Source organism: Harmonia axyridis, chromosome 5 (assembly GCF_914767665.1).
Source record: "Harmonia axyridis chromosome 5, icHarAxyr1.1, whole genome shotgun sequence".
NCBI classification, from domain to species: Eukaryota; Metazoa; Arthropoda; class Insecta; order Coleoptera; family Coccinellidae; genus Harmonia; species Harmonia axyridis.
This window is the reverse complement of record NC_059505.1, coordinates 12789484-13366199: the sequence shown is the minus strand read 5'-3', so window position 1 is coordinate 13366199 and position 576716 is coordinate 12789484. Positions and strand designations below refer to the sequence as shown.

General features: G+C 34.2%; 17 protein-coding genes and 3 long non-coding RNA genes across 23 annotated transcripts; 4 read left to right on the top strand and 16 right to left on the bottom strand.

Annotated features, from left to right (window-relative positions):
* The first annotated feature begins 2171 nt into the window (after positions 1–2171).
* On the top strand, positions 2172–3803 carry LOC123679785. Its single transcript, XM_045617268.1, has 5 exons — positions 2172–2486; positions 2545–2775; positions 2832–2879; positions 2942–3097; positions 3155–3803. The coding sequence occupies exons 1-5, from the start codon at positions 2361–2363 to the stop codon at positions 3383–3385; spliced, it is 792 nt and encodes a 263-aa protein (XP_045473224.1). The 5' UTR covers positions 2172–2360; the 3' UTR covers positions 3386–3803.
* Positions 3804–7840: 4037 nt separating this feature from the next.
* On the bottom strand, positions 7841–9932 carry LOC123679786 (DNA oxidative demethylase ALKBH2-like). Its single transcript, XM_045617269.1, has 3 exons — positions 9538–9932; positions 8573–8757; positions 7841–8510 (listed from the first exon to the last, which is right to left on the bottom strand). Exons 1-3 carry the CDS (start codon positions 9748–9750, stop codon positions 8213–8215), a joined length of 696 nt encoding a protein of 231 aa, XP_045473225.1. The 5' UTR covers positions 9751–9932; the 3' UTR covers positions 7841–8212.
* Positions 9933–52564: 42632 nt separating this feature from the next.
* On the bottom strand, positions 52565–53851 carry LOC123680240. The gene has a single exon (XM_045618033.1). The coding sequence runs from the start codon at positions 53792–53794 to the stop codon at positions 52565–52567; it is 1230 nt and encodes a 409-aa protein (XP_045473989.1). The 5' UTR covers positions 53795–53851.
* Positions 53852–82199: 28348 nt separating this feature from the next.
* On the bottom strand, positions 82200–82712 carry LOC123680239 (ankyrin repeat and SOCS box protein 2-like). The gene has a single exon (XM_045618032.1). It carries the CDS (start codon positions 82710–82712, stop codon positions 82200–82202), a length of 513 nt encoding a protein of 170 aa, XP_045473988.1.
* A 6622-nt stretch (positions 82713–89334) lies between these two features.
* On the bottom strand, positions 89335–89809 carry LOC123679783 (60S ribosomal protein L30-like). The gene has a single exon (XM_045617266.1). The coding sequence runs from the start codon at positions 89706–89708 to the stop codon at positions 89361–89363; it is 348 nt and encodes a 115-aa protein (XP_045473222.1). The 5' UTR covers positions 89709–89809; the 3' UTR covers positions 89335–89360.
* A 900-nt stretch (positions 89810–90709) lies between these two features.
* LOC123680237 (ankyrin repeat domain-containing protein 7-like) lies at positions 90710–91186 on the bottom strand. Its single transcript, XM_045618030.1, has one exon. It carries the CDS (start codon positions 91184–91186, stop codon positions 90710–90712), a length of 477 nt encoding a protein of 158 aa, XP_045473986.1.
* Positions 91187–91639: 453 nt separating this feature from the next.
* On the bottom strand, positions 91640–92152 carry LOC123680236 (ankyrin repeat and SOCS box protein 2-like). The gene has a single exon (XM_045618029.1). The coding sequence runs from the start codon at positions 92150–92152 to the stop codon at positions 91640–91642; it is 513 nt and encodes a 170-aa protein (XP_045473985.1).
* A 2253-nt stretch (positions 92153–94405) lies between these two features.
* LOC123679784 (60S ribosomal protein L30-like) lies at positions 94406–94884 on the bottom strand. The gene has a single exon (XM_045617267.1). It carries the CDS (start codon positions 94778–94780, stop codon positions 94433–94435), a length of 348 nt encoding a protein of 115 aa, XP_045473223.1. The 5' UTR covers positions 94781–94884; the 3' UTR covers positions 94406–94432.
* Positions 94885–119318: 24434 nt separating this feature from the next.
* On the bottom strand, positions 119319–123317 carry LOC123680235. The gene is made up of 3 exons (XM_045618028.1): positions 123038–123317; positions 119655–120956; positions 119319–119326 (listed from the first exon to the last, which is right to left on the bottom strand). Exons 1-3 carry the CDS (start codon positions 123315–123317, stop codon positions 119319–119321), a joined length of 1590 nt encoding a protein of 529 aa, XP_045473984.1.
* Positions 123318–129925: 6608 nt separating this feature from the next.
* On the top strand, positions 129926–574258 carry LOC123679769 (potassium voltage-gated channel subfamily H member 8). 4 transcript variants are annotated; one of them, XM_045617254.1, is made up of 15 exons: positions 159945–160343; positions 161705–161995; positions 167449–167682; positions 234170–234307; positions 263041–263222; positions 267098–267326; positions 279814–279971; positions 322581–322794; positions 338941–339123; positions 366727–366926; positions 497531–497780; positions 524224–524498; positions 554291–554460; positions 564996–565245; positions 572046–574258. In XM_045617254.1, the coding sequence occupies exons 3-15, from the start codon at positions 167553–167555 to the stop codon at positions 572607–572609; spliced, it is 2943 nt and encodes a 980-aa protein (XP_045473210.1). In that variant the 5' UTR covers positions 159945–160343; positions 161705–161995; positions 167449–167552; the 3' UTR covers positions 572610–574258. The 4 variants fall into 4 exon arrangements, with proteins under 4 accessions (XP_045473209.1, XP_045473208.1, XP_045473210.1 ...); XM_045617253.1 differs by lacking the exons at positions 159945–160343; positions 161705–161995 and adding an exon at positions 129926–130035 and having other exon boundaries at positions 263092–263222; XM_045617252.1 differs by lacking the exons at positions 159945–160343; positions 161705–161995 and adding an exon at positions 129926–130035.
* Positions 149846–150914, bottom strand: LOC123679776 (testis-specific serine/threonine-protein kinase 1-like). The gene has a single exon (XM_045617262.1). The coding sequence runs from the start codon at positions 150814–150816 to the stop codon at positions 149932–149934; it is 885 nt and encodes a 294-aa protein (XP_045473218.1). The 5' UTR covers positions 150817–150914; the 3' UTR covers positions 149846–149931.
* On the top strand, positions 389173–485464 carry LOC123679782. Its single transcript, XR_006747431.1, has 2 exons — positions 389173–389589; positions 484143–485464. It is a non-coding gene; the product is annotated as an uncharacterized LOC123679782 (long non-coding RNA).
* LOC123679779 lies at positions 391062–392003 on the bottom strand. The gene is made up of 3 exons (XM_045617264.1): positions 391729–392003; positions 391508–391670; positions 391062–391448 (listed from the first exon to the last, which is right to left on the bottom strand). The coding sequence occupies exons 1-3, from the start codon at positions 391831–391833 to the stop codon at positions 391357–391359; spliced, it is 360 nt and encodes a 119-aa protein (XP_045473220.1). The 5' UTR covers positions 391834–392003; the 3' UTR covers positions 391062–391356.
* LOC123679771 lies at positions 399987–402584 on the bottom strand. The gene is made up of 2 exons (XM_045617257.1): positions 402398–402584; positions 399987–402055 (listed from the first exon to the last, which is right to left on the bottom strand). The coding sequence occupies exons 1-2, from the start codon at positions 402487–402489 to the stop codon at positions 400102–400104; spliced, it is 2046 nt and encodes a 681-aa protein (XP_045473213.1). The 5' UTR covers positions 402490–402584; the 3' UTR covers positions 399987–400101.
* LOC123679773 (piggyBac transposable element-derived protein 3-like) lies at positions 403790–410741 on the bottom strand. Its single transcript, XM_045617259.1, has 3 exons — positions 410558–410741; positions 405891–405969; positions 403790–405616 (listed from the first exon to the last, which is right to left on the bottom strand). Exons 2-3 carry the CDS (start codon positions 405911–405913, stop codon positions 403855–403857), a joined length of 1785 nt encoding a protein of 594 aa, XP_045473215.1. The 5' UTR covers positions 405914–405969; positions 410558–410741; the 3' UTR covers positions 403790–403854.
* Positions 411285–413875, bottom strand: LOC123679774 (protein FAM200A-like). The gene is made up of 3 exons (XM_045617260.1): positions 413735–413875; positions 413454–413629; positions 411285–413395 (listed from the first exon to the last, which is right to left on the bottom strand). Exons 1-3 carry the CDS (start codon positions 413761–413763, stop codon positions 411870–411872), a joined length of 1731 nt encoding a protein of 576 aa, XP_045473216.1. The 5' UTR covers positions 413764–413875; the 3' UTR covers positions 411285–411869.
* On the bottom strand, positions 457715–460179 carry LOC123679772 (piggyBac transposable element-derived protein 3-like). The gene is made up of 2 exons (XM_045617258.1): positions 459973–460179; positions 457715–459771 (listed from the first exon to the last, which is right to left on the bottom strand). The coding sequence occupies exons 1-2, from the start codon at positions 459987–459989 to the stop codon at positions 457905–457907; spliced, it is 1884 nt and encodes a 627-aa protein (XP_045473214.1). The 5' UTR covers positions 459990–460179; the 3' UTR covers positions 457715–457904.
* Positions 471040–472035, bottom strand: LOC123679777. The gene is made up of 3 exons (XM_045617263.1): positions 471498–472035; positions 471303–471443; positions 471040–471250 (listed from the first exon to the last, which is right to left on the bottom strand). Exons 1-3 carry the CDS (start codon positions 471989–471991, stop codon positions 471055–471057), a joined length of 831 nt encoding a protein of 276 aa, XP_045473219.1. The 5' UTR covers positions 471992–472035; the 3' UTR covers positions 471040–471054.
* On the bottom strand, positions 473839–474470 carry LOC123679780. The gene is made up of 3 exons (XR_006747429.1): positions 474181–474470; positions 473993–474133; positions 473839–473940 (listed from the first exon to the last, which is right to left on the bottom strand). It is a non-coding gene; the product is annotated as an uncharacterized LOC123679780 (long non-coding RNA).
* Positions 486238–487107, top strand: LOC123679781. Its single transcript, XR_006747430.1, has 2 exons — positions 486238–486525; positions 486930–487107. It is a non-coding gene; the product is annotated as an uncharacterized LOC123679781 (long non-coding RNA).
* Positions 574259–576716: the final 2458 nt, after the last annotated feature.

Genomic DNA, 576716 nt, shown 5'->3' with positions numbered 1-576716 from the left:
AATGAATTCCATAGTGTGTGTTCCCATCGATGGAAAATTATTTGAAATTACGGGAAGAAAAGAAGTCGAATCAATGGATCTGTGAGGCCTGTATTCGGCGTTCTATTTCGAGCGAAACTGATGTCCCAACTCATCACAATTTGGATGATACAGTAGGTACAAGAATTCTAGAAAATCCTAACCCAGAGCCAAATCTATCTTGCCAGCATAGCATAAATGGCTGTTTAAATAAGAAAGACTTATTGAAATTGAAACAAGAAATTGTCGAAGATGTCACTAGATCATTTGCCTCAGAAATTATGTCATTGAAAGAGATGTTGGTTGCTCAAGAAAAACTAATTCGAAAATTGTTATCTGAAAAGAACGAGTTAAAACGACGCGAAAATGTTTCCAAGACAAACAAATCTGGAAATGAAAAACCGTACTGTCGACCTGTGATTAATTCGGGTGTACACATAGAGAAATGAAAGAAAATAGTTAACAACTCAGTGGTAAAATAAATAAGCGCCCTTATGGGCAGGGTATTGAACTAATGATGCTGATTCTGCGCATTAGGCGCCTCAAATCATAATTCCAAACAATTTCACAATTTGAATGAAAACCTGCACTGAAAATAACCAATCTGGGTACATGCTAAATGCGAACCCATTAAATCACCAATAAGTGATTTGAGAGGAAGAAGAAGAATACACTGAAAATTATGAAAAAACTGTAATATCAATACAATTTTTTCAATATTTCAGTGAGGTTTTGCATTCAAATTGTGAAATTGTTTGGAATTATGATTTAAGGAGCCTAATGCGCAGAATCAGCATCGTTAGTTAATTTTTACTGAAGTGAATAATACTCAACAAATTTTGAAATACTTCTCATTGCACATAATTATACAAATTGATATTTGTGAACAGAAGGTAATGAAACAATTGAATCGAATAAGATATATCGTATTGTACTACTCAACTATTAAAGAAGGAAGAAGGAAACATTTAATTTGAAGATTGACAATAAAATAATTATTTTTGTGATTACTGACAAAAATCCAGGAAATCGAAAGGATTGATTTAGAATTGAAATCTTCAATTCTTTGGCAGAACTCCAACGTAAGCCGTTTGAAACCTGGAACAAAGTAAAAATTTAATGGTATTTTTATTGAAAGTATGTAAGGTGATAACAATAGAACAATATGAAGTGAAAATATAGCTCTGTTTTCTTAAATCGAAACAACTGCTCTCTTCGACATTTACTTATATAAAAAAATTTCTATGTTAAATGACTCTTTCCCTTAATATTAATTTGATGTAAAATGCCTGATATTTTCTTCACAAAAGGGGAAACAGTCGCAGTACTCGGTTGGCTATTTCCAGAGGCGACGCTTGGGAGGGGCCAGGGGGGAATTTTCATCGATAAACTTCATCTGTTTGTCATTTATATAAAGTTGTTATATAAAGGTTTTTAGTGGTTGCTTCTTCAACAAAGTAGTCTCGTTTTCCATGAGAATTCTTCTTCACAAATGAAGTGTTCTATAAACCACTTTGAAGTGTCCTTCATCATTGAATCCGGATGATCTATCATTTATTTTGAGGTCGATATGTGCAATCTGATTAAATAGTGGTTAACCAGAAGAAATAGCGAGTTTTCCAAAGAGAAGAAATTCAAAGAGCCAATCAAATAGAAGAACACCACTCATTTGTAGATCGCGATTATCATATTATAAAAAATTGTATTTGTAACAAAAATATGAGTTTCAACAAAAAAATTTCAACTTGTTTGATGATTCATTAAAAAAAAATTGATTACGATATATTATTTTTTGCCCACAAAAAAAAAATTGTTTTGTTTCTACATTAAAACGTTGATATGTTGAAACTCAGTAGATTTTGTACAATCTCAACGAATAACGAATAGATTTTAAATGGCCCGCCACCTACGCTGCTGAACAGTAGTTCCGATTCCTGCCGGTGCGATAGGGGTTTAGCGCTGACGCTAGTATTTAGAAACCATAGATATAAAATAATTATTCCATACTCAAAGCTAGAAACAGTGTGTTCCGTGGAGTCAACGAGTTTTATCACGGGAGTCGGACTTCTTCTCGATTTAATGGCCTGGATCTTTGAGTATAGAATAACTCTGAATTATTTTATATTCTATGGTCCGGATACTGGGTCTTTATGACAAGAAAAAGGATGCTTTCTTTTCGCGCATGCTCTATGACTCACAAATGAAAATGGCCAGTTCCATAATGCTTTTGGTAAAGATCGCTTCATTAGAAAGTCGCCTTTAAAACTTTAAAGTGAGTTTGAAGGTGGACCCGGAATTTTCTAAAGGAAGCTTCCTCTTCCAAAGTTTGTGTGGCGGATAAAATGGAAGAAAAGAAAAAAAAAAAATTTTTCAGTGTTGAAGATCAGCTCCTATTGTTAGATTTAATTTTGAAGGAGAAGGACATAATCGAAAATAAAATAACGAATAAATTAACTAATGAAGAAAAGGTAGACAGTTCATACATTTTAATCGGTTCAAAATAATCAAATAAAATATATTTTATAGGACAAAACGTGGCAGAATATATGTTCGTCATTCAACTCGTCCACGTACCATCCCAGGAGTGTTGATCAACTGAAAACTAAATTTGATAATTTAAAAACAAAAGCTAAAAAAGTGGTAGCTGCAAGGGGGACTGCTGGTGTTCAAATAAGCGATCCAATTGTTGAGACCACATTGAAAATAATGAATTCAAAACAAATGGTAGGGCTTCATACAGAATTCGATTGTGATAGTGTGAGTTGATAATCTACATTTGAAAAACATTAAAATAATTGGCACTGGTTTTGCAGGTGGACGATGTGAAAATCGAAATTGTGCCTTCTGAGTTGGATCCTACAGTATGTTATAGTATATATCATTCAAATCATAAGAAACATTATTGATTTTTTCTAAATTTTAGGATTCAGTATGTTTATTGATCAACAATGAACTTGAAATGATTTCACAAAAAAATCAAAGTGAGTTTCCTGTTGAAATAAAACAGGATAATCGGGTTCTACATTCTCCACAATTTCTTAATTCACTAGAGGAAGAGGTTTCAGAAGGGCCTGTTGAGGTAACTCAAAACCATTCTCAATTTCAATTAGTTGAAATAACACTATCATTGTTATAGAAAAACCCAGAAAAGTGGTCATCTCACAATCGGAGGAACTTGAAGCTAGTGAGCAGGAACCCGAGAACTCAAGTTCGGAAGCCACTGTCACTGACAAAAGAGGCTTACTATAGGAAGAAAAAGGAAATTTTAGAAAATGAGGACAGGCGAAGGCAGGAGGAACATGAGGCTAAATTACAATTGATGCAATTGCAAATTTTAGAATTAAAAAAAAAACTCAATGAACAATGAATTCCCTTTTGCATAATAAATTATTTTATTCTATATGCAGGGTGATTTCGGAGAAGTTTACACTAGTCTGGGCAGTTTCGAAGCAATGTTTGATTATTGGTTGGGGGCCTTTATTGGGAGTCTACAGGGTGATTTGTCCGATTTTTCTTTTATTCATAACTTTGGTATGGCTTGATCAATATTGATGAAATTTTCAGTGTAGAACAATATGATTGTCTACTTTCATTAGTTTTAACACTTTTCAAAAATACAGGGTGGGAATTATGATAAGTTCAGATTAAATTTGCAGGTTGAAAAACCACCCTTGACCAGTGTAAACTTCTCCTAAAATCTGACGGTCTCCTCCGAATCACCCTGTATATAGTGAGCCTTTGACTTGTACATATTTTTATGCGCTTATTAAATTATATTTGATGTTTATTTATCTATTTATTAATGTTATTGTTGATTCATTTGGGAATAAACATTATTTATTTTATTTCAAAAAATAAAATTATTCCTCATATTTTCTCGAATTATGGGCTGTTGTCAAGTTATCATCTCAAAAATAAATTAGCAGTGAAATTAAAAAATCGTTTACTTCCACTAAATGCAGCAATGAACATTACTATATTCATCTACAGGTCATCCAAGCTTACTTTGAAACTTACCGTTACAAATTGAAATACATTTTGAAGTATGTGATAGTATTCTATTCATTTGCTATAATTTCAAGAGGGCCATAATTGTTCTAATGTGAAAATAAATTCAGTGAGTTGAAAGAAGCAAAATATTCAATTGTGGATATTCAAAATTGACACCAGAGCATAATTTAATTATTGCCTATTTAGGATACAAACAGTAAAAATTAATAAAAAATTCTGAATTTAGATTGAATACTACTAGTTTATTTCAAATGTCAAAATTAAGATGAATATAGTTGACTATAACATAAAGATGAAAGTATTGGAAAACGACATTCCATACCCCATACTTTCTCCCCACAACATTTCTTGTTCTAATTATAGATTCCTTGTATAGATTTCCGGTTTTAGTTCTAGCTTCCACTTACTTAGTCATCAGATATAGTTGAAGGATGTAAACACTATCACCAACTAATAGGTGTATTCTAAATTCACCACTATGAAATTCCATTTTTAAATTACTATTGTTGAAAATCGTTTTATCATGAGTTGATCCAGGTCATCTCGCTACAATACTTCTAATTCTCAACTACGAATCTGATAACATTTGAACATTCTCAGCAAAAAATGCTTTTAATATCTAAATATCTAATCTAATATCTAAATAACTCCGCCTGTGGAGTTGCTGGGTGGATTGAGTAGCTCAGTGGCTCCACTGCCGGTCCCAAGCCCGGATAAAGGAGGAGGGTCATTAGGTCAGGCCAGCAACATACCGGTGGAAATTTCATATGCTCACAGACTTAAACAAGCCTCGGAAAACGGATGGAACCCTGGATACACGACCACAGCAAGGAATAGGACAAGAGAAAGGACAATGAAAAGGACGATGAAATGGAAAGAACAATAAGAATTGGAACGTGGAATGTTATGTCATGGCAAGCAAAGGATCAAGAAATCATAAGTGAACTGAAAAATATTAAAATCGACATTTGCTCCCTGTCGGAGGTGAAAAAGAAGGGAAGATGGAAGTAGGCAATTATGTTTTCATATAAAGTGGAGTAGGCAGAGACAAGAGAGCACGCTCAGGGGTAGGAATACTGATAGACAAAAAGTATAAACATGTCATAGAAGATGAGAAGTACATTAGCGATAGAATATTATTGACCACATTAAACGTAGATGGAAATAAAACTCAACTCATAAGTGTTTATGCCCCAGATATAAATAAATGCAAAGAAGAAAGAGAACAATTTTACGTAGAGTTACAGGAGGTAATCGACGGGAGCCAACAGACAAAATAGTGATCATGGGCGATCTCAATGCGAGAGTCGGAAACGAAGCACTCACAGGCATAACACAAAGATTCAATGAGGAAGAGGTAAATGAGAATGGAGAACTTCTGAAGAGTTTATGCGCTGCCAACACACTAAGAATAAATAACACCTTCTTTGAACATGACATGAAATACAAGTACACATGGCAAAACACACGAGGTCAACAATCTGTTATAGACTACTTCATAACAAATAGAGCAATCACACCGCAGATGATACTGGACATCAGAACACTGAATGCAGTGTGGAAGTGACCACAAGCTAGTGCTATGTAAACTCCGACTGTCCCTTCCTAGTAAGCCAAAACCCAAGCCTCAATATGTTCATAAATTCAATATAGAATCACTTGAAGATCAAAGCACACAACAACTATACTGCAAGCGACTAACAGAAAAGATCGAACAGAACCCAATTATTGAAATAAACCATGTAGATCACCAATGGGAAACTTTGAAGGATAATATCCTTAGTGCAGCTCGGGAGTCCATAGGAGAACGGAAAGTGGATATCAATCGAGAGAATAAAACTCCATGGTTCACACCGGAAATAAAAGAGTTAGCAAACCAGAAGAAAAATGCCTACATAAATTATATCCGTGACAGAAACCGTGAAAATTGGACTCTGTATACCCAAGTGCGAAATCGAGTGAATGCAAAAATAAGAAGCATCAAGGAAGATTATTGGGAAGGATTCACGAAGGGAATGGAAAGGGACTTGTACGGAAGCCAGAGAAAGATTTGGGGAATGTTGAGGAGAAACAAACTGGAGATAAAGGACACTGTTGAAACAAACAAAATATCGATGACGGAATGGGAAGAATACTTCAGAACAGCCTATAGTGGAGAAGAGAATCTCCTTCAAGAAAAAGACAATGAGGAAACTGATGAGATCAACATTGAAACAGAGGCCATCGAAAATATCCCGGTCCCGACGGAATAACTAACGAATTGCTAAAATCCGGAGGAGCAAAGCTGCAAAATGAAATAAAAAATCTTTTCGAACACATTCTGAAGCAGAGAAGAATCCCGAACGAATGGAAGAAGAGCACCACAATTCCCATTTTCAAAAAAGGGAGAAAAACATCACCAGAAAACTACCGCGGTATCACCCTACTTAATAGCGTGCTCAAGGCGTTCACCAAATTTATTTCAGAACAACTCTGCAAAACCGTACAACTGAGAGAGGAAATTTCAAAAATCTCCTGCTGTTATCATCATATTTCCAGTGACCTAAAACCTCAATGTTGGAAGAAGCTGTTGCATGGGACCTATACACCTCCCCTAAAAGAATCAGCATTGATGTTATTCAATAAAAACTAATGAGTCAGAAAAGTTTATCACCTATTGCTTGGAAGTGATAATAAGGATGCAGTTTTCTACAGGAGACACATGATACTTGTTTTTGTTAGACAGAATCGATTGAAGAAAACCATACCTATCGTTCATTTACATGGAAATAAATAGATTAAATTTATTCTTATGTATCCCAACAGCCCGGAAGATTTCTTTAAAAACTGTTGAGAATTTGAATAGAGACACTGAACAATTTTCTGTAGCTGATATGACCTTTCTCCTAAATGAACCATATAGAGTAAATAGCAAACTTGAATCTTCCTAAAATTGGTAAATTTCTTTGAATAAAAATTTTAAATCCAAAATAAATAAATTCCGACATAAAGTAGAAACAAAATAGGAGTAGAATTTCATACATCTAGAGATGCATATTATTTTGTAGATAGTCCTTCATTTACGGAATACAATGTTTATATATCAATGTATTACCTAATTATTATAGGAGTAATGTCGAACATAGATATCACAGACGAAGAAATGAAAAATTATGCGACATCGGAAATTATGCGGATCATTTAAAAAACTATTCATTTCAAGCACATGTCTCAATGAAAAATGAACACTTTTCACTAGACTATTCAACAGGTAAAAAAAGATCAGGACACGCCATTTGATAAATGGACTTATTGTCATTTATAAAAAATTGCAGTGTCTTTCAGACCACCTGTAGAGATCCGTAAATTTGCAGAAAACTTGGAAACTTTTTGGGAATTCAATAAAAACTTGAAGAATTATATCAAACGGTTTTCAAGATATGATATCTAGTTTAAACCATTAAATTTTTTGAAAACAGAGGCCTTCCTCAAAAAGTACCACAAGCTAAATTATAATAAGTAGGGTATGTGGAAATCAGAATTTCATGACTAGTATGTGGAAATCAGAAATTAATGACTAGTATATAAAAATTGGGTATTCTCATTTGCAAAAACAGGGTAATGTCATGTTTCGCCACTTTTGGACCAGCCTGTAGAGTCAAATTGGAACTTATGCCCCGAGTGCTGTCGATTTCGTCAAAATTTGAATCATTCTCCTAGTCCAAAATTTACAAGAGTTATCGAACAATCAAGAACTATTGACTTACCCTGTATATGAAATAATTTTGTTAAATTATACGATAAGAACGTTATGGTTTCCAAAAAGTTGATGTAGAAAATTTGATTTGCTTTATTCGAATTATAACTAACACAAATAAACATCAGGTAATGTATTAAAATTTTTCTTAGTTCCATGTGTACAATTCACTACTGGAGTTTGATAGTTTCTCATGATTCACCTTAAACACTACTTGAGATATTCTGGGATTTTTCTCAGAGCTTTGAATATGTCTTTCCTATAATTTATATTTCCACATTTCATCTATAAAGTGGCCATATGTATTAAAGTTGTTTATTCAAAGGCGGAGATTTTGAGTTGAATTTTGTATACCTGTATGTATGTATCACAACACACTAGCTTAAAATCAGCATGATTTGTAGATTTTGCAAATGAATGCAGTAAAATTATAACATCTAGAGATTCTTATTTAGTTATTTTTCTGAATGTAAGATTTATTCGTTCTCCTGGAGCCTTTTTACATACAGGTAAAGAATGGTACCAATATTTGTTTGTTGGTGGATTCATCAGTAATAAACTTCCATGTTCTAAATATATTTTGTGTTTTTCTATTTTCTTATCCCCGCATTTTTTTCTAGAATCTACGTGTTTGAAGATAAATGGTCTACGCTGACCCAATGTTAACGAAGCAATCGGTGTATTGGGATCTAATTCTGCTTCGTCATCTCTATGTTCACCCATGTGGTCTGATCCATTTCTATACCTATAAAAATATGCGCTGAATGTGAGGCATCACCTTTCAATAAACAAAATTATCTAGCTTACTTATTTATCAGGACAAAATTATAATCGTAACCAGTAATTGAGGATAGCAGATTTTTAGTCGCTAATAAAGGTGGAATCCATTCTTTAGCTGGTAAGCATACATCAGAAAATTTGTAATGCAAGCCAGAATCGCCGTAAGCAGATTGCTGTCTTGGAATTTGATGCCATTTGCCGAACACCCTAACCTGCAGGAATTAAATTATTTTGCAAAAGGAATGCAAAAATATAGCATACATTTAATGTTATCAAAATTTCTGAAATAAAAAAATTAAATTTGCCTCAAATAAACATTCTCTCTTATACATCACAAAAATGAGCTTTTCTTGGATTGTGTTTTCAACAGTCATTTGAAATCATAAATCCAATTCCAATAATTAAATACAATTCAAGAATACCCAGAAAAATTGATGGTCGCCAATTTTTGATAAGCGTTCTCTCTGCTTATGAAAACCCAGACACCTGCATAACCGATTTGCAAAAATGAAGCTTACAAAAGGGCTCAAGTATGGCTAACAACTCACCTAAACAATTGCCCTCCAATCGATCAAGAACTTATACTAGAAATACTGTTAAATTCTTGGGACTACATCTGGTAAGAATCTTACTAGGGAGAAACACAAACAGACAAAAAGAAAATAACTTGGTATGAAACAAGACAAATGTGGAGAAGATCTAAACTAACAACAAAGAACAAGTTAGTTTCCAATAAAGCTTAACTGAAACCAATATGATCAAATAGCATGCAACTCTGAGCCTGTACAAAACCTACAACAGAGATTTCAGTCAAAAACAGACTATCATTAATGCTTCCCACCAGTATGTTAACAATGAGACAGTTCACAAAATCTCAGGATAAAATTGTAAAAGAAATTTGTGAAATCTCCACCTTTATGAAAATCGAACTGGAAACCCAAATGAAGAAATAGATGACCTGTATAAAAGGGCAAATCTCAAAAATATATCACCTTAGTCAATTCTCCATCGTAATATTCTACTGAGTTTTTCAGTTGTTTGAATAGTTCATTCGCTAAATCATTGCTCAATAAGTCAATACATATTATATCGAGGCCATATTGGTTGGTATAACAAACTTGTTTGATATTGGTTTTGTCTATAATTTTGAATGCTTCTGTTAAATCCTCCTCTTTTTGTTTGTTAAAATTCATTGTGTACGTCATTTAAAAATTTTTTTGCATTTGCATACTTAGTAGGCTCATTATCAGATGGTCACACTAATGAACATTTTCAAAAATTTGTCCTTTTATTTTCACAATTAAAATTAAGGAATAACGTTATTGCATTTATTTTATGTTTACTTTTGGTAATCATGTCATCTAGAAGTAGAATAGGTTAATAGGTATATCCATAGAGAAATAAATCTTCCTTTGTCTATGGATATATCAATTTAAAGGTTGGCTGCACCCTCTACAACATTCGTTTTCATGTGTAGGGAAGATCATAGTAGAAAAAAGTAATTCATGTAGTTTGTGATATTTATTAAGGAAAAAAATATATTGAGATTGAAAATAGTTAATAATAAAGATCACGGGCGTAGCCAGGTTTCAGTTTCGGGGGGGTTTTAAAACAAAGGCGTATACAGAAAGGATAATGGGACTCCCATTATCCTTTCCAGGCTTTCTCCCATTATGGGAGAAATAAGAATTTTTTTCATAGAAATAAAAGAGTGTTCGTAATGCGCCTGCATGTACATGATATAGCAAAAATAACAAAATCGTTCTCTGTATATGCCACTGGTTCAAGAAAATAATACGAAAAAAAGTGCTTGACATAACCATAATCATATTTATTATAAAATATATATTTAACCATATAAAAACAAAAAAGAACAAATACATTTGATTTTATTTACATATTATAAAAAAAGTCTTCTGTTTTTATTTTTAAATATATGAACTTTATGAGAGCCAATCCATTCAGTCTATTTCACTAGTTTTATTTCTCAAGTATGTTTTGAGGAAAAAAGCATTTTCACATTTTGAAATTTAGTTTATTTATTTACATTGATTCCTATCAACATATTTAGGAAATAAATACCGTCGTTGTATTTATACAACACAGTACTCAAATTCAAATTTATGTCTAGAAAGTCTATATATACAAAAAATCGGCAAAAAATGAAAATTTTCCCCTTTTTTGATTTTTTTTCAATGTTTTACCATGAAATTTTGGTGGCAAACCACAGATTCGAATTCTGTACCCCAGAAACAAAGAAAATAAATCGAAGAAATTTAAACTACCCCATCAACTGGGTTTTGAACAACCAAAAACACCCCCCCTGGCTACTCCCGTGATACACATAAAAATAGAAGGTGATGATTTTATTGTAACTTATGAACAATCATTCATTATCCTAAAAAACATTTTGGGAGAAACGGTCTTGAATTCCGGTTATATTTGGGGAAAAAGAAAGCGCTTTAAGAATTATTCGGATTATGTTTACAAACTTCAGCCCTCTAAGCAGATCCCAACTAAATTTAGAGGAAAAAATCTGCAACAATATCAATAATTAGCTTGTTCATGAAAGACTACTTTAGGAGGAAGATATATGAAGTCTATGATATAAACATACCTCAGCTCTAGTATTACTTGCAATTTGACTCAAATACTTTTGATTTCGACATTTTAGGCTACTAACCCTAATATTATATATAGGTAAAACAACTACGGATTAACAGGGCCGGCTCAAGAAGCCCATAGCAGATGCATCAGGGCATTTAAAATTTTCAAATTGAAATGAAACCTCTTATTGGAAAATCTTTCATCAGTTTCACACTGTGGTTTCCATGAAAATAAAAGGCGCTCCCTGAGGGCGAAATACCTCAGATTCCGACTTCTAATTGCCAAAATCCAGTTCCAGTTAAACAACATCTAAACAGCAGTATTTTTAGATATCTTACTTTGGAGCTATGCTCTGAGAAACCTATGGACTGTTTTGTTTCTGTTAGATAGTTGAGTAGCAATGGATATGAAGAATTGAATTAAACTGGAAACACAATTTTAATTGCATTTTCATTGCTACTCAAATATCTAACAGAAATAAAAGAGTCCATAGGTTTCTGAGTGCATAGTTCAAAAGATTCGTGTTTATACCCGTCAACATAAAAGAAAATTCTCGAATTGACCTTATATCAGAAGTCACCTATGTTCCAAGCATAACCTAATTATTTCTAAACGGTTTGAAGCCAGGGCCGTCGCTAGCCAAATTGCCGCCCTAGGCAACTACCCAATTTGCCGCCCTAACAGTCAACTCTGCAGAATGCAAAAAAATTATTTTGGGTTATCGGGGTCTTCTACCGAAATATGGAATAATTGAAGGCGACTGTTTGTAAAATTTTAATAATAATAACATAGAAAAAATATAAACAAAACCAAAAAGTTCAAACTTATACAAAAAATAAAAATCATTTTAGGATTGGAAGTAACAATATCAGGAACACATGAATGACTCGAACAAAAAATGAAAGTATCTGTCCGGAAAAAATATTCAACGAATTATTTAGAAATTAACTTTTCGATCATTTGAATTAATGATCGAAGTTATACATTATTTCCATTTTTTAACCAAAGAGGAAAAAAATGCAAATTAAATATAACGAATTCGATAAGTTTTTTTGCCGACATTTCTAAGTTTTCATAGAATTATGCCGTAAATTGTAAAGAATAAAAAGATGGAGTTCGCTACCAATCTTCTTCTTCTTGCAGTGCATCTCCTATCGGAGGTTAGCTATCATCACAGCAATCCGGACCCTGTTGACTGCAGCCCTGAACAATTGAACACTACTACAGTTAAACCAGTCCCTCAGGACATACGGGGTCTACCAATGTTCCTTCGTCCAATACCTTTCATATTTCATAATAATATTTAATAAGAACCCGCTCTAGCGTTTCTGCCGCCCCGGCAAAAATACAAGTCGACGCCCTTGCAAGTTCGGGGTGAGATTTTTTTATAAAAATTTAAAAAGGTTTTATGCACGGAGAATGTATTGAGTGTAATTATTTTTTATGAATTCAAATTTAATCAGAAAAGATTATTAATTGATAAACTACTAAAGAAATTAATAAAAATTGTTGGACAGAAAAGATAAAAATTCCATTTCTTGAATATATTTGGATTTTTCCATGAATTGTTCGTAAACCAGTATTAGGTCACAAAAATCTACCCTTGATTTCAGCAGCTGGTATAACGTAAACAAAACCGATCTTTGACAGAGGGATTAGAGGCAATAAAGTGATAAAACTGTGAATAGAAACCAATTGCTAGTTATGAAAAGAAGCAAGGAGGATTTCTTATAAAGGCACGTCCCGGTCCGTAATGTTTTCAAGATGTTAAAAATGTGGAAATGGAATCTATTGCAAATGTTCGAAGGATAACTATTTCAGTTCCGTTAATAGCACTCTTATGCCTACTACCGAAAACAAAATTGCAAAACTTTCCGAATTTCAGAATTGTACCTAGCATTCAGCACCTGACAAAGTACCTTATCAAGTATCTAAAAAAGTATCTTTAGATAGTTATTTGAATTTTTTTTAAGTATCTTAAGATACCTTTGCAGAAAAGTATCTTATTTTGTATCTAGATACTCTTACAAAGTTTGTCGGCTTTGTCAACTCTTTTTTAAAATATAATTGATTTATAAAATTTGAAATAATATTCCAATCAGCATTAATAATAATAATAATAAAGTTTATTTGCTTTCAACACAACCTAACCTTGAAAAAATAAAGTTATCAATCCGAAAAAAATCACGATGAAAGTAAAAAAAATCTATTAAATACATTCTTCTAGTAATTTAGTAGGTTTCTCGGAAAAAGTAGAAAATACATTCCTCCAACATTTGGCGCCCCTCTAGAATAGGCTCTGTGGTTTCAGGTTCTTCTGCTGAGTTCCGACTTCAAAGAACGCTTGAACATTTTGTTTTTTTATCTTTAAGATGATAGTGTTTAACAGTCGGATGATATGGATGAACCATTATTTCAAATTCGAATGCGCCCACCCCGAAAACTAGTTAATTTGATAAAAAAATCATGTCTGAAATTCTTTGAAATTGAAAAGAAATATTCAACACATAATTTTTGGAATTCGGATTTCTGAAAAAAAATTGAAAATGCCGCCCTCCAATATTTGCCGCCCCGGCAAAATGCCAATTAACCAACCTCCAGTGTTTAATTAAGAAAAATTTCCTCAAGGAGCAATTGAAAGTTCCGGGCGAAGAAGGTAAAAAATGAAAACGTTTTAGAAAAATATTGGTTACATGAGAGAGAACTTTATTGGTTACATATCAAATGGCTATCGACCGAAGTCTTCCAGCCAGTAATTTACATTTCGATTAAATTTACATTTTATATAAAAAAATATAGTAGTTGCAATATAAATACTATTCTAGGGATAGCAAGTGTTCATAAAGTGGGAGCGGTGGTAGTTTTGCCTTTTCAGTGGTTTGTCTATTATAGCGGTGTACTATAGAGGTTCCATAATATTTCTGTTATTTTGGTTTTTGATAAATTTCATGCCCAGCCTATGCAGTCTCGTCCGTATTGGCTCCACTTCTGTTGTTTCATATAATAGAGAGTTGGAGGGGTTGTGTAAGGGATTGTTGGGATGTCTCAATTTTGTTATTTTTCTAAGGCAAGTTCTTTCTGCTATTTCCAGGTTATTAAGTGAGGTTTTTGTCGCATTCGAGAATATTATGCTACCATAGTCCAGTAACGGTCTGCATATCATCTTGTAATTTGAACTGGCTGTTTTGATGTTGATTCCTAGGTTCTTGTACGTGAGTGATCTGAAGTGTCCGGCTCGTGTGATGGCTGCTTTTTTCTGTACCCTCATATGGTGTTTGAAATTGAGTTTGTTGTCCACGTGTATTCCTAAATACTTGCACTTTTTATACCTGGGGAGTTGTTCTTTATATTATGGTGGAATATTATCAAGTTAGATTTTTTTGGGTTAGGTTGTATCCGCCAGCGTCTCATCCATGCTACAGTTAAATCTGTGAGTTTTTGTAGCCTTTCCACACATTTTTTTAGTGTTTTGCTGTGGGTAATTAGTGGTGTATCATCAGCAAATTGTAGGGAGTATGCTTCCTTCTCTATGTGTTCTTCTGTTGGATAGTTGTAGCTATATATATGGTAGCAGTACAAGTTGTACAGTACTGGAGATAGAGGTGAGCCCTGTGGAAGGCCTTGGAGTGGTATGAATGGTCTGGAGAGTTCATTCTATTCTTCACTCGTACTTGGTTAGTTCTGTTGGATAGAAATTGGTCAATGATTTTGAGCAGGTAAGTGGGGCAGTGCAGTTGGTATAATTTATATATTACTCCAGCATGCCAGACGCTGTCGAAAGCTTTTTGGATGTCCATGAACAGGGCTGCCGATTTGTTCCCCATTTTTTTTTTGACACTGTATATTTGTGGTTAGAATTGTTAGCGGGTGGGTAGTAGATGTTTTGCTCTTGAATCCGAATTGGTATACAGGGATAGATTTTCCAATTTCGATGTTGATCCTTTCTGTCAGAATGTTTTCAAAATTTTTACCTAGTACAGAGAGGAGAGTGATGGGTCTGTAATTTTCTAATTTACTGTGATCTGTTTTTGCTTTCGGGATAGTGATGATCGTTCCCTTCTTACATTCTTTGGGGAAATAAGAGTTTTTCAAGCAGAAATTGTACATTTTTATTATTCTTTGGTGGACTAACGGGTCTAGTTTTCTCAGAAATTTTCTGGGAATGTTATCGTAGCCAGGAGAGGTGTTCTTTCCGTGGTATAGTGCTCTATAGTATTCGTTCTCAGTTATGGTTGGAATATCCATCTTCCAGTTTTATCTTTGGGAAACTGTTTATGTGCCAGTTTTCTACTTCTTTCTTGTGGTTTTCATCATACTCCTTGTTGGTGGACTTCTTGAATAGCTTCTCGTAATGTTCAGCAAAAGCATCAGTAATTTCTTTGTCATTAGTGAGTGTTTTTCCTTGGACTTGAATAAGCTTAGTGAGGTTGTGAGTTGTGTACTTCGAAAGTTTTTTTATGGTGCTCCAGTATGTTCGACCTTTCTTGTTTTCTATCTCTTTACAGGCTTCCATGTAGTTGGGAGATCTGTAGTTGAGAATTAATATATGTATGTCTTTATTCAGTTCGTTGAATTTTCTTTTCAGATCTTTCAGATCTGTTTCTTAAATCTTATTAATTTTAGAATGAAGGGGGGTCATGTTTGGCTGAAGTATGTTTTCTTAGCGGTTCGTGTTTGCTCTCTTATTATCCTTGAAATGGTTTGCTGGAAGAATGATATGTATTCCTGGGCAATTTCGGCTTCTGGATTCATCATGTTGAGAATTTGTTTGTTTACTTCGTCAATATTACATCTTTCATACAGTAATTTCTTTTCTGGGGAGTACTCCATTGGTTTCCTTTTTGTGTCAATTGTAAATGCTATTGCTAGGTGGTCTGAACCTAAGTCTCGGGTGAGGTTGATGTCTTTAATGTTGTATGTTAGGTTTTTTGTGTAAAACAGTAAATCCGGTATAGAATCTTGGTTGTTCTCCATTAAAAAAGTTGGTGGGGTGTCCAATCTGCAGAAGTAGAGTTTCTGAGGAAGGTATCTATCTGTGACTTTTTACGACTATTGGGGTTGAAATCTCCCAAAATGATTAGAAAAATATTATCTTGAAATTATTGTTTTTTTCATTCGGCACCTTACATTTTGAACATGCGAATTTTTGTTTATAAAGTAGAATATCATAACTGAATCTGAGCGCCCCAATTTTCCTACAGGGGGCGTCTGGGCAGTTTTGTGGCGCACTATGACCCCGAAAACGTACCTGAAAGAAACACGGATATATTTCTTTGGGAACATTACATTATCAATTAAGTGAATATGATTTTTTTTATTAAGTCTATCTCATCATCCGACGCTTCAAACGTAGGTACTTTCCAGTGCCGAAAAATGATAATAATAATAATAATGAAATGATGAAAATAAAAATTATAGAACATAACTCCAGTAACCTACTTTGAAATCCCTAAATCCAAAGGCAAATTGAAAAAATTCAGAATATAAAACTCACTTTGCACATACAGTACGATCAAAAAAGATTGTTATATAATTGAACGTGGTATAAAATAAAATAATCTTCTCATATATTTATTTCTTAGGAAGCATGAGATGGAAATGATGAAATGGGAACGTTTCTCGTATATTTTGCATTAATCTGGGGAATCAGCATTCTGGTTGAAGAATTGTAAAGAAAAATATCATCCACCGGCTACCCTAATAAAGCAATAAAATTGAACAGTTCAGCAAAGAGAACGCCGACAAGCCTGATTAGTACATGTGTTTTTTAGCATCAATAACTCGTTAATAGTAGTGTGAGGGGGTTTACACGACATCTGGATATTTATGAGTGTTGTGTATAATGCGGCACCTTTGATGGTTTCTATTGTTGATTAAATTTGTCTGTATATTTTCGTGTTCGATTTAAATCTCATTTCATACTTTCTACAAATGTGATTTTTGTTGATCAAGCTTGAAATGCCGCCCTAGAATTTTGCCGCCTACCTGACTGCCTACTCCCTAGCGACGGCCCTGATACTTATGATTAATAAGGCACAGATCCGACCTGTCCTGGAATACTGTTCCCATGTTTGGAGTGCGGCACCTGAACATATTCTGAAACTGCTGGATTCTGTCAAAAAAAAGGCAATTCGTCTCGTCGGTGATGCCTCGCTTACAAACTCGCTCACTACTTCGGAACACCGTAGAAAAGTTAGCGACCTGTCTCTATTTTATTAATAATTTTCATGGGCGATGCTCTTCTGATATATCAACAATCATTCCTCCTTTGGCAGTCGCTTCGAGGTTCACCCGTCAAGTTCAGTCTTCACACCCCTTTGTGGTCGCGTTGGAGACCTGCAGAACAACTCTTTTCAAAGACTCGTTCATCCAACGAACAGCAAGGCTCTGGAACACATTGCCTAGGAAGGTGTTCCCCGAGGCATATAACCTTCATAAATTAAAAAAAAACACCAATTCCTACCTTCTTTCCCTTGGTTCTCACGATGTTCTCTGAACATTACAGGATATCTCCTTTCGTGGGAACCAGGACATAAAAAAAAATTTACTACAAGAAAATTTCAATATAAGGATATGGTGCTGCAACCGTAGCCACTTGACTGCTATTGTTTTCCATCGTTAATGGCATACCATCCTTCTCAAAATGAACTAAACACCCATTGATTTCTTTTGAAATATAAGTACCCTTTTTTTTAAATCAAAATGGAACCTCTTATTGGAAAAACCTTTTATAAGTTCCTGACAGTCGTTTCCATGAAAATAAAATGCGCTCCCTAAGGAAGAAAATGAAGTAGGTAGCTCAGATCCCGATTTCCAGTTGCCAAAATCAAGTTCCAATTGAACAAAATCTAAACAGCTCTATTTTTAAATATCTTAGTCTGGAGCTATGCACTCAGAAACCTATGAAATTGAATTCAACTGGAAAGACAATTCTAATATTTTCATATCAAATACCTAACAGAAACAAAATAGTTCCTAGGTTTCCCGAGTACAATGCTCGAGGGATTTATGATATTCTCATCAACATAAAAGGAAATTCTCGAATTCTGTTGTGCTAAGCGAGAATGCCGTATCTGAAATTTTTACTTTCGGTATTTTCGTTTCTATGGCTGTTTTCGGGGGAGTTCTTTTCTAACTAATGCCATAGTTAAATTGTCGTATTACTATGTTAACATGATAATTTAACTTTGTAATTAGCTGAACAGCGTCTCCTAGAACTCTCATAGCAAAGAAAACCCTAAAAATGATAATTTCAGATACAGCATTTCCGCTAAGCACGTCAGAATTGACCTAATATCAGACGTTACCTTGTAACTTATGTTCCAAGCCGAGCCTCTAACTTAGGTACTATATGTTAGTCAAATAGTTATTAGTTATGTTTGATGCAACTGTATTCAAAATACTTGAAAATTGTGTAGTTGAAGGTGATACAATGTTTATGGGCCCAGAATGATCACAACAAGAATTTTTTACTAACAAGTTGGAGCCGAAAGAAAGGATGATTAGTTACTTTTTGACTAGCAAAAAAATTTTTCCGGTCAGATTGAAATATTTTTTGAACAAAAAGATATTTTGAGCTCATATTCAGTTATATCTAATGAAAACGAGTTATTCAGAAAGCTCCAGTTCAGATGTTTGATTCGAATAACATGGGAGGTAGGGGAGAGCGGGGCCGGAAGTTCCGATTTTCAAATAATACGAAATTTTATCATGTAAATGAAGGAATTCATTTTCAACATGGGATAATTTCGAACGGATATTCATCGTTTTTAGAAATGTTATAGTCGCTTTTACTGATATCTATATATAATATATTTGTTGAAATAATGAAGGTTGCATTGAATAAAACAATTATTTCTATCAACCTATGTATGTTAAGTTTATTTTATGCAGAACTGAACTGAAAAACAACAACAAAATGTTGTTACTGGTTTATATAAACTATTTTTATTTAGTTAAAATGAAATTGAAGTCCATAGCATCTACAAATATTATCAAATGTGTAAATATACTTTCAAAATAAAAACATAACTGGTTACTTCTAGATGAACTTTTGATTCAGGTAAATTTTAATTAAATTAAAATTGAATTGAACTTTAATTAAAACTGAAATCATTAGTCAGCAGTCTTCCAGTTGCAATTAACTTTGGAAATCTCCATTTTTATTCATCAGCAATCTTATTCATCATTCACGAAAATTAGGACACATACAAATAACTTTATCCTTTTCATCTGAATAATTGGTAGGAGTCCAATTTTTACACATGGTATGGTACATTCTATCCACTGTTCTCTTGGTCGAGAATTTGAATATGAATCATAAAAAATTATGTAGTAGATATCATTCCAGATCATAACCACTGTCACTCTATCTTGCCTTTTGCTTTTTCCTGATACTGACAATGTCTTCCACTTTTTCCGTTGCCTTTGCCATTTATTATTCTAGTATCTTGTTTTTATGTTCCAGTCCTTTTATTGTCTTCATCTATTTTGTCCGTTTTTTGCCTGTTCTTCAGTCAATAAATTTGTTCTGGAGAGTCTGGTAAAATATCCGTAATCGTCGTTTTCTAGAAGTTGATGTAAGGTAGATGCGTAAATTTAAATTTCTCTAGCGACAGTTTTAACAGGTTTCCCGTCGTTGATAACAGCAGAGGCAGCTTTATGTAACAATTGTCTCAGAGGTCTTACCTCTCTGTATTTCGCTTGTAGTTTCAGATCTTTAGAATAAAATAAAAATGTGTCATGAGAATTTTCGATACAATTTAAAATTGATTGAGGTTAGTTGTTCCAAGAAACAACCAGCCCCTCCAGAAAGGAACTTATGAGCCTAAATTAATGTTATTTTCGAAGACTGACATACCTGCAAACTAACAAAATCTATTAAAACACTACTCAAGCAATAAGATTCCTTACTTATGTAACATCAATTTGAAAAATTTACGCATGAATAGGTTCATAATTAACAAAGATAGACCAAATAGTTCAAACATTCAAACTTACACTTACGTGACGTTTCGAGAGCACGTGCACACAGCCACTCAACTCAACCACCGTCACACGAGTAATAAAAATTACTGCCAAATTGGTGCTCTACTTAGTGCATCAGAAGCATATTTTGCATGTCTTGCTATCTTATTTTGTTACAATGTTATTTCCATTGGAACTACTTACCCCACTCTCCCCTAGTAACAATTATTGTGATTGGTCATGTGCTACGAAGATGTTACTTCTTCATGAAGATCCTTGTCCATCAATTGTTGGTTACCCCGAAGAGGATACTACTACCAAAATAGTAAAGAACAAGAAATACCAGAAAGCATTGACTAAAATATGTTTAATGCCTTGATGTTATCCGTACGTAAGACAGTGTGAAAACTCTATTGACACTTGGAATAATTTGAGAAAATGAATGGTAATGTTAATGAAATTATGACTGTCACAAAAGCTTAGTGCTATAAGCAAGCCTGTTGATGATTATTTGCTAGGAGCGTCAAGGGTTATCAGAAAAATATAATCCAATGGTGATGGCAATTGAACATTCAGGAGCTGATGTTACGAGTTCAATAAATCAAATATTAAAATTGTTCCCTACTATTCTTCATATCCATTACTACTCAAATAGTAGAGTTTCGAAGCCGTTTCTTAAAGATATTTTTGACTACAGTATATATACTAAATGACAAAGAAACTGCAACATCCAGAAGGAGCTGTTTAAATTTAGATTTTTTCGGTGAAACATAGATATTATAGAAAGGAGTAAATGATTCAAATTCGGGGAAAAAAAGGGTTTACAATTTTTTTTATAAATTAGTTAATAATGTGTTTGTCCACTGCAATAATCTATACACTCCCCCACACGTCTCGGCATTGATGCAATAAGATGGTCTAAAGTATACAAGGTGGCCACTTTTTCAATGGGATTGTATTGGTAACTTTTAATCCATAAGAGTTAGAAGGTCGGTCAAATGGAGAAAAAGTTGCATGCATAGAAGCATTATCAAGCAGTTCAAACAAATCGAGATTATCAGGGCCGGTTATTGAGATATCATAAAAAAGTAAATTCTGTTATTTTGATTTTTCTTTTCTTCCCACTTTATTTCAAATATTATCAAAAAATGTTACAGGAATTTTTTATTCGACAGTAAAGTATTCTCAATTTGACGTAATCAGATTTCGTATCCAACGTTTCGTGCTCTTTGGGCCACCCTCAACCTCAGTTTTTTTCAATACGTACCTGTATATTTTATGACACTTTTCGAAATAACTTTTAACGCTGAATTCAACGATATATCATACAATGTCATTCAAAGTTGATTTTCAGGTGATTTTGACCCTTATCTAAATTTCTTTGGTTTTGATATCATTACGATATAAGTTTTGCAAGGCTTGGTATTCAAATTTAAAATCATTCGGTTATCTATCATCGTATAGTGAAGTTGTGTTCCATTTATCAAGAACCAAAACCGTACAGGCGGAAGTTTTGCATATATCGAAAAAAGAATTGCAGGATATTATCAGTAATGCTATTAATGTGAGTACCGAAAAATTACTAATGGAAATGCAATTATTGAAATCAGAAATACAACAACTCAAAGATATACAATATGGGATTCGAAATGAAAGAAATGTCAACATTGAGAACATCGTGAATGATAATTCTGCGGACCGTGATTCATCGCTCCATGTGTCCGTCTTATCTCTTGATACGGTTGTAGACAATACAAAAACCCAAACCGGTCCCATCGAACAACAAACGAAGATAGTCAAACAGCCACCTAAAATTAGGGATGGGACGGTATTTCAATACCGCGATTTTGGAACGGTATTTTTGAGTAACGTAGTCGCGCGTTCCACAAACGGTAACCGGTTCCAAAGTAACGATAGTTACGGCGTACCGGCACCGGACTTCGAATAATAACATCGAAAAAAAAATAGTACGCCAGTGCCTTTTACAAAACTAAATTCATTTATGATCACCCAAAAACTCCTGCTGTCAGTGCTTTAAATTTTTTTTTCATTCATTTGCGCCATGTTCAACGAGTAGAAATTACTTTACCTTCCTGTAACTTCGTAAAAATCGTTTTTGCCATTGTGTTTTCAGTGCCTAATGGAATATATTTGATTTCCATAGTATTTTCCAGAATTAAAACTAAACAATTCGATTAATGATTTCAATATTTTCGACCTCTGTAACTCACCATGTTTATTTATGTTGAATAAACATTATTATTATTATTAATATTTTCGATGTTTTTTTTTAAATATTTTTTGATTATTTCTTCGATAAAAATTGGTTGTAGCAAATGTAAATTAGTTAGTCCGAGATTACTTTCAACAATTGAACCTTATTCTCAATCGGAAATGCAAATATACTTAAAAATTCTCTGTAAAATAACGGTAAACAAAAAATCGATTTTAGATATTACTATATGTGAAATAAGTTTCTATCAATTTGTAATATTCAATTTGCCAATGAAATTCCAGATATAATTTCTTTCACGTAATACCTAGATTACCCGATGATGGTATATTTCCACTGGAGTTTACACCATCTGTTTTTAATGAGGTGCCCTTCGAAGATTCTAACCTTTGTTGTTATTCTGAGCCACCAAAACATTTTTATAGTTTTATGATTTTGTTATGCTTGCATACGTTCTTCTAAAATTACGTAGAAACTCAATGAACAATGAATTAGAAATAGTCTAGGTATACCAACGGTCTCGTTTCCTTCGTTCCTCCGTCGCTGGTACTCAACTTAGTTGCAATCGCCTACGGTTTTGTTACCTGTAACCACAGTTACAAAATCGCGGTATTTTGGAGCGGTATTTTTCTGGAGCGGTCGCGAATGTAACGCGACTGGTGAGTAACCGGTATTCCCATCCCTACCTAAAATAAGAAAGAGAAACGATCAACAGAAACAGCGCAGTATTGCTAGTACTTACGCAAGCGTTGTAGGCACCAAATCAAATACCACCGGACAATTGGTGTCGAATTCTAAACTATGGATTTATGTTGGGCGGTGTAAGGCGGAATCAACTGCTGAAGACGTGAAGTCCTACCTCGAACTCAATTCCCCGGGACATAAATTTGAGGTAGAAAAACTTGAAAGTAAAGGTAAAAATACATCATACAAAGTAGAAGCTGATTTGTCTCTGAAGGAGGAATTATACAGTTCGACATATTGGCCTGTTGGCATCCTAATAAAGCGATTTCGTTTTCAAATCACTACTAAGCGTCCCTTTTGAAACCCAGAAAAAATTGTCTGTTTTATCTAACAAGCATGAATTTAATATTAAGCTTATTCACTTCAATGCTCAATCTGTAATTAATAAAATGGGTGAACTGAAAATAGTAGCATTTAAAAGAAAACCAGACATAATCTGCATAAGTGAAACATGGTGTAATAATTTTAGTGTTGCCTCCATAAAATTAGATGGCTACGATATGGTAACACATTTCAATAGGGAGATACACAAAAATGGGGTGTCTTAATGTTAGTTAGAAATTCACTTAAATGTGAGGAGATAACATTCATTAGGAAACTATCGATCGAGATGCACCTTGAATGTTGTGCAATGTATGTTAGTATTTGTAATGTTAAATATTTTATTGTTACGGTCTATAGACCTCCATCCGGAAATATTTCAACTTTTTTAGATGTAATGACATCAATTCTTAATTATTGTATGGTTAAATCTGATTATTTGATAATCATGGGTGGTTTTAATATTGATTGGTTGAAAAATTGTTATAATAAGAACCTATTGTATGACCTAATGCACAGTTATTCGATGTCTTTTAAAAATAATAGTCCATCAAGAGTATTCACTAATGAATGTGGTGTTACAAGTACATCGAAAATTGATTATACAGGGTGTCCCGTAAAGACCACGTCAAACCGAGGGAGAATGTAGATCGAAGGATAACCCACCTGCTATGACAAAATTCCTCTTATAAAAGTCTTACCGTTTTCGAGATATTTATTTTTTTTGAAAATAATGAATTTTTGCCCCTTTCAATAGTTTTGTGTTTACGGTTGGTACAATTTTACACCTTTTTGGTTAATTTTTTCAGTAAAATATTGCTGAAGAATGATTTTAACGTTAACATCAAAAACATACATCGAACATTTTAAAGGGGGGCTGTGAAAAATATTTTTATCGAAAATTTTGGTCGTGGATTATTTTGTTCATGAAGTTTAGACCATCGTAGTGGAAAAAAAATGTACCGAGCTACTGCTGCACATTACACCAATGAATTGCCTATTTTATAGTGATTTCAAAGAGGTATCACACAAGTCATTTGTTATTCAAAGAAAAAAGATATGGCTGTTTTTATCCACATGGGTACGTTTCTGACTATAATTTGACGGTTATTATTTAGGGTAGGTACTAATATTTTTAATGATATGAAAAGCATTTACACTCATTAGAGAACACGTTCAAAATGGCGACCTCCTACGCGGATACAGGCTCTGCAACGATTGAGAAAGGACCTTTTCACTGCCCTCAAATTGATGTCGGATCTTCGGACCTAGTGAAGTACTTGCCATCTCGCTTATTCATCCACCTGGCTTAGCCAGAGAACTCAACAGAGGCAGTACGTCTGTGGTCTGTCATTCTTTGGCGCTCTGTGGACTCTGATCTTTTAATTGTTGTTGACGTTATTCTGCAAAATGGCGGAAGCAAACGTTCCGTATACCTGGCGGGAATACGCTGACATGCATTTAATTTACGGAGAAGTGCGACTTAATGCTGGAGCTGCGGCAAGGATGTATTCAGAACGGTACCCCAATCGCCGACATCCAAATTATGAAGTGTTTATCCGAACACACAACGCTATTGCCGAAGGCAGAGTTCCTGGGCGTCGTATCAGTGATGGCCGGCCCGCAACGGTAGATGATGACATCGTTTTGGATGCAGTCGAAGAAGATCCATCAATTTCTACTCGAATGATAGAACGCCTTACAGGCTTACCCAAATCAACTGCTAGTCGAATCTTGCAGCGGCACAATTATCACCCCTACCACGTCCAACGAGTTCAAAGTTTGCTACCCAGGGATTACCCAACGCGAATTCAATTTTGCCGGCAAATGTTGCGAAAGCATCATGCAGATCCAGATTTTTTTGATAAGGTCATTTGGAGCGACGAGTCGTCCTATACCAAGGATGGGTACATGAATATCCACAATTTGCATAGCTGGAATATTATAAATCCACACGAGATGAGGGAAGATAGATCACAATATCGATTCAAGGTCAATTTTTGGACTGGAATATTCAATGGTGCAATTTTGGGCCCTATCGAACTGCCGCCATCACTGAACGCAAATAATTATTTGGAATTTCTAACCGACCAGCTGCCCATTTTATTGGAAGATGTGCTACTGGCGCTACAACGTAGTTTGTGGTATCAACATGATGGATGCCCAGCACATTACGGACGCGAAGTTACCGCACATTTGAATCGAACTTATCCCCACCGGTGGATTGGAAGAGGAGGTGAAATTTTGTGGCCTCCTCGTTCACCTGACCTAAATCCTCTAGACTTTTTTTTCTGGGGCTGCCTAAAAGAAAAAGTATACGCAACACCCATACGTGATGAAGCAGAATTAAGAGAACGCATCCGAATTGCTGCAGCGGAAATATCCGACATCAATTTGAGGGCAATGAAAAGGTCCTTTCTCAATCTCAATCGTAGGAGGTAGCCATTTTGAACATGTTCTCTAATGAGTGTAAATGCTTTTCATATCATTAAAAATATTAGTACCTACCCTAAATAATAACCGTCAAATTATAGTCAGAAACGTATCCATGTGGATAAAAGCAGCCATATCTTTTTTCTTTGAATAACAAATGACTTGTGTGATACCTTTTGATAGGTGTAATGTGCAGCAGTAGCTCGGTACATTTTTTTCCCACTACGATGGTCTAAACTTCATGAACAAAATAATCCACTACCAAAATTTTCAATATAAATATTTTTCACAGCCCCCCTTTAAAATGTTCGGAGTATGTTTTTGATGGAAACGTTAAAATCATTCTTCAACAATATTTTACTGAAAAAATTAACCAAAAAGGTGTAAAATTGTACCAACCGTAAGGACAAAACTATTGAAAGGGGCAAAAATTCATTATTTTCAAAAAAAAAAAATATCTCGAAAACGGTAAGACTTTTATCAGAGGAATTTTTTTATAACAGGTGGGTTATCCTTCGATCTACATTGTCCCTCGGTTTGACGTGGTCTTTACGGGACACCCTGTATATTTACAAATGTTAAAGATGAGGACTATATCGATGAAACTGAAAATCTGAATATTGCAGATCACTGCGCGAATATTTTATACCTCAGGGGCTCTACTCAGATCGAAGAGCCTCCTTTGGAGAAGGTATTTTGGCGGTATACTAGTCAGAATAGGATAAATGAACTTAGACTTTTGGGTGCAACATTTGATGATGTTTATAAAACACCTTATGACTTAAATACAACATACGAGGTTTTTTCAAGTTTAATTTCACATCATGTAAACAGTAATTGTCCGAAAATCTCAAGAAATGTGAGACGACCTCATTGTACTAAAAAAGAATGGATTACGGATAACATTGTGAATGGGTCTAGGGAGTTGAAGCGTCTGTTCTGGGCTGCGAAGTACTCGGGTGACGTAGGCTTGCAGGCTCAATATAAACATGCCCGTAAACAATACAAATATCTCATTAAAGAAACAAAAAAAATGTATTATCAGCGACGTATTGACTCTGAAGATGGCAGTCATAAATCTTCACGTCTATGGCGTATTGTAAACGACCAAAAAAATTGTAAATCTAAGTCAAGGCAAATCAATTTAGAGCTGAATGGTAGTAGTATAACGGAAAGCAAGCATATTGCAGATACTTTCGGTAAACATTTTTCGACCGTGGCAGAGACATCCTTAAAAAAATCTATAATAACGATAAGCTGTCTGATATCGTGATGACACATATTCCTTTGAATTCATTTTACTTTGAGGATGTGAGTGAGTCTGAGATATTAAACATTATTGGTGGTCTTAAGAATTCTCAATCGGTCGGCATAGACGATATACCAACGAAGATTATTAAATACATAGCGGATATCATTGCTCCTCATTTAGTGTACGTTGTGAATATGTCTGTTCGGTTAGGTCGGTTTCCGGACAGCTTGAAGATCGGCAAAGTTATTCCGGTTTTCAAGAAAGGCAGCCCTGTGGATGTCAATAATTACAGGCCCATCACGCTTTCATGTACTATGGGAAAAATAATTCATTTTAAAACATAATATAATAACCCCACATCAGTTTGGCTTCTTGCCTGAGCGATCCACCGAGTTAGCAACAGTTAATTTTTTGTCTTATGTATATAAGGCTTTGGATGAAAGCCAATATGTGGGAGCACTTTTTTTTGATCAATCGTTGGCATTTGAAGTGATGGGCATCGATCGGGCACTGGATAAATTGTGGGCCTCCGGCTTTAGAGGGAACTTTCATGAGTGGCTTGCTTCTTTTCTTAAGGGGAGAAAAATGATCATTGAATATGAAAAAGCGAAATCCGAGGTTTATAACGTGGACTATGGAGTTCCGCAAGGGTCAATTCTTGGGCCTTTAATTTTTATCCTTTTTATCAATGACGTGGTTGCTCATATTGCTGACTCTGAGTGCACGGTTTTGTATGCGGATGACTCGTCGATTGCTGTTAGCGCTTTAACGCAAGAGGAACTAGAACTTACATTGAATAATATTGCTAACAGTTTCGTGTTATGGTGCAGATGTAATTCGTTGATAGTAAATATCAATAAGACAGTTTTCATGCAATATAATACAAAAAATAAATCGTTCAAAGCAATTAACCTGAACATAGACGGCAATATTGTCAAGATGAGTACCGACACGAAGTTTCTGGGGATATATATCAACGGTAATCTGAGTTGGGAAGATAATATTGATCACATTTTTGCAAAATTGAATGGGAGTTTCTATGCAGTGATGCAATTGAAACAGGTACTGGATATTAAACAACTGCTTTCAGTGTATTATGCCTTGTTTTACACACATTTGTCATATAATATTACTTTGTGGGGTAACTCCACCTTTGCATCTCGCATTTTCATTGCTCAGAAGCGAGCAATGCGTCTCATTTTCAATATGGGATCGCGCGATTCATGCAGGCCGTATTTTATAAGGTACGGAGTTCTAACGCTTCCCTGTATTTACATATATAGGTGTATATTGTTCTTTAAAAAAAAACGTTAATGAAGTGCCAAAAATATCTGATTCTCATTCATACCAAACGAGACATGGTACATTATTTAGGACACCAAAACATAAAACAAAACTTTATGAAAATTGTCCTACGTTTGCTGGGATAAGACTCTTCAACTCTCTGCCTGTATCTATAAAAAATGACTGCGGTCATAGAAGCTTCAAAAACAAATTGAAAAATCTTTTATGTGACAAGGCATATTATACAGTGAGGGAATATTTGACTGATAACTTCTGTTGTTAGTATAGCTTGATAAAGTGATGTTGACGTTCTATTTATTATAATATTAGGTTTTTTATTTTTATATGTGATATATTATATTTGTATATAGTGTATTTTTGACTTGTCTTATATCATGTAAATGATCGATTGGACTAATAAATATTATTATTATTATTATTATTGTATTCGCGTCTCTTGGCTGTTTTATTAACAGCAGTTTTTGATGAATTGCATTCACTACAGATCTGACCCAAAGAAAATTGGATAAGGGTCAAAATCACCTGAAAATCAACTTTGAATGACATTGTATGATATATCGTTGAATTCAGCGTTAAAAGTTATTTCGAAAAGTGTCATAAAATATACAGGTCTGTATTGAAAAAAATGAGGTTGAGGGTGGCCCAGAGAGCAAGGAACGTTGGATACGAAATCTGATTACGTCAAATTGAGAACAATTTACTGTCGAATAAAAAATTCCTGTAACATTTTTTGATAATATTTGAAATAAAGTGGGAAAAAAAAGATAAATCAAAATGACAGAATTTACTTTTCTAATGATATCTCAATAACCGGCCCTGATAATCTCGATTTGTTTGAACTGCTTGATAATGCTTCTACAAGGTGTCCCATAAGTGGCACGTCACGTCACATTAGAGTCCGAGGGAAACAGTTTGAACATTTACTGTAAGTTAGATTTAAGAATTAAATAAATAATCGAAAGTTAAGTCTGTTTTTAATTAATTTACCTTTTTTTTCAATAATATTCATTTTTCGCTTCCCCTAATCCATCTTTTTCCCTATTGTGACTTTAACAAATAATAACAAAGCCCGGTATCAAATGTAATGTCATAGCAAGCGGCAAAATTACCTGATAGCGGGGTTCCTAGTTTCAACTTAGTTAAGTAGGGCATCGGTAAAATGATGAAAATACCTAGTTTTATGGGCATAAGATTCGTGTATTGTACCATTTCTAAATCTGTCTAAAATGCCCAATTTTTTGATGTTACTTGCTCGTTTTGTTTCAAGGATTTTTTTTTCACAGCAGGTGTCCAAAGTCGAAGTTCTCGTTTTGCTAGCAATTGAAATCAAGATTTATCCATTAATTTACGGAAATCCACATAACTTTTTGACAGAATCATACTCATGTCATCTTAAATAACTATTTAAGATTCCATTACAACAAAAAAAATAAGCTTCGAGAGCTTTCCAGCAGAATTCTGACCCTGACAATGTTAAAAAAGGTGACAATTCACTAAAAAACGTAATTTGGTAATAACTCGAAAACCATGCAACTTTTACTGGGGTCATGTTAGGCTGGTTAGGTCCCTCTTTAGCTGACCTACCTCCGGTGTCACTGTGACGTGACACTTATGGGACACCCTGTATATGCATGCAACTGTTTCTCCATTTGACCGACCTTCTAACTCTTATGGTTTAAAAGTTACCAATACAATCCCATTGAAAAAGTGGCCAACCTGTATAGTAGTATAAAGTATGGTCCGTAAAGTATGAAACAAATTCATTTTTAGCTAAACAGACCATTTTAAGAAATAATCCTGAAACAAGCCGATTTTTTATTTTAATTTACCGTATTTTGAAATAATAATCTAATATACACGGTGAATTACTTTTAAGTACAGTCATTTTTTTAAATGGAACACCCCCATTTTGTCTCAATTTTCCGATTACTCTAGCTGAGCTGATTCCAAAAATGTATCACATGTTGATTCCAATTGGTACAGGGTGGACAAAAATACAATAGTTTTGTGTGTGCTCATAAAGTAACGCTCAACATTCTTTATTAGTTAAATTAACATTTTTATCAAAAATACTTATTGTCTAGCGGCAATTGGTTTGAATGTAACAACCTGTAGTTTGTTACATTTTTAGATCAATAAAAATGAGCTGTTTCCAAACATGTTTGATATTTGTGGTCTAGCAAACAGAATATGAGAGAAATTATTTCTTATTTTGTACATTTTTATCAATCTAAAAATGTAACAAAGTACGGAGTGTATGTTTTGTGATCAGACCCAGGGATTTGTTCTTTCCTCGACCGACTAGATTGAACTTTCATTAACCAAAGCTTGTATAAGGGCTTTGTTGGTAGTTGATACAAATCAACATCTCGACATCGCTGACCATCCTGACCCAGAACGGGGAAGGTTACGTGTTCGACCGTGAAAATGAATCATCAACAATCATACAAAAGCTTCGAACAATGCCCAAATCACTAGAAGGAAATCCAGGAACGGGAACACCGTCGGGAAATGCGCAGGCGCCCATCCAAACAGTATTCCCGGGAAGCTGTATACTTCACTTTCAACATCATTTATTGAAAATCTCTCGAAGTCGCGCTGCTGTACGGAACCTCGGGAAATTTTAACGTTTCGCGCGCGTCTAACCTCGTGGCCGTACGAACGATTTTCCTTTTGGCATTTTCCGGTTGGTATCCGCGCGGATTTTCTAGAGTCGGACAAGTTTGACAGACTACCGATGTCGTTTTTCATCCCGTTGATTAATGAATCGAATTAATTCATTGAGTGTTCAAATGTAGTTACGCGAAGTTTTACGTGGAAATTTAATTTTGTTTTATACAGGTGAGAATTTTTTTTTCAGTAGAAATTTTGATTGGTATTTTGCTGGTGCAACAATGTTAACCTGTTGCTTCTGATTCACGGAATTACACTCGTAATGATATCAGGTGAAGAGAATCTTCACTCATCAGGTGCAAATTAAAATTCAACGAAAACAGTAATTGGATGATCTGATCCTTTCAATTTTTTTATGGTTTATAATATAGAGTGTTTCATAATATATGCGACGGACTTCAGGACGTGATATCACATCCAAGAATATGAAAAAAGGTTTTAATTACTTACCCTCCAAAATGCAATATTTTCGTTGAAACTTAAAAAAAATTGGTTTTTGCGAATATCCTCGGATCCTTTTATTGTACATAAAACAGCTTTCGTAAGCATTTTATAATCGTAAGAAGCTATGTTTTGTGCGGAATTTTTTTTTAAGTCTTAATCGCTGAATGTTTTGGAGGGATAGTGGAAGTTTTTCTCCCCAACTTCAACGCGAATGGAAAAACTACTGTTTTTGAGACTCCCATTTGAACCTCCAATGTTTTATACACAAAAAATTATTCTTCGTCATACGCTGTAAATTCGACCGTTTACGAGAAAATTATCTTTTATGATGAAAAAGATGGTCTTTGCTGTTAACCTTTTTTGAAACATCAAAAACTACAGTTAAACAAGTAAAAATTATTTTCTGAACAACTAAACAATGCTTAGGAAAAGTTGATTTCTGTACGATAAAAGGTTTCGGAAATATTCGCTAATGCGCTTCTACGCTAATGGAAAAATTACTGTTATTAAGACTTTGGAAGAAAACCGTTTGAACAGCCCATGTTTTTTACACAAAAAGTACTTCTGGTCATACGCTCTAAAGTCAACCGTTTTCGAGAAGAATTAACTTTTATGTTGAAAAACATGGTTCTGCTGATAACATTTTCGTCTCAATTTTCCGATTACTCTATCTGAGCTGATTCCAAAAATGTATCACATGTTGATTCCAATTGGTACAGGGTGGACCAAAATACAATAGTTTTGTGTGTGCTCATGAAGTAACGCGTAACATTCTTTATTAGTTAAATTAACAATATCATCAAAAATACTTATTGTCTAGCGACAATAAACAAATAATGACATTTAACAAAAAACTAGACGACTATGTTTTTTTCAATTGATAAGAAATAATTTCTTTCATATTCTGTCTGCTAGACCACAAGCACCAAACATGTTTGGAAACAGCTCATTTTTATTAATCTAAAAATGTAACAAACAACAGGGTGTAACATTCAAACCAATTGCCACTAGACAATAAATATTTTTGATAATATTGCTAAATTAACTAATAAAGAATGTTACGCGTTACTTCATGAGCACACACAAAACTATTGTATTTTTGTCCACCCTGTACTAATTGGAATCAACATGTGATACATTTTTGGAATCAGCTCAGTGAGAGTAATCGGAAAACTGAGACAAAATGGGGGTGTTCCATTCGAAAAAAATGACGGTGACATCATTACTCGAAAGTAATTCACCCTGTATATTAGATGATTATTTTAGAATACGGTAAATTAAAATAAAAATTGACGTGTTTCACGATTATTTCTCAAAATGGTCTGTTTAGCTAAAAATGAATTTGTTCCATACTTTACGGACACGGTGTATATTACACTGCTGATTCAGTTTGCGTCCGTAATATATGCTTCAATATGTGTAAGATATATCACTCCGTGAGCTCGGTTATGACTAGTTTATTAGATTAATTCTCTTTTTCAGTATCGTAATGTGTTCATTACAGTTCTAAAAACAGTGCTGTAATGAACTCATTACAGTATCGTTTTCAGTTATATTTTTCGTTTCGTAGTTGTCTATACTGACTGACCAATCCTATCAAATTTCAACAAACGTCAATAATTGTCAATATAATATAAGTTGGATATAGTGAAATGATTTGCAATATAATTCGCAATTTCTCTTAATTCTGGTGGTGTTAAATCGATTTCGTCAGACATAATTCACGAATTTAATGCGTAATTGTAAGTTATTTCAAAACTCGAAACGTACGATTCATATTCAAATTCCGTAATCTGTCAATTTTCGTAACAATCACACCAACTGCCAAGATACAATACAAAAGTCACTAGGATATATAATCTGAATTTTTCATTGAATTTCGACGATATTTCACAAAACTTGACTGAAATAGAGAAAATATCGTCTAATACTCGTTGCAGAAGGCAATTACAACATTCATGCGTTCGAAAACTAGCTCCTTCATCGCTCGTTTTCGAATTTTGCATTCGTGTTGGAATAGGAGCCCATTCTGCAACTTGTTTTAAAATATACTATTGTTTTATTTTTTTAGTAGAAGTTTTGTTTGTGATTATTGCACTTATTCTCTTAAATTAGCCGTTTCTGTTCTACCGAAAATCCTCACTGTATGAGAGGGGAACAGACCTCAGAGGAGAGAAAAAAATATTCAAATATTGAGTGATACCTTCAGTTTGACTTCAAATTATTTCAAAAAGATAAATAATAAAATAAATTCATATATATAATATATTTATACCTTCCAAAGACAATATCCGCTGTTAATGTCCTCGAACTTGCTGAACTTGCAGTTTCGGTACTGAAGGAATTTTTGAATGCATATTCTCGACTTTCTGGGAGACTCTCAATTACACGTTTAATTAAGAATTTTTTGGGAGAAGACAATAGGCTGAAACTAAGATTATATATATATATATAATCTTAGTTTCAGCCTATTGTATATATATATATATATATATATATATATATATATATATATATATATCTGCAATTTTAAGGGATATCGACTGAAGCGAGGTAGATTTAAATACTCTTTATTTCTTGCCTAGCTTTCGGAAAACTTTGTTTCCATCATCAGGGCCAAAAATGTTGAGGTTATTCCTCAGTAATTACAAATAAACTTGAAAACATTGAGACAACAGTTCACAAGACAAGTAGTCAATTTTTAAAACGCAATAAATTATGCTTCGATAAATCTAACCTTAAAATAATTGATCACAGAGTATACAAATCAGTCCACAGATTATTCTGTCATAATGTTGTTCTTCTCTGACTTATTCATCTAACGGTCCATCATAAAAATTTTTTCGTTCTTTAATGTTAGGGTATGTGAGTAGATAGGTATATACATTACTTAGTTTCTGTACGTCGGTCTTTTTATTTATTGGGTCTTTCTGGTTCCTTATGTTTATCATCTCGAGTATGAGTCTTTTGTTATACTTTTTCTGAGTTGCCACTATCTCTGCACTGTCGAAGTCAATCCTATGTCCTTTCTCTACCGCATGTATGGTTAAAGCACATCGCTGGTTGTTTTTTGTGATGTCACTTTTGTGTAAGGCCAATCTGCTTTTTAGCCACTGGGACGTGTGACCAATATATGTGCACTCACATTCCGCACAATTCATCTTATAGACAACATTTGACCTAAGTAGTGTTGGTGTTTGATCTTTTATTCTGCTGTATAATCTTGAAATGCTTTTTGTATTATACGTTGCTATCTTTATATTTTCCTCCTTGAAGTAAGATCAAAAATTGTTTCAAGGAGGAAAATATAAAGATAGCAACGTATAATACAAAAAGCATTTCAAGATTATACAGCAGAATAAAAGATCAAACACCAACACTACTTAGGTCAAATGTTGTCTATAAGATGAATTGTGCGGAATGTGAGTGCACATATATTGGTCACACGTCCCAGTGGCTAAAAAGCAGATTGGCCTTACACAAAAGTGACATCACAAAAAACAACCAGCGATGTGCTTTAACCATACATGCGGTAGAGAAAGGACATAGGATTGACTTCGACAGTGCAGAGATAGTGGCAACTCAGAAAAAGTATAACAAAAGACTCATACTCGAGATGATAAACATAAGGAACCAGAAAGACCCAATAAATAAAAAGACCGACGTACAGAAACTAAGTAATGTATATACCTATCTACTCACATACCCTAACATTAAAGAACGAAAAAATTTTTATGATGGACCGTTAGATGAATAAGTCAGAGAAGAACAACATTATGACAGAATAATCTGTGGACTGATTTGTATACTCTGTGATCAATTATTTTAAGGTTAGATTTATCGAAGCATAATTTATTGCGTTTTAAAAATTGACTACTTGTCTTGTGAACTGTTGTCTCAATGTTTTCAAGTTTATTTGTAATTACTGAGGAATAACCTCAACATTTTTGGCCCTGATGATGGAAACAAAGTTTTCCGAAAGCTAGGCAAGAAATAAAGAGTATTTAAATCTACCTCGCTTCAGTCGATATCCCTTAAAATTGCAGACATTTATAGTACGACTGTTAACTAATCAAATATATATATATATATATGTGTTATATATATATATATATATATATATATATATATATATATATATATATAGTAATCTGAGATAAGAGCCTTTTTAACTATAAACACTATGCTTCAGGGAATAGAGGCTCAATTGTGATAGGAAAAAAAAAGTTGTACTCTTTTTTCTAAACCAAGCTTTCGCAATACTTTATTGCTTCTTCAGGGTGTCTAAAATGAACAGATACAAAACATTGATACATTTACGTAAATTAAAATCATCTCGTAAATTACCGAAATTGAGGTTATACAATGAACAACTGAAATTGGTGCAATCATTAAATGGCAAAATCCTTTTATTTCAAAATACAATTTAGTATGTCTAATTAATTTTAACTTAAAAAGTACTATGGCAATCTTGTTTCAACTTATATTTTTTTATTACTGGGTCGTATTTTTTTGACGGAATGTCATCTGTCCTTATGTCTAATCACTCATCGAGTGGGCCGTCATAGAATTCAGTTTCTTTTTCTAACAGATAGCTGTATATATTACTTAATTTTTTAGTATCAGATTTTTTATTTATGGAGTTTTCTCTTTTATTTATTTGGATCATTTCGTGGATAAGTCTTTTATGAATTATTTGTGCTGCGAAATCGAATGTATCTTTAATATAGTAATCATTATCTGTATTGTATGCTGACTTTAAGATGTCTGCCATAAGTTTCGACAGATTTGTCATGGGACTATTTACACTGGATATTATTGGTCTTAATGGGTTTTCTGGCTTATGCACTTTTGGGTTTCCATATATTCTAGGACAGGTGGAATTGTATGTTTTGAGTTTTTTAGCTTGTTGTTCTGTAATATACCCTTTGTCATCCATTTTTGATACGAATTTATTGCATTTTTGTTGTATACTATTTGTTGGATCCCTGGGTAATTTCCTAAAATCTTTCGAATCAAGTAGGACTTGTATTTTACCTTCATATTCAGTTTTTTTCATTATGACTGTCACTCCTCCTTTATCACTATCTAATACTATAATATCATCATTGTCTTTTAAAAAAAAAAACATACAATTCCACCTGTCCTAGAATATATGGAAACCCAAAAGTGCATAAGCCAGAAAACCCATTAAGACCAATAATATCCAGTGTAAATAGTCCCATGACAAATCTGTCGAAACTTATGGCAGACATCTTAAAGTCAGCATACAATACAGATAATGATTACTATATTAAAGATACATTCGATTTCGCAGCACAAATAAATAATTTTCAACTACCTAATAATCATAAAATAGTGTCATTTGATGTTGTGAATCTATTCGGAAACCTAGATAAAAACAACATCATTAGAATTTTGGAAAAAAAGTGGGAAACAATTCAATATCATCAATATCACCTCTAGTTGTCACGTGCAATAACAACAACAGAACCGTGTTGCCAAATCCACAGAATATTCGCAAAACATCTATGCCACAGAACGGAGAAAAGTTTACTTCTTCCTTAGAATGGCAACGCAGTACATTATAAGTGTTTGTAAACAAAAATATTATAGCGATGTCAACAAATGCTATAAGGCACCTCTATGTTTTCTTTCCTCTGAGGAACAGACACAATTACCTCAAAAGGTGTTAGCAGGAAATGTTCTAAATCATATCATAGACCTCTTTCTCATTCAGGGTAATTTGAATAGCGATAATCATTTAGTACTACTCCAAAATGATGCCGCTTCAACTTTGGCAAATTTATTTTCTGATTTAGGAAATCCTCAAGTTTCACGAAATACGATACGGTCCTAACAGGATGGATCACCACAATATCACCAACGCAATACTTCAACGCAATATTTCCAAATCTGTGGATACTGGATAGGAACGCTAGGAATGATCGAATGACCAGCGAGATCCTCTGTTCTCAAGGGTCTTGACTCTTGAGGATCTTTCTCACTAGGTTCTTCAGTATAGATTCATTTTGATTGTGTGCGGAAATGGCTGGATCAATTCTTTCAATTCCACGTTCTTATATTCAGTTTGAAAATTCAGAATATCAATAAATGGATACAATACCTTATGAAAAAGCGATAAATGACAATTGTATCATGGTAATTTTTCAGAAGAATTGGTAGTTCCATGACAATGAAAATTTTTTGGAATTCATCATTGAAATAATTGAGATATGATTGAAAAACTATTCAATTTTCGAAGTGATATAAAACAAAAACTATAAATTTCTTTATGAAAAATATCTTTGAGTTTATTCGAAATTGTCATACGAAGGTTTCTTCCATAAATTGGAAGAATCGATCAAGCCATTTCCGCACAGAATCAAAATGAATCTGCATTGAAGAACCTTGTGACTTTAACTCATTAGATTTGTTTTTATGGGGATATGGGATGTGTGAAGAGCATTGTGATATTTGATATTATACCAAATTTCGCTAATCACTTGATTTTATTTTTTTTTCTATTTTATTTTTGCAAAAACATGAAAATGTAACATTTCTGAATAGAGAATGGCGCGAACTTAAACGATGTATCACAAGCCCATGAAGAATTGGGGGATGTACCTGTCTTTCGATTGGGGTTGAAGGTAGAATACGCATTTTTACGAAAATTATAGCAAATTTAAATTTAACGTGTTTCTAATTTTCTGCTATAATATGAAGAAATGTGCGGCTCATCGAATGCTTTCAAATACCTATGGTGAGGCCGCTGTCAGTGAAAGAATGTGCCGAGAGTGGTTTCAACGCTGTAAGAATAGATATTTTAACGTCAAAGACTAGCATGATGGTGTATGTATTATGTATTCTGATATTTTGTTTTACGATGTTTTCTTGGTGACATCATGATCGTAATTCGACCATGTTGATCACTGTTTTATTGGACTATACGATTCAACAGTCATTTTAATATTGATTCTAGGTAATTCTCGGCTGAAAATTGGAAAAATGCAGATGAAGTGGGTAAATTATAAATATAAAATAAAAATTTCGTACTAATAATTCTTATTTTATTCAGGCGGATAGAATTGAGTAGGAAGTCATTTTCAGCTTTCTTATATTATATTTTTTCTGAGCTGCAAACAACTCTCACAACTTTTGATGAGATACATATTTCTTTTTTTAGGACCCTTCTTGTTTGACAGGTCTTGATGACCCAGAGGAATTCAATTCACATTCCCTAACGGAACCGCATTCCCAGTCGGGTGCTCTATTTTTCACACCCCTTTGTCCTCACTTAACTGAAGACGAATGTCCGGAGTTTGAGGAAATAATGGATTCTACTCTATGTGAAATAATGGGGAAGATTCAATGTCCCTGAAATCCTGGAAAACGCGTTAATATGCAGGATTTTCGGAGATTCTGTAATGATTCATGCGGTATTAGTGGGATTTTCATGGGATTTTGCGGAAGCATAAAGACTTTATGAGGCTTAACTGAGAAGCGATCAGTCAAAATTTAAGTATTCGTTTTAAGATCTAATCGTCTTATTCAAGAGAATAAATTTCAGCTTTACAACTCCACTCTAGTTGCGTATATTTCAACAGGTGATCTAGATTTGTTGTTTAAGGATAGCTTCTCCGCAACTGAAGTAAAACTAGAAGAGAGAAAAAACGGATGCTTTTTTTTCGAGAAATGAAAAAACTGAGAACCAAATGATATTTTTCAATTTTGGGTAATGAATGCGAATTGAAAATTTCCCAGTTTCTGATAAACGTGCAAAATAAACATTTTTTGAATATCGACAATGATACATGGTGTTTCATTAGTTAACGGAAAAATTTGAACAGTGAATAGAGGACATCGAGGTGGTTCCAGAGATAGAGGAGAGCGGGACTGGACGTTCCGATTTTTAAATAATACGAATTTTCATCATAATAATGAAGGATTTCATTTTCAACTTGGGATAATATCGAACGGATATTTATACTTTTTGGAAATCTTATAGTCGTTTTTACTGATATCTCAATAGTTTTTTTTACAGAAGCAAATGTAGGTATGTACTGAGGCAAATTGTTCCTTTTAGATTCTGAAAATATTTTGTTAAAATAATGAAGGTTGTATTGAATAAAACAATCATTTATATGTGTATGTATATGTGTATGTTGAGTTTATTTTATGCCAAACTAAACGAAAAAACAACAACAAAATATTTTGTTACTGGTTTATATACATTTTTCATTCAGTTAAAATAAAATTGAAGTTCTTAGAATCTATAAATCATATCTATCTGTGTAAATATATTTTCAAAATGAAAAATATAACTAGCAACTTCCATAAAAACTTTTTTTCAGGTTAAATAAGTCTTATCATCAATCAACAGTCTTCTTTTATCAGTTGTAATTAACTTTGGCAATCTCCATTTTATTCATCAACAATCTTATTCATCACTCTTCTCTTCATCTGACTCACAATAATTAAGATACACACATAATAGTGACTTTATCATCTCCATGTAAATATTTGGTAGGAGCCCAATTTACACATAGTACATTCTATCCACAATCCATTGTTCTCTTGGTCGAGAATTTTAATATGAATCATTGAATCATAACAAATTTAGGCAGTAGGTACCATTACAGATCCTTACCGCTGTCACTCTCGGTATCTTGCATTTTGCTTTTTCCTGATCCTGTTATTTTTCTTTACATTTCTCCTTGCCTTTACCATTTACTTTTCTTGTATCTTTGTTTTTTCTGTTCCAGTTCTTGTAATGTTTTCATCTATTTTTCTTTTTTTCTGCCTGTTCTTATCCAATACATTTTTTCTGGCATGTCTGTTAAAATAGTCGTTTTCTAGAAGTCGATGTAAGGTCATGCGGAAAATTCAATTTCTCTTGCCTCAGTTTCAACAGATTTTCAGTCGTTGGAACAGCAGGGAAAGCTTGACGTTAAAATTGTCCAGGAGGTCTTACTTCTCTCTGTCTTATAGTTTCACATCCTTAGAATAAAAAAAATGTGTCATGAGAATTTTAGATACGATTGAATGTCGATTGGGTAAGTTTTTCCGCGAAACAACCAGCCCCGCCCGAAAGGAACTTATGATCCCAAATTACGCATAAAAATAAAGGAGGCAAACCCTATACCTAAATGATCACTTTAAGAGTTATCGAAGAAGAACTTCAAATGAGGAAAAACCACAATTCCTAACTGTGTGGAGTAGTCTGTGATTACTGACGGAAAAAACAGAGAGAAACTAAAATTCGATGTTTGGATAACCAAATTTTACATTTCATGAATTATAATTAATGTTTCGTTGGGATTGTTGAGAAATCTATAAATCAATACAATTTTCAATTACGAATAATTCATTTCATTTCTTGAAATGTTGAATTTAGATATGGAAACAATGCATTTTAGTTTTTTTTTTGTGTTTTCCGGAAGTCAAAGACTTCTCCACACAGTTATAAATTGCGGTTATTCCTCATTTGAAGTTCTTCCTCGATAACCCTCAAAAAAGCTATCCAATTATGCAATAATACTGGGTGTGCCATTTGAAATAAGGAAGTAGTAGCTTTTTTCCGGTATAACCGGGAGTTGTAGAGATCTGAAAATATTTCAGGGAAAATGATCATTGCCTCAAACTCCAATATGCAAATTTTCAGCTCAAAATTATTATTAGTTTTCCATAAACGCCTAATAGGACATCTGGTGAATCACCCTGTATACAGTGTATACACGTATATTCAATTTGCTTTCAAGTAATTCGTGCAGATCAGTTCAACAGGTTAAAAATTTTTTCCATCCTTTCAGGATTTTCATCATATTATCATCAATTAAGTATTAGTAGGTAATAACCAATTTAATAAAAATTATTTTTCAACTGACAAAGTTCACTAGATGAACTCGAAATATATATGTATATTACAATAATTTTTTTTTTCTGATGGGCCTCGCCATCTTATACTGCCACTAGCCGCCCCTGGTAATCCGTAGATTATTTTTCTTGTATTTTCTCGTTCGTTATGAATATTCTTTTGTATATCCTCGACACAATGGCATTCATTTTGTAACTCTCACATTCATTCTGAACAGTAGCATTGAACGTGACATCTGTTGCTCCTTACATAATATGAGTTTTCCAGGAGACATATTTGAGAATCTGACACATCCCTATTTATGCGCTAAACGAAATTATCCCAGTTTTTCTTGCTCCTCTTTCCGTCGGATATGGGAATATCCAATAAATTTTATCTAACGACATTTCAGCTGGAATATTCTATGGTGGAGGAAATAAACACGGAAAAAGATAACCGTGTTGTCGACGCGACGGAAGAAGAAGAATTTGACCTGCCAGTTTCAATGACTCTTCTGTGATTAATTCTACATGGAATGACAAATTTTTCTGTTTTTACGGGATTTTACCTATTTGCTAGGTCATGCTGAAAATAAAAGGTGAAATTATTTATGGATCTATGCCTGAAACTGTCATTATTTCTGAGCATGAATGAGGTATGATCCCGAGAAAATACAATCATAACATCAACGAAACTGAGAAGGTATGCTGTCCAATACAGGGCGAGTCAATAGTGCTCGATCGGTTCATAACTCTCGAAAATTTTGGGCTAGGTGGCTTGTAGAATAATTCAAATTTGGATGAAATCGACAATAGGTACTCAGCGCATAAGCTTATATTATTTTTGACTCTACAGGATGGTTCGAAAGTGGTAAAACAATCTGTTTTTTAGATGAGAACGCACAATTTTTATATCATATTATATCGTAAATCGTTTGTGGACCCATATTATAGGATTAAGACTTCATTTCTCAAAATGATCTGAGGAATCTGTCATTTTCGTTTGTACTTTCAATTTAGGAACACCCTTTATAGTCAATTCAGAACTGATGTCTTCACAAATAAATTGCAATTTTGATGAAACACATTAAATTGTGAAAACAGTATAGACAATTTTTCGATGCGAATAACTCAGTTCAGTTCTTTCACAACTGTAGTATTAAAATTTTGTGACACAAAATACCGAAATCAAATGACAAAACAAAGCCGACAAAGCGGGTAGATAAAGGAAAATAATAAATCTCGGACATGGAAGTGCTCGTAGTGCAAAACAGTAACCATCTTGAAAGGGATAATAAACTCATAAACCGTAAAAAGTTCCGATATTTTGCTGCTGTGTTGATTTCAAAGAAAAAAAAAAAAGATTATTGGTTCATATCATGGAATAGTAATTTACGTAACAAGTCCGGAAAATAGGTTTTTTTTGGACGAATAGACAAAATTCCAGTCTGGAAGTCTGCGAGTCCGAAAAAACCATTTTCGGGCGTGTTGCGTACAATATTTTTTCGGCAACCATGTAAAATAACACTATCGCTGCTGCCTTCCATATTTTATTGCGATTGCGATAAAAAAACATGCAAATTTTTGACAACTAATTTCATATGAACTGTCAGCCGTTACCTCGGTTGCTATGGATTCTATGATTTTTTTCCGGCCTAGTCCGGGAAGTACGTACTTTCCGGACTAGGCCGGGAAATGCTACTTTCTCAGAGAAAAAGCGTCCGGGAAGTGAGCACTTCCCGGACGGTTGCCGAAAATAGTAATTTACGTAACAAGTCCGGAAAAGAGGGGTTTTTTTGGACGAATAGACAAAATTCCAGGACGAGCGTAAGCGAGTCCTGGAAGTCTGTGAGTCCAAAAAAACCATTTTCGGGCGTGTTGCGTACAATATTTTTTCGGCAACCATGTAAAATAACACTATCTCTGCTGCTTTCCATATTTTATTGCGATTGCGATCAAAAAACATGCAAATTTTTGACAACTAATTTCATATGAACTGTCAGCCGTTATCTCGGTTGCTATGGATTCTATGATTCTTTTCCGGCCTAGTCCGGGAAGTACGTACTTTCCGGACTAGGCCGGGAAATGCTACTTTCTCAGAGAAAAAGCGTCCGGGAAGTGAGCACTTCCCGGACGGTTGCCGAAAAAAATTTTTTTTTTCGTCTATGAGAGAATTCTGAAATTTTTAATGTGGAAATCTTGGGATGGAATAATTATCCCGAGATTTTTACACCCTTGAGAACACTTGGGACATAAGTTATTATCTCAATTGCATTCACGATGGTTATGATTAAGTTTCCAGTCTTTGAAACAACTTATTAAGCTAAAATGTTCCTTGACTCGATACTTGGACTAACTCATTTAAAGAAATCCTTTCTAAGTTATATCCGAGCTTATCCTTGAACAGAAACAGAGTTAACTCCTCAAGAATAACAATGAACTTTTTCCAGAACATTGGGTGCTATTTTTTTTACGCGCAAAATTTCATCGAGTTTTGTTGCCAAGAACTCGACAACGCATGAAAATTCCTTCCTGACAAGTAACAAAAGGCATTAAGAAACCATATTTCCCCTTTAGGAATCTGTTACAGCCTTAAATCTTAAATCTGACAAATTTGTCCCTACACATAGCCGAAAAAGTTCGAAACAAATCAGGACAATCTGTGGTTCTTGTTCAGAAAAACTTCATTATTTTTCCTTTGTGAAAGCTACATAGCTGAGATTTAGATAACATATTTTATTCATAAATTTCATAGACATACAAAATATCAATGGAATTCAACGGATTGATTCTAAGATATCGATATTCTACAAAAAAAATTTCATGATATTTCGCATGATTTGTTGGTTTACTATTTTATAACTTCCTCATTTTCTTGAGTATTCTCTAGATTCTTTGAATAGAGAAATTTTTCTTTGCAGAATTTAATTATCTGTAAGAAAACCAGGAATATTCTGTTTCCTTTATTTTTGTGATTGAATTAATCGTTGTGGGAAATCAAGTGTTGTATGCTTAGAATGGTAATGATTATAATTAATGAGCATATCAATCTGAAGAAGTGAGTACTAATGGGACACAAATAACAAATCAATTATGATTTCTAGTCAAAAAATTTCCAGTTTCAGAAAACCTGCAAAGTTGGTGTTTATTTTTTTATTCCAAAATTGAATTTCATTTTCTGAAAGAACACATTTGTTGTAATGTTTCACAACTGTAGTTTTTACAGAATCAAAAAATATCAAACGGTTCTTTCATTATAGCCATCCAAAGGACCCCGCACGTTTAGTATGGGAAATGGCTTTCCGTGAATTTGGCTGAATTTTTGATATGTTGTAGTTCTTGATGAACTCATCAGAAAAGTCCCTAGTCACAAAGCTCAAAAATGGACAGTTTTCGAGATATGAAGCTTTGAAAATGGATTTTTTGCAATTTTCGGGGTTTTTGCTCATATATCTGATATCCAATAATATCAAATATGTTAGCCGAAATGTTCATAACCAGGCATCGCGAGCTGTAATGGGGGAAAATGGGAAAATCATAATCATATATCCTCAGGGATAACAATTGTGATCACAATTGATGTCATTTACATATGATATGTGATTTGTTTCTCACAAATCTCGATAATCTGACAATGGGGTGCCAAGACATTTTCCTCAGAATGTCTCCAAATTGATGATAGCATCTCACAGACAAACGAATCCGTGAAAATGTCTGCAGTTTTGATACAATATAGCACTATCCTGGTAGAATAAAGAAGTCCAAGTGTTGGAAGCAAACTATGAATGGAACTTCCGATATTCACCCACGAATTCTTGATAATAATTTCTTTTTTCTATGAACTTTTTGAACTTCACACATACGAATGAATACATTCATTTTGCCAACGATCATATTATTAGATAGTATTCGTTCGTATGTGTGAAGTTCAAAAAGTTCATAAAAAAAATTGTATTTTCAAGAATTCGTGGGTTAATATCGGAAGTTCTATTCATAGTTAGCTTCCAACACTTGGACTTCTATAATCTACCCGGATAGTACTATATTGCATCAAAACTGCAGACATTTTCACGGATTCGTTTGTCTGTGAGATGCTATCATCAATTTCGAGACATTCTGAGGAAAATGTCTTGGTACCCCATTGTCAGATTATCGAGATTTGTGAGAAACAAATCACATATCATATGTAAATGACATCAATTGTGATCACAATTGTTATCCCTGAGGATATATGATTATGATTTTCCCATTTTCCCTCATTACAGCTCGCGATGCCTGGTTATGAACAGTTCGGCTAACATATTTGATATTATTGGACATCAGATATATGAGGATTCAGTTATTATGGTCTCTCTTAAAAAAATCTCACAATATGTCGTTTCTCAGTCATGTGAATTATTCTGGCGTCATCTTGCGGCATGAAAAGATGTATGGAAGATCTTGGATTTTGTATCTCATTTCATAGCCAATGTGGAGCAGTGTATAAAAAATTATCGATGGCGGTGCCTAATATAACTAAGGAAGATCATTTCTTAATCGGGTTCTGGCCGCCGAACATCCAAATTCCATCAAAACCAGAAATGAGGGCTCCCCGATTGATGAGCAAAAACCCCGAAAATTGCAAAAAATCCATTTTCAAAGCTCCATATCTCGAAAACTGTTCATTTTTGAGCTTTGTGGCTAGGGACTTTTCTGATCAGTTCATCAAGAACTACAACATATCAAAAATTCAGCCAAATTCATAGAAAGCCATTTCCCATACTAAACATGCGGGGTCCTTTATCGTTCGGTTCTCTAATATGTAATTTTGAAATTGGGCTGTAGAAACATTTTAAATGGTAATATGAAATTATTCCAAAAAACAAATCGAGTCGAACTCTCGACCTTGAGGTATTGCTTGTGGAATGTAAATTTGAATTAATCCAAGAATATTAATGGCAAACAGAAATTCTTAAAAAATAGAAAATTAATTTTAATTTCGAAACCGAAAAAAAAAATGAACATTGCAGGTTCTCAAAGGTTAAACATAACTGACCTCATTCAATCGAATACTGCTCAGAAATAACATTGAAACCTAGGAAACCCTGTATCTCGTTTATGTTTCAAAAACGAGGTACCGGGTTTTTCACCATAATTTGACCCCCCCTTTAACTTTGTTACTAAAAGAGGTACAAAAAAATGTTTTCAACAAAAGTTTCATCAAATTGACTAGTGTTTTTTGAAATGATTTCTCTCAAAAAATGAAATATATACAGAGTGGGCAACATATTAATAATAATAATAAAATGGTTTATTCTGTAAGCTACAGGGTATAAACATATAGTCACAGAGGCGTGAGCCTGTACGTGACTTCTAAATAAACAAAATATAATGCAGTAGCCAGATTGCAACTTAATTTTTTCAAATGGAACACCCTGTATATTTTTCTATATTTGACTAGCTCTTTTTCCCCTGATTTCGAATATATAATATATGTTTGGTCTATCTCTCTTATTCTGAGTACCACAGAGTTTCAAATTTTAAGAACCATCTAGCATGCTCAGTAATCAGTTTTCAAGTGGTAGGCGATAACTCAAAATGCCCTTTTTTGAGTTATCTCGTTGTTAACGATATATGACATACGTTTATCACTATAAATTGGAACTCTAAAAAGGGCATTTTGAGTTATCGCAGCCTACCACTTGAAAACTGATTACTGAGCATGTTATGTGGTTCTTAAAATTTGAAACTCTGTGGTACTCAGAATAAGAGGGAAAGACCAAACATATGTTATATATTCGAAGTCAGGGGAAAAAGAGCTAATCAAATATAGAAAAATATACAGGGTGTTCCATTTGAAAAAATGAAGTTGCAATCAATATGTTGCCCACTCTGTATATATTTCATTTTTTGAAATCATTTTAAAAAACACTAGTCGATTTCGTGAAACTTTTGTTGAAAACATTTTTTTGTACCTCTTTTAGTAACAAAGGTAAAGGGGGGTCAAATTATGGTGAAAAACCCGGTACATGTATGTCAGTTGCAAAAATGAATCTCCCGATGTCATTTACACGACTATACATATGTGTTGATCCAGTTTATGATGAAACACCCTGTATATCGCAATTTCATTATATAATGAACCAAATGAAAATATTCGAATTATAGAAGATTTATGATAGCTATTCCATCAGGTTTTCATTTCTCGAGAGTAATCCAACCTGCCACACTCCGGTAGTAATCCATGCCATTACCCAACAAACCTCATTGAGCTGATATGAAATGCGCCATTCATTCTGATTCTGAATATAAAGAGATATAAAATTATAGTTCATGTCACACAATTTTTTGAGAGCCAGTCATATCCTAACATATTCCGGATTTGATGATTCTGTGGTGGATATTTTTACTGAATGCAATTCTTTGAAATTATCTTTTGTTTATATCCATCATAATATTCAGGTAAGATCCATTTCAGAAGTAAAATCCATAAGTATAGCTCAATTCTAAATGGATGGGTTCCTAAAAATATTCAGGGAAGCCCTCAGTGTAGTTTATCGGCTTTTGTACGTAACAACTCAACTGAAAGAGCTGTTTGAATTGTAAATTTCTTTTGGTAAAACATAGATAGTACAGCAAGGGGTAAATGATTGAACTTTGGAGAAAAAAACGAATGGTTTACAATTTTTTTAACTAAATTTGTTAATATGTGTTTGACCACCGCGATTAAAGTATTGGGTAAATTTTCAAGCCTTCTATTCATCATGTCCCATACATGCTCTATTGGCGAAAGATCGAGGGATATCGGCACCAATGGCAAAAGATTCACATGGGTCACTTCGAAAAAGTTTAAACTAACTAATGAAAAGGTCGATGCTGGGAGTTACTCTAAGAGAGGGGATACCTAACCAAACCACAAGGAACGAAGGAACCGAAGATGAGTAAGAGACGCAGTTGAGGCTATCTTACAGCTCAAATGGAGATAGGCTGGACATGTGGCGGGAATGAGTGCTGGAACTGGAAGGTGGACGGAGAGACTTGTGGAGTGGACACCTAGATATGAGGCATATAGAAGTAGAGGACGACCTCCTAGTCCGTAGGGATGTGTGGTTCGTTCAATTTCGACGAACCGGGTCGAACCAGATCTATGGCTGAGACGACCCGGTTCAAAAGACCCGTTCAATTGACCCAATGGTTCTTTTCAGCTCACTAGCTCAGATCGAATCATGTACGATTTGCGCATGATTCAAAGATCCGTAGATCTGGTTCTTTCGTTCTTTGTTTTTTTTTTCTTGGCAAAGAATGTTAAGTTCATATCAGCTTTGTATTTGTTAGTCGGTATGTTTTTAATCGGATCGTGAATTTGTGATAATGATTTTTTTGAGACATAAACATAAACATAAAGGAGATTATCCATTATCATAAAGTTATAAGTTACTGAGATGGCAGAATATATTAAATTGATATCTGGTTCATGAGATGATTATGGACCTTTCGAAAAAATTTCAAATTCTAATATATTTTACTCGTTCAAATTGATGATTTTGGAATATTTGAATGACTAATGAAGAAGTAGAAGTAAATCATGAATGTACTTTGTACAGAACACTAAATTCACGAGTTCTTGAATTATTAAATTTAACGAAAACTACCTAATGATCATTACCTGTATCTATTCCAACCAAATAAATACAGAAGATCTGAAATCCCTCAAACTGATATTAACCCTAATTAAAATATCTTGTTCCCGAAAAATATTCATTTTGATCAACTTTACAAAGTTAGGTTTGAATATATAGTTAAAAAAATTCCCAAAAAATAATGAGCAATATTTAAAACCATAACATTTTCAAGAAATAATAATTGGTGCATCTAAGAGAGTGCAATTACAGAGCCCAGTTTCTTTTATTATCTATCATCTTTCTTCGAAACCGGGTGCCAAGTGCCGAGCCGTTGATTCATTTGCGGAATGTATGTATTTTATTTCTACCATAATTATGTTCCTTTAAGGTCAGTCCAAACCGAAACCCATCTTCCTAGGCTCGGATAACAAACCATTCTATGGATCTTTGGGTCCTAAAAGATCATCAGATTGAATGAACTGAATGTGAAAGTTTGGCTCATTCGGATCGGTTCGAACGAACGAATCATTTTCAGAGAGACGACCCGATCGAACCATTCGTTCTGAAGACCCGGATCTTTTGATTCGTTCGTTCGTGAACGACACATCCCTACTAGTCCGTGCACAGACGATATAAAGAGAGTAGCTGGAAACTGGATTCAGACGGCACAAAACCGAAAAAGATGGCTAGAGTTCAGGGAGGCTTTCGTTCAGCAGTGGACGGAATAAGCTTTATGATGATACCAGTTCAATGAATCTTCATTAATATTCGTTATAGATTGGGCAAATAAGAACCAAAACTTATAATTAATTTATTCAACACAGCTTACTTACTGGATTTTTAATTTAAATTTATTTTTTAATTTTCTATAGAATTGTTCCATTTTTTTGTCGAAATCGGTAGCAGATACGAAGAAACTAAAAGAACCAAAAAGTGTAATAATGAACCAGTTTCTTTTCACTTTGAACTGAACTACCAGTTTTACCTCAAAATAGAGTTCTAGAAGAAAAAACGTGCACTGTTCCAGAAAAAATATGAATTTGTAGGTTGGCATTCAAATATACCATGTGACATGATGAAAACTTTAAATTGGAATATTTATACCGGATTTGAGTTGAATATCTTATTAACCCTTTGTGACCGGAATTGATTTTATCGATATTTTTCTGTTGAAAATTAAATAATAGTATTCAAGTATGATTGAATAAAGTGAATAAACATGTTTTTGAGTTTTCGGACAAGGGATTTTTGCTTTAGGACGTGTCCTCATTGTGGGGACACTAGGCAATGAAGAAATTTTACACAATGTAAATCATATTATTAGTTTTAATGAAACCTATTACAAAAATCTACTTCGTATGAAATTCTGAAAACAATTTTTAAACTGTCCATAAGATTCGTTGAATTCTTTTTTATTTTGTGGGCAGTACGAGTTTTCAGTTGTCCAAATCGTATTATTCCGTAAAATTTTTTGCTTGACAGTATTCAATTCAATTTCATTTTCGCTGCTACATAAATTTTGATCTGCAGCTACATTCATTGAATTATTGGAATGATGTACAACACAATTGTCAATTTCTGAAAGATCGTCCGCATAAACGATATTGAGAGAATTTATGTCAATCAAGTCATTCTCAATTCATTCACATCATTCCCTTGAAGTAACTCATCATCAGAACAATCATCAACCTCCGAGTTGTTCCCAGATGGTATTTCTTCTAGAAGAGAGAATAAATGCTGAGAATTCAACTCTTCCAAATCACGAAATAAGAATGATGTTTTCTCTGAAAAAAAAAATGAAAAAGTTACCATTTGCCTTGTGTCCCCAAGACGAGACCACCGACATTCACGCGAAAAATAAAATTATTATTAGATGATATTCACATTAGCTCACGAACATGACAATTTATAATAAGTTTTTATATATTTCCCAAGAAAAAACTACCTTCCATGTTTTTTTTCACTTCGAAATACGATAAAATAGCTGCTTCATATAGCTAGTACACAATCGTGGATATTAGTTTACATCCAATGCGTTTCCGTATGGATCAGCGATGTAGTTCGCGCTCCTATGTGTAGATACGGTATTTACACGAACTAAGCAATATGTGGCTATACGGTGAGCGTATTAGGCGTCTGAGAAAAATATTATTAACTTGTGTCCCCACAGTGGACACACTAGGACACAAAGGGTTAAGAGAAACTAATACCCTGTCTTTCGAAAACAAAGTGTTTGCGGGCCCATGCTTATAGGACCTTTTTTTCTTAAAATGTTACGATCGAGAAATTTGTCATTTTTTATTGTACCTCCAATTTAGGAACAGCCTGTGACTCGGGTGATATTTTAAGTTGAATTGGTCAAAAATCTCGAGAAGGAAACATTTAACGGAAAAATGTTTAGAGTAAAATGTTAACGACTTATGCCAAATTCTCTTCCCTTCAATTCCCCTTTGTACGGAGGTCAACTTTGGAATTTCAAATGGGTACTCCTGTTTTTTATTGCAAATTTGTATTCTACGGCAAAAAATTCAAATGTTTTGTGCGAACAATCGATGCATTGATCATTTGAAAATGGCGAAATAATTTGTTTTCGGTTCAAAATTGTTCCCATTGATTAATGAGGATGTATCAATTTGAAGGAGATGATTTGGAATCTAGCAGAAATCTCCGTTAGCCGTCTATTTTTCTGCGCAAAATGTTTTACATTATTTCATCGAATAGTTGGACAATTCACGGCTAAAATTTCATGTGAATGATTAATGAAACGGATACGCTGAGGTCTTTTAAACGGAAAATTCGAATTTGATTAGAAAGCTATCTGTGACGATTTGTGAAAAATTATTTGCACAAAACTTTTGTTTTTTTTTTTTTGAGGAAGAATACGAATCTGCAATGGAGAGTAGGGGTTTCCAATTGAAATTCCAAATTTGACACCCAGTGCTCCCACAAGGAGGAATTAAATGGAAAAGGTTCTATCATAAGTAGACTTCCTTTTCAAGATCATTAACCTTTTATTCGAAACATTTATCCGTAAGATATTCCTTCTCGAGATTCATTTTTTATTGATTCAACTCAAAAAAAATCACCTGATATATATTCCAAAACAGATACATTGCGCGCGAGAAAAACACAATTACTTATAGACTTTTGTCAGTTATTTTTTTTCGAGCAAAGGCAAAAAACTCGAGATCTAATCAGGATATGTCAGGAAAGATACACCAAATGATCGTATGAATTGAGAAATACCTCAGAATACGCAATGATATATAAGATTCAATTCGGAAAAGTTGAAAGTATCTCCGATGGAACTAAAATCCTACATTCCTGAAAAAATTTCAATGAATTCTTTCGTTTGCTACATCTGAACAGAAATTGGTAAAATATTGAAACACGCTTTTTGTTGTTCAATAATATAATTTCTAATTATTGAAAATTAACGTCTGCCATATTAAACAAAATACATACAATTATCAATTAACAATATATATATAACACATATGTGAATGTAACAAATATAAACATATAAATACAAATCAATCAGTTTATGTGGGAAGACATAATCTATGGAAGTCAATATATTAAATTCATATATTTTTATACCTTCTAGTTTTATATTTAGTTGTATTAATTTTGACTTTTTTCACTTTTTTACTTTTTTTAATATTTTCCTTTCTTCCTTCTTTGTGTTTCTTCGACGAAACAGATTCGATCGGTTTTGTCAATAGATATTTTTGTAATGTTGACAATTCTTGAGCTTGGACATATTTCATGATTTCTATCATGACATCATAATGTAGCACTCCCTTAGAGATGATTGATAAAAATTCATAAGCTCTTTCTTCTTCAAAAAATAGTCGTAATCCAGACTGAATTTTTTTTTTCAGGTCACAGCCGTAAATTGGGAATTGTTGTTCATCGAATTCAGAAAATATTGACTGTATAATTGGATTTTGGCCAAATTTGCTCACTTCCTTATTAGTCGAAATAAGTATTTTCATATATGAATATTCTGGTACTGTTTGAAATGCTGCTATTTTGTATGTCTCTAACAGGTTCAATTCTTGTATGCAATAATATTGGAATAATAAATCTTTTATATTATTGATACTGGTTATGTCAACGTTGTATTGAAAATTTCCGGTAAAATCTAATATAATTAGATGTTTAAGTATTTGTTGTCTTCTAGCCTCAATTTCATCTAGTAATAATATATCAAGAAAGGTGTTTCCGAAATGATTAATAATTTTTGTTTCAGTCCCACTTTTCAAAAGCAATTCGAAAAATGGGGTGTAGTCTTCACAATAATCTGCTAAGTTGTGAAGAGCAGTTTCGCCGAATACATTCTTGGAATTTACATCAACTCCCTTCTCTATTAATAGTTTGGCACATTCCAATGCATGAGGTGCTTTATTGTTCTTTGCAAGCATATGCAATGGAGTCTGCCCAAATTTTCCCGTCAAGTTAGGGTCAAGTCCGCAATCAATCAAAAACTCGCACATTTCCATGTCGATTCCTTCCTCTTGAGAGCATAAAATGTGCAGCACTGTATTATCATCTCTATTCCTTGAATCTATTTCCGCTCCGTACTGAAGGAGTATAATCGCCTGCTCAATTTTTTTGGATTCAATGGCGGAGAACAAGGGTGTTTCCCAAAATATGTTATATGCCTCAACATCAGCACCGTTGTCCAGTAAATATCTGGTGATATCCAACCTCTTGTGTGTTACTGCAATGTGTAACGCTGTATTCGAATATCGAAATGATCTTTCGTTCGGCTTGAACCTCAATTCTATAGCGAACTTCAAAATTCTCATTGACTGATGTGCAACAGCGCCTAGAACTGCGTTACTGTGTAATGCGTGGTACAGATGAAGGCGATGAAGGCGAAACAAAGCGGGCGAAAAAATTTCCCTAAGTGTTTTACAACTAAATCCTCAGTGCTATCGTTGGTGGTGAGTGAAAACTAATATTTGATTGACTATATTTGAATAAATATATTGAATTTTTCTTATATTGACGGAAAAAAAAGAGAGACATAATATCATAAAAAATGAGTATACAAGATCCGGGGATATTTCCCCGGATAATGAGATCAGTTACCCCTAAAACAGCCATAACAATTAATAACTTGAAAGACGAGAATAAATTCTCATTTGCAGACTTAACATTATTGAACAATGAAATTCAAATTTTAAAAAAACAAGCCACAGAAGAAGGAGATCACGAAATGCTATCACAAATTCAATCTCTTAGTCAAAACATAATAGCAACAAAAAGTGCGAATAAACAATCCTTTACATATGCGGTGTCCGATAAGGGACCTTATACAGTATTCATACAAAGTAAATCAAGCAATATTGGAAACCTCGATCCATTATCGTTGGGAAAGATGTTTTTCGATAACGATGATTTCAATTTTAATATAAAGAACATAGCTAGGAAGGGAAGAAATCGAATTGGTGTAGACTTTGCTAACTCACGCGAGGCAAATTTATTTGTGGAAAAAAATAATTTCGTAGATTACGATGTTTTCATACCTTCATATTTGTTAACAAGTATGGGGGTCATCTCAGATATCGGATTAAGCATCTCCGAGGAAGACATTATGAAATACGCAGATTCAACATCTGAAATCATAAAGGTACGACGCTTAAAAAGACGACAAACAATAAACGGTAAAACGACTTACGTAGACGCGAAGTCATGTGTGATTACATTCCGCGGAAAAAATTTACCAAATAACATCAAACTATTTCACAATATAATATATGTAGACCAATATATAAGCCCGGTAATTCAATGCTATAATTGTTTGCGATACGGACACACAGCAAAACAGTGTAGGGGTAAAAAAAGGTGTAGAAATTGTGGTTCACAGCACGAAGAGACAGAATGCGAAGCAAAAAAACCAATTTGTATTTACTGTAGTCAAAACCATTCTGCAGTAGATAGAATTTGTCCGGAATTCGATAGACAAAAAAGAATAAAAGAGGCGATGGCAGTTCATAAATACACTTACTTTGAAGCCAATATTATTTTGAAAAACAATAGTAGAAATTTATACGCGAATGACAAAGAATTTCCAAATCTAACAAAAAATAACAGAACTGATGAAAATATTTTACGAACACCAGCTACCATTAACAATCAATCGTACGCTCAGAAAGTTAAAGAAAGACAAACACAAACCGTCAACAACACACGTAGAGTCAGCACACCCATTCAAAGAAAAAGACCACCCCCACAAATACCGGGATATAATCATGAAGAACATAAAAAATGTTTAATAGATTCACAATGTAATGATAATATCCCCTACGATTGGGAAGAACTTAAAAATAATTCTAGAAAAGAAAATTTCGATATAATCGAGAACGACTCAAACAACTCACAACCAAAAAAATCAGCGCAAGTAGATTATCTTCTCCCCCATGATTTTAAAAATTCACCTAATAGTAACAATAGAAAAATTCAACTACATCAAGATTATAAAATAATACAAGCTACAGCAATCGTTCATTAGACAACAGACGAATTTAAAAATGACGAAGAAGACGATATGGAAATCAATTTAGATAATTAAAATAATAAAAAAAATCTAATGACAAACAAAATAAAAATTATACAATGGAATATTAGATCTATAAATTCGAATTATGAAAATATGATTAACATTGCAGAGAGCTTTAATCCAGATATAATTCTACTATCTGAAACCTTTCTTAAACCAATTCAAAAATTAACATTAAAACACTACAAAACGGTAAGGCAAGACAGAGATGACGGTAAAGGAGGTTTAGCAGCTTTAATAAGAAATACAATTGATTTTCAGAATTTTGGAATTAAAAATGACATATTACCAGAAAGAACTCAAGGAATGATCATTAAGATAACGAACCTCACCATAATACATATCTATAACCCACCCGAACTAAAACTTAATAATCATAAATTATCATCCTTTTTAAACCAAATTAACGGGGCTTTTATATTAACCGGAGATCTTAATTCACAAAGCCCGATGTGGGGCTCTGATATAATAAATTATAACGGGAAAATCATGGAGAAAATATTAGAAGAAAATAACACGATTCTATTAAACGATGGAACTCCAACTAGATTCACAAAAGAGAAACAGAGATAAAAAGTTCACGCCAATTCGAAAATGTTTTTTGTTTGACTCTGAATTTGACAAATACAGTGTATCAACGATGATGCGATTGCGTTCCAATCATTGCCTGTCTCCGGAACATTTATTTAAAATAAAAGTATACGATAGTCCTAATTGTCAGTGTGCAGAATACGGAGATATAGTACATATACTGTTTAATTGTCAGCTGAACAGGGTAAACTGTGATATATTATACTACAAATTAACACAATTGGGAATGGAATGCCCAATTAGTGTGAACGATGTCGTTTTTAGCCAGTCGATTAAGATTATAGAGTGTTTAACTAGTTTTTTAAAAAGCTTCAGGGTTGAAATTGTAGTCAATCGAATGTAAGTTTATGTGTAACTAACATTATGTATGTGATGTTCTAGCCCTATGTACGTCAAATATCCTTTCCATCCTTGGGAACAAGGGGAGAAATAGTAATATAGTGACTGGGTACATGACCTCCGGTCGAGCCCAAATTGCCCTTCCAATAAGGGTAACCTTGAAAGAAGAAGAAGAAGAATGAAGGCGATGAAGCTCATTCTATTCAGCATAAGGTTCGTCTTGGAATTTTAAATATTGCAGGAACAGTTCGATTATTATAATAATAATAATAATATTTATTTATTTCACAGTATAAACATACAGGAAAACGTCGAGAATAGCAATAATATCAAAATGTCAAAAAGGACAGTTTAACAGTTTCACAAATAACAATATTTTTGTACAAACATAAAATATCAAACATCAAAAATATCACAGTCGAAAAGTTCAGTCACCTCATACATCGCCGTCCTCAATAGCACCCTCTTCACCTCCGTGCTGAAACGTTTTTCATTTAGAGCCTTTATACGATCAGGTACCATATTGTAGAATACAGGACCCCAGTGATCAACAAATCGCTGAGTAGATGCCAGAAGATGGAAAGGTGTCTCCAGGGCTGCCTTGTTTCGCGTATTATAGGCATGTCTGTTTGAATTTCTGGGAAACTGGTGGATGTTTTTGTGTACATATTTGAGGCAGGTGTGAATGTACATACATGGCACGGTCAGAATTTCTCCGGTTACAAAAGTTTCCCTGCAGCTATCCCTAGGTGCAAGACCATATAGTGCTCTTACTGCTCTCTTTTGAAGTCTCAACACCCTCAATGCCTCGGATGTCGCTCCCCATAAAAGGATACTCTGGGAGGCTACTGCGTGAAAGTTGGCAAAATACGCTTGACGAGCTACTACAGTTGAAGCACACATTTTCATTCTTCGGATTGTGAAAACTGCCACTGATAACTTTGATATTAGAGAATCTATGTTGGTCTTCCAACCTAACCTATTTTCCAGATGGACTCCGAGAAACTTGATGGGTTCAGATGTTGGTACCGAATGTGAAAGCAAGAGGTGTTGTGTTTTGCTCTCATTCACCTTCAGTTTGTTGGCCTGAAACCACTCCGCCATGCGCTCCAAGACTGTTATCACATGATTTTGTATCTCCGCAGCGTTCGCGCCTCTGACCATAATTGAAGCATCGTCGGCATATAGGGTGCCTCCATAAGTTTCAACACTGCACATCAAATCATTGATGTATACCAGAAATAAGATCGGCCCGAGCACCGAACCTTGTGGAACACCTATCCTGACACTTCCAACACTCGATCTTTGATCTAACCACGTACTATCTGCTCCCGATTTGACAAGTATGAAGTTATCAGTTTATGGGCCACCCCTCTCACTCCATAATGGTGTAATTTGTCGAGTAGCACATCATGATCGACGGTGTCAAAGGCCTTCGTTAAATCTAGACACACCAATTCCATCATATCATGATCATCCCAAGCTGATGTTGTGAGCTTTATTACTTCCCAAATCGCAGACATTACTGATTTTCCTTTCCTATAACCATGCTGCCGTTGTGAAAAGAAATTGTTTTTTTCAAAGAAATTTACCAGCCTCTTCTTGATCACCACCTCTACCACCTTGGAGAACACCGGTAATATTGATATTGGCCTATAATTCTGCTGTAGACCCGCATATCCACTTTTATATACAGGAACCACTCGTGCTCTCTTTAGGCTACTCGGAAATATCCCCTCCTCTAAACATTTATTTATAATCTGTGCCAGGGGGTATGATATCTGTTGTTTCACCTTCTTTAATAATATCGTCGAGAGATCATCTATATCTTTCGTTTCCTTTGCTCTAAGACCATCTATAACTAGCTCAATTTCGTGAGGCGTGGTAGGATGAAAGAAACATGAACGTGAGTTATTAATTTTTGTATCTTGTAGATATTCATGGGCTGTTTTAGTCGTTGGTAGTATTTCCTTCGCAATAGTTTCTCCCAACTCGCAAAAGTAGTTATTGAAATCTTCTGCGTTGAGAGCCGTATCCGGCATTTGCTTCCGCTCTCTAGTGGTTTCTTTCCTTATGACGTTCCATATAGCTTTCTGTTTGTTACTGGCACTTTCAATATGTGAGGCATTTCTTTCTTTGGTAACTATCGTAATCTCTTGATGGTATTTTTGTTTATGCAGCCTGTACACCTGATAGTCTTCTTCCCTCTTTGTAGTCACCGCTCGAACGGCCAGTGCATCCAGATTGTTTTTCATCTTTTTCAATTTCTCTGTCAAGTAAAATCCATCGCATTTCTTCGTAGCATATTTGTAAGGAAAACACTCATCGAATTCTTTAATGAGGATGTTGTAAATCTTATCAAATGCATCTTCTGCTGACGCTTCTGTTGAAAAGTCCCGCCATGAATATCGAATCAACCTTTCTCTGTATGCTTTTATATTGTCATCATTAATTATCCTTGTTGTTTTTCTCCCCTTGGTACATACTTTTCGGTTTTTTAATATTGTGAGTATTTGCGCTTTATGGTCTGAGAGGTGCACTTCTGTAGTTTCCATCACAATATTTTCTATACCGTTATTGGTAAATATATTATCTATACAGGTAGAACTAACCCTAGTTATTCTCGACGGTAGCAATGTTGTTATTTTCAAGCCATAAGACTTCAAGAGATCTGTCAAGTCTTTCACTTCAGCGTTATCTAGCAGAAAATTTACATTGAAGTCACCAGCAATGTAGATATCGTGCTTGCTATATTTTTCCGATATCATCGACAATATTCCATCCACCACTTCCAAAAATAGTTCATAATCTCCTGTTGGTGGTCTGTACACTGCTACTGCGATGGATTTCAGTTTCATTAACTCAACCGCAGCAATTTCCACATGTTGTTCTATTGTGGTATTCACTATTTCTAGAATATTTCTGTATTTCAATTTTTCATCGACCAAAATGACTGCTCCGCCATGTCTTGCATTTTTCCTGCAATATGCGGAACCTACTTCGTAGTTTTTTACTTTCAATGCATTCATTTCTTCGCCTTTTAGCCAGTGCTCCGTCAAACATACCACATCTGCCTTTTTCTCCGCTAAACATGCACTTAACGAGTCAATTTTTCTAGAAATACTCTGTATGTTCAAGTTCAAGAGTTTGAAATTGCAGCTCAAATTCTCTGCTCTCTTTTTTCCTTGTGGTGAAAAAACCTGTATTTCCTAACTAAAATGCCTTTTGGCCATATTTCATGTCGTCTTACCTCCTCCAACATTTTCGCATCAAACCCTATTTTGAAAGATTTATTTTTACTGTGGTTGTTCTCATGCTTTTCAATTTCATCCACTAAAAATTTATTTTCGGGAAATTGATTTTCAAGGAAATTTTGTATGCTGACTAGAGTTGTATTTTCATTAACGTTTCCCACATAGAGCCATGCCAGACGATCAGCACCCCTAAATTCACCCTCAACATTTCTACTACCTATAATTGAGCCAGTAGTATTTTTTCGATGTAGTCTATCTCGCAAGAATTTATCATTTGCACTGTGCATTACATTTGGAGCATTCTGTGATCCAACTGGTTTTTGTTTGCCAACATGTTCTATATCTGTAGTCAGATTTGAATCTCGATCAGCGGATGGTAAACAGATGTCGCCCGACCGAACTCCTCGACTGTTTCGTCCATTTTCCTCTACATTATCGAATGTACTCTTCTTTCTTACAATCTTTCCACTTTTGGAATTTTCACTTTCATTTACAGATGGCGCTTTTTTTAAGTTTTCATTCACAATAAGAGATGGTGCTTCTCTTACAGGATTTGACTTTAATATTGGGTCGGCAATTCCTGCTTTTTCTGACAAAATTTTTGTTTCCAGTTTTTCTAAAAGATTGTTATGCCTTTTCAGTATACTTATTTTATCCTTAAGTTCATCAATCAATATGTTCTTTTGTTCAATTATTAGTTCTTGGTATGAAGACTTACATTTTTCTTTTTCGTACTCAACTATTATCGATGGGTTATAGCCGCTACTTTCTTCTGCTTCCAAGTCTCCATCTACATCTTGCATAATGGATTTGTCATATAATGATTCGTTTATGTTGGATATTCTCATTTTTAGCAGTTTTATTTCTTCATCTTTGTTTTTACATTCACATTTTTTCTTGGTTATGTTATCACAACAAACAATAATACCCTCTGAATCAACGTATGTACCTTTTATTTTCAGTACACAACTGGGATGATACTTTAAGCTACATTTTCCACAAACAATGAAGACTTTTACCTCCTTTGAACACTTTCTACATGTTATATCAGAATTCACACTACCTTTCGACGCCATCTTATTACATCTATTAACTCCATATCTGAAATTAAAGAGAGAAAAAATTATTCAAAGATATGCAAAAATGTATTGAAAGGGTACTACAATTCATACATTATTTTTCATCACAAAATATATCAACTTGTACCATAGAAATCATATGATAAAATAATATATATAGCGGACTCAAAGCAAGTATCTGATAACAAGTGCATTGTTGAAAAAGGAAACTGAGCATTGGATTTCGAGTTCAGAGAGAAAACTCTTCCATGGCCTCGTTAATCAGAATCGTCAATAATGGAATCTAAGCGAATGGAAAGAATTTGTTGTATGATAAGAATAAAAATTTCGGAGGAAAACAAATCAAAACACAAAGTACATGAGGAACTTTTTTTACATTTGTATTCCTATATTATCTAACGGAAATGATCTAGAGAGGAAGGAAATATGGAAGTGGGTATGTAGGTGTATATATTTGAAAATTTGAATTGAAAGAAAAAAAAAGATAGTTCTATTGGTTTTTTTTTTGCGTTTGCAGCTTCTGCGTAGGTATTTTGTTTATTCCAATGATTGGACATAATTTTGTTATATGTTTGTTATTGCTTAAAAATCCATCATCGGCGTGTCAAACATTATCGTTTGAGACCATGCACGGTTCAAAATACGGAAATTTTGCACTAAGCTTGAAATTGCTGTCATATATCTTTAGTTAGGTTTATTATTCACCCAGAGATTCTATTGATATTATGTTGATAAACCAGACTAAACTCAAACAAAACGATAAAAACTCCCTCAGAGGTTTTACAATGTTACTTAGAGATAGGTGAACAAATTATGGCTCCGGTGGAGTAACAATATACAAAAATAATAATATTGCATTTACTAAAATAAAAAAGTTAACTGTGGTATAGACAAAATATGAATTACTATCAAACAAAATCAATATAATTTCTATATACAACAAACCTTCTAATGAACTCACAAAGAATTGTCTCGAAAAATTAACAAATGTTGGACAAAAATTGCAGATAATCGGAGATTACAATTCCATTCATACAACTCAGAACTGCCATAAAAACATAAAAAAGGTTGCACTTTATATAATTTTAAAAACGAAGAGAAAGGATTGTATCTTACTGAAATATAATTAACATACGCATTTTCTTGGTAATAATCTCCTGAGCACAATAGATGAGGTAATAAAAAAATATGAACAATTTTAAAAGCATAATATATGATGGAAAACCGATAATTTTTTTTAATTCCGGAAAAAGTACCTCCTCCTTCAGACTTAAATCAATTTTTCTGATATAAACGATGTTTATTATGTCGAAGCTCACGCTTAGTTGATTATAACCCCATGATATAACTAATTATTATAAGCTATGAAAATACCGATTGGAAGAAATATAGAAAAATTCTAAATGAAAAACTAAATCTGGCGACTAATAGATAGTTAAGAAAAATTCAAACAGTAAATTATCGAAATGTTCAGAAACGTTATTACAAGCTAAAAATGAAGTTGTTCCTCAAATACTCATCCAGCAAAATTAACACGATTATTGAAGACAATAGAGAATAAACAAATCTATTAGCAAAACATTTCGAGAAAGATAAAAAATATTCCTAGAAAGTAAATCGGGAAGATTATTCATTTTACTAATGCTATAATGAAACTTCAATATTTTGCTTGGAGAAACATCGTTAATAATTCCTAATCCAAAACATGAAAAGAAAAGTGATTCACCTGAAGACTTCTTCCGATAATAAAAATAATAGTACCTAATTTATTTACCAAATGTTCACATTAACATGACAAAATTACGAAAATAATAATAACAGGTCTTTATTCTAACCTCAGCGATGTCAAGCTGATAGCTTCTCCACTTAACTGAGTCATAATGCAATCTTATTTCTTCACTGCCTACACTGAGTGAAATTTGCGAAAAAGTATATACAAAAAAATAGGAAAGTTTCTGAAAAAAACTCTCTGAACGATAATTTTCAGTTTGGCTTCAAGAGCTAACATAATACTGTATTCCAGCTTACTCGTATATGGAAAATTAATATGAATAATCAGAAAGCATAACAGAAACTATTCAGCTAAAAATTTACAAACAATAAATTCATAATTCATTGGAATAAATAAATAAATAAATTAATAAATAAATAATCATCTTTATTCCCTATCATCTTCATATATCTAAAAAATGAAATAGAATAGTGTCAAACGTTGGCAAAATCATAATTGATTATTCGTTATTTCTGTCCAAATTCCTGTGATAAATTGCTCGGTTTTGTATAAATTCTTTTACAGTATTTTCGTTTTTGATATGGTTACTAAGGTGATTAGGGGTTGTCCATTAATCACGTGACCTTTTTTTAGCATTTTTTAACCCCTCTCCCCCATTGGTGATACGTAGTGAGGTTTAAGACCACCCCCCCTCCCCCTTCTCAACATCACGTGTATTTTTAGTACCTACAACGAATCTTGAAATTTTCTGAATATTATCTTAATTTAAATACAGGTATAAACTATAATCTTATTTTATTCTGAAATTAAGGACCATAATAAAAATGTCTACACCAGGTTGCAAGTTTTTTTTGATTGCCATAACAATAATAATAAACGAAGAGTGTAATCATAGGAAAAACATGTATTGTACTAGTACATAAATATATTTAATGTAGTCAAGGTCACTACACGCCGCGCCGTGCCGCTTAATATTTGTTTAAAAATCGCGCGTTTGACGAAAAAATAAATACACGTGATATCTTACTACACCCCCTCTCCCCCTTGTGATATTTTCGTGATTTTTATCAAACCCCTCCCCCCCTTTCAAGCCTCACGTGATTAATGGACAACCCCTTATGAGTTCATATTGTCTGCAAACAAGGGCGTAGAAATGAGGGGGGTACTGGGAGTAATTATCCCCCAAGATTTCCAAAATGTAAAATTTTAGAAAACTCGCAAAAACGAAGAACAAAGATTTCTCTATCGAATGAACAAATAATAATCATTTTACTTTCCTTTGAAATCGACACGTCAGTAATAAATCGGATCCTTTTATGATTTATGAGTTTATTATCGCTTTCAAGATGAGTACTTTTATTGCACTACAAGCTCGTCTTTGTCCGAGGTTTATTATTTTTTCTGTCTGCTTCCACTTTATCGTCCCTCATTTGCCATCTGTGATTTTTGCATTCGTCATCGGTATACTCTTACCCGTTGTTTCCGGTTTTTTGTATCATTCTGTCACAAAATTTCGATATGTAGTTATCAAAGAAATGAATTCGTATCGAAAAATTATCTGGACTGTGTTGTACAATTTATTGTTATTCATTTAAATTGCAATTTATTTGTGAAGACATCAGTTTTGAATTGAATACATATACAGGGTGTTCCTAAATTGGAGGTACAAATGTAAATGACAGATTTCTCGGATCATTTCAAGAAAAAAATCCTATAACATGAGTCCGCAAACGCATTGTTTTTGAGATGCAGGTGTTCAAGTTTTTCTCTCATAGCACCTTCCCTTCACAAGATATTCAACTTGTATTGGTATAGATATTCCAATTAAAAGTTTTCATAATGTTATATCTTAATTCTGAATGCAAATCACCGGGTGAAGTTTTTCTGGATGGATGCCCGCTTCTTTCCTCCATAATTATTTTTTTGTGAACCACTAGTAGTTTAGAAAAATTTGATAAAAAACTCTGGTTCAGTACTACACTTTTTGGTTTGTTGTAGTTTGGTCGTATCTACAATCTATTTCGAGAAAAAAAATTTGAACAGTATATAGCAATTCTCATGAAAATCCAAATTATTATAAAAATCCAGTTAGGTAGCTGTGGAAAATGAATTAATTATAAGTTTTGGTACTTATTTACCAACTCTGCAGCGAAGATTAACAAGGAGTCTATGAACTCAGGGCCGCCGCCAGGAGCGGCATACCGGACAATTTGCCGGGGCGCCAAATTTTAGGGGCGCAAAGTCAATTAATGAAATAAAACTTTTTGCACCTTTAAAGAACTACGTCCCCTTTTTGCTATAGACTTATAAATCTCAACCGGCAGTAGTGAAACGGGTGTATATATTTTGGCTGAAGATTTAGTGATGTGAAGAATCGAAACAGTCAACGTATCACTGTTACTTATTCGAAAATGAAGATGGTGAAGGGCGTATTTTTCTTGGGGCGAGGGGTTCTCGAAAAAAATTTTTTTGACGATATTGTTTACTCATATCTATAATGTGAAAAAAAGAGGTTTGATAATGAAGTTTGAACCAAGTTACTCGAAATAATTTTTTTATTACCAATTCGATTCTTATACTGGGTGTTCCTGAATTGAAGTTACGAAGGAAAATGAGATATTCCTTGGATAATTTTGAAAATAAAATGGCCCATGAACAGGAGCCAGCAAACGCTTTGTTTTCGAGATACAGGGTGTTTCTTGTAGTCCTACTTACTTGTGATGCTTAACCAGTTTATCGAATCTTTATTAAACTTCGCTACAGTATTGATATATACCAAAACTCATAATTAATTTATTGATCACAGCTACCTAACTGAATCTTTATAGTAATTTGTATTTTCCTGAGAATTATTATAGACAGCAGTTTCAATTTTTTTCTCGAAATCGATTGCAGATACGACAAAACTACGGCAAACCAAAAAGTGTGGTACTGAACCAGAGTTTCTCTTCAAATTTTTCTAAACTACCAGTGGTTCACAAAAAATAATTCTGGAGGAAAGAAGCAGACACCCTTCCAGAAAAAAATTACCCTGTAGATTTGCAATCAAAATTAGGATATCACATGATGAAAACTTTAAATTGAAATATTTATGCCAATTCAAGTTAAATATCCTACGAAGGGAAGGTGCTATGAGAGAAAAACTCGAACTTTAACACATGTATCTCAAAAACAAAGTGTTTGGGCACTCATGTTACAGAACTTTTTTATAACTTGAAGTTGGTTGGGAAAAAGGTCAAAATAACTGAAACCATATGGATCTGTTGCCAACGTTTCGACTTTTATAATGTCATCCTCAGGGCACTACACTAGGGATTGTGATTATCGTACATGATTGATAATAGAACAAACAATGAAAGAAATGGTAACAATAACAATAGAGTCAAAAATACATGAACTGTAAAAAGGTCAATTTTTACAAAAATATTATATGAACAAAATTATTATAAAACAAATTATGTAGAGAACAACAGAGTACTTACAAAAACTAAAGATTCCCTCTTGAAAAACAAAATGTATTTTAAAAAGGGCATTCACATATACTCTGATTCCACAATTTAAATGAAAATGTTCATATCATTAGTACCGGAGAAGAGCACCTGAATGAAGTCATCCAATGCAGATTGAAAAAAATTGTTTTTTCCCTTTTCTGATTTCTTTTACATATTAACTGATAAGATACGTGTAGGAACCATAGGCGTGCCTGATATGTGGTTAGTGTGATGTTTTTTATTTACTGATTAGGTGTAAGTAGGAGTTAGGTAGAAATTGGGTACGTATCTGGTTTTTTTTATTAGTACTATTTTTGTATTTTTTTATGTTTATCATCTCTTGTATACCTCTTTTTCCTTTTTCACTATGGCTAGGATTTTGAAATTTTATATCTTGGTAGTCTTTACTCCCCACATATCTACGTCTTTGACTCCTAGCTCAAAATTAGAAAATTACAGAAATTGTGACGAAATGATCAGCCATCATGACAAGTAGATCTTTGAATTTTTTCTTCTAGCATTTACTATAGTAACTACATTCCTACATTATCGAATTATAGCATATACACTCTGAGAACAAGCGCCTACAAATTGGAATGGATTATGCTAACAAACATCAGATAAGGTCAAGGGCGGTCCTAGCCCTAAATTTTGTCAGGGGGGTTTCGTTATGGGCTTCAAGTTTTTTGATGGAACCATTCCGTACAATTTCTGCTTGAAACGCATATTTAGTGTTACGTAGTTCCATTTTGGGGGGTTTATGACTCCCTTGGTTGAGAATGAAAAACATTTTGAATTGTTCGAAGGAAAGGGTTTTCGAATAATATGTTTCATTATGAATAGCATACTATCTGAATAGCTGTCATATTTTGACATTTGACAAGGAAAAACTACTCAATTACTAAAAATAGAACGTTACACGCTTCAACAACGCATTCAGTTGGATTGTTGAAATTACAAATGAAATTATAAAAATTTTGCAGTCACAGTTCGCAAAACTAGAGACAAAAAAAATGATAAAAATCTGTTAGGGTAGAAGTGTTGAGAAAGTGTCCAGCGAAAAAGTATACATGGGAGGCGCTACTGTAGCTAAAGGGTAACCAATTCAAGAAGGTGAACTTACTTTCATCCTTGTTTACTTCCTGCTTTATCTCTATGATGAGTACTTTTTGACGTTTCCTATGAAATTCACCTTCTATCTACAATAGCGCCCCCAATTTAGGTTAGTTCAACAGACACTTTCGAAACGGGAAGATTATTCTCTTTATCTACTCCTATTGAATTATATATTCATTATTCAACTGCTTTTGAGCAATTAATAGTATCTATTAACAAACATCGTGAGTTATAATAACTCACTACTATAACTCATTATATGATAATAAATCGGAAAATATGGATCTGTGCTTCTATACTTCTCTGCTTCTATTCGATTGGCCGAAAGGGAACATTCCATTATTGTTATTGGGGGGAGGAATATCTGAGGGAATGTCACTTTGATATTTTTGACATTTTCAAATTAAGTTGATCTAATTATCGTGAATGTTTTGCTGAAAACGATTAATTCAGATAGTGGAGATGAAATATTATATAGGTATACATTTCCAAAAGACAAACAGCTAATGTTACCTTACAGAATTACTTGCCGAAAAAATTATAAAGGAGTTTGTAGCAGTAAGGTCATTAAGTCGTCGTTTACAGGGAATTTTTTTGGTATATTTTAATGCATTTTTATAGGCAACTATTAAGGTTATTCAATATAGTTCTATGTCTGTACTCTGTACTGGATTCGAGCTAGCCGAAGCTAGTTCGATTGTGATTGTGTGACACTAAGTTTCCATCTCTCTTGTAGTCGGGATCGAGCACATATGTTTATTTCCCGTTCCTTCTGTCTATATTCTAAGTCTGTATTTTTTCTTAGTATTTATTGATATATTCGTAGATAAAGTATAGTATTCAATTTGCGGTAATGGTCATAACTCACATTACAGCACTCGCCTGCGGCTCGTGCTGCAAACTTCATCTGCGTGAGTTATGACCTACATTACCGCTCGTTGAATAATATACTATTATCTCTACCCTCCATAATTATAATAGGTACTTATTCTCTTCACCTTCAAGACTTATACTAACAAATAACAATGTCATCTGTCATGACTAATGAAGAAAGTTAGATTATTTACTTGATAAGAATATATTTGCTACCAGTTGTAGGTGTCAAATTACCCAATTAATGGTCACTTGAACCTATCCGACACTTGTGAAGTATAATTTTTAGAGATGTATGTCGGATGAGTGATGAACAGGCAAGATCGTAACTAGAAAAAAATTTGGGAGGGGGATTTATTCATTGACTTGAGCTCGAGAAAAATTGCGGAATTTGTAACCAATTATTGAAAATAATACGAAGCCGCAAACCCTTTTATATGGAATATTTTTCAGTACTTATTATTATTATTATTATTATAAGTTTATTGAGCAAAATTAAAACATTTTTCAGAGTATAGTTTCTTATACCAAACATATTTGAGTACAATTCAACCTAAATATGGATACAAAGGTAAATCAATAAACTATTCTTTACCTCGAAGGTGCGTAGGCACCTTGTTTGAGGCATCTGCATTGTAATTATTTGTTCTACTCTTCATGTACACAATATATATACACTCAAATATCTAATAGACTATATACACAACATTTTAATAACACCACATTACAAGGCATCAGGAGCCCAATATTCAATTAATCCGCTGTTGTGACCAAGGTTCCCCCCAACATTTCAGGTATGGACATACGAGTTCTTAATATCCAACAAATTCGTAACTTCCTGAGAACTTAAGTTTCCTATCCACGTTTTCAATTTTAATTTAAAAATTTTTAAGCTATTACTTGCTTTAATACACGCTGGTATGTAATTGTACACTCGAGGGGATAAAAATGTGTGCGATCGTTGTCCTATGGTTTTCATTGTTCTAGGTATTAAAATCATTCGTCCTCTGTGTCGCGTTCCATGCAAATGCTCGTTAAATTCCGCGGACGAAATGTTTTTAAATTGATGCACAGCAAGCACGAGCATATACAGCTGTCGAAGATTCATAACAGCAGATTCTTGGAACAGTTTTTCACTCGGATAGCGATATGGTTTATTGTATATTATCTTTAACAACCATTTCTGTGTTACCTCGAGCTTAAGTAAATTATGTTTCACTACCCCTCCCCATCCAAGTAGGCCATATACCAAAAGGGGTTGAACCAAAACCAAGTACAATGTTCTCAACAACTGAGGGTTACAGAATTCCCTAAAAAACCTGAATCTAGGTATCATTTTCCGAATTTTCTTCACAACGTTATCGACTTGAAAATTCCATCTCAAATATGGGTCCAATATTACACCTAGATATTTTATATGATCTGCTGAATGAATTGTGAAGTCATCCTCAACATTTAACGTTCTATACTCAGGCAACACAGTTGAGCTATTGGAAAACAGCATAAATTTTGTTTTCTGCTTGTTTATTGTTAAAACCTTATAATTAAGAAACTGAATTATGTCTTTGAAGTCCATTTCTACCATACTCTTTAGTTGTTCCCAGCTATCTCCCTCATAAAATACCGCAGTATCGTCCGCAAATGCAAATAGTTTCCCCCTGGTGCGCAATGAAAACATCGAGTTAATGTAAATATTAAAAAGAACAGGGCCCAATATTGTTCCCTGAGGCACTCCATAATGTATGTCTGACAGTGAGCTTATCGATTCTCCAACTTGGACGCATTGCTTTCTACCTATCAGATAGCTTCTAAACCAGTTGAGTGGACTACCCCCGACACCCATGCACTCCAGAGTGTCAAGCAACCCGTCATGACTGACCGTGTCGAAGGCCTTGGCTAAATCCACGAACACACCCAGACATGGTCTCGACATATCCAGACATCTATATATTTCACCTGTTAGTGCCGCTATAGCATCCTGTGTGGATTTCCCGACCCTAAAACCGAACTGCCTCTCACTCAAAATTTTGCACCCTTCCAGAAACTTCGTGACTCTATTATGTATTATTCTTTCAAATATTTTTGAGATATTTGATACTAGTGATATTGGGCGATAATTATTTACGGACGATTTATCTCCTGCTTTGTGTATTGGTTTTATAAGTGTTGTTTTTAAAGAAACCGGAAACATACCCGTCCGCATAGAGAAATTCACTAGAAACCTAAGGGGAGCGACTATACTTTTGGCAATTCTCTTAAGTAGTGTCACTTGGATACCATCAATACCTGGAGATTTATTCGCTTTTAGTGACTCTATTACTTTCAATATCTCTTGCTCATCACAAGGATCAAAATTTAACTTGAGTTGGTTAGATGATTCTGAATTATTAAATTTTGTTTTTTTCTTTTTTATTTTATTTGCCAGTTGTGTGCCTATGCTAGAAAAATACGTGTTAAAAGTTTCCGCTATTTTAGTTCTTTCCGTTAATGTAATATTATCTTGCATAATTGAGGAAATCTGTTGCTGATTGAGTTTTTTATTTGTTATGACCCTCCACAACTGTTGGGGGTCATTTTTATGTTTTTGTATTTCGTTTTCATAATAATTTATTTTAGCGATTTTAATTAATTTTTCTAAATGTTTTTTATATCTCTTATAATTCTCATTGAGATTCTCGTCCATAAATTTTTCCGATTTGATTTTTTTATACATACTATTTTTCTCGTTAATTGATTTTATTATGCCTTCAGTTATCCATTCCTTTCGTTTAATATTTTTTTTGATTATTCGTCTTGAGTTTTTGTCTGTCAAGTATGTAAACGTTTCGATAAATCTTCCCGTAGCCTCGCTCACGTTCGGTGCTGAATAAATATTCTCCCAAGATTCATTGGTCAAATCCATTTCTAAATTTGTGTAATCGATATATTTTTTTGATTTAGTCAAACGTGGGCGTTGTTCCGATTTTTCCGTTTCTACATATAGCATTACTGGATAATGATCAGTTAAATCAATTTCTAAAACAATGGGTGTCACCCTCACTTCGTTAATACCTAGTGTTTTCAAGAATATATGGTCCAAACAGCTTCCGCTTTTTTGTCTAGTGACCGCGTCTATGGTGGGGACGAAACCTTGCTCACACAGTATATTCATGTAATGCTCATGCTCAATCGAACATGCCAGGAGATCTATGTTTGTGTCGCCAAGAAATATGTTTATATCCTTATCGTGTTTATGCTTATTGAACAGTGAAACAAGACAATCATTGAAAACATCTTTGGAGACTGTATGCGGTCTATATGCAGCTGTTAATTTTATGTTTTTCTGTTGATATAAGATATCGAAAATAATGAATTTCAGACCGCCTACATCCTCCAAAATAAACTTGTATTGTATACATGATTTTATATAAACTATAACTCCATCGTTTTGATTAATTTCTCCACTATTATATATTAAATCGTATTGTGGCATACTGAATATTTCGGGGTTCACTAACTGCCAAGTCTCGGTTAGTACTATCACATCATAGCTCCTATCAATTTGTCGAAGAACAATTTTCAGTTCATCTAAGTTTTTATTTACGCTGCGTATATTCAAGTGAAAAACCTTGAAAATAGAGCCATCCATCTGATCACTCAAACGATTCAGTTGATATACATCCTGCACGCATTGGGTTCTGAAATTCTCTACTTCCTTTTCATGTTCTCGAAAATATCGCTCCACTATTCAACTGTAATGTTTAGTGTTTTGTAGTCCGTACGTTCCTTCTGTTTATCCATTTGTTGCTTGAATAGTTCGCAGTCCTTATCTAGAGCAGAGTGTGATGTCGGGTAACTAGTTCCGTATTTTCTATTGCTCTCGACGCAATTAATACATGTCCTCTCCTGAGATTTGCATTTAGTATAATGATGACTATCGACACAAAAGGAACACTTGTCTGGTCCAGTGTATTTGCAGTCCTTCGACTTATGGTTGAATTTGAGGCACTTGTAACATCTAGTGACTGTAACATTCTCATTTATTTCGCAACGTCTCAGACCTATATAAACTTTGCCTATGTGAATCATTTTCTTGAAGGCCGTTCCATTGCAACGTAATACACAATTTTGAGCTGTTTTTTTCTTATTTGGTTTCAGCACGGCTATCTCAATTTGATCACCCTTGCTAAAGAAATCATTTTGATTCTTTATCGATTCTATGACTTCATCAGCTTTTATGTCGTTTTCAATGTTTGAAATAAATACTTCAGGTAGCCGTAGTTTTGTTTCCTTTATATCATATTTGTCACTCATGTTTTCTACGAGTTCCTTCCTCAATTCTTTGTGTGATTTTTCGGAGTTACATTTGAGCAAGACCGTTCCTCCACTTTTTATTTTCAGCGAGTTTATACCGATTGGTTTTGCATTGATTTTTAATTTTGTTATGAGATCCTGTTTAGTTTTCATAACATCTTGGTCTGATTTAGGTTTACAAATTATCAGAGGAACATTGCTCCTATTATTGATTTCTTCCAAAGGCTTGATGGAAGTCAAAACCTCTGAATATCTTCTTGTGTTGTCAACTGACATGTTCATCAACTCTTGTTTAGTTTTCTCCAGGTTGTGCTCCAGAAGTTCTATTACTTTTTCTTTGCTTTTTATAATGGTGTTTTTATCTTCAATGGTATTCTTCAACAATTCAAACGTTTCTCCCTTAAGGCATCCCGGGCAATAAAATTTCATAAGACGCTTACCCTTAATTTCCAGGACTGCAATCTCAGAGGGGTGCAACCCCGAACATGACTTACAGAACTTTGTAGGACATCCATCACAAGCAACCAGAGGAGATCTCGCGGTTCCCGCTTTGCTGCACTTCGTGCATTCCATGGTGGGCTTTAGGCTGCCATCAACCGCACGTTAAGTCTCCGTATGAACATCGCATTCAACACATATTCCGATTGTCACAAAAAACTGAATTCGCTTCACCGTTCCTTACTTCTCGAGATTTTTAACCAATTCAACCCAAAAAAAATCACCTGGTATACAGAGTGATCCTAAATTGGGGGTATAAATGAAAATGAGGCATTCCATGGAGAATTTTTAGAATAAAAAGTCCTATAAGCGAAAACGCTTTGTTTTCGAGATACAGGGTGTTTCTTGTGGGCCCCTATTTTATGAGGATTATACCAGTTCAATGAATCTTCATTAACATTCCTTTTAGATTGGGCAAATAAGTACCAAAATTTAGAATTAATTTATTCATCATAGCTTACTTACTGGATCTTCAGTATGATTTGAATTTTTATGAAGGTCTCTTTAGAATTGTTTCAATTTTCTCAAAATCGGTAGCAGATACGAAAAAACTAAAAGAACCAAAAAGTGTAGTACTGAATCAGTTTCTTTTCACGTTGAACTGAACTGCCAGTTTCAACTCAAAATAGAATTTAAGAGGAAAAAACGAGCACTGTTCTAGAAATAAATCTCACTTTCTAGGTTTGCATTCAAAATTACCATATGACATGATGGAAACTTTAAATTGGAATATTTATACCAGATTTGAGTTGAATATCTTATTAAGGGAAAGTGCTATAAAAATAAACTCGGAAAAAAATCAAACTAATACCCTGTATCTCGAAAACAAAGCGTTTGCGTCCATGCTTATAGGACCTTTTTTTCTTAAAATGTTATGATCGAGAAATTTGTCATTTTTTATTGTACCTCCATATTAGGAACTGCCTGTATATCGAGTGATATTTTAAGTTGAATTGGTCAAAAATCTCGAGAAGGAAACTGTTATGTATTATTTCATCAGTTCATATTTTGAATATACGCGCCGATAGCGGAGAGAGGGAAATGCGACCGACTCGAAGAGGTACGGAAACTCAGTATGAAGCTACCACTACAAATAATAGCATATGTTCAATCATAATTGTATATTCAAGATAATCGTATTAGTAGTAAACCTAAAAGGAAATTTACGTCCTTTTATTACCAAGTACACAACAACTGGCGACGAGGATTTGAAGAAGAGCAGAAGATATTTTATATATTCTGATAAACGAATCTACGCAGGAAGCTATGGTTGAAACTCGAGGTATAAGTGCACCAGATGTAGTTTTTCAAACTACGTTCAACATTGAGCCCTATGATACTACTTTGAACTGGACTAGATGGGTACAACGATTAGAAGGTTCGTTCAAATTATTTAATATAAAGAAAGAGCAGTACGCCATATATTTCTTACATTATATTGGTGCAAGAGCATTCGACATTCTTTGCAACAAAATATCACCTCACGACCCTTATGTGAAATCATACGATGAGCTGAAAAACATTTTACAAACGTACTACGCTCCTGCAGCACTTGAAATAGCAGAGAACTACAGATTCCATCAAAGAAAACAGCAAGATGGAGAAAAAATTCAAGAATTTGTAGCAGATTTACAAAAACTGGCAGTAACTTGCAATTTTGGTGGATATTTGAATACAGCACTGCGGAATCAATTCGTTTTCGGATTAAGAAGTAAACGAATTCAATCAAGACTGTTGGAGCAAGACAACCTAAAATTCGAAGAAGCAGTCAAGATGGCGATTGGTATAGAATTGACGGAAAAAGATGTCAACCAACTGAACGAGGCCAGCTACTCAGCAGTGAACCAAGTGCAGCAGATGAACGGAAAAAAATTCAATGAAAACCAACAACATAAAAGGAAGTCTTTTTCTGAAAATAATTTCAATATAAATAATTTCATTAAAGATATCAGTGAAAATAATAAATTCAATTCTAGTAGATTCATCAATAATATAATAATATTAAATGTTTTAGGTGTGGTGGAAATCACTTTGCTAATAAATGTACCTTGGATAGGAACACACAGTGTTCTGGTTGTGGAGGAAAAGGGCATCTCAAAAAGGTATGTTTCAGGTCTCAATCGGTGGATTACACAGCCGTTTCTCCCGAACAGGTCGCCGAAATCTTAACCATCACAAACAAAGGTGAAGATTTACGAAAAAAATTCACTACTACATTGATACTAGAAGGTAAACCAATACTTTTTGAAATTGACAGCGGTTTTGCTGTGACTCTAATGGGGTATAAAGAATTTAAAAATCTGTTTCCTTACAATAGTGTCATCAAATCTAATTTACAGTTAATTACTTATTGCAAAAATTCACTTTCAGTAATCGGTTCTAGTAAAGTAAATATTACTTACAACAATGTTCAATATAACTTAGACATTTACTTGACAGATATTAATAGTATTCCACTACTTGGTAGGGAATGGATACGTGAAATCAAGTTAAATTTTAATTTTATCAATAAAGTTACGAGAGAAAATGCACGTGATTTAGCAATAAAGAGTCTCTTAGAAAAATACGCGAATATAAACTCCGGGGTTTGGCAAAATTGAAGGAATACAGGCAAAATTATCTTTAAAACCTAATGCCAAGGCAGTATTCTATAAATCACGACCAGTACCATTCAAACTTTTGAATTAACTTAAAAATTAAGTTAGATAACCTTGAAAGAAATGGTATAATAGAAAAAGTTAATTCATCAGAATGGGCACCACCCATAGTACCAGTAATAAAAAAAAATAATACAGTTAGAATTTGTGGCGATTACAAAACTACTTCAAACCCAAATTTTTATTGATGATCATCCTCTGCCAACTATCGATGAATTATTTGCGTCAACACATCCTTTTCTAAAATTGATCTACGTTCAGCATATCTAAAGTTAGAAGTAGTACCAGAACATAGAGATTTACTAACACTTAATACTCATAAAGGTCTCTTTAGATGTAAACGGTTAATGTATGGTATTGCATCAGCACCAGCTATTTTCCAGAGAGAAATTGAAAACATTTTGAAGGGAATTCCTGGTGTTACGGTATTCTTAGATGATATCAAAATTACGGGTAGAAACGATAAGGAACATTTGGAAAGACTAGAAGAAGTTTTAAAACGATTACATGACTTGAATATTGAAATTAATAAGGAAAAGTGTGAGTTTCTTCAAAAAACAAATAAATTATTGCGGATATAAATTAGATGCAAACGGTAAGCACAAGGAACCCAAGAAAATCGAAGCAATTACAAATATGCCACACCCTAAAACTAAAACCGAACTCCGATCATTCATAGGAATATTTTTCAGGTAGATTTAGTTAATTCGTTACCTGTCTCATCAACAATTATTTCAGAGGAGACGAGTAAAGATACGCAGCTTTCTAAACTATTATCCAAATTAAAGTCGAATGAAAAGTTTATTGATAGTGATTGTTTCAATTTAGATCAGAAAGAATTTAGTCAAAAAAATAACATTATAATTCGCGGACATAGAGTAGTCATCCCAAGTTCACTTAGAGGGAAAATGTTAGAAGAATTACACGCAGGACATTTTGGCATTGTGGAAACCAAACCTCTAGCGCGTAGTTATTGTTGGTGGCCGAACATTAACTGCGACATTGAAAATTTAATTCACACCCCATATTAGGAACTGCCTGTATATAGAGTGATATTTTAAGTAGAATTGGTCAAAAATCTCGAGAAGGAAACTGTTATGTATTATTTTATCAGTTCATATTTTGAATATTTTGAATATACGCGCCGATAACGGAAAGAGGGAAAATCAGGTGACCGACCGACTCGAAGAAGTACGGAAATCAGTACCACTACAAATAAAAGCATATGTTCAATTATAATTGTATATTCAAGATAATCGTATTAGTAGTAAACCTAAAAGGAAAGGACCCCGCACGTTTAGTATGGGAAATGGCTTTCCGTGAATTTGGCTGAATTTTTGATATGTTGTAGTTCTTGATGAACTGATCAGAAAAGTCCCTAGTCACAAAGCTCAAAAATGGACAGTTTTCGAGATATGGAGCTTTGAAAATGGATTTTTTGCAATTTTCGGGGTTTTTGCTCATCAATCGGGGAGCTCTCATTTCTGGTTTTGATGGAATTTGGATGTTCGGCGGCCAGAACCCGACTGAGAAATGATCTTCCCTGGTTATATTAGGCACCGCCATCGATAATTTTTCATACACTGCTCCACATTGGCTATGAAATGAGATACAAAATCCAAGATCTTCCATACATCTTTTCATGCCGCAAGATGACGCCAGAATAATTCACATGACTGAGAAACGACATATTGTGGGATTTTTTTGAGAGAGACCATAATAACTGAATCCTCATATATCTGATGTCCAATAATATCAAATATGTTAGCCGAACTGTTCATAACCAGGCATCGTGAGCTGTAATGAGGGAAAATGGGAAAATCATAATCATATATCCTCAGGGATAACAATTGTGATCACAATTTATGTCATTTACATATGATATGTGATTTGTTTCTCACAAATCTCGATAATCTGACAATGGGGTGCCAAGACATTTTCCTCAGAATGTCTCCAAATTGATGATAGCATCTCACAGACAAACGAATCCGTGAAAATGTCTGCAGTTTTGATACAATATAGTACTATCCTGGTAGAATATAGAAGTCCAAGTGTTGGAAGCAAACTATGAATGGAACTTCCGATATTCACCCACGAATTCTTGATAAGTATTTTTTTTTTCTATGAACTTTTTGAACTTCACACATACGAATGAATACAATCTAATAATATGATAGTTGGAAGAATGAATGAGTAGATCAATCAAAAACAATATAATAATGAGAGTAACATTCATAATAATAATAACAATAATGATAATAAACAAAAAACAATTTAAAATTATATTAGTTGTTTTTTGTTTATTATCATTATTGTTATTATTATTATGAATGTTACTCTCATTATTATATTGTTTTTGATTGATCTACTCATTCATTCTTCCAACTATCATATTATTAGATTGTATTCATTCGTATGTGTGAAGTTCGAAAAGTTCATAGAAAAAAAAAATACTTATCAAGAATTCGTGGGTGAATATCGGAAGTTCCATTCATAGTTTGCTTCCAACACTTGGACTTCTATATTCTACCAGGATAGTACTATATTGTTTCAAAACTGCAGACATTTTCACGGATTCGTTTGTCTGTGAGATGCTATCATCAATTTGGAGACATTCTGAGGAAAATGTCTTGGCACCCCATTGTCAGATTATCGAGATTTGTGAGAAACAAATCACATATCATATGTAAATGACATAAATTGTGATCACAATTGTTATCCCTGAGGATATATGATTATGATTTTCCCATTTTCCCTCATTACAGCTCACGATGCCTGGTTATGAACAGTTCGGCTAACATATTTGATATTATTGGACATCAGATATATGAGGATTCAGTTATTATGGTCTCTCTCAAAAAAATTCCACAATATGTCGTTTCTCAGTCATATGAATTATTCTGGCGTCATCTTGCGGCATGAAAAGATGTATGGAAGATCTTGGATTTTGTATCTCATTTCATAGCCAATGTGGAGCAGTGTATGAAAAATTATCGATGGCGGTGCCTAATATAACCAAGGAAGATCATTTCTCAGTCGGGTTCTGGCCGCCGAACATCCAAATTCCATCAAAACCAGAAATGAGAGCTCCCCGATTGATGAGCAAAAACCCCGAAAATTGCAAAAAATCCATTTTCAAAGCTCCATATCTCGAAAACTGTCCATTTTTGAGCTTTGTGACTAGGGACTTTTCTGATCAGTTCATCAAGAACTACAACATATCAAAAATTCAGCCAAATTCACGGAAAGCCATTTCCCATACTAAACGTGCGGGGTCCTTTACGTCATTTTATTACCAAGTACACAACAGAAACATTTAACGGAAAAATGTTTAGAGTAAAATGTTAACGACTTTGCGGAGGAAATACACTTATTCCAAATTCTCTTCCCTTCAATTTGAAAAGGAATCTTCTCCTAATTTTTTCACAACTAATCATAAACACCCTGTATATTTACTTATTTTTATTGAAACCATTGAAATACACGTTTCATATAAGTACATATGAAGAGATTACTCCAGAAGATCTGAAAAACCGATCGTTATAAAATTGTGTCAAAGTAAAAGCAGCCGCACTTCACTCAAAAATAGATGGTACCATTTGTCGAAGAAATACCGAAGTTTGATGAAGCCCAAAAAACTCGTGAAAATAAAGGTAATAACACATGTCGACGATCGACCGTAATATTTATTATCTGAATGCGGATCTTTGAATATGCCGACTCTCAACAGATATATTTATGACTAGATTAGGCACGCTTGAACATAGCCATATTTATATTATTTCTTCTTTTCTTTAAAGTTTTATTGATCTTGAGATTATTTTAGCCTTAGTACGCAAACTCTGTGAAGGCTAGCAATATTTTAATTGTTTATAGCTTCCTTGGCATTGCTCGTTGCGAAGCGTTGCGAGTTGATCTTTCGAATTATTTCGCCTGGAGCTCCAATATTTTGTTATATTGATATTTTTGGGCGCCCCTGTGGGCCTTGCGCCCGTGGCAAGTGCCACCATTGCCACTCCTTAGATACGGCACTGCATTGATCATTTGAAAATGGCGAAATTATTTGTTTTTGGTTCATAATTGTTCCCATTAATTAATGATGATGTATCAATTGGAAGAAGATGATTTGGAATCTAGCAGAAATCTCCGTTAGCCGTCTATTTTTCTGCGCAAAATGTTTTAAATTATTTCATCGAATAGTTGTACAATTCACGGCTAAAATTTCATATGAATGAATGGAACGGATACGCTCAGGTCTTTTAAAATTCGAATTTGATTAGAAAGTTATCTGTGACGATTCGTGAAAAATTGTTTGTACAAAACTTTTGTATTTTTTGCGGAAGAATACGAATCTGCAATGAAGAAAGAGTAGGGGTTTCCATTTGAAATTCCAAAGTTGACCCCCAGTGCCCCACAAGGAGGAATTAAATGGAAGAGGTTCTATCATAAGTAGACTTCCTTTTCAAGATCATAAAACCTTTATGGGAAACATTAATCCGTACGATATTCCTTCTCGAGATTCATTTTTTTTATTGATTCAACTTAAAAAATCACCTGGAATATATTCCAAAAAACATACATTGCGCTCGAGAAATACACAATTACTTATAGACCTTTGTCAGTTATTTTTTTCGAGAAAAGGCAAAAAACTCGAGTACTAATCCGGAAGAGCACACCAAATGATAGTATGAATTGAGAAATACCTAAGAATACGCAATGATATAGAAGATTCAATTCGAAAAAGTTGAAAGTATCTTCGATGGAACTAAAATCCTACATTCCTGAAAAAATTTCGATGAATTCTTTCGTTTGCTACATCTGAACAGAAATTGGGAAAATATTGAAACACGTTTTTTGTTGTTCAATAATATAATTTATAATTATTGAAAATTAACGTCTGCCATATAAAAAAAAATACATACAATTATCAACGAACAATTTATATAACACATACCTAGGTATAAGTGTAACAAATATAAACATATAAAGTACAAATAAATTAGTCTATGGAGGAAGAAATGGTCTATGGAAGTCGATATATAACATTAATTTTTTTTTATTTCCTAGTTTTATAAGTTGTATTAATTTTGACTTTTTTCACTTTTTTACTTCTTTTAATATTTTCCTTTCTTTCTTCTTTGTGTTTCTTTGACGAAACAGATTTGATCGGTTTCGTCGATAGATATTTTTGTAATGTTGACAATTCTCGAACTTGGACATATTTCATAATTTCTATCATGACATCATAATGTAGCACTCCTTTAGAGATGGTTGAAAAAAATTCATAAGCTCTTTCTTCTTCAAAAATAGTCGTAATCCAGACTGAAGTTTTTTTTTCAGGTCACAGCCGTAAATTGGGAATTGTTGTTCATCGAATTCAGAAAATGTTGACTGTATAATTGGATTTTGGCCAAATTTGCTCACTTCCTTATTATTCGAAATAAGAATTTTCATATATGAATATTCTGGTAGTGTTTGAAATGCTGCTATTTTGTATGTCTCTAACAGGTTCAATTCTTATATGCAATAATTTCGGAATATTAAATCTTTGAAATTATTGATACTGGTTATGTCAACGTTGAATTGAAAATTTCCGGTAAAATCTAATATAATTAGATGTTTGTATTTGCTGTCTTCTAGCCTCAATTTCATCTGATAATAATATGTCAAGATAGGTGTTTCCGAAAAGATTAATAATTTTTGTTTCAGTCCCACTTTTCAAAAGCAATTCGAAAAATGGGGTGTAGTCTTCACAATAATCTGCTATGTTGTGAAGAGCAGTTTCGCCGAATACATTCTTGGCATTTACATCAACTCCCTTCTCTATCAATAGTTTGGCACTTTCCAATACATGAGGCGCTTTATTGTTTTCAGCAAGCGTATGCAATGGAGTCTGCCCAAATTTTTCCGTCAAGTTAGGGTTAAGTCCGCAATCTATCAAAAACTCGCACATTTCCATGTCTATTCCTTCCTCTTGAGAGCATAAAATGTGCAGCACTGTATTATCATCTCTATTCCTTGAATCTATTTCCGCTCCGTACTGAAGGAGTATAATCGCCTGCTCAACTTTTTTGGATTTAATAGCGGAGAACAAGGAAGGGTGTTTCTCAAAATATGTTATATGCCTCAACATCAGCACCGTTGTCCATCAGCACCTGGTGATATACACCCTCTTGTGTGTTACTGCAATGTGTAACGCTGTATTCAAATATCGAAATGATCTTTCCTTCGGCTTGAACCTCAATTCTATAGCGAACTTCGAAATTCTCATTGACTAATGTGCAACAGCGCCTAGAACTGCGTTTCAGGTCACATCCGTAAATTGGGAATTGCTGTACATCGAATTCAGAAATTGTTGAATGTATAATTGGATTTTGGCAAAATTTGCTCACTTCCTTATTAGTGGAAATAAGTATTTTCATATATGAATATTCTGGTACTGTTTGAAATGCTGCTATTTTGTATGTCTCTAACAGGTTCAATTCTTGTATGCAGTAATATTGGAATAATGAATCTTTTAAATTATTGATACCGGTTATGTCAACATTGAATTGAAAATTTGCGGTAAAATCTGATATAATTAGATGTTTAAGTATTTGTTGTCTTCTAGCCTCAATTTCATCTAGTAATAATATTTCAAGATAGGTGTTTCCGAAATGATTAATAATTTTTGTTTCAGTCCCACTTTTCAAAAGCAATTCGAAAAATGGAGTGTTGTCTTCACACTAATCTGCTAAGTTCTGAAGAGCAGTTTCGCCGAATACATTCTTGGAATTTACATCAACTCCCTTCTCTATTGATAGTTTGGCACAATCCAATACATGAGGCGCTTTATTGTTTTTTGCAAGCATATGCAATGAAGTCTGCACAAATTTTCCTGTCAAGTTAGGGTTAAGTCCGCAATCTATCAAAAACTCGCACATTTCCATGTCTATTCCTTCCTCTTGAGAGCATAAAATGTGCAGCACTGTATTATCATCTCTATTCCTTGAATCTATTTCCGCTCCGTACTGAAGGAGTATAATCGCCTGCTCAATTTTTTTGGATTTAATAGCAGAAAACAAGGGTGTTTCCCAAAATATGTTATATGCCTCAACATCAGCACCGTTGTCCAGTAAATATCTGGTTATATCCATCCTCTTGTGTGTCACTGCAATGTGTAACGCTGTATTCAAATATCGAAATGATCTTTCCTTCGGCTTGAACCTCAATTCTATAGCGAACTTCAAAATTCTCATTGACTGATGTGCAACAGCGCCTAGAACTCCGTTTCAGGTCACATCCGTAAATTGGGAATTGCTGTACATCGAATTCAGAAAATGTTGAATGTATAATTGGATTTTGGCAAAATTTGCTCACTTCCTTATTAGTGGAAATAAGTATTTTCATGTATGAATACTCTGGTACTGTTTGAAATGCTGCTATTTTGTATGTATCAAACTGGTTCAATTTTTGTATGCAATAATATTGGAATAATGAATCTTTTAAATTATTGATACCGGTTATGTCAACATTGAATTGAAAATTTGCGGTAAAATCTGATATAATTAGATGTTTAAGTATTTGTTGTCTTCTAGCCTCAATTTCATCTAGTAATAATATTTCAAGATAGGTGTTTCCGAAATGATTAATAATTTTTGTTTCAGTCCCACTTTTCAAAAGCAATTCGAAAAATGGAGTGTTGTCTTCACACTAATCTGCTAAGTTCTGAAGAGCAGTTTCGCCGAATACATTCTTGGAATTTACATCAACTCCCTTCTCTATTGATAGTTTGGCACAATCCAATACATGAGGCGCTTTATTGTTTTTTGCAAGCATATGTAATGAAGTCTGCACAAATTTTCCTGTCAAGTTAGGGTTAAGTCCGCAATCTATCAAAAACTCGCACATTTCCATGTCGATTCCTTCCTCTTGAGAGCATAAAATGTGTAGCACTGTATTATCATCTCCATTCCTTGAATCTATTTCCGCTCCGTACTGAAGGAGTATAATCGCCTGCTCAATTTTTTTGGATTTAATAGCGGAAAACAAGGGTGTTTCCCAAAATATGTTATATGCCTCATCATCAGCACCGTTGTCCAGTAAATATCTGGTTATATCCAACCTCTTGTGTGTCATTGCAATGTGTAACGCTGTATTCGAATATCGAAATGATCTTTCCTTCGGCTTGAACCTCAATTCTATAGCGAACTTCAAAATTCTCATTGACTGATGTGCAACAGCGCCTAGAAATGCGTGGTACAGATGAAGGCGATGAAGCTCATTCTATTCAGCATAGGGTTCGCCTTGGAATTTTAAATATTGCAGGAACGGTTCGATTTACTCCATATCTGAAATCAAAGAGAGAAAAAATTATTGAAAGATATGAAAAATGTATTGAAAGGGTACTACAATTCATACATAATTTTTCATCACAGAATATATCAACTTGAACCATAGAAATCATATGATAAAATAATATAAGTAGGTAATATAATAACGGACTCAAAGCAAGTATCTGATAAAAAGTGAAAGTTTGTTAAAAAAAAAACTGAGCATTGGATTTCGAGTTCAGATCAGAATCGTCAATAATGGGTTCTAAGCGAATGGAAAGAATTTGTTGTTTGATTGCAATAAAATTTCGGAGAAAAACAAATCAAAACACAAAGTACATGAGGAACTTTTTTTACATTTGTATACTTATATTATCTAACGGAAATGATCTACAGAGGAGAGGAATATGGATTTGGTTATGTAGGTGTATATATATATATATGAAAATTTGAATTGAATGAAAAAAGAAGAAGAGTTTTCGATTTGTCTTTTTTGCGTTTGCAGCTTCTGCGTAGGTATTTTCGAATGATTGGTCATTATTTTTTAATATGTTTGATACTGTTAAAAAATCCATCATCGGCGTGTCAAACATTATCGTTTGAGACCATGCACGGTTCAAAACACGGAAATTTTGCACTAAGCTTGAAATTGCTGTCATATATCTACAGTTAGGTTTATTATTCACAAAGAGATTCTATGGATATTATGTTGATAAACTAGACTGAACTCAAACAAACTGATAAAATCTCCCTCAGAGGTTTTATAATTTTACTAAGGTATAGGTGAACTAATTATGGCTCCGGTGGAGTAACAATATACAAAAATAATAATATTCGGAACTATTCAGCAAAAAATTTACTGACAATAAATTCATAATTCATTTGAACATCGATAATCATAAAATAATCCCATCGAAAAATGTTGATTACCTAGGAGTAGAGTTACACTCAAAGCTTACTTATCAATAACTCATGGAAAATACTTACACTTTTATAAATCAAATATAATAAACAACATGTTGAACATATTGAAAGGAAGTGAGAAAAAATTGTTTTTTGGTGTAACTGGATGTCACTGTATATAACTATATAATATATACAACTGTTTGCCGTTAATGTTCCCTATCATCGATGCTCAATTGTTGCAATCTTTTACATATTTCATCCTCTTCCTGTTCCCATGGTGGTTCTTCATACTTCAAAAACGAAAACGATGGAGTTCTTGACGAAATTGGTGTTGAACATGTCGGCTGTTCATATCTCTCTATTTCCTCGCTATTTGCTTGCGACACCACAGTCGATATACTATCAGAAGATCCATAATAGCTATTATTGCCCAAGGGTGTCGAAACACCTTCAGAAGCTCCACAATTGCTATAACTGCGCAAACGTAACGCAGCACCTTTAAGGGAACCCCACTTATAATTTAACCCCGCCATTCTAGTTCTCCTGTCATTGTTCGGAATCTAAACAAATAAATTGTCATTCAAATTAGTACGGTGTCGTTGAAGGAATTGGCTTATTTTCATAAATAAGAGTATTTAAGGAATGACTTCAGTAGGTATTAATTGATAGATTATTCCATTTTACATGTCGCTTGTCATTGAATACTATTTGAATTTGAAATATTCTACATAAAAGATGCAATCAATACACCATTACAGTTGAACTTACCCTCAGTTTTGGCCATCAAGTCGAGTACAGTTTTACTTTTGCAATGTGACAGCGGCTCTGCTCCTCTTACCAATAAAAATTTACAACTTCATAGTCTCTTTCGTTAAATTCTTCTCTGAATCTTTTTCGTACCAACTCCTCTAAATAATAATTGAGAAATAGGAAATCACTCGATCTAGATTCAATATACATGGCAACACAATCAACTCTGCCATAGTTCACTATAAAATCGTAAATAGAACTTAACGGATTACAATCACCCTTCATGATCACTCAGTTTATGAATTTAAAATTCAGAATAAATATTCAAGAAACTGAAACAACCACTTCCACAGAAAATGAACTACTGAGACTCTCCTTAAAAGGTTGAACTTATATATCAAAATTTCACATTGTCATTAGTTTTAAGATATTTTAAGGTACAGAATAATTGGAAATTTTTATTGGGTATTATTATTTTTTTAATGGGTAAGTTTAAATCAGCTTTAGTTAATGACTGTTTCGCACCATTAGTCAATGACTTGTTGATGAAACATTAAATTAGTGAAATGCCAAATGTTTTGTATAATGTCTTTTCCAGTATTTTCTTTTTTGTTAGGGTTGCTAAGGTGATTTGAGTTCATATGGAAGTCAATATATTGAATTAATATTTTTTTATATCTTCTAGTTTTATATTTAGTTGTATTAATTTTTACTTTCTCCACTTTTTCAATTTTTTTAAAATTTGCCTATTTTCCATCTTTGTGTTTCTTCGACGAAAAAAATTTGATCGGTTTCGTCGATAGATATTTTTGTGATGTTGACAATTCTTGAGCTTGGACATATTTCATAATTTCTATCATAATGTAGAACTCCTTCAGAGATGGTTGATAAAAATCCATAAGCTCTTTCTTCTTCAAAAAATAGTCGTAATCCAGACTGAATTTTTTTTTCAGGTCACAGCAAAAAATTGGAAATTGCTGTTCATCGAATTCGGAAAATGTTGACTGTATAATTGGATTTTGGCAGAATTTGCTCACTTCCTTTTTATTCGAAAAAAGTATTTTCATATATGAATATTCTGGTACTGTTTGAAATGCTGCTATTGTGTATGTCTTTAACAGGTTCAATTCTTGAATGCAATAATTTCGGAATATTAAATCTTTGAAATTATTGATACTGGTTATGTTAACGTTGAATTGAAAATTTCCGGTAAAATCTAATATAGTTAGATGTTTAAGTATTTGCTGTCTTCTAGCCTTGATTTAATCTAGTAATAATATGTCAAGATAGGTGTTTCCGAAAAGATTAATAATTTTTGTTTCAGTCCCACTTTTCAAAAACTCGCACATTTCCATGTCGATTCCTTCCTCTTGAGAGCATAAAATGTGCAGCACTGTATTATCATCTCCATTCCTTGAATCTATTTCCGCTCCGTACTGAAGGACTATAATCGCCTGCTCAATTTTTTTGGATTTAATAGCGGAGAACAAGGGTGTTTCTCAAAATATGTTATATGCTTCAACATCAGCACCGTTGTCCAATAAATACCTGGTGATATCCAACCTCTTGTGTGTCACTGCAATGTGTAACGCTGTATTCGAATATCGAAATGATCTTTCCTTCGGCTTGAACCTCAATTCTATAGCGAACTTCAAAATTCTCATTGACTGATGTGCAACAGCGCCTAGAACTGCGTTACTGTGTAATGCGTGGTACAGATGAAGGCGATGAAGCTCATTCTTTTCAGCATAAGGTTCGCCTTGGAATTTTAAATATTGCAGGAACGGTTCGATTTACTCCATATCTGAAATCAAAGAGAGAAAAAATTATTAAAAGAAATGAAAAATGTATTGAAAGGGTACTACAATTCATACATAATTATTCATCACAGAATATATCAACTTGAACCATAGAAATCATATGATAAAATAATATAAGTAGGTAATATAATAACGGACTCAAAGCAAGTATCTGATAAAAAGTGAAAGTTTGTTAAAAAAAAAAAAAAAAACTGAGCATTGGATTTCGAGTTCAGATCAGAATCGTCAATAATGATATCTAATCGAATGGAAAGAATTTGTTGTTTGATAGCAATAAAATTTCGGAGAAAAACAAATCAAAACACAAAGCACATGAGGAACTTTTTTACATTTGTATACTTATATTATCTAACGGAAATGATCTACAGAGGAGAGGAATATGGATTTGGTTATGTAGGTGTATATAGGTATATATATGAAAATTTGAATTGAATGAAAAAAGAAGAAGAGATTTCGATTTGTCTTTTTTGCGTTTGCAGCTTCTGCGTAGGTATTTTCGAATGATTGGTCATTATTTTTTAATATGTTTGATACTGTTAAAAAATCCATCATCGGCGTGTCAAACATTATCGTTTGAGACCATGCACGGTTCAAAATACGGAAATTTTGCACTAAGCTTGAAATTGCTGTCATATATCTACAGTTAGGTTTATTATTCACAAAGAGATTCTATGGATATTATGTTGATAAACCAGACTAAACTCAAACAAACTGATAGAATCTCCCTCAGAGGTTTTATAATTTTACTAAGGTATAGGTGAACTAATTATGGCTCCGGTGGAGTAACAATATACAAAAATAATAATATTCGGAACTATTCAGCAAAAAATTTACTGACAATAAATTCATAATTCATTTGAACATCGATAATCATAAAATAATCCCATCGAAAAATGTTGATTACCTAGGAGTAGAGTTACACTCAAAGCTTACTCATCAATAACTCATGGAAAATACTTACACTTTTATAAATCAAATATAATAAACAACATGTTGAACATATTGAAAGGAAGTGAGAAAAAATTGTTTTTTGGTGTAACTGGATGCCACTGTATATAACTATATAATATATACAACTGTTTGCCGTTAATGTTCCCTATCATCGATGCTCAATTGTTGCAATCTTTTACATATTTCATCCTCTTCCTGTTCCCATGGTGGTTCTTCATACTTCAAAAACGAAAACGATGGAGTTCTCGACGAAATTGGTGTTGAACATGTCGGCTGTTCATATCTCTCTATTTCCTCGCTATTTGTTTGCGACACCACAGTCGATATACTATCAGAAGATCCATAATAGCCATTATTGCCCAAGGGTGTCGAAACACCTTCAGAAGCTCCACAATTGCTATAACTGCGCAAACGTAACGCAGCACCTTTAAGGGAACCCCACTTATAATTTAACCCCGCCATTCTAGTTCTCCTGTCATTGTTCGGAATCTAAACAAATAAATTGTCATTCAAATTAGTACGGTGTCGTTGAAGGAATTGGCTTATTTTCATAAATAAGAGTATTTAAGGAATGACTTCAGTAGGTATTAATTGATAGATTATTCCATTTTACATGTCATTGAATACTATTTGAATTTGAAATATTCTACATAAAAGATGCAATTAATACACCATTACAGTTGAACTTACCCTCAGTTTTGGCCACCAAGTCGAGTACAGTTTTACGTGTGTTACCCCTTTTGCAATGTGACAGCGGCTCTGCTCCTCTTACCAATAAAAATATACAACTTCATAGTCTCTTTCGTTAAATTCTTCTCTGAATCTTTTTCGTACCAACTCCTCTAAATAATAATTGAGAAAAAGAAAATCACCCGATCTAGATTCAATATACATGGCAACACAATCAACTCTGCCATAGTTCACTAAAAAATCGTAAATAGAACTTAACGGATTACAATCACCCTTCATGATCACTCAGTTTATGAATTCAAAATTCAGAATAAATATTCAAGAAACTGAAACAACCACTTCCACAGAAAATGAACTACTGAGACTCTCCTTAAAAAGTTGAACTTATATATCAAAATTTCACATTGTCATTAGTTTTAAGATATTTTAAGGTACAGAATAATTACAAATTACAAATTTATTGGGTTCCATCTCCTGTTGGCAAAGATTTTATAATATCAGAATCTCCTGCATCGGTTATTGACAATGTGCACACTCTGAAATATTTACCACAGGCAGTTCCTAATTCAACATTATTTCCAGTGTAATGATGTACTCCAGTCTTCGCTAACATTGCATAATATTCAATTTCACCTTTCCTTAGGGGTGGTGTATTATTGCTAATGATGATAAGTTTTGCTTTTCCCTGTCTCAGTGTCTTCAAAGTCTGCTTATAACCCAAGCAGTATTTGCCGGATTTCATTACAAGGGCCAGTCTACTGTTGATACTTTCAATAGCCTTTTTCTGTTTCTTGGTAGCACCCATCTTGGATTAGTTTGAGTAAAATAGAAAAATTACTGTTTACTAACACTACAGTCAGTTAAACGTGGTTCTAAAAGACCTAACCTCGAGAAGAATTGGAAATTTTTATTGGGTATTATTATTTTTTTAACGGGTAAGTTTAAATCAGCTTCAGTTAATGACTGTTTCGCACCATTAGTCAATGACTTGTTGATGAAACATTAAATTAGGGATGACAATTCTATTGTGAAATGGCAAACGTTTTGTATAATGTCTTTTCCAGTATTTTCGTTATTGATAGGGTTGCTAAAGTGATTTGAGTTCATATGGAAGCCAATATATTGAATTCATATTTTTTTATATCTTCTAGTTTTATAATTAGTTGTATTAATTTTTACTTTCTCCACTTTTTCACTTTTTTTAATATTTTCCTTTTTTCCTTCTCTGTGTTTCTTCAACGAAAAAAATTTGATCGGTTTCGTCGATAGATATTTTTGTTATGTTGACAATTCTTGAGCTTGGACATATTTCATAATTTCTGTCATAACATCATAATGTAGCACTCCTTTAGAGATGGTTGATAAAAATTCATAAGCTCTTTCTTCTTCAAAAAATAGTCGTAATCCAGACTGAATTTTTTTTCAGGTCACAGCAAAAAATTGGAAATTGTTGTTCATCGAATTCGGAAAATGTTGACTGTATAATTGGATTTTGGCAGAATTTGCTCACTTCCTTATTATTCGAAATAAGTATTTTCATATATGAATATTCTGTTTCTGTTTGAAATGCTGCTATTTTGTATGTCTCTAACAGGTTCAATTCTTGTATGCAATGATTTCGGAATATTAAATCTTTGAAATTATTGATACTGGTTATGTTAAAGTTGAATTGAAAATTTCCGGTAAAATCTAATATAATTAGATGTTTAAGTATTTGCTGTCTTCTAGCCTTAATTTGATCTAGTAATAATATGTCAAGATAGGTGTTTCCGAAAAGATTGATAATATTTGTTTCAGTCCCCCTTTTCAAAGCAATCCGAAAACTGGGGTGTAGTCTTCACAATAATCTGCTAAGTTGTGAAGAGCAGTTTCGCCGAATACATTTTTGGCATTTACATCAACTCCCTTCTCTATTAATAGTTTGGCACATTCCAATACATGAGGCGCTTTATTGTTTTTAACAAGCGTAAGCAATGGAGTCTGCCCAAATTTTCCCGTCAAGTTAGGGTTAAGTCCGCAATCTATCAAAAACTCGCACATTTCCATGTCTATTCCTTCCTCTTGAGAGCATAAAATGTGTAGCACTGTATTATCATCTCCATTTCTTGAATCTATTTCCGCTCCGTACTGAAGGAGTATAATCGCCTGCTCATTTTTTTTGGATTTAATAGCGGAGAACAAGGGTTTGTGTGTTACTGCAATGTTTAACGCTGTATTCAAATATCGAAATGATCTTTCGTTCGGCTTGAACCTCAATTCTATAGCGAACTTCAAAATTCTCATTGACTGATGTGCAACAGCGCCTAGAACTGCGTTTCAGGTCACAGCCGTAAATTGGGAATTGCTGTACATCGAATTCAGAAAATGTTGAATGTATAATTGGATTTGGCAAAATTTGCTCACTTCCTTATTAGTGGAAATAAGTATTTTCATATATGAATATTCTGGTACTGTTTGAAATGCTGCTATTTTCTATGTATCTAACAGGTTCAATTTTCGTTTGCAATAATATTGGAATAATGAATCTTTTAAATGATTGATACCGGTTATGTCAACATTGAATTGAAAATTCGCGGTAAAATCTAATATAATTAGATGTTTAAGTATTTGTTGTCTTCTAGCCTCAATTTCATCTAGTAATAATATGTCAAGATAGGTGTTTCCGAAATGATTAATAATTTTTGTTTCAGTCCCACTTTTCAAAAGCAATTCGAAAAATGGAGTGTAGTCTTCACACTAATCTGCTAAGATCTGAAGAGCAGTTTCGCCGAATACATTCTTGGCATTTACATCAACTCCCTTCTCTATTAATAGTTTGGCACAATCCAATACATGATGCGCTTTATTGTTTCTTGCAAGCATATGCAATGGAGTCTGCACAAATTTTCCCGTCAAGTTAGGGTTAAGTCCGCAATCTATCAAAAACTCGCACATTTCCATGTCTATTCCTTCCTCTTGAGAGCATAAAATGTGCAGCACTGTATTATCATCTCCATTCCTTGAATCTATTTCCGCTCCGTACTGAAGGAGTATAATCGCCTGCTCAATTTTTTTGGATTTAATAGCGGAAAACAAGGGTGTTTCCCAAAATATGTTATATGCCTCAACATCAGCACCGTTGTCCAGTAAATATCTGGTTATATCCAACCTCTTGTGTGTCACTGCAATGTGTAACGCTGTATTCGAATATCGAAATGATCTTTCCTTCGGCTTGAACCTCAATTCTATAGCGAACTTCAAAATTCTCATTGACTGATGTGCAACAGCGCCTAGAAATGCGTGGTACAGATGAAGGCGATGAAGCTCATTCTATTCAGCATAAGGTTCGCCTTGGAATTTTAAATATTGCAGGAACAGTTCGATTTACTCCATATCTGAAATTAAAGAGAGAAAAAATTATTAAAAGATATGAAAAATGTATTGAAAGGGTACTACAGTTCATACATAATTTTTCATCACAGAATATATCAACTTGTACCATAGAAATCATATGATAAAATAATATAAGTAGGTAATATAATAACGGACTCAAAGCAAGTATCTGATAAAAAGTGAAAGTTTGTTAAAAAAAAAACTGAGCATTGGATTTCGAGTTCAGATCAGAATCGTCAATAATGATATCTAATCGAATGAAAAGAATTTGTTGTTTGATAGCAATAAAATTTCGGAGAAAAACAAATCAAAACACAAAGTACATGAGGAACTTTTTTAACATTTGTATACTTATATTATCTAACGGAAATGATCTAGAGAGGAGGGGATTATGGATGTGGGTATGTAGGTGTATATATATATGAAAATTTGAATTGAATGAAAAAAAAAGAAGAGATTTCGATTTGTCATTTTTTGCGTTTGCAGCTCCTGCGTAGGTATTTTCGAATGATTGGTCATAATTTTGTAATATGTTTGATATTGTTAAGAAATCCATCATCGGCGTGTCAAACATTATCGTTTGAGACCATGCACGGTTCAAAATACGGAAATTTTGCACTAAGCTTGAAATTGCTGTCATATATCTACAGTTAGGTTTATTATTCACAAAGAGATTCTATTGATATTATGTTGATAAGCCAGACTAAACTCAAACAAAACGATAAAATCTCCCTCAGAGGTTTTATAATTTTACTAAGGTATAGGTGAACTAATTATGGCTCCGGTGGAGTAACAATATACAAAAATAATAATATTCGGAACTATTCAGCAAAAAATTTTCTGACATTGAATTCATAATTCATTTGAACATCGAGAATCATAAAATAATCCCATCGAAAAATGTTGATTACCTAGGAGTAGAGTTACACTCAAAGCTTATTTATCAATAACTCGTGGAAAATACTTACACTTTTATAAATCGAATATAATAAACAACATGTTGAACATATTGAAGTGAGAAAAAATTGTTTTTTGGTATAACTGGATGTCACTGTATATAACTATGTAAGGTAAAAAAAATCACAATAATGCACATGCACCCCATTTGACGAGCGGAGCGAGTAAATATATACAACTGTTTGCCGTTAATGTTCCCTAACATCGATGCTCAATTGTTGCAATCTTTTACATATTTCATCCTCTTCCTGTTCCCATGGTGGTTCCTCATACTTCAAAAACGAAAACGATGGAGTTCTTGACGAAATTGGTGTTGAACATGTCGGCTGTTCATATCTCTCTATTTCCTCGCTATTTGCTTGCGACACCACAGTCGATATACTATCAGAAGATCCATAATAGCTATTATTGCCCAAGGGTGTCGAAACACCTTCAGAAGCTCCACAATTGCTATAACTGCGCAAACGTAACGCAGCACCTTTAAGGGAACCCCACTTATAATTTAACCCCGCCATTCTAGTTCTCCTGTCATTGTTCGGAATCTAAACAAATAAATTGTCATTCAAATTAGTACGGTGTCGTTGAAGGAATTGGCTTATTTTCATAAATAAGAGTATTTAAGGAATGACTTCAGTAGGTATTAATTGATAGATTATTCCATTTTACATGTCATTGAATACTATTTGAATTTGAAATATTCTACATAAAAGATGCAATTAATACACCATTACAGTTGAACTTACCCTCAGTTTTGGCCACCAAGTCGAGTACAGTTTTACGTGTGTTACCCCTTTTGGAATATGACAGCGGCTCTGCTCCTCTTACCAATAAAAATATACAACTTCATAGTCTCTTTCGTTAAATTCTTCTCTGAATCTTTTTCGTACCAACTCCTCTAAATAATAACTGAGAAATAGAAAATCACTCGATCTAGATTCAATATACATGGCAACACAATCAACTCTGCCATAGTTCACTATAAAATCGTAAATAGAACTTAACGGATTACAATCACCCTTCATGATCACTCAGTTTATGAATTCAAAATTCAGAATAAATATTCAAGAAACTGAAACAACCACTTCCACAGAAAATGAACTACTGAGACTCTCCTTAAAAAGTTGAACTTATATATCAAAATTTCACATTGTCATTAGTTTTAAGATATTTTAAGGTACAGAATAATTACAAATTACAAATTTATTGGGTTCCATCTCCTGTTGGCAAAGATTTTATAATATCAGAATCTCCTGCATCGGTTATTGACAATGTGCACACTCTGAAATATTTACCACAGGCAGTTCCTAATTCAACATTATTTCCAGTGTAATGATGTACTCCAGTCTTCGCTAACATTGCATAATATTCAATTTCACCTTTCCTTAGGGGTGGTGTATTATTGCTAATGATGATAAGTTTTGCTTTACCCTGTCTCAGTGTCTTCAAAGTCTGCTTATAACCCAAGCAGTATTTGCCGGATTTCATTACAAGGGCCAGTCTACTGTTGATACTTTCAATAGCCTTTTTCTGTTTCTTGGTAGCACCCATCTTGGATTAGTTTGAGTAAAATAGAAAAATTACTGTTTACTAACACTACAGTCAGTTAAACGTGGTTCTAAAAGACCTAACCTCGAGAAGAATTGGAAATTTTTATTGGGTATTATTATTTTTTTAACGGGTAAGTTTAAATCAGCTTCAGTTAATGACTGTTTCGCACCATTAGTCAATGACTTGTTGATGAAACATTAAATTAGGGATGACAATTCTATTGTGAAATGGCAAACGTTTTGTATAATGTCTTTTCCAGTATTTTCGTTATTGATAGGGTTGCTAAAGTGATTTGAGTTCATATGGAAGCCAATATATTGAATTCATATTTTTTTATATCTTCTAGTTTTATAATTAGTTGTATTAATTTTTACTTTCTCCACTTTTTCACTTTTTTTAATATTTTCCTTTTTTCCTTCTCTGTGTTTCTTCAACGAAAAAAATTTGATCGGTTTCGTCGATAGATATTTTTGTTATGTTGACAATTCTTGAGCTTGGACATATTTCATAATTTCTGTCATAACATCATAATGTAGCACTCCTTTAGAGATGGTTGATAAAAATTCATAAGCTCTTTCTTCTTCAAAAAATAGTCGTAATCCAGACTGAATTTTTTTTCAGGTCACAGCAAAAAATTGGAAATTGTTGTTCATCGAATTCGGAAAATGTTGACTGTATAATTGGATTTTGGCAGAATTTGCTCACTTCCTTATTATTCGAAATAAGTATTTTCATATATGAATATTCTGTTTCTGTTTGAAATGCTGCTATTTTGTATGTCTCTAACAGGTTCAATTCTTGTATGCAATGATTTCGGAATATTAAATCTTTGAAATTATTGATACTGGTTATGTTAAAGTTGAATTGAAAATTTCCGGTAAAATCTAATATAATTAGATGTTTAAGTATTTGCTGTCTTCTAGCCTTAATTTGATCTAGTAATAATATGTCAAGATAGGTGTTTCCGAAAAGATTGATAATATTTGTTTCAGTCCCCCTTTTCAAAGCAATCCGAAAACTGGGGTGTAGTCTTCACAATAATCTGCTAAGTTGTGAAGAGCAGTTTCGCCGAATACATTCTTGGCATTTACATCAACTCCCTTCTCTTTTAATAGTTTGGCACATTCCAATACATGAGGCGCTTTATTGTTTTTAACAAGCGTAAGCAATGGAGTCTGCCCAAATTTTCCCGTCAAGTTAGGGTTAAGTCCGCAATCTATCAAAAACTCGCACATTTCCATGTCTATTCCTTCCTCCTGAGAGCATTAAATGTGCAGCACTGTATTATCATCTCCATTCCTTGAATCTATTTCCGCTCCGTACTGAAGGAGTATAATCGCCTGCTCAATTTTTTTGGATTTAATAGCGGAGAACAAGGGTGTTTCTCAAAATATGTTATATGCCTCAACATCAGCACCGTTGTCCAATAAATACCTGGTGATATCCAACCTCTTGTGTGTTACTGCAATGTGTAACGCTGTATTCAAATATCGAAATGATCTTTCCTTCGGCTTGAACCTCAATTCTATAGCGAACTTCAAAATTCTCATTGACTGATGTGCAACAGCGCCTAGAACTGCGTTGCTGTGAAATGCGTGGTACAGATGAAGGCGATGAAGCTCATTCTATTCAGCATGAGGTTCGCCTTGGAATTTTAAATATTGCAGGAACGGTTCGATTTACTCCATATCTGAAATTAAAGAGAGAAAAAATTATTAAAAGATATGAAAAATGTATTGAAAGGGTTCTACAATTCATACATTATTTTTCATCACAAAATATATCAACTTGTACCATAGAAATCATATGATAAAATAATATATATAGCGGACTCAAAGCATGTATCTGATAACAAGTGAAAGATTGTTCAAAAAGAAAACTGAGCATTGGATTTCGAGTTCAGAGAGAAAACTCTTTCATGGCCTCGTTAATCAGAATCGTCAATAACGGGATCCAAGCGAATGGAAAGAATTTGTTGTTTGATAGGAATAAAAATTTCGGAGAAAAACAAATCAAAACACAAAGTACATAAACTTTTTTTACATTTGTCTACTTATATTATCTAACGGAAATGATCTAGAGAGGAGGGGAATATGGACGTGGGTATGTAGGTGTATATGTATATTTGAAAATTTGAATTGAAAGAAAAAAGTAGAAGAGATTTCTAAATTTTTTTGTTTGTGTTCGCAGCTTCTGCGTAGGTATTTGGTTCATTCCAATGATTGGACATAGTTTTGTAATATGTTTGATATTGATAAAAAATCCATCATCGGCGTGTCAAACATTATCGTTTGAGACCATGCACGGTTCAAATTACGGAAATTTTGCACTAAGCTTGAAATTGCTGTCATATATCTACAGTTATGTTTATTATTCACCAAGAGATTCTATGGATATTATGTTGATAAACCAGACTAAACTCAAACAAAACTATAAAATCTCCCTCAGAGGTTTTACAATTTTACTTAGAGATAGGTGAACAAATTATGGCTCTGGTGGAGTAACAATATACAAAAATAATAATATTTCATTTACTAAAATAAAAATGTTAACTGTGGTATAGACAAAATATGAATTACTATCAAACAAAATCAATATAATTTCTATATACAACGAACCGTCTAATGAACTCACAAAGAATTGTCTCGAAAAATTAACAAATGTTGGACAAAAATTCCAGATAATCGGAGATTATAATTCCAATCATACAACTTGGAACTGCCATGAAAACAAAAAAAAAAAGGTTGCACTTTATATAATTTCAAAAACGAAGAGAAAGGATTGTATCTTACTGAAATCTAATCAACATACGCATTTTCTTGGTAATAATCTCTTGAGCAAAATAGATTTGGTAATAAAAAAATATGAACAATTTTAAAAGCATAATATATGATGGGAAACCGACAATTTTTTTCAATTCCGGAAAAAGTACCTCCTCCTTTAGACTTAAATCATTTTTTCTGATATGAACGATGTTTATTATCTCGAAGCTCACGCTTAGTTGATTATAACCCCATGATATAACTAATTATTATAAGCTATGAAAATACCGATTGGAAGAAATATAGAAAAATTCTAAATGAAAAACTAAATTTGGCGACTAATAGATAGTAAAGAAAAATTCAAACAGTAAATTATCGAAATGTTCAGAAACGAGAGAACAAGCTAAAAATGAAGTTGTTTCTCAAAAACTCATTCAGCAAAATTAGCACTGTTATTGAAGACAATAGAGAATAAACAAATCTATTAGCAAAACATTTCGAGAAAGATAAAAAATATTCCTAGAGAGTAAATCGGGAAGATTATTCATTTTACTAATGCTATAATGAAACTTCAATATTTTGCTTGGAGAAACATCGTTAATAATTCCTAATCCAAAACATGAAAAGAAAAGACATTCCTGATGACTTCTTCCTATAATAAAAATAATAGTACCTAGTTTATTTACCAAATTATCACATTAACATGACAAAATTACGAAAATAATAATAACAGATCTTCATTCTAACCTCAGCGATGTCAAGCTGATAGCTTCTCCACTTAACTGAGTCATAATACAATCTAATTTCTTCACTGCCTACACTAAGTGAAACTTGCGAAAAAGTATATGCAAAAAAAAAGGATAGTTTCTGAAAAAAACACGCTGAACGACAATTTTCAGTTTGGCTTCAAGAGCTAACATAATACTGTATTCCAGCTTACTCGTATATGGAAAATTAATATGAATAATCTGAAAGCACAACAGAAAATATTCAGCAAAAAATTTACAATCAATAAATTCATAATTCATTTGAACATCGATAATCATAAAATAATCCCATCGAAAAATGTTGATCACCTAGGAGCAGAGTTACACTCAAAGCTTACTTATCAATAACACGTGGAAAATACTAACACTGGAAAAAGTAGATATTTTATTCCTTTTTCATCTCGCTTTTCATTGAATACTATTTGAATTTGAAATATTCTTCATGAAAGATGAAATTAATACACCATTGAAATTTGCATTGTCATGTTTGAATTAGGGCTGGGACTTTTTCGCCTTTTTGTATTCGAATATTCATTCATAAATTTATTCGATTATTCGAATAATTCATTCGAACAAATATTCATGCTTGATTATTTATGGGTAGTCATGAATATTCAACTATTCGTTGATTATTCAGTGATTATTCTATGATTATTCAGTGATTATTCAATGATTATTCAGTGATTATTCAATGAATATTCAGTCAATATTCAGTGATTAAACTCATGTTTTAATGAACCAATAAAATCCGAGCGTTTTGATGAGTGAATATACGCTTTGCGACGTGGTATAATCGTTTTGGTGTTGTGCCTCTCGCCATATACGCTCTATTAGTGTGACGTCACACACCGCCATTTTTCGTTCTCCTGTCAGTGTTCGGAAACCAAACAAATAAATTGTCATTCAAATTAGTACGGTCTCGTTGAACGAATTGGCTCATTTTCATAAATAAGAGTATTTGAGGAACGATTTCAGTATTAATTGATAGACAGAAGGAACGAGGTTAATACCAGTAACTTTGAATCCTGTATCATTCCCCAGATTTTGTGAAAAGCCGTGTTTATTAGTTGGACCTCAAGTTCGAACTTACGGCATTAATCTCGTTCCTTCTGTCTATCAATTAGGTAATAGTAAAATCGTTCCTTAAATAATCTTATTTATCAAAATAAGCCAATTTCTTCAACGAAAACGTACTAATTTGAATGACAATTTGTTTGTTTGGATTCCGAACACTGACAGAAGAACTAAAATGGGAGTGTGTGACGTCATCACTAATAGAGCGTATTGCGATCATTTCCACAGTAACGTAATTGGACGTTCGCCAAAAGAATAAAAGTCAAGCTCAGTGAAATGTCATTGAATTTTGCAGAAGGCAGCGCTACGATTATAGTTCAATTAATAAATAAGAAATTAAAAATTTAATTTATATTTTGATTATACGAACCTCTTCACTCGAGGTATTTCGCGAAACACCAGTCGAGTTGCGCTCTCGTGACTCGATGTATATTCGAATATTCTCTGTGCTCTTATGATATAAATGTTTATTCAATGAATATTAAAAAATATTAAATGATTATTCAGTTAATACTTATTCGAATATTCTACTCAAAAAACCTAGTCACCCATGATTGGACTAGATCTTCGTTGTGATCTAGCAAAAAAATATGCATAAATATTCAACAGATCTATTTAACGAACAGGTAATATTGAACAAAGTTTACTATAATCTGATGCATAAATGTAAAAACGTTCGTTATTCCTGGAAAAGTCGGGAGTATTCTGGTTTTACCGAAAAAATTGTCCTATTTTTATAATCAAATTGTCGTTTGGTAAATACCTAGATTTTTTATCACATGACAACGTACAAAATACAATAGACGCAGTAAAACCTTCGCTGGAACAATACAACCTACATAGACCCTTTACGGGTCTAGACGTACAAAAAGATTGATCAAGCGGATTCTGAGAACATTAAATTCTTCAAGAATACACTTCGTGATCAATTATACGGAATTTTCAAAAAACTTTGTTTTCTGATTCAGTTTTGTTAGGGAAGGATGTTACTTCAGTTGATGAGTGTACATGTTAAGACCATAGATTTAAAAGAATATAAAGATTCGTCGGTTCGCAATTCAGAATACATAAAACAATATTTGACCACTGAACTAGAGCAATGTCTAGAAATAGCAATGCATACGGAATAGGAAGGCAAGGTTACACTTTCGAATGTAGAATCTTATATTATTATTATTAGAACTCTTTATTGCTAAATTCATATGTTAGAATCTTATATTCCATATTTTATATTTTTTCATTGATGAAATCCAAATTTTATTGATTTTTCTTTGGCTGAATACCTTTTTCTACTACTATTAAATGAATAATTTTAATTCAATTGTATCTATCAATTTCAAAATTATGCAATTTCCTGTAAGTTTAATATTAATAAAACGATTTGTCAGTAGTGAATCACACCTTGTTTTAATCATTCCTGAATAGTGAGTCAAGTGATCATTCAAACTTTCATTCGTAACTTTATAAATATCCAACTACTCACTGAATAGAAAACTATTCACTGATTAACTATTTACTGATTATTCATGAATAGAAAAGTAGTCATTGATTATTCAACTGTTCAGTGAATACTCGAATATTAATTGATTATTCATGAATAGAAAAGTAGTCATTGATTATTCAACTTTTCAGTGAATATTCATGATTATTAGAATAATGCAAAATTCAATTATTCGAATAATTATTCAATGATTATTCGAATATTGAAATCATTCATTCATGATTCCCAGCCCTAGTATGTAGGTATATATATTTGAAAATTTGAATTGAAAGAAAAAAGAAAAAAAGATTTCTATTTGTTTCTTTTCTGCGTTTGCAGCTTCTGCATAGGTATTTTGTTTATTCCAATGATTGGACATAGTTTTGTAATATGTTTGATATTGTTAAAAAATCCATCATCGGCGTGTCAAACATTATCGTTTGAGACCATGCACGGTTCAAATTACGGAAATTTTGCACTAAGCTTGAAATTGCTGTCATATATATACAGTTAGGTTTATTACTCACCAAGAGATTCTATGGATATTATGTTGATAAACCAGACTAAACTCAAACAAACTGAAAAAATCTCCCTCAGAGGTTTTATAATTTTACAAAGGTATAGGTGAACTAATTATGGCTCCGGTGGAGTAACAATATACAAAAATAATAATATTCCATTTAATAAAATAAAAAGTTAATTGTGGTATAGACAAAATATGAATTACTATCAAACAAAATCAATATAATTTCTATATACAACAATCCGTCTAATGAACTCACAAAGAATTGTCTCGAAAAATTAACAAATGTTGGACAAAAATTCCAGATAATCGGAGATTACAATTCCAATCTTACAACTTGGAACTGCCATAAAAACAAAAAAAAAGGTTGCACTTTATATAATTTTGAAAACGAAGAGAAAGGATTGTATCTTACTGAAATCTAATTAACATACGCATTTTCTTGGTAATAATTTCTTGAGCACAATAGATTTGGTAATAACAATATATGAACAATTTTAAAAGCATAATATATGATGGAAAACCGACAATTTTTTTTAATTCCGGAAAAAGTACCTCCTCCTTCAGACTTAAATCATTTTTTCTGATATGAACGATGTTTATTATTTCGAAGCTCACGCTTAGTTGATTATAACCCCATGATATAACTAATTATTATAAGCTATAAAAATACCGATTGGAAGAAATATAGAAATATTCCAAATGAAAAATTAAATCTGGCGACTAATAGATAGTAAAGAAAAATTCAAACAGTAAATTATCGAAATGTTCATAAACGAGAGAACAAGCTGAAAATGAAGGTGTTTCTCAAAAACTCATTCAGCAAAATTAACACGATTATTGAAGACAATAGAGAATAAACAAATCTATTAGCAAAACATTTCGAGAAAGACCAAAAATATTCATTTACTAATGCTATAATGAAACTTCGATATTTTGCTTGGAGAAACATCGTTAATAATTCCTAGTCCAAAATATTAAAAGAAAAGTGATTCACCTGAAGACTTCTTCCGATAATAAAAATAATAGTACCTTGTTTATTTACCAAATTATCACATTAACATGACAAAATTACGAAAATAATAATAACAGGTCTTTATTCTAACCTCAGCGATGTCAAGCTGATAGCTTTTCCACTTAACTGAGTCATAATACTATGTTATTTCTTCACTGCCTGCACTAAGTGAAATTTGCGAAAAAGTATATACAAAAAAAAGGATAGTTTCTGAAAAAAACTCGCTGAACGATAATTTTCAGTTTGGCTTCAAGAGCTAACATAATACTGTATTCCAGCTTACTCGTATATGGAAAATTAATATGAATAATCCGAAAGCACAACAGAAGATATTCAACAAAAAATTTACAAAGAATAAATTCAAAATTCATTTGAACATCGATAATCATAAAATAATCCCATCAAAAATTGTTGATCACCTAGGAGTAGAGTTACACTCAAAGCTCACTAATCAATAACACGTGGAAATACTAACACTGGAAAAAGTAGATATTTTATTCCTTTTTCATTGAATACTATTTGAATTTGAAATATTCTTCATGAAAGATGAAATTAATACACCATTGAAATTAGCATTGTATCAGGTTTGAATTATGTACTATTGATTTCTGGTAATATTTTTAATAATAAGTGAATCAATGAAATAAATAATTATCTGATAAAAGAGCGGATGCAAAATTAATCAACAATGATATAAAATGTGGATACAATATATTTTACAGTTGAACTTACCTTCAGTTTTGGCCACTAAGTCGAGTACAGTTTTAGGTGTGTTGCCCCTTTTGCAATGTGACAGCGCCTCTGCTCCTCTTACCAATAAAAAATATACAACTTCATAGTCTCTATCGTTAAATTCTTCCCTGAATCTTTTTCGTACCAACTCCTCTAAATAATAATTGAGAAATAGAAAATCACTCGATCTAGATTCAATATACATGGCAACACAATCAACTCTGCCATAGTTCACTATAAAATCGTAAATAGAACTTAACGGATTACAACCACCCTTCATGATCACTCAGTTTATGAATTCAAAATTCAGAATAAATATTCAAGAAACTGAAACAACCACTTCCACAGAAAATAAACTACTGAGACTCTCCTTGAGAGGGTGGACTTATATATCAAAATTTCACAGTCATTAGTTTTAAGTTGAGTAAAGTAGGTACAGAATAATTGGAAATTTTTATTATGGGTAAGTTTAAATCCGCATTAGTTAATGACTGTTTCGCACCATTAGTCAATGACTTGTTGATGAAATCACTAAATTAGGGATGACAATTCTCTTGTGAAATGGCAAACGTTTTGTATAAAGCTTTTTCAGTATTTATCAAAATTTCACAGTCATTAGTTTAAAGTTGAGTTAAGTAGGTACAGAATAATTGGAAATTTTTATTATGGGTAAGTTTAAATCCGCATTAGTTAAAGACTGTTTCGCTCTATTAGTCAATGACTTGTTGATGAAATCACTAAATTAGGGATGACAATTCTATTGTGAAATGGCAAACGTTTTGTATAAAGTCTTTTCCAGTATTTTCGTTTTTGATAGGGTTGCTAAGATGATTATGAGTTCATATTGTTTGTTGACAAGGGCGTAGAAATGAGGGGGGTACTGGGTTTAATTATCCCCCAGGATTTCCAAAATATTAAATTTTAGAAAACTCGCAAAGAAGAACAAAAATTTCTCCATCGATGAACAAATAGTAATAATAATAAAAATCATTCATTGATTTTTTTTTTAAATCGACAGGTCATTAAAAAATCGGACCCTTTAATGGTTTATGATTTTTCATCGCTTTCAAGATGAGTAACTTTATTGCACTACAAGCTCGTCTTTGTCCGAGGTTTATTATTTTCCTTTTTCTGTCTACTTCCACTTTATCGTCCTTCATTTGCCATCTGTGATTTTTGCATTCGTCATCGGTAAACTATTACCCGTTGTTTCCGGTTTTTTGTATCATTTCCGTCACAAAATTTCAATATGTAGTTTTCAAAGAAATGAATTCGCACCGAAAAATTATCTGGACTGTGTTGTACAATTGGAGGTACAAATGAAAATGGCAGATTTCTTGGATCATTTCAAGAAAAAAATCCTATAACATGGGTCCGCAAACGCTTTGTTTTTGAGATACAGGTGTTCAAGTTTTTCTCTCATAGCACCTTCCATTCACAAGATATTATCTTGTATTGGTATAGATATCTGATATTCCAATTAAAAATTTTCATCATGTCATTGTGATATCTTAATTTTGAATGCAAATCACAGGGTGAAGTTTTTCTGGATGGATGCCCGCTTCTTTCCTCCATAATTATTGTTTGTAGTACTGAACCAGAGTTTCTCTTTGAAGGAAAATGAGATATTCCTTGGATAATTTTGAAAATGAAATGGCCCATAAACAGGAGCCAGCAAACGCTTTGTTTTCGAGATACAGGTTGTTTCTTGTAGTCCTACTTACTTGTGATGCTTAACCAGTTTATCGAATCTTTATTAAATTTCGCTACAGTATTGATATACTTATACCAAAACTCATAATTAATTTATTGATCACAGCTACCTAACTGAATCTTTATAGTAATTTGTATTTTCCTGAGAATTATTATAGAGAGCAGTTTCAATTTTTTTCTCGAAATCGATTGCATCAGATACGACAAAACTACGGCAAACCAAAAAGTGTAGTACTGAACCAGAGTTTCTCTTCAAATTTTTCTAAACTACCAGTGGTTCACAAAAAATAATTCTGGAGGAAAGAAGCGGACACCCTTCCAGAAAAAAATTACCCTGTAGATTTGCAATCAAAATTAGGATATCACATGATGAAAACTTTAAATTGGAATATTTATGCCAATTCAAGTTTAATATCCTACGAAGGGAAGGTGCTATGAGAGAAAAACTTGAACTTTAACACCTGTATCTCAAAAACATAGTGTTTGGGGACTCATGTTACAGAACTTTTTTATAACTTGGTTTAGAAGTTGGTTGTGAAAAAGGTCAAAATAACAACCAGTGGTTCACAAAAATAATTCTGGAGGAAAGAAGCGGACACACTTCCAGAAAAAAATTTCCTTGTAGATTTGCAATCAAAATTAGGATATCACATGATGAAAACTTTAAATTGGAATATCTATGCCAACTTAAGTTAAATATCCTACGAAGGGAAGGATGCTATGAGAGAAATCCTTGAACTTTAACACCTGTATAAAACCTGTATGTTATAGAACTTTTTTATAACTGGAAGTTGGTTGGGAAAAAAGTCAAAATAACTGAAACCATATGGATCTGTTGCCGACGTTTCGACTTTTATAATGTCATCCTCAGGGCAATACACTAGGGATTGTGATTATCGTACATGATTGATAATAGAACAAACAATGAAAGAAATGGTAACAATAACAATAGAGTCAAAAATACATGAACTGTAAAAAGGTCAATTTTTACAAAAATATTATATGAACAAAATTATTATAAAACAAATTATGTAGAGAACAACAGAGTACTTACAGAAAAAAAAGATTCCCTCTTGAAAAATAAAATGTATTTTAAAAAAGGCATTCACATATACTCTGATTCCACAATATAAATGAAAATGTTCATATCATTAGTACCGGAGAAGAGCACCTGAATGAAGTCATCCAATGGAGATTGAAAAAATTGATTTTTCCCTTTTCTGATATCTTTTACATATTAACTGTGTATTAACGTGTAGGAACCATAGGCGTGCCTGATATGTGGTTATTGTGATGTTTTTAATTTACTGATTAGGTGTGAGTAGGAGTAAGGTGGAAATTGGGTACGTATCTGTTTTTTTTATTAGTATTATTTTTGTATTTTTTTATGTTTATCATCTCTTGTATACCTCTTATTCTAAAGTTTTGTTGTTTTCCAACAATTTCTGTATTTTGAAAATAGACATTGTGAAGATTTTTGTCCGAGTGTTCTGCAAGACCTGTTTTATTTGTTGTTTTCAAGAGGTTTTCGGGTTTTATGCTACGTTCATGTTCAGATATTCTAGTTTTGAGATACCGTCCCGTTTGCCAAATTCACAAGTATTCCCCACAAGGAAATTTAGTAAATTATGCCGCTTTCGAGCTCTTTGGTGTTTTTGATTTTAACTTGGTGAAGTACTTCTTTCAGGTGTTTTCATTTTTGAATGCGATATTGAAGAAGTACTTCACCAAGTTAAAATCAAAAACACCAAATAGCAGTTCTATTTCCGTAAATATCGCTTTGATACAGGGAATAACCAAAAAAAAGGAAAATATGAGGTAAGTGTATAACGATGACGAATTAAAAAATTGCAGATGGCAAAACAAGGGGCGACAAAGCAGATAATTATTGAAGGAAAATAATAAACCTCGGACGTGAACGTGATCGTATTGCAATAAAAGTTCATCTTCAAAGCAATAATAAACTCATCAATTGTAAAAAAGTCCGATCCTATATTGCCGTGCCAACTTCAAAGAGAGTGAGAAGATTATTGGTTCATTTTTATGGAAAATTTTTCTTTTTTACTATGGCTAGAATTTTGAAATTTTATATCTTGGTAGTCTTTACTCCCCAAATATCTACGTCTTTGACTCCTTGCTCAAAATTAAAAAATTACAGAAATTGTGACGAAATGATCAGCCATCATGACAAGTAGATCTTCGAAATTTTTCTTTTAGCATTTACTTTAGTACCTACATTCCTACATTATCGAATTATAGCATATAAAGATACTTTGAGAATAAGTGCCCACAAATTGGAATGGATTATGCTAACAAACATCAGATAAGATCAAGGGCGGTCCTAGCCCTAAATTTTGGCAGGGGGGGTTTCGTTATGGGCTTCAAGTTTTTTTATGGAACCATTCCGTACAATTTCTGCTTGAAACGCATATTTAGTGTTACGTAGTTCCATTTTGGGGGGTTTATGACTGCCTTGGTTGAGAATGAAAAACATTTTGAATTGTTCGAAGGAAAGGGTTTTCGAATAATATGTTTCATTATGAATAGCACACTATCTGAATAGCTGTCATATTTTGACATTTGACAAGAAAAAACTACTAAATTACTAAAAATAGAACGTTACACGCTTCAACAACGCATTTAGTTAGATTGTTGAAATTACAAATGAAATTATAAAAATTTTGCAGTCACAGTTCGCAAAACTAGAGACAAAAAAAATGATAATCTGTTATAGTAGAAGTGTTGAGAAAGTGTCCAGCGAAAAAGTATACATGGGAGGCGCTACTGTAGCTAAAGAGTAACCAATTCAAGAAGGTGAACATACTTTCATCCTTGTTCACTTCCTGCTTTATCTCTATGATGAGTACTTTTTGACGTTTCCTATGAAATTCACCTTCTATCTACAGGGTCCGGCAAAAAAAACCTCCCTGATTTCAATAGGCATTTGCAAAAAGAATAAGAAACATATAGAACAATTACTTATATTTGTGAATAGCCTATATGATGCCATTTTACATCACTTAGTACACTTTACTTGGTTTTGAAAATTATGTCTGATAAATGATGTCCCCCATTGTTAAGACATTCATGACATTTCCTGGCCCCCAAGGTCACCCGACTTATCACCTTGTGATTTCTTTCTGTGGGGGTACCTAAAGGCTGAAGTGTACAAACATCGTCCCAGAACTCTGCAAGAACTAAAAGATGCCATTAGGCAGGAAGTGGCAGCCATTCCAAGGCTTCCGTAGAACTATAGACAACTTCAGAGAAAGACTTCGTGAATGTCTTAACAATGGGGGACATCATTTATCAGAGATAATTTTCAAAACCATGTGAAGTGTACTAAGTGATGTAAAATGGCATCATATAGGCTATTCACAAATATAAGTAATTGTTCTATATGTTTCTTATTCTTTTTGCAAATGCCTATTGAAATCAGGGAGGTTTTTTTTGCCGGACCCTGTACAATAGCGCCCCCAAATTAGGTTAGTCCAACGGACACTTTTGAAACGGGAAGATTATTCTCTTTATCTCTACCCTCCATAATTATAATAGGTACTTATTCTCTTCATCTTCAAGACATATACGAACAAATGACAATGTCGTCTGTCATGACTAATGAAGAAAGTTAGAGTATTTACTTGATTAGAATATATTTGCTACCGGATGTAGGTGTCAAATTACCCAATTAATAGCCACTTGAACCTATCCGACACTGAAGTATAATTTTTAGAGATGTATTTGGGGGATTTGGGGGTTGACTTGAGATAGAGAAAAATATTGCGGAATTTGTAACCAATAATTGTAAAATAATACAAAGCCGCAAACCCATTAAACTACTATTCGAAATATTTTTCAGTAAAATGTTTACTTCTCGAGATTTGTGACCAATTCAACTCAAAACATCACCTGGTATACAGGGTGAAAATGAAGGTATAAATGAAAAAGAGAGATTCCTTGGACAATGTAATTGGACATTCTTCTTTTAGAGTCAACGTCAAGCGGTTTGTTTACGTTGTTTTCCCGAGTATTTACTAGTTTTCTAGGTGTTTATCAACTGTGAAAATTTCGAAAGTTTAACCAGGTACTGTCTATGGTTCTCTTCTACAGAGTGTTGTTATTTCATTCCTATTCGCCATCAAGCCATCACTTTTGAAAGCAGAATATTCATCATTCAATTTCTTTTTCTTACGTTCCTCTTGATATCATACCGATAAGAATTAACAACATGAGCGTCTGCGCCAATTGTTCTAAACAATTTACGTCTGGAGACCAACGAGTTCAGTGCGACTGCTGCAAGCAGCATCTGCACGTCGCATGCACGGACCTTCCTCAAGATGATCGTATCACCCGGAACAAGATAGAATGCATCAAGATCGTATGCAATAAATGTGCTACGAAATTCGATCAATTGTCGGATATAAGAACACTAATTGAATCCTTAAAAACTGATTTTATTAGTAGAGTTGGTACTTTGGAACAGGAGATTCGAGACGTTAATAAAAAGATCGAGAATCTTAATAATCTTAATAATTTTCATTCTTCAAAGATGACCGAGGCAGCGGTGTCGGAATCTGTTGAGCGAATTCGACGTGGCAAAAATATTTTTTTTTTGTGTGGTGTGCCGGTCGTCGAGGGATCTGAAGAGGAGCTTAAACGGGCCGATGCGGATGCGGTTGACGCTGTTTTGAGGGCTGTGGACTCTACAGCCGTGCCACGGCAGATCATTCGGTTGGGAAGAACTTCCTCTGGGGAGCGTTCGCCACTTATGAAGGTGGTTTTGGGAGACGAGATGGAGGCCAGAGATGTGCTGCGCAAAAAGGGCAGGATACTAAAGTGTCCAGAGCTGCGTAGTGTCAAGATAACAGATGACAAAACGCCCTTTCAATTGAAACACCTTGGGGAACTCAGGGAGGAGATGCAGCGCCGTTCTGGTGCTGGCGAATGCGATCTCACCATAAAATACGTTCGAGGATCCCCTGAAATAGTAAAGTCCACAATTCCAAAAAAGTAGTTCATGGATTTTGTAACTGGCGTCTTTTGCATACGAACTTGGCTTCCCTTTTGGCAAAATTTGATGATTTCGTATTAACTGTTGAGGACATTAGTCCGTCTTTCATTTTCATATGTGAAACTTGGCTCAGTCCTAGAATTCCTGATTCCCTAGTTGACATCAATGGATACACTATCTTCCGTTCTGATAGAATGAACCGCGCTGGTGGAGGGGTGTGCGTTTATATTAAATCTGAGCTTCTCATTTCGTTCTCGGTCACGCCGCTTTGCCTCGAGTGTCCCAACATCGACACATTAGCGTTGAAATTGAGATCGGGTTCTTTCTCTATAACACTTGCATGTATATATAGACCCCCAAATTCTTCCAGAGTGGATGACCAGATTTTGTGTGAGAATATCTCTCAATTGGCTGCCACTACACCCAATTTAGTTCTGGCTGGAGACTTCAACTTTCCACAGATAAAATGGCCACTGATAGATTCAGCTGATCCTCATAGCTCTGCAACAAATTTCTCCGATATGATAGTGAATTCCAACTTAATTCAAATCGTAACAGAACCAACTCGCTTCAGACAAAACCAGATGCCTTCAACTCTTGATTTGATCTTCGCCAGTGACGAGCAGCTTCTGACAGCTCCTCAGTTCCACCCTCCTGTTGCCAGGTCCGACCATGTGGTTTTGACTACTTCCATCCAGGTCAACCTCAGCTCGCCAACTAAAGCTAAGATACTCTCCTATAAAGTGACAGATTTTGAGGCTGTTTCTGGGGATCTGAGTGCGGTGAACTGGGATCTTTCATTCGCCGATAAAAATCCTGCCGCAATGTGGGACACATTTCACGAACTGGTCTCATCATCTATATCCAGACATACAATAGTCAAAACAAGACTTCACAACCAATGCAAGCCCTGGATTGATAGTGGTCATTCAAGACTGATCAAACACAAGAACAGTCTTTGGAGGCGTTTCCGTCGCAGTCACAGTCCGGAGGATTACAGAGCTCACAGGGAATTCTCCAACCATCTATCTTCCAGTTTGAAGCTTGCCCGACAGAGAAACGAGGAGTCCATTGTTGGTGGTGAAAACAAAAAGCGGTTGTTCAAACATGTAAGGAGCGCATTCAACTCTAAGGTTGCTACTCCACAGCTGCGGCGACCTGATGGATCCACCTGCGCTGATAACGTGGAGGTTGGTGAGTTGTTGGGTATGCACTTCACTTCCGTATTTACCAACGAGCCTAACGATGATGTTTTGCCCCTCATTCTGACCCAGCGAGTTGGCGAAACGCTCCAGTGTTTGAATTTCGTCCCGTCAACTGTCGAATCATATATCAACCGTCTCGATTCTTCAACTTCACCTGGTTTGGATGGAATTACTGCGTCCTTTCTGAAAAGCTGTGGCTCCATCGTATCTGCCCCTCTCAGCAGGATCATGACAACATCTATGCAGAGTGGTGTTTTACCTGCATCTTGGCTCGTCGCAAGCATCACACCTATATTCAAGAAAGGTGACAAATTAGACCCTAATAACTATCGCCCGATAAGCCTTGTCTCTGTCGCTGCCAAGCTGATGGAGGCAATGATTAGCCAACACATGACCGAGTTCCTGCTGACAAACAACGTAATCCCTAGAGAGCAGCATGGCTTCGTCCCTGGTCGATCGGTAATAACTAACCTGTTACAGTGCGTGAATGACTGGTCTGCTGCGATCGATTGTGGAGGATCTGTGGATGTAATATATTTGGACTTTTCTAAGGCTTTTGACCGTGTGCCGCGCCGCAGACTTTTACAGAAGCTTGAACATTCCGGTATTCGGGGTAGGCTGCTTCGCTGGATTTCTGCATTTTTGACCGGTCGATCTTTTCGTGTTCGTGTTGGTGGCGCTTATTCGTCTGGTCGGTCGGTTTTGAGTGGTGTTCCTCAGGGATCCGTACTTGGCCCGCTGTTGTTTCTGGTGTACACCGCTGACATCCCTTGCCTCTTGAGGTCGCCGAGTTCTTTCTTCGCTGATGACGCCAAAATATATGCTGACCCCTGCACTACTTTTCAACAACTTCAACGTGATCTGTACCAGTTGCGGAGCTGGTGTCGAACCTGGTTGCTCCCGTTGAATATTTCGAAGTGTGTCATGTTGCATATCGGCAAGTCAAACCCAAAACTCCAGCTGAAGCTATGGGTGTCATTGAAAAAAATTTTCTTAGCTGAAAAAAAGGCCTTTAAAGCTGTAACCGATTTTTTTTTACTCTTTATAAGAACTTTATACTCATTTTCTGCACAGTCAAGCATTTCTAATTGACAAACCGATTGAAAGCATTGGAAAATCATTAATTAGGTACTGTTATTAAAGTAAAAATTAATTGAGAGGATAGATACTAAGAGTTGAATGGAATATTACTGAATAAATGTTTTGGCAACCAAACAAGACAAGTCTATAACAAACTAAAGAATGCTAGCACGATGAATACAATGCAATAAGTTAAATTTGACATTCTAGTAGAAGAATCTGTTGTATATTGAATGGGAAAGATTTCACGCTCGAAGATTCCATTTATGAAAAATTTAAGTACCTATTTGAATTCTTTCATTTTCGCAGAAATTTCAGACGAGTGGAAAGCTAAAAAATGATAAATAGATGTCATTTCTCAATAAAACAAGAGAACATGAAATAAAGACGAATCTCATTAAATGTGCCTATATATTCTCGCAATTCTGGAACACAATGTTCATGTGGAACGGGTGTTTGCTTTTCTATGAGATCTTGACAGTGGTTTAAGAACGAGATGCATCAAGCACACTAAGCACAGCGGAGAGCATAATTCAAGTTATTCATAATTATAAAATGACATACGTAGAATATTATAATCATATGAGAAAAAAATTACTTGAAAAGGACCAAACTTTGAAATTTATAAATGGGCTAAAAAGAATGGCACTGAGGATTGAGCCTAAAAAAACGGTACCATACCAACTTGTTCATTGTTGCGACTTTATGTCGTTTTCATTGCGAGTTGATATTATTTTTGTTCTTTATAAATTATTTGAGATATGTCCGAATGAATCTTATTTTATTGGAGAATGTGTTATAATTCAACGTGCAAAAACCCTGGATTATTATTAAATGAATACCTCTCAGATGAGGTTTTAATTTTTGTGTAGTATTTCAACCTATTTCTGTGTTTCTTGTCCCGGTCGATGTTCCAACATTTATGGCAGCCCTAACCTAATAGCAACAAATAAATAAAACAAAAATTCATAAACATTGCATAATATCTTACTGATTAAACTGTTCAAATTGCTGTCCATTTTCCCCTAATACATAATTGACAAAACTTTTCAATACGCCTGAGTGCATTTTATATTATAAAAGGGCGGTTTTGTAAATCCTGAAAAACTGCCTCTGTTGATGCACGAAGTTCTTCGAGACTGTTGTGTCTTTTACTGTAGTATATTATATATATTAGGGGAAATGGACAGCAATTTGAAGAGTTTAATCTGTAAGATATTATACAATGTTTATGAATTTTTGTATTATTTATTTGTTGCTATTAGGTAGGTACCTACGTTCTGTTTTTCATGTTAGTGATGAGTGTATTATCTTTGTTTGCTTACTCTACTATAAATAAAATCACAAATGAAAATTATCCAATTGATTCTTTTTTCATATTGGAAATCCATTGCCCGTTAACAAAAAAATCATCATTATTTGATGTTTTAGTGTTTTTTTTAACATTTCTGAACATCCTACCTATATAGTATCATACATCATTTCGAAGGGAAAAAAATAACGAACTCAACGAAGAAATAATATATAGGGTGTTTCATTAAAAAATATATAGGTTGAATCTTCAAAACCATACCCCGAAAAAAAAATTGAGTACGCCACCTGATTCTACGCGGAATTCTGATTCAGACGTAGTTTTTATCTCAGCATTATTTCTAATAACTTCGGAGATAAAGGAGGTGTCCGAAAAGTATCAATTTCCAAAATCACCCTGTATCTCTTGAACGGAAACAGTTATGCAAAATCTGATTAGACCAACTTGAGTTTCACGAAAAAGTAGGACAGGAACGTGAAAACCTCAAGGCTCTATCTTAAATAACAAGCGAGAAACCTGGCTGTCTCACCCAAAACGGGATGCACTGTACAATAACTTGTGCCGTTCGTGTCGTGTTTTGTTCGTTACACGATGGCTGAAATAAAAAAAAAATCCTACAAATATTGTATTGTGCCTATGTGTGCAAGCACGACAATTAAAAACCCCAATAAATTGTTTTTTCATGTACCAAATGACATGAATCAAAGGAAGAACAAGACGATATGACGCCCGTCAATATCAAGTCCACTTAGATAGAATTGATTCATACCGGATTTTATACGGGCAGTAAACATTACTTTTTTCTCTTTATACTCCTCACATAAATATGTTTTGCCATTGATAATGGATAGACTTCAACAACCAGTACTCAACTACAAACTGTTTATGAAACGTTTTTTAAATAAATCATCGTTGAAGTTGAACCATGATGAAGCAAACTGAAAAGTAGATACTTACTTGAAAAGTTCAACTCCTTTTATTTCAGCACTGACATAAGATGGATTTGAAGAAAAAAACTCCATCACTGCGAATATATCTATTTTAGGCAAATTGTCACTTTGTCCTTTCACGAAGCCTTCTTCCATTATGGTGACATAAGAACAAAACTCGAGTCAGGCGCGGATCCAGGACCCACTTTTGGGGGGGGAACTTTTCGATACTTCCGCCATTTTGGGACGTCATTTTTTTTGCCGTTCATTAATATGGGTTCTCAAAAAATGTATTGAAGATGAAATTAATAGAAAAAAATGTCCCCATACATTTACTTGTATTTTCAAATTATACACTGTGTCCGTAAAGTATGGAACAAATTGAATCAACATGTGATACATTTTTGGAATCAGATCAGATAAAGTAATCGGAAAATTGAGACAAAATGGGGGTGTTTCATTTAAAATAAATGACGGTGACGTGATTACTCCAAAGTAATTCACCCTGTATATTAGATTATCATTTTAAAATACGGTAAATTAAAATAAAAAAATCGACGTGTTTCACGATTATCCCTTAAAATGGTCTGTTCACCTAAAAATGAATTTGTACCATACTTTACGGACACAGTGTATAAAGTAGCAAAGTGTATTAGTTTTTTGACATTTTCTATGTCACTTGTGTTCAGTAGATTATGTCATTTAAATTTAATCATAGAAAGATACAAGCTTTCACTTCAAAATGGACCACTTTTTTCTTCAAAATGACACTAGGTTCACTCTTTGTTTTCCAGATACAGGGTGTTGGAGTTTGATTTTTTCAAGTTTTTTCTCATAGCACCTATGCTTTACAAGATATTTAACTTGAATTTGGCATAGATATTCTAATTTAAAGTTTTCATCATGTGATCGAGTATTTATTTTGAATACAAATCTACAGTGATAGTTTTTATGGAACAGTGCCCGCTCTTTTCCTCCAGAACTTTTTTTTTTTTTTTTATTGGTTTGAGACCTTTTTTAGTGATGAACTATAGATTTTTGTTTCAACAACCTGACCTTCAACCCTGTCAAGAAAATAGTTCATTTTTTTTGGAAGACTACAGGTAGTTTAGAAAAATGTTAAAAGAAACTTTGATCGAGTACTACACTTTTTGGTTTCTTGTAGTTCTGTCCTATCTGCTACTGATTTCTAGAAAAAAATTTCAAACTATTCTCTAGTACCTACCTAATACCATAGTATAAGGATATACTATGCTAATACTCAGAAAAATCCAACTTATAACGAAGATCCAGTTAGTAAGCTATGATGAATAAATTTTATTATAAGTTTTGATACTTATTTACCGCACCTGTAGCGAAGATGAAGAAAGATTTGATAAACTGGTATAATCATCACAAAAAAATAGATTACAAGACTTACAATAAATACTCTGTATCTCGAAAACAAAGCGTTAACGGGCCCATATTTATAGGCCTTTTTTTATTATCCAAGGAATCTCTCATATTCCTTTATACCTCCAATTTTCGCAATCCATTCCTATGATTATTCAACAAAGCTAAATATTTCTCATGATGAAAAAATAGGAAATATATTGGCAAGTAGGCCTGCTTTTATTGAAGATCATATTTCAGATCCTTTTTTCCAAAGTACCAACAAAGAGGAAATATTTCACATGCACGTGTTATTATTCTTTCATAATTGTCTATTTTTATTGCCATCCGTTCCAAGAGACTGCATCGTAAACCTCGTATTGAGTAGGTAACTCAAAACATCATTAGACCAGAATAACAGGAATAGATAATGTTAAGGGTAGGCGGAGGGCCTCGACCCGATATAAAATAAATATTCAACGTCTTGTTATGTTTCATGTGATAAGTAAAAAAAAAATTACTCAGGAATTGTTTTGTTGACGGAATTCTGAAAATTACAGGCTGCCAAAAATCATGGCCCCGGGGAAAATCACACTCGCCCCCTCCTCTCTCGACGGACTAAAAGGCTTGCGTAAGGCGGATTAACTAATTTTTTATTGCAGATTTGGATTCAACGTGATTTGAAATGCAAAAAGCCAAAGTTTGAGGTATATTTATAATAAAAATTTGTTCGATTCCAGATGTTACTACAGCACCATGTCAAAAATTTTTGCATTGGTAGAATGCGTACTCAAATTATATTCATTTAACATTAGTGGAATACCAATGAAATATTTTGATCTTTACCATTATACAAACAGAGGTTTATATATATTGGGCAGGTGAACAAAAATAAGAACATCAAAGACTTGTTGAGACTAAATTTGTCCTAGTACAATACAACAATTATATTTTGGGGTCACAAAAAAATTTCACAATATACAAATAAATAAATAGAAAACAACTGCTTATTCTGGTCGTCTACACTCCTAGTATTCATATATTTTTCCCTTTCCCTCTTCTTGGGGTTCATAATTCTGATTGGTGAATTGAAATTAAAAACAATTGCTGAAATATCAGAGATAACGCCTGAAGATCTATACCCATCAAAGAAGCCACACTTCACACAAAAATTGATGGTTTGTCGAAGAGATACCGACAAGATTTATGAAGCGCAAAAAAACTCTTGGAAATCGGGGTAAGCAGAGAATCACATGCCGACGAGCGACAGTAATATTTATGACCCAATTGCGGCATCTTTGAACGTGTTTATTGCGGAACGTTTGAACCTATAGATTGGTCCATATTCAAATTATTTCTAACCTCATTGCATTTCCATTCCGTATCCGTACTTTCAACATCTTTGTTTCAGAAATTGCGCCAAATTTTTGCTGATCTTGTAATTATTTGAGCCTTAGTATGTCAAATTCTAGAAGGGCCGCCAAAATTTAAGAGGTGCCCGGGCCATTTGGGGGGGGAACGTTCCCCCAGTTCCCCCCCCGTGGATCCGCGCCTGACTCGAGTTAAAACTACACTGTACAACTACAAACGGCGCGAGAGCCTTGGCGCGGCTAAGTATTTCAACGTATTTTATGGTGTAGCGATCACAGGCAAGTGGCGTGACGTCAGGGACGAGTCGGAGACCAAAGACGTTTCGCGCTAAAATATTTCTCAGTCATTTATTGATGGATTTTCAGAATTTTTTCACTGATTTATCAGTTTTGCTCTATATTTTAATTCTATCGTGTCAAATATAGTATTATCAACATCACTAAACTAGTCCATTATGAGAATAAAAGTCCTATAAGCGAAAACGCTTTGTTTTCGAGATACAGGGTGTTTCTAGTGGGCCACTTTCTTATGAGGATTATACCAGTTCGATGAATCTTCATTAATATTCGCTTTAGATTGGGCAAATAAGTACCTAAACTTTTATGATACTGATTAATAATTGATTTATTCGTCACAGCTTACTTACTAGATCTTCAGTATAATTTGAATTTTTATGAGCATTTTTTATGATATTTTCATTGTAGTATATTTCATAGTACAAATATAAAATGAATGTAACAAAAAATCAATTCTTTTTACAAATTAAAAACTATTTTTCTTTCGCCATCTTTAGGGACCGATTCTTAGCGGGGAGAAGCTTAAAAAAAGTTCATTTAAAAAGGAATCTCCACCTAATTTTTTCGCAACTAATCATAAACACCCTGTATTTTTACTTATTTTTTTGAAACCATTGAAATACACGTTTTATATAAGTACATATCAAGAGATAACTCCAGAAGATCTAAAAAACCAATCGTTATAAAACTGTATCGAAGAAAAAGAAGCCGCACTTCACTCAATAATAGTTGGTACCATTTGTCGAAGAAATACCGAAGTTTGATGAAGCGCAAAAAACTCGTGAAAATAGGGGTAATAACACATGTCGACGCACGACCGTAATATTTATGATCTGAATGCGGCACCTTTGAATATGCCGACACTCAACAGATATATTTATGACTAGATTAGGCACGCTTGAACATAGCCATATTTATATTATTTCTTCCCTTCTTTAAAGTTTTATTGATCTTGAGATTATTTTAGCCTTAGTACGCAAATTCTGTGGAAGGCTAGCAATATTTTAAATGATTCCCCGGCATTGCTCGTTGCGAAGCGTTGCGAGTTGTAATCTTTCGAATTATTTCGCCTGGAGCTCCAATATATTTTTTTATTGATATTTTTGGGCGCCCTTGTGGGCCTTGCGCCCGTGGCAAGTGCCACCTTTGCCACGCTCTAGATACGGCAATTATTTGTTTTTGGTTCATAATTGTTCCCATCAATTAATGAGGATGTATCAATTGGAAGAAGATGATTTGGAATCTAGCAGAAATCTCCGTTAGCCGTCTATTTTTCTGCGCAAAATGTTTTACATTATTTCATCGAATAGTTGGACAATTCACGGCTAAAATTTCATGTGAATGATAAATGAAACGGATACGCTGAGGTCTTTTAAACGGAAAATTCGAATTTGATTAGAAAGTTATCTGTGACGATTCGTGAAAAATTGTTTGTACAAAATTTTTGTATTTTCTGCGGAAGAATACGAATCTGCAAAGAAGAGTAGGGGTTTCCAATTGAAATTCCAAATTTGACACCCAGTGCTCCCACAAGGAGGAATTATATGGTGGAGGTTCTATCATAAGTAGACTTCCTTCTCAAGATCATTAACCTTTTATTCGAAATATTTATCCGTAAGATATTCCTTCTCGTGATTTTTTTTATTGATTCAACTTAAAAAAAATCACCTGGTATATATTCCAAAACAAATACATTGCGCTCGAGAAATACACAATTACTTATAGACTTTTGTCAGTTATTTTTTTTTTCGAGAAAAGGCAGAAAACTCGAGATCTAATCAGGATAGGTCAGAAAGTTACACCAAATGATCGTATGAATTGAGAAATACCTCAGAATACGCAATGATATAGAAGATTCAATTCAAAAAGTTGAAAGTATCTTCGTTGGAACTAAATCCTACATTCCTGAAAAAATTTCGATAAATTCTTTTGTTTGCTACATCTGAACTGAAATTGGGTAAATATTGAAACACGCTTTTTTGTTGTTTAATAATATAATTTATAGTTATTGAAAATTAACGTCTGCCATATTAAACAAAATACATACAATTATCAACAAACAATATATATAACACATAGGTAAATGTAACAAATATAAACATATAAAATACAAATCAATCAGTTTATGGAGGAAGACATAATCTATGGAAGTCAATATATTAAATTCATATTTTTCGATATCTTCTAGTTTTATATTTAGTTGAATTAATTTTGACTTTTTTCACTTTTTTACTTTTTTTAATATTTTCCTTTCTTCCTTCTTTGTGTTTCTTCGACGAAACAGATTCGATCGGTTTTGTCAATAGATATTTATGTAATGTTGACAATTCTTGAGCTTGGACATATTTCATGATTTCTATCATGACATCATAATGTAGCACTCCCTTAGAGATGATTGATAAAAATTCATAAGCTCTTTCTTCTTCAAAAAATAGTCGTAATCCAGACTGAAGTTTCTTTTTCAGGTCACATCCGTAAATTGGGAATTGTTGTACATCGAATTCAGAAAATGTTGAATGTATAATTGGATTTTGGCAAAATTTGCTCACTTCCTTATTAGTGGAAATAAGTATTTTTATATATGAATATTCGGGTACTGTTTGAAATGCTGCTATTTTGTATGTCTCTAACAGGTTCAATTCTTGTATGCAATAATATTGGAATAATGAATCTTTTAAATTATTGATACCGGTTATGTCAACATTGAATTGAAAATTTGCGGTGAAATCTAATATAATTAGATGTTTAAGTATTTGTTGTCTTCTAGCCTCAATTTCATCTAGTAATAATATGTCAAGATAGGTGTTTCCGAAAAGATTAATAATTTTTGTTTCAGTCCCACTTTTCAAAAGCAATTCGAAAAATGGAGTGTAGTCTTCACAATAATCTGCTAAATTGTGAAGAGCAGTTTCGCCGAATACATTTTTGGCATTTACATCAACTCCCTTCTCTATTAATAGTTTGGCACATTCCAATGCATGAGGTGCTTTATTGTTCTTTGCAAGCATATGCAATGGAGTCTGCCCAAATTTTCCCGTCAATTTAGGGTCAAGCCCGCAATCTATCAAAAACTCGCACATTTCCAAGTCTATTCCTTCCTCTTGAGAGCATAAAATGTGCAGCACTGTATTATCATCTCCATTCCTTGAATCTATTTCCGCTCCGTACTGAAGGAGTATAATCGTCTGCTCAATTTTTTTGGATTTAATAGCGGAGAACAAGGGTGTTTCCCGAAATATGTTATATGCCTCAACATCAGCACCGTTGTCCAGTAAATATCTGGTTATATCCAACCTCTTATGTGTTACCGCAATGTGTAACGCTGTATTCGAATATCGAAATGATCTTTCCTTCGGCTTGAACCTCAATTCTATAGCGAACTTCAAAATTCTCATTGACTGATGAGCAACAGCGCCTAGAACTGCGTTGCTGTGTAATGCGTGGTACAGATGAAGGCGATGAAGCTCATTCTGCTCAGCATAAGGTTCGTCTTGGAATTTTAAATATTGCAGGAACAGTTCGATTAACTCCATATCTGAAATTAAAGAGAGAAAAAATTATTAAAGGATATGCGAAAATGTATTGAAAGGGTACTACAATTCATACATAAGATTTCATCACAGAATATATCAACTTGTACCATAGAAATTATATGATGAAATAATATAAGTAATATAATAACGGACTCAAAGCAAGTATCTGATAAAAAGTGAAAAATTGTTCAAAAAGAAAACTGAGCATTGGATTTCGAGTTCAGAAAAAAAACTCTTCCATGGCATCGTTAATCAGAATCGTCAATAACGGGATCTAAGCGAATGGAAAGAATTTGTTGTTTGATAGGAATAAAATTTCGGAGAAAAACAAATCAAAACACAAAGTACATGAACTTTTTTTACATTTGTCTACCTATATTATGTAACGGAAATGATCTAGAGAGGAGGGGAATATGGATGTGGGTATGTAGGTGTATATATTTGAAAATTTGAATTGAAAGAAAAAAGAAGAAGAGATTTCTAAATTTTTTTGTTTGTGTTTGCAGCTTCTGCGTAGGTATTTCGTTTATTCCAATAATTGGACATAATTTTGTAATATGCTTGTTATTGTTAAACAATCCATCATCGGCGTGTCAAACATTATTGTTTGAGATCATGCACGGTTCAAAATACAGAAATTTTGCACTAAGCTAGAAAATGGTGTCATATATCGACAGTTAGGTTTATTATTCACAAAGAGATTCTATGGATATTATGTTGATAAACCAGACTAAACTCAAACAAAACGATAAAATCTCCCTCAGAGGTTTTACAATTTTACTTAGAGATAGGTGAACAAATTATTGCTCCGGTAGGGTAACAATATATAAAAATAATAACATTCCATTCACTAAAATAAAGAAGTTAACTGTGGAATAGACAAAATATGAATTACTATCAAACAAAATCAATATAATTTTTATATACAACAAACCGTCTAATGAACTCACAAAGAATTGTCTCGAAAAATTAACAAATGTTGGACAAAAATTCCAGATAATCGGAGATTTCAATTCCAATCATACAACTTGGAACCCCCTAATATAACTAATTATTATAAGCTATGCAAATACCGATTGGATGAAATATAGGAAAATTTCAAATGGAAAAAATAAATCTGGCGACTAATAGATAGTAAAGAGAAATTCAAACAGTAAATTATCGAAATGTTCAGAAACGTTATTAGAAGATGAATATTGTTGTTTCTCAAAAACTCATTCAGCAAAATTAACACTATTATTGAAGACAATAGAGAATAACAAATCTATTAGCAAAAAATTTCGAGAAAGATAAGAAATATTCCTATAGAAAGTAAATCGGGAAGATTATTCATTTTACTAATGCTATAATGAAACTTCAATATTTTGCTTGAAGAAACATCGTTAATAATTCCTAATCCAAAACATTAAAAGAAAAGTGATTCACCTGAAGACTTCTTCCGATAATAAAAATAACAGTACCTAATTCATTTACCAAATTATCACATTAACATGACAAAATAACGAAAATAATAATAACAGGTCTTTATTCTAACCTCAGCGATGTCGAGCTGATAGCTTCTTCACTTAACTGAGTCATAATACAATTTTATTTCTTCACTGCCTACACTAACTGAAATTTGCGAAAAAGTATATAGATACAATATAGGAAAGTTTATGAAAAAAACTCGCTGAACGATAATTTTCAGTTTGGCTTCAAGAGCAAACATAATACTGTATTGCAGCTTACTCGTATATGGAAAATTAATATGAATAATCCGAAAGCACAATAAAGCTTACTTATCAATAACACGTGGAAAATACTAACACTGGAAAAAGTAGATATTTTATTCCTTTTTCATTCCGCTTTTCATTGAATACTATTTGAATTTGAAATATTCTTCATGAAAGATGAAATTAATACACCATTGAAATTTGCATTGTTTCAGGTTTGAATTATATACCTACTATTGATTTCCGATTTCCGGTAATATTTTTAATAAGTGAATCAATGAAAAAAATAATTATCTGATAAAAGAGCGGATGCAAAATTAATCAACAATAATATAAAATGTGGATACAATATATTTTACAGTTGAACATACCTTCAGTTTTGGCCACTAAGTCGAGTACAGTTTTACGTGTGTTGCCCCTTTTGCAATGTGATAGCGGCTCTGCTCCTCTTACCAATAAAAAATATACAACTTCATAGTCTCTATCGTTAAATTCTTCCCTGAATCTTTTTCGTACCAACTCCTCTAAATAATAATTGAGAAATAGAAAATCACTCGATCTAGATTCAATATAGCTGGCAACAAAATCAACTTTGCCATAGTTCACTATAAAATCGTAAATAGAACTTAACGGATTACAACCACCCTTCATGATCACTCAGTTTATGAATTAAAATTCAGAATAAATATTCAAGAAACTGAAACAACCACTTCCACAGAAAATAAACTACTGAGACTCTCCTTAAAAGGGTGGACTTATATATCAAAATTTCACATTGTCATTAGTTTTAAGATATTTTAAGGTACAGAATATTTGGAAATTTTTATTGGGTATTATTATCATTTCAATGAGTAAGTTTAAATCAGCTTTAGTTAATGACTTTTTCGCACCATTAGTCAATGTTGATGAAACATTAAATTAGGGATGACAATTCTCTTGTGAAATGGCAAACGTTTTGTAGAAAGCTTTTTCAGTATTTATCAAAATTTCACAGTCATTAGTTTAAAGTTGAGTTAAGTAGGTACAGAATAATTGGAAATTTTTATTATGGGTAAGTTTAATCCGCATTAGTTTAAGACTGTTTCACTCCATTAGTCAATGACTTGTTGATGAAATCACTAAATTAGGGATGACAATTCTATTGTGAAATGGCAAACGTTTTGTATAAAGTCTTTTCCAGTATTTTCGTTTTTGATAGGGTTGCTAAGGGGCTTATGAGTTCATATTGTTTGTAGACAAGGGCGTAGGAATGAGGTGTTACTGGGGGTAATTTCCCCTCCCCCTCAGGATTTCAAAAATATTGAATTTTAGAAAACTCGCAAAGACGGAGAACAAAAATTTCTCCATCAAATGAACAAATAATAATAATAATAAAAATCATTTATTGATTTTTTTTAAAGCTACACGTCAGTAAATAATCGGATCCTTTTATGGTTCATTATCGCTTTCAAGATTATCACCTTTATTGCACTACAAGCTCGTCTTTGTCCGAGGTTTATTATTTTCCTTTTTCTGGCTGTTTCCACGGCATCGTCCCTCACTTGCCATATGTGATTTTTAAATTCGTCATCGGTATACACTTACCCGTTGTTTTCGGTTTTTGTATCATTCTCGTCTCAAAATTTCAATATGTAGTTATCAAAGAACTGAATTCGCATCGAAAAATTGTCTGGACTGTGTTGTACAATTTATTGTAATTAATTCAAATTGCAATTTATTTGTGAAGATATCAGTTTTGAATTGAATACATCTACAGGGTGTTCCTAAATTGGAGGTACAAATGTAAATGTATTTTTGTCTCTATTGTTATTTTTATTATTTATTTTATTGTTTGTTCTATTATCAATCTTGTACGATAATCACAATCCCTATTGTAGTGCCCTGAGGATGACTCTATAAAAGTCGAAACATCGGCAACAGATCCATATGGTTTCAGTTATTTTGACCTTTTTCCCAACCAACTTCATGTTATAAAAAGTTCTATAACATGAGTCCGCAAACGCATTGTTTTTGAGATACAGGTGTTCAAGTTTTTCTCTCATAGCACTTTCCCTTCACAAGATATTTAACTTGTATTGGTATAGATATTCCAATTAAAAGTTTTCATTATGTGATATCTTAATTTTGAATGCAAATCACAAAGTGAATTTTTTCTGGATGGGTGCCCGCTTCTTTCTTTCATAATTATTTTTTGTGAACCACTTTTAGTTTAGAAAAATTTGAAAAGAAACTCTGATTCAGCACTACACTTTTTGGTTTGTTGTAGTTTGGTCGTATCTACAATCGATTTCGAGAAAAACATTCAAACAGTTCTCTATAGTAATTCTCAGGAAAATCCAAATTATTATAAAGATCCAGTTAGGTAGCTGTGATAAGTGAATTAATTATGAGTTTTGGTACTTATTTACCAACTCTGCAGCGAAGATTAATAAAGAGTCGATAAACTGGTTAAACATCACAAAAAAGTAGGACTACAAGAATCACCTTTATCTCGAAAACAAAGCGTTTGCGGGTTTGCCTTCTGCTTCGAGTATTCAATTTTCTTTATTTCGGTCATGTTTAGTGAAATATTGTCGAATTTAAATGAAAAATTTAGATTAAACATCCTAGTGACTAGGGCCCCCGCAACCGCGCGTTCAACGCGTGCACCGCACGCTGGCGACACTCTAAAGGGGCGCCAAAATCTCTTATAGACCGCATGAAAAACCGAAGGACCAAAGGTTTTTGAAAAAATTTTGTTTTTATTTTTTCAACTCCTTTTTTTCAATTTATGCAAGTTCCCGAACGTCGCAATCGGTATAAAATAGCCTCGGCCACAGATTGCAATTATACGATTCTTTTCAAGTAAATAAATCATAAATAATCATCCCTTTGTCGGTACGGGACTTCTTTATGGACCGCTTGCGCCGGACGGCGGGCACCATTTCTTCGATTATCACTAACACACCCATATGGTAAACATAAACAATCATAAATACCAAAATAATAGCTTTTAGCCAGGGGAATTACTGAAAATTGCTTACGACGCCATGTGTAGAAAAATACTACAGGTTACGGAGAATTTCTGAAACTACCAAAATCTGCTTGCTACGCTATAACATCAGAAGGCGTCGTAATCCAAATAATATTTATTTCATTTCGAAACGTTTAAGGGTCAAGACGCAAAAAATTAAAATACTCAGATAATTAAAAATTGAAAAGATTTGTATTTTGTGTAATTGTGGTTTGTTTCACTGTTTTTTGTTGTCATTAAATTAAATTTTATGAAATGGTAAGTACCTATCCACATACAGCATTAGCATTTCATTAGGTCTATAAAATTTGTTATTTTATTTTTTCTGTTCATCCTAAATTAGCCCATACCTATATACCATAATATTATTTTTATTTCTCTCAAATAGGGAAGTATTGTTTGTAATCGTGAAAAAATCGAATCGACTTTGATATTTTGAATTTGTAATCTGGAGCCACCATCATATTATACTTAATTTATTTTTTTAACATTCACCCTGGATCTGTATTATTTATTTAATATTCGTAGCCGTTTGACATTCTAAAAAAATTATATTTTACCTTTGCCAAAAATTAATTATTATAACAGGAACAGGGTATGTGCTTCAGATCGGCGGCCCAGCCCCCCCTAAAATTCTGCTGGCCCACCTTAAAATGTGACATACTAAGGCTAAAAAATTAGCAGAATTAGTTTCGTTTTACTTTGGCCCCCCTAAAAAAAATATGGCCCCCTCTTGGCCACCCCTGTTTTCGAGAGCTGGCGTCGCCACTGATTATCTGGTTTGGCCATCTTAGCTATAGGGCAAGAGATACTCGATAAAATTGATTTTGATGATATTATAAAAGAATTCGCAGCAGCCAAATCTAGAAAAACATTTAATTTTAATAGAATATTTTATTTATTATTTGTTTATTGCCTGGTTTATATATTTATGAATAATTTTAAGAAGAATAAAGCTCTGTAGTTTCATTACAAAATTAAAATGAAATGCGGTTTTAATCGAATGCTTGAATAAAATAATGAAAAATTTAAAATATTTATTATGTAACAACTGACAGCATAAAGTTCTTAAGGCATTCAATAAAGGTTGCTGATAGGTCTTTTAACCCTTCTACACTAAATTCCTAACAAAATCTGAATTTTTTTTCCGATTATCCAGCGACGTTTTTCTCCACATCCCCCCAAAATATTTTCGGCACGCGGGCGTTGATGACCCTTGCGGGGGCCCTTGTAGTGACTATCATATTATATTTAGGCAGTTTGGGTGAGTGTTATGAAAATTGACAGATTACGGAATTTGAATTATATATTATAATTTATAATTCTGCATTGAATTCGTGAATTATGTCCGACGAAATCGATTTAACACCACCAGAATCAAGAGAAGCTACGAATAATGTTGCAAATCAGTTCACTATATCCAAATTATATTATATCGACAATTGACGTGTGTTGAAATTTGATAGGATCGAAGTCAGTATAGACAACCACAAAACGAAAAATATAAATGAAAACAATACTCTATTGAATTCACTACAGCACTGTTTTTAGTACTGTAATGAATTACGATACTGAAATAGAGAAATGAATTTATTCAACATCAATTTATCTAAGGTTAGGTCGATTAGGACCAGGGTCGTCGCCAGAACCGACATAACAGACCTTTTTTCGGGACGAAGAGTCAGTTGATAAAACAATACAACATACTTTATGACACAATATACCACTTTTTGTAGTTAAATGAAAAAATTTCCAAACGCCAATTTGACTGAAATCGAATAGGCACTCTCAACTAGTTATGAAAATACAAATAGGTACCAAAATGCACCTTTAAAAACTGTTTCGTCTTTTTACTATAGAGCTTCGTACTTTGAACAATTCAGGGCATTTTTTGATGGAAGCGACAAAGTGATTTTGAGTTCGAAAATAAGATTTTATATAAAATAAGAAGATGCCTGAGAAATATTCAGTAATACATTGTTGTTCAGAGAGCTCTCAGCTGCCAATAAAAAATTTTTTCTGGTGAAAAACCAACCTTATCAATTCAATAGCAATGAAGCAATTGGCCTGTTATATGACGTCAGTGCTTTTCTCATTTCCTATGGGATATGAATTCTCTTTCATTTTATTATTTTTATTATAATATTTTGGGTCCGTGAAGTTAGCGAAAAATTGGAAGCACCAATTCTGGAAATATGTCAGATAATAAGTGCCTAATTAGTGCCTATTAGTGCAGTGTAAAGTTTTACAAGCACCATTGTATTTTTTGAGAAATCGGCATTTGAAGTGGTTGGTGCTAACTTCGCACTTAGCATCAACATTTTCAAATTGAGGAAAAATTCCTATGACACTAATTAGTGCTTAATTAGTGCCTGGCTTTTAGAATCATTTCAAAAAAATTAACCATTTTCAAGATATCGCTGATCATTTCCTTTTTTCAATTACTCAAAAATTTTTGTGTCACTAATTAGTGTTTAATTAGTGCCTATTGGTGCTTTCATCATAAAAAAGTATACTGTTTTCAAGATATTACTGATTATTCCCTGTGGTGCTGACTGCACACTTGGCACCAACATTTTCATAAAACCCAAAGAATCCTATACCACTAATTAGTGCTTAATTAGTGCTTATTGGTGCTTTTGGAATGGTCATAAAAAAGTATACCGTTTTTAATATATCACTAATTATTTCCTTTGGTGCTGACTTCGCACTTGGCACCAACATTTTTGAATCAATCAAAACTTTCTATACTACCAATTAGTACTTAATTAGTGCCTATTGGTGCTTTTGGAACCATTCTCAAAAAACATGCCGTTTTCAAGATATCGTTCATTATTTTTTTTCACCATGTCGCCATCTATGGAGTATTATGGGAGTCATTTTTATCAGTTACCTCTTCATGGTCATCTGCCACTGTTGCATTATCGCCAGTAGGATTGCATTAGATTTATAACAAACTTAGCGAAAGGTAAAGAGAATAACGAATTCATTATGTAAGTTTTTTATAGTCAGCTTGTAAGCAAACTTATATAAGTCACAAACTTTGAAAGTTGACATAAATTTCATATAGATTAAAACGGCCCAATAAAATTTACAGGTAGTTTTGCCGCCTAGGATTGAGAAACTGTCGGAAGATATATTAAATGATGGCTATGAGTATACATCTGCTGTCTGTTCATTCAAAATAAATTCATCCCCATTGTTTAATATCTTCCGATATATAGAAATGCCAGCCGGCAAACCTGTTAATTTTATTTTAAAGTCTTTATAGAATTTCTGTCAACTTTCAAATTTTGTTACCTATACAGGTTGTTTCAAAATTCAGTTTCAAGATTTCAGGTTTCTATTTTTCAAGTCAACATAAGACATTTTCCATAAATATGCGTTTGCAAACGCTTCGTTATCGAACTATAAAGAGTTAAAGTTTCAAGATTTTTCTTCATACTCGTAGCTCTTTCAGTTTTCGAGATATTGAGATCAAATTTGAAATGAAGGTACGTTAGGTTTTTATTTTTTCGGTAATGTTCAAGGAAACTTGTAATTCCACGAACCGAATACGTAAAGTTTTTTGCTTTCTTCGTGATAATATAGGTTCTAACCTTTTAATGAAAATTTTAAATAAATGGAGCAAATTACAGAAAACAGTTTTTTGCTCGATAACATTCGAAGATACGTAAAAATCATAAGAGACAAAAGATGTATGAACAAAATAAGGAATTCAATACATTTGACAGCATCCACCAGTGGCGTACTACAAAAGAGTTTATGGGGCGAAATAGGGCTTGACCCCTGAAAAATATCTCTCTGTAGTTTGTTACAATCACTCGGCAGATTTGAAGTTTACATTTATAATTGAAACACATTTTTGGAATGATGGATAGTGAATAAATGAGAATACTCATCGAAGCAGAGTACGTCTGCTTATGTGTAAGAATATATTCAACGTAGCATATTGTGAAATCAAAATTAAAAAAACCACAGAAGATATACACGATTGGTTACATCCAAAAATTTCAAACGTGAAAGTATTAAAAAAATATAATACTGAATGATGTAGCCCAAAAAGTAACCCAAATTCTAAACTTTATCTGGATATCTCAAAAACTGAGAGCTATGAAGAGAAAACTAAAAAAATCCTGAAACTTTAACGCTCTTAGTTCGGTAACGAAACGTTTACGGACACATGTTTATGGAAAAACATTTATCCAATAATCTAAATGTTGATCTTATCATTTTAATCTATATTTTTCTTTCAGTCAAGCTCTGGGCAACCGGCCCTGATGCCTGCACGAAAGGGGCTGTTAGCGCCCCAAAACACATTTTTGGATACGATAGCTACAAGATTTGATGGAACTCGTAAGTACAAAAAGACATATATTTCATTCAACTTAATGATGAGAATAAAAGACGTTTGAAAAAAAGTCAATTTTCAACGTTTTCATTTTCAAAACAGATCGCATTATCATTTTGTGACAATGTCTGTAATTTCAGAATTTTGAGCCGAGATTGGTCTCAAATGATAAAGTCTTACCGATGACAACTCTCGAACGAAAAGAGGAAGATATTATTAGTGATGATTTTTATTAGAAGTTTACACTATTCGGCAATAAGTGTTATTAATTATTATTATGTGATAGGGAACAAATCCTTTGATAATGAGCTGATCCAAAATAGACATATTAACATATGTTGGATATGGTACTAGTTGGTGGTCAAGAGTTGCTGAAAGAATGGTTAACTACTTTGATTGGATTATCCTGTCAATTACTGGTCTGGTACTGAAGGTGAATTGAACGTCAAGCGTCATTTTGGGTTTCTGAAATTCTGTTTGAGGCTAAATCAGACATCAAACTAGTACTCGTATCAAATCAACTAATTCGTTATGTTTGGCAAATTAACTTGCAAGATATATTGATTATTAGCGTAGTTTCCAAGGAAATTAATTTTATTAGTATGTACAAGAATACTTATAGTGTCAATAATATAATTTTCTCTGAAAAGTCATTTATTTTTGCAAAAAAATTTATTTGAAGCTTTTTGCAAATACAGGGTGATTCACCGGGATGGCCTATTAGATGTTTATGGAAAACTAATCATAATTTTGAGGTGAAAATTTGCATATTGGGGTTTGAGACAATGATATTTCTCCCTAAAATATTTTCAGATCTCTACAGCTTCCGGTTATACCGGAAACAGACTACTACTTCCTTATTTCAAACGGCACACCCAATATATTATTGCATCATTAGATACCTTTTTTTTATGGCAATTTTGGCAATATGCCAAACCTTGGAAAAAAATTCAAAGGTTCATGAGTTATTGGGATTCTTATGAAAAAAAAGGTGGCGATGAGGACTCACATTTTTTTGAATATTTCAGCAGAAAAAGCTTTTTTCGAAAAAAATATTTTTTTTTTCGATTCCGCAAATATGTAGTATTATAAGACTGTTTTCGGCTTGGAACAAAAATGTACAGGGTGTTCAAAAGAGGATCATGAACTTGGACAACTCAAATTCATCAAAACTCAAGATTTTCAAATTGGAACCTATATTTTTTATTATTTCAGTCGATTCTACGTACAAAAATAGTGGGGGTACTTAAGCAAACCCTATACCTAAAATGACTACTTCAAGAGTTATAGGGGAAGAACTTCGAATGAGGAAAAACCGCTATTTATAACTGTGTTAATAATGTCTGTTACTTCCGGAAAACACAGAAAGAAACTAAAATTCAATGTTTGGATAACTAAATTTTACATTCAATGAATTTCTATTAATTTTTCGTTGGGATTGTTGAGAAATCCATAAACCAATACAATTTTCAATTACGAATAATTCATTACAATTCTTGATATGTCAAATTTAGTTATGAAAACATCAAATTTTGGTTTCTTTCTGTGTTTTTCGGAAATCGCAGACTACTCCACACAGTTATAAATAGCGGTTTTTCCTCATTTAAAGTTCTTCCTCGATAACTCTCAAAGTATTCATTTTAGGTATGGGGTTTGCTTTAGTAACCCCCACTATTTTTGGACGTAGTATCGACTGAAATAATAAAAAATATTAGGTTCCAATTTGAAAATCTTGAGTTTTGATGAATTCGAGTTGTCCAAGTTCATGATCCTCTTATAAACACCCTGTACATTTTTGGCCCAAACCGCAAACAGTATTATAATACTACGTATTTGCGGAATCGAAAAGGAAAAACAATTTTTTTAGAAAAAGCTCTTTCTGCGGCAATATTGAAAAAAATTAAAGTCCTCATCGCCACCATTTTTTTCATAAGAATCCCAATAACTCATGAACCGTTGAAGTTTATATAGGAAATATGTGGCATATTGCCGAAATTGCCATCAAAAAAGCTATCTAATGGTGCAATAATATACTGGGTGTGCCATTTGAAATGAGGAAGTAGTAGTCTGTTTCTGGTATAACCGGAAATTGTTGAGATCTGAAAATATTTTAGGGAGAAAGATCATTGTCTCAAAACCTGATATGCAAATTTTCAGCTCAAAATTATAATTAGTTTTCCATAAACGTCTAATAAGCCATCCCGGCGAATCACCCTGTATATCTGTTCAGAGCGTCATCAGAACTATATAGAAATTATTAAATAAGTCTGTAACAAGAATTCCAACCGAGTTGAGATTGTTCAGGTAAATATCAAATAACAATTTTAAGTTTTAAGCAAAATTTCATGTCACGTCATCAAAATTGTAAAAAATTCACCAACATCTTTGTAACTTCAGATCCGATCTGAGATTTTCATGTTTTCACTATCAAAATAAAAGTTTGCAGCTTGGAATGATTATTTTATCAATTGGCCCATAAATCAACAACCACTCAACAGCTCCTAAATTGACGTCATTGTTATTCTCTCAGTTGGATAAATAATGAATGGGAGATATTCAATGACTTATTCTTCTGAGAATTCATTTAGTAGATTCTTATCACGAATTTGTCTCTTAGGAAGAGAAGTGGGGATGTAATTGTGTAATCTGTTTATTGTATAAAATCTACCCAATGAATTCTGAGAAGTGTGGGTCATTAAATGTGACCCAGGGCCGGCGCGAGCAATTTTGGCGCCTGAACACTCCCCCCCCTCAACAAAAAATATCACCTGCCTCGATGATAATTCGCTATTTTTGATTTCTCTAGCGATTTTGCAGATCGTTTCTTTCTAAAGTCGTTTCCACTTTTTTTCGGATATTTTTACTTACAATAAATTTCTTCGACGCCGATGAACAATGCGTAAGTAATATGTTCACATACGATCGATGAAAGATTACCTATCACACCACAAGATACAAAGAGCGGTAAGCCTTGCAAAGCTTCGAAAACTAAATGGAATTAGGAACATATGTTCTGCTGAAAACATTTAGCATTTATCAGTAACTAGTTTCGAATTCAGAATCGTAGGAATTTGTTGTTGAATGTGTAAACAACTTCCACGTAATTCGAAGTGTTGCTTTTTGTCTTTGTTACATACATTCCATCCCTCATTCAATAAGGGTAACAGGCAATGCTGCCTACTACTGGTTGTTTTGCCATGTGTTATTTATTGAACAGACGACTTAGTAAAGACGGTTTGGAAATTTTTATTGCTGGGAATGTTGATAAACGCAGCAAAGCGGACCAACCTCATGTAGCTTTTAAGAATCAAGACTATATTTTTTCAGAAATATGAAGAGCGGCCACAAACTGGGCTAAATTGCCGCCCATCGAAAGGAGGCGCCTGAAACAGTCGCTTCACTGTTTCACCCTTAACGCCGTCCCTGATCTGACCCATTCATTATTTATCCATGAAATTAAGAGAATAACAATGACGCGAATTTAGGGGCTTTCGAGTGGTTGTTGATGCATATGCCAATTGATAAAATAATGTTCAAAGCAGCCTAATTTTATATCGATAGTGAAAACACGAATATTTCAACCCGATTGGAACTACAATCATATAGATATTGGGTATTTCTCTCACGAAATTGTTGGTGAACTTTCTATAATTTTGATGACGTGGCCATTATGAAATTTTGCATAAAACTTAAAATTGTTTTTTCATTTTTACCTGAACAATCTCAATTCGATCGGAATTGTTGTTACACACTTATTAAATCATTATCCTATAGTTCTGATGACGCTATTCACTAGAAAATTCAATAATAATGATGAACTGTAATTGATCTATGAAATATCAATCAGACTTTGGAAAAAAATTCGGTTAGAGACGTTTAAATACCCAAAAAAATGGCTAAGTACAACGGAGAATTATTTCTTTTAACTGTATACATTCTTCAATTTTTGGTAACATACTAACTGACAAAGAAATTGTGACACCCAGAAGGAGCTGTTTAAATTTTATTTTTTTTTCGTAAAACATAGATAGTATTAGGGTAGTAGCAAGGAGTAAATGATTGAATTTATAGAAAAAATCGTGAAGGTTTTTCATGTAAACAATTTTTGTTACTTGAATATTGTAGTCATTTTCAGCAAGTTTTTTAAATTTTACAACAAACCAGCTGTCCGCGGAGATCCAAAGTCGATGTTTAGTTGTTGTTAAAATGCCAAGAGCACGTGTACGTGGAATTTATCGCCAGCTAAGTGAATTTGAAAGAGGTCAAATTATTGGTCTACGGGAGGCGAGGTTGTCATTTTGAGGAATCGCTAACCGTATGAACCGAAATCCAACTAATTTTATGAGATTTTGTCAAGCGTGGTTTGATAATTCCCAAAATCGAAGAAGAGTAGACACCAGTCGTCGAAGGGGCACAGATGAAGTTCAAGTTCGACGTCTAAGACCATTAGAGACCGATTTGCGACAACTCGATCTTTGGTTGATGAGTGGTTAGGTTAGAACCATCCTGCAACTGTCCGAACGGTTTACCGCCACATAAGGTCTTCTTATGGACTGCAGCATTATCGACCCCATCTGGTGTTTCCTCTGTCTGTTGAGGATCGCTGGCAACGATTACAGTGGTGCAGAGAACTTCAACATTGGAATGTGGAATGCCAACAGGTCGTCTTTTCTGGTGAATCTCGATTCTCCTTGGGTGCACATGATGGCCGAAGAAGGGTGAGACGACGTCGGGGAGAAAGACGTGAACCCCAGTTTGATGTTGAGCGTCATGTACACCTGACAATAGGCGGTATAGTATGGGGTGCTATTGCACATGCAAGTGAGCCACCTTTAATCTTTGTTCGAGGTAACATGACAGCGCTGCGATACCTTCAAGAAATAGTGGAGTCATATGTTCTCCCTTACCTTAACCGACTCGTGAATCCAAAATTTCAGCAAGATAATGCCCGTTGCCAGAGTTAGTTTAAACCTTTTCGAAGCGACCCATGTAAATATTTTGCCAAGGCCGCCCAGATCCTCCAATCTTTCGCCCATAGAGCTTGTTTGGGACATCATGGGTAAGAGGCTTGGAAATTTACGCCAGCCCCCACGGACTTTGGCAGCTCTGAGACATGGAGTACAAGTAGCTTGGGATAGTATCCCTCAAGTAGAAATGGACCATCCTATCGCATCAATGCCGAGACGTGTTGGGGAGTGTATAGATTATTATTATTATTATTATTATTATTATTAAACATCGATTGAAGTTTGGGCAATGCCTATAAACTCACAGAAAAAATATTTTTTTTAAGAGGAAAACAAGGTAAAGTGCTTGAAAAGCGAAAAATAACAAAGATTATCTGGAGAAAAAAAAAATAACACAATAAAATTACACACTTTCACTTGAATGCCAAGGTGTTGAAGACTTGATCGAGAAGGAATTCGTGACCAATAATTGTAGATGTGCTGTCGTACCTCGGGATTCACGGGTGGAGACAGGATTCAGCAGGCTAATTTAGTTTTTTGGCTGTTTGGTATCTGATATATTAGTGATAACAGGAGTACCAGAAAGATATTTTATGTTAATATTAGATTCTCCTGCATTTATTCTGCGCTTGAGCTGTTCACGTAACTCGCTAAGTTCCTTGATTTGCATAGGTGTCTTGTCGTCCGAGATGCTGAAATTTCGGCAATCAGGTTTATTTTTAATCATTGTTTCATTTTTCAGGATCTTAGTAGCAATCATTGGGTTAGTGAATGAAACTTTTAAAATCCTATGACGATCGGTAGAAGGGGCGCCAATTCTTGCAACTGAGATTCGGTGCGAGTTTGCATCAGGAGCTACACAATCAAGAATCCTCGAACCAACAGAGAAATCCTCATTGAAATTCGTCTCGGGTACACCACGGATCAAAATATTGTGGGATCTCCGAAGACGATCAAGCAGTTCGGATGGTTGCATGCTTGGATTAGGACAGGTACTAGTGGATAGCTTAGACTTTTCAAATCTTGATAGCCTTTGATTAGTAGAATCTACAACGTCTTTGAGGGACCTATGGCTTTCAGTCAAAAGATCAATCCTGGAGGAGCAAGTGGCAATATCCAAACCATGCTGATCAATGGTTTGAGAATGGGTGGCCAAAGTATCGTTGTGGCGAAGTATTTCAGACGAGTGCTTCTCGAGTATGGATTTACACTCAGAAAGATCTGACTGAAGGATTTGTTGATTAGCTTTAATTATGGAAATATCAGTAGATATCTCATTCAGTTTTCTCATGAGTAAAGCAAACTGATCTGAGCTCAGAGAAGCCAACTTTAATTGTTGAGAATCGACCTGCGCTGACGAGGAGGATGATTTACCACGAAGAGATCTACCCTCCATCCCAAAACGTAGAGGAAATTTGTTGTGAACAAAGTATAAAGGGCAGATTTTTGAAACAGGAATAGAATAGGAAATCACAGAATTTCACTCTCTTGGGCCGATAAGAGAGGCTTAAATACAGACAGGGTAGGCCACGGAAGAGAGAAGGTAAGCAACAAAGGTAAGGAACAAGAATTGGTGGAAGGATGCAATCTGCAGTACAGTGATTGGAATCATAAAATCACGTAACCACGCGGAAAGGATCCTGCATTCAAACGCCACACGTCGCAATCAAAGATATATGAAATACTGAAACAAGTCAGACTGTATAGCGGCAATCAACGTACAACGCACAGGACAGGTGGGACTGGAGGGGTGATCGACGCAACCGAAGTGCGTACTAATGTAAACAAAGATGAAATTCCAAAGCAAAACAAAAGAAAATAAAAAAAATAAACCACAGGTAAAGGGCTTTTCAAGCGGAAATTTCCTACCTTGAATGTATAATATTAGTACACAAGAAAACTAATAGTAGAAACACTAGAAACACAAATATTCGTACAGAAAAATCTTGTATTTTGAGGAGCCACTTTTACATACGTGTTAACGTGTTGTATGATCTCTAGTCTAGTCTAGATAATCGCGGTGAACAAACACATTGTGAAAAAAAATGTGAATCCATCTTTTTTTCTCTAAATTTCAATCATGTTCTTATTGCTTTACTATCTATGTTGTACCACAAAAATTCAAAATTTCAACAGCAGTTTCTGGGTGCTGCAGTTCCTTTGTCATTTAGATTATAATGGGTTCATAAATATTGTTATTTTTCCGTAAAAAAATTCCTTCAACCGAGGATTACCTACATTTCTTAGTTTTAAGGTACTCAAAAAATTTTGGAATTTTGTGTTCTTCATTTACATCATAAGGAAATTCCCATTGTTCTGATATCTTATATCTGACCCATTTCATTTGCTTCACAATGATAGCACATAAAATTAGAATTTCGATGCCTTCTTCCCCCCTAATGTGAAGCAAATTCAGACGTGAATACATTATACGTCTCCCATCGGATTCTTCATTCTGAATCTACAAATGTTAAAATCAATATACATATGCTCTTATACAGGGTGGCCGCTTTTTCAATGGGATTGTATTGGTAACTTTTAAACCATAAGAGTTGGAAGGTCGGTCAAATGGAGAAAAAGTTGCATGCATAGAAGTATTATCAAGCAGTTCAAACAAATCGAGATTATCAGGGCCGGTTATTGAGATATCATAAGAAAAGTAAATTATGTCATTTTGATTTTTCTTTTGTTCCCACTTTATTTCAAATATTATCAAAAAATGTTACAGGAATTTTTTATTCGACAGTAAATTGTTCTCAATTTGACATAATCAGATTTCGTATTCAACGTTTCGTAATCTCTGGGCCACCCTCAACCTCAATTTTTTCAATACGCACCTGCATATTTTATGACACTTTTCGAAATTACTTTTAACGCTGAATTCAATGATATATCATACAATGTCATTCAAAGTTGATTTTCAGGTGATTTTGACCCTTATCCAAATTTCTTTGAGGTTTGAAAGTTTCTGCCTCCAATAAAACAACTTCATGAAAGAAAACCTTCAAAAAGTGAAAAAATTAAATTAATTATGATACTGTGAACATAATTAATGCCAGATATAAGGAAAATTTGGTTACGAAAAAAAAAACTTAACGCAAAAATGTACTTATCTTGAAGTAAACCGACGATATACGGAGTGAGTCACTCTAGATTTTTATATAGAGAACAGGAGGTACGATTTTATTTTTATTAACCCTTAATAACAACTGAACAGATTGTATCAGTTGAGTTGTGGATGTATGGTATCATGAATATTCTGTTATCAAATCTTATCAAAGTTAGAAATCACATTAGTCCTGATTTTGAGCCTCCAGTCTCGCTTTCATTTTACTAGCAGTATTAAAAAGTAATCTCACAAGATATTAATTGTTCACAAGTAAATTCCTCAATTTATTAAGGTAAGGGCTTATTAATATAGGGGTAACAATTCTTTCTATCCGATCTCTCAAACCCAACACCAGATTTAACTAATGCCTATATTTATGATTGGACCCATGAATACCTGCCTGAAAAGATACTCTTTCATTATACATATGTCTATAATAATACAGTTATTAGATATTTTAAAAGGATATCTAGACAAGGTATTGAAGAATCCCGCTCGATTACACAAGTAAATTGTTTATCTTCAAAGTAATTGTTGAATACTGAAAGGAACTAGTTAGTTTTGTCATTGGGTATTATGCAGAACTCCATGACGCTATCAAAATGAAATTTTGCTTGAAGTTTGAAATTGTTATTATTGTTTGCGAACAGTCATATTTATGGACTCCCTAATCGGATATTACTCACCTTTTCTGAACCCATTCTGAAAATTTTAAGGTTTTAGGTTTACTGTTCGATAACTATCGTGTTCAAGGACGGCGGAAAGATGGACAGAATTGATTTTCTCTATTTCAGTATCGTAATGGGTTCATTACACTACTAAAAACAGTGCTGTAATGGACTCATTGCTGCATTGGTTTCAGTTATATTTTTCGTTCTGTTTTCGTCTACACTGACTTCCGATCCTATCAAATTTCAACACACATCAATTGTCAATATAATATAATTTGGATATAGTGAAATTATTTGTAACATTATTCGCAATTTCTCTCAACTCTGGTGGTGTTAAATTGATTTCGTCAGACATAATCACGAATTTATTGAGTAATTATAAATTATTTCAAAATTCGGAGTACGATTCAAGTTCAAATTCCGTAATCTGTCAATTTTCGTAAGTCACACCAACTGCCAAGATACAATACAAAAGTCACTTAGATATATAATCTGAATTTTTCATTCAATTTCGACAATATTTCACAAAACTTGACTGAAATAGAGAAAATTTCGTCTAATACCCGTTGCTGAAGGCAATTCCAACACTCATGCGTTCGAAATTCGAATTCGAATTTCGCATTCGTGTAGGAATAGGAGCCTATTCTGCAACTTGTTTTAGAATATACTATTAACGCATTCGTCGCCAGTGAGTCAAAATGTGAAAAATACGTAGATCGAAACAAATGATATAGCGTCGCTAAACACTTGAGGAAATTTCAGAGTAAACTATACTCGGTTAATACTGCTACTTGAACTTTGTGCAATAATACTAGTTTGACATTTTCAAGTAATGAAATTGCTTGTATATCACAATCCACTCAATTAATCCCTTCGGTCAAAGTTGCCGAGGATATTGCCACAGAGGTAACGTACATGAGTCAGGCCGATGGCAGTCTGAAGTATCGTACCTAGACTAACTTTTCAGAATTCCTACAACTTCAACCGAAACTTTTGCCGTAAAGAACAATGCTATTGTGTTATTATCGATTCTCATGTTTCCAGTTGGAGGTGAACTTTTCTCCAGTTTGTGAATTAGCGGCTAGGAGCAAAATAGTCGGGATACCCCATTGAATGAATTGGGAAAAGTTGGAGAACCTTAAGGGTAGCTTAGTTTTAATTAAGGAAATTAAAAAGTATATCACAAACTAGATTAGAGGAATTAATGAAATTCATTCAATTAGGTCTGTATGTTAGCAGTTGCGCAATCATGTATTCAATTTTATGAAGATAATAGTGAACTTGAGTAAAATTAGGGTAATTGTGAAATAAATATCAATTAATTAATAATATCAGTTTGATTGTAGCAGAGCTTAGTTGAAAAAGAGCATGAAATATGATCAGAAGAGTAATATGACCGTGTGACAAGAAACCTGTTGCAGATTGCATTGCTGCTGAAAAACATCAATAGCAACATATTATCCATCATAACCTGATCCGATGATAACACAGATCTTTTTGTTTCAGATAAGGAATCTTGCAATCGTGAAAAAAAAAATTAAATTATAGTGAATGAAAAATATTGAAATGTTTTAATAAATAATCTGATGTATTGGGTATTTGATTTGTAGGGATTGTCCTTTACTAAAATTTTTTTTTTGATATTTATCAACGTCAAAAATATAAACAAACGTTTCGGGCTCATCGAGAGTATTGAGGAATTCTGTTTTTATTGGTTTGGCTGTCATGAGTTATTATGTATATAGATAAAAATGAATCCCTTTTTCCCTTGGTCACGGCATCACGCGTGAATGGCTGGACCGATTTCACTAATTCTTTTTTTGTTGTATTTGTTATTATTAGAAGAAGATTCTCATGTAAGAAAAAAATACGAAAGTTGCACAGGAAACTAGAACATTTCACTTTTTTAATATAAGATGTGTGAATAAGTTTTTCCCGTTTTTTTTCAAATTTTGAGCCTTTATTGTGAAAAAATGGTTACAAATGAATTATTGAAAGTATTGGCCATCGCTAGCTACAACTTTTCCCCATCTTTCTGGCAACATACGAATCCCGTTGCGAAAAAATTCGACCGGTTTGGCCTCTATCCAGTCATCCACCCATTTTTTGGCTTCCTCGTAGGAATGGAAGTGCTGGTCAGCCAGGCCATGCGTCATCGATCTGAAGAGATGGTAATCAGACGGAGCAATGTCTGGACTATACGGCGGGTGGGGTAGGACTTCCCATTTGAGCGTTTCTAAGTATGTTTTCACCGGCTGTGCAACATGTGGGTGAGCATTGTCATGTTGCAAAATAACTTTGTCGTGCTTTTGGATCATTCCCATGGCTTTCAAACGCTTGGAAATGGTTGTTCGGTCAACTCCCAATGCTTCAGCAAGTTCTTCTTGCGTTTGACACGAATCTTCATCAAGCAAAGTCGCCAATTCTTGATCTTCAAAGATTTGCGGCCGCCCGGAACGCTCCTTGTCTTCCACGTCGAAATCGCCACTTTTGAAGCGTCGAAACCATCCGCGAACACTTGAATCATCGACACAACCTTCTCCATAAGCTTCCTGAAGCAACCGATGCGCCTCGGCAGCAGATTTCTTCAAATTGAACCAATAAAGTGAAACTTCCCGCAAATGACGTCGACTCGGCTCAAATTTCGACATTTTCACGATTTCAAAAATTTATGATGCGAAAAAATTTCAACTAACGTGTTAGTGTGGAATTGTTGACAGATGAATAAGCTTTGATTATGACATATGTAACCATTAAATACTCGCACAGTATTGGTGGCGCCATCTCTTACAAAAAACGGGAAAGACTTATTCACACACCTAATAAAATAATGTGTCACTGGCAGTAATATTCACGTAGTTGACATAAAAACAAAGAAACGTAGTTTACACGCTCTTTGCAAATATATCGGTCAGAGTTGGTATGTGGTCGGAGTTATAATAACAAAATACCTGCATAATTCATTTACCATTTCTTAGCAGGCGCGGATCCACGGGGGGGGAACTGGGGGAACGTTCCCCCCCCAAATGACCCAGGCACCTCTTAAATTTTGCCGTCCCTCCTAGAATTTGACATACTTAGGCTCAAATAATTACAATATCAGCAAAAATTTCACCTTCAATACATTTTGGGAAGATCCATATCTATGAACGGCAAAAAAAATGACGTCCCAAAATGGCGAAAGTGTCTGGGGTCCACATTTTCAGTATTTTGAGTATCTAAAAGTTCCCCCCCCAAAAGTGGGGCCTGGATCCGCGCCTGTTTCTTAGTGTACTTTCCACATTGGTTTCTACAGGATAATTTGTAGTGTGTGTTTTTTTCTGAAGTGTTTGTTCAACAAGGTTAGTGAAATTAATATAGTGTTGGAAAGTTTTGATAGACCATTTTCATACTTTTATGAAAGAATAGGTAGGTACTATAGTTTTTTTATTTTTAGTTGAATTTCTGTTTCTAAAAATGCCGGCAATTAGACGTACAAACTTAAGTCGCAGAACCCGTAATGCTGCATGTCAAAGAAATACAAGAGCAAGTCAAATTGATGAGCAACGTGAAACGCGGAACAAAGTTGAACGGAATCGATGGAATCGGAACCAACAAAATAGAAGTGTTGCGGTTAAACCCTATAGAGCTGCATTTAATTATAACAAATAAATTGACTACAGTACACTCATATCGTTGCTATTGCAATGAACGTTTTTTGTCAATATTGCAATACTTAATAAAGAAATTAACTTAATTCAGATAAAAAGGTAACAGATATTTCTTGATTATAGGGCGGTACGAAGTTCGCCGGGTCGCGTAAAGGCAAAAGCCTGTATAGTACAGAGCGCGAGGTTCGCGCGACGCTCTGTATCACTCGTGGTTTTGTTTATGAATATGCTGCGTTGCGTGTGACAAATCGCAGTACGATACAGAGCAACTGTCGCAATTCCTCGTCCGCCTCACTTGGAATCGTAATATTGACCAGTTACTAGTTGCATATTACACGTTCACGTTGTTATAGGTTATAATTTCTATTTTCTCTTGATTCTATCGCGTGCATCATGGATGAATCAACCTTAAAAAGATTGTTCGGGCGTTTGTGCCAAAATGTAAACATTCTCAATATAACAGCTGTGGACAACAACGAAAAGTTCAGTATTTTAGTGCAGTGTAAGCTTTCAGGAGTGGGCACAGTGGATGAAAAATGTGACAATTGGGTAAAAGATTTTTCATACTCGACCAATACAAACTGGATAACGTTAAGACGTTATCCTAATGCAACTCGCTATGAATTCCGAAAGCTATACGTGTGTCAACACTCATCATTGAATAAAGTAGCTGAACGAAAACGGCAGTCGTGTGAAGTTAGGAACAAAAATTGCAAAGCATTAAATTCAAAAAAATTAATAGAAACACAATAAAAAATGATGTGCTGTTAAAAGACGGAATTAACGTAGTGATAAAAATAAATTTTCAACATTCCCATAGGATAAATGTGGCACAAGCTTTTCGATACTTGCGTGTGAACAAGACAGTACAAGACATTTTTGAGTCATACTTTATTTCGGGAATGACTCCGTCAGCTGCTAGATTTTATCATGAAATGAAAATAATTGAATCTGGTTCTGAAGAAACGAAGGAAATACAGAATGTAAGTACAGCATATCTTCTTGCTAATGCTAGAGAAAATCCTACTGAGAGGCAGATAAAGTACTTGTATGATAAGTGGCGTTTCTCTCAGTACGGTAGTCGAGAAGAAAAAAGTATGATAGAAGTTCTCAAGAACAGACAGTCCTTGTTGCAGAAATCCGGCGGTACACTAGTCATCAAAGAAAATCCTTTTATCGCAGTTGTTATTACTCCAATAATGCGACGCGCATTTCTTCAAAATTTATGCACTGAAATGGTTTTCGTGGACTCCAGCGGATCTTGCGATCAGACAAATACTTGTGTCACATTTCTATTCACTTCAAACAAAACAGGGGCTGTTCCTATCGCATGCATTCTTCACACATCCCAAACTGAAGCGAATTATACTTTAGCTTTTGCGTCTGCCACTGAAGCAATCGAAGTAGAAAATAGAAAGTTCGATCCAAAAGTGTTTATGACTGATGACAGTGCATCCGAGCGCAATGCGTTATCAGCTGTATTTCCGAACTCCATATTACTTCTATGTACATTCCATCTTTGTCAAGCTTTATGGAGATGGCTCTGGCAAACTGACCATAACGTGAAAAAGGAGGACAGAAGAACAGTGATGGAAATGTTTAGGAACATACTTTACGCTCCAACATTACAAGATTCAGAAGAGAATTATGATTTCTTGATGAGTAATAATATAGTGCAAAGTAACAAAGCATTATATGATCATCTGGAGAAATTGTGGGTCCGCAGAAAAGAATGGTGTATTTCGTACAGAAATAATATAATAACAAGAGGTAACAATACTAATAATTACACTGAAGCTTCAATTAGGATTTTTAAAGATATAGTTTTGCAAAGGTGCAAGGTTTTTAACTCTTGTGCATTGGTTGATTTTATCATCAATGTGTTCGAAAACTACTATAAGCGAAAATTGTTGGAATTTGCAAATTCAAGAAGATCTAAACCCCAAATTGATTATAGAAATATGTGTTTTAGAGCAAAAGATATTAACATTATTTATCAAAGGGACAATACAATTTTCCATGTTGCATCTGAAAAAGATTCCAATTTATTTTATACAGTGAATGCTAAAATTGCTTTTTGTGATTGTCCATCAGGCACAGGTGGCAAATTCTGTAAGCACCTATGCGCAATAGAACAAAAATTTGGTATATTATTTAAAACGTCTCCAGTTCTAAGCGTTCATGACAGAATACAATTAGCCAAATTAGCTGTTGGGCATTCAGCACCAGAGGAATTTTATAAAAATATGGATTCAAACACAACTGATCTTGAAAACTTTGAAAACTCAGTTCAATCAACTAATTCTGTTCCTGCTGAAGTAGACTTAGCAACATCAATGGATTTACAAATGAACGCCGAAGAATGTGAAAGCCGATTTAAAGAAGAAATTAAAAGAATGCGCAGTGAATTTGAGCGCATAACAAGTACGCTCGAAGACAATCAAAGCCCAGAAGCTACTTTATCCATCATTAAGTTTAATGCAGTAATGAACAGCCTGAAAACCCCTTCCCAAATTTTAAACTTTTTGGAAGCTAAAAGTCGAATATGCGGGAGAAAATCTAGAAAAATTCGAGTGCAGCCAACGTCAATTTCGCGACGTAAAAACAAAGCATTGCCTCAATCTGGGAGAATTCAAGCTGGCAGGCCTTCCAAAATTGAAAAACTAAAACGGAAGCACAGCCTTGGAAGCAACATTTCGCATAACCTACCAAATGCTAAGTTACATTGAACTTAATTCTGTATTTCGTTATTTAAAATATATAATGACCCATGTATATATGACTTTTATTGTACGAATATCTACCATTCATCAGGAAGATGAAGGTAGGAATGAATAGATTTTAAAATTCACGAGACAAACCTATACTGTTCAATTGGGTATTTCGCCACAATATTCTCAATTAAACAAAAAGTAATTTTAATTCAGAATCATATGCCAAATTTATGTAAAATAATATGAAAATGCAGTGTTGCAAAATACCTAATTAAGCACGTATAAATATGAACACGACACAAAGACATATATAATTTATTGGCTCTGTATTACACTGGAATTTGTCGTCTGCCATGCAGCGTATTCATAAACAAAGCCACGAGTGATCGAGAGCGCCGCGCGGACCTCGCGCTCTGAACTGTACAGGCCTTTGCCTTTACGCCGCCGGGTCATCTAGTTTATTATGAAGGCGGCTAAGTGTTGAAAAACACAGCGGAGCAGAACAACCTTATTCTGTTTTCAAAAATCGAGGATTAAATAGGTAATCAATTAGTGTATTGATAGTGTATTAATGGTTGTAGTATATTATCCAACCCCACCATTTTGAATACATGATATCAATGAGAATTATGTATAATAAGATACATAATATAATTCTATCCGAAAAAACTTTTTGATTAAAATCGAGTGGAAATAATTTGGCTATCAATGTTTCTTGTCATAGAGTTCAGGACAAATAATTCGTATTTGGCAGTTTCTTTGGTTATGCCAGTCTACTAATTATTATTGAATCAAAAGTAGGAAAAATGTTTTAATTTTTTCCTAGTGAAAGTTTCAAGTGAATTATGGAATAATATTCAATTAAATCAGCAAAACAAAAACTTCATGAAGAAAACACTATCGACTTGATTAATCAGAACTTGAATATAAAAAATCGAAAATTCATGTTGTAGATATTTGCAACACATGAATCTGATTAATTCAACCAATGAAATTAATTATGAAAAAGTATCTGCAAACAATCGATTTTGAATATGGATTCACGCAAAGAAGTTATTCAGCTAATGGGATTGACAGTTTTTCAAATGTTGATAATAAAACAATTAAAATTTATATTGGAAACATATATCCATAAACAGTTTTTATGAACTCGAATTAACGAGCACTCAAAATGTCCTGAATAGACGTCAGTTCATTTTTCATTCTTTTTTCGATATTCTACTTGACTTTTCTATAGTTTCTCTAGATTTGTACTTAGCTTTATATCGTTATTTCAAATCAACACAGAATTTCAACTTCGTCGGCTTTATTGTGACAGGAATATTGGTTAATTATTTTTTCGATTTTAATTTTGGACTTTCTATGGTTCAGGTTAAGCGATCAAAATGAAATTTTGCACGAATAATAATATTATTGAATCATCATTTTTCATCCAAATGAAGATTTTGAATCAATCAAATCTGCAGTTTTGAGCCGGGAATGGTCTCAAATGTAAGGTCTTCAAATTCGATTATGTCTGTCTGTTCGGACATAACACGATGAATTTCAAACGGGAGAACCTTTTGAAGCTTGTAATTTTGAGGTTCCTAATATATCGAACACCGTTCGTTACTGGACAAAATATGACAAGGGGTACCGTAAATATGTGTTCTTGTTAATTTTGAAACTGCAAATTCAATGGAATGAAGATTTTCATTTGGATGTAGAATGACAGTTTCAAGCCTCGTCTACAATTCCAAGTTGAGCACGTATGTGTTATACTCGCAATTCCAAGTTTCGTGCAGAATTTCTTATGAATAGCGTTGAACCATGATAGAACATAGAAAACATTATTCTTTTTAGAATATGTGTTGATTGTTCGACGACATACTCAGTTTTGCTGACGATACTGTGATTCATTACACGGCTCCCACGTGGCATGAGTTGAAAAATAAAGTTGAAGAGGATTTTGATGTTTTGGGAAAATGGTTTCAAGCAAATAAACTCACACTGAATTTAAAGAAAACGAAATACATGGCTTTTTCCTCCTATGATTCAGATCTGCCATCAATGGGAGATCTTGAGATAAATGAAATTGTAAGGATACCAGAAACAACATCAATAAAATATCTCGGAATAATGATTGATGCTAATCTGAAATGGGATAAACACATAATAAATACGGGGACTTCTAAATAAGTTCAAACTTATGAAAAAATATTTGAATGACACTAAACATCTAATGATGTTATTCAATGCATTAATACAATCCCAGATCAACTACGGAATTATAGGGTGGGGAGGAGTCTATGACACACACTTGAAACATCTGAATACAATACAGAAATGGATAATGAAGATAATTTATGGAAAAAACCTGAAATTCCCAAGTGATCAATTATTCCAATTAGCAGGGATTCCCGATATTAGACAGACATATGCACTCCAAATACTCCTGAACATCTTTCAAGGAAATATCAGGTTGAATAAAACAGAGCATTTGTATTCTACAAGAAAAAAAGAATATAGCTACCAAACACCAAGAGCCAAAAAAAGGATAGGACAAAGATCCTGTTTTTACCTAGCCCCAAGGATATATCAAAGAATTCCTGAAAATCTGAAAAAAATAAAAAATTATATATATTACAGAAGAAAGACTAAACAATGGTTAATAGAAAAAGGAAGAGATTGTATAAGCAGAATAATCAATCAGGAAGATTAAAAAATAAATAAAAAAAAAAAAAAATTTGAAATTAATACTTACAATTTAGAGACATTTTATGAACCCGAATATGGACACTTCACCCCCGAAATTATGTTCACCCTAGAATGAATCTTAGAAACCCACCCGATTGGACTTTTACCCGGAAGTGACTTGTACTAGAACGTGAAACAATATTGTCTGAATGGAAAGAATTCACTGCTAATTTAAATATCATAAATAATGTATAGATATTACTTCAAATATTTTAGAAACACTTTTTATTTATAATTACGCACAGGTAAATATTTCGTGAAATATAAATACCTCTGTAATTTTTTTATGTTTATAGTAAATAAACATTATATTATTATTATTATTATAAAGAAGGAATAATACGAGATCACTGAGGTATTCTTTTAGGCTTTTTCGTTTTCTTAACAAAGTTTTCCGACAAAATGATTAATGATATTGATTTGTAAAAAGATGGTACTGTGAGGGCCAATTGCACCATTCAAAAAATAAACATTGTTTTCATAATGAGTCTTCTTCTTCTTCTTCTTCTTCTTTTAGCTAGGGAGTTCCCTGTTTGCTTGGCCTTGGTCTATTCTATTTATTCATTCATTCAAACTTGGTCTATTCTGCAGATGAGGAAAACCAGCTTTGAGTCCATCTTTTCGGTGGTCTGCCTGGCTTTCTCCTTCCTCTGGGTTGTTCATTCTTGCAGATGTATGCTATTCTATCTGACTCCATCCTATCAACGTGGTCTCTCCAATCCCTCCTTCTCTGTCTACTCCACTTGACAACATCCTGTACACCAGTTCTCTGTCTTATTGACTTGTTGGTCTGTCTATCCCTCAATGTTACCCCTGAAATTCTTCTCAGGATCCTCACATTATTTTTCGAGTTGCGCAGAACCATAGACCTAATATCAAATTGAAATTAAGTCTATGGGTAGAACACTGTAAAACTAATCGGGAAGATAAACGTCCAAATTTTCCTGTTTAGTGTAATCGGTGATTAGGCCACATTAAACCATTAAACGTCATTGAAAGATGGTGCAAGAGAAATCATAAATTAATCAATGTTTAAATTTTGAATCAATGTTTAGGCAAACGGTTCAACTGGCCATATTCCTATTTTTATGCCATGTCACTTTGATATCAATCAAGTGTACCTATAATGATTGATCTTTGGGGGTACATAATTACATATTTTGAAAATTAAGATACCACGGAGTTCAGAATCCTAACTTGTTTTCAGAAGACATAAATGTACAATATTGAAAAACGACATAGTTCTTAAAGGTGCTAAAAGTTTTGTTTTATTAACTGATTTTGCGCCCGTATACAGTTTCGCGCCCCGGCAAAATGTCCGGTGTACCACTCCTGGCGACGGCACTGTTGGCCCTTGAGAAACTGGGGTGAATCTCATAAATATCCTTCAAGTCAAATGCGAGATATTGAAGCCCCGGGAATTACACGTTTCCACATGAGAAAAACCGTTTATACTGCTTAAATTCGCATGAAATCACTTTTGACCCACTCCAAATATACCTAAACAACAAATTTCATTACTATTAGAAGGTATAACGCATAATATGGAAGGAATTGAAGGAGTTAATTCTGTTATCGGTTATCGGACACACAGACCGACAGACCATCTGCATCTGCTTATAATGAACATAATTTCAGAATAAGTATTCCAACTTCCCGCTAACCTCACACTTTCTCAAAAATAACCTCCAATTACTGAAAAAGAAATAAATGTTCCTCAAAGCTGACATTGATAATTGAATTGAGAGATTTCATGAAATCTCAGAGCATCATATCGATAGTTTATCTGGATCATTTCTATTTAATTATTGGTTTGCATAATTTTTCTTTAAAATTCATTCAGCACGTTCCCTTCTAAACATTATCATAGTTTCAGATGAAACATTTGCAAGAAAGGAAAAGTGTTCAAGTCTTAGGTACCTACATGAATTTTGTTGCTTTGTTTTAACGTCAACTCAAACACATGCAATACTAATACTTGTTTACTCAACAGAAAAATTAATAATAGCTATCCTCTTTTGAAACAACACCATTATAATTTGATGGAAATAAGGTCAGTACATTTTAGATTTAGATAGTTCATTATCATGTACCCAATCATGTTTCAGAGCTTTGCTCAAACTCAATCGTAATATTGGATCAGGTTCTAAGAGAACCCTTATCAGATGTTTTGCTCTTGAACACAAGGTATCTGTGACGCTTGATCTGAAATTCCAATTTTTATTCATCTGGTCCTTCAACAATTTCCTCATATTTGAGTCATCGAAAGGCATGGATGCGTTTAGCATAATGAATAGAATGACACCTAGAGACCACACGTCTGACATTTTGGGGTTATAAGGTATACCACTGATAACTTCTGGAGCTGCATAAGCGGTGGAGCCACAATAGGTTTGACTTAGAACAACATCGCCATCTTCGTTCGTACAGAACCTAGCAAATCCAAAGTCTGTTATCTTTGCATTGAATTTTCCCGATAAAAGTATGTTTTCACACTTTAGGTTCCTATGAGCTATGTTCATACTGTGAAGGTACTGCAATCCGCTTGCTATCTGATGGAACCAAACTTTGGCTTGTGTTTCCACTACCGCCCCATTTACTTTGATATAATTCAGTAGATCACCATTAGGAGCATATTTCATGAAAATAAAAACTCTAGGGCCTCTTTGTAGAATACTATGAGCTTGAATTATATGTGGATTCTTGATTTTCGTTAAAATATCTAATTCTCGGAGAAAAAATTTACGAAGTATATCTTTTGGAGCTTTCTCTTTATCGAAAATTTTACATGCCAGTCGCAGCTTTTTAGGGCCAGCCCCATCTACGAAGTCTGCTAGATGCACTGTGGCATAGGTACCTTTTCCAATCTTCTTACCAATTAAGTAACCCCTTTGTTCGAAAACATTGACTTCGGAAGAACTTGGCATCATCTGTTGCATGATTTCGCAATATCCAGATATTGCAGCACTGAAATTTTTTATACCAGATTTCTCATTTAGTTTGACATTACGCTATACTTCATTTTGATTGAAATATCAACTTCAAATCTCTATCGTCTATGTCAAGAAATTTTGTCTAAGGAACTAAGGAATTTAGATATCGCAAATGAATTGAATAACCACAATTCTGAAATTGTTATTTTCGAAATGTGTTCATAGTGAATTTGAAAAACATAATTTATGGATCAGTATCTTCACTTATTCTTAATGCCTCAGATTTTTATATTTCCCAAAAAAATCTTATAACAACATATAGTATGGGTTTCAACAAATGAAAGTTGTTGATTTCCCAACTTCAGGGATGTTTCGTCAGATTATTTTGAGCCGGAAATAGTCCCAAACGTTTCAATGATGACGAATCCATCCTCAATTTCGTTTCTGTTCATCCAGCCGACAATGTACACAATAACTTGAATGACTTAAAAATATGATATTTTCAGGATAGGTTCGAATCTCGAATGCAGCAGTCAATTTCGTGAATTATTAAAATCTGACTAGGGGTTCCGTAAATATATTTCGAAATGTTGTTTTCCTGTTGAAAACTGCAGGTTCAAACGAAATGAAAATTAGCATTGGGACGTAAAATGGCATTGAAAGCTCGGATGGAGTAAACAGAATTATCGTACATTCAAGAATATTGAATGAAAATTACCAAATATTTCCGTGACCACAGAACCGACAGATATGAATGGTGATATCGTAGTATCCAAAATTCCTAATGTGACCATAAAATCGACGGTGTTGGGATTAAAAGATTCATAATTTCGAACACAGTGCAGAATTTCGAGCTGATCACATCATCAGAACTATACAAAATTTTGAAAGAATATAGGAAAAAAATACCAATATTTCTGTGATTGATTGTTCCATCGATTCAATATTTTGCTTGTATGCATAAAATAACCTTTTCGAGCACTAACAAAATTTCGTATTAATAGCTTAATCAGAACCACGGAAAATTCTAGTGAAATATCAAAAAATAATACCCAATTTCGTGAACACGTAACGGATATAGTCTAGATTTTAGGTGGTAAATAACAATTTCAAGTATGTGCAAAATTTTAAGCTGATCATTGGCTTGCAGACAATTTTTTTATTCCGGAAAAAGTACCTCCTCGATAGGTAGCTCGGGTGGTAGAACACTGGACTAGTGATTCGGAGGTTGCGGGTTCGAGTCCCGCTTGATGATGACTTTTTTCGGAATCAAAAAATTGTCTGTAAGTCATTGTTTATTATGCTATTACTATATAAAATTCAAGCAGAATAGCGAGAAAAAAAAGCTTCAACTATTCCGTAGGAAAAACCAGTTTCGCAGGAAACGTCAGAATTTCATGTGAATGATTAATGGAACGGATACGTCAAGGTCGTTCAGACGGAAAATTTCAATTCGCTTGCAGATCCATCTGTAACATGAACAAAACTTTTGTTTTTTTTTGTCGTAGAATTCGAATCTGCAATAAGAAATAGGGAATTCCATTTGAAATTCCAAAGTTGATCCCCGTTCCCTTCACAAGGAAAAAGTTTTAGCATAAGTGGAATTCCCCCTCAAAATCGCATCAACTTTTATCGAAACATTTTTCCGTAAGATAATTTCCTTTTCGAGATTTTTGACTGATTCAATTTAAAAAAATCACCCGGTATAATAAATTTCGTATTTCAAATGAAACTTTAATCGTTTGCCAAATATAGGGAACCAAATACTCATGCTGAATTTCTTGAAAATTAAAATCCATAATCTAACTTTCATATATGGAAGAAATATAATACCGACACAGCTCTAGCTGGCAGAAAGGTCGTGAATAAATGGGAAGCTATCAGTCACAGGATAATTTGGAGTCACAGAATGGAAAGGATGTGTAGAAAAGATATGAATCAACGGGACTAACGACGATGAAATTGAAATTTAGGGTGAAAGGCTCGAAGGTAGATTAATTTTGGGCACATTCAATTGAAGTGTAGGCAAAAATTAATCAAAATCTATTTGAATTTAGGGTCAGCAGGTACTTAATAAACAATATTAATCACTAAAATTTTGAGAGATGAATAGATTTATTGCCTCATGTTTGGAAAAATAAAGATTTTCTTCTGTTTTTGAGAACTAATTCATTGATATTTGATACAAATATCTGCAAATATCAATTTTGAAAACAAAGTTGAGACAAATGATTAAAAAGTTGATTAACATATTCGGTGGACACCAAGGTTTCCGGATTCAACACGGTTAGATTCTTTCCTTTTGTTCCATTTGAAGAACAACATTTATCAATTTGAAAATCTAACGGTCCACTGAGAGAAATCCATAGTAGTAGTAACTGTTATTTATTGTCAAACAAATGGCCACCGACCTAGGGTCCTTCAGGCTTTAAATTTACATTTTTTTTATACTTCAATATAATACACTTTATAACATAAAATAATTATTTAACTGATATTTCAAATTTTCAAAAGAGTTTGTGTAGGGTGTTTTCTTGTTGTATTGTTCAATTATATTCTGATGTTCAATGAGTTAAGAATGAAACTTCTTGTTGAGTCTCTTGATTCTTTCATTTATCTGTTCAATTCCTGTCTTTCCATGTAAAAATTGATTAGGGGGATTATGTAGAACATTATTTGGATGTCGCATTCTGGTTATTTTTCTCAGGGCTACAGTTTCTGCTACTTGTAGATTTTTCATTGCTATGGATTTGCAGTTTGCATACAGTGGGTGAGCATATTCAATCAAGGGCCTGCAAATTGTTTTGTATAGTTTTGCTGCGGTATGAATGTTGATTCCTTGTGTCTTATATGTTAATTTGGTAAAATATGTGGATCTGGAAATAGTATTTTTCTTTATCATCTTTGTGTGAGCATTAAAGTTGTATCTGTTGTCTATTTGAACTCCTAAATATTTTATAGTTGGTATCGGTTTTATATTCATTCCATTGATAATTATAGATGGTGAATTTGGGCTGATTAAGTGATCAAAGATTATATTTATTACAACGTTTGAACTTTGAACCGAGGTTTGAATGCTATGAATCTCGTGTACGGATTGAAACAAAACACGTATATGTTGTCGTTCCATCAAACAGGGAAATTTCGCAATACGCTCTATTAGTGTGACGTCACACACCGCCATTTTTGGTTCTCCTGTCAGTGTTCGGAATCCAAACAAATGAATTGTCATTCAAATTAGTACGGTGTCGTTGAAGGAATTGGCTTATTTTCATAAATGAGAGTATTTGAGGAACGATTTCAGTATTAATTGATAGACAGAAGGAACAAGGTTAATACCAGTAAGTTTGAATCCTGTATCATTCCCCAGATTTTTTAAAAAGCCGTGTTTATTAGTTGCACTTCAAGTTCGAACTTACTGGCATTAATCTCGTGCCTTCTGTCTATACACTAATAGTAAAATCGTTCCTTAAATAATCTTATTTATCAAAATAAGCCAATTTCTTCAACGATAACGTACTAATTTGAATGACAATTTGATTGTTCGGATTCCGAACACTGACAAGAGAACTAAAATGGCGGTAAGTGACGTCACTAATAGAGCGTATTGACGAGTCCAAACGGTATAGTGAGATATTTGAAAGAAATGGTTGCCCTAGTATTTATTCCCCAAAAAGATAAAAATATATAAAGATTTTGGAAAACATTTTCAGGAATTTTTGCTGACAAACTTTCGTGATCCCTGTAGCCATGGGACCATCAGATTTGATCGATCCACAAAAATCCACACTGCACAAACACTATTCCATATCTTACCCCTCAAACTCTATCAAAATTCGGAATAATACTCAGATTTTGAGCTCCGAAATGGGACCCGAGGAAAAGAAGGCATCTCAATGTAACGACTATTTTGGAACTCCAGACCTGAAATATCAGCAGATCACAGAATCAAAAACGTCACAAATCGCCCAGAAAATCTTCTGAAACAGATTGTTTTTCCGGAAAACCATTTGTTTCTGAAGTATTCTGAAGCGATTAGAATTAAAAATTTGAATTTTTTCTGTATTTTCTCAGTGTTTTCCTACAAATTACTAAACTCTGAGAAATCAGAGTAGAGAACAACTACATGTGTTACGTACTGCATTGCAATTCCGAAAATAAAGAGAGAATCGGTTGTTTGAAGTGTACTGTTTATGAAATATGAGATTAATTTTTATGTAGATTTGATTTGGTCATGGTACAAAGATTTTAAAGAGAAACTTTTTTCCAACATTTCGATGGACATCTTCAATTTAGCTAATCCTTGATGTTCTTAACATGAACTTAAGTTCGGAAACGCAGAAAGAAAATAGTTTTTCTTCGGTTTCTTTGATCCATTATAAAATTTCTTTCGATACGAGATCTCTGTTTCAATGTTTTTTATCCCGACTCTGTGTAACTTCTCAGAAGATTGTTGGCGATGTCACTGTCCTTTTTCACAACGAAATATATTTATCGATCTATCTCTGAATTCAGAGTAGGATTGATCTTAGAAATCAGGCTTATTTATATCTAGATATAAACCCCGGACTAGCAATAAAAGCAAAAGTCAGATATTTATACCTTTTATCATCAACCTTTGATGATTGAACTCAAGCTTCAATTAGAAAACAAGAAAAGTATCGTATTCATTTCAGATTTACGATCAAGTCAGATACCTTCGATTTAATTGCCACCTACCAGGATTGTGGTTTATTTTTGAAATAATTATGCCGCCAATGTTTACCACGAAATTTCTTTTTTGTTTTGCCTTATAGTTTACGTTGGAAGATGGAGTTGTTTTGAGTTTGAATCCCAAATTGGAATCAGGGTGGAAATCTGTTTCATAATCTTTTGTTTGGACTATTCGAATATCAGGCTCAGTTCATTCGATGATAGATATACGATATTTATTCATTTCGAATATTTCATTTGACCCGTATCAAAATAAGCTTAGGTGAAGAGACTGTGGCATTGACGTAATGAACGTTACACCTGTTATTTGTGTATATCGTATCGTACATCATATTTTGAGAGTTAAGTCGGATCAAGGATGAAAAATGGATGGGAAATATTATTTCTATCGGTATGGTATGTATAGGATGTTCCCATTTTACATCGATGAATTTATGCTAAACAAACTGAGATGGGAAATTGAAATAATATCTCCTGATCACAGGAAATGTTGAACAACGAATTATATTGTCTTTATTCATTTATTTAATCAACATAAACTGGAATCCTAACAAGGATCACCCAAATACACCAAAAAAAATATGAAATTTACATTTGTGAATGAACATGAAATGAAGATATACCTAAACTCTTAATAATATCAACAATATAACAAAAAATAGTATATTATTTCATCAGAAGTAGCACTTTTCATGGCGAGCTTGTGTATATTATAAATTGAAAGAGAGCCTCAAAAGTCATTTCTTTTCCGAATTAAATAGTAGTAATATATTATTTTTATTTTCAAACGTTTTGAAATACACAAAAATCTGGAGATCAAACTTCAAATAAGATCAATATACGATCCTTATAATTGATTCATCAATGGAATATGCCTTGTAGTATAGTTACAGTTATCATGCTAAATTAATTTTGACAGATGAAGTAGAATATGTAAGTTGATAGTTATCATTGCTAGGAAGTAGAATATGTAAGTTGATAGTTATCATTGCTAGGCAACACTTTTCCCTGGGGCGGACTAAAAAGTAATTCATCGTTGACATAGCAACACTTTTCCCTCCGGCAGAGGAAAAGTAGAACTGTTCGATAATATTGTCAGTCAAAATATGACGTTGTTATGTAAGTTTGAAAAAAAAATTGTAATTTCTACTTAAGTACGAACACATTTTTTTCCTAAAAAATATTGACTTATGTTTATAATATTAACTTATAAAACTGCGCGATTCTCAAAAAAGTGGAGTTATAAAGGGTGTTACTTGAATATTTGGCCATAGCCTAGTGGTGAATGCAGGCCATCCAGGCCTATCAGCAAAATAGGTTGTTATGTATCCTGTTGGTTTCGAAGATACAGGATGATTCAAGAAAATTGACCTCAATTTCATATATCCATAAATTTTGTGGGTTTGTTCACTCTTCAAAACCTTTTATGTAATTTTGATATGTTCAGAGCAGTACCCAATCAGGTTCGAGTTGCAGGGATTTTGCGTGTGAATATTGAATAACAGGATTGATAACGTTTTCAGAAATATGGAAAAATCAAGCAAAATATGACATAAAAAAGCAAACATTTTAGTAAAAGAGATCAATAAGACTATAGAACTATAGAAAAATTTGAGCGGTCTGAATATTCTCATGATTGTAGATCCTATTGGTTTTAAATTCGATCTGAATCTCTGATTTATTAGCTCACCGACAAACTTTATCATGTAATTTCTACAGAAAAATATTATGGAAAGATATGTCCGACTTCAAATATTTAAGGGAAAAATAGCTGCAGAAGTTTCATTCATGTCTAATTGATATGATTTATTAATAACAAAAAATTTGACTTTAAAAAAAAAGCGTAAATACACTTGTCAGTTTATTGTCAGTAGGTATTTTCATTACGATAAATATAAAAGAATATGATATCGGTATACTCTTCCATGCTGTGAACGTACATTTTAAGGAGTAAATTAATAACTTAGTACCAAGTCTTGAATTTTTGCTGCAATTTTAGTGACATGAAACACGACAATTAAAAAACCTACCGATAATGTACCGATAAAAGTATTTACGCTTGTATCTAAGCATATTTCTTAGTTATTAATAAATCATATCAACAGACATGAATGAAACTTTCGAAGCCATTTCCTCAAATAATTGAAATGTTTTCATAATGATTTTTGTTGAAATTACATCACCTTTCATGAGCCAAAGTTTGGCGGTGAGCTAATAAATCACCCATTTTAAGCTTCATGCAGAATTTAGTTAAATATCGTCATCAGAACCATTGAAATTTTAAGAGGAACATCGAAAAAAATTACCTTATATTTCATGCTCACTACACCAACAGTGTTGTGATTTCATATGTTCATATGAAATAAAGAGTTCAAACTCTGTGCAATCTTTCATCAGAATCATAGAATATGCATGAAGAATATTGGAAAAAAAAATTTCACTATTTCCGTGTCAGATGATCTGATCAGAATAGAATTTGAAGATGTTCCTATTTGTCTCAGTGAATTCAACCTTATCTTTTGTGGACGTTCCTAGCTTAAAATTCGAAAATAACAGACATTGTGACAAAATGATCTGTCAAGACAGGCAGATATTATATTTTTTTTCCTAGCATTGCATTTAGTAGTAAATTTTCAAAATATTTTCGAATATACAGAATTTTTCATTCAAGATAAATAAATAAAACTCTTGTTTCCTCTATCTATGAACACTTCATTATTTTTAACATATTTCGATTATTCAGTAAAATTGAATTACTTTTTCACCGATACCTATACTTCTTCAAAATTTTCGGTATTTTTGAATTATTCGACAAAAATTGAAGTTTCAATTACAGTATGACAAAAAAATATTTAAAAAATTCAATAATTCGTCAGTTTATCAGTACCTACTGAGACTCTGCTAATTTGTCTCAAATATGTTTCCTCCAAATGGAACATCTATATTAAATGCAGAAATATTTCAAGAATAAACTAGAAGAAAATCTGAACAAGTCCGCCGAAAAAAAATTCAAATATCTGCCATGACTAACCGGTATATTTGAAATTACGACTTTCCTGCGGTTTGAAATTGAGAAAACTCCAGAACGGTGCTTTGTAGAGAAAAAGTGAAATTTTTTGGTAGAGAATTTGAGAGTTACAAACTTTATTCTACCTTTGTTTTCGGTAGCTTTCGCCATTTTGAATATACAAAAAACAACTATATGTGATCTCTGACTTTTGGTAGAAAACAACGCTTAAGCGTTTTGGGGACTTTTGACACAGCTTTCAAAATGATGTATTAAAGCCCTCTTAAACTTGTTGGCAAATTTTTTGTCTATTTTGACTAGATTACCAGTCCTGTGTGACATGTTTGAATTGCGGATACAACGTTAGCTCTAATTCATGTGAAATTTGCTCTCCAGTCTCCATCGGAAACTGGATCTTGCTATTCAATTGCAGTGAAAAAAGGTATCGGATGTATTGAATTTCGTCGATGGGAATATTATGTGGATGAAGTTACATGCTATGATACAAGTAATTTAATCCTAATGATGAGATCTTCCTTTGAATTTTCATCCAAACTCGAAAATTATTGTGTCTATCGGTTGAGTTGAATTGCCAACGTTGGTGAATAAGAATGACTATTTTGAGAGAAAGGCATTCTTACAGAAAAAAAAACCGGGATGAAACACCTTAAAAATTGGCTGAGAACGCCTCGCCAGAATACGAACATTTTCTTGCGTCAATGCAAAGGGCCTCGAAAACTGAATCTTACCAACATCAAATTAAGGCCTTGCTTCGTCACTATTTACTTTACTAGTGCGATAAAGAAATCACTAGGTGTTATCTTACAACACGAATATATTAATAATTCTGTTAATAAACTGTTTTGATTGGATTTTATGAAATCAAGCTTAGTTTATTTTCACAATATTGAATCAAAACAACCTCGTATGGGGTGTCCAAATTCGTTATCTAGTGAGGGGATCTCGGAATCCGTTTTAGCTAGAACAAAAATGAATGACACATTTTGGGGCCTAATTTTCGAGATAATTAATTTGGTAAAAACATCAAACTTATAAGAATAATAAAAATATAATAGCATAATATTTTTGATGGCTTAAACGACAATTGTTTAATTCCAGAAAAAGTACTTCACCGAGCGGGACTCGAACCCTCAACCTCCGAATTAAACAATTGTCTGTTAAGCCATCAAAAATATTATGCATGCTATTACAATTAATTCCAGACATCAACCAAATTTTCTAATAATGAACATATTTTTATCACTCTGAGGGGACATCCAATCCTATACATATTCATCATTATTCTATAGTTAAAATGAATTGAATTGAGATTTAAGTTTATCACTCTATGCTTGAAATAACGAAATATGTCTATTTTATTGACAATCATTTTGACGTTTGTGAACAACGCTTTCAAAATGAAATTTTCGGCTGATGTTTGATATGTTTTATCAAAATGAGTGAGTCAGACAGCCTTCCATCCGATATCAAAGAAGTGTGCCATTGTATCCCTTTGCCTGAACAAACCTACCATCGTTTTTCCCAATGATGTGATGAAAAAGGAAAAGAAAGGTTTTATAATTATATTTATGGCTTATTCTGACCAGTTATAGAAAAGTCGTCCAGTCTAGAGCTTATTAGTCAATTTTGAAGCCAGTACCTAATACTTTTAAGGAAGCTGTGGACATAGGCAAATAAACACTATTTGATCAGACAATCAGCAGGATACATGCCAAAGAAATCTAAAATAAAAAATAACGAACTTGTAACGACCTTAAAGGAAGCTGATTATGAGAAACATACGCAGAAAAAAGTAAGTTTTTAACATATCATCAGATTGTAAACCATTGATATTTCAAACAAATGGCTGAAAAGGTTTTCGACAAAAAGTTTTTTTTCAAAGTTTTAGATCATTGAATTCTCGACAATTTTGTATTCACAAACTTTTTCGTAAAACTAATATCAATTAAGATATAGTCGATCAAATTTATAGTCCAGTAGTCAAAGCAAAAAAAATGGGGTCTGCTGGAAAATATTCCGAACTTGATGAAACTTCTACAGATTATTCGGGGGTGTTGGGGGATGACTCTGTCGAGTTATCTAACACGAGGACCCTGTGCTTACTTGAGGAGGGCCGAAGTAACCCTACATTTTTGGATTTTTTCGGGTTATATACGAGTACAATCATTATTTTCAATTAATTCTTGGTTATTATTTATTGATTTTACCCAGTTGATCTCATTATTAAGGTTCAAAATAATTATGGGTTGAAAGGAATTTACAGTTAGGTGATAACATGCCACGATAACATTGAAATATCTACTCTTCACATAAACATTGGCTTTTAGTCAAAGCTACTTCCCCCGTCAACCTCCCTATGTTCAATATGTCGATTCGATATTGAGGAGTAATTACTATAATTACCATAAAACGGCTGTTAATTGTTAGTTAGAGAGGGTCAAAAGCTCTGTTTTTTTGCCAATTTTCGACATTTTGAGAAAATTCCTCTAATTTTGATGGGCTGTATCTCGGTTGATATGAGCTTTAGAAAAAAGTTTCGGTGAACAAAATTTTGTTCACCGAAACGTTCCTTTCTCAAAGTTGAAGATAATTGAATTCCTTATAATTATAAGGAATTCAATTATCTTCAACTTTGAGAAAGGAACGTTTTGGTCGAAAACTAATTGAGTTGAAAGTTATAAGCAAAAACCGAAAAATGTCCAAAAATGTTGAGGTTCTTCGGCCCCTCCGCAAGTTAGCACAGGGTCCTCGTGTTGGATAACTTGACGGAATCATCCCACACCACCCCCAAACAACCTGTAGAAGTTGAATTAAGTTCGGAATTTTTTCCAGCAGACCCTACTTTTTTGCTTTGTCACTGGACTATTATTTTGATCGACTGTATCTCAATTGATGTTGGGTTTACAAGAAAGTCTGTTTTTACAAAATTGTAGAGAATTTAATGGTCTACAACTTTGAAAATGAACGAACTGGTCGAAAACTACTTAGTTTAGAAGTTATGAGCAAAGAACTGAAAAATGTCCGAAAATGTTGAGGTTTTTCGGCCCTCCTCAAGGTAGCACAGGGTCCTCGAGTTGGATAACTTGACAGATTCATGCCACAGCACCCCCGAACAACCTGTAGAAGTTTCATTAAGTTCGGAATTTTTTCCAGGTTAAATGTATTCATCTACTGGACTAATTGAAGTAAAACATTTATAGTTTTGTTTGATAAAAGAATAAAGAAAATGGTGCTAATAATCTGACTGTTGAAGGGTGCACCGAAACATGTTCATGGCTGAAAATATTTCTTCCAGTTGAACGGTATTGAGAATTAATTGGTACATCCAGTATCATTGCGGAGAACTACTGCCTAAATTAACAGGTCGATTGACATGAAAAACTCATCAAGCAACAGTCAACACTGCGTTTTCTGCTTGAGGTGAAAAATGGATATTTATTGTAGGTAGGTACCTACCTATTTCATCATTTCCGATGGTATCAGAGCTACTGCTATTTTACGTCGATAATGAAACCCGAACGTGTTTCTGGAATTTATATCCTATTTAATTGTCATAGGGACGCGCATTCAGTCTATCTGGAACATTTGGGATACGTATGTCGGATATACCTTTAAAAAGGATTGACACATTTGGCGTTATATGTTGTCCAAATAAATTTAGTATGTATAATGTTATTGTAAATAGATCACAAAGTAGATTCGCCTCGTTTATATTCGATTTGAAGAGTTATCAATGGGATCTATTAAAGAGTGTTCCAAGTTGGAGTGTTGAAGTTTGATTTTTTTCTCAAGTTTTTTCCTCATAGCATCTGCACTTCACGAGATATTGAACTGAAATTTGGCAGATATAGTCAAATTTAGAGTTTACATCACCTGATATTTCGATTTCACATCCACAGGTTGATATTTTCCTGCGATAGAACCCATTTTTTCCATCAGAACTTTTCTTGATGGACCATCGGTAATTTGAAAAAAATGTGGAAATGATTTGATGCTAAACTCTTTGGTTTCTTGTATTTTTGTTGTAACTGCTACCGATTTCTAAAAATGAAATTTTAATAAATTCTTTCGAAATTTCTAGAAAAATCAAAATTATCAGAAAAATACAAATGGTAAGCTGATATGAGTTAATGAATTTCTGGTTTTTATGTTTATTATCCCTGATCAAATGCTAAACTTTTTGATTTCTTGTATTTTTGTTGTAACTGCTACTGATTTCTGAAAAAAAATTTCAATAAATTCTCTCGAAATTTCCAGGAAAATCAAAATTATCAAAAGATCCAATTGGTAAGCTGATATGAGTTGATGAATTATTGGTTTTTATGTTTATTATCTCTGATCTGATGCTTGACTTTTTGGTTTCTTGTGATTTGTTATAACTGCTACCGATTTCTAAAAAAAAATTTCAATAAATTCTCTCGAAATTTCCAGGGAAATCAAAATTATCAAAAAATCCAATTGGTAAGCTGATATGAGTTTATGAACTATTGGTTTTTATGTTTATTATCCCTGATCTGATGCTAAACTTTTGGTTTCTTGTATTTTTGTTGTAACTGCTACCGCTTTCTAAAAAAAAAATTCAATAAATTCTCTCGAAATTTCCAGAAAAATCAAAATTATCAAAAAAGTACAATTGGTAAGCTGATATGAGTTAATGAATTATTGGTTTTTATGTTTATTATCCCTGATCTGATGCTAAACTTTTTGGTTTCTTGTATTCTTGTTGTAACTGTTACTGATTTCCAAATAAAAAATTTCAATAAATTCTCTCGACATTTCCAGGAAAATCAAAATTATCAAAAAAATCCAATTGGTAAGCTGATATGAGTTTATGAATTATTGGTTCTTGGTGTTAATTATCCCAACCTTCAGATATGATCTATGAAGATTCAATAAAATCGTACAATCATCAGAAAAAAAGGGCTACAAGATATACCCCCTATCTCAAAACACAGTGTTTGTAGGCTTATGGTTATAGGAATTTTTTTCTTATAATTATCTTAGTTTTTGTTCATCTTGTTTGTTAATGACTTCTATAGATAATAAAGAATTTGCTTATGCTGATGATTTTTAAATTTATGCGGAAATATCATCTGCTTATGACTGTTTGAGTTTGCAGGAATACATGGATGTTATGAATAGGTGGTGTAACAGCAGTAAATTTCATCTGAATGTATCAAAATGTAGCATTGTGTTTTACACGCGGAAAAAGGTAGTGCCAGATGCACTTCTTTCTTCCTTCTTCTGAATCTTTCTCGGCTTATTGAAATCAAGGACCTGGATTTGGTATTTGATACAAAGGTTTTCTCTCGTACCACATACGAGTATTACTCAACTGACTTTATTGTCATGTTGGATATATGGTTTCATTGTGCGGAACGCGAGATTGTTTGATAATTCGGCAAAAATAATTTACTTATTTAACGCGTTGATCAGATGTAACGTCCAGTGTGGTTGCCTTATTTGGCGCCCATTCTATAATTCTCATGGTCACCATCTATAGACTGTACAAAAAAGGTTTTTGGAGTGGCTTTCATTTCGTGAGCATGGACTGTACACGCCTACGGGATACGTCCATAAAGGATCTTATGATCAATATTGAAGAGATTTGCATCAAATTCATTCATGGTTTTCTGGATAGTAGGATTGACTGCGTAGAGTTGCTGAGTAAACTAGTACATCGCCCGAATGCTAGAACTAGAATAATATTATTAATATATACACCAAGAACTAATTTGCTTTTGCTGAGTTATATCTGTGATTTATATTCAAGATCACGCATGGCGTTATATTGTAATTGATTTCCATTTCTTTCTTGTATTTTGTTTTTCTTTTCCGGGGCCTGAATACTGTCTGTTGGGGTGTATATGGGCTGTTTATATCTCAATTTTTATTGTTTTATTGAGTTACTTTCATAATATAGCATAGATTTTTTTTATGAAATATTGATTTTGAATTGATTGTTGTTTTTGATTTCTTGTAATTGGTTACCATACCGGTTGGAAATGAAGGATTATTTTTATATTATTATAATATTATATGAAATCTCTCATTTATATTTGTTTCTCCAATTCAGGAACATTCTGTAAACTCTAAAAATTCATCTTTATAAAGAAACTTTTTGGAAGCAGGTTTTGTCCGGTAGATATAGCTGATTTTGGGGACTGTTGATGCTCTTTAGCTTCTCCAGTTCAGTTTCATAGATAGAATTGGGCTCCAGGTAATGAAAACTACAAGTATTTTCGACATTGAAATGAAACACGTGTTTCTATTTTCTTATGTGGTTTTTTAATTGATGAACCTTTTTTTGCCCTGAGGCAGGGAGAAAGCTTATGTCTTCTCCAGATGTTAAGGTAAAAAAATTGATGATAGATTTGTGGAGGACTCTCACCTCGCTAAAACCCCACCTCTTTTCTTGAGAGGGATCATCGGAAAAGGCTCTGGCCTAGACATCTGAATTCTGATAATAATTAATGAACCTGGAAAATAAATTCAACTGCAAAATTTCTTCTTAATGAGAATGCTGTTGAGAAATTATTATGAAAATAATATTATTTCGAGTAACATATAGAGTATAAGTATAAGAAATTTTTACATGTCCCCAACATGGTTAGATTACGTTGTCGGATTGTGATATATTTTCACATCCACAATTTTACTGTATCATTATGAATGTATATTGTATTGCATGAAATATATTTATTTGAGTGATTCCCGATTAAATATCCAAATTTGAATTTTTGGAATCCGATATTTTTCCTAATTGTCGAATTTATAATGAGATGAATATTTATTTTCTGTATCTACCTGCTGAAATCCAAGGTTTGGCAACTTTTTCTCTCCTAGTGTCATCGGTTGTTTCACATCGTTTGGCGCGCTTGAAGTTTGTTTTCTGAATTTCTGATATATTTAGGTATTTATTTCAATATATTTTGAGTTAATATGAAACGTTGATTCACTATGGGACATAAGAAGTGTTTTCTCTTTGGGGAAATCTGCGAATTGAGTGGAATATCGTATCACTGATATGTGTTTTCATTTCCGCGAGTTTCATGTCACATTTGATAGTACATGTTGGGGACAAAATTTGCTTGATAAAATTGACATATGCTCCCTCTATCTATGTTTTTTACTCTGAGGAATAACCAAACTCACGAAACCCTTTGTCGGATCTTAACCGAGATACCTGAAAATTTCTAGGTTTTTTCGTCAGATAGTTGTCGTGTTTACGGCCGGACGAACAGAGTTGTCGGACAGATTCGTCATCAGTGAGTCGAAATTCATCGTTCAATTATATTAAAGAAGATCATTTCCGGCCCAAAACTCAAAAATTACAGACATTATGACAAAATGATACGCTCAAAGAAAGGAATATACAGTATTTCGACTTCTAATCTACACTCTTAGAATAAAGATAGAAGGAACGGAAGTTTAGTGTCGCCAATCACAATCTAGCTAGCCGATTGTGTGTGCTAGCCATAAGCGTGGAAAATTTTGATTTGATTGTTAATCCTTTATCAGAAGTCCTTTTTTCATAACTTCATAATAGCTACATAATTAAACTGAGAAAAACATTGACCCTTTTGAAGCAAGTGAAAATTTTATGAATAAATCACATTGTGAACTATTTTTGAGCATCAATTGATAATTTCGAAATTGATCAAATTATGTAACGCTACTGCTATAGTGTCCCGTCAGACAAGGAGTGACGAATGTCGTTATCAAAACAAATGCATCAGTTACAAGGCGATTTCCGTTCCTCTTATTAATATTCAATAAGTATACACTGTACAAGTTTCAACGAGCAGGTAGATTATCAGCATTTGGATATGAAACTGAATCCCCTGTAATAATGGACCTGTAATACCTATTAGGTATGTCAGACAATTTGGACTGAATGTCACGAGGATCTATCCACGATTACGTCATCTGCTTTGAAAATCATTTTCGCGAAATTACTGTTGTCCTACATCATCTCTGTATCATCAGAAACCGGACAAACATATATGTATATAGTCGTGTACATGATATCTGAAGATTCATTACTGCTTCATGACATACAGGCTGGCCACTTTTTCAATGGGATTGTATTGGTAACTTTCAAACCATAAGAGTTAGAAGGTCGGTCAAAGTTGCATGCATAGAAGCATTATCAAGCAGTTCAAACAAATCGAAATTATTAAATTATTATTATTAAATTCTGTCATTTTGATTTTTCTTTTTTTCCCACTTTATTTCGAATATTATCAAAAAATGTTACAGGAATTTTTTATTCGACAGTAAATTGTTCTCAATTTGACGTAATCAGATTTCGTATCCAACGTTTCTTACTATCTGGGCCACCCTCAACCTCATTTTTTTTCAATACGGACCTGATTTTATGACAATTTTCGAAATAACTTTTAACGCTGAATTCAACGATATATCATATAATGTCATTCAAAGTTGATTTTCAGGTGATTTTGACCCTTATCCAATTTTCTTTGGGTCGGATCTGTATTACCTTTATTTAGTTCAATTAACAACATGCAATATTCTCCTACAAAACTGTTGTCTTTTTTGCAGTAAAATAAGCATCTGCAATAAATAATAGGGGTTCTCATTTGAAATTTCAAAATCCTTCAAAACTGTAGTTGTAAAACAAAGTAAGTCAAGAATTTAGAATGAAGAACTTGAGCATTCAAGATGCATTAATTGACACACTATCTTCAAAAGTTATGCCACTTCCGATAATCCTCTCGAATAGTTTAGTTTATACGTGAAACAGAAGATTCAAGGATGTCATCGCATTGAAGGTCCTCTATCTCGGAGAGTGAAATTCGGAACTAGTAATGTTGTTCCACAAATAAGCCACCAACAATTGAAGCCTCTAATTATAATCATATCTTTTGTTCCAGACAGCAACTTCGTGTTAGGAAATGCCCAAGTACCGAGCTTATATCCCATTGTGTACTGCTCAGATGGATTCTGCGAACTCACCGGCTTTCAGCGAGCACAAATAATGCAGAAGGGGTGCGCTTGCAAGTTCCTCTACGGCCCTGAAACCAAGGAGGAACACAAATCGCAGATCGACAAAGCGTTAGAGTTTAAGAATGAACTGAAATTGGAGGTTATATTTTACAAGAAAAACGGTGAGTTTTGGCGAAATTATCGAAGATTTTAAAACTGTTAGCTTTTTCCATTCATCATCAAAGCCTTTGGGTGGTAACGTCAAATTTCAGAACACGTACTATCTGTGAGACTGGGAACTTTTAGAACAAAAAAAAAGGGATTTACAATTTTTTTTTTATTTTTATTGAGGGTGCTCAAGTAGTTATTACTTTTCAACATATTCCTTCAATCACATGATGAATTGAAAAAAAATAGCATAATATACAGGGTGATTCACAGGGATGGCCTATTAGACGTTTATGGAAAACTAATCATAATTTCGAGCTGAAAATTTGCATATTGGGGTTTGAGACAATGGTCTTTCTCCCTAAAATATTTTCAGATCTCTACAACTTCCGGTTATACCGGAAACAGACTACTACTTCCTTATTTCAAATGGCTCACCCAGTATATTATTGCATCATTAGATAGTTTTTTTTATGGCAATTTAGGCAATATGCCATACCTTGGGTAAAAATTCAACGGTTCATCAGTTATTGGGATTCTTATAAAAAAAAAGGTGGCGATGAGGATTCACATTTTTTTGAATATTTCAGCAGAAATTTGAAAAAAATTGTGAGAACCATTCCGTTTTTCTGAGCTTACCATAGGTACCGGGTTTTTCGCCATAATTTGACCCCCCCTTCAACTTTGTTACTGAAAGAGTTGCAATAAAATGTTTCTTACAAAAGTTTCACGAAATCAACTAGCGTTTTTCAAAATGATTTCAAAAAATGAAATATATACAGAGTGGGCAACATATTGATTGCAACTTCTTTTTTTCAAATGGAACACCCGGTATATTTTTCTATATTTGACTATCTCTTTTTCCCCTGACTTCGAATATATTACATATGTTTGGCCTATCTCCCTTATTCTGAGTACCACAGAGTTTCAAATTTTAAGTACCACCTGGCAGGCTGAGTAATCAGTTTTCAAGTGGAAGGCTGCGATATATAATTCGAATATATCGAATTTTTATTTTCCTGTCAATTGCAAAATCGCCTCATCAGAAGAGCACTGATGTGAAGTCAGCAACTTTTGTGCGCAAATTTCACTTTTGGCGATTAAAAATTACATTGAGATATTTGTGATATTCAGGGTCACCATTGATGGTTGAATAAACGAACACTCAAATACTTAAAAAATTATTTTTTTTATATTTATATTGAAAAACTTTCATCAAGTATACTCAATTAAATTTTATGATTTGAAGTGATCATTTATTGATAAGAGTCTACGTCAACCAAAAGATAAATTTCAAATTTCTAGAATTGTTTTTCAATTGTAAACGTCGATTTGTATTTGACGAGAAGAACAAGAATTATATCAATGGCTACCTGTCCTAATTGATTTTCTGCAAATTCGAACTAGAGAAGCAGTTATTGTCAGGTAGTTTCGAGATTCCTCAATTGCAATTCTTGTGAAGTAAGTATACAATTGAGTTATTCAATTTGTTAATCGCGTACCTTATTTGTACAGTTTTGGTTATTTCGAATTTTCTTTTGGTTGGTTAATAATATTTTGTCACTATTGGAATTGTATTTCATGAAAAAAATCGAATATATCATAAAGATATATTATGTTGGGAAGGAAAAAGGGCTGAATGTTGTCAATTTTTCATATAGTTATAAAACTTCATCAAGTAGACTCAATTAACTTTCATAACTCAAATACTTACTTCCGGTCAGTTCTCTTATAAACTCATTCCTTCGGAAAAAAATTGATTTTCATTTGTGCACTTTTTTATAAAATCTAGTAACTGTTATTTCATTCGGGGAAAATTGAATAATGAAATGATAATAAATATATATATTCTTCAAATATTTACAAATATGTATATATATACAGTAGTTTGTTAGAAGATACAGTACGGTTTCATAAATCAGTCATAAATGTATAAATAATTAACATGCATAAATATCATGTCTGCACAAAGGACACAAACTGCTCTCTTCAAGCCATTCTGAAAAACAGATGTAATGGAATTCGTGGCTACACTTTAATATCAATACCAGGCCATCCATTGGATCCAAACATATTGAACATTCTTCTTCAATTCTGGAAAAAAATAAACCATTAAAACACCTATCTTGTAGTTCAACCATCTATTCAGCAAACAAATAAGCAAAAATTATTTCATCGATTTTAATTGAGAATTAAATCAAAGGCAGAGTCGAAAATAAAAAAAATTGAATTTCAAAGTTTCGAAGTGATATAAGCCAAATAAAAATTAACTTGAAATTAATTACTCACCCCGGTTGTTTTCCATCACGGTTCACAATCCTTATTTTCTTTTTCAATTTGGATTGATATGCTAATTCTGCATCTTCGTTTTTGTTAAAGAACTTCTTCGTCAAATAACCGAAAATGGCACTAACCGAAAAAAAAGATACGAATTCCAACATGATTACCTACTGTTTCACTTCAGTGTACTCAAATGATCTCTGTTGTTATCAGGTCAATAAATATATCCTACCACATTAAAGGACTAATCACAAAACTCAGGTATATACATAGAATTGTTCTTCTTGTTTCCTTGCTTCAACAGATCTATAGGCCAGCAAAATGAATATTTAATCTTTCACACGAAATAAGACGCGATGTCTCTTCCGCTTGATGTAACCAATTGTTCCGTACAGTTTAATGTATATTTAATGAGTATTCAATCTTTCATTCGCAAATTCGAAGAAACTGTATAGATGGTAATGACAAAATGATTTCTCATAGACTGAAATATAACATCTTCATTTACTATTCTACTAGAAGTAAAATTAACTCCAATCGGTTTTGAGCAAGTACTCAAAAATTTATACAGCGATTACTTTTTTGTAGGTATCCAAATTATCTTCCTATAGAATAATTATTTCCGGTGAAATTCTAAGGGCCAATTGAATCATTCAGAAAATAAACATGGTTTCCAGAATCAATGTTTAGTATTAAGCAATGTTTATAATTTCTACCGATTGCACTTTTTGATAATGATCGATGTTTTGCTCAACAGGAGAAATGTTTGGCAACATTGCAAATTATCGACGGTTATCATAGAGAAATCAGTAATTTAAATTTTCTAGTATAATATTTTCTGCTCTTGTGGCGACATAGTTTACATAAATTATGAATTTCTATTATAAATTGTCATTAAATGATATTTCACGATTTGAATCTGAATCCATTTTTCAATTTTTTAATTCCTCAAAAAACCAAACACAGAAAACCAAATGTGACACAATCAGGTTATGTCCATAGAGAAATAACGTTAATGGTTCTTCTTCTTCTTCTCAAACAGATCAACCTTCTGCCAGTATTGCGTCTGTTTGAGAGAGTCTGAATATGGTTATGTAATAAGTCATATGTTTTGAGTTGCGCAGAACCATTGACCTAATATCAAATTAATATTACATTAATATCAAATTAATATTAGGTTTATGTCCAGAACCCTGTTTAAAACTAATCGGGAAGATGAATGTGTAAATTTTCCTGTTAAATGTAATCGGTGATTAGGCCACATTAAACGTCATTTAAAAGACGGTGCAAGAGAATGAATCAATGTTTAAATTTTTAATTTCGATGGCAAACAGTGCAACTAGCCATAAAAATGAATTTCTCCACAAATACAAATGTCTGAAATAATAATGACTAACCTAGGTCACATAACCTTAGGTTATAATCAATTTTTCATATTGGAAGATCTTCATCAAGTAGACTCAATTAACTTTTATAACTCAAATACTTACTTCGGTCAGTTCTCTTATGTACTCATTTCTTCGGAAAGAAATTAATTTCCATTTGTGCACTTTTTCTATAAAATCTAGTAACTATTATTTCATTCAGGGAAAATTGAATAATGAAATGATAATAAATATATATATTCTTCAAATATTTACAAATATGTATATATATACAGTAGTTTGTTAGAAGATACAGTACGGTTGCATAAATCAGTCATATATGTATAATAATTAACATGCATAAATATCATGTCTGCACAAAGGACACAAACTGCTCTCTTCAAGCCATTCTGAAAAACAGATGTAATGGAATTCGTGGCTACACTTTAATATCAATACCAGGCCATCCATTGGATCCAAACATATTGAACATTCTTCTTCAATTCTGGAAAAAAATAAATCATTAAAACACCTATCTTGTAGTTCAACCATTTATTCAGCAAACAAATAAGCAAAAATTATTTCATCGATTTTAATTGAGAATTAAATCAAAGGCAGAGTCGAAAATAAAAAAAATTGAATTTCAAAGTTTCGAACTGATATAAGCCAAATAAATTTAACTTGAAATTAATTACTCACCCCGGTTGTTTTCCATCACGGTTCACAATCCTTATTTTCTTTTTCAATTTGGATTGATATGCTAATTCTGCATCTTCGTTTTTGTTAAAGAACTTCTTCGTCAAATAACCGAAAATGGCACTAACCGAAAAAAAAGATACGAATTCCAACATGATTACCTACTGTTTCACTTCAGTGTACTCAAATGATCTCTGGTCAATAAATATATCCTACCACATTAAAGGACTAATCACAAAACTCAGGTATATACATAGAATTGTTCTTCTTCTTTCCTTGCTTCAACAGATCTATAGGCCAGCAAAATGAATATTTAATCTCAGGTCAATAAATATATCCTACCACTTTAAAGGACTAATCACAAAACTCAGGTATATACATAGAATAGTTCTTCTTGTTTCCTTGCTTCAACAGATCTATAGGCCAGCAAAATGAATATTTAATCTTTCACACGAAATAAGACGCGATGTCTCTTCCGCTTGATGTAACCAATTGTTCCGTACAGTTTAATGTATATTTAATGAGTATTCAATCTTTCATTCGCAAATTCGAAGAAACTGTATAGATGGTAATGACAAAATGATTTCTCATAGACTGAAATATAACATCTTCATTTACTATTCTACTAGAAGTAAAATTAACTCCAATCGGTTTTGAGCAAGTACTCAAAAATTTATACAGCGATTACTTTTTTGTAGGTATCCAAATTATCTTCCTATAGAATAATTATTTCCGGTGAAATTCTAAGGGCCAATTGAATCATTCAGAAAATAAACATGGTTTCCAGAATCAATGTTTAGTATTAAGCAATGTTTATAATTTCTACCGATTGCACTTTTTGATAATGATCGATGTTTTGCTCAACAGGAGAAATGTTTGGCAACATTGCAAATTATCGACGGTTATCATAGAGAAATCAGTAATTTAAATTTTCTAGTATAATATTTTCTGCTCTTGTGGCGACATAGTTTACATAAATTATGAATTTCTATTATAAATTGTCATTAAATGATATTTCACGATTTGAATCTGAATCCATTTTTCAATTTTTTAATTCCTCAAAAAACCAAACACAGAAAACCAAATGTGACACAATCAGGTTATGTCCATAGAGAAATAACGTTAATGGTTCTTCTTCTTCTTCTCAAACAGATCAACCTTCTGCCAGTATTGCGTCTGTTTGAGAGAGTCTGAATATGGTTATGTAATAAGTCATATGTTTTGAGTTGCGCAGAACCATTGACCTAATATCAAATTAATATTACATTAATATCAAATTAATATTAGGTTTATGTCCAGAACCCTGTTTAAAACTAATCGGGAAGATGAATGTCTAAATTTTCCTGTTAAATGTAATCGGTGATTAGGCCACATTAAACGTCATTTAAAAGACGGTGCAAGAGAATGAATCAATGTTTAAATTTTTAATTTCGATGGCAAACAGTGCAACTAGCCATAAAAATGAATTTCTCCACAAATACAAATGTCTGAAATAATAATGACTAACCTAGGTCACATAACCTTAGGTTATAATCAATTTTTTATATTGGAAGATCTTCATCAAGTAGACTCAATTAACTTTTATAACTCAAATACTTACTTCGGTCAGTTCTCTTATGAACTCATTTCTTCGGAAAGAAATTAATTTCCATTTGTGCACTTTTTCTATAAAATCTAGTAACTATTATTTCATTCAGGGAAAATTAAATAATGAAATGATAATAAATAATAATAATAATATATAGTTTATTGAAAAAGTACAATTTGTATAAAAAATCAATAACATTTAAAATATTGTTTCAATAAATAAATAAAATAAATAAATTAAATAAAATAAAAATATATATATTCTTCAAATATTTACAAATATGTATATATATACAGTAGTTTGTTAGAAGATACAGTACGGTTTCATAAATCAGTCATAAATGTATAAATAATTAACATGCATAAATATCATGTCTGCACAAAGGACACAAACTGCTCTCTTCAAGCCATTCTGAAAAACAGATGTAATGGAATTCGTGGCTACACTTTAATATCAATACCAGGCCATCCATTGGATCCAAACATATTGAACATTCTTCTTCAATTCTGGAAAAAAATAAATCATTAAAACACCTATCTTGTAGTTCAACCATTTATTCAGCAAACAAATAAGCAAAAATTATTTCATCGATTTTAATTGAGAATTAAATCAAAGGCAGAGTCGAGAATAAAAAAAATTGAATTTCAAAGATTCGAACTGATATAAGCCAAATAAAAATTAACTTGAAATTAATTACTCACCCCGGTTGTTTTCCATCACGGTTCACAATCCTTATTTTCTTTTTCAATTTGGATTGATATGCTAATTCTGCATCTTCGTTTTTGTTAAAGAACTTCTTCGTCAAATAACCGAAAATGGCACTAACCGAAAAAAAAGATACGAATTCCAACATGATTACCTACTGTTTCACTTCAGTGTACTCAAATGATCTCTGGTCAATAAATATATCCTACCACATTAAAGGACTAATCACAAAACTCAGGTATATACATAGAATTGTTCTTCTTCTTTCCTTGCTTCAACAGATCTATAGGCCAGCAAAATGAATATTTAATCTCAGGTCAATAAATATATCCTACCACTTTAAAGGACTAATCACAAAACTCAGGTATATACATAGAATAGTTCTTCTTGTTTCCTTGCTTCAACAGATCTATAGGCCAGCAAAATGAATATTTAATCTTTCACACGAAATAAGACGCGATGTCTCTTCCGCTTGATGTAACCAATTGTTCCGTACAGTTTAATGTATATTTAATGAGTATTCAATCTTTCATTCGCAAATTCGAAGAAACTGTATAGATGGTAATGACAAAATGATTTCTCATAGACTGAAATATAACATCTTCATTTACTATTCTACTAGAAGTAAAATTAACTCCAATCGGTTTTGAGCAAGTACTCAAAAATTTATACAGCGATTACTTTTTTGTAGGTATCCAAATTATCTTCCTATAGAATAATTATTTCCGGTGAAATTCTAAGGGCCAATTGAATCATTCAGAAAATAAACATGGTTTCCAGAATCAATGTTTAGTATTAAGCAATGTTTATAATTTCTACCGATTGTACTTTTTGATAATGATCGATGTTTTGCTCAACAGGAGAAATGTTTGGCAACATTGCAAATTATCGACGGTTATCATAGAGAAATCAGTAATTTAAATTTTCTAGTATAATATTTTCTGCTCTTGAGGCGACATAGTTTACATAAATTATGAATTTCTATTATAAATTGTCATTAAATGATATTTCACGATTTGAATCTGAATCCATTTTTCAATTTTTTAATTCCTCAAAAAACCAAACACAGAAAACCAAATGTGACACAATCAGGTTATGTCCATAGAGAAATAACGTTAATGGTTCTTCTTCTTCTTCTCAAACAGATCAACCTTCTGCCAGTATTGCGTCTGTTTGAGAGAGTCTGAATATGGTTATGTAATAAGTCATATGTTTTGAGTTGCGCAGAACCATTGACCTTATATCAAATTAATATTACATTAATATCAAATTAATATTAGGTTTATGTCCAGAACCCTGTTTAAAACTAATCGGGAAGATGAATGTCTAAATTTTCCTGTTAAATGTAATCGGTGATTAGGCCACATTAAACGTCATTTAAAAGACGGTGCAAGAGAATGAATCAATGTTTAAATTTTTAATTTCGATGGCAAACAGTGCAACTAGCCATAAAAATGAATTTCTCCACAAATACAAATGTCTGAAATAATAATGACTAACCTAGGTCACATAACCTTAGGTTATAATCAATTTTTCATATTGGAAGGTCTTCATCAAGTAGACTCAATTAACTTTTATAACTCAAATACTTACTTCGGTCAGTTCTCTTATGAACTCATTTCTTCGGAAAGAAATTAATTTCCATTTGTGCACTTTTTCTATAAAATCTAGTAACTATTATTTCATTCAGGGAAAATTAAATAATGAAATGATAATAAATAATAATAATAATATATAGTTTATTGAAAAAGTACAATTTGTATAAAAAATCAATAACATTTAAAATATTGTTTCAATAAATAAATAAAATAAATAAATTAAATAAAATAAAAATATATATATTCTTCAAATATTTACAAATATGTATATATATACAGTAGTTTGTTAGAAGATACAGTACGGTTTCATAAATCAGTCACAAATGTATAAATAATTAACATGCATAAATATCATGTCTGCACAAAGGACACAAACTGCTCTCTTCAAGCCATTCTGAAAAACAGAGGTAATGGAATTCGTGGCTACACTTTAATATCAATACCAGGCCATCCATTGGATCCAAACATATTGAACATTCTTCTTCAATTCTGGAAAAAAATAAATCATTAAAACACCTATCTTGTAGTTCAACCATTTATTCAGCAAACAAATAAGCAAAAATTATTTCATCGATTTTAATTGAGAATTAAATCAAAGGCAGAGTCGAAAATAAAAAAAATTGAATTTCAAAGATTCGAACTGATATAAGCCAAATAAAAATTAACTTGAAATTAATTACTCACCCCGGTTGTTTTCCATCACGGTTCACAATCCTTATTTTCTTTTTCAATTTGGATTGATATGCTAATTCTGCATCTTCGTTTTTGTTAAAGAACTTCTTCGTCAAATAACCGAAAATGGCACTAACCGAAAAAAAAGATACGAATTCCAACATGATTACCTACTGTTTCACTTCAGTGTACTCAAATGATCTCTGGTCAATAAATATATCCTACCACATTAAAGGACTAATCAGAAAACTCAGGTATATACATAGAATTGTTCTTCTTCTTTCCTTGCTTCAACAGATCTATAGGCCAGCAAAATGAATATTTAATCTCAGGTCAATAAATATATCCTACCACTTTAAAGGACTAATCACAAAACTCAGGTATATACATAGAATAGTTCTTCTTGTTTCCTTGCTTCAACAGATCTATAGGCCAGCAAAATGAATATTTAATCTTTCACACGAAATAAGACGCGATGTCTCTTCCGCTTGATGTAACCAATTGTTCCGTACAGTTTAATGTATATTTAATGAGTATTCAATCTTTCATTCGCAAATTCGAAGAAACTGTATAGATGGTAATGACAAAATGATTTCTCATAGACTGAAATATAACATCTTCATTTACTATTCTACTAGAAGTAAAATTAACTCCAATCGGTTTTGAGCAAGTACTCAAAAATTTATACAGCGATTACTTTTTTGTAGGTATCCAAATTATCTTCCTATAGAATAATTATTTCCGGTGAAATTCTAAGGGCCAATTGAATCATTCAGAAAATAAACATGGTTTCTAGAATCAATGTTTAGTATTAAGCAATGTTTATAATTTCTACCGATTGCACTTTTTGATAATGATCGATGTTTTGCTCAACAGGAGAAATGTTTGGCAACATTGCAAATTATCGACGGTTATCATAGAGAAATCAGTAATTTAAATTTTCTAGTATAATATTTTCTGCTCTTGTGGCGACATAGTTTACATAAATTATGAATTTCTATTATAAATTGTCATTAAATGATATTTCACGATTTGAATCTGAATCCATTTTTCAATTTTTTAATTCCTCAAAAAACCAAACACAGAAAACCAAATGTGACACAATCAGGTTATGTCCATAGAGAAATAACGTTAATGGTTCTTCTTCTTCTTCTTCTCAAACAGATCAACCTTCTGCCAGTATTGCGTCTGTTTGAGAGAGTCTGAATATGGTTATGTAATAAGTCATATGTTTTGAGTTGCGCAGAACCATTGACCTAATATCAAATTAATATTACATTAATATCAAATTAATATTAGGTTTATGTCCAGAACCCTGTTTAAAACTAATCGGGAAGATGAATGTCTAAATTTTCCTGTTAAATGTAATCGGTGATTAGGCCACATTAAACGTCATTTAAAAGACGGTGCAAGAGAATGAATCAATGTTTAAATTTTTAATTTCGATGGCAAACAGTGCAACTAGCCATAAAAATGAATTTCTCCACAAATACAAATGTCTGAAATAATAATGACTAACCTAGGTCACATAACCTTAGGTTATAATCAATTTTTCATATTGGAAGATCTTCATCAAGTAGACTCAATTAACTTTTATAACTCAAATACTTACTTTGGTCAGTTCTCTTATGAACTCATTTCTTCGGAAAGAAATTAATTTCCATTTGTGCACTTTTTCTATAAAATCTAGTAACTATTATTTCATTCAGGGAAAATTAAATAATGAAATGATAATAAATAATAATAATAATATATAGTTTATCGAAAAAGTACAATTTGTATAAAAAATCAATAACATTTAAAATATTGTTTCAATAAATAAATAAAATAAATAAATTAAATAAAATAAAAATATATATATTCTTCAAATATTTACAAATATATCTATATATACAGTAGTTTGTTAGAAGATACAGTACGGTTTCATAAATCAGTCATAAATGTATAAATAATTAACATGCATAAATATCATGTCTGCACAAAGGACACAAACTGCTCTCTTCAAGCCATTCTGAAAAACAGATGTAATGGAATTCGTGGCTACACTTTAATATCAATACCAGGCCATCCATTGGATCCAAACATATTGAACATTCTTCTTCAATTCTGGAAAAAAATAAATCATTAAAACACCTATCTTGTAGTTCAACCATTTATTCAGCAAACAAATAAGCAAAAATTATTTCATCGATTTTAATTGAGAATTAAATCAAAGGCAGAGTCGAGAATAAAAAAAATTGAATTTCAAAGATTCGAACTGATATAAGCCAAATAAAAATTAACTTGAAATTAATTACTCACCCCGGTTGTTTTCCATCACGGTTCACAATCCTTATTTTCTTTTTCAATTTGGATTGATATGCTAATTCTGCATCTTCGTTTTTGTTAAAGAACTTCTTCGTCAAATAACCGAAAATGGCACTAACCGAAAAAAAAGATACGAATTCCAACATGATTACCTACTGTTTCACTTCAGTGTACTCAAATGATCTCTGGTCAATAAATATATCCTACCACATTAAAGGACTAATCACAAAACTCAGGTATATACATAGAATTGTTCTTCTTCTTTCCTTGCTTCAACAGATCTATAGGCCAGCAAAATGAATATTTAATCTCAGGTCAATAAATATATCCTACCACTTTAAAGGACTAATCACAAAACTCGGGTATATACATAGAATAGTTCTTCTTGTTTCCTTGCTTCAACAGATCTATAGGCCAGCAAAATGAATATTTAATCTTTCACACGAAATAAGACGCGATGTCTCTTCCGCTTGATGTAACCAATTGTTCCGTACAGTTTAATGTATATTTAATGAGTATTCAATCTTTCATTCGCAAATTCGAAGAAACTGTATAGATGGTAATGACAAAATGATTTCTCATAGACTGAAATATAACATCTTCATTTACTATTCTACTAGAAGTAAAATTAACTCCAATCGGTTTTGAGCAAGTACTCAAAAATTTATACAGCGATTACTTTTTCGTAGGTATCCAAATTATCTTCCTATAGAATAATTATTTCCGGTGAAATTCTAAGGGCCAATTGCATTCAGAAAATAAACATGGTTTCCAGAATCAATGTTTAGTATTAAGCAATGTTTATAATTTCTACCGATTGCACTTTTTGATAATGATCGATGTTTTGCTCAACAGGAGAAATGTTTGGCAACATTGCAAATTATCGACGGTTATCATAGAGAAATCAGTAATTTAAATTTTCTAGTATAATATTTTCTGCTCTTGAGGCGACATAGTTTACATAAATTATGAATTTCTATTATAAATTGTCATTAAATGATATTTCACGATTTGAATCTGAATCCATTTTTCAATTTTTTAATTCCTCAAAAAACCAAACACAGAAAACCAAATGTGGCACAATCAGGTTATGTCCATAGAGAAATAACGTTAATGGTTCTTCTTCTTCTTCTCAAACAGATCAACCTTCTGCCAGTATTGCGTCTGTTTGAGAGAGTCTGAATATGGTTATGTAATAAGTCATATGTTTTGAGTTGCGCAGAACCATTGACCTTATATCAAATTAATATTACATTAATATCAAATTAATATTAGGTTTATGTCCAGAACCCTGTTTAAAACTAATCGGGAAGATGAATGTCTAAATTTTCCTGTTAAATGTAATCGGTGATTAGGCCACATTAAACGTCATTCAAAAGACGGTGCAAGAGAATGAATCAATGTTTAAATTTTTAATTTCGATGGCAAACAGTGCAACTAGCCATAAAAATGAATTTCTCCACAAATACAAATGTCTGAAATAATAATGACTAACCTAGGTCACATAACCTTAGGTTATAATCAATTTTTCATATTGGAAGATCTTCATCAAGTAGACTCAATTAACTTTTATAACTCAAATACTTACTTCGGTCAGTTCTCTTATGAACTCATTTCTTCGGAAAGAAATTAATTTCCATTTGTGCACTTTTTCTATAAAATCTAGTAACTATTATTTCATTCAGGGAAAATTAAATAATGAAATGATAATAAATAATAATAATAATATATAGTTTATTGAAAAAGTACAATTTGTATAAAAAATCAATAACATTTAAAATATTGTTTCAATAAATAAATAAAATAAATAAATTAAATAAAATAAAAATATATATATTCTTCAAATATTTACAAATATGTATATATATACAGTAGTTTGTTAGAAGATACAGTACGGTTTCATAAATCAGTCATAAATGTATAAATAATTAACATGCATAAATATCATGTCTGCACAAAGGACACAAACTGCTCTCTTCAAGCCATTCTGAAAAACAGATGTAATGGAATTCGTGGCTACACTTTAATATCAATACCAGGCCATCCATTGGATCCAAACATATTGAACATTCTTCTTCAATTCTGGAAAAAAATAAATCATTAAAACACCTATCTTGTAGTTCAACCATTTATTCAGCAAACAAATAAGCAAAAATTATTTCATCGATTTTAATTGAGAATTAAATCAAAGGCAGAGTCGAAAATAAAAAAAATTGAATTTCAAAGATTCGAACTGATATAAGCCAAATAAAAATTAACTTGAAATTAATTACTCACCCCGGTTGTTTTCCATCACGGTTCACAATCCTTATTTTCTTTTTCAATTTGGATTGATATGCTAATTCTGCATCTTCGTTTTTGTTAAAGAACTTCTTCGTCAAATAACCGAAAATGGCACTAACCGAAAAAAAAGATACGAATTCCAACATGATTACCTACTGTTTCACTTCAGTGTACTCAAATGATCTCTGGTCAATAAATATATCCTACCACATTAAAGGACTAATCAGAAAACTCAGGTATATACATAGAATTGTTCTTCTTCTTTCCTTGCTTCAACAGATCTATAGGCCAGCAAAATGAATATTTAATCTCAGGTCAATAAATATATCCTACCACTTTAAAGGACTAATCACAAAACTCAGGTATATACATAGAATAGTTCTTCTTGTTTCCTTGCTTCAACAGATCTATAGGCCAGCAAAATGAATATTTAATCTTTCACACGAAATAAGACGCGATGTCTCTTCCGCTTGATGTAACCAATTGTTCCGTACAGTTTAATGTATATTTAATGAGTATTCAATCTTTCATTCGCAAATTCGAAGAAACTGTATAGATGGTAATGACAAAATGATTTCTCATAGACTGAAATATAACATCTTCATTTACTATTCTACTAGAAGTAAAATTAACTCCAATCGGTTTTGAGCAAGTACTCAAAAATTTATACAGCGATTACTTTTTTGTAGGTATCCAAATTATCTTCCTATAGAATAATTATTTCCGGTGAAATTCTAAGGGCCAATTGAATCATTCAGAAAATAAACATGGTTTCCAGAATCAATGTTTAGTATTAAGCAATGTTTATAATTTCTACCGATTGCACTCTTTGATAATGATCGATGTTTTGCTCAACAGGAGAAATGTTTGGCAACATTGCAAATTATCGACGGTTATCATAGAGAAATCAGTAATTTAAATTTTCTAGTATAATATTTTCTGCTCTTGTGGCGACATAGTTTACATAAATTATGAATTTCTATTATAAATTGTCATTAAATGATATTTCACGATTTGAATCTGAATCCATTTTTCAATTTTTTAATTCCTCAAAAAACCAAACACAGAAAACCAAATGTGACACAATCAGGTTATGTCCATAGAGAAATAACGTTAATGGTTCTTCTTCTTCTTCTCAAACAGATCAACCTTCTGCCAGTATTGCGTCTGTTTGAGAGAGTCTGAATATGGTTATGTAATAAGTCATATGTTTTGAGTTGCGCAGAACCATTGACCTAATATCAAATTAATATTACATTAATATCAAATTAATATTAGGTTTATGTCCAGAACCCTGTTTAAAACTAATCGGGAAGATGAATGTCTAAATTTTCCTGTTAAATGTAATCGGTGATTAGGCCACATTAAACGTCATTTAAAAGACGGTGCAAGATAATGAATCAATGTTTAAATTTTTAATTTCGATGGCAAACAGTGCAACTAGCCATAAAAATGAATTTCTCCACAAATACAAATGTCTGAAATAATAATGACTAACCTAGGTCACATAACCTTAGGTTATAATCAATTTTTCATATTGGAAGATCTTCATCAAGTAGACTCAATTAACTTTTATAACTCAAATACTTACTTCGGTCAGTTCTCTTATGAACTCATTTCTTCGGAAAGAAATTAATTTCCATTTGTGCACTTTTTCTATAAAATCTAGTAACTATTATTTCATTCAGGGAAAATTAAATAATGAAATGATAATAAATAATAATAATAATATATAGTTTATCGAAAAAGTACAATTTGTATAAAAAATCAATAACATTTAAAATATTGTTTCAATAAATAAATAAAATAAATAAATTAAATAAAATAAAAATATATATATTCTTCAAATATTTACAAATATGTATATATATACAGTAGTTTGTTAGAAGATACAGTACGGTTTCATAAATCAGTCATAAATGTATAAATAATTAACATGCATAAATATCATGTCTGCACAAAGGACACAAACTGCTCTCTTCAAGCCATTCTGAAAAACAGATGTAATGGAATTCGTGGCTACACTTTAATATCAATACCAGGCCATCCATTGGATCCAAACATATTGAACATTCTTCTTCAATTCTGGAAAAAAATAAATCATTAAAACACCTATCTTGTAGTTCAACCATTTATTCAGCAAACAAATAAGCAAAAATTATTTCATCGATTTTAATTGAGAATTAAATCAAAGGCAGAGTCGAAAATAAAAAAAATTGAATTTCAAAGATTCGAACTGATATAAGCCAAATAAAAATTAACTTGAAATTAAGTACTCACCCCGGTTGTTTTCCATCACGGTTCACAATCCTTATTTTCTTTTTCAATTTGGATTGATATGCTAATTCTGCATCTTCGTTTTTGTTAAAGAACTTCTTCGTCAAATAACCGAAAATGGCACTAACCGAAAAAAAAGATACGAATTCCAACATGATTACCTACTGTTTCACTTCAGTGTACTCAAATGATCTCTGGTCAATAAATATATCCTACCACATTAAAGGACTAATCACAAAACTCAGGTATATACATAGAATTGTTCTTCTTCTTTCCTTGCTTCAACAGATCTATAGGCCAGCAAAATGAATATTTAATCTCAGGTCAATAAATATATCCTACCACTTCAAAGGACTAATCACAAAACTCAGGTATATACATAGAATAGTTCTTCTTGTTTCCTTGCTTCAACAGATCTATAGGCCAGCAAAATGAATATTTAATCTTTCACACGAAATAAGACGCGATGTCTCTTCCGCTTGATGTAACCAATTGTTCCGTACAGTTTAATGTATATTTAATGAGTATTCAATCTTTCATTCGCAAATTCGAAGAAACTGTAAAGATGGTAATGACAAAATGATTTCTCATAGACTGAAATATAACATCTTCATTTACTATTCTACTAGAAGTAAAATTAACTCCAATCGGTTTTGAGCAAGTACTCAAAAATTTATACAGCGATTACTTTTTTGTAGGTATCCAAATTATCTTCCTATAGAATAATTATTTTCGGTGAAATTCTAAGGGCCAATTGAATCATTCAGAAAATAAACATGGTTTCCAGAATCAATGTTTAGTATTAAGCAATGTTTATAATTTCTACCGATTGCACTTTTTGATAATGATCGATGTTTTGCTCAACAGGAGAAATGTTTGGCAACATTGCAAATTATCGACGGTTATCATAGAGAAATCAGTAATTTAAATTTTCTAGTATATTTTCTGCTCTTGTGGCGACATAGTTTACATAAATTATGAATTTCTATTATAAATTGTCATTAAATGATATTTCACGATTTGAATCTGAATCCATTTTTCAATTTTTTAATTCCTCAAAAAACCAAACACAGAAAACCAAATGTGACACAATCAGGTTATGTCCATAGAGAAATAACGTTAATGGTTCTTCTTCTTCTTCTCAAACAGATCAACCTTCTGCCAGTATTGCGTCTGTTTGAGAGAGTCTGAATATAGTTATGTAATAAGTCATATGTTTTGAGTTGCGCAGAACCATTGACCTAATATCAAATTAATATTACATTAATATCAAATTAATATTAGGCTTATGTCCAGAACCCTGTTTAAAACTAATCGGGAAGATAAATGTCTAAATTTTCCTGTTAGATGTAATCGGTGATTAGGCCACATTAAACGTCATTTAAAAGACGGTGCAAGAGAATGAATCAATGTTTAAATTTTTAATTTCGATGGCAAACAGTGCAACTAGCCATAAAAATGAATTTCTCCACAAATACAAATGTCTGAAATAATAATGACTAACCTAGGTCACATAACCTTAGGTTATAATCAATTTTTCATATTGGAAGATCTTCATCAAGTAGACTCAATTAACTTTTATAACTCAAATACTTACTTCGGCCAGTTCTCTTATGAACTCATTTCTTCGGAAAGAAATTAATTTCCATTTGTGCACTTTTTCTATAAAATCTAGTAACTATTATTTCATTCAGGGAAAATTAAATAATGAAATGATAATAAATAATAATAATAATATATAGTTTATTGAAAAAGTACAATTTGTATAAAAAATCAATAACATTTAAAATATTGTTTCAATAAATAAATAAAATAAATAAATTAAATAAAATAAAAATATATATATTCTTCAAATATTTACAAATATGTATATATATACAGTAGTTTGTTAGAAGATACAGTACGGTTTCATAAATCAGTCATAAATGTATAAATAATTAACATGCATAAATATCATGTCTGCACAAAGGACACAAACTGCTCTCTTCAAGCCATTCTGAAAAACAGATGTAATGGAATTCGTGGCTACACTTTAATATCAATACCAGGCCATCCATTGGATCCAAACATATTGAACATTCTTCTTCAATTCTGGAAAAAAATAAATCATTAAAACACCTATCTTGTAGTTCAACCATTTATTCAGCAAACAAATAAGCAAAAATTATTTCATCGATTTTAATTGAGAATTAAATCAAAGGCAGAGTCGAAAATAAAAAAAATTGAATTTCAAAGATTCGAACTGATATAAGCCAAATAAAAATTAACTTGAAATTAATTACTCACCCCGGTTGTTTTCCATCACGGTTCACAATCCTTATTTTCTTTTTCAATTTGGATTGATATGCTAATTCTGCATCTTCGTTCTTGTTAAAGAACTTCTTCGTCAAATAACCGAAAATGGCACTAACCGAAAAAAAAGATACGAATTCCAACATGATTACCTACTGTTTCACTTCAGTGTACTCAAATGATCTCTGGTCAATAAATATATCCTACCACATTAAAGGACTAATCAGAAAACTCAGGTATATACATAGAATTGTTCTTCTTCTTTCCTTGCTTCAACAGATCTATAGGCCAGCAAAATGAATATTTAATCTCAGGTCAATAAATATATCCTACCACTTTAAAGGACTAATCACAAAACTCAGGTATATACATAGAATAGTTCTTCTTGTTTCCTTGCTTCAACAGATCTATAGGCCAGCAAAATGAATATTTAATCTTTCACACGAAATAAGACGCGATGTCTCTTCCGCTTGATGTAACCAATTGTTCCGTACAGTTTAATGTATATTTAATGAGTATTCAATCTTTCATTCGCAAATTCGAAGAAACTGTATAGATGGTAATGACAAAATGATTTCTCATAGACTGAAATATAACATCTTCATTTACTATTCTACTAGAAGTAAAATTAACTCCAATCGGTTTTGAGCAAGTACTCAAAAATTTATACAGCGATTACTTTTTTGTAGGTATCCAAATTATCTTCCTATAGAATAATTATTTTCGGTGAAATTCTAAGGGCCTATTGAATCATTCAGAAAATAAACATGGTTTCCAGAATCAATGTTTAGTATTAAGCAATGTTTATAATTTCTACCGATTGCACTTTTTGATAATGATCGATGTTTTGCTCAACAGGAGAAATGTTTGGCAACATTGCAAATTATCGACGGTTATCATAGAGAAATCAGTAATTTAAATTTTCTAGTATAATATTTTCTGCTCTTGTGGCGACATAGTTTACATAAATTATGAATTTCTATTATAAATTGTCATTAAATGATATTTCACGATTTGAATCTGAATCCATTTTTCAATTTTTTAATTCCTCAAAAAACCAAACACAGAAAACCAAATGTGACACAATCAGGTTATGTCCATAGAGAAATAACGTTAATGGTTCTTCTTCTTCTTCTCAAACAGATCAACCTTCTGCCAGTATTGCGTCTGTTTGAGAGAGTCTGAATATGGTTATGTAATAAGTCATATGTTTTGAGTTGCGCAGAACCATTGACCTAATATCAAATTAATATTACATTAATATCAAATTAATATTAGGTTTATGTCCAGAACCCTGTTTAAAACTAATCGGGAAGATGAAGGTCTAAATTTTCCTGTTAAATGTAATCGGTGATTAGGCCACATTAAACGTCATTTAAAAGACGGTGCAAGAGAATGAATCAATGTTTAAATTTTTAATTTCGATGGCAAACAGTGCAACTAGCCATAAAAATGAATTTCTCCACAAATACAAATGTCTGAAATAATAATGACTAACCTAGGTCACATAACCTTAGGTTATAATCAATTTTTCATATTGGAAGATCTTCATCAAGTAGACTCAATTAACTTTTATAACTCAAATACTTACTTCGGTCAGTTCTCTTATGAACTCATTTCTTCGGAAAGAAATTAATTTCCATTTGTGCACTTTTTCTATAAAATCTAGTAACTATTATTTCATTCAGGGAAAATTAAATAATGAAATGATAATAAATAATAATAATAATATATAGTTTATTGAAAAAGTACAATTTGTATAAAAAATCAATAACATTTAAAATATTGTTTCAATAAATAAATAAAATAAATAAATTAAATAAAATAAAAATATATATATTCTTCAAATATTTACAAATATGTATATATATACAGTAGTTTGTTAGAAGATACAGTACGGTTTCATAAATCAGTCATAAATGTATAAATAATTAACATGCATAAATATCATGTCTGCACAAAGGACACAAACTGCTCTCTTCAAGCCATTCTGAAAAACAGATGTAATGGAATTCGTGGCTACACTTTAATATCAATACCAGGCCATCCATTGGATCCAAACATATTGAACATTCTTCTTCAATTCTGGAAAAAAATAAATCATTAAAACACCTATCTTGTAGTTCAACCATTTATTCAGCAAACAAATAAGCAAAAATTATTTCATCGATTTTAATTGAGAATTAAATCAAAGGCAGAGTCGAAAATAAAAAAAATTGAATTTCAAAGATTCGAACTGATATAAGCCAAATAAAAATTAACTTGAAATTAATTACTCACCCCGGTTGTTTTCCATCACGGTTCACAATCCTTATTTTCTTTTTCAATTTGGATTGATATGCTAATTCTGCATCTTCGTTTTTGTTAAAGAACTTCTTCGTCAATTAACCGAAAATGGCACTAACCGAAAAAAAAGATACGAATTCCAACATGATTACCTACTGTTTCACTTCAGTGTACTCAAATGATCTCTGGTCAATAAATATATCCTACCACATTAAAGGACTAATCACAAAACTCAGGTATATACATAGAATTGTTCTTCTTCTTTCCTTGCTTCAACAGATCTATAGGCCAGCAAAATGAATATTTAATCTCAGGTCAATAAATATATCCTACCACTTTAAAGGACTAATCACAAAACTCAGGTATATACATAGAATAGTTCTTCTTGTTTCCTTGCTTCAACAGATCTATAGGCCAGCAAAATGAATATTTAATCTTTCACACGAAATAAGACGCGATGTCTCTTCCGCTTGATGTAACCAATTGTTCCGTACAGTTTAATGTATATTTAATGAGTATTCAATCTTTCATTCGCAAATTCGAAGAAACTGTATAGATGGTAATGACAAAATGATTTCTCATAGACTGAAATATAACATCTTCATTTACTATTCTACTAGAAGTAAAATTAACTCCAATCGGTTTTGAGCAAGTACTCAAAAATTTATACAGCGATTACTTTTTTGTAGGTATCCAAATTATCTTCCTATAGAATAATTATTTCCGGTGAAATTCTAAGGGCCAATTGAATCATTCAGAAAATAGACATGGTTTCCAGAATCAATGTTTAGTATTAAGCAATGTTTATAATTTCTACCGATTGCACTTTTTGATAATGATCGATGTTTTGCTCAACAGGAGAAATGTTTGGCAACATTGCAAATTATCGACGGTTATCATAGAGAAATCAGTAATTTAAATTTTCTAGTATAATATTTTCTGCTCTTGTGGCGACATAGTTTACATAAATTATGAATTTCTATTATAAATTGTCATTAAATGATATTTCACGATTTGAATCTGAATCCATTTTTCAATTTTTTAATTCCTCAAAAAACCAAACACAGAAAACCAAATGTGACACAATCAGGTTATGTCCATAGAGAAATAACGTTAATGGTTCTTCTTCTTCTTCTCAAACAGATCAACCTTCTGCCAGTATTGCGTCTGTTTGAGAGAGTCTGAATATGGTTATGTAATAAGTCATATGTTTTGAGTTGCGCAGAACCATTGACCTAATATCAAATTAATATTACATTAATATCAAATTAATATTAGGTTTATGTCCAGAACCCTGTTTAAAACTAATCGGAAAGATGAATGTCTAAATTTTCCTGTTAAATGTAATCGGTGATTAGGCCACATTAAACGTCATTTAAAAGACGGTGCAAGAGAATGAATCAATGTTTAAATTTTTAATTTCGATGGCAAACAGTGCAACTAGCCATAAAAATGAATTTCTCCACAAATACAAATGTCTGAAATAATAATGACTAACCTAGGTCACATAACCTTAGGTTATAATCAATTTTTCATATTGGAAGATCTTCATCAAGTAGACTCAATTAACTTTTATAACTCAAATACTTACTTCGGTCAGTTCTCTTATGAACTCATTTCTTCGGAAAGAAATTAATTTCCATTTGTGCACTTTTTCTATAAAATCTAGTAACTATTATTTCATTCAGGGAAAATTAAATAATGAAATGATAATGAATAATAATAATAATATATAGTTTATTGAAAAAGTACAATTTGTATAAAAAATCAATAACATTTAAAATATTGTTTCAATAAATAAATAAAATAAATAAATTAAATAAAATAAAAATATATATATTCTTCAAATATTTACAAATATGTATATATATACAGTAGTTTGTTAGAAGATACAGTACGGTTTCATAAATCAGTCATAAATGTATAAATAATTAACATGCATAAATATCATGTCTGCACAAAGGACACAAACTGCTCTCTTCAAGCCATTCTGAAAAACAGATGTAATGGAATTCGTGGCTACACTTTAATATCAATACCAGGCCATCCATTGGATCCAAACATATTGAACATTCTTCTTCAATTCTGGAAAAAAATAAATCATTAAAACACCTATCTTGTAGTTCAACCATTTATTCAGCAAACAAATAAGCAAAAATTATTTCATCGATTTTAATTGAGAATTAAATCAAAGGCAGAGTCGAAAATAAAAAAAATTGAATTTCAAAGATTCGAACTGATATAAGCCAAATAAAAATTAACTTGAAATTAATTACTCACCCCGGTTGTTTTCCATCACGGTTCACAATCCTTATTTTCTTTTTCAATTTGGATTGATATGCTAATTCTGCATCTTCGTTTTTGTTAAAGAACTTCTTCGTCAAATAACCGAAAATGGCACTAACCGAAAAAAAAGATACGAATTCCAACATGATTACCTACTGTTTCACTTCAGTGTACTCAAATGGTCTCTGGTCAATAAATATATCCTACCACATTAAAGGACTAATCACAAAACTCAGGTATATACATAGAATTGTTCTTCTTCTTTCCTTGCTTCAACAGATCTATAGGCCAGCAAAATGAATATTTAATCTCAGGTCAATAAATATATCCTACCACTTTAAAGGACTTATCACAAAACTCAGGTATATATATAGAATAGTTCTTCTTGTTTCCTTGCTTCAACAGATCTATAGGCCAGCAAAATGAATATTTAATCTTTCACACGAAATAAGACGCGATGTCTCTTCCGCTTGATGTAACCAATTGTTCCGTACAGTTTAATGTATATTTAATGAGTATTCAATCTTTCATTCGCAAATTCGAAGAAACTGTATAGATGGTAATGACAAAATGATTTCTCATAGACTGAAATATAACATCTTCATTTACTATTCTACTAGAAGTAAAATTAACTCCAATCGGTTTTGAGCAAGTACTCAAAAATTTATACAGCGATTACTTTTTTGTAGGTATCCAAATTATCTTCCTATAGAATAATTATTTCCGGTGAAATTCTAAGGGCCAATTGAATCATTCAGAAAATAAACATGGTTTCCAGAATCAATGTTTAGTATTAAGCAATGTTTATAATTTCTACCGATTGCACTTTTTGATAATGATCGATGTTTTGCTCAACAGGAGAAATGTTTGGCAACATTGCAAATTATCGACGGTTATCATAGAGAAATCAGTAATTTAAATTTTCTAGTATAATATTTTCTGCTCTTGTGGCGACATAGTTTACATAAATTATGAATTTCTATTATAAATTGTCATTAAATGATATTTCACGATTTGAATCTGAATCCATTTTTCAATTTTTTAATTCCTCAAAAACCAAACACAGAAAACCAAATGTGACACAATCAGGTTATGTCCATAGAGAAATAACGTTAATGGTTCTTCTTCTTCTTCTCAAACAGATCAACCTTCTGCCAGTATTGCGTCTGTTTGAGAGAGTCTGAATATGGTTATGTAATAAGTCATATGTTTTGAGTTGCGCAGAACCATTGACCTAATATCAAATTAATATTACATTAATATCAAATTAATATTAGGTTTATGTCCAGAACCCTGTTTAAAACTAATCGGGAAGATGAATGTCTAAATTTTCCTGTTAAATGTAATCGGTGATTAGGCCACATTAAACGTCATTTAAAAGACGGTGCAAGAGAATGAATCAATGTTTAAATTTTTAATTTCGATGGCAAACAGTGCAACTAGCCATAAAAATGAATTTCTCCACAAATACAAATGTCTGAAATAATAATGACTAACCTAGGTCACATAACCTTAGGTTATAATCAATTTTTCATATTGGAAGATCTTCATCAAGTAGACTCAATTAACTTTTATAACTCAAATACTTACTTCGGTCAGTTCTCTTATGAACTCATTTCTTCGGAAAGAAATTAATTTCCATTTGTGCACTTTTTCTATAAAATCTAGTAACTATTATTTCATTCAGGGAAAATTAAATAATGAAATGATAATAAATAATAATAATAATATATAGTTTATTGAAAAAGTACAATTTGTATAAAAAATCAATAACATTTAAAATATTGTTTCAATAAATAAATAAAATAAATAAATAAAATAAATAAATAAAATAAAAATATATATATTCTTCAAATATTTACAAATATGTATATATATACAGTAGTTTGTTAGAAGATACAGTACGGTTTCATAAATCAGTCATAAATGTATAAATAATTAACATGCATAAATATCATGTCTGCACAAAGGACACAAACTGCTCTCTTCAAGCCATTCTGAAAAACAGATGTAATGGAATTCGTGGCTACACTTTAATATCAATACCAGGCCATCCATTGGATCCAAACATATTGAACATTCTTCTTCAATTCTGGAAAAAAATAAATCATTAAAACACCTATCTTGTAGTTCAACCATTTATTCAGCAAACAAATAAGCAAAAATTATTTCATCGATTTTAATTGAGAATTAAATCAAAGGCAGAGTCGAAAATAAAAAAAATTGAATTTCAAAGATTCGAACTGATATAAGCCAAATAAAAATTAACTTGAAATTAATTACTCACCCCGGTTGTTTTCCATCACGGTTCACAATCCTTATTTTCTTTTTCAATTTGGATTGATATGCTAATTCTGCATCTTCGTTTTTGTTAAAGAACTTCTTCGTCAAATAACCGAAAATGGCACTAACCGAAAAAAAAGATACGAATTCCAACATGATTACCTACTGTTTCACTTCAGTGTACTCAAATGATCTCTGGTCAATAAATATATCCTACCACATTAAAGGACTAATCACAAAACTCAGGTATATACATAGAATTGTTCTTCTTCTTTCCTTGCTTCAACAGATCTATAGGCCAGCAAAATGAATATTTAATCTCAGGTCAATAAATATATCCTACCACTTTAAAGGACTAATCACAAAACTCAGGTATATACATAGAATAGTTCTTCTTGTTTCCTTGCTTCAACAGATCTATAGGCCAGCAAAATGAATATTTAATCTTTCACACGAAATAAGACGCGATGTCTCTTCCGCTTGATGTAACCAATTGTTCCGTACAGTTTAATGTATATTTAATGAGTATTCAATCTTTCATTCGCAAATTCGAAGAAACTGTATAGATGGTAATGACAAAATGATTTCTCATAGACTGAAATATAACATCTTCATTTACTATTCTACTAGAAGTAAAATTAACTCCAATCGGTTTTGAGCAAGTACTCAAAAATTTATACAGCGATTACTTTTTTGTAGGTATCCAAATTATCTTTCTATAGAATAATTATTTCCGGTGAAATTCTAAGGGCCAATTGAATCATTCAGAAAATAAACATGGTTTCCAGAATCAATGTTTAGTATTAAGCAATGTTTATAATTTCTACCGATTGCACTTTTTGATAATGATCGATGTTTTGCTCAACAGGAGAAATGTTTGGCAACATTGCAAATTATCGACGGTTATCATAGAGAAATCAGTAATTTAAATTTTCTAGTATAATATTTTCTGCTCTTGTGGCGACATAGTTTACATAAATTATGAATTTCTTTTATAAATTGTCATTAAATGATATTTCACGATTTGAATCTGAATCCATTTTTCAATTTTTTAATACCTCAAAAAACCAAACACAGAAAACCAAATGTCCATAGAGAAATAACGTTAATGGTTCTTCTTCTTCTTCTCAAACAGATCAACCTTCTGCCAGTATTGCGTCTGTTTGAGAGAGTCTGAATATGGTTATGTAATAAGTCATATGTTTTGAGTTGCGCAGAACCATTGACCTAATATCAAATTAATATTACATTAATATCAAATTAATATTAGGTTTATGTCCAGAACCCTGTTTAAAACTAATCGGGAAGATGAATGTCTAAATTTTCCTGTTAAATGTAATCGGTGATTAGGCCACATTAAACGTCATTTAAAAGACGGTGCAAGAGAATGAATCAATGTTTAAATTTTTAATTTCGATGGCAAACAGTGCAACTAGCCATAAAAATGAATTTCTCCACAAATACAAATGTCTGAAATAATAATGACTAACCTAGGTCACATAACCTTAGGTTATAATCAATTTTTCATATTGGAAGATCTTCATCAAGTAGACTCAATTAACTTTTATAACTCAAATACTTACTTCGGTCAGTTCTCTTATGAACTCATTTCTTCGGAAAGAAATTAATTTCCATTTGTGCACTTTTTCTATAAAATCTAGTAACTATTATTTCATTCAGGGAAAATTAAATAATGAAATGATAATAAATAATAATAATAATATATAGTTTATTGAAAAAGTACAATTTGTATAAAAAATCAATAACATTTAAAATATTGTTTCAATAAATAAATAAAATAAATAAATAAAATAAATAAATAAAATAAAAATATATATATTCTTCAAATATTTACAAATATGTATATATATACAGTAGTTTGTTAGAAGATACAGTACGGTTTCATAAATCAGTCATAAATGTATAAATAATTAACATGCATAAATATCATGTCTGCACAAAGGACACAAACTGCTCTCTTCAAGCCATTCTGAAAAACAGATGTAATGGAATTCGTGGCTACACTTTAATATCAATACCAGGCCATCCATTGGATCCAAACATATTGAACATTCTTCTTCAATTCTGGAAAAAAATAAATCATTAAAACACCTATCTTGTAGTTCAACCATTTATTCAGCAAACAAATAAGCAAAAATTATTTCATCGATTTTAATTGAGAATTAAATCAAAGGCAGAGTCGAAAATAAAAAAAATTGAATTTCAAAGATTCGAACTGATATAAGCCAAATAAAAATTAACTTGAAATTAATTACTCACCCCGGTTGTTTTCCATCACGGTTTACAATCCTTATTTTCTTTTTCAATTTGGATTGATATGCTAATTCTGCATCTTCGTTTTTGTTAAAGAACTTCTTCGTCAAATAACCGAAAATGGCACTAACCGAAAAAAAAGATACGAATTCCAACATGATTACCTACTGTTTCACTTCAGTGTACTCAAATGATCTCTGGTCAATAAATATATCCTACCACATTAAAGGACTAATCACAAAACTCAGGTAAATACATAGAATTGTTCTTCTTCTTTCCTTGCTTCAACAGATCTATAGGCCAGCAAAATGAATATTTAATCTCAGGTCAATAAATATATCCTACCACTTTAAAGGACTAATCACAAAACTCAGGTATATACATAGAATAGTTCTTCTTGTTTCCTTGCTTCAACAGATCTATGGGCCAGCAAAATGAATATTTAATCTTTCACACGAAATAAGACGCGATGTCTCTTCCGCTTGATGTAACCAATTGTTCCGTACAGTTTAATGTATATTTAATGAGTATTCAATCTTTCATTCGCAAATTCGAAGAAACTGTATAGATGGTAATGACAAAATGATTTCTCATAGACTGAAATATAACATCTTCATTTACTATTCTACTAGAAGTAAAATTAACTCCAATCGGTTTTGAGCAAGTACTCAAAAATTTATACAGCGATTACTTTTTTGTAGGTATCCAAATTATCTTTCTATAGAATAATTATTTCCGGTGAAATTCTAAGGGCCAATTGAATCATTCAGAAAATAAACATGGTTTCCAGAATCAATGTTTAGTATTAAGCAATGTTTATAATTTCTACCGATTGCACTTTTTGATAATGATCGATGTTTTGCTCAACAGGAGAAATGTTTGGCAACATTGCAAATTATCGACGGTTATCATAGAGAAATCAGTAATTTAAATTTTCTAGTATAATATTTTCTGCTCTTGTGGCGACATAGTTTACATAAATTATGAATTTCTTTTATAAATTGTCATTAAATGATATTTCACGATTTGAATCTGAATCCATTTTTCAATTTTTTAATACCTCAAAAAACCAAACACAGAAAACCAAATGTCCATAGAGAAATAACGTTAATGGTTCTTCTTCTTCTTCTCAAACAGATCAACCTTCTGCCAGTATTGCGTCTGTTTGAGAGAGTCTGAATATGGTTATGTAATAAGTCATATGTTTTGAGTTGCGCAGAACCATTGACCTTATATCAAATTAATATTACATTAATATCAAATTAATATTAGGTTTATGTCCAGAACCCTGTTTAAAACTAATCGGGAAGATGAATGTCTAAATTTTCCTGTTAAATGTAATCGGTGATTAGGCCACATTAAACGTCATTTAAAAGACGGTGCAAGAGAATGAATCAATGTTTAAATTTTTAATTTCGATGGCAAACAGTGCAACTAGCCATAAAAATGAATTTCTCCACAAATACAAATGTCTGAAATAATAATGACTAACCTAGGTCACATAACCTTAGGTTATAATCAATTTTTCATATTGGAAGATCTTCATCAAGTAGACTCAATTAACTTTTATAACTCAAATACTTACTTCGGTCAGTTCTCTTATGAACTCATTTCTTCGGAAAGAAATTAATTTCCATTTGTGCACTTTTTCTATAAAATCTAGTAACTATTATTTCATTCAGGGAAAATTAAATAATGAAATGATAATAAATAATAATAATAATATATAGTTTATTGAAAAAGTACTTTTTGTATAAAAAATCAATAACACTTAAAATATTGTTTCAATAAATAAATAAAATAAATAAATTAAATAAAATAAAAATATATATATTTTTCAAATATTTACAAATATGTATATATATATACAGTAGTTTGTTAGAAGATACAGTACGGTTTCATAAATCAGTCATAAATGTATAAATAATTAACATGCATAAATATCATGTCTGCACAAAGGACACAAACTGCTCTCTTCAAGCCATTCTGAAAAACAGATGTAATGGAATTCGTGGCTACACTTTAATATCAATACCAGGCCATCCATTGGATCCAAACATATTGAACATTCTTCTTCAATTCTGGAAAAAAATAAATCATTAAAACACCTATCTTGTAGTTCAACCATTTATTCAGCAAACAAATAAGCAAAAATTATTTCATCGATTTTAATTGAGAATTAAATCAAAGGCAGAGTCGAAAATAAAAAAAATTGAATTTCAAAGATTCGAACTGATATAAGCCAAATAAAAATTAACTTGAAATTAATTACTCACCCCGGTTGTTTTCCATCACGGTTCACAATCCTTATTTTCTTTTTCAATTTGGATTGATATGCTAATTCTGCATCTTCGTTTTTGTTAAAGAACTTCTTCATCAAATAACCGAAAATGGCACTAACCGAAAAAAAAGATACGAATTCCAACATGATTACCTACTGTTTCACTTCAGTGTACTCAAATGATCTCTGGTCAATAAATATATCCTACCACATTAAAGGACTAATCACAAAACTCAGGTATATACATAGAATTGTTCTTCTTCTTTCCTTGCTTCAACAGATCTATAGGCCAGCAAAATGAATATTTAATCTCAGGTCAATAAATATATCCTACCACTTTAAAGGACTAATCACAAAACTCAGGTATATACATAGAATAGTTCTTCTTGTTTCCTTGCTTCAACAGATCTATAGGCCAGCAAAATGAATATTTAATCTTTCACACGAAATAAGACGCGATGTCTCTTCCGCTTGATGTAACCAATTGTTCCGTACAGTTTAATGTATATTTAATGAGTATTCAATCTTTCATTTGCAAATTCGAAGAAACTGTATAGATGGTAATGACAAAATGATTTCTCATAGACTGAAATATAACATCTTCATTTACTATTCTACTAGAAGTAAAATTAACTCCAATCGGTTTTGAGCAAGTACTCAAAAATTTATACAGCGATTACTTTTTTGTAGGTATCCAAATTATCTTTCTATAGAATAATTATTTCCGGTGAAATTCTAAGGGCCAATTGAATCATTCAGAAAATAAACATGGTTTCCAGAATCAATGTTCAGTATTAAGCAATGTTTATAATTTCTACCGATTGCACTTTTTGATAATGATCGATGTTTTGCTCAACAGGAGAAATGTTTGGCAACATTGCAAATTATCGACGGTTATCATAGAGAAATCAGTAATTTAAATTTTCTAGTATAATATTTTCTGCTCTTGTGGCGACATAGTTTACATAAATTATGAATTTCTTTTATAAATTGTCATTAAATGATATTTCACGATTTGAATCTGAATCCATTTTTCAATTTTTTAATACCTCAAAAAACCAAACACAGAAAACCAAATGTGACACAATCAGGTTATGTCCATAGAGAAATAACGTTAATGGTTCTTCTTCTTCTTCTCAAACAGATCAACCTTCTGCCAGTATTGCGTCTGTTTGAGAGAGTCTGAATATGGTTATGTAATAAGTCATATGTTTTGAGTTGCGCAGAACCATTGACCTAATATCAAATTAATATTACATTAATATCAAATTAATATTAGGCTTATGTCCAGAACCCTGTTTAAAACTAATCGGGAAGATGAATGTCTAAATTTTCCTGTTAAATGTAATCGGTGATAAGGCCACATTAAACGTCATTTAAAAGACGGTGCAAGAGAATGAATCAATGTTTAAATTTTTAATTCCGATGGCAAACAGTGCAACTAGCCATAAAAATGAATTTCTCCACAAATACAAATGTCTGAAATAATAATGACTAACCTAGGTCACATAACCTTAGGTTATAATCAATTTTTCATATTGGAAAATCTTCATCAAGTAGACGCAATTAACTTTTATAACTCAAATACTTACTTCGGTCAGTTCTCTTATGAACTCATTTCTTCGGAAAGAAATTAATTTCCATTTGTGCACTTTTTCTATAAAATCTAGTAACTATTATTTCATTCAGGGAAAATTAAATAATGGAATGATAATAAATAATAATAATAATATATAGTTTATTGAAAAAGTACAATTTGTATAAAAAATCAATAACATTTAAAATATTGTTTCAATAAATAAATAAAATAAATAAATAAAATAAAAATATATATATTCTTCAAATATTTACAAATATGTATATATATACAGTAGTTTGTTAGAAGATACAGTACGGTTTCATAAATCAGTCATAAATGTATAAATAATTAACATGCATAAATATCATGTCTGCACAAAGGACACAAACTGCTCTCTTCAAGCTATTCTGAAAAACAGATGTAATGGAATTCGTGGCTACACTTTAATATCAATACCAGGCCATCCATTGGATCCAAACATATTGAACATTCTTCTTCAATTCTGGAAAAAAATGAATCATTAAAACACCTATCTTGTAGTTCAACCATCTATTCAGCAAACAAATAAGCAAAAATTATTTCAACGATTTTAATTGAGAATTAAATCAAAGGCAGAGTCGAAAATAAAAAAAAAATGAATTTCAAAGTTTCGAAGTGATATAAGCCAAATAAAAATTAACTTGAAATTAATTACTCACCTCGGTTGTTTTCCATCACGGTTCACAATCCTTATTTTCTTTTTCAATTTGGATTGATATGCTAATTCTGCATCTTCGTTTTTGTTAAAGAACTTCTTCGTCAAATAACCGAAAATGGCACTAACCGAAAAAAAAGTACGAATTCCAACATGATTACCTACTGTTTCACTTCAATGTACTCAAATGATCTCTGGTCAATAAATATATCGTACCACATTAAAGGACTAATCACAAAACTCAGGTATATACATAGAATTGTTCTTCTTCTTTCCTTGCTTCAACAGATCTATAGGCCAGAAAAATGAAAATTTAATCTCAGGTCAATAAATATATCCTACCACATTAAAGGACTAATCACAAAACTCAGGTATATACATAGAATTGTTCTTCTTCTTTCCTTGCTTCAACAGATCTATAGGCCAGCAAAATGAATATTTAATCTTTCACAGGAAATAAGACGCGATGTCTCTTCCGCTTGATGTAACCAATTGTTCAGTACAGTTTAATGTATATTAAATGAGTATTCAATCTTTCATTCGAAAATTCGAAGAAACGGTATAAATGGTAATGACAAAATGATTTCTCATAGACTGAAATATTAAATCTTCATTTACTATTCTACTAGAAGTAAAATTAACTCCAATCGGTTTTGAGCAAGTACTCAAAAATTTATACAGCGATTACTTTTTTGTAGGTATCCAAATTATCTTCCTATAGAATAATTATTTCCGGTGAAATTCTAAGGGCCAATTGAGTCATTCAGAAAATAAACATGGTTTCCAGAATCAATGTTTAGTATTAAGCAATGTTTATAATTTCTACCGATTGCACTATTTGATAATGATCGATGTTTAGCTCAACAGGAGAAATGTTTGGCAACATTGCAAATTATTGACGGTTATCATAGAGAAATCAGTAATTTAAATTTTCTAGTATAATATTTTCTGCTCTTGTGGCGACATAGTTTACATAAATTATGAATTTCTATTATAAATTGTCATTGAATGATATTTCACGATTTGAATCTGAATCCATTTTTCAATTTTTTAATTCCTCAAAAAACCAAACACAGAAAAACCAAATGTGACACAATCAGGTTATGTCCATAGAGAAATAACGTTTATGGTTCTTCTTCTTCTTCTCAAACAGATCAACCTTCTGCCAGTATTGCGTCTGTTTGAGAGAGTCTGAATATGGTTATGTAATAAGTCATATGTTTTGAGTTGCGCAGAACCATTGACCTAATATCAAATTAATATTACATTAATATTAAATTAATATTAGGTTTATGTCCAGAACCCTGTTTAAAACTAATCGGGAAGATGAATGTCTAAATTTTCCTGTTAAATGTAATCGTTGATTAGGCCACATTAAACGTCTTTTAAAAGACGGTACAAGAGAATGAATCAATGTTTAAATTTTTAATTCCGATGGCAAACAGTGCAACTAGCCATAAAAATGAATTTCTCCACAAATACAAATGTCTGAAATAATAATGACTAACCTAGGTCACATAACCTTAGGTTATAATCAATTTTTCATATATGTTATATTGGAAAATCTTCATCAAGTAGACTCAATTAACTTTTATAACTCAAATACTTACTTCGGTCAGTTCTCTTATGAACTCATTTCTTCGGAAAGAAATTAATTTCCATTTGTGCACTTTTTCTATAAAATCTAGTAACTATTATTTCATTCAGGGAAAATTAAATAATGAAATGATAATAAATATATATATTCTTCAAATATTTACAAATATGTATATATATACAGTAGTTTGTGAGAAGATACAGTACGGTTTCATAAATCAGTCATAAATGTATAAATAATTAACATGCATAAATATCATGTCTGCACAAAGGACACAAACTGCTCTCTTCAAGCCATTCTGAAAAACAGATGTAATGGAATTCGTGGCTACACTTTAATATCAATACCAGGCCATCCATTGGATCCAAACATATTGAACATTCTTCTTCAATTCTGGAAAAAAATAAATCATTAAAACACCTATCTTGTAGTTCAACCATTTATTCAGCAAACAAATAAGCAAAAATTATTTCATCGATTTTAATTGAGAATTAAATCAAAGGCAGAGTCGAAAATGAAAAAAATCGAATTTCAAAGTTTCGAACTGATATAAGCCAAAGAAAAATTAACTTGAAATTAATTTCTCTAATTCTGTGGTTATTCCGTTCATTCTTCCACATCTTGTAGAACAAAATCGTGCGAGAATATATCAGAAACGCACAGTTTTCATGGTTATATTTTATTATTCTATGTTGGCACTCCGAACTTTCCGCTGCGGCTTTATCTGTCAATTCATCAATTTGCCTTAAAGAAATCTGTTCTGCCAACCAACATTTTTCAATGCAAAAATCACTAAATTATATTTATGGAAATATTTCATTAGTTTCAATGAAAATGCAATGAATTAGAGAAAATAATGTATAATGTACAGAAGGCTCATTCTACCACTCGTTCATTCCAAAACTCGATACTTCGTGGCTCGTTTTTGAATTTTGAACTCGTGGAAGAATATCAATGCCTTCTGCACTTGTATTATAAATAACTATAGTCACCCCGGTTGTTTTCCATCACGGTTCACAATCCTTATTTTCTTTTTCAATTTGGATTGATATGCTAATTCTGCATCTTCGTTTTTGTTAAAGAACTTCTTCGTCAAATAACCGAAAATGGCACTAACCGAAAAAAAAGATACGAATTCCAACATGATTACCTACTGTTTCACTTCAGTGTACTCAAATGCTCTCTGTTGTTATCAGGTCAATAAATATATCCTACCACATTAAAGGACTAATCACAAAACTCAGGTATATACATAGAATTGTTCTTCTTGTTTCCTTGCTTCAACAGATCTATAGGCCAGCAAAATGAATATTTAATCTTTCACACGAAATAAGACGCGATGTCTCTTCCGCTTGATGTAACCAATTGTTCCGTACAGTTTAATGTATATTTAATGAGTATTCAATCTTTCATTCGCAAATTCGAAGAAACTGTATAGATGGTAATGACAAAATGATTTCTCATAGACTGAAATATAACATCTTCATTTACTATTCTACTAGAAGTAAAATTAACTCCAATCGGTTTTGAGCAAGTACTCAAAAATTTATACAGCGATTACTTTTTTGTAGGTATCCAAATTATCTATCTATAGAATAATTAAATTAAATTATTATCTATAGAATAATTATTTCCGGTGAAATTCTAAGGGCCAATTGAATCATTCAGAAAATAAACATGGTTTCCAGAATCAATGTTTAGTATTAAGCAATGTTTATAATTTCTACCGATTGCACTATTTGATAATGATCGATGTTTTGCTCAACAGGAGAAATGTTTGGCAACATTGCAAATTATCGACGGTTATCATAGAGAAATCAGTAATTTAAATTTTTTAGTATAATATTTTCTGCTCTCATAGTTTACATAAATTATGAATTTCTATTATAAATTGTCATTAAATGATATTTCACGATTTGAATCTGAATCCATTTTTCAATTTTTAATTCCCCAAAAAACCAAACACAGAAAAACCAAATGTGACACAATCAGGTTATGTCCATAGAGAAATAACGTTTATGGTTCTTCTTCTTCTTCTCAAACAGATCAACCTTCTGCCAGTATTGCGTCTGTTCGAGAGAGTCTGAATATGGTTATGTAATAAGTCATATGTTTTGAGTTGCGCAGAACCATTGACCTAATATCAAATTAATATTACATTAATATCAAATTAATATTAGGTTTATGTCCAGAACCCTGTTTTAAACTAATCGGGAAGATGAATGTCTAAATTTTCCTGTTAAATGTAATCGGTGATTAGGCCACATTAAACGTCATTTAAAAGACGGTGCAAGAGAATGAATCAATGTTTAAATTTTTAATTCCGATGGCAAACAGTGCAACTAGCCATAAAAATGAATTTCTCCACAAATACAAATGTCTGAAATAATAATGACTAACCTACGTCACATAACCTTAGGTTATAATCAATTTTTCATATTGGAAGATCTTCATCAAGTAGACTCAATTAACTTTTATAACTCAAATACTTACTTCGGTCAGTTCTCTTATGAACTCATTTCTTCGGAAACAAATTAATTTCCATTTGTGCACTTTTTCTATAAAATCTAGTAACTATTATTTCATTCAGGGAAAATTAAATAATGAAATGATAATAAATAATAATAATAATATATAGTTTATTGAAAAAGTACAATTTGTATTAAAAATCAATAACATTTAAAATATTGTTTCAATAAATAAATAAAATAAATAAATTAAATAAAATAAAAATATATATATTCTTCAAATATTTACAAATATGTATATATATACAGTAGTTTGTTAGAAGATACAGTACGGTTTCATAAATCAGTCATAAATGTATAAATAATTAATATGCATAAATATCATGTCTGCACAAAGGACACAAACTGCTCTCTTCAAGCCATTCTGAAAAACAGATGTAATGGAATTCGTGGCTACACTTTAATATCAATACCAGGCCATCCATTGGATCCAAACATATTGAACATTCTTCTTCAATTCTGGAAAAAAATAAATCATTAAAACACCTATCTTGTAGTTCAACCATCTATTCAGCAAACAAATAAGCAAAAATTATTTCATCGATTTTAATTGAGAATTAAATCAAAGGCAGAGTCGAAAATAAAAAAAATTGAATTTCAAAGTTTCGAACTGATATAAGCCAAATAAAAATTAACTTGAAATTAATTACTCACCCCGGTTGTTTTCCATCACGGTTCACAATCCTTATTTTCTTTTTCAATTCGGATTGATATGCTAATTCTGCATCTTCGTTTTTGTTAAAGAACTTCTTCGTCAAATAACCGAAAATGGCACTAACCGAAAAAAAAGATACGAATTCCAACATGATTACCTACTGTTTCACTTCAGTGTACTCGAATGATCTCTGGTCAATAAATATATCCTACCACATTAAAGGACTAATCACAAAACTCAGGTATATACATAGAATTGTTCTTCTTCTTTCCTTGCTTCAACAGATCTATAGGCCAGCAAAATGAATAATTAATCTCAGGTCAATAAATATATCCTACCACTTTAAAGGACTAATCACAAAACTCAGGTATATACATAGAATTGTTCTTCTTGTTTCCTTGCTTCAACAGATCTATAGGCCAGCAAAATGAATATTTAATCTTTCACACGAAATAAGACGCGATGTCTCTTCCGCTTGATGTAACCAATTGTTCCGTACAGTTTAATGTATATTTAATGAGTATTCAATCTTTCATTCGCAAATTCGAAGAAACTGTATAGATGGTAATGACAAAATGATTTCTCATAGACTGAAATATAACATCTTCATTTACTATTCTACTAGAAGTAAAATTAACTCCAATCGGTTTTGAGCAAGTACTCAAAAATTTATACAGCGATTACTTTTTTGTAGGTATCCAAATTATCTTTCTATAGAATAATTATTTCCGGTGAAATTCTAAGGGCCAATTGAATCATTCAGAAAAAAAACATGGTTTCCAGAATCAATGTTTAGTATTAAGCAATGTTTATAATTTCTACCGATTGCACTATTTGATAATGATCGATGTTTTGCTCAACAGGAGAAATGTTTGGCAACATTGTAAATTATCGACGGTTATCATAGAGAAATCAGTAATTTAAATTTTCTAGTATAATATTTTCTGCTCTTGTGGCGACATAGTTCACATAAATTATGAATTTCTATTATAAATTGTCATTAAATGATATTTCACGATTTGAATCTGAATCCATGTTTCAATTTTTTAATTCCTCAAAAAACCAAACACAGAAAACCGAATGTGACACAATCAGGTTATGTCCATAGAGAAATAACGTTTATGGTTCTTCTTCTTCTTCTCAAACAGATCAACGTTCTGCCAGTATTGCGTCTGTTTGAGACAGTCTGAATATGGTTATGTAATAAGTCATATGTTTTGAGTTGCGCAGAACCATTGACCTAATATCAAATTAATATTACATTAATATCAAATTAATATTAGGTTTATGTCCAGAACCCTGTTTAAAACTAATCGGGAAGATGAATGTCTAAATTTTTCTGTTAAATGTAATCGTTGATTAGGCCACATTAAACGTCATTTAAAAGACGGTGCAAGAGAATGAATCAATGTTTAAATTTTTAATTCCGATGGCAAACAGTGCAACTAGCCATAAAAATGAATTTCTCCACAAATACAAATGTCTGAAATAATAATGACTAACCTAGGTCACATAACCTTAGGTTATAATCAATTTTTCATATATTTTATATTGGAAAATCTTCATCAAGTAGACTCAATTAACTTTTATAACTCAAATACTTACTTCGATCAGTTCTCTTATGAACTCATTTCTTCGGAAATAAATTAATTTCCATTTGTGCACTTTTTCTATAAAATCTAGTAACTATTATTTCATTCAGGGAAAATTAAATAATGAAATGATAATAAATAATAATAATAATATATAGTTTATTGAAAAAGTACAATTTGTATAAAAAATCAATAACATTTAAAATATTGTTTCAATAAATAAATTAAATAAATAAATTAAATAAAATAAAAATATCTATATTCTTCAAATATTTACAAATATGTATATATATATACAGTAGTTTGTTAGAAGATACAGTACGGTTTCATAAATCAGTCATAAATGTATAAATAATTAACATGCATAAATATCATGTCTGCACAAAGGACACAAACTGCTCTCTTCAAGCCATTCTGAAAAACAGATGTAATGGAATTCGTGGCTACACTTTAATATCAATACCAGGCCATCCATTGGATCCAAACATATTGAGCATTCTTCTTCAATTCTGGAAAAAAATAAATCATTAAAACACCTATCTTGTAGTTCAACCATCTATTCAGCAAACAAATAAGCAAAAATTATTTCAACGATTTTAATTGAGAATTAAATCAAAGGCAGAGTCGAAAATAAAAAATAGTAATTTACGTAACAAGTCCGGAAAATAGGGTTTTTTCGGACGAATAGACAAAATTCCAGGACGAGCGTAAGCGAGTCCTGGAAGTCTGTGAGTCCAAAAAAACCATTTTCGGGCGTGTTGCGTACAATATTTTTTCGGCAACCATGTAAAATAACACTATCGCTGCTGCTTTCCATATTTTATTGCGATTGCGATCAAAAAACATGCAAATTTTTGACAACTAATTTCATATGAACTGTCAGCCGTTATCTCGGTTGCTATGAATTCTATGATTCTTTTCCGACCTAGTCCGGGAAGTACGTACTTTCCGGACTAGGCCGGGAAATGCTACTTTCTCAGAGAAAAAGCGTCCAGGAAGTGACCACTTCCCGGACGGTTGCCGAAAAAATTGATTTTCAAAGTTTCGAACTGATATAAGCCAAATAAAAATTAACTTCAATTTGATTACTCACCCCGGTTGTTTTCCATCACGGTTCACAATCCTTATTTTCTTTTTCAATTTGGATTGATATGCTAATTCTGCATCTTCGTTTTTGTTGAAGAACTTCTTCGTCAAATAACCGAAAATGGCACTAACCGAAAAAAAAGATACGAATTCCAACATGATTACCTACTGTTTCACTTCAGTGTACTCAAATGCTCTCTGTTGTTATCAGGTCAATAAATATATCCTACCACATTAAAGGACTAATCACAAAACTCAGGTATATACATAGAATTGTTCTTCTTCTTTCCTTGCTTCAACAGATCTATAGGCCAGCAAAATGAATATTTAATCTTTCACACGAAATAAGACGCGATGTCTCTTCCGCTTGATGTAACCAATTGTTCAGTACAGTTTAATGTATATTAAATGAGTATTCAATCTTTCATTCGCAAATTCGAAGAAACGGTATAAATGGTAATGACAAAATGATTTCTCATAGACTGAAATATAACATCTTCATTTACTATTCTACTAGAAGTAAAATTAACTCCAATCGGTTTTGAGCAAGTACTCAAAAATTTATACAGCGATTACTTTTTTGTAGGTATCCAAATTATATTCCTATAGAATAATTATTTCCGGTGAAATTCTAAGGGCCAATTGAATCATTCAGAAAATAAACATGGTTTCCAGAATCAATGTTTAGTATTAAGCAATGTTTATGATTTCTACCGATTGCACTATTTGATAATGATCGATGTTAAGCTCAACAGGAGAAATGTTTGGCAACATTGCAAATTCTCGACGGTTATCATAGAGAAAGAAATCAGTAATTTAAATTTTCTAGTATAATGTTTTCTGCACTTGTGGTGACATAGTAAACATAAATTATGAATTTCTATTATAAATTGTCATTAAATGATATTTCACGATTGGAATCTGAATCCATTTTTCAATTTTTTAATTCCTCAAAAAACCAAACACAGAAAAACCAAATGTGACACAATCAGGTTATGTCCATAGAGAAATAATGATTATGGTTCTTCTTCTTCTTCTCAAACAGATCAACCTTCTGCCAGTATTGCGTCTGTTTGAGAGAGTCTGAATATGGTTATGTAATAAGTCATATGTTTTGAGTTGCGCAGAACCATTGACCTAATATCAAATTAATATTACATTAATATCAAATTAATATAAGGCTTATGTCCAGAACCCTGTTTAAAACTAATCGGGAAGATAAATCTCTAAATTTTCCTGTTAAATGTAATCGGTGATTAGGCCACATTAAACGTCATTTAAAAGACGGTGCAAGAGAATGAATCAATGTTTAAATTTTTAATTCCGATGGCAAACAGTGCAACTAGCCATAAAAATGAATTTCTCCACAAATACAAATGTCTGAAATAATAATGACTAACCTAGGTCACATAACCTTAGGTTATAATCAATTTTTCATATATTTTATATCGGAAAATCTTCATCAAGTAGACTCAATTAACTTTTATAACTCAAATAATTACTTCGGTCAGTTCTCTTATGAACTCATTTCTTCGGAAAGAAATTAATTTCCATTTGTGCACTTTTTCTATAAAATCTAGTAACTATAATTTCATTCAGGGAAAATTAAATAATGAAATGATAATAAATATATATATTCTTCAAATATTTACAAATATGTATATATATATATATATATACAGTAGTTTGTTAGAAGATGCAGTACGGTCTCATAAATCAGTCATAAATGTATAAATAATTAACATGCATAAATATCATGTCTGCACAAAGGACTCAAACTGCTCTCTTCAAGCCATTCTGAAAAACAGATGTAATGGAATTCGTGGCTACACTTTAATATCAATACCAGGCCATCCATTGGATCCAAACATATTGAACATTCTTCTTCAATTCTGGAAAAAAATAAATCATTAAAACACCTATCTTGTAGTTCAACTATCTATTCAGCAATCAAATGAGCAAAAATTATTCCATCGATTTTAATTGAGAATTAAATCAAAGGCAGAGTTGAAAATAAAAAAAATTGAATTTCAAAGTTTCGAACTGATATAAGCCAAGTAAAAATTAACTTGAAATTAATTACTCACTTGTTTTCCATCACGGTTCACAATCCTTATTTTCTTTTTCAATTTGGATTGATATGCTAATTCAGCATCTTCGTTTTTGTTAAAGAACTTCTTCGTCGAATAACCGAAAATGGCACTAACCGAAAAAAAAGATACGAATTCCAACATGATTACCTACTGTTTCACTTCAGTGTACTCAAATGCTCTCTGTTGTTATCAGGTCAATAAATATATCCTACCACATTAAAGGACTAATCACAAAACTCAGGTATATACATAGAATTGTTCTTCTTCTTTCCTTGCTTCAACAGATCTATAGGCCAGCAAAATGAATATTTAATCTTTCACACGAAATAAGACGCGATGTCTCTTCCGCTTGATGTAACCAATTGTTCAGTACAGTTTAATGTATATTAAATGAGTATTCAATCTTTCATTCGCAAATTCGAAGAAACGGTATAAATGGTAATGACAAAATGATTTCTCATAGACTGAAATATAACATCTTCATTTACTATTCTACTAGAAGTAAAATTAACTCCAATCGGTTTTGAGCAAGTACTCAAAAATTTATACAGCGATTACTTTTTTGTAGGTATCCAAATTATCTTCCTATAGAATAATTATTTCCGGTGAAATTCTAAGGGCCAATTGAGTCATTCAGAAAATAAACATGGTTTCCAGAATAAATTTTTAGTATTAAGCAATGTTTATAATTTCTACCGATTGCACTATTTGATAATGATCGATGTTTAGCTCAACAGGAGAAATGTTTGGCAACATTGCAAATTCTCGACGGTTATCATAGAGAAATCAGTAATTTAAATTTTCTAGTATAATGTTTTCTGCACTTGTGGCGACATAGTAAACATAAATTATGAATTTCTATCATAAATTGTCATTAAATGATATTTCACGATTTGAATCTGAATCCATTTTTCAATTTTTTAATTCTTCAAAAAACCAAACACAGAAAAACCAAATGTGACACAATCAGGTTATGTCCATAGAGAAATAACGTTTATGGTTCTTCTTCTTCTTCTCAAACAGATCAACCTTCTGCCAGTATTGCGTGTGTTTGAGAGAGTCTGAATATGGTTATTTAATAAGTCATATGTTATGAGTTGCGCAGAATCATTGACCTAATATCAAATTAATATTACATTAATATCAAATTAATATTAGGTCTATGTCCAGAACCCTGTTTAAAACTAATCGGGAAGATAAATGTCTAAATTTTCCTGTTAAATGTAATCGGTGATTAGGCCACATTAAACGTCATTTAAAAGACGGTTCAAGAGAATGAATCAATGTTTAAATTTTCAATTCCGATGGCAATCAGTGCAACTCGCCATAAAAATGAATTTCTCCACAAATACAAATGTCTGAAATAATAATGACTAACCTAGGTCACATAACCTTAGGTTATAATCAATTTTTTATATATTTTATATTGGAAAATCTTCATCAAGTAGGCTCAATTAACTTCTATAACTCAAATACTTACTTCGGTCAGTTCTCTTATGAACTCATTTCTTCGGAAAGAAATTAATTTCCATTTGTGCACTTTTTCTATAAAATCTAGTAACTATTATTTCATTCAGGGAAAATTAAATAATGAAATGATAATAAATATATATATTCTTCAAATATATACAAATATGTATATATATACAGTAGTTTGTTAGAAGATACAGTACGGTTTCATAAATCAGTCATAAATGTATAAATAATTAACATGCATAAATATCATGTCTGCACAAAGGACACAAACTGCTCTCTTCAAGCTATTCTGAAAAACAGATGTAATGGAATTCGTGGCTACACTTTAATATCAATACCAGGCCATCCATTGGATCCAAAAATATTGAACATTCTTCTTCAATTCTGGAAAAAAATAAATCATTAAAACACCTATCTTGTAGTTCAACCATCTATTCAGCAAACAAATAAGCAAAAATTATTTCATCGATTTTAATTGAGAATTAAATCAAAGGCAGAGTCGAAAATAAAAAAAATTGAATTTCAAAGTTTCGAACTGATATAAGCCAAATAAAAATTAACTTGAAATTAATTACTCACCCCGGTTGTTTTCCATCACGGTTCACAATCCTTATTTTCTTTTTCAATTTGGATTGATATGCTTATTCTGCATCTTCGTTTTTGTTAAAGAACTTCTTCGTCAAATAACCGACAATGGCACTAACCGAAAAAAAAGATACGAATTCCAACATGATTACCTATTGTTTCACTTCAGAGTACTCAAATGATCTCTGGTCAATAAATATATCCTACCACATTAAAGGACTAATCACAAAACTCAGGTATATACATAGAATTGTTCTTCTTCTTTCCTTGCTTCAACAGATCTATAGGCCAGCAAAATGAATATTTAATCTCAGGTCAATAAATATATCCTACCACATTAAAGGACTAATCACAAAACTCAGGTATATACATAGAATTGTTCTTCTTGTTTCCTTGCTTCAACAGATCTATAGGCCAGCAAAATGAATATTTAATCTTTCACACGAAATAAGACGCGATGTCTCTTCCGCTTGATGTAACCAATTGTTCCGTACAGTTTAATGTATATTTAATGAGTATTCAATCTTTCATTCGCAAATTCGAAGAAACTGTATAGATGGTAATGACAAAATGATTTCTCATAGACTGAAATATAACACCTTCATTTACTATTCTACTAGAAGTAAAATTAACTCCAATCGGTTTTGAGCAAGTACTCAAAAATTTATACAGCGATTACTTTTTTGTAGGTATTCAAATTATCTTTCTATAGAATAATTATTTCCGGTGAAATTCTAAGGGCCAATTGAATCATTCAGAAAATAAACATGGTTTCCAGAATCAATGTTTAGTATTAAGCAATGTTTATAATTTCTACCGATTGCACTATTTGATAATGATCGATGTTTTGCTCAACAGGAGAAATGTTTGGCAACATTGCAAATTATCGACGGTTATCATAGAGAAATCAGTAATTTAAATTTTCTAGTATAATATTTTCTGCTCTTGTGGCGACATAGTTTACATAAATTATGAATTTTTTTTATAAATTGTCATTAAATGATATTTCACGATTTGAATCTGAATCCATTTTTCAATTTTTTAATTCCTCAAAAAACCAAACACAGAAAACCAAATGTGACACAATCAGGTTATGTCCATAGAGAAATAACGTTAATGGTTCTTCTTCTTCTTCTCAAACAGGTCAACCTTCTGCCAGTATTGCGTCTGTTTGAGAGAGTCTGAATATGGTTATGTAATAAGTCATATGTTTTGAGTTGCGCAGAACCATTGACCTAATATCAAATTAATATTACATTAATATCAAATTAATATTAGGCTTATGTCCAGAACCCTGTTTAAAACTAATCGGGAAGATAAATGTCTAAATTTTCCTGTTAAATGTAATCGGTGATTAGGCCACATTAAACGTCATTTAAAAGACGGTGCAAGAGAATGAATCAATGTTTAAATTTTTAATTTCGATGGCAAACAGTGCAACTAGCCATAAAAATGAATTTCTCCACAAATACAAATGTCTGAAATAATAATGACTAACCTAGGTCACATAACCTTAGGTTATAATCAATTTTTCATATATTTTATATTGGAAAATCTTCATCAAGTAGACTCAATTAACTTTTATAACTCAAATACTTACTTCGGCCAGTTCTCTTATGAACTCATTTCTTCGGAAAGAAATTAATTTCCATTTGTGCACTTTTTCTATAAAATCTAGTAACTATAATTTCATTCAGGGAAAATTAAATAATGAAATGATAATAAATATATATATTCTTCAAATATTTACAAATATGTATATATATACAGTAGTTTGTTAGAAGATACAGTACGGTTGCATTAATCAGTCATAAATGTAGACTGAAATATAACATCTTCATTTACTATTCTACTAGAAGTAAAATTAACTCCAATCGGTTTTGAGCAAGTACTCAAAAATTTATACAGCGATTACTTTTTTGTAGGTATCCAAATTATCTTTCTATAGAATAATTATTTCCGGTGAAATTCTAAGGGCCAATTGAATCATTCAGAAAATAAACATGGTTTCCAGAATCAATGTTTAGTATTAAGCAATGTTTATAATTTCTACCGATTGCACTATTTGATAATGATCGATGTTTTGCTCAACAGGAGAAATGTTTGGCAACATTGTAAATTATCGACGGTATATCATAGAGAAATCAGTAATTTAAATTTTCTAGTATAATATTTTCTGCTCTTGTGGCGACATAGTTTACATAAATTATGAATTTCTATTATAAATTGTCATTAAATGATATTTCACGATTTGAATCTGAATCCATTTTTCAATTTTTTAATTCCTCAAAAAACCAAACACAGAAAAACCAAATATGACACAATCAGGTTATGTCCATAGAGAAATAACGTTTAAGGTTCTTCTTCTTCTTCTCAAACAGATCAACCTTCTGCCAGTATTGCGTCTGTTTGAGAGAGTCTGAATATGGTTATGTAATAAGTCATATGTTTTGAGTTGCGCAGAACCATTGACCTAATATCAAATTAATATTACATTAATATCAAATTAATATTAGTTTTATGTCCAGAACCCTGTCCATTAATAAAATGGCGTCGAGAGAGTTAGACGTGAATGAACGCGATGGCGATGAAACTTCTAATTGTAGTGAAACAACTACTGAAAAATTATTCAAATGCTGTTCCAAGCAATGCAAAGTGATGATGTGTATGAATTGTGAGTCATTTTTCCACGAGGGGTGTGTTAGAAGAATGAAGAACGCAGTTTATAAAAGTGATTCGTTGATAATTTGTTGTCAACAGAACCAAACCAGTGAAAAAAAAGATGTAAATAATTCTGAACAAGAGGTGAGCGAATTAAAACTATCCAAATTGGAATTAGAAAATTCCTATTTGAAACAAATAATTCACGAAATACAAGGAAAGAATTCAATTTTACTTCAAAATAACTCCTTGTTATTAGAAAAAATTAATGTTATGGAAAAACAGAACTACGCTCCATCTATGGTACCATATGAGAACCGCCATATACAATTATCAGGAGGAAATAATACAGAATATGTTATGAAAAGTCCTCAGATGATATCGACTAAGAAGAAATCTGTAACTGTTAAGGATGGTGTTAATGTACCAAATATATGCATAGAGCAATTAATACATAATGAAAGTCAAGTACATGATGGAAAAAAGGTAAATAAGGAAAGTAATGACAATCGGAAAGGTAATACTGCGTCTAAAAAATTAATGTCAGAAATTATGAAACCAAACATAGCACTGTCATTGGCATCTGTGCCGATAAGTAAAGTAAACAAACAACATAATATGAATAACTTCGAACAAGGGAATTCCAGTGAAATAATATGTAAAAATGTCACTGCAAATGTAAGAGACTATGCTAATGAAAGTGAGGAAGGACGTATAAATAAACATTTTGAAGATGTAGATGAAAGTGAATGGAAAAAGGTGATCTATGGAAAGAAAAAACATACATTAAAGAAAGAAAGACCACAGCCTATTAAGGGAGAAAAAGGAGAAACAAATTTACTTGCTGCGAAACAACTGAGCTGTCTTTTCTTAACTGGCCTCAAACCAGAAACAACACCAGAACAAGTAAAAAGCTATATTTCCGAGACATTCAATTTAAATGGAACGTGCGAAAAGATGAAAACAAGGAAGGATATATATAAAAGTTCATTTAAAATTTATGTGCCATATGAATCCAAAGAAATGATTATGAATCCGAGCAAGTGGGAAAAAGGTATTAGTCTGAACCATTTTCTCCATCTCAGACGATATCTCCCCCGAGAGAATTGAAGAAAACCATTAATATTCTACATCAAAACATCCAATGTATAAGAAATAAAATCTTAGAACTAGAAATATTCATAACATCTTTAGAAAATAGTCCAGACCTGCTGTGCCTCACCGAGCATTGGCTTAACAAGGATGAGGTTGATCTAATAAAAATTGAAAATTACCAGCTAATATCATGTTACACTCGAGAAAAGTCCATTCATGGGGGCTCATGTATTTTAATAAAAGACACCTTAAAAGATTTTGAAAAAGTACCGATTATAGAACACATGAGTGTTGAATGTGAGGCTGAAATATCATGTACGGTGAGTAGATTTAGAAAACTAGTAGTATTGTCTATATATCGTACATGTTTGGGAAATGTGCAGATTTTTTTAGCCACCCTTGAGGGTGTACTCATTGTAGTTCAAGGTCATTTTGTTGATTACGATGTTATAATATGTGGCGACTTCAATATAAATCTCATGAATGAAGATACCTCCAAATGCTTGTTCATGGATTTGTTAACCACCTTCAATTATACGCAGACAATATTTAATCCCACTAGAGTTACAAAGACTACAGGTTCTCTTATAGATAATATATTCGTAAATACATCTATGATAAGTAATAATAAAAACATAATATCTGCACTGTCCGATCATATGGCGCAGTTCATTTCAGTAGAAAGCATATTTCCTATAGAAACGAAAAATGTTGAAATTATTGAAAAAAGGTTTTTTACAAAAACCAAACTAGAAGATTTTTTTGTTTGTTTGAGGGATTTCAACTGGGATAATATGATATTAGAAACAGATCCAGATGTGGCCTACGGAATGTTTTACAGCACGATATTAGCAAAGATGAATCAGATCATTCCACGGAAAAAAATGAAACTGAGAAGGAAAAGGAATCGCACATGGCTAACTCTGGGTATAAGAATATCGAGTAAACACAAACGGGAGCTTCACGAAAAAATGTTGGAAGGAATGGTGACTGAAGAATACTATAAAAAATATTCAGCAATACTGAAAAGAGTAGTGGAATTATCTAAGAAAATCTCTGACAAGGACTTCATATATAATTCGGAAAATAAGACCAAAGCAACTTGGAATTTAATTAATAACGTGACGAAAAAAAGAAGTGCTACTGATGGTACTCTGTTTGAATCATTCCCTGGAAAAGATGAAAAAAAGCTATTAGATGAAATGAATAAATTCTTCCTGAAAACTAATGTATTGAACAACCATAAGAACACTGATGTTACAGAAAACATAAATTATTGCGATTCAAGCATTTTTCTGAATCCAGTTACAGAGGAAGAAATGTACCATTACATTATTCAACTAAAAAATAAAAAATCGACAGGATGTGACGAGATACCTGTTGATCTACTGAAAAAATGTGCACCGATATTGACGTTACCCTTAACACATATTATAAATCAAATGTTTCAATACGGAAAATATCCACAAGCCCTCAAAGAAGCCTGGGTCAGGCCGATTCACAAGAAAGGAGAGAAAAACAATTTTGATAACTACCGACCAATATCTCTACTCTCAAATGTTAATAAAATTTTCGAAAGAATAATTTTTGATAGAGTAATGCAGTTCTTTGAGAAGAAAAAAATATTGGTGGAACAACAATGTGGATTTAGAAAGGGAAAATCGACCATAGATGCATTATATCGAGTTCTAAACTCTGTAATAAAATCTTTGAATAAAAATCAGATAACAGCGACGCTTTTCTTGGACTTGACCAAAGCGTTCGATACAGTGAATCACAACATCTTACTGCAAAAAATGGAGAGATATGGTATAAGAGGTATAACATCAAAACTATTTCAATCATACTTAACAGGGAGAATACAGAGAACAATTGGAAAAGGAAAAAATGGGAAACAAATAATATCTAATGCCTTGCATGTAGATAGAGGGGTCCCCCAAGGATCTATCTTAGGTCCCCTACTTTATATAATATATGCAAATGACTTGATCAAAGTAACATCGAATGATACTGTAATGTATGCCGATGACGTTTCGGTAATCTGCGTTGGTTCCACCCCAGATGAATGCAAATCCGGAGTTGAAAAAGATTTGGAAAACCTCGAAAAATGGTTCGGGAAGAATAATCTCACAATGAACATCACCAAGACCAAATTTATAATATTCAGAGAAAAGAATCAACATGCCATCAACTTAATCTATCATGGTGAGAATATAAAAGCTCAAGATACTCTACCATTCTTGGGAATCTATTTAGATCGGGATTTGAATTGGCGGCCACACATTGAATATATGGCAACAAGCCTTGCAAGGTACTGTTATGCCTTAAGGATCTTGGCAAGAACAATTGGATCAGATGCTTCCCTGACCGCATATCATGCATACGTCCACTCCAGACTCAAGTATGGAATCATCTTCTGGGCGAATTCTGTTGATGTTGAAAGAATCTTCATAATACAAAAAAAATGTTTGAGAACTGTTTTCAAACTAAAATATAACGAATCATGTAGGGATATCTTTAGGAATAACAATATATTAACTCTATACTGTTTGTATATATATGAGTGCATAATGTATGTAATCAATAACTTCACTAACTTTGAAATGTTAATGCTTGATCATTGTTATGATACCAGAGGAAAAACTCATCTTAGTTTAGAAAAACCAAATTATGCCTACATTCAAAAGAATGTTGTTCATTCTTTAGTAAATATTTGGAACAAAATACCACAAACATTCAAAACAAGACCTAAAATCATTCAAAAGAAAACTTTAAAAAAATTTTTATATAAAAAAGGTTATTACAGTGTAAAAGAGTTTATGGCTGAGAAAGATTTCAATGAACTTTAATATTTAAATTATGATTTTTAATATTAAGTTATGATTTTTGTGACGTGATCTACATCATTTTTTTGTGATATTTTCAGATTAAATAAAGGTCTATTATTATTATTATTATTAAAACTAATCGGGAAGATGAATGTCTAAATTTTCCTGTTAAATGTAATCGGTGATTAGGCCACATTAAACGTAATTTAAAAGACGGTGCAAGAGAATGAATCAATGTTTAAATTTTTAATTTCGATGGCAAACAGTGCAACTAGCCATAAAAATGAATTTCTCCACAAATACAAATGTCTGAAATAATAATGACTAACCTAGGTCACATAACCTTAGGTTATAATCAATTTTTCATATTGGAAGATCTTCATCAAGTAGACTCAATTAACTTTTATAACTCAAATACTTACTTCGGTCAGTTCTCTTATGAACTCATTTCTTCGGAAAGAAATTAATTTCCATTTGTGCACTTTTTCTATAAAATCTAGTAACTATTATTTCATTCAGGGAAAATTAAATAATGAAATGATAATAAATAATAATAATAATATATAGTTTATTGAAAAAGTACAATTTGTATAAAAAATCAATAACATTTAAAATATTGTTTCAATAAATAAATAAAATAAATAAATAAAATAAAAATATATATATTCTTCAAATATTTACAAATATGTATATATATACAGTAGTTTGTTAGAAGATACAGTACGGTTTCATAAATCAGTCATAAATGTATAAATAATTAAAATGCATAAATATCATGTCTGCACAAAGGACACAAACTGCTCTCTTCAAGCTATTCTGAAAAACAGATGTAATGGAATTCGTGGCTACACTTTAATATCAATACCAGGCCATCCATTGGATCAAACATATTGAACATTCTTCTTCAATTCTGGAAAAGAATAAATCATTAAAACACCTATCTTGAAGTTCAACCATCTATTCAGCAAACAAATAAGCAAAAATTATTTCATCGATTTTAATTGAGAATTCAATCAAAGGCAGAGTCGAAAATGAAAAAAATTGAATTTCAAAGTTTCGAACTGATATAAGCCAAATAAAAATTAACTTGAAATTAATTACTCACCCCGGTTGTTTTCCATCACGGTTCACAATCCTTATTTTCTTTTTCAATTTGGATTGATATGCTAATTCTGCATCTTCGTTTTTGTTAAAGAACTTCTTCGTCAAATAACCGAAAATGGCACTAACCGAAAAAAAAGATACGAATTCCACATTGATTACCTACTGTTTCACTTCAGTGTACTCAAATGATCTCTGGTCAATAAATATATCCTACCACATTAAAGGACTAATCACAAAACTCAGGTATATACATAGAATTGTTCTTCTTCTTTCCTTGCTTCAACAGATCTATAGGCCAACAAAATGAATATTTAATCTTTCACACGAAATAAGACGCGATGTCTCTTCCGCTTGATGTAACCAATTGTTCAGTACAGTTTAATGTATATTAAATGAGTATTCAACCTTTCATTCGCAAATTCGAAGAAACGGTATAAATGGTAATGACAAAATGATTTCTCATAGACTGAAATATAACATCTTCATTTACTATTCTACTAGAAGTAAAATTAACTCCAATCGGTTTTGAGCAAGTACTCAAAAATTTATACAGCGATTACTTTTTTTTTAGGTATCCAAATTATCTTTCTATAGAATAATTATTTCCGGTGAAATTCTAAGGGCCAATTGAATCATTCTGAAAATAAACATGGTTTCCAGAATCAATGTTTAGTATTAAGCAATGTTTATAATTTCTACCGATTGCACTATTTGATAATGATCGATGTTTAGCTCAACAGGAGAAATGTTTGGCAACATTGCAAATTCTCGACGGTTATCATAGAGAAATCAGTAATTTAAATTTTCTAGTATAATGTTTTCTGCACTTGATGTGGCGAAATAGTTTACATAAATTATGAATTTCTATTATAAATTGTCATTAAATGATATTTCACGATTTGAATCTGAATCCATTTTTCAATTTTTTAATTCCTCAAAAAACCAAACACAGAAAACCAAATGTGACACAATCAGGTTATGTCCATAGAGAAATAACGTTAATGGTTCTTCTTCTTCTTCTCAAACAGATCAACCTTCTGCCAGTATTGCGTCTGTTTGAGAGAGTCTGAATATAGTTATGTAATAAGTCATATGTTTTGAGTTGCGCAGAACCATTGACCTAATATCAAATTAATATTACATTAATATCAAATTAATATTAGGTTTATGTCCAGAACCCTGTTTAAAACTAATCGGGAAGATGAATGTCTAAATTTTCCTGTTAAATGTAATCGGTGATTAGGCCACATTAAACGTCATTTAAAAGACGGTGCAAGAGAATGAATCAATGTTTAAATTTTTAATTTCGATGGCAAACAGTGCAACTAGCCATAAAAATGAATTTCTCCACAAATACAAATGTCTGAAATAATAATGACTAACCTAGGTCACATAACCTTAGGTTATAATCAATTTTTCATATATTTTATATTGGAAAATCTTCATCAAGTAGACTCAATTAACTTTTATAACTCAAATACTTACTTCGGCCAGTTCTCTTATGAACTCATTTCTTCGGAAAGAAATTAATTTCCATTTGTGCACTTTTTCTATAAAATCTAGTAACTATAATTTCATTCAGGGAAAATTAAATAATGAAATGATAATAAATATATATATTCTTCAAATATTTACAAATATGTATATATATACAGTAGTTTGTTAGAAGATACAGTACGGTTGCATAAATCAGTCATAAATGTATAAATAATTAACATGCATAAATATCATGTCTGCACAGAGGACACAAACTGCTCTCTTCAAGCCATTCTGAAAAACAGATGTAATGGAATTCGTGGCTACACTTTAATATCAATACCAGGCCATCCATTGGATCAAACATATTGAACATTCTTCTTCAATTCTGGAAAAAAATAAATCATTGAAACACCTATCTTGTAGTTCAACCATCTATTCAGCAAACAAATAAGCAAAAATTATTTCATCGATTTTAATTGAGAATTAAATCAAAGGCAGAGTCGAAAATAAAAAAAATTGAATTTCAAAGTTTCGAACTGATATAAGCCAAATAAAAATTAACTTGAAATTAATTACTCACCCCGGTTGTTTTCCATCACGGTTCACAATCCTTATTTTCTTTTTCAATTTGGATTGATATGCTAATTCTGCATCTTCGTTTTTGTTAAAGAACTTCTTCGTCAAATAACCGAAAATGGCACTAACCGAAAAAAAAGATACGAATTCCAACATGATTACCTACTGTTTCACTTCAGTGTACTCAAATGATCTCTGGTCAATAAATATATCCTACCACATTAAAGGACTAATCACAAAACTCAGGTATATACATAGAATAGTTCTTCTTCTTTCCTTGCTTCAACAGATCTATAGGCCAGCAAAATGAATATTTAATCTTTCACACGAAATAAGACGCGATGTCTCTTCCGCTTGATGTACCCAATTGTTCAGTACAGTTTAATGTATATTAAATGAGTATTCAATCTTTCATTCGCAAATTCGAAGAAACGGTATAAATGGTAATGACAAAATGATTTCTCATGAACTGAAATATAACATCTTCATTTACTATTCTACTAGAAGTAAAATTAACTCCAATCGGTTTTGAACAAGTACTCAAAAATTTATACAGCAATTACTTTTTTGTAGATATCCAAATTATCTTCCTATAGAATAATTATTTCCGGTGAAATTCTAAGGGCCAATTGAATCATTCAGAAAATAGACATGGTTTCCAGAATCAATATTTAGTATTAAAGAATGTTTATAATTTTTACCGATTGCACTATTTGATAATGATCGATGTTTAGCTGAACAGGAGATATGTTTGGCAACATTGCAAATTCTCCACGCTGATCATAGAGAAATCAGTAATTTAAATTTTCTAGTATGTTTTCTGCACTTGTGGCGACATAGTTAACATAAATTATGAATTTTTATTATAAATTGAAAAATGTTATTTCACGATTTGAATCTGAATCCTTATTTCAATTTTGTAATTCCTCACAGAATCATCACAGAAACACACAATGTGACACAATCAGGTTATGTCCATAGAGAAATATCGTTTATGGTTCTTCTTCTTCTTCTCGAACAGATCAACCTTCTGCCAGTAGTGTTTTAAAAAACACTAGTCGAATTCGTAAAACTTTTGTAGAAAACATTTTTTTGTACCTTTTTTAGTAACAAAGTTAAAGGGGGGGTCAAATTATGGTGAAAAGCCCGGGAACCTTGGAAATTTTTTTTGTCATTTTGGGTAGGCTGATCCGTCTGTAATTTTGATCTGAAAGAGAATCACAAAATACCTACATTCGTATCTTTGGGTTTCAGAACAATGACTAAGGATTAGATTTTGATGATTTTCATAGAACTGTCGATATCTCGAAAACTAAGACACTTTTACTAAAATTAAATTTGGATATTCTGGTCAGACATGACCTAAGCTATCAGCATGCGCTGGGTTGACGTCGGTTAACAGGAGACCCTGTATATTAATAGAAAACCAAAGAAAGCACACACTGAAAACTGAATAAAAAAAAATCCTAAAAATATGCCAGCAAATGTCAAACTCATTGATTTATACTCGCAACTGTTTCGTCTTCGTACATTGGACACACACTAGTTTCCTATACTCCAAATACAAATATTTAGCCATTTGATGATTTTTTTGGTACAAAAAGCATACTTTTCGCTTCTTCGGCAGTAAATTTCCGATTGGTCTTCAGAAGATACAAGAGACAATGAAATGTAACTCACAAGAAACACGCGGATTATGTAAAAGCCTTTCCATATTTTGTTGCATCCAATTTCTTCGCAAAATCAGATTTTTCATACCTTAATTATTTTTATAACAATGATGTAAAATATCCAACTTTCCTAGACCTTTTTTTCCGCTTGACAAATTATAACGTTAACCGTAACGTGCCAGCTTACAGACTGACTCGGAGAAACTGTCATCCATAGCTCAGTATTATATTACCGCAGAGGGTGCAAACAATTAATTTATTAGTGTGAAAAACCGGCCCTGTAATTTATTTCAGAAAGATGGTGTGGAATTGCCTGTTTGTATCGTAGTGCTTGAAGGAACATTTTTCTAACTGTTGTCCTTATGTGAATATTATGATATAAGAGGATAACATTAGTATCTAATACTCTACATTTTTCATTATTATTTTGGTAATGTAACACCTCCTTCTTATTTTCCATCTTTCTACCATCCACTTCTGGAAGTAAGACTCTTTCATAATCTTCCACCTCTGTCTGTCTCTCGCTTTTTGTTCCCAATTTCAATACCCGCTATTTTCTTAATATATCATTTCACCATCTGGGTTGTGATCTACCTCGGCTACTATTTATTTCGCGTGGTCTCTATTCCTCTGGATTTTGTCTGGCTTCATGACCTATCCATCTTTACTCAAGGTTGGCTATAACATCTTTCAATCGGGTTCGTTCCCTCACTTCTCAATTTCAAAATGTATCTTTCAATCAGATACTGAGCTTTGCACATTCCATTGCTTTTTGTGCCATTTCTTACATACTTGCGCTCTGTATAGTTAAAGACATTGTTTTCATCACGTAAGTAGTGACAGTAGCATGTGGATAGTTTTCCAATAAGTGGTACGCCATCACTAAAAATTGAAGATTTACACTTCAACAAGGCGTGAATTCCTAGATATCGTTTTCCATTGTTAATAGCTCCCCTTTACAATGAAATAAACATCCATTATGTTCTGTCAAAATCTACTCTTTTTTCAATATCAAAATAAGGAACATTTTGAAAACAACAAACAACTTTTCTCTGTAAGAAAACATTCAATTTTTTTTTTTTTTGGTGATACAGACAATAAATATTATTATTATTATTAGGTATTTTATTTTCAAGCAAAACAGAGGAAAATCATGAATAAGTATAACATGGCACTAAACTCAAGCCTAATACTCGAGAAAATGAAAAAAATTATGTAATCGTAATGTAGTTTCACCTTCGAGGTTTTCATAATTCCAAGAATATCCTCTTCATATTCGCAATAACTTCTTATCTCAGAATCAATATGGAGTTTAATTTCCCTATGAATGTATAATAAGGCCAAACCTGCCAATCTTTCCTAGATCATGGTAAATCTGAGCCCAGTTTTCAATTTCTTCAATGTTGAAAAAACCCTCTCAGAACTTGCCATACGAGCATTACACATATCAAATATAGTGCCAAGTAAACATTCGGATATATCGACTTATCGCATAATTTAAGTGAAGTCATTACTCTATCTGGCAGATTTTCAGTCTCACTAGTGCATTTTTCATCCTACACCTCTATATGTTTCCTTCAAACTAGAAACGATACCATTTTTTTGGAATTTTAATACGATCTCCTTTCAATTCTGCCTGAAAATAAAATCAAATTTCCTTTCTAATTTAATGTTAGGAAATAAATTATGCATAAGTATCACCTTTATTGTCCTCACAAATAAATTGCAATTTGAATGAAACACATGAAAATTGTACAACACAGCACAGACAATTTTTTCGATGCGAATAACTCAGTTTAGTTCTTTGACTGCAGTATTGAAATTGCTCGACAAGAATAATACAGAAAACCAAAAACATGAGATAAGTGCATACCGATGACGAATGCAAAAATTACAGATGGCAAAACAAGGGGCGACAAAGCGGATAGATTAAGAATAAACCTCGGACATAGACGTGCTCGTAGCGCAATAAAAGTAATAATCTTGAAAGCGACAATAAACTCATTAATCGTGAAAGGGTCCGATTTTTTACTGTAGTGCCGATGTCAGAGAAAAGTAAAATGAATAATAATAATAATAATAATAATAGTAATTTATTTCAAACAGCCACATTTACAACAACTGTACAGTGGGTTGAAAAACGTCATAAAAACTTGACTAAATAAGCACCTAAAAATTAACAATTGAAGTTTAAATATTCCTCTAAATTATAGGGTTCAATACCAACAAGAAAATTAAATATCTGTCTCTTAAAAACTTTCAAACAATCTATAATTCTCATCTGCACAGGCAGCTAATTGAAAAATTTCAAACTTGCATAATATAGCCCTTTTTCATATCTACTTAACCTATGTATAGGCAGTGAATACAAATTGACATTACGGGTACTGTACGAATGACTTGATGCAGATGTTGAAAATTTTTGTTTATACTTAAACATAAAAACTAGACACTCATATATATAAATAGCATACACTGTTAATAAACAATTATTTCTAAAAATTCCTCTACACGATTCCCTTGAATTTATGTTGTAAATTATACGCAAAACCTGCTTCTGAACTACAAATATCCTATCTACATCATGATTTCTTCCACCACCCCAAAACAATATACCGAATCTAAGTTTTCCAACAAAACAAGAAAAATAAACAGCTCTCAACGATTTCAAGGATAAATATTTTTTGATGTTCTTATGCTATAATTCACGCTATTCAGTTTTTTCCTGAGTTCATCAATATGTGATTCCCAATTCAAATATCTATCGACTATCACACCCAAAAATTTGGTGTTATCTTGAATATCTTCTTCCTGATCATTGATACTGATTTTCCTGTGGTCCATATTCTTGTTGATACTGAATAATATATATTTTGTTTTATTTTTGTTGATTACAAGTTGATTCTGCTGCATCCAGGTAAATACCTTATTCAAAGCATCTGTTGCATTTATTTTCAACTCATTGAAGTTGTTTGCAGTTATCAATATATTAGTGTCATCAGCATAATTCACTACTCTTTGTCCACTACCATCCAGTACATTGCAAAGGTCGTTGATGAAAATGCAAAACAGCAGAGGACCCAATATACTGCCCTGAGGAATTCCTAGTGAAACCTGGCCCACTTTCGACCTTACAACAACTTGTTGCGACCGATTATCAAGATAAGAAGCTATCCACCTATTTTCAAGTCCTTTTATTCCGTAACGGTCTAATTTTTTCAGTAAAAATTCATGATTGAATCATAGGCTTTTGAAAGGTCCAAAAACATTCCAAGAGCCATTTCATGATTTTCATGTGCATTCAATACATTATTTACATATTCAAATATAGCAGTTTCTATATTCCTTCCTTTTATAAAACCATGTTGATTTTCACTGAACATATTGTTTGTAATAAAAAATTCCATAAGCCTATTATACACTATCTTTTCGTTCATTTGGTTCATTTTAGTAGAAAAAATGTCGTTATTCGTATTGGCGAATCTATCTACGCCCTTGCCCTGCAAATGTTTTTGACATCCAAATATAACAACCCTTCGTGGATATTTTCCTAAGAGAAATTCATTCATTTTCATTCTGTTACCTTGGCTACTTTATTAGAACTTTTCCTCTGACATGGGTAACAAGTACGTAAATCTCAACTCGAGTCAATATCAAGAAGAATATAAATGCAAAATATAAGAAAAGTCATTCACAATACTGAATACTCAAATGTTCCGCAGTGCGGTTCTCCATATAAAGGTATCGAGAAATACGAATTCAATGAGTTCCGGAAAGTTTGAAGTTTCCAGTTTCGAATTTCCAATTTATAGAATTTGTTGATTCGATATGATGAATATTATTGATTTGGTAGAGACAGGCGATAACAATGTGAAATCATTTTTTTTTGTGTGTTTGTTCTAAAGTAACAACAGGTTGTCTTTTTGCAAAAATTTCTGTAATTTTAGATTTTTGGCTGAGAATGATTTGAGTCGACTCATTGATAAATAATTTGCAGTTAAAATCAAATCATCGAGTCATTCTGACTAATCTGACTTGAAATTTTCAGTCTTTTCAGTCTAATTAGGACCTCAATATCGCCGCTAAGTTCGTTAATGGGCAAAATCAGTTCCATGTGTAATACATACATGACCTTTTGTTTTCTTAATAATTGAAAAGTATACCTTTTTGACCGAGTTGAAAGTCATATGTCAGTAGCAAAATATCGAAACGAATGCTCATGCAGAATTTCGTTAGAATCTGAACATTGAGACAATTTCGAAATCTTATAAACTACCCACCAGATTTCACATAAGTTTTGTGTGTAGGTACCAATATAAAATGATTCAGATCTATATTTCTATATAGATATGAATAATTTTATATTATTCAAAATTATTATATTATATTCAAAATTATTCATATCTATATTCCTATATATACAGGGTGTCCCGGGAAGAATGCGACAAACAAATACCATTAATTAGGGTCATCATGGAGGACCTGTATCTATCAAGAGGTTTCAATCGCCTGAGTGCCTTCGTTTGGGATATACAGGGTGATGTTCATCTTATGAGTGAAATTTCACTGTTGAATAACTCTTTAACTGATCGACCGAATGATTTCAAATTTTGAAGTTTTGTCACCCTTTCCTATCGCCTTCCTTCAATATTAATGAATTCGAGTAAATCAGATCCGGACTAGGAAAATTTCAGACTTTTCCTATTTTCGTGAATATTGGATCACCCTGTACGCGATCATTATGATTTTTTTCCGTTTTTGGAACCACAAAGAATCAATTCATTATAAAAATTCTAAATCTCTGCTCGGCACGGTCATACAGGATGATCAATAAACATTCCCTTATGAGTGGAATTTTTTTAGTTCAATAACTCTTCCAGTAATCCACCTAATAATTTAAATTTTTCATGTTTTGTCGCCCTTTACTATCGCCTTTCTTCAATATTTCTGGAATCGAGTAAATCAGATCCGGACTAGGAAAATTCAAAACCTTTTCTATTTTCTTGAATATTGAATCACCCTGTCTGTATGTTGATATCATGATTCTTTTTTGTTTTCGTAACCACAAAGGATTAATTCATAATAAAATTTTAAATCTCTGCTTGGCGCCATCATTCAGGGTGATCAATAAACATTTCTCCATGAAAGAAATTTCATACTTCAAGATATCTTGAATTTATCGGTAGAATTATTTCGAAAATTGAAGTTGAAGTTCACGAATGTCTCACCTAAATTTTCCTCAAATTATTTAAGAGAACTGGATAAAGCAAACAGCAAATAAATTGAAAATATTTCATCTTGAAAACAGTGAATCAAAAATAAAATATTTTCAGTTCAGCAGATAGTGTTCAAAATGATATTCCTCCATTTTAATACATTTTTGAGCACGTTGATATGATATAGTTGTTTCACAGATTTCGCTATATTATTCGGTTGAATCGGTTGTACTTCTTTCATGAGGGAATGTTTATTGGTCACCCTGTATGACGGTGGCAAACTGAGTTCTAGAATGTTGATTATGAATTAATTCGTTGTGGTTACGAAAACGAAAAAAATTATGATATTGACGCACAGAGTGATCCAATATTCACGAAAATAGAAAAAGTCTAAAATTTTGTTATTCCGGATCTAATTTATTCGATTTCAGAAATATTGAAGGAATGCGATAGAAAAGGGCGACAAAACTTCAAAAATTGAAATTATTCGGAGGATTTGTTGAAGAGTTATTGAACTAAAAATATTTCACTCATAAGGGAATGTTTATTGGTCACCCTGTATGACCGTGCAAAGTAGAGATTTAGAATTTTTATAATGAATTGATTGTTTGTGGTTCCGAAAACAAAAAAAAATCATAATGTTCACGTACAGGGTGATCCAATATTCACGAAAATAGGAAAAGTCTGAAATTTTCCTAGTCCGGATCTGATTTACTCGAATTCAGAAATATTGAAGGAAGGCGATAGGGAAGGGTGACAAAACTTCAAAATTTGAAATTATTCGGTCTATTAGTTAAAGAGTTATTGAACTGTAAAATTTCACTCATAAGATGAACATCACCCTGTATATCCCCAACGGAGGCACTCAGGCAATTGAAACATATTGATACGGGTTCTCCATGATGACTTTAATTTATGGTATTCGTTTGTCGCATTATTCCCGGGACACCCTGTATATGAATAATTTTATATTGGTACCTATATATGGTACATATGTATATATGATATGGACTCGTGCAAGGCCGGCGTTAGGGGTGGAGCAGTGAAGCGACCGTTTCAGGCACCTCTATTTGAGGGGCGCCAATTCAACCCAATTTGCTGGTCGCCTTTTCATATTTCATCCTTGATTCTTTAAAACAACATGAGGTTGTTCCGCTCCGCTGTGTTCGTCCAAATTACCTGCAATGAAAATCTCTGAATCGCCTCCACCAAAGCACCTGTATAAAAAATAAAAGATGGAAGTCCAAGCAATATAAACTGAATTCCCTATTATCCTCGATGAAAGTGGGATAAAACCATTATGTATTTCAAGACGAAGAAAACCACTACCTTCGCTTTCGAATTAATTGGAAGCCGATGCTTACACATTCAACCTATGGAAAATTCCTACGATTTTGCATTCCAAACCAAACTAGTAACTGTTAAATGCCAAATATTTTTTAGCGGAACATATGATTCACTAAAATTTGATTTTTTTACGCACTATTGCAAGATTCTTCATCGGAAGAAGAAAGTTTTGTTATGTCATTGGAGCAGGTGCTATTTTTCTGGGGGGAAGTCATATTGTTATTGATGCTTTTTCAGCAGAGGCGCCGAAAAATTATTTGCTTCAGGCGCCAAAATTACACGGGTCGGACCTGGACTTGTGATACATCGTTCGAAAGGTTGATTCAGAAATGTTATCATTTTCATGTTTATTGCAGAAATTAGAATAGAGAAAATAAAATTATATGATCAGCAAAATTTGGTACAATATTAAAAACTAAAATTAAATACAAAATGTAGCAAATAATTATAATGAACATCTACTTCATTAACATTCATATTTTCCTTGCTACTTTTTGTATTAATATACATAGGTCTTATCATCATTCATCATTTTTGTATTACATTTCAGTTTTAGATATTGTAGTATTGTACCAAATTTTATTTTTATTTCTATTCCGATTTTTAAAATAAACATGAAAATGATAACATTTCTGAATAGAGAATGACGCGAACTTTCAAACGATGTATCACAAGCCTAGAAAAGTTGGAAGTCTTACCTGTCTTTCGAAGCATAGTTGAAGCATACTATAAGCATAGCATAATAGTCTTTATACTATGGTTGAAAGTAGGGTTCGCACTCTCACGAAGAAGAATGACTATTTTGAATTTGAAGTGTTTCGGGATTTTCAATAAATTTGTACCGCAACCATAATAATGAATTTATTCCATTGGGCTTTTCCACACAGTATATTCCGTGTTAATACCTACATCTATTATATAAATACAAAATGAAAAGCCAGTTTATAGAGGTGACTACTGATTGTTCATTATGGGTTATGGCTTTAACATATTTGATACGAGCAAAAGAGATTTCTACACCATTTGATTTAATATAGATGTGGATAATAATTGTAGTGAGGAGGGCGCTTTGGAAAGCACGGTGATCGAACTAAATTCATATCTCGTTATGACAGAATTAGATGGAATTTATTGCCACTGATTTATTTTTCCTCAGATTAATTTGTTTTTTGTGGTATAACTAAACTTTTTCAATTGAAAATATGGTTTTATCTGATTTTGCATTCAATTCGATTTTTAGTCGATCGTAATTTTTTTCTCATTGCAAATTCAATGCAGGCATGACTGGTTTATTCTGGCTCGGCCTTTCAGTAGTCATTATTCAGTGGAAAGTGATGTATATTGTTTTGAAAATTAGATTGAATTAAACTAAATAAATTAGAATTTCAACTAAAAACCTTCGAAAAAAATTGTAATCATAAGATTTCGAAATCAAATAGAGAATATCAATCTACCAACTAAATTAAAATCCAACAATATTTTTTTCTAAAATTAACAGAAATGTTTCAATTGAATTTAGAAGGAATACTCAATGATTTTACCATTGATCCTGTGGTGGTATCCTAATTCATTATTAATGGATAATGTTAAAAATCGGTATTGACTTTTCACTTGTCAATTTTATCAATTCGAATTAATGAATGGGCGGTTAAATTTTCACGTTTCGGTTTTGACACAAACTTTTCAACGATTCGTTACGCTAAAAATCGGCACCCCTTCCTTCTCCACATCATAGTGACTCATCGATTGATAAGATAATTTCGGAAACCTTTTCCAAATTTGAAAAATGGATCGTTATCACGTTTCATTTAAATGTCGATAACACAATAGATTTCTGTCAAGGGATTGTCCATTAATCATGTGAGGCTTGAAAGGGGGGGGAGGGGTTTGATAAAAATCACGAAAATATCACAAGGGGGAGGGGGGGTGTAGTAAGATATCACGTGTATTTATTTTTTCGTCAAACGCGCGATTTTTAAACAAATATTAAGCGGCACGGCGCGGCGTGTAGTGACCTTGACTACATTAAATATATTCATGTACTAGTACAATACATGTTTTTCCTATGATTACACTCTTCGTTTATTATTATTGTTATGGCAATCAAAAAAAACTTGCAACCTGGTGTAGACATTTTTATTATGGTCCTTAATTTTAGAATAAAATAAGATTATAGTTTATACCTGTATTTAAATTAAGATAATATTCAGAAAATTTTAAGATTCGTTGTAGGTATTAAAAATACACGCGATGTTGAGAAGGGGGAGGGGGGGTGGTCTTAATCCTCACTACGTATCACCAATGGGGGAGGGGGGGTTAAAAAAATGCTAAAAAAAGATCACGTGATTAATGGACAAGCCCCAAGTATTAATGAATCCATATAGGAAGGTACTGGTTTTTCTATATAGGATTGGAGGTACCATATAATTTTACACTTTTAGGTTTAGGTACATCATATAACACGTGCAGGGTGAATTGTCCTCCTTCTCCCTCGAGAACTTTTTTCTGGTAGACCACTGTAAGTTTGAAAATATGGAAAAAAATCTTCTTCCTCTTCTTCTTCTCCTTTTACGTTAGGACTAAGGTCCTGAGTTTGCATAAATGGTTTTCCAGGCGGAGTTGAGATGATGAAGACCAGCTTTCATACCATCTCATGGGTGGTCGTCCAGGGGGTCTAGAAGTATTGTGCTTATTTTCTTTTGATATCTTAGCCAACCTGTAATCTGGTATTCTATCCACATGGCCTCTCCATTTTCTTCTTCGGTTTCTTGACCATCTTACCACGTCCTGAATCTCACACATTTCCCTTATTTCCTCGCTTCTGTTCCGGTCAAATAGCGTATGACCTGTTATTGACCTCAGTGTTCACATTTCAGTTGTCCTTAATAGTCGCTTAGTTACTGTGTTCTAGGCTCTGGTTTCTATTGCATAAATCATAATCGGTCTGACGGACGTCTTATGAATTCTGACTTTGCTCCTTGTACTTATGTGTTTATTACGCCAAACATTATCTCTTAGGTAGCCTGATATTAATGATGCCTTTGTTGTTTGGGCTTTGACTTCCTCTTTCAAATTCCTGTTGATTGTAATATTCGCCCCTAGATATTTAAATGACATCACTTGTTCTACACTCAAAAAGCGAGTTTACATCTCCGTGGTTCTCTAGCTGCAGTTAGTGATTTCGTTTTTTTCAGGGATATTTCCATGTTCAGCGCTTTTGCTGAAGTTATCTTCGTCTTCTGAGATGATTACTGCGTCGTCGGCATGGGATATTATTTTGATCTCTTTATCTCCCATTCGTTAGCCTCTTCCGGCTTGCTTTACATCGTTGATGATTTCATCATTCAACATCATTCACGAGTTTGGTTGACGTTTTCAACTTATTGGTATGTTATCTCCAATAAAACTTTCCGATTTCATAATTTTTTTTACATTACTTTTTCTAGCAAAAAAATATTGAAGACAATCAAATTTTCCAAACAAAAATCATTAAGCTTTGGCTTTGGCATTTATGAATAAAATAATGTTTTACTATAATTTTTTCGTAATACGCTCGAACTGAAGCACAATGATTTACAACGATTTGAAACACAAAAAATCATCACCAAAAATGTTATACCTACTTAATAAAAGGAAAAATAAAAAAAAACACGAAAAAATTAATTATAATGGCCTCGCGCCTATCATTAGTATTTTATCTACTCTGACAAATTGAAAATTTGTAATCATTAGTCTTTTTGAATCATAACGGCCTCGCACCTATCATTAGTATTTCTATCTACTCTGACAAATTGAAAATTTGTAATCATTAATCTTTTTAAATCATTTAACCAAGTCTCTGACAATGCAAGTATGTCAAACTCATTCTTCATCAAAAAATAACTTGAGTTCATTTAACTACTTGGAAATCTCGACTAACAATTTATAATTTGGAATAACTTGATCAATTTTATCTCTTTATTGCTTCAGAAGAGGCTGAAGCAATAAAGAGATAAAATTGATCAAGTTTGACTACACACCCGATATCCTTATTTCTATTCCAAATTGAGTTCATTTAACTTAGGAACTAAAGATTTTACATTCAAATGCCCCAACAAAAGCATACCCCAATAAATCCGCCAGTGCGCAATTGAAGTGCAAAAAAAAAGATAAATCCAGCGAATCATTAAACAAAATTACATAAATAATTACACACCAAAAATTAATATTGTTTGCCACCTCCCTTATTTCTAGAGGAGTACTTCTCAGTCGCTTTCACTGTCCATAATATAAATATACCCTATACTTTTCCAAAAACCTGTAAGATATTTCAGAAGTTGTCAAAATATAATTGTTATGGACATATACATTTCCATGTAGCATGTAGCATAGCAATCAACCATTTGAACAATTGCGATTTCTATCAAATTTCGTTTCAATTTATCACTACAGGAAGAATAAAAATAATTGTGGGAATTGTAATAATTTGCAAAAACAATATCCTACATATATTATTATAAACAATCGAAGAAGAGTATATTCTGAAACAAGTTGCAGACTGGGCTCCTATTCCAACAAGAACGCGAAATTCATGATTTGTTGGAATTGCCTTCTGCAACAAGTATTAGACGATATTATCCCTATTTCGGTCAAGTTTTATGAAATAATATCAAAATTTGAATTTGATTAGTATCTTTTCGAATTTTGATATAATTTATAATGACGCATTTAATTCTTGAATTATGTCTGACGAAATCGATTTAGCACCACCAGAATTAAGAAAAATTTCGAATAATGTTGCAAATCATTTCACTATATCCAAATTATATAATTTTGACAATTGACGTGTGTTGAAATGGGATCGCATCGGAAGTCAGTGTAGAAAACCACAGAACGAAAAATATAACTGGAAACATTGCTGTAATGAGTTCATTATAGCACTGTTCTTAGTACTGTAATGAAGTCATTACGTTACTAAAATAGAGAAAATACTATATGTTCAATTCGGCAGCAAAGTAGATTGACTGCCTTGGCAGAATTCCTATGAACTATCAGCCGCGGCAGTCAATCTACTACTTTGGCTGCCTAGTAAAGTAAATAACTATTTATATTGTCAAATAGCTCATTCAGTAAAGAATAAAATTTGACTCAAGATATGAATCAATTCTAATAATCTGTTTTTCCAACAGGAACCCCTTTCTGGTGTTTACTCGACGTAGTCCCCATCAAGAATGAAAAGAGAGAAGTCGTCCTCTTTCTCGCTTCGCACAAGGATATCACGAACACAAAAATGGCAGAAATGTCCGATTCCGAGCTTTATGACAGCGGTAAGAGCAGTAAATGGCACTCCGTTTCATTTTTCCCGCTGTAGATTAGTTGCATGGCTTGCTGCGATGGATTTTCCGAGGTAATACAGATTCTTCCACGGCTTACGTGCTATTCTGAATGGCGGGATGGCAGTGTTCGTATGTTAGACGTCAATTTGGCTGAAACCATATACGATTACGTTTTATTGAATGTGAAAAATCTGCTAATGAAGTGTAGCACATTTCTGAGCTCCGTCGAAGTGAAATGGAATGCTTTATATAGTTGTATCTTTAATGTCTTATGCTGTGAATGCTGCAATAAGTTTTTTTGTTATGAAAAAGTTACTTGAGTGAGTGAGTTACTTGATACATTCATGTATCCAGGCCAGGAGGCATATTCTGATGTAACGCTTAGATATCCAGTAGACTTATGCCTAATATCGCTTCATATGTGACGTGCACTATAGCTCTCAATCGGATATCTAGACTGTTTCATATCGAGCATTTTTGCTGCAACATCTCAACTTCCGTGTGAATGTTTCATTTATACTTGTTGCTGAAATGGATATAATAATGATAATAACTATAGTAATAAACTAATAATTGGGTACTGAGCAAAAAGGGCCATTCAACTAAAACCAACCCTTTGGTCATGTACAGGGTGGGCAAATAAGCGAGGTAAGCGGCTATATCTCAGGATCTACTCATCGAAGAGACTTGTGGTAAAAACTTTTACCACTAAAAGGTACAAGAAAACACACTGGAAATTCTTTTGAAGTTCATACCTCTAACGCTAGGGGGCGTAATAGCTATCGTCGAGAAGAAAAATGAATTTTACTCGACAATGTTCTCTATCTTTTTGAATTGTCACTTTCGAATTTACGACATCAAATAAGGGTAGGGGAGAGGGAGAAATCTTACTGATTGAAATACCTGTAACTTCAGTTTGGCTCAACGTTTTTGAGCAAATTAGATCTCGTCTGAGAGATAATATCTTGTTGATTGAGGACAAAATATACTCTTGATAAATTTGTTTTTGCTGCTTTCCATAGGGGTCCATAACTCCAGAACGCCTGAAGCTATCGCTTTGCGACCTTTTGTTTTTTCATACAAATTTGATGGGATTTCTGTTTCTGTCAGAACTTGAAGACAAAATTTAGTTTTTCGCCGTGCATCAGTTTATGGAAAACTAATCAAAATTTTGTGCTGAAAATTTGCATGTTGTGGTTTGAGACAATGATCTTTCTCCCTAAAATATTTTCAGACCTCTACAACTTCCGGTTGTACCGGAAAAAGACTACTACTTCCTTATTTCAAAAAGCACACCCAGGATATTACTGTATCATTGGATAGCTTTTTTGATGAAAATTTCAGCAATATGCCATACCTTGGTTAAAAACTCAACGTTTCATGGGATTCTTATCAAAACAATGGTGTCAACTGGGACCAAATTTTTTTGAATATTTCTGCAGAAAGAGTATGTTTTCGGAAAAAAACGTACCGTAGAGCGGTGTGACTTAGCACCACTTTTTCTAGTTTTCTTGGTGTAACTTTTTCGTTTTTTTGTGAGATAAGTCCTGTGCAAAATATGTTTAATTTGAACATTTTAGTTGTCGACTGGTGTGGTTAGAATCAGATGAAAAGGTGCACACTTCTTTTTTTTTAGTGACCCGCAAATCGGTGCGACTTTGCCACTACCTTGAAAATGCGTTTTTGGGCAATTTAATGAAGTGCAGGCAGTATATGTTAGTGCACTAGTGCCTCCGGGTTTGTCCATATATCTTTTGTTAATTTTATTTCAAAGAGTTATTCTGGGAATGTTGTACACTTCGGAAGCTGTCTGTATTGAAATGTTTTCTTTTCGAATTGCATTGATTGCTCGGATTAGTGTTTTTTCCGTATAATTAGATACTATATTCCCTTGCCCCCATTTTTTTTATCGACGACCCATAATTGTGCCTCAAAATAAAACAGGTGAAACAAATTTGGTATGTGGCAATGTCTCCCGCCAAAGGGCCTCAATAAAAAATTTCCCGAAATGTCGAAATCCTCTCAACCAAATGTTTTCAGTTTTTTTTTAACGTGACATTTAATGAATTTTAAGTAAGCTGCTAAATTTATTTCGATGTACCGTTCGCCATATTTTCTGCACAACACCTAGTATTTCGCATATATACCCTCGTTAAAAAATTACCCGCTCACATAACATACAGAAGCACACCATTCAAAGTACGCCAGACGACTGCGACGGTTGTAACATGGGTAATAATAATAATAATAATAATAATAACAAGCTTTATTTCAAGTAAAGTAGAGATGTGATACATAACTTCTTGAAATGAAATAGCGTCAAAAAAAAATATTTCAAACATCTACTGATTAGAGGTCCTGTTCCAGCTCCCCACATCATACATCAAAAACTCTTCCACCGTGTATGGTTCGATTTGTATTAAAAGCTTGAAAATTTGCTTTTTAAATCTTTTGAGGGTGGTTGTTTCTTCTGTGTAATCTATAATTTTATTGTAATATCTAATACAACTATATTCTGGTCCCTTTTCCGTTAATGTAAGTCTATGTTGTGGATATTTCAACTTTGTTGTCCTTGTGTTATAGCTTGTTGTAGTTTTACTCTGAAAGTAGTTTTTATTTTTGAATACAAATATAAGGCACTCTTGTATGTGAACTGCAATTGCAGTTAGCAGGCAATTTTTCCGAAATATTCCTCTGCATGATTCCCTACTTTTCATTCGCATAATTGTTCTAACAGCTCTCTTCTGCATCTTCAGAACACGATCCATAGTGTTTCCACTTCCATAAAAAACAATTCCATACCTTAGTTTAGATTCGAATGTAGCCTGATAGATTATCTTAATGGATGATAAGTCTAAATATCTTCTTAAAACACCCAGTGAGTAGCAGATGGAAGCTAGCTTGGTGCATAGCGATGATATATGTTCGCTCCAGTTTAAATTTTCATCTATTGTGAGACCCAGGAAGCGTCCAGAATTTTGCAGTACGACGTTATTGTTATTGAGTTTGATCTGTGATGGTGTTACAAAACCAGAATGAGCAGTCTTCAGAAGAATGGCACATGTTTTTTCTACGTTCATACATAGTCTGTTGACTTGGAACCATTGCATCGTTTGTTCTAAAGTGCTTTGGACAATATTTGAAATTTCGGGGAAACTGGATGCACTCAGCGTTAAGTTGAAATCATCGGCATAGTTTATCATATGATGTTCAACTTTGTTGTATAAGTCATTGATGAAGATGATAAAGAGTATAGGACCAAGGATACTCCCTTGTGGAACACCAAGTTGTATGCATGCTTCTTCAGATATAGTTCTTGTGCCATTTACATCGATAGCGACCCTTTGCTTACGATTAGATAGGTAAGATCTAAACCATTCTTTTTCTGTATCTCTTATTCCATAGTATTCCATTTTTGTCAATAAATAATCGTGGGTTAAAGTGTCGAAGGCCTTAGATAGATCCAGCAATAGGGCAATCACTACTTTGGAGTCTTCCAAGCCATTAAGTACATTTTGAATGAATTCGAATGCGGCTGTAGTTGTTGATTTCCCCTTCACATATCCGTGTTGTGATGATTTCAGGATTTTCTCCTGCATGAGAAAAGTCACTAGTTGTTCACAGATGGCCAACTCTAAAATTTTTGAGAAGGTAGGAAGTATGCTGATAGGTCTATAGCTTTCGGGTTTATTCTCTTCACCTTTTTTATATATTGGCTTTATGAGGGCTTGCTTCAAAAGTTCCGGAAAAACACCATATTTCATTGAATTATTAATGAGATAGGTTAGTGGAGTTGCTATCTCTTCCATACAGAATTTTACAGTTTTCATTGGAATATCATCTATTCCTGAACTGTTTTTATTCTTGAGCCTTCCTATTAATTTCAATGTTTCTTCCTTTGTTATTGGGTGGAAATTAAATTTATTATCATTTCTTTCGAGGTCATGTTGAAATGGTATATTTTTTTGGTGACTTATTTTCTCTTCAGCTGCTGTTGCAAAATGCAGATTGAATTTTTGTGCCATTTCAGTGGGATTTGCAGGAATCTCTTTACTAGAATTATTCTTAATTGTTGCAACTGTTCTCCAAAGGGTTTTCATTTTGTTGTCAGAGTTTAGAATATGCTGTTTAAATTTATTGCTTTTCTCTTTTCTCAACAATTCGTCATATTCTTTTTTAACTTCCTTGTAAGATTTCATGAAAGCATGATTAAAAGTCTTACAAACATGTAATAAGTCGAGTCTGGTCTTACAGTTTATTATTTCCTCACTTCTTGGTTTTGGAGTTTTTTTCGTAGCAACTTTCATCTTTCTCATTGGACATGCCTGGTCTAGTTTGTTTTTAAATAAATTTGTGAAGGTATTCCATTGTTCCTCTACCAACTCATCTGGAATGTTGTATAAAACATTCCAATCCAAGAGCTTCAGACTTTCTGCTAAATTTTGCAAGTGGTTTGATGTTACAATTCTTTTATATTGGTATTTCTGACTTTGGTGTATCTGCTCCTTTATTGTTATCATCTGGGCTGTATCATGATCTGAAATATTTGTTTTTATTAATTCTGCTGTAAAGTTTTGTTGGTTGATGAGAATATTGTCTATGCAAGATTTACTGTATAAGGTTGATCTTGTTGGCTCGTTGATGCTAGCTTTTATTCCGTATGAATCAAGTAAATCAAGGAACTGGATTGTACTTTTATTGGATTTATCAAGGAGGTTAATATTGAAATCGCCTGCAATAATTACTGTTTTGTTTTCCCAGCATATCATCTGAAGAAGCTCTTCAAATTTTTTCAGGAATTTTTTTGTTTCCCCTGGGGTAGTATACAGTGATATTAAAGTGATAATTTTTGTACCTATCTTCATGTCAACTGAGGCAATTTCCATTATCTTCTCAATTGAAAGTTTAAATATGTCTTTTCTTTCTTGATATTTGATACCTTTTTTTAAATAAATGGCACTTCCTCCATGTTTGAATTCGCTGCGACAGAAGGCACTGGCTATGTGGAAACCTTTGATGTTATGGTTCTGAAGTTGTTCAAAACTTTTCCAATGTTCAGTTACACATATTGCTTTCAAGTTATCCAAAGTTTGAATCATATCTTCTATGTTATCGATTACATTGGTTATAGACTGAACATTTTGGTGAAGAACAGAAATTGGATCAGTGTATTCAGTTGAATTGGGAAGCAACAGCCCCTCTCCTTCTTGTTCCAGGTTTTTGAAATAAATTCCGAAAGGAAAATTCTCTCACTATGACCCCCTCAGGCCAGATCTCCGGACTACAGATTGATTTGAACAACTCATCTGTTTGTACCCCAACACTGAAAGCTGAATTGCTGCCTTGCGTATTCAGCTTTTTCACTTCTATTTCCTCATTTTGATTCATTTCTCCAAGATAATCTTTTATTTGTTTTTCAGTGATGTCCTTGCCTTGAATCCTGCCAACATAGATCCATTTCCGTTTGGCTGCTCCCTTTATTATAGAGTTTGTCGTTTTTTTTGAGCCTGTGCATATTACTTCACTCCTAGGTTTAGTTTTATTTTTATTGCGTATAATCGTTGTCCATTCCCCATCCTGTGCTGACGTTTGTTTGTTGTTTATGCTGATTTGACGTTCTACGTTGACATAAGCTTTTTGACTTTTAGACGTATCAACTGCATCAGTTCTATGAGAGGGTAGTTCCAATATTCTGTGTACCGTCTTTTTGGCATATGACATTTCATTATTTTTCTCATTCCTTGTGTCTTGACTTTGACTTTTGTTATCATCTTTATATTGTCAACTTTTTTCTTTGTTTACATTTTTAACCTTTATTAAATTATCAGTTTTTTCGACATCTTCAGTATGATTTTTCAGAAGTGCATTATTTTCCATGAGTATTCTATTTTTTTCTCGAGATTCCTTGAGTAACTCTTTGATGTATGTTAACTCAATGCTCAGAATATCTTTTTCATTTCGAAGTTCGTTGATTTCTCTTGCGAGTTTTCTGATGTTTCCTTCTTCGTGCTTGCAAATTGTGGATTTTTGACCTGCGGCCTGATCCATGCATTTTGGGTGGAAAATTTCAGAGCACTTATAACACTCCACCGGTTCCACTACTTTTTTCCTGCATTGAACGCATTTAAATTCACTTTCTCTGCCAGATTTAACAGAGTCACTTTCAAACTGTTCGTCTTCGCCCGCCATCTTGAAATTGGGTATATAGTGTGGTTAAAGGTTCCGATTCGATTTCTGTAAGATGTTTCCAACTTTACGAAAACAAAGTGATACTTAACATATTAGGCAGTTCGGCAAAGTCACCTCCGTTGGCAAAGTCACACCGCTCTACCGTATGTAAATTTTTAGCACAAAATTATCATTAGTTTTCCATGAACGTCTAAAAGGTCATCGTGGTGAATGACCCTGTATAGATGTACATGACCAATGGTTCTTTTTAGTTGAATGGCCCTGTTTGCCTAGTACCCAATTAGAAGTTTATTAGTTTAGAATTAACTCCTTGTAGAAATAATTCTATATTTATCTCTAAATTTTACATATAATATGTACAGGGTGGGCAAATAAGCGAGGTAAGCGGCTTTATCTCAGGATCCACTCATCGTAGAGACTCGCGGTAAAAAATTTTACCACTAAAGTGTACAAGAGAACACACTGAAAATTGTTTTGAAGTTTAAACCTCTACCTCTAGGGGGTGTAATAGCTACCGTCGAGTAGAAAAATGAATTTTACTCGAAAATGTTTCATATAAAGTTAAAGAAAAAATATCATAACTGTAATCCTTGGAAAATTCTCTATCTTTTTGAATTGTCACTTTCGATTTTACGATATCAATTAAGGGTAGGTGAAAGGGAGAAATTTGACTGATTGAAACGCCTTAACTTCAGTTTGGCTCAACATTTTTGAGCAAATTAGATCTCGTCTGAAAGATAATATCTTGTTGATTGAGGACAAAAGTCATGATGAATTTGTTTTTGCTGCTTTCGATAGGGGGCGTTAAATCAGAAGTTCATTGTTTTGTTCATTGGACTCCGAAATTTCAAATGTAATGATAGGATTTTCTTAACAGAAACAGAAATTCCATCAAATTTGCATGAAAACACCTGAAGGCCGCAATGCGATAATTTCATGCGTTCTGAAGTTATGGCCGAAAGAAGATTTTCTTCAACTGATGCACTGCGAAAAATCAAATTGTGTTTTAAGTTCTAACAGAAACAGAAATCCCATCAAATTTGTATGAAAAAACCAAAAGGTCGCAAAGCGATAGATTCAGGCGTTCTGGAGTTATGGCCGAAAGAAGACACAATTTGGTTTTTCAGTGCATCAGTTGAAGAATATCTTTTTTCGGCCATAACTCCAGAACGCCTGAAGCTATCGCTTTGCGACCTTTTGGTTTTTTAATACAAATTTGATGTGATTTCTGTTTCTGTCAGAACTTAAAACACAATTTGATTTTTCGCAGTGCATCAGTAAGAATATCTTTCGGCCATAACCTCAGAACGCATGAAATTATCGCTTTGCGACCTTCAGGTGTTTTCATGCAAATTTGATGGAATTTCTGTTTCTGTTAAAAAAATCCTACCATTACATTTGAAATTTCGGAGTTAAATGAACAAAACAATGAACTTCTGACATAGCGCCCCCTATCGAAAGCAGCAAAAACAAATTTATCATGAGTCTTTATTGTCCTCAATCAACAACATATTATCTTTCAGACGAGATCTAATTTGCTCAAAAATGTTGAGCCAAACTGAAGTTACAGGCGTTTCAATCAGTCAGATTTCTCCCTTTCACCTACCCTTATTTAATGTCGTAAAATCGAAAGTGACAATTCAAAAAGACAGAGAATTTTCCAAGTATTACAGTGATCATATTCTTTCTTCAACTTCATATGAAACATATTCTAGTAAAATTCATTTTTCTACTCAACGGTAGCTATGCGGCCCCTAGCGGTAGAGGTATAAACTTCAAAACAATTTCCAGTGTGTTCTCTTGTAAGTACACTTTAGTGGTAAAATTTTTTATCGCGAGTCTCTACGATGAGTGGATCCTGAGATATAGCCGCTTACCTCGCTTATTTGCCCACCCTGTACATACATAAAAAATGAAATAACGTCACAATCGCATAAATAAACTGAATATAAGTAAATTGATGGAAAGTAAAGTTAGGTTAGGTCAGAAGAGTACTAATGCCAAATTCGATTTTTTATAATTCGATTGAAGATAACGGATATTTAACTTATTTGTTGATTAAGTGTAACAGTAATCACATCCGACTAAATACACGTCGCCTATGAAGAAACGTTCAACATGGTCGAATGGACATCTTGCCTGTTAGATCGGAATACCTATGCATACCGGAGCTGTTCTAGCTAAGACGCTGGGTTTGCGGCGAAGCCAAGCGCTGGAGCGTGCTGCTTTGAAAAAAAATAATCGATTCTTCGTCAGCCCTGAGCTACATAAACCATCATTTTGAACTCTTTTCAAGATTAAACGATTTTCATATTATAAGAAATAAAAACATATGGAGGTCCTAATGGAATTCTAAAAATTGGGATAATTATATTCTCTACTAAGCTAAAATAGTATTGACTTTTGAATACTTCCAGTTATGAAAGGAATCCGGCCCGTCGAGAGGGGGGAGTATGCTGAGTATATTTTTTTCACTTATCTCATTATTTATTTTACGTCAGGACCCTTCGTCTACCCTTAACATTATCTATTCCTGTTATGACTCGGGTAGGTAATATCACCCTATAGATTAAATCACATGATTAAAATTTTGAATTGGAATATATACAGGGTGGCCATTTGAAAACGAAATAGACGAGATTACAGACGAAATAAAGTTTTTCGATAGAAATGCTCGGACAGGTCGATTTCTGTTTCGAGGGGGACAATTTAAGATGTAGGTTACGGACGCATAGCGCTCCAACCCTTGCTGCTACAACCCTCACCCCCAAATTTTGAATAGGGAAGATGGGGTGAGTGATACCTCATTTGAAAGGTATTTTTATACTGATTTCCGCACAGTAATTATTTTTTCATTTTATGCATTAGTTCTCGAAATATTCTTAACTAAGTATTTGAAAATGAAGTAGTGTTTTCATGGCACTTGTAGTGTTTTGTGAAAAATCGACATTTTGAGCTTCAAAACAACCATGACTGTGGCTTCCTTCCTAACTAACTAACGCATGAATATTTCGAGAACTAATGCATAAAATGAAAAAACAATTACTGTGCTGAAATCAGTATAAAAATACCTTTAAATTGAGGTATCACTCACCCCATCTTCCCTATTCAAAAATTGAGGGTGGGGGTTGTAGCAGCAAGGGTTGAAGCGCTATGCGTCCGTAACCTACATCTTAAGTTGTCCCCCTCGAAACAGAAATCGACCTGTCCGAGCATTTCTATCGAAAAAATTTATTTCGTCTGTAATCTCGTCTGTTTCGTTTTTAAATGGCCACCCTGTATGTCGAATTCAAGTAAAATATCTTGTGAAGGATAGGTGCTATGAAAAGAAAACTTGAAAAAATTCAAACTTTAACACCCTGCGAACAAAAACAAAGGGTTTGCGGGCCGCTAGTTCTTTTTTCTTGGAATAATCCGAGAAATCTGTCATTTTTTATGTACCTCCGCTTTAGGAACGCCCTATTTAATAGCAGCTTTGCAGTTTCGTTCAATCCATTCGTATTCTTTTATACTGAGTGAACCTTGTGTCATTTTGAAGCAAAAAGTGGTCCATTTCCAAGTGGAAATATCAGTAAAGTGAAAATCCAAGTAAATGAATGGGTACATATTTTATTTCATTCTTATCGCCATCAATACATCTCGTGAAAACCCACATTAATTAACGGCGAAAAAAATTGCGTCCCAAAATGGCGAATGCGCATGAATGATTTTCTTTTCCCCCCGGGCCCGTCATTTCTGTCAACGGCCCTGAAATGAATGAATATAATTTTCCTATACAAATGTTCTATATAAATTTTTCTGCTCTGATATTATTTAGTTTAAATTCTGAATGACCTTCCTTTCAACTTTTGCAGCCACGCAGTTCGCACGCAAAACTTAAGTGTTGCAGTGGGCAGTGGCGTACCCAGACATAAATAAGCCTTGGGGGGGATAAAGAAAAAAAAATTTCAAATTTTCCTTGTTTCGAAGAAGTTTTCCAAAGAAGTTTGCTTACTCATAATAAGATTGTGATATATAAGGTTGTTAAATATAATGGATATTCCTCCTGGGGGGAATATATCCCCCCTATCCCCCCCTCCTTGGGTATGCCACTGAAGTGTTGTAAAGAAACGTTTCGAATTCCTGCGTGTCGATCAAGAACAAATGAAAATTTTGCTGTTGTCAAGGGCGTAGAGAAGTGGGGGTACTGGGGATAATTACCCCCCCAAATTTCCAAAATATAAAATTTCAGAATTCTCGCGAAGACGGAGAACGAAAATTTTTTCCATAATATGAACGAATAATCAGTTTTCTTTCCTTTGAAATCAACAAGGCAGTGAAAAATCAAACCCCTTTACGTTTTATGAGTTTATTATCGCTTTCAAGATGAATACTCTTATTGTACTACGAGCACGTCTATGTCCGAGGTTTATTATTTTCCTTTATCTATCCGCTTTGTCGGCGTCACCCCCTTATTTGTTATCTGTGATTTTTGCAATCGTCATCGATATATACTTACCTGTTGTTTTCGTTTTTTTGTATCATTCTCAACAAAATTTCAATACACTAGTTCTCAAAGAACTGAACAGAGTAATTCACATCGAAAAAATTTGGGTGCTGTGTTGTATAATTTTTTTTGTTTCATTCATATTGCAATTTATTTGTGAAGATATCAGTTTTGAATTGACTATATTTACACGGTGTTCATAAATTGGCGGTACAAATGAAAATGACAGATTTCTCGGGATCATTTTTAGAAAAAAAGTCCTATAACATGAGTCCGCAAACTCTTTGTTTTTGAGATACGGATGTTAAAGTTCAAGTTTTTTTTCTCATAGATAGCACCTTCCCTTCACAAGATATTTGACTTGAATTGGCAAAGATTCAAATTTGAAGTTTTCATCATGTGATATACTAATTTTGAATGCATATCTACAGGGTGATATTTTTCAGGAAGGGTGCCCACTTCTTTTCTTCAGAATTGTTTTTGGGTGAACCACTTTTAGTTCAGAAATATGTAAAAACAATCTCTGGTCCAGTACTTCACTTTTTGGTTTGTTGTAGTTTTGGCGTATCTGCTACCAATTTCGAGAAAAAAAAATCAAACAGCTCTCTAGTAATCTTCAGGAAAATCCAAATTATTATAAAGATCCAGTTTGTACGCTGTGATGAATAGATTAATTATTAGTTTTGGTACTTATTTACCCACTCGGTATCGGAGATTAATGAAGATTCGATAAACTGATATAATCATCACTAAAAACTACGACTACAAGAAACATACTGTATCTCGCAAACAAAGCGTTTTCCGGTTCATGTTTATGGAAGTTTTTATCAGTGAAATTACCCAAGGAATCTCTCGTTTTCCTTCGTATTCCCAATATAGAAACACCTAGTATAAGGTTAGAACAATTGAATCGGTAATAAAAAAATTATTTCGAATAATTTGGTTCAAACTTCAATATCTAACCTCTTTATCTCACATCACAGATATGAGTAAACGTTGTCATAAAAAATTTTTTTTTCAATTACCCCCAAGCAAAATGAAAGATCTACGCCCTTGCCTGTTATAGCTCGTTAAGCTGACTAAAACCCAGGTTGAATGTTCCCCAGATCGATTTCCATCGATCTGGGGAACATTCCAAACGATATTACAACGTGTTTTGCAAGTCTTTTGGAGTTCAGTTAAGAACTCAAGCCGATCGATTAGCAGCAACGTCGTATCTTTAGTGATTGGGTCCTTGATATGCATCAAAATGATCCCGATTTTCATCGATAAATCAATTTCAGTGATGAAGCCCATTTTCACCTCAGAAGCTTTTCGCGTTTCTGGTTTGGAAGATCCAAAATGATTGTTGAATAGCTTTTCCATGCTCCTATGTGTCAACGTGATGTGCTGGTAGCGTGATTGGACTTTCATTGGATTCAAATGAGGCTGGTGCAACAGTTACATTGAATGGATTGCGCTATTGAGCTATGATTAAAAATTGTTTTATATCAGGAATTGTAGGATATATTGATGTGGAAAACGTTTATTTTCAACAACACGGCGCAACATGCCACACAAACACGAAACAATCCCAATCTTGCAAGAAAAGTTTACTGGTCGTATTATTCACGAAGAGGTGATCACAATTGGCCACCGAGATCTGGTGATTTAACACCTTTAGATTTTTTTTCCTTGAGGCCATGTGAAATATAAAGTGATCCACCATCGAGTCAAGACTTATAAAATGGCGTTCGTGAAGTTATCGAGGATATACAGCCTCAAATTGGTCTTGGAAAATATCATGAATTGCATCGTTAATGGCATACCTTCCTCTGTAAGTCTGTACAATAATAATATAATTTATTCATCTTGACAATGAAATTTGATTTCTTTTAAAACAAAAATTTTTTCTTCAAAATCACAATGAAACCCCTTATTGCAAGAAGAAAACCCTTCAATTCGATAAGAAAATTTCATAGCAGGATATTTCTTGTTTCCCGCAAGGTTATCGAGATTCTCTATTGCAAGCAATTAACCAAAGAGCACTATAGATAATTGAGATACCGATGAATATTAGGATACGATACCCCTTCTGCTGGTATTCTAGGACCCTTGTTGCAAGAGTTGTGTGAATTGAATGGATATACAACGGTTGAATTGGTCTACCTACACCTAATTAAGCATGTAGAGAACTCATTAGGGAAGCTCATTTGCAGGTGGCAATCAGACATAATTACAGATTTTCAGAATGGTAAACAATTACAATAAGCAAATTGCCTTCGACCTATACCACGTTGCATTAATGCAATTATCTGAGTTTAACATAATCTGAAAGTGGATTAATCAAAATCAATGTTGACTTCAGAGAGCTATCATATAAAAAGCATAAAACAGAAAGGGGCTGATTTGACGTTAGGAGATTTGAGCCCTCATTCATTTATACCTATATTGAAATCATGGAGATAAGAATCACTCGTACAAATGAAATACAGAAATGTGATTTAATCAATTAAACAAAATTGTAGTCAGGTGTCCAGTTCGAAGGTATCACTGAATATACAGGGTGTTTCCTAAACATGCGGCAAAAATTCAGGGGGTTGTTCCTTGGACTATTCTAAGAATATTTTGTCCTTTGATGATTTTTGAAAAACCTATTTGTTTCGAAGATATAGGGGAAACAAAATTTCAGATAATAACATTTTATTATGAAAAATTACATGAAAATTCAACTCAACCTACAAAAACTGTTGAAAATGACCACCTCTAGCCAGCATACAAGCATCCAATCTTCTCCTCATTGACTGCCGAACCCTTTCAAAAACACCAGGATCATTTCTTATTAAGTTACACCCAGCAATGATCCGATTTCGCAAGTCTTTAATCTGTATTCCTTTACCATCTGCACTTATCAATTTTTAGTAAAAAAACTGGCCGTTTTTAGTAATTGGAATGTTGTTAAACAAATTTAAAAATAAATTGTACCTACTTAGTAAACACAGTGCGGTACGCATTTTTATTTAAACTATTATTAATTTTAAAAATATGAAAAATGTTGTTCGCCCTGTATCTTCGAAACAAAGAGGTTTTTCAAAAATCATCCAAGGACAAAACATGCTTAAAATAGTCCAAGGAACAACCATCTGAATTTTTGCCGCATGTTTAGGAAACACCCTGTATATTTCATTTAAAATCAGACAAGAATACGAATTCTCAAAAATGAAATATCAAAATTAAGTCAATATCGATCATTTATGATTCTTTATTGCAAGACGTTTCAAGAATTTGTAGTTTAAGATTGGATAGTAGATTTCACTCCGTATTTTGAAGTAGTTGATTAAAATAAGCAATTTTCTGAAGATCTAATTCATTTGAAGAAAGGAATGGAATTCGAACTGTTATTGCAGTAGGTACCATGAAAATGTTTTTTTTTTTCGAATTGGTGATTAAACATACAGACCAATTGATTAACGAATCGTCTAATTCAAGTGTAATATCATGAATTCGGAGATCAGATCTTCAACCCAAGAAAGATCACAAGGTTTTCCGTACCTTCATTGACTTTAAAGCAATATTTCTCAAAGGTTTGGGAAACATGTCATTTCTACCCGAAATGATTTCCAATTGTATCTTACCTCCCAGATACTATAGAACTGCTAGATTAAGGTCACGCAAAACTTCATGGCTTAAATACCTAAAATACCTTCCTTCAATCTGATGAAAATGACAAGGAAAATTTGGCGTTCGGAATGGAGTTCTTGTAATGTCTTCAACATAAGTCTAATCGTTGATCGTTCAGAGAAAGTTCTAGATTTCAATCTTCCTAGGAAAATTCGGTGAATTTCAAATCGACTTAGAACTGGTTATGATCGTTGCAATAGTGTGCTCTTCAAATGGCATTCTATTGATAGCCCACTATTTAAGTGTGGTGTAGAAGAAACCATTGACCACTTGGAAATACTTGTTTGATTTATAAATTTCATGGTGGTTTTCAAGCTATTCATTCAGTTTCAGATTACTTTTAGAATGCGTCGCTTACTTCAAATCAATATAATGGAAACTAACATTTATTACTTCTTTATTACTCTGTTGTTTTCGCATTTTTTGTTCTCAGATTTAGTTATAAAGACGTCAATCGTTGGTGAAGAGAATTAATGGAGAAGATTTTGTTAGGATGAAGAGGAAGTCCTTCAATATAAATAAGTCAGATTATTTTGTGAACAAATACACGAACCAGTCACTTTACCTATACCTATACAGGGAGACAGAGTTTTTGCTGAGGTTTTCATCTGTGCTCTTGCATCATACGTTGAAATGTATGATGCCCGTGTACATGTCCTCTGCTAATATTGAGACTCGGTTTGGGATTATATCTACACATGAGTTGTTGTTTGGAGTTGATATATTTTTGTATTACTCTCTCAAGAAACAAAGATATATATCCTTCCCTTGAAATTATTTGATGACCATTTCGCACATTTGTGACTGTATGTCCTCGATCATCTCACGACTTCCATATTTGAGGTGTTGAATCGATTGTGAAGAATTATTGCCATATATCTAATCTTTCACGTAGCCAAAAGGAAAAAGTCTAAAGGTGTTGAATCATAAGATCTGGAATGCTAATTGTGATCGCCGCTTCGATAAATAGAAAATTGTTATTTCAAAATTGCGAATGTTGCTTGTGTGGCACGCAGCGCAGTCTTGTTGAAAATGAACGTCGTCCACAATTCTGGCCATAAAAAATTATTTATCATAGCTGGGTAGTAGAATCCATTCGCCGAAACAATTGCATCAGCCTCAATTGGGCTTTTTTCCAAGAGTTTTACTATTGCCGGCCGATGTTTCACGAGGACCCAAAAGTGCTTTAGTTTTACGAACTGTGCAAAATTTTCACATTTTCAATACATTGTTGTAACGTGCATCCTTACATTTTTAATTTTGTTTTTAATTGTCAAATAGCAAAATTGGACAGCTTTAACTGTGACAACTGCCTAGATAACGAGGAGCTATTCAAAATGAAACCCCTTATCGGAAACATTTGTCAACTTCATTCAAAACTCACACAAACTAAAAACATACCAAATATAACTGTGTTTGAATATTTCCTTCTATCAAATGGAATATATGTATAAATATTCGAGAAAATCATTGACTTGGGGCATTGGGAGCTTCTGAGTTCTCGTCATTCATGCACCTATTGGAGACCACAGAACTGTTGAAATTAATTTATTATATCAGATAAGATTTATTATGTCATTGTTGTCGGTTATTTTATCTAGATGAGTTCTGATGAAACCGTGACGGCAAAATTTTCACCACTTCTGTAGAGAATTTTTACAATTTCAATGCGTTGTTGGGGCGTGTATTGATCCATTTTTAGTAATGGCGTAGTTTTATTATAGAATCAGACATAGAACTACAGTCGACTCGAAATTTTCGATAATATAAATTATTTTCATTCATTTTGAAAAAAAGTGTTTAAGTCGAAAAATAACCATAGTTGGAAAGTCTAAAACACAAAAATTACCTCCATAACTCTAAATCAGTAGTAAATTCGAAACTCCGCCGCACAAGTCGCAACGTGTCGGTAAATCGATAGTATTTAATGGTGTGGATTTTATTCGATTGTTTCCATCGAAAATATAAGTGACAAACGCGTTCCTATTAGTTACAAGTAGAAGAAGATTACCGACTTCTTCATCAGAAAATTATAGTTTTATGGGCGGTAGTGTGAAGGGTGTTCCAAATTCGATGCTCACTGAAAGCATCTCGAGAACTATAAAACTTGGGAAAAAAATCTTCAAGGACCCCGATCTCATTTTTTGGAATAATAATAAGATATCAGAAAGCAGATCATAGATAACTTAATTCGTTCTCGAGTTACGGGGCGTTTCTGAAAAATGAATGTTTCAAAATTTCGTTTTAAGTATATTGGTTTCTTTTCGAGATATTGAAAAAATTCGCTAATTTTTATGGTTTATACATAACATATCATAGAAATTCTAAAACCATTTTAGAGATGTAGAGAGGAGTTGGTGTTTCTTGAATGGGATACACTATATTTCTCAACGCATCGCGTTACGCGTTATCGGTTTTTCAAAAATGTCATCCGTTTCGAAGATATTAAGTGTTTTCGACTGAAAATAAACGAATAATAACACTTTAAATTGATGAACTCTTTTGACGTTTTGGGCCCTAAATTAGACTCTTTCATCAGACAAATCCTTAAAATATTCAGAATTTGTCGATTGACATGTGTCAATACACAGAGCCGTTGATCTGTTTCATTTTGAAATTTTCTAATGTCAATTCATTTTTCAGTAAATTCTTTCAAATACGATATACTCCTATTAGGGCTGGGACTTTTTCGCCTTTTTGTATTCGAATATTCATCCATAAATTTATTCGATTATTCGAATAATTCATTCAAACAAATATTCATGCTTGATTATTCATGAGTAGTCATGAATATTCAACTATTCGTTGATTATTCAATGATTATTCAGTGATTATTCAATGATTATTCAGTGATTATTCAATGATTATTCAGTGATTATTCAGTGATTAATCGATGATTAATCAATGATTATTCAGTGATTATTCAGTGATTATTCAATGAATATTCAGTGATTATTCAATGAATATTCAGTCAATATTCAATGAATATTCAGTCAATATTCAGTGTTTTAATGAACCAATAAAATCCGAGCGTTTTGATGAGTGAATATACCCTTTGCGACGTGGTATAATCGTTTTGGTGTTTTGCCTCTCGCCATATACGCTCTATTAGTGTGACGTCACACACCGCCATTTTTGGTTCTCCTGTCAGTGTTCGGAATCCAAACAAGTACGGTCTCGGTGAAGGAATTGGCTTATTTTCATAAATAAGAGTATTTGAGGAACGATTTCAGTATTAATTGATAGATAAAAGGAATGACAATTTGTTTGTTTGGATTCCGAACACTGACAGGAGAACTAAAATGGCAGTGTGTGACGTCATCACTAATAGAGCGTATTGCGATCATTTCCACAGTAGCGTAATTGGACGTTCGCCAAAAAAATAAAAGTCAAGCTCAGTGAAATGTCATTGAATTTTGCAAAAGGCAGCGCTGCGATTGAAGTTGAAATGAGAAATAAAAAATTTAATTTATATTTTGATTATACGAACCTCTTCACTCGACGTATTTCGCGAAACACCAGTTGAGTTGCGCTCTCGTGACTCGGTGTATAATCGAATATTTTCTGTGCTATTATGATATAAATGTTTATTCAATGAATATTAAAAATATTCTATGATTATTCAGTTAATACTTATTCGAAAAGTCCACTCAAAAAACATAGTCACGCATGATTGGATTAGATCTTCTTTGAGATCTAGCGAAAAATATGCATAAATATTTGACAGATCTATTTAATGAACAGGTAATGTTGAGAAAGTTTACTTTAATCTGATGCATAAATGTAAAAACATTTCTTTATTCCTGGAAAAGTCGGGAGTATTGTGGTTTCACCGAAAAAATTGTCCTATTTTTATAATTAAATTGTCGTTTGGTAAAAACAGAGATTTTTTTATCACATGACAACGTACAAAATACAATAGATCCTTAAATAGACGCAGTAAAACCTACGCTGGGACAATACAATCTACATAGACCCTTTACAGGTCTAGAGGTACAAAAAGGATGATCAAGCGGATTCTGAGAACATTAAATTCTTCAAGAATACACTTCGTGATCAATTATACGGAATTTTCAAAAAAAACTTTGTTTTCTGATTCTGTTTCGGTTTTGTTAGGGAAGGATGTTACTTCAATGGATGTGTGTACAGTTTAAGACCATAGATTTAAAAGAATATAAAGATTCGTCGGTTCGCAATTCAGAATACACAAAACAATATTTGACCACTGAAATAGAACAATGTCTAGAAATAGAAATGCATACGGAATAGGAAGGAAAGGTTACATTTTCGAATGTAGAATCTTATATTATTATTATATTATTAGAACTCTTTATTGCTAAATTCATATGTTAGAATCTTATATTCCATTTTTATATTTTTTCATTGAAAATTTTATTAATTTTTCTTTGGCTGAATACCTTTTTCTACTACTATTAAATGAATAATTTTAATTCAATTGTATCTATCAATTTCGATATTATGTAATTTCCAGTAATTTCAATATTAATGAAACGATTTGTCCGTTGTGAATCACAAAACCTTGTTTTAATCATTCCTGAATAGTGAGTCAAGTGATCATTCAAACTTTCATTCGTAACTTCATAAATATCCAACTACTCACTGAATAGAAAACTATTCACTGATTATTCATGAATAGAAAAGTAGTCATTGATTATTCAACTATTCAGTGAATACTCGACTATTCACTGATTATTCATTAATAGAAAAGTAGTCATTAATTATTCAACTATTCAGTGAATACTCGACTATTCACTGATTATTCATGAATAGAAAAGTAGTCATTGATTATTCAACTATTCAGTGAATATTCATGATTATTCGAAAAAAGTAAAATGCAATTATTCGAATAATTATTCAATGATTATTCGAATATTCAAATCATTCATTCATGATTCCCAGCCCTAACTCCTATACTATAGGGAATAAATTTCACTTTTCTTTACCTCTATAACTCGAATTTTCATTTGGTTTACCACTATATCGCATTACCTCTCTGTAAGTCGAATTTAATCAATTGACCTGTACAACTCGAACTACGCTTGTGTCGAACTATACGTAATTCGAAGAAAAATATAAAATATTAACTGAATAACATCATTATTATTATTTGAAAATATCTACGGTTGGACATTATTTATATTTCGTAGATTATTCTTAATTGATATCGTCGCTATTGAACCTTACCACCAATTCACAACATACAATAGTGAAAATTTTTGCAGATGCCAAAGCCGTGGTTGACAAACTTGAACAGGTAAAATAATTATGAGCTGTCACGTAGGCGTCTGTGTTTGATATTAGCGGCACGTTCAATAGGTATCTTAAGCCTAGGGGCTTCATTGTGTAACCAGCCTGCCAAAAAGGATTCATGGAAATGAGCAATTATACAAATATAGGACAAACGGTAGGAATTTCGAACAGCGGGTTAATGGGGAAACCTTTAAGGAATTAATCAATAATATTAGGCAACAACTGTTTTAATACACTAACTGACAAAGAAACTGCAACACACAGAAGGAGCTGTTTAAATTTTTAATTTTTTTTTTTGTAAAACATAGTATAGCAAGAAGTAAATGATTCAACTTAGAGAAAAAATTCGTGAAGGCTTTTTCATGTAAACAATTTTTGTTACTTAAATATTGTAGTTATTTTCTGAAAGTTTTTAAATTTTACAAGAAACCAGCTGTTCGAGGAGATCGAAAGTCGATGTTAAGTTGTTGTTAAAATGATTAGAGAACGTCTACGCGGATTTTATCGCCAGCTTTGTGAATTTGAAAGAGGTCGAATCATTCGTCAACGGGAGGCGGGGTTGTCATTTTGAGAAATCGCTAACCGTACGAACAGAAATCCAACTACTGTTATAAGATGTCAAGCGTGGTTTGATAATGCCCAAAATCGAATAAGAGTAGGCACCGGATGTCAAAGGAGCACAAATGATCAACGTCTAAGACTAATGATCATTAGAGACCGATTTGCGACAGCTCGATTTTTGGCCGATGAGTGGTTAGGAGAACAAGGCCATCCTGTAAATGTCCGAACGGTTTACCGCAGGGTAAGGTCTTTTGGAACCCAGCATTACGACCCCATCTTGTGTAACGTCTGACGGTTGAGCATCGCCGGCAACGATTACAGTGGTGCAGAAAACGTCAACATTGGAAAGTGGAATGATATCACGTCGTCTTTTCTGATGAATCTCGATTCTCCTTGGGTGTACATGATGACCAAGGAAGGGTTAGACGACGTCGGGAAGAAAGAAGTGAACCTCAGTTTGATATTGAGCGTCATGTCAGTAGGCATTATGGTATGGTGTGATATTACACGTGCAAGGAGGTCACCTTAAGTCTTTATTCTAGGTAACATAACAGCGTTACCTTCAAGAAAAAGTGGAGCCATATGTTCTCCCTCACCTTAACCGGCTCGAGAATCCAATATTTCGTCAACATTATACCCGACCTCATGTTGCCGGAGTTAGTTTAAACTTTTTCGATACGACTCATGTGAATATTTTAACATGGCTGCCCAGATCCCCCGATCTCTCGTCCATAGAGCACGTTTGGGACATCATGGGTAGAAGGCTTGGAAATTTACCCAAGCCCCCACAAACTTTGGCGGCTCTGAGCCATGAAGTAAAGGTTGCTCGGTATAGTATCCCTCAAGAAGAAATAGACCATCTTATTGCATCAATGCCGAGACGTGTTGGGGAGTGTATAGATAATCGCGGTGGACCAATACATTATTAACAAATTTAGGGAAAAAATTGTGAACTCTTTTTTTTTCTCCATATTTCAATCATTTTTTCCTATTCTCTCATGAAAATATCTTCTATAAGTATTGTACTTCTACTATCGAATTTAATATTGAATAACTGGTGGACATTACTCAAAGCTATCCTTGAATATCCATAGTTAAGCCTAATGGTACGTTATTGGAATTCCATTTCCAATAAAATTAGTTCGCTTGCTGCTCACATTCTATAGCTTTTCCCAGTGAGTATGCAGTGTAATGAAATTCAATAGGTACTTACTATAATCAGATCTGGTAATTACCTATCCAACGGAATTTATCCAATCCTTCAGTGTACTGAAGTTGTATATAGCTACCAAAATTTAATATAATAAATTAATTGCAGGCTTCAGTTTAACATTTATCAACTTAAACTTAAACTCAAGGGCGTAGATATTTTTTTTTTCTTGGGGGGGTTAATTAAAAAAAATTTTTGAAGACATCATTCACTTATATCTGTAGAGATAGAAAAAAAGTTTGAACCGAATTATTCGAAATATTTTTTTTCATTACCAATTCGGTTGTTCTTAACTTTTACTGCATGTTCCTAAATTAGAGTTACGAAGGAATATGAGAGATTTCTTGGATAATTTTAAGAATAAAAGTACCATTAATATGAGCCCGCAAACACTTTGTTAACGAGATACAGGGTTTTTCTAGTATGTCGTACTTTTTAGTGATGCTAATATCAGTTTATCAAATCATTATTAATCTTCGCTACAGAGTGGGTGAATAAGTACCAAAACTTACAATTCATTCATTCATTATAGCCTACTTGCTGGATCTTTATAATATGTAATTTGCATTTTCCTGAGGATTGCTAGAGTGCTGTTTGAAATTTTTTGCGCAAAATCGATAGCATATAAGATAAAACTATAACAAACCAAAAAGTGTAGTACTGGACCAGCGTTTTATTTTACATTTTTCTAAACTACCAGCGGTTCACAAAAAATTAGTTCTGAATTTATGAATCAGGCACCCTTCCAGAAAAAATATCACTGTGTGGATTTGCATTCAAAATTAGCATATTACATGATGAAAACTTTAAATTGGAATATCTATTGCCAATTCAAATTGATTATCTTGTGAAGGGAATGTTCTATAAGAAAAACTTGAACTTTAACACCTGTATCTCGAAAACAAAATGTTTAGGGACTGATGTTATAGGAATTTTTTTCGAGAAATCTGTCATTTTCATTTGTACTTCCAATTTAGGAACACCGTGAAGTTATAGTCAATTCAAAACTGATGTTTTCACAAATGAATTGCAATTTGAATGAAACACAATGGTATAGTATATCCAAAGTCACTTGGAGGAAGCCTGAATATTTCAATTATACAAGGGTTGTCCAAGTTTTCCCAAATTCCTTTGGAATTTATGAAAATATTGCTATCAATACTCTCAAATAAACCCCGGTATTTAGCAAATCGTCTTGGAAACAAGAATGTCCCGATTAGATTGATCTTATTGGCTGAATATTTCCCCTCGTATTCCCCTTTCAACTTTGAAAGCGTTTTTGGTTACACTCATTGACTGCATCTATCACTTCTTAATTACCTTCTAATAATTCGCATAGATCAGTGTGGTCCATAGGGGTATTATTGAAATGCATTTTTACGTAGTTTTAGTTCGTTGTCTGACTGATGCTTTTAATGATTTCGACTATGATGTTCGGCACAATTCTATGGCTTATGTAAAAAAAGATGAATATTTCGCATTCAAATCTATTCCTGCATTTACTTTCAAAGTCAGAATTGATATATGACGGGTTCTGAAGAAAATGATTTCGCATCCTAAATATTTTCATTCCACTGAAGGAAGAATTGATTAAAATGAGATTAACCAACAAAATTCTCATTACATTTTCTGATTTTAGCAATGTTATTACTGGTTTGAGAAATCATATAGAATAGGCATATGATGTTGAGGCTCTTAGTACGTCAAATTAGCAGCTACGTAGCCAAATCGAAAAATCAATCAAGTATTTTATAGAAATATTTCACCATTTCCTGCTATCAGTCGGGACAGTTTTAATAATAGGCTACATATATCTTTGAATATTCATTCTGATTCTGAATACGAAAAATTTAAGAGTTATCGAGGAAAAATTGAACTGAGGAAATACTACAATTTCTAACTGAGTGGAGTAGTCTATGACTCGGTCTATGACTTCCGGAAAACATAGAAACTAAAATCGAAATTTGGTAACTAAATTTGACATTTCATGAAATGTCATTAATTATTCGTAATTGAAAATTTTATTGGTTTATGGATTTTCAACCATCTTAACGAATAATTTATTACAATCCATGAAATTTCGACTTTTTCGTTTCTTTTTATGTTTTATGGAAGTCATAGACTACTATATGCAATGAGAAATTGCAGTTTTCCTTAGTTCATGTTTTTCCTCGATAACTCTTTAAGTATAGGATTTGCTTGAGACCACTCTCTCTTTATACCTACGTAAAATTGACTGAATGAATAAAAAATATAGGTTTTTTTCAAAAAACTTTTTGAGGGACTTGATGTCACTCAAGGATCTGGAGGTCATGCACCTCTTCTACCCTAGTTTGTCTTACTTCTGACAGAACATTTCCGAATTCATCTCAAACATCGTGCTCTACTAATTCTATGCAACGATCAGTTCATCATCGTTGATAACGTTCCTTGATAGTATATTACAGGTCGAGAATAAAGAATAATCAAATTATAACACCGTAGAATGACATAGTATCATTTTTGATGGAACAGCGAAAGCTACTCACGTCACAAATTTTCTGAAAGAATCGACATCTGAGTCCCATACATACGCAAAAATATTATTTTCAACTCAAGGGTTTGAAAAGTGTGCGCCTATGGTTTATGACTGTTTTGCAATTAATTATCTCTGGCCAAGCGTTTTTATAGACTAGTTCAAGTGACTTTGGATATACTATACAACACATCTCAGCCAATTTTTTATGCGGATCATACTCAGTTCAGTTCTTCGAAAACTCCAGTATTGACAATTTTTGACGAGAATGATACAAAAAACCGAAAACAACTGGTAGGTGTATGCTGATGGCGAGTATATTTTAAGAAGAATTAATTGGCGAGTATATTTTAAGAAGAATTAATTTTTATTTCATTGCAAAGAAGAAGGTGTGCCATTATCGATGAGAAACGATATCAGCCAAATGGCCGCCAAAACCAGTTCTCAAATGTATGTCTGTATGTCCTCCATAACTTCACGAATTCCTTTTTTGAGGTCTTGATTCGATGGTGGAGCATTAACATAGACCTCATTTCTCTTGTGGCCCAAAGTACAGGGACCGTATTCTCGACAAGTGATCTTTCAAAACGTATATGTTCATTCAGTGTAATTAGCACTGAAAGAACGTATACGTTTTGAAAGATCACTTGTCGAGAATACGGTCCCTGAGTCTGAAGGTGTTTCATCAGAAGATCTCGGTGGCCATTTATCGAATTAGCAAAGTTTTCAAATGAAGAAAACAGAATATATAGTTATATAACTTTAACCACATTTTTTGTAAATTACATTGTATCTGTTTTTGTCATATTCAATGAGGGGGTTTAAATGATGTTTGAACCTTAATGGATGTCTCACCGTCTTAGTCTCATTCAGTGCCCAGTAGCTTACTCCATATTTTTTGGATGCATTGGTTTCTAATGTATCATTCGTAGATGAGCAGATTTCAAAATGCGGCAGTTTTACAATCAACTGAGCCATTTAGGGATGAGCCTCTTTAGAGAAAACGATTTTTCACGTGAAATTAGCATGCACTTGATGTTCAAGAATCCAATTAGTGGCGTCATCTTATTTTCTGCTCATGTATTCAATATATATCTTGTTTCACAACAGTAATGGCGTAACTGCGAAGTATTCTTATTATCACGTTCTGAAAATTCTTATGAACTAAGTAGACAGTAATCGATACTTCAATGGATCAACTCTTATAATTTCCTAATTATTCGGCGCCTTCATCTTGTAAGAATATGTAGACGAGAAGGAATATTTCGTGGTCGTATTTCAGTTAAACTTTCCGATATTCTTAAGAGGGAACACCACCATGTATGTGGCTGCTCAGTTCAAAACGGAATAAGAGATAATTCTTCTTACAAATCAACATTTTTATGGGATTTTCACATACTTTCCTTAAGCAATGATCTACCTTGTAGAAAGTAAAAATTTTCAATTTACGAATGAAAAAAAAATCGATAACTTTTCGTTTTTTGCAAAAAAATTTATGATATTTTCTATGTCAGAAGCATTGATATATTTTTTAAATATTCATAAAAAAACTTACCAAAAATCATTACAAAAGAGGTAGAACTATAATTTTGTGAAAAATATAATCGACCGTCATACAGTGCTGCCCGCTACTTATTTGCTTTGAAAAAAAAAGAAGATGAAGTGAATGTACCGGGTTTTTCACCATAATTTGACCCCCCCTTTAACTTTGTTACTGAAAGAGGTACAAAAAAATGTTTTCTACAAAAGTTTCACGAAATCGACTAATGTTTTTTAAAATGATTTCACAAAATGAAATATATACAGAATGGGCAACATATTGATTGCAACTTCATTTTTTCAAATGAAACAACCTGTATATTTTTCTATATTTGACTAGCTCTTTTTCCCCTGATTTCGAATATATAACATAGGTTTGGCCTATCTCTCTTATTCTGATTACCACAGAGTTTCAAATTTCAAGAACCACCTGGCAAGCTAAGTAATCAGTTTTCAAGTGGAGAAAACGATGCGATGATTCAAAATGCCCTTTCTTGAGTTATCTCGTTGGTAACGATATATGACATACGTTTGTCATTGAATGAAACTATTCATCGGATATGCACTACACAGAAGCGAAAAAATTTGAAATTGAAGACCAATAAATATAAGAAAGCTACAAGGAGAGAATATAGATATGGAGTTGCACCAAATCATCCAAATCCAATTTATAGTGAAAAACGTATGTCATATCGTTGCCAACGAGATAACTCAAAAAAGGGCATTTCGAGTTATCGCAGCCTACCACTTGAAAACTGATTACTGAGCATGCCAGGTGGTTCTTAAAACTTGAAACTCTCTGGTACTCAGAATAAGAGTAATAGACCAAACATATATTATATATTCGAATTCAGGGGAAAAAGAGCTGGCCAGATATAGAAAAATATAAAGGGTGTTCCATTTGAAAAAATGAAGTTGCAATCAATATTTTGCCCACTCTGTATATATTTCGTTTTGTGAAATCACTTTGGAAAACACTAATCGATTTCGTGCAGCTTTTGTAGAAAACATTTTTTTGTACCTCTTTTAGTAACAAAGTTAAAGGGGGGGTCAAATTATGGTGAAAAACCCGGTACAACTTCGTACACCGTAAAAATTTTGGTCATTGCAGGAGCGCCATAGGGAAAATGAATGGGTATCACAGTTTCACTGATACGCGAAAAGCCTCTTGGTGTTAAGCCCTCTTAACCCCGATAGACTAACAGGTATGATTTGCAGCAATAGATAGATAGATGTTGTTATCCTCATGTATTCCTACACAATCAATATAAAACTTTTCAAAAATCAAACCTGTTAATATTTGGTTAGGTTACAAAGTTCGTAAGTTTATACCAATTATGACCGAAAGGTAGTGATTATTCACTTACAAAGCAACTTTCTTCGAAACTTTGAAACATTGCGATATCCAAGAAGTAGGTACCTAGATCTCAGCAAGAATATACTTACCTACCTCCTAACAGCTTGTTTTCATTTATTTCTATAATTTGCATTTCTTACGCGGTATTTAAAGAATCATATCTTTTAAAATCTAGATGTCATCAAGATCTTCTGATCAAATGGTGAAATGAGTTTTCATTTTTATGATATGATCGTCTCTTTTCAATCTTTTACTGTTCATTGCTACTACTTTATCTAGTTTTTTTTTGTAGATTGTTCTAATTTCACATTGTTTGATTTGGAATTTTCGTTTTTCTGTTGTACGAATTTGTCTTTGATTGTTGACCGAATTTATATTCCATGTGAATCAAAAGTGTTGGCTACATTTGAATTGAAAATACTCTTCAATTCATAACTTTCAAATGATTCGAAGTTCTCAAGGTCATCTAGTCAAGAAGGAAAAGTTGATATGATTACCATAGTAAGCTTCAACTCCTGTGGTTCTGTTGCTAATCTAGCTGAATAAATTATTATTTTAGAGTATATTGCTAATCTAGCTGAATAAATTATTATTTTAGAGTATACTAGCTGACCCGGCAAACTTCGTACCGCCCTATAATCAAGAAATGTATGTTACCTTTTCATCTGAATTAAGTTAATTTCTTTATTATGTTCGAGCAACACAATGCAGGGGCTTCATTTTCAAACTTAAATGCCTTGCAATATTGACAAATAACGTTCTTTGTTATAATTAAATGCAGCTCTATAGGGGTTAAACGCAACACTTCTATTTTGTTGGTTCCGGTTCCATCGATTCCGTTCAACTTCATTCCGCGTTTCTCGTTGCTCATCAGTTTGACTTGCTTTTGTATTTCTTTGACTTGCAGCATTACGGGTTCTGCTACTTAAGTTTGTACGTCTAATTGCCGGCATCTTTAGAAACAAAATTCAACAGAAAATAAAAAAAGGAACTTGAAATTATAAACTCTGAATAAGAATTTATCGTACTACAATTATAATATTTGATTGCCATCTTGCAACCTTATTGCGGATCTGTGGATAGATTAAAAACGATAAAAATCGGGATTTAAAAATAGGGGTTGATCGTATAAGAGTGAAAATTGAGAGAGATATGAAATTTTTTATTCTGTCATGACAAATTAAAAATAATTCTTACCAAAAAAATTGAAGTTTATAATTCACAAAAAAAAATAGGGGTTGATCGTAGAGGGGTGAAAATTGAGAGTCATATGAGATTTTCCATTTAAAGTCATGATAGAATAAAAAAAAATTTTTGCCAAAAAATTAATGCTTATAATTAACAAATAAAAAATAAGGGTTGAACGTAGAGGGGTGAAAAATTGAGAGTCATATGAGATTTTTCATTATGAGTCATAACAAAATAAAAAAAAATTCTTGCAAAAAAAATAAAACTTTTTAATTACCAAATAAAAAATAAGGGTTGATCGTAGAGGGGTGAAAATTTAGGGTTGCATGTATTTTTGTATGATGTATCATAAAAAAATAAAAACAAAAAATTTTGTCTGAAAAATAAAAAAAAAATTAAGGGGTGGATCACCCTTAACATTTAGGGGGATGAAAAATAGATGTTGTCCGATTCTCCCCCCTGACTAATATCCTCGCTAAGGATCACGAAAATCGGTCAAGCCGTTTCGGAGGAGTTCGATTACGCACCCCGTGACAGAAGAATTTTATATTATTTTAGAGTATATAATAATATTGCTAACACCAGGGGATCACCAAATAATGAAATTTCTATTTGAGTTAGAAGATGAAACAATGTATAGCTTAGCTTCTGGCTGCAAAACCCCCAGCGTCTAACCAAGATAACCATCATTAGATTAAGAATGAGTTTTTTGCACCGTATGTGCGCAATGATTGATGTTTATGTACAGCGTCTCTGCTCGGGGCTCGGTTTCGAGGTGCTGACTCTTGCCTCCTTGCAGACGCAAACGGTAACCTAGACCCAGAAGATCCTCCGGCCAATTATGGAAGAAGAAGATCGAGGGCGGTGCTATACCAGCTCAGTGGACATTACAAGCCTGTTAAAATGAAGACCAAATTGAAGCTCAACAATGTAAGTTTTTTTTCATGTGTTTCTTATTCGTTGAAATGATTTTGGGATATTTTTTATTCATGGTTGAATAATATACCTATAAATTCTCTGTTCATTGGATATTGAGCATTGCGTCTATGAAGATGAAGGTATACAATTGGTATGATGACCCTTCCTCAAAGACTGTCCTTTAATAATTGGTATATTATCACCACGATGGCCTATTAGACGTTTATGAAAAACGTATCATAATTTTGTACTGAAAATTTCCATGTTGAGGTTTGAGAGAATGGTCTTCCTTCCTTAAATATTTTCAGATCCCCTTCGCTTCCTACACGCTTCGGAAATATACAGGCCTGCCAAAGTCAAAATTCCCAATTCGCGTAAGCCTACCTAGAAGATGGTCTGCATTTCAGGTAGACTATTTATCGCACTGCCAATTTTAGTAGAATAAAAACTCTGTTGGCAGGTGGAGCATTTTCCTAACATATGTCATATAATATATTTGATGTTTGAGTTGGAGGCACTTTAGTACAAGCTCATTGACATTAAATCATTGCACTATTTTTACATAAATCTTAGCGCATAAAAAGCCTTTCTGAGCCTCTGACTATATTTCTAATTTGAGGATCCCAATGCAGTCTTTCTTCAACCAAGATGCCCAGGAATTTCACTTCATCAGTTGCGGTCAATGTTTCAATCATCATGATTGAAAATGGAAAATATTTCAATATTAGGTACTCCTGATATTGAAATTCATTATTTCGGTTTTTCCAATATTCAACCAATTTTTTTTGTCGAATGAATAATTAATGATTAAAGCTTTCTGGTCATCTCAGCTATTTCAGCACAATTCATATAATGCAGCATAAGCAATTAATTGAGCAAATTATTCACATAAACTATAAATAAAATTGAACCCAAGATAGATCCTTGAGGTACCCCCATCCTAATGCTAACTTTTTCACATCCAGTTTTCTTGATTACAACAAACTGGGGTCGGTTTTCTAGATATGATGGAAAAAGTTTTGTAGTAAACCACGAAAACCATACTTGGCCAATTTAAGAGAATTGTGATAAGTGCATGAACTTGGGAAACTCAAATTCATCAAAATTCAAGATTTTTAAATGACGACCTATTTTTTCATTCTTTCAGACAATTTTACATATGAAAATAGGGAAGGTTACTTGAGCAAACCTTATACCTAAAATGAAAACTTTAAGAATTATCGAAGAACTCGAAAGAAGGAAAAACCGCAATTTCTAAGCGGATGGAGTATTCTGTGACTTCCTGAAAACACAAAGGGCCGTATTCATTAAAAAAGGTTATGCTTATAATTGCAGAATATAAAGGAAATCCTTCAGCTCGCATTCATAATATTCCGAGTAAAACCTTGTACTAATAGAGTATGAGTATATCTTCACGAAACGTATTTGGTTATTCATAAACGTTACCTTTTACTCTAAATGAAAAGGATATCCTTCAATAATTTCGAGTATGGTTAGTAGCAGACTCAGTCGTATAGTGATCAGTTGTAGCGATGGCAGATGTTGAAAACATGGAACTGAGAGAGATTAAACACTACAAAGAGCGTTTACCTGTTCGTGAAAACAAAGAATTATATCGGTTTCGAGAGGAAAATGTCCAATGTCTTGCTAACAGATTTTTGGGAATAAATAATGCTGAAACTCGAGGAGGTGCGTTATCATCCGTCCTAAAAAATGCAGATATGTTTACGCTATCTCAGTGATCCTGGGTATCAGAAAGGCATTGGTCAAGAACTGGGTGTAAGTCAAGCTACAGTATCTCGTACAGTGACTGCCGTAATTGACAGCATGGTGGCGCAATCAAATTACTGGATAAAGTTTCCGTCTACGAACTTATGGATGCCAAACACTTATGGCAAAGTGAATAAAGGTTTCCAACAGCAATTGTCGTAGTTGACTGTACCCACGTAAGAATTCTGAAACCAAATCTCCATGGTGATGAGTATGTCAACCGGAAATGTTATCCTACACTGAATGTGCAAGCCACTTGTGATGCAAGAGAAATGTTCACTAGTACCAACCTTAGTTGGCCTGGTTCGGTCCACGATTCAAGAACATGGAGAAATTCACAAATAAGGGTTCAATTACAAAATGAAAACAACGTCGTGCTACTTGCTAATGCTGGATATGGTTTAGAGCCGTGGCTCATTCCGAAACCCCGCTCCAGGTGCTGAACTAAATCATAATAAACTTTTGAAAAAAGAGAGAGATAATTGAACGTGTTTTGGTCAACTGAAACGTCGATTTCCTATTTTGCAACATTGTTGCCTGTATTGTGCTTCATAACGTGGCAAAAACTTTGAAAGATATCGATTTTGCAGCACCTGAAGAAGAAGTGCCAGAAGAAGATCACACAGAGTCACAGGCCAACAATGCAACAACCATTTACTTATTCTTGGAGGATATTCTTGCAAGTATGAGGTTATCATTATGAATACGAAAAAAAGGAAATGCTTATACTCTTAACTTTTTCTTCAATTCAAAACCTTATACTTCAACCTCATACTTACAAGGATATACTTTAGTTTTATGAATATGGCCCAAAAAAAACTAAAATTCAGTGTTTCGATGGAAAAATTTCAAGAAATATTGAAAAAGTGTGAGTCTTCGTCACCACCATTTTTTTCATGAGAATCCCATCTACTCATGAACCGTTGAGTTTATACCCAAGTTATGGCATATTGCTGAAATTGTCATCGAATGAGCAATCTAATGATTGAATAAAGTTGGAGAGATCTGAAAATATTTAAGGAAGAAAGATGATTGTCTCAAACTCCAACCAACATGGAAATTTTCAGCACAAAATTATGAATATTTTTCCATAAACGTCTATAGTCCATCGCAGTGAATAAACAATAAATATCCATTTTCAGTGGAAAAATTGATTCGTGATGGAAATGAGCTATAAATTTTTCAATATTTTCAATTAGCGCAATAACTTGTGTTCTTTACCTTCTGACACCACGTTCTATCATTTATAAGAAGATAAAATTAGTTTTTCTGTGTTAAAAATGAATTTAAGGAAAAAGCTTTATACCTCTTGCATAACGCTATTTTCCCTTTCTTTATCTTTTTTTCTGATTTTTTTCTTCGAGAAGATATGAGCGTGAATCGTCATCAAAAGGGATTTGAGAAAATTGGTCATCAATTGATATGACTAATTTTATACGTCTGGTTTCTGAGTATAATTTAATATCAAGGGGCTGAATGCCCTCGAATGTCCTGAGGAAATATCCCAACCAAGGATCGAGGGGCCTCGTGAAAAATATTCAATTTATCACGTATTTATTATTCGGAAATATAGGAGCCCAACCAAAAACATCTAGAATAGGAAATGACACCTAACATCATAACATCGATCAACAAACGTACCAAAAGCAATAAAGAAGAATGTAATTATTGAATAAGGAAAATAAATTATAATAAAAGAACGAGAAACTTCCATAAGAAGATAAATTTAATCAAAAACAACAAAAAAGGAATGAATATGTAATCATTATTATACAGTTGTTGTGCAATATTCTCTCATCTGAACATAATTCATTCGAGAAATTTTGATCTCGGATTGGTCTATTACTCAGTTAAGGAAATAAAAGAAAATTAAATTATGCTCCATATTCTGCATATCTTAGACCGTGAACGTAATTATTATCAGCCCGATTCGAATCGACCTGAATTCTTCGATTCCCTTACATTGAACGAAATACGGATTTCAGGTATTCAACCGTAATACATAATTATAATTCCAATTTTCCAATCACATATTTCTTCGATTCACCGGAACGTTATGCCCGAAAAACAGAATTCATCAAAAAATTCCCGTTCTACATCACCCTCCTCATTTTCAGAACTTATTGAGTTCGACACCAGCCCCCTTGCCCGAATATAAGACTGCTTCAGTGAAAAAGAGTAGGTTTATCATATCCCATTACGGTATGTTCAAAAGCGTCTGGGACTGGCTGATCTTGACGGCCACATTTTATGTGGCCGTTGTGGTGCCTTACAATGCCAGCTTCACCATAATTGAAAGGCCCTCAGTGGTCGTTGATGTATTCGTCGAGGCACTCTTCATTATGGGTAAGTGATGCATTAGATTGTTTTGCATATTTGTTGTCGCCCCTGTAAATAGATCGCTATAATTAAGTCCGCTTCGGAACTAACCCACACGGTTCTTGTGGAAAAAAACCGGCTGTCGAATTGATTGAAAATTTAGTATAATATGGTTTTTGACGTTCTGATCCGATTTTTCTGAGGAGAGTTCTCTCTCTATGGGACTTCCTCAGGGTGTTAGTGATTAAGTGCGATAAACTTCAAGAGGTGATTCTGCATGAAAAAATAATGACATTATGCCATATAACCTTTGTCAGCAAATGCTTCGTTTTCCGAGATACAGGGTGTTGAAGTTTTACTCAAAAACCGGTCGAGATATGCGAATAAAATTTGGTGGGTTTCAAGTGGGATTTATCACTAATTTTTTTATATATAGTCCATTCAGGAATTATTGACATCGAAGTAGGCCTTGAACGTCTAGTCGCTTTATTTCTAGTTAAAAAAATATCACTAAAAATTACTATGATCCATCATAGATATAATCAGTTTATATTATTTTCATAATTTTATCCATTGTCACATAACGACGTAAAAATTCAGGTTCATTGCACTTAAACAGCTTCAAACACTGAGAATCATTAACACGTTGTTGCTTTCGATCGATTGTGAGCTCGCGCGGCACCCATTTTGCACACAGCTCTCTTATGTACAAGTATTCGTGAAGGTCGAAGGATATGATCTACACGTTCAGATGATATCTTCACAATGTCAATGTTCAGAATTATTTTGTAAACTTTTTAATTTTTTCGTCGGTGACAGCTTCTTTTGGGCGTCTTCGGTGCTCATTTCACCACGTTTAAATCAATCAATGATGGTTGAGCCAAGATTTTCCTTCAACTGTATTTTTTCCCTTCAAAAAGCAATATTTTATCACCACAAGATTTTTTTTTTTTCATCTTTTCTCAAATAACAAAAGTAGCAACACTCACAAAACAATATCTCACAAACTAATGGTTCGACTGCTGTCAAATTTTGACACGTATCGTTTGTACGTTGGTACTGACTAAAAATCATATGGATTTAATAGTAGCATCGCCATCTGTGCATCAAAACAAGGACTTTTCAGTTGGCCTCATACAATCATTTTTGAATTCTTCGATCAATTCGTGACGAAGAACCTCTCCTCCCTTTCTTCCTGTGGGGCGCTGTTTTTATGCAATGAAAATTAAATATCTTAACGCGTATTTATCTTTTCTATAACAAATCATGTAGTAGCAGCGACTCCAGTAGGCTTCTGTCAACATTCTCAAATCTGCGTCAAATCCAGTGGCATACACAAATTTTTTTTTCGTGGTATGGTTTTGAAGATTCAACACAAACCTATATTTTTTTTTAATGGAACACCATGTATATCATTACTTCTTGAATTCGTTATTTTTTCCCTTCAAAATGATATATGATGCTATGTAGGTAGGATGTTCAGAAATGTTAAAAAAAACACTAAAACATCAAATAATGATGATTTTTTGTAAATAGGCCATGAATTTCCTAAGTTTCAATAAGAGGATTATTACTTCTGATTTTTAAAAGTAGTAGGTCGTTGATGATACAAACATTCTTGTTGTCATTATGGCTACTATGCATTTGGGAGCATTGTTTCATCAAGTAGGCATTGGAGAGAAAAAACCAATCTGATTCAGCTGTCATCGCTATGAATTATTGTTATTATTATTGATTCTTTTTTTATATGGGAAATCCATTGCCCACTTACAAAAAATCTTCATTATTTGATGTTTTAGTGTTTTTCTGAACATCCTACCTACATAGTATCATATATCATTTTAAAGGGAAAAAAATAACGAATTCAACGAAGTAATGATATACATGGTGTTCCATTAAAAAAATATGGGTTTGTGTTGAATCTTCAAAACCATACCACGAAAAAAAAATTGAGTACGCCACTGGATTCTACGCAGAATTCTGATTCAGACGTAGTTTTCACCTCAGCATTATTTCTAATAACTTCGGAGATAAAGGAGGGATCCGAAAAGTATAAATTTCCAAAATCGCCCTGTATCTCTTGAACGGAAACAGTTATGCAAAATCTGATTAGACCAACTTAAGTTTCACAAAAAAGTAGGACAGGAACGTGAATACCGCAAGGCTTTATCTTAAATAACAAGCGAGAAACCTGGCTGTCTCACCCAAAATGGGATGCACTGTACAGGGTGGGCAAATTTCGATGTTTTAGCACTACAACTTTTGAACCAGAGGAGATAGACAAAATCTGATACCCACTTCTCGATCTCTTTTTCTGAGAAGCTAAAAAGGGTAGTTTTCGTTTTTGGCCACCTTCTTTTGTTTTCGAGTTATAAGCGAAAATTGGAAAAATGGCGAAATCGAAAAACAGTTATATCTCCGCTAATACTGATGATAGAGCTCTGAAATTAAAACATTATACAGGCACTTTTTTACGTAGAATCCAGTGTCGTGCTTGTATTTCCAAAAGGGTTTTTAATCACGAAGCTATGACCCAAAGTTATGTTTTTTTAAATGGGAACACTAGATTTTTGTGCCATTTTCTGAAAGCTCAATTCTTCTTGATTTCAAAAATATATAACATCGTATGATTCGGATCAATATAAATAATAGAAAATGGCCAAAAACCTCTTTTCACCTAAGAGTCTCAATATTTCTATGGTTTCAACTGTTGATGAACACAGAAAAATTGAGCTTTCTATAACAAGAGCAGTGTCCTTCCGTCAATCTGATTATTTCTATGCTTTTCACTTATTTCTACAAAATTTGAATCTCGATATGTTTTATACATTTTTTATCTAAAAATTGATTTGGAAATAACGGAAAAACCACAAGATCGAATTTTTCAATCGAAAGAGTTGTATTGATATGCATGTATCAGGAGATTATTTACATAGGTCTCCAGAATCAATACGCACAAGTACCAATCCATTTTAAACATCAAATGAAACAATGCATATCTGATTGAACTCAACATTTTAATTACGAAGGGACAAACAAGAAATAATATTTAACCTAATGACAACAATTGCACAATGCACAGTCGACACCTCTTCTCGATATTTCAATAGATGAATATTTGAAACTGTGTTCAAGCTACCTAGGAAACTTTTTCCAAGTTCTTTTATCTTTTCGAAACTATTTGCATAAAATGAATATAGATTCGAATTTTGTAGAAATAAGTGAAAAGCATAGACATAATCAGATTGACGGAAGGACACTGCTCTTGTTATAGGAAGGCTCATCAACAGTTGAAACCATAGAAATATTGAGACTCTTAAGTAAAAAAAGGTTTTTAACCATTTTCTATTATTCATATTGATACAAACCATACGATGTTATATATTTTTGAAATCAGGAAGAATTAAGCTTTCAGAAAATGGCACAAAAATCTAGTATTCCCATTCAAAAAAACATAACTTTGGGTCATAGCTTCGTAATTAAAAACCCTTTTGAAAATACTAGCACGCCACTGGATTCTACTTTAAAAAGTGCCTGTATAATGTTTTAATTTCAGAGCTCTATCATCGGTATTAGCGGAGATATAAATGTTTTTCGATATCGCCTTTTTTCCAATTTTCGATCATAACTCGAGAACAAAAAAAGGTGGCCAAAAATGAATACCACCCTTGTTAGTTTCTCAGAAAAAGAGATCGAGAAGTGGGTATCAGATTTTGTCTATCTCCTCTGGTTCAAAAGTTGTAGTGCTAAAACATCGAAATTTGCCCACCCTGTACAAATTGATAGACAGAAGGAACGAGGTTAGTACCAGTAAGTTTGAATCCTGTATCATTCCCCAGATTTTGTATAAAGCTGTGTTTATTAGTTGAACTTCAAGTTCAAACTTACTGGCATTAATTTCGTGCTTTCTGTCTATCAATTAATAGTGAAAACTTTCCTTAAATAATCTTATTTCTTCAACGACAACGTAGGTACTAATTTGAATGACAATTTGTTTATTTGGATTCCGAACACTGACAGGAGAACTAAAATGGCGGTGTGTGACGTCATCACTAATATAGCGTATTGGCGTTTAAACTTTCAGTTTGGTAAAATATTAATAACTAATTCATTTTGCTTTTATCGAAAAGAATGAAAAATTATACAAAGGTGAAATTTGTCAGGCATGCATTTTGTCTATGGTCGAAATAATGGAAATGATCTGCAATCTCGACGATTGTATGCTGAGTTGTATTCAGGACGAACCCATCACACAATATTTGCTCCTCTTCACCAACGTTAGCGCGAAAACGGCTGACTGCGGGCGCACTCGAGAAATACGAACTGTGCAACTACATAGGCGTACAAATTTGCGACTCTTACCTACATTTTCTACAGGAAGAGTTACCTTCTTGAAGAAATCCCTCTACATCAGCTAAGACAACACTTATGGTTCATGCATGATGGTACACTAGCTCATTTTAGCATTCATGTACGCAATCACTTAGTTACAGTACCTGCTCGATTGCCTGATTTAAATCCTCTCGATATTTTAATTTGGGATTTCTTTAAATCTTTAGTTTAATCCACTCCCATCGAAAATGTTGAGAACCTGAGAAATCGAATTATAGCCTGCCTTGAGACATGAGAAATACACCAGAAATATTTGCGCGAATATGGTACTCAATGAGGCGAAGAGTTGAATCTTCTATCACGTCTGAGGGAGGTCATTTTTGAAATGTGTTGTAGCTTTGTGACTATTTATTTATTGGTGTCATTTTCTGTTATTGTTCTGATTTAATGTTATTGTATTAGATAGTTTTTTATAATGTATTAGAGAAAAGGAAAATACAGATGTTTAATTTTTTTGCCTAAAACGGCGCCCAATACGAAAAGAGAAGGCAAGAGAGATTTTTGTCACGAATTGAACGAGAATTCAAAAATGATAGCTAATTTGATCTCAGAGACGTTCCATTTCTTTCTTAAAAAATTGGGATCAGTCCCCGTAATGATGAACATAAAATTCTTAATTGCATGTCAGAAAATGCGTAATAACTACCTCTTCCTACTTCTACCTCTTATTGCTTCCAAAGCAATAAATCAATAGTCAAACACCCAAAATGCTTTTCTCGGAAAACGGAGCATTTGCAGAAAAAAGTTATGAAGCGTAATGTCATTATTTTTTCATGTAGATTCACCTCCTGAAGTTTGTCGCACTTATTCAAAATTACCTGTATAACAAGAGGAAAAGAAGTGACTTGCTTATTCCACATCACCGTATTAAAAGGAATCAGGTAATGATAAACCATACAATGTGCATTAAGTTATTCAACAAGATTCCATACTATCTGAAGATTTTATCCTAAAATCAATTTTTAAATGGAATGAAAGAGATTCTCATTGTATGAATATTCCATTCTAATATGTTGCATTTCAGTTTCAAAAATTGTATTGTGCTTCTGTGATTGTTGTATTTTCCATGTTCTAAAAGGTTCTGCGGATTCCTCTTATACGGGGGTGAGTCAATAGTGCTCGATCGTTTGATAACTCATGGAAATTTTGGCTAGGATAATGATTAAAATTAAAACGGAATCGACAGAACTTAGAACCCTTTATACACGGGCTGGTCCGAAAGTGGAGAAACATGAGAATGCCTAATTTTTATAAATCAACACATGCATCATATAGTGCATTTCCTTCTTTTCCATTTCAAATGACACTATTATACAAAGCTTCAAATATAGATGTGTCCTATTTTATACTATTAATACGAGTACATTAAAGAAACAGACATTAACAACGACAATAGGCACATTGAAATCAATAAAACTGAGATTATCTATGAAGGAAGCACATGTCATTATACTATGATCCTTCGAATAACGCTCATATAGGTGAGACAGTAATCTCCGGCAGAATAGTTATTTATAATACAAGTGCAGAAGGCATTGATATTCTTCCACGAGTTCAAAATTCAAAAACGAGCCACGAAGTGGCGAGTTTTGGAATGAACGAGTGGTAGAATGAGCCTTCTGTACGAGTATTATACATTATTTTCTCTAATTCATTGCATTTTCATTGAAATTAATGAAATATTTCCATAAATATATTTTAGTGATTTTTGCATTGAAAAATGTTGGTTGGCAGAGCTGATTTCTTTAAGGCAAATTGATGAATTGACAGATAAAGCCGTGGCGGAAAGTTCGGAATACCAACATAGAATAATAAAATATAACCATGAAAACTGTGCGTTTCTGATATATTCTCGCACGATTTTGTTCTACAAGATGTGGAAGAATGAACGGAATAACCACAGAATTAGAGAAAATATATTCCAGTATCCTTTCTATTGCTCCTGTCCAAACTAGGTAGCTGGACAATATTCGGAAAGGATAAGGAAAAGGAGTATGTTAGATACTTTGACCGACTTTTGGATACAGGAGGATCATCTTTAGAATATCATGAAAAGGAAAGTCTTGGCCGAGTTTCGTTCCACTATTTTCTTCTTCCTTTTTCAGTTTGGAATTCAACACGGCAAGGTACTGACTCATGAGGGTTTATATATAGCCTATTCAGGAAATATTGATATCGAAGTAGGCCTTGAACTTCTAGTTGCGGCTTTGTTTCTCGTTGAAAAATATCTCTCAAAAATTACAATTGTTTATCATTAATTTTATTATTATTATTAAATAATCAGTTCATATTATTATCATCATTTTAGTATCGGAATGATCCCAAATTTTGGAAATTTGCGAAAGGGACGCTTACAGTCTTGATTTCATAAATTGGAATTCAGGTTCTACAGGGAGGCCACTTTTTCAATGGGATTGTATTGGTAACTTTTAAACCATAAGAGTTAGAAGGTCGGTCAAATGGAGACAAAGTTGCATGCATAGAAGCATTATCAAGCAGTTCAAACAAATCGAGATTATCAGGGCCGGTTATTGAGATATCATAAAAAAAGTAAATTCCGTCATTTTGATTTTTCTTTTTTTCCCACTTTATTTAAAATATTATCAAAAAATGTTACAGGAATTTTTTATTCGACAGTAAATTATCCTCAATTTGACGTAATCAGATTTCGTATCCAACGTTCCGTGCTCTCTGGGCCACCCTCAACCTCATTTTTTTCAATACGGACCTGTATATTTTATGACACTTTTCGAAATAACTTTTAACGCTGAATTCAACGATATACCATACAATGTCATTCAAAGTTGATTTTCAGGTGATTTTAACCCTTATCCAAATTTCTTTTGGACCGATCTGTATTACATTTCGGTACCTTTAGTTTAATTAACAAAAAGCAATACATTCAGGCGCGGATCCACGGGGGGGGAACTGGGGGAACGTTCCCCCCCCAAATGGCCCGGGCACCTCTTAAATTTTGCCGGCCCTCTTAGAATTTGACATACTGAGGCTCGAATAATTACAAGATCAGCAAAAATTTCACTTTCAATACATTTTGTGGAAAACCATATTGTTGAACGGCAAAAAATGGCGTCCCAAAATGGCGGAGGTGTCTGGGGTCCACATTTTCAGTATTTTTAGTATCTAAAAGTTCCCCCCCCCAAAAGTGGGGCCTGGATCCGCGCCTGAATACATTTCGATGAGAAAATCAATTTACTCATCTTGAACTAAATGGAACATATCAGAATCAAATCAAGAAACAAGTAATAATTATTTACATATTTCAATTCATAATAATTAAACGAATTATCTTTTCACTAAGCTGGATATCTGTACGGCGACATTGAACGAACATTCTAGTACTTTGGCGGCTCACGAATCCTCTATTCAGGCATGTAAGTCGGACATATCGTGTCTCCAGGACGCTCATACGTCCCTCTCTAACAACATAACATCAATTGCTGAAAAGATAGAAAATGTGGAGTCAACACTTTCTCTTATCCGAAAAGATGTTACGGCTGACGATTTGCCTGAGATCTTGGATAGGGTGAAGAAGTCTTTCAATCTTATCATCACCAATCTGCCCGAAAGAGAGGATAATAATGATCTGCCTGTCGTTGGTGAAATTGTTGACCTTATTTCTGCCAACTCAAGTCGATATCTAACAAATACCATGAGAATTCAGTCAAAGGACAAAAGAAAACCTCGCTGGACCAAACTTACTTTTTCCAACCCTGAAATAGCTTCAACTATACTGAGAAACAAAACTTCCCTACAAGGCAACCAGAAATACCACAACATAAGAATACAGGATGATAAAACTAGAGCACAGATTTCTACGCTGAATGCTGCCCGCAAGGAGCTCAAAAGAAGACAGGATTTGGGGGATACTGATATTACTATCAAATATATCAAGGGAACTCCAACTGTTGTATCACTACCACCTGGAAGGAAGAATGAAGATTCAAAAAACTAACACCTCTCAATAGCTGGCCCATTTTATATACTAATATACAATCACTTTCTTCAAAATTTCCAGAACTACTCTCTTATGTCCAACTACATAAGCCAGTCTTGATGTTTGTTTCTGAAACTTGGCTGCAACCTTCCATACCAAATTCAATATTTGACATCCCTGGCTATGGGCTCTTTCGCGACGATAACTTGGACTATTTTGGTTATCGGGGTGTTTGCATCTATGTGAGTTCACACATATCCTCTTCCTTTGGAGTTGATGTAATTCATCATAATTGGACGGGTATAGACAACCTTTTCCTAAAAATAACTAAACCTTGCTTTTCCTTGCTAGTAGGTTGTATTTACCGACCTCGCCCCAGCTCTGCTGATTGGAGCTGTGCTCAGTTCATGCGGCAGTCATCTTTAGATTACAATAACATGTTGATTACAGGAGACTTCAACTGCCCTGATATTACCTGGCCCATAGTTCAGTTGCCTTCAGTGAATTCCCCGTCCTTTCCTTATGCAGAAATAGTTTCTAACTCAGCACTTCAGCAGTTGGTGGAGAACCCCACCAGATATCGCCTCGGACAAAATCCATCCACATTAGATTTATTTTTCACATCAGACCCAGACACTGTATCAGAGATCAAATATTTAGCACCATTCGGAAAATCTGACCATTTAACTTTGGCCACTGAAATCCAGTTACAGGCTCCCACTCCCCAAAATAATCAATTCAAAACCATAAGGAAAGTGAACTATGACGGCATTGCTGCGGAACTGTCATCGAAGAACTGGAGCTTGATCCTTGCAGACGATCAGATGAATGCTATATGGTCTACCTTTCTCTCAATTGTTGAGACTGCTATTGCATCCAATACGTATACAAAACAGGTTAAATTTAATCCTTTGAGACCCTGGATTGATGATCGTATTTTGGCACTAGTGAGAAGAAAGAAATCTCTCTGGCAGAGATTCTTGAGAACCAGAGCTGATTCGGACTACATAAATCATCGTAACCTTTCCAACTTCGTCAGTAAGGAAATCAAGTCTTCCAAGGCAGCATTTGAGAATAATTTGGTCTCGTCCAGGAACCCTAAACGGATGTTTAAATACGTAAGATCCTTCCTCAATTCTAAGGTTGGGGCACCGATTGTTAGAAGGCTTGATGGTAACATGTGTGGGAATCCTGTGGAGTCGGCGGATGTACTCGCTGATGTCTTCTCTTCAGCTTTCACCTCAGAGCCACCTGGACCTATCCCGACTTGTCAAACAGAACGGTCTATTCCTGGGATGTCACATGTTTGGATTGATGAAGAAACCGTTGAGAAATACCTCTTGGAACTAAAAGTTGATACCTCTCCCGGACGTGATGGTATTACCTCACGTTTACTTAAATATTGTGCTAAGGCTATGGCGGTGCCTTTATCCACCATATTCTCCAAGTCATTCCGAGACTCTTGTCTTCCATGTGACTGGCTGTCTGCCACGGTTACGCCAATTTTCAAGAAGGGTGATAAGCTCTCACCACTGAATTATCGTCCAATAAGTCTAGTCTCATCAGTCGCCAAAGTTCTAGAACGCATAATCTGTGACCAACTTATCAAATTTGCTATGGAGCACTCTATCATACCGCGGGAGCAACACGGCTTTATTCCCGGCCGCTCCACTCTTACTAATCTTCTAACAGGTCTGTCTGCTTGGACTGAGTCGTACGACCGCGGCATTCCGGTGGACGTTTTATATCTTGACTTTTCTAAAGCCTTTGACCGGGTTCCACACAGGCGTCTCATTTCGAAGTTGGATCATCTCGGCGTTCGTGGAAATCTCCTGAGCTGGATTTCAGCTTTTTTGTCCAACAGAACATTTCGTGTGAAAGTGGGTGATGCTTTATCTTCATCCAACAGAACAGTTGGGTCAGGCGTGCCGCAGGGATCGGTTCTTGGGCCCATTCTCTTTCTCCTGTACACATCCGATCTGCCATGTATTTTAAAATCCCCTTGCCTCCTCTTCGCGGATTACACGAAGTTGTACAACAACCCTCTTTCATCGTATAGCACTCTTCAGGAGGATTTGGACCGGTTGGTTCAGTGGTGTTCTGATTGGTTGTTGCCTTTGAATGTTGATAAGTGCTCAATTCTACACATTGGCAAAACAAACCCATCTTTTCACTACCGTCTTGATGGTAAAACCCTTCCTTCTGTTTTGCATCAGTGTGACCTTGGCGTGACTGTCACGACCGACCTTTCGTGGTCCAAACATATTGCGCATATTACTAGCAAGGCAAAGCAGACTGCTTTCATTCTTTCAAAATCCTTTAACGGCTGTAACAATGCTACGCTCAGCAAACTGATAAAATATTATGTGCGACCTATTCTGGAATATGCAGGACCAGCGTGGTGGCCTTCATCTCGAGCAGACGCAGCTCTTCTGGAGTCGGTTCAACGGTGGGTAACTCGATTTCCTTATGGACCCATTAGACCCTCTTATGAGGAAAGACTGCAACTCTTCAGTTTGCCAAACTTTGAAGACAGGAGAACAAGAGGCGATATCATTTTTACCTTCAAAGCCCTTCGCAATCATTTTGGCGACGATATCCGTCGCTTGTTTTCCAGAAACCACAACCACCTTAGGGGCCATTCACTTAAGCTTAGGACAGAACAGTTCCGCACGCCTCAGAGACAGCAGTTCCTCACAAATAGGGTGTTCCACTTATGGAACAGTCTACCGAGCGATCTTGTAGATGCAACCTCCACCAACGCCTTCAAGAATGGATATGACCGATGGATTACCCAACCTCGAGAATAATACGTCCTAATTTTTTTGTCATTGTAAACCATAATTTTTGTTTTGAGTTATATTTAGTTTCCGAATGTTATTTTTTTTAAGTTTGAGTTTATAGGTATTTGTACCTCTACTCTTATGGTAACAATAATAATAATAATAATAATAATAATTATCAATTAATGAAAGAAAAATCGAATGATTATTCGAAAGTAAATGAAAATGAATGAAGTAAGTGTTCGAAATGTCTACCATTTTGTAAAATGCACTTAACGGTTCTGGAACCCATACTTCTTATACATTTGCTTATTTCGTCTTCTTGAATACCTTCCAATACATTATCAATCTTCTCGCGAGAAATCACTTTTGTTGGATTTGTCATTTGTTCCAGAATCGAACTTTATTTTGATATCATTACGATATAAGTTTTGCAAGGCTTGGTATTCAAATTTGAAATCATTGTATTCGCGTCTCTTGACTATTTTATTAACAGCAGTTTTTGATGAATTGCATTCACTACAGATTCGACCCAAAGAAATTTGGATAAGGGTCAAAATCACCTGAAAATCAACTTTGAATGACATTTTATGATATATCGTTGAATTCAGCGTTAAAAGTTATTTCGAAAAGTGTCATAAAATATACAGGTCTGTATTGAAAGAAATGAGGTTGAGGGTTGCCCAGAGAGCACGAAACGTTGGATACGAAATCTGATTACGTCAAATTGAGAACAATTTATTGTCGAATAAAAAATTCCTGTAACATTTTTTGATTATATTTGAAATAAAGTGGGAAAAAAGAAAAATCAAAATGACAGAATTTACTTTTTTTATGATATCTCGATAACCGGCTTTGATAATCTGGATTTGTTTGAACTGCTTGATAATGCTTCTATGCATGCAACTTTTTCTCCATTTGACCGACCTTCTAACTCTTATGGTTTAAAAGTTACCAATACAATCCCATTGAAAAAGTGGCCAGCCTGTATAACGTAAAAATATAGGAAATCCAATGAAGAGATATATTGATATGATGTAATCTCAGTAACCTAAGAATGCCAAATATCTACAAACAGAAGAGTAGGACTAAAATGAATTTTTAAATCAACATGATAACATTGGAGGAAGTGATGCCCTTGGAATTGACATGACACAAATTATTAGGTTCATCATTATTTTGCGCCTTTTCTTTTTGTCAAATAACATAATTGAAAAAATAATTGAATAATTTTCCGAATGAAATTAATCAAAACTCATAGATAGATAAATATTGATTCAGACAAATTTTCAATTCACATTAATTGAAGTGATATCGTATTTACTATGCGAAATTCAAGTAATGTTTATCTTCTCGAATTCTCATAGTTTGATTTCTGTTTCAGATATTTGCTTGAATTTCCGTACCACTTTCGTTAACAGAAAGGGTGAAGTTGTTTCAAATGGAAAGCTAATATCCGTTCACTACCTCAAAACGTGGTTCCTTGTAGACTCTTTAGCAGCGCTGCCCTTCGATCTTCTTTATGTGCTTTATGGAGAGGATGTAAGTATAACTAATTCTTAATACCCATGACGAATTTCGTATTCCGTTTATAAGAATTCCTTCAGTAAATTTTCCCGTCCTTCCTTGATCATTTCAAGACGTGCAATTAATTATTGAAATCTCTACGAAGAGTTCTGTTTTTTTTGGGAAACTGAGAATGATGTAATTGTGATTTGAAATCGATTTATTTCATTGATTGAATTTGTTGTATTTTTTCTGATTTAACTTTCAAAAAATGGCACTGAAATCTAGTGTTCCCATTTAAAAAAAAATAATTTTGGTCATAGCTTCGTAATTAAAAATCCTGCTAAAAAGACTAGCACGCCACTGGATTCTACGTGAAAAAGTGTTTGTATAATGTTTTAATTTCAAGGCTCTATTATCATTATCAACGGAGATATAAATTTTTACGATATCGCTATTTATTCAATTTTCGCTTATAACTTGAAAATTAAGGAAGAGGTGGCTGAAACTGAGTACAAGATACTCTTGTTAGCTTCTCAGGAAAAGAGATGGAGAATGGGGTATCAGATTTTGTCTATCTCATCTGATTTAAAATTTTTAGTGCTAAAACATCGAAATTTGTCCACCCTATTTATAGTTTAGTGGTGAATTGATGGTACCCTGAGAAGCCAGAAAACAACAATTAAATATGCACTAAGACTATTCGTTTCCCAAATTCCCAAAATGTTAAAGAAATTATTTTCGAGTTTGGCAGTTGTTGTGAATTCAGGTCATCAAACTTTTTATATGCACCGCCTCAAAGTAGTGTAGACCAGAACAAAGATATTTTGGGTTTTAATGAAAAACTCAGTACATGAAATATCGTTTAGTCGATAATATCATCTGAATCTCCAAAGATTTGTCCTTCGCCAAGAATTTTCCACCATCATGACACACAAACCATTCATTTTCCTTGAAAAGTAATAAATCTCAATATTTTTGAACGTCATTATTGCCTAAAACCTTTATTGTGTACAGGGTGGGCAAATAAACGAGGTAAGCGGCTCTATCTCAGGATCCACTCATCCTAGAGACTCGCGGTAAAAAATTTTATCACTAAAGTGTACAAGAAAACAAACTGGAAATGGTTTTGGAGTTCATACCGCTACCGCTAGGGGCGTAATAGCTTCAGGCGTTCTGGATTTATGGCCGAAAAAAAATATTCCTAAACTAATGCACTTAAAAACTAAATTGTGTCTCCTTTCGGCCATAACTCCAGAACGCCTGAAGCTATCGCTTTGCGACCTTATGTTTTTTTCATACAAATTTGATGGTATTTCTGTTTCTGTCAGGACTTAAAGACACAATTTGGTTTTTCGCCATGCATCAGTTGAAGAATATCTTCTCTCGGCCATAACTTCAGAACGCCTGGAACTATCGCTTTGCGACCTGCAGGTTTTTTCATGCAAATTTGATGAAATTTCTGTTTCTGTTAAGAAAATCCTATCTTTATATTTGAAATTTCGGAGTAAAATGAACAAAACAATGAACTTCTGACTTAGCGCCCCCTATCGAAAGCAGCTAAAACAAATTTATCATGAATATATTTTTTCCTCAATCAACAAGATATTATCTTTCAGACGAGATCTAATTTGCTCAAAAATGTTGAGAAAAACTGAAGTTACAGGCATTTCAATCAGTCAGATTTCTTCCTTTCACCTACCCTTATTTGATGTCGTAAAATCGAAAGTGACAATTTAAAAAGATAGAGAATTTTCCAAAGATTACAATGATGATATGTTTTCTTCAACTTCATATGAAACATTTTCGAGCAAAATTAATTGTTTCACTCGACGGTAGCTATTACGCCCCCTAGCGGTAGAGGTATGAACTTCAAAACAATTTCCAGTGTGTTTTCTGGTACACTTTAGTGTTGAAAATTTTTACCGCAAGTCTCTACGATGAATGGATCCTGAGATATAGCCGCTTACGTCGCTTATTTGCCCACCCTGTACATAAATTCTACTGTATTTTTTGAGAATTAATTCACAGAAGACGTTTCTGCTTTCTTCAATGAGTCATAAATCCGTAGAAGTAGCAGTGCAGAATTCAGTAGTTTGTAAGGCTTCTGAATTCAGGAAGATAGTGGATTGCAGAGGGTCGTAAATCCACTACAATAGAAGTGGAACACGCGGTGGTGTTTGAATATATTTTATTATGTACAACACAAGGATTATGACATGAATCAATTACAATGCGGAAATTAGTACAGTTTATAATGTTTAATTTTTGATATGCTAACTCAGAGTTTCATCATATTCGTTCACCTGGAATTTTCTGAAATGTGCGATTGTTCCAGAATGGCACGAGGACATCCGGTCGTACACTGGCCTCGTTGATTTCCTGTAGTTTTCCATTCAAGATATTTGAAATGGAATTTCTACCAAATATTCCAATATGTTTAATATGAATTAAACAACTACTAAAAACGAAACTCAAAGTATTGAACATTCTGAAACATCATTTCTGCTTTGGCATGGCGTTCTCAGCCAATTTAAAAGGTACGACCCTCTCAGAGGATCACGGTATTCAATTCCAGGATCACTGGAACACTTGCACACAGTGATCCCTGCCAAATACACTTATCTATCATCTCCATAGGGGAGCGTGGTGACCTTAGGACGGTTGGGTTAATCTCCTAAGCAGTTCTGTGAGATGCGCAGCCCATGACGCCATCTTTCGGACAACTAAATAGTTACTACATTGCTTACAAGAAAAGTAGAATTCGATTTCAATCAATGATCTTCTTTTGAATTGAAAGATTTCGGAATTTTTTTCAAACCATTGGTGAAAAATTAAAATTGGAAAGAAATATTTTAGGTTGGGAGATTCTATACAATAAGTTGTGAATAACTAAACAAATGTTCAAACAAAGTTTAAAAAATATAGGTACACAATTATGTGCCTTTATGAAACAATTTTCATCAATGTAGGAGTTGAGATTTTATACAAAAGATAGGGATTTCTCTCAGTGTGGTATAGATACGGCTTTTATCTATCAGAGATCCATAATACGATCCGTCTCTGATGTTTACTGGTCTCAATCAGAATGTTTCTAGGTTTCCATTAGTAAGGAGACGTCAGACATTTCGGTTTTTTCTCCTGACAAAAGGTCATGGATTGGGACTCTCATTTGATGGGGACCCTTTCAATAAAACACTCGGAAAGGTTTTGTTGAAATTAGGGAGCACTTTTATTCTACAGATAGCGTACCCTAGAATTGAATTGGCGTAGATCAATTATCAGACGAGATTTTAGATGTGGAATGAGGAAAGCTTGGACGTAATCCATTATCTCATATTTGACTATATACTGTTATGTGATCTCCAAAGGCGCAATTAGGACCCGAATGAAAAGCGTTTCCATATTTTTCCGATATTCAAGGCTTTATTGTAAAAAACTGGTTTTATTTAGTATCTGAAGTATTGTCCATCGCTGGCCACTACTTTCTCCCATTATTCGGGCAGCGTACGAATCCCGCATTGAAAAAACTGGTCATCTTTTGAAGCGATCCACGAATCGTTTCAATTTTTACTTCTTCATAAGACCGGTGCTGGTCAGTCAGGCCGTGTGCCATTGATCGAAACGAGTGATAGCGAGGTAGCAATGTCTGGAGATTACTGCGGGTGGGGTAGGACTTCCCATTTCAACATTTTCAAGTATGTCTCGAACGCATTAATTGCGTTTTATAACGATCGGATGTGATCATTCCAGGCGGTTTTAACAACTCATAATACACTACGCCGAGCTGGTCCCACCAGATTTGGCATAACATTCTATGGATCAGGAAACATGACATCTATATTCATCTTACAGAAAAAATCAATTCGAATCCTCAACCAAATGAAATACGGACAGTCCTGCAGGGGGGTTTTCAGAAGAAATGGCATTTTAATAGTTCATGCCATATATGTGCAGGAATGTTTGCGCTTTTCCTTCATAAAAATAAACATATGTTCGATCAATTCAAAAGTTGTCATTCGTATAGTACAAGAAATCAAAACTAAAATTATCCTAAATGCAACCTGACAACAACTCAACAACAGCTAGAGTACAGATGCATGAAGTTTTGTAATAACCCCCCCCCCCCTCCCAAAGAATTAAGAACATAACATCCACGAGAATTTTAAAAAAGGCACACAGGAAAAAGGCACATAGGACTTAGAACCATATTCGATGGATGAAATTGAGAGGAACTTGTAGCAACTTTTCCATCTTTTTTTTTTGGACACTGCTTCATTTCATGTAACTCTTTGTTAAACACACTGTAGGAAATTATTCGAAATAAAGTAAAGTATTATTATTATTAAATACTGGGCATGACCTTGGAGACGTGAATATTCGGTTTGGCCGTCGACGTGAAAGCATGGCCGGGATATACTCATGATTTTCTGCGCTTGGGATTATCGTAATGAACCCGTTTTTCTTGTCTAGTCACAATGCGATGTAGAAATCCCTTCCGTCTTTACCTTGCACGCAGCTGTTCACAAGAAAACAAACTCCGTTCAACTTCTCTCGGCTTCAACTCGTACGGCACCCAATTTCCTTGATTTTGAATCATTCCCATGACTTTCAGGCATTTCGAAATGGCTTGTTGCGTCACTTCCAATGATCCTGCTAATTTTTGTTGCGTTTGACACGAGTCTTGATCAAGTAATGCCTCCAATTCTCCATCTTTGAATAACTTTGAATAATATTTTTCAAAAAATCGTTGTATATTTTTCAAATTATATTGCATTTTTTTAATCGAAAAAATGCTCACTCTGTGATGATTTTTGAACGCCTGTTACTACAATTGTTCACTTTTTGCAAATTCATTTTTTCTTTGTCGTTCTGAATAGTGCTTCTGTAATCAGTAACCTTTTATTTTAAGCCAACTGCTCCAAATTGGAAGATAATGTTACTTATTGCCGAACCAAGTATTCAATATTCATTTTCCCCCAAATTTAACTGATTGCACTGAAAAAAATTCAATGAATCAGTTTGGCGAGTGTCTTCGAAAGTGTTAACGCATTCAATAAGGATTCTAAAATGGTAAAACACTTACTACATATTTCTTAGATTGGATAACAAAAAAGTGTTTTCTTAAAGAATAAAAAAAAATCCAAATAAAGAGCATAAATAATATAAAATTGGCTAACACCTGCACTTGGTAATAAATAAAGAAAATTAAAAAAGATGAAGAATTACGATTTCCAAGTGTGTAATATCAAACGATATTAATTATCTATCTGGTTAATGTATCAACAAAAATGCCATCAACATAACCATTGTCAAACAGAAGATTTCCACGCTATTTCATAGGAATCATAATCAAAAGTAAACAAAGGAGAATGCATGTCATCAAGGGAGAGTAGCGATATATTTTCTGTTTGACAATGGTTATGTTGATGGCATTTTTGTTGATACATTAACCAGATAAATAACTGATATCGTATGATATTACATACTTGGAAATCGTAATTCTTTTTCTATTTGTATTTTCTTGAAAAAAGAGTTCCAAAATCTTCCATATTTTGTTTTCTTATATCTCCGAGAGTTCTCGATATCCTGACGATATACAACTAAATTTTCCCGCCCTGATGTGCAGTAAATTTCCAGTATCACATTTTGATTTCCTGGTCGTATATCTACCGCTATTGCCTCCCTCTCCGAGTTTATTCAGTTAATGTCCTTACAACGTTAGAGCTACCCACTCTAGCGAATCGGAAGGAGCTATTTTCAAACAAGATAATTCAATATTGATAATAGTTAGCCACGAGATATTGCAGGGGATCCAGAATCCTCCTCAAGGAAGATATTCGCAAGGTAACAATAATTACCCGACAGGAGCGCCGCAAACACCGTTGTGGCACATTAACTTTCAATTTCAGATGCAGTGGCGTTAAATCCAGTTAGGAATACCGCCTAAATTAAAATTTCTCCGGGTCGATAGATCATTTTGTTAGTGAGGGGATGTAAATTTGTGGTGTACCAACTGCAGTCCGAAACTCATAATTTAAGAAGGAATTAACGTTAAGATGATGTAATATGAGGGAGGCGACGAAGGAATTATGGAGGTGTTTGTGCATCTACGGGGTGCTTCGAACTCTATGGGCCGTTAGCAGTTGTTCACGAGGGAAAATTTAATTCTAATTTCTACCTACTCATTAGCACAGAATCATTAGACATTTGAGAATATAGCCCGCTAGAGAAACAGGAAAACTTTAATCTAACCGGAAGATTATGCAACTTCCAGTCGAACATCCCTACCTTCTTTCGCGCTGGATTCGTGCAATTGCCAATTTGCATAAGCACTCATCCGAGCTTAGTGCTTTCAAAATCGGTAGGCTGATATCTCAGTTGAGAAGCAACACCACCACGTGGCTGCTCAGTTCAGAACGAAATTGAGATATTTCTTCCTACAAATCACCGATTTTTATGAGGTTTTTACATTATCTGCTCCTGTTGAATTATATATTCATTATTCAACTGCTTTTGAAACATTAATAGTATCTATTAACAAACAGCGTGAGTTATAATAACTCACTACTATAACTCACTATAATCAATAGAAAGAGATGGATCTGTGCTTCTATACTTCTGTGCTTCTATTTGGTTGGCCATTGGAACATTCCATTATTGTTATTGAGAGGAAGAATGTCACTTTGATAAATTTGACGTTTATATGTGACTTTTAGGGTTTTTTAATAAAGTTCATACTCTATTCTTGTATTTTGGTATTTATTGTTATAGTAGAAGATAAATTATAGTATTCAACTTGCTTCAAAGTACTGCAAACTTCATCTGCGTGAGTTATGACCTACATTACCGCTCGTTGAATAATATACTATTATTTTGCAAATGAAAGAAAAAATTTTGGTTACTTTTCGTTTTTCGAAAAAAAATTGATGATATGAACAGGGTGGGCAAATAAGCGAGGTAAGCGGCTCTATCTCAGGATCCACTCATCGTAGAGACTTGCGGTAAAAATTTTTAACACTAAAGTGTACAAGAAAACACACTGGAAATTGTTTTGAAGTTCATACCTCTACCGCTGGAGGGCGTAATAGCTATCGTCGAGTAGAAAAATGTATTTTAGTCGAAAATGTTTCATATTAAATTGAAGAAAAAATATCATCACTGTAATCCTTGTAAAATTATCCATCTTTTTGAATTGTCACTTTCGATCTTACGTCATCAAATAAGGGTAGGTGAGAGGGAGAAATCTGACTGATTAAAGTGTCTGTAACTTCAGTTTGGCTCAACATTTTTGAGCAAATTAGATCTCGTCTGAAAGATAATATCTTGTTGATTGAGGACAAAATATACTCATGATAAATTTGTTTTTGCTGCTTTCGATAGGGGGCGCTAAGTCATTAGTTCATTGTTTTGTTCATTTTACTTCGAAATTTCAAATGAAATTATAGCATTTTCTTGACAGAAACAGAAATTCCATCAAATTTGCATGAAAAAACCTGCAGGTCGCAAAGCGATAGTTTCTGGCGTTCTGTAGTTATTGCCGAAAGAAGATATTCTTCAACTGATGCACGGCGAAAAACTAAATTTTGTCTTCAAGCTCTGACATAAACAGAAATCCCATCAAATTTCTATGAAAAACCCAAAAGGTCGCAAAGCGATAGCTTCAGGCGTTCTGGAGTTATGGCCGAAAAATGATATTCTTCAACTGATGCACTGAAAAACTAAAACTGTGTCTTCTTTCGTTCATAACTCCAAAACGCCTGAAGCTATCGCTTTGCGACCTTTTGGTTTTTTCATACAAATTTGATGGGATTTCTGTTTCTGTCAGAACTTGAAGACAAAATTTAGTTTTTCGCCGTGCATCAGTTGAAGAATATCCTCTTTCGGCCATAACTTCAGGCCAGAAATATACATTCAGTAAGACAAAAACAACAACAAACATGACCTAAAACACTCACATCAATTCGAGATGTCGAGGAATTAATAGTTAAAAATGCTTCAATGGTCTGATTATTAATCTGGAAACTACGATTTTTCATTCAGTAATATCTATCAAAAAATCGTAGTTTCCAGATTAATAATCAGACCATTGAAGCATTTTTAACTATTAATTCCTCGACATCTCGAATTGATGTGAGTGTTTAAGGTCATGTTTGTTGTTGTTTTTGTTTTACTGAATGTATATTTCAGCTTCCTGAACATTGTGTCAGTCTGATATGACAAGAGTTTTTAATGAAATAATTTTGAGAGATAATACTGAATGAAAAATCGTAGTTTCCAGATTAATAATCAGGCCATTGAAGTATTTTTAACTATTAACTCCTCAACATTTCGAATTGATGTGAGTGTTTTAGGTTATGTCTGTTGTTATATTTTTGTCTTACTGAATGTATATTTCAGCTTTTGAAAGATGGTCACAATGATGACCGAAAGCTAGGATGGTACAATAAATGAGATAGATCTTATAGAGTTTGACTACCATACCCGATATCCTTAAATTGAGATAATGATCTTTCTCCTTAAAATATTTCCAGATCTCTATAACTTCCGGTTATATCGGAAACATACTACTACAACTTCCTTATTTCAAATGGCACACCGAGTATATTATTGCATCATTAGATAGCTTTTTTGATGACAAGTTCAGCAATATCTACATAATTTTGAATTCTATGTAGTCATCTTCTTAATTAAATAAATAATAGTTAACGCAAAACTGACAATACGTTGAATGTCAAACAAAACTAAAAGACAATGAAGAATTATACCACATTTAAGGGAGGTCAAAAAATATTGTTCACTTTGAGAGGACCATTTCAACAACATATGCTTTCCCGAAGATTTTTCCATTCCCTTCACGAATAAACATTGAATTTGCGATTCAAAGAAGGGGACGGAACTCAGGGAATCATTTGCTTGCGCTAATGGCGAGACATCAGAATTAATTTCCATTTATATTTAATGCGAACAGAAGTTCGTACAGAGTATAAGGGTGGAAGTTAGGAACAAAATATTTTTTATTCATTGGCTCTGAAAGCCGACTGTTGAAAACTTTCTCAGTAATTAGGAATTTCGTTCAATACAAGAGAAGTGAGAAGTGTTATATCAACCGTAGATTGCTCTGTTTGCTAAATACTACTGAAATAGAACACTCTTTGCCACGTGGACAAGATTGTGGCTACTTCAGTTCTAAGTGTAGTACCGTGTCTGCACAGAGAACAATAAACTAACTCTTCTCTGGATCGTTCGGCTGATTTGAAAAGGGGTCCACCAACAAACAAAACCATAAAGTGTTCGAAGAATCTGCCTCTAAAATTTCCCTTCTAATTGGAATCTGCTAAGTAGCTAAGTTTTCCGCAGATAGCTTGATATTTGTTCTCCAATATTATTCTCCTCCGACTTCAGCCCATCATCAGCGATGAGAAAACTTCCCTCGTTCTTTTTATTATTATTATTGACTCAACTTTCACACCATTCAAGCTTTGCTGTATTACTATCTATCTTCGTCGTAAATAAATGAATAATAATAAATTTATTTAATCTGATGTATTATATTACTTTCTCTATTTCATTATCCTAATGAGTTCATTACAGTTCTAAAAACAATGCTGTAATGGACTCATTACAGCCTTGTTTTCGTAAGTAATTGCACAAGTGCATCAAAATTACCGATAATTTTGCATGACAGCGTGTTGTCATAAAAACTGCATGAGTTCATTTACATTTTTGGAGAAAGAGCCCGACACCGAAGGTGGAGGGCTCTTTCTCCAAAAATGAAAATGACCGAATGCAGTTTTTCAAGGAAAACACGCTGGAATGCGAAATTATCCGGTCATTTTGATGCACGAGTGTAATTCGGGGGAATATTTCCCGAATAAACTGTTACATCACTTGTCAAACTGATGTAGAATGGAATTGCCATAGATTCGAACTGTGTAAGATGCATAGAAACTATGCATCTATGAACAGAACAATTATCGCAGTGCAGTTTCGCTTCCTACAATGCAATTATCGCTGTAATTTTCGATAATTGTTCTCCAGATCCATAGAATTTTTGACAGAAGGGAAATATTCAGTTATATTTTTCGTTTTGTGGTTGCCTACCCAGACTACCAAGTACCAATCCTATCAAAATTTAACACACGTCAATTGTCAATGTAATATAATTTGGATTTAGTGGAGTGATTTGCGAGATTATTCGCAATTTCTCTTAATTTTGTTGATGTTAAAGCGATTTCGTCAGACATAATTCACGAATTTAGTGCATAATTATCAATTATTTCAAAATTCGAAAAGTATGATTCAAATTGAAATTCTGTAATCTATCAATTTTCGTAACAGTCACACCAACTGCCAAGATACAAATGTCACTAGGATGTTTAATCTGAATTTTTCATTGAATTTCGACAATATATCATAAAACTTTACTGAAAAAGAGAAAATATCGTCTAATACTGGTTGCAGAAGGCAATTCCAACACTCATGCGTTCGAAAACTCGCTCCTTCGTCGCTCGTTTTCGAATTTTGCTTTCGTGTTGGAATAGGAGCCCATTCTATAACTTGTTTTAGAATATACTATATTGCATTCAAGGTGGATATTTCAAAGAATTTTGATCATTTTATCATTGGAAAAGGTTGATTTAATGGTTCAAGTTCAAACATATTTCTGAATTCAACACGAAAATAGTTTCTTTCGAATTCTTGGAACTATTAACTTCTGAACAAAAACAAATAGGCGGATCCATGTTCGTAAGGAAAAAAAATGTACAAAATGAGTCCAGCTATCTGTTGAAGTTTGTCATAGAACTGATAAAGCACCCTGTATAACTATTTTATCAGTGTATTGAGCTTACATTTCAAATAGAAGAAATTCTAAAATATTTGTAATGAAATTACAGATATCCTAAACATAAATGAAAAAAATATTGAAAAGGACCCCAGTTTTATAGGCACAATTTTCCTTTAAGTTGGTTTGAACATCTCAACAAATAGTTAGAAAAAAGTTTAATAACATAATTTCATTATTCTGCTGTACAAACGTTCTCTATTATTTCATATTTATTATTATTTTTTTTCATTGAACTTTAGTCAATTTTATATGGAAAACCATTGTTGAAAGTGACCTACTGAATGCTGACAAAATGGCGGATGCGTCGGTTTCAGATATCCTTGGACAGTATGCACTCAACAATTTGAAATATAATTACTTTTCTGATTACAAAAGTTGCTTCGACCTTCTGCATATCATTTCAGAATACACAGGGAGTAACTGTGCATACTCTTATCAGAGGAAGTGTAGGATTAGGGGATTAGATTAACTATAAAAAATTAAATTCCCTCTTTCCCGAGAAAACTACATGGTGAGTTTTCATATTCATTAAAATGAGACTATTATCAGAACCGAACATATTGGCGGAATTTAGTGAAACTTGGGATGTTATTGACATATGCTGATATCGAGTCGGAGAGATATTATTTTTTTCAATATTCCAGGACCGGACTTGTTATTCTCTATTTGAAGTGTTCAGTTCAAAAATATCACTTTGCTTTTTTCCGAAAAGTGCTTGAATTCACTTTATAAGGCATCATATCGATAAATTTTAATTTATTCGCACGTGACGTGAATGAATATGAAAAGTAATCTTCTTGAAAAACACAGAAAACATCTCGAAGGTTATAAGAATTTGCTGAAACATTAAGTAATTCATTATAGTGAAACAACAATAAAAAGCATATCAAATGTGGCTCAAGACAAAATATGAATTAGGTACCTACTCGAAAAATATTTTGTGGTATTGCATTTTTAGAAGTTCTGGGTTAGTTTCTCCTTTCTTTTATTTTGTACATTCCAAGTGCATTCTAGGAGTTTTATAATGCCAATTGTATCTTACCTCCCAGCTACTAGAACTGCCAGATTAAAGTCACGCAAACCTTTATGGATTTTTTTGTTTAGATGAAGCGGAAGCCCTTCAATATGAATATGTCAGCTTATTCTGTAAATAAATACAAAAACGTGCACCTATACGGGGAGACAGGGTTTTTGCTGAGGTTTTTATCAGTGCTCTTGTATCAGACGTTGAAATGTATGATGCCCCATTTACATTTCCTCTGCTAATACTGAGATAACATCTACTTATGCTTGTTTGAAGTAGATGAAATTTTTTGTATTGCTCTATCTCAAAAGAATATATCTATGGTTCTATTCACACTTCTGGAAGTAGAAATTGCGTGTTTATTGATGCAAGCTGCGACATCATTGAGTTCCTTCTTTTATTTTATGGTTTTTTTTTGCTATCGTTCATTGGATTTGTTTTCTGTGCTAAGGGTCTGACATATAATCATTAATATTATTTTTTTCTTTTTGATAAGGGGCAGAAGCCGTCTCTACAATACCAATTCCATCCGACTTGTTCGGAATACACCTACCTATATCTATTTTCAAGCCAGTGTAATGAATGGAAACAAGTCTTTTCAGTTTGATTTTCCTTGCAAAGCTATATACAATTGATCTATAATATAATCAATTCTTGATAGACCCATCGAAAAGGTATTTAAGATACAAATTTAACAAATATTTACTTTCCCGGTACTTAGTGCAGAAAAGTGACAACTTCCGAATCGAAAACAATGCGAGAAAGTAGTTTTTTTAGGACCGGTTGTAGAAAGAAAAAATTTGATATTCAATCATAAAAATGCTTGTTACTCGATAACTGTGTAGTTTTTCGATGTTTTACCGGTATACCGTCATTTTTGAAGAATTAATGATAAAATACACAAATTAACGAATTTCGCCGATTTTTCCAACCGAAAAAAAAATTCTGACCTTTAAGTACTAGGGTCAGTGCGTCTCTGGCTATCTCGAAGACTTATCAGTTGAAAACAAATCATTACCAAAATTTGTTATGTCAAAAATTATAAGAATCTTTTGAGTCGTTCGGAATTTATCACCAAAAAACATAATTATGGGAGTACCACTTGGAGGTATGTGGGCAAATGAGTGAAGTAAGCGGCTATATCTCAGGATCCACTCAACGTAGAGACTTGCGGTAAAAAATTTTACTACTAAGGTGTATAAGAAAACACATTGGAAATTGTTTTGAATTTCACACCTCTACCGCTAGGGAGTGTAATTGCTGTCGTCGAGTAGAAATATGAATTTTACTCGAATATTTACCTCCTGTAAAAAATTATCGAAAATTACAGCGATAATTGCACTGTTCATCTTACACAGTTCGAATCTATGGCAATTCCATTCTACATCAGTTTGACAAGTAATGTAACAGTTTATTCGGGAAATATTCCCCCGAATTACACTCGTGCATCAAAATGACCTGATAATTTCGCATTCCAGCGTGTTTTCTTTCTAAAACTGCATTCATTTATTTATTCAATGAGATGTAAAAGCCATTTTACATCGATAACAAATTTTAACACTAACAAATTTTCATTAAATTATAAAGAACAAAAATAAACATTCGGTCATTTTCATGACAACATGCTGTCATGCAAAATTATCGGTAATTTTGATGCACTTGTGCAATTACTTACGGAAATTTTTCATATCAAGTTGATGAAAAAATATCTTCACTGGAAAATTCTGTATATTTTTGAATTTTCACTTTCGAATTAACGACATCAAATAAGGGTAGGAGAAAGGTAGAAATCTGACTGATTGAAACTTCAGTTTGGTTCAACATTTTTGAGCAAATTAGATCTTGTTTGAGATAATAACATCTTGTTGATTAACCAGAATGTTGCAAAGCGATAGATTCAGGCGTTCTGGAGTTATGGAGGAAAGAAAATATTCTTCAACTGATGCACTGAAAACAAATTGTGTCTTTAGGTTTTAAAATGTTGAGTCAAACTAAAGTTATAGACATTTCAATCGGTCAGATTTCTCCCTTTCCCCTACCCTTATTTGATGTCGCAAAATCGAAAGTGACAATCCAAGAAGATACAGAATTTTCCAAGGATTATATTTTTCCACCAACTTGATATGAAACATTTTCGAATAAAATTCATTCTACTCCACGATAGCTTTAACGCCTCCTAACGATAGAGGTATGAACTCCAAAATTTCCAGTGTATTTTCTTGTACACTTTACCCATAAAAATTTTTACCGCAAGTCTCTACGATAAGTGGATCCTGAATTATAGCTTCTTACCTCGTTTATTTGCCCACCCTGTACATATCTTCGTATATCTATGGATAGCATTTCTGACTCTTTACATACTCTATTCACACCTAGGAAAAAGTCACGGAGTTCCGGGACACCCTGTATAATGAAATAATAACTTATTTCATCAAAACAAATATTCCTGAAAATTGGCAATGTTCTTCTATATTCCAATACTTATCCAACTTCTATTTGACCAGCAAAACTGACCGAAGTCTTGTAGATATAGGCGTATAGGTAATGCAGTAAGTGTTCTGTGGAAGTTTTGCAGTATTGTACAACTTTAAAGTATCGAAGTTATTTCATTTCCTCTCTTTTTTCGCCTCTTGACTCCTGAAGCACATTCCCGGAATTGAATGAAATATTGCCGAGATTCGTATCAAGTGCCCTTCATGTTTTCTGAACGAGACAGTCTTCGATGACAAGGACTCCGTTCTGCAGGAAATGGAGGTGGATATTTGAACAGAAATGAAATTTATTATACGTATAACCGTTGAGACTGAAATTAAAATTCTCTTCAAGAGTGCTGTGAGAATATAATATCGAAAATTCAAGGAAAGCACTGACTTGGTGTCAGGAGTTTTAAGCGCCTGTTTAAGCATGTATGAAGGTATACAGTGTGTTACATGATTGGTTGGTCATAGCCTAGTGATGAATGCAGGTCATCCAGGCCTGTCAGAAATGTAGCTCGTTATAGAGGGTCAGAATTATTTAGAGGGCCACTACAGGGATATCGAAAACCGTTATAAATACAGGGTGGCTTAAATTACAAAAAAGTTGCGTTATTTATAGATGAGTGTGTTGGTGTGAACAGATCCGAAATATCTCCATTGGTTCCCGAGTCCAGAGATATCTCTTAAAACTGAAAATCGAGGTTTTTTTGTTTCTGTATAACTCATTTGTCTCTGGAGATAACGAAGTTAGGTTTGTAGTCATTATCCAATATTCCAATGGTGTCGTCAGATTTTTTCTCTTTCCCATTGTTTCAGAGACGCGAAACTCAAGTGATGATTTCACATAACAACTCTTCAGATTTGCATACCTAGACTCGATAATTTTGTAAAGGGTGTTTTTTTTAGAGCTATAGAACTTTAAATTGCAATAAAACAACGATGGATTATTTGATTGACATGAATTTCATTTATCCGCAAGATAATCTTGTGGCATTACATTTTAAATATGATTCCTGGTATATGACCGCTACGGCTGGCTCGGATGTAGTCCAATCTGGACGTCCAATTTTCAATGACTTTTTCCAACATTTGTGGCCGTATATCGGCAATAACACGGCGAATGTTGTCTTCCAAATGGTCAAGGGTTTGTGGCTTATCCGCATAGACCAATGACTTTACACAGCCCCACAGAAAGTAGTCTAGCGGTGTTAAATCACAAGATCTTGGAGGCCAAGTCATAGGTCCAAACCGTGAAATTAGGCGGTCACCAAACGTGTCTTTCAATAAATCGATTGTGGCACGAGCTGTGTGACATGTTGCGCCGTCTTGTTGGATTCACAGCTCCTGGACATCATGGTTGTTCAATTCAGAAATGAATAAGTTAGTAATCATGGCTCTATACCGATCACCATTGACTGTAACGTTCTGGCCATCATCGTTTTTGGAGAAGTACGGACCAATGATTCCACCAGCCCATAAAGCGCACCAAACTGTCAGTTTTTCTGGATGTAACGGTGTTTCGACATAACTTGAGGATCAGCTTCACTCCAAATGTTCCATGTTTAATCGAATTAACTGCTCTGATGGATGATTATGTCAACGATAAAATGGACGTAGTGCGCGATACGTATTCCGCACAGAAACATTATGTTCGAAATAAAATTGCACTATTTGCAAGCGTTGTTCAGGCGTGAGTCTATTCATGTTGAATTGACAAACTGAGAATAAATCACTTGACAGCTGTTAAATCGGTCGCCATCTTGAACAGTAATGCCAACTTAAAGTTATATACTTCAAAAAAAAACATCCTTCAGAATGTGATACATTACAGAATTCGTAATATTTTTCTTTATATCCTCATAAGGAAAACCAATATGGCGTCCATATGAAAAAAAAGTTGACTATCGCGTCTCTGATACAATGGGAAACAGAAAAAATCTGACGGCACCATTAGAATCTCTATTTTGGATAATGACTACAAACCGAATTTCGTGAAGTAATGCTAGAAACAAATGAGTTATACAGAAACAAAGAAAATCTCGATTTTCATTATTTTCGAGATATCTCGGGAACCATTATAAGCCACCCTGTATCTCTAATGGTTTTCGATATCCCTGTAGTGCCCCTCTAAATAGTTCAAACTCTGTATATCCTTTGGCCATAGCCTAGTAGGGAATGCAGGACATCATCCAGGCCTTACAGAAAAGTAGCTTGTTAAGAATATTAAGACTGTTAGTTTTGGCGATACAGGGTGATTCATTAATGTGGGCCTTAATTTATGATATCCACAATTGGGGTATCAGCAGTCCGATTTGGTTAGCAGTAAACATGATCGAACTGTGAATTATTTTGAAACTAGATGATTAATTTAAAACAAAAAGACCGGACAGAAAGACATCAAGAAGAATTAGATCCGGTGACTTTTGTGGCATGCCACAGAGCTCTCATTTCCTACCCTCTTATAAAGGGGGGCCGTCATCTGAAGCGTTGAGATTGTTTCACCTTCAAAAAAGAGCAATAAGAGCCCTCTATGGCATTGGCTCTAGAGATGGATGCAGACAAACTTTCATAGAAAAGGAAATTCTAACTGTTCCTAGTATGTACCGGGTTTTTCACCATAATTTGACCCCCCCTTTAACTTTGGTACTGAAGGAGGTACAAAAAAATGTTTTGTACAAAAGAATCACGAAATCGACTATTGTTTTTTAAAATGATTTTAAAAAATGAAATATATACAGAGTGGGCAACATATTGATTGCAACTTCATTTTTTCAAATGAAACACCCTGTATAGGCTGTATATTCTTCCATATTTGACTAGTTCTTTTTCCCCTGACATCGAATATATAACATATGTTTGGTCTATCTCTCTTATTCTGAATACCACCGAGTTTCAGATTTTAGGAACCAACTGGCGTGCTCAGTAATCACTTTTCAAGTGGTAGGCTGCGATAACTCAAAAATGCCATTTTTTGAGTTATCTCGTTGACAACGATATGTGACATATGTTTTTCACTATAAATTGATTCCCCCCTCGAACTCTGTTACAAAAACAGATACATAAAAATATAACATACAAAAATTGTACCAAATGAAATAATTTTTTTGAGAATGACTACGTCAATTGGAATGAATACAGGGTGAACAACATATTGAATGAAACTACATATTTTCAAATTGAACACCCTGTATATACTTCCATATTTTGATTGGTTATTTTCTCCTGATCTCGAATATGTTTGAAGTAATCATTTCTCAATTAAATTAATTCGAAGATTAATTGATAAGAGTTATATATGCGTATTTATTTTCAGAGTTTTGATTACTGAGATTGCAAGGTGGTTCTTGAAATTTGAAACTCTGTGGTACTCAGAATAAGAGATATAGGTCAAACATATGTTATATATTCGACATCGGGGGAAAAAGAGCTAGTCAAATATAGAAAAATATACAGGGTGTTCCATTTGAGATAATGAAGTTGCTATCAATATGTTGCCCACTATGTATATATTTCATTTTGTGAAATCATTTAAAAAAACAATAGTCGATTTCGAGAAACTTTTTTAGGAAACATTTTTTTGTACCTCTTCCAGTAACAAAGTTAAAGGGGGGGTCAAATTATGGTGAAAAACCCGGTACATTTCGTCTTGTCTCAAATACGTCCATGGAAACGTCTACCAGTTTCCCAAGAATTCGGACGGGCATTTCTACAACATACGGAACTGGGAGGCCTTGGAGACGCCCTTCCATCGTCTGGCATCTGCTCAGAAATTTGTGGATCACTAGGGTCCTATGTTCTACAATATTGTTCCAGATCATATAAAAGCCCTGGATTCAATGCGGAAGTAAAGAGAGCGCTGCTGAGGATAGCTGTGTATGAGGTGATTGAACTTTTTTAGAGAAATATTTTTTCTAGATAAAATTGATCGCGATATTTGTGGAATATGTCAATGTTTAATTAGTCATTTATATTTTTATTCATTTGGTAAGAGAATTGACGTTTCCTGTTTGCTTTTATGGTGAATAAATAGAAATTGTTATTATTATATTCAATTCATCCAACTGTGGAGCTGAATTTCTTCTGTTTAGATTCCTTCAAATTCATTATGTTATATTAATTACATAATAATTACAGCAAATTCATTCATTAATAAATTTATGTTGTTAATTTTTGGAATGGAATGGAATACGAGTATGTTATTGAATACAACATTTTGGGGGGATCAGTTAACATAATACGACTAATCCTTTTTTCTATGTATTATTCAGTTCTTAACTACGGAACCTTCTCCTACGGTATTCATCTCATGCTGCTAATTTTGAATTTCCTGGTAATGAAAATTATGCAATTTTTCTAATTTTAATGTTTGAAACAACCTCAATATGCTAAACATTCGAAGCGTTTCCTATTCTTCTGATTCTTATAGTCGGATTTTGAGCTAGTAAATCCAAAATTTCATCTTGTTGTTCAACTGGATGAACCACAAAACGCTCAATACGTGTTACGTTTGGAAAACTCTTATACTGTCGTAGATAATAAATCACATTTGTCAATGTTCCGATATTCGATTTTCTTATATTGAGAAATATCTGACGATATTCTCGGAGCGCCCTTAAAATTCAATTGCGAACGTGATACACAGTCGTACAGCTCGGAAATATGTAGAATTTTCTTTCGATACTCCTATTTTATTTTTATATTATAGTACGAGATCCGGCTGCAGAATTAGTACATGCATCGAGTATTTGCTAAAAACCGAATTATCTCGCATATTTATGATAAGTAGAATATGTATTTACTAAGCTGTCTATTAAAATGTGGCCGCTAATATTTTTAAAGAAATTATTGCTAATTAATTTTTCGGAAAAAAAATCATTCACTTGTTTTCTGAATAAAATATCGTCCATTTCACGGCAATATACATACAGGGTGTCCCGTAAAGACCACGTCAAACCGAGGGAGAATGTAGATCAAAGGATAACCCACCTGATATGACAAAATTCCCATAATAAAAGTCTTACCGTTTTCGAGATATATTTTTTTTTTGAAAATAATTAATTTTTGACCCTTTCAATAGTTTTTCCCTTACGGTTGGTACAATTTTACATCTTTCTGGTTAATTTTTTCTGTAAAATATTGCTGAAGAATGATTTCAACGTATACATTGAAAACATCCCCCGAAAATTTCAAAAGGGGGCTATGAGAAATATTTTTATTGAAAATCTTGGTAGTGGATTATTTTGTTCCTGAAGTTTATCCCATCGTAGTGGAAAAAATGTACCGAGCTGCTGCTGCACATTACACCAATAAATTGTCTATTTTATAGTGATTTCAAAGAGGTATCACACAAGTCATTTGTTATTCAAAGAGAAAAGATATGGCTGTTTTTATCCAAATGGGTACGTTTCTGACAAAATCAAGTTTGTCAATTCTGTTAAGAAATCTTCGATGTTGCATTACTTAGTGAAAAATGGCAATTATTTATGAGCGAAAAAATTACTCGCATAATTATTCAACTCAACGAAATTCAATTTTGCCGGCAAATTTTGGAAAACATCATGCAGATCCAGATTTTTTTAATAAGATCATTTGGAGCGACGAGTCTTCCTGTACCAAGGGTGCGTACATGAATCTCCACAATTTGCATAGCTGGAATATCTTAAATCCACACGAGGTGAAAGATGATAGATCACAATATCGGTTCAAGATCAATTTATGGACTGGAATATTTAATTGTGCAATTTTGGGCCCGATCGAACTGCCGCCATCACTGAACGCAAACAATTATTTGGAATTTTTAACCAACCAGCTGCCCATTTTATTGGAAGATGTACCACTGGCGCTGCGACGTAGTCTGTGGTTTCAACATGATGGATGCCCAGCACATTAAGGACTCGAAGTTACCGCACATTTGAATAGAACTTATCCCCACCGGTGGATTGGAAGAGAAGGTGAAATTTTGTGGCCTCCTAAATCACCTGACCTAAATCCTATGGACTTTTATTATTGAGGCTGCCTAAAAGACCAAGTATACGCAACACCCAAACGTGATGAAGCCGAATTGAGAGAACGTATCCTCAATTCGGCTTCATCACGTATGGGTGTTGCGTATACTTTGTCTTTTTGGCAGCCCCAATATTAAAAATCTAGAGGATTTAAGTCTTCTTGTACCCATCCATGGTACAGAAAGACTCGTCGCTCCAAATTATCTTATTAAAAAAATCTGGATCTGCATGATGTTTTCCAAAATTTGCCGGCAAAATTGAATTTCGTTGAGGTGAATAATTATGCGAGTAATATTTTCGCACGTAAACAATTACCATTGTCCACTAAGTAATGCAACATCGAAGATTTCTTACCAGAATTGACAAACTTGATTTTGTCAGAAACGTACCCATTTGGATAAAAACAGCCATATCTTTTTTCTTTGAATAACAAATGACTTGTGTGATACATCTTTGAAATCACTATAAAATAGACAATTTATTGGTGTAATGTGCAGAAGTAGCTCGGTGCATTTTTTTTCCATTACGATGGGCTAAACTTCATGAACAAAATAATCCACTAGCAAAATTTCCAATAAAAATATTTCTCATAGCCCCTCTTTAAAATTTTCGGAGGATGTTTTTAATGTGAACGTTAAAATCATTCTTCAGCAATATTTTACAGAAAAAATTAACCAGAAAGATGTAAAATTGTACCAACCGTAAGGGCAAAACTATTGAAAGGGGCAAAAATTCATTATTTTCGAAAAAAAAAATATCTCGAAAACGGTAAGACTTTTATTATGAGAATTTTTTCATAGCAGGTGGGTTATCCTTTGATCTACATTCTCCCTCGGTTTGACGTGGTCTTTACGGGACACCCTGTATAAGGACTGAAAAATCACGGTTGCCGCTGCGCACTTGGCCGCACCTCTTGGCAGCCAGGTGTTAACAGGTATAATTTTGATACATTTATTATTTATATATCAAATTAAAGCTAATTTTTGTCTGTTTATTATGATATACGGTTGCCTAATTAAATATGGCCGCGAATAAGGATTGCTGTCTGTTAAAGATGGTAAATATTTAAGATAGAGTGAAACAGAGCTAGCGCTTGGATAGCGATTGCCAGCTGTAAGTAAACAATTCTTTGAAACGAAAATTCTTCCACCTTTTTCAAGAATTATTGGCTCTGGTTTGCAACGGGCCATTAATTGTGTATGGAATATCAATTCCTGCTCGATTTTGTCATTCGCAATCTCTAATAGAAGGCGTTAAATATGTATCAAATACTTCCCGTGCAATTTTTGAACAAAGTTTTATCAATATCGATTCCACTATTTTTCCAAATGTTTGTGGCAAAGTTGAGCCAATTTGATACAAATAATAGAAACCATCAATGATTTCTGGCAATCACTATCCTCGTCTGTCTAGTGATGTTACGCGCTAGCTCTCTTTCACTCTATCTTAAATATTTATCATCTTCAACAGCCAGCAATCCTTATTTGCGGCCATATTCAATTAAGCAACCGTATATCATAATAAACAGAAAAAAATAGCTCTAATTTGATATATAAATAATAAATATTGTCGTGAAATGGACGATATTTTATTCAAAAAACAAGTGAATGAAATTTTTTCCGAAAAATCAATTAGCAATAATTGCTTTGAAAATATGAGTGGCCACATTTTAATAGGCAGCTTAGTAGATACATATTCTCCTAATCATAAATATGCGTGAAAATTCGGTTTTTAGCAAATACTCGATGAATGTACTAATTCTGCAGCCGGATCTTAGACTATTATGAAATTAAATGATTAGGTCTCAATTTTCTTAAAAAACACTTATTGTTAGTACTGATTTTTTTCTTAGAACCCAATACTCTCACGGTTAACATTTTTAAAAATGTGTTAAGTCATTTCGACTGATTCATGTATTTTTTCGTGATAATAATGACTTGAGAAAAATATTGATTTCGAAGTCTGAAAGAACAAACTCAATAATCAAAGTACTTCCCTCGAAATGTCTAAATCATATGAAACGTTCTGAAGTGTTGTATGAAATAAACAAACCCACAATATTTAAACTGAATCAGACTGCTGATATCCAGGTTATGGGTATCAGAAATTAAGGCCAACTGTCATGAATCATCAAGTATTTCCGAAACTAACAGTCTTAGTATACACAACATGGTTCTTTTCTAAAATGCCTGGATCACCTGCATTCACCACAAGGTTATGATCAACTATTCATGTTATACCGAGTGTCACACCCTTTTTACCAAATTCGATTTTCTATGTTGTTATTTTGATCGGTTATTTTATATAAATGACGAGTTTGAATGATATGATCCTCTTGTGAGTCAGCGTGAAAATCTAGTGATTTTTACACTCACAAACTAAATTTCAACTCATATCGGAGAAATCCGAGTTAAAATCTACGCCTAGAAACCTCTGAAAAAGCTCCCCGCAGTAGTAAGCGGAATATCAGGTGAAAAACCGACTAGATCACGGCTAAAGATCCCGGAATTTTCCAATTCTATCGAATAATCCGGCTTGGAAGCCTTCAGCATTATAAGATCTGTCTCATCTGTTGTATAACGCTTTTTTTATTTTCTGTTTAAAATTCATTGAATCAGATTACGCGATCAACATAAAATCTGGCATAAAACTCGAAATTGTCATTATTTATTCATATTGGTCGGTGCTGTTTGTCTGAAATATCAGTTTTTTTTTTTGCGATAGTTCGATATTTTCACTGAAATGTTGATATTATTTAATGAGTTCATTACAGTTATAAAAACAGTGCTGTAATGAACTCATTAGAGCATCGTTTTCAGTTATATTTTTCGTTTTGTGGTTGTCTCTACTGCCTTTCAATCCTATCAAATTTCAACAAACGTCAATAATTGTCAACATAATGTATAATTTGGATATAGTGAAATTATTTGCAGCATTATTCACAATTTCTCTTGATTCTGGTGGTGTTAAATCGATTTCGTCAGACATTATTCATCAATTAAATAAAGTTTATTATAATACTCTTATAATACTCTAAGTTTATTATTATTATTATTATTAATTCAATGCGTAATTTTGAATTATTTAAAAATTCGAAACGTACGATTCAAATTCAAATTCCGTAATCTGCCAATTTTCGTAACAGTCACACCAACTGTCAAGATACAATACAAAAGTCACTAGAGAAAATATCGTCTAATACTCGTTGCAGAAGGTAATTCCAACATTCGAATTTCGCATTCGTGTAGTTATAGGAGGCCATTCTGCAACTTGTTTTATAATATACTATTCTCGAAATCTTTTTAGAATTCTTTCTGGTTATGGTTACGGACGGACACATTAATTTGACCAGAAACCTTTTCCGACAATTAAATGTCGAAAATTATCACACATCGTGTATCGTGACAAAATGACAAAGTGCCCTATTCTAGGAACAGAATTTCATCCACTTCAGTATTTCTCCTGGTTCATTACTCCTGTAAATGTCACATTTGTGTAATGAGTACAAGGGTTTTTTTAATATACAGGCTGATTCACTGCGATGACCTATCAAACGTTTATGGAAAACTAATCAAAATTCATAGCTAAAAATTTGCCTATAGAAGTTTGAGACAATGCTCTTTCTACCTAAAATATTTTTAGACCTCTACACTTTCTTATTTCAAATGGCACACCCAATATAATATTGCATCATTAGATAGGTTTTTTGATGACAATTTCAGAAATATGCTACAACTTGAATATCAACTCAACGGTTCATGAGTAAATGAGATTCTTATGAAGAAAATGGTTGCGACAAGGACTCACAGTTTTTTCAATATTTCTGCAGAAAAAATGGTTTTTCAAAAGAAAATTTTTTATTCTCGATTCTGCCAATATGTAGTATTATAAGACTGTTTGCGGTTCGGACGAAAAACGTACGGGGTGTTTATGAGAAGATCACGAACTTGGACAACTCAAATTCATCAAAACATAAGGTTTTCAAATCAAAACACATATTTTTTACTATTTCACTCATTTCTACGTGAAAAATATGGGGGATACTTAAGCAAACAGTATACCTAAACTGAAAACTTCAATATACAGGGTGTTTCCTAAACATGCGGCAAAAATTCAGGTGTTGTTCCTTGGACTATTTTAAGCATGTTTTGTCCTTGGATGATTTTTGAAAAACCTCTTTGTTTCGAAGGTACAGGGCGAACAACATTTTTCATATTTTTAAAATTAATAATAGTTTAAATAAAAATGCGTACCGCACTGTGTTTACTAAGTAGGTACAATTTATTTTTAAATTTGTTTAACAACATTCCAATTACTAAAAACGGCCAGTTTTTTGACTAAAAATTGATAAGTGCAGATGGTAAAGGAATACAGATTAAACACGGTTTTCATTTGAATTCGTTTTGTGATGTATTAGCAATTAACATTTTATCTTTGACTATTATGAATCGCTATACAAACACCGAGATGACTGACATGCATTTCATTTATGGACTTGCTGATGGAAATTCATTAAAAGCTAGGAGGTTGTACATTGAACGATTTCCTGGGCGTAATATTCCTGACAGAAAATTGTTTCAAAATATTCATCAACGTCTGCATGAAACAGGCGCATTGAAAAAAATGGGGGGACCAGGAAAACCAAACACAGTAAGAACGGTGGAACTGGAAGAGAATGTGCTGGACATGATCGAAGAAGACCCTAGTACTTCTACTCGAAAAATTTCCAATACTTTGAATGTGAGTAATAAGACTGTTTGGAAAATTCTTAAAGACAATTTGTTATACCCATACCATATGCAACGCGTTCAGGCACTTATTCCTACTGATTTTCCCCCACGTATTGCATTTTGTCAATGGCTTTTAACCACATTATTTCAAATTCCTCAATTACTGACGCTGATTCTTTTTACCGATGAAGCGAATTTCTCAAGAAATGCAATAAGAAATATTCATAACAACCATGTATGGGCCGACGAAAATCCACATGAGGTAATTGAAGATCGTTTTCAACATCAGTTCTCATTGAATGTTTGGGTTGGTATTGTGGGTGACTGCCTATTAGGGCCGATATTTTTACCAGAAAGACTTACCGGGGACGTGTATCGCAACTTTTTAGAACAAACGTTACCTCTGTTTTTGGAGGATGTACCATTGGCAATAAGAGACATGCAATGTGGTTTATGCACGATGGTGCACCAGCGCATTTTAGTTTGGTTGCTCGTGAGTTTTTAACATTAACATACGGAGATCGCTGGATTGGAAGAGGTGGACCTCATTTATGGCCTGCTCGTTCCCCGGACTTAAACCCCTTAGATTATTTCCTATGGGGCCATCTAAAATCATTAGTTTATACCACTCCAGTAGAAAATGTGGAAGACTTGCGAAATCGGATCATTGCTGGGTGTAACTTAATAAGAAATGATCCTGGTGTTTTTGAAAGGGTTCGGCAGTCAATGAGGAGAAGATTGGATGCTTGTATGCTGGCTAGAGGTGGTCATTTTCAACAGTTTTTGTAGGTTGAGTTGAATTTTCATGTAATTTTTCATAATAAAATGTTATTATCTGAAATTTTGTTTCCCCTATATCTTCGAAACAAATAGTTTTTTCAAAAATCATCAAAGGACAAAATATTCTTAGAATAGTCCAAGGAACAACCCCCTGAATTTTTGCCGCATGTTTAGGAAACACCCTGTATATCGAGGAAGAACTTGAAATGGCAAAACTGCATTCTGCAGCACCTAACAGAGTGCAATAGTCTGTGACATAGAAAGAAACTAAAAGTCGACGTTTCCATAACTAAATTTGATATTTCATGAATTATAATTAATTATTTTCAACCGAAAATTTTTTTGGTTCATAGATTTCTCAACAATCCCAACGAAAAATTGATTAAAATTTCTGAAATATCAAATTGAGTTATCAGAACATCGACTCTTAGTTTCTTTCTATGTTTTCGGGAAGTCAGAGACTACGCCACTCAGTAAGAAATTGCGGTTTTTCTTTAATTCTTGTTTTTCCTCGATAACTCTTGAAGTTTTAATTTAAAGTATAGGGTTTGCTCAAGTAACCCCCTCTTTTTATACGTATAATAGACTGAAATAGTAATATATATATAGGTTGAAATTTTAAAATCTCGAGTTCATATGAATTTGAGTAGTCCGAGTCCTTGACCTTGTGATGAACACCTGGTAAATTTTTGGTCCAAACTGTAAGCAGTCTTGCAATACTACATATTGGCAGAATCGAAAATGAAAAATGTTTTTCGAAAAAACTTTTTTCCTACTGAAATATTAAAGAAATGTCCTCGTCGCAACTATTTTTTTCGTAAGAATCTCATTAACTCGTGAAGCGTTGAGTTTATATCCATGTTGTCATCAAATAAGCTATGTAATGATGCAATAATATACTGTGTGTTTCATTTGAAATAAGAAAGTAGTAGAGGCCTGAAAATATTTTAGGGAGGAATATCATTGTCTCAAACCCCAATATGCAAATTTTCAGGACAAAATTGTGATTAGTTTTACATAAACATTTAAAATTCCATCGGAATGAATCACTCTGTATTGCCTTCAGTTTTCAACTCGATCGAATTTGCAGTTTCGAAATTCAGCAAAAAATAAATTCGGGACGCTATATTACAGTTCCCTAGTCCGATTAGGCTGATGAAGAAGTCTGATTAAACCTATTAATGAATATGGCCGCAGCATTCAGAATCGAACGGAAAAATTCCGAGTTCCTTGATCTTTTCATTCGGGAGTTATCGTGATTACGGTCATAATTGAATTTGACCACGAACGCGTCATCAGTGAGGCGATTCTTGTCGTTTGAGATCATTCCTGGCACAAAATTCGGAAATTATGGACTTTGTAACGAAATGATAAAGCTATATTTCTGGGAATGAGTGCTCAAATAGATTACCAAATCATTTGTTCAATCTGGTAGTTAACCGGTAATAAATATTGATTCTGTGGAAAGGGGAAGTCAACTGAAAAGCTGGTGGGAGTTCTGAAACAAATTCTCAGATATCTACAACTTCCGATTTTACCTGAAGATACTACTACCACTTTATTTCCAATGAAACACTCAGTATATTATTGCATCAATAGATAGCTTTTTTTGATGACAATTTCTGCAATATGCCATACCTTGGGTAAGAACTCAACGGTTTATGAGTTAATGATATTCCCATGAAAAAATGGTGGAATGGGGCATTTTTTTGAATATTTTTGCAGAAAAAATTATTTTCGAGAAAATCTTTTCCATTTGCGATTCGGACAATACGTAGTATTACGAGACTGTTTGCAGTTTGGATCCAAAATGTACAAGGTGTTTACAAGCAGATGGACAATTCAAATTCATCAAAACTCAAGATTTTCAAATTAGAACCTATATTTCTATTATTTCAGTCGATTCTATAACATACAAAAATAGTGGGGGTTACTAAAGCAGACCCTTTTCCTAAAATGAACACTTTAAGAGTTATCTTAACTGGAAGAATTTCAAATGAAAAAGAACTGCAATTCCTAACTGTGTGGAGTAGTCTGTGACTTCCGGAAAGCACAGGAAGAAACTGAAATTCGATGTTTGGATAACTAAATTTTATATTTCATGAATTATTACTAATTTGTCGTTGGTATTGTTGGGAAATCCATAAACTAATAAAATTTTCAATTACGAAAAATTGTTGACAACTCTTGAAATGTCGAATTTAGTTATCGAAACATCGAATGTCAGTTTTTTTCTATGTTTTCCGGTCACAGACTACTCCACACAGATAATAATAATAATAATAATAATCTTTATTTCTTATGTTAAATATACAGAGCGAGAGCATACAACAAAAGAAAACGTCAAAATAAATACATTCATTCAAAAAACTCAGAAATATAATAGCAATTCTTATCTAAAAGTAATGACTTAACCCTCTTCTTGAAAATAAATAAATTTGGAGAATTTTGTACTTCTACAGGTAACCTATTGAAAATTTTACAACCCATATACTGCAGATTTTTTTGATAATACGTAGTACCTACTGTGATTTTTTGGTGCTAACAAAAATTTTCCTCTGGTATTATAACAATGTTTGATATCAGTAACAAATAAATATCTATTCATGAACACATATTTACAAACTTCAAAAATGTAAATTCCTACCAAAGTGAGTATTTTTAAATCCTTGAAGGATGACCTACATGATTCTCGAAAAGGAATCCCAGCAATTATTCTTATTGCGTACTTTTACAGTATGAATACTCTCCCAACATCAGTGGCACAACCCCAATTCAACACACCATATCTCAAGTGACAGTGAATGCTAGCAAAATAAATTGATCTCAATGTAGTATTGCTACAATACTTTTTCATGAATCTGAGTGAAAAACAACTATTACGGATTTTACCACACAAAAATTCTATGTGCTCTGTCCATCGACATCGAGAATCCATAACAACACCCAGAAGCTTTGTGTGTTGAACAAAATGAATCTCGCCATCAGCTATCGGAATTACATTGTCTATCACCCTTGGTACCCTCAATGAGAAATGTACCGCATGAGTTTTCGAACAATTGAGCAATAAATTATTCTTTTTGACCATTCAAAAATATCATTGCAAGTATTTGCAACAGAGATTTTGACTTGTTCTATATCAGCACCAGAAACAAGAATATTTGTGTCATCCGCATAACATACTATATTACATGAAGGTGATTTCTTCTTCAAAAATTTTGGGAGATCATTACTAAAAATTACATACAGCTTTGGGCCTAGAATCGACCCCTGGGGAACACCTGTATTAGTATATCTCATGGTACTCAAAACTCCACCGATCTTCACAACCTGAGACCTACCTGTCAGATAAGATCGGAACAGGTCCAGACTAAGACCTCGAACCCCATAACGGTACAGCTTGTGCAGAAGTAGGTCATGGTTAACAAAATCGAAGGCTCTAGAAAAATCTACAAACAGACCCACAACATGCATACCAAAATCTAGATCTGCCACAATCTCATTATAAAACTCATAGAGTGCAGTTTCCGTACTACAGTTATTCGTAAACCCATGTTGGGCAGTTGATAATAAAGAATTTTTATCAAAAAATGAAGTCAACAGTTCATTCATCTTGAGCTCATAAATTTTGCCTATACTAGATAAAATACTGACAGCACGATAACTTTCATAAGAATTAGTGTCACCCCTTTTATAAACAGGTGTTACTATGGCTAGTTTGAGTTTTTCCGGAAAAATACCCGTTTCAATTGTTAAATTGAGCAGATAAGTTAACGGCTTGCAAAGTTCTAGCTTACATATTTTAATTATTTTATTGGAAATATTATCAAATCCCGCAGAATTTGTATTTTTCAGCCTAGCAATTAAACTCAATATATCCCCCTCACAGACAGGAGTCATAAACATGGTGTTATTATTGAATTGGACATTATTATCTGCGTATTTAGTATCCACTCCAACTGGTAGTGAGGTAAAGTTCAAAAAAAGATCATTGAAATTGTTGGCCGCAGTAATCTCAGAAATTCTCACTCCATTTTCCTCAATAACAATGTTATTTTTACTATGGTTTTTTTTCTTTATTCTATTAATAAGCTGCCATGTAGTTTTAGTTTTATTATTTGATTGTGCTATTTCAGCATCAAAATGCATTACTTGAATTTCAGATAGGTTTTTCATGTACATACTATTATAATACCGGAAATCCCCCCTGAAACGTTCATCTTGTATGGCTAATTCACCAAAAAGGCTAACAAGGTTTCTGATTTCTGTCAATTCAGAACAAAGGACCTTACTCTGAGTTGAATTTATTCATGGGTAACGATTTCTCATAATAATAATGAATAATTTGAGAAAAACAATTGAAAGACATATTGGGACTTTTATGTTCAAAAACTTCATCCTAACTTTCTTGATATAAAAAGATTTAAAAGTCTCAATATTTTCAGCACTATGCACTCTGGCATAAATTGAACGCTCATGTTTTTTCTCTGAAATACTCGATTTAACATTTATCAAAATAGCACAGTGATCAGAAACAAAAAAATCTTTTACACTAGTACTGAATCCATCATCAAAATTTATCAGAAAATTATCTATGCATGTTCTCGATAGAAATTGCGTTTCCTCATTTAAAGTTCTCGATAACTGTTAAAGAATCCATTTTAAGTTTAGGGTTTGCTTAAGTAACCCCCACTCTTTTTATACGTGAAATCGACTGAAACAATAAAAAATATAGGTTCTAATTTGAAAATCTTGAGTTTTGATGAATTATAATTGTCCAAGTTTTCTCTGAACCACTCTCGCCTGAAAATTCGGAAATTATAGACTTTGTAACGAAATGATAAAGCTATCTTTCTGGGAAAGAGTGCTCAAATAGATTACCAAATCATTTGTTCAATCTGGTAGTTACCCGGAAATAAATATTGATTCTGTGGAAAGGGGAAGTCATCTGAAACGCAGGTGGGACTTCTGAAACAAATTGGGAAACTGTACCAACTTGGGCTTATTTACCAGAGTTCTATCAGAGGAAGTGATGTTGGTAGAAATATTTTATCAGGCAATCGAGTACAAGAATCGTGCCAATTTTTATAACAAAAAAATTCAAAATCTCTAACGTGCACTGGACAACATTTGAGTGCTGTTATAATTCGTATCAAAGTAATTTTGTCACGAATTCTCGCAACAACCTTCAAATCGTTATTTTACAACCACATTTCAGTATTTGAACGAAAATCTACAACCTTGTGATAAATATCTGCTCGATCTTAACTATAGGGAGTTTTCCAATAAGAGGTTTTATGAAATTTTCCACTACCAATTCGCATATTTGCAATTGTATGTCCTAGAGGGATCTCATCAGAATTCCTTTGAACTAGAAAACATTTTCGTGATCGATTTTTGGGCTAATTTATTTGGTGGAAACCGCAACCTCATAAAGTCAACTGTATTCAAGCTATGAGAGAAAATTGGGAAATGGCGAGAAATGGAAAGTTCTCATTACTTTTTTATTACTGGTGTTATAAATTTGAAACAAAAACATTATACTCCCATTTTTATCAGTATAATTCATTGGTGGTATTTTATTGAAAGTAGTTTTGAAGTTATAATACGAAATTGTGTTTCTTTGAATGTGAACCATAAAAATTTCTATAACAATCGGTGTTTTATATATAATTATATATGAATTTTTATTCAATTATAAAAATCATTAAAAGTTTCAGTTCTACACGGCATATCAACCAAGTTCTATTTGTGATAATCTGTGAATTTTAGATAATTCAAATAATCTGTTACCACGAAAAATGAGATGTATTTAACACCGTTAGATCGAATTTCAGTTTCTTTCTGTGTTTTCCGGAAGTCACAGACTACTCTACATGGTTAGAAATTGCGTTTCCTTATTCCCTCGATACATTTTGGCAAAATTGAAAATGAACAAGGTTTTTTCGAAATGAGCTCTTTTTACAGAAATATTCGAAAAAATGTGAGTCCTCGTCGCAACCATTTTTTTTTTTAAAGAATTTTATTAACTCATGAACCGTTGACATTCTACAATGTTATGGCATATTACAGAAATTGTCATCAAATAAGCTATCTAATGATGCAATGATACACTGGGTGTGACATTTGAAATAGGGAAGTAGTAGTATGTATAACCGGAAGTTGTAGAGGTTTGAAAATATTTTTGGGAGAAAGATCATTGTCTCAAACCCCAACATGAAAATTTTTAGCACGAAATTATAATTAGTTTTCCATAAACGTCTAATAGGTCATCGCATTAAATCACCCTGTATATAAAGATTGGCGCTTGATTGATTTGTCGTATGAAACTGAAACTTTTGATGATTCAAGATTCTTATAGTTTGATAAGAAATTTATATATCATTTTATAAATTTTGAAAAGGAAAAAAGCTATTCGATTTGTTATAGAAATTGTTATGGTTTACGTTTAAAAAAACGCAAGTTTGTATTCTAACTTCAAAACTAATTTCAAAGAAAAACAAAGGATCACACCAATGGATTTCACTGAAAAGAGTTCCTATAGAATGTTTTTATTTCATGCGTATACCACCAATAATAAAGAAGTTATGAAATATTTTCATTTCACGTCATTTTCCAATTTGCTCTAATAGCTTGAAAACAGTTGAATCTATGAGGTTGGAGTTTCCAGCAAATCTTTTCTCCCAAAAATAGAGGTCGAAAATATGTCATTCATTTTTTCCAGCTCAAAGGGTGTCTGAGATCCTCTTACTACACAACGAATTTGGGACACCCGATGCATATGAAAACTGGATCCCTAGTCTTAAATGTAAATGAGAATCAGTTATAATAACACAAGAAAAAAGACAATATTCGATTATGCACCGAGTCACGAGACGTAGTTCTCGAAACATCACGAGAGCGAGTTATATATCTCGTTCTAATACCATAGCAACAAAATAAGCAGACTAAGGAAGAGAAGACATGTGTAACCTGACCGCTTCGTGGAAGATGGCCCGTTTCGTGGAAGATGGCTAAGTCCGCAATTCTTACCAGCGACACGGACGCTTTATCTTATCTTAGTCTGTATTAAACATCTAATACGAACACTTGTATTTGATTTCAATAAAATTCTATCGTAGAATTAACTGGTAATTTCAATTGTAATATTAAAGTTTTTAAAAACAATCTTGCTGGACCAAAAAACATAAGTGGCGCAGTCGACGGAGTTTTCGCGAGTTTTCATTGTGAAGGACTTTTGAGTTTCAACTCATTAAGCGAAAAAACGAACCCATCAAAAAGACTTGGTGCAACCGTGAAGTTCCATCGAGGATACAATCACGCAGCGAGGCATGAAGATTTTGATGTTCAACTGGATCCTGTAAGTGAATTGAATATTACCATTGTTTATGTCAGACTCCTCTGATTCCAATCCTATTGATTCAATTTCCGAAAACAATTCTATTGAGTTAGAGACAATTCTTGATTTAATTAACACATTTGATAATTTAAACATTACTGAAGAAAGTAATACAGTAAATATGGCAGTAACGCCCAATTTTGACACAAAGAATCTTTGTATCGTACCGGAATTTGACGGTAACCCAAATAAACTACACAGATTCGTAAAAGCTTCTGAATCGCTTTTACTTCACTATTTTGATGTTAATAACCCTAATAACTTTCAAAATACCTTACTGATTAATGGAATTTTGAATAAACTTCAAGGCAAAGCCGAAGAAGTAGTAGCTATTCACGGCGCAACTAATAGTTGGGAAGAAATAAAAAATTCTCTTATTCTAAATTTTGGCGATCAACGAGATGAAAACTGTTTGAATCAAGATTTAGTTAACTTGAGACAAAGACCCGGAGAATCTCCCCAAAAGTTTCATGAAAAAGTTTTAACCCTTCTTAACACCATTTGCAACTACATTGACCTTAAATGCGCAGAAACAGAACGTAAAACCAAGAGAGAATTTTTCACAAAACAAGCTCTAAAAACATTTTTAGCTGGATTAAGAGATCCACTAGGACCAATGATACGCGCTATGAGACCTAATAGTTTAGCTCAGGCACTTCAATTCATCATTGAAGAAGATAATATAAAACATTATCAAAGTCCAAATAACTTTCAAAATTTGAGAAAACCGAATCCACAAAATTTTTCGACACATCAGCAATTTTATCGATCACAAAATAGACCAATTCTGACCCAACAACAATACATTCATCCCCAAAACAGCCAAGCAAATTCACAAAATAATTCTAGCTTCAAATACCAGCAATTTCCTAGTGTCCCCATAAATCTCCAGAGGAATCCAAATTTCGTTCCGCAACGATTCCCAACCAACTCCCAAGTTTTCAAACGATCCCAAAATTATCAACAGAATAAACCTACACCAATGAGCATTAGCAGTTCCCTTAATAGTAAGCAGCGAACTCAAAGAAATTTCCAAAATACATCCTTCCAAAATACCTCTCAAAAACCAGATTTTATTAGCGAAGAACTTTTCAATACTGAACATTACGATAACGGACAAGAAAACATAGAATTCGACGAAAACATTGAAATTGACAACCCCGAAGAAGATTTCCCAAATTATGATTTCCCCGAAAATTTTCAGACGGACGCTTTCTCGGAACAAGAGACTTAATTGAAACATATATATCATCGGATAAAAGAGAACTACCGTATATTCAGATAAAAAACCCTCCTTTGAAACTACTAATAGACACTGGATCAACAAAATCTTTCATTAACCCAAAAATCGCTCATGAAAATTATCCAAATCAAATTTTACTAGAACCATTCACAGTTTCTACAGTTTTTCAATCAGAAACACATCAACATTGTGCCGACATCCCAATCTTTCCAGAATTCAAACAAAATGTCAACCTTAAATTTTACCTTTTCAAATTTCATAATATTTTTGACGGACTCATAGGATTAGATAACCTAAAATTATTGAACGCTCAAATCGACTTAATAAACTCCAAAATAATTACCCCTGTAACTACTATTCCCATTAAATATCAACCAAGCCAAGTAAACCAAATTTTCAAATTAAGAATTAATCCTCATACCCAAATTATTGCGAATGTACCCGTAAAACAAAACAACGGCGATGTTCTTGTACCACATCAGATTATTCAAAAATGCGAAATACCGGCAACACTTTCGAAAGCTCAAAACGGTTTTGCAAAAATTCAAATCTCTAACAAAACAGACGAAGATATCATTATGAATTTAACACAACCAATTAACTCATTCCCGTTTACAGAAAGCAACTACGAATTTTATCACTTAGACTCACAAAAAACCGGCAGTACTAAATTCAACGCAGAAAAATTAATCAGAACCTCGCACATGAACGAAGAAGAAAAATCCCATATCCTAAAATTATGCAATAAATATTCCGATATTTTCCACATCGAAGGCCAACGTCTCACCTTCACAAATCAGATCAAACATTCAATAAAAACAAAAGACGAAATTCCTATTTATACTAGATCCTATAGGTATCCATTTGTACACAAAGACGAAGTAAGGCGACAAATTAATTCCATGCTAGAACAAGGCATAATTAGGCCAAGTAATTCACCCTGGTCTTCTCCAATTTGGATCGTACCCAAAAAGAACGACTCATCCCTAAAGAAAAAATTTAGAATCGTGGTAGACTTTCGGAAACTGAACGAAAAAAGTATTGATGACAAATATCCTCTTCCAAACATCACCGATGTTCTCGATAAACTCGGAAAATGCAACTATTTTTCAACCATCGATTTAGCCAGTGGTTATCACCAAATTGAAATGAACCCTGATGACATTCCTAAAACCGCATTTAGCGTCGAGAACGGTCATTACGAATATCTCAGAATGCCCTTCGGATTGAAAAGTGCCAGTGCAACCTTTCAACGAGTAATGGATAATATGCTTAGGGGATTACAAAACGAAATATGTCTTGTATATCTCGATGACATAATCGTCTATTCAACATCACTCCAAGAGCATATCGTCAATCTTGAAAAAGTTTTTCAGAGACTCCGCGAAACTAATTTCAAAATTCAACTCGACAAGTCAGAATTTTTAAGAAAAGAAGTAGCTTACTTAGGTCATATCGTCACCCCTGATGGCGTCAAACCTAATCCAGATAAAATCAAAGCTATCAAAAAATACCCAATCCCTAGAACACCTAAAGAAATAAAAGGCTTCTTAGGACTTCTCGGATACTATCGAAAATTTATCAAGGACTTTGCTAAAATTACTAAACCCCTTACTCAATGTCTAAAAAAAGGTTCAAAAATTGAACACACACCCCAATTTATAGAATGTTTCGAATACTGCAAAAATCTCCTTACAAACGACCCCATTCTTCAATATCCCGACTTCGAAAAAGAATTTCTTCTTACAACCGATGCAAGTAATGTTGCCATAGGAGCCGTACTTTCACAAGGCCCCATTGGATCCGATAGACCAGTTGCATACGCATCGAGAACACTAAACGATAGCGAACGAAACTATAGCACAATAGAGAGGGAGCTTTTAGCCATAGTCTGGGCAACTAAATATTTCCGCCCCTATTTATTCGGTAGAAAATTTAAAATATTATCCGATCATCGTCCACTTCAGTGGGTAATGTCACTGAAGGAACCAAACAGCAAACTCTTAAGATGGAGATTAAAACTATCAGAATTCCAATTCGAAATTCTATACAAGAAAGGCAGCTCAAACAGTAATGCTGACGCACTTTCTCGAGTCGAACTACACAATAAAGAACTTTTTGAATATATGCAAAAATTTAATGAATCATTCTCAAAATCGAACGATAATGATAAAGACAACGACAATTTTTCTATGTTAGCGAACGTAAGCGAAACACCGAATGTTAACGAAATACCGGAACCCGAAGCAGGTCCATCGGTATCTCGACCTCTCGAAGGGGAGGATGCGACGGCAAGCCCATCTCACCCATCAGTCAATCCTCCAGATTCCGACGACGACGATACAGTTCATTCAAGTTCTGAAGAACCAATACAAGGAATCCCAATAACAGAAAAAGCACTTAACATTTTCAAACATCAAATTATCCTAGATTTCGTTTACCACTCACCAGCAAAAACAAAAATAGAAAATCTCTTTTCAACAAAGCGTAGAATTTATTGTCAACTCTCCGTGAACAACTTAGAAAGTGATACCATAAAATTATTCAAAAATTACATAAAACCAAACACAATATATGCGATAAATTTCAAAAATGATGAGTATGTCCCAAAAATTTGCGAATTCTTGAGAAATACGTTCAAAAACTCTGCATTCAAATTGATCAAATGTAATACCGTTTTAAAAGATGTAGAAGATAAAGAAAGACAACAAGAACTCATTAAATTTCTCCATGAAACAAAAACCAATCATAGAGGAATATTAGAAACAGAAAACCGTATAAAACAAACATATTATTGGCCAGGAATCAAAACCGACGTAAGTAACTACATAAATTTTTGCGACATTTGCCAAGTCAATAAATACGACAGAAACCCTCCAAAACAAAAATTAATGCTAACACCGACCCCAATCAAACCTTTTGAAATAATCCACATCGATACTTTCCAGACACAAGGACAAAAATTCCTTACTTTGATAGATACATTTTCCAAATACGCACAAGCATATCCATTAATTTCCCTATCAGGTATTGAAGTTGTCCGATCTCTATTGACTTTTATGACCCATCACGGAGCACCGACTACCATTGTAATGGATAACGGAAGCGAATTGAAAAATTCGGTTGTTCAAGAATTTTTAAAACTCCATCAAATTCATCCCCATTACATTACTGTGAACAATAGTCAATCAAACGGATCAATCGAAAGACTTCATTCAACTTTAATAGAACTACTTCGTATCATAAAAGAAAAAGACAAAAATTCAACCAACATTCTAAACCAAATGCCTTACGCTATATTAAGTTACAACAACTCTATTCATTCCGCGACAAAGCAGAAACCAATAGACGTAATCAACGGACACTTAAACACAAAAGACCCCCTTAATATTGATATCAACGAAAAATTCATAAACAACTACATCGAAAATCATCGTGATAAAACACTCGAAATATACAAAAACCTAAATGAAAATTTGGCCAAGAAAAAACAAGCTACAATCGAGAAACACAACGAAAAACGACACGAACCATTGACATACAAACCCGGAACTACAATTTATCGCAAAATTACATCTAACAATCGAAATAAACTAACACCAAAGTTCTCAAAAGATCAAGTAATCCAAAACAGAAAAATTAAAATCACGACCCATCGAAAAACCCTCCACAAACAGAACTTAAGAAGACCAAAGACTAAACAAAATGAATCTTTACAGGACGAGCCTAATCGCAATAGCGACGACAGCAGATCAGAAGATAACAATAACTAAAACCTCAAAGACAACCCAGGAATTCTTCCAATTGACCTAGGCAACGCCAAAGTAAAATTGAAATCCCACAATTTCATCCACTATTACAATCTCCTACCCATACACACTGAGTTGAATATGATAAGAAGTCACTTCGACAAAATTACTGAAACAATTCTAAATAATAAAAAGAACCCATATTATTTCGAATTGCAAAATTTCGACAGAGCTTTGAGTTACCAATTAAACATGGCAGAACAAAAATTAAACATAATTTTTCCGAAAACAAGAGTCAGACGTGGTCTCATTAACGGTTTAGGCACAGTAATTAAAGGCATTTCAGGCAATTTAGATGCAAATGATGCAGTTCACTACGACCAAATTCTTGACGATTTAAAAAATAACCAACAGGAGATTGTCACTAAATTAAATACCGAAATTTCAATAACCACCGAAGTAATCAAAAATTTCAATAATACAGTTTCATTCTTAAAACAAAATCAGGAAGAAATTAAATCTGCACTTTCTCAGACAGTATTCCAATTAAAAGAACTAAATTTCAACTTCTTCAACTACCTCCAAGCAAGAAACGTCTTAGATCAAATAAATGTATGTTTAAATATAATATTGCAATTACTTAATGATATCGAAAACGCTATAAACTTTGCAAAGCAAAGAATACTTCACCATAGCATAATAAAACCATCAGAGCTACACACGATTACGAAATTCGTTCTAAAACATAATAAACCAGAAAACCTCATTTTCGTTGAGGAAGCAGAGATTCACAAATATTATAATGTTATAGACGTAGATGCATATATTTCTGGCAACAGAATTGTTTTCATCCTATATTTTCCAATAATATATCCCACAAAATTTTCACATTACCACCTTTATTCGATACCAACAAAAAAAAATACAACCATAATTCCTGCCAACTCATATCTGACAATGAACGAGAAGTATTTTCAATACACTCCAACACCATGCATAGATTTGCACCCAGGATACTATTGTACCCAAAACAAACTCACCGATGGTACGAAACATTCAGATTGCACATTCCAATTACTGCAACTCCAAGATACCTACAAGGATTGTCAACACATCCCTATATCATTATCAGAAAGTTTCATCGAACAAGTAGACAACTCGAAATACATTGTAGTAGCACCAAAAGAAATGAAAATTCTAACAACCTGTGAAAGAACCGATTTTGCTACTCTGAAAGGTACCTTCTTAGTAGACATTCCCTCCGGATGCCTATTCGAAACTGAAAACAATCGATACAGAAATGATAAACATATGATTAAGAATCAACCAATGTTCCTGCCACAAATAATTTCAGAATTGAAGAACTCTACACCCCAATACACCAGGATACATCTACACAAAATTCGCTTAGACAAAGTACATGAACTTCAAAAACAACAGGAGCAGATAAAACCCCTAATACCAAAATTTCAAGAAACAAAATCAACAAAATATTGGATCATTATCATCTATTTACTAATTATCCCATTATGTTTCTATTTTATTGTGAAAAAATTGACAAGACTAAATTTGTGCAATCGAAGGGCTACCAATAGATCCACCTCAGCTGAAGACACCAACAGCCCAAGGACATTCATCATCCCGTAGACGACACTCTGAGGATGGAGGAGTTATATATCTCGTTCTAATACCATAGCAACAAAATAAGCAGACTAAGGAAGAGAAGACATGTGTAACCTGACCGCTTCGTGGAAGATGGCCCGTTTCGTGGAAGATGGCTAAGTCCGCAATTCTTACCAGCGACACGGACGCTTTATCTTATCTTAGTCTGTATTAAACATCTAATACGAACACTTGTATTTGATTTCAATAAAATTCTATCGTAGAATTAACTGGTAATTTCAATTGTAATATTAAAGTTTTTAAAAACAATCTTGCTGGACCAAAAAACATAAGTAGCGCAGCTCGAGTGATATTTTCAATTTCTAGCTGCATTTTGATAATTCAATGTTATTTCACTGAGCTTGACTTTTATTTTATTTTTATGGCGAACGTGCAAAAAAATTCACGGATTTTATTGGTTCATCAAAACATGAGTTATACAATAATCAGTTACAATATTGCAAGAGCATAGGCATTATTCACCCTCGTTAAGCTAGCAGAACCACTTTCGAATTTTCGATTTTTTTTATGCCATAATTTTAGGCTCATTTTAGGCTAATTTATTACCCTATTAAAAAATGTTTTGCTACTGAATTGTCGGAGAAATCGCCGGTTCTGCACTCTGCTAGCTTAACGTTAAGCTAGCAGAACCACCAAGCTAATCGATATCTTATGGAAAATCTGATTACACCATAATTTAAGATTATTTTTAGGCTCACGTTTGAACCACATTTCGGAATTTACGTTTTTTAAGAAAAACCCTTGGTTCTTCCAGCTTTACCGTTAAGCAGAATCCAATCGTAAATAAACTCCTCAGAATAATTTGCATAACATAATAATTTGAGGCTCTATCAAAGTAATTTGTTATCATATTCCGGAATTTTTTGCACCTCTGATTACCGAAAACTCATGAGTTCTACCACTACAATCACATATGAATATGGAAAAAATGATTACGGCAGAATTTTAGGCTCTTGTCAAATTAATTTATTATTCCGGAATTTTTTTCTCCTCAGATTACCGAGAACTCATGAGTTCTACCACTACATTCATCCCATACCGGCAGTACGAGATAAATGCAAATCTAATAGGGTAATAAATTAATTTGACTAGAACCTAAAATTCTGCCGTAATCATTTTTTCCATATTCATATAAGATTTGCAGTTTTCACGTAGGTACTGCCGGAGTGAGATGAATGTAGTGGTAGAACTCATGAGTTCTCGGTAATCTGAGGACCAAAAAATTCCGGAAGAGGGCAATAAATCAGTTTGAATAGAGCCTAAAATTATGGCGTAATCATTTTTTCCCTATTCATATCAGATTTGCATTTTTCACGTACTGCCGGTATGGGATGAATGTAGTAGTAGAACTCTTGATTTCTCGGTAATCTGAGGAGCAAAAAATTCCGGCATAGGAAAATTAATTAGTTTGAATAGAGCCTAAAATTATGGCGTAATCATTTGTTCCCTATATTCATATGAGTTTTGCATTTTTCACGTACAGCCGATATGGGATGAATGTTGTGGTAGAACTCATGGATTCTCGCTAACCTGAGGAGCAACAAATTCCGTAATTGGGTAATAAATTACTTTGAATACAGCCTCAAATTATTATGTTATTCAAATAATTCTGAGGAGTTTATTAACAATTGGGTTCTGCTAGCTTAACCGTAAAGCTAGAAGAACCAAGGGTTTTTTTTTTAAATAACGTAAATTCCGAAATGTGGTAATGGGTTCAAACGTGAGCCTAAAAAGAGCCTTAAATTATTGTGTAATCCGATTTTCCATAAGATATCGATTAGCTTGGTGGTTCTGCTAGATTAAGGTTAAGCTAGCAGAACACGCGATTTCTCCGACAATTCAGGAGCAAAAAATTGCTGAATAGGGTAATAAATTAGCCTTAAATGAGCCTAATATTATGGCCTAAGAAAATCGAAAATTCGAAAGTGGTTCTGCTAGCTATATGCCCGCCACTCACGAAGCGTTTCTTCCAGCGTTTGGTAGCTAGCGTCGAAGAGATTCTGGTCGGGCAGTCAAGTTCATACTCTGATTTACTGTCGTACGGCCGTGTCCCGAGCTGTCTGACTGGAATCTCTTCGACGCTTGCTACCAAACGCTGGAAGAAACGCTTCGTGAGTGGCGGGCATAACGGAGGTGCAATACCCAATTATACACCGATTCAAGTGACGTAGTTCGTGAAACATCACGAGAGCGCAGCTCGAGTTTTGTTTCGCGAACTACGTCGAGTGAAGAGATTCGTATAATCGAAATATATTGTCTATGGTCGAGTTGGTATTCATTACGATTATATAACGAATAATTTCAATAACTATAACCAAAGTACTTCATTTTGATAATTCAATGACATTTCACTGAGCTTGACTTTTTTGGCGAACGTCTAAGAATTTTACTAAGGAAATGATCCCAATATGGCAGGAGACGAAACACTAAAACGATTATACCACGTCGTCAATGGTATATCCACTCATCAATACGACGTAACTATGGGAAATTTACGGATTTTATTGGTTCATTAAAACATAAGTTATATAATCATAAGGACATACTCATTAGGCTTCAATCACTTCAATCCGCCGATCCTGTATCCTTTTGAATTTTTCAAATAATCCACAATATCGATTTCTCTCGAATAAAACTCATTGTTCATTCCTATTTAGCTTATCGTTCATATTCAGTACGATATACATTATTTTATTTTGCTTCTAGAGGGATGTCCCAGCTTTTGCCCGTTCGCACATTCATCTCATAAAATTAACACGTCTTCTACGACTGGCCAGGCTACTCCAAAAAATGGATAGGTATTCTCAGTATAGTGCAATGATTCTCACACTTCTGATGCTGTCCTTCACCCTGGTAGCGCACTGGTTGGCTTGCATTTGGTACGTCATAGCTGATAAGGAAATGGAGCGAAATGATTTGGGTAAGAAATCGCTGAAACCTTATCGTATACAAGCGCAATACTGGGGAAAATTACCCTCCATTAGATTTTCAAAATATAAATTTTCCAGATTCTAGCCAAAACTAATATTTTTTCGTAAGTAATATCATAAGGGCATCTAATTTTTCCGAAAAGAATCGAAAAAACACGTTGCTAAGTAATATTTTGACAAGAAGCATGAGTGCTGGTGGCAACAAAAATCCGAGTCGAAGACGAGGATTTTTGCACCTGCACGAATGCTTTTTGTCAAAAAATATTACTTTGCAATGTGTTTTTTCGATTTTTTTCACAGGAAAAATTAGATGCCCGAATGGTATTTGACAAGACTATTTCCTGAGTAACAGATTATTCTGCATGTATAGGTATTAATTTGAAAACTGAAAAACAGATACTCAATTTTATTTCATCCGAAATACTACAAATTTAATTATTTATGGTACAATTAAAATATAAATTGCAATTTTGGTACACGGTAGGGGTATTGTTTGAAACTTTTGTTGATTCATTGAAGATGTGGGGTGTAGGTACATAATTAATGTAATCTGTTGAGTGAGAAGCGGGAGGAGTGACTGCAGGATCTTCTGTTTTCTGCTTTTTAGCTGGAGGTTCTGAGGCGTCACTTCTAAGGGTGTTTATGATGTTGGAGTAGTGCTCATTATCCATTTGCAGATAAGGTTTAATTCTGGTGTCCTTGGAAATAATAATTACGTTTGTTTTCAAAGGTATTGTAATTTTTGGTGACAACAACTGTCAAGTTTTGCCGCGGGTAAACGCGAATAAACTGCTGACAGGTCCTGCCAAACAGTTTTTCCACCTAGAAACCATTTGTAATTCAAAATTGCGCGTTTCTGATTGGTGCAAATTACGACGAGGGAAATAGTCTATGAAAATGAACCGATAATCATTTCACTTTTCTTTGAAATCGACACGGCTGTAAAAATTTGAACCCTTTAACTGTTTATGAGTTTATCATCACTCCCAAGATAATTACTTTTATTGCACTACAAGGACGTCTACGTTCGAGATTATTATTTTTCTTTATATATCCGCTTTGTCGCCTCTTGTTTTATCATCTGTGATTTCTGCATTCGTCATCGTGTTTTCGTTTTTGTATCATTCTCGTCACGCAATTTCAATACTGCAGTTGTCAAAGAACTGAACTGAGATATTCGCATCGAAAAAATGTCTGTGTTGTGTTGTACTATTTGATGTGTTTCATTTCAATTGCAATGTGAATTAAAAAAAACATGCAGGGCCGCCACCAGGAGCAGCATACCAGACACTTTTGCACCTTTGAGAACTACGTCGTCTTTTTACTACAGACTTGTGAATAGAGCGGCGTACTTTTGAACAATGCAGGACGTTTTTTGATGAAATCGACAAAACGTCGTTTGATAAATTTGACAAGGTGATTCAAGTTAGAAAATACGATTTCATATGAAATCAAAAAGATGCCTCAAAAGGAATAAAAGAGGAGCCCTTTAAAGAAAATTCATATAAATCAGCCAAAGCAGGGCGATGAAATTTTATTTTGCCGGGGCGCTAAAATGTCTGGCGGCGGCCTTGAGGACATGTAATTCTAGTTTTAGGTACAATTTAACGGAATTCACATTATAAGTCCAAAAAAAGAAGTAGTTAGACTGAAAATCTGTCAGATACAATATTGACTGCATTAAAATTCAATATATCTAAATGTTTTTTTGGTACTATATTTGATATCTGTAATACCTGTAAGGTGGATTTTTACAACATTGAAGAGGTTTAAAGTTTGGCGAAGATCAACAATAAGTCAAGAAAGATTGGCAGGTTTTGTCTTATTATTGTACAAATTGAAATCGATATTGATTCTGTGATAGAGGAATTTGCGAGTATGAAGAGGAATTGGTCTTATAAAAACACAAAAGAAAATCTTTATTACGAATGAATGATTTTATTTCCTTTCCATAGCATTTGTTTTTGAGTCATTAATCTGAAGGCATGTTATATTTATGTTTTTTCTGTTCATTATGACCACAAATGTATTAAATATTTTCTTACGGGAAAAAAAAATTCTGGTTGTTTTTCCTTGTTGTGTATAAACGTTTTATAGTATTTATTTCTTATAAAATAATGGATTACCCCGAGAAAAAAATGTGGTTCTACGCCCTTGATCGTATGAAGTCGTTTCCTGCGAATATATAATATAATAATATTATTATTATTATTATTATTATTATTATTATTATCCATTTAATATCCTGAATCAGTAGTCCCTACAAACAGTGGTAAAACAGAATTCGAAAATGTGAATGTCATTAAATTGTTATCAAATTCAATTTCAATATACCCCCATAATCCAATATTCGAACAAATTGAAATATATTTATTTTCATCGAAAATCATGATAGTGAATTTGGACGCATTATACATTTGAATGTCTAAATACCAGAGTTCGATATCAAAATATTAACTCTCTTCTTCTTTCGAATGCAGAACAACCTTTGTTGAGCAATTGTAATCTCGCCCTTTTGTAAAACCGGCAGTTAAGACAATTTTGGTCAACTTCCGTTAACCCATTGTCTACATCTTCATATCCATAGTCCCATATAACCATTGAAAAAACAATTTTCTTGTCTTTTTTCTACTTATATATTATTAAGGGAAAAATGATGGTAAAAACCCTGTGTTTCTTGAGAATATCATCTGAAAAGTCTTCTCATTTTTCAATTTTGGACTATTTTTCGTGAAATTTTCTGATGTTTTGCTATTCAGGAGATTAGTAAATCCACCACGTCAATAATCATGGAAATCGGTTTATGTTTTTGAGTTATAAATTCTCTCACAGCGTATCGGAGTTGCATGCAATTAGATCTGTAATAATCCAGACATGATTGAAAAGGCTCTTGGACTTCTTTGAAGCAACCTCTGTGATTCATGTCAAAAGTTTTATTTGCGTTCAGTTATTCATTTATTGTTGCCAATTCTGAGTAAATTTCTCACAACACAAGTCATGTTTTTCTGACAAATGCTCAAGATAATGTGTCAGAATATCAAGAAATACAAATATTCTATCAGCGGAATAAGATATTCTTCTTATTTATTCTCAATGTACGATTTATCTGAGAAGTAAGTTAAATTCAACTATTGAACTTAATTTTTGGCCAAAATTTTCGATGAGTTCAATGACGTGGGAGACACTACAATCTACTGATCCCCATTGAAAAATTTATGCTTTTTCCGAATATTTCCATCAAATTCCAATATTCCACAATATAGGTGTTGACTCCTATTCCTATTTTTTCTGATACGGACCTGAATTTTTGATCAGTATAAAGATGAATCGATGGACCGAATGGAGTGAATCCATGTTCCACATATCAATCGAACGAAGTGGGTGGTTCAAAAGTTATAAGGCAAAAATGTATATCAAAATTTCCTATCAAACTATGAAAATCAACCGAGTGCCTATTTAAATAATCTGTGAACTTCAGATAATGAATATATTTAGTGGCCACCAAGGTCTCCGGATTTAACATCGTAAGATATTTTCCTTTGGTGACATTTGAAGAACAACATATTCATCAATTCGAAAATGTTTAAAAAATGTTATGGTGTTGAATCCGGATACTTTTTATTTCACGCCAATTTGCAATTTTCTCTTATAGCTTGAAAACAGTTAAATTCATGAGATGCGGTTTTCACGAAATTAATTCTGTCAAAAAGCCAGCCCGAATATGTGTCGTTCGTTTTTTTCTATCTCAAAGAGGTTCTGAGATCTCCTCACTAGAGGACGAATTTGGGACATCCGATACAGTTATTAATGAAGCACCCTCTATGAATAAATACTTATTGTTAGCAATGACTTTGGCAAATGACTAAAGAGAATTTACATTTTAAATTGATGCTTTTTCTCTATTCAAGACAAATGTAGCGTCCAAATCACGGTTATTAGCGACCACGAGCGTAGCCAGAGGGAGGTTTGGGACTTTAGGGAGTTGAAACCCTCCGAAATGTGAACAAGTCGCCATTTATCAAAAAAAAGAAAGGCGAGCTTGCATATCCAAACTTCGCGCAGCCGCAGTCTATAATTTAAATCTTGAAACCCCCAGAAACTGAAACCAGGCTACGCCTGTGTTAATGAGCTTTTGAGGTCAATCGAAATCTCGCCCGGTCTGATACACAGATGGCGGTGCTAGTATTAAATGCATATGATTTTTAGTTAGAACCAACCTTCAAACGATACGTGTCAAAATTTGACAGCAGTCCGACCATTAGTTTGTGAGATATTGCGTTGTGAGTGTAGCTACTTTTGTTATTTGAAAAAAGATGGGAAAAAAAGAATTTCTTGTGCTGATAAAATATTGATTTTTGAAGGGAAAAAATGCAGTTGAAGTAAAATCAGGAGAGTTTTCAGGGTCTGTACTCTGCACTAGGAAAATCAAACATAATTGATTGGTATGCTAAGTTATTTGTACAGGGTGGGCAAATAAGCGAGGTGAGCGGCTATATCTCAGGATCCACTCATCGTAGAGACTTGCGGTAAAAAATTTTAACACTAAAGTGTACAAGAAAACACACTAGAAATTGTTTTGAAGTTCATACCTGCACCACTAGGGGGCGTAATAGCTATCGTCGAGTCAAAAAATGAATTTTACTCGAAAATGTTTCATATAAAGTTGAAGAAAAAATATCATCACTGGAATTCTTGGGAAAATTCTCTATCTTTTTGAATTGTCACTTTCGATTTTACGACATCAAATAAGGATAGGAAGAAGGGAGAAATCTGTCTGATTGAAATGCCTGTAACTTCAGTTTGGTTCAACATTTTTGAACAAATTAGATCTCGTCTGAAAGATAATATTTTGTTGATTGAGGACAAAATATATTTATGATAAATTTGTTTTTGCTACTTTCTATAGGGGGTGCTAAGTCAGACGTTCATTGTTTTGTTCATTTTACTCCGAAATTTCAAATGTAATGATAGGATTTTCTTAACAGAAACAGAAATTCCATCAAATTTGCATGAAAAAACCTACAGGTCGCAAAGCAATAGTTCCTGGAGTTCTGAAGTTATGGCCGAAAGAATATATTCTTCAACTGATGCGTGTGTTTTTACCGCAAGTCTCTACGATGAGTGGATCCTGAGATGAGAAAGCTGTGTGCAAAATGGGTGCCGCGCGAGCTCATAATCGATCAAAAGCAACAACGTGCTAATGATTCTAAGCAGTGTTTGAAGCTGCTTAATCGCAACAAATCTGAATTTTTGCATCGATATGTGATAATGGATGAAACATGGCTCCATCATTTCATTCCGGAGTCCAGACAGTCAGCTGATTGGACTGCACACGATGAACCGAATACAAAGCAAGAAAAAACACAACAGTCAGCTGGCAATGTTATGGCATCTGTATTCCGGAATGCGCAAAGTATAAAATTCATTGATTACCCCCAAAAAGGCCAAACCATCAACAGCGATTATCATAATATAGCGTTATTGGATCATTCAAAGGATGAAATCGTTAAAAAACGACCCCATTTGAAGAAAAAAGGTGCTGTTTTATCAAGCCAATGTGCCGTTTTACAAATCAATTAAAACAATGGCAAAATTGCATGAATTAGGCATTCACTGTATTCGCCAGTTCTGGCCCCCAGCGAGTTTTTCCTGTTCTCTGACCTCAAAAGAATGCACGCTGGAAAGAAATTTAGTGCCAATGAAGAAGTAATCGCCGAAACTGAGGCCTATTTTGAAGCGAAAGACAAATCGTACTACAACAATGATATCGAAAAGTTGGAGGATCACTATAATCGATATATCGCCCTCGAAGACATATATGTTGATAAAATCGAATTTTGCCAAAAGATGTGTTTTATTCTCGGTTTTACTATGGTAGACCGGGCACTTTTCAATTGGCCTGTTTATAACAAGGATAAAAGAAATTAGATCAAAATTCAATAGTTTCCCAGTATTCGATACTTTTTAAAAGATTAATCGACTCGAATGAAATTGACTTTTCATTCACAATGAAATAAATCGATTACATTACAATTTGAATGGATTTGGATTTATCCTCGACTCACGAATCTCAGATCAATTACAGAAATCGTTCCGTCGACTATAAGATGCTAAGAGATATTCTCAACATAAACAAATTCACTTGAGATCGACGAAGATCACACTGCCCAGAATTCATTCTTCAATCCACTTCAACACGAGCTGTGTTTGCCATTTTCGTTGAAAGCTCTTGGAATCCTGGATTAGGGGTATGATTAGTATCAAAGGAAACTTGGAGACTCGGCCATCTCATTGCGGCTGTTCTTTAATGTAGAATTCCACCAGTCCATTTATCACTCGAAAGTATAATTCACCTGGATTCCTCTCCGTGAATCACCTTTGGTCTGAGGACCTTTATTATGTATTATCTCGGCTTTCAAGTATTGTAGAGACGAAGGGTAGTTTTGAATTATTCGGATACCAATGTTGGGAATCGATATTCGTACAGTTGCGAGAATGTAGTTGAATTGGAGATCTTGATTTACCGAGATGAAATATACTGTTCCACAAGAGTTAGGGATATCGTATTCAATCGTTTTGAAAAGTATGTAATCTTCGAGAAAATTGCTGTAAAATCATTTAAAACTCAATAACAACTTGAATCGATACAATAAAAATCAGTATGAGACATTTCGTCAATTTGGCCCCTTTTTTTCTGAAGTTTGGTTATTCGCTTATGCTTCATGAATGTTCTTATTTTGAAATGGAGTCAGTTTATCAATGGCTTCGATTTGAAACGAGTTTTCTGAAAATGCCAAGACGTAAATTTACAAACGCTGAGACTTATAGGGCTATTGGAATACTACAGGGTGGCCTAACTCAGGTTGTTGCAGCGGAAAGGCTCCAAGTCAGCCAAAGTGTGATATATCGACTTTGGAATAGGTTCAGGGAGACAGGTGCCGTGTTGGAAAGACCAAGGCTTGGTGGGTGACGAAAAACAACACCTGCTCAGGATCGTTTCATCACCGTTTCAGCGAGAAGAAACCCGACAGTAGAATGCTACGGAATACTCTTCAAAATGCAGATGGGGTCCAAGTTTCCATCGAAACTATCGGACGACGTTTGAGAGATGTGAATCTAGGTTCTAGACGTCCATCAAGAGAAGTTCCATTAACACGTGACCATAAGCGTCAAAGACTGGAATGGTCAAGGCAACATATCAATTGGAACGATCATTGGCATAGTGTCCTTTCCACTGATGAATCCAGATATGGACGATTTTCAGATTCTCGAAGAATAAGGGTATGTACAATCCCAAGCATACCCTGTAATAGTCGCTATGTTCAAGAAGTCCATCCATTCCAAGGGGGTAGTGTTATGGTATCGGCCGGGATATGTTTCAACGGGCGCACAGATCTACACATTTGTCCTGGGAATATGACGGCCTCACACTACAGGGAGCATGTCATTGACAATGCTGTGCCAAATTTTCACGCTGCTCTTGGTGAAACTCTTGAATTTCGAGACGATAACGCTAGAGCGCACCGTGCAGCCATAGTTGAGAATGCGCGCGAGGAGCTTGGTATTCCACATTTACCAATACCTCCGCACTCACCAGATTTGAATTGCATAGAACATGCATGGGATATGCTCCAAAGAAGATAAGATAATCATCAACCTACCCCTGAATCCTTGAATGATCTGAGAGAGCTTCTTCCCCGTTTATGGAACCAAATTCCTCAAGAAATGTTCAACAACCTCGTGTGTAGTATGCAAAGAAGATGTCAAGCTGTTATTGATGCCCGTGGAGGCCATTGTATTGATAGTCTTAAAATGCTTGAATTCTTTGAGATTAAAATTTCGTTATTTTACTCGATTTTTCTCAACCAATCTGCATACGCTGTAGACCTACAGGCTAAAATTAGTTTCATTTCCTGCAACTCGAAATCATATTAATATGAATTTTCATCACAAAAATCTCATTTACACTATATTTTTTTGCAATTTAAATCAATATCCCTAACTCATGTGGAGCAGTTCACAAACATATATGATGGATAATGAAATATGAATGTCATATTGCCCCGAATTTGGATTTGTTGAGGAACTTGCTGATTTCTAATTCGTACCCGAAGAGGCTTATCAAGCGGCTTCTTTATAGTTCACCCCACCTAGATGAATCCATGGTTAGGGCAGCCACTAGCCATGGAGGAAACGACCTTAATAATGACACAAATGTACTATATTGCTCTCTACCATTGTGCAAAAATCTGACTCGGAATATTTGTAATCTGTTTGGGAGACACCATAGTTCACTGTTGGTAACACAGTGTTTACGAGGACGAAAGACGGAGTAGAGACTAAGAAAAACACTAATTAATTACAAAATTAAGTGTAGTGACTGTGATTGTTCTTATGTGGGCCAGACGGGCAGAGGTTTAGAGACACGCATTGGAGAACACCAGAAAGACTGTAAACAAGGAAAACAGAATTGTGGTTTGTCTAAACATGTACACGACACAGGACATGTAATGAATTTTGTAGAACCTATTATAGCCAAAAAAGAAAAAATAGATATAAACGATCTTTCGTTGAGAGTTGAAATTCATTGCTGTGAGAACAAACTCAATATTATGACTGATTCATGTAGACTAAATCCAATTTACACTTACCTATTTCACACCATAAAGAAGAAGAGTGAAATGTCATCTTTCGATGACGTTCCAACTCAAGGTTGAGGTTGTTCCTTGTTCTTGAACATGGTGTCAATTTAATATGACAAGAGTTTTTTGACGTAATATTTCTAAGAACTAATACTTTTAAAAACCGTGTTTTCCAGATTAATAATCAATTCCTTGAAGCATTTTCAACTATTAACTCCTCATCATCTCGAATTGTTGTGAGTGTTTTGAGTCATATTTGTTGTTGTTTTGTCTTACTGAATGTATAATATTTCAGCTCCCTGAAGATGGTCACAATAATGACCGAAAGCTAGGATTATACAATAAATGAGATAGATCTTATAGAGCTTGACTACCACACTCGATATCCCCGAATTATCATATTGCATTTTGAAATTAACGATGACTTAAAGACGCACAAGATCAGAACAGGTAGGGGAATACGTCAGGGCGACACTATATCACCGAAACTGTTAACGTTGGCGCTGGAATAGTTATTTATAATACAAGTGCAGAAGGCATTGATATTCTTCCACGAGTTCAAAATTCAAAAACGAGCCACGAAGTGGCGAGTTTTGGAATGAACGAGTGGTAGAATGAGCCTTCTGTACGAGTATTATACATTATTTTCTCTAATTCATTGCATTTTCGTTGAAATTAATGAAATATTTCCATAAATATCATTTAGTGATTTTTGCATTGAAAAATGTTGGTTGGCAGAACTGATTTCTTTAAGGCAAATTTTTGAATCGACAGATAAAGCCGTGGCGGAAAGTTCGGAGTACCAACATAGAATAATAAAATATAACCATGAAAACTGTGAGTTTCTGATATATTCTCGCACGATTTTGTTCTACAAGATGTGGAAGAATGAACGGAATAACCACAGAATTAGAGAAAATATTTTAAATCGTTGAAGTGGGAAACGAAAGGTATAAATGTGAACGGATCCTACTTAAACCATCTTTTTTTCGCTGATGCTAAGGTCCTTATCAGGACGATAATATCGGCAACATGCAGGAATTGCAGAGTGACATGTTGAAACAACTTAGTAATGCTCTGAAAAGAGTCGGAGTGAAAATTGATATTTCAAAGACCAAAATCATTAACAGCACCACAGAACACATAAATATTGACGGCACACAACTTGAAAATGTAGAAGAGTATAATTATATTCAGGACATCCAATACGAATTCCATTTTCAATTTCAATTTATTTGAGATTCCAACCACAATTATAAAGTGCTCAAATATAGTACAAAATACATACAATAATTTCAATGTTATCCCCATCAAGACGAAACAACAACTAAGCAGTGCTTGTTCATGTTGTTCCGACTTTCTGAGGACTTTGAGCACAGGCTTATCAAGTAGTATAAACAAAAAAAAAAACAAAAGAAAACCCTAGATGAAATGAAAGGAGAGGCGCGGACATAGAGAACAACAAACTTTGCACTTCACGGCAAGAATCAATAGCAAGGATTCCAAAAAAAAAAAAAAACAAAAAAAAAAAATGAAATATATCAAATTCACAAATCGAAGGTGAATCGGTTCTCGAACAAAAGTTTCCTGAGCTCCCTACTGAACGTTTTTCTATTCTTAATTTTTCTAACATTTAGTGGGATTCTGTTATAGTATTTAGGCCCAATATAGAAAATGAAACGTTGTGAACAACTCTTCCTGAACAACCTAATCTCAAGCGACTCATTGTCCACCACTCTGGTCACGTATCTTCTTTCTTGTTCAATGAGTGAATGATCTTGGGATAACATGTACATGAGAGTCTAATAAATGAATAACGTCCTCACATTCATAATCCCATATTCATAATATAATTCATCCGTAGGATGAAGCAGGTCTTTTCTAAACATTTTTTTTATCAAACTGTTCTGTGATATTTGTAGACCCTTTCCAGCGTTCTTAGTAACGAATTGGCAAAGAAAATCAAATAGCAGAGATAAAAAGAAGAACCAGGATAACTTGGATGGCTTTTGGAAGGAAGAAATATATATTCAGAAACAACGACATTCCAATAAACCTCAAAAGAAAATTTTTCAATGTCTTTATATTATATTGAGAACTGCGGAACATTTCCGCAGAAACAATATTTAAATCTAAGCTAAAAAAATTTTTGTTGTCGGAAGCTGACTATACTATAGATGAATATTTGGAAAGAAACAATGTTTACATTTTGTGAAAATTCTTGTCTTTCAACATTTTGCTTTTGTATGTTAAAGTTATATTTTGTTGTATGCGTTGTAATTGATGATTTTTAATGGATTTTATGTATGTATGTACCTTTTTTTACCTACTTGCTCACAATTTTCCTACACTGTATAAACGGTCTAAAGAAATAAATAAATTTAATATTATTATTAGGTACCTGTAGCGACATATGGCCTAGAAACTATGGCAATAAGTAGGAAGACCGCAAACCAGCTGAGGATGATGCAGAGAGCGATGAAACGAACTTTGATCAATGTCAGTCTTGAGACAGAAAAAGAAATGAGAAAATCCGACAAAGAACCAGAGTCGTAGATATTATAGCGCGTGTTGCAGAATTGAAGTGGCAGTGGGCAGGACACGTGGCTCGACAAGACAAATCGAGATGGCCATATAAAGTAATTCACTGGCGACCAAAAAGAACGAAAGGCACCACAGAGAAGACCATGGCTTGATGAATGATGATAATATGAGACAATACGCGGGAAATAGATGGTTTCGGATATTTCAGGACAGGACAGCATGAAGGAACATGAAAGAGCTCTACATCCAGGAGTGGATAAGACAAGGCTGACGAAGAAGAAGAAGGTTTTGAATAAAGTAATAAACAGGGATGTTCAGTTAAAAGTTATATTGATGCAGGGTAGTTCAAAATGAAGTCCTGTATTTGCGAGGATTTTAACTTTTGATAGGAGAGCCATGGAGTGCTCAAATTGTTTGCATAACCCTTATATCGTTAAGTTTTTCCTGAAATAGGATATAAGTTTCATCTTATTATAAATTCATAAGAAAATTCAAATTTTGGTTAAGAAAATAGTTTTTCTTTTTCTCCATTTTCCATGTAGGCTATTTGCCTTTTCATTCTTCAACTTCCTGCCTAGTCAGGTCTTAGGTTTTCACTCTATCTTTTACTCGGTCGTCCAATACTGCTGCGACCTGAAGTTGACTTATCAGGAGCGATTTTCACTATTCGGTTATTGTTCATTCGTTAACGATGATGTATGTTCCTGTTCCATTCGACCTTCCTATTTATTATCTACATGTTCTCCTGATCTTCTCGCTTCGTTCCCTATCCAGTAATTCTTCTAAGCACCCGCATTTCTACCGTTTCCAGTAGTCTTTTAGTCTGGAATGGAAATAAAGGAAGAGAACTGTACGAACACTGCAGACAAGTGGGCAACGAGATCATACAGCTCAACTTCAAAGCATCGCAGTTGATGACGGGTCATGGAAACATGGAGTCATACAAGAAAAGGTTCAAGTTGACAGAGACAACGGGAAAATGTGGTTGTGACGAAAACGAGAAAGAGGACGCTACCCATATACAGGGTGTCCCGTAAAGACCTCTTCAAACCGAGGGAGAATGTAGATCAAAGAATAACCCACCTGCTATGACAAAATTCCCATTATAAAAATCTTACCGTTTTCGAGATATTTTTTTTTTTTGAAAATAATGAATTCTTGCCTCTTTCAATAGTTTTGCCCTTACGGTTGGTACAATTTTACATCTTTCTGGTTAGTTTTTTCTGTAAAATATTGCTGAAGAATGGTTTTAACGTTTACATCAAAAACATCCTCCGAAAATTTCAAAGGGGGGCTATGAGAAATATTTTTATTGGAAATTTTGGTAGTGGATTATTTTGTTCATGAAGTTTAGCCCATCGCAGTGGAAAAAAATGTACCGTAAGGGCAAAACTATTGAAATGGGCAAAAATTCATTATTTTCAAAAAAAAAAATATCTCGAAAACGGTAAGACTTTTATCATGGGAATTTTGTCATAGCAGGTGGGTTATCCTTTGATCTACATTCTCCTTCGGTTTGACGTGGTCTTTACGGGACACCCTGTATAAGACAACATTGTACATTTGATTTCAGACAAACAGCAAGAGGAAAAAAAAAATGGAGACCTAATGGTTCAATTGAGGAAGGATGGAAGAAAAAATGACACAGACATGCAGAAGGCTAATGAGTGGGCAAATGAAGTAATACTGGACTCGCAAATTTAGAAACTGGAAATTGGCGCGAAGGGTTGATGAACTAGATAGTAGGTAGCTAAGAGCGAAAGGCAAAAGAGCTAAAACCGAAAGGTGGGAAGCAACAAAACCGACAAAGTCTTTTAGTCTTTGCCGTATCTGGTTCAGTTTTAGTAGTGTAGGTCATTATCGATCGTATTGTTGCCTTATAAGTTCTTGACTTTGTTTCTGTTCGGAGAGGTTTGTTCCGCCAAATTGAGTTGCTAGTTAAGGCATGCTGCTATTCTAGTGGCTTTGGTGGTCTGTTCTTGTACCTCGGCTTCGACATCTCCATACCTGACATTTCTACACCCAGATATTTAAACTTCATAACTTGTTCGATGATTTTATCGTCAATAGCCAACTTGCAACGCGTCGGTATTTTTGTTGTTGTCATGCATTTGATTTAAGATGTTGACATAACCATTTTGAGTGATTAGGCTACTCGATAATTTAATTATAAAAATATGACAATTTTTTCGGTAAAACCATAGTACTCCCGACTTTCCAAGAATATCGAACGTTTTTACATTTATGCATCAGATAATAGTAAACTGTGTTCAGTATTACCTGTTCGTTAAATAGATCTGTTAAATATTAGTGCATATGCAACGAAGATTTTTTGAGTGAAATATTCGAATAAGAATTAACTGAATAATCATTGAATATCTACTTAATATTCATTGAATAAACAGTTATAATATCATAAGAGCATAGAAAATATTCGACTAAACACCGAGTCACGAGAACGCAACTCGAGTGGTGTTTCGCGAAATACGTCGAGTGAAAAGGTTCGTTTAATCAAAATATAAATATAATTTTTGATTTCTTATTTATTAATAGAACTATTATCGTAACGCTGCCTTTCGAAAAATTCAATGACATTTCACTGAGCTTGACTTTTATTTTTTTTGGCAAACGTCACTGTGGAAATGATCGTAATATGGCGAGAGGCGAAAGACCAAAACAATTATACCACGTCGCCAAGGGTATATTTACTTATCAAAACGCGCGTATTTTATTGGTTCATTAAAACATGAGTTTAATCACTGAATATTGACTGAATATTCATTGATTAATCACTGCATATTCATTGAATAATCATTCAATATTCATTGAATAATCAATGAATACTCATTGAATATTCAACGAATAGTTGAATATTCATGACTACTCATGAATAATCAAGCATGAATATTTGTTCGAATGAATTATTCGAATAAATTTAGGAATGAATATTCGAATACAAAAAGGCGAAAAAGTCCCAGCCCTACCATACAGCAATCATCCTAGTGCTATTTTCTGGACGTATCTTTATCAATACAAAAATGACTTCATTGATATTTAAGTGCCTACTTTCTTGGGAATCATTCAATTTTGATGTTGGAAAATGGCCATTTTCACGAATATAATCGATAATTTTTGTAGCCTACTCGAATAAACTCTAGTGGGATTTAACAGGAAATAATTTCTCAAAATTTTATTATTCAGTGAATCAGGATATCAGGAAATATAACTGAATTAATGTATTCAATCAGCGAACAAGAGAATTTTCCAATTTAATCTCAATGTACGTTTTTTTTTGAGAAGTTAGGGAAATTCCACTACTGAACTAAATTTTTGTCCGAAATTTTTGATGAGTTGAATGACGTGTGGGACATTGAAATCTACTGATCCTGATTGAAAAATCTCTGCTCCTTCCGAGTATTTCCATTGAATTCCAATATTCCACTATACAGGGTGTTGAATCTCAGCTTGTGAAGAGTCCCATATTTTTCTAATACGGATCTGATTTTTTCAATTAGTTTGAAGATTAATCGAAGGACCTAATGGAGTGAATTATTCGTTTCAAATATCAATCAAAAGTTATGAAGGATTGAAAATATTGGTGAATTTATAAACCACCCTGTATTTTGGCTATGCGGACCTATCATTTATAGGTTTTTTGGACTCATCTAGGGCAGCTCTACCTCAGGTTAACATATGTACATTTACCAATGAAACACCCTGTATGTATCAATGATTTTGACTCAATAACAAAAACATTAAATGACGTCATTTATTCTTTTCATTTGGTTTTTGTCTGATCTCGTGAACGAGTTAGTGGATATTACAGTTTTTTAGGGAGCTAATGAAATAAGGAATTAATAATAATAATAATTTTATTTAATCCTTTAAGACACTACATGGTGTATAGGACAGGTCACAATAAGAAAACTAAACAACTAAGGAGTCACATAAATACTCATTTACAGAATAGAAACCTTTTTTTAAGAGGAGGTTCTTGATTTCTTTTTTGAACAATTTTAAATTCAAAGACTTCACAGATGGTGGCAAATGATTGTATAACTTAATACTTCGGTACAATGGAGAGCATTCAAATTTATGGGTCCTATGTTTAGGTAATAGAAAAATTTGCGTATTTCTAGTTACATAATTATGATGACTTGATAATTTCATCCATTTGTCTTCATTTTCCTTTGCGTATAGCAAGCATTTGAAAATGTATATGAAGGGTAGGGTTAAGATTCCATTCCCAATAAACACTGGCTTACAAGATGCTAACATATTGAGGTTGAATATTGTACGTAATACTCGTTTCTGAGCTACCAAAACTCTGGAGAAGTCAGGGCTACTTCCCCAGAGCAGAATGTTATAAGACAGATGGCTATATACCAGGCTGTAGTATACACTCATTACAGAGAACCTAGGTAAAACATCCCTAATTCTAGCGATTGCAAACACTGAACTGTTTAATTTTTTACATAACACGTCAATATGAGTAGTCCATCTTAAATTTCTGTCCACATGGATTCCAAGAAATTGATGTACGTACTCAGTTTGTACGCCGAAATCCATGAATACCCAACTGTTTCAAAAAAATGTTGTGGCTACCTAACACCAATTATTCCTGAGGTTGTATAAGTTTTGGGTGACCTTTCTCTTTTCTCAAGTGAACAACACGATTATAAATGAAAATTGTATCATGACCTCTTGTGTGACCCGTTCAAAGGATCACGTCGAATTTCAAAACTCCTTTGATTTCGATATACTTTCATACACGTATTATATTCCACTAAATCCGAATGTTATAATTCATTGGGGATAAAAAAGTGGTTCACAACATCGGATCTAAACCAAATCTTATTTCGTGTTTCTCCCCTAATCCATTCTTCCCAGCATTTGCCTTAGAAGTGTCATTTGTATAATTACTCATTTCCATAAATCCTTTTTTTGCAGGCTGGATACACAATCTGGCGGAGAGGCTTAAGATATTGAACGTGTCGTTAATATCAAACACAGACGCCTACGTGACAGCCCTTTATTTTACCTGTTCTAGTTTGACGAGTGTAGGATTTGGCAATGTGAGTGCCAATACAACCAGCGAAAAAATTTTCAGCATATGTGTCATGCTGATTGGTGGTAAGTAGATTGTCCAATTCTTAATTTATTTGTTTGCTTGATGTTCAACGTATTCATATCTTAGTTAAATTAATATAAAGATTGATTGATAAGAGTTGTTTTTCCTTTACAACTTCGTGCCTGTAATAAACCTGTAACTTTACTATGCTACTTAAAAAATTTTTTAAAAAGTGAAAAATATACATATACCAATTTTTTTTAGGTTTATGACACAAAAACCAGCCATGTGTAATTATGTACTTAGTTACATACACACATTTCAGAACATATAGTCCAACGAAAACATAACATCTCGATTTTCCGGCTTTAAAATGAAAATGTGGGAAATCGCTCGAATCCGTCAATTTTTGATTCAAGGGGGAACACTTTTTCCGATCTTCGCGTCTCCGTATCTGCAACCCCCTAACGGGGGTGAGTACAACCCCTTGATTCTGAATAAGGAGAACGGGTGTTATGATATCTCATTTTGAATATCTTATCGAGTACCGTAGAGTGGTGTGACTTTGCATCACTTTTTATAGTTTTCTTGGTGTAACTTTTTCGTTTTTTTTTTTGTGAAATGAGTCCTGTGCAAAGTATGTTTAATTCGAGTTCGAGGTTTAATTTGAACATTTTAGTTGTCTACTGCTGTGGTTGGAATCAGATGAAAAGGTGCACACTTCTTTTTTTTTTATTTTTAAAAATTTGGCATCAGTGACCCGTAAATCGGTGCGAGTTTGCCAATGCCTTAAAAATGCGTGTTTTGGCAATTTAATGAAGTGCTGGCGATATACAGGGTGTCCCGTAAAGACCACGTCAAACCGAGGGAGAATGTAGATCAAAGGATAACCCACCTGCTATGACCAAATTCCCCTTATAAAAGTCTTACCGTTTTCGAGATATTTTTTTTTTTTGAAAATAATGAATTTTTGCCACTTTCAATAGTTTTGCCCTTACGGTTGGTACAATTTTTAATCTTTCTGGTTAATTTTTTCTGTGAAATATTGCTGAAGAATGATTTTAACGTTTACATTAAAAATATCCTTCGAAAATTTTGAAGGGGGGCTATGATAAATATTTTAATTGGAAATTTTGGTAGTGGATTATTTTGTTCCTAAAGTTTAGCACATCGTAGTGCAAAAAAAATGTACCGAGATACTGCTGCACATTACAGCAATAAATTGTCTATTTTATATTGATTTCAAAGAGGTATCACACAAGTCATTTGTTATTCAAAGAAAAAAGATATGGCTGTTTTTATCCAAATGGGTACGTTTCTGACAAAATCAAGTTTGTCAATTCTGTTAAGAAATCTTCGATGTTGCATTACTTAGTGAACAATGGCAATTGTTTACTTGCGAAAATATTACTCGCATAATTATTCACCTCAACGAAATTCAATTTCGCCGGCAAATTTTGGAAAACATCATGCAGATCCAGGTTTTTTTAATGAGATCATTCGGAGCGACGAGTCTTTCTGTACCAAGGATGGGTACATGAATCTCCACAATTTGCATAGCTGGAATATCATAAATCCACACGAGGTGAGAGAAGATAGATCACAAAATCGATTCAAGATCAATTTATGGACTGGAATATTTAATGGTGCAATTTTGGGCCCGATCGAACTGCCGCCATCACTGAACGCCAACAATTATTTGGAAATTTTAAACAACCAGTTGCCCATTTTATTGGAAGATGTGCTACTGGCGCTGCGACGTAGTCAGTGGTTTCAACATGATGGATGCCCAGCACATTACGGACTCGAAGTTAGCGCACATTTGAATAGAACTTATCCACTCCGGTGGATTGGAAGAGAAGGTGAAATTTTGTGGCCTCCTCGTTCACCTGACCTAAATCCTATGGACTTTTATTATTGGGGCTGCCTAAAAGACAAAGTATACGCAACACCCATACGTGATGAAGCCGAATTGAGAGAACGCATCCGCAATTCGGCTTCATCACGTATGGGTGTTGCGTATACTTTGTCTTTTAGGCAGCCCCAATATTGAAAGTCCAGTGGATTTAGGTCTTCATGTACCCATCCTTGGTACAGGAAGACTCGTCGCTCCAAATGATCTTATTAAAAAAATCAGGATCTGCATGATGTTTTCCAAAATTTGCCGGCAAAATTGAATTTCGTTGAGGTGAATAATTAGGCGAGTAATATTTTCGCACGTAAACAATTGCCATTGTTCACTTAGTAATGCAACATCGAAGATTTCTTAACAGAATTGACAAACTCGATTTTGTCAGAAACGTACCCATTTGGATAAAAACAGCCATATCTTTTTTCTTTGAAAAACAAATGACTTGTGTGATACCTCTTTGAAATCACTATAAAATAGACAATTTATTGGTGTAATGTGCAGCAGTAGCTCGGTACATTTTTTTTCCACTACGATGGGCTAAACTTTATGAACAAAATAATCTACCTCCAAAATTTCCAATAAAAATATTTCTCATAACCCCCCTTCAAAATTTTCGAAAGATGTTCTTAATGTAAACGTTAAAATCATTCTTCAGCAATATTTTACAAAAAAAATTAACCAGAAAGATTAAAAATTGTACCAACCGTAAGGGCAAAACTATTGAAAGTGGCAAAAATTCATTATTTTCAAAAAAAAAAATATCTCGAAAACGGTAAGACTTTTATAATGGGAATTTTGTCATAGTAGGTGGGTTATCCTTTGATCTACATTCTCCCTCGGTTTGACGTGGTCTTTACGGGACACCCTGTATGTTAGTGCCCTAATGCTTCCGGGTTCGCCCATATATCTTTTGTAAATTTTATTCCAAAGAGTTATTCTGGGAATGTTGTACACTTCGAAAGCTGTTAGTTTTGAATTGTTTTCATTTCGAACTGCATTGATTGCTCGGATTAGTATTTTTTCCGTATAATTTCTATATTTCCTTGCATCCAACTTCTTTTTGTATCGACGACCCATAATTGTGCCACAAAATAAAACAGGTGAAACAAATTTGATATGTGGCAATGTCTCCCGCTAAAGGGCCACAATAGAAACATTTCCCGAAATGTCGAAATCCTCTCGACCAAATGCTTTCAGTTTTTTTTTGACGTGACGTTAAATGAATGTAAAGCAAGCTGCTAAAAATATTTCGATGAACCGTTCGCCATATTTTCTGCATAACTCCTAGTATTCCGCATATTTACCCACGTTAAAAAATTAACCGCTCACATAACATACCGTAGCACACCATTCAAAGTACTCCAGACGACTGCGACGATTGCAACATGTGGGTATATAGTGTGGTTAGAGGTTCCGATTCGTGATTTCTGTAAGATGTTGCCAACTTTACGAAAACAAAGAGAAACTTAAAATATTAGGCAGTTCGTCAAAGTCACCTCCGTTGGCAAAGTCACACCGCTCTACCGTACTATCTGATCCTGAAATTTCGCTTCAAAATTTCCATCAATAACGGAATGACAGCTAGAATAATGGAAGGGTACAACTACTACTACCTTTGAAGTTTGTCAGATACGAATATTTTCGGGATAACCCATCATCATTGTCTTTTCCACTATTTTCGCTTGTTATTTCATTATCGATTCGATAATGAAAAATATCGATGGATATTTTGAAGCGAAATTGTAGAGTCAGATAGTATTCGATACGATTTTCAGAATTAGTTATCGCAACAACCCTCATGCCCATTCAAAATCGAGAAGTTGGGCTCACCCCCTTAGGGGGTTGAAGTTACGGGGATGCAAAAAGGGGAAAAGTTGTTCCCCCTCGAATCGGAAATTTACAGGTCCGCGCGATTTTCCACATTTTCATTATAAAGTCGGAAAATCGAGGTCTTATGTTTTCGTTGCACCACCTTATATCCTATGTGAAAGTTACCCCAAAAAGCAGTTACCAGATGTAAAAGAAAGAAAAATGAAGGCATAACATTGATTATATTTTGTTTTGAAAACAATCTATTAAATTTCAGTTATGGTGATTCAAATTGACAATAATTGCAGCTTCATTTTGATATGTTGCCCGTTGAAATTATGTTTTCTCGTTCATGAATAAATATGAAAATCACATTTTAAATGAATAGACGATGAATGAGGGAAATCCCCAGCCACATATTGATCAAAAGATGAAATTTCTGAATAATCTGAAAATTTTTTCAAATTGAGTCAGATAATATACAGGGTATTTGATAATTCCACATGATCCTTGTAAGGGGTCATACTAGAGGTCATTCGAGACAAATTAAGTCAACTGTCAATATGGCTCCATCATTTCACTCCGAAGTCCAATCGACAGTCAGCTGAGTGGACAGCACACGATGAACCGAATCCAAAGCGAGGAAAAACACAATAGTCAGCTGGCAAGGTTATGGTTTCTGGGATGCGCCCTTGGGCATATAATAATCGATGTTGATGGTCTGGCCCTTTGGGAGACAATCAATGAATATTATGAAGGTATAATATAGAAGATAATCAATGAATCTTATACCTTCATAATATTCATTGATGAATATTATGAAGGTATAATATAGAAGATAATCAATGAATCTTATACCTTCATAATATTCATTGATTGTCTCCCAAAGGGCCAGACCATCAACAGCGATTATTATTTAGCGTTATTGGATCGTTTAAAGGATGAAATCGTTGAAAAACGGCCCCAATTGAAGAAAAAAAAGATGCTGTTTCATCAAGGCAATGCGCCGTGTCACAAATCAATTAAAACAATGGCAAAATTGCATGAATTGGGCTTAGAATTGCTTCTGCACGTATTCGTCAAATCTGGGCCCCAGCGACTTTTTCGTGTTCTCAGACCTCGAAACAATGCTTGCTGGAAACAAATTTTTAAGCGCCAATGATGAAGATCGCTATAATCGCCCTCGAAAGCAACTATGTCAAATAATAAAATCGAATTTTGCCAAAAAAATGTGTTTTACTATGGTAGACCTGGGATTTTTCAATTGGCCTATTATAAAAGGGAATCTTTGGAATTATGGATATTGAACGACTGCACCAAATTGGATAATTCTTTTTTTTTGTGTTTATTAATGTGAAGATTAATACAACAAAATATTTTCCGGAAAAAACGTATGGAGAATAAAAAAAGGCTTCCCTCATTCCTCCGATCGAGCGAACAATCATAGAGTATAATTTGACACTTCAAAGGATGTATTTTGGGTTTCTTGATAAAACATGCGAATCCTGGGCGGACAAAATTATAATTTGACCCTTCGAAGGATATATTTTTAGTTGCCTGACAGAACGTGCGAAGCCGAGGCAGGCAGCTAATATATAATATTCTTTTTGTTTTCGAATCTAACGAACAATATTATGTGATAAAATGTGCCGATTCTTTTTCCCCTGATTAATCATCTTCCAAGAGCTTATTGATTAATTAAATAATGCACAGAAAGCTCGAAAGAGAAATCCATATATCTTCATGGAAAATGTTGTAATGAGCTGGGTCATCGATGTGACCAAGTTCACTTGTCTCCGGTTGATGTTCTTTCAACTCCTGGAAGAGCGGATTTCCACTTTCCAGTGGTCTAGGAGATGAATAATTATATTGAGTCAGAAGATATTACTGTGGATCCGGCCCGACGCTTTTATGGACGGGTCTTTTTAGTCGATTTTCTTTCGCGGGGACAGGTCAGGTTTTGCGCCCGACGCCGACGTATAAGTTCTAAACCCTCTCAGTATGAGTCTCTAAGCGATGCTGATTTTCTTCGTTAATATTCGTCAAAACCGTAACCTCGTACATATCTCAAGTCCGCACAGAAATTGTCCGGAATACCCTCAGTTTGATCTTGAAAAAAATTTGTATCCTTCTTCATTTCGCATTTCCCAGTCTCCGCCTTCAACTTGAGCTAGATTTTTCCGCTGTGTCAGCTGGGAACCATAAACTGTCCAATTTGCCTACTGACCATGCAAGCCTAACTAATTTTCTGCTGTGTCATCTAGGAACAACTAAAACTGTGCTACTTGCTCACCGAACTCAGATAAGCCAAAATTTCCGGATACTAATTTATTTCTCTCTCATCCCTGAAATGTATATCGAATTCACTAACGTAGTGGCGAAAAGTCTAGAGAGAATAACTAAGAAAAGCAGTTGATTTGTACAGGGTGGGCAAATAAGAGAGGTAAGCGGCTATATCTCAGGATCCACTCATCGTAGAGACTTGCGGTAAAAAATTTTACCACTAAAGTGTACAAGAAAACACACTGGAAATTTTTTTGAAGTTCATACCTCTACCGCTAGGGGGCTTAATAGCTATCGTCGAGTAGAAAAATGAATTTTACTCGATAATGTTTCATAAAAAGTTGATGAAAAAATATCATCACTGTAATCCTTGGAAAATTCTCTATCTTTTTGAATTATCACTTTCGATTTTACGACATCTAATAAGGATAGGGGAAAGGGAGAAATCTGACTGATTGAAATGCCTGTTACTTCAGTTTGGCTGAACATTTTTGAGCAAATTAGATCTCGTCTAAGAGATAATATCTTGTTGATTGAGGACAAAATATACTCTTGATAAATTTGGTTTTGCTGCTTTCGATAGGGGGCGCTAAGTCAGAAGTTCATTGTTTTGTTCAATTTATTCTGAAATTTCAAATGTAGGATTTTCTTAACAGAAACAGAAGTTCTATCAAATTCGCATGAAAAAACCTGAAGGTCGCAAAGCGATAGTTTTAGTCGTTCTGGAGTTATGGCCGAAAGAAGATGTTCTTCAACTGATGCACTGAAAAACCAAATTGTGTCTTTAGGTTCTGACAGAAACATAAATCCCATCAAATTTGTATGAAAAAACCACAAGGTCGCAAAGCGATAGCTTCAGGCGTTCTGGAGTTATGGTAGAAAGAAGGCACAATTTGGTTTTTCAGGGCATCAGTTGAATAAAATCTTTTTTCGGCCATAACTCCAGAACACCTGAAGCTACCGATTTGCGACCTGCAGGTTTTTTCATGCAAATTTGATGGAACTTCTGTTTCTGTTAAGAAAATCCATTATATTTTAAATTTCGGAGTAAAATGAACAAAATGACTTACTTCCCCCTATCGACTTACTTCTGACTTACCGCCCCCTATCGAAAGCAGCAAAAATAAATTTATCAAGAGTATATTTTGTCCTCATTCAACAAGATATTATCTCTTGGACGAGATCTAATTTGCTCAAAAATGTTCAGCCAAACTGAAGTTACAGGCATTTCAATCAGTCAGATTTCTCCCTTTCCCCTATCCTCATTAGATGTCGTAAAATCGAAAGTGACAATTCAAAAAGATAGAGAATTTTCCAATGATTACAGTGATGATATTTTTTCTTCAACTTCATATGAAACATTTTCGAGAAAAATTCATTTTTCTACTCAACGATAGCTATTAAGCCCCCTAGCGGTAGAGGTATGAACTTCAAAACAATTTCCAGTGTGTTTTCTTGTACACTTTAGTGGTAAAATTTTTTACCGCAAGTCTCTACGATGAGTGGATCCTGAGATATAGCCGCTTACCTCGCTTATTTGCCCACCCTGTACATTTTACCTGTAAAAAAAATCAAACTCAATGAAACTTCTACAGGTTGTTTGGGGGTGCTGTGGCATGACTCTGTCAAGTTATCCAACTCGAGTACCCTGTGCAAACGTAAGGAGGGACCGAAGAACCTCAACATTTTCGAATTTTTTTGATTTTTTGCTTATAACATTTAACTTAATTAGTTTTCGAAAAAAACGTTCGTTTCCGAAGTTTTATATAATTAAATTCCTTATGATTTTGTTTCCAGAAACTTCTTTCTAAACCTTGTATCAACCGAGATACAGCCAATCAAAATTAGAGGAATTTTCTCAAAATGTCAAAAAATAGCAAACAACAAAGGTTTTGTCCAGTAACTAACTATTATCAACCGTTCTATGATAATTATAGTAATTACTCATCAATATCGACATACTGAAATATAGGGAGGGGGAAGGGGTCGTAGCTTTGGCTAAAAGCCTATGTTTATGTGAAGAGTAGATATTTCAATGTTATTGTGGCATGTTATCACCTCACTGTAAATTCCCATCAACCCATAATTATTTTGAACATTAATAATCAGATCAACTGGGTAAAATCAATAAATAATAGCCAAGAATTAATTGAAAAGATTGATTGGATATAACCGAAAAAAGTCCGAAAATGTTGGGGTTCTTCGGCCCTCCTCAAGTTAGCACATGGTTCTCGTGTTGTTTAACTCGATAGAGTCATCCCACAACACCCCCGAACAATCTCTAGAAGTTCGGAATTTTTTCCATCAGAAGCTTTGTCTACTGAACTATAATTTTGATCGACTGTATCTCAATTGGTTAGGTTTACGAAAAGGTGTGTGAATACAAAATTGTAGAGAATTAGAGGAATTTTCTCAATATGTAGAGAATATGATTCTCTTCAACTTTAAAAAATGAACGTTTTCGTCGAAAACTACTTAGTTTAGAGGTTATGGGCAAAAACTCGAAAAGAGTCCGGAAACGTTGAGGTTCTTCGGGCGTCCTCAAGTTAGCACATGGTCCTCGAGTTGGATAAATTGACATCCCACAACACCCCCTAACAACCTGTAGAAGTTTCATTAGGTTCGGAATTTTTCCAGCAGACCCATCTTTTTTGTTTTTGTCTACTGGACTAATGATGGATAATGAATATATCCTGCTCCTAAGATAAGATCGAATTATGTCAGTCTTACCTGCTCTTCTGAATTCAACGTATTTCCTTTCTAAATAGTATAATAATAATAATAAATCTTTATTGGTCCATTTAGACAAATAACATGTATAGAACATTGTAATATAATAAAAACAGAATAAATAGATCAACCTTTACAAAATAGGTTCATAATACATTAACAGAAATACAGAAACTGATTATACATTTGAGGCAACAAATTAAAATTCAATATTTATAACCTAATATCTTACTTGTACAAAAACAGACAAAATAAATATGAAACTACAAGTCGCTATCCGTCAGATCCTCCGCAACATTATAGTATGACTTGTTCAAAAGGAGTGATTTGACTCTACTCCTGAAATCCCTTAGACACAAGCTTTTATATTTGGAAGGCAAATGATTATAAAGTATGAGACCTTGATATGAGACAGATGACTCTAATTTACTAGTTTTGTGTAAGGGAACACAAAGCATATCTGAGTGTCTAGTATTATAGTTGTGGAACATTTAATTTCTCTCAATCAAGTGGTTGTAAGTTTTCATATATCAACAACTGGAGGATATAGATACTAGGGAAGGTGAGAATCTTGTGGGTCACAAAAAAAGGTTTTCAAGATTCTCTATGGGGTATGCTGAAAATAGTGTGCATTACCTTCTTTTGTGCAATGAACACTCTCTCGCTGTGCACCGAGTTACCAAAAAATATCACATTATATGAAAGGTGACAGTTTCAGAGGAAAGAAAAGATAGAGGTGCCTTATAGCATTTGTTGACATCGCTATAACATTTTTGTTTACAAACACTTATAATGTACTGCGTTGCCATTCTGAGGAAGAAGTAAACTTTTCTCCGTTCTGTCGCAAAGATGTTTTGCCAATATTCTGTGGATTTGGCAACACGGTTCTGTTGTTGTTATTGCACGTGACAATTAGAGGTGCATTAAGGGTTAACTATTCATTTTAATTTCACGTTTGTAATCGGCGTTATTTCATACAAGTTTGTGAATTTTAAGTTACATATTGTTAATTTTAATCATGGTAAATACTCGAAAAACATGTATAGTGTGTAAAACATCGGAAATGAAAACCTAACCTATCATAGGTAAGTTCACGTTTTGAGTCCATAGGCGTAGAATATATCTCGTCTATGGCGTAGTATTTGTGAGATATCGAAAACTTAACTCAATGCTATCATTTGTAGGTTTCCTTCAAATAGAGAATTTAGCAAAATATGGTGCCACGCGTTAAGATTTCAAATGAACAATTTGCCGAAATATGCATATGTTTGTTCCAAACATTTCAGCACCGAAAACTTAATAACAGTAAGAGAACCATTGACTACGCCACTGAAATGTTTACCGCCCCTCTAGTTGTCAATTTTGCAGGTTTGTTGTTGTCCTATCTCACTTTATCATCATACTGTTGCAATTGATTACAATACAACGCTATTTACTTCTAAGGGCACCTCTATCTTTTCTTTCCTCTGAGGTGACAGTATACTAGGCCGTAATGCACTGACAATATTGCTGACTGTGGCATGGATTGCTTTAGGCGTGAAATAGCACAATGGGAACTATTCACCCTTCTACAGAGAGCATATATCTGCTGCTCCCATCTCAGATGGCGATCCACGAAAATTCCCAAAAACTTTGTGCAGTCCACTGATTGGATGTTGAAGCCCTCAAACTGAAAACTCAACACACCATCATGGAAACTTTTAATCTTGAAATGGATACATTTGGTTTTTTCCATATTAACCATCAGTGCATTCTTCCTACACCATTCCCCAAACACCTGAAAGAGATGTTTCAGCTGGTTCTTTAGATCTTCCATGGAACCAGCAGATACTACAATAGACGTATCGTCAGCAAAAACTGTCAAAATCTTGGATGGAATGTACTCAGGTCAGTCATAAATAAATAAAATGAACAACAACGGGCCAAGGACAAATCGCTTAGGTCAATACCTACACCGTGAGCATACGAATAAAAATTATCAATTTTGACCCTTATTTCCCTCAGCTGCGAATAATTAGACAGCCAATCCAAAAAATACCTCTAAAGCCCAAATTGGACAGTTTACTACACAAAAATTTGAAATCAAGAGAGTCAAATGCCCTGGAGAAATCAAAGAATAGAGCAGCAACATGCCTCCAGAATCATATGGATGGAATCCAGAATCATATGCATGGAACTAATTTAAGAATGAATATTGTTTTTCATATCACATACAGGTAATAATATTTTATAACTCAGTGATGTAATTTGTTTATTTACCGAAATTTACCGAAATAAACTCTCTGGAGTAGGTCACAAGTTGCTGTCTGGGTGGATCGATTCTTGCGGAATCCATGCTGGCAACTAGAGGGTGTTTTTTTAGAGCTATAGAACTTTAAATCGTAATAAAACAACGATGGATTATTCGATTGACATGAATTCTATTTATCCGCAAGATAATCTTGTGGCATTACATTTTAAATATAATTTCTGGCAAATGACCGCCACGGCTGGCTCGGATGTAGTCCAATCTGGACGTCCAATTTTCGATGACTTTTTCCAACATTTGTGGACGTATAGCGGCAATAACACGGCGAATATTGTCTACCAAATGGTCAAAGGTTTGTGGCTTATCCGCATAGACCAATGACTTTACATAGCCCCACAGAAAGTAGTATAGCGGTGTTAAATCACAAGATCTTGGAGGCCAATTCACAGATCCAAAACGTGAAATTAGGCGGTCACCAAACGTGTCTTTCAATAAATCGATTGTGGCACGAGCTGTGTGACATGTTGCGCCCTCTTGTTGGAACCACACCTCCTGAAAATCATGGTTGTTCAATTCAGGAATGAAAAAGTTAGTAATCATGGCTCTATACCGATCACCATTGACTGTAACATTCTGGCCACCATCGTTTTTGAAGAAGACAGACCAATGATTCCACCAGCCAATAAAGCGCACCAAACAGTCACTTTTTCTGGATGTAACGGTGTTTCGACATACACTTGAGAATTAACTTCACTCCAAATGTGGCAGTTTTGTTTGTTGACGTAGCCATTCAACCAGAAGTGCGCTTCATCGCTAAACAAAATTCGCTTATGAAAATCGGGAACAACGGCAATCTCATTTTGGGCCCATTCGACGAATCTACGCTTTACTTGATGATCGTTTGGCTTCAATTCTTGCACGAGTTGGATTTTGTAAGTACGCAAACCAAGATCCTTCCGCAAAATCTTCCATAAATGAAATGAAATTGCACTATTTGCAAGCGTTGTTCAGGCGTGAGTCTATTCATGATGAATTGCCAAACCAAACTGAAAATAAATCACTTGACAGCTGTTAAATCGGTCTCCATCTTGAACAGTAATGCCAACTTAAAGTTATATACCTCGAAAAAAAACACCCTTTTCTTACGATACTGATTTTATCGATGAATTCTATCTTACGATTGCATACAACTTTTCGAAGATTTTAGAAAATATATATTGGTCGATAATTAGCAATGTCTTCGGGAATATCCTTCTTATAGATTGGCAACACGGTGGCCATTTTAAGAGTTGAAGGGAACTTGCCGGATGATACAGACAGATTAATCAGGTGAGCAAAATGAATAGAAACCTGATCAATTATTGCCCTCAAAACCCTGACCGATATGCCGTCCATGCATGTACTCTTGGTGTTTTTGAGCTGTCGCACAGTAAGCACAATTTCTTCAGGAGTTGCCGAATAAACAAAAACTGTTTTATCAACATTTACTGGTAGAGTACAGCTTTTAGATATAGAACTGCCATAATAATTTGTAATTTTCGTAACAGTAATATTTGAAAAATGATCACCGAAGACACGAGCCAACTGCCGAGGTGTTGGTATAATTTCTCCCTAATGCCCGCCACTTACGAGGCGTTTTTCGAGCGTTTGGAAGCAGGCGTTCAAATGGCTTGCGTCCAAATGGTAGCTTGTCTACACCGACTACCATCCCATGCGTCCATCGACACCTGCCACTCAAGAGGTTGTTTTATTGAGTACCCGGGTCGGATTTCAGATGATCACAGACAGCTGGCAATTTATCAGGTAGCGTCGCATACCAATTCCTTGTGCAAAATGAAAGAATTTTTGATAGGTTTCATCGAAAAATATAGGCAGAAAACCTGTCGATGGAAAATAAAAAGTTCAGCATACGCAAACAGGAATATCAAAATTGAAGACTATGGGGAGCTAGTAGAATATTCCAAAGGAAAATTACAGAATGAAAGAGTAGATGTGAATTTATATTTGCCTGATATCGTTTTCCATTGTTATTGGCATATCTTCCTCTTTACATTGAAATAAACATTCATTAATTGAAGATCTTTTTTCCCTGGAATGTCCCATTGGAAGGTAGTCTTCCTAGTCAATCATTTTTACCAATTTGAAAACCGTAATCGAAAAAATTTTTTTTTTTTGCAACAACTATTACACATATCTGTAATGTGAGAAAATGAGGTTTGATAAGTTCGAACCAAATTACTCGAAATATATTTTTTATTACCAATGGTTCTTATCTAATACTAGATTTTCTTAAAATGGAGTTACGAAGGAAAATGAGAGATTCCTGGGATAATTTTAAGAATAAAAGGTCCCATAACATGAGCTCGCTAATGCATTGTTTTCGAGATACAGGGTGTTTCGTACTTTTTAGTGATGCTTTTATCAGTTTATCGAATCTCAATTAATCTTCGCTACAGATTGGGAAATAAGTATAATTAATTTATTCATCACAGCTTTCTTACTAGATGTTTATAATAATGTGGATTTATTTCTCGAAATCGATAGCAGTTACGACAAAACTACAACAAACCAAAAAATATAGTACTGGATCAGAATTTCTAATTACATTTTTCTTAACTACCAGTGGTTCACAAAAAATTGTTCTGAAGTTCTTTCCTTCAGAACAATTTTTTTTTATTTTTGATATTCCTGTTTGCGTATGCTGAACTCTTTATTTTCCATCGACAGGTGTTCTGTCTATATTTTTCGATGAAACATATCAGAAATTCTTTCATTTTGCACAAGAAATTGGTATGCTACGAAGTTCCGACGGTACCTGATGAATTGCCAGCTATCTGTGATCATCTGAAATCCGACCCGGGTACTCAATAAAATAACCTCTTGAGTGGAAGGTTTCGATGGACGCATGGGATGGTAGTCAGTGTAGACTAGCTGATATTTGGACGCAAGCCATTTGGACGCCTACTTTCAAACGCTCGAAAAAACGCCTCGTGAGTGGCGGACATTACAAGACAGGGATAAATTCTTGTTTCCTTTATTTCGACCCGTTTCACGATTTGAAATTTGAATAATTTATAAATTCCCGATTCATTACAATCTATTGGACTCTCACATTGAAAAGGATCACTTGTATTGTTCTAGATACGTGGAATAATATCCACATGATGTCGTTACAGCCTTTTTCGACCCGCTTATCCCGCTACGCGTAACCCTTGTTAAACTGTCTTCTTTCATGGCATTTTCCATCTGCTGCCTTCCCTGGTATCCCCCACATTTTTCCAATGTCGTTTTTGCCGTTTTCGTAGGGACGTGATGTTTCCTCCTGATCCAATGATATATTATGATAGTGATTTATTTTCGATATTATTTTCCAAGCGTATAAAGTAACGATATGATCTTTATTGTAACCTACTTTCGTTGAAAGTTTTTCGGAAGTAGGTTTGAAAAAAATTCAATCACTCTGAAATTATAGAAGCTAGAATTAATCTTCGAGACTAATTTTAAGTAACTATTGTCTGCCGGATATCTTCCATAATATTGAATGCAAATATTAAATTTTTGTGTGAATATGACACCTCGTATATAGTGATGGCCGACGTTTATGGCGATGACGACGTTTATGGAAAACTAATCATAATTTTGTGCTGAAATGTTGCATGTTGGGTTTTAAGACAATTATCTTTTTCCCTGAAATATTTTTAGATCTCTACAACGTCAGGTTATGCAGGAAACATACTACTACTTCCTCATTTTAAATTGCACACCCAGTATATTATTGCACCATGAGATAACTTTTTGATGACAATTTCGCCAATTGTCTTCGGTTATAAACTCAGCGGTTCATGAGTTAATGGGATTCTAATGAAAAAATGGTGGCGACGAGGACTCACATTTTTTCGAATATTCATGCAGAAAAAGTTTTTTCAAAAAAACCTTTTTCATTTTCGATTCTGCTAATACATAGAAGTATAAGACTGTTCGCGGTTTGGACCAAAAATCTACAGGGTGTTTATCAGAAGATCATGAAGTTGGACAACACAAAATCATCAAAACTCAAGATTTTCAAACTAGAAACTATATTTTTTATTATTTCAGTCAATTCTACGTATAAAAAGAGAGGAGTTACTTTAACATACCTCATACCGAAAATGAATACTTCAAGAGTTATCGACAAAGAACTTCAAATGAGGATATCTGATGATGCAATGATATACTGGGTGTGTCATTTGAAATAAGGAAGTAGTAGTCTGTTTCCGGTATAACTTGAAGTTGTAGAGATTTGAAAATAATTTTGGGGGGAAAATCATTATCTCGAATTCCAATATGCAAATTTTCAGCACGAAATTATGATTAGTTTTCTAAAAACGTCTAATAGGCAATCGCGGTAAATCACCCCGTATATGACAATACCAGTGGAAAATATGCAATCCGCAAATAAATGAATGAAACATTCAGTATAGATGCTGTTGAAACAAACTTTATGTACTTACGTCCTATACCTATCTTTTCAGAAATACAGGTTTTTTAACAAGAATTTTGTTTTGTTAATCAAAATAAAATAATGAATTCGAAGGACAATGGTTCAAATTTTTATTGCATCAAAAAAACTAAGGTTTGGCAATTATGAATGGAAAATTATACCTGATAAATGTCCACCACGACCATGGTTTTAGATGTCGATTCTTTAATTTAAAGTTTTTAATCCCTTTTTGACAAAATGGTGGGTATACTCATATCTTCTTTTTGTTTAAGGTCCGGAATTTACATTCCCTACGCCTCTACTTTCATTTCACCTATTTTCTACTCTTATCTGATCGGAAGACTTTCGTCCCTACTTCTTGTCACTTTTTTCTTCTATTTAGTTCTTTGAAAGAGGTATTTCCTCTTATCCGTCATTCTTATTTTTATTTGTAGTATCTTTCTTGATTTCTTATTCTTATGCTCTTTCAGCGTCTCTATTGTCTTCTTCCTTTGTTTATTGACTATTTCCCCTATAGTTTCAATTTTCAGTTCCTCTCTGATTTGTTGGTTGGTTATATACCATGAGGCGCCAAACGCTGTTCTGATTTCTGAATTTAGCGTACTTTGCAACTGGTCCTTATTATTGTCTTTCGTATTATGCCAGGTTACTCCTACATACGTAATGCTTGGTATTAGCACTATTTTTATTATCTTCATCTTGCTTTGTAAAGAAAGTTTACTTTCAGGGTTGAGCAGCGGGTACAGTCTTTCGTGCAATTGCCTTGCCTTTTTCTGTTTTCCTCTATCGGTTTGTTAAAATTCATTATTTCATCTAGTATTACTCCCAGATATTTTGCTTCCTTTTTCCATTCTATCGTCTGGTTTTCTATTTTGACGTTTCCTGCTTTCTCTTTCTTTACTGTTGTTCCTCCGAAGTAGATTGCAACTGTTTTCGATGTATTCAGGGCCGTCGCTAGCCAAATTGCCGCCCTAGGCAAATTCCCAATTTGCCGCCCTAACAGTCAACTCTGCAAAATGCAAAAAAATTATTTTGGCTTATCGGGGTCTTCAACCAAAATATGGAAAAATTGAAGGTGACTGTTTGGGAAATTTTAATAATAACATAGAAAAAACAAAAACAAAACCAACAAGTTCAAACTAATACAAAAAATAAAATTCATTTTAGGATTGGTAAGTAACAATAATAATAGGAACACATGAATGACTAGAACAAAAAATGAAAGTATCTGTCCGGAAAAAATATTCAACGAATTATTTAGAAATTAACTTTTCGATCATTGGAAAAAATGATCGAAGTTATACATTATTTCCATTTTTTGAACCAAAGAGAAAAGAAAACGAATTAAATATAACGAATTCGGTACGTTTTTTTGCCGACATTTCTAAGTTTTCATAAAATTATGCCGTAAATTGTAAAGAATCAAAAAGATGGAGTTCGCTACCAATACCTTTCGTCCTTTCATATTTCATAATAATATTCAATAAGGACCCGCTCTAGCGTTTCTGCCGCCCCGGCAAAAATACAAGTCGACGCCCTTGCAAATTCGTGATAAGATTTTTTTATAAAAAGTTAAAAAGGTTTTATGGACGTAATATGTATTGAGTGTAATTATTTCTTATGAATTCGAATTTAATCAGGAAAGATTATTAATTGATAAACTACTAAAGAAATTAATGAAAATTGTTGGACGAAACAGATAAAAATTCCATTTCTTGAATATATTTGGTTTTTTCCATGAATTGTTCGTAAACCCGTATTAGGTCACAAAAATCTACACTCGATTTCAGCAGCTGGTATAACGTAAACAAAACCGATCTTCGACAGAGGCAATAAAGTGATAAAACTGTGCTAGAAACCAATTGCTAGTTATGAAAGGAAGCAAGGACGATTTCTCATAAAGGCACGTCACGGTCCGTAATGTTTTTAAGATGTTAAAAATGTGGTAATGGAATCTATTACAAATGTTCGAATGATAACTATTTCAGTTCCGTTAATATCGCTCTTATGCCTACTACCGAAAACAAAATTGCAAGACCCTCCGAATTTCAGAATTGTACCTAGCATTTTAACACCTGACAAAGTACCTTATCAAGTATCTGAAAAAGAATCTTCAGATAGTTATTTCAATTCTTTTTTTTAAGTATCTTAAGATACCTTTGCAAAAAAGTATCTTATTTTGTATCTAGACACTCTTATAAAGTAAATTTGACGGCTTTGTCAACTTTATTTTAAAATATAGGTAATTGATTTATAAAATTTGAAATAATATTCCAATTTCCAATCAGCATTGAAAAATCAAGTTATTAATCCGAAAAAAAAATCACGGTGAAAGTAAAAAGAAATCTATTCAATACATTCTTCTAGTAATTTAGTACCTAGATTTCTCGGAAAAAGTAGAAAATACCTTCCTTCAATCTTTGCCGCCCCTCTAGAATAGGCTCTGCGGTTTCAGGTTCTTCTGCTGAGTTCCACTTTATAAAACGTTTGAACATTTTGTTTTCTTTCAGGGGGTTTAGACGACATCTGGATATTTATGAGTTGTTGTGTATAATGCGGCACCTTTGATGGTTTAAATTGTTGATTAAATGGTCTGTATATTTTCGTGTTGTTTCTAACCGATTTAAATCTCATTTCTTACTTTGAATTTTTACACATATGATTTCTGTTGATCAAGATTGAAATGCCGCCCCAGAATTTTGCCGCCCTAGGCGGTCGCCTCCCCTGCCTACCCCCTAGCGACGGCCCTGGATGTATTCACTATGAATCTCCATTTCTTGAAGTATTCCATCAGTTTTTCTAGGTCTATCTGTAACTGCCAAGTAATTGTTCTCCGCATTCTACTCTGATAGTATATGGCAATGTCATCTGCAAACTGGGCTATCTTGCATCTATTCATTTTCGATATGTCTGCCATGTATAAGTTGAACAGCAGCGGTCCTATCACCGATCCTTGAGGAACTCCGGCTTTTATTTCTCTGATCGTTGACCTGGTACTATCGATATTCACCCTAAATTTTCTATTTGCCAAGTATGATTGTATCAATCTTGTAAGTTTGATTGGAAATTTCATCAACTTTTTTGTATATCAGACCTCGATGCCACATTTTATCAAATGCCTTTTCTATATCCAAGAATATTGCACCGGTATCTGTAGAGAGGTTCATTTGCTCCTTAGTATTTTCCGTTAGTCGTACCAGTTGATGAATCGTTGAATGATCTTTATAAACCCAAACTGGTGATCTGGAATTATTTTCTTTTCTTCTACGAAATCTGTCAGTCATCTGTGGTTTAGATTATCTACCACTTTACTCATTGCTGATAATAGGCTTATGGGTCGATAATTCGATGGGTCTTTTTCGTCTTTTCCTCTTTCTTCCAAATTAATATTGTATCCGCCGTTTTTTGTTTGTTTGGATAATATCCTGTTTTTAGTATGAATCTGGCTCTTTCAACGATTTCATCTCGAGCTTCTCCTGGTAAGTTTTTAATAGCTTGATTGAGTATTTCATTTATTCCGGGAGTTTTTCTATTTTTTAATCTTTTGATAACTTCTTCAATTTCTTCCTTAGTCACTTCTGTCGAATCTTCTTCCATTTCATTGTGATCTTCGTCTGTTATATTTCCCTGTACTTCGACTGATTGGTTGAATTGGTCGTCGTTGATTTTTGGATTCAGCTTAAATTGATGTTCCAGAGATTCTGCAAACATTCCTTCCTTTCCTTCATTTGCGACAGCTACTTCTTCAGTGCTGGTATCTTCGCTTTCGTTTTTCTTACAGTTAGTGCTGTCGTCATTTTCCACAGTGGTTGGTCTTCCGTACCTAGTTCTTCTTAACTTCTTGTCTCCGTTGAACACTTGTCTGACTCTGTTTTTCACATCGTTCGTCAATTTATTCATTATAGTTTTGTCACCGGGGTTTAATGTGCGTCTATACTGTTTCTTCGCCTTTTTCTTTTCCTCTAGATGACTACATACATAATTATATCTGAAATCAAATAAAAAAAAGGAAAAACCAGAAAGGAGTAATAAATAATAATAGTTTCCATTATATTGATTTGAAGTTAGCGACCTATTTTAAAAGAAAATCTGAAACTGAATGGATATCTAAGAAACCATCATGAAATTTATAAATTGGTCAAGTATTTACCAATTGGTCAAACACACTCACTATGTGGGCTTCCAATAGAATGTCATTACAAGAGCATACTATTACAACGATAATGACCAGTCCTAAGTCGATTTGAAATGTACCAAGTTTTCCTAGGAAGATTGAAACCAGGAACATTCTCTGAAGGATCAACGATTAGATTTTGTTGAACACATTATAAGAACTCCATTCCGAACGCAAAATGTCCTCGTCACTTTCATTATATTGAAGGAAAGTATTAACCAAAAAGAACAACAGTATTCAGCAACAGAAAAAAAGTGTTTTTTTTTTCGATGTAAATAACTTTAAGTTGGCATTACTGTTCAAGAAGGCGACCGATTTAACAGCTATCCAGTGATTTATTCTCAGTTTGGTTCGGCAATTCATCATGAATAGACTCACGCCTGAACAACGCTTGCAAATAGTGCAATTTTATTTCGAAAATAATGGTTCTGTGCGGAATACGTATCGCGCACTACGTCCATTTTATTTTGTTCAGCGATGAAGCGCATGATTGAATGGCTACGTCAACAAACAAAACTGCCGCATTTGGAGTGAAGCTAATCCTCAAGTGCATGTCGAAACGCCGTTACATCCAGAAAAACTGACTGTTTGGTGCGCTTTATGGGCTGGTGGAATCACTGGTCAGTACTTCTTCAAAAACGATGATGGCCAGGACGTTACAGTCAATGGTGATCGGTATAGAGCCATGATTACTAACTTTTTCATTCCTGAATTGAACAACCATGATGTCCAGGAGCTGTGGTTCCAACAAGACGGCGCAACATGTCACACAGCTCGTGCCACAATCGATTTATTGAAAGACACGTTTGGTGACCGCCTAATTTCACGTTTTGGACCTGTGAATTGGCCTCCAAGATCTTGTGATTTAACACCGCTAGACTACTTTCTGTGGGGCTATGTAAAGTCATTGGTCTATGCGGATAAGCCACAAACCCTTGACCATTTGGAAGACAACAGTCGTCGTTTTATTGCCGATATACGGCCACAAATGTTGGAAAAAGTCATCGAAAATTGGACGTCCAGATTGGACTACATCCGAGCCAGCCGTGGCGGTCATATGCCAGAAATCATATCCAAAATGTAATGCCACAAGATTATCTTGCGGTTAAATTAAATTCATGTCAATCGAATAATCCATCGTTGTTTTATTGCAATTTAAAGTTCTATAGCTCTAAAAAAAAACACCCTTTACTTGGTGAGATGCATTAGATAATAGTTATAAAAAGCCTCGTGAACGTCAGCTACGACTCGGCTGGGGGAGAGCGACGGCAGTCTCCCAAACACGAAGAAAAAAAATACATTAAGTCATTTCCTTCCAAATGAAAATTTGTCAAATTGTAGCTAACCCAATAACTAGACGAAAAACAATAATCAGCTGGCTATAGCATAGTGTATTATACGTCAGCTGATGCCTCAAACATGAAAGAAAAAATTTATATTTCCAATACAACTCTGACATTGACTCTGAATTCGGATATAATGAATCAGAGAGTGGAAGTGAATAAATAACATTGTTATTTTCATTGTAATTTTATATATTGTTTATCGGGAACCAGTTGAATTGAACGAATCTAATTGATCAATTATTTGTTTAAATATATCTCAAATTATTAAATTATATTCATTATTATTCGTTTCAAGAATCTTGAAGCGAAATATTTATTTGATCCGAACACTCATATTTGAAATATTGTGGTGTAATGCCGAATACTTAAAGATACGTCATTTCAGCTGATTATACTGGTGTGATAAATAGAAAAATTAGCTAGCAGTAAGTCGAGGGAAACCTGGTCAGCTGATGCATTTGAATGGGCAATAGAAGCATTCTGCGTAATAACTTTCAAAATATCAGCTGACGGTTTACCCACCAAGATACAGCCAGCTGACATATATAGTTATCCATAGTTGCATGTAAGCTATCATCCGGCAAATTTTGGTTTGAGAGGAAATCATTGAAAATATATTTTTTTCATGTTTGAGGCACCAGCTGACGTATAATACACTATGCTATAGCCAGCTGATTGTATTTTTTCGTCTAGATATTGGGTTAGCTACAATTTTTCAGTTGGGAGGAAATGACTGAATGTATTTTTTTCTTCGTGTTTGGAGGGCTTCCGCCGCTCTCCCCCCCAGCCGAGTCGTAGCTGACGTTCACGAGGCTTTTTATTACTATTATCTGATGCATTTTACTAATTACCGTTGGAGAGGAACTTGGTCATGTATATCTGTTACTGGCTCCCGGACTATGATGTTTTGTATAAGGGCATAAACGCCACTCAAGAAAATAATTTTCCATAATTTTCAGATCTTCTGATGAAGTATTCTCAATAATTCCGAAATCAGAATAACATAACACAATAGCAATAGAGTAATATCATCAATATTAAAAAAAAAAAAACCTCTCATTGGAAAACCCTCTATTTCAATTCCCACCCTACTTCCAAATCTGTGTCTGTAATCATTCACGATTTAATGATTTTAATTTCATATCCGTCCAAGAGTGATCGTTGGGTGTTCGCTTCCATAAGCGGACATGAAAAATTCTATTACCATCACGCCACATGCTCCTGCCATAAATTTGACATATATGTGGGATCCAAATTCTTAACACCCGACTGAATGATACGCTACTGACTTTACGAAACGAGAACTACATGATCGACCCTAAAAGGTTGCCCTATGCAGATTTATCGATATAGGAAGACGTAAGGGGAATAGGTACTTGAAACTTAAGGACTGAGGTACGATACTGGACGTAAGATGGGAGACGGAGAGTTAGATTCGACGTTAGAGACGAGACGGGAAAGGTTAAATAATTCGACGTGATAGACGCATAGAATTCAACGTAAAATGGTACGCAGCGAGTAAGAGAATTCGACGTTAGATATAGACGGATCAACGCGAATAATCAGACAATTAGACGATAGACGAAAGTTCAGTGGCTGTACATTCAATTGACGTGAATTGTACATTGTGTAAATAAACATTAGTTAAGTTCCGGCGGCCTTTTTTATATAACCCCTAGACAACGATATAAAAACCCTACATTTTGGGGGCTCGTCCGGGATGGAAGAAGAAACCACACATTTCGAAGAATTATTTGGAGAAGACATCGAAATCGACGTAGAAGTGTCTAGAATTTGCGACGAGGAAAAATTGCCAGTGAGTCAATCAACAATTGGGAATACGGAAGAAGCCAGTACCGAAGGTGTAGACGAGAGAGTTTCGATCCAGTAGACGAAAGGACCGAAACGAGATCAATTTTCCGCAGTAATCAGAGGATGAATGGTAAAATTGTATGCAGATTTTCAAGGTAGGACGTTTATCTTTCCAATTTCCATATTGCGAGGCTTGTTGAAGAAGACGACCAAAGAAGAGACTTCATATTTGTTTTTAACATTTTTGAATTTTGAAATTGCATTTGAACATTGTTGATATTTGTGATTATTGATTTGATTTATTTTGTGAGAATATACAGCCATTTAACGTTCATATTAAATCGAATATTTTGATAATTTTGAGTTGAGATAGCATAGTCGAATTAGTATTGATTTTAGAGTTTACTGTTTTAATTTGGCGGTTTTCATTCATTTGAATTTTCAGTTTTTCGTTGAATATTGATCGAGTAATTTTTATTGAAAATGTCAACTTTGGGCGATATTACAATTATTGAGAATCAAATATCTAATGCTAAATTATCTGCTGTCAAAGCATTACATTTTATTTGTTACGGTGATGAAGGCGAACCGCGTAAGGTCCGTAGAGCGCTACGTAAATTTTCTGGTTTTGGATGGGACAGAAACTCAGACGATCACTTGACAAAAGTACAAGACGTTTATAAACAACTTAGACTCCCAGACCTGATAACCGTTTCCAATATGCTTGGCTTGGATTATAGTGGAACCGATGACGTAATTATCGAACGTATATGCTCATTCTTAATAAAATTCGAAGTAGATGACGGAAATTTAGAAGAGGATTCCAACGAATCAGAGAGAGATGACGAAAATGACGACGAGACGGAAAACACTGACGACGAGAATGAAAACAGTGACGTAGAAAAATATTCCTCAAGACATGACAAATTCAATAGACGAAAAATTATGAAAAAAGAGAGTTTTTCATTGACTTTTCGAGACGTAGAAGATAGTATTAGGCCATTTGACGGAAAAGAAGATTATCCAATAGAAAAGTGGATCGAGGATTTCGAAGAAATTGCAGAAGTGACGGGATGGAATGACTTGCAAAAGTTGATATTTGCAAAGAAATCTTTGAAAGGTCTCGCTAAACTATTCATTCAGTCTCAAAAAGGTATTAGAACTTGGAGTATTTTGAAGAGAAGATTGATTCAGGAGTTTGAAGTCAATGTAAACAGTGCACAAATTCATAAAATGTTGATGTTTAGAAAGAAGAAATATGATGAAAATGTTCAAGAATATGTATTGATCATGAGGGAAATAGCTAGTCGAGCTAATATAGAAAATGAAGTTGTAATTCAATACATCATAGATGGAATACAGGACGAATCATCAAATAAAATCATATTGTATAGTGCCAGAAACTTTCCAGAATTCAAGGAAAAAGTGAAACTGTATGAAACTATTTCCAAGAAACAACCTGTAAGAGATATTAAACCTTTCAAGATCAAAAGAGACGGTATGAGACATGAGGAAAAAAATGAATTTAAGAAGGTATATAGAGAAAAAATCAGTTATCAGAATAGGAATGATAAGCAAGAACTTTGTTATAATTGCGGAACCCACGGTCATAAATCCAAAGAGTGTCCAGACAGAAGTAAAGGCGTGAAATGTTTTAGTTGTAAGAAATTTGGTCATTTATCATCGAACTGTCCTGACAAAATTTCACAACAGACTCGAACTTCTAAAAATGTTAATACTATGAATATAGTACCGCGAAATGCAATTAAATTGACTTTTGACGAAATTAAATTACTAGCATTATTTGATACCGGCAGTGACATAAGCGCGATTAGACAAGACGTGTACGAATTATATTTCAGAGACGATTTGTTTTCGAAGGATAATATCTTAGTTAAAGGGATAGGATCAAATCGGGTTAAAACATTAGGTTCAATCAGGAAAAAGGTTGAAATAGACGGCGAAGAATTTGATATGTTGTTTTATATTTTACCTAAACAGACGATGGACTTCCAAGTTATAGTCGGAAATAATTTATTGAAGCAAGCGGAAGTACTCATAAGAGATGAAGGAATAGTTGTACACAAAATAGAAGAAAAATTCTTGATGAGTATCAGAGTTGATGCGAGCATAGTAGACGATGATATTGATTTGACGCACGTAGACGACAAGTTAGACAGAAAGTTAAAGGAACAAATTATTGGGGATGTTATGCCAAAAAAGACGATGTCTACCAATTTTGAAGTACGCAAAGATGAAGAACCGATATGCATAACACCGGAAAAGGAACAAGAACAAAAACCACTTGACGAAAATGGATTGTTAGGGAGAGTGAAAATAACTCAAAGGAATAAGATCAGAAAAAAGAAAGATATTGTGTTATCCGAACTTATAGAAGAAGAAGTGAAGAAACAGTTTGACGAAGTCAGAGAAAATTTGAGAGAAGAATTTCATAAACAGCACTCGAAGAAAGTCGAAATTAAAAATCGGAAAAATTATAACGGAAAAAGGAGAAAAGCCGTTTTTTTCAAAGAAGGTGATTTAGTTTCGATTAGAAGAACTCAATTTCGTGTAGGATTAGAAGTGCATAAGAAATTTCTAGGACCATACGAAGTGATCAAAGTGAAGAGAAATGACAGATATGACTTAGGATAGGAAACTACGAAGGACCCATTCGGATATCGACTTATTCGGAGTATATGAAGCCTTGGATACAGTATGAATCCGAGTCGGATTCTCAGTAGGATGGCCGAGTGTGGGATCCAAATTCTTAACACCCGACTGAATGATACGCTACTGACTTTACGAAACGAGAACTACATGATCGACCCTAAAAGGTTGCCCTATGCAGATTTATCGATATAGGAAGACGTAAGGGGAATAGGTACTTGAAACTGGACGTAAGATGGGAGACGGAGAGTTAGATTCGACGTTAGAGACGAGACGGGAAAGGTTAAATAATTCGACGTGATAGACGCATAGAATTCAACGTAAAATGGTACGCAGCGAGTAACAGAATTCGACGTTAGATATAGACGGATCAACGCGAATAATCAGACAATTAGACGATAGACGAAAGTTCAGTGGCTGTACATTCAATTGACGTGAATTGTACATTGTGTAAATAAACATTAGTTAAGTTCCGGCGGCCTTTTTTATATAACCCCTAGACAACGATATAAAAACCCTACATATATAACCCTTCCGTTATTTAGTATCATCGCTTTTCGATCGATATTTTCTTCGTTAACTCTTCAGTCCGTGCCACGATCACCGATCTCATTTATCAACCCCCTGATGTATTGCAATGGATGCTTCTAATAAAGTCTTATGGGAGTGAAACTCACTGACGCATATACGAAGCGGGAAAATGCTACATTCGAATTATGCATGCATCATGACGAGGAAAAGTTATCATTTTGCTTGGTACACACCACAGGTATGCGAACTCATGCAATTGTTGTTTTTATAGGACCGCTTTGTTACAATGAAACTTTATTAGCAATTTAAATACATGGAGTGGTTAAAAGTTTCCGCTTTCAAGGATCCGAATCAAATAAAAATATAGAAATGTTCCTAACTGAAGCGGAAATAACCTACCTGCCGTATGTGTTAGGATCTCAGAGTGATAAACATAGATAGAGAGAGCATATGTCATTTTCAGTAAGCAAATTTTGTCCCCAACATATTTCACTCAATTCGCGAGTTTCTCCACAAAGAACGCACTTCTTAATTCCCATAGTGAATCAACGTTTCATATTAACACAAAATATATGGAAATAAATACCTCAATATATCTGACATTCAAAAAACAAACTACAAACGGCGCAAAACAACCGATGACACTAGGATAGCAGAAGTTAACAAACCTTGGATTTCAGCAGGTAGATACAGAAAAAATAAATATTCTGCTCATTATAAATTCGGCAATTAGGAAGAATTTTAGATTCCAAATATTCAAATTTGCATATTTAATCGGAAATCACTCGAATAAATATACACTGTGTCCGTTAAGTATGAAACAAATTCATTTTCAGCTAAACAGACCATTTAATGAAATAATCCTGAAACACGTCGATTTTTTTTATTTTAATTCACCGTATTTTAAAATAATAATCTAATATACAGGGTGAATTACTTTCAAGTAATGACGTCACCGTCATGGGAACACCCCCATTTTGTTTCAATTTTCTCTAGCTGAGCTGATTCCAAAAGTGTATCACATGTTGATTCCAATTGGTACAGGGTGGACAAAAATACAATAGTTTTGTGTGTGCTCATGAAGTAACGCGTAACATTCTATATTAGTTAAATTAGCAATATTATCAAAAATACTTATTGTCTAGCGGCAATTGGTTTGAATGTAACACCCTGCAGTTTGTTACATTTTCAGATTAATAAAAATAAGCTGTTTCCAAACATGTTTGGTACTTGTGGTCTAGCAGACAGAATATGAAAGAAATTATTTCTTATCAATTTAAAAAAAACATAGTCGTCTAGTTTTATGTGAAATGTCATTATTTGTTTATTGCCGCTATGGGTTTCTTTCTATTTTTCACATAACGAATATGTAGTTCACATTGAAAAAGATGACTTGTTTTATGATCTTTCGATACATGCTGCTAAAAAATCATCTACATCTGAAGAAACAACAAATACCAACTCAAATTTCAAAAATCCTGTAATTGGGTTTAATAAGTTATGCAGCATATTAATGTGAGAATGAATAATTCAATGATTCAATTATCATTCATTAGGGCTATAATCATTACGGTATTTAATGCTACATAAAAATCATAAAATGCTGATACGATATGTGGCACCCTATATCAGTTAGCTTTTATATAGTTAAGATTCTTTTTATTTTCTAGCCCTAATGCATGCTGTCGTTTTCGGCAACGTTACAGCAATAATCCAAAGAATTTATTCAAGAAGATCGCTGTATCACAGTAAATGGCGGGATTTGAAGGACTTTCTGACCCTCCATCAGATCCCGAAAGAACTCAAACAGAGGATGCAAGATTATTTCCAGACAATGTGGAGTCTCAATCACGGAATCGATATACATGAGGTAAGTTTAACTCATTCAAATTCAATCCTTTTGCAAGGGATGTTATACTTATCTAAGTATTAAAATAAATTGGTCGCCTATATTACATTTTTAAGTAGATACAAATAGTTATCCAAATTATGGTTCTGATATTGGATACATTATACTGGTTGATCGAAAATCATTTTTTTTAAATTTCAATCATAAAAATGGAATGAATCGATCTTTCCAAATGGTGAGAATATTTCATAATTTCCACTTTGATTGAATGATTAGGGGATTCTTTGATTTCGACTGAAAAATCTCACCGAAATGATAATGAAACTGTAGGAAATTGTGCATGAATGGCCCATAATTATCTTACATCTGAAAATTAATGATCAATTCGAAGAGATCATTAGTTTTCTCTTCAGCTCCGAACTACTTGAATTGTATCGTTGCCACCTATGATAATAATTTCTCCAATTTCTTAGGGCCCTAAAGTTAATAAATAATATCTTATTATATCTAATTATCACTTTATCGCAAAGATTTCCTTTGTCGGAACTTTAGATTACATTATTTACTACTTTAACATTTTTACTCACAAAGATTTGGTTAGTAGATTTAGTATATTTTGTTGATTAGTTTGAGGTTTGAGGTGGATGACGTGAAATTTTTCTATTATATTTCCTGTCACATATATTCCGTGTTTAACTTTTGATGTATGTTGCATGATCTCAAAACTAATCGAAATTATTTAACAAATTGCTTTGGAAAACTTCTTCAAAAGAAGGAAAATTGATGCAGGCGAATCTTCAAGTTTTTCGCATTTGAATACAACTTGACACTTCTACAGATTGAAATCAATCTCAAGAAGTGTCTGTAAGTTCAAAGGAGATTGGAAACGAATAACCAATTTTTGTTTCCGTTTATAACTCTTTATCCCCCCAAAGACTCATGTCTAGGTACGCCACTGTCAAGTAGTTCCGGTGTGAACATATCGAAAAACCCTTCATAAAATCACAATTCATCTGTTTTGCCACAGCCGTCTTCAACAGTTGAACACGGCTGTGGTTTTGCTAAATCTCACTCAAGGAGAACTCGGCGAGCACAGGGCAATAAAATATCTAGGTTTTTGGTACCGGTCAACTAACCGTAATATGGGCAAGGGCGTAGACCTTTTTTTCTTTTGGGGGGGTAATCGAAAAAAAAAATTTTGACGACATTGTTTACTCCTGTCTATAATGTGAGAAAAAACGGTTTAATAACGAAGCTTACTCGAAATAATATTTTTGTTACCATTTCAATTGTTCTTATATTATACTGGGTGATCCTGAATTGAAGTTACAGAGGAAAATGGGAGATTCCTTGAATAATTTTAAAAATAAAATGGACCATAAACATGAGCCCGCAAACGCTTTGATTTCGAGATACAAGGCGTTTCTTGTAGTCCTATTTTTTTGTGATGCTTAACCAGATTATCGAATCTTTATTAATCTTCGCTACAGAGTTGGTAAATAAGTACCATAACTTAAAATTTATTTATTTATCACAGCTACCTAACTGGTATCTTTATAATAATTTGGAGTTTCCTGAGAATTACTATAAAGACCTATTCAAATTTGTTTCTCGAAATCGATTGTAGATACGACAAAACTACAACAAACCAAAAAAAGGAATAGTACTGAATCAGATTTTCTCTTTAAATTTTTCTAAACTACCAGTGTTTCACATAAAAATAATTCTGGAGGAAAGAAGCGAGCACCTTTCCAGAAAAAATTCACATTTTAGATTTGCATTTAAAATTAGGATATCACATGATGAAAACTTTAAATTGGAATATCTATGCCAATTCAAGTTGAATATCTTGTGAAGGGAAGGTGCTATGAGAGAAAAACTTGAACTTTAACACCTGTATCTCAAAAACGAAGCGTTTACGGATTCTTGTTATGGGACTTTTTTCTTGAAATGATCCAAGAAATCTGTCATTTTCATTTGTACCTCCAATTTAGGAACACCCTGTAAATATAGTCAATTCAAAACTGATGTCTTCACAAATAAATTGCAATTTGATTGAAACACAATAAATTGTACAACACAGCCCAGACAATTTTTCGATGCGAATTACTCAGTTCAGTTCTTTGATAACTACATAATTTGTTTTATTTTTTATACTTCTTGTGTTTCAACGATATTTTTTATTGTATCTCATACATGAAATTTCTTTTTAGTTCTTGTGGGGTTATAGGCCTTGGCCTCCCCCTTCTCTATTGTAATAATAATAAAAAGAAGAAAAACCGAAAACAACGGGTAAGTGTATACCGATGACGAATGCAAATATCACATATGGCAAATGAAGGGCGATATCGAGAAAGCGGATAAATAAAGGAAAATAATAAACCTCGGACAAAGAGGAGCTCGTATTGCAATAAAAGTACTCATCTTGAAAGCGATAATAAAATCATAAACCTTAAAGGTGTCCGATTATTTACTGACTTGTCGATTCAAAGCAAAGTAAAATTATTATTGGTTCATTTTATGGAGAAATTTTCGTTCTTCGCCTTCTGCGAGATTTCTAAAATTTTATATTTTGAAAATCTTGGGGGGTTAATTACCCCCAGTACCCCTCCATTTGTATGCACTTGAATATGGGTTGGTCATTTTTTGTAGTTAATGTTGGAATATTAATTTTGATCACTGTCTATAATTCAAAATTAAGTAGCCAATATAGAAACAAAATTGTATCGGTGGCGTAACTGTTTTCTTCATTAATTACCAATTAAAAAATCTCAATATTTTCAATTTTTCGCCATTTTCGCGTGAATGGTGCTTCTGAGGATAACGTGATCAATGAAAAAAGTGTTGGTCTATATCTTTGTTTTCGAACACCCTGTCTTTATGAAATTGATTTCAAACTGTGTACTGTATACTACCGTATACGCATCACAAAAAAAGATTTCCAAAATATTTTTATTTACTCCCTCAAAATGGGATCCGCCTCTGGGGTTGACCACCGAGTATACAAAGGGCAACCAAAAATACCAATCGATGTGACCGAGATTCATGGAATCCTTTATTGAATTTATTTCGATCAAGGAACAAAAAAACTCAAAGCGATACGTTCTGACCGCCAGCACATTGTTAATATCGGAAATATTTTTTCCGGCCGTTTAATAATAAGCCAATTATAATTGTGAAGAGGCTCAGACTATACAGAAAGAGAACGATTCGTTTCTTTACATTTCTTTATTAAAAAAGTAATTTCTTTGTTTGTCCCGCTACCGCATGTTGGCTAGCCTTGTTCTAGGCAGAGCCGGACAAGCAATTCAGAAAACAAAAAGTACGAATTTCTGATCAGTTGATTAAAATAGGAAAAGAGCAAATATGAATATTAAATCATAGTGAGAATGTACCTACATGGTGTCCCGAAACTATGATACCAAATTGAAACAGAACATTCCCCTTGAGTAATAAGTAGAATTTTTTTTTTCTTTTCTCAAATGTTTCGTTGAAGACAAACAGGGTGTTGAATATGAAAAATTAAAAGTAATTTTTACTCATAATTTCCACAGTTTCCGAAATTTTCCACTTAAATTGAAAGAATGTTTTTGTTCAAAAGGTGCCATTTCGAAATAAAAAAACATTTTCAGTTGCCACCATTGGCGTACAAGAAGGGTATCATGGTCCTTTTCTCTCCTATTCTTTACGCCACTGATAAAATCAGAGAAATTATGAATTTTTCGCATTCCCCATTCATTGAGTGAAAATCTATACTTGTTTGAATCCGGATATACTAACCGTTTTCGAAATGTTTGTGATTTTATATTTTCCGTGTGAAACAGAACATTTTGATGATTTCTATGGTTAGATAAAAATTATGTACCATGTTTATGAAATCTTCAATCACACGGCCGTTTCTCACTCACAAGGCTGTCAAATTTTATTGATATTTCGGCTATAAGACCTTTTCGAAACAAAAAATAATAATTAGAAAATAATTATGCATCGATTTCAATGAAGGTTTTGAAATTTTAAGTTAACCATAACCTTAATTTATATGACATGTTATCCAACAGGCTACAGTATTTATAGTTATAGTCTGATAAGTTTACATGATGTATTTAAATAGGGATATTACAATCTGTTGAATGATAAACATTTTGGTAAACAATTTCATCTTAAGGGACGTTATTTATTTTGGGGTGACAATATTTATGTTAGGCTTGTGGGGTTGGTTTGTTTATCAGGAAATCAACAATCAAATCAGGGTTTTGCACGCCTATGGATTCGGCTAGCTCAATTGTGATTGAAAACACTAAATTTCTATCTCTCTTGTATTCGGGTTCGAGCACAAATCTTTATTTTTCGTTCCTTCACTTCCTTCTACCTAAATTCTGAGGTGGCAGATGTTGTTCAAAAGCAGTGCCGGTGGATTTTTTATAACAATCCCTAGGAGGGTTTCTTCTTTTATTGCTCCATTGCCTCCACTTCCAGGGACTCACCCTGGTATTCAGGTTATTTTATAGTTGAAAGGTTGGTTTCGCTCTCTGCTTTCAATATTGAATGGATCGTCGAGAATAACAAACTGGTATATACTTGTCATATTTTTAAATTATTCATTTTCGAAAATGTACTTTGTTCGTGCATGAGAAACTTTAGGCCGTTTAGGCGTATCTGTCATATAATGTTCTCAATATACATCATATTTGACGAATTACTGTACAGGTTTTTAGTGCAGTGGTTGGACATTTTGTTGGCTCTGCAACGGTGTCCCGAATAAGTCCTAAGAATATCGTTCAACAGATACAGGCTGTTCTATGCCTTCCATCGAAACATCATGTCAAACGGCAAACTCTTGAACTTGAAATCTTTATGGATTTTCATGAAAATTTCAGGAAGTTAGTATAGGATAAAGTCTAATATTCACTTTTGGTGACTTGTCGATAACGCGTATGAGAATATCTTATTTTTCATTTAATCTTGTAACACACCCTATACATTAAACTTTTTAAAAGCGAATTAATAATCAAACACTACATTAAAAACCCTATCAAACAAGGCTATTGGCGATTCTGCAATAGCAATATTTTTTGTATCATTGAATATCGTGTAAATTCAATTTACTATAAACACTAACCGAATTTCCGAATTAGTACATTTGGCGTGACAAAAGTTTATCAGGGAGAACACCACCACGTGACATTCTCGTGATCTCACAATATGTCGTTTCTCGGTCATGTGAATTATTCTGGCGTCATCTTGTGGCATAAAAAGATGTATGGAAGATCTTGGATTTAGTATCTCATTTCATAGCCAATGTTGAGCAGTGTATAAAAAATTATCGATGGCGGTGCCTAATATAACCAAGGAAGATCATTTCTCAGTCGGGTTCTGGCCGCCGAACATCCAAATTCCACCAAAACCAGAAATGAGAGCTTCCCGATTGATGAGCAAAAACCCCGAAAATTGCAAAAAATCCATTTTCAAAGCTCCATATCTCGAAAACTGTCCATTTTTGAGCTTTGTGGCTAAGGACTTTTCTGATCAGTTCATCAAGATCTACAACATATCAAAAATTCAGCCAAATTCACGGAAAGCCATTCTCCATACTAAACGTGCGGGGTCCTTTGAGTTCATACTTCCATTTAAATACTTATTGGAAATTGAGACAATGCTATGATATTCCATTGAATATATGTAAACATATAGAGAAATTTTTTTTACAGTCTAATACCGGAACTTTTTTGGGGTCAAATTCAAAATTTTTCAAGACTCTATCGAATTTTCCTAAAATTAATTCAGAATACATTGATTCAATATTCATGAAGTCATTTACATGCATGATATTGGATATTGATAATTCTTCGAGTTCTTCCTATTGGCATATAGGTTTAAATTTTTTAATGGTTATTTCCTGGACATATTGCTTTATATTTTTGTTGAGAATAATAATTTATGAATTTTGAACAGGGAATGATTTCATACGATAAAGTTCAACTCATTGAAGATGAATCCGATTTCTGCAATATTCCAGAAATGAATCAATAATGAAGTGTCTGGAATTGTAGATATGGATTCAAAATTTATCTGGATCCAAAATACATCAGGGCTTTGTAGAAATACCATTTTCTTTTGGGAAAAACGGAAACTTACTAAAATTATTATTTTTTTTTCATCCGTAAATAAAAAATATTGAAATATCACAATCATAGTATACTATGCTACAATGTATAGAATTCCAAAGGAATACAGGGTGTGGCGTAATTAATGGATAATCCTGTACTGGCTAATAGAGGAGGTCATGGCCGACCAGAAAATGTAAAGTTATGTTCAGTAAAAATATCATAGTTTTCGAGATATCGGACAATTTCATTTTTTTCTAAAAAGTGCAAACATGAGGATTATCATACTTTTTTTTTCTTAATTAAGCAAGATGGTAGGAATTTGGTAGTTCATCTCATAGTACAGCTATTTGAGAGTAAAATAAAAAACAATGCCCAAAGAAATAACAAGATTTGTGATCACAGCAATGAATTTAGTGAGTGAAGGTGCACTTTTTAGAAAAAAATGAAATTGTCCGATATCTCGAAAACTATGATATATTTACTGAACATAACTTTACATTTTCTGGTCGGCCATGACCTCCCCTATTCCCCAGTACAGGATTATCCATTAATTACGCCACACCCTGTATACATACCACTATTGGAAAAATGAAGTTTATAGAATTCCAAATTTTCTTTTATTCTCTATATTTCAAGGTAGGACTTTCAAGTGAATCCCTAGGAATTTACGATCCGTGTATCGAAATTGTGACAGTTGAGCGATGAAACCAATTAATTCGAATATCTGTGAAGTAAACCATTTCCTTCATGTTCTGAGATCAAATTATCAGTTCGATTCAGGAGGCCATGGAACATGAATCAGAGGGTTCGCAAACAGAATACATAGTTTAATGAGGCTTGAATAGTTTATCTGTGCTGGAACGAGATGGAATCAGTAGTCTACGATTGCTTACGTTTAGTTTTTGTATACCATTAGAAAACTGAGGTCGCATCGAAAATTTTACATTTACCATTCCGAAATTCGGAACATCTCTTGCGTTTGATGAACGTCAAAAAAACATTAGGGATGGGCATATTGGATTTTATATTTGGGTTATATAAATACAGAGTATTCACTAATACACAGATGATGATATTAATCGTTTATTCTCAAGACACTCAGTAAGTCTAAACTCTATCTCAAAATGCAAGTACAATTCACAAGGCACAACGGGAGGACCTGACCGAAGCCAGGTTAGAAGAGACTGTCACTCTAAAGTCTTATGCCTGACGTTCGCTCTCGACCATCGAAGGTTCATTCTTGTTTTCTCTCTCGATGGCCTTCGATGGCCTCGCCACGCGCAGACTCGTAGCGCCACCGCACGACATGCAATAACACTATCAAGTGTAGGGTTGGTTGTCTCTCTCGTAATCTGTTCGGATGAAGTAATATTCTAACACTCCCTCCCTTCATCGAACTGCAATCAACATTCTCCACTCTAAGTCTAATCTATAAACAGAACTCAATTAGTTTATACTCTAGTCCCTAGAAATACTCTGAAAACAAAAATTCAATGAGTTAGTATTAAATCATTAGTTTTTGAGTTAATCTCTTATGACCGTCTGATGGTTAAAGGTTTTGTCATTATGTCAGCCACATTCTCCTTGGTTGGAATCCATCTCACTGTGATTCTCTTTACTTCAACACATTGTTTTATGAAATCACCATGTGTTTCAGCCATATGTCTTCTAAGTCCAGATTTCTCTCTATGTAGTAGGTCGTCATTTATTACCTCTAAATGATCATCAAATATTTTTAGTTTGGGACTACCATCTTTCTTGGTGCAGTCTCCAGCGGAATTTTTATCACACCAGATTGTTGTAGGAAACATCAGTTTTCCTATCACAAATCTAAGTACCTTGTCAAGAATTATTAATTCTTGATAGGCATTATTCATGGTTAGGTATTCGGCTCTACAAGTGGACAATGTGACATAGGTTTGATTATGGCTTCTCCAAGCTATTACATCTTCAAACAATTTAATAACATACCTTTCAGTTGATGACAAGTCGGTATGGTCTCTAAATGTTGCATCGGTAAATGCCTCTAAGTATTAAGTTTGAGCGGTGAATTTAAGACTTAAATACACAGTACCTTTCAAATACCTGACGATTCTCTTTACACCTTTCCAATCAGCTTCGGTCGGCTTCATTTGTTTTCTCGTTAAATAGTTAACAGCAAACGTAGTGTCTACCATTTGATGGATACATTAAGCTACCAATAGCTTCTCTATAAGGAACTCTTTTCATCTCTATAAGGAACTCTTTTCATCTCTATAAGGAACTCTTTTCATCTCTATAAGGAACTCTTTTCATCTTTAGTTTATCTGAGTCATCTTGTAGATTCTCCGATTGATTTCTCTTAATCCTATTTTCAATCTGTCTGGTTACCATAGGAGTATTTTGAGCATTGCAGTCATTCATATTTAATCTATCTAATATATTCATGGTATAATTTGATTGATTTGTTTTATATACCTCTCTTCTCGGTTTCTCTTTATATTTATATCATTTCTCCTCCATGTATATAAACAAGTCCATGTATATCATTCTCTGAACCAAGTTTCTGGATCTCTTCAGTGAATCTCTTATTACATCTCTTTGGACTTATCTTCAGTCCATATAGGGCTTTCTGGAGTTTATATACATAAGATCGTTTGATCTCATTGTCAATGTCTACTCCATCAAGGATCTTCATATAGATCTCCTCTATAGTGCCATTTAAAAAAGGCAGGTTTTTACTTCTGATTGACAAGCATGTAAATCATACTTATTTATTATTGCAAATGTAGCTCTAATTACAGGAAGTCTAATGTCATAGATATATTTGACCTTAAAGCCTCGTATGACTAATCTTACTTTGTATCGTATAAGACCATTTGCCTCTAATTTTCTCTCGAATACCATTTCGAGTCTATAATGTTTGCCTGTTTTACAGATATTTGAAGATACTCTTTATCTACCAATATCCAAACCTTATTTTGTATCATGGAATCAATTTCTTCTTTTATAGCTTTCTTCCATAAGTGGCCTTCTCTAGAATTTATAGCTTCCTTGAATTTAATCGGTTCTCGATTTAATGAAGAAATAAGACAAAACCTCATATCTTCTTCTCTATCGGTTTTCTCATATTTACGTCCTTTACGATTTTCTTTAAGTGTAGCAGGGTATTGGCCTTTTGATCGGCAGTTCCCTTATTTTGGCTCTTTCGAGTTTTTCATCCAATCCCAGTCGATTATATTTTCCTGGGTCTGTAATTTTTCTTTAGTATCATCAAGTTGTTTATTTCTATAAACATCTTTGTAGGCAAGTTTCTTGTTAAATCTCACATGTAGCTCGAGCTTGAATGCCACGTCAAGTATCCTGTAGCGGTATAACCCACTAGGACAGCTTTCAGGGCACATTATCCAAATTTCAAGCTGGGTTTTGGAATCTTAATGTATGCGAACATCGCAATACATAATAATACTTACAAATACTTCCAATACATCCAAAATCTCTCAATTTGATCAAAGTGGCATTTTGCATTTGGTGCAAACTTTGTCAACGGTGTTTGATATCTGATAGACTTGTGTGTTCTGTTGTACACATCTATAGATGCATCAATACCAATCTCCCACATACTCTTAGGTAGTCTGGAATCAAAAATGTATGTACGAACCTTCTTTTGGATCGTCAAGTTAAACCTCTCCGCTCTCTCATTCTCTATATTTTCTCTACTCAGTACTTCTGGGAATTTCCTTTCGGTAAATCTGTACCTTAATCTGACCTGATATAATATACCTTCTCATTTTTCTCCAACAAGTTTCTTGTTGATATTAAGAATTTCTTTAATGCTTCAGCCAACTCATCTTCTGTTTTAATGGATATGCTTTAGCAAGTCTCCAATAGTCTTCTATGTAGACATTAATGAATCTTTACTGACCTGGATGAGATGGTGGTTTAATAAGTTCCATCGTGTCAGTGTGTGTCAACTTGTTGTTTCTCAGCTCTCATTCTGTCTCTTTAAAATGTAATTTTTCCATTGTCGATATGATACATACTTCACGTTCTAAGTTTTGGAGTGATTCCAAGTTATCGATCTAAATTACCTCTCTACTGATATGACTGCAATCCCAATTTTTCTTGTTGCTCAGATTGTGTTTCATGTGTTTTGTCAGTTGAAACTTGTGAACTTTCTCTTTAGGTGAAAAGATGAGATTATATTATTTCTCCCTCCCAATCGCAGATTCTGGTTCTCCCTCCGAACCTAATAACTCGTTATTGGAATATGTCTGCGATTGCAAGCTCATCTCATCTTCTTCGCTTATCGTTGCTCGACTCTCTAAAACAATCTCATGATTAATCTTATTGTAAACACTTAGGATTTGGAATTGTCCTCTAAAACAATTTCATTATTAACCTCATTATAAACTCTTAGGACCTGTTCTCTAAAACAAATTCATTATTAATCTTATTGTAAACACTTAGGACTTGGACATCTAAGTAAATATTGAACCCAGAGTCTGCGAGTTTACGTAAGGGAAGTAAATTCTCAGAAATCTCTTTCTCTGCAAATACGTTTTGCAATTTCTTAGTATTCTCATCTATAGAATCTAAATATAAGATTAACTCACCCTTACTATCGATTACAATGACTGCTATCTCGTTTTATTCGCTCTCTATACTCATATTTTGACATCTCTCAAAGTTTCTCAAGTCAGACAATCTTTAACGATATGGTCTGTTGCCACAGAATCTGCTAAGAAGTTAATGATTGGATCAAGTTTACCTGTTTTAGTTTCTCTATGCTTTATACTTCCAACCCTTCTTGCCTTGGAGCGACCCTCTTTGTTGAATCTCTTACTCTCTCTCATTCTCCTCTGGTTTACATGACTCCGTCTCTTAGTGTTGAGACGTGGCTTGTTCATCCTACCTCTACTCGATCCTCTAAATTGAACGTTGCGATCGTGCCACCATTGTTAATTCAATCCTCTTACTTGATTGTCCCACAACCGAAACAGAGTCACTTACTTACTCTGTTGCACAAATTTGAATCAGTTGACCAGTGTCTCTCTTTGTTACAACGGAAGCATTTTAATTTATGTACCCGTTGAAATTTTGGAGTCTCCTCTTCAATTTCAGACCTCTTCTCAACCTCTAATCTCTCTGATCTCGTCTAAATTACCTTCTTGGTTTGGGGTCTGTCTCCTGGTCAGATCTGCATCTCGTAACTCGGATATGACTGGTAATACAGCCTGATAAAGTGCAGATCTTATCTTTTTGAGCAGTTAGCTTAATCACACCTCGAAAGCTTCATACTCTCATACTATCGAGTCGAATCTTTCACAGAAATCATCGACCGATTCGTGTTTCTCCATTTTAGTGGAGTACGAGTGAGCTCTTACCTGAAGTGTGTGTGTCGCATTTGACTTGCACTTCCTGGAGAACCTCAAACCTCTACTTACTTCAACAGGGTCTTAGGATATTGAAAGTTTTCTTTTAAGTAATTCTCCTCAATTATGTTTATGATAATATCTCATACTCAATTACTTCTCTTGGATTTGTTAGCCTCTGAAAAAGTTTGGTTACTCGTACTTGGCTCTCTGACGTCCAACAAATCGTTTGTCAAAAAGCTCTGATCATAGACTGTCCATCCAGATCTTAAAATTTGAATTCTGCTCTGCAACATAGATTAATTTTAAATACCTGGGTTTTCTAGTACTCTAGAATTTTAACCCCAAAAATTATTCTCTCAATTCTAATCACCTCTGTGAAATGAATTAATTTTTATTAAATACAGCTGGGTTTTCTCAAACTCTTAAATCTCTAAGATTTAATCTCAAAAATATTCTCATTACCTCTGTAACATGAATAATTTTTATATACCTGGGTTTTCTCGTATTCTAGAATTTAACCCCAAAAATTATTCTCTCAATTCTAATCACCTCTGTGAAATGAATTAATTTTTATTAAATACAGCTGGGTTTTCTCAAACTCTTAAATCTCTAAGATTTAATCTCAAAAATATTCTCATTACCTCTGTAACATGAATAATTTCTATATACCTGGGTTATCTCGTATTCTAGAATTTAACCCCAAAAATTATTCTCTCAATTCTAATCACCTCTGTGAAATGAATTAATTTTTATTAAATACAGCTGGGTTTTCTCAAACTCTTAAATTCTCATAACTCTACTCTCTCTAGAGTTTAATAAAAATTATTCTCATAACTTTAGTTACCTCTGTAACATGAATTAATAATTTTTATATACCTGGGTTTTCTAATACTCTTATATTCTCATAACTCTACTCTCTCTATTGTCGACAATTCCTCCTCTCTCAAATCTCTAATATCTCAAAAGGGGTTTTGTGTAATGACTCTAACATTTCTCTAGCATCTCCCTAGTCTCTTACGTATCACTCGTTGATACTGCTCTAGTCAGCTAAAATCAAGGAAATGGGCAATTATTAATTGCATGAAAAACTTACATTGGTTTTGACAATTCTCTCTTTCCTCGTAATGCATGAAACCTATATCTTCTGCACTTACGGAAATGGTGGAATCGCTATGATAATCCACCAATGGTTTTCCTTGATTTCCTTTGGCTGCCATCTATTTCAGGATTTATGAAACAAAATATTTATATTATGTATTCTAAGATTTTTGTGCATTATATGCTCTCTTAATACATCTACTACCAGGTATAAGATATAAAATTTTGTTTCGTGCTTCTGAATTGCCTCAGACGCACAGCAATCTGATACAATTCGAAACGGAATTATCAAGTTTTCAAATATCACCACCTCATATTTGTAAACCTTACTACAAAAGCGGTATCACGCACTGCAATGAAAACCTGTTGAGTTAGGTATGGCCATTTTACAAATACGGGATGAATACTTGAATCCTATAATATCCCTAGCTTACAAACAAACAACACAGCACAGCAAGCATTGTATGAAAGAAGCCCTGAAATAATAGTTGTCACTAATCTTACCATACTGCAGTTTTTGTAGTTTAGTGAAATAAATAATTCCCCAAATTTTTCATCAATATATATAGTCTCAAAATATCTCCATCTCTGGATTATGTTTATGGAATGTGAAACATCTAATTTTACATGCTCCAAGCAATGTATGTAGAATCTTCAAATCTACATGATCCAATTCTCTAGGTGTGGTATGTAAATTCTATAAAATTATCCAATCTAAAACAGAAAGTATGTTAGCACAATTCCTAAAGTTTACATAATCTCAGGCTCTGAAAGGTTTCAATAAACACTATAAAATTTCCTCATGTAAACCTCTCGAATGATGTATGTACATCTCTCAAATTATGACTCTGAAAAATACTCTAAATTCATATAATATAACTTTCTCAAATGATGAATGTGAAATCTCTGAATTTACAAACATCTAAATCAATTTGATACAATGAGTATGCAGAATCTACATCTGCATAATCTAAATCTGTAAAACATGTGTATATTAAAATATCTCATTTCTCTAATCTGAATATCATCTGAATCTATAAAACATGTGTATAGCAAAATATCTCATTTCTCTAATCTGAATCTTAATCATCTAAATCTATAAAACATGTGTATAGCAAAATATCTCGTTTCTCTAAACTGAATCTTAATCATCTAAATCTATAAAACATGTGTATAGCAAAGTATCTCGTTTCTCTAAACATCAACTGTCAATAACCGTTAAGAATCAAAGTTGATTCCTTGTCTAATAGATAGGTAAACACATTAACCAAATATAGTATATACTGTATAACAGGAATTCTCTATTACAGGAATTCTCTATTTCAGGAATGAATATGAAATAAATCATTTCCATTCACCGAACTAACTAAAATATCTCTAGCCTCATAATTAAGTTGAAATTCAACTTACCTCAATGTTTTTCTCGTTGTTTACACAACGTATTTTCGGAATAAGTGTTTACATTGTCGCGCAGTTTAAAGCGTGCACTGAGCCTATAACCTATTGGATTTTATATTTGGGTTATATAAATACAGAGTATTCACTAATACACAGATGATGATATTAATCGTTTATTCTCAAGACACTCAGTAAGTCTAAACTCTATCTCAAAATGCAAGTACAATTCACAAGGCACAACGGGAGGACCTGACCGAAGCCAGGTTAGAAGAGACTGTCACTCTAAAGTCTTATGCCTGACGTTCGCTCTCGACCATCGAAGGTTCATTCTTGTTTTCTCTCTCGATGGCCTTCGATGGCCTCGCCACGCGCAGACTCGTAGCGCCACCGCACGACATGCAATAACACTATCAAGTGTAGGGTTGGTTGTCTCTCTCGTAATCTGTTCGGATGAAGTAATATTCTAACAGGGCAATAAATATCGATATTTTTTCAGAAAATTTTCGATGAATATCGTCGATATTTTCAATTCCGATACTATCGATTGTCGATATTTTCAACCGATAATATCGATATATTTATATAGATTTCAGAGTATCAAATTCGATATTTTTTCATATTTAGCATTATGATTTCGACCTTAGGAAACATATTATACTCTAGTTCCATTAGTCGAAAATCATGATTTAGCGGACTATAAAATAAATATCGAATATTTTCGATATATGTAGCAGTTTTGAAATTTTACACATCGAAAATAAAAAGTTATGTCTCAATCTTGCTGAAAGCTCCAGAAATAAATAGAAGCAATATAATAGGAATAGGTATTATTCAAAGACCGCTTTCAAATATCTTTCTGTTCTGTACCTAAACGTCCTAAACCATTTATTGGTTATTGCTGGATTTCTCAAGATCCCTTGTACCTACCCCATATCCAGTTTTGAAATTCTACATATTGAAAATATTCCATAAAATGGAAGAAAACTACTAAATATGTGTTTCCGACTGAATTTGGTGACGATAAATCAAAATTTTTGACTAATGCAACTAGATCATAATATGTTTCGTGTGGTCGAATTCATAAATCGAAATATCAAAAAATATCGAATTTGATACTCTAAAATAAATATCGATATGTAGAATTGCAAAACTGAAATTCTGCTTACCGAAAATACTCCATAAAAATGGGAGCAAACTACAAAATATGTCGTTTTCAACTAATTCTCGTCATCTGAATCTTATTATTCTCGTCTATGATGAAAAAACTTTATTGAATTCAACAGAATTTTCCCACACCAAAATATTACAGCGATATATCGATAAATATCGATATATCGATATTTTTACTGTTACATATTTCGATACATTTCGATAGTGTCAGAAAATATCGATACAATATATATTGATAGTTTTCTGTCCCTTGCCCATCCCTAAAAAACTCAATACTGCGAAGTTCCTTATCTGGTAATAAATTTTATGAGCCCACCTGCGTTTTGAGACCGTTTCTACTTTTTCGAAAGATCTACTACATAGGTACCGAGTTTTTAACATAAGTTGACCCCCCTTTAACTTTGTCACTAAAAGAGGTACAAAAAAATGTTTTCTACAAAAGTTTCCACGAAATCGACTAGTGTTTTTCAAAATGATTTCACAAAACGAAATATATACAGAGTGGGCAACATATTGATTGCAACTTCATTTTTTCGAATGGAACACCCTGTATATTTTTCCATGCCAATGAGATAACTCAAAGAAGGGCATTTTGAGTTATCGCAGCCTACCACTTGCAAAGTGATTACTTATCTTGCCAGGTGGTTCTTAAAATTTGAAACTCTGTGGTACTCAGATTAAGAGAGATAGGCCAAACACATGTTATTTATTCGAAATCAGGGGAAAAAGAGCTAGTCAAATATAGAAAAATATACAGGGTGTTCCATTTTAAAAAATGAAGTTGTAATCAATATGTTGCCCACTCTGTATATATTTCGTTCTGTGAAATCATTTTAAAAAACCCTAGTCGATTTCGTCAAGCTTTTGTAGGAAACATTTTTTTTGTACCTCTTTTAGTAAGAAAGTTAAAGGGGGGTCAAATTATGGTGAAAAACCCGGTACATTTACAAATATTTTATTTTCAAATAAAAAACTTAACTAACCTAATATCAGAATTTCTATATACCAAATGTTCTATAGGAACAACTTAAAATAACTTATATTGTATTAATTTAATTATAATTCAGTTTACTCATTAATTACACTTTCAGTTCAGTATTCTATTGACTCTTCTTCAGTTTTCATATTGAATAATGTTCATAATTTCTCCATACTCGATCCAATTATATTTCTCATTCTCTAGATATCATTCAATTTATTGATTTTTGTGTCAGCTGACTTTCAATTGAATTCGATTCTATGTATTTATTCATTTTATTTATTAATTATTTCTCTGGGACTCTGGGTGAAAATGTTTTGACATACAACACTCTTCAACTCGACAATAACCAAAATTCCACAATAATACTTTTGTTTCAAAGTCATTCCATTATTTTTCAAATATCCTCTGCCATGTTATATTTGCGAACGAAATAAATCCATCTACATCTTTTCACATTTAAATTTTTCAACTAAGAATTAAATCAAACAAATTGAAATTGACTTAACCTGAATTCAGACTAAGAATTTGGATTGAATATATTTGAAAATTACTGGATATTTTCATTCCAAGAACGGCATGAACTAATAATGAATTATTAATAATTTGATTGGAAATCCATAACACCAGGCATATGTACATTGACATTTTTCATGCATATTTCAATTTTTCTTGTATATTTGTGAGCATTTCTCAAGTCTTTTTATGTTATATACAAGGTGGCCATTTGAAAACGAAACAGACGAAATAAAGTTTTTCGATAGAAATGCTCGGACAGGTCGATTTCTGTTTCGAGGGGGACAACTTAAGATGTAGGTTACGGACGCATAGCGCTTCAACCCTTGCTACTACAACCCTCACCCCCAAATTTTGAATAGGGAAGATGTGGTGAGTGATACCTCATTTGAAAGGTATTTTTATACTGATTTCAGCACAGTAATTGTTTTTTCATTTTATGCATTAGTTCTCGAAATATTCTTAACTAAGTATTTGAAAATGAAGTGGTATTTTCATGGAACTTGTAGTGTTTTGTGAAAAATCGAAATTTTGAGCTTCAAAACAACCATGACTGTGGCTTCCTTCCTAACTAACTAACGCATGAATATTTCGAGAACTAATGCATAAAATGAAAAAACAATTACTGTGCTGAAATCAGTATAAAAATACCTTTAAATTGAGGTATCACTCACCCCATCTTCCCTATTCAAAAATTGGGGGTGGGGGTTGTAGCAGCAAGGGTTGAAGCGCTATGCGTCCGTAACCTACATCTTAAGTTGTCCCCCTCGAAACAGAAATCGACCTGTCCGAGCATTTCTATCGAAAAACTTTATTTCGTCTGTAATCTCGTCTGTTTCGTTTTCAAATGGCCACCCTGTATGAATATAATGTGGTCTTCAATTGTAATAGTATTTTTCATTTTGTTGAAGGTCGTAATTCTGGAAATTTGATGGACAATGCTATGTTTTATCTTGATACCAAGTATGTACCTAATGTGGGTGAAATTTCGATTTTTCAATGATTTGTTGAATCAGCCTAAAACAGACAGTTCACAGATTTTCGAAATGTGAAATGATCGGTAAATAAAATCACGTTTTTGATAAATGTATTGATAAACTTTTTCTATGCCTTCAACCAGTGTGAGAGTGATAAGATACCAACCATTATTGATGTATATTAATTAGTTGAACGATTCCTTTTGGTTTATTATTTTTTTTATTATGATTTGTTGTCGATTTTTTCTACCTATATCTACCTAGAGATTTATTTTATTATTTCGGATTTTTTCTCGTACTTTGTGAAAATGGTTATGTTTATTTAGTTAGTTAGTTTATTTAGTATTTAGTTTATTTATGTTTATTAGTTGAAATTTCGTGTCGTGTTTGTTCGAAGATTTGGTTCTTTTCCATAGAATGTTGTCTTTTGTTCTATAATCCTAAGGGTTGGGTCTGACGTGCCGAGAAAGAATTTATGGTCAAACTCAATTCCATCCCTCGGCCCTGAATATGATAACTTCCTTTAGATTCAGTGTTCTCATGTCCTTGAGCCAACATGTTGAAGTTATATTTACAGGGTTAGGACCCCAGACTCAGAGGAAAGAATGGATAGAGGTGCCCTTAGAAGTAAATAGCGTTGTATTGTAATCAATTGCAACAGTATGATGATGAAGTGAGATAGGACAACAACAAACCTGCAAAATTGCCAACTAAAAGGGCGGTAAACATTTCAGTGGCGTAGTCAATGGTTCTCTTACTGCCTCTTATTAAGTTTTCGGTGCTGAAATGTTTGGAACAAACATATGCATATTTCGGCAAATTGTTCATTTGCAATATTAATACGTGGCACCATATTTTGCTAAATTCTCTATTTGGAGGAAACCTACAAATGTTAGCATTGAATTGAGTTTTCGATATCTCACAAATACTACGCCATAGACGAGATATATTCTACGCCTATGGACTCAAAACGTGAACTTACCTATGATAGGTTAGGTTTTCATTTCCGATGTTTTACACACTATACATGTTTTCGAGTATTTACCATGATTAAAATTAACAATATGTAACTTAAAATTCACAAACTTGTATGAAATAACGCCGATTACAAACGTGAAATTAAAATGAACAGTTAACCCTTGACGGGTGCAATAGCAACAACAGAACCGTGTTGCCAAATCCTCAGAATATTCGCAAAATATCTATGCCACAGAACGGAGAAAAGATTACTTCTTCCTAAGAATGGCAACGCAGTACATTATAAGTGATTGTAAACAAAAATGTTATAGCGATGTCAACAAATGCTATAAGGCACCTCTATCTTTTCTTTCCTCTGAGGTTAGGACTATTGAAATAAGTCGACCAATTTGTACTAAGCCTCGGACGTCTACCTACACTGTGTCTGTAAAGTATGGAAGAAATTCATTTTTGCCAAACAGACCATTTTAAGAGATAATCGATTTTTGATTTTAATTTACCGTATTTTAAAATAATGTGAATTACTTTCGAGTAATGACGCCACTGTCATTTTTTTTTAATGGACCAACCTCATTTTGTCTCAATTGTCCAATTACTCTAGCTGAGCTGATTCCAGAAATGTATCACATGTTGATTCCAATTGGTAAAGACGGGGTGGACAAAAATACAATAGTTTTGTGTGTGCTCATAAAGTAACGCGTGACATTCTTTATTAGTTAAATTAACAATATTTAACATTCTTTTTGATGAATTTTTGAAATTGGACAAAGCTCAAAATATTTGATTTTTTCCGGAGTGAGGTATCTCTTTAAAGTCGTGAATGTATATAAAGGGTGAAAATCTTCTTTAAAATACATAATGTGACTCAATATGGAAAATAATCATTTCTTGAATAATTTAAGCTTATTGATATCCCTTAACTTTTTTAGCAAACAACTAAACTATTTTGAAATAGAATTGTGTAATGTCTAATAATAATAATAAAAAAATCTACAAACATCGTTCTGGATACTACCAAATATAATACTTTTTGACAAAATTTCACAGATGATGCTGCATTATATTTTCTCATTATTCGTAAAAATCGTTTTTGTAATTTTTTTTAGTGCCTTCGGGAATATTTCTGTGTACAAGTATCAGAAAAATGAGAATTTGAATGAAAATATGAATTAGGCAACGGAAGAATCCTAACATAATGGAACTTTTTTGCGTACGTACCAATTTCTCGACCTTATACGTGTTTATTGTTATTATTTGAATTTTCACTGTCGTTTACCCAACTCTGTAAATAATACTATTGTTTTTTCATCGACTATTGGCCAACGGGATACTAACCTAATCAAATTTTGAGATTTTATTCTTCACGACCTTTATACCTGCCTCAGTATGTAGGTATTCTGTTTAATACTTGCTTGGACAAAATACATATTCATTATTTTTGACTATGGATACAAAGTCGATACATAAGATTTTTTGTTCGATCAGAAAATATTTTACCGAATTGTGTTTCTTTTTGAGAAATTACTCATTTCCACAAAAGTTTTTTTACCACATAACTTTAAATATTGCCAAAATCATGAAATCTCTGGCAATAGTGGCAATGATGAACAAGATACCCAGTAACAAATAACCAAATACAAAATACTTTGAACATCAGTGTTCGAGATACTAGAACTAGATACAAGATACGTTTCGAAATTGAATCTGAAGACTAATGAAAAATACATTTCGCGGAAATTATTCAAAGATCCTTTCATTTTATGATAAGAATTATTATAATAATTATAAGTATTTCATTTCAATAGTAACTTTCAGAATTAGAATTAATCAATTCGATTCAAGATTATCAATATTTTTTATGGTGTTTTTGATTTGCTTTCAACAATTGAACATATGCTCCCATAGTCCCATATTACAAAATGATATGAATCTAAATAATTTAATTGATTGAGAATACAAAGATTCGTAAATATTCTCTATAAAATAAAGGTCATAAAAAAAAAGATTCTGTAATGTGAAATGAATATCTAAAATATCTGTTTTAAATGAGATACTCTTCGGAGATTCCATCACCTTTCGTAGTTATTCTCAGCCTACAGCCCCCAAAGAAATTTTATATTTTATGATTTATTATCTGAATGAAGGTACTTCTAGAACCGCATAGAACCTCAAAGAACAATGAATTGATTCATAGGAACAGTCTAGATATCCCAGTTCCCAACCGTCTCGGTTAGATTTCTAAAATTACTAAAATCTACCAACTGATTTCTTCCTACTGAAAATTTCATGGAAATGCGAAACATCTACTAAATCTGGTCACTGTACGTTACGCCAATGGACAAAATTCGTCTGTCTTCTACTCAGTGTTGCCAGATACATTGAGTAATTTATGAATGGTGAAATTCAAAAGCGGAGCTAAGTCTAAGGGGATCAGTGTTGAATTCAGTGGGAGTCCCTCGGAGCATGACAGATTACCCCTCCCTAGAAAAAACTATCTATCATCAAAATCAAAACGAATTTTTCACAATACGAAATACGTTTTACGTTTTCATTTTTAATATTAGAAAAAACTATCTATCATCTATTATCAAATTCAAAACGAATTTTTGACAACAATACGAAATACGTTTTACGTATTCATTTTTAATATTAGAAAAAACGATGGAATAGATATTCCAATTTGAAGTTTTCCTCATGTGATATCCTAATTTTGAATGCGAATCTAGAGGGTGAATTTTTTCTGGAAGGGTGCCCTCTTCTTACCTTCAGAATTATTTTCTTGTGAACAACTGGTAATTTAAAAACAAACTATGGTTCAGTACTACACTTTTTAGTTTGTAGTAGTTTTGTCGTATCTGCAATCGATTTCGACAAAAAAATCTATTGTAATTTTCAGGAAGATCCAAATTATTATAAAGATCCAGTTAGGTAGCTGTGACAAAATAAGTTTCTTATAATTACTTATTTAGGTACCAACAATGTAGCGAAGATTGATAAAGATACGATAAACTGGTTGGGCATCATGAAAACTAGGACTACCAGAAACACCCTGTATCTCGAAAACAAAGCGTTTCCGGGCTCATGTTTATGAGCCATTTTGTTTTTAAAATTATCCAAGGAATCTCTAGTTTTCCTCTGTAACTCCAATTCAGGAACACCCAGTATAAGATAATAGCAATCGAATTGGTAATAAAAAATAATTATTTCGAGTAATTTGGTTGAAATATCGTTATCAAACCTCTTTTTCTTACATTATAGATTACCCCACCCCCTAAGAAAAAAAAAGATCTACGCCCTTGCCCCTCTTGATGACCATCATTTATGTTTCCCTCAATATTTGGCGAGATAGATACTTCAATTTAAACACCAGATAATTATGATAGGTTATTCATCCCATATTATATTTCTTTCACATTCATCATGGTGAATGAAATGTCCAATTATAGGCGTCAGAGATCAACAGATTATATATTGTAGTTTTCTGTTCGAATTTCGATAATTCTGTATTAATACGGATAAAACTGCACGTCTGGCAACATTGCGCCTAATACATATACATAGTTCATCGCCTTCATAGTGTAGAGAAATATTATTTTCTCTGAACTAAACTAAATAATGTGTTTGTGACTCAGTCCCTGCCCCACTACTTTACTGTTCCTTCAAAAACTATCTGTGGTTCCGTCTTGCTTCGTTCGACGGTTGATCCAGGTCAGGTAGTAAGTGAGCGTCGAGCGAGCATGTGGCGGCAATGTGGCATCCGGGCATTTGTGATTTGGCGCCAATTCTAGTAATGCCATGCCATCGCAGATCGCTGGTCTCATTTCATTCGTAACCGACACGTTTCGTAGTGAACAATGCTGCTTATATCGATAGTCGGTTATTCAAGAATTGTTGTCATCTCTGTGAAAATGAATAGCAGAAACTCGTCGTTCATGTAAATAAAGTTCATAATGTCTCAATTGAAATGTGTCTTCGAACTATGGTTGGAGTTATTTTGAAAATGCTGTTTTTCTACCTAGAAGGAATTGAGTGAACTGCTGACCAGTTGAATCATCTAACATCATGGAGTGAAGATCAGTTCAAGCAGCAAATATCACAATATCAGTAAGTCACCATCCTTTATCCCTTTATTATTGCTTATATCTGGTATAAATGCAAACAATTTAATATCAATTATTTGAAATGAAAATCAAGTTAAACGTATCTAAAAGAAAAGAATGTTGAATCTGAATTTTTTATTCTAACTGTAATGATTTTACATATATTTATCATAAAACATAAAACGCTCTTACATCCGATCCAAAAGAATATTAATTGAATGAATAACATTATTGTAGAATTGAAATGGAAGAACGAAAATATTTTCTTTAAACATTCGTACTTCAAGGTCAGCTCGCCAAATGATAAGCCTAATTGGAATGAAGGTTTACTTAAGAACAACCTGGAATTGTCTGAAGATTCGTTATTCTGATTCACTGAATACACTTTCAGAGTTTATCATACACAGGTATAGCGTTTATGTTCATCTTCAATTCATTGATTGGTCATATATAGTTCTTAAATAAGATGTTACTAATTTTGGTTAATTATTCAAACAGCCATTGATGAGAAGTATTTCATTTTCAAGTTTTTTTTGCTTCATATCCATAAGCCAAGATCAGTGACGGCTCGTGCCCTCGAGATGTGGGTCGGCCACACACACATATCGTCGATGCAATGCCACACTCACGAATGTGCAAAATCAGCGTTAGCAAATATTTGAGTTTTAAACTTTCAATTAGTTGTAAAAAATCAGGATTTTAAGCAAATTTTTTTTTGTACTTTTATCAACAGATGTAGGAGTTATATTTTAGAAATATTAGCAGAGATTCACGAAAATATCCATTAATTTTAGAAAAAAGCTACGTTCGTGATTGTAGCATTGTAATGTTTTTAATAAAATGCATATAAGTGGAACCATATCAATCTTTATTATGGTAAAACTGGAACAAAAAGAACTTTCTAATATTAAAAACTACAAAGATAGACGAAATAATAATATAGTAGAAAACATCATTTGTTAGAATAATTTAGCTTTCATCTGAATCCTCGCTTTCATTTGGCTCCGGCAAATTATCTCTTATTTTATCGGCCTTTATGGAATTATAAAAGTTATGATAGTTCTTTGGAATAGTTAAGTCATTACACATTTTCTGAAGATCTTTATATTTAGCAATCGCAATTGGCAACTGCTCATCATAGGCTTTCTTTAACCCAGATATGCCTAAAAGTTAAATTTTGATTGTTTTTATAATATTTTTTGGAATTGTTGGTTAAAAGCATCAACAAAAAACGGAAATATTATTTAAATTAATTTATTTTCATAGGAAGTAGGAAAATTTTAGTGTACTATAGGTAGTACGCTAGGCATACCCAGCCAGCATTCATACGTCATTTTCACGTCAAACACACGTCACTCAGTACGTCGAAATGACCAAATTATCGACGTGAAAACCAATCTGGGTACATGCTAAATGCGAACCCATTAAATCACCAATAAGTGATTTGAGAAGAAGAAGAAGAATCGACGTGAAAGAGACGTAAATGTGACGTCAATATGTCACAGCGAATCGACGTCATTAAGCGACGTCATCTTCACGTCTAATAGGTACGAAGTATCCCAGGTAGCACACTGTCGTGAAATTAACGTCACTATAACGTTCAACTTTTTGACCAATTACGTCTCAGGGACGCTCAGAATGACGACAAATTAACCCTAAATTGACGACCTATTGTCACAGGCAAAATGACGTCTTGTTTCATATTATGACGTTACTTGGACGATAAAAATGACGTTTTAAAGACGACACAACTAATAGGCGAAATGACGTCTTAAGTTGACATGGTTATGACACTACCTATAATACATATATGATCTTCAATTTCTTTGTTTGTTGAATTGGGATGGCTCTTTTTGATATCTCCTAAAATATGAATACATATGTGTAAATTGATTTCAAGTGCAAGATGAGAAATTTCTTACCCACTATCAAATTTTTCAACGTCAAGTCACAAAATGGCCTTTTAAGAGATCTCTGTCCAAAATAATTGAACTCAACTGTTAAAACATCTGATAAAAGATGTTTAATGATTCGATTTGTTATAGAAGTAATGCTCTTTCCCCCTAATGTCGATAAGTATGATTCCTAAGGATAAGAAAAATCCTTTAGTCATTCTGAATGATTACTTTATAATAAAACATACCAATGCTTTGAACTTGTCAATATTATTCCTTATATACTCATCAAATTCATTCAGCTCATCAAAACTTTCAAGTGGAAATGAAAAGGGGAGGTCATCAGGGGTCATAACACTTGTGGTGTTGATATTTTGTTTAGCAATCCATGCTAATATGTGATCATTCTGTTGCTTAACATGCGACACTAATTTTATAAGCTTGTCTGAAAGTTAAAATGACTCACTATATCATTTTAATTTACTTATATGTTTCAAACAAACCTGTCACACTTAAATGGCTAGCTGAAGGTGTATAGTGCATCCCATTTTGGGTGAGACTGCCAGGTTTCTCGCTTGTTATTTAAGATAGAGCCTTGCGGTTTTCACGTTCCTGTCCTACTTTTTCGTGAAACTCAAGTTGGTCTTATTAGATTTTGCATAACTGTTTTCGTTCAAGAGATACAGGGTGATTTTGGAAAATGATACTTTTCGGACCCCTCCTTTATCTCCGAAGTTATTAGAAATAATGCTGAGGTGAAACTACTTCTGAATCAGAATTCTGCGTAGAATACAGTGGCGTACTCATTATTTTTTTTCGGGGTATGGTTTAGAAGATTCAACACAAACTTATGTTTTTTTAAATGGAACACTATGTGTATCATTACTTCGTTGAATTCGTTATTTTTTTCCCTTCAAAATGATATATGGCACTATGTAGGTAGGATGTTCAGAAATGTTAAAAAGACACTAAAACATCAAATAATGATGATTTTTTGTTAATGGGCAATGGATTTCCCATAGAAAAGAAGAATCAATAATAATAACAATAATTTATAGCGATGACAGCTAGATCAGATTGGTTTTTTCCCTCCAATGCCTACTTGATAAAACAATTCTCCCAAATGCATAGTAGCCATAATAACAACAAGGATGTTTGTGTCATCAATGACCTACTATTTTTAAAAATCGAAAGTAATAATCCTTTTATTGAAACATAGAAAATTCATGGCCCATTTACAAAAAAATTATCATTATTTGACGTTTTCGTGTTTTTTTAACATTTCTGAACATCCTACCTACATAGTATCATATTATATCATTTTGAAGGGAAAAAAATAACGAATTCAACGAAGTAATGATATATAGGGTGTTCCATTAAAGAAAATATAGGTTTGTGTTGAATCTTCAAAACCTTAACCCGAAAAAAAATATTGAGTACGCCACTGGATTCTACGCAGAATTCTGATTCAGACGTAGTTTTCAGCTCAGCATTATTTCTTATAATTTCGGAGATAAAGAAGGGGTCCGAAAAGTATCAATTTCCAAAATCACCCTGTATCTTTTGAACGGAAAAAGTTATACAGAATCTGATTAGACCAACTTGAGTTTCACGAAAAAGTAGGACAGGAACGTGAAAACCGCAAGGCTCTATCTTAAATAACAAGCGAGAAACCTGGCTGTCTCACCCAAAATGGGATGCACTGTACTGTTTCTTTCAAAAACCGGTGTAGAGATGCAATCCACTCTGCTTCCAAGAGATGGTGCAGAAGAATTGAGCGACTTCAACAACGAACTAGAACTCTGGTGCAATGATTGACGTCCTAGTGATGCTTGCGATAACTGAGTATATTCTAAACGGAACAGAATAGGAACAAAATTAATGTCACGTTTGAAGATGAAAGTTATATAAGCATACCATTAGGAAATTGTGATACTGGTAATAGTTCAGAATCTTGTATTTTCTTGTTGAACACCTTCTTGCTTTTGATGGCTGGAGGCCTTGTTAAAGTATTTTCATTATCTTCTGATTGACCACTTTCGTCATCAGAACTAACATAAAGTTTTTTTGCAACTTTCTTTCTTCTTTTCGATCGACTAAAATCTTCCCCATCCAATTCACTTTCTAAATTGGAAGATAATTCTGCTACTTTTAACTTTTGCCTTGCTTTGAGCAGATCATCTGAATTTGAAGGAAAACAAAATAATTCGAAAAAGCCAACTCAACAGGATTTAATGTTAGTTAACACTTACCAGTTGTATAAAAAATTCGCGATACTGAGCATAACTGCCACCTACTCGTGTCTACACTTTCGCCAGATCGCAAGGCTTTATCAAACCGGTGTTGCTCTTTAAAAGGCGGCCAGAAAGCTTCTCTTTTCAGTGGTGTAAGCCACGAACTATGTATTGCCGCCACTGAATTGGCGTCATTTTCATTATCACGAAATTCCACGATACAGAACGCCATTTTAACGTATTTTAACGTATCACCACGTACGAATGGTACGACACTACGGACACTATGGACAGAGAGAGTCTCTGGGTACACTGAGAAAAATATTTATTTGATTTAATACAGCCTGCTTTGCCCATAACAAATGATTTCTTTAAAAATGGTTTCAATAAAGCTAGGTTTGGCCTAAATAAGGGATTTTGTTGATATTTTCACTTCCTATGGAATATATCTTTTGTACACCAGAACATATATTTTATTGAAATTGAATATATATTCATTAGGGTCAAATAAATGCTCTTTTAGTCCCAAGAATAATTGTTCAGCACAAAAACTGAGTGAAGACTGTGTAGAATAAGCTTATTTGTATTTCAATATATATGTTACGGGCAATGTAAATAATTGGGCATTGTTTATAATGCCCGGGCAATTTAAAAAGTGCCCAAAAGGATATGACAAAATGATAAATTATGCTGCAAATATCACATTGCCCGGTCATTTTGGATAATGCTAAAAGTCAAGTGGGCAATTTAAGAATAATTTTTATTCATATTTCTTATAAAAAATAACAAATTTCTACATATCTAACTGACAAAGTAAGAAACAAAAATAACAAATAAAATTTCCAATGCTGACAAACAAACCGGTGGCGATGAAATAAGTACCAACAGAAGTTAAGTCCAAATAAAAATAAAGTATTAGATATGTACGTACTTACAAATTTATATTTACACAAAATGTCAATAATAATATCTATTTATTAGAGCAGCTACCACTTTGGTGACATTTTGAGTTACATAACTTTTTTTCTTTACGACACTTGCACTTGTCGGATTTACAGCCACCTTTACAGCTACATCGCCTATAGCCTTGGCCCCCTGTCTTGGATGACAATCTTGCACATTCTCTTAGTGAAATCTCTCTCTGTGGAATATCTTCATCATATATAAACTTCTCATTACATATTGTAAATTGGTTCCTGGCATAAAGTTGATTTAGAATTCCGTGTTTCGTGCCTAATTTATACATATTAGCATCTGTTACTTCAAGAACAAATGCCAAAATATTTCTTCCATCGGCGCGACCTCTGTCGACATCTGGGACTCGAACTCTAACTGTGTCACCTTTTTTAGCATCAGGGAATTTTGAGGTAGAAGCTTGAATCATTTTTTCAGCTTGTTTTTTTAGATTTCTTGCTGAAATCTGCCTAATTTTTAATATGTCGGCTTTCCTTTTTTTCACATAGGGTTCTTCCGGAGAATCTTCATGTCCGAAAGGTTCTTGAAATTCTTTATTATGTAAATCAGTTTGAACATAACTATCAAGAGAAAGTAGTTCCTCCTCATCATGTTGACTTGGACCTGGGAGCTCCGCTAACACATGTGACTCAGTTATATTTTGCAGAGGACCTTCTTCTACAGACTGTACATTATTTTGATCTCTTACTAAAACTTCTAAGTCCTCTTCACAATTTATATTATTCAGAACATCTGTGGGTAGAAAACTTTTTAGACCAACTTTCAACTTTGTCCCAAACATGGCCTCATACGGAGTACAGTTGATGCCACTATGATGAGCTCTGTTCTTCATTAGCTGTACAAAACGTAAACCTTGTGACCATTTCCTGGTGCTATTGTCTTCTAGCCACGAACAAAGCATATTTTCCACGTCCTGATTCGCACGTTCTACGGAACCCTGACTTTGAGAGTGTCTGGGCTTCCCATGCACCATCTTCAACTCGGGCCACATGCTACATAGTTCGCTAATAGTACTGTTAGCAAATTCTCTCCCATTATCACTTTGCAAAATACTGGGCGCACCAAAAATTGCAAAAATATCCAAAAGCACATAAGCTACTTCTTCTGCTCTTTTGCTTTTAAGAGGTCGAAGTTGAATAAATTTAGTAAGATGGTCTTGGTATACAAGTATGAATTTATATTGATCATCAGCTTGTGACTGCATGTCAATTAAATCGACTTGACATCTTGAATTCATACTCTTACTTAGTATCGGTCTAACAACTAAACCTTTTTTTGGCACACTGTGTTTTTTTTCGCAGGTCATACATAAATTTAGATATGTGACAATCATTTCCCTTGTAATGTTTTTATACTTTGAATTTACCTCTTTTTCCATACGGTTTCGACCACCGTGCCCAATTGCTATATGTGCATCATGTAAGAGTTGAAATATCTCTTCCCGATGTACGTAAAATCTTATCTGCTCTTTACCTTCCTCTACAGGAACTATTAACTTTTCCTTCTCTCCAATAGTCATTACATCAAACCTACGTAAACGCTGATAATCCTCAGGTTTTTTATTTACCACTTTGCTTCTAGATGTTTTAACCTTTTCTATTAAATCCAAATATTGAGGCTTTGTGAGAATTTGTGTATTCTGAGCTTTTGAGGAACATAATTCATCCAGACGTTCATTAAAACGATGCTTCATGTCACTGACATCAGTTATTGACTGTTCCTGCATTTTATTTTATAGAAAAATCACTAACACTAAATAGACAGAATTTAAGAGATATATCAATAAGCATTTGTCGCACATAAGCTAAATAACATCCAAAGGCAACGAGAAAACGTAAATAATGCGACGCAAGCCACAGGTACGGACACAGGCAGCGAGCGACAAAGAATGAATGCTGATTGGCCAGCCAAAATCACATCACACGCACGTGATTGTCCCATTGCTGTCAATTAATCAAAGTGCCCAAATAAATAATAGCAGTATTCATAATGACCGGGCAATGTGAGAAGTTATCGTAAAGTAATTGAAATTTATCAAATTGCCCAATTTTAATGGTCATTATTCATAATAACCAAGCATTATGAATACTGACCTAAATAATTACATTGCCCGTAACATATATATTCTGTTGATTCCAATAAACATTTGATTTATCATGAATATTCATCATTATTTTATTTTTCATGTTTATTGTATTATCTACCAATAAAGATTTTTTTGAATCAAATAAAACATTTCGATCCTTTCAAATCAATATATTAGTTCATTATTATCATTTGAAATCCTACTCCATTATTACCTGTGAAAATGAATATTCAGTAAGCTGGTCAAAATGAAATTCAGGAATTAAATTAAGTATTTATTCTTCGACTCGTATTAACAAAATAAATTAACAATATATCACATATATACTATAGGTACTCATATGTTCAAAAAAACATAGTAACGAAGACGTATAAAAATAAATATCAAAATTCTGAAATAATAAAATATTCATTCTTTGAGTCAAATGAACAAAATAAACAATACTTATATGTTTAAAAAAATTGTAACAGACGTATTAAAATAAACATCAAACATAACAATTTGCTTAGTAAAGGGTGAAGTTGTCTATAAAATTTTTCTCTGATTGTTCTGAAATTGTTGGAAAAGTTTCGAATCAGTTCCCCAAAAAGTTAAAGAAACGGCCTAGTCTACGGGACTCACTATACTCACCCCGTGCAGTTGACTTTGATCACAAACTCTGTTTGAATTTATGAATTATCCGTAAATTGCGATCATTCATTTTATGAAGAGCTACAGGAAATATGCAACTCAATGAATTAAAATTAATCAATTTTTTGTGAGCATTTCCATCATTTTCCACAATAAAACCCTGATAATGAGTTGAATACCCTATGCTTCTGAGAGATTCACAGTAAAAATAAATTTTACTATCAGACTCGTAGATTATGCATAAAATTTTTGCATACTGAGGTTCGAATTCGTTATGATGAACTTGGAGACATAAATTGGGTTTGTAAGTTATTTTATTAATAGTTAAAGAGTTCACTAAAACTGCGTTTTTTTGCAAACCAACCTGATCTAATTTTTCTTTCAATGAATCGTCATCAAAAAGATCTCTGGGAATTGCTGAGTGTCCTTATTCGATGCATTCTACAAAACCTTCTTGGGAAAGCAATCTATATGAAAGTTGGAACTGATGACGCATGGATAAAGTAAATATAATATTTCTTCTAGATGAAATAATATGAGCATTAGTTTTAGCAATTTTGTGAAATGCTTCAAACCTTATAGAAGACAGAAAACATAAAGGACCAACCTTTTTTATAATATTTGGATAGTGTATAAGCATATGATGCTTCGGTTTCAAAGTATCTTGAAAGAGTGAAACATACAACTGATTATGATTCTTAATTAAATGACCTAGATAATCTAATTCTTCACAGGAAGTAGTGGCTTTACTAACAATGTAAACAATTTCTACCAGAAGACATAGAAAGCTGGTAACCTCATCATTTTCCTCTATCAGATCCCCGATGATGAACAGTATATATCCCACGAAAGCTGCCATTTCTGATGCAGATATGATAATATGTATTTCGATTATCTAACTGTCGCTTTGTAATCTGTGGAATACGATTTCCTATGTCACATAAATCATTATAATCAAAATATTTTATACGTTCGTTCAAAATTTCTAATGAGAATATTTTTTTTGTTACCACATAATAATACAGAATATGACCCAAATCATAGCGGCAGACACCCTCGTATATGTCATGCATTATATCGCAAGAGCTATTTGTGATATTATGATAAGTTGAAAGTTCATTCCAAAAACATGGTTCTGTTATACCAAAAGATTTCTGTTCTAAATTTGTTTCATAATTTTCTTCTGTTCTAATTAAATCTGGATCTTCCTCAACCATAGAGTGCTGAGTTTTTTTTTGGCATTGACATATTCGACAAGTGAACTCAGCTGAAAAACTTTCTGTAAAACCGGTAATACTATGGATTCCTAAATTATCTCCAATGAGAGCAAATAAACAGAAATATACTCTGATAATTTCATTTCCATAACATACTTCAATGCCTTCTGATTCTAATATTTTCATATCCTCGATAAATTTAGAGAAAACTTTTTTATTGCCAAACGTTTTTCTGTCAGCTGAATGAAATAGTCCCCATTAGAAAATATTCGTCAGTTTAGAGGAAAATGATGGGGGAATAGCTCCTATGGTGAAATATACAGCTCCAATTTTATAAACTCCAGCAGCTGTACCTAATGGATTTAAAGGTTCGTAATCATCGAAGTATACAAACAAGGGTAGCAAGAGTTTATTACAATACTTGCTCTTAATGCGTTTCCAGAGAAGAGATGAGAATATAGAAGAAATTGTATCATTGGACATACTTTCATTTTCAATATTCCTAATCAATTTTTCCATGATACCAGAAATTTCAAGAACAGATTTGAGTACTTTTTGTATGGGTACTATATATGCTTCACAGGTTTTGAGGTCCATACTGATAGATTGACAATTTGTTTCATTATCAAAAATTTCTCCAAGTTTGAAGGCCTCAGGCTTTATAAGGGTATTCATTGACTCAAACAACCGAAATCGTTTGTATTCAGTGCAAAATGGTTGAAATGGTTTCTTGTTTACAATACTTGAAATTTTTTCCAGAGCAATTTCATCCAAAATATTCAAAGATTTTATTTCTTTCATTATATCATCTGAAAAGTGTGCAAATAAAACTGAACTGCTATCAATAATCTCTTGAATACTCTTTCTAGTCATTGATGGATTAGGGGAGAGCGGGGCTGAACGTGCCGATTTTGACAAATTCTCATATGATTCGGATAAGAAAAGTACTATTTCTGAAAGAAGTAGTTCATCATAAGCCAAATTTAATCTACAATAAGAATTCACTCACAGATTTGACACAATTTCAATGGTTTTCAAGAAAAGGTCATTTTTTTAAGCAAAGTCGGGAAGGCACTACCAACCCCACTTTGGGGCGAGTTGTGCCGTAGCTGAGGTCGGTTGTGCCGTTGATAATTAAAGGTGTTTTACGTGAATGAAAATTAATTTAGGATTTAAAAACACAATTTTTTTCAACAATATATTTATTGCTTATACTTTTAACTAATCAACATAACTTAAAATTCAGTTATATATAACAATAAGCATAATAATAAAGAAAAACATAATATCTTTACTTATTTAGCTATTGCAAATATAAAAACACATTTCAGTCAACAATTTGAACTTATTTTTGAACAAATGAGATCAATTATTGAATATATCAGTCTCTCAGGACTACATTAAAAAAAATAAAGAAGATTTCTTCCGAATTGTAAATTAAAAAACTTATATTTGGTCTTTTAGAGAAAACAAAACCAGTTACTCTATAGATGACTGATCAGAATAGCAATTTGGACATACAAATGCTGGGCTTTCTTCATCGTCAATACATTGTGAATGGGCCCAATTCTTGCATTCTATGCATTGAATCCATTTTTCTCTAGGGGCAGAATTAGAATATGCGTCACAACATATGATGCAATACCAATCTTGTTCCTCATCAGAAGTGTCATCATCTTGCAAGACTCTTCTCTTAGCGGGGTTCTTAGTCGTTCTTTTTGCTTGTTTACCTTGTCCCGTGCATTTTCCTTTACCCTTCTTTGTAGTTTCAATCTCTTTTTTCTTCTTTTTATTAGCATGTTCTTCGGCCAAAGCATCCTTCTCTGGAGTGTCCGTAAGAACAGCTGTCTTTCTTTTACGTCCTTTATTGCGTCCAACTAATCGAGGAGGTGCTTTAGGCAGTGGTCTTATGAGGTCTGGTGAGAAAATTATTGTATTTTCATCTCCCGCGTTGTTATCAGCTGATGATTGAGGAAGTTGGAAGCTGCAACAAGGGGTAGTCTCCTGAGAGCATTGACGTCCCACATGTTCTGGATTACCTGATGGTTCAACGCTGCAGTCGCTTTGCTGTAGAATTGATGGAGTAGTCTCAATCTCTATATTGCAGCCGACATTATTTGAGTCATTAAGATATTCAGCAGTCCTTTCTTGATTGTTTAGAGGGACAGGAAAGTGGTCTGTATCTTGTGAGGGTCGATTTTCTGGCATCGGGCGGTCAGTGACAGAAGACGGCGCATAATCTTTGTCTGTGAAGATATTTGGGTCATAGGGCCAAATGCCAGCCTTTTTAAATGCGTTGCTTATATTGATAGGAGTTGCTGCAAGCGGCAAAGCGTATTTTACAATACCTGGTATTTCATAAATGCTCATAGTTTTCCCGGGATTAGTTCTCAGCCAGTTGTTTTGAGCTTTAGAACAGTATGCTTTGAATGGGCCGTTGACACCAACATCCAGGGGTTGCAGACGGTGGGTGCAGTGTGGTGGGAATGATAATAATATAACAGAGTTTTTCTTGGCCTTTTCGATCACATCAATATCAATATGAGATGAATGATTGTCTAGTAGTAATAACACTGGTTCATCAGGACTAGGCTTAGTATGCTTTATGAAATGATCCATAAACACTAAGAACTCTTTGTTTGTCATCCAACCGGATTGATTACCAGCCCCAATACACTCAGGAGGACCACCTCGGATAAACAGGTCCTTAAATTTCAAACGCGGGAAAACAAACATCGGCGGAATCGAGTTTCCCAGAGCACTCACCGCTAGCTCAACAGTGACTAAAGTTCCACGTTCAGATGAAACAATTGCTCCTACTTGCTTTGTTCCTTTTTCAGCCAAAATTTTTTTCGGTTTTAACACAGTTGTGACACCAGTCTCGTCCAAATTCCATATACGTGAAGGAGTAAGATTATATTTTGTAATCAAGTCGCCAAGTTTTTCGAAAAATTGATTTACATTATATCTGTTGAACGAGCTCGCGCGTCCGGCACTGGTAGCTTCTGGTGTTCTTATTGCAAGAGTAGAGTTCCTCTTCAGGAAGTTTGTAAACCAATCCTTGCCAGCCTTACCATTGGTATGCCAAGATGGTGGGATGTGTTGAACATTAAACTTCACGGCACACTGGTAAGCAAGTTGTCGTACTTCTTCTGGTAGAAGACCAAAATAAATAGAGGCACTTTTCAAAATGTACTCAGACAGTTGTGCCTCTTGATCTTCACTAAACACCATTCTAGATTTAAAACCAACCGAAGGAGTAAGTCCACTTTTAATTTTTTTGACATACCTTTGAAGAGTTGTATGGCAAATTTCCAATTCACGTGCAACTGTTTTTAATTTACGTCCATCCTTGATGACTGCATCAGCCGCTCTTTTTAGAAGATCTTGGGATGTAGTTCCCCTTTGAGTTTTCCGCTTGTAATTCCTCATTCTGTCAAAGACAATAAATACAGGATGAAGTATCATGGCAAAAAGTATTTTATATCTTCCACAAGTGCTCGCATAAACTTAAGTATTACAGAAACAATGAAGGTTGCCGTGGGGTTGGTTGTGCCGCGGCACAAGCAGCCCCCCATGAACGGCACATTTTACCCCGTTTATGCGAGTGTGATATTTTGCCCTACATATAAATATCAAAGCGCTCTAAGCATTATAATCATACTGCATAACAAACTAGGATAAACGACAAACATTTTACTAAAACTTTCATATTAAAAGGACGAAAAATGCCAGCTTGTGACCAAAAAGTATTGAGACGAAAATATTTACTTACGTAGAGCTCGAATACACACACATGCACTGACACCCTGTCCCTTCGGCGGACGGAATTAAACTGGCATGCGCATGTCCCGGACTGTTAGGCATTACGTGAATAACTGCTATCTTATATCTATCTCTTTCTGTTTACGAGATATTCGCGTCGGCACAATTTACCCGCGGCACTTTCAGCCCCGCTCTCCCCTACTGTAAAATTTTGAAATGAACATAAGGGTATTATCAAATAAAGAAGGTGAAGTATGTATAGCGGTGTTCTCAGAATTTAATTCGACACTAGCACTGGCGTCATTAGAGGATTGTTTCTCACAATTTCCAATTATTTTTTTGTATCTTTGAATTTTTTTAGTAGAAGAACAATTTTGAATATGTTTCTGTAAGACCCTTTTGGAAGAAAAACTTCTGGAACATTTTCCACATGGAAAATCATTTTCAGCTCTGTGAAATAATTTCAAGTGTAAGAGGTAAAAACTATTCGATTTCAATTTTTTTTTACAAAATTTACAAATGAGTGTCATGTTACCGAACTAAAATTCAAACTTTAATCATTTATTTTATTTTTGTTTTGTTAACTAAGTCTATTATGAAGGGAACTGATTTATCCTCTTTTGTTGTCAGATCATACATCGCTAATTGGATGAATAACCACAATAATTTTTCTCCATATATGGAGAAAAATTATTCTGACATGAATAGTTGGAATTGATAGACCCCCTCTCTGCAAACTATCAAAATATTCACTATCAACGGAACTTCCTTTCTCTTCTACAACCAGAGTTGAAGACGGCTGTGATACTGGTAATAGTTCAGAATCTTGTATTTTCTTGTTGAACACCTTCTTGCTTTTGATGGCTGGAGGCCTTGTTAAAGTATTTTCATTATCTTCTGATTGACCACTTTCGTCATCAGAACTAACATAAAGTTTTTTGCAACTTTCTTTCTTCTTTTCGATCGACTAAAATCTTCCCCATCCAATTCACTTTCTAAATTGGAAGATAATTCTGCTACTTTTAACTTTTGCCTTGCTTTGAGCAGATCATCTGAATTTGAAGGAAAACAAAATAATTCGAAAAAGCCAACTCAACAGGATTTAATGTTAGTTAACACTTACCAGTTGTATAAAAAATTCGCGATACTGAGCATAACTGCCACCTACTCGTGTCTACACTTTCGCCAGATCGCAAGGCTTTATCAAACTGGTGTTGCTCTTTAACCCTTATAACCCGGGAATATTTTTTTTTTGCGAATCAAGTTGGTTCTTCTTTTATGGGCTCTTTATGACCAGAAAAGCCAACAAAAAATATTTAAAAAAATATCTATGTTTTACTCTTTGCAATATACGTCGTCCTTTTAAAAGGACGGTAGGACTAGAGGTGACCATAAATATGAATTCAGGTGAATGATATTTTATTTGCAATACATTGTTTGATATCGGAATATGAACATTACTGAACATCATTGGGTATGAAAACAGCGGAAACATTCTTTTGGATGTAATCCGATATCACATTTCTCACAACGAAAATTCGTCTTTTTATGACACACTGCGCACTTCGTTTGATTCATTTGATATATTATCATATGATCAATTCGATCATATCGAGAATGTTCCTTATAATGTTCTGATTTTCTCGAACATTTTCTTCCAGTCAAAACCTTATGAGTTTCTAATAGTTCCGTGGCTAAGGCTCTTCTGAAGGCAAGTTGATCCAATTTTCCTCCTTCAACCACTTGCAAATACCACGCGTTTTGAACGGACATATCTATACAATGAGTCACCAATGGAAAATACCATTTTTTTCCTCTAATCGAAATGCGGTACTGCCCTATGTTTTGATCGCTCCGATCAACTCCACCCATATTTTCATTATAACTCTTTATCGGTTTAGGCTGATCAATATGAATATACTTTTTTTCCTTTTGAGAAAATCTCTTTGCTTTATTTGTTGGAAATACGGAAGTAGAGTTAGAGGCAATCGTAATCACATTATTGTCATTCCATCGACAAATGACTATCTCGTTGTCTACCAGTGCATGTTGAAAATCACCTCTTTTCTTCTTCTTGAATTGTTTCACGTCTGTCAATGGACACTTTGGAAGTCTATTATCCCTGATTGTTCCTGTAGCTCGTATCTCTCGATGCGTCAATTCTTTCATCAATGACAGTGATGTAAAGAAATTGTCAAAGAACATGTGGAAATTGGCGAATTTGGTTGACTGTAAGATGTCTGCATATTGTAAGACTACAGACGCTCCGAGTCCCAATTCCTTATATTTTTCGCATGAAAGAGTATTAGAGCCTTGGTAAGGTTCAAAATACACGATATACCCTAAACGAGTGGCCCCAACCCAGAATTTATATCCCCATCTTATGGGTTTTCCTTTTATGAATTGTTTGCAGCCATGGCGCCCAAAATAAGGCACCATAGCTTCATCCACTGAGTGGTCTTCTTCGATCGGGGCGAATTCTAAGAATTTTCTGTTGAGCGAATTGAAAATTGGTCTTACTTTGGCAAATCGATCGTTTTTATCCAAAATATTATTATCAACACAATGAAAATTACTCATGATATATTGGAAACGATCTCTCGAAATTGATGACGATATAAGCGCGTTGTTGCTGTCTGTCGAATTTTGCCAGTACATCTTTTTCCTTGAAACGGAACAGTATCCACTGACAAGTAATACCCCAATGAAGCAATATAAATCGTCAGCTGTAACATCAGGTGGTCGATTTTTCTGAGAAGCATATACATTTGTATGATGCACAATCTCGTCTACCTGATCTTTATCGAAAAAACACTTGAATAGTTCGAGAGGACTACGATTGTTCCTTACATGAGAAACTGAATTCCATACAGGAAAAGTTTCTAACAAGTCCTTTCCAAGGGTATAGTTGAATAATTTGGTTTTTTTCAATCTCTTGGCTACAAAATTTGATAAAGGTAATTCATCTTCGCTTTCCCAATCTTTTATAGAATCTATTGAATTTTCTCTGCGATTTTCCCTCATGGAAAATTCTACATCAGCCATTAACTGGGATCCTGGTAGGTTATTCGGGCTGACATTTTCATCATTTCCTGAATCTTCATCAGTGTTGTATTCATTCGCATTCGTTGGAGGAAATAAAATTATTTCATCAGGAATGTCGGTTACATTTTCGATATTTTCAATTTCTTCAAGCAATTCGTTCAAAGTAAGAGGTTTTTTCCAATACCTGAAAGGATATAGTATATTATTAAAAGTATATCTTTATTACCATTTACCATCACTGTACCGAACCGAATGAATAAAAAATAATGAAATCTAAAGAACTAATTATAATCGTATCGTATAATCCTACCGTCCTTTTAAAAGGACCAACAATTTTTGTGACGTATAACTTAACTCGTATTCATAATCGTGACAATATGCTCGATTAAAAGGAACGAATGGTATATACTTTCAATATTGTATATAAAAAAAATCTGGAGAATAATGAATGAACTCACCTTTTATCACTATAATCACTCATATTTAGCCCACAAAATTGAAGTGCAGATCTAATGTTATCTCAGAACGATATAGCACCTTAGATTATTTACAACAAGATGGAGCAATCCCTTACTAGATGAACTGAATGTTTTGTTCCCATAATAAACACTGTTTGTTTACAAACAAAGTGTGTTGTCGTAAATAGAAGTCAGTGGCGTGGATCTAAAAATTTGTTAAGAATAGAAATAAATCCTTCAAAGGTTATCGAATCTTTAATTATTATTTCATTGGATGCATAATTAATGTCATTATTTTTATGAATTTTGTTAACCTTCCCGATGTTTTCATCTTATTCTAAATCATTGTTATACGCAGAATTTTTATAGTGCAGGCATATTTTCGATTCGAAAAAATATTCAATATGAAAAGAGATTTGAAATAGCAAATATGATATTCAAATATTGTTGTTCTGGTTTTAATAATTACAAATACCTATACAATTGAATGTTATATCATTATCAATGATTTTATTAACAATCCTATTATATCGAATACATCTATTCAGGTCACTTTTCAATAAGGCTGCATGGTAGGTTATTACCATACAAGATGATGCTGTATCTAAATTTGGATTTTAACACAGCTTGATATCTTGTTCTGAGGTGAGTCCAGATTTTTATTGGGGACCACCATGTTATTACAAATGGAGCTCATTTGACTGCAAAGGTTTGAAATTTAAGGGTATTACACCTGAATACTATGTTAAATTGAATAACAAAAATAACAATAAATTTATTGATCCAGTTCGACATGAAAATGTATTAGATAGGTCAGTTTTACATCAAGTGTGAAGTATAATCATATCAGTTCTCATTAATGCTGTAATAGGCCTTACTTACTTACTGAAACCTTGTCCATCCATTACCTGCACCTTTGAGAGCAAATGATATTATGAATGTATAGTTTTGTTCCACTATATAAGATAGATGATTGGAATTTTGTGAGTTTTGCAATGGAATGGACGGAGAATCAGTATTTATAGTGGAATAGCAATTGAAACTTGAAAGCCTGCATAATCAGGATTGATTATCAAGCAAGGATGTATTAATAACTTCCATAAAAAATAACATGTAACATAAAATAAATGATTTTTACAATAATGATTTGAAGAAATACGATAGGTAACTAAAATATACTGATAATCGATTCTTCAGAAATGTTTATAATAAAATAACTAAGAATCCATATCTACTACTGCTATAGTCCTTGGTAATTGAATCCAAACAGGATCGAAAAGTACACAATCAAAAAAGAGTGTTTTATACACCCTGATCACCCTAAAACTTAAAACTAACAATTGTAAAGATAAAAAAAAAACTTATTGATTCTGATACAAAATCAGATGTGTGAGCATGCTTCTTACTCGATTCACCACTTGATCGCTCATTTTTCTTGTCTCGTGGTGAATTCTTATAGTGAAATATCTTTTCAATATCAGTTTTATCAAAGGCAATTCATGACTTTCTAGAAACCCTTCATCAAATACATGATTGCCAAATGCATTCAAAACATCATCTGGTAAACAGACAATACAATTATGAATCAACTTATTGATTAAATTTTCAGACTTTGTACTCAAAATATTAGGGTTGTTAGAAATCATATATCTTATTGTTTTTTCTGCTTGTGTGCATATCTTAATGACAAATTTGGATGCCTTGAATAAATTGCCATACGTTTTTCTTTTCTGTAGAAATGAATATGTTTCACAAGTCTCCAACATATCAAGACATTTTGAGCAAGTGATACATTTTTTCAATGACTTGACAACGAATCCTGCTATATAAATTAAAACATCCTGTATATATGAAGATAATTGCCATCCTGAAGAACCAAAGTAATCATGATCATTTAACGCTGCACACAAATTTTTATACTCTTCAGTCTCCTCCAAGTCCTCCTTATGATCATTTATTGTTATTTTTTTATATGACGAAACATGAAGAATTGATGTATTGTCCAAATTAACAACATTTCCAGAATCAGCACCTCTCACTTCCCTTGCTATCAACAACTTTTTATATGCTGACTGAAATTGTCTGGCTGTGGGATTGTTGTTGTATCCATTCAGACTCCTGATAGCACCAAAAAATACCTCCAGATGGTCTTGAGAGAACTTATAGGTCAATAAAAAGTCTAATTTTTTTGACACCACATACATTCTAAATATTTCCTCAAGACTCTCCATACATATTAAAAACCCTAGAAACCCTGTTTTCCTTCTTGAAGATAATACTGGTGTTCCATTCAAAGTCAGTTCCATGAAGTATTCTTTTGCTTCAGAAAACCTTTCCACGTATAAATCAATGTTTTCAAAAGATAATGCCCTCTTATATATATATGGAGAGAATTTATTTCTTGAGTTCAAGATGTCAAATAAATCATTAACTAAGAGACAGAAATTTGCAGTCTCTTCAGCACCTTTAAAATTTGTCAATTTCAAATCAAACTCAAGGAATTTAAGAGCATCCGACACACTCCTGCTGAATGTCTGCGCAGCAATCTTCACTCTCATTTTTTCTTTCACAAAATGTAAATGACGTTTTCTTATCTTCGTTGCTGCATTCAATCCTTCTGTGTCTTGGAGATTCACAAGTTCTTCAAGATAGGTCCATTTGATTAATTTATCATTTTTTGTTTTCAAAATCTTACTGTCTCCTAAACAATTCCTCAAGAGTTTGAGCATGTGACAAGGGTCAAGAAAAATTAATACCTTCTCTTTGGTGACTGGATGTTCAAAGTGAGTCTTCAATGATTGAGGATTCGAAAAATCAGCACCCAAATGACTCGCCATATTCAAATTCGAAGCTGCTCCATCAAAAGTAACAGAAGTTATTCTCAAATTTACTTCATTCAAAAACTCCAGACAGTTAATTACCAAATTGGCTCTTTCTCTGCTTGATAATCCATCTATCAAAAAATAGCCTACTGGAATTTTCCAGTGACCATTGATGCAGGTAACTAAAAACACAAGTGCTTCCTTAGCTTCTGGTAAAGTATCCACTTCAGGTTTTTCTCCAAAACTTATTGATCCATAAAATTTACCAGCAATAAATTCGATTTTTTTTCTAATGGCCATCTCGTCAATCACCAGATTGCAATAAATTTGTTCTCCCGCAGACTGCTGCACTTTGTTCTTCAATGCACTGAGGGCTTCAGTTGTGAAGCCAGGAGTTCCATCGATGGTCTGATACCACTTAGAAATAGTCTTTGGGTGTGGAAGTGAATTATTGAATTTTTCCCTAACATAATTATAGGCCCTAGGCGAGTAAAAATGTAATGATAGGGCAAATGCTCGTAGAGAAGGTGTAAATTTCTGATTTTTTGATCCCCTTATGAGTCTATTTACCATATCTCTACTAGGACCTGGTAACGATGCCTGAAATATTGAAAATAATTACATTCCACAAATATATGCAAAGCTGAATCTTACTTACCTCTATATAATCTTGAGCATTATCGGATATAAGGTTCATTTCCCTCAAATTATTCAGTAGTCCTGAAATATCTGAAATTTTCTGTTGCAGTCTTCTGTTCTTCATCCTCAATGCTTTCAGTTTCTTTTTCTGTTCTGCAATTTTTCGTTTAGCAAGGGAGAAGGCAAATTTTCCTTGTTTTGGTGTCCTGAAATCTTCATCCCTTACATCACCAACAAAACATTTTCTTTTTCTTGGTCTTGGTACAGAACTTTTAGCTTCAGAACTGAAATAAGAAGGTTTTATATAATGAACCAGAATATATTTTGCAATATTATAAATATAAAATTAAGTAAAACTTACGTAGTTGGATGTGCTACTGTTAATACTTCCGAGGATACCAAGTTGCTTGACGATTCTGAAGCTGTCATAGTACCGGACAATTCTGAAACTGTCAAAGCACCAGAGGATTCTGTATCGGTCAAAAAAGCAGATAAATCTGAAGCGGTTAATGTATCAGATAAATCTGAAGCAGTCAATGTAGCAGATAAATCTGAAGTAGTCAGTGTAGCAGACAAATCACTAGCTGTTAAAGTTCTGGATAGTTCAGAATTACTCAGTTTTGAGGATTCCCTGACACTACCTAGCTTATTAGTATCTAATGGTTCTGGAGTCACAGGCCTTTCATCTGGAGATGTGCTACTGGAACTGAAATTAGAAATATTATATTTAGATGTTCATATTATCCAAATCAAATTTTAAAATAAGTTTACAATATGCTTATATTGAGAGCTAGGTATTCCTAGCTACGCCTATGGTAAATTATTATTTGTTGTGTTTACTTACCGATGTATGGATCGCCCGCAGTCTTTACTGGTGCTTTTTTTACATATCACACAGGAATTAACCATTTTTCAGCTTAATACAGCAAATAATTATTGTCCAACCTCGTTTTCACTACAAAAATCACTTGGTTAACTCAAAACGATGAGTTTGAACTTGTTGCACCTAAGCATCAGCTGTCAAAGAAGGCGGCCATAATGAAATTCATTCGCACGTCCAGGTCACGTGGTAGAAAGCCACCAATAGGGAGCTGCGGGAATGTGTTTTGATTTTGACGAAAATAATAAACATATTGCTATCTTATTTCGGCCACGTTTTCTCTCTCACTATGCTCTATCTTGGTGTAAATAATCTAAGTATAGCACGTAGAATATAACCTCAGTTTATGGTATGATTTGCGAAAAAGGTTTCTTTATGTAAATCCACTAATGCCATCTAGGAGATACAACCCGAGACGTCTACAGAGATCCGTAAATCAGAATACTTTTACCGACCTTTTAAAAGGACCGTAGGTTCATATGGGTTAAAAGGCGGCCAGAAAGCTTCTCTTTTCAGTGGTGTAAGCCACGAACTATGTATTGCCGCCACTGAATTGGCGTCATTTTCATTATCACGAAATGCCACGATTCAGAACGCCATTTTAACGTATTTTAACGTATCACCACGTACGAATCTATGAATGGTACGACACTACGGACACTATGGACAGAGAGAGTCTCTGGGTACGACGCGGACGCGACGATTTCGGGTCCCGGCGGGACCCGAAATATATATATATATATATGAATTTTCTTCAATTTAACATAAAAAATTCTGCATAATTCTGCAGTGGTTTTTTGTCACCGAAAACAGCAAACTCGCATAGAAATATATAACATATATATTGTTATATATTTCTATGGGTGCTCGTGTCAAATTTTCTTTTTACAGATTTCTTCTGTGGGAATTGTAGCCATTACAGAAATCTGCAAATATTTTGAAAGATATGCACGCGCCAAAATTCAAAATTATTTTGACATATATGCACGCGCCAAAATTCAAAATTGGTTCACGCTGAAACCCTCCCACCTCCCTAAGTTAATGAAAAACAAATTCAACATAATCAACAAATGTTTAATGGATAAAAAATAATATAGATAAAGTTCAGAACACAACATAATACCTAATTAGGTATATAAATTTTTTGATTTTATCAAATTTAAACGTTTAATGAATAAAAAATAATATAGTAAAATTAAAAATTACCTATTCATTTCATAGGTATAACAGAACAGAAGTTCAAAACACAACATAATACCTTATTAGCAATATAAATTTTTTGATTTCATCAAATCTAAATGTTTTTCATTGACACACATTTTTGCAGCATTTGTTCCAGTCTCTTGAAAATGGCTACGCAATACACAAAGAGAATTCAATGTATTTTCTTGAAGTCTATTCCGCTTTTTTGTTTTCACATCATTCATTATTGAAAATACCCTTTCAGCTCCTGCATTTGAGTGTGGCAGCGAAAGTACAAGTAATGCTAAAGTAGCAATATTGATAAATATACTTTTGTCACTAAAATCTTTGGTTTCTCTTATTCTATGCCAAAATTTGGAAATCGGCAACTCCAATAATTCCATTTTCTCTTCATCACTGAAGTGAAATTGAATATTTCGCCACTCTGTTTCTATTTCATTTTTTTTTATCTAAAATCGCCTGAAATTTTGAAATAACCGCCGAAATTTGTTGGCATTCCTCAGGCCTTTCTAATGACAAAGCAATCTTTGGTGTTATAAACAATAATTCATTAAAAAAGATATCTTGCATCGGTAAACGATTCTGCATTTCTCTACAACAAACTGAATAAAATTCTAAACATTTCAATCTAATTTTTTTTTGTACATCTACTTCTAAATTTAAAATGAAATTTTCACAGTCAGACCCTAAATAAACTTTCCATATATCTACAAAATTAATTGGGAGATTGCAGTTAACATCAATTTTGATTTCACTTGGTTTTATAAAGTTATTACAAAATTTGAAGTAAATACGTCTGCTTTCTGCTCCTAATTGATGGATAAGGACTGTTTTGGCCTGAAACAGCGCATTAAAAGAGTTCAGAAAATTAAGAACATATTTCAAAAATAAAAGGTAGGCCTTGGTCTCGCTACAATTCAAAGCATCTAATATGAATTTCGTTTGTTTAAGATGGTCCTCAGTAGAGGCCAGTAGAAAAAAGTGCTGCAAAGTAGACCACATTTCTAAAACCCTTTCAATACACTGATGCAGGCACAGCCACCTTGTTGAAGACAGTTTTAAAATTTTTTTTTTAGAATTATTCAGATACTCCTGTAATTCGGCTAGCTGAGCAGATCGTTTACCACTAGCGGACACATATGAGCTTAAGGCCCGTAATAAATCCTCAGGAGCTGCAGGTAAAACATTGCATGCAGTACTTGCTATTATAGCTGCACTATGGCAAATACATTTCAAAACAACTAATACTTTTGTATCAGCCATCAATCTTGTCATAAAGGAATTGTGCTTACCCAACATTACATTCGCTCCGTCAGAAGCTAACCCAATAATGTTAGTTAAAGGAATATCGCATGCCTTGAAAAATTGTTTAAACTGTCTGTAAATATTTTCTGCTGTGGTATCAGTTGCTTCTAATTTCAACATTTTAAGTAATTTAGTCATTAAATTACCTGATTCGGGACAAACATATCTCACTAAAATACATAGGTATTTATCCATACTTAAGTCTGTGCTTTCATCTACTAAAATGCTAAACTTAATTACCTTCAAGATTGAAATTAGTTCACTTGTTTCAACTTTGCATAATACATTATTTATCACTTTCGTTGTTTTTGTTCTTGCAAGTGATATTCCTTTAACAACATCAGGTTTGTTGCAGGTGACTTTAATTAAATCTACGAGATCATCGGCTACAGAAACAGCAATATTGTGTTCTGCGAAAAAAGCACTAATACGAATCTCGGCTGTCGCAATTTCGTCCTTTATTGAAGTTGCTGTCTGGGATTCTTGAAACATGCTTTTAACCGATGGTGTCGATTTTCTCGCATTGATTTTAGCTAAATGCTTTTTTGAATTAGCATGCTTAACTACTTCCTGTTTTCCAGCTCTTAGTGAAAGAATACAATTGCACAATTGACATTTGAATTTTCCTTGTTCATTTGGCACTTCACAGAGCCACCCTGTGAACCAAAAAAAAAATTTAAATATAAACTCATTTTAGTTTCATTATTGCTTTACCTTTAAATTCTTCCTCATTTTTCCAATCTGAATGGAACTTCCTTTTGAAAACTTTTTGTTTTTCGTCCACACTTAACTCGTCACGATATTTTCTTTTTTTTGTGGGTGTATCTGTATCGTTTTTCCCATGGGAACTTGTAGAGGCCTGCTGCGATTTGTCCATTGTTATGGAAAATCTAAAAATAAAATACAGAATAATTAATATAAGTCGTAGTCTCGCCAAAATAAAATAATTAATTAATAAATATGCGTACATATTTTGATATAATGATGTTTCTTACCCCTGATAATCTTCTTCACTTGAACTCATTTTTAAATAAATCTGTTAACTAGCATAAATCAAATGACAATGGCGACAAAGCACTATTATTAAGTAGAAGGCAGAAGAATGAAATGTAAAATTACCGACAGTCGGGAGTGTCGGGACTTTACCAGTTTACAGTTTCTATAAAAAGATGTAGCACACTGCAATATTTTGCTGTTGCTAGCGCCATCTCGATGTCGAATTGCCAATAATTTCGAGTCGTAGCTCGTAGCTGAATCATTTAACCGTGAGATGTCTCTGTCACAAATGGATGATGAAAAGAAAACTTTTCTCTGAGGGATGAAAGATGAAATGAATAAAATAATTTCAAATACATGTGAATTTCAAAAATTCTGCATATTTTAGTGGTTTTCGTGAAATATTCTTCTTTTCTTCATTAGCCCTTTTTGAAGGCTGAAATTCTGCATATTGCAGAAAATTCTGCATTTCTGGCAACATCTCGACTAAGCCCGGGACCGTCCCGGGCTTAGTCGAGAGTTAACGCCTGCGCTGCAAGCAATTTGTTGGCGCGAGTTTTAAATTTACATAAAATATTAGCAATTTTTCAAGAGCTCCATATATATAATAATAACATATCGCACTTTTAATAACATGTAACACATCGCATTATTCCATCAGAAAAAGCATTCCTAACCTCCGTGATGTGTAATAAAAAGTCGAATAGATTTATAAGGGGGTGTTTATGAATGAATATTTCGAATAACGTGAATTATATGTATTACAGAATGAGAACATCGCTATGAACTTTCTGGTTTTTTTACATTTGTAAATATTATTAACATGTTTATAAATATTATGCAGTTTTTACGACTTCAAAAAGACGTCATTATCACATCAAAGTTTCACGTCATAACAACGTCCTAAATCATAACGTCAATAGTACGTACAAAACAGGTCATCTGACGTCTGAGACGAGAAATGACTTTGAATTGTCGTCAAAAAAACGTTGTGTGCTAGCTGGGTTATTACCACTGTAATTTTCTCGAGAATTTTCTGTTGATTTTTTTCTTTTTAAAAGGGGTGAGATAGCTTTCACTTTTGGAGGAAGAGGATGTACTCCTTTTTCATCTTCCTCATCACTACTGCTGGAAAATAAGCGTTTGGGTGGAATTATTTTTCGTTTCCTAGGCAGAGGTTCGTCATCACCACTAAGAAAGTCAGAAGTCACTTCAGCTTTTTTTATTTTCTGCTGTGCCTTGTTATAATCTCCTTAAATAAAAAAAAATATTGAAGAATGCCACCTCTGGATATTTATACAAATTCTAAATAAAATCAACATAGAATATATAGAAAAAATTCACCTTTTATCTCAATCATTCTGTGATATTTTGAACGACATAAAAAATGATGCAATGTAAGATGATCGCCATTAGGATGAAATCCAGAACCGAATATGTCGGGTTTCTAAGAATCTCAATAATCTTACGAGTTACTGTTTCAATCTATAATTAACTGAATTTATATATTACCTCCTTCAAAAAACGACTTCACTACTCCAAATAAACTCCAAGTTTCATTTGAAGATTCTCCTTTATTGACCTATTGAAATAGTCCTGCTGTTTGAAAGGCGGCCACCAAACTTCAGTTTTACGAGGCGTCAGCCACTTCTTATGGACGAGTGCAATTCCACCCCCGTCCTTCTCTGTGAATTGTATTCCCACAAACATGTATATTTCAATTATATTATAATTATAATAATTATTATCAAACTGCAATATACTTCTAACACTTTTAACATCAACACATTTCACGCAAAACCAAACCGCCATTACTTCTTGCTCCTTCTTTCGTTGCCCCTAGTTTACGTTACGATGGCAGCACGAGCACGGATTGACCAATCGTAAAAAAGCATCCCGACCAATTGCGAGAAAGCATTCGTATGCCTCGAATTGCGCGCGTTATTTGTAATAGGGCCCTGATAGTCTCAATAAAAAATTCAATTCCATTTCCAAGTATTGTTTGAATGTTTTTTTGTAGAGGAAAAACTTTTCTTGACATGTTTTTTTTTGACAGTCTAAAAATGAAATGATTTTCATCAATTGGAAGAATCGAGGTGTTTATTTTTCAGTAATCTATAATTGATTTTTACATGCTTTTTTTTGAAGTTATGAACGAAGGTACATAAAATCAGATGAGCAATCAACCGCGACTGGAAGATAAACTTTAGCCGATATATCTTTCATCGGAAAGTTTTGCAAGTTGAAAACTTCATTTTTCAGCATTAGAAAAAATCAAGTCGCTTTTTGTAATACCTATCTAACAGAAAGCAACTACTTCACCAGATACATATTTTCTTCAATCACTTGATATTTCATTCTGATATAAACCTTTAAGGTCAGTATAATGGCGGGTAGTTTTTCCGAAATACACCAATATGATGGTTGGTACAGAAATCACGTCTGAATGATGTAAATCAAAGACGTTTTCAAGACACGTCAAAATGACTTCAACTATTCGTCGATCATGACGACGACCAATGGTCACCTATTATACACGTCGATTCGACGAGAATTGACGTCACTCTGCTGGCTGGGATATAGTTCTTAAATAAGATGTTACTAATTTTGGTAATTATTCAAACAGCCATTTATGAGAAGTGAGCAGTATTTCATTTTGAAGTTTTTTTTGCTTCATATCCATAAGCCAAGATCAGTGACGGCTCGTGCCCTCGAGATGTGGGTCCGCCACACACACATATCGTCGATGCAATGCCACACCCACGAATGTACAAAATCAGCGTTAGCAAATATTTGAGTTTTAAACTTTCAATTAGTTGTAAAAAATCAGGATTTTAAGCAAATTTTTTTTTGTACTTTTATCAACAGATGTAGGAGTTATATTTTAGAAATATTAGCAGAGATTCACGAAAATATCCATTAATTTTCGAAAAAAGCTACATTGCTACAATGCATATAAGTGAAACCATATCAATCTTTATTATTATTATGGTAAAACTGGAACAAAAAGAACTTTCTAATATTAAAAACTACAAAGATAGACGTAATAATAATATAGTAGAAAACGTCATTTGTTAAAATAATTTAGCTTTCATCTGAATCCTCGCTTTTATTTGGCTCCGGCAAATTATCTCTTATAATTTTATCGGCCTTTATGGAATTATAAAAGTTATGATAGTTCTTTGGAATAGTTAAGTCATTACACATTTTCTGAAGATCTTTATATTTAGCAATCGCAATTGGCAACTGCTCATCATAGGCTTTCTTTAACCCAGATATGCCTAAAAGTTAAATTTTGTTTGTTTTTATAATATTTTTTGGAATTGTTGGTTAAAAGCATTAACGAAAAACGGAAATATCATTTAAATTAATTTATATTCATAGGAAGTAGGAAAATTTTAGTGTATTGTGTTCGCTAGGCATATACCTACACGGCAAAAAAAGAAACTGACCAAAAATGTTAACAAATTTATTCTCTATACTATTACACTCCTTTACAACCTCAAAATGAATATTTTATATTTATGAAGTCAATTTGAACGTGTATGAAATAACACAAAACATTTTACGTGTAGACCAACATCGCACTTTTTACATCTAGTTGTTGTTCTTTCATGACAATGCCTACATCTCGTTTGTTTTGGCTGTGGAATAACTAGATGATCTATTCCATCGAATCTCACATCATGGCCCTCATTTCTTGATGGTTTTCCTTTAGAGTAAGAATTAATTTTCTTATTTTGAGTGAGGAGAACTATTGCAATTATTCTTCTGAATGCTAATTGATCCAAATCACCTCCATCTTGTCGATGTAAATGCCATGCGTTTTGCACACATAAGTCGATACAGTGTGCTAATAAGGGAAAGTACCATTTCTTACCCCGTACAGAAATGCGGTAAAGACTGATGTTCTGGTCACATCTGTCAACCCCTCCCATATTGTTGTTGTACATACAAACAGCATGAGGTTGATCAATCTGAGTATTTTTTTTCTCTTTTTGCGAATAACGCTTAGCCGAATATATTGGCAAAATTCCCGCATAATTAGAGCACAACGAAACCACACTATTATCGTGCCACTTCAACACAATGATATTTTCATCGGCAATTTTTTTGTAATCATAAGTGCCACGTTTCTCCTTTTTCAAAAATTTTGTGTCAACTAGTGGTTTTCCATAGATCCTGTTTTCTCTAATAGTCCCAGTTGCATAAAAACCTCTCTTTGAAAATTCTTCAAAGAGCGGGATGGTTGAGAAAAAGTTATCGAAATAAATATGCATCTTATGATTTTCCCATTTGGTTTGTAGTACGTCAGCATATGTCAAAACAACGGCTGGTCCAACGCCAAATTCGGCATACTTTTGGTTGATAGTTGTGGAGGCCCCTTAATAAGGCTCAAACCAATTTACATAGCCCAGTTTCGTGGTTCCGACCCATAATTTGTAACCATATCTTTCCATGGATAAATTGTTTGCATCCATGTCGTCCAAAATATGGAACCATTGCTTCATCAACTGAGTGGTTATCAGATATACAAGCATATACAATATCAGATATACAAGCATATAACAGCAATAATCTAAGACACTTATTTGAAACATTCTGTGTTCTTCATGTACACAATACCACATGTATTTGTTTATTCGCACGTATAGTATTTTTCCAAAAAGATTAATTTCCTTAATCTTGGTAAATCGAAATGGTTGGTTCATTGGGGAATATACCACATGTTCAATAATTGCTCATATAACGAGAATAATTTATTTAGGCTCTTTTTTGAATAATTATCATTAATGACAAACATAAAGAGACCTGAAAAGTTAAAAAAATAAATCATTTAAATAAACTAAAACAGCATAGCTTTGAAAAAATTAAACGAAACATTCTTCGAAATAAAACAGAAACTTAAAATAATGTAAACTTTATAAATAAACAAATATATTATACCAATGCAAAATATTTGGTAAAGGTAACTTTCAAAACTCTGATTTCAGTAATGCATCAATTGACATTTTCATAATACAAATTTTTCGAAAATTTAACTTACATAACAAAATATATTTTATATGAAGTCCAACATTGAATAAATCACATCTTATAGCAGCAGCCTTGTTGCAAATATCACAATACGTTAGTTTATAATATTTCAAATCATCAACAGTCAAATTTGGAGGTACCTAAGTGAACTTTCACGATATTATATTCTCATAGTAGGCAAGAAAATTTTCTCAATAATATCTGTTCAACCAACTGATCTGATGTTTTTCAAAGAAGAGATAGATAGATTATCCAACAACTGATTAATTACAGGATTTTGGTTGTTGTTTCCTATAATTTATACATAGACTGCATTCATGATCAATCGACTTAATACAATTCACATGAAATTTCCTCGAACAAGTTACACAACTGTAACTCAAATACTCATTTCAAGTCCACATATGAGACAAATCTCATTTTGATTCATATCCGTACTCTTCAATATAATGTCTCTCAAATTTTGGGGATAATGATTGATATTTACTTGTTTCAAGAGATTTACTTTATTTATTTATTATTGCCCAAGCAAAATAAATCACAAAAACTCCACAGTTGTACCCATCCTTTTGTGTGATATGCGGTGTTTCTATTATACTCATTTCGGAGCTCCAGTGAGTATTATTAAATTTATTGTATACTACAATAAATTTTCCGAAAGTGGCTTTTCTCTTTCTTCTCCTCTTCTATTGCCTACACTTTTCATATCATTGGGAAATTCAGAAGAGATGTAGGTAACATCTCTCTTGTCCTTCCATTTTCCTACCAATATGCCTTCTGAGTATCTTCCAATTGTTTCACCTTTGCGCAATTTAGAAGGTTTCACTTCAGCCGGAATATCCTTCCTGCAAAATTTCATGGATTTTATATAGATTTTTATGTATGTATTGTCATGGGTATGTATAATAAATATAGATATGTATGTCTCTATTAGATGTATGTATCGAATTAATTATATCATGAACAAACCTGTAGTGTACGTATTTGCTGCTAACATTTCTGAGGACAAAGCTACGCTGTTATAGAAGTTATCCATAAATAGCGAATGACCAGCGTTGAGTTTTTCTTGCATAAGATGTGAGACTATTTTACTTGCATGTCCCTTCCCTCCATAATCATCCATTGATCCCGAATATACAGCGAATTTCAGAATTATTCCATTGGGTTCGCACAACATGTATAGTTTTATTCCATATTTGTGCTTCTTATTTTTTATGTATTGTCGGAATATCAGGCGACCGCGAAACAATACCATTGATTCATCAATACATACATTTTTATTTGGGTAGTAAATCTCATTCATTTTCTGGTTGAAGTAATCAGGATCCAGATCACTATCGAACTCATTCAACAATCTTTCCAGCTCTGCGTCACTCAAAGGAGCCTTCATTTTACGAAGAGGGCATTTGCCTCTAAATGCTTCTAACTTCTCATCTATTGTTAAATATTCCCCTGGTACGTAAGCACTTTGACAATTATCCACAAACTTGTCCACTATAGCTCTAATGGCAGCTAGTTTATCCAATTCTTGTCGTTGGCGACGGTTCTCTTTATTGTCGAAACGAAAGCAGCTCAAAAGAAATTCATAGCGCCTCTGGGCCATCGTAGTACGGAATATTTCTATACCTGCTCCGTTGGTGAAAATAAAAATAGTAGTGAATAAATACAACACAATCATTTTTGAGTTCATCTCCAAGAATAAAAGTCAGGCAAAAACAGAAATGTAAAATATAAATAATAAAAGTGTAAATAAATGAAATTGCAACATGAAAGGTTTAAAAAAAATTATTAAAAGTAATAACGCGATTTGGCTACAAGGATTGAAATATAAAATTTATTGGAACAACAAAATCAATCAATATTCTTCTTCCATATATTGGCATCCAACATATCTTTAGTTGGAGTGAAATTCAAAATTCCTTCATTCTTTTTAATTCCGTCCGCTGTTGCCAAAAGACCTCTAATTGTATCCGTGGATAACAGATTTCTCTTATCCGTTTTGATATTGAAAAGGTCACTGAAGACTCTTTCAACACTGGCCTTTGAAAACGGTAGAACAAAGAGTAACGAAAAAGTATTTTTTAAATTTGGAAATAAATCAACTCCTGCTTCATTTTTTAGACTGAAAATTTTGGACCAATATTTTTCAATATCATGATATGCCTGAAGGCCGAAAGAATCAAAATCCAAAAGAGCATGAGCCCTCCACTCATTATCCAAATCTTGTAGATTTACGTACTTCTTAAGTACAGGAAATCTTTCCAAGATAGGATAAAGTGATTGTGTTTCGAAGGACTGTGCCACTTTTGGTTCCATTATATCAATTAAATTGAAAATTGGATCACTAAAATTAAACCTTTCTTTGATGTCGCCAATTAACTTTAAATAAAATGATAATATATTGTTCACCACAGATTCCCAGTCTTTCTTATCAATGGACTTACTTTTAATTTCTGCTTATGTTTGGCTAGCTGCAACACCTAAATATATTCTGTCAAGTGGCACAAAAAAATCAGGATTCACATGATTCAATTTCAAAATGTCTTTTCCATATTGCCTTATTATAGGCATTTTCATATAATAAGAGCTTAATGTCTTGACTAGTTTTTCAGTCTCAGGCTTGACTTTGTGTAACAGCGGTTTTTCTGACTGAAATACCAGGTTAAACTCAGTCATCAGGCCAAGAACATGAGACATGAATTCTAAATATAATTTGGTGAAACTATTTGACAAAGTATCCAGAATACTGTCAGTTATGTATGATGGATCATCAAAAGAATTTTCTCTGAAATAGGCTGATAAAGGCTCGTATTGTTCGAGTACTCGATCAACACAAGCCTTTACCGAGAGCCACCGGGTATTTGATGGAGAAAGAATTTTGTGTATATCCACCTTGAAAAATTGTTGGAACTCTTCAAACTTTTGTCTACGGGAAGAGCTCCTACTGAAATGGCTACCTATGTTTCTAAGCAGATCTTCAACATGTTTAGGTAATACCAAACATGCCTTTGAGGCTGCTAGATGAGCCATATGACATGAACACTTCACACAAACAATATTTGGCAATTCTTTTCGCAACAGCGCAAATACAGATTTGCGGTGTCTGATGAAAAGCCAACCAAATTTTCAAGGGGGATATTTCGCGATAGCAGGCTACTTTTCAAGACATTAAACAAATCATATGCCGTGGAACCTTTGGTTTCAACTAAATCAAAGAATTGAGTTTTTGTGCACTTATTTTCTGTATCATAAAATATGACAGTGAACGCACACTGCTTTTTAACAGATATGTCCGTGGTTTCATCCAAAATTAGGGAAAAATATGTTCCGGGAGTTTTCCAAAAATATTTTTACCAAACTTTCTGAAACTAAAGCAGTGGCCTTACTCCTTTTTAATTTTAGATTTTGTGCTATTTTAGAATCAGGAAAGATTCTTTTTATAACAGAAACTAAAGTGTCCATGAATAAGAAAGAAAGATTGTTTGTGGCTTACATACCAGATAATATTAATTCCGCCTCCTTCACAGCATTATCATGAGGTGTTGAATTTTGGAAGATCTGATTGATTTTCAAATTTTCCGAAACTTTTTTAAAATTCAATTTGTGTTTGTTGGTCTGTTCATGATTTAATAACAGACTCTTATGACCTACAATTTTACACTGACACACCTTGCAGTATGCATAATTACCATTTTTTTTCGACCTTTCAAGCCACAATTTGAATCTACTGTCTTCAAGCCATAACTCTTGAAACTTGCTCATTTTTTTGGATTTATTCTGCTCCGATACAGAGCATTCAGTTCTCTTCCTCTTCCTGTCATTTGTTGTCGACGCTGTTGTGGATGACGAAGAGAGTGTATTGGAAGTGCTTACGAGAACCTAGAAATAATAAAAAAAAAATTAAATCAGAATCCGTTGAAGTTCGCAGTTTCTGACCAGAAATTATACTCTGATTAATCTAGATGTAGAAAGTATTGAAAATTTGAAAGTTTCCCAGCAATCTTTGAGGTATACAATTTTTTTCAAAATATTCAAATAATGAGCTGAATTTTTATGAACAAATTGCGAGTCTATCGTTAAATTTCCTAGAAAATTATAGTACTTTGAAGGTACTCGAATTCAAGCGAACTGAAAATAAAGTTCATTTTGACTCCAATACATTCATACGTAATACGATATGTGAAACATGAAGCCGCGTATATTATAAAATAAATTAATCCATTAGGTGCGTACATATACAGGCTGTCCCACTATGTTCCATACAGCCAATATCTCAGCTCTCAGACAAGGTAGAAAGTTCAAACAAAAAGTATGTTAAATGGCATCAAAAGCTCTATCAGAATCCGTCGTTAAAATTTGGTTACTAATTACCACCCCTAAAAAACCACCCCTAAAAAACCACCCCCAGGTATTTTTATAAATTGCACCCTTATATTTTTGTTACTCTAAACGATTCCCCAGTGAAAGAAAAAATATGCTCAAACAATTTTCCATCATTTCACGAAAATTCAACCCTTGAAAATAATCATTATAAATTGTGGCGTATACACGATATTTACATCTCAAATTGAGATGTAAATATGAGGGAGGGGACTATAGAAGGAAGCTACTGAAAATCTCCGCTACTGAAACGCCAATTTCATAAAGATACAGGCACTTTCCGATGGCTGGCGTTTGTCACACCCCTCATGTCGGACGCAGGGTTAAGCGGTGTATTCGGGTGATATAGAATAGAATAAGTTTATTCATCCTTTAAGACACCATACAAAAGGTATATAGGATAAGTCAACAAAAAAAATATATAAACACATATAGAAGCTTAAATCTAAGACCAATTATCAATACAATATTCCCTAATTGAATAATAACATTTTTTCAACAAAATTTCCTTAACTTCAAGTATATCGGATATTTCTGGTGATATGAAATGTTCATTGTTGTTCATCATTAGATTTTCATGTGGCTTTCTTTCTAAATTTGGTGTTGAAGCTATCGCACTTTTTATGATCATGTTTTGCATAATATTTATGACGGGTTTTTCGAGATGAGATGCGAAATTTTTACTATTCCGTCTAATGAACGTAATGATAACTTTACAATCCCGCTTGTTTGTATTTACCGAACAAAAATGAAGTGCATTGTTTAATTGTTGGACTCGATGGGGTTAATTTTTGCAAAGTTTTATATGTGCAGTTAGCGAAATTTGTTCTGAAAAACAAGCCAAGTTTCTTCTCATCAATTCTGCTAGGTCGACCTGCTTTCACGTTTGAAGTCATTATAGTCTAAGGAATTGAACTTAGGTACTTCCAAATGAAAATATCTATCTCAGTATAATTACATGAAGCATATATAAAATTTATATGTAGTTATGTTCCGAAAAAAAGTGGTTCCAGAGCGACGAAGATTCTCATTTGCTACAGCTCGCCGAATGCTGGACTTCAGAGCCTCCAAATTGGTGTGAGGCTTGCTACAGGCATCCTCTTCAAGGTCCGTCCACAGTCGATAGTCGAGCGGATTAAGGTCGGGACTACCAGAGGGCCAATCGGTATGTTCAATGAACTCTGGCAAATTTTCTCTCAACCAATTTTGCGCTAAGCGCGACTTGTGGGCTGGCGCCGAATCTTGTTGAAAGATCCAATGTTCTCCGTGGAATAGGGTATCTTTGAGAGGTTCGACCACATTTTCCAACATCTCAACATAGACTTTTCCGTTGGTTCGCAAAAATGCGGCTCGGTAACGCCCTCATACGATGCACCCCACCATACCATCACACTGGTTGGATGATGGCCTCGTGAGATGCGTGGGACCTTATCCTTGGCTTCGTGAGATGATGTAGCATACACGCGGTCATTTTGGCGATTAAATTTCTGTTCGATGGTAAATATTTTCTCGTCCGTGAACAAGATTTTTTTGTACCAATTTCCGTCGTGCCGAGCTAAGAGCGCTTTCGCTCTTTCGCGTCTGATTTTCTTTAACCCTTATAACCCGGGAATATTTTTTTTTTGCGAATCAAGTTGGTTCTTCTTTTATGGGCTCTTTATGACCAGAAAAGCCAACAAAAAATATTTAAAAAAATATCTATGTTTTACTTTTTGCAATATACGTCGTCCTTTTAAAAGGACGGTAGGACTAGAGGTGACCATAAATATGAATTCAGGTGAATGATATTTTATTTGCAATACATTGTTTGATATCGGAATATGAACATTACTGAACATCATTGGGTATGAAAACAGCGGAAACATTCTTTTGGATGTAATCCGATATCACATTTCTCACAACGAAAATTCGTCTTTTTATGACACACTGCGCACTTCGTTTGATTCATTTGATATATTATCATATGATCAATTCGATCATATCGAGAATGTTCCTTATAATGTTCTGATTTTCTCGAACATTTTCTTCCAGTCAAAACCTTATGAGTTTCAAATAGTTCCGTGGCTAAGGCTCTTCTGAAGGCAAGTTGATCCAATTTTCCTCCTTCAACCACTTGCAAATACCACGCGTTTTGAACGGACATATCTATACAATGGGTCACCAATGGAAAATACCATTTTTTTCCTCTAATCGAAATGCGGTACTGCCCTATGTTTTGATCGCTCCGATCAACTCCACCCATATTTTCATTATAACTCTTTATCGGTTTAGGCTGATCAATATGAATATACTTTTTTTCCTTTTGAGAAAATCTCTTTGCTTTATTTGTTGGAAATACGGAAGTAGAGTTAGAGGCAATCGTAATCACATTATTGTCATTCCATCGACAAATGACTATCTCGTTGTCTACCAGTGCATGTTGAAAATCACCTCTTTTCTTCTTCTTGAATTGTTTCACGTCTGTCAATGGACACTTTGGAAGTCTATTATCCCTGATTGTTCCTGTAGCTCGTATCTCTCGATGCGTCAATTCTTTCATCAATGACAGTGATGTAAAGAAATTGTCAAAGAACATGTGGAAATTGGCGAATTTGGTTGACTGTAAGATGTCTGCATATTGTAAGACTACAGACGCTCCGAGTCCCAATTCCTTATATTTTTCGCATGAAAGAGTATTAGAGCCTTGGTAAGGTTCAAAATACACGATATACCCTAAACGAGTGGCCCCAACCCAGAATTTATATCCCCATCTTATGGGTTTTCCTTTTATGAATTGTTTGCAGCCATGGCGCCCAAAATAAGGCACCATAGCTTCATCCACTGAGTGGTCTTCTTCGATCGGGGCGAATTCTAAGAATTTTCTGTTGAGCGAATTGAAAATTGGTCTTACTTTGGCAAATCGATCGTTTTTATCCAAAATATTATTATCAACACAATGAAAATTACTCATGATATATTGGAAACGATCTCTCGAAATTGATGACGATATAAGCGCGTTGTTGCTGTCTGTCGAATTTTGCCAGTACATCTTTTTCCTTGAAACGGAACAGTATCCACTGACAAGTAATACCCCAATGAAGCAATATAAATCGTCAGCTGTAACATCAGGTGGTCGATTTTTCTGAGAAGCATATACATTTGTATGATGCACAATCTCGTCTACCTGATCTTTATCGAAAAAACACTTGAATAGTTCGAGAGGACTACGATTGTTCCTTACATGAGAAACTGATTTCCATACAGGAAAAGTTTCTAACAAGTCCTTTCCAAGGGTATAGTTGAATAATTTGGTTTTTTTCAATCTCTTGGCTACAAAATTTGATAAAGGTAATTCATCTTCGCTTTCCCAATCTTTTATAGAATCTATTGAATTTTCTCTGCGATTTTCCCTCATGGAAAATTCTACATCAGCCATTAACTGGGATCCTGGTAGGTTATTCGGGCTGACATTTTCATCATTTCCTGAATCTTCATCAGTGTTGTATTCATTCGCATTCGTTGGAGGAAATAAAATTATTTCATCAGGAATGTCGGTTACATTTTCGATATTTTCAATTTCTTCAAGCAATTCGTTCAAAGTAAGAGGTTTTTTCCAATACCTGAAAGGATATAGTATATTATTAAAAGTATATCTTTATTACCATTTACCATCACTGTACCGAACCGAATGAATAAAAAATAATGAAATCTAAAGAACTAATTATAATCGTATCGTATAATCCTACCGTCCTTTTAAAAGGACCAACAATTTTTGTGACGTATAACTTAACTCGTATTCATAATCGTGACAATATGCTCGATTAAAAGGAACGAATGGTATATACTTTCAATATTGTATATAAAAAAAATCTGGAGAATAATGAATGAACTCACCTTTTATCACTATAATCACTCATATTTAGCCCACAAAATTGAAGTGCAGATCTAATGTTATCTCAGAACGATATAGCACGTAGAATATAACCTCAGTTTATGGTATGATTTGCGAAAAAGGTTTCTTTATGTAAATCCACTAATGCCATCTAGGAGATACAACCCGAGACGTCTACAGAGATCCGTAAATCAGAATACTTTTACCGACCTTTTAAAAGGACCGTAGGTTCATATGGGTTAATTTCGGTGTGAGGAGATAGCCGGTGAACCGCTTATAAGCTCTCATCCCTAAGTCATCGCGGAGTATGCGACTCATGCTCCTGGGCGATATTTTCATCTCTCGCGCCATTACTTTCTGTTTGCGGACGGGGTTCCTACGAATTCGTTCACGTACCGCTTTGATATTTTTTTTCGTTCGAACAACACGCGGGTCTACCAGTTCTGACTCGATCAACTACGTCACCAGTCTCCCTATAACGTTTTAACGTGCGATACACGAACAACCGCGTTACTCCCACTCCGCGCAGCTGCTTCAAAATCTCACTCGGCTGCTTACCAGCGTTGTGTAATGTTATAACAGCAAACAGCAGTACGTTTCTCGAGAAGCGACGACATGACGTACGAAACGCGTTCTTCACTAACCACTGGCTGCGAATATCACGTACGATACTCCACTGAATAACCTCACAGTGTTACCAAAGTCGCGCACCTAAAACTCCCCTCTCTACGTTGACCGTAACTTGTGTATCAGAACTTATGGCTAGACTAGGTATATTGTATCAGTACATGAGGAATAAAAAATAAAAAACTCATCAACGTAACACGTTTATTTACATTTTTTATTACAAATAGTACGAATTATCTTAACTTTAGTTATATCGAATAACATTTCGATCTTATACAATTCTAATAATCTATACCACTATATTCATCTCCAGAAGTTACAAATCTTTTGGAATGTATTGTATGGATTTAGCATAAAAAAAAATCTCTATCAACATTTCGATCAAAATTATTTCTTAAAATCTATATATCACTATCTTCATCTGCAGAATCTACAAATCTTTTGACATGTTTTTTGAAATTAGCACCAATGTTCGGTATTGAATTATGTAATCTGTCACAACACTCATTTTTTTCATAAATATCGAAAAGAACTCTATCAAATTTTGAGTTACACCAATATTCTCTACTTCTGTACAAGTTATGAAGATTGTCTTGCCTAATGTATAAATGTGAGTGGTCACGAATACTGAACAATTTTGAATTGAATCTTCTCCTTTTCAGTTCTTTGAAAAAAATTTTATAGTATTGAAAATTTGAAAGTTTCCCAGCAATCTTTGAGGTATACAATTTTTAAAAAATAAAAAACTCATCAACGTAACATGTCTATTCACATTTTTTATTACAAATAGTACGAATTATCTTAACTTTAGTGATATCGAATAACATTTCGATCTTATACAATTCTAATAATCTAATTCATCTCCAGAAGTTACAAATCTTTTGGAATGTATTGTATGGATTTAGCATAAAAAAAAATCTCCATCAACATTTCGATCAAAATTATTTCTTAAAATCTATATATCACTATCTTCATCTGCAGAATCTACAAATCTTTTGACATGTTTTTTGAAATTAGCACCAATGTTAGGTATTGAATTATGTAATCTGTCACAACACTCATTCTTTTCATAAATATCGAAAAGAACTCTATCAAATTTTGAGTTACACCAATATTCTCTACTTCTGTACAAGTTATGAAGATTGTCTTGCCTAATGTATAAATGTGAGTGGTCACGAATACTGAATAATTTTGAATTGAATCTTCTCCTTTTCAGTTCTTTGAAAAAAATTTTATAACAAGTTTTACACAAAAATAAATTGAATTCCTTAATACGATAATAATTTCGCCATATACATAATTCTTCATCATCGTCATATTCATCACTCCATTCACGTTTACAAAGAATATAGCTTTGAGCTTTACGACTCGTGATATACCTCGAAGAGAAAAGAGGATACTCAAATGAAGGTTGATTCTTTACAGAGGTGCTGGCATAAGCTATTATTTGTTTCCATTTGTAAATGCTAAATTTCTTTAATATTTCAATGGTTATAGGTTCGGGCAAATTCAGGCGGAACACGCGAAATATAGAATCTATATTTTGAATTATAACTTTAATTGCTGATTCTTGAAGAGAAAAAACCTGTAATGCAACAGTTAAGTTGAACTCGCTACTTTGGTGTCGATCTTTTTGTTGTTTCTGATGTTGGCTAAATTGATTTATATTGGCCATTCTGAAAAGAAACAAAAATTTTTCACTTTTCCTATTATTGCTGTGATAGTGGTTGTGGTGGAGGTGGTAGTAGTGATGATGTGTGTGGTTGTAGTGAATAATGACCCCAAGGTAACGTATCAAAAGATGAAGGAATTAAGTAGCGTTTGTCGTCTTGTGCACTCAATACTATTTTCGATTGCTGAATTGAATAGATGTCATGTGCAAAGGAGCCGATTGTATTTTGGGGTAAAACCAGTTGTTCATTTTCTTTGAGACATTTCACATAATCATCAAAAGTCAAGTGGTTTTTGAGAACATAATTTTTCACACCCTTTGATTTTTTTGTGATTTTTCCCCCTTGAACCTTGAAAGCATACATTTTAGATCTTAAACCCGCAAAATGTGAGATAATTTCACCATTCACTTCATCTTTCATTAAACCTGGTACCTTTTTATTCACCAATGGAATGTTGAAAGCATTGGTTTTAGGGTAATCACAAGTATCAAAGTGTGTATAACAATCCATTTTAATGAGTTCGTATGGGTTACAACCTCTAATTTCATGAAAAAATGAGTCGGTATCAATATACATAATCTTACAACCATCAGGATTTTTAGGTAGCATATACTTATAGTGAAAATTATACATACACACCTTTGAAATATCAAGAATAGCCATACCTATATATAGAGGTTTATTAAACAAAAGCTCATTCTTTTTGAGTTCGATCGCCATTAAATCCTCACCGAAAACCGTACGACTATGGAATCTTGGCGATGCTATCAGATTTTTGGCTCCGAAACGGCCTTCATAGCGATTTACCAGACGAACTACCCTGTGTAGTCGAATATTTTCCATAGTTTTACCAAAAATGGCGTTATTTGCAAATTTAAATTGATTTTTACCAAATTTGCCTTTGCTCGTAGTTCTGTATTGAGATCGATATAGGGTTTCAGCCAAGGAGATTGTTCAAATTTCAAAACTTTTTCAATCTTTATCAATCTCAACCCCAATTCTAACACTGTCCTCAAATTGCGATAATGAATAATGTAATCTTTTTTATCGGAGAGTGTGCATAGTAATTTTGGCAACTTTGAACCAGGAGGGACGCTGTGCTCCGGACATCTTTATGTAGATCATTAGGATGTTGCGGCTATTCCAGATCCACCTGAAAGATGTATCCTTCTGGACCATCATCAGGAACAATGCTCACATCAACAGATGTATCGCACCATTCAAAATCCATATAAATTATTTACATCAAGATAAAGTGAATATGACTCGGGTTTTGATGTGTCAAAATTAACCATTTGGGGATTATTAGCTTCAGATAGTCTATGCATGCAGCAACTGATTCCCCCACGTATACCCTGTTCCACAAACATAACCATATCAATATCTTTAAGTATCTGTAGTTTACATTTAGTATACTTTAGCATACAGTCCCAGGTGTAACCGGGCATAGTGTAGTACCATGCCGGATCGAGTTTGTATGTCTCTAAAGCTGTTTTCCGAAAATTCTCCATTACGTCAGCGAGCAAAAGTATATCTGTTTTCATGTAAAGATCACTATATTCACCTAACGATTTTATCTTGAATGTTTTCTAAACGGTTTGAGCATGATGGTTGGTTTCAGCATCAATGTGTGAGTTGGTTAATTTATTATGAAATTCATTGATTGATGGTAGTGCTGTATCGTTTAACTTGTCCAGGTCAGTCATATAATCATAACAAAAAGTACCCTTTCTAGTTAGCAGCTCAAACTTACTATACTTTGGAAAAGTTACTTTTTCATTATTCAAATCTTTACACCACTCAAAATGTTCATTCAATTTTATCTGAGACGAAAAATAATTCAAACACCTGTCACATATAAATTTCTTCGCTGTATGTTTCGAGAGCTGACTTGAAACAAGTCTGGAAAGATCTTTAATCCAACAATAGTGATATTTAATTTCAGAAATACTTATATTTTCTAATGGTTGGGCTGCTGCTACATCGTAGTAACTCAAATTTGGGAAATATTCATCTTGAACTATTAGTAAATTCACATGATTGTGTGCAAGATGATGTTGTGTGAGTGAATTTTACAAATTTTGTATAATATTCGGAGTTTCATTGAGGATATTAGATAAATGAATTTGAATAATAAGACTGGGCTGTATCGTTGGAGTTGCCAGGTGATGAAATGTTTTGAATGGTTGTCGATTGCGAAATTGGAAAAGAGTACAAGGGCTGCTGTACTCTGTTGTACGTACATGTTGGCTTAGAAGTAGACTGAACGCACCTAGCTAATCTTATCTGTTTAAAAACGTTAAGAATACTTATTTTAGCATCAAGTTTTTCTTCTGCGGTTAAATTTTGGAGGGAAGGGACCAGTGACAACGCAAAGTTCACATCTTCATCAGTATTAGGCTGATTTAATGCCTTTAAGCTCTAACTAGCCCAAATAACTTCTACGTACTACTTCAAATTTTAATTTTTCATTCCACAACATTCAGTTCATTCTCATCAAATTTATTGATGTAAATTCATTCAGGATCCAATTCATAATTGTACTAGTAGGTACTACACATTCTCTAATTCTACCTCTTACATGCATGTATGAGTTTTACTTCAATTCTTCATTAATTAACCTTAGGAGGGAGCATCCTTGCGGATGACCTCTGCTACTTTGTCTACGATCACCTTCGCCTGGTGATCGTCTTTGCTCCCCTTGACGAAGAGTACCAGCTCCCTAGTTCTTGCTGGTGCTCTTGAAGGGTTCATAGCGACGGGACTTTTCGGCTTTGGCTTCATCGCCGCAACCGCAGCCCAAGAGGACTTCGGTGGAGATGCCTCACCATTGCCTAGATTCGCACCTGAGAGGAGCTTGCCTTCCAACTTACTCCTCTCTTCGAGACGACCCTCCAATCGGGCGTTCTTTAGGCTGAGGTCGGATATTCTCCTATCCAGCTCATTGAACACCTTCATGATGAAGCCGCTCTGTTTTTTTCCGATTTTGTTGTCGGAGTCGCACAAGTACGTTGCCAAATTATCCTACAACTTCGTAAGCGAGGCTTCCGAGAGGTCGACATCCTCCCGGTTCAGGACTTCAGCATCAGCTTTTTTAGGGCTGACCGTACTCCCGGTGTCCTTTTCCACCGTTGACTGGCGGCGTGCTGTCACAGTCCTAGCGGTTCTGGTACTGCTTCCTTTCGCCTTCGGGGGTGTCTGAGACGCCCCTATAGTCGAGGTGGCCTTTGCGGTTTTTGTCAATGATTTTGGCTCAGTAGCTTTGACACTAACACCAGCCTGAGCTCCCGGTGTTGTGCTGCAGCCGCTTGATGACGGTCGGGCAGGGCCTGCTTTGGCACCCTTAATCTCTACCGGCACTGGTGACTCCAAACCTGTGCAGTAAGGTTTTTTATTTTTATGGTTCATCAATTCATAAAAATACATGTTGAGCAAATTTTGGTCCGTGTTGCGTACTACCCTCGATTCCTTTTCAGGAGACCAGTACACTAACACCTCAAGCCCCTCCACCTAGTCAATGTATCTGCTCATCGGAGAGGTTCCGTATGGGACAAGGCTCGTGCTGGAGTCAGTTTGAAACTGTCTCTTGGCACGGATTTCTTTATATCTGTGTATGCATTGCTGCACACATAGTCATCATCGTCCTTTGCATAAATCCCAATCCGCTGTCCCATGTTAGACAACAGCTTGTGGAACGAGTCGACAAGATAGTCTGAGACAACTAATGCCAGTAAAAATATTAGTCAATACGATCTAATTTGAAATTCAGTTTTATTTATTAAATTTATTTAATTTAAAAAGACTTTGTAGCATAAATGTATAAGAGTTTTTTGAGTTGAGATTACGAAATTGTGTTAGAGTTTTTAAATTGTTCATTGTTTGATTTAGAATTTGATTTAGAACTTAGAATGTTTATTTGACACAAACAGTAGAATAGTGTCGAAGTCTAGGATAGACCTAATAGCAGTGCACATAAAAAATTTCTTTGAATTTAGAGTATTATTTAAAATAAAGACAGTTTTCCAATTAATATTGAATATTAAAGATTTTATTCACCCGTATTGCTATTTCGCTCCAAGTAAATCTGCAATATCAGCTTTGCCACACTCATAGCTTGGCGGTATGTTGCCAGTGACCCTATCAGGCCCCTGTGATCATCGATATATCCAGCCAACCCTACTTCTAGTGACGATATTTTTTTGCTTACATCCTCCAAAACCACAACTGAAATCATAATAATTTCATTATAATTTGAATAAATTATTTTAGATCTAAATTATGCTGAAAATATTTTATATTACCTTTAGATCTAAGAGCCCTTGATTCCACCGCTGCTGAATCAGAGCTCGTGGATTGCTGAGGTTCTTTATGCGTTGACTGTGTGAGCTCCTCCGTAGTGTCTGAAGATCCTGGGGTGCTATGGGTGACTGAAGGTCCTGGTATGGTTTCGGTGACTGAAGGTCCTGGTGTGGTTTGGGTGACTGAAGGTCCTCGTGTGGTTTCGGTGACTGAAGGTCCTGGTGTGGTTTGGGTGACTGAAGGTCCTGGTGTGACTGGAGATCCTGGTGAAAATATGAATACCTCTATGGGAATTTGCTCTATCGTATCGACTACATTTGATATATTTAATTGTTATACTTACGTGATGGCGAGTCCCCCACTGTCACACTGTGGTTCAGCCGTTCCATTAAGGCCTCGAAATCGTTCAGTTCGAACACTTCATCTAGTGGCGTTCTCGTAATTTCCACGTGGTGGAAAGATGTCCATGTTGAACGAATACGAGGATAATTCCTTGCCATTACCATCAACAGTCCCATGTGACTGGTTACAAAAACTTTATATTTCTGCACCTTCATCGGAGGGATGAACTCCCTATTTGGGGAGTAGGACCTTCTGACAGCCTTAATGGTCGCAGCGTTGTTCAGGATGTCAATTATTTTTATGTCATCTGATACACGACCTCGATCACCACCTTCATAAAGATCCTTCCTTTCACCCTCGCATTCAGTAGCCTACCCATATGAGGTTAAACCAACTCCTCAAAGAAAGCAGAGATTGGAAATTTCAGATGCTGAAATTTCATTATTATCTGATAGTTCTGTTAATTCTTTAAATAAAAAATTTAAAGGTCAAGAAATAAAAGATAAAAATATGTAATAATATTATATTTTCTTAATAAACTATAAAAACATAACGGGTATGGTTTCTTATTATAATCCTTAAGTTTAGGACAAGATCTCCATTCATATGAAGTTATTCTGTCATTAAAAGGTTTATCAATTGGAAATGGATAATAATTAGATGTACAAAAAACAGGTGTTCTATGAATAATTTGATCTGATCCATATTTAATTCTAGCAGTTAAAATATCACCTCCTAATAACAGTTTAATTATTTCTAATTGTCCAGGATCAATCTGAATTTCATTCCACGCTAATATGCGTTTATTCACACAATCTTGCAATGGAAACGAAATAAATTTATTAAATTTTTGAACAACACCATAATTAAAACTATAATTAACAAGGTTAAGTATGATCGCGTACAATTATAAAACAAACTTCTCTGCAAATACTAACCCAGTCTACAATTGTCCTTCTGCTCCATTCCATTTCGATTTCAAGTTGTTCTTGCTTGAAACCAACCAGCCAAAATGCGACAAACTGGCATATTTCCTGGACAGACTTCTTACTTCCCGAGAAAAAAGTGTTTTTTCTGAATGTCTGAATGAAGCCACATCTCTGGCGAACTCTTATATTTCTAGAATTTACTACAACTGTTGTAGTATTGCAAACGTACTTGTTGTGTTGTTCAAAAAATTTGCACGGTTTGTTGCATTTTGGACAAATCATTACATTTGCACAATCAATCACACCGTGAACTTTTAAAAACTCTTTCACACGATCATCATTTTCACTCATGGATAAAATTTTTTTAAGAGAATATACATTATAGACATCTAATAAAAATTGTTGAACGTTATCTAAATCACCTAATTGGAATAGTAACAATTCTTCAATTATATAAATTGATTCTTCTAAAGTATAATAATATTTCATAACATCGCCCCGAGGGCAAGCATATAACGGATTTCCTTCACGAGTGAAATTATACAAATCTGTTATACTGTAGTCTAAAAAACCGTGCATATATTCAGTAAAACAACTGTTGTAGTATTGCAAACGTACTTGTTGTGTTGTTCAAAAAAATTGCACGGTTTGTTGCATTTTGGACAAATCATTACATTTGCACAATCAATCACACCGTGAACTTTTAAAAACTCTTTCAAACGATCATCATTTTCACTCATGGATAAAATTTTTTTAAGAGAATACATTATAGACATCTAATAAAAATTGTTGAACGTTATCTAAATCACCTAATTGGAATAGTTACAATTCTTCAATTATATAAATTGATTCTTCTAAAGTATAATAATATTTCATAACATCGCCCCGAGGGCAAGCATATAACGGATTTCCTTCACGAGTGAAATTATACAAATCTGTTATATTGTAGTCTAAAAAACCGTGCATATATTCAGTAAAACAACTGTTGTAGTATTGCAAACGTACTTGTTGTGTTGTTCAAAAAAATTGCACGGTTTGTTGCATTTTGGACAAATCATTACATTTGCACAATCAATCACACCGTGAACTTTTAAAAACTCTTTCACACGATCATCATTTTCACTCATGGATAAAATTTTTTTTAAGAGAATATACATTATAGACATCTAATAAAAATTGTTGAACGTTATCTAAATCACCTAATTGGAATAGTAACAATTCTTCAATTATATAAATTGATTCTTCTAAAGTATAATAATATTTCATAACATCGCCCCGAGGGCAAGCATATAACGGATTTCCTTCACGAGTGAAATTATACAAATCTGTTATACTGTAGTCTAAAAAACCGTGCATATATTCAGTAAAACAACTGTTGTAGTATTGCAAACGTACTTGTTGTGTTGTTCAAAAAAATTGCACGGTTTGTTGCATTTTGGACAAATCATTACATTTGCACAATCAATCACACCGTGAACTTTTAAAAACTCTTTCAAACGATCATCATTTTCACTCATGGATAAAATTTTTTTAAGAGAATACATTATAGACATCTAATAAAAATTGTTGAACGTTATCTAAATCACCTAATTGGAATAGTAACAATTCTTCAATTATATAAATTGATTCTTCTAAAGTATAATAATATTTCATAACATCGCCCCGAGGGCAAGCATATAACGGATTTCCTTCACGAGTGAAATTATACAAATCTGTTATATTGTAGTCTAAAAAACCGTGCATATATTCAGTAAAACAACTGTTGTAGTATTGCAAACGTACTTGTTGTGTTGTTCAAAAAATTTGCACGGTTTGTTGCATTTTGGACAAATCATTACATTTGCACAATCAATCACACCGTGAACTTTTAAAAACTCTTTCAAATGATCATCATTTTCACTCATGGATAAAATTTTTTTAAGAGAATACATTATAGACATCTAATAAAAATTGTTGAACGTTATCTAAATGACCTAATTGGAATAGTTACAATTCTTCAATTATATAAATTGATTCTTCTAAAGTATAATAATATTTCATAACATCGCCCCGAGGGCAAGCATATAACGGATTTCCTTCACGAGTGAAATTATACAAATCTGTTATATTGTAGTCTAAAAAACCGTGCATATATTCAGTAAAACAACTGTTGTAGTATTGCAAACGTACTTGTTGTGTTGTTCAAAAAATTTGCACGGTTTGTTGCATTTTGGACAAATCATTACATTTGCACAATCAATCACACCGTGAACTTTTAAAAACTCTTTCAGACGATCATCATTTTCACTCATGGATAAAATTTTTTTAAGAGAATACATTATAGACATCTAATAAAAATTGTTGAACGTTATCTAAATCACCTAATTGGAATAGTAACAATAGCGAATGCCAATCACAACTTCTTTGGGAAGAACTATTTTGTTTTTCAAATACAGTAGAACTCCAATTATCCGAAGTAATGGGGACCGGGGCCCATTCGGATAATCAAATATTCGGATAATCGGATTTTTTTTAAAAAAATTGCCATTGGAGAGAATAAAAGCTACGTTTTGATATTGCACTATTTTTTTATTATTGAATTAAATGAAAGAAACATGAAATTTTCACATGTTTTAAATATAAATAAAATGTACTTATGTACAAGTTTAGAAATAAAAATCATTGTTTTTTAAACATCTCCGTCAATGTAAGCTGTTTTGCGGTCTTCAACCGTTTTCGGGCAGCCAGGTCACGCATTCGCTTGACGGTGAGCAGTTGCAAGTGGTCACACTCGGGCTGACGCTCCATCCACTTCAAAGCAGTCTCGAGACCGGCAAATGCTTCACTAGCTGATGGTCCAGCGTCTACTTCAACATCAGCAGAAAGTTCTTCTTCCACTTCCACTTCAACATCTTCTCTCACACTTACAACAATTTCATCGTCATTGAGAATTTGAAAACCAGGGTCAGACGTGTCACAAGCCATCCACTCTCCTACATCTTCAGCACTTACTTCTGTACAGCCAGGAATTTTAACAATCATTTTTCTTATTTCCTCTAGTGACAACGCATCTTCATCATCATCATCCTCTCCATATTCTTGTTTCTCATATTCTTCAGATTCTTTTTTTTGTTCTTCTCAGACGGTAGGCCTTTCAGTTTATTCCACGCACGTCTTAGCGTCACTGGCGTAACCAAACTCCAAGCTTCCGCTACAATGTAACAGCAGTCCTTTAAATTTATTTTGCTATGATTTGCCAAAACCAATTCTTCATCTTCAGCACCTTCGATCAGCAGTTTTCTCAGCAGTTGCCTTCTGTAATGGCGCTTCATTGTTTCAATAACAGACTGGTCCATGGGTTGCAGCAAACTTGTAACATTGGGAGGCAAAAACGTCGTTTTAAACTGCCCATTCTCTCTTTCCAACAGTTCTGCTGTAGGATGAGTGGGTGCGTTATCAACAATTAAAAGCACCTTACTGCCTTCTTTTCCCACCGATTTTTGGTGCTTTTTCACTTCAGGAATAAACACTTCATCATACCATTCGGTAAACAAAGCTGCAGTCATCCAGGCCTTGGGTTGACTTTTGTAGAAGAGTGGAAGTATTTTTACGTTTTTAAATGCTCTTGGATTTCTTGATTTTCCTATCAAAAAAAGTGGCAGTTTATGATTTCCAGTGGAGTTGGCACAGTTAAGCACTGTAACACGTTCTTTACTGACCTTATGTCCAGGGGCACTAGATTCCCTTTTAGAAGCCAAAGTGGTTTTTGGTAATGCTTTCCAAACAAGGCCAGTTTCATCGGCATTATAAACAAACTCTGGATCATAGGATTCTGATGCAGTTTTAAATTTTTCAATAAAATTTTCAGCTGCTGCAGAGTCTGCTGAAAGCTTCTCACCAGCCAAATCTAACTCGCGTACACCATGCCTGAATTTAAAATTCCTTAGCCAGCCGTTACTAGCCTTAAAAGATGAATAACCAAGCTTTTCCGCTAAGATTTTGGCTTTTTCACAAAGGATTGGACCTGAAATCGGATTTCCCATAGAACGTTGCTGCAAAAACCATTTAAACACAGCATCTTCCAAATTTTTGTTGGTTGCTGTCTTCATTGTTTTCCTGGAGGAACTTCCATCTCCATTTTCAAGCACCGAAACAAAGTTTAAAAGTGTTGACTTACTGTTTTTAATGTCAGAAATTGTTGCTTGTCCAACACCATAAATCTCAGACAACTTCTTACCCGTTACACCTTTATCGAGTTGCTCTATAATTTTCAGTTTGTCCGCTAACGATAGCACAACACGTTTTCTTTTCGAAGCCATGGTATAAAAACAATACAGTATTGTACACGCACAAACAAAAGTAAGCCGTAGCGAAAGAGTAGCGTCCTCGAGCAAGGTCAATAGCACACTGGCTAATCAAAACAAACAATGACAGGTGCGCCGTGACTGCAATGTGCCGGAACTTGTCTTAACTTGTTAAGACAAGTCAAGTCAAGACTTGACGCGCAAACACTGGCTTCGCGGCTTTTTTGTGATTCGGATAATCGGCGATTCGGATAGTCGGAGTTCGGATAATTGGAGTTCTACTGTATTGTGTTCGTCTGAATTTGGTGCAAAAATTTTCAGAATTGAGCAATCTTAACTCTTTTCCGCACGGATGCGCTTTAACATAAGCTAATAATTCAGTGGATTCCAAAATTACTTGTATGGTTGTTTCAGGAAGATTCAGGGAGTATAGTTTCGATACATAACTACAAAGGTAATCATTAGCGACCTTCTTTTCGTTGCATTTAATTGATTTACTGAAATCTGGAACGGAAATTTGTTCTATGTTAGCGGGTTGGATTATCGCGTCCGGAACAACACTTGACACAATATTTTTTTTTGAGAACGCTCTGTTACAAATAAACTTAATCACAGAGATAGATAATCTATCTGTGCGTGATACAACATTGAACCAAAAAATATTTCTTGCAACTTTCCAATAAAAGAAAAAAAATATATATATTTAAATATCTCAAAGTAATTGTATGGAATTCCTGTCCGATCCAAAGGCATTTCTTCGATTGGGGCTCAGCTGCGCCATCTCCTAGGATGTCGACATTATTAGGTATAAATAGGTAGTAGTATATTATTATCAAACATTATTTATATTTATGCATTTCTGAATGTGTTTTTTGAATCCGCAAAAGGTTTTATAAGTTTTTGAACAGTTTGTGTTAGTGCATTTGAGCTCCAAAGTTTCGCCTTCATAAAGCGCATGGTTTTTTCTCAAGTGCTTCACATAATCATTTAATTTTATCGAAGTATCTTTACACAAAAAACAAGAGAACATTTTGAAGCCTTTTTTTTTGTTTTCACCGAATTTTGCCTACTTTATACTAAAAAAATATCACTCTTTATATTGTACTTATATGAGAATATTAATACTCAAATATGACTATTATTGTACAAGAGTACAAAATCTAAATTATTAATGTCTTGAAAAGATTCAAGACATCAATAATTTAGTTTTTAACTCTGCCCTACTACTTATGTCGTTAGGAGCAATTTCATAGAAAAACAAAGAAATAAAATTGAAAAATTGATCGAGTGCTTGGTAATATTTCATATCAAACACAAAATGGCACTTAAATAGAAAGTCAAAGCTTTCTGTTATGGTTACACCGGCTTTTAATATGTTGTTGTCAAAAACAACATAAAATACAGAAATATCACTTTCCTTTGTTCCAACGGCTAGCAAAAATACTGTGTGTAAGGTTTCTCGTTAAGAATATTCTTTAAAGGTACCTGAATATTCTGAAATTTTAGAAGCTTCTGCAAGGCATCACTCACTGTTTCCCTCCTCACAGTACTTTTCTTTCCTCCAGCAGTTGGTGGTAGCAACTCCAATAGAGCAAATAAACATCTTGTTTCTTTATCCCAATCTGAAAATTATTTTATTATTACTTTAATGTAAGAGAATTTTGAGATGCTTTCTACGAAATTTATTTTATTTTGTAAATTCACATACCTAGGTACCTATCGAGAAATTATTTGTTCCAATTTGTGTGTAATCTTTTAAAAATATTTTTTTATCCGATGGATTTATTAATTCATACTACAAATATCAAGAAATACTTTTCAGCTTACGAATTTCGAAATTTTCAACAAAAATTGAAATTGAAAATACGGAACAAAACACATAGTGTTTACTCACAATCTGAATCTTTGAACAGAGTTTCATTCACTTTGGATACAGAAATTCTGTATACTTCGAAAATTTTGTCCACATATCCAGGGAATTTTTTCAGAGCACAGTCACTGTGCTCTCTCGATTGGAACTACCCTCTCTCGAATATAGACCTCCCTTTCTTTTCGTTTTGGCCACACCCTTAGGGGAAAGTACCATCTCCTAGTCCAATAAGAGCTTTTGCCGTACCGCCCCCAAAGATCTTCGCGGATTCCTGGAAATCGAATATTCTAGAAGGGCTAGAACCTGATAAACACATCTGGTACAACCGTCTTGTTCTGGAACTTTCCCAATCCCGTTAATCTCTTAAGTTTTACAACCGACATGACACATTCTTCGACACCCCGAAGAATAGCACATCCTTTTTACATTATGTACAATAACAATTCGTTCCCTGTAAATTCATTGAATTTGTCATGCCTTGGGCACTTGAAGAGACTAATAGGTCTCCAAGCATCCGGTTGACCATCTCAATTATTTACAGGGAACAATAAACTGGATCCTACATATATTGCATTTATAACAATATGACGACGTGCAGTCTTCTTCACAAATTTCATTATATGAAACAATGTAATATTTATCATCTGAAGAAGATGAGGGTACTTCAAATACCCCTGTCTCTAAATATATCACATTTTCCACAACTCCATTTTCAGCTTTAGAATGCGCATCTCGGTTTACCCTAGAATTATACTGGTTAGCATTAGGCCTTTCTGTATCAATTGTTTTTTTCCACATTTTTTCATTGATTAAATCTTCTAATGTCTCCAGTAATTTCTCAATCCTACAACAATTTTCTATAATAAAAATTGTTGTTTTAGTTTTCATATCTATGCCGTATATTCTGATTTCCTCTCATTGAATTATGCTTCAAAACTTTATTGAGACTCTCAATAGCCATGTTCGTATTGATCCCTTCGTTAAGCCTATAGCAATGTGACCACATTTTGATCCTCTCATCGTTTTGAAAATAGTAACTGAAACATATTTTGTAAGTTATTAAAAAATGCATCTCATTTACATGACAACTCTGTAAATATTTGAGGAAATCATCTTCCTGTTCGTCCTTGAAATGCTTGAAATATTCCTCTTCAGCTTTATAAAAGTTAATAATAATAATATGTGGACTCAAACGTCTATTATCAAATCTGGAATAATTTAATGAACAACTGAACTTAAAAACATCATCTTCATGTACTATAGGTGAAACTTGTTTACAATTGATTTCAGAATTAATACTACTAGAAAAAATATGACACATCTCTTTATTATCAGGGGGAATTCCTATTACTGTTAAATCTTCAATGTAATTACTACATTTTATCATCATAGGTAGGGTACTTTTATCTAATCGTTTATAACAAACTTCAAAACCATTTAGCTCAAGATTATGTCCAGAACAATTTAAAAACTTCAATTTGATTAAATCCCTTGAAACGTGCTGTTTAACAAATGATTCTCTTGAGACCATTTTGACCTTCATTTTACCATAATTAAGAAAATGTATATAAACATCCAAATTAACTTTATCATAAGATATTTTATAGTCAACTTATAATGAATAAGATGAAAATTCTTTTTCGATACTACTTTTAACATCTTTATCAATTGAATCATCAGAAATTCGTTGGTATGCATGTTTCCTTCAAGATTCTCCTCATTCTTGTCTTCATTTCCATTTTATTTTCAATGTTTTTGAGTTTGTTTCTTCCCTGAATGTTCTAGTTCTTAATAACATGCCAAGTACATAGAAGTCTCCTTGGTTTTTTATCAGTTATCATTATCAAAGTGAATAATTTTAATATATCACACCTATTACAAGTAATTATACATTCTCCATTACCTGACACCAAGCATTGTAATATTTCACATCATCATCTGTCATTATGTATTCCGCTTCTATTGGTTCGCTCACCTTGTTTTTCAATGCTATTAAAAAAAAATAGATTGAATAGTTTGATCCAATCTATCCACAGTATAGAAAGTTTTATACTGTGGTTGAGGAATTTATGAACAGCCAAAAGTCGGCGAAGTAGTATGACAGAGACAGGCAATATTCCTCTCTGTCGCTAGAGGCAGAATTGTGATCGTCCGGGATTGGTCGAGATAAATGTGTTATGTACAATTACTTTCTACAATTTTGATCTATTATCCTTAATAAATGTCTATTTCGTTGATATCATCAGATTTGAAGGGTGTACATTTGGATTCATCATTATGGAAGGATACTTTTATTTCCTCACCAAATAAAAATGTTTCTACCTGCAAATTTGATTTAACTACAACACAATATGTAATTATATAGTGAATACTTGAGTTTGAATATTAAAACTTTTTCTTCATCAACAATTTTGTTCCACAGCTTAGGCAGCTTAAAATTATTTAAAACATTTAGAGAAGTCTCAAAATCTACATATGAATTCAACTTTCGATAGTTTAAAGATTGTCCAGAACGCGTTGTGGACGCAATGGGCCGGCCACATCGCGATTAATGATGATATTTCGGTGTTTGGTTATTGAGAACCGTCCACAACGCGTTGTGGTCGTTTATTCCGCTCAGTGAGCGTTTTCGGTGTTTGAGTGTAACATATCTACAAAATTACGTAATGAATTTTTCTTGGAGAAAAATTGACTCAATATCTTTGTGAATGTTCACTGGGAGAACTATTATCACAAGTGATTATTGAGTATCAAATGTCTTCGCTTTTCTTTTATTGGATGTTTCAACTAGACGATCATTAGTTTTTCCGCAGTAGTTCTTCAAAAGAGTATTTGTAGTGCATGTCATCACTATATTAGCTATTAATTCACCGGAATGAATTTCGCAATGAATTTCTGGCAACATTTCATTCTGAATAATATATTTCGAAATAAATTGAATGAGACATGTTCGCTCATTATGAATACTAACACAGCCGTCTTCAACTCAGTTGAAGAAGGCTATGATACTGAGGAATGTCTCTTCGAATTCTCGAATTATTTTATTGAAAATTAAATATGAATATAAAACTATTTGTATAACAGAATCTTGAGGATAAAGCAATCGTCCTCGACTTAAATTTGTAATGAGACAGTAATTATCTTCAACAATAAGTTCATCATCTAAAATCAATATTCGCTTACATCTTTCACACTGAATTTTCCTCAGAACAATATAACAACAATAACCTGCTAAATAAGTAATCACAGGCATGTCTTCCTTAATATTATCTATGTCGCTCTCTTCTACAATGAGATTCGGATTTTTATATTCTTGTTTCTGGTCGGTGAAATCAATATTGTCATAAAACTTTTTGATATCAATATTACCGAATGTTCGTGATTTTAACGTAAGGAGTGACTGAACTCTTAGCCTTTTTTCGGATTCATACATTGTCGTATTGAAATGTGGTACTGTCCACCGGCGAGTTGACGATATTTACCGAATCTATTTTCCAATTCGTCAGTCTGAAATTTTCCCAATAAAACGTATTTCATGTTCAATTCAGAAAAACAATATTTTAATACCTCTGTCATTCCATATACTGTATGACTAAGGGCTGCATGAGTTTGTGGAGTTAATTTTTTAGAAAACTTTCCGGATTTCCAAATTTCTAGCCAATCTATCATTTTATTCAAAAATAAAAATTTCACATCCGATTGAAAATTATTCCCGAAACTTGGCTCCTGGTATACATCATTCAAACGATTTCCTTTAGAAGGAGTTTCAACATTTACAATTTTCCACCATTTAATGAAAATATTGAGGAAGTCGGCGGTTTTGAGGGCTAACGTTACATTCTGTCTTTCCATGTTTGAGGGAAAAGTGACTTAAGGGTCAAAGAGTAACCGAATTTTAATAATTTATCATGCTCGAACTGATGGAGCTTCCTTAAACATTCGAGTGAAGCAATTTTTCCATCAGCTGTTTCATAATCGGGAAAACATAATTTAGAATAACCAATTATTCCTGATACATTTCAGCAAGTGTACCGAATCGAAAAGATAAAAGAGAGGTCTTGTTCTGTCAGAAGGGTGGCAATATACAATACTGAGTTTTTTATTATCGGCGAAGTTACTCATAGCTCTACTGTTAACTGCATTATTATCTGTGATAACACAGAATACTCTGAAACCGATTTCTTATAATTTAATAATATCAATTCAATTATCAATTCAAATATCATAAGGTGATCTAATTTAGATGTTGGACAAATATGAACAACTTCTTTAAAACTCGACGTTATACTAGATATCATGAAGACGAAGGCAGAATTAGCCAAATTCATATTATTATATGCAGCAATATTTCCGCCTTTATAATCTAAATATGGTTTGATATGAATTTCATCTATTAATAAAAGAACAAATCGTTCATGGCCGTCCAATAATTTGAAAACGTTTTTCGCATAAACAAGGGTAATTTTTTTTTCTTCTGTCGTTGGATCAGTCGATAGGGAGCGGCAAACAGATTTTATCGTATCCACATGAGGTAATTTGAGAACTCCAAAATTTCTTAAAAATTTGTAAGCATGTGGACTCTGTGACGAGTATAGAAGCTAAAATCATTGTTATTTTTGAATACGGATATCGTTCCTTGGGAATTGTATGTAATTTCAATTGTTCTGAAACAAAATTCAACGCCTTTAAACAATCGTCATTTCCCAAATCTTCTGATGTCCCATTAGATATAAAAGATTCTATTAAATCCGACGTATGATTTAAAATGCTATTTTTCTGATTCTCTGTACACTCGGATGATGAGTTATTTTGATCTATTCTCCACAATAACATGTCTATTTCGTTGATATCATTAGATTTGAAGGGTGTACATTTGGATTCATCATTATGGAAGGATACTTTTATTTCCTCACCAAATGAAAATGTTTCTACCTGCAAATTTGATTTAACTACAACACAATATGTAATTTTAGGCCCTGGTGAATACTTGAGTTTGAATATTAAATCTTTTTCTTCGTCAACAATTTTGTTCCACAGCTTAAAATTATTAAAAACATTCAGAAAAGTTTCAAAATCTACATATGAATTCAACATTCGATAATTTTCAAATTCTACTCTACTTTCCGCTATAGCCTTCTCCAAATACTTTAGTTCGGTTCTTTCTAATTTTTCATCACGAGTTTTTCTAAACTTGATATTTTTCGATAGATATTTAGGACAATTAGGAAACAAAGTTGGAACAGCATCTGGTTTGAGTCTAGGGATTTTCAGAGTTACCGTTATTGTATGACCACTTCTTGAATCCGTCGCTGAAGTGGATTTAATTAAATTATCCTCTGCGAAACCTGTGTCAAACTGAAACCTGTAAAACTATATTTAAAAACTTTAGTTTTTTACAGTTTGTATATATATGAATGTGTAATGTTTGTCATTACTAATCCTTCTGAGTTCAAAAATATAGAACATCCCTATAACACCAGAGGGAAAATTGTTTAATTGAGGATAAGCGAAACTTCTCATACTTGCAGAGAAATGTTATATATAGTTTGTTGTCAATATGGAATAATTTACCTGAAAAATTCAAAAATCGATCTCTCAGGGTACAGAAAAGTACCCTTAAAAGTTTTCTTGCAAAAAAATGCTATTATAGTTTGAACGAGTTCCTAAATGAAAGAAATTTTGAGGAACTGTAGAATTTATTTTTCTTACTCTTTTGTTTTTTGCTTTACCTTTTGTAAATGAATTGACCATGTTCACCGTCGCCATATTGTTGTGCGACAATACCAACTACCCAGTGTTCCCAACGGAGAAATATTGAGTTTATTAGAAAAATATCGCTTATATCAAAAATACTATCAGCCATAGAGATTATTCTTCCACCGACTATTTCCAAAAATGGAGCGAAGCCTTCATTTATACACTCGGCCACAGTTAATTTGTATATAAAACTACCTTTCACTAATGTTTTTATTTCCAAAAGGTGAAATTTTTGCGAAATATTGTACCAAACAAGCCTATCTGGCATAGTAGCCAGAAAAGGTACACATAAACTTCACTTAACAACTATATATTGAATTAATGAACAACTGAACTTAAAAACATCATCTTCATGTACTATAGGTGAAACTTGTTTACAATTGATTTCAGAATTAATACTACTAGAAAAAATATGACACATCTCTTTATTATCAGGGGGAATTCCTATTACTGTTAAATCTTCAATGTAATTACTACATTTTATCATCATAGGTAGAGTACTTTTATCTAATCGTTTATAACAAACTTCAAAACCATGTAGCTCAAGATTATGTCCAGAACAATTCAAAAACTTCAATTTGATTGAATCCCTTGAAACATGCTGTTTAACAAATGATTCTCTTGAGACCATTTTGACCTTCATTTTACCAAAATTAAGAAAATGTCTATAAACATCCAAATTAACTTTATCATAAGATATTTTAGAGTCAACTGATAATGAATAAGATGAAAATTCTTTTTCGATACTACTTTTAACATCTTTATCAATTGAATCATCAGAAATTCGTTGGTATGCATGTTTCCTTCAAGATTCTCCTCATTCTTGTCTTCATTTCCATTTTATTTTCAATTTTTTTGAGTTTGTTTCTTCCCTGAATGTTCTGGAGACACTTAGTATTAGTAAATTTCACCATTTTTCTGTTGATTATTCGAAACTCAAAATGAATATTTCGGAGGTAGGAACAAGTAACACAGAAACTATCCAACTGAGGCCTTCCGACTATGGAACAGCTTTATGTAGTCAAATTCGGGTAGAAATTCTAAGAAAAAGCAATAAACAATTAATTGAGCAACCGATTGGAATCAGGTTTAAAGCATCGATCGATATTAGGTCTCAAGTTATGTAGACGGTGTTGGTTATTACGGGGAACCATGTTATCATTATTATTGAAATGCAAATTTTTTCTGATGGACTCGAAACGATTTCGGCTCATAGTATGTTTTTCTAGGTGCATTGCACCTGTTTGCGGCGTGCCCGAATTTTTGGCATCTGTGACACTGTCATTGGCCAGGGCTTCATCGCAGAGATTCTACTTTCACGCAGACATCCGCGGTGAACTTGACGTCGTTAATACGACTCTCGTCTCTAGGTAAGTGGAAGAGAATCAGGGGAGTATGTTTCCTGTCTTTTCCACTCTTCATTCTGAAGGCTCCCGTTGTCCAGAATAAATGAGGGGAGCCCCCCTGTCATGGGATCTGCCCCTTTAGAAATGAGATACTTTATAATTTCGTAGTCTCTATCGGTGAAATCTTTTTTTGTTCTTTTATGCATTAATCTTCTCAGATAGTAATCGATATACTTAATATTTTTGGATCTAGGTTCAATATAGTTCATAACATGGTGAGCGGAACCAGAATATACAATGAAGTCGTAAATTGTAGAGCGACACTTAGTATTAGTGAATTTCACCATTTTTCTGTTGGTTATTCGAAACTCGAAATGAATATTTCGGAGGTAGGAACAAGTAACACAGAAACTATTCAACTGAGGCCTTCCGACTATGGAACAGCTTTATGTAGTCAAATTCGGGTAGAAATTCTAAGTGTCGGAGTCCGTAGCGAAATAATCCGAAATAGATTCCACCTCTTTTGCTGGCGCCTTGCCGGGCCACCGTTAACTGGGGTACCCATGTTTAAACCTAGTCACTGCCGATAGATTTAAGAATGGTTCTTAAGAACCCGCTAGTTCAGTTGAACTATGGCCTTTTCAGATAAGTTTCGGATGAGTCTATTGTCCACTTCGTCTTTTCCTGGCGCTTTGTTTAGTGGAAGCTTTTCAATTTCGTCCCGTATTTCCAATGGATTTGTTAAAAAGTGATTTTCTGGCTTTACGAAGCGGTTCGAATTCATAAAGTCTTCCACTCTTTTCCGTATGCCTGCTTGTTCTGGACTATCGGTCTGGGATATGTGGTGAGCGGTTTCGAAGTTTTCCGCAAGTACGTCCGCTTTTTCTTTGTCGGTGATCAATTGCGCGGAATTTTGGACCAAGATGGGAACTTGGGAATATTTTTGAATGCTGGATTTAACTGTAATTTTTCTGCTACTTCAGCTCTCGGTTTTTTGGGAATGGTTTTATCGCGGGCGTACTTGAGGGCCTTCGTAAACTTTTCAATTTCCCGTTCGATGTCGAAAGCAGTTTCGATTTTGTTGTTGATAGTTATTTTACTATCTAATTTTGTACTAGATTTTGCCCAATCAGCGTTCGAATAGTCGTACACTAATTTTGTTGGGTTTCTTTCGGCGTTATGATTGACCGAGAAAATCACTGGGTTATGATCGGACCCTAACTGACAACTCGCGTCCGGGATACTATTCAAGTCAATATTCTTAGTGAGTATTAAATCGATAGTACTCGGCGCTTTTCCATTGTCTGGAAAATGAGTATGTCCGTTAGGAATGTTCAAAATTACGTCATCATTAGCTTCAAGGACACTGAATAGACGATTTCCGTTGGTGTTTCTGCAGTTGCAGTTCCATTCTTCGTGTTTAGCGTTCAGATCGCCTAAAACTATTACTTTATTCTTCCTTGAAAATAGGAATCTTAGGCAGTTTGTACTGAATTTACGACTAGGGCTGTAATAAACTGGCCTGTAGTTGAGTGTTAATGTTTAAAAAAGGAACTTATTAGAAGAGCGGCTTTCTATAGTTCCGGCCAGTACAGTTATTTTGAAATTAACACAATTTCTTTTTTATGAAAGAACCTTTCGTGCGTCCGGCTTATGCCCTAGGATAAGTCTTATATTTGATCTTTTTCCAGGAGGTGTTTCACTGAATGAGACCAAGTATTCTTGAATAACAAAATTTAATAATTGATTAGAATAATTAATGAGAAAATACAGAAATACACATTGTCAATAACATTTGTACATTACAAGTCTATGGAAAAGACCTAAAGAGTAAATAAGAAAAATAATAACACTCAACAATCTTGAACTATTTGGTAAATCTTATATAATTTCGCGGAGAAAAATCAAACAACAATATATATAAAAAATAAATTAAATATCCTTACCCTGGATATCACAATCACTTCCAAACTGTTCGAATAAAACTTTCAACAAATTCCCTTATTTGTACCTTTCCTGAAACCGTTCCCGAAAACCGATTCGAACTGAAATCAACTTAGAATCGAACTTGAACTGTCTACCGAATTGAAAACTATTGTTTTTATAGTTGAATAATCGTCACCCTCCTTCTACCAAATTTTTCTTAGCGTCTATCTTCTTTTTCCTTTTGTCCAATCAGAGTAATTGTCCTTATGTACCCAGATTATTGGTTCCACCACCACCTCATGTTATGTACTATTGACATGGGGTTGTACCGTTAGCCCCGCCTAAAATCAGGAACCATTTTTAAACGTACCGCTGGTGGTCCCTTCGAATAAAAACTGATTTTCATGTTCTAAGTTTTGGGCCATTTAATCCTCCTTTGAGTTTTTACTACTGAATTTTTATTACTTATCTTAAGCCAGGGTGTAGGAATTATTGCCTAATAAACGTGAGGGGTGACAACGACTTCGTTTGCGTTCACTCTACTGAGATAGAAACGGGAATTTGTTGAATATCCTTTCAATGAGCCTGTAGTTATTGCAAATTATCATTCACATTCATTACAACAACGTTAGATGGAACTTTGTCATATGTGACCTTGGCGTCTGAATCGCCTTTTCTTCTAAAACGTCTGTTTGGACGTCTTGAATTAGCCTTGCGTTTCTGTGGCGGTGGCTTACGGGTTCGTGATGAGGGATCATCTCGCGAAGTAGATGGACTCCGGGCTCTACGCTTACGATTTGGACGTACATCGCCGCTTGTGGATTGGTGGTCATCCATGACCAAATTTTCGGAAAGGGCGTTTCCGCCCCGTTCGGTGGTAAATTGGTTTGAAATTATTTCCGCTTGACCTTGGAATAGTAAACTTAGGGATTCTCCGCAGTTAGAGAGTGCTTCGTTTTCCCATGTTACCTCTCCCAATGTTGTATCAAAGCAATAGCCTTTCAAGTAGGGACATACTACATCTCCTGATAAACTTATCTCATTTTCGTCTATTTTCACCCTTGCTTCATAGTCCGCTACTCGTATTTTTATAGAGGCTACTACGACAACATCCTGCCATCCTACCTTTTTCTTGGTAGGTTGTCCCCTTGCAGGTTCCATCGTTGTTTACTGCTCCTCCGATCGTAATTGAAGCAATCCAGCAATCACCTGATGGTAGAGATGCAGTGTCTGATACCGACATTCTTCCGCACCTAACCGGTGTATAAAGTTCGATACACCTCCGGAAACAATCAAACTATAGCTGTGCATTCCGCAGTAAGTGATAATCCGAGTTAATTCGACACATGTTTCATTCTTATTTCGTCCTTCTGTAACACTTTAACGTCAACCGGCTCGCTTTTGTATGTTGTGTCCGACATGACGAATAGATACCGCCGTTATCTCGGAATTTTTATCCGTACAGTCATATGCTATTAAGGCTTGGATGCTTGCACACGTTATAAGGAAAAAGGTTATCCCGTTAACTAAGGCTTGCCGCTTCTTCATGGTACTTTTCGTTCTTCTAGTAGATCTTCGTGATTTTTTTTTCTGGGTAGGAAATTCCTCCCGGAAACCGTCTTGTCCTGTAGATATCACAATCACTTCAAAACTGTTCGAATAAAACTTTCAACAAATTCCCTTATTTTTCTTATTCCCGAACTTCTCTTTGTTCTTCAAAGGAATTCCTTTATAACCTGTAATATTGCTATAATTACCCTCCTCGATCCCCTTGATCGGTATACTGACCTCAGCCATATCCCTTCTTTCTCTAATAATTTGTTCCTCAAATTCTTCTTTAGTTGAAAGTTCAAATGTCCTACCCCACATCATCATGATGGGTTTTCCTTCGTAACTAATGAGCGCCTGATTCGCGCTGAGAAAATCCCTACCCAAAATAGCTTGCACATTCCCTAATGTGGTATCATCGCATGGGATAGTGGTCCAATTTATGCCCAACTTTTCACCCTCCGGTCTTATCGAAATCTCAGTCGTACCCCAGGTACGTAAACTACGGCCCGATACGCTAGTCAGATGAAAATTAACTTCATCTACATTTCGTCTATCGATCGGTATTAGACCTTTTTGAATGAGCGTCACCGCCGCTCCCGTATCTACCAGACAAAAACTCGTCCTTCCATTTATGTTAAGTTTTACAATATATATATATATATATATATATATATATATATATATATATATATATATATATATATATATATATATATATATATTGCCCGAAACACGTGTCTACGGTTAGCAATTCTCTGTGAGGGACTGTCCTTATCCTTTTGTGCTTTGTTTTATGAACAAAAACCCTCGTTATCCTTTACACACACACACACATATATATATATATATATATATATATATATATGTGTGTGTGTAAAGGATAACGAGGGTTTTTGTTCATAAAACAAAGCACAAAAGGATAAGGACAGTCCCTCACAGAGAATTGCTAACCGTAGACACGTGTTTCGGGCTTTCGGCTCTCATCAGTACGGTGAAAAAGTGTTAGGTTGAGCAACACTTGAAACAAACAACAAACAAACACAGTCAACAACAGAAGCCAGCCGTCCATTTGTGGTTTCAGCAGGAAGACCCAATGGGTTTTCGGGAAACAACCAACATCACCACGTAGGAAGCTATAGCTACCTGCGTGACATCCGAGTCCCGGGATAATCACATGTGTAAAGGATAACGAGGGTTTTTGTTCATAAAACGAAGCACAAAAGGATAAGGACAGTCCCTCACAGAGAATTGCTAACCGTAGATACGTGTTTCGGGCTTTCGGCCCTCATCAGTACGGTGAAAAAGTGTTAGGATGAGCAACACTTGAAACAAACAACAAACAAACAGAGTCAACAACAGAAGCCAGCCGTCCATTTGTGGTTTCAGCAGGAAGACCCAATGGGTTTTCGGGAAACAACCAACATCACCATATATATATATATATATATATATATATATATATATATATATATATATATATATATCAACAATTTTAATTCCCAATATACAACAATAGTAATAAATTTGATAAGGGATGTGGGAAAATTGATAAGTGTTATGTCACTCTTCTTTATTCCATTTAGTCGACTTTTCGATCCCGATGGGGACCTTCTTCAGAACTCTGCAATAGCAATAGAAAACAGTCAAAACATGATACATCACAAAGCATGTAAAAATATAAAAACAATAATACAAATAGTACATACCGAAATACAGAGTTGTAAAGATCTTATTTGAACACAAATCAAAAGTTCTGAAGAAAGTAACGAACAAGTACATTAACAACTTCAGCGAAGAAAAGATCTGATACTTCGTTAGCAAAGGAGTAGAAATCAATTATAATCATGTAAATAAAGTAAACAGATGATTTTTTACATGATATATATATATATATATATATATATATATATATATATATATATATATATATATATATATATATATATACAGTATAACTTCAGTGGTCCGGGCAGATATCGTTCCGGTACCTGTTCGGATTATTGAGGCGTCCGGATTACTGGAGTGATTTTTATTCAAGAAATAAAGCAACTTATAAATTATAAAAATAAGGTTTATCAATCAAGTCACAAAAAAAATATTATTTTCTCATAAATTAAAACAAAACTGAACAAAACTCCTGTTGTACATGTAACACGTTATGTAAATATGTACATGTAGGTATTCATAATATTGTATACATATATATTATGTATGTATGCAAAATGAAATATCTTCTACTTTTTTGAAAAATACATATCAATTTTAGTTTGGACCTTTTTGGATGCATCTATATCAATTGCCTTCTCTTTAAGCCTTTTCAAAAGCTATAAATCTTCAAGGGTAAGATTATTCTTCTCAGTCCACCTGCGCGGAAAAAAATCTATCCTCAAATCAAGAAACAGGATATTCTTGAAATATTAAACTTGATCCAAGTATATATTGAATCGGAAAAAGTAAAGTGAGAAATTTGGTATACTTGGAATGATTAAATAGAATACCGAATACATATACTTGATAGAAATATATAATACTCCATGCAAGTGAATGATGTATTCAAAATGAACGAATAAATTTATTGATTCAAGAATACTGCTACATTTTGTTTGAACATACGATATTGCGACTTCGAAGATATCATTTACTCATTATGAAAATTGAAATATACTCATTCCATATTATATTTTTGAAGATTTGGTTTACATATTATAATTATTGCGAGTGATACATTTTAGTTGTAATTAGAATATGCCAAAGTCACAAAGATAAATTGGACACCTATTTGCTCATTTTCATGTTCAAGACTAATCGTAATAAATGAAAAAAAGTTGGAAAGTTGCAAAAACAACAATTCATGCTTACATCTGACAAGTTAGAATTATTAAAGCTGATAAGTATAGCTACAAAAGGTCTTCCACCCATAAAAATCACAATAAACCAAGAAAGAACAGAAACGTTGCCGTAATGCATTTGTCAATTTATAGGTTAACATTCATAGACAAGGGAACACAGAAAAAACAACAATGCACGAAGTGACATAAAGTCATGTTTATCTAGATGGCCTACGATCTAAGGATAATAAATAACTATATATATATATATATATATATATATACAACACTTAAATTATTATTAATATTATTTTCATTTTCGTTTATGAAACACATTTCAAATTTTGGTCCCCCTTTGTGTAATAGTCAGACTGCAAAGCCATTCATCTCTGATTTGGATGGACTGGATTTTGCGTTTCTTTAGTGCAAGGAACTTTTTTTTCAAGAAGCTTCTTGTTGTTGGAAAACACTCTCTTGTATGATCGGTTCTTTCTGTTTTTTTCGGCATCATCTGTCGTTCTGCAATGGAGCAAGAAGTTCCTTCTACAAGCTAACTTTGCTAATTTGGTGTTCAAATGAGCTTTTAGTCTCATCTGTTCAGACGCAGTTCTACCATACGCTAAATCTACGTCATCAAAGAAACCCATTTCTGTATAATGCAGTAAGAGAATTATTTGCCGAATAAAGTAAGTAGGGGTGGTTTGGGTATCTAGGCAATTTGAAATGATCAACAATCTACTTTCCCTTATTTGTGCCCCCCAATGTTTCGTCTGAATTAGTCTGCCTAGTTACATATTTTGGGCCGTCGTCCGTGCAGAAGGAGTTTGGCCTCTGGAGTTAAATTTTCTCTTCGGATAAAAGATGATGGTCTCGATTGTCTTGGTATCGCACTGGTTTCTCGATTATTTTTTGAAGTTATTCCTTCGTCTCTCCTGGAATGCCATTGATTTCCTTCTTCCCTTCTGGACTGCCATTGATATCCTTTTTCCAGATTTGGAATGCTAAAATTTTGTTGTTTTCCAGGTCCTCTCGCTACGTTATTCTTGGGATATTTTCTAGCCCAATGTCCTGTTTGATTGCAGAATGAACATGTTCATGCATTCCTTCATCCTATTCTGTCGTTGTTACATTATTTTGCGAAGTGCCTGGATCTGCCACAGGAATAGCAAGTTTTTGGTATTTTGACTTGGGCTCCCTTGATTCCTCCTACCTTTTCTACACTCCTTCGCCAAGTGTCCCTCCTTCTCACATAGTTGGCACACCTTATTAGTGTCAACGACAGATATTTCCATCTTTGTTGACCTTCCTTGCATCATCCTATTCGTCGTCTCCTGTAATCTGACTAATTCCTCTGCTTTTTCGAGTGTATGATTTTCCTCTCTCAGTAGTAAAATTCCCGTGTCTCTGATTACGTCTTTTCTGAGGCCCGCTTTAAACTGATTCAAGATTGAATAGTTTATTATAATAAACTAAATTAGATTGAACAACAAACCCAAACTACTATGCTACATAATGTAGGTTACTCTTTGACTGAGCTTCCTCGGTTTATCTCCGCTTCAGGGGCTTACTTCGAAGATTATGTATCTTGTGGCGCCCTCTGTTGGGGGTAGCGTTAACATGATTGGCAGCGCCACCATGACCGTAACGCAGTAATCTGTAATCCCCACAGTACCCCTGTAATAAACTGGCCTGTAGTTGGGTGTTAATGTTTAAAAAAGGAACTTATTAGAAGAGCGGCTTTCTATAGTTCCGGCCAGTATAGTTATTTTGAAATTAACACAATTTCTCTTTTATGAAAGAATCTTTCGTGCGTCCGGCTTATGCACTAGGATAAGTCTTATATTTGATCTTTTTCGAGGAGGTGTTTCATTGAATGAGACCAAGTATTTTTGAATAACAAAGTTTAATAATGGATTGAAATAATTAATGAGAAAATACAGTCAATAAAATTTGCACATTTCTAGACTATGGCAAACACCTTAAGAGTAAATAAGAAAAAATTATAACACTCGACAATCTTGGACTATTTTGGTAAATCTTTTATAAGGAGAAAAATCATCAAACAATATATATAAGATTAAATTAAATATCCTTACTCTGGATATCACAATCACTGTTCAAATAAACCTTTCAACAAATTACCTATTTGTACCTTTCCTGAAAACCGTTCCCGAAAACCGACTTGAACTTTATTCAACTTAGAATCGAACTTTAACTCAGGGCCGAATTCCCCTTTTGGTCCCACCTTCGAACCGAACCCGAACTTTAACTCTAACTCTAACTGTCTACCGAATTAAAAACTATTGTTTTTATAGTTTAATAATCGTCACCCTCCTTCTACCAAATTTTTCTAAGCGTCTATCTTCTTTTTTTTTTTCGTCCAATCAGAGTGATTGTCCTTATGTACCTAGATTATTGGTTCCACCCTATGTTATGTACTATTGACATGGGGTTGTACCGTTAGTCCCGCCTAAAATTCAGGAACGTACCGCTGGTGGTCCCTCCGAATAAAACAGATTTTTATGTTCTAAGTTTTGGGCCATTTAATCCTCCCTAGAGTTTTTACGACTAAATTTTTATTGCTTTGACATCCTGTACAATTCTCTTGAAATTTGAACCTAGTAGTTTTATCGTGGGATATCGACAGTGCCAACCACCCTGGGGTGTTCATCTTAAGCCAGGATGAAGGAATTAATGCCTAATAAATGTGAGGGGTGACAACGACTTCGTTTGCGTTCACTCTACTGAGATAGAAACGGGAATTTGTTGAATATCCTTTCAATGAGCCTTTACTAATTGTGAATTATTATTCACATTCATTACACCCCCTTGCTAGTGATTAACGATACCAATTGCATTACATCCCAGCCTGGAAACGCTCGGGGAAACGAACTTGCCGACCTGATCTGGTCGTGTAAGTTCGTTGTGCTGCTGGCGCTTGCGTTACTGTCTCTGGTTCTGCTGGTGCAGGTGGGATAGGTTGTTGGGCCGGAGGTGAGTTTTCGCCTGGCAAAAAGAAAAGAATTCCTTCGTCTTCATCGGCCTCGTTCGGATTTACTGCGTCCTCCGGTGAATTTTCGTTGACCGCGATGTAGGCTGGTTTCAGCCTGTCGATTGAGACCGGGACGTTGGTACCGTGAATTCGGAGGGTGTAGTGTTTTTCGGCTCGAGAAACCACCTCGAACGGTCCATCGTAGGGGTGCTGGAGCGGACGCCGAACGGCGTCTTGCATTACGAAGACGTGGGATGTGGTGGCGAGATCTTTAACCCTTCAAAGGCGGAATTATTATTTTTTCAAGAGAGCAAATTTAGCGATTCTATTGAGTGAATTCCATTTATCAGTGTTGGGTAGAATAAGAATTATGCATTTTTTTCCTTTATTTTTCTCAAAAAAATGGCGTAACCATATGGTCACACTAGCCCAATATGAATACAGAAATGTCGAACAAATTATTTAATGTGAAATATATAAAAACATTCCACACATAGTCCCAAATCACATTTATTGCACTGTGTTCGACCAACAGAGGAGCATCCTTCTCCGGCACATCTTCTCCTCTTGTTATTTGGAACTGGAACAACTAAGTGGTCCTTATGGTCATACCTGATATCATCCGAAATCCTATTCATGGAGACACTATTTCTACTCGTTGTTGGTCTTCCATATCTTTTTGGGGCAGTTTTAAACCTATTTAGGTATACCTTTACAATTTCTCTTCTGAAATTCAGATTAGTAATTGAATTACCTGCACTTTTATACTGTATCCATGCATTGTGTAATGCGGTATCTATAAGCCAAGTAAGTAACGGCCAATACCATTTCTTACTTCTGATACCTATTCTATGGCGCGCAATATCTTCGTCCATCCGATCTGTCCCACCCATATATTTATTATAGGCATTTATAAGACGTGGCTGGGGAATTTGAATAATTTTCTTCTCGGACTGTGAATATCTTTTCACCAAAGAAGTGGGTTCAATTCCATAAGAAGTTGAAGCCATGGTAACAGGGGCATTGTCAGTCCAACGCACTAGTATCACACCTTCATCTTTTGAAATTTTAGACTCGATAGAACCTCTTTTTTTTTTCTTCATGTCTAATTTAGAAGTTATTGGGCAGTCCTTTGGAACCCTATTTTCTCTAACGGTTCCTGTAACTCCATAGCCTCTTTGCTTTAGCTCCGTCAAAAGATTGAAACTCGTAAACAAATTGTCTGTATAAATTTGATAACGAAGATTTCTATCTGGCAAGGAGTCTAGCATTATTAGTAATGGAGAAGTAGCTTTTCCAAATTTATTGTCATATTCAGTAACCGACTTCGGATTACTTCCCTGATATATATCGAAGTTGATTAGGTAGCCGTTTTCGGCATTCAAACTCCATACTTTATAGCCAAATCTTATCGGTTTTCCGCGAATAAACTGTTTGCAGCTGTGTCTGCCATAGTATTTCACCATACATTCGTCGTAACTCATATTTTCTGTCGGCTTAAAATATTTCAAATAATTTTTTTGAAGTTTTTCAATGAGCGGCCTAAGTTTCCACATTTTGTCTTTGTAATTGGGTTTGGTATTATCGGCACAATGTAAAAAACGCATTATCTGTCGAAATCTGTCCCTACGCATTGCTTCCTTTACTAATTGATTTCCCATGTCCGATTCTGAATCCCAGTAAAAACATTTTCCGGGAAGAGAGTTATACCCGGTCAAAATAAGTATACCGATGAAACACTTCATTTCATCAGATTCTATTTTCGGATCTGGATGGTTTAGGAAGAGCGCATATTTATTTGATTCTTCTACTAACATACGAACAATGTCGTCGTCGAAAAACAATTCAAATAAATCTGTTGGGGATTTTCCTATAAAATTGGTATAGTCTGGCTGTGGAAATACTGCTGTCGTTTTTAGAAGATCGCCCTCGATCCAAGTTCTTTTGAGTGTTTCTTTCACTTTCTTCTGCGGCTTCTTCGTTGAATTCGTCTTTTTGGTGCTCTTGTTTGAACTAGTGCTTGGACCACATTTTTCAATCTGACTAACTTCACTTTCTAATAAACTATTGTCTCCTTCACTGCCTTCTTCATTTGAAACATCTTCGAAGCCAGTTATGCGCGAATTGTCAGAAAGTCGGATTTCTGCTGCAGTTGATAATTGGCCACGTGATAAATTATCCATTTCCCCGCCTTCTTCATCACCCGAATCTTCATCTGTCAGTACATTTGGTTCCGGCGGTGATATGTAAATGTCACACACACCATTGCTATCTTCTTCGTCGTTATATACTATATCTAAGGCTTCTTTGAGAGAGAAACCTCGCCTGAAACAAAAAATATCAATTTCTGCCAGATTCGGCTAGTGTCACCATGCGGTCACAGTCAAGTTTGCATCAAAGTTGATTTTGAACAGAGAAGAGATATTCAAATCTAATATATTCTTGAAATTCCTCACACATTTCACCAACTATTGAAACAAATATAATTAAAAGATATTCAGTTTGAAATAGAAATTTGATACTTACACAAATTTGGGATCCATTTTATTGCGAATACCTAACAAACACGGCAGTTCACCTCTATTACGAATGAGAAATCAGTGGAATAACAATGCGACACGTTCACACTACAAAGTTCCTAAGTCAACTGAATAAATATCATCGCTTCCTCACGTATACTAAGATATACGTACATATGTCAGCTGATTTTGTGCAGCGCTGTAGGTGTGACCATATGGTCACGGTAGCCTTTGAAGGGTTAAAGACGAAGATCTTCCGCTCACCGTGCCTGGTGCCACTGACTGGTCGGAGCGCTTGAAAGTGCTGGCGCAGGTCGCGAACGAAATCGTCGGAGTTATCCAGGTTCATAGTAGACGTTGAAACCAGAAACTCGCCAGGAAGACGGAGTGGTTCTCCGTATATCATCTCAACAGCAGTGGATTAATTATAAAATTTTTTACAGACTATTGGTTGAAATATACCTGATTTGATTTGATATTTGATAAGACCTGTTTCAAAGTCAGGATAAACAAATGTTTTATCTGAATTTTTTAAATTGTACCAGTTGTTTCGAATATTTTTCATAACATGAACAAAATCATAAGACAAGAATATAGTTTTGCCAGTTTTTGAAGGATTGGGAATAAAATTTGAATTGGATAATTTCTTAAACATTGTTTGGTTTATTCTACAATTATCTGTTATTATGCATAAAATTTCAAACCCACATTTCTGAACTTGGTCAATTACACAAGTTGCGAATGGAATAATTTCATTTCCGCTCATACTGTCAACTGGAACTAATTTTACAATTTCATGAAAATTCCCAAAAGCTGAAGATATCATAAATGCCAAAACAGTTTTTGCCAAACTATCTCTGTTGGCAGCGTAGCCAATAAAATTTTTGGAGCGATAGTCCAATCTTGGTGTTATATAAATTTCGTCTTTCAAAAGAACAACTTTTTCCCTAGGCGTTAAATTTGAGGATATATTTGATATATAATTATTGTTATGGATATCATTATTTGGGGAAACATTAAGGCCAGAAGATATTCTCTGTAAATATCTTTTATTAGGTAAAATGAAAAAACCTCTCAGAAGTTCATATGTGGAGTGGGAAGTTGTATGAATCAGAAAAGCCATAATAATGGTCGATGAAGAATATCTATTTTTCTTTAGAGTGATCTGTCTCAACTGATCGATTGAAATTTCGAGATTTTTTGAATGCGGTAAATTCTTTCCACACGATACAGTTAATGCTAGGTCCAAATATCTTAAACTTTTCTCCATGAGATAATTAAATGATTCAAAAAATATGTCGGTATCACTTCTAAAGTTTTCCTTGTATCTTGCCAAAATGTTCTCTAGTTGTGACCATCTGCTCAATTTCAAATCGAAAGGAAGAATCCACTTCCAATCATTGAAATTCAACTTGTTTTTACCCAGAAAAACCATGCCATGCCACTTACCGATTTTTTTTTTGGGCTTTTCTCCTTTCCTCCCAGACATTCACGGCCGGGATTGGTGCTTCGCGGTACACTTTGGGGGCGGCGGTTTTGGCGTTCCTTGCCCTTCGGTTACAGATATTCACATACAGGGTGTCCCATAAGTGGCACGTCACAGTGACTCCGGAGGTAGGTCAGCTAAAGAGGGACCTAACCAGCCTAACATGACCCCAGTAGAAGTTGCATGGTTTTCGAGTTATTACCAAATTACGTTTTTTAGTGAATTTTCACCTTTTTTAACATTGTCAGGGTCAGAATTCTGCTGGAAAGCTCTCGAAGCTTATTTTTTTTGTTGTAATGGAATCTTAAATAGTTATTTAAGATGACGGTACAATATGATTATTATTCATTTCATACACATTTCTAACACATATAGAATAAAAATTACACAGGTACAGTGCAATTATGATATTTCAAGAATTGTTGAAAAAATTTGATGTAAATCCATACCTTTTCATAGAGTCTATCACTATTCTATTAAGTTCCTCCTCTGTTAAATTATAATTAACAGGGATGAAACAAATTGCGTCAAATAGATTTTCAGACATTGTGAATTGTATGTTTGAAATTAAAGACTGTTCTACTAACTTCTACTAAGTTTAGCAAGACACTGAATGAAAACATAGGGAGAACAGAACCATGAAGCTAAAGATCTTCATAGAGCAGATACCTTTTTCTTCTTTTCTTTGGGATCTAGGATTCTATTCTCAAACTTATAATATTGATTTTGAACGAGTATGATGCTGTCAAAAAGTTATGTGGATTTCCGTAAATTAATGGATAAATCTTGATTTCAATTGCTAGCAAAACGAGAACTTCGACTTTGGACACCTGCTGTGAAAAAAAAATCCTTGAAACAAAACGAGCAAGTAACATCAAAAAATTGACAGATTTAGAAATGGTACAATACACGAATCTTATGCCCATAAAACTAGGTATTTTCATCATTTTACCGATGCCCTACTTAACTAAGTTGAAACTAGGAACCCCGCTATCAGGTAATTTTGCCGCTTGCTATGACATTACATTTGATACCGGGCTTTGTTATTATTTGTTAAAGTCACAATAGCGAAAAAGATGGATTAGGGGAAGCGAAAAAGGAATATTATTGAAAAAAAAGGTAAATTAATTAAAAACAGACTTAACTTTCGATTATTTATTTAATTCTTAAATCTAACTTACAGTAAATGTTCAAACTGTTTCCCTCGGACTCTAATGCATAAATGACACCGTTTTATAAAATTACGATTCAATTTTCTTAAACTAATTTCCGATATGGTCCGGGCTGCGTCGAATACGCGTTCACGCAATTCTTCCTCGCTTCTTATTGGTTTTGCATACACTTTGTCCTTTAAACATCCCCAATAAAAAAAATCCAGTGGATTCAAATCCGGGGATCGCGGTGGCCACAGTATGGGTCCTAATCGCCCAATCCACCTGTCGGGGAATTTGTTGCTGAGGTGCTCGCGAACCCGCCGAGCGTAGTGTGCCGGGCAGCCATCTTGCTGGAACCACATCCTCTGCCTGAGTGCCAACGTCTTCCAATAATCCTGGCAGGTAATTTTGAAGCATTTCCAGGTAGTTTGCCCCGTTTAAAATAGCTGGCAACTCGACCGGTCCTATTATTTGGCCGTTAAAAATTCCCGTCCACAAATTGATTTTGAAATGGCATTGGGACCGGTCTTCTCTTGTTTCGTGCGGGTTTTCTAGTTGCCAGCTATGGATATTTTGTAAGTTGATGTATCCGTCCCTTCTGCAGGCCGATTCATCGCTCCACAACACTTCTTTAAAAAAGTTGGGATTTTCTCTCCACTTTTGTATCATTTTTCGACAAAATTCAACACGCGGTGCATAATCAGTCGGCTGTAGAGTTTGTACGCGTTGAATGTGGAAGGGATGGTATTTGTTCCTGTTCAAAATTCGTTGTGCCGAGGATTTGGGGACTCCAGTACGGCGTTCAATATTTCGCACTGAAGTTCCTGGCTCCGCTCGCACTTCTTCTAAAACGACGTTGTCGTCAATCGTTCGAGGTCTTCCAGATCGGCTATTCGTCCCTGGTAGTCTGCCCTCGCGATAAGCATTTGCAGTTCTCAAAATATCGAGCACTCCGTACTGTTTGCGGGATGACTTCCGAAACAGTTGACGCACTTTGCCGGCGTGTTTACGTCTTTTGGGCACTCGCGAGTCGCGTGATTTTCCGCGCACTTTAGGCAGTTGGGGGTCCTATGGCAGTTGACCGTGGCATGTCCCCACATCTGGCAGTTATGGCACTGGATGACTTCTCTCTTGGTGAAGTATTTATTCCACCGAACAGCCGTGTAGTTTATTACGCGGACTTCTCTTTGCATTTTCCTTAGCGTAATTGTGTTGTCGGTGAGAACCATATACGCCGGTGATTTTGTACCTTTCAGTTTGTGGATTTCCACAACCGGAATTCCTAGTTCCTGGAGTTCGATCTTGATTTCCTCCAATTCTGGATCAGAATCCCCTCAGCGTAAAAGCGTGTGTTTTCTCGTCCCTGGGGGTGTATGTGTGATATTTCACATCATTTTCGTCAAAGTACTTTTCTAGTTTTTTCCGGTCTTCTACTGTCTCGGTGTAGACAGTAGAGTTCATGGCACTATATCTTATGTAGAATTTGCCATTTATAACATTTGATATGTCACTCACCGTTTTATTATGTTTATTAAAAACACCGTTGACCACTATTGGCGGGGGTTTCCGTTGGTTTCGTCTTATTTCAACGGTTGCTGCGTTTGCTTCTACCTCATTTGGATTGAGGTAGTTAAATTTGTTTTTTATTTCGACAGGGATTGTCTTTTTATCCTTTCGTTTTCTAATTGATGCTGTTGGGTGCGTGAAAATAGAGTTTTCCTCATCTCCAACTCTGCTCCTCTTTTTCGCGACTCTCGGGGGGTCACTTTCGTTGTCGGATGAATCCGAAGGAAGTTTTGTTTCCTGATAATCCATCATTTTAATATAGTTCCAAATAAAGTTTTAGAATTCCTTTCGAAAAGGAATTCTAAAACTCACTGTTTTGTTGTGTTTTTTAAAAACACCGTTGACCACTATTGGCGGTGGTTTCCGTTGGTTCCTTCTGATTTCAACGATTGTTGCATTGGTTTCCCGCATCTCCGACTCTGCTCCTCTTTTTCGCGACTCTCGGGGGGTCGCTTTCATTGTCGGATGAATCCGAAGGAAGTTTTGTTTCTTGATAATCCATCATTCTGATATAGTTTTAAATGAAGTTAAATTCCTTTCGAAAAGGAATTTCAAAACGGTCGCTTTCACGCAAAACTCGGCCGTTTCAGGGCCTTTCGGACCCGAGCAGGTAGATTTCGACACTCACTGAGTCTCTGCCGACACGGCCGCGGATCTCTGCGCGTTTATCTGGACCACCCTTAGGCCGGAGCCTTAAGATGTTTGATCGAGGTATCAATCTTCGACGCGAAGTCCTCGATCGCCCTCCTGTAGATGATACAGGAGTTGCTACTTGCTGGGTGGTCTGTTTTTGGAATCTTTTTAAGCTTGCAGTTAATACAGCAAGCCGGATTCTGTTTGGTGGCACACTCCGAGACGGAGTGGCCTTTGGTGCCACAGTGTGAACAGAACAGGGATTCTGATCTGCACTGAGGCGTGGATTGGCACTTCCTACATCTTACAACACTTGCGTGTTCGTAAGCGCGATGGGACCGGAGCCCAGCAAACGCTCTGCCTGACGGGTGATCTCGTTCACCAAGCGAGCCGGTGCGCTTAGAACCACCTTCTGGTCCGATGTTTTCGAGGGAAATTTATAAATAACCCTCGTTTCCTTCTTCACAGAAGCCGGATCAAATCGATCTGGCAAGTTTTTATCAATGATATCACTGATAAGGTCTTCGGTCTTAGTGTCCTTAGACACGTCGTGTAAAATGACCCTAGGAAGCAGCTTCTTCGGGGCATGATACTCGATGCTCGCTTTGTCAAGAGCTCTTTTGACAGTGAGCGAGTCTGCCTGCGATGCGCAGGCTATTAGGAAGTCGCCCGACTTCACCTTCACCGTAGTGAGGATTTTGGCAGAGGGAGCCCCCTTTCGGAGGGCCTCTTTAATTGATGTATGGACTTTTGAGGAGTCCTTTCCTTTCGCCTTTACAAATATAGGTGTCCTCTCATTTCTGGCCTTAGATATGGTCGCAGAAATTATGGAGGATTTTGGGCGGTTGTCTGTAGCCGTTGCGACGCTCGCGTACGAACGTCCGACTACTGTCTTGTTGTTAGTAGGCCGGGGAGCTGATAGAGTAGCTTCCAGCCTACTCCTTTCCTGAAGTCTACCTCCGAGAAGAGCACACTTCAACAAAGTTGACGAGACGAGGCTTTCCATTTCTGCAAAGCGTCGCAAGATGAACTGTTTTTGAGAATTGTTTATCTTGTTGCTTGGGTTGTGAAGATAATCTTCCAACGACAAGCGTATCGCCGAGCTACCGCCCAGCTCTTCTGTGTTCGCCGAGCCCGTAGGCTCTTCCAAGATCGGCTCTTCGGTCGGTTTGACTACCTGAGTTGCCTCCGGAGGTCCGGCCGTTGAGCCTGAACGTAAGCAGGTTTTAAAACCCTTCAAAATAGGAGATGTTGGGGTCGAGGTTGGTGACCCCTGTTCAGTAGCCATTCCGGTCCTCTCAGCCTGAACCACTGAAGAGGTGGAGGTCGCACAATCTCCGGATGACGGTCGAAGTGAGCTTGCGCTATCACCCAGAACAACGACCGGCGCAGCAGATCCGACTGCCGCGCGAGTTTTTCAATATGACCATCCATTATCATATGAAAGTTTGAGCAATTTTTCGCATTTCCTCTATCTCTCCTACAATATGAACATATGCTTGTACGGTATATCGGTCTAGAAAAACAGTGAAAATGAACCCCCCACCACGCTAAGGTAATGACTCGTCGAGGCGGTATATGGGGGTACAGAACTCAGAGTTGTACTTTGACTGACATGTGAGCGAAGCTCTTTGTCAGTACTTGTGTACGATCGTACGGTTAGTACTATTGTCATCATTGTAACGTCCTGGGATTCCACGTTCAGTCTCCACCTTCTGGCTTTCGCCTTCCAGCTTCGTTAACCTATGGGTGGGACCCCTAGCTGTAAGGAATACCTGTCCACTTTCGGACTTGCGTCTTAGGTGGGTGCCCGCGGTTAGTGGGATTCCGTTTTGGATCCCTCGCAGGAACCTCGACGGAACCCCTAGTTCTGATTCAGACTTTGGTCCGTTCTCCGGGGGTCCGATTCCTGGCCTACGGGAGCAAGTCCCCGTGTCCGCTTTGAACGTTTCTCCCCTAGAACGTCCCTCTATCTGAACTTGAACGGATCCTAGGAGAAAAAATTTCGTTAGCCTGTAAGAGAGCCTTCATTAATACTTATAAAAAGGATATATATGATTCTCGCCCAACAGACTATGATAGGAAAGCATGATAGGAAGAAAAATGTAGAAGATTACGCCATTTGATAAACAAGAAAAATTTCCGTAATTTACTTTATTTGTGTTGAATGTTATTGCTATATTCGCCTCGCATAAACGTCATCTATGATGCATCTCGCAGCCCCAGATATACTCTGGTAACTATTTTTCGATTTAATAAGCACAGACGGGCTTTCATTTTGATCGGTTATCTCCTGAGAACGGTGTGTGCTTTAAACAGGACACTCGAACAAGACATGCGATGATGTCTCGCCCGCCGCTCCACAGGAGCATCCGTCGGAATCTGACATCGACTAGAGCTCGTTTTGATAGGAGGTGGTCTTTGTTTTGCGTTCTGGACCAGAGACATCCACTGATGCGAATGTTCTGCTTTGATATGTGTATTCAATGCCTTGTCGAAAGTGATACCTGGCTGAATAGAATTCCGCTCTCAGAGCTAATGGAATATAGCCTGTAAGGACTTCGAGAGCCGTTGTGGCTAAAGTCCGGCATGCTGAAGATATTGTTAGCTGAATTGACCTGTGGCAGGCTGATAGGTTCCTAGAAAAGTGTGAGTTATTTGTTCGGTGCGCCCATACTGACGAGCAGCAAAGGCCGACCGGAAGATATACCGTTTTGTAGTAGACACGAAGACCGTGTCTAACCGAGGGGCCTGCTAAGGCGTCGAAATTTATTATTTAAACCTATCACCTTTTTTCTAATATATTTAATGTGAGGAATGAATGAAAGACCACTATCTAGGATGACTCCCAGATATGTAGTTTGGGTTGACCACCTTATAGTACCGTTTTTGAGACGGACTGTGGGTGGTCGGTTAATATCAAGTTTGCCCTTTAAGAGGACTGCATGGGTTTTCCCATTCGAAATTTTTAATTTATTCTCATCAAGTCAATTCTCGAGAATGGATGCAGAAGTAGTTAGAGCAGATTCTAAAGCTTTTCGGCTTTTACCTTCGACGATAATTGAGATGTCGTCGGCGTAGGCGACATTAATTTCACCAGAGGATGGCAGTAAAGCCAGAAGTTCGTCTAGAAGCAAGTTCCAAAGAAGCCTTGACAAGATTGTCATCCTTCTGCGATGCGCAGACAATTAGAATATCACCGGACTTCACCTTTGCCGTGTACCTAGTCTTTGCTGAGGGTCCTCCTTACGGAGGGCCTCTTTACTAGATATTTGAACTTTAGAAGAGTCCTTTTCTCTTGCCTTTACGTATAAAGGAGAGTTAGCCAGCTGCGGTTTCGGCTTGGGTAGGGGTGTAGGACGGGAAGATGTAGGGGTAGGAGTGGCCGCTGTGACGCTCGCGTACGAGGGTCGGGCCACTCTCTTGTTAGCAGACTGAAGAGGCAATTGAATTATTGAATTAAGTTTTTCCATCACCATTGCTAATTCTAAATGACTTACCCCTTGTTTTCTACTCTGATCGGTTGAAACATTGGGATTTTGTCTTTCTTCGTTTTCTACTATAAAATTTTGGATATCATCTTCATATCGAGTTCTACTTATTGATGGTTCTGATATACATAAATTACTGTCCTCTTCTTCTTCTTCTATTTCATTTCCTACAACAGAATTCGACGAAGAACGCTTCCGTTTTCGACCAAAGCAACAGCATGGATGTGTTTACAAAGAGCAGTTTTAACAGTGTACTCCGTATATTGACACTTAAATCTATGTATACATACCTGACACTTGTAACAAAATAATCTTCTACAATCCTCATCACATTGAACATTATATGAAACAATGTACTCTCTGTCTGACGAACTTGATGGAACTTTGAAATCCCCTGATTCTAAGCACACCACCTTATCCAAAACCTCATTTTCTGCTTTTAAGTGTGCTTCTCGATTTGTTCTGGTGTACTAATCCACCGCCTCTTGTGATCATTGGAAGAGCGGCTTTCCTCTGATCAAGGGATGGTAGTTTTATTGAAGATGTTAATTAAATTCTTTCTCCTTTATTAAGGGAGAAAGTGTGGGTAAGGCCTGTCGCACTAGGGACAGGACTTAGTGTTAAACTGAAATTTTCTTTAAGAACAGGTCTAGTGATAACTGAAAGACATAAGCTCTTTTATAATTTTACTAACAAAAAAATTATACGAAATTGAACAAAAATTAATCTTCGGAAGGACTTGCCTCAAATGGACAGGTCTCTTTTATTCCCTTAAAGCTTCACAAAACTACTGGAGATTTCAGAACAATGGACAGAACAAACAAACAAAAAATTAAAATGTTGAATTTCTCAACTTGTTACCTGTTAATTCCTTAGATGGATAATCCTTCACATGTACTCTCACAATCCACTATCGCGAAATGTATCTCGAACCTCACGGAAACTTTGGCGAATCGATACCGTTATTGACTAATCTTTAAATTACTGAATCTATTATCGACCCGTGACAAAATCAAAAAAAATATATTATTATTGAATTTTTCAAACTATCAACTACGTTTCAAACCTAATCTTCCAACACATTCCTATCGACTAACTTCTACTAAATAAGGTTTCCACGCTCTACCTTCAACTCTAAACTTCCTCATTTCCGCGACCAATTCCCGAACCGATTCTTGAGTTCCCTGAACTCCCCGAAACTACTACTCGTCACTAACTGCTTAATTTTTCTCTGATTTGGCCTAAGGTTACTTATTTCCCGCCCCCCGATGGGCGTACCTTCAAAAATAACGTCTTGGATTTTTTCCGTTGTTGCCAAGTTTTTCTCTTCCCATGGATTGCATGTTCCCATAAGGAAACCACTCGACAATCTTCGATAAGACTAATTTTTAACACCCTAAAACTTATATTCTTATCGCCTGAGGTTGAGACTGCACCTAAGTATCGACTTGTACAAAAAGATTTCCATCATCCAGATTTGACAAATAGGACAAATAGGGAACCAATAAATTTCACACTTTATTAGTCTCCACCAAGTCTAATGTCAAGTGCCTGACCTTACATGGTCTTAAAAAAAAAAGGGTCTGGTCTACCTACCGCAAGTTGGCGACGTCCAGACCCAATAATCAAGAATCTCAAATTCCCGATTATTACACAATGTAATAGTAGAGCTGATATATGTTTACATCTGCCTCCTAATTCAGCCTTACAAGAACAGCTGAAAGCTAATATTGTTGCAGTTTCTTTAGCTGTTATTATTTTTCTTCTGATTTCATGAGGATATGCTGAAAGGGCTGAAGTCTGTAAGCATAAGCCGAACAATTCTAAGCAGCGTGTACTTTTACCTAAATATTCACACATAATTACATGACCGGCATTCAAGACCGCTTCTCCTAAAATGTTTGTGTGTTAGATAATGGACGATTATTCTTAAATTAGAATGAACTCACCTTCTATCACATTCCTATTATTTGGAGTTGCTTCCAAATACCGGAAATATTCAGTTGTACTGAATACACTGATACACTATTTTCTTTGTCCATCATATTTCTTTCTTCACAAATAACTCTGAAATATTTTTGTTTACAATATCTTACCTTTAACCGAAAAAGCATGCTGAAGAGAGCGATGCCTACCCTTGAATCGGGAACGACATGCCTTCGACATTTCAAGAACAAGAATAAATGAAACTACATAAATCCAATGAAATATTTGAGAGCTTAAAATTGGTTTTTTTTCTAAATTTCATAAATTATTGAATGGTACTTATTCCGCAAGAGATTAATAGAGTTGAAAGATATCATTAACCCTATCTGTTTTTTGTTGAATCGATCAACTATAATTCTATTGAATTGGGATAATGAAACACCAGATTTCTCAACTAATATATTGAATTTGGCTGTACAAGTTATGTGTTTACAAGGTAACAGCTACGAGCGTACTGAATATGGTACCCCAATTTCCTGGGGATGTTGAGCGTCGCTTTGGATTTTGCATACCAATGCGCAATTCAGGTCCCTGATTGGTCCACGTCTTCGTTCCTTGCCCTTAGATGTGACTTCAGGTCTAGGTATCGATACATCAGCCACTTCGTTAAAGCCGGGCCAGTCCATTGGCCAATGTATCATTACATCGGCCAGTTTGTTAACAGCGCACTTTAGAACGAGTGTATTTCCATCCTCCAGATTTGACAGATAGGACAAATAGGGAACCAATAAATTTCGCACTTTATTAGTCGCCACCAAGTTTAGTGTCAAGACCTAACATGGTCTTCGAAAAGGGTCTGGTCTACCTACCGCACGTTGGCGACGTCCAGACCCAATAATCGAGAATCTGAAATTCCCGATTATTACACTGGAGTGATATGAATTAGCGGTGGGTCTTTCAGTTTCTATGATTTTCTTCCACATCTTATCATTCACCAACTCTTCCAGTGAGTCCAGTAGTTTTTCAATCCTAAATTTAACTTTTAATGATTACATTCATGGTTATTTTGATATGAATATACCTTATATTTTGATTGCCTCTCATTTTGTTGTGCTTCAGGACCTTGTTGAAACTTTCAATGGCCATGTTTGTGTTGATTCCTGCATTAACTCTATGGCAGTATGACCACATTTTTATTCGTTCTTCTGTTTGGAAGTAATAACTAAAAAAAAGCATTCATCAATAAATGATTGATTCATTGAAAACAATAACCAACTTCATTAAGTATTTCAGAAATTCATTTTCTCCTTCTTTTTCTAAATCCTTGAAATAATCCTCCTTTAATTTAAAAAATGTCGTCCAATCTGTTTCCCTCAATATCTTTCTCATCCGATATTCCATTTGTTTCTTGATTTCTGGATTTTTTAGTTTATTTCTCCCTTGGATGTTCCAGTTTTCAATTACGTGCCATGAACAGAGTAGTCTTCTTTGTTTTGTAACTGATCCCATTGCTTGACACCAAGCATTGTAGTATTTAATATCATCATCTGTCATGATATGGTCGGCATCAATGTCTTCTCCAATTCTTCTATTAGATATAAGAAATGAAACGAGAAAACCTATATTATTCTCATCCTTAACCAAAACAACGGTTAAATCCCAATTTCTTGCATTTGTTCCGTGTGTTCCATCGATGCATATGATTTTTCTGAACTCTTTCAGTTTCCTCTCCAAATTTTTATTCATGAATGCTAAGGCAAAATCCTCCATCTGCAGTCCAGGATAATTTTCACCTGATTAAAAAAAATAAGAATCTTAAAGAGAGGCGCAAAACCTCCTCCAGCCTACTCCTCTCCTGTAGGCGCCCCTTAAGAGAGGCGTTTTCCAAGAGGGTTGACATTAGCAAGTGCTCTAATTCGGTAAACCTGTCAAGGATAATCCGACGTTGAGCACTTGCGACCTTGTGGTTCACGTCATAGAGGTATTCCTCCGGCGTGGATCGAATCACCGTGCTCGAGAGCTCTTCCAGAATGGGAGTGAGAGAAGGCTCCTTCCGCTTCGCTTCCGGCGTTACCGACGGTGCGCTAGTTTAAGTGCCTGTGGTTTGTTGTCTGGTTTTCACACCAGACAGGATAGTAGAGGAACTTGCCTTCCTCGTTGTAGGAGAGGGTGTAAGCCTCTGTTCGGTAGCAGATCCAGATCTCCCGGCCCGAACAACCGAGGAGTTGGAGGTCGTGTAGTCGTTGGATGACGGTCGACGAGAGCCTACGCTATACCTCTTACCGACGACCGGCGCTGCCGTTCCTGCGGAAGCGCGAGATTTAATTATGTGAGAACTATTCATCATAATTGATAGGGCCATTTTTCGCATTTTCTCTATTGCTCCTGCGATATATACATATGTATAATTTTGTACTAATTTAGACTAATCCACCGCCTCTTGTGATAATTGGAAGAGCGGCTTTCCTCCGATCAAGGTGGTGGTAGTGTTATAAAGATCTTAATTGAAATTTCTCCTTTATTAAGGGAAAAAGTGTGGGTAAGGCCTGTCGCACTAGGGACAGGACTTAGTGTTCAACTTTTTTTTTCTTTGGGAACAGATCTAGAGATAACTAAAAGGCATAAGCTCTTTTATAATTTTAATAACAAAAAAAATTAAACAAAATCAAGATTGAACCAAAACTGATCTTCGGAGGACTTGCCTTAAACTGGCCGGTCTCTGTTATTCCCTTAAACTTTTACATAAACTAACTGGAGATTTCAGAACATTGGACAGAACAAACAAACAAAAAATTAAAATGTTGAATTTCTCAACTTGCTACCTGTTAATTCCGTAGATGGATAATCCTTCACATGTACTCTCACCGTCCACTATCGCGAAATGTATCTCGAACCTCAAGGAAACTTTGGCGAACCGATACCGTTATTGACTAATCTCTAAATCTACTGAATCTATTATCGACCCGTGACAAAACCAAAAAAAAATATATTATTATTGAATTTTTCAAACTATCAACTACGTTTCAAGCCTAATTTTTCAAAACATTTATATCGACTAACTTCTACTAAATAAGGTTTCCACGCTCTACCTTCAACTCTAAACTTCCTAATTCCCGCGACCAATTCCCGAACCGATTCTTGAGTTCCCTGAACTCCCCGAAACTACTACTCGTCACTAACTGCTTAATTTTTCTGTGATTTGGCCTAAGGTTACTTATTTCTCGCCCCCCGATGGGCGTACCTTCAAAAATAACGTCTTGGACTTTTTTCCGTTGTTGCCAAGTTTTTCTCTTCCCACGGATTGCATGTTCCCATAAGGAGACCACTCAACAAACTTCGATAAGACTAATTTTTAACACCCTAAAACTTATATTCTTATCGCCTAAGGTCGAGACTGCACATAAGTATCGACTTGTACAAAAAGATTTCCATCATCCAGATTTGACAAATAGGACAAATAGGGAACCAATAAATTTCACACTTTATTGGTCTCCACCAAGTCTAATGTCAAGTGCCTGACCTTACATGGTCTTCGAAATAAAGGGTCTGGTCTACCTACCGCACGTTGGCGACGTCCAGACCCAATAATCGAGAATCTCAAATTCCCGATTATTACACTGGACTGATATGAATGAGCGGTGGGTCTTTCAGTTTCTATGATTTTCTTCCACATCTTATCATTCACCAACTCTTCCAGTAAGTCCAGTAGTTTTTCAATCCTAAATTTAACTTTTAATGATTACATTCATGGTTATTTTGATATGAATATACCTCATATTTTGATTACCTCTCATTTTGTTGTGCTTCAGGACCTTGTTCAAACTTTAAATGGCCATGTTTGTGTTGATTCCTGCATTAACTCTATGGCAGTATGACCACATTTTTATTCGTTATTCTGTTTGGAAGTAATAACTAAAAAAAAGCATTCATCAATAAATTCATTGAAAACAATAACCAACTTCATTTAGTATTTCAGAAATTCATTTTCTCCTTCTTTTTCTAAATCCTTGAAATAATCCTCCTTTAATTTAAAAAATGTCGTCCAATCTGTTTCCCTCAATATCTTTCTCATCCGATATTCCATTTGTTTCTTGATTTCTGGATTTTTTAATTTATTTCTCCCTTGGATGTTCCAGTTTTCAATTACGTGCCATGAACAGAGTAGTCTTCTTTGTTTTGTAACTGATCCCATTGCTTGACACCAAGCATTGTAGTATTTAATATCATCATTTGTCATGATATGGTCGGCATCAATGTCTTCTCCAATTCTTCTATTAGATATAAGAAATGAAACGAGAAAACCTATATTATTCTCATCCTTAACCAAAACAACGGTTAAATCCCAATTTCTTGCATTTGTTCCGTGTGTTCCATCGATGCATATGATTTTTCTGAACTCTTTCAGTTTCCTCTCCATATTTTTATTCATGAATGCTAAGGCAAAATCCTCCATCTGCAGTCCAGAATAATTTTCACCTGATTAAAAAAAATAAGAATCTTAAAGAGAGGCGCAAACCTCCTCCAGCCTACTCCTCTCCTGTAGGCGCCCCTTAAGAGAGGCGTTTTCCAAGAGGGTTGACATTAGCAAGTGCTCTAATTCGGTAAACCTGTCAAGGATAATCCGACGTTGAGCACTTGCGACCTTGTGGTTCACGTCATAGAGGTATTCCTCCGGCGTGGATCGAATCACCGTGCTCGAGAGCTCTTCCAGAATGGGAGTGAGAGAAGGCTCCTTCCGCTTCGCTTCCGGCGTTACCGACGGTGCGCTAGTTTAAGTGCCTGTGGTTTGTTGTCTGGTTTTCACACCAGACAGGATAGTAGAGGAACTTGCCTTCCTCGTTGTAGGAGAGGGTGTAAGCCTCTGTTCGGTAGCAGATCCAGATCTCCCGGCCCGAACAACCGAGGAGGTGGAGGTCGCGTAGTCGCTGGATGACGGTCGACGAGAGCCTACGCTACAACTCTTAGCGACGACCGGCGCTGCCGTTCCTGCGGTTGCGCGAGATTTATTTATGTGAACTATTTTCTTGACATGGTTATATATGTGACTTGAACTCATCATATAAATTTGGGAGGGCGAGCCATTTTTCGCATTTCCTCTATTTCTCCTGCATATTTCTCTTCTACATGTCACAAATCGGCCATAGTCTTTTCTAAAGTGCATGGTGGTGTGAAAATAGGTAAGACCCAACTATGCAGATTTTCGTCAAAACCCTAACGGGCAAGACCATCACTTTTGAGGTCGAGCCCTCAGATACTATTGAAAATGTCAAGGCTAAGATCCAAGACAATACATATGCTTATACGGTACAAAATAAAAAAAAATTAAACAAAAATTAACCTTCGAAGGACTTGCCTTAAACTGGCAGGTCCCTTTTATTCCTTTGAAACTTCACATAAACTAAACTGGAGATTTCAGAACCTTGGACAAGAAAAAAACACAAAAAAAAATTAATTTATGTACTTGCTACTTTACTTTCCTGGATGAATAATCCTTCAAATATATGGTAATATACTTCACTTGAACTAGACGTTGGAAATTCTTTTACACTTCACTGTCGCAAATGTATTGTAACTTCAAAGAAGTTGACATATTATATGTGTCTTCTTCATCAAAGGGCACCTTGATTTCTATAAAAGAATTATTGTTTTAAAAATGAACAATAAAGTGGTAAACGTCTAAATTTAGGATTGCCATTCCCAGCTACTCCTGTGCAAAGTATTTATGTTTTTTTTTAGTTCATAATTATTATTCTCTTTTATTATATATTTACAATTCCCCAATTCAGAGGCTCGCTTTGCTGAAATATAAAGATATTTTTTTTAATATCACTTTCAAGATGTTAATGAAGAATTTGTTACCTTTGAATGGACACTTTATTTCCAAAAGACCATAGGGCTCGCCATTCTTCAACAAAATTCCGTCAGCAGAATATGCCAGCCATGGTTCACTTCTCTTTTTAGTATAGAAAACCTTGAAACATTTTCGAAGGCTTTTCGGTCCTTTGGCTCATATTTAATGCCATGTCTTGTATAGATATTCGAAAAATACTTGGGAAAAACATATTAACTACATTTCTCTTCCTAATCAAGAGTATACGACCAAGTATATAGGTACACATATATCAATACTTCGTGATACATTGAGTGCATCTAAAATTAATTTCAGACCCAAAATTATGAAAATTCTGCATGAAAATGGAAATTTCTACATTTATAATTATGGTTCCATATATTTTCATGCAAGATCCTTCCACATTCGGATCCTTACATAACCTAGTCCTGAAAATCACTCATTACATATGACATGAAGTTATTACCTACTTATGAATTGCAATGCTCGATGAAGGCAATTTGGCAATTAAAATATTCCTAATTTCTTCTTCATCCTGAGAAGATATCAAGGGTCTTTTTGGGACTTCGTCCTTAAGGCAGGGTATTTTTAGAATAGATAGTGCTTTATACATATTTATTTCCATCTTCTTTGTTTTTTGTTATTCCACAAGCATTTAATATCAGTGCTTGAAATATTTTGCAGTTTGAGGAGATCAGTTCTGAAATGATAAAAACTAAAGGAAAAGCAAAAATCCAACAATTATATTGTGTCTATATTATTGTTCAAGTCCTGATTCAGACATAAATTAAATAAAAATTATACAACCTGGTGCAATGTAATAGTAGAGCTGATATATGTTTACATCTGCCTCCTAATTCAGCCTTACAAGAACAGCTGAAAGCTAATATTGTTGCAGTTTCTTTAGCTGTTATTGATTTCTTCTGATTTCATGAGGATCTGCTGAAAGGGATGAAGTCTGTAAGCATAAGCCGAACAATTGTAAGCAGCGTGTACTTTTACCTAAATATTCACACATAATTACATGACCGGCATTCAAGACCGCTTCTCCTAAAATGTTTGTGTTTTAGATAATGGACGATTATTCTTAAATTAGAATGAACTCACCTTCTATCACATTCCTATTATTTGGAGTTGCTTCCAAATACCGGAAATATTCAGTTGTACTGAGGAATACACTATTTTCTTTGTCCATCATATTTCTTTCTTCACAAATAACTCTGAAATATTTTTGTTTACAATATCTTACCTTTAACCGAAAAAGCATGCTGAAGAGAGCGATGCCTACCCTTGAATCGGGAACGACATGCCTTCGACATTTCAAGAACAAGAATAAATGAAACTACATAAATCCAATGAAATATTTGAGAGCTTAAAATTAATTTTTTTTTCTAAAATTCATAAACTATTGAATGGTACTTATTCCGCAAGAGATTAATAGAGTTGAAAGATGTCATTAACGCTATCTGTTTTTTGTTGAATCGATCAACTATAATTCTATATTATATAGGATAATGAAACACCAGATTTCTCAACTAATATATTGAATTTGGCTGTACAAGTTATGTGTTTACAAGGTAACAGCTACGAGCGTACTGAATATGGTACCCCAATTTCCTAGGGATGTTAAGCGTCGCTTTGGATTTTGCATACCAATGCACAATTCAGGTCCCTGATTGGTCCACGTCTTCGCTCCTTGCCCTTAGATGTGACTTCAGGTCTAGGTATCGATACATCAGCCACTTCGTTAAAGCCGGGCCAGCCCATTGGCCTATGTATCATTACATCGGCCAGTTTGTTCACACCGCAATTGAGCACGACTGTATTTGGTATACATTGACTTGTCTCAGGATCTAGAAAAAAATATTGTTCAAAATCTGGACCATCAATTAAATTTGTAACCATCATAAAGAATATTTATATAACCTGGGTATATGTCACTTATCTGGTTTTCCGTTGGTTGCTCACGCTCATACCACGACATGACTACACCATTTGGTTGCCTCCCCATTATTTGTCTAGCTACTTTTCGATTTAATAGTCGATAATCATCATTTATTCTTTCGTCGTCATAAACTAAAACTTCCTTTAATATCCCGAAACTATTTACAGTAAAAACTTCTCTCGGCATGACATTGGCCGGCACCGAGCAGCTGGCAAGGTCCAGCATTGTCTCATCACTGATAATAAAATTTCTATTCATCGCGCGCCCGTTATTCGCAAGTATATTTGCTGCTGTTTCCAACATATATAGCTACTAACTGTGAAAATATTTAACATCGTGTAGGATGATTCTTGGAAGAATCTTCTTTGGAGTTGAGAATTCGATTTTGTGCTTGTCAAGAGAAGCCTTGACAAGATCGTCATCCTTCTGCGATGCGCAGACAATTAGAATATCACCGGACTTCACCTTTGCCGTGTACCTAATCTTTGCTGAGGGTTCCTCCTTACGGAGGGCCTCTTTAATAGATATTTGAACTTTAGAAGAGTCCTTTTCTCTTGCCTTTACGTATAAAGGAGAGTTAGCCAGCTGCGGTTTCGACTTGGGTAGGGGTACACCCCTACCCAAGTCGAAACCGCAGCTGCCTACAGGACGGGAAGATGTAGGGGTAGGAGTGGCCGCTGTGACGCTCGCGTACGAGGGTCAGGCCACTGCCTTGTTAGCAGGCTGAAGAGGCAATTGAATTATTGAATTATGTTTTTCCATCACCATTGCTAATTCTAAATGACTTACCCCTTGTTTTCTACTCTGATCGGTTGAAACATTGGGATTTTGTCGTTCTTCGTTTTCTACTATAAAATTTTGGACATCATCTTCATATCGAGTTCCACTTGTTGATGGTTCTGATATACATAAATTACTGTCCTCTTCTTCTTCTTCTATTTTATTTCCTACAACAGAATCGCTCCTCTTTTCGACCAAAGCAACAGCATGGATGTGTTTACAAAGAGCAGTTTTAACAGTGTACTCCGTATATTGACACTTAAATCTATGTATACATACCTGACACTTGTAACAAAATAATCTTCTACAATCCTCATCACATTGAACATTATATGAAACAATGTACTCTCTGTCTGACGAACTTGATGGAACTTTGAAATCCCCTGATTCTAAGCACACCACCTTATCCAAAACCTCATTTTCTGCTTTTAAGTGTGCTTCTCGATTTGTTCTGGTGTACAAATCCACCGCCTCTTGTGATCATTGGAAGAGCGGCTTTCCTCTGATCAAGGGATGGTAGTTTTATTGAAGATGTTAATTAAATTCTTTCTCCTTTATTAAGGGAGAAAGTGTGGGTAAGGCCTGTCGCACTAGGGACAGGACTTAGTGTTGAACTGAATTTTTCTTTAGGAACAGGTCTAGTGATAACTGAAAGACATAAGCTCTTTTATAATTTTACTAACAAAAAATTATACAAAATTGAACAAAAATTAATCTTCGGAAGGACTTGCCTCAAACTGGCAGGTCTCTTTTATTCCCTTAAAACTTCACAAAACTACTGATTGTGTAATAAACTGGCCTGTAGTTGGGTGTTAACGTTAAAAAAAGGAACTTATTAGAAGAGCGGCTTTCTATAGTTCCGGCCAGTACAGTTATTTTGAAATTAACACAATTTCTCTTTTATGAAATAACCTTTCGTGCGTCCGGCTTATGCACTAGGATAAGGTCTTATATTTGATCTTTTTCTAGGAGGTGTTTTACTGAATGAGACCAAGTATTCTTGAATAACAAAGTTTAATAATGGATTGAAATAATTAATGAGAAAATACAGTCAATAAAATTTGCACATTACTAGCCTATGGCAAACACCTTAAGAGTAAATAAGAAAAAATTATAACACTCGACAATCTTGGGTTATTTTGGTAAATCTTTTATAAGGAGAAAAATCAAACAACAATATATATAAGATTGAATTAAATATCCTTACCCTGGATATCACAAAAACTTCCAAACTTGTTCAAATAAACCTTTCAACAAATTCCCTATTTGTACCTTTCCTGAAACCGTTCCCGAAAACCGACTTGAACTTTATTCAACTTAGAATCGAACTTTAACTCAGGGCCGAATTGCCCTTTTGGTCCCACCTTCGAACCGAACTTCCACTTCTAACTCTAACTCCCTACCGAATTGAAAACTGTTGTTTTTATAGTTGAATAATCGTCACCCTCCTTCCACCAAATTTTTCTAAGCGTCTATCTTCTTTTTCCTTTCGTCCAATCAGAGTGATTGTCCTTATGTACCTAGATTATTGGTTCCACCCCATGTTATGTACTATTGACATGGGTTTGTACCGTTAGCACCGCCTAAAATTAGGAACCATTCTGGACGCACCACCGTTAGTGGTCCCTCCGAATAGAACATATTTTTATGTTCTAAGTTTTGGGCCATTTAATCCTCCCTAGAGTTTATACGACTAAATTTTTATTGCTTTGACATCCTGTACAAATGTCTTGAAATTTGAACCTAGTTGTTTTATCGTGGGATATCGACAGTGCCAACCAACCTGGGGTGTTTATCTTAAGCCAGGATGAAGGAATTAATGCCTAATAAATGTGAGGGGTGACAACGATTCCGTTTGCGTTCACTCTACTGGGATAGAACCGGGAATTTGTTGAATATTCTTTTCAATGAGCCTGTAGTTATTTCGAATTATCATTCACATTCATTACAATTGAACCAAAACTGATCTTCAGAGGACTTGCCTTAAACTGGCCGGTCTCTGTTATTCCCTTAAACTTTTACATAAACTAACTGGAGATTTCAGAACATTGGACAGAACAACCGAACAAAAAAATTAAACTGTTGAATTTCTCAACTTGCTACCTGTTAATTCCTTAGATGGATAATCCTTCACATGTACTCTCACAGTCCACTATCGCGAAATGTATCTCGAACCTCACGGAAACTTTGGCGAACCGATACCGTTATTGACTAATCTTTAAATCTACTGAATCTATTATCGACCCGTGACAAAACCAAAAAAAATATATTATTATTGAATTTTTCAAACTATCAACTACGTTTCAAACCTAATCTTCCAACACATTTCTATCGACTAACTTCTACTAAATAAGGTTTCCACGCTCTACCTTCAAATCTAAACTTCCTAATTTCCGCGACCAATTCCCGAACCGATTCCTGAGTTCCCTGAACTTCCCGAAACTACTATTCGTCACTAACTGCTTAATTTTTCTCTGATTTGGCCTAAGGTTACTTATTTCCCGCCCCCCGATGGGCGTACCTTCAAAAATAACATCTTGGATTTTTTCCGTTGTTGCCAAGTTTTTCTCTTCCCACGGATTGCATGTTCCCATTAGGAGACCACTCAACAAACTTCGATAAGACTAATTTTTAACACCCTAAAACTTATATTCTTATCGCCTGAGATCGAGACTGCACCTAAGTATCGACTTGTACAAAAAGATTTCCATCATCCAGATTTGACAAATAGGACAAATAGGGAACCAATAAATTTCACACTTTATTGGTCTCCACCAAGTCTAATGTCAAGTGACTGACCTTACATGGTCTTCGAAAAAAAGGGCCTGGTCTACCTACCGCACGTTGGCGACGTCCAGACCCAATAATCGAGAATCTCAAATTCCCGATTATTACACAATGTAATAGTAGAGCTGATATATGTTTACATCTGCCTCCTAATTCAGCCTTACAAGAACAGCTGAAAGCTAATATTGTTGCAGGTTCTTTAGCTGTTATTATTTTTCTTCTGATTTCATGAGAATCTGCTGAAAGGGCTGAAGTCTGTAAGCATAAGCCGAACAATTCTAAGCAGCGTGTACTTTTACCTAAATATTCACACATAATTACATGACCGACATTCAAGACCGCTTCTCCTAAAATGTTTGTGTTTTAGATAATGGACGATTATTCTTAAATTAGAATGAACTCACCTTCTATCACATTCCTATTATTTGGAGTTGCTTCCAAATACCGGAAATATTCAGTTGTACTGAGGAATACACTATTTTCTTTGTCCATCATATTTCTTTCTTCACAAATAACTCTGAAATATTTTTGTTTACAATATCTTACCTTTAACCGAAAAAGCATGCTGAAGAGAGCGATGCCTACCCTTGAATCGGGAACGACATGCCTTCGACATTTCAAGAACAAGAATAAATGAAACTACATAAATCCAATGAAATATTTGAGAGCTTAAAATTGGTTTTTTTTCTAAATTTCATAAATTATTGAATGGTACTTATTCCGCAAGAGATTAATAGAGTTGAAAGATGTCACTAACGCTATCTGTTTTTTGTTGAATCGATCAACTATAATTCTATATTATATGGGATAATGAAACACCAGATTTCTCAACTAATATATTGAATTTGGCTGTACAAGTTATGTGTTTACAAGGTAACAGCTACGAGCGTACTGAATATGGTACCCCAATTTCCTGGGGATGTTAAACGTCGCTTTGGATTTTGCACACCAATGCGCAATTCAGGTCCCTGATTGGTCCACGTCTTCGTTCCTTGCCCTTAGATGTGACTTCAGGTCTAGGTATCGATACATCAGCCACTTCGTTAAAGCCGGGCCAGCCCATTGGCCTATGTATCATTACATCGGCCAGTTTGTTAACAGCGCAATTTAGAACGAGTGTATTAGGTAGAAATTGACTTGTCTCTGGATCTAGAAAAAAAAATTGTTCAATCCTTTAGCGGTTCTCACTATCACGACACGCACTATACTGTCCTTACCAGGATGCGTTTCGATGATTCTGGCTAAGTCCCATTTTTGAGGAGGAGAGTTGTCCTCCTTTAATAATACCTGGTTAATAGTCCCTGGTTGTTGTTGCTGGTTCTTTGATTCGATCGCCACCTTGTTCTACCTTGAAGAGTTGATAAATAGTCCTTGGACCACCTGGCCCAGAAATGCTGTACGATTTGTTTCAGGTGGTGGTACTTCTTGATTCGATTTGGATTCTCGAATCGTAGATCTTCTTGCGGTGTTGATAGAAGTGGTGATCCAAAAAGAAAATGACCTTCAGGTCCAAAGGATCATCGGAGAGGGGCTTCTCATTACCTAAAACTCTTTTAATATGAAATTTAGCTGACTTTACTGCCGCTTCCCACAGACCGCCAAAGTGCGGTGCTCGTGGTGGAATAAAATGCTATTGGATTATATTACTTGAAAAATATTCCGAAAATTTATCCTCAGTTTTATCCGATTTCAAAAAATTTTATAAGTCCCGGAGTTCCCTATTCGCTCCAATAAAATTCGTCCCGTTATCCGAGTATATATTTTGAATCAATCGTCTTCTTGCTACAAACCGCCTAAAACAATTCATAAATGATTCTCTGCTCAAGTTCGTAGCTAGTTCCAAATGAACTACCTTTGTCGAAATGTAAACAAATAAGTATAAATACGAATTTACGTGCTTTTTCCCTGATAGATCGCCCATAATGTAATTCGAGCTCAAAGGTTTATTGCAAAAACAAGTTGAAAATTTATTTCTCTCTCTCTTTCTGTGTCCGTACTGTGTCCTGATAACACCCTATATTTAATTCGTTTCAATGAAAGAAGAGCTTGTGCTCACAGATGTATATTCCCGTTATGCTTATGCTTGAAGTTAAGATTTGTCAAATAATGCTTTACCGAATGACCGAATTCCTCAGGTTCCCAAATTTGTTGAATTCGCTCCTTTAAAGCAACATTTGTTGAAAAATTGCAAACCACTTCACAAAATCAGATTTGATTAATATTGAACAACCTGGCATTATATTCCACCTTTAACTTTACTTAGGCTTATCATAAGAGACTGTTATCAAATTAATGTTTCGATCAATTACGCAAGTAGGAACTGATAATGTTAATTTATGAATGATTATATATTGCATTATACCAGATATAAGTTATATTGAATTTCTGACACCTAACTATCCTATCCCCTATCCAAAGGCCCAAACAGCTTATAACCCTTCAATCCAACCATATTCCTTAGGTGACTTCTGTTAGCCTAGTGGCACAGTGATATTACACAATATTTTACTAAATGTCTCATTATGTTCGAATGATTCAGCAGTTCACATATTGCATAGCCTCTTCGAAATGACGTACCCAATGGTCTCTGGTTAGATCTACAAAGATTACCATGTCATAGAATTTCCAACCAAATGCCTCATCCAATTGATGATACGATGAAATGATGAGACAGTTCCAGAATCGCATAACCATAAAAGACGTACCGAAGATTTCTGGTGACCTATTCTAGCATATCGATCTAGCACACGATGATGTCTCCGCATTTCCAATTAAATACCTAATTCAATTAAAATGACAGGGAATTTCCAAAATCATTGGTCCGCAAATTGAAGAGCCTCTTCGAGACGACCTACTGGATGACTTATGATTATTTCTAGAAGCATAACCATACAATTATGTCACCGAATTTCCAACCTAATGCCTCAGTTGAATCCAATGATTGGCAGTTCCAGAATTGTTGGCCAACAGATGACATACCCTCTCCGAATTGACGTACCGAATGATTTCTGGTAACTTCTTTCATCATAACAACAATATAATGTCATAGAAGTCACAATGAAAGTCATCATCCCATCGACGAAATCATAGGGCAGTTCCAGAATCACTGATTCTCGGATTTCACAGAATTTACAATAAAATACATCATCCAATCGACGAAATCATAGGGTAGAATCACCGCACCCCAGATTTCATTATCTTTTCAAAACGACGAATGGTTTATGGTGATTTCTAGAAGCATAATCACACGATGATGTCACCGAATTTCCAATCAAATACCTCGTCCTATTCTAATGGTTGGGCAGTTCCAGAAGCACTGGTCAAGATATAACATCCCCGCAGCAATGTGCCAAGTGATTTTCTGTGGTTTCTAGAAGCATAACCACACGATGATGTCACCGAATTTCCAATCAAATACCTCATCCTATTCTAATGGTTGGGCAGTTCCTGAAGCACTGGTCAAGATATAACATCCCCGCAGCAATGTGCCAAGTGATTTTCTGTGGTTTCTAGAAGCATAACCACACGATGATGTCACCGAATTTCCAATCAAATACCTCATCCTATTCTAATGGTTGGGCAGTTCCAGAAGCACTGGTCAAGATATAACATCCCCGCAGCAATGTGCCAAGCAATTTTCTGTGGTTTCTAGAAGCATAACCACACGATGATGTCACCGAATTTCCAATCAAATACCTCATCCTATTCTAATGGTTGGGCAGTTCCTGAAGCACTGGTCAAGATATAACATCCCCGCAGCAATGTGCCAAGTGATTTTCTGTGGTTTCTAGAAGCATAACCACACGATGATGTCACCGAATTTCCAATCAAATACCTCATCCTATTCTAATGGTTGGGCAGTTCCAGAAGCACTGGTCAAGATATAACATCCCCGCAGCAATGTGCCAAGTGATTTTCTGTGGTTTCTAGAAGCATAACCACACGATGATGTCACCGAATTTCCAATCAAATACCTGATCATATTCTAATGGTTGGGCAGTTCCAGAAGCACTGGTCAAGATATAACATCCCCGCAGCAATGTGCCAAGTTATAACATCCCCGCAGCAATGTGCCAAGTGATTTTCTGTGGTTTCTAGTAGCATAACCTCACGATGTTGCAGAATTTTCAACCAAATGCCAAACATCCAATTCGAAAGATCAGGCAGTTGCAGAAGCATTGGTCCACAAATTGCATACCCTCTCCGTGACGACGTACCAAATGATTTGTGATAACTTATAGCAGCATAACCACAGGGAAGTGCCAAGTGAATGTCTCAAGCGATTCAAATGATCCTAGAAGCATTATTCCAATTGTACAAAAATCTCTGTCAAATCACTGCAAAAAATATCTTATTGTCTGTCATCAACGCAGTAGCAATAATCAGTTGTTATTGTTTCTGTTTTAATTGAAGTCGTATTGACCTAATTGAACTAGAATATATTATGTTGTTTCTGAGAGCTTTACTATTTGTATACATGTTTTAACTCTGTATTTTATTTTAATGGTTTTTTTTTGTGACTGCTTTCTAAAGTTTTGAAACCTACGCTTTCAAAATTAATTTCTGATTACTATATACTTGTTACATACTCATATTTTCTTTGTTAAAAATTGAACCAAACTTTAGTATTGATATCAAGTTTTTATAGAATTATTGTGGATATATAGAAATTATGTTTTCACTTCAACTTAAGGAAGTAAAAATAAATTTGTGAACTCTTGAGTTAGTTTCAGCTTAGGTTTTTGCGCTTTCAGAATTAATTTCTAATTACTATATACTTGTTACATACTCATCATATTTTCTTTGTTAAAAATTGAACCAAACTTTAGTATTGATATCAAGTTTTTATAGAATTATTGTGGATATATAGAAATTATGTTTTCACTTCAACTTAAGAAAGTAAAAATAAATTTGTGAACTCTTGAGTTAGTTTCAGCTTAGGTTTTTGCGCTTTCAGAATTAATTTCTAATTACTATATACTTGTTACATACTCATCATATTTTCTTTGTTAAAAATTGAACCAAATTTTGGTATTGATATCAAGTTTTTATAGAATTATTGTGGATATAGAAATTATGTTTTCACTTCAACTTAAGAAAGTAAAAATAAGTTTGTGAACTCTTGAGTTAGTTTCAGCTTAGGTTTTTGCGCTTTCAGAATTAATTTCTAATTACTATATACTTGTTACATACTCATCATATTTTCTTTGTTAAAAATTGAACCAAATTTTAGTATTGATATCAAGTTTTTATAGAATTATTGTGGATATATAGAAATTATGTTTTCACTTCAACTTAGGAAAGTTAAAATAAATTTGTGAACTCTTGAGTTAGTTTCAGCTTAGGTTGAACAAAAATATTGTATCCATGAGAACCAAATGAGAGTGAGCACATAAAATAAAACAATATTTGTATCTTTTATTCTAAGAAAATGTCTCTAATCATAAATAATATGTCTGTAATGCATTTCATACTGAATAATGTATTTGAATTTATTCTACATAATAAATCATGTGAAAACCATTTCTTCTTTCATTCATGTCATTGTTTTTACCCTTCGAATGCGATTTATTCTCTTTAAATCCTTTTAACTGCTATTATTGATCTCACACGTAGTTCCTGCATTCTCTAAAGTTCGAGAAAGTCCAATTCAATCAGTTGATAGGTACCATAGATGAGCCGACTGCAAAACCTTAATTTAAGCCCAAAACAGTTGGAAATTTACCATGAATTGGAATATGTGAGATTTTCCCATTTGATTGTGATTCAGTTTTCAAAATCATAATGTTGCGATAGAATAAGGGTCGAGTTACACACATTTCGAAGATTTTGATATTCCTTTTATGAATATGTGTAATTCTGTTATAGTTTTTTTTCTGTTGATGCAATTTTTTCCAAGACAATTTTTTTTCAATAAAAGAAGAATAGCGTAATTCATGAAATCCAAGTAAACTATAACAAAAATCGATAATGAAAAGTCAATTCAACCAGGGGAAAAGAATCTTATAATATTCCACAAAGCACAAAATATAAAAAATAAATATAACACAAGGAAAATATATAATTTTCCAAAATGTAAATTAAATTCATCACAAAAAGTAGCTTGGATACAGTTGTTTGAAGTTCTTCAATAGACTGCCTAATGAAATCAAAGAAATAAAGAATTATAAACCATTTAAGAAAAAGATATTTACTTTATGCTTAAATTTAGAACCAATCAGTTATTGATGCTGAAAAACACATGTACTAATCAAGCTTATCGGCGTGCCCTTTGCTAAACTGCTCAATTTTATTGCTTTATTCGGGTAGCCGGTGGATGATATTTTTCTTTACAATTCTCCTATCAGAATGCTGATTCATTATTTCCATCTCATGCTTTCTAAGAAATAAATACACTGCTCAACAATTGGTAGGAATCACTTGTTCTAAATTTATTTCTGAAATATTCGCTCCAAGATTATAAATTTAGTCAGATATCAGAGTATTTTCAGTTGATAATATGGTTCACTTGAGAAAAGAATGAGAAAATGGAAAGTTGGAGAGAAAAAAAGACTTTATTAGGAACACTCAAAATTCTGTGTTTGAATAACATAAAAATTTTATGATGAAACCACAAGAAGGCTGAAGTTTCGGTTAAGCTAGTACCTAGTTGGTCCCCCACGAGCTCGTCTCAAGCATTCTACCCTACGAGGCATACTTTCGATCAAACGATTTATAAATTTTTGGGGCAAATTCGTCCGATCGGTTGTTCTAAGGTTGACAATTGTCTAGACATCTCAGACCAGACATGTTCGATGCAATTCATGTCTGGAGAGCGAGCTGGCCAGTCCATCCTATCAATAGCATGAGTTTCATTAACCAGACGACTACGGTGTGGACGGGCATTATCGTCAATTAAAATGAAATTCTCGCCCACGGCAGCCGCAAACCGAACAATTATGGGTTCAATAATCATATCGTGATATCTCTTGCTGGTCATGGTGGTGTTCTGCAGAACAACCAACTCTGTGCGTTGGTTCAAACAAATGCCTCCCCATACCCATATAGAACCTCCGCCAAAAGCTGTTGTGGGTACCATAAACTGTTCTGCATACCTTCGACTTCCCTCCAAGCAAGAATACGTCCATCGGAGTTGACCAAACGAAATCTAGACTCATCCGTAAATAAACATCGGCTCCCATCTTCAAATGTCCAATTGCGGTGCTCCTCAGCCCATTGCCGTCGATGAACCCGGTGTTCCCTAATCAAACGGGGATGTTGTACCCTCCTACGTACTCTCAAACCACGAACATGTAGTCGTCGTCTTACAGTCTGGTTCGAAATTAGAACTCCTGTTGCAACTCTCAGTGATCTATTGAGCCGCGACGCCGGGTAAGTGGGATTTCTCCTAGCATTGAGGATCAAAAGACGATCTTGGGCAGCTGTTGTACTGCGCTGCCGACCTCCCCCATGAACATAAGCTACTAAGTCGTTTTGGATGAACCTATTCCTAACCCGACTCACGACACTTTGCGAAACATTAAACCGCCGGGACACTTCTCTCTGGGACAAACCTTCCTGTATCCACCGTATGATTTGGTCCAGTTGCACAGGAGACAAACGTCTTCTCGGCATGACTGATAAGCTGATATTGTTCTCATTTCTTCAATTATTGTCACCTTATGTGTTAGAACGAGAGAAAAAAACAGATTTAATAACAAATACCACCTTGCTTTTCACTCCACCTGTAACAGCCTACAGATAATAATCGATTTTGTGAACAAGAGCCGATGAAGTGAGGAAGACTTTGATATAATCAACTCAAAACATCTTACTTTTTCCTTAGAGAACATATAATGTACAGATATTCACGAGATAACTTGAAAAAAATACAAATGAATAGGAGTTCATGAGTGATCCTAGCAATTGTTGATCAGTGTATTTCTTTCACAAAATCTTACAGAAACTGTAGCCAGCAAGGAAATGAAAAGTTCATAAGTGATCACTAGCAATTGTTGATCAGTGTATATGAGAAGTTTATTTTATTTTATACCACGTTCAATTATATAACTATTTTTTTTGATCGTACTGTATGTGTAAAGTAAGTGTTATATTCTGAATTTTTCGATTTGCCTTTGGATTTAAGGATTTCAAAGTCATTTTTATTATCATTCTTCGGCACTGGAAAGTACCTACTTTCGAAGCGTCGGATGATGACATAGACTTAATAGAAAAAAATCATATACACTTGTTTTATAATATAATGTTCCCAAAAAAATATGATCCGCGTTTCTATCAAGTGCGCCCCAAAACTGTCCAGGCGCCCTCTGGGGGAAAATTGGGGCGCTTAGATTCAGTTATGATATTCTACTTCATGAACAAAAATTCCCATGTTCAAAATGTAAGGTGCCGAATGAGAAAGCAATAATTTCAAGAAAATATTTTTCTAAAATGTTCTCATACTTTAACTCCTTCGCCCGGAACTTTCACTTGCCCCTTGAGGAAATTTTTCTTAATTGAACACTGAATCAGGGGGGAATCTGTAGGCTGGCTAATTGGCATTTTGCCGGGACGGCAAATATTGGAGGGCGGCATTTTCAATTTTTTTCCAGAAATCCGAATTCCAAGAAGAAGGTGTTGAATATTTCTTTTTAATTTCAAAGAATTCCAGACATGATGTTTTATCAAATTAACTAGTTTTGGGGGTGGGCGCATTCGAATTTGAGATAATGGTTCATCCGATTGTAACACACTATCATCTTAAAGATAAAAAAACAAAATGTTCAAGCGTTTCAATAAGTCGGAACTCGGCAGAAGAACCTGAAACCGCAGAGCGTATTCTAGAGGGGCGCAAATATTGGAGGAAGGTATTTTCTACTTTTTCCGAGAAATCTACTAAATTACTAGAAGAATGTATTGAATATATTTTTTTTACTTTCACCGTGATTTTTTTTGGGTTAATAACTTGATTTTTTAATGCTGATTGTAAATTGGAATATTATTTCAAATTTTATCAATCAATTATAATACAAAATAAAGTTGACAAAGCCGTCAAACTTTCTTTGTAAAAGTATCTAGATACAAAATAAGATAATTTTTGCTAAGGTATCTTAAGATACTTAAAAAAAAAGAATGCATATAACTATCTGAAGATACTTTTTCAGATACTTGATAAGGTACTTTGTCAGGCGTTAAAATGCTAGGTACAATTGTGAATTTCGGAAAGTCTTGCAATGTTTTTTCCGGTAGTAGGTATAAGACGATATTAACGGAACTGAAATAGTTATCTTGAAAACATTACGGACCGGGACGTGCCTTTATAAGAAATCCTCCTTGCTTCGTTTAATAACTAGCAATTGGTTTCTATCCACAGTTTTATCAATTCATTGCCTCTAATCCCTCTGTCGACTATCAGTTTTGTTTACGCAATACCAGCTGCTAAAATCAAGAGTAGATTCTTGTGCCCTAATACGGGTTTACGAACAGTTCATGGAAAAAACCAAATATATTCAATAAATGAAGTTTTATCTTTTCTGTTCGACAATTTTTGTTAATTTCTTTTGTAGTTTATCAATTAATAATCTTTTCTGATTAAATTTGAATTCATAAGAAGTAATTACACTCAATACCTATATTTTCCGTCCATAAAACCTTTTCAACTTTTTATAAAAAAATCTCACTTGCAAGGACATCGACTTGTATTTTTGCCGGGGTGGCAAAAACGCTAGAGCGGGTCCTTATTGAATATTATTATGAAATATGAAAGGTATTGGTAGCGAACTCCATCTTTTTGATTCTTTACAATTTACGGCATAATTTGATAAAAACTTAGAAATGTCGGCAAAAAAACGTATCGAATTCGTTATATTAAATTCGTTTTTTTTTCCTCTTTGGTTCAAAAAATGGAAATAACTTCGAGCATTTATTCAAATGATCGAAAAGTTAATTTCTAAATAATTCGTTGAATATTGTTTCCGAGCAGATACTTTCATTTTTTGTTCTAGTCATTCATGTGTTCCTATATTGTTACTTACCAATCCTAAAATGATTTTCATTTTGTGTATAAGTTGGAACTAGTCGGTTTTGTTTATATTTTTTCTATGTTATTATTATTAAAATTTTACAAACAGTCGCCTTCAATTTTTCCATATTTCGGTAGAAGACCCCGATAACCCAAAATAATTTTTTTGCATTCTGCAGAGTTGACTAGGGCGGCAATTTGGCTAGCGCCAATAATAATATGCAACATGATTGTCGCATATTACAGGACAATTCTCAATTTCATCTATGAATAATGCAGTATTAGGAGCGTCCGTTTCCATTCTGAACTATTTCTGACCGAACGGATCGAAGGAAAATACGTAAATACGTCTCTGGCATCTATCAGCTCGTGCAAGCGCGCTCATCTGAACGGTTACATTAGGAACCTATGATCTTGAGGCGCGAGCCAACGCGCGCTCACAACGGTCGAGCGCTGGAACAGCGTTCAACGCGCGCTCCATATAAACGCGCGTTGGCATGTGTACGCTTCGAAGAAAATTCATGTACTTGTAAACGCGCGTTGAGCGCTTGTCATGTGAACGGGGTCTTATAAAAACATATAAAAAATAATTACTACAAACTGAACTACACAGGGAACAATAACAAATATTCTGGACTCGTGAAATAAGTTGACTTGATTTTTAAATTTCTTTTCATTAATTATAAGTAGTGAAAAGCGTTCTCAAAGTCAAATGGTGTACTGTTACATATACCTATATTATCTCAGTTATTAATTCTACTAGCGATCTGTAGTAGGTAGCCCATGATGCAAAATCTCTCTCAACTGGTGAATTCTACACACAATTTTTTTAACGTTATTACATAAATCTTAGGTGTGGTCAAGCCATTACAGATGTTTATGCATAACCTCTTGTGAGCTAAGAGTGTCCGATGAACGGAATGTGGTGTCCAAAAGCAGATTTGTCTGGGTATTTCAGGTGTTCCTGTATTCTCGTCTTAAGTGGTCTACAAGTTTTTCAATGTATGTGGCAGTGCAATCATCACACTTAAGTTTGTAGACGCCACTTTTTTTCAAGGGTACCCGTTCTGTCCTTGGCGTTGCTTAAAGATATTCTCAAAGTGTTAAATGGCCTCGTGGAACTCTCAATATCCGGGCATGTTTGCTTCAAAAATCTTGACTGATCCACTCCAGAATTTATATTTATTGTTAATGAATCTTTTGGTGGAGGCGCAATCAGCAACGGAATAGTATGCAGAGTTCAACAAATATCTCCGCTTTATTTTTCTCACCAAGGTGTCGATGATTGTGGGGTTGAAGCCATTGTTATGGGCCAGTTGTTTTATAAAGTTGAGTTCTAAAATGAAATCGGATTCACATAAGGAAATGGATAGGAGTCTAGCCTAGTGGTAAAGGAACGGAAAGCGGACATATTATGGGAGATTGGGATTGGACGCTGAAGGCTGAATGTATGAGACTGTCGGTTTATGGTAAACTTTGAAGGATAACCCATCATTATCTCTGGAAATGGTCAAGTCTTCGACCGAGAAATGAAATAATTGAAGGCATTTTGATAACAACATATGGGAAATATTCATCGACAAAAAACCAATAATTCCTGACCTGTATTTTAAATTTAGGACCTGTAAATTAATTTTAGGATTGGTAAGAAACAAATAAACCTTTGTCATATCCCTTCATATCAATATTATTATCGTATATCTGTACTCTCATATTTTTGAGTCGTAGACGCAATTTTCTAATTCGCTGATCATACATTTTTCAAAATCACCTCCAGCCGTTTTTCCTGAAGGAACAAATCCTTAAAAATAGGCCTTGATTCTCATAATTCTGTTTTCAACATTGTTCACAGAATAATAATAAGATATACAACTTTGGTATATCTACAAATCTGTTCATAAATGTCATCTATTCTTCGTGACTTATATCGTAGTGTAAAATGCCGAAAAAATGTTGGAAACAAAAAACTCAATTCGAAGTCCTCAATTCCAAAGGTAAATTGTAAAAGTAAGAATGATACTTACTTTGCATATAGCTTAAACGATTCAAAAAAATAATATAGATAAAATTGATTGTGGTATGAAATGAAAAAAAACACTTCATAAATTTCTTCAAAATAGATGGACAAGCAATGCGAAATATTGGAAAACAAATCCTTTCCATGGTGGAAAGGAATCAAGATTCCGATTGAAGAATTGGGAAACCGCCACAAATATACAGGGTGTTCCTAAATTGAACGTACAAACGAAAAAGGGAGATTCCTAAAGTGAGTTTAAGAAAAAAAAGTCCCATAAACATGGGGTCGCAAACGTTTCGTTTTCGAGATACAGAGTGTTTCTTGTTGTAATACATTTTTTGTGTTGATTATACGAGTTTATCGAATCTTCATGAATCATCGCTACAGATCAGGAAAATTTCCATAAAAACTGACACTGAATTCATTCACCACAGCTTACAAAGTAGCCTTCCCATCATAATTTGGATTTTCACGAGGATTTCGAGAGAATCGTTCAAAATTTTTTTTCTCGAAATCGTTGGTAGATACGACAAAACTGCAAGAGACCGAAAAGTTTAGTATAAGAACAAAGCTTCTTTTTACATTTTTTCAAATTTACAGTTGCTCACCAAAAAAAAGTTCTGCAGAAGAACAGGTGGCAGTGTTCCAGAAAAAATATCACCCTGTAGATCTTATATCGAAATTGCCACGTCACGTGGTGAGAACTCTCAAATGTAATATCTATGCCAAATTTCAGTTGAATATCTTGTGAAGTGTAGATACTATGAGAAAAAAACTTGAAAAAAATTCAAACTTCAACACTCTGTATCTCGAAAACGAAACGTTTGCGACCCCATGTTTATGAGACTTTTTTTTCTTAAACTCACTCAAGGAATCTCCCCTTTTCGTTTGTACGTTCAATTTAGGAACACCCTGTATATGCAGTAAAATTCGGTAAAGCTTATCAAAGAGAACGCCGACAAGCCTGATGAGTGCGTGTGTTTTTAAGCGTCAATAACTCGTATCTGGATATTTATGAGTATGATGCATAATGCGGCACCTCCGTTGTTAATTAAATTTATCAGTATTCCTTTCTGTTTCTGATCGAATTAAATCTCATTCGGTACTTTGAATTTCTGAATATGTGAACAAGCTACCCCCTAGTGACGGCCCTGATTTCTGTCATGAAATTTTGTACGAATCAAAAATTCGATGGTTCATATCTGGGTGGAGTGCATTTCCGTTGTTCTTTCATTGTACACATCGAAATTAATAAAATTTTTCTTCTTTTGCCTTCATCTCATCCTTACAGAAAAAAGTGCGACGGGCCAAAACCCTCAATTTGCCTTATTTCTAATGCATATTTTTTCTATTACAAATTATGCAACATTTTCATTCAATGCATTTCATCTACAGATTCTAAGAATAATCCAGGTTTATCATAACCTTATTCTTCAGGGGTATTAATTCCATGTTCATCTAGGGTAGATCTAATTTCTTGAGGAAAATTTTGATAGATTTCATGGACTCGTCCACCACACTTCATCATAATAGATCCTCACAGTCAATGCAAAATCATTAACTCTACGACAGGCATGTAACGCAGCAATTAAAACCTTTGGTTCTGGAACCATATCATGACCAACCAAATCGTTGATACCTTGTCTAATTTGCCAACCATCAATATTTTTGTTATTGAAATATTTTTCATATCTGGTATCGAAGTCATCAGTCATCATTTTCTTTCACGTCAGCCACTTTTTTTCCTGATCAGTTAGCTTTTGTTGAAGAGCATGACAGCATTTTAATAGATATTTGTCATTTGATTTAAGAATATCACAAATAAAACAAAAAAGGTTTTCGTAATCAGATATCATATCAAACCTACTATTTACGGAACTTAGTATTTGATCAATTATTTTCAAAAAGAAATTTATTTTAAAAGCGATTTTTGGATCTTGAGGTGCCTGATCCGTCTGTTCATAATCGAACAATTTTGGTTTATACTTTCGTCTTACAGTATATAATGGAGAAAAACCTTGATCTATCTCAAGAGCAGCCGCAAGTTTTCCAGCTTCCGCAAGTTTTTCCTCGAGAACATTATCATCCCTATAATTTTTGAAATGATCAACTAAATTCTTCAAATAGTTTTGGCACACTTTAATGTCAATCGCTACACTTTGCATCATTTTGCTTACAATATTAATCTGGAATGAAACATCATAAGAAATTATTATACTTCAAATAAATTTAAAAGAATGAATATTTAATAAAAGAGAACTTGCTTTATGTCTAGTTTCTATGTTGAAAGTATCATTGTCTGCTATTTCTAAAAGGCTATCACATATTTGAATAAAATTAAACTTTAGCATCAATTCTACTTGACCATCTAGTATCACTTAGGGGTTTTAGATGTAATTGAGGATCATGCTTTTTTATAACATTCCAATTTTTTTGTGGATAAAGAGAAATATATATGAAGTTCTTGTACAATATCAAAAGAGTCCAGTGTTTCATTTGAAACCTTAGCAGCATCATTTTCAGTTAAATTTAAGTTGTGCGCAGCACATGGCGCAAAAAATGCCCTAAGATTAGCATCGAGTATGCGTTTTTGTAAACCAATATGTTTTCCGCGCATATTTGCCTTATTATCAGACCCTTGACCTCTTATTTTGTATCTGGTAGCGTAAATAATGGGTCATTCTTGAAGAATTTGTTTGTGAGTTCTGCACTCGACTAATGTCGATCACAGGATCAAAAGACGAAATCATCTGAGACAGTTTTGAGAAAGTTCCCATATATTCAAAAAGTATTTTAGAAGAACCTTGAAAACGTACTTACCATTTCATAAAATTTAATTTTATCACAACAAAAAAACAGTTGAGCAAAACACAATACACAAAATACAAATTTTCTCAATTTATAATTATCTAAGTATTTAAATTCTTGACCACTAAACGTTGCGAAATAAAATCTATTATTTGGATTACGCCGCCTCTTGCTGTTATGACGCAGCAAGCAGATTTTGGTAGTTTCAGATATTCTGCGTAACTTATAGTATTTTTCCTACAGATAGTTTCGAAAGTTTCAGTAATTTCCCTGGCTAAAGGCCGTTTAATTAATTATTAATGATTGTTTATGTTTACCATATGCGTGTGTAAGTGATAATCGAAGAAAGGGTTCCTCCCGTCCGATGCAGGTTGCCGGGTGCCCATAAAGAAATCTCATGCCGACAAAGGGATAATTATTATCTATGGTGTATTTACTCATAAAGAATCGTATAATGGCAATCTGGCTATTCCATACCGATTGCGACGTTCGGAAACTTGTATAAATTGCAAGGAAGAAGTTTGGAAAAAAAAATTGTTGAAAAAATTTGAAAGAATCTTTTTCGAAAACCTTTGGTTCATCGGTTCTTCATGCGGTCTATAAGAGGTTTTGGCGCCCGTTTAGAGTGGCGCCCGCGTGCAGTGCACGCGTTGCACGCGCGGTTGCGGGGGCCCGGACAGTTCAACTCCAATATTATAACATAATTTCATTACAATCAGTGGAAAATCGCTCATTCGCTGACATATATACTCCAAAACGAGGGTTTTTATTACAACGTAAACTGTGAAAATTGAAGGGTGGTTTTTCCTCGAAAAATTTTGAATTATTGAAAATTATGAATGAAAATGAATTTGAAAATCGTTTATAATCGTATTACATCGTTGCCCTGTTCATTTCAATTAATAGTTATGTAACTGGAAATGTTAAAAATTCTATTATTATTACAACGTAAACTGTGAAAATTGAAGGGTGGTTCTTCCTCGAAAAATTTTGAATTATTGAAAATTATGAATGAAAATGAATTTGAAAATCGTTTATAATCGTAGTACATCGTTGCCCTGTTCATTTCAATTAATAGTTATGTAACTGGTAATGTTAAAAATTCTTTTCATTCCACTCAGACACTCAAAGAATTCCCAGAGGAGCTACGGGGCGACGTATCGATGCACCTACATCGGGAAATACTCCAGCTTCCAATTTTTGAGGCAGCATCGCAAGGCTGTCTGAAGTTGCTCTCGTTACACATCAGAGCGAATTTCTGCGCTCCCGGCGAGTACTTAATCCACAAGGGCGACGCTCTGAGCTACATATACTACATATGCAATGGATCCATGGAAGTCGTACAAGATGACATGGTGGTTGCTATTTTAGGTGAGTAATTGTGAGAATTCCCCGAAGCGTTTTAACGTCGTTATTCGCCTCAGTTTATGGAATAATTCGACTTCTCTGTTCTCTGAGCACTCGGTAATAATCAGACCACGAGAATATCATACGGTATAAACCTCTCTTTAGAAGGTTCTACAGGGTGGCCACTTTTTCAATGGGATTGTATTGGTAACTTTTAAACCATAAGAATTAGAAGGTCGGTCAAATGGAGAAAAAGTTGCATGCATAGAAGCATTATCAAGCAGTTCAAACAAATCGAGATTATCAGGGCCGGTTAGTAAGATATCATAAGAAAAGTAAATTCTGTCATTTTGATTTTTCTTTTTTTCCCACTTTATTTCAAATATTATCAAAAAATGTTACAGGCATTTTTTATTCGACAATAAATTGTTCTCAATTTGACGTAATCAGATTTCGTATCCAACGTTTCGTGCTCTCTGGGCCACCCTCAAACTCATTTTTTTCAATACGGACCCGTATATTTTATGACACTTTTCGAAATAACTATTAACGCTGAATTCAGCGATATATCCTACAATGTCATTCAAAGTTGGTTTTCAGGTGATTTAGATTCTTATCCAATTTTTTGTGGCATCGGATCTGTAGTGAATGCAAATTATCAAAAACTGCTGTTAATAAAATAGTCAAGAGACGCGAATACAATGATTTTAAATTCGAATACCAAGCCTTGCAAAACTTATATCGTAATGATATCAAAATAAAGTTCGATTCTGTAATTTGTTTCAACGGAACCAATGACAAATCCAACAATAGTGATTTCTCGCGAGAAGATTGAGAATGTATTGGAAGGTATATTCAAGAAGACGAAATAAGCTTAAGTATAAGAAGTATGGGTTCCAGAACCGTTAAGTGCATTTTACAAAATGGTGGACATTTCGAACACTTACTTCATTCATATTCATTTACTCTCGAATAATCATTCGATTTTTTTTCATTAAATGATAATTCGTTTAATTATTATGAATTGAAATATGTAAATAATTATTACTTGTTTCTTGATTTGATTCTGATATGTTCCATTTAGTTCAAGATGAGTAAGTTGATTTTCTCATCGAAATGTATTGCATGTTGTTAATTGAACTAAATATAATACAGATCCGACCCAAAGAAATTTGGATAATGGTCAAAATCACCTGAATATCAAGTTTGAATGACATTGTTTGATATATCGCTGAATTTAGCGTTAAAAGTCATTTTGGAAAGTGTCATGAAATATGCAGGTCCGTATTGAAAAAAATGAGGTTGAGGGTGGTCTAGAGAGTACGAAACGTTGAATACGAAATCTGATAACGTCAAATTGAGAACAATTTACTGTCGAATAAAAAATTCCTGTAACATTATTTGATAATATTTGAAATAAAGTGGGAAAAAAAATCAAAATGACAGAATTTACTTTTCTTATGATATCTCAATAACTGGCCCTGATAATCTCGATTTGTTTGAACTGCTTGATAATGCTTCTATGCATGCAACTTTTTCTCCATTTGAATGACCTTCCAACTCTTATGGTTTTAAAGTTACCAATACAATCCCATTGAAAAAGTGGCCACCCTGTAGGTATACCGTTTCAGCCATCTCTTCAAAAATTAGTACGCTTTATTTTACGCTAAAGACCATCGATTTTTTTGAAGTTTTCACTTTCATTCATTTTGAAAGGTTCGTCATGGCGGAATGTCTTTTTTTATAATTTTTTTTTGGAATGGAAAAAAAGAATTAGATAATTTTTTCGAAAAATATGTATGTAATCTTCGAGAAAATCGCTGTAAAAAATCATTCAAAATTCAATAACGACTTGAATCGTCTTTTTTCTGGAGTTTGGTTGTTCTCATTTTGAGATAGAGTCAGTTTATCAACGGCTTCGATTTGAAACGAGTTTTCTGAAAATGCCAAGACGTAAATTAACACAGGCTGAGGCTAATAGGGCTATCGGAATGCTACAGGGTGGCCTAACTCATGTTGTTGTAGCGGAAAGGCTCCAAGTCCGCCAGTGTGATATCTCGACTTTGGAATAGGTTCAGGGAGACAGGTTCCGTGTTGTGAAGACCAAGGCTTGGTAGGCGACGAAAAACAACACCTACTCAGGATTGTTACATCACCGTTTCGGCGAGAAGAAACCCTACATCTACGTGTAGAATGCTACGGAATACTCTTCAAAATTCAGATGGGGTCCAAGTTTCCATCGAAACCATCAGACGACGTTTGAGAGAGGTGAATCTAGGTTCTAGACGTCCATTAAGAGGAGTTTCATAAACACGTGACCATAAGCGTCAAAGACTGGAATGGACAGAGCAACATATCAATTGGAACGATCATTGGCGTAGTGTCCTTTTCACTGATGAATCCAGATATGGAAGATTTTCAGATTTTCGAAGAATAAGGGTATGGACGATCTCACGCATACCCCGTAATCGTCGCTATGTCCAAGAAGTCCATTCATTCCGAGGGGGTAGTGTTTTGGTATGGGCCGGGATATGTTTCAACGGGCGCACAGATCTACACATTTGTCCTGGGAATATGACCGCCTTACACTATAGGGAGCATGTCATTGGCAATTTTGTGCCAAATTTTCACGCTGCTATTGGTGAAACTTTTCAATTTCTAGACGATAACGCTAGACCGCACCGTGCAGCCATAGTTGAGAATGCGGGCGAGGATCTTGGTATTCCACATTTACCAATACCTCCGCACTCACCAGTTTTGAATTGCGTAGAACATATGGATATGCTCCAAAGAAGATTAGATAATCATCAACCTACCCCAGAATCCTTAAATGATCTGAGAGAGCTTCTGCCACGTTTATGGAACCAAATTCCTCAAGAAATGTTCAACAATCTCGTGTGTAGTATGCAAAGAAGATGTCAAGCTGTTATTGATGCCCGTGGAGGCCATACATTGTATTGATAATCTTAAAATGCTTGAATTCTCTGATAATAAAATTTCGTTATGCTACTCGATTTTTCTTAACCAGACGCTGCAGACCTACAGGCTAAAATTAATTTTATTTCCTGCAACTTGTAATCATATTAATATGAATTTTCATCACAAAAATCTCATTTAAAGTATATTTTTTTGGTATTTGAGTCAATATCCCTAACTCATGTGGAGCAGTTTATATGCATTATACAACACATCCCACACAATTTTCATATGCGAATGACTCAGTTTAGTTCTTTGATAACTGCAGTTTTAAAATTTTGTGAGGAAAATGATACAAAAAACCGAAAACAACGGGTAAGTGTATACCGATGACGAATGCAAAAATCACAGATGGCAAAAAAGAGGCCGAGAAAGCGGATAGATAAAGGAAAATAATAAACCTCGGACAAAGACGAGCTCGTGCGCAATGAAAGTACTCATCTTGAACGCAATAATAAACTCATAAACCGTAAAAGGGTCCGATGTGTTACTGCCTTGTGGATTTCGAAGAGGAGTAAATTGATTATTGGTTCATTTTATTAAACAATATTATATTTTTAGACAAATTTTTACTGAAAGGATAATCATGCATATCAAATAAAATAAAATTTCCATCACACAAAAAGAACAAGAATACCTAACGAGAGCTGGAGACGATAACGATAATTATGAGAGACCCAGAGCAGAAAAAATAATAGGACAAAAATAAAGTGAATATATAGCTGCTAGATTATACCCGATCGTACCGAAAGAAATAAATAAATTAATAATAAAAATAAATTCAACAAAGAACTAACGAGATGGCTGATTGAACAAGACCGAACTGTGATATAGTATATCCAAAGTCACTTGGAGGAAGTGGAATATTTGGATTATACAAGGGTTGTCCAAGTTTCAGAGAATTCCTTTGGGGCCAGTGAATTTATTGCCTAAAAATACTTTCAAATAAATCCCGGTATTTAGCGGATCGCGGTATCCACTTCAAGGGACATTTATGGCCAAGCGTTTTTATGGACTAGTTGAAGTGACATTGGATATTACACTGCTCAACATTGATAGGGATCACTTACTTGTTCTAAATTTATTTCTGAAATATTCGCTCCAAAATTATAAATTTAGTCAGATATCAGAGTATTTTCAGTTGATAATATGGTTCACTTGAGAAAAGAATGAAAAAATGGAAAGTTGGAGAGAAGAAAAGACTTTATTAGGAACACTCAAAATTCTGTGTTTGAAAAACATAAAAATTTTATGATGAAACCACAAGAAGGCTGAAGTTTCGGTTAAGCTAGTACCTAGTTGGTCCCCACGAGCTCGTCTCAAGCATTCTACCCTACGAGGCATACTTTCGATCAAACGATTTTTAAAATTTTGGGGCAAATTCGTTCAAATATCCCGTAAAGCGTTAGAAAAGTCCTCCAGGTTATTGATCGGTTGTTCTAAGGTTGACAATTGTCTAGACATCTCAGACCAGACATGTTCGATGCAATTCATGTCTGGAGAGCGAGCTGGCCAGTCCATCCTATCAATAGCATGAGTTTCTAGCACTTCATTAACCACACGACTACGGTGTGGACGGGCATTATCGTCAATTAAAATGACATTCTCGCCCACGGCAGCCGCAAACGGAACAATTATGGGTTCAATAATCATATCGTGATATCTCTGGCTGGTCATGGTGGTGTTCTGCAGAACAACCAACTCTGTGCGTTGGTTCAAGCAAATGCCTCCCTATACACATATAGAACGTCCGCCAAAAGCTGTTGTGGGTACCATAAACTTTTCTGCATACCTTCGACCTCTTTCCCTCCAAGCAAGAATACGTCCATCGGAGTTGACCAAACGAAATCTAGACTCATCCGTAAATAAACATCGGCTCCAATCTTCAAGTGTCCAATTGCGGTGCTCCTCAGCCCATTGCCGTCGATGAACCCGGTGTTCCCTATTCAAACGGGGATGTTGTACCCTCCTAAGTGCTCTCAAACCACGAACATGTAGTCGTCGTCTTACAGTCTGGTTCGAAATTAGAACTCCTGTTGCAACTCTCAGTGATCTATTGAGCCGCGACGCCGGGTAAGTGGGATTTCTCCTAGCGTTGAGGATCAAAAGACGATCTTGGGCAGCTGTTGTACTGCGCTGCCGACCTCCCTCATAAACATAAGCTACTGAGTCGTTTTGGATGAACCTATTCCAAGCCCGGCTCACGACACTTTGCGAAACATTCAACCGCCAGAACACTTCTCGCTGGGACAAACCTTCCTGTATCCACCGTATGATTTGGTCCAGTTGCACAGGAGCCAAACGTCTTCTCGGCATGACTGATAAGCTGATATTGTTCTCATTTCTTCAATTATTGTCACCTTATGTGTTTGAACGAGAGAAAAAAACAGATTTAATAACAAATACCACATTGCTTTTCACTCCACCTGTAACAGCTGTAACATTTTTTTTCTTTTTATCATTTTTATTTTAATATTATTTCTGCTTGGAGAATGAATGTACCGCTGAAGTGGAATCGTCAGGTACACTTTCTAATTGTTTTTGTCTTGTTCGCGATTCTGGTATTGAATTGCTAGAAATTGTGTTGGGGTAGTCATTTCAAATAAATATATCATTTCCCGCTCCTCAAGTATAGGCAACCAATATAACATCTTTTCTCGTCAAATTGTCAAGTCGCAAAAACTTGTTTTGAATCCCATCTGTGAAATATAGATACATCAATTGGAACTCATTTTTCCGTATTTCTCGAGTGTAGAGCATCTCAGCTAATCCGAATAAAGATTTTCTGTCTTCGACCATTTGAGTTGGATTATTTGGAAAATTGCAGATAATATCATAATTTTGCTGATTATTTTGGATATTTATATCACGTTTTGGAATCAAGCAGAATTTCCGTCTTGTACGGGATAAAAATTCTACATACTCTGATAGAAATTTCTATAAAAGCCGCCCTCCATCTTAGGCTTTCAATTCTTTCAATTCTTTCAATTCTTCTGAATATTTTACTGATTCGATATATAAGTGGATCAACCTGAATTATTGGCGTGTTGGTTGATGCAAAGACATCCCTTGGACATAGGCACCCCCATTGCCTTATACTGAGGGTTGGAATAACTCCTAACCGGTTGGGAGCGAACCGAATTCAACATTTCCATCAACTGGACTTCTCCCTCTGGATGAGTACAACCCTTTTATTTTCATTAGAGGAAGTTACCAAAATTAATCATTTATTTTGAATATATTGAATAACCATATTGGACCATATATAGACTCTGAAATTTAACTAAAATCCTACAGTTTATTATTTTATTGTGAATACAATTATCTGAATACCATTATCTGTGAAATTCTCTGTAAATGAAAGCCGGCATTCATTCTTTTAAATTATTGTTCATACTTAAGTGCACTCAATTCAAATTCATTAATTACATTTCATATCATAAATATAACGCTTTTCTCTTCAAGTACTTAGTAATTTGGTAGTTTTGGAAATTTTACAGAAAAGTAGGAATCTTGTTTATATTCGATTGATATTATTAAAACTATCTGGCGCCCCCCCTATTTATTGAGCTGTTCATTTTAAATTAAGAAAAAAATTATAGAATCCACCCCTTCTCCACTAGAGCTAAGCCGCGAGCTTCATTTTACCTTATTTATGTTACATCTAGAGAATATTTGAAAATAATTCACTTGTTGAGAAAAATAACGTAACATAAATAATTGGCACCGCAACGTGTGAGGCCCCTTTTTTTTTTGAATATATGGTCCATAATTCCTCTTGATAAATTAGTTCTGAATTTTATTCCAAAAATATAACTTAGTTTAACTTAATTGATTATTGAAAAACTTCATTTAGTGCAGATTAGATTTGTTTACTTCTTTTTTTTTGCTGCTAACATTTGGTTAGATTCATTATCGCTTCCATTACAACGGGTTTTTGTGTGTTCTGATTTCATATTCGGTCAATTCTTGGTTTGCATACACTACACGCCAATAAAGTTGTTTCGAAAATTCTTCGGAATATTTTCGATATTTTTTCATTTTTTGTTCCTGAAGTCCTGACTTCATTTGATTTAGTTAACAATTTGGGCTATAGGTTCAATTTTCTCAATTGGTTTAGTGCAATTTTCTCTTTTTTTGTGTTTTCATTCAAGTTGTATCGATATGGATTTGCAGTGGGAATGTAATAGGCTATCGAAAGATGAGCTTGAGTATGAGTTGAAAATAAGAGGTTTTGAAGATGTGGGTACAGTGGACAAGATGCGAAGTTGTCTTAGGAATGTTTTGAAATTAGAACGGTCAGGTCAGTCATTAACTTACCCTGCTTATGCGTTGAATTGTGATGAGGAGTTTAAAATTGTTGAGGATAAAATAAAGGAAATAGTTTCTTCGATTGAAATTTTCGAAGGTGATGATAAGACCACGGCGTATAAGAAAATTTCATCAAAAATAGCTCACGTTATGAAAAGAATAGATAGGACTAATCCAACTGAGTCGGATAAAATTAAACTTAGAAGTAGTCTCCTTTCTCAAGCGTTAACATTGATGCCTAAGTTGAAATTTCGTATTAAAAACTTAAAATTTCAAGAAGCGAGCATATTGAATCCGAGTTTTTTCAATATTGATTTGGAAGACGATTTATCTTCTGAAGAAGAAACAGCAGCACATGGTAATATTTGTAATTCGACACCTAAAAACAAAACGTCACATCCAACTGAGTTTAGCGCATTACATCCAAAATCGATTCCTGTTACTAAATGGAACCTCCAATTTTCTGGAGATAGTAAAGATATGTCGGTATTAGCTTTTCTTGAACGTGTTGACGAACTATCAGTTTCTAGACATATTGGAGAACAAGAACTTTTTGAATCGGCTTTTGACCTTTTTCGTGGTTCAGCTTTAACTTGGTTTAGAGCAAATAAAAAGAAATTCAATAATTGGAATGATATCGGGATGGCCTTAAAGAAACAGTTCCTTCCGCACGACTATGACGATCGGTTATTTGAAGAAATCAAGAAACGCACACAGGGAGAAAATGAAAACATCGGTATTTATGTGGCTTGTATGACACCTCTATTTTCGCGCCTATCGTATAATGTTCCTGAATCTGTACAGCTTCGCTTAGTTTTGCGGAATATACTTCCCTTCTTCCAGCTCCATCTTGGATTAATTGAGGTGGATTCCTTAGATCATCTCATTGATCTTTGTTCGAAATTAGAAATAAAGAAACATTCTGTAGAAAATTTCTCGAAGCCTTTACGTCGAAAAACTGATCTTGAACCAGATTTAGCATATGTTGGGGCATCTTCGTCGTCTAGTCATATGGGTTCACAGGTATCATCGGTTACATGTTGGAATTGTAGGAAGCTTGGTCGTTGGTCTTATGAACTGGAGGATGATTCGAGTAAGTCTTGTGGAATATGGCACGTGAATGATCTGAAGGAAGGATCTGTTGAAGAGTTTGCTTAACTCTTCATTTTACCTGGGGGGGAGTTGTAACATTTTTTTTCTTTTTATCATTTTTATTTTAATATTATTTCTGCTTGGAGAATGAATGTACCGCTGAAGTGGAATCGTCAGGTACACTTTCTAATTGTTTTTGTCTTGTTCGCGATTCTGGTATTGAATTGCTAGAAATTGTGTTGGGGTGGTCATTTCAAATAAATATATCATTTCCCGCTCCTCAAGTATAGGCAACCAATATAACATCTTTTCTCGTCAAATTGTCAAGTCGCAAAAACTTGTTTTGAATCCCATCTGTGAAATATAGATACATCAATTGGAACTCATTTTTCCGTATTTCTCGAGTGTAGAGCATCTCAGCTAATCCGAATAAAGATTTTCTGTCTTCGACCATTTGAGTTGGATTATTTGGAAAATTGCAGATAATATCATAATTTTGCTGATTATTTTGGATATTTATATCACGTTTTGGAATCAAGCAGAATTTCCGTCTTGTACGGGATAAAAATTCTACATACTCTGATAGAAATTTCTATAAAAGCCGCCCTCCATCTTAGGCTTTCAATTCTTTCAATTCTTTCAATTCTTCTGAATATTTTACTGATTCGATATATAAGTGGATCAACCTGAATTATTGGCGTGTTGGTTGATGCAAAGACATCCCTTGGACATAGGCACCCCCATTGCCTTATACTGAGGGTTGGAATAACTTCTAACCGGTTGGGAGCGAACCGAATTCAACATTTCCATCAACTGGACTTCTCCCTCTGGATGAGTACAACCCTTTTATTTTCATTAGAGGAAGTTACCAAAATTAATCATTTATTTTGAATATATTGAATAACCATATTGGACCATATATAGACTCTGAAATTTAACTAAAATCCTACAGTTTATTATTTTATTGTGAATACAATTATCTGAATACCATTATCTGTGAAATTCTCTGTAAATGAAAGCCGGCATTCATTCTTTTAAATTATTGTTCATACTTAAGTGCACTCAATTCAAATTCATTAATTACATTTCATATCATAAATATAACGCTTTTCTCTTCAAGTACTTAGTAATTTGGTAGTTTTGGAAATTTTACAGAAAAGTAGGAATCTTGTTTATATTCGATTGATATTATTAAAACTATCTGGCGCCCCCCCTATTTATTGAGCTGTTCATTTTAAATTAAGAAAAAAATTATAGAATCCACCCCTTCTCCACTAGAGCTAAGCCGCGAGCTTCATTTTACCTTATTTATGTTACATCTAGAGAATATTTGAAAATAATTCACTTGTTGAGAAAAATAACGTAACACAGCCTACAGATAATAATCGATTTTGTGAACAAGAGCCGATGAAGTGAGGAAGATTTTGATATAATCAACTCAAAACATCTTACTTTTTCCTTAGAGAAGATATAATGAACAGATATTCACGAGATAACTTGAAAAAAATACAAATGAAGAGAAGTTCATAAGTGATCCCTAGCAATTGTTGATCAGTGTATATTATAAATTCCACTCAAAGAGAGAAAAAAAAAAGGGAGAAAGGATGAAGAGGAAATACACTCCGCTAAAAACGACAGGGGGGAAAGGATCCGAGAGAGGAGAGTCACTGATGAAGACGAAGTAAAACTGATGAGGAGACCTATACGTCCTATACCGACTGAGACAGGGATTACTCAGAGTTGGAACTTATTTATCATTTATTATGTATAGTTGCTTTTTTTTGATGCCGTGGAACAGGGAATAAATAATAATTATAATGCTTCATTTTCTGAGTTTATTTTTTGTGTTTGTACTGAATAAACTCTTTTCTTTTCTATTATCTAAACTGTACAGGGTGGCCATTTGAAAACGAAACAGACGAGATTACAGACGAAATAAAGTTTTTCGATAGAAATGCTCGGACAGGTCGATTTCTGTTTCGAGGGGGACAACTTAAGATGTAGGTTACGGACGCATAGCGCTTCAACCCTTGCTGCTACAACCCCCACCCCCAATTTTTGAATAGGGAAGATGGGATGAGTGATACCTCAATTTAAAGGTATTTTTATACTGATTTCAGCACTGTCGCCGACTGAGGCGTATTTATGAATTTAATGGACTGTATAAAAAAGTAATGAAAATAAATCGAGTACTGGTCAAATCGACCTACCTTCACTGATTGTTTGTAAACCTCAATTATCCTGCTATTTTAAGGCACAATCCTGATCATTAACAATGTCGAAATCACTGGTAATTGTAGAAATTTTATATTTTCTCTCTGCAGCACATCGAAAAACCCAAAAACTCAAAACTTCTCTCTTGCTTCTTCCACATGTGTTCGCTGCAGGTATGGTATTAAATTTGACCAACACATGCGCGGGAAAAATTGAAATAAAACTTGAATTTCTTCCAACAAAACATTCTCATTCCACAAACCAAAATTAACTAAAATAAATTTAAGTCTGAAATTAAAGAAAGAAAAATGAAAGTTTTTTAGGTAATTGGAACCTGAACATTCCGCCCACCTAAAATAGCATTATTTTATATGCTCATGCTTGCCCCGGAAGAGGGCACAATTTTACTACCGGTCTTTGCAGAATACCGCTAACAGTGCGAACGGTAGCCACTCGTGCTATACCGTCCTTGCCCAAATGGACATCAATCACGCGAGCCATGCGCCAACGTCGAGGAGGCAGTTGCTCATCCCTGATCAACACAAGTTGTCCCACAGATAATTGGGAATCTCGTGGTGTGAACCATTTGGTCCGTTGTTGCAACGTATTCAAATATTCGACATGCCACCTTTTCCAGAAATCTTGATGCAACCGAGTGATCAACTGCCACCTAGATAATCTATTGAGGGACACATTGGATAAGTCAGGCTCAGGAATATCGGAAATAGGAGCCAGTGTGAGAAAATGCCCCGGAGTGAGTACCGATAAGTCATTTGGATCTGTACTGAGAGGACAAAGTGGTCGGGAGTTCAAGACCGCCTCGATTTGAACCAGCACGGTATACATCTCCTCATAAGAAAGAATTTGATCACCAATCAGTTTGTATAGATGTGATTTAACAGATTTAATACCGATTTCCCACAACCCTCCAAAATGAGGAGCTGAAGGAGGATTGAAATCCCAGTCTATTTTCTCTGCTTCCACAGCGCACTTCATGTATGAAATGAGTTCTCTCTGAGCACCCTTGAAATTACTGCCACCGTCACTGAAAATTCTAGTGCACCTACCTCTGCGCGCAATGAACCGTTTTAAAGCAGCCAGAAATGCCTCACTAGTCAAATCTGACACTAGTTCTAAATGCAGAGCTTTTGTCGAAAAGCACACAAAGAGGCAAATATACGCTTTAGTTGATTTGATGCCCCGACCTTTTGACATCGTAACAAGAAAAGGACCGCCAAAATCGACTCCTACACATTGAAAGGGCTTTAATTGATTGACGCGGTACGATGGAAGATTGCCCATCAAGGGCTGTAGAGGTTTGGGATTGGAGCGGAAGCAAACGAGACATTTGGAAGTAACTCTACGAATAGCCTTTCTTGCAGACAAAATCCAAACTTGCTGGGATAGAAGAAACTGTAACGTTTGTGAACCGGGATGAAGGTACAACCGATGAAAATGTTGAATGAATATATCCGTGAACAAATGTTTATTAGGCAATAATGCTGGAAATTTATGGTCATACTGAAGGCCAGAAAACGTTAATCGACCACCCACTCTCAAAATGTCATCATCTCCAATGAAGAGATTGAGTTTTTGAAGATATTTCACGGTAATAGGACGGTTTAATCGAAGATTTTGAATTTCCTCACCAAAAACTCTTTGCTGAACACATTTGATGAGAAAATTGAGAGCTTGTTTTCTTTCCACGGATAAGATACTACCGATTCGTTTGGAGTGAGGACTTCTGAGATTGAAGGAAAAACGAAATAGATAAATTACAACCTGTTGAAGTTTAAAGAAAGAGGAATATCTCATTATAAGATCGTCAAATACGTCGGATGAGGCGAAGGTTGATAAAACAACCTGCCGTTCTTCTCCAGTTAGCATTTCTTCAATTTTTGGATCACCAGGTTTTCCTATTGGATCCTTGGACTGAAGCCAAGGAGGTCCCGCCCACCATAAGGAATGGTCGAGTAAACCAGACGGAGACATGCCTCTAGAGGCACAATCTGCCGGATTATCTTGAGACTTCACATAATACCATCGATCAGGAGGAACTAATTCCTGAATTTGGGAGGTACGATTGCTCACGAAACTCTTCCAGCGATAGGGCGATGACTTGATCCAATGAAGAACCACGCTGGAGTCTGACCATGCGAATATTTCATCCACTTTCAATGAGGGTCCATATGATTTTATTATGAAGGAAAGTAATTTTGAAAGGAGAAGAGCGGCACATAACTCCAACTTAGGTAAAGAAATGCGTTTGATTGGTGAAACCCGAGACTTTGCGCCAATCAAAGAAATATTTATTGAACCATCTGGATTGATAAATCGGAAGTAAACAACAGCGGCATACCCCTTCTCGCTGCTGTCCCCAAATCCGTGGGCTTCACATTTAGTAAATGATTGAGTGAAGATTCTGCGTGGTATTCGCAGAGTGGAAAGAACCTGCAACTCGGATTTACATTGATTCCAACGATCCGTTAGTTCCGATGGAGGAACATCGTCCCACTGCAGACCTAGAGTCCAAAGGTGTTGGATGAGATGTTTGGCCAGGAAAGTGAATGGTGTCAGAAAACCAATTGGGTCAAAGATTCGTGCCAAGTCTGAAAGAATTGTTCGTTTTGTAACTGGTCTTTCGGTAGAATCTATAACATAGGAGAAATGATCTCCGGCTGGAAACCACCTGAGTCCCAGAATTTTCAATACAGAATCATCGAAATTCAACGATTCTTGATGTCGATGATCTGGAGGAAAATGATCTATTAGCTCAGTTCTGTTACTGGACCATTTTCTGAGTTCAAATCCACCACGCCTCAATAAAGAAATCAACTCGTCCTGCAAACCTCGAGCCTCCTCCAAGCTATCTCCACCTGATAAGATGTCATCTACATATGTTTCGGACCGTAAAACGCTCACCGCTGAAGGAAAAGCCATCGCCTCATCAGAAGATAATTGTTTCAACGTCCGAAGAGCTATATAGGGAGATGAAGCAACACCATACGTAACAGTGTTCAACTCGTATGCTCGAACTGGATCTGAGAGAGAGAATCTGAAAAGAATTCGCTGAAATCGTCTATGTGATGAGTGAACGAGAATCTGCCTGTACATTTGTTTGATGTCAGCAGTGAAAACAACCTTATAAAACCGAAAATTGAGCAGAAGAGCCATCACATCTTTCTGGAGCTTTGGACCGGTCAAAAGAATCTCATTCAGGGACACATTGCCTGAAACCTTCGCTGAGGAGTCAAACACTACTCTAAGTTTTGTAGAAGGACTATTTCGGTTGATAACAGCATGATGTGGTATATAATATTCGTCAACAGATGGACTGGCATTTGGGAGTAAAGTCATGTGACCACAATCGAGGTAATCTTTCATGAACATCTTGTACTCGTTATAGAAATCAGGAGAGGTTTTGAATCTTCGTTCCAGTGAAAACAGACGTCGCAAGGCCATGGTATATGTATCTCCAAAGGATTTGTTTATCCCTTCTTTGAAGGGTAACATAACCGTGTAACGACCTGTTGAATCACGAGAGTAATTATCGTCAAATATCTTCTCACACAGGTCATCATCTGGTGAAGAAATTTCAGATTTAGGAATTTCTTCAATTTCCCAAAATTGTCTAAGCGTTGAGTCAATTACAGAATTAGCTGTTAAGTGAAAAGAGCTGATGCTAGCTGATGGACTAGACCGAATACAGTTTGTAACGCAGAAGGTTGTTTCAGATTACCTGGCAAACGACCTGTTCTCAGAATGAGAGGAAAGATAGCTGCTCCTACTAGCATATCAATTGGACCAGGAGAATGAAAGGTTGGGTCAGCCAGTTTGATATTAGAAAGAGAATACCACTCATGGTAGGGTAGAAAGTTGTTAGGCATATTAGAACAAATCTTCGGCAATACGACTGCATCAATAGTGTAAGATGGATTTATGGACCCTATCGGACGAATCGTACATGTTATGGAATCAGAAACAGATGCTGATGTTTCACCAAGGCCAAAGATAGCAAGAGGGGTTTTAAAACATTCAAGTCCTAACCTTTTTACGCATTTTTGTGTGATTATATTCGTTTGGGAGCCTGGATCTAAAAGAATGCGAATATTTTGATATTGACCTCGAGCATCTAAGACTTCAACCCGCGCAGTAGCTAGCAACACAGTAGCTGGCGATGCAGATATGTTTGTTAACACTTGAGAGCGGCATACCATGGAAGTAGATGGAATTTCATTACAAGGATCAATTGTTTCAGGAGATGGATCAATTGTCCCTAAATGCAACAATGTGTGATGACTCTTATGATAATGACGGCAAGTAGATTTCGACGAACACCCCGATACTCTATGTCCCGAATGAAGGCAGTTAATACACCAATTTTTGTCTTTAACGATTTGTAATCTTGCTGATGGAGGTTCATTGAGAAAAGAAGAGCATTTATAAATTGAATGGTTAGCATTACAATAGCTGCATGAAAATTTGTTCGGCGAATTTGACTGAGTAAGAAATGTTGAACTTTTTTTATAAGGCTTATCACTTGATGATGCATTCACGCGTTGTGAAACCGAGAACTTAAGTGACTCTAAAGAAATACATTGATTTTTGAGAAATTTATAAAGAGCACGATACGAAGGAATTTCTGTGGAACATTCTTGCAGCTCAAATCTCTTAATTGTTGCTATATCTAATTTCTGTATGAGCGAATGAAATAGAATAAAATCCCAATCTTCAATAGGCAAATTAAGATTTTTCAAAGCTGTTAAATTCTCCGAAAATATTGCTAATAAATTTCTCAGACCATCCACTGACTCATTGGTTAGTTTAGGTGCGTTACATATTTCCTTCCAAAAAGAATTTGCTAAAAGCCTCTTGTTTTGATATCTTTCAGTTAACGTTTCGAAAGCTAATTGATAATTTTCTTTTGTTAACTGATATCCCTTCAGAAGATTTCTCGTTTCAGAAGACAACGAACTGAGTAAATATTGAAATTTATCAATATCTGATAAGGTGGAATTTGTGTGAATCAAACTATTAAAAATGTCGAAAAAAGTAGGCCAATTCCTATAACTTCCATCAAATGTCGGTAAAGAAATTTTTGGAAGCTTGACATTTGGCGTTGTTGACGTTGTATCAATATTCGAGGAGGTTTCTTCGTTGAATAAATTAGTGTAAATGGTCTTGACAGTAAAGAAATTATCCATAAAGCTAGTTTTTATCTCCTTTTCAGCGATCATATCTGGATTTTCGATTGTTGACAAAATGGAGATAATCGAATTATGCATTGTTTTAAATTCTTCGAGAATATCATCTAAATTGGAACACCGCAAATTAAATCGAACGTGCAAACTTTGATCAGTTACAGCAAGTTGGGCGAGCGCTAGTAATTCCAAGATTTCATCTATTTGAAGTTAGCGCAAGGCTTTTGCTTGTTTTAATTTATTGACACTCATTTTATCGAAATGAATGAATAAAATTCGATACTCTGCAAAGACGTGATAATAAAAAAAGAAAACAATAATATAATGAGTCTATCCTCAATATATTTATTCTTCACCAAAATAGGTATTTGTATGCAAATAAAATTAAATTGTCTGAAAAATGAAAAACAATTTATTTTCCGGATGAAAACAAACGTAAAATTCTCGTACTGACGACGAGCATGAAAATATTCAAGATAACATGAATCAGATGTGCAGTTATGATAAGAGAAATATGGGACAGAGTTCTGATGCTCTTTCCGCTGCTTATCAAATGCAAAACAAAATTAAATGAATATTTTCAATTTGAAACGATGGAATTTTGAAATGAGAACGTCTATTAAAAGAAAATTCGGCTCTGATTGGACCAATGTCGCCGACTGAGGCGTATTTATGAATTTAATGGACTGTATAAAAAAGTAATGAAAATAAATCGAGTACTGGTCAAATCGACCTACCTTCACTGATTGTTTGTAAACCTCAATTATCCTGCTATTTTAAGGCACAATCCTGATCATTAACAATGTCGAAATCACTGGTAATTGTAGAAATTTTATATTTTCTCTCTGCAGCACATCGAAAAACCCAAAAACTCAAAACTTCTCTCTTGCTTCTTCCACATGTGTTCGCTGCAGGTATGGTATTAAATTTGACCAACACATGCGCGGGAAAAATTGAAATAAAACTTGAATTTCTTCCAACAAAACATTCTCATTCCACAAACCAAAATTAACTAAAATAAATTTAAGTCTGAAATTAAAGAAAGAAAAATGAAAGTTTTTTAGGTAATTGGAACCTGAACAAGCACAGTTATTGTTTTTTCATTTTATGCATTAGTTCTCGAAATATTCATGCGTTAGTTAGTTCCATGTTTCGTTTTTTATTAGCCACGGACCCGGTTTCTTGAAACTTTGACACTAATTCCAAAACATACTTCCTATTAACATGTTTATCTAAATTATACTTAGTTAAGAATATTTCGAGAACTAATGCATAAAATGAAAAAACAATTACTCTGCTGAAATCAGTATAAAAATACCTTTCAAATGAGGTATCACTCACCCCATCTTCCCTATTCAAAATTTGGGGGTGAGGGTTGTAGTAGCAAGGGTTGAAGCGCTATGCGTCCGTAACCTACATCTTAAGTTGTCCCCCTCGAAACAGAAATCGACCTGTCCGAGCATTTCTATCGAAAAACTTTATTTCGTCTGTAATCGCGTCTGTTTCGTTTTCAAATGGCCACCCTGTATATATATATAGGTGCAACTGGTACACGAATGATCGGCGTTCAAAAGCGAATTTTAACATCTACTAACAAGAAATAACATCTAGCGATTTCAATTTCATCTAATCTTCTACTCCATCCCAATCTACTACTTCGCCACTTCTGAAAGTAGTAAAGTTTGTTGGTTGGAAAATCAATTACCGAACTGAATTATCTTCGACGAATACAAAGCAGAGTAGATCCTGTAATAATTCCCAAAGAGTTGTATCAATCATAATTGAATGAATGGATTTTCGTACTCCACAAGAGGAAAATCACCAGATCAAATGATTGATTGGAGAGATGAAACGATCTGATCCAGACAAAGTATACTTGTATTTTGTTGTCGCCATAAGGGATGGTCGAAAATCAATGGGGATATTTCAGTGTTTCATTGGAAAAATTTCGGTGGAAGTGATTGATTAAATATTTTTGTACTTGATTTTCACAGGATTTTAGGAAAGTGGGTTATCCAAAACTAAATCCAACTAATGCCAACGTTTCGCGGATATATTTCCACTTCTTCAGGGCTACAAGAGAAAATTTACGAAGATTAAATAATGTACAATCTTTTCTTCAGTTAACATTAAATTATCAATTTCTTAAACTGCTTCGAAACAAATTCTAAACACACATGAACAGTTGAACAGGTTTAAGAATAAAGTAAACACATCAGTTTGACACTCTCATTGATGGTGACATTTTGTATTGTAGAGGATGATAGATTTCATGGAAGATCACGACAAAATTCTCCTAATTGATGTTTATTTCTGTTTCAATTTGCTCAACAAGCTTATGTTAAGATCTTTTATGTGGAAAACATAAGTTTCAACTTTGGTATAAGGTTGTACGAGTTAATTGGTAGTGTTTTAGTCAATTCCATAATAAGATAAATAAAACAAAAAAAATCGAATCTATGAATTTTAATATGTATTTAGAACAATATATTTTTTCGGCAACCGTCCGGGAAGTGCTCACTTCCCGGACGCTTTTTCTCTGAGAAAGTAGCATTTCCCGGCCTAGTCCGGAAAGTACGTAATTCCCGGACTAGGCCGGAAAAGAATCATAGAATCCATAACAACCGAGATAACGGCTGACAGTTCATATGAAATTAGTTGTCAAAAATTTGCATGTTTTTTGATCGCAATCGTAATAAAATATGGAAAGCAGCAGCGATAGTGTTATTTTACATGGTTGCCGAAAAAATATTGTACGCAACACGCCCGAAAATGGTTTTTTTGGACTCACAGACTTCCAGGACTCGCTTACGCTCGTCCTGGAATTTTGTCTATTCGTCCAAAAAAACCCTATTTTCCGGACTTGTTACGTAAATTACTATTTATTGTATATGTGTGTTTAGAATTTGTTTCGAAGCAGTTTAAGAAATTGATAATTTAATGTTAACTGAAGAAATGTACATTATTTAATCTTCGTAAATTTCTCTCTTGTAGCCCTGATGAAGTGGAAATATATCCGCGAAACGTTGGCATTAGTTGGATTTAGTTTTGGATATCCCACTTTCCTAAAATCCTGTGAAAATCAAGTACAATATGACCTTACAAGGAAATGTATCTTCAGACCATATTAATAGTTATTTATGCAACAAGTGCAAAAAGTGAATGTGAAAAGTGAATAAACAATTTTTGCACGAGTTGCATACAACATTTTTTCTACGTTCATGCAAAAAGCAAAAAATGATTTATTGAGGTGCGGCATTAGGTGTAGGAAAATGAAAAGCGCAACTTGAATACTTTATTATTAATATCGGATCAGTTTTGATTAAGGAGTTATTATTTGCTTTTTGCATGAATGTAGAAAAATATTTTTTCTTAGCAACAATGTGAAAATGAATGTCTCTAATTCTGTGGCAATTCACTTTGCCATTACATCGTGCGGCAATATTTCAGTATCGCACAAATTTTATGGTTATATGCAAGGGCGCAGAAATGGCGGGGGTACTGGGGGTAATTACCCTCCAAGATTTCCAAAACATGAATTTTTGAATTCTCTCAAATACGAAGAATGAAAATTCTTCCATAAAAGGATGGTTCCTTTTATAATAAACCCATAAACCGAAAAAGGTTCCGATTTTTTGCTGCCGTGTCGTTTTTAAAGAAATTCAAAAAGAGTAAACTCTTTTTACACTCGGAATTCTCCTCTCACAAATTATTATCTGTCAAATTTTTGATACGAAAATCAGTTCTGCCAACCATTATTTTTCAATGCAAAAATCACTTAACGATAGTTATGGAAATATCCCTTATTCGATGGTTATCGGGTGTACATGTTATCAGACAGACCTGCAAAGTATACCGAAAATTCCACGAAATAGAAACCCTAACGCTTCTGAAAATTATTCTTACAAATAGAGTTTTGGGAGTCATTAATAGTTGACAAAGATTCCATCAAAATTTTGTGTAAAATACCCAAAAATAACAATAATAGAGGATATTAATATTCCTGAAATCGAGAACGTCGCAAAAACTTATCGGCACTGATACCGTCTGGGTGTTAAAGTGACCATACACGCAAGGATTGTTAGAAGAATGTCTGCAACGGCTGATGTAGTTTTGGAGGAGGTGAGGCGAATGACGCGAGAATTGAAATCATTTATAGAAGCGGTGGAGACACGAATTTCAAACAAGGTGGAGGAGATAAGTAAGAGGATAACAAGCCTGGAAAAAGAGAATTTGTTGGTTTTGGATAGACTTGAGGAGCTGGATAGAAAGGGCCGGGAAAATAGCGTAATTATATTCGGCTTGAAACATCCCAAGCAGATAGTTCCTATTGATTTCATCACAGGTGAACTGAAGAAAGTTGTTGGAGTGGATGTTAAGGACACAGACCTGAATAATTACTATCCGTTGGGGAAAACTGATTCTTGTCCGATCAAAGTGGATTTTGTGTCTTTTTTGAAGAAGTCACAAGTACTACGGCAGTCGAAGTTACTAAAGGGAACAACTGTGACAATTGCGAATGATATGACAGTGAAGCAACGACTGGAAAGTTCAGTACTGAGGAAACATTTGCAGATTGCTAAACAGGACCAAAACAGTAACTGTTTCATCAAGAAGAACAGATTGCACGTTAATGATCAAGTGTATACCGTGGAACAACTGGAAATACCTTCGGACACTGTAGAGGAGTTAGAGGTCGCCAGTGCTCCTGGTACCTCTGTGGCCTCAACGGCAACCATTCCTGAACTACCTAACAGGAATGCCGCAAGAGAAGCGTATCTGAAACATATTGAAAATTCTTCAAATATTTCTCCGTCTCCGTCGGTTCAGGTTTCGGACGGAAATCTCAAGGAACCAAACACGCAACTGAAGCAGAAAAAAGAGATATTGAATAAAAATAACATAGAAACCCGTTCGAAAATAAGAAAATAAGTCTCTAAATGGATCCGTTTATTAGAGACTATGAAGTTGAAAATAAACAGACTTACGAGATAGAAAGGGTGAGTGATTTTAATATATTTTTAAGGAGGGATGTCAGAGATCTGAAGATCTTTCATACTAATATAAGAAGTATCAATAAAAATGTGGATGAACTATATATTTACTTGAGTCAGTTGGATGATAATTTCGACGTGATTGTGCTGACGGAAACTTTTGTAACATCTGATGCTTCCGTTTACGGAATGAGCGGGTATGAAACGCTTTATAATGAATCACATTTAAATAAGAATGATGGTGTTATTATTTTCATCAGGGATAGCATGAAATATAAACAATCGAATGTTGACCTGGGTAACATGAAAGTTCTAGAACTTGAGGTGGAAAGCGACAACAAAAAAATAATAATAACCTCTATATATCGGTCCCCTAGTTCGTGCCTTCAAGAATTCAACATAAATTTTTACAATTACCTCAGCACGGTTGCCCACTGCGAGTCCCATATTATAACGGGAGACATGAATATTGATCTGCTATCGAATAATGAATATGTTGAGGAGTACAAAAATAATTTAGCATATTTTGGGTATACATCATATATAAATGCCGTGACTAGACCTGACAGTATGACGTGCCTGGATCATTTTTTTGTAAAGACAAAATTTTCCACGACTGAAATAAAATCCTTCATCTTTCATGACAAAATAAGTGACCATCACCCCATAGCTTTGATATTCTATGCGAATGAAAGTTTAGATACAGTCCAAAAAGCTCGAACAAAGAAATTCCTTAATCTTAAGAACTTCAGATCAGATTTAGAAAGCGAGACGTGGCATGATGTGTATGGGGGAAATGATGTGAACATGATGTCTGAGATATTCGTTGATAAGCTGAAATACTACTCCGCCAAGAACACCTGCGAAAAAAAGGTGAAAAAGATGGAACAATCGAGGAAGAAATGGATAACAAGAGGTTTATTAATATCCATAAAAGAAAAAAATAAACTCTATAGGATTTTACGAACAGATCCCAACAACGTCGAAGTAAAAAATAAGTATAACAACTATAAAAATAAGCTAAGAAAACTCACTGCAAGTGCAAAAAAATTATTTTTCCAAAATGAAATTGACCGAAGCAAGAATAAGACAAAGGCTCTCTGGAGTTGCGTTAATGAAGCGTGCAATAAGAACAGTTCCAGAACAGTTGTTGAGAAGATTCAGATCAATAATGAGGAGGTTTCAGACAAGCAGAAGATAGCAAATGCGTTCAATAACTATTATAGTGAAATAGGACAAAAGCTCGCGGATGGGATCAAAGCACCCTCAGATTATAAGGAAAAAGGGACCAGAAATGTTAATTGTATGTTTTTGTACCCCACTGACGCCGACGAAGTACTCAGTACAATAGGAGAGCTGAAATCCAATAAGAGCCCTGGTATTGATAAAATAAGAACGAGCGAGTTGAAAACTGTAGCTGATTTGATATCTCTTCCTCTAGCACATATTGTTAATCGTTGCTTCGAAGGTGGAATTTTTCCTGACATTTTTAAGATCGGCATCATCAAACCAGTACACAAGAGTGGAAATAAATTACAACTTGAAAACTATAGACCTATATCACTAATCTCAAACATTGGAAAAGTCATCGAGAAAATTATTAAGAAAAGGCTAACTAAGTTCCTGAATAAGAACAAAATACTATCTGGGAAACAATATGGATTCAGAGACGGTAAATCAACGGACGATGCAATCTATGAATTAACATCACTTATTTATAAAGCAATGGACGCTTCTAAACCGGCGTTGAGCATTTTCGTCGATCTTTCAAGAGCCTTCGATACGGTATGCCATCACAAGCTCTTGGAGAAGTTGGAAAATATTGGTATGAGAGGCAGGGCATACGATCTCATTAGCTCCTACTTATCGGATCGGAAGCAGATGGTTGAGGTGGAGGGAGCAGTCAGTGACGTGCTACCGGTTACATACGGTGTTCCACAAGGAACAGTTTTGGGTCCTATGTTGTTTACCATCTATATTAATGATTTGTTGACCCTAGATACAGAAGGAGTTGTTCTGAGTTTTGCAGACGACACGGTAATCTTTTATAACGCCGCATCCTGGCAGGAGTTGAAGACGAAATCGGAAAGTGATTTCAGAAAAATTGTGGAATGGTTTCGGTTTAATAAACTGACACTTAATGTGGAAAAAACCAGATACCTTCCTTTCACCAGCTATTGCAGTAAGTTGCCTAACTTGGGATCGTTGAACATCGATACCACAATCTCGGTACCAGAGACCTCCTCAGTTAAATATCTGGGCTTGACGATTGATCGACATATGAGATGGGATTTGCATGTTACACAGCTCACCAACAAGCTGCGTTGTTTTTTGTCGAGATTCAGAATATTGAGAGAATGTCTTGAGCTGCCTCAATTGATGATGGTATACAATGGCCTCATACAGAGTCAGCTCCTTTATGGTCTCGTGGGATGGGGCGGTGTTAGTGAATGCTATATTCGAGGGCTGAAAGTTGTTCAAAAGAGAATTCTGAAGACGATGTTGGGAAGGGAACAGTGTTATCCAAGTGTACTTCTGTTCAAACAGAGCGGAGTGCTAGACATCCGGCAGTTGTTTTGTTTGAAGATGATATTGAATGTACGCAGTCGAAAGTTGCAAATAGAACATATTGAACATTCATACAACACCAGAGGTAGGGAATATAAAGTATTAATTCCCAGATGTTCGAAAACCGTCGGACAAAGGCACTGCAAATTTTTGGGTCCAAAGATTTGGGATTTGCTCCCAGACGAGTACAAGACATTGGTGGGTCATAAAAGGTTCAAGTACGAAGTGAAGAATTGGCTCAGAGAGGGCGGCGAGGAAATCTACAGGGTGTTATTCGGCTGACTTCGAGGTTGTCGTGACCAGCTATGATGCCTCAGTACTGTGTAGAAATGATCGTGACATCCTTCCATTCTTTTTATGCGTTTTGTAAATTTTGTATTTTCGTTTTTTTGATGATTGTGGTGTTTTGGTTATAATGTACGAAGTAAAATTGATGTACTCTTTGGCAATATCACGCACGAGCAATTATATTGCTTCAGTGATGCCGCGTTTATTCTTGTACTATTGTATGCTTTTTATGAATAAACGATATTATTATTATTATATTATTATTATTATATTTCAATGAAAATTCAGTGAATTTGAGAAAATAATGTATAATACTCGTACAGAAGGCTCATTCTAACACTCTAACCTGCTATTTCGTGGAAGAATTTCAATGCCTTCTGCATTTGTATTATAAATAACTGTTCTACTGCGAGAGCTATATTCAAATGAAACAATGGGATAGATACTTTTGGTTATGAAATAATTAGGATGTTGAATAACTTTAGGGGAGTAGCCGAAAAAACTTCCATTGTTATCGTGAAATGAAAAGGAGAAGTTTGTTCCTTCTTTCAAATACTGCATTGTAACTTCGTCCGAATAACGAAAATTTGGAAATCGTTTCTCCAGAAAAAACAAAATACTCGTCCATAATGAGTATGTGAAGCATATGTCAGAAGAATTAAAAAAAAAACGTTAGTCTTCCCAATGGTGCATAACCCCAAAAAGTTAAATATGAAGAGACAGGACAAAATAGTGGCGAGAAGACTTAGAATGGGATACACAAAGTAAACTCACGGCTTTCTTATGTCTTCAGGAGACCCCCTACTTGTGAACATAACCCTGATGTACGTCTTTATGCCCATACTGGAGATGCACGCCGACGATATGGTATCAAAGAGTGCCTGCATGATGTACTAAGTTCACCCACCCAGATCTAAGCAAACATATTATACGTTTTCTGTTCACTCAAAGATAATGAACTGTACTCAATTATTTAAATCTAAGTATATTGATGTAATATTGTCTACTCTCAATGTGATCTTGTGTCAATGGCCATAGCTTTCGAGCCACGTTAACTTAACCCATTAACGCCCAAATTTTTATTTTTTTTATTTTGCTTGGATCTTTGTTTATGTTGCGTAAAAAACGCCTTTCTTTAAGAGAAGAAGACCTAAGTAGAAAAAAAAACTGTCCTCATTTGAGGACTCTGGGCTGTTCCACGATTTATTTTCTCGACAAATATTTCAAATTCTTATACCTGAATAATATGAAATTCTTAGTTTTAAATGATCTTGAATAAATAATTACACTTATACATTTATGCACAATATCACTATTTCAATTATTTATTGTGGTATTTTGGAAAACAAGTAATGCATAAGGTCACTCCGCATTTCACATAAAATGTCCTAGGTTTCCTAGAGCTCCTTTCAAAATGACAACGGCGCTGATTTACCGTTTTACTCAGAATATGTCCACGATTATCGTGTCTTACATCATGTAGAAATTTACTTTTTGAAGTGGTAGGCAATGATAAGGGACTTCCCTCAAAAACTCGACTTCCATGACCGTTGAGGTATGTTACGGCAACTTGGCGTCTTAAATTCACAATAACCATGTCGATAATTTTTGTGAAGCTTCACCAGTATCACTTTTTTCGCTTTTTTTGGATATCCTGTAGAGCGGCAGGTTGTAAATTGAAACTGTTTCTTCCAGGACGCAGTTATATCTCCTGTTGATATTCTTTTATTCGTGAGCAAATTTTTTTTCAGCGCTTCATAAGATATATCTTTTTCATCAGATTCTTTTGCATCGGAAACTCGAACTTCTACATCGCCTACTACATCATTTCCTTCAAGAAAATTGAGAGCGTTGTCATCAATATCATCTTCGTCAGTAAGCTCATCAACATCTGGTGCAAGAGCCAATATATCAATATCGCATTGCGTTGATGAAGCATACTCCAAAGCATGTTTCATTGACTTGAACTCGTAATTAGACTCATTTTGAAGCCAAGCGTCCTATTTTGAGGACACATACTTTGTCATCACTTCATGAAAAAGTGATACAATAGTTATTTATAATACAAGTGCAGAAGGCATTGATATTCTTCCACGAGTTCAAAATTCAAAAACGAGCCACGAAGTGGCGAGTTTTTGAATGAACGAGTGGTAGAATGAGCCTTCTGTACGAGTATTATATATTATTTTCACTAATTCATTGCATTTTCATTGAAATTAATGAAATATTTCCATAAATATAATTTTGTGATTTTTGCATTGAAAAATGTTGGTTGGCAGAACTGATTTCTTTAAGGCAAATTGATGAATTGACAGATAAAACCGTGGCGGGAAGTTCGGAGTACCAACATATAATAATAAAAAATAACCATGAAAACTGAGCGTTTCTGATATATTCTCGCACGATTTTGTTGTACAAGATGTGGAAGAATGAACGGAATAACCACAGAATTAGAGAAAATAATTGAAAAGCATATATCTCTAATGATTCTACTACTCTGAAGAAATCATTTACAGAGATGAAACTACTTACCAGCAAAAATGGATAAAAAAAATTACGATGTATATTTCGACGATCAATGTGTCAACTTTGGAGATGCACAATTCCACAGAACGAACGATTCGTCAGTCGAAATTACTCAGAGTTTCTGAAAATAGATTTGAATGAATTGTCAAATATGTAAACATAATAAGAGCCGTCCCATTTTTCTTTATTACATCAAATAATCGCCGTCCTCAAAAGAGGACCCTGGGCGCTAATGGATCAAATAAATATTTAATTTACTTACACGGAAATTTAAAACCAATTTCTCGATTTTCATAGGTAAAGGCGATCTTGTAGGAAGCGACATCAACCTCCACCTACAGCACAACTCCTCCAATGGTCCTTCTTCGGACAATAGAGGTGGAACGGGATGTATAGACATAGTGATCAAATCCAGCAGTGATGTTCGCGCTTTAACTTATTGCGATCTTAAGTGCGTGCACATGCAAGGATTAGTGGAAGTGCTTCGATTGTATCCTGAATATCAACAGCAGTTCGCCAACGATATACAGCACGATTTGACGTTCAATGTCCGGGAAGGGTACGAGGCAGAGGTGAGTCTTGCATAAATGATCTTTCGTTATGAACGGATTTCAAAATAGAGGGTGATTCATCTCATCATGGTTTATAGTCCAGTAGATATATACATTTTACCTGGAAAAAAATCCGAACTTAATGAAACTACCACAGGTTGTTTGGGGGTGCTGTTGGATGATTCTGTCAAGTTATCCAAAACGAGGACCCTGTGCTAACTTGAGGAGGGCCGCTGAACCCCGAAATCGGTTTTTTGCTTATAACTTTTAACTTAATTAGTTTTCGACCAGAACGTTCATTTTCGAAGTTGTAGATAATTGAATTCCTTATAATTTTGTTTCCAGAAACTTTTTTCTGAATCTCATACCAACCGAGATGCAGCCTATCAGAATTAGAGAAATTTTCTCAATATGGCAAAAAACAAAGGTTTCGACCCTCTAACTAACAATTTCCAGCCGTTCTATGGTAATTATAGTATTAACTCATCAATATCGATATATTGAAATACAGGGTTTTGAGGGGGAGGCAGCTTAAAGCCTATGTTTATGTGAAGAGTAGATATTTCAATGTTATCGTGGCATATTATCACCTTACTAAAAATTTTTATCAACCCATAATTATTTTGAACCTTAATAATCAGATCAATAATATCAGGATAAAATCAATAAATAATAACCAAGAATTAATTGAAAATAATGATTGTATATAACCGAAAAAAGTCCGAAAATGTTGGGGTTCTTCGGCCATCCTCATGTTAGCACAGGATCCTTGAGTTAGATAACTCGACAGAGTCATCCCACAACACCCCCGAACAATCTGTAGAAGTTTCATTAGGTTCGGAATTTTTTCCAACAGACCCCACTCTTATTGCTTTGTCTACTGAACTATAATTTTGATCGACTGTATCTCAATTGTAGAGAATTTAATGCTCTACAACTTTGAAAATGAACGTTTTGGTCGAAAACTACTTACTTTAGAGGTTATGAGCAAAAAACTGAAGAAAGTTCGTAAATGTTGAGGTTCTTCGGCCCTCAAGTTAGCACAGGGTCCTCGTGTTGGATAACTTGACAGAGTCATCCCACAACAACCCCAAATAACCTGTAGAAGTTTCATCGAGTTCGGAATTTTTTCCAGCAGACCACTAATTGTCTACTGGACTATTATGGAAATGTTATCAAAATTTTGTGCTGAAAATTTGCATATTAGGTTTTGAGACAATGATATTTCTCCCTAAAGTATTTTCAAAATTCTTCATCTTACGGTAATACTGGAAACATCCTCCTTTCTCATTTCAAATGGCAGACCCAGTATATTATTGTATCATGGTAGTATTTTTTATGACAATTTCAGCAATATGCCATACATTGGGTATAAACTCAATGGTTCATAAGTGAGATTCTTATGAAAAAAATGGTGGCGACGAGGACTCAAATTTTTTTTCGAATATTTCTGCAGAAAAGGTTTTTTTCGGAAATACGTAGTATTATGAGACTGTTTGTGGTTTGGATCAAACAAATACTGGATGTTCATCAGAAGATCATGAACCTGGACAACTCAAATTGATCAAAACTCAAAATTTTCCAATTAGAAACCTATATTTTTTATTATTCCAGTCATTTCTACGTATGAGAAGTACTTAAGCGAATCCCATAACTGAAATGAATACTTACGGATTTATCGAGGAAGAACTTTGAATGAGGAAAAACCGCAATTTCTAACCGTGTGGAGTAGTCTGTGACTTGAGGAAAACACAGAAAGAAACTAAAATTCGATGTTTCGATAATTAAATTTGACATTTCATGAATTGTAAACAATTATTCGTATAACTTTTGAAAATCGTATTGGCTTATGGATTCCTCAACAATACCAACAAACAATTCATTACAATTCAAAAAATGTCAAATATAGTTTCGAAACATCGTATAGTCCATAGGCGTCAAACCTGGATTTTCGGGTGGCCAATGAGTGTCACCTCTGATGGATTTTAATTTTCCTTGAAAATTTCACGAACTTGTATCAGAGGCGCATTGGACGTGTGAAGTTGCTCCTTCTGGAACCATGTTATTTGATTGAAGCCAGGAATGTTGTGGAGTTCAGGCAACAAAAACTCATTCTTACATTCACGCATAACGCTTTGAATTCATACTTTGTGCACGCCCCCTTCAAAAAAGTAAAGACCGAAAATATCTCCAAATATGAGATTACAGCCTATTCAGTCACCTTTGGGTTTTTGATGCTTGCGTTTCGGATTGGTTGGACTCCTGTAGCGGCAGTTCTGGTTATTATCATGGCCATTTACGTGGAAATGAGGTCCGAAAACAAGATATTGGTAAACGTTTTTAGGCACTAGATTGCCTGGTTTACGAATTCTAACCTCTGAATGGCATCTTGGGGATTCATTTCTTGCACCGATTGAAAAATAAGATGTTGGTAAACGTTCGTAAGCGCTCGATTACCTGGTTCACGAATTTTTATCTCTAAATGACATCTTGCATCAAGTCACCCCCTATAGAGGTGCAGCTTCCGACCTTTGTGCTAAATGCGGTGTAGCGATGATCTACACATATTCAGAGCACTTCCGAACGGGGAGGTCGGGATCATCACGAACTGGCCGGTTAACCCGTTCCATTCTCTCCGGTTCTCAATAACCGGTTGCCCGGGTAGTGTTTAAACGATCTCCTCAAACTCTTTTATCAATTTTCTGGGGACAGAAATGCTTGGAGCAGTGACGAAAACCTCGAACATTGAAGAAATTTCTTAGCGCTATAGTCGCATAATTCACCATTTCTGTACAATTCGCGGACGCACAACGAGCTATCTGCTTCCAAGAAACGCTTCATAGCGACTAAATTGAATTCCCAAGAGCTAGGATACCGATTGAAATATCTCCTGTGCCCCACCAAATCGTCGTGTTCACGCAGTAAACTGAACGAATATGAATTTTTTTTTCATATTCTCCGTATAAGTTGAATGTCTTATGTTTCACTAAGTTTCAATGAAGCGAAATTGATTACAAATAACAAAAACGAGAGGTTCCTATTCCAACTTGAATAGAGCGATCTTCTCATTGTGCGCAACAAGTACGGAGATATCCGGGAATTGGCCAGCCCAGTGGCATTTTTCCGTTTCCTTTAGGGCTAGCGCAAGCGAATGTTTTAATACATTAGGAAACGGATGCACGCGACATCATTCCATTCCCTGAGTGTTTAACGATAGGGATTCACAGCTTGGCTTGATTTTCAAGCTACTTGGTTTGAGCTTGACTTGATTTCAAGTCGTCAAGCTCAAGTCAAGTAGTAGTTTTTCAATCTCAAGTCAAGTCAAGTATTTATTTATCAAGTATTTGAATCATATCAAGCTACTTGATTTTTAGCAGCCTTATTGTGTCACATCAATAAAAAAAAATGATGACATGATACATACTATATCTCATTGAAACGAAACTTACACAAGTTCAGAAATATTACGTCATAACATTATCAAAAAAACGTTACCAAGTCAATTTAAAATCAATATCCATTTTAAAGGACACAAACTCATCCACACTATCTATAGAAGTCCTTACGTTGAATTTAATACAAAATTCAAATTTTTGAGCAGAAGCCTCCCTCAGTGACTGGAGAATTCTATTAAATAATTTGAAGCACAAAAAATTCCTTCTTACATTTTTTCTGTAATTTTGTCTCAAATCTCCCTTTTTCCTAGTATTATAGATATGGAATTCGCTTTTTTCATGAAATTTTCTTGTTGACTATGGACATAAACTAGACACTCATATATAAAAAGACAAGAAAAAATGAGCATTTTGAGATTAATGAATGATTTTTCACAGTCGTCCCTATAATGAACATGAACTAATATTCAGATCTTCTTTGCAATCTGAATATTCTTTCTCTCCCAGAACATCCTTCCTCCCCCAAAGCAAAACACAATACCGCTGGCGTGACTCAATAAGATTGTGGTAAGCACTTTTCATTTCCTTGCTGGCTACAGTTTCTGTAAGATTTTGTGAATGAAATACACTGATCAACAATTGCTAGGGATCACTTATGAACTTCTATTCATTTGTATTTTTTTCAAGTTATCTCGTGAATATCTGTACATTATATGTTCTCTAAAGAAAAAGTAAGATGTTTTGAGTTGATTATATCAAAGTCTTCCTCACTTCATCGGCTCTTGTTCACAAAATCGATTATTATCTGTAAGCTGTTACAGGTGGAGTGAAAAGCAATGTGGTATTTGTTATTAAATCTGTTTTTTTCTTTGGTTAAACACATAAGGTGACAATAATTGAAGAAATGAGAACAATATCAGCTTATCAGTCATGCCAGGAAGACGTTGGGCTCCTGTGCAACTGGACCAAATCATACGGTGGATACAGGAAGGTTTGTCCCAGCGAGAAGTGACCCGGCGGTTGAATGTTTCGCAAAGTGTCGTGAGTCGGGATTGGAATAGGTTCATCCAAAACGACTCAGTAGCTTATGTTCATGGGGGAGGTCGGCAGCGCAGTACAACAGCTGCCCAAGATCGTCTTTTGATCCTCAATGCTAGGAGAAATCCCACTTACCCGGCGTCGCGGCTCAATAGATCACTGAGAGTTGCAACAGGAGTTCTAATTTCGAACCAGACTGTAAGACGACTACATGTTCGTGGTTTGAGAGCACGTAGGAGGGTACAACATCCCCGTTTGAATAGGGAACACCGGGTTCATCGACGGCAATGGGCTGAGGAGCACCGCAATTGGACACTTGAAGATTGGAGCCGATGTTTATTTACGGATGAGTCTAGATTTCGTTTGGTCAACTCCGATGGACGTATTCTTGCTTGGAGGAAAAGAGGTCGAAGGTATGCAGAACAGTTTATGGTACCAACAACAGCTTTTGGCGGAGGTTCTATATGTGTATGGGGAGGCATTTGTTTGAACCAACGCACAGAGTTGGTTGTTCTGCAGAACACCACCATGACCAGCCAGAGATATCACGATATGATTATTGAACCCATAATTGTTCGGTTTGCGGCTGCCGTGGGCGAGAATTTCATTTTAATTGACGATAATGCCCGTCCACACCGTAGTCGTCTGGTTAATGAAGCGCTAGAAACTCATGCTATTGATAGGATGGACTGGCCAGCTCGCTCTCCAGACATGAATTGCATCGAACATGTCTGGTCTGAGATGTCTAGACAATTGTCAACCTTAGAACAACCGATCAATAACCTGGAGGACCTTTCTAACGCTTTACGGGATATTTGGACGAATTTGCCCCAAAATTTTATGAATCGTTTGATCGAAAGTATGCCTCGTAGGGTAGAATGCTTGAGACGAGCTCGTGGGGGACCAACTAGGTACTAGCTCAACCGAAACTTCAGCCTTCTTGTGGTTTCATCATAAAATTTTTATGTTATTCAAACACAGAATTTTGAGTGTTCCTAATAAAGTCTTTTTTTCTCTCCAACTTTCCATTTTTTCGTTCTTTTCTCAAGTGAACCATATTATCAACTGAAAATACTCTGATATCTGACTAAATTTATAATCTTGGAGCGAATATTTCAGAAATAAATTTAGAACAAGTAAGTGATACCTATCAATTGTTGAGCAGTGTATACTTCTGATGAAATTTTCGTTCGAATGATCTACATGTGAGCTCCAGATCAGAGTTGGATCAAGAAATACTCCCAGAAATTTCAAGGACAAAGTAGGAGTAACAGGCTGGGTATTTCTCAGATTGAAAAAAATTCTTTAATTTTTTTCTTTGTTGCAAGTAAGTCCGTTTAACAAAAACCACTCTTGTGCCATCGATTGGGAAACCTACTCAGCCCACTATTATCCAAACATGATTTTTTTTGGAGAACCAAATCCGTTTTCAAATTCAAGTTTTTGTTATTGATATCCTACTATTTAAAATGAAACCACGTTCATTGTAGCCGCCTCGTAGTTCTCTTATTGACATCTATCAAATGTGGCCTTGTTTACAGTCACCTTGTTTACAATATCCTACTCTGAAACAACAGCATTGCTGTTTCAAGGAGAGAATTAGATTGATTTTCAATTCGACACCTAGTTCATCATGCAAGCCAATATTTGTTTCTGATGGAATAATATCACTTCCTTCTTTGTATATACATCTTGAAATATTTTGTTTATGCTGAAGAGAATGTAACATTATGGAGAATGGAAATCAGAAATCATGAATATAAAATCCGAAATTCTTATAATCTTTCTGGCCAAAACATGAAACATTCATCCCCTCTTGAATTTCACCATTGAATTAGAAACACATAATAATTCACTACCTCTTCTAAATATCTCGTTTATCAGGCGAGTTAATGAATTATTAACAGATTATATATTATATATATTATTATATATTAGTACCAAAAACCAAGAATGCTTAATTTCAAATCAATTCATAATATGTCACAGATTATTAACATCATCAATAATTTAAAGCATAGAGAAATGAAAAGAACATAAATGAAAAAAAATTCTAGAGAAAAATGATAATCCCTCCAAATTCATGAATGAAATCGGAAAAAAAAATCTGAGCACCACATATCACAAGAAAAAAAAAAGCAAAAATATTTCGAAGTAACTTACGTGGTTAATCTAGCTAGAAGAACAAATCAGAAATATATTCACCAAATTGAACATAAATATAACATTCGAATCGGCTATTACGATGAAAAATCTGTTCACAAAATTGCCCAAAGAATTACTCAGTAATTCTATAAAAATCTATTTGCAAGCACAATATGCTTAACTGGGTTGTCGCTTGTCGATTATGATATTCGTTATAACTACTTACTACTATACAAGGGCGTAGATTTCTCTATTTATTGGGGGGGGGGGGGGTGGGGATAATCGAAAAAAATGTTTTTGAGTGAGAAAAAGAGGATTGATAACCAAGTTTGAACCAAATTACTCGAAATAATTTTTTTCATTTCCAATTCGATTATCTCCAAAACAAAGCGTTTGCGGACTCATGTTTTTGGAATTTTTCTTGAAATGATGGGAGAAATCTGTCATTTTCATTTGCACCTCCAATTTAGGAACACCCTGTTGATATACTCAATTCAAAACTGATGTCCTCACAAATAAATTGCAAACTGAATGAAACACAATAAATTGTACAACACAGCCCAGACAATTTTTCGATGCGAATTACTCAGTTTAGTTCTTTGATAACTACATATTAAAATTGTGTGACGAGAATGATACAAAAAACCGAAAAAACGGGTAAGTGTATACCGATGACGAATGCAAAAATCACAGATGGCAAACAAGGGACGATGACGAGAAAGCGGATAGATAAAGGAAAATAATAAACCTCGGACAAAGACGAGCTCGTGGTGCAATAAATGTACTTATCTTGAAAGCGATAATGAACTCATAAACCATAAAGGGGTCCGATTTTTTAATGGCGTGTCGAGTTCAAAGGAAAGTAAAATGATTATTATTGGTTCATTTTATGGATAACTTTTTGTTCTTTGTCTTTGCTAGAATTCTAAAATTTTATATAATGAAAATCTGGGGGGTTTATTACCCCCAGTACTTCCCCCCATTTCTACGCCCTTGCTACTATAATTTAATTATATATAGGAACTATGGATTCAGAAATAAATTTGATTTTGAATTGATTCTTCGATAATCCGCATCGGTACAATAAAATACGATCTAATTATAACAAAGCTGATGCCCTATCGGATAAATATCTTTCACGCTTGTCCAGTTCCATGTGCTAAGCGTTTATTGGATGATAGGCCATAAATGTATTGTTACTGCTATACGATTAAAATTCATGTGGCGTCACAGTGCAAAACGATATCTAACGATTTCTATCCTACCCTATTTATATGTAAATAGCGTTATCTGCTCCGTTTGCTCCAGATTGAATACCCATCTCTAATATAACTGCTAATGCGGTAAGCATTTTTCCGTTTCCTATGTGGCTAGCGCAACTCACACATTTATTAACCATGCTTTATGCGATAATCAAATTTTGCATAAACACCTATATTGTCATATTTATGTTTAAAATGATAATTCGAATTTTTTTCTTTAGATCAGGCCTATTAAAGTTGGGTTTTTATTTAATTTCTCAATTTATATCGAATAATATCGAAATAAATGGAAAATATTTATATATAAGGTGTCCCATCAGAAATTTAAGTAAAAAATTCAATATGTCTGAAACGGGTGATATTTTCGAAAAACCGATGCTTTTCGAAAAATCTGCGGTAAAAAACTGCGCTAAAAAATATTGGTCTCCTATTTAAGAAACACAAACTTTCCTCTATATCTGTAAAACACTAATTGATCTCTATTATCTAATGTGAGTATCATATTAATTTATTTATTCGCATGTGAAAAAACCGCCCACAAGTCTTTTATAGTTCTCGATATGCTTTCAGTGAGCATAGAATTTGGGGAATCCTGTACATTCGAAATAAACACACCGATAAAGGTCATGGCATTGTTACGGAAACGACGACCTATTCATCAAAAACATAACGTCAAAAGTGTGCTTGCAACTTTACTTCAGTCGAAAGGTATTGGGTCTTATTGCAGAATATAAGAAGGGGTGCCAGATAGTTTTTATTCATTTGAACTGACTTTTTGCAAGTAATTTAATCAACTAAAACAGTCAAAATTAACTGTAGTCTGAATAAGAAATTTTTATGGAGCAGAACGGATCAATTTGGGATTTTAAATTATTCAATAAAATTTCTGTAGGTAGAGTATGATAATTCGGATAGTTATTCTCAAAAATTAGATATTCAAATAACTTTGCACAGGTACCTTGTTTAGTACGAATACCGGCTTTCATTCACATTCATACCCACAGTTGAAATCAAACGTTATTGAAGTTGAAATCCCAATATCGAATACTATTTATTATTTGTGCATAAACCAACTATTCATAGAAGAATAAAAAATTAAATTCTGTTGCCAATGTATCTTGGGGAGAAATAAACTACCCAATGATCTAAAGTACGGGCGTAGCCAGGGGGGGTGTTTTCGGGGTTCAAACCTCCCCCCGAAATGTTAAAGATGTCAAAAAAACTTTTTTTTTCAAAATCACGGAAATATTTTTTAATGGATTTTGTAAAAAGTGAATGAAATTATCACTCTCAGTTCAATTAATTTGTAATGTGAAATTTGAATTAAATCACCTCTACGTAATCCAGTCAATTTGTGCTCACATGTGCCCCTCAAAGGAAAGTTATGGGTTAGTTTGATTTTTTCGATCGTATGTAACGGGTGTTTTTTTTCGAGGTATATAACTTTAAGTTGGCATTACTGTTCAAGATGGCGACCGATTCAACAGCTGTTAAGTGATTTATTCTCAGTTCGGTTTGGCAATTCATCATGAATGAACTGACGCCTGAACAACGCTTGAAAATAGTGCAATTTTATTTCGAAAATAATGGTTCTGTGCGGAATATGTATCGGGCTCTACTTCCATTAGCGATGAAGCGCACTTCTGGTTGAATGGCTACGTCAACAAACAAAACTGCCGCATTTAGAGTGAAGCTAATCCTCAAGTGTATGTCGAAACAGCGTTACATCCAGAAAAACTGACTGTTTGGTGCGCTTTATGGGCTGGTGGAATCATTGGTCCGTACTTCTTCAAAAACGATGATGGCCAGAACGTTACAGTCAATGGTGATCGGTATAGAGCCATGATTACTAACTTTTTCATTCCTGAATTGAACAACCATGATGTCCAGGAGCTGTGGTTCCAACAAGACGGCGCAATATGTCATACAGCTCGTGCCACAATCGATTTATTGGAAGACACGTTTGGTGACCGCCTAATTTCACGTTTTGGACCAATTGGCCTCCAAGATCTTGTGATTTAACACTGCTAGACTACTTTCTGTGGGGCTATGTAAAGTCATTGGTCTATGCGGATAAGCTACAAACCCTTGACCATTTGGAAGACAACATTCGCCGTGTTATTGCCGATATACGGCCACAAATGTTGGAAAAGTCATCGAAAATTGGACGTCCAGATTGGACTACATTCGAGCCAGCCGTGGCGGTCATATGCCAGAAATCATATTTAAAATGTAATGCCACAAGATTATCTTGCGGATAAATAAAATTCATATCAATCGAATAATCCATCGTTGTTTTATTGCAATTTAAAGTTCTATAGCTCTAAAAAAAACACCCTTTATTTTTTTGGGTTCTGAATCCGAATCTGAGATTTAGCACCAAAATTCTGTGAGGGAACATTAAAAAAAAATACAAAAAAAATTTAATCTTCTGACGTTTTCTTCCATAAAGTTTTTTGTCCGAAAAACCTGGCTCAAACGATAGTTCAAAATTGGCGTATTATATCTATCTCTGCTGAAACTCAGTTGATGGGGTAGTTTTAATTTCTTCGATTTATTATCTCTGTTTCTGGGGTACAGAATTCAAATCTGAAGTTTGCCACCAAAATTTCATGATAAAACATTGAAAAAAATGCAAAAAAGGTGATAACTATCATTTTTTACCGGTTTTTTGCATATAAACTTTCTACTCATTTTGAATTTGAGTACTCTGTTGTATAAATACTACGACGGTATTTTTTTCCTAAATATATTCATAGAAATCGATGTAAAGAAATAAACTAAATTTCAAAAAGTGATTTCGAAAATGCTTTTTTTCTCAAAACATACTTGAAAAATAAAACTAGTGAAAATAGACTGAATGGGTTGGCTCTTTTAAAGTTGATATATTTAAAAAGAAAAACATAAGATTTTTTTTATAATATGTAAACCCCCCCCCCCCCGAAACTGAAACCTGGCTACGCCCGTGATCTAAAGAATTATAAATGCAGAACCTATTAATGAGAGAGCTAAATTGAGTAAATAAATAAAAACCCTAAATAAAACTAAAATAAGCCTGATCTGAAAAATTAAATTATCATTATAAACATAAGTAAAACAATACAGGTGTATATGCACAAATTTTTTTGAATGTAAACAGAAAGCATGGTTAATAAATGTGCGAGAGAAAACGGAAAAACGCATCCGGTAAACTAATGCGAAAAGCATTGAAGATCATCCCCAATCAAAAATTATTCTTGTTTTCCTTAGTGAATAGGACGTGATCGTTGATGATGTATTTTCGTAGGTAATTGCACAAGTGCATCAAAATTACCGATAATTTTGCATGACAGCGTGTTGTCATAAAAACTGCATGAGTTCATTTTCATTTTTGGAGAAAGAGCCCGACACCGAAGGTGGAGGGCTCTTTCTCCAAAAATGAAAATGACCGAATGCAGTTTTTCAAAGAAAACACGCTGGAATGCGAAATTATCCGGTAATTTTGATGCACGAGTGTAATTCGGGGGAATATTTCCCGAATAAACTGTTACATTACCTGTCAAACTGATTTAGAATGGAATTGCCATAGATTCGAACTGTGTTAGATGCATAGAAACTAAGCATCTATGAACAGAACAATTATCGCAGTGCAGTTTCGCTTCCTACAATGCAATTATCGCTGTAATTTTCGATAATTGTTCTCCAGATACATAGAATTTTTGACAGGAGGGAAATATTCGCCTAAATGTTCGTATTGAGAGGAGTATGGCCAGCTGAATGAAGAACTAGAAGATCCTCTCAATGGAGTGGACTTGTCACGGTATTTTATGTCAATAAATTAGCTCATAGAATGTATGTTCTGATTGCTGATGAAAATTATAAATGAAACAAAAAAAAAGTAGTTTATGACAACAATTCATCAAATTAATTTGGGAGAAAATTTAGAAAGAAGAGAATTATTATGCGTTTACACTTTTTGGAAAGTCTATTGAATGTTCGTATGGATGGAATCTATTAGGTGTACGAATTTGCTTTCGCCGTTTTGCAATAGATGGATGAAGCGGTAGGTGGTAGTTGAAATAAATAGATCGTAGATGTCATACAATAAGCTTAGGTATTTGTAAACTTAACGCCATCGAAATATTAGTCGATTTGTTTCTGCATCATAGAGTTATTTGCGATTGAACATGTCAGCTTACGAACCAAATTCTCGTCATTTGCGGAAGGTTTTAATTTTCTGCTTCGATATGAATGAATCTGCGGCTGAGGCTCATCGAATGCTCTCAAATATCTATGGTGAGGACGCTTTTAGTGAGTGACGTACGAGTTGAAGTCGAGAGATGTTGAACGGCGTTTGCTTGTAAACAACTGTTTGCAATGCAAAGAAGGAAGGGATTTCTGCATCGCATTGTGACTGGAAATCAAAACCACTACGATTTTCCAAGCGCAGAAAATCATAGGGATATCCCGGTCATGCTTCCACCCGTCGGCCAAACCGAATATCCACGGTTCCAAGGTCATGCTCAGTATTTGGTGGGTCCAGCTCGGCGTAGTGTATGTATTATGAGTTGTTAAAACCGACTGAAACAATCACAGGCGACCGTTATCGAACGCAATTAATGCGTTCGAGCCGAGCATTGAAAGACAAACGGTCGCAATACAACGATAGATATGATAAAGTGATTTTGCAGCATGACAATGCTCGACCCCATGTTGCGAAAGTGGTCAATATTCAAGTGGTCATACTTGGAAACGGAAATGGGAAGTCCTACCCCACCCACCGTATTCTCTAGACGTTGCTCCCTCGGACTTTTACTTGTTTCGATCAATGGCACACAGTCTGGCTGGCCAGTCTCATGAAGAAGTAAAACATTGGATTGCATCGTGTAACGCTTCAAAAATTCAGAAATCAATTTTACAATCCCAATCTTTGGTCCCAATAACAACCAAGAGAGAATGAGTGAAAGAATGACACTTTCACCTGCATTTTTCACAAAGTTGTTTTCAATCTTCTGTTTCAATTTGGCCCTATAGTTTCGGGACACCCTGTATTAGCACAAATAATAATAATAATTTATTCACCAAATCAAACAGACACTAAGTTGAATAAAGGAGGTGGACAAATGTAGGGTAACAAAAATAATCAAATTAAGTTGTAGTGACGTAGAAGGAAATCTAAAAGACTAACAGATTTTGGTTTCTTACTTCTAGGGATATAACCGTAATTAGTGTGTGATCTTGATGACTTTTTCACTAAAATATTCGTATTGATTTTGTCTACAAACAAAAATCATCCAATTCCTTTGTAATGCTGTATGAAAAAATTCAAAAATGAAAAAATTTTGCGTCATCGTTGAAAAGTCTCTCATCAATGAGTTAATGTATTAATATAATCTATGACCACAATTCATCAAATAAATTCCTAGAGCCGTAGAAGAAAATTAAGAGAAAAGAATACTTTGCGTTTTCACATGTCAGAAATATCTCTTTAATGATTGAATGATTATTGATAAGATCATTCAATTAATTGTTTGTATTGATGTTGTCTATGAATACAAATCATCAAATATATTTGTAGTGCCGTATTCACGGATAAAAAAAAATTTGAAAACGTTGATTCTTTGTGAAGGATGAAAAACGAGTACTAAAACATCACTTCATAAACAAAAATTGTACCTACTATGTTGTGAAGTGCACATAGATAACAATTATCATAGAAAATTTCTGCCGACAGAAGTTTCGATTGAGATGTCCAGAAACCCTGGTGTGTCTACTTATACCTGTAAAACTTTCAAACACAAAACAGGAAATTTATGACTACTTGATTTTGAGAGATCATTAGTGTTTCAGATGGCGCATACATCGTTCATATTTTTTGCGATTATTGACTCTTGTACTTTTGAGTATGGAATAATAATATTTTATATTCCATGCTCGTGACAATCTTCTATACTGCAGCCCATTTAGACATTAAATTCCAATAATTTCATTATAAATTCGATATGAACTGAATTGTAATTTCTTGTGAAATTCTGCAGTTTCTCAAATCTTGATTTCATTTTCAAACAGTGACAGACAGATAGCTGGAATTCGAATAATTATGAAGAGCGCCACTTTACAGAACGCTGGTAAGTTCTAACTACAGAGATTTGATAAAACTTGTATCAAGTTATTGTCTTTCTAGCCAAAGCAAAAGTTGGACTTTCTCCGAGAGTCTGGAACAAAATCGAATCAGTGCATACACCAGGATTTCTAGGCATCATAGTTTGGGCAAAAACTATGTGTGACAGATGAATATTTTAGTTACCCAAGGCGAACCGATATTTTTTCAAGTCAATGAATTAATTACAAACTAAATCCATCAAAAAACAATTATTTGAAAATAAAAAAATTTGTCGTGAAAGAAATATAATGCACAACTCAAAAGGCAATATTTTTTACCAGACTTGTCTTCGCTATTGTTCGGGCGCATTCTTTCCTCGTCTGGCGGGTCTCACTTGCCTTTCCTATAGTGTTAATAACTATTTCTGATGTGAAATCATAAAATATGATTTTATAGCACATAATTGTAATGAAAACATTAATTGCAAAATAATAAGTTTTCCAACATAAACCATAGTTGGGATCAAGGGTCACTACACCACACATTAAGGGTATATTAAAAATTAAAACACTATTCCATGATTTATTTAGAATTCCAGCGAAGAACATAGTAGTTTTGAGTATTTTGTTCAGAGGTGAAATCAAATTCAGTAATAATCAGACCCGCTAGTTGTTATCTTGATTTTGTGAATTTCAAGTTTCTAAGCGGTACAAATGAATGCTCTCTAATGAGTTTTTCCATGCATGCAGTGGTCTGACAGAGGATCCGATTGAATAATCTTGTTGTTACAGGAAAATCCTTATTAACTCAAGGAGATTTGTTCGAATTTTCTATTTTAACCCTTCAAATACTAATCCACATCCAAAAGCCTAAAATAATACTGTACTTGAATGTCCGAATACTTCACTGAAAAAATAATATTTAAAAAGACAACGTTGTATTATTTTCGAATAGAAATTGCTTCAGAATATAAGTGCAACCCTCCTCTACAGTGAACTCTCAATGAGTATAATAATTGAGTATTGAATTATTTTAACATATGAAATGAATTCTTTAGTTTGTTTAATAAACTCGTTGGTCTCTTGTAATTATTATTCATCTGCGACTGTCAGAAAATAAACTATTCTCAGAAAACAAGCTGAAAATAATAAAAATAGTGCTAATACGAAGCATTAAGTACGGAGGAATAACCTGGTATAATACGAAAGACAATAATAAAGATCAGTTGCAAAGTACGCAAAATACAGTGATCAGAACAGCGGTTGGCGCCTCATGGTATATAACCAACCAACAAATCAGAGAAGAGTTGAAAATTGAAACTATTGAGTAAATAGTTAACAAAGAAAGAAGACAATAGAGACGCTGAAAGATCATGAGAAAGAGGAATTAAGAAAGATACTACAAATCAAAATAGGAATGACAGATATGAGGAAATACCTCTTTCGAAGAACAAAATAGAAGAAAAAAGTGACATGCAGTTTTCCAATTAGATAACATAAGGAATAGGAGAAAATAATATAGAGGCGTAGGGAATAAAATTCCAGTCCTTATACAAAAAGAAGATCTGAGTTATAGACGGATTTCCGAATAGGAAGAGACTCCCCCTCTAGAATTGAACTAAGGATAGTTCACATAATGAATAGTTTGTATTGCATATTAATCTACGAATAGGTACAATATACATAACATATAATGAAATATGTTATGTCAAAAACCTAACATGACGTGAACAAAACGAAAAAAATAGAATTATTCTTAATCGAAAAAATATCATAATATCCAAAACATTAGCAGGATAATAAAAAAAATTAATTACACAAAAATAACGTGAAGAATCTAACATGATATGCGAAAAATGATCTTGTTTTCGGTGTCACAACCACATTCTCTATGATCGAGTCTATAAAGTTATAAAGTCGCCACATGTATTTTTCAACCTCTATACTTTCTGTCATTTTATACACATTCGTAAACTTTGACGATGAATAAATGTAGGTCTTGTTATACCGTTGGATTCGAATGATCATATCCACAGTCCTCTGTGGGATAGGATTGACCAATGAGAGTTGCCCCATACGCAAACCATACTATTTATTGAGTTTATATTGCTCCGTCTTATATTTGAACGGACTATAGTCAAGTTTGGATAATCGATAATCCGTACTTGACTCTTGACTAGAATAGGCCTGTTTAGTTCGTTGTAAAACATTTTCAAATTTGTGTTCACGGTCAATTATAAATAATTCTGCCATATTTAAGAGTTTTATAATTGACTTTGTGAAATAGTCCAATGAAATTTCACTCGTGATTGAATTCATGCCGTAAGTCTGTCTTTTATTCCATAATGCCTCAATTGAGTTATTTGAAAAAACAACACTTGCTCTCCAAGAAACTCAGTTTCGTTGCGAAATAAACCGACACTCATCGCGAAAATAGAAAATCACTTGTTACTACTGATAAGTAGAGAAACTCTAATATTCAAATCTGTAATTATAAGATGTACGTATATTCAAGATTCACATCCAGTTATCCAGCAAATATTCAATTTATCTGTAATATAAATACCCAAGATCCAATTAATATTATAACAATACATAATAATTCTCTTTCAAGGATAATCTCACCGGAGATGCGAAAAATTCAATGGAATATACTTGATTCAAAATGAGTGATTTAATTACGACCTTTCCACCCTTCACTTGGTTCTGAAATTGAACTTACACAGACCATTCTCGTTAATTCCATTAGTCTAGCTTCATCATATTCCACTTAGTTATCGTGCTGGTATTCCAAACTTCCACCGTTATGCTTTTCTTTCATTTTCTGCAGCTTTTGTATTATGGAAGAATGTAGTGCTATATTCACGTCAATTAATTGCAATGCATTTGCCAACTAAGGGAACTCTTTAATAATTATATAGTTATTCAGGCAAATACACTTTCGTATGAATTAAAAATAGATTCAAAAGTTTTGCATCCCCTAAATGCACGAACTTTTTTTTTCTTCATGGAAAATGAAGTATACCGGGTGATTTTTTCGAGTCGAATCAGTCAAAAATCTCGAAAAGGAAAAATATTTCGAATAAAAGGTTGATGGTTTTACTAAAACAATGAACTTTTCATCCCAGACTTTTCCTCGTAATATTTTTTTATCGATATTCTTTATTAGGTCAATTGAAAAACCCCCGGTTTGATGCACAGATGGCCGCAGATGGCGTTACTAGTATTAAATCCATATGATTTTTAGTTAGTACCAATAACCTTCAAATGATACGTGTCAAAATTTGACAGCAATCCGACCATTAGTTTGTGAGATATTGTGTTTTAAGTGTAGCTACTTTTGTTATTCGAAAACAGATGAAAAAAAAATTTCGTGTGCTAATGTAATATGGCTTTTTGAAGGGAAAAATACAGTTGGATCAAAATCTTGGCTTGATGAAGAATTTCCGAGGTCTGCACCAGGAGCATCAACCATCATTGGTTGGTATACTAAGTTTAAACGTGATGAAATGAGCACCGAAGACGGCGAGTGCAATGGACACCCAAAAGAGGCTGTCACCGACGAAAAAATCAAAAAAGTTCACAAAATAATTTTGAATGACCGTAAAGTGAAGTTGATCGAGATAGCAGACATTGTGAAGATATCATCTTAACTTGTACATCATACCATTCCCGAATATTTGTACATGAGAAAGCTGTGTGCAAAATGGGTGCTGCGCGAGCTTACAATCGATCAAAAGCAACAAAGTATTAATGATTCAGAGCAGGGTTTGAAACTATTTAAGTGCAATAAACCTGATTGTTTGCGTCAATCAAAAGAATGCTCGCTGAAAAGAAATTTAGCACCAATGAAGAAACTGAGGTCTTTCTTGAAGTGAAAGACAAATCGCACTACAAAAATGGTATCGAAAAGTAGTAAGATCGTTGTATCGCCCTCGAAGGCAACCTGTTGAAAAATGAAATCGAATTTTGCCAAAAAATATTAATTTTTTGGCAACCGTCCGGGAAGTGCTCACTTCCCGGACGCTTTTTCTCTGAGAAAGAAGCATTTCCCGGCCTAGTCCGGAAAGTACGTACATCCCGGACTAGGCCGGAAAAGAATCATAGAATCCATAGCAACCGAGATAACGGCTGGCAGTTCATATTAAATTAGTTGTCAAAAATTTGCATGTTTTTTGATCGCAATCGCAATAAAATATGGAAAGCAGCAGCGATAGTGTTATTTTACATGGTTGCCGAAAAAATATTGTACGCAACACGCCCGAAAATGGTTTTTTTGGACTCACAGACTTCCAGGACTCGCTTACGCTCGTCCTGGAATTTTGTCTATTCGTCCAAAAAAACACTATTTTCCGGACTTGTTACGTAAATTACTATTTTTTCGATGGTTCGCTTGATTTATCTATTGTTCTAGTGATGTTTTCGAACCGATATTTTGAATAAATCTGCTTTCTATATTTTATTACGATTGCGATCAAAAAACATACAATTTGTTGACAATTTCATATGAACTGTCAGCCGTTTTCTCGGTTGCTTTGGTAATGATCAACTGCATTCATTAAAATTATACCTACCAAGAAGTATGTACTTTCCGGACTAGTCCGGGAAATGCTACTTTCTCAGAGAAAAAGCGTCCGGGAAGTGAGCACTTCCCGGACGGTTGCCGAAAATAGTAATTTACGTAACAAGCCCGGAAAATATGGTTTTTTTGGACGAATAGTCAAAATTCCAGGACGAGCGTAAGCGAGTCCTGGAAGTCTGTGAGTCCAAAAAAACCATTTTCGGGCGTGTTGCGTACAATATTTTTTCGGCAACCATGTAAAATAACACTATCGCTGCTGCTTTCCATATTTTATTGCGATTGCGATCAAAAAACATGCAAATTTTTGACAACTAATTTCATATGAACTGTCATCCGTTATCTCGGTTGTTATGGATTCTATGATTCTTTTCCGGCCTAGTCCGGGAAGTACGTACTTTCCGGACTAGGCCGGGAAATGCTACTTTCTCAGAGAAGAAGCGTCCGGGAAGTGAGCACTTCCCGGACGGTTGCCGAAAAAAAGTTTTTTTATTAAGGTAGACCGGTAACTTTTCAATTGGCCTGTTATTTACAAGTATTTCATTTTTTTTTTTAAAATGTTAATCTAAATTCTGTCAAACAACAGGTAATTCTCCATCTAGGATGTAGCATCCTCATGATCGTATACATAAACCCAAACCGGTCACCAGATTAGCCATAATATGGCTATGTATAATTGTGTATTTTAATATCCCTCAGCAGCATAATATGTACCCAATAACAGCTCTGGTGCGATGAGATTGGGCATTATAGTCCATAAAAACGAATGGGTCACCAACAGCCACTAGACATAATCTCATGTGAGCATCTATCTATCACCAGTCATGGATCCCTGAATATGGATTAGTTCTGTGAGTCTTGACCCAATGAGAGACAGAGCTCTGGTGTGTGGTTGTGGCTGAAAGAAAGAATATTCTATGTTCTAAGGGTTGTAGTTAGGTTACCTTAGTGGCGAACTATACCTTCAACCTGTCGCAAGTATTCGTCTCCGTAATGGCTCGTTGACACGGTGCGAGAAACCACGTGCGTGAAGGCCTCGAATCGTATTCGCATTCGAGCTCGAACCGTGTATACCAACCACGCGCGTGGTCAGTGTCACCACGTGCGTGCTCGAACGGGTATTATGCAGGTTTATTAGTTGGCGTTCGAGATTCGTGGTAGAACGTTGTTGATTGCTAAATTAAACAGTGTTTTTTTTTAATTATGGCAAAGTGGAGTGAACAACAAATGTCAAACTTTATTCATTTATATGAAACTCATTTTTGCTGACAGAGGGGCACGCATATTTGTCCATTGTTTTTGGATAAATGGTTGCACTTTTTGTAACAAAACATCAAATTGGTCTGGACTCATTCGAAAAAAGTTTTTGAATGAAGGAATATCTTCATTTCTTAATTCTTGACACAGTTGTTGTGAAACACCAAATTTTTTTCGTCTGCTCACCCACCTTCGCACCCATTCTCTTCTATTTGACACTTTTTTCTTCTTAGTTTTTATTTTTTTTTGCTATTATTACAGCCAAAATTTCACTAACAACACACACACCTTGTAGTACCGAATTCATTCTTGCAACTGAAAGCTCGAATCGTGTCAACCAATTTCACGAATGTTCTTTCGAGATGCGAGTCACGAATGCTCTTCACGCACGTGGTTTCACGCGTTCGAGCTCGCACCGTGTCAACGAGCCATAATGCAGACAGCGATACTTGAATTCCCAAGGATTGTCTCATATCTCTGCTGGACGATGGTAATGCTATGGTCGGATTTCTGCTGGCAGTTGAGTGGTTATAATTATTTTATTGTTTGTTGTTACACACTCCGAAGAAAATTGGTCAGGATATAGTAATTGCATGTCCAAGTACCACAATTTGCAAAACACCCACTCCTACCAGCAACAAACCTTTGGACATGGTTTTTTTCGATACGAGTTACAATTCTTGCACGGTAAATCTCACTTATCACTCTACGATTCATGTCGACAGTCAAAATCGTAAAATTCAACTTATATCACTAACGAGGTGATCACACTAAAATTGTGTTCTCCAAACATCTGTTTTTCAAAGAAAATATGTGACGATGCAAAAACAAACCCACACAAAATTTTTGATATTGAAAAATTCTTTCATATGATAAACTTTTGAATCAATGTGTTTGTTGTGATTATCACAGTAGATGAAAATTTGAGAAAAGCACTTATATGACGTCAGTATCTCTCTGTATATAGGTCCTTATTCATTCACACTGGAAGACAAACAGGACAATAGACAATAGTCCCAGAAATAGTGTTCATTGTGACACACTCATAGATGAAATACTGATCCCTAATGGTTTTATTGCATCCTACTTTGAAGTTCTGAACAAAATGATGAAATTCCTTATTATGTTAATGTGCTGATAATTTTCATCTGAGCTCAACATATAAATTTTCCGCTTGAATTCAGTGAAGATCAGAGGGAGCTGAATTTCAAGTTGCAATATGTGTATTTGTTTCCAAAATCAGAGAAATAGTTAATATCTGAAGTCAATATAAAACGATGTTTACTGCCCAGGTTTTCATCATTCCTAAACAACATTCAATAATTAGGTACCATGAACGTGTCTTGTGTAAATTCTCTCTATAAAACTTTCTGGTAAATTTAAGTAAATATTAGGGAGGATTTGTGAAAGTAAATGGTTCAATCGCAAACTTCCTCATAAACTGGGCATTTACTAATATAAACTGGGAAGTTTCGGAAACATCAAAACTCTGAAACTGGGTGCACCTATATCTTTAGTTAGTCGAGAATGTCACGATGAGAAATTTGAATATGGAAAACTTTATGACGATTGATATGATTCCAAGCTTATGTTAATTGCAGATGAATTAATTATATCAACTGAAATTCAGCAAATCTTACTACTCACTCCTGAAATTTGATTATGACAGCATAATTTTGTTTTTCTCAGGGGCTCTCGAATATATTAACGAAATCAATTGGACTAACCTTTCCCAATTTACTACTATGTCAAAAGTGCACAGAGAATTGTTCAAGAAAACAGACATTTTATATTATTATTAACATAAGTTCTGGAAGGAACATATTCAAATCAATAACAAAAACAAGGAATATATTTTTCACTGCTGAACGACAAAAACCACTCATGCAGATATTCTTGAAGTTAGCGAAGGTATATTGTGTTCAACAGGAATTCGATAATTCAAGTCTAAACAGTTGAAGGAAATGATAATCGAAATGAATAGAAAATATTATTTTTCTATCGATTAAATTTGCTCGAGCCAAATAAACAGGAGATATGTGGAGGGCAAACAACGAAATAAGCTGACTTTATTATGGGAAAACCTAAATATTCTCTGTTGAATATATATCCAACCGAATTCTGAAGGCTTCAGGAAATTGCCCTTATAAGCACATCGTTCATCTCATTGACCTATCGATCTTCAATAGCGTTTTTCCGAGTTTCAGTTTTTTGAGAAAATTCAGGGTTATTTCTGATACTCTGATTGAATTTAGTTTTAGAAGTTCTTCAATGACATCTACAACAACTGCGGTAAAACTTATTTTATAATTATACTCATTGGTAGTTGTTTTCTTTGGAGTTTATGATTTTTATATTATTCCCCCACGAACAAGTATATACTTTTGTGGGTTGTAATTTGTTTATTGATGCGTACCTTACAAATTGATTGTATTTCAAGAACTGTTTTTTGTTATATTTTTTCTGCTTCAATAAACTTATTTATTATTATACAGGGTTAGAACTCTTCAGAGAGACATAACAGGGATATCGAAAAGCGTTAGAAATATAGGGTGGCTTGATTTACAAAAAAACTTGCATTATTTAGAGATGAATGTGTTCGTGTGAACAGATCCAAAATATCTCCAATGGTTCCCGAAATATTTCGAGAGGACTAAAAATCCAGATATTTTTTTTCTGTTTTTCTCATTTGTTTATAGATACAACTTCATGAAATTCGGTTTTTAGCCATAATCCTATATAGAGATTCTAATGGTGTCGTCAGATTTTTTCTGTTTTTCATTTTTTTAGAGACGCGATAGTCAATTTTTTTTCTTATGTACGCAATTTTAAATCTCCTTATGTGGTGATAAATAAAAAATTTCGAATTCAACAATGTATCACACTCTACAAAAATCTGACTATGCAAATTTGAACTTTATTCAGTAGTTATGTGAAATCATCACTTGAGTTTTGTAAGAACCTGAATCATGTTGATAAGTAAAGTCCTATTAATTACATAATCATGCAGATAACAACACTCTACATAACGTACAACTGTCAATGTCTGTAGAAATTGTTACACATAATTTAAAACATTCAAGTTATGGTTTCACATAACTGTCAACAAAGTTATTTGACAATTCTGGCACCAGCCTACTACTCAAACAGAAAAATAAAGAGGAAGTTCAAATTTGTGGAGCTAGACTCGATATTTTTGTGAAGTGTATGTATAATGATAAGCTGGAGCCAGAATTGTCAAATAACTTTATTGACAGTTGTTATGTAAACTTTTTCACTTTTTTGTTAAGTTATGTAGAACAATATCCTACAAGTTAGTGCTATCTCCGAAGTTTTTTCAGTTGATTTATTGAATTACCTATATTTATTTCTCTACAGCAAGTAGATTTGCGAATATATAGATGAATAACTTAAGTCGAATGCACAATCCTTTTCTTTCGTGGAACTATTCCACATAGAAATCTTGTTAATTGTGTTGAGGGTAAACTATATCCTTCGAATTGCATTCATTTGTTCAATTTGTATTCATGCATATGCAGCCCTAACAGTATATTGATGAAATAACATATTACTTTGTATTATTGAAGTTAATTGATTCTGTGTTCATTTAAACTAGTATTGTATAAAATATAGTTTACGTATTGCATTGTTATCGCTGCCTGCGTTTGATGCTCTTTGTTAGATTAATTTTCGTATCGATTATGCAATAATGCATCCGCTCAAAAGTATGTCATATGAAAAGAAACTTATCAAGCTCCAGAGGAATATGAAGGCTCATTTTCACCATGATACTACTCTCATAAGAGTACTTTCGTGATAGTTTCCGTCCAGAACACTCTAATAAGCATGGAGAATATTATAAACGCTGTAAACAATTCTATAAGATGAAGAGAAGAAAAAATTGCTTGGCAGTGCCAATATTGTATGGGCAAGCCACCCTTTTGTGTAGGGAAATGTTTTCAGGATTGGCATGACGTCACTGCCATTTGTAAATGAACTATGATTTTTGTTGGACATGACGTTATATGACGCAGTGTTTTTTCACTCCAACTTGTGACCTCAAAATTCTTCGTTAAAAGTAAATTTCTTACTTCAGAACTTGTCACAAATCAAGTGAACACTGTGAGCCACCTGCTAATAAAAATTACAAGTACAATAAAAAAAAACTGCTTATTTTTAACTTCAAGAATGAAGGAGCTATCGTCCAAAAACTATTCTGACAATTTTGGATCCAACGTTTTATGTTGTTACTACCACAAATACTACTTGATCCAGAAAGTGTTGCTTCCTGCGGAAATCCTTCTTCATACAATTTTTTGTGGGTGTTTATCGATTGTCGTTAAGTCATTAGTTCCATTATTGGCATAATATACCGTTGTTCTTTATTTTTACATAATATGCACTTCGCAATTTTCATTGATTCTGAATCGTCTGCGGCAACATAAAAAAAATTGTATATTTCTTTTTCTTTGTTGATTAATTTTGCCTCGTCTACAGAATTTTTCTCATAGTTTTTGCAGGGAGGGGACTCACTTTGTTTCAGTAGGAATTCCGAGCTGCATGAGCAACAGTAAAAAGTTCAGATTTCGAGTTAAGACACAACGCACAACACATGAAATATGAACTATAACTTATTTTCGGAATGACAGAGTGCAGGTTCAAAGACGTTGCGCAATGTGATATTCAAACTTCAAACTAATTGAAGAAGTTTGATTTCAAGCCAAACCTGAAGATACAGAAATCAAGTCAAGTCAAACTTTTTTACATAAAAAGTTTGATTTTCAAGTCAAGTCAAGTTTGTGAGTAAAATCAAACTAGTTTGACTTGAATGCATCTCTAACCAAAATGAAGGAATTTTCCGACAAAGGAATTATTTTGCTGCCATTATTCAGTCAGTTCTATCGAAATGACAGAATTTAAATGGAATTTCTTTCATTTTATTTAATTTCATTCGTCGCAATTTCCACCAAACAGAATCAAATCGTCACAAGCCATTCAACAGAGTTCTCAACCTTTTTTATTTCAATTTAATCACAAAAATCGTTTGCCTCAAAACAATTAATTATTTGAAACTCTACTGATGGCGAATTGAAAAGTGTTCGGTATTCTAGAATCAACTGTATTCTACACCTGCTTCCGTTTCAGATATTTCATTGGGACCTACTGAAACTGAAATTATCTTCTTTGAAGTACGCTTCGAGCATTTAATCCAAACTCGGATTGGATGAGCCAAAGCTGATGGTTTAATAGGCTTTCAATTTTCTTTAGCTCCGATCCGACGAAACGGCTTTTTTTCAGTTTTCCTTCGGGTAATGAAAACTCCATGAAGTGCTCACTTATGTTTAGAAAATATCAATTTATTCTCGGCATAATTGTTCGTTTATTATCACATAAATTGATTCAATGAGAGATTTATTGCATCATTTGAGTATATTCGCGAATAGAATTGATCAAATGAGTTGAACATTTGTTATCTCAACAAGATTTGGAACATCATCAATTTTGTGCTTCATCCCATGAAAATGCATTTCTATTCCATATACTTGGAAATATTCATTTTTAAGTTTATTCTTTCAGATAGGCTTTTCAATAAGAGGTTTCATTATGAATCGCCCGCTATTTGAAGTAAAACTACGTCATCACTAAAACGTACACGCTTCAACAGCACATTGAATTTCACCATAAAAATGTTGAAAATTTTGCAGTCACAGTTCGCAAAACTAAAGCTATTTTGGGTCATCGTAAATCACCTTCTCGTCCGGCAATAGTAAAACTGATGGACAATTTACAGCTGTTGGGTCAAGTTAGCGATGTGAGGAATCGGAAACGTGTGCGTCGCTCAAGAATAATTGAGAATATTTCTTCTGTAGCCCGTAGTATCGACGAAATTCCAATTTAAAAAGAAACTCTGGTAAAGTACTACACTTTTTGGTTTGTTGTAGTTTTGTCGTATCTGCAATCGATTTGGAGAAAAAATTTCAAACAGCTCTCTAGTAATCCTCAGGAAAATCCAAATTATTACAAAAATCGAGTTGAATAGCTGTGATAAATAAATTAATTATAAGTAACTGCTACTTATTTACCAACTCGTTAAGCATCACAAAAAAGTAGGAACACAAGAAACACCCTGTATCTCGAAAGGAAAACGTTTATGGGTCATTTCATTTTCAAAATTATCCAAGGAAGCTCTCATTTCCCTTCGTAACTCCAATTCAGGAACACCCAATATAAGATGAGAACAATCGAATTGGTAATAAAAAAAAATCATTTCGAGTAATTTGGTTCAAACATTGTTATCAAAACTCTTTTACTCACATTATATTATAGATATGAGTGAACAATGTCGTAAAAAAATTTTTTCTCTAATTCTGTGGTTATTCCGTTCATTCTTCCACATCTTGTAGAACAAAATCAGTTTTCATGGTTATATTTGATTATTCTATGTTGGTACTCCGAACTTTCCGCCACGGCTTTATCTGTCAATTCATCAATTTGCCTCAAAGAAATCAGTTCTGCCAACCAACATTTTTCAATGCAAAAATCACTAAAATATATTTATGGAAATATTTCATTAATTTCAAAGAAAATGCAATGAATTAGAGAAAATAATGTATAATACTCGTACAGAAGGCTAATTCTACCACTCGTTCATTCCAAAACTCGCCACTTCGTGGCTCGTTTTTGAATTTTGAACTCGTGGAAGAATATCAATGCCTTCTGCACTTGTATTATAAATAACTATTCACGATTACCCCCCCTCAAAAAGAAAAAAGATCTACGCCCTTGTTATGATTTGTTAATATTGGAATGGAACACTTTATTGGAAAACCCCTTACGAATTCGATCATTTAATACTTTTCAGCCATCACCTCCAACAAACGTTGGCCAGTCGTTTTTTTTTACATAAGTGGAATTGCAAAACCTAATGCCATTTGAGTTTGCTGAGGGTTTTGCCACCCCGACCAAGGCGAAGTACAACTTTGCTTCCGCCGTTTTTCCAATAGATGGCTGCAGCGGTAAGTGGTAGTCGAAATAAATAGATCCTAGATGTCATAAAATAAGCTTAGGTATTCGTAAACATAACACCATAGAAATATTAGTCGAGTTGTGTATGCTGCATGAAGTTATTCTGGATTAAACATGTCAGCTTACGAGCAAAATTCTCGTCATTTGCGGGAGGTTTTAAATTTCTGCTTTAATATAAAGAAATCTGCGGCTGAGGCTCATCGAATGCTCTCAAATACCTATGATGAGGACGCTATTAGAGAAAGGAACTGTCGAGAGTGGTTTCAACGATTCAAGAACGGTGATTTTTACGTCGAAAACCAGCATGGCGGGAGAAGAGAGAAGGTTTTCGAAAATGCAGAATTGGAGGTATTACTTGATCAAGACTCGTGTCAAATGCAACAAGAATTGGCAGGATCATTGGGGGTGACGCAACAAAGCTTTTCAAAACGCCTGAAAGGTCATGGGAAAGATTCAGAAACAAGGATGCCGTACGATGCCGAATAACTGCTTGCAAGGCAAAGACAGAAGGGATTTCTGCATCGCATTGTGACTGGAGACGAAAAATGGGTTCATTTCCATATTCTCAAGCGCAGAAAATCATGGTGATATCCGGCCATGCTTCCACATCGACGGCCAAACCGATTCTCCACGGTTCCAAGGTCATGCTCAGTATCTGGTTGGACAAGCTCGTCGTAGTGTATTTTCCAAAAGTCGAGGCTTTATTGTAAAGAACTAGTTATACATTTATGATTTAAAGCATTGTTAGTCGATGACCACTACTTTCGCCCATCTTTCGGGCAGCGTTCGAATCCCGCGTTGAAAAAACTGGTCATCTCTAAGATCTCATAAGACCAGAAACGCTGGTGAGTCAGGCCGTGTGGCATTGATCAAAACAAGTGATAGTCCGAGGGAGAAACGTCTGTACAATACGGCGAGTGGGGTAGGACTTTTCAACGTTTCCAAATATGTCTTGACCACTTTATCAGCATTGTCATACTGTAAATCATTTATCATGTCTCTCGTTGTATTGCGGCCGTTTGCCTCTCATTGCTCGGTTCACGCATTAATTGAGTTCGATAACGATCGCCTGTTTTAGTTGATCTTGACAACTCATAATACACTCCGCCGATCTGGTCCAACCAAATACTGAGCATTACCTTGCAACCGTGAATATTCGGTTTGGCCGTCAACGTGGAAGTATGGCCGGGATATTCCTATGATTTTCTGCGCTAGAGATTATCGAAATGAATCAATTTTTCGTCTCCAGTCACAATTCGATGCAGAAATCCCTGTCGTTTATGCCTTGCGAGCAGCTGTTCATGAGCAAACAAACGTCTTTTAACAACTCTCGGCTTCAACTGGTACGGCACCCAATTTCCTTGTTTCTGAATCATTCCCATCAGGATTTTTGAAATGTCTTGTTGCCAATTCTTGTTTCGTTTCACACAAGTCTTGATCAAGTAATGCCTCAAATTCTGCATCTTCGAAAACCTCTATTCCATAGCCATGCTGGTCTTCGACGTCAAAATCACCGTTCTTGAAGCTTTGATACCACCTTCGGTATGCTCTTTCACTAATAGCGACCTCATCATAGGTATTTGAGAGTATTCGATGGGCCTCAGCCGCAGATTTCTTAATATTGAAGCAGAAAATTAAAACCTCCCGCAAATGACGAGAATTCTGCTCGTAAGCTGACATTTATGATGCAGACACAAATCGACTAATATTTCGATGGCGTTATGTTAACAAATACCTAAGCTTATTGCAGGACATCTACGATCTATTTATATCGCCTATCACTTACCGCTTCAGCCATCTATTGCAAAACGACGGAAGCAAAGTTGGACAACTAATACTACCTTTTGTTTTTTTTTCAGCTGAGATTAAATTCAGCCATTGCCTTTATTACATAAACTGATGAAATATACTTTATCGGCAACCGTCCGGGAAGTGCTCACTTCCTGGACGCTTCTTCTCTGAGAAAGTAGCATTTCCCGGCCTAGTCCGGAAAGTACGTACTTCCCGGACTAGGCCGGAAAAGAATCATTGAATCCATAGCAACCGAGATAACGGCTGATAGTTCATATGAAATTAGTTGTCAAAATTTCCATGTTTTTTTATCGCAATCGCAATAAAATATGGAAAGCAGCAGCGATAGTGTTATTTTACATGGTTGCCGAAAAAATATTGTACGCAACACGTCCGAAAATGGTTTTTTTGGACTCACAGACTTCCAGGACTCGCTTACGCTCGTCCTGGAATTCTGTCTATTCGTCCAAAAAAACCATATTTTCCGGACTTGTTACGTAAATTACTATTCTCTATTTCAGTATCGTAATGAATTGATTACAGTTCTAAAAACAGTGCTGTAATGAACTCATTACAGCATTGTTTTCAGTTATATATTTCGTTCTGTGGTTGTCAACACATACTTCCAATTAAGATGCATCTTACTTCCAATCCTATCAAAATTCAACACACGTCAAATTGTCAATATCATATAATTTGGATTTAGTGAAATGATTTGCAACTTTATTCGAAATTTCTCTTGATTCTGGAGGTGTTAAATCGATTTCGTCAGACATATTTCACGAATTTAATGCGTACTTATGAATTATTTCAAAATTCGAAACGTACGATTCAAATTGAAATTCCATAATCTGTCAATTTTCGTAAGTCACACCAACTACCAAAACACAATACAAATGTCACTAGGATGCATAATCTGAATTTTTCATTGAATTTCGACAATATTTCACAAAACTTGACTGAAATAGAGAAAATATCGTCTAATACTAGTTGCAGAAGGCAATTCCAACACTCATGCGTTCCAAAACTCGCTCCTTCGTCGCTCGTTTTCAAATTTCGCATTCGTGTTGGAATAGGAGCCGATTCTGCAACTTGTTTTAGAATTTACTATTTAATATGCTCAATTATATTAAAAGTGCCTCATTTCGACAAACATAAGGGGGTCCAAGAATTTTGGCGAGTCGTGTTCAAATCAAAATCCTAATTATTCATCTACAATAAATGGTATCATCATTACAGCAGGAATCCGAAGGAAACGGCATGCCCTCCTTGACTCTGCCCAGCATCAGCGAAGACGACGAAAACGCTCAAGAGGAAGAGGGTGGCAACAGCCCTATCAGCCCCAACAGGTCTCCCCTCCACGTTCCGAATCTGAGCAACAGCCCTCGTCACGCAAAATTCAATCTCAGGTGAGTGAGTATGTCGAGTTGCGAAAAAGAATAACCGGATATCGATTCTGAAGAATGTTTTCGAGGTTTATTCACCCCTTTAGATGACTTTCGAACGAGGCGGAGGATTTTATCCTTTCATTTTACGACTTCCGAAGTTTTCGGGGATGTAGACGTCGGAAGTTTAGAGGGATGGAAGTTGTATAAAATATCTCTGATTTTCCAGCGTTCCGTTTTTCTTTTTATCCTGATGGTGAATGAACCCTCTCTTCATCGACAAGTGAATTACAGGACAACTTTGAAATGATTTGAGGGGTTTCTTGGTTATGAGTATGTTAGATGTGATTATCGCGACAACGTGCTTTTTTTATAAATAATATAATAATAATAATAAGTTTATTCATTATAAATTACGAAAATCTTCTATAATATAATGTATCTGTAAAAATAAATAAATAAACCAAAAAAGAAGTCACTAAAGGTCAGACCTGTACGTGACATACCTATGAATACATGAATATAAGACGAGAAAAACTACAACAATAGGACATTACATTAATCTAAGGATCGCTGCATAATACTAGTGATAGTGATAATGATAATATATACCCAATAAAAACAACAATAACATAACTATTTAAACTTATTAAACTGACCAATAAAACAGATAAACCAAAGTATAATGAAACAAGGTGAGGGGATAATTTTGACCAGAACTGATAGAGCAAATTATACAGGGTGTTTCCTAAACATGCGGCAAAAATTCAGGGGGTTGTTCCTTGGACTATTTTTAGCATGTTTTGTCCTTGGATGATTTTTGAAAAACTTCTTTGTTTCGAAGATACAGGGCGAACAACATTTTTCATATTTTTAAAATTAATAATAGTTTAAATAAAAATGCGTACCGCACTGTGTTTACTAAGTAGGTACAATTTATTTTTAAATTTGTTTAACAACATTCCAATTACTAAAAACGGCCAGTTTTTTGACTAAAAATTGATAAGTGCAGATGGTAAAGGAATACAGATTCAACACGGTTTTCATTTGAATTCGTTTTGTGATGTATTAGCAATTAACATTTTATCTTTGACTATTATGAATCGCTATAAGAGGTGGTCATTTCCAACAGTTTTTGTAGGTTGAGTTGAATTTTCATGTAATTTTCATAATAAAATGTTATTATCTGAAATTTTGTTTCCCCTATATCTTCGAAACAAATAGGTTTTTCAAAAATCATCAAGGGACAAAATATTCTTAGAATAGTCCAAGGAACAACCCCCTGAATTTTTGCCGCATGTTTAGGAAACACCCTGTATAAAAATTCAGTCGGTCATTTATAAAACCAGAGATACTATAGGGTGTTTTTTTTCGAGGTATATAACTTTAAGTTGGCATTACTGTTCAAGATGGCGACCGATTCATCAGTTGTCAAGTGATTTATTCTCAGTTTGGTTTGGCAATTCATCGTGAATAGACTCACGCCTGAACAACCCTTGCAAATAGTGCAATTTTATCTCGAAAATAATGGTTCTATGCGGAATACGCATCACGCACTACGTCCATTAGCGATGAAGCGCGCTTCTGGTTGAATGGCTGCATCAACAAACAAAACTGCCGCATTTGGAGTGAAGCTAATACTCAAGTGTATGTCGAAACAACGTTACATCCAGAAAAACTGACTGTTTGGTGCGCTTTATGGGCTGGTGGAATCATTGGTCCGTACTTCTTCAAAAACGATGATGGCCAGAACGTTACAGTCAATGGTAATCGGTATAGAGCAATGATTGCTAACTTTTTCATTCCTGAATTGAACAACCATGATGTCCAGGAGCTGTGGTTCCAACAAGACGGCGCAACATGTCACACAGCTCGTGCCACAATCGATTTATTGAAAGACACGTTCGGTGACCACCTAATTTCACGTATTGGACCAGTGAATTAGCCTCCAAGCACAAGATCTTGGAGGCCAATTCACAGGTCCAAAACGTGAAATTAGGCGGTCACCAAACGTGTCTTTCAATAAATCGATTGTGGCACGAGCTGTGTGACATGTTAACACCGCTAGACTACTTTCTGTGGGGCTATGTAAAGTCATTGGTCTATGCGGATAAGCCACAAACCCTTGACCATTTGGAAGACAACATTCGCCGTGTTATTGCCGATATACGGCCACAAATGTTGGAAAAAGTCATCGAAAATTGGACGTCCAGATTGGACTACATCAGAGCCAGCCGTGGCGGTCATATGCCAGAAATCATTTTTAAAATGTAATGCCACAAGATTATCTTGCGGATAAATAAAATTCATGTCGATCGAGTAATTCATCGTTGTTTAATTGCCATTTAAAGTTCTATAGCTCTAAAAAAACACCCTTCACATATCAATTGGCACCAGCCAATGTAATGTAATGTATTCGGTCCTTACCTGATGGAAATTCATCTTACCGGATGTATTTTTTTAATTGAATCGAAAAGAAAACATCTCACGGAAAATTTTTTGAATAAAAGATTGATGGTTTTGAAGGGAGGGGGGGTGTACAGGGCCATCTATGGAACGTCATACCGGACATTTTGCTGGGGCCCCAAATTGTAAGGGCGCGAAGTCAGTTATTAAAACAAGACATATTTTTTGACACAAAATTATTTTCTTAGTTGCAATACCCCTCTTTGTAGTGAATTAAAAAATTGCCAAAAGTCAAAAGTACAAATACCTAAAGCTCGATACTTCAAATAATTCAGGGCGATTTTTGATGAAATCGACAAACGTTCTATGATAGATTGGACAAGGTGATTTCAAGTTCAAAAATACGATTTCATTTGAAATTGAAAATATGCCTGAGAGAAATAACAGGGACTCCTTCAAAAAAAAATCAAGAACCCGTAGTTTGAAAGAAACGAATAACGTGGCTCAAATATAGGTATATGAGTTATTAAAACTAAGGAATGAATATCAAGAAATTGACAACTTTGTGGCTATTCCTCCACAATAATATATCTTCAGGATATATTAAGTTTATTATTGTCTTGAATTATGATTCCAATTCTAAAATGACAAAATTAATAACCAATCAAAAAAAAATCAAAATAACTAACTGTATAAATTAAAAACGGTTTTAGTTAGTTTTTTATTTTGGTTGGTTATTAATTTTGTCATTTTAAGAATTGGAATTATATTCCAAGACAAAAATAAACCAACTATATCATGAAGATATATTATTGTGTAGGAGTAGACACAAGTTTGTCAATTTTTTCATATATGATACCCACATGAGATATTGATATATCCCACCTTTTTTACACTATATCTCTTTCATAATTTGAACAAAGAATTTTTTCCATCATCACTGATATTATCTTTTTTGCAATAGTCAATGAGGACTGTGTGATATTTATAGACTGCTCGATGAGAAAAACAAAATGGAAAAAAGTGGGGCTGAATGCAATTTTATTTTTATATGATATAATACGAAGTTTTGAATTTGGTTTTCCTTATAATTATAAGGAAAACCAAATTCAGCACGAATTCGCCTATTGATTGCATTCGAGACCCTGAAAATAATTAAATTATAACGAGATATATCGTGTTCATGGACGGACAAAATCGAATATGACCAACCTCGAAATTCTAAAATTATAGAGCAATATGTTGTGGAAATGATCTCTCGAAAATAATTTTCTACAAATACTGAACATGATTCCTGAAAATGCTTTCAAATAATGTCAAATACTGTTCCGAAAGTGAGGAATAAATGGTCACAAAACCACATCAGTTGCACTACCCCGTAAATATGTAGGTATTCCGAAAATTCAGCTTGCCGAGGGGGATCCTGATGCGGTAAATCAATTTTGGGCGAATTACACCGAATATTAACCTTTTGATGAAAATGCATATTTCGCCGCACCTCATGCGCAAAATTTTTCATTGCCTGTTCTTGACAACGGAGCTACATTACAAAGGGTATCAGGCATCGCTGACAGGAATAATAGGCGCAATTACTACTCCTCCCAAATATCCGTCCGCAAAAATATCATGCAACAAGCAGATCTATAAAATAGAAAGAGGAAAGAAATAACGTAGGAGCTTTTGAACGCTTGGGCATTCATGCGCCAATTGAACCTTTGAAGACCACATAATTATCTTTAGGTATATATGTATGTGGTCTCAAAGGGTTCAATTGGCGCAATAATTTACGTCAGCTTGTGACGACAAAATGGAAGGATCTGTTCAATGTCGAGAGCTCAAACATAAATACAATAGAGCATATTATACAAGGTGTGTTTTTTACATTTTTCTAAACTACCAGTAGTGCACCAAATAAAAGGTCTGGAGGAAAGAAGCAGGCACTGTTTCACAAAAATTTCCCGTCTTGATTTGAAATCAAAATTAGCATATCACATCAGGAAAACTCTAAATTGCAGAAGTTGAAAATCTTGTGAAGGAAAGGTGCTATGAGAGAAAAAATTAAAAAAATTTAACTTTAAACACCCTGTATCTCGAAGACAAAGCGTTTGATATGACTTATTTTCTTGGAATGATCTGAGGAATCTGTCATCTTCGCTTGTACCTCCAATTCAGGAACAACCTGTAATCTTAATTCATAACGAATTCCAATCGTATTGATACATACAGAGTATTCCATTTCAGAAGAGCTACTCCTTATACATATTTCTAATCCCATAGTGATTGGAAAAATTTCCTGAAACATATCGAATGATTTTTGTTTGCGGGACATCTTTTTACGTATATTTGAGGCTTGAACGAGCAACCCCTTAAAAGGGGAGCTTCAACCCCTTAAAATTGAATAGGGAAGAGTTACATACAACGGTGTATGAAAAACGTAATTTTGATGGATCGTTTTAGCCAAAAATCATTTTATTAGCTTAAATGAGGCATCTTGAATATTTAGATAATTTTTTTCAAGTTCTTTTATCATGCTTGAAATCAAACAAATCAAATCTGCGTTTTTAAATCTAATGTTATGTTTTCCAATGACTTCCATACAATATAACAATCTTGACTGAAAATCTTATCTACCATGGTTCAGCATAACTGGAGTTATGTTATGACACTCATTTACAATTCGTTGGGGTACTTTGTCCAATTTTTCAGGCTGAGTCACAAAAATCATGGACTTAGATGTCCCCACAAGAAGAAGTCTAGAGGGTTTTTGGCGAAAACGGTCCATTAAAATTATGTTTTTCATACATCGTTGTAAAGAGGCTTTCAAGACCTTCCTAATGAAGTATCACTTCTCCCCTCTTCCCTATTCAATTTTGAGTGATTGAGGCGACCCCTCCTAGGGGGTTGCTCGTTCAAGCCTCAAATGTACGCCAAAAGATGTCCCGCAAACAAAATCATTCGATATGTTTCGGGAAATTTTTAAGATTACAGATTGTTCCTGAATTGGAGGTACCAACAAAAATGACAGATTCCTCAAATCATTTTAAGAAAATAAGTTTTTTCTCATAGCACCTTTCCTTCGCAAGATTTTTAACTTATATTCGGCATAGATTTTGCAATTTAAAGTTTTAATCTTGTGATGTGCTAATTCTGATTTCAAATCTACAGGGCAAATTTTTCTGGACAGTGCCTGCTTCTTTCCTCCAGGCCATTTTTTTGGTGCACCACTGGTTGTTCAAGAAATGTAAAAAAACCCAGGTCCAATAATAAATTCGAACATTTCTCCAGTTATCCTAAGGATAATCCAAATTATTATAAAGATCCAGTTAGCTGTGATGAATATACAAGAATTATAAATTTTGGTACTTCTTTACCTAATCTAGAGGGAAGGATAATGAAGATTCGATAATTACAAAAAAGTATGGCTCCAAGAAACACCCTATATTTCGAAAAAAAGCGTTTGCGAGCTCATGTTTATGGAACATTTTTTCTTCAAATTATACAAGGAATCTCTCATTTTCCCTTGTACCTCCAATTCAGGAATATCCTGTATGATAAATTTATAATTTACAATCATATTATAATTTCTAATATATATCTAGTAAACATTATCTTTCATTGTGAATCTCTCTCGATAATGAAATAATGAGGCAGTTATCATAATATTCGGAATAATCAGAGAAGCGGACCTTATCATCTATGATTATTCTGGGTTTAAATTAGAAATATACGGGCATTGTGACGAAATGATAGAGGATAGAGTATATGTTCGGTGACGAGCACTCAAAAATTAATACCCATCCACGTACCTCTTTAGTATAATCTGTACAATTCTGATTCATTATAAATTTATGTTAGAATTATAGTGTCCATTTATATAATTCTGAAATATAGTTAGTTCTTTTATTGAATCCTTGAATGACCTAGATAGCAGTTATCATAATATTAAAAAAATAATGAAAAATTAATATGATAATATTTGTGAAAGTCACTTTTTTTATTTATTCGAAAATTTTCAGCGAGTATGGAAGAAATCCATTAAATAATGTCCTAATAAAAATCAAGATCCAAGTTTCTGATAGGTCTCAGGGAGGTCTAGTATAATCGGGACAGAAATATGAATATTACAACAATCACCTGTTTGCCCTGGAAAATTTTCATTTCGAATAAAAGGAAAGAACAAAAATAAGCACATTTGCTCAATTTTTTATTACTTATTATCATCTCAAATTTATGGAATCATATGAGATAAAATTTTATTTTCCAATACATATTTGAAATGCCTGTATCGAATCTATATATAAAGAAAACTAAATTAAAATTATTCGATCGTCCACTGTTCAAAGTTTTCTTTGAAAGCTTCAGAACTCTGTAATTCATGTAGATTCTTTTTGCTGAAACATAAAAATTTCAAATTTTCAAAATCAAAATATCGTATCGAAAAATTCACTTTAAGATAATTATATACAGAGTGTAAATTAATTTAAAAAGTAATTTTGAATGCTTATACTCTAGAAAACCACTCATTACGTTCGATATGATAAAATTCTCTTCGCCGTTGGCGAATGTGGTTTTTGTCTGCAAAATCCTTCAAAAATAAAAAAATTATCAATTTTCCTTCTCCAAAGTGAAGAAGACAAAGATGAGCTATCAAATTATATTAAACCGCATATAAATATTTAAAAGGCTGGTGCTCAAAGAGAACGTATTCCACTGGAGTAGCGGAAGGACAATGAATGCATATTTCATGAACCATAGAAAAGCCCTTACAGTCATGGGCAGGTGCATAGAACGTATACTCCATATTAAATTCAACATTTTATATTGAAAGCAAAATACATAATATTCGAATCGCTGATTATACAGAGGGTATTAAGGAAAATGACGGATTTCATGTTTCATTTTAGGAAAATAAGTCCTAGAAACAAACAAATGCTTTGTTTTTGAGATGAAGGGTGTTATAGTTTTTTTTTCTCATAGCACCTTCTTTTCACAAAAAATTTAACACAAATTTGACATTGATATTTAAAGTTTTCATCAAGTGATATACTAATTTTGAATACAAATCTACAGGGTGATTTCTGGAACTGTGTCCGATTTTTTTCTCCATTATTTTTAGTAGACCAATTATTGTAGTTCAGAAAACTTAGAATCCCAATATTTCTTTCGTTTTAACTGTTGATGACCAGAGAAAAATAGAGCTCCTATAACAAGAGCAGTCTCCTTCCGTCAATCGACAGTTAAAACCATAGCAATATTGAGACTCATAGATGAAAAATGGTTTTTGACCATTTTCTATTATTTATATTGATACAAACCATAGGTACGATGTTGTACCGGGATTCTCAGAAAGCTGGTAGACTATTCACACCAGAAAGAATTGAATGGGCGATAAAGAGCTTTCAGCCCTTCAAATCAGCAGGCATGGATGGTATTTTTCCAGCCATGCTTCAGAAAGGTGTTGAAGTGCTTATAGCCCCGATAACTGAGCTCTTTAAAGCCAGCTTTACAAGGGGCTATATCCCGAAATCATGGAGGGAGGCGAGGGTAGTATTCATACCCAAAGAGGGTCGAAAAGGCTCCCCGGAGCCTAAATCCTATCGACCCATATGCCTCACCTCTTTTCTCCTGAAGCCCATGGAGAAAATAATGGACAATAATATAAGGGGAAGTTTAAAGCTCCATAGTAAACAGTTTGCTTATAGGGCGGGTAGATCTACTGTAGATGCCCTTCATCATCTTCTTAGAGAGGTGAAAGGCACCCTCAACGCAAAGGAGATTCTGCTTGCAATGTTCGGTGATATCGGAGGGGCCTTTGACATACCCTACATACCTCCATATGCAATGCAGCCAAAAGGAAAGGGATAGAACCCTCCACTGTTAAGTGGATATCAGCTATGTTGAAAGGACGAACCGTTACAGCCTATCTGGGAGAAACCGAAGTGACTGTGCTGACGTGCAGGGGATGCCCTCAGGGAGGGGTTCTATCACCCCTGCTGTGGAGCTTGGTCATGGATGGCCTCTTGGGGAGGCTTACAACAGGTGGCTTAAACGTCCCGGCTTACGCCGACGACATAGTGGTGACTGTTAGAGGCAAGCATGGGGGCCCAATAAGTAGCCGAATGCAACTTGCTCTCAGAATTATTGAAAATTGGTGCGGGGAAGAGGGGCTTACTGTCAACCCCTCGAAAACACCAATAATTCCGTTCACTCGAAGAAGGAATCTCGACCTCAGAGCTCTGGTCTTAAATGGTCAGACTCTGCACTTCTCTAGCAAGTGTAAATATCTAGGTGTTATCCTGGACAGTAAACTGAACTGGGGGAAACATATAGATAAGACTCTTTCCAGAGCCACGGCGGCTATATGGGCATGCAAAAGACTCTCTGGAAAGACATGGGGAGTGAAACCGAAAATGGTACTGTGGTTATACACAGCGGTGGTACGCCCTATTGTCACCTATGCATCTCTAGCATGGTGGACAAAAACCGAGGAGGTCACCACACGCATCAGGTTGCAGAAACTGCAAAGGCTGGCGTGTATTGGTGTCACAGGAGCTATGCGCACCAGCTCCCACGGCAGCGCTGGAGGTCATACTAGACTTGCCTCCCTTACACCTACATGTGAGGAAATGTAGCCTGCTCGAAGCAATAAGAATTTCCCTTAATGGAAAGCTCCTTCCTGGAAACTGGGTTGGACATATGAGGATACTGAATCAACTAGATTCAAACCTCCTCGCAAAACCATCAGATATTATGCCAACCACCTACGATTTTGAAACGCCCTTTGAAACGGTTATAAATGACCGTCCTAGTGCTATAAGTCTCATAAATCGTCTGGACAAAAAGTCATTCGTATGGTTCACAGATGGATCAAAAACAGAGAAGGGCACCGGCATTGGGATATATGGACCTAGACTGAGGATCTCTAAAGCCCTGGAAGTGAGCCCTCGATTCTACAGACCGAGATAATGGCTGTTTATGTATGCGCCCAGGAGTGTCTCAAAATGAACCTCAAGGGGGCGCATATCTACATCACCACGGACAGCTAAACCACGCTGAGATCCCTGGAATAGTGTTGTCAGGGGTATCTGCTGACTTGGGAGTGCCGTAAAACCATAAAGCAACTGGTCAGAGGAAATAAGGTAACTCTACTATGGGTACCAGGGCACTGTGGGGTTGGGGGAAATGAAAGAGCGGATGAACTTGCGAAAAGTGCATCAAGGTTAAGACCTGCTGGACCTGAGCCTTTCTGTGGGATAGGAAAAGACCAATACAAAGCTGCGGTCCAGCTATGGGAGTTGAACAGTAGGACAATCCACTGGACTAACACTCCTAGACTTGCTCAGGCAAAGAAATTCGTGAAGATTTCACCTACCTACGCCAAAAACCTCCTGAAGCTGTCGCGAACAGAGCTTCGGGTGATGGTGGGACTGCTGACGGGCACTGTCGGTACAAACATCATTTGTACCGTATGGGAAAGTCAGCAGACGAGATTTGCAGGCTCTGTGGATCGGAAGTAGAAACGGCTGAACACTTGATATGCAAGTGTCCAGAGCTGGCTGGCCTAAGAACCATTCACATGGGCAAGCCGGTCCTGGATACCAGAGAGGTAATGGCCAAGGCCCCTAGGGAGGTTGTCAATTTTATTAACGTCGTTGACGACCTCCTTGGGTTTCTATGAATGAGTAGGGTAGTGAACAAAAGACCTGCATGGTCGCAGTTCCCGGAAGGCTTATCGAAGCAAAACGACCCCAGTTCAAATAATAATAATAATAATATTTTTTCAGAATGAGAGAACGAGAATGGGGTATCAGATTTTGTCTATCTCCTATGGTTTGAAAGGTGTTGTGCTAAAACATCGAAATTTGTACACTTGACGGTCCGAATATATGAGCCAAAAGGTTGAAGTGAAATTCACGACTGCCGTCTGGTATTAGATAGTCAAATTTCGGATTTCAGATTCAGTAGTTCCATTGATTGTGTAATGCATATCTCAGACTTTCATCAGGTCAGATCGGCTATTCGCAGGGCCGGCGTTAGGGGTGAAACAGTGAAGCGATTGTTTCATTCAACATATGAAAAATTCCTACGATACTGAATTCGAAACTAATTACAGATAAATGCTAAATATTTTAATCGGAACATCTTTCTTTCAGATTACAAGAAATACAGGAGAACATAAAACTAAGGCCGCGACTGGGTGGAATAGCGACCAATCATCTTGCTATGCTGCGCCAGAGAGTAGAGAGGCAAAGAAGCGTGAACATACCGTCAAAACAATCGATGCATGCATCCTCCGATGATGTGAGTAACGAGGATGGGGAAAGCACAAAACGAAACAGCGTTGAAAAGCTAGACTCGCAAATTTCGACTTTACATCAGGATGTGGCGGCCTTAAGCATAGAGGTAAGTGGAAGTCACATTAATAACGGCCGTTCTTGGCAGATTGCTATGTTTTATAAAGGGACTACTGATGATTTGTAAGTCGATTCTGTGGTCCCTGTCTTTTACACCACCAAACCTCCGTAATGAAGAGCGTAGTGATCCTGCTAATGGACGGTCGCGTATATGGGGTTCCTCAAAATTCTGTGCCTTTTCTTCAGGTTAAAATAAGACGTTTTTGTCTGTAAACTCTGGAGATTTATGTTTCAATTTCCTTCTCTATAGCTCTTACAGATTCTGATATAATATTGAGATTATTTCTGTCAAACATATGTTTTGTTTCAATGTGAAATGGTAAACATATGTACAGGGTGGGCAAATAAGCGAGGTAAGCGGCTATATCTCAGGATCCACTTGACACTTGCGGTAAAAATTTTTACCACTAAAGTGTTCAAGAAAACACACTGGAAATTGTTTTGAAGTTCAAACCTCTACCGCTAGATGGCATTATAGCTATCGTCGAGTAGAAAAATGAATTTCACTCAAAAATGTTTCATATAAAACTGAAGAAAAAAATCATCACTGTAATCCTTGGAAAATTCTCTATCTTTTAGAATTGTCATTTTCGATTTTATGACATCAAATAAGGGTAGGGGAAAGGGAGAAATCTGACTGATTGAAATGCCTGTAACCTCAGTTTAGCTCAATTTTTGAGCAAAATAGATCTCGTCTAAGAAATAATATCTTGTTGATTGAGGACAAAATATACTCATGATAAATTTGTTTTTGCTGCTTTCGATAGGGGGTGCTAAGTCAGAAGTTCATTGTTTTGTTCATTTTACTCCGAAATCTAATTTGCTCAAAAATTATGAGCCAAACTGAAGTTACAGGCACTTCAATCAGTCAGATTCCTCCCTTTCACCTACCCTCATTTGATGTCGTAAAATCGAAAGTGACAATTCAAAAAGATAGATAATTTTACAAGGATTACAGTGATGATATTTTTTCTGCAACTTCATATAAAACATTTTCGAGTAAAATTCATTTTTCATCTCGAAGATAGCTATTACTCCCCCTAGCGGTAGAGGTATGAACTTGAAAACAATTTCAAGTGTGTTTTCTTTTACACTTTAGTGGTAACAATTTTTACCGCAAGTCTCTACGATGAGTGGATCCTGAGATATAGCCGCTCACCTCGCGTATTTGCCCACCCTGTACAAAAATATATTTTTCCAAGCATTTTTCTCTATTTCAGTATCGTAATAAGTTCATTACAGTACTCAAAACATTGCTGTAATTAACTCTTGATAGCATTATTTTTAGTTATATTTTTCTTTTAGGGATTGCCTACGCTGACGATCCTATCAATTTTTAACACACGTCAATTGTCAATATAATTTGGATATATCTATTGAAACGATTCGCAACATAATTCGCAATTTCTCCTTATTTTGGTAATGTAATGTAATCGATTTCGTCACACATAATTCACGAATTTAATTATAAATTATTCTAAAGTTCTAAAACTCGCTCCTTTGTCGTTCGTTTTCGAATTTCGCATTCATGTTAGAATATGAGTACATTCTGCTACTTGTTTTAGAATATATATACTATTTCTCCTCAAAAAATCTGTTGAATAGTACCGCTGGAGATTCTGAAATACCCTCGAAATAATTATTGCTTTTTTTTTCATAAACTGTGTGTCTCATCTCATGTGGTTTTCACGCTTTGCGACCATTATAGCGTTGAAAACGAAATCGTTACTTATTCGCAGGCTTGAATTTTTAGAACCCTGTAATATAGAAGTTCACAAAAAAAAATTCCTGAGTCAATTTTCTCCATTTATTTCATGAAACATCGACGTCAGAAATTTATTTTATTTCAGGGCTCTCCGCCATCCCTTAACATTATTTTTCCTATTCTTCGGGTCATATATGTATTCAGGTACTCAATCCGATATTTATTATACATATACTTTACTCTGGGAAAGGAAGTTAATAAAAATAGACAATTATAACAACAGGCACGTGCGCAATATATACTTTTCGTCGGGACTTCGGAAAATTATCTGAAATATAATGCTTGTTGCAATAAAATCAAGCCTGCTTGCCAATAAAACACGTCTGTAAAATTTTTTCAGTTTTGTTTTGCTATCATAAAAATTATTCAGCTTTATTGGAGAATCATAGGAATAGTAATAAAAAGATTGATTATCACTTATAAGGTGTTGTAAAAATATATCCATTATTTTTGCATGAAAAACAAGGCTTCAATTATCATAGTTAGAATGATCCGATTTAGGTCAAAGAGGCGCGATAACCTGTTGATATTTTGAAGGTAATAACATTAGAGCTCTCTCATAGAAGCCCCCGTCTCCATTTTCAAAAAATTGCGATAGTCGATTTTCACAAGTCTCTTTTTTTTTTTTTCACCAGCAAAATTTTCGTCATGGACAGATGATAATCACTTGGTGCCAGGTCCAGGCTAGCTTCCGGATCTTCTGGCAAGTCACAATCGATGTGTGTGGCCTGGCCTTGTCCTGATGGAACACAATTCCTTCATTTTTGGCCAAAGCTGGTCGCTTCTGGGAGATTAATTCCTTCAGACAGTCCTATTATTGACAGTACAATTCCGAGTTAGCAGCTCATAGTAAATATTTACCTGTCTATCCCACTAAACACACAGTAAAACTTTCCTGGCCATCAATCCTAGCTTGGCCAGCTCGCCGCGTTTCGACCATGACCGTTTTCGCTTGACGTTGTCGTAAATGATCCACTTCATCATGGGTAATTGGCTGTTACAGTGTCAATATAATAATAGTATATTCTAAAACAAGTTGCAGCATGGCCTCCTATTACAACACGAATGTGAAATTTGAAATAATTTATAATTATGCATTGAATTCGTGAATTATGTCTGATGAAATCGATTTTAAACCAACAGAATTAAAAGAAATTGCGAATAATGTTCACCATATCCAAATTAGTAGTAATGAGTTCATTACAGCCCTACCCTCGTAAATCATAAGAGTGTCATTCATCTCGAGCCATAAAATACAGTTCAAGATTCCATTGAGCAAATCAAGCAATTTTTAAAAAATGTTTGCACCAATTCAAAACTCATAATATCACTGAACATTTAACGATGAGTTACTTGAAATGAGAAGTCTCTCTAAAGCTGAATAGTCATTTAAAGAATGTGTTTAATTTCAAAGTTCAATTTGCGGAATACTATCGATTTTTTTGAAAATCGAGACGATACGTCCAAGTTCACTATCACGTCATTGTTCACTCAAAAAATGAAATGAATCCTACCTGTATTTTGGACTCACAAATACAGTTGATTAACACTGAAATAGCAGTGGTATGAACACCCTTAAGCATTTTAGTTGTACATGATACAGAAAATGAACAAATGATTGCCATAAAAAAATACATGGCTTGTCAAATGAATGTGAAAACATCACAAAATATAATAAAAAATAATCATACACATAGTATTCAAAATTGAATAGTATTCAAAATTGAATACATACAAAAATTGGATTCGATGTCACAGTTAATTTAAAAATTCACTCAACTTGTATAATATAGTCTTTCCTAAAAGTAACTCCTTCACTCTCCTATTAAATACCGATGCACCAAGCTGTTCGAAATGATTTGGAAGCCTATGCTACATAATATCGAATATAAATTTAATTATGTCTGATATTATTCATACACTGAACTTTCTGAAAACTCTAGAATAGAAAATAAAAATATTTTCTTTCAAATAGGACTAAATGAAATTCGCTGAAAGAAATTTTAGATATCTTGAGCTCCTTGATTCATTTAGTTCTTTCCATAATCCTCTCATCCATATCATCAATATTTTTCTCAAGCAAAAATTAAAAATGCGTTATTCCTTCAGCCATTTGTTTTTTTTTTGCCATAAATTGATCTATCTTTCACAACATCTCTCTCTTTTTGATAGACAGCGTTGCGAGTAGAAACCAGAAACCACGTGAAGGCCAGTCCATGTTATTATAATATGTGTATAGTTGAGTATTGCACAGAATGTAGCGCCATCCTACGGGCTTGCAAAGAATCATCACAAAGCCAACGAATCCTCGGGGGAAAGGCCCGATAAAATGACCGAATCTAGAACCGTCCCGTCTCCGCCAGATCGTAACCTGAGTGGGCGTTCGTATAGTGTAATAAAGAAAATTTATCCCTTTTGCTGATTTCATAAATCCGTGTGGGAGAACGCACCGAGACTCGGGATCTCCTTTCTCCATTTAATCTTCATCCAGAGATAAATTTTATGCTGATGGAAGCTGCAACACTCGAACGCGTTTTCTGGAGATACGAGTGATACGATCTCAAATTGATGTATTTGTCTCGAAGCTGTCTAGATACTCATTTATGTGTAGGTATATAAAAACCATTCTCTTGGTAGGGAATGAATTTTATACTTCTATATTATTAGAAGTTTATTAAGGAATAGAGTGTTACATGTTTTTTCAAGTGAAAATGTTAGCTTTTATCTTACTACTTATGATCGCTTCAATAATTCTTCAAAATTCAATAAACTGTGTTATGTATTATACCTCGAAGGTGTACCGCAGTAACGTTTGTGTTCATCCACACTCGACTTTTTAGATAGATAATAAAGACGGCTCGACAGGTTTCAGGTTTCTTCACCTTTTCTGAATTGAGAATCCAAAAATACCAGTGGAGGCTTGTCCTATGAGGCAGTACCTAACCAAATAAATTCTGGAAATTACACGTATTGATCGAATTAGTTGATTATTTTATTAATCCATCTCATCCTCAATTTCACATCAAACACTACGGCCTGGGTCTCTGGGTCTGTTTTATTTCCATGCTCAATTTCACGATTCTTGTATATTCATTTCGCTTCCTCTTTAAGAAGTAAACGGTTGGAGGCATGCCTAACGCGCTTATATCATATCAATAGCTCTATTGGCTTCATCCGCACTAAGTTTACGTCTAGGCATTATTACAATATAAATTTTCAGAATTTGAATCAAAGTTAATGTAATGTAAAACAACAGCTGATCCAAAACTATTAGAAACGTAAACGACAAGAACATGCCTGAAACTGAAAAAGTTAATGAAGGAGGAGCAAAAAAACATTCAGGTACCTATAAGAAAGTGAACAATTCATCTCTCATAAATGAACATTTGGTAGACGAGAATCGGTCACAAAATTATTGAACCTCCTCAACTTTTGTGTAGCATTGGGAATACTGAAATTAAATAACTGACGACGGTTCTGTTTAAATGTATTTTTTTTTTGGTAAAACATAGACAGTATACAATTTTTTTCAATAAATTCGTTGATTATGTATTCGTCCACCGCAATTATCTATACACTCCCCAACACGTCTCGGCATTGAAGCACAATAAGATGGTCTATTTTTTCTTGAGGGATATTATCCCAAGTTAACTGTAATTCATGTCTCATAAGAGCCGCCAAAGTCCGTGGGGGCCGGGGTAAATTTTCAAGCCTTCTACCCATGATATCCCAAACATGCTCTATTGGCGAAAGTTCGGGGGATCTGAACGGCCATGGCAAAAGATTCACATGGGTCGCTTCGAAAAAGTTTAAACTAACTCTGGCAACATGAGGTCGGGCGTTATCTTGCTGAAATGTTGGATTCTCGAGCCGGTTAAGGTAAGGGAGAACATATGGCGTCACTATTCCTTGAAAGTAACTCAGTGGTGTCATGTTACCTCGAATAAAGACTAAAGGTAACATACTTGCATTTTCAATAGCACCCCATACAATAACGCCTACTGTACGGTGTACATATCGCTCAACATCAAACTGAAATTCACGTCTTTCTCCCGACGTCGTCTAACCCTTCTTCGGCCATCATGTGCACCCAAGGAGAATCGAGATTAATTAGAAAAGACGACCTGTTGCCATTCCACATTCCAATGTTGTCGTTCTCTGCACCACTGTAATCGTTGCCGGCGATGCTCAGCCGTCAGAGGTTACACAATATGGGGTCGATAACGCTGCAGTCCAAAAGGCCTTATCCGCCGGTAAACCGTTCGAGCAGTTGAAGAATGGCCTTGTTCTCCTAACCACTCATCAGCCAAAGATCGAGTAGTCGTCTCTAATGGATTAGGTCTTAGACGTCGATCTTGAACATCATTTGTGCCGCTTCAACGTCCGGTGCCTACTTTTCGTCGATTTTGGGCATTAACAAACCAAGCTTGACAACATCTCATACCAGTAATTGGATTTATGTTCGTACGGATAGCGATTTCTCGAATTGACAACCCATAGACAAATAATTCGTCCTCTTTCAAATTCACTTAGCTGACGATAAATTCCGAGTACACGTGCTCTAGGCATTTTAACAACAACTAAACATCGCCTTTGGATCTCCTCGAATAGCTGGGTTGTTGTAAAATTTAAAAAACTTGCAAAAAACGACTACAATATTTAAGTTACAAAAATTGTTTACATGAAAAAACCTTAACTATTTTTTCTCCTAATTCAATCATTCACTCCTTGCTATACTAGCTATGGGTTTTTTTGTCAGTTCGTATATTCCTTGAAATCAATAAATGTTTGAATTGAAGAACAACCATCAGCATTCCAATGATGTGTTATATGATATTTTTTGTTGCAAATAACGTGTTTGATCTCCCGTTTGGGTTTGGCTCCTTTAAAAGTAAACACCTCTTTGAGAAACGATCATTCAATAAGAATCTTCTATGTCTGATATCGGAGTTGTAAATCCACTATACCTTCCATTTCCTTCTCCATTATCTGTCTTAATAATCGATGTAATTCGATCTTTTCAGGTCCGGAACGCCATCCAGGCCCTGCAGGAGATGAAGACGCCTTCGACAGGAGTGTCGTCATCTTTCAACGCCATCTCCAACCCTAATTTGGCACGTGCCGGCGATAACTTCTCGAGAAACGGCATCCTGGCCAGGAGCTCATCGCATCCGCCGGAAATGTTCTGCTGGGACCCTGATGAGCCCGTGACAGAAACGTTTAGACCGCTCAGGAACACAGTCGACGTCGAGACGCAAACCGGCGACGACCTGATCAAGGACTTCGTCCTGCAGAATTCGGACAAGATCATGCAATTCCTAGGTTTAAGTAGCGACAAGGTTAAACAGTATTCCAGACTGAGAAAGAGCTATAGCATCTCCGACGACAGGACTGTCGTCAAGTTCGATAAGAGTACGAAAGATACAGAAGGTTGTTCCATAGATATCGAAGGACAAGAATCACCGTCTGGGACGTGGAAGAGTAATTCTGGTTACGGCGAACATCATAAGGTTCAGATATTCGGAGGTTTCAGCCCGTCTACGAATTTGATTCGCCACTTCAAAGAGAATAATTATGACGATCTTTAAATGATGTGGCTGTCGATTATTTTTGAATTGATCAGAGCCGTCGCTAGGGCGTAGGCGGTCGCCTAGGGCGCCAAAATTCAGGGGCGGCTTTTCAAGCTTGATGAACAAAACTCCCATTTGTGAAAGTTCAAGGTACCGAATGAAAATATATCAATCAGAAAAGGTAGGCAAAATGACTTGGGATGAATTCGCTTGAATTTTTTATATGTTGTAGAACTCGTGATGCTTCTCAAATGTCTTCATTGCTACCATCTTAATTCAATCATTTAAATTTTATTGGGTGCTGAAAGTTACTTTTCTAAAATGTTAAATGGCCATTGTTAAAAACTTTTTGGAATATATGAACAGAGCCGTATCTGAGGCGTGGCATAGGTGGCACCTGCCATGGGCGAAAGGTCCACAGGAGCGCTCAAAAATATCAAAAGAAAAAAATATTGAAGCACCAGGCGAAATAATTCGAAAGATCACAACTCGGTTTGCATGTATATATACGCCTCGCGACGAGCGATGCCGAGAATCTGGAAACCTTCAAAATATTGCACTTCATCAAGCTTGTCAGTATTTCTTCGACAAACGGTACCATCTCTTTTTGAGTCAAGTGCGGCTTATTTTTCTTTGATACAATTTTATAACGATCGGTCTTTTAAATCTTCAGGAGTTATCTCTTCATATGTACCTATATGAAATGTGTATTTCAATGAAAATAAGTAAATATATGAATATGAATAGTTGCGAAAACAATTAGAGGGAGTATCCTTTCCAAAAAATAGGGTGGGTCTTTCAAATGAACTTTTTTTTGAGCCCCCTCCTGCTTAGTTATAGCCCCTAAAGATGGAGCCCGAAAAGTAGTTTTCAATTTGTGAAAAGTTAATAATTGTTTTTTTTTTGTTACATGCATTTTATATTTTTATATTTGTGAATGAAAATATCGCTTTGACATAATTTATTTCTCGAAAACCAAAAAATTCCTAAAAATGAAATTGAACCGACATTTCATTCGAGTGAGAAGGCATTCAAAAAATTGTTAGTGGTGTTCCTCTATAATTTCAAGGGGTACAAAAAGCCACCCCTCAAAATTGTTTCGCAATAAATTTCTCTTTATTCATATTTTACAATATGAAGAAATAAATACAATAAGTAAATTAATTTTGGATAGACTAATCCATTCTTAACAAATGAGGTCTCTTGTACAAAACATCGACAGAAAATACGCGTTGTGAAGGTTGGAATTATTGTAGACCTGAAATGTATCCAATTGGCGGATGTCAAAACGATATTTTTATTCAGAACTGGAATCGCTCCCTGAATTTTTTTGCAAGTATTCATTATTATTCAATTATTATTTTAAAACTTGAACGAAAATATAAGACTTAAATTATGTATGAAAAAATACTATAAAAAATAAAATAGGTAAAAAAAAAATTTCGAAAATGGGGGGCGCTGTAAAATATATTGCCACAGGCCCAATAGTACCTAGATACGGCTTTGTATGTAAACCAAATCGAGTATGCATCGATTGTTCATTTGTCTAATCAAAGTCCACTATAGAGAAAAATGATATCAAGTTCTTCAGTGATTAAAAAAAATTGAGCCGTGGAATAAATGCAGCAGGATGTTTCCTTATTGAATGTCATTATTTGTGGGGGTGATTTTTGGGACCATTTAAAAAAAAAAACTTCATATGAACATATATCCTAAACGTCTAAACGTCATGAGATATGGGGTGGTAAAGTTTTCAAAAATAAATAATTTATTATTAATATCTACAATACCACTTCAGATATTTCAATGAAATTTGTCATTCATGTTCTATGAATCAAGAGGCATTTTTTGATGTATCACTTTTTTTCAATGTCCACCAGTGGCGTTCGTACGTAATTTGACCTGCCTATTTTGGCAGACATTCATGGTACGCCACAGATTTTTCCTGAAATAAAAATTATTTTTGAAATTCCTAATCATTTCTTACCAAAGTTGAGCACTTGACTTTTTTCAATCCGATGCAAGGTTTTCGCTTGAAAAAATTTAAACCTTTTCTCTGCATCAACTCTGATCATAACCATATCGTTAATACATGCATATTATGACAATATCACCTTGCAGAGACATACGTAGATTCAATTTTTTTACATGAAACCCATGCGTCGGACTAAAAAATTCAAGATATCAAATTTTCTCATAATGAATTACAGATTTTATTTCTTTTTATTTCTGAAAGTTTTACCACCCTGTATCTCAAAAGGTAAGATGTTTAGAACATACGTTCATATGAAGTTTTTTCTTAAAATGGGTCCAAAAATAACCCCCATAAATATTGACATTCAATTAGGAAACACATGTATACAGGGTGTGTTTTTGACTTATACATATATTTCAACCGAAGATTGCTGAGGTCAAAGGTAACATTATTTCCTTTAACATTGTAGTCGATTCAGTTTGGTTGAAAAGATATGCTGTTGAAAATCCATACAAAAATGTTGTTTTTAGTTTTATCTGGAAAATGGAATAGAATCGAAGGGAATGATTTTCGGAATATAGTTTTTTATTGATTTGATGAATATTTTCCGAATATAAAATTCAGAAGATGTCATTTTTTTGATAAAAACCAATTGGCACTCTAAAATATAACGTTACAATGCATAGCCGATTCGGTTTATATATGAAAATTGAAAAGTTTCTTCATAATTTCCCATTGAAATGTTAAAAAAGTTATTTTTAGCACCCTATATAATCTAAACGGTTGAATTTACAGCAATGATCCAAGGAAGACATTCGATCAGAATCACGAGTTCTACAACATGTGAAAAATTCAAGCAAATTCACAGAAAGCCAATTTTCCTTTGATGCGGTGCGCGTGATGCTTTAGCTTAAAAAAAACCAAAGCAAAATACGTTATACTCATAAATATCTCCGACGCGTAATCCTTCTTACAGTACCTTTTTACCAGTTATTGACGGTAAAACGCATGCACATCAGGCTTGTCGACGTTCTCTTTGATAAACTTTGCCAACTTTTTTGGACAGCTTCAGGAATAATTTTTATTTTCAATTCTCAAATAAGAATATTGATTCCTCAGAGGAGTGTAAAATATTGGAAAAACGCTTTCATTTCGCCATTTCCATCTTATCATTCTACATTAGAAATGTTTGCATTTCATATCACAATCAAGTATATTTTTTAATGGTTCAATGTATATGTAAAAAAATGTTTCCATGTTCTTACTTCTTCAATTCACGTATTCATTTGATGAATTCAAATTCAGTTAATGAAAGTAAGCTCCAAACTTTTTTATTTCTCATACATTTTTTCGGCACTGCGTAATATCTATATGATGTAGTGTTCCACAAATAATTTTGTAAATAATGGTGAGAAAGGAATAATGAGAATCAGGGATTATTTTTTAGGATTTTTTATTTTAGGAACTTAAAATATGAAAGTACGGGTATACGATAATGCGATTAATATGAAGGCAGAAGACACCTTTATTTTTTCTAAACAATCCTAAAATGAATTTTTTTTTTGTAGAGTTTTGAAATCGTTGGTTTTTTGTTATTGAATATTTCTCCTACATTATTATCCAAATTGAAAGAGATGCCTTCAATTTTTGAATCTGTCTGTAAGCCTTGAATACTCAATATCAATTTTTTGCAGAGTTGACTTCTGTTAGGGCGGCAAATTGGGTATCCGCCAAGGGCGGCAGTTTGGCTAGCGACGGCTCTGGAAATTATTGATATTTCCCTAAGCCTCCAAACCAATATCCGTTTTGAATTTGAACCAATTAACCCCATTCAAATGAATAGGTATCCAATGAATTAACTGAAGCTATCTAGACCAGGATTTTGTGTACTTCGATTTTTTGAATAAAACTCTGAAGGAAGGCCAGCTTTCAATTTCAATATTCCACATACTTACAGATGAATATAACATCCAATTTTCAAGTATTAATTATCGCTATATGTTTTTGCATCGAATAAACGAGTTTGAGTGATAAAATCAAAAAATTATCTCATTAATTATTTGAAGAACGTGTTGTATTGGGAAGATTATTCTTTTCAACAATTATTATGTCAATATTCTCTTGGGTGATGGCAATGAATCGGTTTGTGT

Coding starts and splice junctions, on each gene's coding strand:
- LOC123680235 (XM_045618028.1), bottom strand. CDS start 123,317: ATGAAGGGTGGTTGTAATCCGTTAAGTTCTATTTACGATTTTATAGTG. Junction 120,957..123,037: donor CTTAGTGGCCAAAACTGAAG/GTATGTTCAACT, acceptor CTTTAATTTCAG/ATATGGAGTTAATCGAACTG.
- LOC123680239 (XM_045618032.1), bottom strand. CDS start 82,712: ATGAGAATTTTGAAGTTCGCTATAGAATTGAGGTTCAAGCCGAAGGAA.
- LOC123679786 (XM_045617269.1), bottom strand. CDS start 9,750: ATGACGTACACAATGAATTTTAACAAACAAAAAGAGGAGGATTTAACA. Junction 8,758..9,537: donor ACGATGGAGAATTGACTAAG/GTGATATATTTT, acceptor TAATTCCTGCAG/GTTAGGGTGTTCGGCAAATG. Junction 8,511..8,572: donor AATTTTGTCCTGATAAATAA/GTAAGCTAGATA, acceptor ATATTTTTATAG/GTATAGAAATGGATCAGACC.
- LOC123679777 (XM_045617263.1), bottom strand. CDS start 471,991: ATGGAGGATTTTGCCTTAGCATTCATGAATAAAAATTTGGAGAGGAAA. Junction 471,444..471,497: donor TTTCTGAAATACTTAATGAA/GTTGGTTATTGT, acceptor GCTTTTTTTTAG/TTATTACTTCCAAACAGAAG. Junction 471,251..471,302: donor AGAGGCAATCAAAATATAAG/GTATATTCATAT, acceptor AGTTAAATTTAG/GATTGAAAAACTACTGGACT.
- LOC123679776 (XM_045617262.1), bottom strand. CDS start 150,816: ATGCAACAGATGATGCCAAGTTCTTCCGAAGTCAATGTTTTCGAACAA.
- LOC123680236 (XM_045618029.1), bottom strand. CDS start 92,152: ATGAGAATTTTGAAGTTCGCTATAGAATTGAGGTTCAAGCCGAAGGAA.
- LOC123680240 (XM_045618033.1), bottom strand. CDS start 53,794: ATGAGAATTTTGAAGTTCGCTATAGAATTGAGGTTCAAGCCGAACGAA.
- LOC123679785 (XM_045617268.1), top strand. CDS start 2,361: ATGGAAGAAAAGAAAAAAAAAAAATTTTTCAGTGTTGAAGATCAGCTC. Junction 2,776..2,831: donor CAGAATTCGATTGTGATAGT/GTGAGTTGATAA, acceptor CTGGTTTTGCAG/GTGGACGATGTGAAAATCGA. Junction 3,098..3,154: donor TTTCAGAAGGGCCTGTTGAG/GTAACTCAAAAC, acceptor TCATTGTTATAG/AAAAACCCAGAAAAGTGGTC.
- LOC123679784 (XM_045617267.1), bottom strand. CDS start 94,780: ATGGGTGCTACCAAGAAACAGAAAAAGGCTATTGAAAGTATCAACAGT.
- LOC123679774 (XM_045617260.1), bottom strand. CDS start 413,763: ATGAGTTCAAGTGAAGAAGATTATCAGGG. Junction 413,630..413,734: donor AGTGAAGAAGATTATCAGGG/GTAAGAAACATC, acceptor TTTTATTTTTAG/ATTTTCCATAACAATGGACA. Junction 413,396..413,453: donor AAATGAGGAAGAATTTAAAG/GTAAAGCAATAA, acceptor TTTGGTTCACAG/GGTGGCTCTGTGAAGTGCCA.
- LOC123679779 (XM_045617264.1), bottom strand. CDS start 391,833: ATGACCCCTGATGACCTCCCCTTTTCATTTCCACTTGAAAGTTTTGAT. Junction 391,671..391,728: donor TTGACAAGTTCAAAGCATTG/GTATGTTTTATT, acceptor TCTTATCCTTAG/GAATCATACTTATCGACATT. Junction 391,449..391,507: donor GTTGAAAAATTTGATAGTGG/GTAAGAAATTTC, acceptor TTCATATTTTAG/GAGATATCAAAAAGAGCCAT.
- LOC123679769 (XM_045617252.1), top strand. CDS start 129,960: ATGCCTGCACGAAAGGGGCTGTTAGCGCCCCAAAACACATTTTTGGAT. Junction 339,124..366,726: donor ATGTGTCATGCTGATTGGTG/GTAAGTAGATTG, acceptor TTTATTTTCTAG/CCCTAATGCATGCTGTCGTT. Junction 565,246..572,045: donor TGGCGGCCTTAAGCATAGAG/GTAAGTGGAAGT, acceptor CGATCTTTTCAG/GTCCGGAACGCCATCCAGGC.
- LOC123680237 (XM_045618030.1), bottom strand. CDS start 91,186: ATGAGAATTTTGAAGTTCGCTATAGAATTGAGGTTCAAGCCGAACGAA.
- LOC123679771 (XM_045617257.1), bottom strand. CDS start 402,489: ATGCCTAACAGTCCGGGACATGCGCATGCCAGTTTAATTCCGTCCGCC. Junction 402,056..402,397: donor TGTGTGTATTCGAGCTCTAC/GTAAGTAAATAT, acceptor TGTCTTTGACAG/AATGAGGAATTACAAGCGGA.
- LOC123679783 (XM_045617266.1), bottom strand. CDS start 89,708: ATGGGTGCTACCAAGAAACAGAAAAAGGCTATTGAAAGTATCAACAGT.
- LOC123679773 (XM_045617259.1), bottom strand. CDS start 405,913: ATGAGTGATTATAGTGATAAAAG. Junction 405,617..405,890: donor AGTGATTATAGTGATAAAAG/GTGAGTTCATTC, acceptor ATATCCTTTCAG/GTATTGGAAAAAACCTCTTA.